Source organism: Pelophylax lessonae (genome assembly GCF_965119305.1).
Source record: "Pelophylax lessonae genome assembly, chromosome: 11".
Taxonomy (NCBI): domain Eukaryota; kingdom Metazoa; phylum Chordata; class Amphibia; order Anura; family Ranidae; genus Pelophylax; species Pelophylax lessonae.
In genome coordinates, this window is record NC_138778.1 from 205,000,889 (window position 1) to 205,547,457 (window position 546,569).

The following is a 546,569-nucleotide window of genomic DNA, read 5'->3' on the forward strand; positions in this document are numbered from 1 at the left end:
GGTGGGGATGGACTTGCAGCAAGCTGGAACCAGGTCACAGCCCCCAGATACGCCTAGCTGACGATGCAGAGACCACTCCTAGTAGTAAGTGATAGAGGGGAAAGAGATACAAATCCACCAGTAGAGCAGACAACACCCATAGGTGAACACAGAAGCCAGCAGCACATGTGAATAAAATCACAGGTCTAGCAGAAGCACTGCAGACTAAACTGTGAAAGTACCCCCCCCCCCCCCTCTTATGAGTGTCCCCACCCATTTAATGCCAGGCTTGAGAGGAAACTTCTAATTAAAAATTTTCACTGGGGGCAGAAACATCTATAGAAGGAATCCATTTTCTTTCCTCAGGACCATAGCCCTTCCAGTCAATTAGATAGAAAAGCAATCCCCTGGAGTATTTAGAATCCAATATTCGCTTGATTTTATACTGATCCAAAGTATAGACCGTTGGAGAAGAATGACAAAGAGGATGGGAAAACCTACTGATGATGTATGGTCTCTGGAGTGAGACATGAAAGACAATAGGAATCCCTAAGTGTAAAGGGAGACGAAGCTTGAAAACGACAGGATTAACTTGGCAGGTGTACCTAGGTACACCCAGTTGACCATGCAGAGACCACTTGCGTATGCAGATTATAGATAGCAGGAGAAAGAAAAGGATCCAGGAAACGGAAAAGGAGGGCAGGTGGCAGTCAAGCAAAAAAGGCAGACAAAGCCAGGGTAGGTACACAGGAAGTCAGACACAGAATTCAAGTACTACACGTCAAACCAGGAGCTCAGAGAAACAAGGAAGTTGCTCAGGCAATGTGGGCTGCATAGAACATGTCTTCTATAGGGAAAAAGTCTGGGAGGCGGGCCAGGAAGTGATGAAATAGAAAGAAATATAAATCTACAGTAGAGGAATCTACAGTAGAGGAGGTGATGCCCATAAGTGAACACAGAAGCCAAAAATACGTGTGAATAAAATCACAGGTCTAGCAGAAGCACTGCAGCAAGGAGGTATGAATCTCAGGCAGGAAATTGCAGGCTTCGGCCTCATGTACACTGCTGCTGATAAACAGATATTTAGGAGCAGTTGGGAGTTTTTTCAGCAGCCCCTGAACTCTCCTCTATGTTATCTTATCTGTCCATGTACACTGAGATGTTTAAAGTCATTTACAGGCAGTTGAGTTTAGTGGCATTTTTTTTAAAGCAAAAAAAATGCATTCAGACAGGAGTTTATTGGCATTTGAAACGCCAAATGCTTGTAACATCGTGTAAACGCATCTAAACGCGGTAACTCGCGTTTATAAGCATTTCTTTTATAAGTGTTTTCAATGGGGATACATTTCTGACCATTTTACAATGTAAAAACACTTCTAAACGCGCATAAATGCGGCATGTAATCGTGGCACAACGAACGTTTTTAACTTCGGGAGAGGTTTTCAAATGTATGCCTCGTACACACGCAACAATTATCGGCCGACCGATCGGCCGACTTTTGTCCAGTGTTGTGTTGGTTGAAATGTGCTCTAGACTGCACACAAATTTTCTCGGCCAACAAAAACCAACTTCAGAAGTGATGTCATGTGCTGGTTTACTTTCCATGTGTTTTTTCTTCTCTGAGCATGCCCAGTCTTGCTCATCAGATTTTTGTCTGCCGAAATCTGTACTGACTGACGGAAAATCGGCCGTTGTGTTGACGGCCAAGAAAAATTTTATAGCCTGCACACCAGATTTTTTTTCGGCCGAAAAGTCGGAGTCGGTTGTCGGAAGCATCATACTAACAAGCCGAAAATCGGCCGATCGGATGTTGGCCGAAAATTCACAGCCAACTATCGACACGTGTGTACGAGGCATAAGCCTAAATCCTGACAGAATTGCCTGTGTCCAGACCTTACATAGGTGTTCTCTGGTTGGCTGATGAGGGCACTGGCTTGGATGGAGAGGTGTCCCTACCATAATTTCCTGCTCTACTTCTGTCCACCAAGAATTTTGGGTGTTCCTGAAAACCTTTGTGTTTCTTAACCCACATTAGAGATGTAGGGGCCATTAAATGGAACCACATTGAGTTGTAGATGACAGGAGAATGGACATATGCACTAGTGTGGATGCTGAAGATTTTACCGACAGGTCTTCTGATACAGATTGGTTTTATTTTAATTTGTTTTGGTTTAATTTGTCAATTAGGATATCTCAGTTATTGGGTGGACTGGCCATTTAACCACTTGCCGACTACCCAACTTTAAATATGTCATGTTTTCACGTTAAATACCAGGGTTATGGCTGCCGCTAGATGTCATAACCCCAGTATTGTTTTTTCGTTAGCCGGCTGGCTTTCCAATAAAAGTGATCTCAGCGTCGGATTTGCCACAAGATCACTTTTTTAGGCAGCGGGAGAGGTGCCCCCCTCCCGTCATTTCCTGGACTTTAAGTTTAAATAAACTTGGTTATATTGTAACGGAGTTACGCTATGTTGGATCTGTTTCTCTCCTCCTCAACATAATCTCCCTATCTCTGGGAGCATTATCCCTGGTGGATGATACAATCAAGCGAGATTGATACCAGTTAGAGTTCTGTGGAGGCATTATACAATCAAGAGTGGAGTTTATCAAAAGCGAGATTGCTGGTTTTACCAGCTAAAGTTCTGGTGAGTCCATTTAGAGAGAAAAGCCCCGTACACACGTACCGATCGTCGGCCGAACGATCGGCCGTCTTTTGTCCAGGGCTGTCATGTCTGTTGAAAACTGCAAAAGACTGCACATGAATTTTGTCGGCCAACAGCAGCCGACTGCAGAAGTGATGTCATGTGATGGTTAACTTTCCGTGTGTTTTGTCTTTTCTGAGCATGCCCAGTCTTGCAAATCTGCTGTCTGTCGGCCGAATTCTGTTCTGACTGGCGAACAATCGGCCGTTCTGGTGTTGGCCTACAAAAATTTTAAAGCATGCACATCAGATTCTTTTCGGCCGAAAGTGCGCTGTCGGCTGTCGGAAGCATCATACTAACAAGCCTACAATCGGCCGATCGGTCATCGGCCGAATATTTACGGCCGACAATCGGTACGTGTGTACGGGCCTAAAGCCTACACGGATGGTGGGATTTCCACGCGTGGACACCAAGAGCACTTTGTGATTTATATTGGCACCTTTTGCACATTTGCACAAATTATCACTGGGAAAAAAAAAAAATTTAAGCAGTATATGGACTGATTATGGGACTGAATTGATTTTCTGACAAACAGTTTTTTTTTTTTTTTTTATATCATATATTTTGATGAAGGGTTTGCTTTTAGTTTTTTTTGCACATATTGGTTTAAGGTCATAGTAACACTAATATTTTCGCCTTCGAATTTTTCCAAATAATTATTGATTATTTATGAATTTTTTATACAAGTTATTTCATAGATTTATGCACTATAGTCACTTTAAATTTATTTTGATATATAACTGACATCTAGTGGTTAGTTTACTTATTTAATTAAGCACATGTATTGAATTTTTGCTGAATCTTTGCTATATTTGCACAATAGACTTCAAAATAGGATATTTGGTCAACCATTACACTGATAAATATAATTTTTTATAATATATGCCATTGGATGCTTATCACTATATACATTTGGGTTTACAGTATATATTTGCACTTTAACTCTTTTTTGCACTTTATCATATATTTTCCAGCTTGCAGGACTGGTTTTATATTTTTTTGTCATTTTTTTCTTACACTTTGCCAAACTAGTTGGTAGCTTTTGCCTTTTGTATAATCTTCACATCAAATATAGAGATAGTATCATATCTTGCACTGGCACTTTAAAGCATTACATTTTTAGTCCATCCAAATAATTATTTTTGCTAGAGTTGGATCTAAACAGAATTTGCACTAGTTTTACTTTCTGATCATTAATGTCTAAACGGCTGGCAACAAAAGTAAGTACATCCTAAGTGAAAATGTCCAAATTGGGCCCAATTAGCCATTTTCCCTCCCCAATGTCATGTGACTCTTTAGTGTTACAAGGTCTCAGGTGTCAATGGGGAGCAGGTGTGTTAAATTTGGTGTTATCACTTTCACTCTCTGATACTGGTCACTGGAAGTTCAATATTATAATTATCTCAAGGTGGTAGAAACCAAAAAAAAAAAAAAAAAAATTAAATAAATAATATATATATATATAAATATATATTATATATACTTTGCTACAATGTAAAGTAGTGAGTGTACAGCTTGTATAACAGGGTAAATTTACTGTGCCTTCAAAATAACACAACACACAGCCATTAATGTCTAAACTTCTAGCAACCAAATTGGGCCCAAAGTGTCAATATTTTGTGTGGCCACCATTATTTTACAGCACTGCCTTAACCCTCTTGGGCATGGAGTTCACCAAAGCCTCACAGTTTGCCACTGGAGTCCTCTTCCACTCCTCCATGACGACACCACAGAGCTGGTTGATGTTAGAGACCTTGCGCTCCTCCACCTTCCGCTTTGAGAATGCCCCACAGATGCTCAATAGGGTTTAGGTCTGGAGACATGCTTGGCCAGTCCATCACCTTTACCCTCAGCTTCTTTAGCAAGGCAGTGGTCATCTTGGAGGGGTATTTGGAGTCGTCATTATGTTGGAATACTGGCCTGCGGCCCAGTCTTCAAAGGGAGGGGTATCATGCTCTGCTTCAGTATGTCACAGTACATGTTGGCATTCATGGTTCCCTCAATGAACTGTAGCTCCCCAGTGCCAGCAGCTCTCATGCAGCTCCAAACTATGACACTCCCACCACCATGCTTGACTGTAGGCAAGAAAACTTGTCTTTGTATTCCTCACCTGGTTGCCGCCACACGCGCTTGACACCATCTGAACCAAATACGTTTATCTTGGTCTCATCAGACCACAGGACATGGTTCCAGTAATCTATGCCCTTAGTCTGCTTGTCTTCAGCAAACTGTTTGCAGGCTTTCTTGTGCATCATCTATAGAAGTGGCTTCCTTCTGCGATGACAGCAATGCAGACCAATTTGATGCAATGTGCGGTGTATGGTTTGAGCACTGACAGGCTGACCTCCCACCCCTTCAACCTCTGCAGCAATGCTGGCAGCACTCATACTTCTATTTTCCAAAGATAACCTCTGGATATGAGGCGGTGCATGTGCACTCAACTTCTTTGGCCGACCATAGCGAGACCTGTTCTGAGTGGAACCTGTGCTGTTAAACCTCTGTATAGTCTTGGCCACCGTGCTGCAGCTACGTTTCAGGGTCTTGGCAATCTTCTTTCAGCCTAGGCCATCTTTATGTTGAGCAATTCTTTTTTTTCAGATCCTCAGAGAGTTCTTTGCCATGAGGGGCCATGTTTAACTTCCAGTGACCATTATGAGAGAGTAAGAGCGATAACACCAAATTTAACACACCTGCTCCTCATTCACACCTGAGACCTTGTAACACTAACAAGTCACATGACACTGGGGAGGGAAAATGGCTAATTGGGCCCAATTCGGACATATTAACTTAGGGGTGTACTCACTTTTGTTGCCAGCGGTTTTGACATTAATGGCTGTGTGTTGAGTTATGTTGAGGGGACAGCAACTTTACACTGTTATACAAGCTGTGCACTCACTACTTTACATTGTAGCAAAGTGTCATTTCTTCAGTGTTGTCACATAATAAAATATTTCCAAAAATGTAAGGGGTGTACTCACTTTTGTGAGATACTGTGTGTGTGTGTGTATATAGATATATATATATATATATATATATATGTATGTAATGTTTGGGGATTCTATGTGATTTTCTAGCAAAAAATACAGATTTTTACTTGTAAACAACAAATGTCTAGAAAAGATAGTATAATGGGATTGTATTAGGCAGCCTTTCAGAGGCAGGTGTGCAGGCTGCTTTTTAAAATATCTCTTACTTTTATAAATGGTGTGAGTGATGGACAATCAAGGTCTTTTAGGTAATGTTGATAGTAAATGACCAGATCCTGGACACAGGTAAAAGATCTTTTTTTATAGATGAAAAATCTTCCCGTATCTTCTCTTTTAATAGCATAGTGGGTGACCACCTTGTTCTTCTGCACTGGAGAGAGGAGAAATGGGTGTAAGATGTGAGCTTCTAGTACCTGAGTCTCATGATTTATGGAGAGCTAAGAATGGTCATAACAAGATTGGTTATTGAACACAGAGAATGTAAGTATGTTTGCACAGGGCTTTTTTTTCTCAGAGAATAGGTGCAGGACTTCAATCGCGATCCCCAATAACCCCTGCCCCCCTCCCTACAAACTCCATCAAATAGTGGGTGTGGCCAAATTTCACTAACAGTGGGAGTGTCATAAAAGGACATTAAAGCAGAGTTCCGCCTCCCCCTCCACCACCTCCATAAATTAAAAGTCAGCAGCTACACATACTGTATGTATTATTAGGACACTTATCTGTCCTGGAGTCTAGCAATGTCAGCACCGCAGCCGATGTTTTCATCAGCTGTCGGGTGCTGCCGCCGCAATTGCCGGTAAGGGAACCCAGCAGTGAAGCCTTGCGGCTTCACGGGCGGGTCCCTACTGCACATGTGCGAAGCGCGCTGCGCAGTCCTATTGGCTCGGCGGCGGGGGAAGGAGGAGGGGGCCAAACTTCAGAGGGATAGCGCCGTATCCCGGAAGTGGGGAAGGGTACCTGTCAAAAGCAGGTACCCATTCCCCTTACCCCTTGAAAGGTGCCAAATGTGGCACCAGAGGGGGGGGGGAAGCAAAAGAGCGGAAGTTCCACTTTTGGGTGGAACTCCGCTTTAAATACCAGGAGTGCATTATGTACAGAGTGCAGAGTTTAGGGGTGCGCTACACGCCCTCTTCCACAGCTGTTTACCTCTGCATCCCCCATCCATATCTCACTTTCACTTCTCTTCAGCTCTGACTTTAACACACAACCCCCACGCCCTCCACTGTCCCATCTTCTCCCCCCCCCCCCCCCAAAAAAAAGTTCCACCATCTTCCACATGTCTTACTTTTGTTGCCACATTAAGCTGAAGCACCCAGCTGGCTCTAGTACCTGCCTGCACACTGTAGCCCGCTCCATCTCTCTCACTTGTAGGGAGGTCTTAAAGCAGGGGTGTTGGCATCCGGGCACCAGGGAAAAATGGAGATCACAGAGTTTCAGCCTACCCCACGGTGCCCCCCTCTTGCTTATGACCACACTGCACCCCAGGCACCTGCATCTCCTTTATCCCCGTCCTTGCACTCAGTGGGAGCTGTTTAGGAGATCAGATCTGTGGGAGCCACTGGGAGACAAGCTGTCACTTGTAAACACAGAAACCGTACTTATGTGTTTACAAGTGATAGTGGTGAGTATGGAGCAGAGAGTCTGAGCCAAGGGTGGTGAAACTGAGTTCCACCAAGTTACAGCTGAAAAAAAGCCCTGTGTTTGAATAATTCAGATGTTTAGGAAGCACCTATACCTCACTGTACACACCACACCAACAGAGCACCCTGCACTCAACCCATTGCTACTGCTGCACATTTCTCACCAGATTAGGCTTCTTTCCATTTGCAGAAGAGGTGCCTGCTTATCCTCCTTTGAATGCTAATATTTTCCGCAGTGCAGCGCAGTATAAATATAAAAAAAAATAAAAAATAAAACTATAATACATCAAGTGACTATTCTTTTCATGTGTACCTCAAAAATAGGAAATTACCTATTAATAGCACCAAAAATCTTATATCCAAAACAAAACAAACAACAAATACAATTAAATTAAAAGTCCTTTAACCACTTAAGCCCCGGAGGATTTGGCTGCTAAAAGACCAGGGGGTTTTTTGCGATTTTTTACTGCGTGATTTTAACGGACAAAAGCGCGGTCGTGCGACGATGTACCTAAACGAATTTGACGTCCTTTTTTTCCCACAAACAGAGCTTTCTTTTGGTGGTATTTGATCACCTGTGCGATTTTTTGATCATGCGCTATAAACAAAAAAAGAGCGACAATTTTGCAAAAATAACAATATTTTTCACATTTTTTTTATATGAAATTCCCCCCAAAAAAATGTAAGAATCAAAATTTTTTAACATTTTCGGCCAATTTGTTTTATGCTACATATGTTTGGTAAAAAAAAAATCGCAAAAAGCGTATTTTGATTGGTTTGCGCAAAAGTTATCGCGTTTACTAACAAAGGGAAAGATTTTTGTCATTTTTGGTGTTTTTTTTTAACGCGTAATGGCGGCGATCTGCGATTTTTTTTTCAGTACTGCGACATTGCGGCGGACAGATCGGACCCTTGACTGACATTTTTGACACTTTTGGGGTTACCAGTGACATTACTGCAGTAATCAGTGCTATACATATGCACTGTTACTGTAAAATTACACTGGCAGGGAAGGGGTTAACTTTATTGGACAGGGAGGGGTTAAGTGTGTCCTAGGGGCGTGGTTCTAACTGTATAGGGACATTGCTATTGGTGTAAAAACAAAGATCAACGGTCCTACATAGTAGAACCGTCTGATCTTCATTTTTACACCAGGGAGAATGACGGGCGGCTTGTTAACATAAGCCGCTCCGCCTTTCTCCCTTCACCGGAGCGATCGTAGTGTGGCCGGCGGACATCGGGTCCGCCAGTCACACGCACTGACTTGTCAGTGAACGAGCCGCAGCGGGCGTGCGCCCGCCCGCAATTGGCTCGCAAGTCAGTGACAGGCGAGTGACGTATCCATACGTCACTCTGCCTGGCCAGGGCTGACCGCCGCAGTATATAGTCGTGCGGCGGTCGGCAACCGGTTAAATATCACTGTGCATGTCCATCACTATTATTCATCCACTTGTTTAAGGATCACTGTGTCCCTCTTTTTTTAGGTACACAGGAGAAGAATAGGCACTTGGCGTATTACAGTATAAAGGAGAAGTACAGCCAAAGCTCATTTGGCTGGACTTCTCCTGTGGATCACAGGAGTGCAGTTCGTTCTGAAGTCTGCTGTCTGCTGATGTCACAGAGCTGGTCCAGGCTCGGGCAAGATCATGACAATGGAGACAATGAGAGACTGAGCTAGCCGCTCCCGCCCTCTCCACAGCCCAGCATTTCAGTAAACGGGGGGGGGGGGGGGGGGGGTGGAGTCAGAACAGAGAACTGTTGACTGACAGTCACCAGCTCTCTGCTTGGGGAGCTCTGAGTACAGAGCAATCGACAGTGTTAGATCGCTCAGTTCTCAGTCTTAGAGGGGACAGATGCAGCATCGGCTAAATACGTTTATTAAATAAGAAAAAAACATACTTCTCTTTTAATTTATTTTATTTTATATTTATACTGCGCATTGTTTTTAATTTCATCTCATGAATGGTGGTGTTTAATTTTATTGTAGCCAGCACACTCTTGCTATAGTGATTGCGCTGAGGTTTTTCCAATATCTGTTTGAGTTTAGATTTGATTCCCCAACCCCCAAGGCAAAAACTGCTCCTACTCTCTGTTGACCCAACATAGCTCTGTCTCTTCACTATCCCCACACCAGGGTACACTGGAACTACTCAGAAAATGCTAATTAAGCACTTCTGTGCCAAATCTCACAAGATTTCTGGATCCAATAAGAGATTCCATCCTCCTATAGTTTGGTGCCTGGAGCCCAGAATAGGGAACCAATCTGCCCCCAATGGGTTCCTGCCAGCCTGAAGAAGTAGCACAGTGCTACCTTCAGGTCATTAGACAAACTGCAGCCCAACTGTTGCATACAAACCTGAACAATGAACTTCTTTTACTTGCTTCCTTTTGATCTGTTACTTATTCCATTGAAAATGTTTTTATCAAGATATGTAAAAAAAGATATGTTGATTCTTTCAGAAATCCACAGAGGTGATATGTTCATGTGCTCTCTACCTGTCCTGCACTGAACAGATAGCACTGGTTTCAGCTTCTGTGAGGACTACAGAACATCGCCCCCCCCCCCCATATTATGGAGAATAAAAAAGGGGAAGGTGTTCTGTAATAATACACTTCCTGTCCAATGCTGAGAATGCTGCTCCTCCAAAGATAAAAGTACAGAGCATGAGCGTGGTAACCCTATGACTGGAAGTGTTTTAATGGTGGGATCACCAGATGAAAATAAAGGGGACAAATCAGAAATAAGACAAGTATTGCAACCGCTATATCCAAGGACTTGTAAGCTACATTAGATAAGATTTTGTGTTATTAGCTACAGAGCTCAAGACAAGGAGAGTCAGTCCCTTCGGGAAAAAAAAAAAAGACAGCAAAACAAAATGTTCCTGGCGCCCTCTATGTAACACCTGTGCGAGAGGGTAAACACAATTGCACTCCAATATGCCAAAGTCAGTGTCTCCTTGCTGCCGCACAAAAAGCATGGGATAAGATGCTAACAGAATACACAACAATCATAGACAGCGCAAGGGGAAAAACACTTGTGATAGTCAGAGGAGGATCCTGGTGACATGATGAAGCGCATGCGTGCGAAACACGTAATCATGGCAATGGGGACGCTTGCGCTCCACACTGGTTCCTGTCAGATGAGCGGCTTTCCTTTTGGACATCGTATGAGTGCCTCGTGCGTCGCAGTGACGGCTTATCCTTGCGCCGGCTGAGTCCGGTGTGGCTCTCCTACAGCCGCTAACTCTGTTTACCATGGCATTTGACATTCCTGGCACCTTTCATCTGGCACTCCTACTTCCAACTGTGCTCCTGCCTTCTTCGTGATCCGGTGTGGTATTGTGCATTCATGTTCCTGATTTTACTCAAATAAACATATTCATCCATTCATCGTTTGTTGATTTTGGATCCTCTTCTATCGCAGGTGTTTTTCCATGCGCTGTCTATGATTGTTAGGTAAAAAAGACAACCTACTCTGACTGACTGACAGAAATGTAGGAGGAGCTAAGAATCGAACCAATATTATACTGGTCTGGCTCTCATCGGAACGTCAGAGCAGCTGGAAAGAGAGAGCATACATTTGTTACCCATAAATTCTATTCAAAATGACAATCTGGGTCTAACAGATTGTATATTTCAAAAGCCGCAGACCCTTATTAGCCCCTTAGCACCGAGGGAACGCAAATATGTGGCCTCGGCTTCAGGAGGTAGCTAAAGGCTTGAGGCATCACCCCGGTACCATTGTTTAGAGCCAACGTTCGGCTTTCTTGTAATGACAACTGATGTGGCTCTGCAGCCACTCGGCTGTCATTACAAGGATTGGAAGGGAAAATCGAACCCCCGCCGCCTTCTGCAGGCTCGCCCGGGTGTCCTGTCCCACCGGGAGACCCTAGCGGCCAGCCAGCACGTCCGCCGGCTGGCCAAAGACCAGAACAGAGCCACATTCGGCTATGATCGGGTCTCAAATGTAAAAACCAGGGGACTGGAGCCTTAAAGGCGCCAGATTTTTTTTTAAAAATGACAGCATTCAAAACAGCCAAACTTGTCGTTTTGAACGCTTTTAAGTGCAAAGGAGGGGTTTGGGGTCTTTTAGACCCCAGATCCCTCCATAAAGAGCACATGTCACTGCCTGTTACTGTCACACGGGATGTTTACATTCTTTGTGACAGCAATAAAAGTGATCAAAAAAATTTTTTTTTAAACAAATAGTGTAAAAATAAAAAAATTTAATTAACAAAAAAGAAAATTAAAGCACCCCGTCACTCTGTGCTCGCGCACAGAAGTGAACACCTGCATATGTAAATGTGTTCAAACCACACATGTGAGGTATCGCCGTGATCATTAGAGTGAGAGCAATAATTCTAGCACAAGACCTCCTCTGTAACTCTAAACAGGTAACCGGTAAAACATTTTTAAAGCGTTGCACATGGAGGTTTTTTAAGTACTGAAGTTTGTCGCCATTACACGAGTGTGCGCAATTTAAAGCATGACATGTTAGGTATCTATTTTCTCAGTGTAACGTCATATTTCACATTATACAAAACTTGGCTAAATTTATTGTTTTTTTTTTTTTTTTATGAAAGTGTATTTCTTCCCAAAAAATTGCATTTGAAAGACCGCTGCGCAAATACCGTGTGAAATAAAATATTGCAACGATCACCATTTTATTCTCTAGGATCTCTGCTAAAAAATTTTACATAATGTTTGGGGGTTCTGAGTAATTTTCTAGCACAAAATACGGATTTTAACTTGTAAGCAACATATGTCAGAAAAAGGCTTAGGCTCCAAGGGGTTAAACATCTATCCTTACCTGAAAGACAATAGTGTGAATCTTTGCTTGGTCTGACAAGGAAAGAACCATTTGGTCCAGGCAGGAGGAGGGACTCCGCCTCTGCAGCATCTACATCAGAATACCAGCTGGGAAGAGTAAACAGTAAGTGACCAAAGCATACCAACAAGAAACATAATGTACATACTGGGGTCTGATATCCTACTACTAATCAACCGGCTAGGGAAACTTGGAGTTTTATTTCAGATAATAAAAATTCAGCTTTTGCTGCTCTTTTAAATTATCAACGTGAGAGGTTGTTTCCTTCCAACAAGTATAATTTTTATCACATGGGTTTTTGGCTTTCTATGGCGTCATGGTTTATCTTTTTTTTTTTTTTTGTTTAACTGGCGCTGTAACCTTTGAGGAGGACCTTCATAACTTTTTAGGTGGACCTTCTTAACTCATGAGGTGGCCCTACATAGCTTTTGAGATGAACCTTCATAACTTTTCAGAGGTGAATTTATAACTTTTCAGGGAGACCTTCTTAACACTTGAGGTGGAAATTCCTAATGTTTGAGGTGGACCTTCATAAGGTTTGATATGAAAATTCCTAACACTTGAGAAGGACCTGAATAACTTTAGAGGTGGACCATCATAACCATTTATAAAGGAAGATCATAACCATTAACAGTAGGCTATCATAACTTCTCAAGTAGATCTTTTTGATGGAACCTCTCAGAAATCCTAGTTTGCAGAGCCTTGCCAATTTAACGATTAAAGCGGAGTTCCGGGCACAAAAACATTTTTTCAATGAACATACCCCCGGGACAGTCAGGGCGAGTGCATTCCACAATGGCTAGCCTCTGATCTGTCCCGGTTTGCACTTACCTGCAAGAAGAAATACTCACTTTTAAAATTTCTTCTCCAGCGTTGCCATCTCTGTTGTGGGCAGCTGAAGCCAGCGCGATCCTCTTCTGCGTCCTCTTCCGCATCTTATTCTCCCAGAATGCGCCTTCACCGGCCCCTCTCGTCACTTCCGGTGCGGCGCCGCATTCCTACATAGCTTCTGGGAATGCCCAGAAGCTGTTTAGCAGGGAATGCGGCGTTGCACCGGAAGTGACGAGCGGGGCCGGTGCCGTCGCATTGATTCCTAGGAGCGATGACGTTCAGCTCCCAGGAATCATTGCAAACCGGAAGTGACAGCGCGGGCCGCGGCCACAGAGGGAGGAAGTGGAAAATAGGTGAGTATTTCTTTCTACAAATACAAGGTGAGTAAAAAAAAAAATAATCCTAACTATCCAATTCCTTTTCAGGTGAAGAAGAGCAAGCGGGTGGTCACAAAATCGATTAGGTCGATTTTGTGCCCGGAACTCCGCTTTAAGCACTTGAATGTTACTTATTCAATCATCCTCCACCCCAGATCCAAATCTATATGCAGGACCTACCTCTGCTTCTCCACTGGCTTCTCTCTGATCAGATAATCACTAGGCACATATCCCCTTATAGCGTCTCCTCCAGTCACATCCACCTTGCTCACCAGCCAGCGATTCTTTTCCATTGAATAGACTTGAAAGCGTTCCTTGGGTTTAATACTGATCTCATCCTTAGCCGTGGCTTGCCAGTCTTTTACACTCATGTATTTGTCAGAAATACCAAACCTTTTGTGATTACTAGGTGAAAAGAGCCAGAAAACAGTTAGTTTGTTTCTATTGGTGGACCAAACAGTGAAATAAGGAATTAAACATTTTGAGAAGTTGACTTTAGGAAGAATACAAAATAAATATTTGGAAAGCTTGCACTGTAAGACAGAGGAGTAACTAGAACCTTCAAGGCCCCTGTGCAAGAAACCATGAAGGGCCCCACTGACCCCCACCCCTTCCATTTGAGCTCCGGGCTTCAAGTTCTGGGAGGTTGTCCATGGACATCCCCCTGGAATCCTGCCTCCCACGTGCCACCTGGGGCGTGCATCCATCATGCTCTGTGACTGCTGTGTTCTTCGGACATTCACAGTGGCCCTTTACCATGGGATTAGCTTATCACATGAAAACTGACTTGTCAGTTATTGGCACTCCTTTCTTCCCATGCTGTGTCTGTGTGAGGAAAGGAGAGCCATTAACCAGCAAGACTGTCATTACATTGTTTACACTGATAATCAGGCCTCTGATCATCAGTGTCCTGATTATCAGTGCAGCCCCATCAGTGCTTCCTATCAGTGCTCATGAATGCCACCTATTAGTGTCTATTATTGCTGCCTATCAGTGCTCATGAATGTTGCCTATCAGTGCTGCCTATCAGTGCTGTCTATTAGTGCCACCAATCAGTGCTCATCAATACCGCCTATCAGTGCTGCCTATTAGTGCTGATCAATGCTGCCTATCAGTGCCGCCTATTAGTGCCACCTATCAGTGCTCATCAATGCCCCCTATCAGTGCCACCTATTAGTGCTCATCAATGCCCGTCAGTGCTGGCTATCAGTGCTCATCAATGCCACCTATCAGTGCTAATCAATGCCGCCTATCAGTGCTCATCAATGCTGCCTATCAGTGCCACCTATCAATGCTCATCAATGCTGCCTATCAGTGCTCATCAATGCTACCTATCAGTGCCACCTATCAGTGCTCATCAGTGTCTCCTATCAGTGCTCATCAATGCTACCTAGCAATGACTCCTATTAGTGCTCATCAATGTTACCTATCAGTGCCACCTATCAATGCTCATCAGTGCTGCCTATCAGTGCTCATCAATGCTACCTATCAGTGGCACCTATCAGTGCTCATCAATGCCACCTATCAGTGCTCATAAATGCTGCCGATCAGTGCTCATCAATGCTGCCTATCAGTGCTCATCAATGCTGCCTATCAGTGCTCATCAGTATTCCCTATCAGTGCTGCCCATCAGTGGCACTTATCAGTGCTCATCAATGCCGCCTATTAGTGCCACTTCGTGCTCATCAATGCCATCTATGAGTGCACATCAATGCTGCCTATCAGTGCCACTTATCAATGCTCATCAATGTTGCCTATCAGTGCCCACCAGCAGTACTCTGAGCTGAAAGTGTCTCTCTCATACAGCTCAGACTCAGAGCCAGCACTGACAGTCCCTCCTACCTCGCACGGATAGAAAACAGCCGATCTGCTCCGGGAAGGGGGAAGCTCAGTAGATGAATGTGATGATTCACACTTCCTGCTCTGCACACAGGAGAGAAGTGGAAGGAGAAGATTGGCTGTCTCCTATCCATGCGAGGTAGGAGGGACTGTCAGTACAGGCTCTGAGCCACTGACAGAATGGGCGGGCAGGGGCGCCCCCCTCCTCTCGCAGTGACTGCCCCCTCCCCTCACAGTGACAGAACGATGCCCCCCCCCCCACAGTGGTGGAACTCCAGAGCCCAGTGGCAAGTGCGACTGCTGTGACCCTGGTAGTTCCGCCACTGCTGTAAGATATTTGATGAAGAAAATATTGTACAACCAAAGTGATCATAGTTCGATTTGCCAAAAAGTAGATCAATGATCCCAGGACACCCCAACTGATACCTTTAGCCATATAAGTGATTATGTACTGTGTCTGTACTCACCCCATCCATTGCATGAAACCGTAGGGCAAACGGTTTCGGTTGAGCAAAAGTTCAGCCTGAACACCGCTTGTTCGCCCGTTCGGCGAACACCTGAATTTGCAGGGAGCTGCACAGTGCATTCTAAGCCCTAATTGGGCAAAGCTTTTTTTTTTTTTTTTTTTCTTTAGAAATGTCATTTTTGCTGAAGCATGTTCTATACATGCTACAGATGCACCACTTTACAGGAAGAATAACTATTTTTAAAAGACTTTTTCATTTTTATTGCTGCACTTTAAGCATCATTAAAATCACTGCTCCTGTAAAAACTATCTTTTTGTTTTTTAAAAAAATGTCCATTGATACAGTACGTGTCCCCCTGGGCAGTACCCGGATCCCCATTTCCTGTTTTATGCCCAATAACTTGCATATAAGCCTTCAAAATGGGGACTTTTGATTATTCAAGTTTGGGTTCCATATATTTTAATAGGGTTTACCGTTCGGCCCAGAACTTTTTCTCTGTTTGGGAGTTCTGGTGCGAACTGAACAGGGGGGTGTTCTGCCCGTCTCTGTAACTGATGCTTTTCTCTCATTTCCCATGGCAACACAGAATGGCCAAAAACAAAATGGCTGTAGAAGGAGAGAGCTTGGAAGGGGTTCTGATCATGATTTTTCCTCCAATGGCAAGAAAGAGCAAATTAAGCAGATTCCTATTAACTAATTTGAGAACTGGCTATGATGAACATTACTCAAATATTTTGCTTTCCACAATCTTTTGAAATGAGGGTCGTTTATCAATGTCCTTGTTCCAGCATTCCAGCATTAATTTGTAGATGTCATCGGTGCATAGCGGTGGCAGAGGCAGTCTGTACCCCTTTACAAGCTTTGTTACCAGCTCCTTAAAAAGTAAACCTGCAAAAGTATGAGAGAGGAATAATGTTAAAATAGTCAGCCCCTAGCTTCTTGTATTCTTCAATAGTGAGCTTGCTCTCCCTGCCATAGTTCCAGCTTTGTGTGTCCCAATAGATCCTGTTACATTCTCCATAATATTAAAGAAAAAATATAATTCACCAGGGATGGCGAGAACCCCTTATATTGGGGACAGCAGGTGTCCAGACCTGGGAACTTGGTGCAGAGATCCCATATAGAGAGTCCCCAAAATGGAAGGAGCAACAGCAGACTGATGGGTCATTCCTCTGCCCACTCTGTTTACAAAGATGTAAACTATGCATCTGAGCACCACAAACCAAAAACACTATTTAATTCATGCTCAAGAGGGTGTAGGATACGGGACTATTAGGGTGCTCAGACACATTACAATACGAGATTATTGTAATAAAAATATAAACAAAAAAGAATATAAAAACACTTTTACAGCCAAAGATCCCATGTGTAAGTGTAGTATTATTTACTGTGCCTTTATTTCCAACCAGTTTTGCCATAACAGCTTCTTCAGGGAAATGCGCGAAAAGTTCATACTACTAAGCGCCGGTTTACATTACCGCGACGCTACTTCGGGTGGCGACCTCCGAGGTCGCGGTGTGAGCAGCGCGCCGCGACCTCGGAGCGGCCGCCACGGACTTCATAACATTGAAGTCTATGGCGGTCGCCTCCTGGTCGCCCCAAAGAAGCTCCGGACCCTTTTTCTAGGTCGGAGCGACTTGTGTCGCTCCTATTAGAACGGGTCCGCAGCTTCCCTATGGGAGGCGACCTGTGAGGCGACTAGTTCGCCTCACAGGTCGCCCTAGTGTGAACCGAGCCTAAATAAACAAAAATATGAATAATAAAAAAAAAAATACACCTAAATACAATATTATTACAGATACAGAGAGCACAAGGTTAGGTTAACCAATCCTGCAGAAGTTCCTAAATAATAGCTCCATACCTGTGTGCTTAATGGAGCAGTGAAGTCAGTTAAAAAGTAAAATTGAATCTGTCACCCAGGGCTACACACATCCATATATTCCAGGGAAAAAGTCTGCAAAAACCGGTCTCCCACAGAGGGGGTAAAAATGGCCAACAAGTCAGATGTTAAACCTGCCTCAACAACAGCAAGACGTCAAAAATGAAGCCCAAAGGCATAAAAAAAAAAAAAAAAACATTATTCACAATTATATTCATAGTTTAACTTTAGTAATTTCTGTGGTTCACTTAAATATTGTAGTAGTAGATATATACTAAGACCTCTGCTAGATGGCCCTCTAATTGCAGTGATAGATATTTACTAAGACCTCCGCTTGATGCTGCTCTAATTGTAGTGATAGATATATACTAAGACCTCTGCTAAATGGCACTCTAATTGTAGTGATAGCTATATACTAAGACCTCCGCTAGATGGCACTCTAATTGTAGTGATAGATATAAACTAAGACCTCCGCTAGATGGCACTCTGCTGTTCAATTAAATGTAAAAACTTTACTTGAATTTCAAGGTGCACCAGGCACTAGAGAATAGTTCGTTCCTTTGCCATTGCAGATCTGTATGTGAAAATGAGAGGAACAAGTAACAAATGCAAAACCAAACAAATGCAAAAGGCCATCTCTTGTTCCTACCTGGGTCACTCGAAGAAATACCTGTAGTCACTGCATGGTGGACATAGAGCTTCCTGGTGTTCCAGCGACGTGGGAACACAGAGGCAGGGACTGTCTGCGGAGCCTTGGGTTCCCGTACGGATGCCCGATGTGTCCGTGGAGGGTATCACAGGGACTGGCCTACGTCAGAGCCTGCTTCATGCAGGTCTATGGCTGGCAGGTACCCCGGTGGTGCTAAGCTGGGCGTTGCCCCATAGTGGTGCTGTATGTGCCTGGAGGCGGGGTCCGTTTCTATCCCCCTGATGTGCCACACAATATACGCCTAAATCTGGATAGATATCTCCTCCCCACCCCCTGTTTAGAGGGACTGGTTTGTGTGGACCTTTTTGGACACCATGCCCATATTGGAAAGGCTTTGGGCCGCTCTGTGTCACTTCGGTCGGTTGGGCCGCGTACTGCGCAACTGCGAACCCCTGCATTGAGGTCCGCATCTCGTTCCGACATCTTACGTCGTTATAAAGGGACCTGCCCCTATTTGGCCTAAATGCTAGAACAACAGGAAGCTCTATGTCCACCATGCAGTAAATACAAGTAATTCTTTAAGTGACTCAGGTAGGAAGGAGAGATGGCCTTTTGCATTTGTTTGGTTTGCAGACTCAGGCATAATTCACCTTTCAAACTACAGTACTTGTTTCCTCTCATTTTCACGTATAGATCTGCAATGGCAAAGGAACTAACTCACTCCAGTGCCTGGTGTACCTTGAAATTCAAGTAAAGTATTTACATTTAATTAAACAGCAGAGTGCCATCTAGCAAAGGTCTTATTATATATCTACTACTACATAATATATGAGTGAACCACAAAAATTAATAACGTTAAACTATGAATATAATTGTGAGTTATACGTTTTTCTTTTATGCCTGTGGGCTTAGTTTTTGACGTTTTGCTGTTGTTGTTGCAGTATTAACAGCTAACTTGATGGCCATTTTTACCCCCTCTGCGGGAGACCCATTTTTGCAGACTTTTTCCATGGAATATACGGATGTGTGTAGCCCTGGGTGACAGATTCAGTTTCACTTTTTAACTGACTTCACTGCTCCATACAGAACACAGGTATGGAGCTATTATTCAGGAACTTCTGCAAGATTGATTAGCCTAACCTATTGTATTTATGTGTATATTTTTTGTTTATTATTCATATTTTTGTTTATTTAGTAGTATAAGCTTTTTGCGCATTTCCCTGAAGAAGCTGTTTCGGGCGAAACTGGTTGGAAATAAAGGCGCAGTGAATAATACTACATTTACACATGGAATCATGGAATGTTTGGATGTACAGTATCTCACAAAAATGAGTACACCCCTCACATTTTTGTAAATATTTTATTATATCTTTTCATGTGACAACACTGAAGAAATGACACTTTGCTACAATGTAAAGTAGTGAGTGTGCAGCTTCATCGCCATGGTCGACCAAAGAGGTATAGTGCACATGCTCAGTGTCATTTCCAGAGGTTGTCTTTGGGAAATAGATGTATGATTGCTGCAGAGTTGAAGGGGTGAAGGGTCAGCCTGTCAGTGCTCAGACCCTACGCCACACACTGCATCAAATTTGTCTGCATTCCTGTCATCCCAGGAGTAAGCCTCTTCTAAAGACGATGCACAAGAAAGCCTGCAAACAGTTTGCTGAAGACAAGTAGACTAAGGACATGGATTACTGGAACCATGTCCTGTGGTCTGGTGAGACCAAGATAAACTTATTTTGTTCAAATGGTGTCAAGCATATGTGGCGGAAACCAAGTGAGGAATACAAAGACAAGTGTGTCTTGCCTACAGTCAAGCATGGTGGTGGGAGTGTCATGGTCTGGGGCTGCATGAGTGCTGCCAGCACTGGGGAGCTACAGGTCATTGAGGGAACCATGAATGCCAACATGTAGAGCATGATCCCCTCCCTTTGGAGACTGGGCCGCAGGGCAGTATTCCAACATAACGACCCAAAACACACAAAACACACCTCCAAGACGACCACTGCCTTGCTAAAGAAGCTGAAGTTAAAAGTGATGGACTGGCCAAGCATGTCTCCAGGTCTAAACCCTATTGAGCATCTGTGGGGCACCCTTAAACGGAAGGTGGACCACCAGCTCTGTGATGTCGTTATGGAGGAGTGGAAGAGGACTCCAGTGGCAACCAGTGAAGCTCTGGTGAACTCCATGCCCAAGAGGGTTAAGGCAGTGCTGGAAAATAATGGTGGCCACACAAAATATTGACACTTTGAGCCCAATTGGGACATTTTCACTTAGGGGTGTACTCACTTTTGTTGCCAGCGGTTGAGACATTAATGGCTGTGTGTTGAGTTATTTTGAGGGGACAGCAAATTTACACTGTTATACAAGCTGTACACTCACTACTTTACATTGTAGCAAAGTGTAATTTCTTCAGTGTTGTAACATGAAAAGATAATAAAATATTTACAAAAATGTGAGGGGTTTACTCGCTTTTGTGAGATACGGTATATGTGTTTTTATATTCTTTTTTGACAAAATACATTTTTGCATTTTTATTACAATAATCTCATATTGTTATGTGTCTGAGCACCTTAAAAGTCCCGTATCCTACACCCTCATGAGCTACAGTCTTTTTGGAATGTTGGTGCTTTTAACTTATTTTTGGCTCCATCCATAACAACCTATATTATTAATTCATTTTTATTATTCAAAGCAAACTCCCCCATCCATCCATTTCTCCATGCTTTATTTTGATGAGAAATCACTTTGAAAAACACCCCCCCTAGCATTTTTTTGCTGTGGCCATCTTGAGTAAGGGCAAATGATTCATGCCCTTAGTTCAAGTATGCATGCAGGAGAGTGTGCTTAGCCCCGCTTCCTCTCCTCTCCACCGCAAGACTCCTGGGATGTATGGCATCATTTGCCTAGGCAAGAAACCAGTAAGTAACTAATGAAATGTAAAAAAAAAAGTTTAAACAAGTAAATATGATATACTTTCCTATCTATTTACTAATGCTAGTAACAAAAGGATTAAAAATAGTCAATGTTGATTGGGTGAGTGAAGTTCCACTTTAACATAAAATGTTATCTAAATCTTTCTACTGTAAGAAAATCCAAATAAATTGCTTCATAAAAAGAAAAAAATATATAGAAAGAGTAGTTTACCCCAGGGGTAAATATGGTAAGATGTATTATTTTTTATAGTCTGGGGCTCTACTGATAGATAGAAGCCTCTGAACCAGGAGAAGTATATTACCTTTATATGGGAACTGCCCCAGTGTGAAAATCTCATACAGGACAATTCCGAAAGACCACACATCGGTTTTATCAGAAAATTCTAAATACTCTAAGACTTCTGGAGGCATCCATCTTATGGGAATTTCATCTCTGTTTTCCATAGGCTGCTTTCCCTGCAGGATAAAGAAACATTTCATTGGGTAAAACTGGTTTTCTTTTTTTGGTTCAGTTTTAAAGGGGTGTACAGGCAAAACATTAAAATATGGATTGCCCAGTACATGGTGCTATAAGATCTTGTCCAAAGTTTATCCTAAATGAGGACTTGAAAAGCCCTTGTACATTATTTTCATATCACTCCAGGTAGTAACATGCAGGAAAACTAGAGGAATGTGAGTTGCAAAGAGATTAGCCAATAGTATATGGGAAACAAGAACTCCCTCCTGCAGAAATCGGAGTCCCAGAGAGATTGGCCAATAGTGTATGTGGGTGGGACCTCCCTCCTGCAAAAATGTGAGTCACAAAGAGATTGGCTAACAGTATATGGGGGTTTTGCACTGCCCCTCAAAAGAAAGAATCCCTTTAGCATTTGAGGCTCATTATTTTTATTTTCTGCCCCGACTCAAACCTTTTTCCAGACAGAAAGTCCAAAATGGGCGATTTTGCAAAGTAGGTTGTTGCCAACCAGGATACTGTGACCAGCTATGTTTAGATGGCACACGCATTTTACTTCCAGGTAGGCCATTGCATCTGCCACTTGCTGTGCTATGTACATAAACTCCGCTTCCTCTAAATGAAGTCCTTCTTCACCTGTAGAGAAATGAGGGGAAGCAATATAAGTATGGAGAACATTGCTTTTCTTTAATCATCAAATACAACTGTAAAAAATAAAAGTTTCCCCCCTTGCAACCCCCTGACCACTAACATGACCCTTAGGCTGGCCCTAACACATCATACTCCCTTCATCAAATCCTTACAACTTAACCCAACCCATAGATTAAACCTTAAACTGCCCTCACTACTTCCACCATTAATGCAAGCTTCTCACCTCCAAGGGTGACCCCTGAATAAACAGATGGGTCAAAAAGCTCTTGTCGCCTTTAGGGCAGAATGAAAGCACCAGCAGAGATCCCCAATCAGGCCAAACATATCCAATAAAGGGACGAATAACTAATGTTGGTAGATGAAACACTCCAATGGCTCCCAAGCAGATATATAAAACAAAAACGGATATATAGTGCTCTCCGCTTTAAAAAAATACTGCTGACAAGTATGTATATTCTCCTGTATTTCTTAAGTACTCTCCAAACTGCAAGCCAGACATCAGGGGGATATTAATTCATTTTGTGAAAAATACAGGAGAATATACATACTTGTCAGCAGTATATTTAAAACAGTTTGTAAGGTACTTTCATGGGTTTTACTGTTCTAACCGTGCAAAAAGGTCTGAAGGTCTCCTTTCTCCATGAACTCTGTGACAACATAGACGGGGTCCTGTGTGGTACACAGTGCATACAGTTTGGCAACATTCCTGTAACTTAGTGTCTTGTGAATCTCCATTCCGTTTATGAAGTTATTTCTTTCAAAAAACTCTGTGGGGTGAGATGGAGAACAGGATAGTGAAACGAGAATGTATCTCAAAAAACTTTTAGTCTCTGACAATCTCCTGTAATTTGTCTATAGCATCTCCTGTAGAATATCTGCAGTCTCTGACCATCTTCTCTGATCATTTCACGAAGCAAAAATCTACAGAAATCTACTTTGCAAAACACCCAACACACTGAAGATGACCTTGTTTCCCCTTTAGCTTTCTCCGCTGCGTAACAAACTTTCTCTACCTCTCCTTCTCACGATTGTGTCCTCTCTCCTTTTCACCCCTTTTCCCCACCCACAGCCTGTATATATCACCTTCACTTCTGTCCTCTAGGTATTAGTGCACTCATCACCTCCTCCTAATTCTCAACCCGCATGCTAATAAAACCCCCAGGATGCTGAGACATGACCCTTCATATAAATCACAATCCCATATTACCTCCCTAACAGTTCTGCTTCTCCTAACCTATGGAGATATATCCACAAACCCAGGGCTTTCATCATTTACCTGTACCCAATGCACCCATCACCCCACACCCCCTGGTAGCAGTCACAAGCCTCACAATTTAGTTTCCCTTCCTCTTCTTCCCAAAACCAACCTCCCCTTCTCCTGCACCTTTGTATAGCTTGCCTTGTCTGCAACAATCTCGTCTCTGTCCATGACCTCTTTATTACTAACTCCTTTAATCTACTTGCTGCTACTGAAATTTGGCTTCATGAATCCGACACTGTTTCTCCTGCTACCCTCTCCCACAGTGACCTTCTTTGGACTCTCCCAGACCCAGTGGGCATAAGGGAGGTGGAGTTGGAATCCTTCTATCCCCACATAGAAAATCACGTACTGGGTTGCAGAGCTCAATATGATTATTATTATTATTATTATACAGGATTTATATAGTGCCAATAGTTTACACAGCCCTTTATAATATAAAAGGGAGACAGTGCAGTTACAATACAATAAAATACAAGAGAGTTAAGAGGGCCCTGCTCTCAATAGCTTACGATCTAATGGGGTGGGGCAAGTGGTACAAAATGATGTAATTGTGGGGGATGAGCTGATGGAAGTGATAAAGGTTAAGTTGGAGGCATAATAGGCTTCCCTGAAGAGATGAGTTTTCAGAGATCGCCTAAAGGCAGCCAAAGTAGGAGATAGCCAAACAGATTGAGGTAGAGAGTTCCAAAAGATGGGAGAGGCTCTGGAGAAGTCCTGGAGATGGGTATGAGAGAAGGAATCAAGGGAGTTTGAGAGCAGGAGGTCTGGAGAGGACAGTTTGGGTGATATTTGGAGACAAAATTGGTAATGTAGCTTGGGGCAGCTGTTGTGAATGGCCTTTGTATGATGTTGTTAATATTTTAAATTTAGTTTGCTGGGCCCTCGGAAGCCAGGCAGGCTTGCTGGCGTTATCTACATAGAGGACCTGTGGAGTCTAGGACATATTGTCCTCTTTACCTATCTGAAATAGGATGCTGTGATGTGTACCTCTTCCTGCCTGAAGCTACCTTTGTACCATAAATAGGCTGTAATCACTGTATATCGCTAAGTGTATACCAAACTATTATTCCACTGGACTTATCTAAGAGAAGAGGAAACTATAGGTGGAAAGTGCAGCTTTTAGTGCTGGTCACCTATACCCTCAAAAATATCCGAATACATCAGAGAATTTTGGCAATCAAGCTTTAATAAATTACCGTTCTAATACAAAAAGCATTGCTCTTGCGGTGATTAAGGGGCCGGACACTTAAACTTAGACAAATATATGAATGTAGGTACAACATGGAGTCTGTATTTGAATACTGAAGCAGTGATATTTACCAGTCTGTGTGTCGCTACAACCTGTCACCTCCTGAGTCATTACAAGCAAGGAAATACCGGTCTGTCATGGTCTCTCAGGCCCTGAGGAAGCCTTGAGCGAAACGCGTCGGCTTGCTGGGGACCTACATTGACCGCATTCCATTCTGAGACCTACCTTCCATCCTACACAGGCTTTTGGTTCTTTTCCCTCACGGGATGTATTTCTATATTGTTAATGACTCATATTGATTGATTTTATAGGAATTTCCCTTCATGTTAGTTTGTCCTTGTGAACATGTGCATGGTTGCCCATGTTTTTTACTTCTAACTTAATAAAATGGTTATTTGTTAATTGTTTTATAAATAGGTTTTGTGTCTGATCCTTCTACTCCCACTGGCCCGCAAAGCCCCATCTTTTTCTATCTCATTTTTTTTTTTTTCTGTTATTCATATTAGGGGTAAGGGCCTACTTACACGGCAACTTTTTGTGAGTGTAGGGATTGGTGGAGAGGGGTGGCAGACACTGAGTGCTTGGTAAGGTAGAGGAGTCTGGCAGCAGCATTCATGATAGACTTAAGAGGGAATAGCCTATGGTGAGGTAGGCCTATGAGAAGGGAGTTGCAATAATCAAGACGAGAGGTAAAGTCAACAAACTTTTGATAACGATTGGATTTGGGGTTGAAAGGACAGGCCAGAGTCTAGGATTACACCTAGTACCCTGGCGTGAGGGGAGGCATTGATGGTTGCATTATTGACCTTGAAGCAAAGTGATGGAGGGGGGCACAGGCAGTGGGAATATTATCAGCTCGGTTTTAGAGAGATTTAGTTTAGGGAAGTGGTGAGACATCCATGCTGATATGTCAGTTAGTAAGTTAGTAATGCGAGAGGAGACTGAAGGAGTGAGGTGTGTAGTAGAGAGCTAAATTTGTGTATCATCGGCGTAGAGGAAGCCGTGGGAGATTATCAAGTGACCAATGGAGGAGATGTAGATAGAGAAGAGGAAGGCCTCTCTTACATCTTTGCCTCTGGGGCACTGGTAGTGTAAACAGAATGCACAGGAGTACAGAGTGGCACGAGTGCCTGTAGGTCTTGCTAGCAGCAGGGCAGGTGTCAACGCTGGACAGGTGAAGTTGTCAGAAGGCTCCAACAAGTAGGCAAGCTGGTAGGCAGCAGACTGCTGCAAGCTGGTACTGTGGACAGCGGGCAGGTAAGACGGTTGCTGGTAGCAGACTGTAGGTCGGGGAGGTAGGCAGGTACCGGTGACAGCAGGCAGAGTAGCAGAGTCAGGCAGTCCGGGTTAACAAAGCCAGAATGGATTGGGTTCAAGGCACATGTAGAAACGTGGTTAGGAAACAAGCCGGGTCTGGGATCGATCAGTGAAGCAGGAGTTAATGGATCAGACAGAAGCGGAGGTTAGGAAAAAGCCAAGGTCAGTGCAGGTGGGGTTCAGAGAGTAGTGAAGACAAACTGGGTCAGCAACTGGAATCAGGATATAGAATCACAGGATCACAGAAGGCTGAATACAAAGCATCACTGATCCTGAGCACTAGCCCATTTAAAAAAAGCCAGTTTGGCGCCAACATTTGTCACAAGTCCATGTGAGCACGGGTATGCGCATGCAAATGGGTGCACGCACAGGTATACACAATAGCATGTGCCCGATTCCTGTAAGCACGAGAGAGGACATGTCTTAGCCTGTGCACAGAAGTCTGTCCAGAGGAGCCATCTTGTCTATTGGCATGCCCTTCCTTACAAAGCACCTTTCACGTTCATCCCTCTCTATTCCTCTCATCATTTGAAGCTCACTGAATACATTTATTTTCTCCAATTTCTTTAAAAATTGCTGTGATCTACCAGACCAGCCCTCTGGACCAGTATCAAGCTTCCTTGGTGACTCCTCTGTCTGGCTACTCTACTTTCTCTCTTCTAAAATTTCTCACAATCATTCTCAGTGACTTCAACATACTTGGTAATACCAGCACTCCTGCTACTTCTAAACTTCTCAGTCTAACCTCCTTTTTTTGACCTAATGCAATGGATACAGGCTTCTACTTACTCTGATGGCAGCACCCCTGACCTTGTCGTCCCCTAGCTATGCACTCCATGCACCCTCTCCAACAATACTTTCCCACTCTCTGATTACCACCTTATTAGTTTCACTCTCTTCCTGTCTTCCACCTCCTCTCCTTCCAAATACCTAACAATTACCCATAGAAATCTTTGCCACTTTAAAGTGGTTGTAAACCCACATTGATTACTTTTGCCTATAGGTAAGCCTATAATAAGGCTTAAGCCCTGAAAACCCTTCTTTTCAGAGTAGCCTATCCCTCCTCCACCTAACAATTGTACTTTTACTTTCTCTATCAGTTCATCCCCCACACTCCCCATATTACCTTATATCACTTGACCCTGCTTTTTAGATTGTAAGCTCTAACGTGCAGAGCCCTCTATTTCCTCCTTTATTGAAATGTATTGTAACTGTACTGTCTCCCCTCATGTTGTAAAGTGCTGCACAAACTGTTGGCGTTATATAAAACCTATATAATAATAATCTCCTGTAGTGTGTCTACAGTCTCTGATTATTTCATGTAGCATGTCTGTCGTCTCTAACCATCTTCTGCAGTATGTCTGCAGTCTCTGACTGTCTCTTGTAGTATGTCTGCAGTCTCTGAACATTTCCTGTCATATGTCTGCAGTCTCTGAGCATCTCCTTTAGTATGTCCACAGTCTCTGACCATTCTCTGTAGTATATCTCTAGTCTTTTACAATCTTCTGTAGTATGTCTACGGTCTGTGTCAGCTTTCTGTGGCATTACATTTGCTAATAATTACATGTAGCTCTTGGGTGATGTCAGAGGCCACATTTGAGACTCCATCTATTTTAGGTTTGTTAACCACCACTGGTGTGGGCCATGGATACAGTGGCTTACACACAATGTGAAGGAATAAGCAATCAGCAGCTGACTATAGCACATAAGCAGCATTTACATCAATGACTTTAGGTTGCTGATAACAGCCAATCGCCCACCTTTAGATATAGTCTGGATGAAGACTTTTCTGTCCCCATCTGCCCATTTTCCCTCCCAGAGGCAGATTTCGAAAATATCAGCCTTATGGCTTTTCACTTTTTTCATTAATGTAAAATCTGACAAGGGCTTTTCCCAGGTATCCTCAGTTTGGTTGGGTACCTGCCAAAACAAATTACCTGTGATCAGTACACATAAAGTAGATGTAAATCCAATCACTAAAATCGCATACAATCTTTACCATGTTCATGTAGTTTTAAAGTAATTTTAGTCTTTTAAAATCTGCAGCTTTCAATATAATATCTGGTGATCCTGCCATGAATGTGTGTTAGATAGTAACATAGTTAGTCTGGTTGAAAAAAGACACAAGTCCACCTAGTTTAACCAATAAAAGGGAAAAAAACTACAATCCCATATACATACTTCTGTACCCACAGTTGATCCAGAGGAAGGCAAAGAAAATCCTGTGCGTGTTTCGCCCTTTTTCTTTTATGGGGTGACAATGCTCTGTCCCTGTCTCTCAGTTGTGATGTCACTCTGTCACACGAGTTTTCTATGGAGACTACAGGTTATTATTTCACCACATCTTACACAGATATGGTCCACTGTTGTCACCATCAGGAAACCCATCCTGAGAAATGCCATGCATGTCCTGATTTCCTCTTACAACCCCAAACCATACTGGTTGATCATTTCAGTTACAGGCCACACACCTCACCCAGCCTGAGTGGTAAGCAAGTAAAATCAGCCTCAGCTCAATTCATCCAGACCATAACTGCAACATGTTTCAACCTGCCCCCGTTGCTTAAACATGGAGATAATGGTATGTGTGTCTAGTTGACTTTGACAAGGACATATTAGATTATAAGGTTCTTCTGATTCATGGCTGATGTAAATGATTCCATTTGCTCTGAGATATGTCAGCCTCCTATCAACCCAAAAATTATATTTTTCTATCGTCCATCGACAGACGTAGCCTCATCTCCATGAGCTGAGTGGGCTTATGCTCCTGCCATCATTAGTAGTCTAGGCAGAAAAATTTTAATATACACGCACAGGGGGCTGTCCCTCCAGGCATAAACCCCCACTGCACAACCCAGCACATCAGTTTGTTTTCTGCCTAGAGAAGGAGTAGACCTAGGTTTCCTGCTGGGACTCTTTTCAGAATATTTTCTTTTATTTCTCTTTACTCACTTGCTAGCTAGTGTTCAGGGACGAATTTCCTGGATGCCACAGGCGCTTTGGTGGCTCCTTGGAGTCAGTATCGCCTGATCTATGCCTTCCCTTCACTCGTTCTCCTGCCAAGGTTTCGTCGCAGAGTGGCAATGGAAGGCATTCCGGTCATTCTGGTGGCACCGGACTGGCTTCCGTTGTCTTGGTACGCGCAGACCTGGTAAAAATGGTCGTGGATCCTCCATGGCGTCTTCCTTTGCGGGAAGATCTACTATCTCAAGGACCGATCTTCCATGCTGCTTTACGGCCTCTGGCTTTAATGGCTTGGCTGTTGAAAGCAAGGTGTTGAGGGATAGAGGTCTTTCTGATTCAGTGATTCCTACCCTTTTGAAGTCGACATCTAGGAAGATCTATCATCATACATGGAAATCGTACATTTCTTGGTGTGAATCGCTGCAGCTGCACCCTCGCTTGTTTTCTGTAGCTAGGGTTTTGGCCTTTTTACAAAAAGGGGTTGAGCAGTGCTTGGCATTGGGTACTATCAAGGGCCAGGTTTCGGCCTTGGCTGTTTACTTTCAATGTCCGTTGGCTATTCATAGTTTGATTCGCACCTTCGTTCAGGGGGTGTGTCATCTGGCCCCTCCGGGGAGATCCCCGTTACCGCTGTGGGATCTTAATCTGGATTTGTCTGTTCTTCAAAAGCCTCCTTTTGAGAATATTAGGGAGATTTCTCTGCTTTGTTTGTCGCAGAAGGTTGCCTTCCTAGTGTCTATCACTTCTGAGTCTCTGAGTTGAAGGAGTTGTCCTGTCGTTCGCCTTGTTTGTGGTCCACATGGATGAAGTGGTCCTCCGACCTAATCCGTACTTTCTTCCTAAGGTGGTGTTGGATTTTCACCTGAATGAAGACATTGTGTTGCCTTCCTTATGTCCTAAGCCTAAACATCACAAGGAAGTTACTTTGCACTCTCTGGATGTGATTCGGGCGATAAGGGTTTATCTGACAGTTACTGAGTCCTTCAGGAAGTCTGACTCTCTCTTTGTCCTTCCGAACGGTCCTCGCAAAGGTTTGGCTGCGTCCTCTGTGACCATATCGAGATGGATCAGGTAGACGGTTGTTCAGGCTTATTTAATCAAGGGTCAGGTTCCTCCTTTCCCTGTGAAGGCGCATTCTACTAGAGCGCTGAGTGCCTCTTTGGGCTTTTCGCCATCAGATTTTCGCCATACAAGCTTGTAAGACAGCGACTTGGTCGTTTGTGCCCACCTTTACAAAATTTTACAAGGTGGATTTGTTGGCATCTTCGGATGCCTCTTTTGGCCGCAAGGTTTTGCAGACTGCTATGTCATAAGAGAATGTTAGTTTGTACTTCTCTTTGGGGTCTTTTACCTGGGTGAGCTCCTGTTGTTTGGTTGAGCTCCATGTTGCCTGGTTGACTACGTTTAGTCTTTTGGAGTTTACATTACTGTCTGGTTGCGTTTTCCCACCCCTCATGCCTATACTGCTTTGAGACGTCCCACTCAGCTCATGGAGATTAAGGATGCGTCTGTCGATGGATGATAGAGAAAATACAATTTTTGTAAGATCATACCGTAAATCTTTTTCTCTGATGTCCACCCGCTCCTCTGTTTGGGATTGGTTTTGTTGTCCTCACTGCTTTTAAACTAAACTGATATGCTGGGTTGTGCAGTGGGGGTTTGTGCCTGGAGGGACAGCCCTCCTGGGCGTGTGTATTCAAATTTTCCTGCCTAGACTACTCCTGGTGGGAGGAGCATAAACCCACTCAGCTCATGGAGATGAGGCTGTGTCTGTCAATGGACATCAGAGAAAATATTTTTACGGTAAGATCTTACAAAAATGTAAATATTGACGGATCCTTGTGGGCAGAGTCAATCCCTGGTTTCCTATATGTCTTGGATACTCCAACAGTGAGATTGCCCTGCTAACCTAAGGTTTTGGTGTCTTCACCCACCGTTGTGTGTCCCAGCTCCTCTTATTAAATTTTTCATAATATAAAATAAATATAAAATTGAGCAGGTATGGTGGGAATCCCTCATAATGGATAAACCAGGTGTACAGACCCAGGAAGCAATGGTGGGAACCCCTCATAGTCGGCACAGAATGTGTACAGACCTGGCAACTCAGCACAGGGAGGGTGGGAACACCTCATAATGGCCACAGCCGGAGTACAGGCACAGAAACTCAGCATAGGGATGGTGGGAACCCCTCATAATGGGCACAGCAGGTGTACAGACCCAGGAAATCCGCACAGGGATCATAGTAACCCCATCATAATGGGCATAGCAGGTTTAAAGATTGGGAACTCAGCACAGGGATGGTGAGAACCCCTCATATTGGACGCAGCAGGTTTGTAGAACTGGGAACGCAGATTGACTCTCCAGCGTCTTTCAAAAATATACATTTTGGATGGACTGATAATAATGAGTGGAAGTTGGACAAAAAAAATCTTCTCCCTGCAAGGTAAAGTCATAATGTGCTAGTATGCATACTAGCACACTATGAAAGACCTAACTTGAAACAAAGCCCTTCAGTGATGCTGTGTCATGTCTGACAGGGCTTCCATCTTCACCTGGTCTCCTTCGCAAGCTGCGGCCCTTTGAGTAGTTGAGTCGCGATGCCGTCACCCCCACGTATGCCCGCGGGAGTCACTGTTTACAGCCCAGGGCTCTGGAAGAATGGCACAGGTATTCCATTCCTTCAGAGTGCATGCACTGGTGACATCACAGGCTGCAGGGACACTGAATATCTCCTAACAGTGCAGATTTAGGAGATATTCTATATACTACAGGTAAGCTTACCAGTAGGTAGAAGTGTCCAGGGGGACTGTACAACCACTTTAAGGTGATTGTCCTCGTGTGAAGCATATTTTTGTGTTCAGATATTGCTTACTTTTAGAAATGGTATGAGTGGTATGCAGTTGTGGTCTTTTAGGTTATAGCGGTAATAATGGACCAGATTGTAGATGCAGGTAAAAGATCTTTCTTCAAAGATGTAGATGTTTCCTGTATCTTCTTTCTTGATGATGTAATGGAGGACCTCTTTGTTCCTTCGCACTGGAGGGAGGAGAAGGAGATGTAAGACTTGGCCATGACCTATTCTAGCTAAAAATCCCCCATTTTAGGCCTAACAAGTTTTGAAATGGGTGTTATAAATTTGTGTGAAGTTTTTTTTCTGTCTGTGACCCTATTGGGGAGATTTACCCTCACTATCTGTCCATATGACACCCAAGGGCTCTCTAATTTAGCTGCGTCACTGTCATTTTTCAAAATCGAATTCAACACAACTGAAAATAACTGTCATTTTTTTTAAAATAAGTGTCCTTATCCTTGTGATTTAGCTTTGTGAATTGAGCCACTGAGTGTTAAAAAGTCAAAATCTGTGACAAAATGTTAGACAAGCTCAAAAGTGAAAGGCTCACTATAAGCATTTTTACTGACCTGAAAGACAATATCTGAGTCTTCGTTGGGTCTAACAAGAAAAGAACCGTCCCTGTTTGGTTTGGATAGGAGGAGGGTCTCCGCCCTTGCACCATCTATTTCAATAAACCAGCTGGGAAGACACAAAAATAACTATCCTGAGCAAACTATCAGAAGTCACAATACTGAGTTTTGATGTTCCATCACCAACCACCCAGCCAGGGAAATCAGCGCCTAAGCTAAGTGTAGCTAAAATTAAAAACAGAAAAATGTGCATGAGGGACAATATCTACAGTCATTAGGATGTGTCCCTTGTGCAGATTCCTCTTCTTTCAGTTGAAATCCTCATACATGCCTGTCTAGGATCTGATGTTCCATCTGATGTTTGCATACAAAAAAAAAATCAGCATAATGGACAAAACCTAAAGTCAGTAGGTTGTGTTCCTTGTGCTGATTCCCCTTCTTTCAGTTGAAATCCTCCCCCACCCCCAAGGGGCTGTTACAGGCTCTCATCAAGAGAACTTGACTATGCCCACACTTTTGCCAGCTACTATATCCCATACTACAGCTTCTATGAATGGTGGGGAGCAAAGCAATCAGTCATCTTCCTGTCCTCCATTTATGGGTTTATTTTCCATTCACAGAAGCTGCAGCAAGAGCTACTCAGTTAGGAATGTGTATTCTTCATTGTTTTAGGCGAAACTAATTTACAATATGTCAATAAGCCTGGCATAATGGGCTGTTGCTTTGGAGATGGCAGACTAATGGATGTTGATTGATATAATTATTTAGGCATGGAAAAACTGGATTGTTTTTTACACATCCTTTAAGATAGCCATTATCAGTTGACGATTAGCAATGAACTTGGGGTTTGACCAAACTCGGAAGGCAGTTGTCAATACTAAGCCACTGAACTGTGTCTAGGACATTCCCTGCTCCGCAGCTGCACCTAAGCAAAGGGGCAGGGATACTTCTGACATAGTTGAACTGGTGGCCTTATTAGATCAATCATTTCTTAAGCAGCCCTGCCCCTTGGTGTATATGCAGATGCTGGACAGGTAATATTCCATTTGGTCCATCACTGATAGCTGACTTCCAGGTTCAGGCTAAAGCCGGAGCTGAACTCAAGCTCACCAATATTTACAATGGGCTTCTAACCTTGTTGTAGTACAGACCTGTGAGACCACATTTAGATAATCTTAGATAAAGGCTTAGCTGTTGTGATACAATTTTTAAAACTGCTAGGTTTTTTTTAATTTGCACAAAATTTTTGGGGGAATTTAAGGTGTCTGTAGACCAAAATGAGTTCTGGTTGTGGGTTATGGAATGTTTCCAATTCTCTTCCTACCTTACAGACAAAAGATTTAAATCTCTTTTGTGTTGCAGCCTGGCAAATAACGTCCCCATGGTATTGGGGTGCCCAGATCTCGTTCCTGTCACAGTGACTACGTACTGGTTTACAGTTTGCCTGCATTGTAGTAGTTATAACAATTTGTTAAGAGAAAGATGGCATTCCAGACATAATGCCAGTACAGGGAACAAGATAACCATTTCTGTGTTCCATCATCTTCCCACAAGATATCCATGGCCATAAAACACTCACACATTGCTATATTATCCCCTGAGAAAATCTGATTCATGACATAGTAAAACCATGACAAGTTAGCATAACTTATTATGCCTACAATGATTTTAAGGGATCGTGTCAGCTGGCCTTAGCCTTCAGTTTGAGATGCTTCTTAGACCATTCAGAATTTATTGACAGGTGCAGTTGAGTTCTTTCCGATTTTCCATTTGACCTGCTTCAAGTGGGTTTTGCACTCCTATAGACTTGTATGGGAAGGCAAACCCACTTGAAGCAAACAAAAGCCCATCAACACAAATCCTTGGTCCCTTTTTAATAAGCAAAGTTGAGCTGTATCACCCTAGACTCATAGAACAAGTCAACAACAAATAATAAACTGATTATGATGTATGCAGCCGTTACTACTATCAAGTCTTACTGCTCTTTTATAATGGTATTTTGGAAATTTTTTCTGTAACCTTTTGTATTAGAATGCTCATTAAGTTTTGAGGTAGAGGTTTAATATGGTTAAACTATATCAATTCATTAATTAGCAAGACCTCCACACCCCAATCTTCTCTGTCTGCTTGGCTTACCTCTGCTTTTCCATTGGCGTCTCTCTGATTAGGTGAACACAAGGCATGTATCCCATCAGTGTCCCTTTTTCCAGTCACTTGCACCTTGTTCACCAGCCAGTGATCCTTTTCCATCAAAAGGACTTGTGGCAGTTCCCTGGCTTAAGCCCTGGCTCTCACCAGTGAGGCTTTGAAATCACACTTCCGTACGATTTCAAAGCTGCACATCAGTGCGATTTGCACTGACGATTTTATTGCAGCTTGTGACTTCATTTATCAGAAGTCTATGCAAGTCGCAATGAAATCGTCAAAAAGTAGTGTAGAAACCGGAACGACATAAACTGTTCCATTGTCAAAAATCGGCTGCGACTTGTCATGCGATTTGTAACTGTCGATGTTAACGGGGGCTTAACTGTGATCTCATTTTCAGCCATGGCCTGAAGGTCCTTTATACTGATGATTTTTTGCGAGATGCCAAGTAATATGTCATTCCTAGGTGGAAACAGCAGGCAAAATAAGTGTAGCACCTTCCTAGGTAGGTGCGAGAGAGAGAGAGAAAGTATAGTTTTGGATCTTTTCTGCTTACCAGAAGGATTGCCAGGTAAATCTATATTGTTATGTAAATCAAGTCGCGCTAAATATAATTGATGGAGATATAAAGTCCACAAAAAGGTCCAAAGAACATTGATGATAAATTCCAGGACCAAGCTCCCTTAAGGGTATATGCTTACCAAATTGAGATAAGGAAAAGGCAGTCTCACTACGTGGAATCTTGTAACCTTGACAGTAGATCCAGGCCTCTATGATCGATTAACTCAGTGGTCGTTGGATCATGAAAGCAAATAAAAGCCGCAATAGCGTAAAACCCAACACACAAAAATTATTTGTGACTGACACCACAGTGTTGATGGAATGATGGGTTTAAATGTGAAATAACCTCCACCAAAGTGAAATTTGATTCTGATAATTTGAAGTGGAGAACTAAACCATGCAAAGGGAAAAAAAGGGGGGGGGGAAATAGTGATAAATACCCCTTACCAGAAAAAGTTAAGGGTTAACACCTTTAAATAATTATAGTGTGCATCGGCTGGAGTCGCCTCTTACCGAACAGAAATTAAATAGTAGCAAATGTGAAGGAAGACACTGGAAAGGATAATATCGTGCTATACCACCACCAGCTGGATTCGCCTCTTACCCTGTAAAGATAAAGGCTAGCCAAAGTGTGCCAAACAAAATCCGATATACCACTCAGGGGCCAGTATTAATTCACACCAGTGGGGGTCGCCTCTTACCGCATGGAGATTAAATCCAAGCCTGTAGAGTACACCAAATATCCAAGGAACCGACCCTTGATCACATATGAATGATATCCAAGCCTATGTGGTGAACGAACATCCAGGGAATCCGACCAATGGTCTGCAGTACTGGGTCCCAGGTGTTTCAAGTAGTGCGGGTGTTCACCAACATAAGAAGAGAAAGGCTCCCATAGCGTAAAACCATTAAAAGAATTTATTTGTAAAAGCAAGTACACTTACAGAAAACCAGGAATGGGTGAGCAAAAAGTAGTTGCCGCTGGCCGGACGGCTCCGCTCGTCCGCACTCTCCATTCGCAATCCGATGACGTCAGTACACCGTGCCCTGACGATGTTTCGTCACAGATGACGTTTTCAAAGGTGCGGACGGCGTACTGACGCCATCTATTTATGCGAGAGAGATAGACTGGATGCCCGGAAGTGAGTGAAGACCGCTCCGCCATCTTTAAAGAGGTAATCGGAACTCTAGCGATCGTACATACGCCACTAGGCAAGCAATATAGGTTGAATTGATGTACATAACACAATGCAAAAACTATAAGGCTGTCACCCTGTACGATACATAATTATACAAAATAAAATATATATTGAATAACATCAATGGCCACCTAGAAAGGGTCAAATACAACGCCATCTAGTGGATAAAAATGGGTATGGAAGGTAAATCCCATAAACCATACCAAGACAACAGCAATATTAACCAATTAAGTACACTCTTGGTTTATGGGATTTACCTTCCATACCCATTTTTATCCACTAGATGGCGTTGTATTTGACCCTTTCTAGGTGGCCATTGATGTTATTCAATATATATTTTATTTTGTATAATTATGTATCGTACAGGGTGACAGCCTTATAGTTTTTGCTTTGTGTTATGTACATCAATTCAACCTATATTGCTTGCCTGGTGGTGTATGTACGATCGCTAGAGTTCCGATTACCTCTTTAAAGATGGCGGAGCGGTCTTCACTCACTTCCGGGCATCCAGTCTATCTCTCTCGCATAAATAGATGGCGTCAGTACGCCGTCCGCACCTTTGAAAACGTCATCTGTGACGAAACGTCGTCAGGGCACGGCGTACTGACGTCATCCGATTGCGACCGGAGAGTGCGGACGAGCGGAGCCGTCCGGCCGGCGGCAACTACTTTTTGCTCACCCATTCCTGGTTTTCTGTAAGTGTACTTGCTTTTACAAATAAATTCTTTTAATGGTTTTACGCTATGGGAGCCTTTCTCTTCTTATGTTGGTGAACACCCGCACTACTTGAAACACCTGGGACCCAGTACTGCAGACCATTGGTCGGATTCCCTGGATGTTCGTTCACCACATAGGCTTGGATATCATTCATATGTGATCAAGGGTCGGTTCCTTGGATATTTGGTGTACTCTACAGGCTTGGATTTAATCTCCATGCGGTAAGAGGCGACCCCCACTGGTGTGAATTAATACTGGCCCCTGAGTGGTATATCGGATTTTGTTTGGCACACTTTGGCTAGCCTTTATCTTTACAGGGTAAGAGGCGAATCCAGCTGGTGGTGGTATAGCACGATATTATCCTTTCCAGTGTCTTCCTTCACATTTGCTACTATTTAATTTCTGTTCGGTAAGAGGCGACTCCAGCCGATGCACACTATAATTATTTAAAGGTGTTAACCCTTAACTTTTTCTGGTAAGGGGTATTTATCACTATTCCCCCCCCCCCTTTTTTTCCCTTTGCATGGTTTAGTTCTCCACTTCAAATTATCAGAATCAAATTTCACTTTGGTGGAGGTTATTTCACATTTAAACCCATCATTCCATCAACACTGTGGTGTCAGTCACAAATAATTTTTGTGTGTTGGGTTTTACGCTATTGCGGCTTTTATTTGCTTTCATGATCCAACGACCACTGAGTTAATCGATCATAGAGGCCTGGATCTACTGTCAAGGTGACAAGATTCCACGTAGTGAGACTGCCTTTTCCTTACCTCAATTTGGTAAGCATATACCCTTAAGGGAGCTTGGTCCTGGAATTTATCATCAATGTTCTTTGGACTTTTTGTGGACTTTATATCTCCATCAATCATATTTAGCGCGACTTGATTTACATATTATCTATTAGGGTGTGGTCACACTTGAAGTTGCTGCTGTTTGATTTGTTTCCTTTAGCGCGGTTACTAATCCTTTTTATAAAATCTATATTGTTTTCTGCCTTCCAGATGAGCAGGATCTGCTAATGAGGTCTGCTCATGGTGCTCAGGTGCAGCTCAGTTTGTCTGCAGTGTTTCACACTGGTCTAATAGAGAGGCATATTGGACAGTGGGAGGAAACCTGACAAATGAGTGCACAGGTATTTAGTACAGCCCTGGCAATTGGAAGAAGAAAGTCCCTCTGTGCATGCTGGGATACTGTATAAATGGCAAGAGCACATGTCCTCTGGGTCTTTCAGCTGGAGAGCAGAGTCCTGGAGGGAGGGGGTGGCTTCCTCCTCTTCTGTAGAAATCGTCATGTGGCCTCAGGTGGTTGACCTGAAGGCCTAAAGAGCTAGAGAGGAACTTAACCAGGAGGTCCTTTAGAGCTGACTGGAAGGGAGACACTGGAAGTGTCTGATTCTGCATACAGTGAGTACAGATCTTTGTCAAGGGGCCTAACCTGAGGGGGGCATCCCTGCAGCTAGAAGAGTCAGTGGACAGGTGTCAGTAAAGGGAATGCTAGAGAGTATCCTGAAGATAATGTAGTTCATCAAGTCTGTTGCTGGAGAAAGAGCAAGGAGACTTAGCCCTTTTCATACACGTGGCAGTATGTTCAAACCAGTGTGACTGCTTCCACAAGTAACCTGGTGAGGCCAAGTGAGAGTTTTCCTTGTCAACTGTGAGTGGTTCCAGTTGGAATGTCCCACTGTTCCCTTCTCCCATCCAGGTTCCACAATAAATACAAAAACAAAACCCTGAGACATTTTTTGAGTGACAAGCCATTGGGAATAAGGATGAATGTGTGTACTGTACCCTAAGTTGCTGTCTGCAGGTAATCAGAGGAGGCCCAACAAGTCATCACACAGCAAGCCCTACGGGGACAGTTCAACATACAATTTTTTTTTTTTAACAAGCTGTTTTTTTTTTCGTTTTAAAACATACAACATACAAAACACACATCATCTAGATCTCGCCATGTGATGTCAATGAAGAAGAAGATGTGGCATATGACATCAATACCTACTATTACTACTATCAAAGTATTTCAAGAATTCCTGTCATAGAGGAGCAGAGGCGTAACTAGAACCTTCAGGGCCCCGGTGCAAGAAACCATGAAGGGCCCCCCGAACCCCTGACAAGGCCCTTCCCTTCAAGCCTGGGGCTCTTCCCACTGATCCTAGGGCCCTTTACTCTCATTGCGGGACCCTTTCACAAGTTCTGCAGTGGGCTCCCTTCCTGCCATCTTGGGTTCTCCCCATGGTGGTGGAATGCCAGGGCCTGGTCGCAACCTTTGACCTTGCGATCCTGGAAGTTCATCCACTGGTGTCAGTAGTTTTTATTTTTTGGTATTTTAATTGTATTATTTTTTATCACTTCATTTATTTTATTTTTTTTTACAATTCACTGACTATGACTCTGTCCATTCAGAAAAGGAAGCAGCTGGTAAATTACATATTTACTGATCCTTTCCTGGTCCTCTATTGTGACATCCTATCCTATCCTATCCAGGTGTACAGGGGAGCCGCACAGGCCCCCTGGGGCATGGGGCCCGGTTGCAATTGCAACCCCTGCAACCCCTGTAGTTACGCCCCTGTAGAGGAGCATTGTATATAGCCAAAATAACATATTTGTTGCTGGAGGAGCTTTGTAACACCTTTAGAAAAAAAACAAACATTTTTTTTTGAGAAATTGTTATGTGATGGTGTTTCTAAGCAGCATATTAAAATTTCAAATTTTTATTATTAATTCTGATACAACAACATAAGGTAGGTTGTGTATATCATGATTATGGACAAGCGTCCAAGATAGTGTTTTGGTCCTGTCGAAATCCTTGCCAGATCTTTACTTTGCTTTCATGAGTAAAGAATGGAACTCTGGTCACTGAATTCTATTTCCATGACTTGTGTTATGTAGTAGTTAATTACCTTATCTGTGATCCAACACACCAAGCAGCAGGCTATACATTTCCTTCTGGTTCAAGACTGGGGCCCACAAGCCTCTTTAGAGGAAGGGCCAATGCCGCCAAAACATTGAAGTGGCAGCCTAGTCCTCTAGTGTTTTTTTTTAAAAGTTGATGGCTGCGCTGGACTGACCTGCTCGATAGAGGGTCTGTGGGTGGGTGGTAGGTGAGAGAGGGCCAATTAACTCCCAATCAATCTGGCCCGACTGGATGAAAAAAGACAGTGAACCCTTGTTAAGGGGTCTGGGCTGCTACCTTAAGATACAGCCTAGTGGTCTTTTCCAAAGTTTCTAGTGGTAGTCGGTTAGAGCGCCAAAAATCAGCAATAAGAATCCCACTTAGATCAAAAAATCGTCGTTTTATTGGTAGCAGAACATGTTGAAGCCAACGCGTTTCGGGGGAACAGAGACTCCCCCTTCTTCAGGGCGTAAATGTTGCTATTCGGATCTGCAACCGACAGCATAACCTAACATAACAAATGCCGTTGGTTGCAGATCCGAATAGCAACATTTACGCCCTGAAGAAGGGGGAGTCTCTGTTCCCCCGGAACGCGTTGGCTTTAACATGTTCTGCTACCAATAACACTATGATTTTTTGATCTAAGTGGGATTTTTATTGCTGATTTTGGGTGCTCCTTTAACCGACTACCACTAGTCCTCTAGTGGGCATTCTGCAGTGGACCCTCAGAGGTTGGAGCTTCATACTACTTCATACTACTACAGATGAGGCATTATTTAGTGTGAGATTCCTATGACTCTCATTCTTTCGGCATTAACCCATGAAAAGAAAGTGGCTATATTTAGTGGGTCATATACAGAGAATTAGAGTTAAAAGGTTCTTCTCAGTCAAATCCCCTTTCAAGGCTTAACCAGAGCAAGTGGTCTTATAAGTGTATTGTTGGTCCCAGGCTGTTTGCTATACAGGGTTCCCCCTGCCAGTTTAATGGGATCATGTATGAGGTCTGTAAAGCATTTCTAGAACAGAGATTTCTAAATTGGAGCTTTTGTAACAGTATGCTTTTTGAAATTTAAATATGCCTTGCAGATAACATAAAAACTATGCTTCCAGGTACATTATAAAGTCTTTACTGGGAAGAATAGGAAGGCTGGCATTGCTAAACATCTGCTAAATTGACTAACTCTAAATGGCACTGAAGTGCAGAACATTTTTTAGCAAACCTATGGGGCCCACTGGAGTCTCAAGCCCCGGGCACCCGATGCCCTTGTAATCCTTTACTGACCAGTGTTTTCGTGTATATGGGCACACCTCTCGTTTACATTGTGTGATAAAAATGGCAAGGTCAGCTTTAACCGATATGACTGCCTGAGTCCCTTGTTATTTTCCCTTGTTTGCTTTCGCTTACCTACTAGGATACAGCCGTACCAGCTGCCTATGCTGATAATGGCTGCTTACTGTTTTTTTTTCCCACATTGCTGAATGATGGGAGTGGTAGGATAAGAGATGGATGGCGGGGAGGCAAAATTTGACTAAACGAAAAAACGTATCGTCTATGGCCTTACCATGGCAAGATTTCATCTTTCTTCCTGTTGTGTTTCCTTAACACCAAGTAAAGGGAAATCTCTTCAGTAGGGCTACAGACTGCAATAAAAACCCAGCAGGGGTTCTAATATTTCCTTACTTTAGGCAAAACCCAAAAATTGCTCTAGATATTACCTTACTTCTTAATACGTAAAGACAATACTCTTGTAGGACTCTCCCCTGCGCTGTCTCCTAGCCTTCTTTTTATTAGAGATAACATGGGTCAAAATTTGCTTGTGGCACATTCTTGGTATGCAAAACCAAAGAATCTAACTTTATATAATATTTACCATTTAAATTAATAAAAGTCTTTGTTGCAGAAGGCTGCAAGTATGTGTGAAGCCACATAGACAGCTCTGTAAAGTGTGTATTGTCTAGTCATAGGTATGGTTGGAGACTACATCAGTGTCCATTCCCAAATAATTGTAGTACCTAAATAAAACTATTGGGTGGCGGCTGCTGCATCCTGGAAGGTGATCGGCCATGCCAACGGATGGGTCCAGTGAGAATCTTGTTGGAGTGCCCCAGGGATCTCTGCATTTGTTTGGCTGGGTTGCCCCACCCTCTCTGTGATGGGTCAGATTGAGTACATGACCATTCCCCCTTTGAGCTTTTGAGTTATATGTGGACTATAACAGTGTCCATCTGAATTCCTCTGTGGAAGAGTCTTGAAACGCATCAGGCATTTGGGCAGGAGTCTATTTGTTGCATATATACTGTATACCTGTCCAAACTGGGAAGTTTGCAATATCAATAAATATTGTGTAATGTTTTGTATAAATTGGGTCTGTTTGCTTTGGTGCCCTAAAAAAATCTGCCTCACCCAATGGTTTTACTTCTATGTACTCTATAAAGTATGGCCCTACACTGATTTATGACAAGTACCTAGACTAGGTCATATACAGTATATGGTCACTGGTTAGGGCTAAGCCGGTAAATGCATCAGGGGGCAGGCTGTTGCCAGCACACCTCAATCTCTTGCAATCAAATTTTTTTAATGAACATTTACCCACCATATCATACAGAAAGTTGAAGCCTTTCGGGACCACCAGGGATCTATTAATCAGAAAAAGTGACATTTTGCCTTATGAAGGCACTCCTGGTTGTACCAAACGACTGATCTTTTCTGTACAACATAATGAGGAAATGTAAAAAAGTGTTGTAATACACATACGTGTGCATTGGAAAATGCATGTTGTGAACACTTGTGTGCCACAAAATAAAGAATCACTGTATGAACCTAGTAGAAAAAGGCCTTATAGCTTACCTGTAGGCTGAATAGAAGTTTTAACTGACGCTCTTACATTGAATATCAGAAATTTCTTGGTGTCCTACACTTGCCGGTCACGTTTAATATTCAAATCGTGACTCGCAAAGTCATCACTCTGCCCTGCCCACAGCTCTATTTTAAGCAAGGAGAAGGTAGCTGCCATTTCTAAAAAAATGTTCTGGCCTTCCTGACCGTTTCATGAACCCAGTTGTTCTACTTACGTCTTGTTCTCCATCACCTCTTCCTCCACTAGATAGTTAGATGGAACCAATCCGTTCTCGCCCGTTTTGCTGCCATCAGAGTTTATCTTCTCGGCTTGCCACCATCCTTGGTCTGTTTTCACAACCTGAAACCGATCCCCAGCCTTAAAACTTAAGTCACCCTTTATAGGGCCAATGAAGTCATACAGAGCAATGTACCTATGCACCAACTTTCTCATGATCACGTAACCTTCGGATGACCAGGCGACACCCAGATCCAAATGGAAGTGGAATGGAAGTTACAAGGCCAGGAAGAACAAGTCTCAGTTATACCAGACGGAAAATTCCAAATGTAGTATTACTCCGAAGAGAGAAGTGCATGGATTGTGTAAATGCCATCGACTGGCCCAGTCTTAAATGATTACAGGTTACAATTCTGATCATACTTCCTCATTGCTGTAAGATTTAGATCTCTTGGCAAAACAAAGGACAAGCCAGTAGGAGAAAGGGGACAGAAAAGGGGATTTCTTTAATCCAGGAAATGGATAGGACTTGATATAATTTCGGCATTTGTCGTTAAGGATAAGCTGATTTAATTGGAGTTGATTTTTCCCATATTTACCAGGAAAAATGCTACATTTTAAATTTGAGGTTAAGTTTTTCAGGGTATATTAATATTATACATGATTTGTAATAATGATCGGTGTTGTTTACTTTGTTTCATTCAATTATCCTTATATTTTTGTTTTTTCCTTTTTTTGTGTGTGTTCAATTGTTGTTTACAGTATGTAGTTATGTTTTCTTGTTTAACTTTTTTTTTTTTAATGTAAAAAAAACTTTAAAGGGTTCTATTTACAAAACATTTATTGGGCAAATTCTGGCCAGGTTGTTCCAAACACAGTGATTTCTAATAACGCCATCTAGTGGCTATAACGCAATATTTTTTTTTTTTTTAAATACCTCAATCAGCAAAAGTCTGAAAGCAGCATTCCTCACCCTTTTTTTCAGTCATGACACCATTTTCCCATCAACAGAACACAATAACTCTGTGGGAGGGCTTCCCCCATCAACACAGTCAGTGTTGTTGAGGGAATTGACCAATTTTCTTTCCTTCCACCCAGTGGCGGCCGGTGCATAGGGGGCGCCAGGGCGCCGCCCCCCCTGAAAAAAGGAAGAAAAAAAAAAAAGATAAAAAAAAAAAAAAAGATTGCAAAACGAGCAATAAAGTTTGAAAAAAAAAAAAAATTGCGTTCGGCGCCGCCGCCAGCCGATGTGGAGGGGGTGGGGGGGTGGGGTTACCACCCAGAAGAGGCGCCGATTGGCTGCCTTCTGGGGGGCGTGGGGGGCGTAACCTGGGCGCAAGGCAGATTCCTTGGAAACCTGGCTGTGATTGGTCCAGCCTCCAGCCTGGACCAATCACAGCATCCAGGACATCCAACGCTGACCCCGCTGACGTCACTCGCAGCAGTGGGCCGGACCGCGGGCGATGGAGTCGGGTGGACACCGGACGGGAGTGACGGCGGCACCGGAGAGGAGACCAGACCACCGGAGGTCATCTGCTGGAAGAAGACATCACCACCGGTGAGTCCTCGTGGTCCTCCTGTCCTGTCAGTCCTCCATGACCATCCATCCAGCTTTTCCACCGCCATCCCCCTATGCTCTGCCTCATCCCATGAGTCATGGGATGAGGCAGAGCAGAGGGGGATGGCGGTGGAAAGGCTGGATGGATGGTCATCATGGGCCATGACCATCCATCCATCCAGCCTTTCCACCGCCATCCCCCTCTGCTCTGCCTCATCCCATGACCATCCATCCATCCAGCCTTTCCACCGCCATCCCCCTCTGCTCTGCCTCATCCCATGACCATCCATCCATCCAGCCTTTCCCACCGCCGTCCCCCTCTGCTCTGCCTCATCCCATGACCATCCATCCATCCAGCCTTTCCCACCGCCGTCCCCCTCTGCTCTGCCTCATCCCATGACCATCCATCCATCCAGCCTTTCCCACCGCCGTCCCCCTCTGCTCTGCCTCATCCCATGACCATCCATCCATCCTTTCCACCACCATCCCCCTCTGCTCTGCCTCATCCCATAACCATCCATCCATCCATCCATCCAGCCTTTCCACCGCCATCCCCCTCTGCTCTGCCTCATCCCATGACCATCCATCCATCCATCCAGCCTTTCCACCGCCGTCCCCCTCTGCTCTGCCTCATCCCATGACCATCCATCCATCCAGCCTTTCCACCGCCATCCCCCTCTGCTCTGCCTCATCCCATGACCATCCATCCATCCATCCAGCCTTTCCACCGCCGTCCCCCTCTGCTCTGCCTCATCCCATGACCATCCATCCATCCAGCCTTTCCACCGCCATCCCCCTCTGCTCTGCCTCATCCCATGACCATCCATCCATCCAGCCTTTCCACCGCCGTCCCCCTCTGCTCTGCCTCATCCCATGACCATCCATCCATCCAGCCTTTCCACCGCCATCCCCCTCTGCTCTGCCTCATCCCATGACCATCCATCCATCCAGCCTTTCCCACCGCCGTCCCCCTCTGCTCTGCCTCATCCCATGACCATCCATCCATCCTTTCCACCACCATCCCCCTCTGCTCTGCCTCATCCCATGGCCATCCATCCATCCAGCCTTTCCACCGCCGTCCCCCTCTGTTCTGCCTCATCCCATGACCATCCATCCATCCAGCCTTTCCACCGCCATCCCCCTCTGCTCTGCCTCATCCCATGACCATCCATCCATCCAGCCTTTCCCACCGCCGTCCCCCTCTGCTCTGCCTCATCCCATGACCATCCATCCATCCAGCCTTTCCCACCACCATCCCCCTCTGCTCTGCCTCATCCCATGACCATCCATCCATCCAGCCTTTCCACCGCCATCCCCCTCTGCTCTGCCTCATCCCATGACCATCCATCCATCCAGCCTTTCCCACCGCCGTCCCCCTCTGCTCTGCCTCATCCCATGACCATCCATCCATCCTTTCCACCACCATCCCCCTCTGCTCTGCCTCATCCCATGGCCATCCATCCATCCAGCCTTTCCCACCGCCGTCCCCCTCTGCTCTGCCTCATCCCATGACCATCCATCCATCCTTTCCACCACCATCCCCCTCTGCTCTGCCTCATCCCATGGCCATCCATCCATCCAGCCTTTCCCACCACCATCCCCCTCTGCTCTGCCTCATCCCATGACCATCCATCCATCCTTTCCACCACCATCCCCCTCTGCTCTGCCTCATCCCATGGCCATCCATCCATCCAGCCTTTCCACCGCCATCCCCCTCTGCTCTGCCTCATCCCATGACCATCCATCCATCCAGCCTTTCCACCGCCATCCCCCTCTGCTCTGCCTCATCCCATGACCATCCATCCATCCAGCCTTTCCCACCGCCATCCCCCTCTGCTCTGCCTCATCCCATGATCATCCAACCATCCAGCCTTTCCACCGCCATCCCCCTCTGCTCTGCCTCATCCCATGACCATCCATCCATCCAGCCTTTCCACCGCCATCCCCCTCTGCTCTGCCTCATCCCATGACCATCCATCCATCCAGCCTTTCCACTGCCATCCCCCTCTGCTCTGCCTCATCCCATGACCATCCCTCCCACTGCCATCCCTCTCTGCCTCATGCCCTCATCCCTCCCACCGCCATCCCTTTGCCTGATCCCATCTCTCCCACCACCATCCCTCTGCCTGATCCCATCTCTCTCACCTCCATCCCTCTGCCTGATCTCATCCCGCCCACCGCCTGATCCAATCTCTCCCACCTCCATCCCTCTGCCTGATCCCATCTCTCCCACCACCATCCCTCTGCCTGATCCCATCTCTCCCACTGCCATACCTCTGCAGGGGGCATGTACGCTGGTCACTGTATTGAAAGGGGGCATGCACGCTGGTCACTACATTGAAAGGGGGCATGTATGCTGGTCACTACATTGAAAGGGGGCATGTACGCTGGTCACTACATTGAAAGGGGGCATGTACGCTGGTCACTACATTGAAAGGGGGCATGTACGCTGGTCACTACATTGAAAGGGGGCATGTATGCTGGTCACTACATTGAAAGGGGGCATGTACGCTGTTCACTACATTGAAAGGGGGCCTGTATACTGGTCACTACATTGAAAGGGGGCATGTATACTGGTCACTACATTGAAAGGGGGCATGTACGCTGGTCACTACATTGAAAGGGGGCATGTACGCTGGTCACTACATTGAAAGGGGGCATGTACTGTGTGGTCTGTGCTAGGGGGTCTGTACTGTGGGGTTTGTACAAGGGGCCTGTACTGTGGGGTTTGTGCCACTCTGTCAGTGTATCCCATAATAGGGCCCCTGCTCCCTATTATGGGATATACTAGTACTGATGGAGCCCTTAATATGTGATATATTGGGAGAATTGGTTCACGCAAGCAAAATACAGGGGACAAAATGGGTGGGGTCTATAAGGGGTGTGGCTTCTGAGAAATGGGAGGGGCCAAAATAGAAGGGCGGGGTCTTGCGCCCCCCCATCTTAAAACTTCACCAGCCGCCACTGCTTCCACCCATGGTGGAAGGAAAGAAAATTGTATCACATTTGGCCTGCCTAAAGCCTGGTGCACATGGGCCGAATATGGCATAATTAGTACAGCGAGCTCCTTCGTTTTTTTTTCCTTTAGCCCGCAGGGTAGAACGAAAAAAAAACTGTCAGCGTGTACCAGGCTTAAACTTGACTTTTATACTTTAACCCAGCCATTCGCAACCAGGGTTCTGTAGAAACCTAGGGTTTCTCCAGAGGTTTCCAGGGGTTCCTTAACTTCTTTCCACCCATCCACTGCATATATACGGCTGCACTTCCTCCTTCTGACAGGATGTTCCTCAACGTCCCTCAGAAGGAGCGCAAACACGTGTCTGTGCAGCTGCGCAATCCCGGTGTGCTTGTGTTCCCTGGACACAGCGCATCACCACTCGGCAGGAGGGCTCTGTGATATCTGCCCTCCTGATTACATGATGGCTTTGTCTAATCACAGCCATCGTGTAATGTAAACAGAGCCATTGATGTGGTGATCGGCTCTGCTTCTCCTCACACAGAGCCTGTCAGTGAGGAGAAGGAAAGATGATCTGTGCTGCTGGGCTGTTTTTTACAGATTTTCACACACTTCACCCAGCTAGTGTCCCAAAACAGTGTCCTGTCACAGTGTCCCATTACAGTGTCCCCATACAGTGAAAAGCACGTCACGCATCTGTCACAGTAAAAATATCTGGCCCAGTGAACATCTGTCCCAATGATCATCTGGCGTACATCTGCCCCAGTGATCATCTGCGCACATCTGTCACACATCGGTCCCAGTTAACATCTGCCACATCTGTCCTAGTGAACATCTGCCACATCTGTCCCAGTGAACATCTACCACATCTGTCAGGGATCTTCTGCCACATCTGTCCCAGTGATCTTCTGCCACATCTGTCCCAGTGATCAACATCTGTCACACATCTGTCAGCATGGCTAAAAAATTATTCAGCAGCGAGAAGGCTTTCCATATACTCCAGAGTATATCGGACGAGAGTAGCAGGGAACTCTCCGTAAGACTTGGTTAGCGAGTATGAGCCAGTAGAAAGCAGTGGCCTCTTAAATGGAAATATAATCTAAACAAAGAGGCTCAGGGGGTTTGAGGAGGTGCAGGTATCCACCAGCGGTGCAATAAATCCTGAGGCATCCACCAGCAGCGCAATAAATCCTGTGGCAAGTACCAGCAGCACAGCACTCCCAGATAATAGGCAGGCATCCACCAGTAGTTCTGCAAGTCCTTGTGCAATGGCAAGCACAAGCAGAGCAACATTCCCAGATGCTAGTAATGGGGGCATCCCATCCACAACAATGAGGCAGGGCCCATAATAACCTCCCAGATGTTCTATTGTATCCAACATGGCTGCCTGCTATTTTGGCAGAAACTGTAATTCCCCCTTTTACAGCGCAGCCAGGCCCTCAGATACAAACAGAAAATGTAACCCCACTTTATTGTTTTCATTTATTTTTCACGGATGATCTGCTGAATTACATTGTAGAACAGTGTAATCTGTATGCCAGCCAACATATTGGCAGCAATTCTGATTCTTCCTATGTCCACTCTTTTGTTTGGAAACCCTCACTGTGGAAGAATTTTCCTTGGACTAACCCTGAACATGGGACTGAAAAAAAATGAATTCTATGCCTACTGGTCTACCCACCCTATTCATCCACCAGTGCCTCCATCGAAATCATCCTGATTATGACAAATCATTCAAAATTTGGCCCCTAATCAATTTTATTTGCTCTAGCTTCAAGCAAATGTTTACTCGCCATATAAATATTTGTATGGATGAATCCCTAGTCCACTTTCCCGGAACACTTGGTATCAAGCAATGCTTCCTTAGTAAACGAGCCAAATATGGGGTAAAGTTTTACAAGGCATGCGACAGCGACACAGGTTATACCTACCATTTCTAAATTCATGAGGGAAAGGACAGCCAGCTAAATTCCCCTGGATGCTCTGCCTATATGGAGGCAAGTGGCAAAATTGTCTGTAAACGGATAGGACCGCTGTTTTTGGAAGGGTTACCACCTATATATAGATACTTTCTTCACTTCTCTCCCACTTTTCTACTATCTCTGCCTGTGGAAGACTGTTGCCTGTGGGACAGCACAGACCAATCGCAAGGACTTCCCACAGGGATTGATCACCACGAGATTGAAACGGGGGGAAAAAGTCAATATGCGGAATGAAGAGGTCATGGAGAGATAATAGATACATGTACATCCTTTCCACAATACATGATGGCACCTTGGTGGAACTTCAACTTCAGACAAGATGAGAACCTGTCCAGAAGCCAAAATGTGTACAAGAATATGACCCACTCATGGGGGGGGGGGGGGGTGAATATGAATGACCAGCTGATGCAGCCCTACTTGACCACCAGATCACTGCTTTGGTATAAGAAAGTTGCCATTTATTAGTTTCAACTAAATTCATATGTTATTTTTTCCAAGTGTACACAAAGATCTCGAACTTACCTAGAATTTTAAGAGGACGTTATTACAGCCCTTCTCCATCCACATGGCCATGCCCCTGAACAAATTTGCTCTGATTCATTAGCCAGACTTCAAGAAAAGCACTTCCCCGATATCCTTCCTCTTACCCAAACAGGCAGCAAATCCGCAAAAAAATGTTGTGTATGTTCAAGTAACAGAATTCACTGTGACACCCGATACTACTGTCCCCAATGTTCCTCCCAGCCAGGCCTCTGTATTGAAGAGTGCTATCAGATCTAACACACTTCACTACACTATTAGTGAAGTATATGTGAAGTGAAGATATTTTTCCAGTTTCCACTATCTGCTATTTCTGTGTATAGCCCGGATTGTTTTTCGACTGTGAAGTGAAGATATTTTTCCAGTTTCCTCTATCTGCTATTTCTGTGTATGACCCGGACTGTTTAATGACTATGCTTCTGCCAACCATGATTTGGGTGGGAAGAAGCCTCTACCCCTGTCCTTAGGTCTTACCTGACCGAGGCCCAAAGCCTTATAGTGCTGCCTGCTGCAAACTGAACTGGCCATGCCTCTGCCTGCCACCTGAACTGGCCATGCCTCTGCCTGCCACCTGAACTGGCCATTCCTCTGCCTGCCACCTGAACTGTCTGCTTATGGACCATGTTCTTGCCTACTGCCATGACCAAAACTTTGACATATCTCTGCCCGCTGCCTGGACAATTCCTGGACAATTCCTTTGGCTGTCTGCTTTGCCTGTGCTAGGACAGTGTTCCTGTCTGCTAAAACCACAGGTAATTCTTTTCTTTTAACGTTTGCTCAGGAGAATGTATTTTGGGGTGTAATTCTTGGTATGTACATGCTGTGTGTTAGAAGCCTGAAAGTGCTACTTAGATGTTGGGCCTATGTATGTGGCCAGGCTGTGGAAAAGTCTCACACATGTGGTATAGCCATACTTAGGAATAGCAGAATGTATTTTAAGGTGTAATTCTTGGTATGTACATGATATGTGTTAGACATGTCTTATAAATTGACAACTTTGTGTATAAAAAAAAAATGTTTTCATCTTCTTTCCACATTTTCCAAAAACTTGTTGTAACGCTCCTGCGTTTTTATAGTAAGCTGGATTTGCAGCTGCAGAATCTCCACTCAGCAGTCATGTAGAGATGTGTTGGAATACCAGATCCAACTCTCCAGACTCATCACTGTGGGCCTGCCTGCTTCAGCATACAAATATACATACACTAAATAAGATGTTCCTGGAGTGATAGGATGTATATGGTAATATGGAGGTGATGTGCTGAAGGGACAGGTGTGAGCAGTGACAGTAAATGTAAGCACTTGATAGTAATGTTCAGGAGAGTAGTAGATGGTAATAGGTAGAATGCAGATAGGTTAGTAATCAGGTATGGTAATAGGTGGTAAGGACAGCAGATGACATACAGGATAGACTAACCCAGGATAGATGGTAGTAGACTCAAGAGCTAGCAATCTATGTAACAGTGCAGATGGTAGAATTAGTATGCATAGAGAGTAACAGTCCTGAATGTGCAGTAGATGATAGTGTAAGTTAGTTATGGAGGATTCCCCTGTGGGGTACTTATCACTAGGTAAGGTTTAGTAAGCAGAGGGGTCCAGTAATGAGGGAGTGATCCGGTAGCGAGATACGGGATCCGTGGCGAGGTTCCGGTCTGATCCAGGTAAATGCAGTTAGCTGGAGGTTCCGATAGTGAGACAAGCTGGTAAGCATGTGGACACACAGTCACATTGAACGAACAATGTGAGAGAGAATGCTGGCGATTGAAATAGCCGCTCGGCGGCGCTCAGTGATGACGTCATCCGTCTTAAAGGTATATGCGTTCCACCTAACTAAAAAGGTGGGACGCAATATTATAAAGAAATTGGAAAATAAGGGTACCAGAGGTAGCAGAATCTTACACTTGTGGAAAAAATAACATGTTCAAAAGACTCATTATGCCTAGAAAATACATTGGGGTGTTTGCTTTCCAAAATTGAGTCATTTTGTGGGTAATTCCATTGTCCTGGTGCTCCAGGGCCTTCAAAAATGTGATAGGTAGTCAAGAAACTAGACTGCAGACGAACTATGTTGGTCTGCTTAAAGCACCCCCTGCTCCACTGGCTAAGAGGTTCTATTCCAAACTGGCCTCACTTTCTTTATGGAATCATTAGAAAAAAAGAAATTGTAATTCCAGCATTACAAAACTAAGACCCCATGTCCACATATTCAAAATATAAATCCTAGCCTGTACAGCTCTAACTACACAACAAATTCGCTTTTATATTTATGTCCAGGTCCCGAAAACAGTTATTTTTTGCAAAGCTGATGCCACAACCTGTCTCTGCACACACATGCTCTTTGTTTTCCAAACTTTGCAAGAAATTGGGAGAGACTCCCTTGAAGGCAGCTGCCTTCTCTATTAGGAGCAATCACAGTGATAGCACAATTCCCTTTAATCACTACAGTTTCTCACCTTACCTGGTGCTTAATCAAAGCTGAGGTTCATTAGTTATTTTTGTCTTTGGGGTTGGTTTGCTGGAGTTACCTTTGTTCATTGTTTGCTGTGTATGCTTGTTTGTGTGTTTCACTGTAAGTAAATATCACTTAAACGATATATACATTGTTGGTCTCAGTTTCCATGTGTAGCTACATCTGGTCTTCCTAGCTGCCAAATCCTGACAAAATCGCTGCCAGAAAAAGTGCATGCCCAACATTAGAAGCTTCTGTTACACATCCACCCCATGTTTCTAATGTAAGGCTGAATGAAAAACAGAACCTAACAGATTCCTCCTTTCACATCGATTAGTGTGGATGGAGAAATCTGTGCCAGAAAAACGTATATGCCGAAGATTACAAGCTTTTTAATTAGATGTCAATGCCTGCCTCCAAACACCTGCAAAAAAAACGAATGAAAAATGCCCAAAAAAAAGCCTGAAAACGATACGCTCAGGTGTATAAACAACTTTTTTTTTCCTTTTTTGTAACCTAACTTTTCAGAAACATCATCTTTACAGCCTTTGATTTTAGGGTTTCCTAAAATGTGATAGAGAGTTTCCTGACTACCTAACATCTTTAGAGTCCCTTCTTGTGCAGAATTGTGCGGACCCCTATACTGTGCTATGTTGTGCCCTAGACGAATAATTCACTACGGTCTGGTAGCGACGGAAGCAGTCCTTGATACAGAGGCCAAGTTGGTCAGGACAAGAGGGACAAAAAAAAAAAAAAAAAAACCATGTGCCGTGCCTTATTCTACATTTGCCATAAACACAATAACTTTTTTGGGGTGACCTTTGTGTTGGGGTAGGTTGAAGGACTTCTGGAAAATGCCTCTCATGCAGCCAGTTAACAGTATCTGGATTTGGGCTTTGGGCCACAATGCCTTCTGGATACAAAAGGGCTGAGATGATCGCTTCCTAAAATTTAAGTAAGGATCCAGTTCCTCCAGTAGTTTTGTAAATAACAAACACCTTTTATAAAACCAATTGAAAAAAATATATAGACACTTTTTTGTATTGTACCTAACTCTGCAGGAGGCTAAATACAGCTTCTTTATTTGGTTCTTGAAGTCTACGCCTACAATATGGTGGCTGCCAGGAAGATCCGAACTGTGTGTCACTCCAGAAGCCGTGTGGTCACGTCCCAAACATGTTTCGTCATTACGTCTTCGTCAGCGGGCATCATGAAAGTATATTTCTTCCCAAAAAATTGCATTTAAAAGACCGCTGCGCAAATACCATGTGACATAAAATATTGCAACGATCGCCATTATATTCTCTAGGGTCTCTGCTAAATATATATCTATATATATATATATATATATATATTTCTATATATATATATATATATATATATATATATATATATATATATATATATATAATGTTTGGGGGTTCTAAGTGATTTTAACTTGTAAGCAACATTTGTCCGAAAAAGGCTTAGGCTCCAAGGGGTTAAGCAAAAGAAATGTGATCCTCATGTTATCCAGAATCGTGCAGCTCTACTGGCTGGGTGTTGGCCACAAGTGATATATCTCATGCAAGCTGGTAAGCTTGCATTGCATGTGGTGGAGGTTACACTTTTTGTCACGGTGTGAGATATAACGAGCAGGACTTTCTTAAAGTGGATATACATCTCTTCTATTTTTTACCTCCACGGGTGGTGTGAGAGCTATCTATGGTTACTTAATAAGGACAATATCTTTATTAAGTTTTTTTTCATCATTGGGACCCATTTTTGCTATTCTTTCTGATTCACTTATTGTTTTTTCACAATTTAGGGTTGTGTTTAACGCGGCTCTTATTACATTTGTGATATATTAAAATCAAGTAAAGCTCTATTCCAAATGAATAAAAGACAAGTACTCATGAACAGTAAAATTGCTTCCTGTGGCCACTAGAGGCAGAGGAGAGCACCACGTGGAGAGGAGAGGAGCCGTGATTGCCGTGCTGTGCAGAGGAGCAGACGTTCGGGGGGACAGCTGAGAGAGAGGCGGACAGAAGCCAGTGACTGAAGGGGGACTGCCGACGCAACGTGACAGACACCAGGTGGCGGGAACAGTACTGGAGGCGTGCGGGGACTGACTGACCGGAGACAGCAGAAATGTGAGTGTGCTGAATCAGCTGTTTGGCTGTGTAAGGGGAGGGGGATCACACAGACAGACACAGACAGACTAGAGAGACTGACAGGGGGAGGCTGCACGATCTTCCATCAGACGAAGACAGACCAGGGCAGACAAGCAGTAGATCTGACAGTACCTAGTACCTTGATACCTGCAAGTACCTTGGTACTGGGAGTAGCACCTTAGCAACCAGGAAAAATACCTTAGACTGACCTATGACTGACTGACCTGTGACTGACTGTGCTCTGTGACTGACTGTGCTCTGTGACTGACTGTGCTCTGCGACTGACCGTGCTCTGAGACTGACTGTCATCTGCGACTGACCATGCTCTGCATGCTCTGCGACTGACTGGGCTCTGCGACTGACTGTGCTCTGCGACTTACTGTGACTGAGTGTGCTCTGCGACTGACTGGGACCTGCGGCTGACCATGCTCTGCATGCTCTGCGACTGACTGTGCTCTACGACTGACTTTGCTCTGCAACTAACCGTGCTCTGCGTGCTCTGCGACTGACTGTGCTCTGCAACTGACTGTGACCTGCGACTGACTGTGCTCAGCGACTGACTGTGACCTGTGACTGTGAGTGTCTGTGAGTACCTGTGAGTGTCTGGGAGTACCTGTGAGAGTCTGGGAGTACCTGTGAGTACCTGAGTGTCAGTGAGTGTAGCGGAGTACCAGAGGGTGAGAAAGTAGAGTTAGGAAGCTAGGAAACAGCCACACAGGACAGACTTAAATTACTGAATCCCCATTAGATTAGATTAGTAGGTACAATGCCCGGTGGGTGTGGAGATGTAAATTTGGTGTACATCTTGTGGTATGTATGCGTTCCTCGATCATGCGATCGTGAGCGAATACAAATGCACAAAATGTAAGCACGTTGCTTCCCTGGAAGCTCAGGTCCTGAATCTAGGGAAGCAGCTGGCAACACTGAGAAGACTCTCCATACTGAAGGAGAGCTGGGATTGTACGCGACAGGTGCAGGCCGGGGCCTGCACAGAGGAGGGCGGAGAAACGGAGGTGCAGGCATCAGAGCAGAGTAGATGGGTGACAGTTAGGAGGGGTAGAAGAAAACAAGGCAAGGAGGCTGGTCCTGGGCTGGAGCACCCCAATAAATACGCCCGTTGCGTGAAATTGGGGAAACCAGTCAGGGACCAGCATTGCTGGAGCAGAGCGATGCCCCTAGCTGCCAGGGGAAGCACTCCTCCAGTGAGGCCGGGAAAAGGGAAAGGAAAGACAGGTGCTGGTGGTAGAGGACTCAATCATTAGAAGGACAGACAGTGCAATCTGTCACAAAGACCGTGAGCGCCGAACAGTCTGTTATTTACCGGGCGTTCGGGTTCGGCACATCACGGATCGGGTGGACAGATTACTGGGTGGGGCTGGGGATGACCCAGCTGTCATGGTACATGTGGGTACCAATGACATAGGCAGAGGAAGATGGAGAGTCCTAAACGATTTCAGGGACTTAGGCGCTAAGTTGAGGAGTAGGACCTCCAAGGTAGTATTTTCATAAATACTACCTGTACCTTGAGCTACACCAGAGAGGCAGCGGGAGATTAGGGAAGTTAACAAGTGGCTGAGGAGCTGGTGTAGTAAGGAGGGTTTCGGGATCCTGGAGAACTGGGCCGACTTCTCAGTCGGCCACCGGCTCTTTGGTATGGACAGATTGCACCTAAATGGGGAGGGTGAAACCGTACTGGGTGAGAGGATGGCCAAAAAGTTAGAGGGGCTTTTAAACTAGTTGATGGGGGGAGGGAACATATGTAGAATTAGCCAGCGGGGAGCAAGATTCAGAGGGCACAAACGGGGACATTAGTGGTCGGGTGTTTAGAATACCTAAATCAAAGGTGGGTATGGGGAAAAATCACAAGAGCAGCCTAAAAACAACATCAAACGAGGATATAGTATCAAAATTATGAGGTCTGTATACTAATGCCAGAAGCCTGGCAAACAAGATGGGAGAGCTGGAGCTGCTGATGTATGAGGAGGACTTCGATTTTGTGGGGATAACAGAGACTTGGTTCGACAGCTCTTATCCCTGCGATAAAGGGTATTCCCTTTATCGCAGGGATAGAGAAGGTAAAAAAGGGGGAGGGGTATGTCTGTATGTTAAGAACAGTGTACAGGTAAATATGAGGGATGATATTAATAATGGAGCTATGGACAAGGCAGAATCCCTATGGGTAGAACTTAACCACTTAAGCCCCGGAGTATTTGGCTGCTCAAAGACCAGGCCCTATTTTGCAATTCGGCACTGCATGATTTTAACGGACATTTGCGCGGTCATGCGACGCTGTACCCAAATTAAATTGACGTCCCTTTTTTCACACAAACAGAGCTTTCTTTTGGTGGTATTTGATCACCTGTGCGATTTTTACTTTTTGCGCTATAAACAAAAAAAGAGCGACAATTTTGAAAAAATAATATTTTTTACATTTTTTTATATGAAATTCTCAAAAAAAAATGTAAAAATCTAAATTTTTTAACATTTTAGGCCAATTTGTTGTCTGCTACATATTTTTGTTAAAAAAATTGCAATAAGCGTATTTTGATTGGTTTGCGCAAAAGTTATTGCGTTTACTAACTACGGGAAAGATTTATGTAATTTTTATAGTTTTTTTTTAAACTAGTAATGGCGGCGATCTGCGATTTTTTTTGCGGGACTGTGACATTGCAGCGGACAGATCGGACCCCTGACTGACATTTTTGACACTTTTGGGGGAACCAGTGACATTACTACAGTAATCAGTGATATACATATGCACTGTTACTGTAAAAATGACACTGGCAGGGAAGGGGTTAACTTTATTGGTGATCAAGGGGTTAAGTGTGTCCCTAGGGGCGTGATTCTAACTGTCAAGGGGCGTGGCTTGTTAGATCATAACAGAGACATATGATCCAACATAGCAGGATCTCATAGCCTCTGTCATGATCTAAGGGGGAATTACAGACGGCTGTGTTTACATCAGCCGTCTGCCTTTCTCCCTCTCCTGAGCGAGATCGCGAGTCACCGGCGGACATTGGAGCCACCGGTCACCCGCACGGGGATGTTAGTGAACGAGCGGGGGCATGTGACATACCCATAAGTCACTTTGCCCAGGAGGGGCTGACCGCCGCCGTATATAGTCTTGCGGTGATCAGCAAGTGGTTAAAAGGGAAAGCACTATAGGGAAGGTAATATTGGGCGTATGCTATAGGCCCCCCAACCAGAGGGAGGAGGGGGAGGCGGACCTCCTTTTACAGATAGGATGGGCAGCAAGGATGGGAAATGTCATTATAATGGGGGACTTTAATTATCCAGATATAGACTGGGCAGAAGGAACCGCGCATTCAGCCAAGGCTCGGCAGTTCCTAAATGTTTTGCAGGAAAATTTCATGGGTCAGATGGTGGACGCACCGACAAGAAACAATGCGGTACTTGACCTACTGATTACCAACAATACAGACCTGCTCACGGATATAGAAATACGGGGCAACTTAGGAAACAGTGACCATAGGTCAATAAGTTTCAGTATTAATTACAGTAATAGGAAACACAAGGGTAATATAAGGACACTGAATTTCAAAAGAGCCAATTTCCCAAAACTGCACTCTCTGCTAGAAAATAACAAATGGGATCAAACCCTGGGAACAAAGAACACGGAGGAAAAATGGGAGTGCTTCAAGAGCATACTTAGCAAAGGGGTTGGCCAGTGCAATCCAAAGGAAAATACATTTAAAAGAGCAAAACTAAACCCTGGGAGGCTAAACTCCAACATAAAAATGCATATTAATACTAAAGAAAAGGCCTTCAAAAAATACAAGGCGGAGGGGTTATTGGCAGCATTCAAGCATTACAAAGAGTGTAATAAGAAATGTAAAGACGAAATCAAGGCGGCTAAAATAGAACACATATAGCGGATAGACTTCCGGTTCCGGCGCCCATGTAAGCAGCAGCGCGGGACTCCGGCTCCAGACCTCACCTGCTATTTATTCGGCTTTCTCGGCCCTAAAGAGCCGGCGGACGCTGCACATCACCCGCATTACGTCCCGGGTACCGAGCGGACATGGATCGATTCCTCCAGCACGGACCCGCACCGCCGCAGCACGGCGGAGCTCCGCCTCTCCCACAAATCAAGCCCCCGGCTTCAGTTGCGGCCTCCTCCGACATTAATATGGAGGACGCTGCTTCACACACAGGCACAGCGGGATCCGGTCCACCACCCAGCCCTATTCCAGAGGCTCAGATCGCTTCACTAGCCCAGGCAGTAGCCACCCTTCTCTCCCCCACCATCAAGGATGCTGTGGACAGGGCTGTCTCGGATGGGATCGCACAGCTGCGGAAAGAGATCGGTGACCATGCTCACAGACTGACTGAAATGGAGCACAGGATGTCTGACCTGGAAGATGAGCTGCAGGGATCCTTTGCTATGGATCAGCAAGCCAGGCAGGCCCAAAGGTATTTATTGGAAAAGGTGGACGATCTGGAGAACAGATCGAGGAGAAATAACCTTCGGATCATAGGTCTGCCAGAAACCTATGGGACTGATGCTCTATGTGACATTGCCTCCACGAGGCTACCCACGGCCCTAGGGATCCAGTCAGCCTGCTCGGTGGAAAGAGCCCACCGCCTGGGGGCCCCATCCAACGATAGACGCTCACCTCGCGCTGTGATCGTGCGGTACCTGAATTATATGGACCGGCAAAATATCTTGAAGTCCTTCCGCAACTCCAAGGCCTTACAAGTTGACGGGCACAAGCTCCTAATTTTTGCAGACTACTCCCAGGAGGTGTCGCGTCGCAGGAAAACTTTCCAGCCACTATGCCAGGCTTTGTTTCAGAAGTCCATCAAGTTCACTTTGGCTTATCCCGCCATCTTACGCCTCGCGGACTTGTCCGGCGAACAGAAGTCTTTCTCCACACCTGATGAGGCCTACCATTTCCTGCAACGCCACTTCAACATCACGCTGGACCCCCCTTCCACGCCTTCCCCCCAGCGCCCCCAAGGCAGCCGGGAACAACGGAGCCCCAGAAAAGATCCAGCTAAAAAGCAACGAGTATCAGGCCCCTCTTACAGACGCAAATTCCGTTGAAGGCACCCTGGATGGCAGTTTTTTTCTTCTTTTTTCTTTTTTCACCTTCAGCGCTACCTCCTATCTGAGGTGCAATGCGATTATCCTGTGTTTCGCCAGTGACGGACAGTTCCTTTAGGTACCATTGGTAACTATGTCTATATTGTTTGTTCTATATTTTGCCTGTTGGTTTGGTCACTGTGTTATGACTTATGTTTCCCATTCGGGGCGCACTGACGTGTGTGGACGTGTGTCTGTGCATGTCACTGTCCTCCCTCAAGCCCGACGGCTGGTTATGTAACAGGTATTCCTTTCACCGCTCCTGCATGGTTATTGTTTCTTGGTTTTTGTTCTGATTGACAACCGCTCGACCCGCACACCTTTACCTGTCAAGTCTTCTATGGAACCTTTTGCCGGTGCGGGACCCTCATTTAGGTCGGCCTGCACGCCCGCCGACAAGGATCCTTTCTGTCACCGGCTGAGGGGGCACTATGGCGACTATGTCTGGTAACGCTGTCCGATGCGCACGCGAGCTCCCATGAGGAAAAAAGAGAAGTCCTCCAAATTTGATTGCTCTTTGCTCCCCCTTCACCCCTATGCCCCTGTTGGGCCTTACCCTACGCCTCACACTCCCTTAGTGCCTCAACCACCGCTTGAATTATGGATTCACTCGGCTACCTCTGCCCCTGTGCTGACCGGCAAACATACACACTACGTGACACCTACACTCACACTTGTTAACCGGCATCTGGATCTTGTTCCATGGCACCCACCATGAGTGTGATTTCATGGAACGTTAAGGGACTCAGATCTCCCAACAAGCGCATGGCGGTGCTCAGACATCTGAAACGTCTGAGGGCCGACGTCGCGATCCTGCAGGAGACGCACCTGGAAGCCAAGGACTTCCACCGCATGAAAAAATTGTGGGTAGGACAGGTTCTGGGTTCCCCAGCAATCAAGGGAAAGGCGGGAGTACTGGTACTCATACACAAAAATTCCAGCACACTTGTAAAATCTTCTGTTACAGATGATGCTGGCCGAGTGATTGTGCTTCACCTGGCGACCGCCCTTCGAGAGTGGGCGGTGGCCGGAATTTATGCGCCCAATGCTCCAACTGATTCTTTCTTCCAGGAAGTTACCCGCATGGTAGCCCCCTACCTACATCTGCCACTCCTGGTGACAGGTGACTTCAACTCACTGATGCACCCCCTGGAGGATAGGTCTTCCACAAAGGACACGCATACACCCAGACCCCCACGTCACTCCCCTCTGCTGAGGGACTTTGCGGACAGTGTTCAACTCTCGGATGTCTGGAGGCTTAATAACCCAGAGGGTAAGGAATATTCGTTCTTCTCGAACCCCCATCACACTCTTACGCGTATTGACTACATTTTTGCCAATCCCAAAATGCTCCCCTATACGGTCGCCCCACGCATACACGACATTGCCGTATCTGATCACGCACCGGTCTCGGTTACCCTTACGCTGGCGGTTCCCCTCCTTCCTAAATAAAGACCCGGGCATGGCCTTGCTCATCAGGGATGTCTGGACAGATTTTGTATCACTTAATGACTCGCCGACGGTCTCCCCCGTACTCTTGTGGGAGTCGGGGAAGGCCGTGCTCAGGGGTCGTATTATCTCATACGCTGCAGCGTACAAAAAGTCTATTGCCAAAGAATTTATGACAGCCAGCTCCCTACTGAGAGAAGCCCAATCTGCGTTGAATACGAGAAATAACGAAGAGAATAGGGAACGATGGCGCGAAGCCAAGGCGTCTTTCGACGACTGGGCGTCGAAACGGGAATTACTTTACAAATCGCACCAGGATTGGAAATATCATTCTTTCGGGAATAAACCAGGCAAATTGCTAGCCTCTCTTTGTAGAGGCCCCTTTACCCCGACGCAAGTCTCCGCTCTTAGGGATGCCGACGGTAATAGGGTGGAGGACCCCCAAAGCATAAACGACGTCTTTGCAAAATTTTACCAAGCTCTATACAGCCAGGAGTCTATGGACGAGGATACTGCCTCGGACTGGCTCTCTAGGGTGCCCCTCCCACAGGTCACTCGGGAACAACTCTCACGTCTGAACGAACCTCTTTCACTAGAGGAGATTTCCAAGGGCATTAAATCTCTCACATCAGGCAAATCCCCCGGACCCGACGGCTACACTCCAGATTTCTATAAGCTAGCGGCCGACACAGTCGCCCCGACGCTGCAATTGGTGTACAATCATATTTTGGACGGCAACCCTTACCTCCCCACGGGCCATCAAGCCCATATAAAATTTGATATATAAAAAAGGGAAAGACCCTCTAGACCCCGGCTCTTACAGACCAATCTCACTTCTCAATGTGGACTCCAAGCTGCTCTCCAAATTGATGGCGGACAGATTGGCGTCCATAATGCCCTCTATTATTCATCCCACGCAATCCGGATTTACAAAAGGCAGATCTGCAACATCGAATATTAGGAAGGTACTGGTGGCTTTGGAGGCTTCCAAGGCCGACCCGGGCACGGACGCGGCGATAATCACTCTCGATGCCGAAAAGGCTTTCGATAACGTGAATATCCAATGGCTGGATCGAGTCCTCACCAAAGTGGGCCTCTCGGGCAAATTTTTGCACCTAATCAGAATGATGTACGCGAGTCCGCAGGCGCAGGTGGTGATTGCGGGACACATCTCTCCCTCGTTCCGACTGTTTAAGGGGACGAGGCAGGGGTGCCCGCTTTCGCCTCTACTGTTTAATCTAGCTCTGGAACCCCTGTCCAGATATTTGCTTTCCCATCCTGACCTTAGAGGCATACGAGTGGGGGCGGAGGAACTGCGCACCGCTATGTTCGCGGACGATGTACTTATTTTTACGTCAGATCCGGGCCACGACCTCCCCTTGATCGAGGATATATTCGCGGACTACCGTCGGTGCTCGGGTCTCCGTATTAACTTCCACAAAAGCGAGATACTACCCCTGAACACGACGCGCACTCCTCAGTGGGCGGCTTCGTCAAAACTACGTATAGCGACCACACACATCACCTATTTGGGCGTCAAAATAGGACGTTTTCCCTCTACCATTTACCGTTTGAACTTTACACCAGTGCTTGACAAGATGGTAGCCGAGTTGAAATCCTGGGCTAATTTGCCACTTTCTTTGTTTGGTCGGTGCCACTTATATAAAATGACCACCTTCCCGAAACTTCTGTATCCTATGCAGACGATCCCAATCCTGTTGAAACATACGGATATCAAACGACTCCATGCAGCAGTGTCTAGTTTTATTTGGCATGGGAAAAGGCCTCGTATATCCCTCAACAAGCTGCATATGTCACGGAGGGAGGGGGGGGTTGATTTACCAAATACTAGAATATATAACCTAGCGTGCCTTCTGCGGGGATGCTTAGATTGGATCAGCAGAGAATCACGATATACAAATTATTCATTGGAGACCCAAATGGCTGCTCCTCACGACCTGGTCGCTTTGCTGCACTGTGGGACAGGGGATGTCCCTAACGCTCTCCGCCACAATATCTTAATCAAGGATACGGTGGCTGCTTGGAGAGAGACGAGGAAGAGGTTGGGGTCTTCCCAAAGATTGTCCAGACATCTTCCCATCCATAACCACCCTGGTTTCCCACAGGCGCAGCAACATTCGGCATATGGGGTATGGTCCCAACGGGGGATAAAATTGATGGTGCAGCTTTTTGACGCGGATACTGGGAGCCCTTTAAACTACGACTCATTTGCCAAGACTCACGATCTGCCGAAAGGCCACTATTTGTATTTTAGACAATGTATAAGTTATGTGAATGATATATGCCGTGCATCCTTATTGCGATTCCGCCCCACCCTGGTAGACCAATGGATTCTTCAGGCCAAACACAGGATATCGCACTTATATAAGCCGCTACTCCAGGAACTCTATCGGGGAACTGAGCACTCGATCGCTAAATCCTGGAATAAGATGCTCAATTCACCTGATGCTCACACCAGGATCTTAAAGGGCTACCTGACTACTCGACAGCATGTAACCAATGAATTCTGGAGGGAGCAACAGTTTAAAATTCTCCATGGAGCATATTACCCTCACATCCGATGGTCGAAAGACCCAGCACATCATTTCTGCACTCTCTGCAAAGAACATTACCCTTCTCTTCTGCATAAGCTGTGGCTCTGCCCGCAGGTTTCATCTTTCTGGGACAAAACAATACGCTATATTACCAGAATGCTGGGGGTATCCATTCCCAAAGATGTCTTCCCACTCGTGTTCAATTGCCTAGACCCGGAAAGTCTTCCATTGCCTAAAGACTCCAGGAAAAGCGTAACTCAATTTAAGCCATGGCTGGTCAACTGTTTGATGGCAGCCCGCAGATTGATTCTGCGACACTGGATGTCGGACTCCGCTCCCACTATTGCTGAACTTTCCTCTGATATCATCTCTTTAAGGAATATTGAACTGGTGGGACCCACATTGGATCCTCGCCTGACCCGATCGACCATAGATCGCAAGTGGAACCTGCCGACCCCCGATCCTTCTTCTCTTGCGGGACCTTTCACATCCCCACTGAACTGAACTGATCTGAGACCCCATTACTGACTTGGTGGACAATTGCTAACACTCCTACGGCTACACTTTATTTCAAGTCACTGATATTACATATATTGATGTGCTTGGCAATACTGGTGTCTATTTAGTTGCATCGTATGGCGCAGAGGTAGAACTGTTCTTATACACATAGGATGGCAGTAGTCCTTTTGCAGTCTTTTAATCAACCTTTTAATCAATCTTGAGGTACTGGTTACTCCCTCCCCCTCTTCCCCCCCTTCTACCCCCCTATCCTTCCCACCCCGCCATGCATTCCCTTCACCTTGCTTCCCTCTCCTACTTCCCTGTGTCTGATATGTGCGAAAAAGTTACTCACCATCTGTTTTGGTTTACTACACTTTCATGGTCGATGGAAAACCTCGACATTCTGCATAGTTTCTCAGAGCTCAAATTGTTTACAGGTTTAATATTGTGGTTTGTATACTGATGTTATTGCTCGCTTACTGTTTTACTTTGTATTGAGCACGTTTTCCAATAAAACTTTGATTAAAAAAAAAAAAAAAAAAAGAACACATATAGCGGAAGAGAGTAAAAAGAACCCCAAGAAATTCTTTCAGTATATAAACAGTAAGAAAGGGAGGCCAGAACACATTGGCCCCATAAAAGACGACAAAGGAAATTTGGCCACAGAGGACAGAGAAAAGGCGGAAGATGATGTCATCTGTGACATAAGGGGGTGGGGTCTCCCGATGACGTCATCTGGCGGCCACGCCCCTAATGGCTATATAATAAGCTGCAGAGACCGGAGACCGGCATAATCAGCGGAGACGTCGTCGGAGGAGGATCGGAGGAAGAAGAAGAGCCGACAGCAAAAGAGCAGAAGACCGGAGAGGAGAAGACAAGAAGAGCGAACAGCAGAAGAGCGGACAGCAAAAGAGCAGAAGACCGGAGAGGAGAAGACAAGAAAAGAGGACAGCAAAAGAGCAGAAGACCGGAGAGGGAGAAGACCGGATGAAGATTTTTAATTAACTTTCTAAAACATCTCCTGTCGTTATTTACATACACTGCCTTTTATGTGGTGAATGAGTAGGAGTACAGTGTACCCCATACCCATTCACATGGGGATGGGGTCCGGGATCTGGGGGCCCCCTTGTTAAAGGGGGCTTCCAGATTCCGATGAGCCCCCTGCCCACAGACCCCCACAACCACCGGCCAGGGTTGTGGGGATGAGGCCCTTGTCCTCATCAACATGGGGGCAAGGTGCTTTGGGGTGGGGGGTGCAGAGCCCCCCCTGCCCCAAAGCACCAACACCCCCCCATGTTGAGGGCATGTGGCCTGGTGTGTTCCGGGGGGGTGGGGCCGCTCGCTCGTCCCCTCCCCTTTCCTGGCCTGCCGGGCTGCATGCTCGGATAAGGGTTTGGTATGGATTTTGGGGGGGACCCCACGCCGTTATTTCGGCGTGGGGCTACCCTAAAATTCCATACCGGCCCCGAAGGGCCTGGTTTGGAACCTGGGGGGACCCCCACGCCGTTTTTTTCCCATTTTGGCGTGGAGTTCCCCCTCAAGATTCTCACAGCGCAAGACGCACCGCAGGTCGGATCATCCTGATCCGACTTGTGGTGCGACTTCCATTCAAATCAATAGGCTCCCATAGGGAACCATTGATTTTGAATGGAGGCAGAAAAAACGTATAACGTGGCTTAACGCACGTTAAGCAACGTTATTCAGCCTTTAGCAGCGTCAGACGTTTTTACAGCTGTAACGCTGGTCCTCAGAATGCGCAGGCCGTGGGTTCTTCTTGCAGCTTAAAAACGCCTAGGCCACTTACAGCTCAAAAACGTCTGTGTGTGCCTGAGACCATAGAATAACACGGAGGTGCGTTTTTAGGCTGCAAAAAGAAAACGCCTGACGCTACTTACAGCAGCGTTAAAAATGCCCCATGTGCATGGGGCCTATAGGTTGAACTGGATAGACTGATTTCTTTTTTCAACCTCACAAACTACGTAACTATGTAAGTATCAGGCCAAAAATGACCACACAACTTTAAAAATGTCACAATGTGCATATAAGACAAAACACAGTTAATAATATGCGTACTGTTAAAGATTCTGGATATTTATTGTGACGGTGTTCACGTCCCTGGGAATGAGGGACAGATACTTGGGAAACGCTGAGAATATGATTTGGATTACTCAAATGGGACAGTAATAATTATCAACAATATATCTCAAGAACTAGGAAGATTTAATCCCACTTTACACTGTGAGACCTAGACTGTTGTAGAACATTGCCATAAAGTCTGTGACTCCTAAATAATGTGTATTCCATGTACTTAGGAGACGGACAGACTGATACTGGGGTCTCTTGCCATTGTCTATATAATAAGGTGTTCTGTTTTTATAATTAGGATAATGTGTAATTTTGTATTTTGTTTTAGCTTTGTTGCCGGGCAGTCTTGTCATGTCAGTCTGGTTTAAGGGCGCTGAGTTAATTAGCATGTGACTGATAACCTTGTCTAGATGGGATTAGCCACGAGTCAGCTGTAGCTCGTTATCTAACCATTGTGTGATGTTTTGAGTAAATATTCGGGTCATTGTTCATGTAGTGACTGACATACAGTACTTCTCAAGTGTATAAAAGTCTGTTTCTTGTTCAATAAAGAGTTGATGTTTTCAGACACATACAAGCTAAGTTCAGGCTAGCTTTTTTATGTAGGGCGGCTCGAATCTCTATATATGTTCATGACTGCAAGGAAGCCGTATACTGACGGTAGACCACAAGTACAGTGTGGGTCGGCGGTTCTGTTACATTTATTCCAACTTGTTTCACAGAGTTGGTCTGCTTCCTCATGGAATATTAATACCTATCAACTGTAAAAATCCATTGAAAGTGACCAATTGCTGCAGCTCCAGAGGGACGAAAGAACATAACAGTCGTGGATCTGCAAAGACCCCAGCCACGTTGCAGGGGGCGGTCTGTCAGACACTGGACACAGTTGCTGCAGCAACTTCCCTTGTTGGCAGACATCCTGTTAATACCCAGTGATTGAGACACTAAGACAGAAAGGTCTATCACCTGTCCTGAATAGTCCAGTGTCTGACAGACCGCCCCCTGCAGCATGGCTGGGGTCTATGCGGATCCACGACCTTGATCTTCCTTTTGTCCATCTGGAGCTGCAGCAATTGGTCACTTTCAATGTATTTTTACAGTTGATATTAATCGTCCCTGAGGAAGCAGACCAACTCTGCGAAACGCATTGGAATCAATATGCAGAATCTTCAACTCTAAGCATATTATCAACTGTGTTTTGTCTTACATGTACATTGTGACATTTTTAAAGTTGTGTGGTCACTTTTGCTCTGATACTTTTACTCATTTGGAATAAAGCTTTACTTGATTTTAATATATGATTTTCACTTTCTGGCCTCTTTGACATTTTTCATCCTACAAAGTCCTGTACATGTTAGTGCCCCAAATCTCCTTTTCTTTCCTTGTTTTCTTGGTTTTAAGTAAAATATGGTATATTCCTAACAAAATTGTATTCTTTTGTCTGAACGGTAGGTGAAGTTTTTGACTTCTTCTCATGTGTTTTCCAGTGTCTCCTTATCTCCTTTGTTGTGAAAAACAAAAAAACTCTTGTGATCAATGCTGAAGCTGAATGTATATTTTCAAGTGGGGAGTGACTGGACTTTTCCAATATTGGACAGCTGACGTTTTTATCAGTGACTGCTTGAAAGGTAAGTTCTGCTTTCTCTTTAGCTAACCCATGGTCCTCTGGGAATCTTATGTTAGTTACATGTCTAGTTGTAAAACATTTTTCTCTATCATCCATTGACAGACGCAGCTCCATATCTTCTTAGACCATTGGGTTATGCTCCACCCATCAGGAATAGGACACTAGGCAGGGAAAAGCTTTACCACAACTATGGGGCTGTCCCTGCAGGCATAACCCCACACACTCTGCTTCAGCTTCCAGTTTGTTTCTGCCTAGTTTAGGAATAGGACCTAGCTCCCTGCTGGGACTTTGGTCTTAGCTATATAAAAGGGAAATGTTTTGTTATATATTAAACACAAATTTAAGCAGCGCTAGCACTCAGGTGATATGATTAAATAGCACTATGTTTTCTTCAGATTAAATAAATAAATAACACTCTAATGATAATATGTGCTCAATTGTGTGATAAAAAAATCCTCATAATAAATAGTGTTTATACAAAATATATAACCATAATAAAAAACACCATTAATAAATTACAATCTAGTGGTGGTAAAGTGAAGTGCTGAAATAATATATAAAAAGTCCATAAATAAATTAAGTATATAATAGTGTCCTTATGGTGATCCAAAGGTAAAGTGCTCCAGTGCTGATATACAATAAGTGCTCCAAAAGTGATAGGTGCCCCTCTCGGTTCCCCACTCACCAACTCGCCAATATTTAGAAGCCTTGATATTATTGCACATAAGCCCTTGGCACCAGGATCTTTAGACAAGATTCTCCATACGCCTTTCAATGCATATACATGGGTCCGCTGCTCGGTGCGTACAATGCAGGGGGATCGCACTGTGCCCGGCCAGCTAAAATATATAAATATATAAAAATATTTGTTATATGTAATTTTAATTTACTAGTTAGAGTTCCTGGAGAACTACAAGCAACAGCCGGCTGAGGTTTCAGACTGGATAATCTAGATCCTTATGGTCTCCCAGCCTGGCCTGCGAGCATGAACCGGTTATAGTTCAGCACTAGGCCTCGCCACGACAAAGCCCCGATGGATGGGGACGAGCCTGCGAGTGGTCTGTCTCGCTGGGACGTGACGACCTGGAAGGCCCTGAGTCGCAACGCACCCCCTGGCTGGCAGCACCCCCTCCCTGGGTGGGAGATGGCGCCCATCTGGTACCGTGGTATGGTGAGTAATGCTGTCCCCCCAAACCTCTGGTGGTCTCGGGGTGAACGTGGGCCTCCTCCCTGGAATGGTCAGACCCTCGGGAGATCCCTCGGTTCCCCTGGCCTCTCTGACATACCAGGACCCCCCCAGTTATTCCCCTCCCTTTCCCTAGTAGCTTCCTACCTGGGGGGCGGTAATATAACGGTCGCTGCTTCGTTCCTGCGGGGGGGGGTTGACTGTCCTGGTGGGGTCTTTTGTGAAGGACCTTCTGATGCCACTTGTCTGGGACCCCCCTCCGGGAGACCGTATGGCGTGCCGTGGGGGGGGCCGCCATTTTGCTGTAGATTCATGCTCATTATTCTCAGTTGACAATGTATGGGCAGTCATTTTCTGTTAGTTCCCCATAGGAATGCATGGGGAGGCCATTTTCTTGTAGTCCAGATCAGGCAGCAGGTATGGCACATTTGATCTAGGCATTTTTTTTTCTGTTTCTATTTCCTGTGTCAGAACATTTTTACTTTCTGTTTCACAGAACGTTCCAACAAGCCTCCTGAGCAGTTGGGTAATGTTTTTGGGGTCCCCTGTATGGGTTTCCTTACTCACTCTGTTATCAGATTGTACTGGATTGGCATTTGTGATACCGCTAGTGTGGCGGTGGGCTCGCGATTTGCGATCTTTTTAAAGTGACACTGCATTATTTAATCAGTGAAAAATGGAGTCCCAGGACTATGTTTTACCTACAGACCCCCTCAGTGTGGCTGCGGGACCCTCTGAGTCGCTGTCTCTGTCTGCTTTTACAGCAGTCCTGGAAAGCCTGGTGTCAAAGGTAGATTTTGTGTTCAAAAGTATTGATAGCTGCAAAGGTCCGCTGCCTTCATCTTCATTGGTGGTATCCTCCGATTCTGAGGCAGATATGGCCACCATGAATGCTGCCCATCCTGATGGATAGGTGTCCTCTCATTCAGATGGTGAAGAGGACCTGTTCTGTCCTGGTTGAGCTCCATGTTACCTGGTTGGCTAATATTAGCCTTTGGGGAATTACGTTCTTCTTTGCGTTTGTTTTCCCACCCCCTCATGCATATACTGCTTTGGGACGTCCCAATGATCTAAGAAGATATGGAACTGTGTCTGTCAATGGACGATAAAGAAAATTGGATTTTTGAACTTACTGTAAAAGCCTTTTCTGAAGTCCACAGCACCCGCCCCTCTACTTATGAGTTAAATGGGGTTTTTGTCTTCTAAATACTGCTTGCAACAAAATTGGAAGCTGTAGCAGAGTGTGTGGGGTTATGCCTGCAGGGACAGCCCCATAGGCATGGTAAAGCTTTTTCCTGCCTAGTGTCCTATTCCTGATGGGAGGAGCATAACCCAATGGTCTAAGAAGATATTGAGCTGTGTCTGTCAATGTACTTCAGAGAAAAGGATTTTACAGTAAGTACAAAAATCCTATTTTTTTTTTTTAAGTTAAAGTAAACCTTTCCTGTGAGAAACATAGAGGCTGCAATTGCTGACCTCCTGAAATTACCAGCCCTCTGGCTGTCATTCTCATTCTTTGCTGTTGACCCAGAACAAGTGCACACTTGTCGGGGAAAAGTCATCAACTCCTGCATGCTTATTGTTAGCGAATTAAAGTACTGAAACTACAGGATCAGAATGACAACCAAACAACTAAAATTCAGCAATGGCATGCCTTGTATTTCCATTACTCACTGCTAAGTCATGGAAGAAATACAAGTAGAACTCCAGACAACTGTAAAACACAACTTAATCCAGTTATATATGAATTTCAAATATTATTACACAAAGGAATCTGTCTTGATGTCAATCCTCTGTTCATACTTATTCATACTGGTGGAGGGAAGGGAAGCTCTAGGCAGTGGTGTATTTTGGTTTTGTGCTGCCCTAGGCAAGACTAAAATTGGGCGCCCCCCCCCCCCTCCAAAGTAATTTGCCCCACTCCTTCCTTTTTACCGGATGTGACTCCCTCCAAAATTGAAGTTAAGTCCCAGCATGAACCCCTGAGATCTCACGGGGGGGGGGGGGGAGAGGGGGTGGGACAGAGAGAGAGAGGGGGGTGAGTGTGGGAGAGAGAGGGGGGGTGAGAGAAGTGGCCAATAGAGTCTCAGGTGGAGGGGGGGGTGGCTTTTTTGCTGCCCCCCCTGCAAAGTGCCGCCCTAGGCCTGGGCCTTGTTGGCCTAGGCCAAAATACAGCACTGGCTCTAGGGGCAGAGAAGACTCCATTAAATTGTGCAATGCTGTTATCTAAACCAGCCTTTTTCAACCAGTGTGCCCAGGCACCCTGGGGCGCCTTGAGGTTTCTTTAGGGGTGCCTTGGCAAAATTCCTAAAAATTGCCCAAAAATTGTATACAAGCTGGTGTTTAGTTACACAAAGCCACAGGTTTTCATTGTGCACCATTACAACCATCCTAACGACCAATGACATCAGCTGATAAGGAGGATGTCAGTCACCTGCATAACATCCTTGTTTGACCCTCCCCTGTCCCTCTTCATCAGCTTTGGGGTCATATTAGCTGAGTGATTGATAAAAACTAAGGGAGAAGAGAAACATTGGAATATTTAAGTCTGTACCAATGTGCAAAAGCGTATTTTCTTTAAAGAATACATCACTTATAACGTTGGGTGTCCTACTTGGACTTGTGGATGTTGATGTATTATGTAAAACTATTAGAATAGTTTTAACATTTTAGAATGAGGTGCATCGAGATTGTCCATGATTTTAAAAGGGTGCGTCGAGATTGTCCATACGTTTTAAAGGGTGCCTTGACTGAAAAAAGGTTGAGAAACACTGATCTAAACTATGAACATGCTGAGAAGAGGGAAGAGCAGAGGGGTGAGCTGTTCTACCATTGTCCAATCATAGGATTGGCTGGATCCTAGAACAAGATGTATTGCTTGACTGCAATGCAGGCTTCAGAGAGGTCCAGGAATTGGCTGTTTTATACATGGGTGTGCCTGGATCACAAGACCAGCTGAGCAGAATTTAAAATCCTTTGGCAGGAAAAACCTTCCCATATATCTATTTCAAATGTTCATTTAGCTGTTTCCCTGGAGTTCTTGGTTGCAATATGAATTATAGTATGTGTCAGAATAAAACATAAGCACACTGAATACATAGATCTTTTTTTTTTATTTCCTTTTAAGATTTAATGAAGTGGAGAAGGCACACTTCCCGGGTTTGCTTATATATTTTGAAAAACATAAGTTATAACTCTGTACAGTATATAACTTTATCTGCAATAGACAAGCAGAACCATGCCGCACACTGTCGATGCACCCAAAGAGTCTTGAGTTTCACAGGAGGGCGCTATCTACAGACACACTCTCACAATTCTGTATGGTAGGAAAAGCAAAAAAAACACAATTTAGAAAAAATGTAAGATTTATATAAAATGTAGGTTAGAAATGCTTCAGAGAAGAGCCAGCTGTGATGACCGCTGGTTAAAAATGTTGCTTTCCACAATCTCCTGAAATGAAGGTCGACCATCTGGGCTCTGGTGCCAACACCTCAGCATCAAACTGTAGATGTCACCGGTGCACAGGGGAGGCTGGGGCAGTCTGTATCCTGATGTGACCTTTGTATGCACCTCCTCCAAACTTTTAAGAGCTGGGAAGACAAAAAATAATAATAATAACAGTAACCTGCCATACACCTGGGCAATTCAAACTAAACAGAAGATGGAAAAATCCATCAACAGAGGTTACCTTCAGTGAAAACCACGTTTAAAAACATTCCAGAAATATAGGATAATGAAATTATGGGCACATCTCCATTTTCTTTTAAAACTCAGCCCCACATCCTGATCCTCCCTAGCGAGAAATGGACAGTAGCTCTTTCTTGTAAAGCTGCCGCTAGACAGTGTCTCACTATAGAGCAGAGTTGTATAAAGTACTCAAAACCCATACTTGAGTAAAAGTACAAGTGCTCGATCAAAAAGTGACTTGAGTAGAAGTGGAAGTGCTCGATCAAAAAGTGACTTGAGTAGAGGTACTAAAGTATTCAACATTTTTTGTACTTAAGTATTGCAAGTAGTTTTTTTTTTAATTTTGCTACTCAAGTACTGAAAGTAAAAGTACCAGTAGTTTTGAAAAAAAAATTGCTACTCAAGTACTGAAAGTAAAAGTACAAGTACTGTGTTATGTAGTTATTAAAGAAAGAAGTCAAAAGTTTGAACATCATATTGTTTTTTATTATTTCAAATGCAGCTTTTATTTATACATACAGTAGCATTTATTTTCGTATGCGCTGATAATAGACATGTTTTGAGCTTCATGAAACCTGCCATCTACTGTTCTGGCAGTGGTAATTTTTAAAATTGTAACGAGTAACTATGCAGCACAAAAAAAAAATATCGGAGTAGAAGTATTGAAATCATTGAAAAAATGTAGTGAAGTAAAAGTGGAAGTAGGAGAAAAAAATTCTACTCCAGGAAAGTACAGATACCGCCTTTCGGTACTTAAGTACAGTAGTTCTACTTAGTTACTATACATCTCTGCTATAGAGCCACATGATCTGGTTTCCCCAAGAGTTTCCCCAAGAGTTTAAGACAGATTCCAGTGAAGACAGCCTACTTCTTTATGAAGAGCAATCACAGTGATGGCATGATTGCCTTTGATTACTCCAGTTTCTCAAGTACACGCAGCACACTTTCCTCCCTTACTAGATTTCCCTCTTAAGTCATGTGCACTTCCAGTGGAATCCAAGTTTGTTTTTTTGTCACTAAATATTTTCCATCTTCCAGCTCCTAAAAGGACTCTCTGCTTTTCCTTTTCATAAAAAAACAACAGGTTCAATTTGGAGCAGGAGTAGGCAATGCTGGAGAGGTGGGGACCTACCTGAATAACATGGAAGAGATTATAGCATCTCAGGATGCAGCATGCTTTAAAAAAAAAAAAAAAAAAAAGGAGATAAGATGGTTTGAAGAATTTAGGGGTCAGTAGTAACGCAGAGTTCAGGGGAGATTAGTATGTAACACAGAATGGAGGGGTCAGGACTAAGAAATGTAGAGTTCATGGGGTCAGTAATATGTAGAAGTCAACCTATGACGAAACTAGTCGGGTGGTTCCAGACGTGACGCAGCCACGCCCCCCAACATTCGGTCCGAGCATTCATTGTATCTGCGGGACGCCGCAGCCCTGTGTATGCTGTTACACGCCACGATGTTTTGCTGTTACACGCTGATATAATCCTTTATCTAGTAAGTGTATTTTTATAATAAATAGTGTCACATTTTAAACAGTATCACGCTATGTGCTCCTTTCTTTCCTCCTTGGCCCATGCATGGGCTATACCTATATGAGAAACTCCCCACCCTTCTAATATTGAACCCTGGTGCCTTTGTGGGAGAAGTGTGTTCCTGATGAGCTCCATGCCTGTGATATCTACCTGTCTTTCACTTCTGATTTGAACACATCTTTTTCATTTTTTCCTTTTAGTTCAATCACATCAGAGGACTTTATCCCTTGTTATTCACTATGAACATTTATATATTGTTTTGAAGGATCATTTCACCGTCACTGGTTATTGTATGATTTTTTTAAAATTTTTAGTGGTTATCAACCTATATAAATTTTTTGGTTTACAACCCTTTTTTTGCATGTACATTAGCGCAACACAAATTGTTTTATATGCAGTAATATGTCATGCAGAGTGGTGGGGTCAGGAGTAGGTATCGGAGAGTGGAGGAGTCAGTTGTCTGCAGTGCAAAGTGTAGGGGTCAAGAGGAAGTAACACAGAGAGCAAGCATCAGGAGTAAGTAATGTAGAGTACAGGGGTCAGTAGCAAGTAATGGAGAGTTCAAAGGTCAGCTATATGTAACGCAGAGTGTAGGGATCAAAAGTAAGTAACACAGAGTTTAGAAGTCAGTAGTCTGTAATGTACAGTGCAGGGATCAACAGTAAGTAATGCAGAATGCAGGTATCAGGAGTAAGTAACACAAAGTTCAGAGGTCAGTAGTAAGGAGGGATCTTAAGGTGTGCAGGGATCTCGAGCAAATAATGCAGAGGTCAGTAGTATGTAATGCAGAGTTTAGAGATTACTAGTGCAAAATGCAGAGTTTAGGGGTTAATAGTATGTAATGCAAAGTGCAGAGGTCAGTAGTACCTAACACACTATGCAGAGGTCAGGAGTAGCTAAGATTCATATCCCTTTCATAAACAAAAATACCCTTCCAGTACAAACATGTACCCCTTTAAGCTAAAGTTGCCCACGGCACAATTTCCCCATCTCTGTATAATTCACTCACTAGACCTCAGATGCACCCGTCAGAGTGTGGGAAGTCCTCAGCTGTGTTATTTGACCCATCAGAACTGAGAAGGAGCTTCAATCAGTTCTGCCTATTGCTCCTCTGACCTAAGGTCCTAGAGGCAGCAACCACTTCTGACATGGCAGGGTCGTGATCAACCAATCACATGCCAACACATGCCAACACCAACACCTACTTCACGGTACCTATACGGACCTTCTATACTTGGTGCTCCAGAGTTCTGTTCTTTGCATATTTATAATGCAGTGCTCAGAGCTTAAACGTCCAACCTCCAGGCTGAGAACTGTCACATTGTATTTGTGGAAGGCTGCTTAGCCCCATGACAGTTTGTTGAATAAGCGCTTACTCTGTGGTTTTGCAGGGCACTCTAGGAGGCGCCCTTATAAAGACCTGTTCCACCTGAAAATATTCTTGGTAAGCATGACCAGTACATGAGTTTGGTGGTTATGGTCAAACATCTCGCTGCTTCTTTTTCTTACTGGGAGAATGAGAATTTTAGAGCTGCAGAGAAAAATGGTCTTACTTGTGTACGGGGTTTGGCCCAGGGTGAAAATCTCATACAGAACAACTCCGAAAGACCACACATCTGTTTTGGCAGAAAATATCCCCATCTCTAGAACCTCTGGAGGCATCCACTGTACTGGAACAGTAGCTCCTTGTAGAATAACAAGATCACCCTGTAGGATGAATAAAAACATTCTTATTAGTGAAAATACTTGCTTTTAGGCAATAAGACATTTGCCTAACCACTAAAATTGTGCACCATGCCCCCCAAAAAAAACTTCTCTGTTTCAATATGCAGTCTTTAAATGTTGCTTCTTGGCAATATGGTAACATAGATGTGTTATGTACACTTAATGCATATGATTTCTTGTTTTTGTGCTTAAATCAGTGCTTTTCCCAGAAACCAGCACAGAGATGCAAATAAAATTACTGGAATTCCCCGCAATGGAAGGTTTTACTCTTAAAGGCTACAGGTGTGCAGATACTGCAGTATTTCTTATAATACCACAGGGATAAATCAGACTGGTATTAGTTGTAGTGATCTATTCAAAAGTAAGGCAAGTTTGAATTACTCCAAAACAGAGAAAGGAACAAATCTGTGATTTTGTTTTTAATCTATGCTTTGTGTGTAGATTACTTGTAAGGATTTTACCCTCTGAGGGAAAAAGCTTGACCAATGTAGAATAGATGTCCCCCCAAACTCTTAGGCTGCTTAAAGCCAAAGGCTCCACCCCCATGCCATAAACCTTTCCCTTTACCTAAATAATTGAGACCACACCGTGCTTGGAGTTAATTGGCCACAGCAGCCATTTTATTAACCCTTTTACCTTAAAATTAACATAAGGAGAAAAAACATTCCTTACAAACATAAAACAATCAGTCATTAAGCCTGTTGGTCTTTGAGGCTCCTCCAAATAATTCCAAATCCTGCACTGCGGGACCTGTGCCCTGATAGGCCTCCAGCCGCGTCACCGGCTCGGAGACAAACCACTCCCCGCAGTGCCACCATTTTGAATTCCATTTAAACTGACATTAAATGGAATGCACCATAGGGACCCATACCAACGATGAGTCCCAACCATACCCTTATCCTAAACTGTTCACCTCCCCCGCCAGCAAAGACCAACAAAACGCCACCAGCACCCAAGGGTGACACCTTACCCTTGCGTGCCCCTCCAAACCCTCAAGGCTCGCTGGATCCCATCCTGTAATCCCAGGGCCCATAAATCTATACCCACCGCATTGAGGTGGACCCCATCATCCCGCAGATACCGCCATGGGTCCACTTCCAACTCCAGGTGGCGAACCACCAACCCCCCATTCCGACACACAAAGCGCCCCACTTCCTTGTTCAACTTAATCCGAGCCTTATTAAGGCGCGCGACCGACCTGGCCATGCGCCAGGACGTGCGGGCCACCATATCCGACCAAACTACAAGCAGCGCCGGGAAAGCCGTGCGCAGCCGGAGGAAATCCAACTTGATGTCCCTGATCAAGGCCCGCGCGGACCTGGCCCCCAAATCGTTGCCCCCGGCATGCAGCACCAAAACATCTGGCTGCCTGTCCAACCGGGCGAAACGATGCACTTCGGGAAGGACCCTGCCCCAAGTAAGCCCCGGCACCCCCAGCCACCTGACACAAGCCTCCTGCCGAGAAAAACCAAGTTGTCTACCATTAGGACGCACATCAGCTCTCCGGGCCCCCCAGAAAACATACGAGTGTCCCACGATCCAAACAAGGCAGGGGTCCAAACCTACAAGAAAAGGGGACAAAAGAAAAAGAAAACCAACCAATAATCAGATAACCAGCCGGGCCCACACCCCCCCAGCGACAAAACCACCCCCCGCACATACCTTACACCAACAGCTGTGGACGAACGTATAACAAGAACCTCCTAGACTCCCAGCGCCCAATGCGTTTGACCGCATCGTCGTTCAATCCCCAGCGTGCAGCCTCAGTGGCCGCCCCGATCCGAAAGGAATGAGATGCAAACCTACTGGCGTCCAAACCCAAAGAGCCCACACACCTTCTGAACACCGATACGAATTGAAAACGAGATAACGACGACCCGTCCGCATGCATCAAAAATGAACCGGGCCGCGAAGGGCGGATGGCCCAGTAATCCTGAACCGCCCCCACCGGGCACAGCGGCGAAGACGGCACCGCGAACAACCGGACACGGACCCCCTTGCCACTCTGGTCCGTTTTGGACCGTCGAAGGAGGATAGTAACCCCCTCCCGACCGACCGAGACATCCTGAACCAATAAGCCCCCCGGCACCGTCCGGGAGGAGCTGACCAATTCCCCAATCCGGAAAGCCCCGAAAAAAGCGAGAGAAAAGGCCGCCTTAAACAACACCACCTCGTAACCCGAGGCGCAGTGCTCCCCCAATTGCCTGCAAACGTCCTGTAAAAGAGCGAAGGACACCGGGCGCCTAGTGTCCCTCCTCCGATAAGCCCTGGAATAGCCCCGTAACGCCTGTCTCACCACGAAGTCCTTCGTGTAGTCCTGACAACCCAGAAATTTAAACAGAAAGGCCAAGCCGGACAACTTGCGAGCCACAGCGGAAGCCGACGCGCCCCTCTCAAAATGATCAGAGACAAAAGAAAGTAACACCCACCTGACCTCCGGACCCAGAGGATCCACCGATGCCACCCGCAACACCTCCAGCCACTCCAACCATACCTTGCAATAAGCCGACCACGTGGACTCGCTCACTGACTTCCTGATCCATCCAGCGAGGACCCCAAGGCAATCCCCCATAGCCACTCCGGACACGTGACTCCGCGTTGCTCCGCTGCCGGTGCCAACTCCCGGAACCTGTCCCACTGAAAACGAGACAGCGCGTCAGCAATATCATTCTTAACCCCCGGAATGTGCACAGCGTACAGGAAAACATTCAACCGTAGACACCGCAAAACCAAATACCTGAGGAGGCGCACCACCGGCTGAGAAGAAGCCGATGCGCGGTTGATTACCTGAACCACCCCGAGATTGTCGCAATGGAGGCGAACCTTCAGGTTCCTGAACTCCGCCCCCCAAATCTCCAGGGCCACCACCACCGGGAACAGTTCTAGCAAAACCAAGTTGCTGACCAGCCCCGCTACCTGCCATGCCCCCGGCCAAGGGGCGGCGCTCCACGCCCCCCGGTGAAAAGCCCCGTACCCCGCCGAACCAGCAGCATCGGTAAACAGTTCCAAATCAAAGTTGCTGATCGGCCCGGCCATCCACAAGGATCTACCATTGTACGTGGCCAAAAAACCGTGCCACAGACGCAAGTCATCCCTGTGTTCCCTGTTGAGCCTGACGAAGTGAGTGGGCAACTTCACCCCCGAAGTCGCCGCCGACAGCCGTCGGCAGAAAACCCGGCCCATGGGCATAATGCGGCAGGCAAAATTCAATTTACCCAGCAACGACTGCAAGCTGCGCAACTGAATTTTGCGCAAACCCAGCACCCCTTCAATTTCAGCTCTCAAAGCCCCCAATTTATCCTCCGGTAGGCGACACTCCATGGCCTCCGAATCCACGACAATGCCCAGGAAGCTGAGCACCGTGGTCGGGCCTTCCGTCTTGTCCGGGGCCAACGGAATGCCGAAACTCCCGGCCACATGCTGCAATGTGGCAAGCAGGATCGCGCACCCGTTGGAAGAGGGCGGGCCCACACACAGAAAGTTGTCCAAACAGTGGATCACCGAATTCACACTGGAAACCTCCCGAACCACCCACTCCACAAAGGAACTGAAGGTCTCAAACAGCGCGCACGATATGGAGCAGCCCATAGGAAGGCAGCGATCCACATAATACGCCCCTCGCCACCGGCAGCCCAGCAACCGAAAACTATCCGGGTGAACCGGGAGCAACCTGAACGCCGCCTCAATGTCCGATTTGGCCATCAAGGCCCCCCGCCCATAATGTCGCACCCAGGCCACCGCGGCGTCAAAGGAAATGTAAGACACCGTACAGGCATCCGGGTCGATGGCGTCATTCACAGACCCACCCTTTGGGAAGGAGAGGTGGTGAATGAGGCGAAACTTGTTGGGTTCCTTCTTGGGAACCACCCCCAACGGCGAAACCACCAAGTCACGCACCGGCACCTCCGAGAACGGGCCCGCCATGCGACCGAGAGCCACTTCCTTGTGCAACTTATCCGACACCACCAAAGGGTGGCGCAATGCCGAACGCAAATTCCTCGCCACCGGAGGCACCGAGGCCAAAGAGCAAGGGATACGAAAACCCACCGCAAAACCCTCCCCCAGAAGTCGGGCAGCCGCCCTATCGGGGTACCTATCTAGAAAAGGCCGCAGCCTTTCCACCCTCACCGGCGTCGTCCCCTTTGTGCGAAGGCTCTCCGGACCGCCCTTTTCCGGACTTAAAACACCGAGCCAAGGAATGGGAACCTCCGCAACCGGAGCATTCATGTTTGAAGCGACATGTGCCACCGAACTTACAGGAACCCTCATTAAACTGCCAGCAGAAACCCCTCCTCTTTGCGGCCGGCTGTCCCGGGGTCGCAGAACCACCGGCCCCCCCTGGAAAAAACTGATTCGGAGCCTTCGCAGAAGACATGAGCCGCATCCACAGGCTGATGTCCTTGTGGTCCCACCGCAAGGACGGCCTAACCGCCTTCCGCTGCCGGAACTGTTCGTCGTACCGCAGCCAGGCCGACCCCCCGTAAACCCGATAGGCTTCCCCTACAGCGTCCATGTAGCAGAACAGGGCCGAGCAGTTTTCCGGCGCCTTTTCCCCTATGACGCCCGCCAGAATGGCAAAGGCCTGCAGCCAATTGGCGAAGGTCCGCGGGATAAGCCGATAGCGTCGCGCCTCCTCGTCCTCCTTCTTGCGCTCCTCCGGTTTAACCCTGTCCAGGTGAAACTTCTCGAGGGGCAACAGCGTGAAGATTTCCACGTACTCACCCTTCCAGATCTTCTCCCGGACTTCCTGCTTCAAATGTGCCCCCAACGGGCCCTCAAAACAAACATATACCTCACCTTTCGCTGAATCGTCCAGGCGAACAGCGTCCGCCTTCCCCTCCTTCGCCGTCCCGGTCTTGTCCCCCGCTGCCCCGGTCGTCACCGCCACCACTGCAGGCGCACCAACAACCTGGGGAGGGGCCCCAGCCCCCCCCGCAACTTGCCCCGCGGAAGACGGCCCCGCCAGCCCCGGGGCCCCCCCCGGCTCCGCGCCCGAGCCCCCCGCCGGAGGCACCCAAGCCGCCGCCGGAGACAAGAGGCCCCCGTCCCCCGGGGGCAAACGCCCCAAGAGGTCCCGTAGACCCAGGAGGAAGCCCCTCAAACCCCCATCAGCACCCCCATCCGGGGTCCCCGCCCCCACTGGCCGGGACGCCCCTACCCCCCGAGCCCCTCCAGCACTCCCACCCCCCACATCAAACAAGCCCCGCAAATCAGACAAAGCCAGAGAAGGAATTGTGACCTCACCTGTCTGCCCAGGGGGGGCGCCCCCAGCCGCCGATCCAGCCTCCCTCGTCGCCGACCGAACACCGACCTCCTCTTCCACATCCGATCCGGACACCTCGCCTTCCGACCGATCGTCCCCGGGCACCGCCGGCATCCGTCCACCAGGTGTCGCACTCCCGCCATCTGCAGAGCCGAGCGACAGGCGTCCCCGCCCCCATACTCCAGCTCCGCCCGACGGAGACCTCTGTGAACCAGCCGAACTTCCGATGACCCGGCCACGTGACTTGCCCCGCCGCGTCATCACTCTGCGCCCAGCCGAGGCCGACTCCGAGTCCCGCCGATCCCTGCTGCCACCGGCCGCCATGAAGCCGCTCCCACGCCGAGGCACCCCTCCGACCGGAGCTTCGCCAGTAGGGGAGCCCGCCAGTCCAGTAGCACCCCGGTGAGAGGGACGGGGAGAGACCGAAGGCCGCCTCCCCCCACTACCCCCAGAGCTCCGTCCCTGCAGAGGATTCCTCCCAGAGGCGCGCACGGCCGCAGCAGAAGTACGCTTAGCCGGCGGCCCTGAAGGGTCCCTGTCGGGGCTCCTAGGATGACGCTGAGCTCGAGGGGAAGGGGCCGGTGAAAAACGCTCCGGCGGCCGTGACCGCCGAGCCCGCGTGACCGCAAGCCCCTCCGGATCCTGTGCAGAGTCCTGAACCCCCATCAACGTGGAGACCTGGGACCGGAGCCACTCAGTCCCCTTCACCGCGGCAGCGGCCTTAATTTGCTCCAGCAAAACGTCCAAATCCGCCATCGCAGACCAGGGAAGCCGAGGTGAGATGCTCTGCAGTGCAAAAGGTGGGTGACCAAGCTTCTTCTTCCTTCGTCCGTTGAACTTCCACTGACCTCCAATCTGAGGGGCCACCCCTCCTAACTGTACCTCAACCCCTCCCAAACTTGATACACCAATCCCTGAATACCCCCCAACTCAAAACAATTTAATTTAACTCACACCTGCCCTGTCTCCCCTCTTCACATGGTCATGTCTGCCCTGCGCTATTTTTTTTTTTTTTTTTTTTCGCTTCGGGCCTTGCTTTCTGTTCTGACTGACAGTCCTCTTTGGGTCAAACCTTTTTCTGGATGGCAAATCCGAATTGGGAGATTTTGCAAACTAGGTTGTCTCCAACCAGGATGCTGCTACACGCCAAGTCGAGATGCAGCACGCGTTTTACTTCCAGGTAGGCCATGCCATCTGCCACTTGATCAGCAATGTGCAGGAGTTGTGGGTTTGTTAGGTGTGTTCCTTCTTCCCCTATAAAAAGAAAGTGTCAATTAGAATATTTATACTGTAATGCTTGGGGGTTTGTTTAGTTCAGGGTAGTGCTCACCAGTAAGTAGAGTCCATGCCAGTTCTGCCGTTTAAGGGCTTGTTGGCCCACTTTTAATGAACAAAAATACACAGTCCATCCAGGATTCCCACGAAGGGGTTCCAGATTTACACAGAAACAATGTTAACAAAAAAATAAACCGAGCCATCTGGCTCTCTGGTCAGCACCACTGCTGTCAGGGATGTGCAGTCCATAGTGCAGCTGATGCTCAGTGGCAGATGCAAGTTCCCATGTGCAAGCTCGGTCCTGCAGGTGCCCATTTTGTCAGGCACAGGTGAACGAATGTGTGCGCGTTTACTATTACCATTGGCGCCAAATGGCATATATAAGTGCAGCAGTTGTACTAGTGCTTTGCTGTTTGATCTGCAGTTGTACCTGTGTTTCTGATCCTGCTTACTTCTGTATTAGACCCGGCTTGCCTCTGACTTCGTTGAAATTCTCCTACCTTGACCCTGGCCTGTATCTGGACTTTGCCTCTGCCTTCTGCTTATCTGCCCAAACTCATAGTGCTGATCTATGCCTGTACCTTGACCATTCTTTGTCTGCCGTCTATGCCTGCATCCTGTTAATAACGCAACTCCTCTGACCACACATCTGTGTCTCTTCTGCTCTGCATGCACCTGCCTGGCTCCTACTGGAGCATTCTCTATCGTGGGCCTTCAGTTTTCCTGCACCAGCTACTAGCCACTGCCTGCTTCCACCAGCCCAGAGTCTGCTGTCCTGCCAACACCTGCTGACCAGCTATCCGGTCCATTCTGGTGAAGCACCCGCCACATGGGAGACTGTACAAGCATCTTACTTCACCATGTTTTTGCGGCAACTGTTACATCATCGGTGGTCCCTGACCTGGGGCTGTACGAGAGGCCTTCCCTCTGCACGTCAGCCTCGGTCATCAGGTACATGACAGTTGCTCAGGCTTTGGGCCTCGATCCTCTTGACTATATAACAGTGTCCCTCTCCTTCTGTACACACTCTATATCTCTGCTTGCATTTGTTCCTGCTGGTCCAGCCCTCAGGCTTGGCCGCTTTGTCTGCTCTATCAGAGTGCACCATGCAGTCATGCACGCTGGTGGCTGCTCCTTTGCATCCACATTACTCAGGATGGTGGAGCCCAGAACCCTGGTCCTGCTTCTACAAGAAGACCTGCACACACCAGCGCAATCAATCTCCTGGCTATTCCCTAACCTTAATCCCAGGATTCGAGATTTCTTCCCACCTCGATCACTATGAAATCTCCAGACTCTAGGTCTCAAACTGGATTCTACCAACCACAGAGTAAACTGAAAAGACAGTTTCCTCCAAATGACACAATCATCTTGGAGCCCCTCATCCTGTTTTGTTTAGAATTCTGGGCCACATACACCATGACAGGGAACCTCACTGTCACAATACATACATGTGTTTCCCTGTGTAGTCTTCAGAGACCACCAATGAGTTTTATTTTCTAGGCCACTTTTGCAACTACCAAAGCTCCAAGATCCAAGGGACTTACAAAAGCCTCTCTGTTACACCCAAGTGTTGTCAAGAGAACAGCCAACTAAAAGAAGTAAATCTAAACCCAAGAACAGAAATGTAATTCCCTGATGTATGGCTCTATAGCAGAGATATGCAATCTGTGGCCCTCCAGCTGTTGCAAAACTACAAGTCCCATCATGCCTCTGGGTGTCATGCTTGTGGTTGTCAGAGTCTTGCTATGCCTCATGGGACTTGTAGTTCTGCAACATCTGGAGGGCCACAGTTTGCATTTCCCTGCTTTACAGGCTTAGATGATCTATGTCTGATAGCTTGTGGTAGCAAAAAAAAAAAAAAGTCCAGCCCTTGAAAATTAACAAAATATATGTTCTTTACTCAATGTTCAATCACCTCACCTTGTTTTGATCACCCAACAACTACCTTTATCATTTTAATAATATTATATTATCCTTGTTCTTGGGTTTAGATACACATCAAGGTGTACTTTTTTAGATTCATCGTGGAGCTGGTGGTCCAGCATGGTCTTATCTTATTCTGACAACTAAATGAGATTAGTTTTCTCAGTTTTTTTTTTTTCGTCCAAGCTGTAAAATTCAAGAAGTGCAATCGGTTCTCCTAAAGGTTAGTGGAAATACTGCTTGGATAACATGGTGTCCTGCTTGTTAAATATAGGGCTGTGTTTATGTTTGTTTCCTACTTTCATAATTAAAAATCAAGGTTTTTACTGACCACGTAGAAAGCTGAGAAGGTCTCCTTTTTCCATGAACTCTGTGACAATATAGACAGGATCCTTGGTCATACACAAGGCATACAATTCAATGATATTCTTGTGATTCAGTTTCTTCAGAATCTCAATCCCATCCATTACCTTTCTTCTTTCAAAAAACTCTGTGTAATGAGATAAAGGAAATGAAGAGGTAGTGACAAGACATACATGGGATAGAGAACATTTAGTTTCAAATGTGTGCAACCCATAACCCACTGGCTGAGGTTAATAAGTTAAAAGTCTTACAGTATATGCCTTAGTGGTTCAGTTGACAAGAGATTCTGACCAATGCAGTTACAATGTAATTTTACATCTAAAGCCAAAGTGCGCACCCCCCTCGATAGAGATAAGAAACTGTTGCATGCTTAACTCTCCAGGAAAGGATGGTGGAGCTGAGACTTCGAGTATGGTAGAGCTTAGAGTTCTTCAGCAGACACAGATTCGTTCATGTAATGTTGGACCTAAAGCACTTTGCAGGACACTGTCATTGTCAGGTGAAGTAGTAAATCCAGCAAGCTACGGACCAGAGCAATTGCATTATTGCAGCTTTCTCCATTATGGATAATTTTGTTATTAAATAACGCTGTAAAACCCATTCTTCTACAGTGAACTTTAAACCTGATTGCCATGACTATAGATAAGCAGAGAGTGAACCAATTTGTCCTGCCAGTCAGTGTGTTTTTTGTTTTGCAAGGCATATGGAATACTAGAAACTGGAAACAAGGTGCAGGTGTGATTGGACACACTAGCAATTGGACCCTAACCTGCGCACCAGGATACAAGTTCCCAGCCCACCTCACTTTATCAATGGTAGAGTCATCCACAAACCTTTAGCAATGGTCTGGATAAGGACTTTTCGTCTTCCCTCTGCCCACTTGCCTTTCCAAAAAGACATTTCAGCAACTTTAGTCCAGCACAATTTTTCCTCCAAGATAAGGTCTGATGAGGGCCTCTCCCAGGAGTCCTGCATGTGGCTGGGATCCTAATATGACAAAACACCCTCTTGTAAGTAAATTTAAAGTGAACCAAAATGGAATGTTGAGCAGCTTTTCAGACTTTAGATACATTATCATTTGCCTGGCAGTAACCTGCTTTGTGATATTATAGTTCTAGTTTGTAAGGCCACCTGCACACTCGACTGCCCACCAGTGGCCCTCACTGTCTGCTTCCAACTCATCAGCGCCTTATGTCTTGGCTGCTCCTCCTCTGCTTGGCTAGCATCCCGGTGGCTGGGCAACAGGAAACAAGCTCCTAGAACCTCCCAGTGGCTACTTTCCCCTGCCTTTGTCGGCTTGTACCTCTGTGCTTGCCATAGTGTTTCCTGCTGAACAAGAGTGCCTGACCTGTTTTTTAGTTTGTCCCTGTTGCAGACCTCTGCTGTGTCCTTAAATTTTCTTCTGTCTGCTGCCTGCCCTGACCTTTGCTATGTTCTCAGTGTTTCCTACCATCTGCTGCCTGCCCTGACCTTTGCTATGTTCTCAGTGTTCCCTACCATCTGCTGCCTGCCCTGACCTTTGCTATGTTCTCAGTGTTCCCTACCATCTGCTGCCTGCCCTGACCTTTGCTATGTTCTTAGAGTTCTCTACTGTCTGCTTCCTGACATTTGCTATGTTCATGGATTATGCCTGCTACTAGCTGCCAGGCCTGACTCCTCCAGAGTGTCTTCCATCTTGTTTCTGCCATTGCTGTATGGTACACCCATTCTCTTCTACTATAAAGGTTTGTGTATTAAGCCCTGGGGGGCAATTTAGTATGATTGGTCTGCTTGTCTTAAGGGAATTGGAGGCTGCAGGACTACATTTGCTGCTGTTATTGCTTACTAAAGTGCCTGTGTCCAGACCTTAAGTAGTTGGCTGATTAAGGCAAAGGCTTGGATACTCAGTGGGATCTCCCTAAATGATTTCTGGCTCTGCTATTGTCCACCTGGAATTTAGGGTGTTCCTGCTAACATTTGTATTACTCAACTCACAGTAGAGATGTAGGGGTCATTAAATGGAACTACAGTGAGTTGTGGGGGACAGGGCAATTGACAGATCTGTTAGTGTGTGGAATGTTGATGATTTTACCGACATTACCGATGGGTTTCCTCTCCAAGACAACAAAGGAATAGGAGGTTTGCCAGGTAAGAATACAGATTGGATTTATTTTTTGAATCAGTGACAGAGTTGTTTTAATCCATCAATTAGGAAATCTCAGTCATTGGGGGAATCATTTAATATAGTATGCCTTTCTATTAAAGTGGCCTTTTAAAAAAAGATGTGCAGGCTGGTTTTTTTTTTTTTTAGATATTTCCTACTTTCATAAACGGTGTGAGCGGTAGGCAGCCGTGGTCTTTTAGGTGATGTTGATAGTAAATGACCAGATCGTGGATGCAGATAAAAGATCTTTCTTCACAGCTGAAGAATCTTCCAGTATCCCCTCTTTTAATAGCATAGTGCATGACTCCCTTGTTATTCCGCACTGGGAAGAGAAAAAACATGTATAAGATGTGGGTTTCTAGTACCTGAGTATCACATTATATGAAGGACTGTGAACGGCCAAAATTGGATATCAAGGGAGGTTTAGTATGTTCAAATCCAAATGTTTAGGAAGCACCGATACCTTACTGTACACACCACACTAATGGAGCACCCTGTGCCCAACCCATTGCTACTGCTGCACACAAATCGCCAGAGGGGGCTTCTCTCCATTAGCAGAATAGATGCTTGCTCATCCTCCTTTGGGTATAGAAGTGTGACAATACCCCACTTGGTTGACCCCCTTAAGAACACTGTGCTCCTGCTCTTTTTCCTGTCTTGATCTCTTTATTACCCCTACATCAGGGGCATGTTGGAGTGATTAACAGTGCGATTTAAACATTTCTGCATCAAAGGTGGCCTCCAAAATATCACAAGATTTCTGCATCCAATAAGAGATTCTGGCCTCCCAAAGTTTGGTGCCTGGAGCCCATAATAGGGGATTTATCTGTCCCAAATTAATTTCCACCAGTCTGAGGAAGCAGGACAGTGTCACATTCAGGTCGCTAGACAAACTGCAGCCCAACTTTTTTCTACAAACATGAACAATAAACTTCTTGTATTTGCTTGCTTTTGATCTGTTAAATATTTAATTACAAATGTTTACATATATCTGTTCAAAAAATGCAGAAAAAGATCAAAAATCCACAGAGCTGATAACTTCATGCGCTCTTTGTCTATGCTGCACTATTATCAGTTGGCACTGGTTTTAGTTCTTTCTGTGAGGACTACAGAACATCTCACAAGGACACAGATAAAAAAGAAAACCTACTCTGAGTTGCCTATCACGCAGGCTACTCTGACTAATTGATAGAAATGTAGGAGTGGATAAACTAACCAACAGTAAGTATACTGACCTTATTATCATCTAAAAGTCTGACCAGTGGGAAAGAGGGAGTGCATCTGTAACGCTCCTGCGTTTCATGTATGGTGTGGATTTTCAGCTGCAGAAATATTCCACTTCAGTAGTCATGTAAGAGAGATGCTGAGATACCATTCCCAACCTCAATGACTCATCATGTGTGGAAGGTCTTAATTCAGCTAGTAAATACACACACTCAACAAGCTGGTTCCTAGAGAGACTTTATGTATGTAGTAACACAGTGATGAAGATTTAAGAAACATGTTGAGTGGAGGTGGTAGGTGACAGACACTTGAAGGTAAGACAGTAGCAGATGGATGCAGGTAGGTTTAGCAATCATGTATGGTAGCAGATGACAGAGTAGCAGGTGGACATACAAGAGAGATCAACCCAGTGCAGGAATAAGTAGCAGTAGTCTTAAGAGCTAGCAATATAGATATGCAGATGTGATAAATAGTCTTTACTATGCAGAGCTAGATAGTGGAAGCTTAGTATAAGTTTATAGAGGGTTCCCCTGCGGGGTACTTAGCACTAATAGCAATACAGCCGAAGGTTGGTTCAGGAGGAGCGGATGATCCGGAAGCGGGATGCAGGGATCAGCGCAGCGAGGTTCTGTCAGCGAGGTATGCTTGCAAGCATGAAAGCTTCAAGCCAAGTTAGCATCCAGGTAAGGGTGTTTGAACGAACACATGTGAGTGAGAACCGGCGATTTAAATAGCCATCTAGTCCGGCGCTGAGTGATGACAGCTTCAGTCTTAAAGGTGTATGCGCACCTTTCCAAAAGAGAATGGTGGGGCGCATACACTTGTGAAAAGAGTAATTTAGGGTACCAAAGGTACCGGAACATTACAGCATCAAAGCATCCATATGTTACAAATAAATTAAATTCAAAATGACAATGGACAATCATTAACCATTTATCCTTACCTGAAAGACAATAGAGTGAATCTATTCTTGGTCTGACAAGGAAAGAACCATTTGGTTCGGACAGGAGGAGGGTCTCCGCCACTGCACGATCCACATCAGAAAACCAGCTGGGAAGAAAAAATAGTTAGTGGCCAAAGCATACCAACAAGAAACTCATTTTGCAGAGCGGAGCTATAGCTAGGTGTAGCAAATCCAAATGTCAATGAAAGAAATGAAAATCCTCCACCAACTTGTTAAAAAGAGGCACACCACACCGCCATGAGATAATACTATCCCCTTACCAGAAGGCAGGAAAAGATGGGCAGTATAATATGTATTTCTCAATAATCAACACCAGAAGGACATCAGCACTCTAGCCGGCCAGTGTATGAACCACACTGGATCAGAAAGGAGCGGATCCAAGATAGATGGCTAATATCAATCCTCCACTCGGTAGAACTCACCAATATTTCCTTTGTATTTTCCAAGAAACAACATGCAACACATTCTATTCTACTATTTACTACTAATCACCCAGCTTGGGTAACTTGGAGTTTCATTTCAGATAGTAACAATTTAGTTTTTGCTGTTTTTCTAATTGATCAAAGTGAGTAGTTGTTTCCTTCCAAGAATTATGATTTTTATCATATGGTTCTGTGGTTTCTTTTGGCAATACGTGTAAAGCCAGGGGTGAACAGGGAATATACGGAAGGAGTCATGGCTAGAATATAAATTCTTTTTTATTTAACTAGCACTGTAACATTTGAGGTGGAACATCATTACTTTTGAAGAGGACCTTCGTAACTCTTCAGGTGGATCTTCTTAACTCATGAGGTGGGCCTGCATAACTTTTGAGATGAATCTTCATAACTTTCTAGGTAGAACTTCTTAAAGTATCACTAAACCCACATCATAAAATACTATCAATAAATGGCATATTACATGCTGTTCATATTGACTCAGTCGCTATGAGAATTGTTTTCTGTATTTTGCAAAAAAACCTGCTTGATCTTGCTGTTCTTTATCTCCCCCTTTTGTCCAAGTCCCCAATTCAGCTAGGAATTTTGCAGAGCAGTGGTGGCAACTCTGCATATGCACAGTTTTCAGTGAGTTTCTATGCTGAGTATATTCTCCCCATCACATCTGAGCAGCCCATGCGACTATAGAGTCACACATGTAGGCGTATACACAGTGGTAAATGACAGCCCACTCCCTCCATCCCTCCTCCTCCATGCCCACTAACCATTTAAACACAATGGGGGTGGAATATTACATGTAGATTGATGGAGGAATTACCTCTCTGTTATTCTAAGACTCAGGCTGGAGGGGCGTGACACAGCCTGTGACTGGCAGAAATTTGCCCACACCATGATGTGTCGGAGCTGGAGAGAGTACAGAGAAGGGCAACTAAACTAATTAGGGGACTGGAGGACCTCGATTATGAGGAGCGTCTCCAATCGCTTGATTTATTCTCCCTGGAGAAGAGACGCCTAAGGGGGGACATGATAGCAATTTTTAAATTTCTCAATGGGGATCTCAGCTTAGAAAAAAAGCTGTTCAGTCGAAGGGATTGCATGAGGACTCGGGGGCATACAATGCGATTAGAGGAGAAGCGTTTTAACCTCAGGCAACGTGGGGGGTTCTTTACTGTTAGGGCTACAAGATTGTGGAATTCTCTACCACAAGAAGTGGTTTCTGCGGGTAGTATGGTGGCTTTCAAAAGACTATTAGACGTACATCTCAAAGAACAGAACATTCAGGGGTATGTGAGATGATTACAGCGACACACACCTACACAGGTTGAACTGGATGGACTATTGTCTTTGTTCAACCTCACCTACTATATAACTATGGAACTATGTAACTATGTTATTGCCAAAAAAAATAAAGATTTGATTTCAAATGTATATTTTTCTGACAATTTAAAACAGTTTATTGATATTATTAATTTATATTTACTCTTTATTTCAAAGACTTTTTTTTTTGAACATGTGGCCAGCCCCAGAGGATTAGAAGCTCCTCCTGCTTATGTTTCCCTACAAAAAGGCTGGGAAAGAGCTGGGTCATGTGAAAGCTGTATATCACATAGGAAAAAGGTACTTAGATTTTTTTTATTATTAAAATAATTACAGTGCCATCATCCATATGCAGAAAGAGAAGGGTCAATGTAAATTAAACAGCGTCTGTTTAGTATCACTTTGACGCTGGAGATGGAGCTTTGTAATGCCTGAGGTGTAAACTCCTAATGCATAAGGTGGATCTTCATACCTTTTAAAATGGATCTTCGTGATGTGTGATGTGGAAATTCCTAACATTTGAGGAGGACCTGCTTACATTTTGAGGTGAACCATCTTATAAGGTATAAGGTGGATGACCATAACTGTTTACGGTAGGCTATCATAGCAACTTCTCAAATAGATTCTCATAATTTTTGTGCTGGAACCTCTTGGAGATCTTAGTTTGCAGAACCTTACCAGTTAAATATTTAAACATTATAATGTGACTTAAAAAATCATCCTCCACCCCCAGGTCCAAATCTATTTCCGTGACCTACCTCTGCTTCTCTACTGACTTCTCTCTGACCAGACAATCACAAGGCACGTATCCCCTTAAAGCATCTCGTCCAGTTACATCCACCTTGCTCACCAACCAGCGATCCTTTTCCATTGAATGCACTCGGAATCGTTCCCTGGCTTTAACACTGATCTCATCCTTAGCCGTAGCTTGCCAGTCTTTTACACCCACATATTTGTCAGAAATACCAAACCTTTTGTGATTCCTGAGAGAAAAGAGCAACAAAACAATTAAATTGTTTCTACAGGATTACCAAACAGTACAATCATGAATTAGACTTTTTGAGAAGTTGACTAACAGAATACATACACTATATTACCAAAAGTAAAGGACCTTGCCTTTACAGGCACATTAACTTTAATGGCATCCCAGTCTTAGTCCGTAGGGTTTAATATTGGGTTGCCCCCCCCTTTGCAGCTATAACAGCTTTAACTCTTCTGGGAAGACTGTCCACAAGGTTTAGGAGTGTATCTATGGAAATGTTTGACCATTGTGATGTCAGGCACTGATGTTAGATGAGAAGGTCTGGCTCGCAGTCTCCGCTCTAATTCCTCCCAAATGTGTTCTATCGAGTTGAGGTCAGGACTCTGTGCAGGTCAGTCACGTTTCTTCATCCCAAACTCGCTCATCCATGTCTTTATGGACCTTGTTTGTGCACTGGTGAGCAGTCATGTTGGAACAGGATGGGGCCTTCTCCAAACTGATTCCACAAAGTTGGTATCAGTACGCAAAGCAAGGTCCATAAAGACATGGATGAGCTAGTTTGGGGTGAAGGAACTTGACTGACCTCAACATCTTTGGGATCAATTAGAGAGGAGACTTTGAGCCAGGTCTTCTCGTCCACAATCAGTGCCTGGACTCACAAATGCGCTTTTGGAGGAATGGTCAAACATTCCCATAGACACATTCCTAAACCTTGTGGACAGCCTTCCCAGAAGAGTTGAAGCTGTTATCGCTTCAAAGGGTGGGCCAACTCAATATTGAACCGTACAGACTGAGACTGGGATGCCATTAAAGCTCATGTGCGTGTAAAGGCAGACGTCCAAATACTTTTGGGTAATATAGTGTATACGGAAAGCTTCAGATTTGATGAAAAAAAAATATTGTACAACCCAAATCTTGATCATAGATAGGCTTACAAAAAAAATCTATAATCCCAGGACACCCCAGCTGATACTTCTAGCCATAAAAGCCATTATGTATTGTGTCTGTACCCACCCCATCTATTGTATAATGCTGAGTGGGGGGTGGTTATGATTTCCCCTCATTTCAATGGAAGCACAGAATGACCTTAAACAAAATGCTAGAGAAGGAGAGAGCTTGGAGGGGGTTCTGTTCATGATTTCTCCTCCCTCTAATGGCAAGAAAGAGCAAATTAAGCAGATTCTTATTGATTAATTTGAGGACTTCGATGAATATTACTCAAAAAGTTTGCTTTCCACAATCTTCTGAAATGAAGGTCGTTTATAAGCCTCCTCGTTCCAACATTCCAGCATTAATCTGTAGATATCATTTGTGCATAGCGGTGGCATTGGCAGTCTGTACCCCTTTTTGATCTTTGTTGCCAGCACCTTGTAAGGTAGACCTGTAAAAGAGAGGATTAATGTTAAGAGTCATCTGGGAGTTTCAAGTCTGAGTGGCGCCTGTGTCCAGACCTGGGAACTCTGTGCAGAGATCCCACAAAGAGAGTCCCCAAAAGGGAAGGAGCAGCAGCAAACTGATGAGGCAAACCTTTGCCCACTGTGTTTACAATGATGTAAGCATTTGCTTCACAAAAACAATAAAATATTTATTGCATTTCCTATATAATAATTTCCTTTTTTCCTTATTTGATGTTTTTAACTCTTGTGAGGGTCCAGAGGAAGAGTAGCTTATCCCGGGGTAATTATGGGAAGATGTCTTATTTTTCATAATTGGGGGGAGGGGGGCTTTGTCTGCTGATATATGGAAACCTCTAAACCAGGAGAAGGATATTACCTTTATATGGATGCTGCCCCAGTGTAAAAATCTCATACAGGACAATTCCGAAAGACCACACATCAATTTTATCGGAAAATTCTGAATACTCTAAGACTTCTGGAGGCATCCATCTTACGGGAATTTCGTCTTTGTATTCCATAAATTGCTTTCCCTGAAGTATAAAAAATTTTTAATTTGATACATTTCTGAGCCCTTTTTTTGCTCCAGTCTTAAAGGTGTTGTACAGGAAAAACATGAATATATTGACAACAAATTGCTTAGTATATAGTGCTGTAAGATCCTTTCTAATGATTTCCCTAAATGAGGGCTTGAAAAGCCCCTGTAGATCATTTTCATATCACTCCTGGTAGTAACATGCAGAAATATGAGTTGCAGATAGACTGGTCAATAGTATATGGGGGTCAGGAACCCCTTCTTGCAGAAATCTCAGTCACAGAATGACTGGCCAATAGTATATGGGGGTGGTACCTCCCCCCTGCATAAATGTGAGTTGCAAAAAGACCAGCCATTAGTATATGGTGGGTGGAACCTCCCTGACCATGCTCTAGCCTCTTAACTTTGGCCTGCCTTATAGGCATAAATGTGAGTCACAAAGAGAGAGGCTAATTCTTTATGGGGGGGGGGGGGGATGTTGTGATCTCCCTCCTGAAGAAAGAATTGATTTAGCATTTGAGGCTTATTCTTTTTTTATGAGTCAAACCTTTTTGGAAAGTCCAAATTGGGAGATTTTGCAAAGTAGATTGTTGCCAACCAAGATATTGCGACCACCGAGGTCAAGATGGTGCACACGTTTTACTTCCAAGTAGGCCATTGCGTCTGCCACTTGCTGCGCTATGTACATGAGTTCCGCTTCATCTAAATGAAGTCCTTCTTCACCTGTAGAGAAATGAGAGGAAGCAATATAAATGGCTAACATTATTCTTAAGCATCAAAAACAATCCTGGTTTGGGAGATGTAATCTGCTAAAAATGAGTGTATTGCCTAAATACTTATACCTTATGCGTGCATTACCGATCAAAATCCCAAATAATTTTTTTAGGACAGTCCATACTTTGTTTATTAAATATATATGGGCACATAAGAAACCACGTATAGCACGTAGTACCCTTACTCTACCAAAAGGAATAGGTGGTCTTGCATTCCCAGATGTACGCAAGTACTATCATGCTAAACACTTGAGCAGAGTATTGGACTGTTGGCACCACTGCGAGACAAAACTCTGGACACAAATAGAACAGGCACAAAACACTGTAATCTTGAAGAGGGCGCTCTGGTGTTACCGGACCATACCTAGAACTCTGAATAATACATTACGTATAGGTTTTCAGCAGAGCATTCAACAAAAATTGACAACACTGGATTCACTGGATTCACCTCTATTTCCAATACTAGGAAACCCCCAATTTGTCCCAGGCCTAGACGGGCAGCGCTTTAAGGGATTAAGAGAAACAGGGCAAGAACAAGCATCAGCATTTTTGTTAGAGAAAAAATGGCCCTCGATCATTAGGTTAATGGATGAAGCGGGACCATATAATCTCCCTTTCTGGCAGGCAAATCAGATATATAATTTTCTAGCTTCAATTCCGAACTCTGAGCGTTTAGCTAGATCTTTAACAAAGTTTGAGAAATATTGTGAGGTACCCGGGAATCTGCCACATACTTTATCAATCTCGTATAAACTGTTGACCACACCGGCGGAACAACTGAGGTTATCATGGGTGGAGAAATGGAAAATTGATTTGAACCAAGAATTTACGCAAGAACAGAGACAGAGGATCTTTAGGTTTGTTTTTAAACCGGCAAGATGCGCTAAAACTCAAGAAACAAACTTTAATGGCGGCTGCACGTGGCGGAACTCAGACCAAACAGAGTCTTCAGAGTACACAGGTTGTACAGGTTGTACAGGCTGCAGATAATACCGGAAAAATGACGGACAAAGACATACAGTCGCCAGCGGTAATTGCTGAAGAGAGCAGGGAATCGACTGAAAACCATCAGAGAGTAGAAAGCCCAGAAATCAAGGAGCTACTGAAAGCATTACCTACGAAATCGGAGATAGAAGCACTGATCATGCGGATCGAGGAGACACACCGACGGGACATGCAGGAACTTCGTGCTGATATGACTCAGCTCTCCAGTAAGGTCAGTGCAAAAGCAATGGAAGTTACAACAGTGAAAGACCAAGTGACAGAGGTCAGGAAAACCACAGAGACACTTTCAGATACACTGATCAATATGCAGTTACATATTGAAGACCTAGAAGACAGAAGTCGCAGGGGAAATCTGAAGCTGAGGGGGCTACCAGAGACAGAGGGTGAGGACCTACAGGAGAAGGTGAGGGATATTTTTCTCAAAGTATTAGCCCCGGACTCACAAGCACAGACAATGGCGCACATAGAAATAGACAGAGTCCATAGAGTGGCAGGGCCCAGATTTGTGGACCCCATCAGACCACGGGACATCATATGTAAAGTACATTATTATGCGCAAAAAGAGGAGATTCTCCGTAAAGCCTGGGATTTAGGCTCAATTGAATGTGAGGGCGCTAAAATCAAAATTCTCCCAGACCTGTCTAGAACTACACTTTACAGAAGAGCATTACTGCGTCCGGTGTTAGAAAGAGCGAAGCAGCAAGGATTCAAATACAGATGGGGATACCCACTAGCAGTAACTTTTTTCAAAGAAAAAGAATCATTTATGCTCCGAACCCCAGCAGACCTGCCTGATCTATTTGAGTTTCTGAGAGTGGAAACAGTACAGGTGGAGAACTGGCTAACAATTTCCCCTAGGACAATGGGACAGTCCTATGGGAGACCGCGGGATAAACCCAATGGAAGAAGATAAAGAGTCCTAAATGTGAAAAGCACTGATGTATAAGAAACTGGGGGGGAGAGAGGGAGGGATAAGACTTTGGAGGGTGCTTCTTTGTTAAGGGGGAAGCGGTATGAATCGTTTTTCCCTCTTTTCTTTTTTTTTTTGAAGACTCTATATCTACAGGACAGTTGAGGGGGAGGGAGGAAGGGGAAATTTGGTAAATATGTATACATGTATGAAATGGGAACGTGTATGGAAGAATATTCTGGGTCCCCCCCCCCCCCCCCTATTCCTTTTTTTTTTTTTTTTTTTTCAGAAGGAGGTATATACCTCCGTAGTGGGTATAGAATGGAGTTGGCGATGGGGGTCCCTCAATCTCCCTTACTGATCCCTCCTGGAAAAACCTTTTTATTTTTTAGTTAATTATTTATTTTTTCTCACAGACACAAACACGAATGAAGTGGTTTTTTTTTTCTTTTTTTTTTTTTTTTTTGTGACACTATCTTTTTTCTGATTATATGTGGGGCTTTTTTCCCCTTTTTTTTTTTTTTTTTTTTTTTTTTTGGTGTTTGGTTGGGTTGTTTTTTTTTTTTTTTTTTTTTATATATTTATTTTTTTTTTCTTTTTACACAATGATTAGATAATATACACATGAAGAAAGTGGGAGGAGAAATGAGGTACTGAGGTAGTGAAAGGGAAGTAATTTCACAGTTTAAAATCACGACCCTAGGAATAGTGTCGATATCACTTTGTTTTTTTTTATGATTGCACACACTAAGACCATAATTTTTGGTCCTTAAAGAGGGCGAGGTTAAGGTGAAGACGAAGGGACTCCCCTCCCCCTTTTTTTTTTTTTTTGCCAAGAATATAGGTTCAGGGGGCAAAGAACAGCATAGCCCCTTTTTTTCTCTTCTTCTGGACGAAGACCATATATGTTTCCGTGGCTCCCCCTCCCCCTTCCCCTTTTTTTTTTTTTTTTTTTTTAGAGGAATACATTAACAATACTACCGGCATTGACTATCACATGTGAATGATGCCAGTAAGCGGAGTGCTGGAGAGAGGGAGGGGGTAGGGAAAGAGGAGGAAAGGGGAAATATTTTTATTTTTTTTTTTTTTTTTCTTGAGACGAAGCAGAGAGGGAATACTATGTACCAATGCCACCCTCTAGATAATATGTTTATAAGTAAAATAGAGATGTTCTGGAGCAATAATGCTAGGAGATATTGCTGAGAAAGGGCAGATACGGGGGATAGGTTCGGCAAAACCTCTTTTTCCATTCAGGTTTTTTCCCCTTTTTTTTTTTTTTTTTTTTTTTTTTTTTTTGGAAGAAGATCTAGCCCCTCTGTCCCCTCTTCTCTCCCCCCTCCTCCCTCCGCTCCCTTGGGGGGCGGTGGGGAGGGGCGGAGACTAGGGACGGGATAAATATGTGAAAGTATTACAATTGTATGCCTGATAGACTAAAGAAATAGGACGTGCCGGGGCAGGGAGAGGGAGGGGAGTGCCTCAACTCTCTGATCTATTCCAGCCAGTGCCCCACATAGGAATTTGCTCAAGAACCAATAACAATTGGATGAGCAACTTAGCGTAAAGCTTATTAGGGATCTCTTTATAATAAAGAGGTCAAGGGTGGGAAGTTCCCTTTTTCTTTATCCCCCCCTTTTTTTTTTTTTTTTTTTTTTTTTTCTCTCCCTCCTTCTTATCTTTTGGTCTTGGTAATGGAGACCGTACGAATAGTATCAGTAAATGCAAAAGGTCTTAACACTCCAGAGAAAAGGAGAATCTTGTTAGATGACTTGAAAAGATTAAGGGTTGACATTGCCATGATACAGGAGACACATTTCCGTGAGGATAAGTGTCCTAAATTGGGTAATGTCTACTTTCCTACAGTATACCATTCCACGAACTCAGAATCAAGGTCGAGGGGCGTGTCCATCCTCGTCTCGAGAAACTTACCATGGAAATGTATACAGATTCTGAATGACCCAAATGGGCGGTTTCTGTTTATAAAAGGGAACATACAAGAAACGGAGGTTACATTGGCTAACTTATATGTCCCAAATTTACAACAAGACATTTTTCTGAGGGGAAGTATGGACAAACTCAACAACTTTAGAGAGGGACAACTAATAATAGGGGGAGACTTGAATATCCCTTTGATCCCATCTGAGGACACGTCACGAGGTACATCTTCAATTCCTCCAAGAGTTCAAAAACAGTTCGCAAAAATACTATACAGGGAGCAATTAATAGACGTATGGCGTTTGATGCACCCAGGAGAAAGGGACTACTCATTCTACTCTAATTTACACCAACAATATTCCCGCATAGATTACTTTTTAATTCCACATAGTCAATTACACTTTATAAAAGATACATGGATAGGTTCAATAACCTGGTCAGATCACGCCCCAATTATAATTACATATGAACTATCTAATAAGCAGCAAAAGAGAGAAACGACCTGGAGACTAAACGAAAACTTATTACAAGACCAAGAGACCATGACAGAAGTAGAATCAGAAATAAATTTTTTCTTTCAAACTAATACCATCGAAGACACAGACCCAGGTATTATATGGGAAGCCCATAAAGCAGTCATACGAGGTATTCTTATTAAACACGGATCAAGGATCAAAAAACAACGAACGAAACAATTAGACCTTCTACTTCAATCCTTACATAAAACAGAAGCAAAACATAAACATGCACCTTCAGGTGAAGGGATAGCAGAACTTATAAAGATAAGGAATAACATCAATGAACTTCTCTTATTTAGAGCCAAAGCGGCAATTCAAAAATCTAAAAAGGTTTTCTATGAAACAGGGGATAAATGTGGGAAGTTATTGGCTAAATCTCTCAGAGAGCAAACTCTAACAACATACATACCAAATATAGTAACTGATGCAGGGAAAAAAATTACTTATCCTAAAGAGATAGTAGAAGAATTTAGAAAATATTATGAAGCATTGTATAATCTTCAAAGCCCCACAACCCCACAAGGCCGAATGGAGGAATATGTACGCACGTCACGAATGCCACAGCTATTAGAGGAAGAAATTAACATACTTGAATCACCAATCACACTGGGAGAATTAATGGAGACTATAAAAAATACTAAAACTGGGAGAGCACCTGGTCCAGATGGATTCACTATTCAATATTATAAAAAGTTAATACCATATTTGAAAGAATTCATGATTGAAATGTTTAATGCATGGGGAACAGGGAATAGAATCCCCAAAGAAACAATACATGCACATATATCGGTAATTCCTAAGGAGGGGAAAGATCCCACCTCATGCAAAAGCTACAGACCGATTTCGCTATTGAACATAGACTTTAAGATCTTCACGAAGATCTTAGCCACAAGATTACAGAAATATTTGAAGAGGTTGATCCATCTGGACCAGGTTGGATTTGTGCCAACTCGAGAAGCGAGGGACAACACGACTAAACTGTTGAATCTACTACATATAATACATCAAAATAAAACACAGAGTATCCTACTTAATACCGACGCGGAAAAAGCGTTCGACAGGGTTAAATGGGAGTATATGTTTGTTGTGCTCCGACACATAGGGATAGGAGAGAAAATGCTCAAATGGATAACCCAGAGCTACTCAATGCCTACGGCAAAAGTAAGGGTAAATGGAGTATTATCAACGGAATTCCCCATTACAAACGGAACGAGGCAGGGGTGTCCCTTATCCCCTCTTCTATTCGTATTATCCTTAGAACCCTTCCTGTGTAGAATTCGAGCGAACCCGGACATTTCAGGCATTAAAGTGGGCAAAGAACAACATAAATTATCAGCATACGCAGACGATGTAATGTTCTCGATTACGAACCCAGTCATATCACTCCCCAATCTGTTACATGAATTAGAAATATACGGAACCCAATCTAATATGAGGATAAACCTCTCTAAATCCGAAACAATGGGCGTAGAGATTCCAGAGATACTTCAACAACAATTAAGTTCAAACTTTAAATTGAATTGGACAAAGACGGCTCTAAAATATTTGGGAACACTGATCACACCCAGAATCTCCCAATTATTCACACAGAACTTTATACCTTTAATTAAAACAGTAGATTTATTGCTACAGAAATGGAAAGGAGGAATGCATTCCTGGATTGGAAGGTGTAATATAGTTAAAATGAGTATATTGCCAAAGTTTCTGTATATTTTCCAGGCACTCCCTATATATATTCCACCCCAGTACTTTAGGCAAATTGAAACCCTGATAATGAATTTTATATGGAAATCTAAACGCCCGAGAATAGGGAAAAAATATCTAACTAAATCTAGAGTAGAGGGCGGTTTAGCTGTTCCAAATATGAAGAGATACTACCAAGCTATACAATTGGGTAGAGTGATAGACTGGTGCAGACATGGAGAACAAAAGATATGGCCAAACTTAGAACAATCACAATGCGAAATCCCGCTTAAAAGAGCTCCATGGTGTTATAAAATAATACCAGCCTCGATCAAGAAACACCCGATTATAGGAAACACGGTTAAAGTATGTGCAAAAATATTTGAACAGGAGAAGCTGATACGGGAAAGTTCCCTGCTGTATCCAGTACTGGGGAACCCCCATTTTGTTACAGGATACCAAGATGGGAAGTTTAAAACCCTGCTGGAAAAGGGAATTTTTCAGATATCTGACTTTATTTTGGAGTTAAGATGGGTAACAGTAAGTGAGTTAATGGACCCCTTGGGCCCTTTCGGCCTAGATTTATGGAGGGCCTTTCAATTACGCCATTTTTTGAGATCTTTACAACTCCCCACTCAAGGAGACAAAGATTTAACAGCTTACGAAAAAATGTGTACTCAGCAGGGAATGTTAGACCATGCTATATCTAAACTGTACGCTTTATTAATGACATCAACAGAACGATGTAAACTAACGTTTTTGAGGGAATGGGAAAAAGAAATGGACATTACTTTCTCGGTAGAACGAGAAAAGCAAATAATCAAATCAGTATTTTCAACCTCAAGATGTGTCAGAATACAAGAATTAAATTACAAAATACTAGTCAGATGGTATTATACCCCAGTAAAAATGAACAAGATCTCTAGGACAAACACAGATCGGTGCTGGAGGTGTGGGACGGGAAGAGGGACAATGTTCCATATATTTTGGTCATGTCCCGGAGTAGAAATATTCTGGGAACAGATCTGGAAGACGATACAGGAAATTATGAACTGTCAAATCTCAAAAGAACCGGCTCTCTTTCTGTTCCATACACCCAGCACACCCATTCAGGGATATAAACAATCTATTATGCCACATTTCATAAACGCAGCTAAAATATGTATCCCTCTTAAATGGAGGGATACTGACCCCCCTAATATAAAAATGTGGATAAAGAAGGTTGAGGAAATAAGTAAATTAGAGAATCTGGTAATGTCTGCCTGCCAACAATCAGATAAATATGAGAAGAAATGGAAACAATGGAAAGAGTATGTTAAATCAGAGGAATGTCAATCATTAATGATAGAATAAGAACTGGCGGATTAGAAATAGATAAAAAATGGCGAGCGGAATACTGATAGCCTTGAGATCTCCATGAAAGGCCAGTTGGGAAGAGAGGGGAGAGAAACTTATATTTCTCCTTTTTCCTTTTTTCCTTTTTTTTTTTTTTTTTTTTTTTTTTTTTTTTTTTTTTTTTTTGGGGGGGAGGAAGAAGGGAAGGAGGGAAGGGACTGGGTAGAAAAGGGTTTTTTTTTTTTTTTTGAGAATGGCTATGATATAATATGTCAGTCACGATGTTTTTGGAAGTTAAAATGTAAGGAATGACATGTATATGTTTATGAATTGGAATAAATAAAAGAAAAATAAAATTTGAAAAAAAAAAAAAAAAAAGAAACAAACTTTAAAATACTCACTAGGTGGTATAATACACCGGAAAAGTTACATAAATGGTATCCACAAGAGACAGATAGATGCTGGAGATGTGGGAAAGAGAAGAGCACACTCTTCCATATTTTCTGGACTTGCTCGGACATAAAGCTTTTTGGTCAGGAGTAAGATCCAAAACTCAGACATTTACAAATTATAAGATTGAAGAGGACCCGGCCCTTCTCCTCCTTCACGTTTCTGAGATCCCGGCTAGAAATTATGAGAGATCCATTATTCCTCATTTGTTAATTCCCACTATATTGGAAAAAAAACACAACCCCCGTCATTGTCAGACTGGGTGCGGAAGGTGGAAAATATTAATAAAATGGAGGACTTTATCTGGACCTCACAACACAAACAGGAACAATATAGCAGTATATGGGGTATATGGAATTTGTTTATTTCTTCAGAAGGAGGGAAAACACTCTTGGCAAATGAGCTTGGATGAGTGCAGGAAGAGAGGGAGGGGTAGGATTGTGTCCTCCGTCTCGGGTGAGTAGAGGGGGGTGGGGGTTGTTTTTTTTTTTTGTTTTGTTTTCCTAGTATTTGGGTTTTTTTTGCTGATTTTTAGAAATAGAAGGAGAAGCTAAGTTGAAAACAATGAGGGGAATAGTACTCTAGGAGGATAAAAGGAAAGGAGATGCTTAAGGACATAAATATGAAAGATTTAATAAATAATATGAATTTAGAATATATTGGATAAATTGTGGGATATGGATATCCTAAGAATACTTTATATACCATATGAATTATGTATCCTTGATGTACTGTTTATGTTGTATATATTTGGTTTCCAAAAAAATTTCAATAAAATAATATTTGAAAAAAACAAAACAAATGTAAATTAAAAGTTTTAGTAGAGTTTCCCATAAATACCCCAGATCACTAACATGGCCCTTAGACTGATCTTAACACTTCATTATCCCTCTAATAAACCTTAAAATGTAATTCAGTACAAGGCTGGTGCTCCGTAATTCGGGGGGGGGGGGCGGCAAACCAATGCACCCCCCCCTTTGGTCGGTCAGTCAACAGGCAACACATTCCCTCCCCCCCCCCCCCAAATGGTCTGCCTCCTTACTTCCTCCTGTCTGAGCCAGGGATGCTTCTGGGAGCTGCTGGATGACTGAGCCGCTGTGCATCTCCTCCAGCCGTGTATCTTCTGCCTCTTCCTGGCCATTGGCCAGTAGATCGCTTCTCCTTTTGGCCAATTGGGAAAGGGGTCTCACGACCCTCTTCCTGATTGGCTAGGAGGAGATTCAGTGTGTCAATAGTGAATATTCATTCACTATTGCCATACAACTGGGTGGGCTCTGCGCCCGAGCCCACCCTTTTTTGAAGTCTATTAGAGCATCTGGCTCTAATCATGTGCTTAAAAAAAAAAATCCCCTATTGGAATCCATGCGTCTGGTGCCCTGCATGTAGATTAGGGGGCCAGATGCATTGATAGGGGGGGGGGGGGGCGGCGCCCCTGCGCTCCCAATGGACGGGCCGTCACTGCTCAGTACCTAACCTTTATGGCAGGACTCATTAGAAATCTAGGGCCAGTAATCTGACACTCCCAGAAGTGTGTCAGGAATGAAGAGGATTTAACGGCCACTGTAACTCTTAAGGAGAGTGAAGATCACTGGTGTGGGTGGCAAACAGATATATATAAAATCTCTCCTTTACAGGTGGTATTTTTTTTTTTTTTACAGTACAATATTTGAATTTGCATTTGGGTTTCTCTAATGTAAATCTGTCATTTTCCAAAGGAGGACAAAGCAACAAGTTTACTCAACTGCCTTCTTTCCAAGATACGAGGTAATTTTGGCAAAATCTATTTTTCTACGGAATTACAAGTTTTATCTTTGTCCTTCCGATCTTTTCATTTTATGTATTTAGTCATTATTTGTGTACTGTTGCCTATGTGATTTATTTTACTTCTTTTTTCACTGTCTGTTTTTTTCCTATGAAAAAATGTAGAGTAATGAGGGGCTGTTTTCTGGAATAGGAACAGGTCCAAGATAGGTGAAAGGAGCTGTATCCCACAGAAACCATGCAAAGCCAGTTGCACAATTAAAAAACAAAAAGCACCCAAATGTCTCCTTACCCAATGTCGCCAATGTGTTTCACCAATATGGAGAAATTTCACCAAAATATCCATATTTTAAAGATCCCTACATATAACAAAGCTTTCCATCTTTTAGGCTGTGCAAAATCCTACTTACGTTAATAACTCTTACGGTACTGTCCACTCACCTCTCTTCAGTTGCCAATAAAAACTTAGTCCACTGTCTAGAAAAAAAAAAATCTACTTTCCCAAAGCACAGTATCAATATTTGTCTGTAGTCGTTATGGTTTTCTGAAGGTATCTTTTGTATGACATTCATACATGGTAGCACCCCCCAGGAATCAAATTTTCTGTGTGAATGACTGACTCACTGGCTTTCTTAGAAGTCTGCACAGAGCGTAAAGTCAAAGGACAGGTGTAACGCTGAGCGCTCCGGTCCCTGCTTCTGGACCGGAGCGCTCGCAGCGTTCGTTCCAGATCCACTCACCTGTGCCCGCTCCGGCTCCCTCCTCCGCTCCCCGCTCACATGGTTCCCGGAGCGCGCGCCCCTGCACTATAGGGCGCGCGCGCGCAGGTCGTTTGAAATTTAAGGGGCCTGTGCACCAGTAATTGGTGCCTGGTCCAAACCTCCCTTCCTGTTTCCTGTTTCCTGTGACCTGTTTCCTGTGACCTGTTTCCTGTTTCCTATATAGTGACCTGCCCCTTCCAGCCATTGCCGGATCTTTGATGCCTTGTTGCCTTAGTGAAAGCGTTATTTGTGTAATCCTTTGCCTGTTGCCGAACCCTTTGCTAACGACTATCGCCTCTGAACCTATGCTGCCTGCCCTGACCTTTGCTACGTCTGACTACGCCTCTGCCTGTCCCTTTTGTACTACGCCTATATCAGCAGTCGGTGAGGTTGAGCCGCTACCAGAGGACACGACCTGGTAGTTACCGCCGCAGCAAGCCCATCCCGCCTTGCAGCGGGCTCTGGTGAAAACCAGTAACTACTTAGAACCGATCCTCCGGTACGGTCCACGCCAATCCCTCACTGACACAGCGGATCCACTCCCTGCACCGCTCCTGCTACCAGTCCGGACCCTGACAACAGGTATCCTCCGACAATAGCAACGTCATTGTAAGATAATTTCAAAGGGTTATACTGTTCTACTGACCACGCAAAAAGGTTTGAAGATCTCCTTTCTCCATGAACTCTGTGACAACATAGATGGGATCTTGTGTGGTACACAGTGCATACAGTTTGGTGACATTCCTGTGACTTAGTGTCTTGTGAATCTCAATTCCACTCATGAAGTTGTTGCTTTCAAAAAACTCTGTAGGGTGAGATGGAGAACAGGATAGTGAAATGAGTATGTGTCTCAGTCTCTGACCATCTCCTGTAGTATCTCTGCAGTCTCTGACCATCTTCTATAGTATGCCTACAATCTCTGATCATCTCGTATAGTATGTTTGCAGTTTATGATAATCTCCAGTAGTATGTCTGCAGTCTCTGACCATCTCCTGTAGTATGTCTGCAGTCTCTGACCATCTCCTGTGGTATGTCTGCAGTCTCTGACCATCTCCTGTAGCATGTGTACAGTCTCTGATTATTTCATGTAGCATGTCTACAGTCTCTGACTGTCTCCTGTAATATGTCTGCAGTCTTCCACCGTCTCCTGTAGTATGTCTGCAGTCTCTGACCATCTCCTGTAGCATGTGTATGGTCTCTGATTATTTCATGTAGCATGTCTACAGTCTCTGACTGTCTCCTGTAATATGTCTGCAGTCTTCGACCGTCTCCTGTAGTATGTCTGCACACTCTGACCATCTCCTGTAGTATGTCTGCACTCTGACCAGGTCCTGTAGTTCGTCTGCAGTCTCTGACCATGTTCTGTAGTATGTCTGAAGTCTCTGACCATCTCCTATAGTATATCTGCAGTCTGTGATCATCTCCTGCAGTATGTCTGCACTCTCTGACTATCTCCTGTAGTATGTCTGCACTCGCTGTCCATCTCCTGTAGTATGTCTGAAGTCTCTGACCATTTCCTATAGTATGCATGCAGTCTCTGATCTCTTGATAGTATGTCTACAGTCTCTGGAAGCTTTATGTGGCATTACATTTGCTAATAACTATGTGTGGCCCTTGGGTGACCTCAGTGGCTGCACTTGAGACCCCCCTATTCTAAGTAAGTTGACCACCACTGGTGTGGCCATGGATACAGTGGATTACACACAGCTTAGGTGAAGGAAAAAGGAATGAACAGCTGACTTCAGAGCATCAGCAGTGTTTGCTGGATAGCATTAGTGGCTTCAAGTTGCTGATAACAGCCAAGCACACACCTTCAGATATGGTCTGGATGAGGACTTTCCTGTCTCCGTCTGCCCATTTTCCCTCCCAGAGGCAGATCTCAAAAGTCTCAGCGTTATAGCTTGGCATTTTTTTCACTAATGTAAAATCTGACGAGGGCTTTTCCCAGGTGTCCTCCGATTGGCTGGGAACCTGCCAAAACAAAATATATGTGATCAGTACACATAAAGTAGATGTAAATCTGCACCCCAGAATCTCCTAAGATTTTGAATATGTTTATGTAATTTCCGAAGTAATTTTAGTTTGTTAAAATCTGCAGCTTTGATTATAATAACATCTGGCGATCCTGCCATGAAGGTGCGTGTTCATGCATTTCCTTTTATGGGGGTGACAACACTCTCACTTTCTCTCACTTATGATGCCACCCTTTCACATGAGTTTCCATTGGAGACTACAAAGGGGGTTTAAACACACATTACCCAGACATGGTCCACTGTTGTCACCATCAGGAAACCCATCCTTAGAAACGGCATGCATGCCCTGGTTTCCTCTCACAACCCCAAACCATACTGGTAGATTATTTGAATTCCAGGCAGGTATGTGTGTCTAGTGGACTGTGATGAGGATATATTACAGCCAAAAGTTTTGAGAATGACACAAATATTAATTTTCACACTGCCGTCTCAGTTTTTATGTTGGCAATTTGCATATGCTCCAAAATGTTATGAAGAGTAATCAGATGAATTGCAATTAATTGCAAAGTCCCTCTTTGCCATGAAAATTAACTTAATCCCATAAAAAAACATTTCCACTGCATTTGTGAAGAAGGCTTTAGGGCGCCCAAGAAAGTCCAGCAAGTGCCAGGACCGTCTCCTACAGTTGATTCAGCTGTGGGATTGGCGCCCCATCAGTGCAGAGCTTGCTCAAGAATAGCAGCAGGCAGGTGTGAGTACATCTGCATGCACAGATAGGAGAAGATTTTTGGAGGATGGTCTGGTGTCAAGAAGGGCAGCAAAGAAGCCACTTCTCCAGTCTCCAGGAAAAACATCAGGGACAGACAGATTTTCTGAAAAAGGTACAGGGGTTAGACTGCTGAGGACTGGGGTAAAGTCATTTTCTCTGATCAGCCCCTTTCTGATTGTTTGGGGCATCCAGAAAAAACCTTGTCCGGAGAAGAAAAGGTGAGCGCTACCATCAGTCCTGTGTCATGCCAACAGTAAAGCATCCTGAGACCATTCATGTGTGGGGTTGCCTCTCGGCCAAAGGAGTGCGCTCACTCACAATTTTGCCTAAGAACACCACCATGAATAAAGAATCGTACAAAAACATCCTCCGAGAGCAACTTCTCCCAACCATCCAAGAACAGTTTGGTGAGGAACAATGCCTTTTCCAGCATGATGGAGTACCTTGCCATTAGGCAAAAGTGATAACTAAGTGGCATGGGGAACAAAACATTGAAAATGTTAGGTCAATGGCCCGGAAACTCTCCAAAACTTAATCCCATTGAGATCTTGTGGTCAATCCTTAAGAGGCGGGTGAATAAAAAACCACCCTACAAATTCTGATAATCTCCAAGCATTAATTATGCAAGAATAAGCTGCCATCAGTCAGAATGTGGCCCAGAAGTTGATTGACAGCATGCAAGGGGGAATTGCAGAGGTCTTGAAAGAAGAAGGGTCAAGACTGAAAATATTGACTCTTTGCACACACTTAATGTAATTTTCATTAAAGCCTTTGACACTTATAAAATGCGTGTAAATATACTTCAATATCCCATAGTAACATCTGACAAAAAGATGTAAAAACACTGAAGCAGCAGACTTTGTGAAAATTAATATTTGTGTCATTCTCAAAGCATTTGGCCACGGCTGTGGATCATAAAGTTCTTCCACATCAGGGCTGATGTAAATAGTTCCATGGTCTTTTTAAAGTTCTCTGGGATATGTCAGCTTCCTAATAAATGATCAGTGAACCCAATAATGATATTTTAGTTATTGATGCATACTGGTGAGTCCTATTTGTCTTGAATACACCAACAGTGAGATCTCACTGCTAATGTGGGAGTTTTGAGTGTCTCCACCCACTACATTCTTGAACAGTTAGGAAATACTGGGGCTTCTGAGGTGCTACATAGATTAACCACTTTACCACTAGAGCATTTTGCTGTCTTACGTCTGGGCCACTTTTTGCGATTCGGGGCTGTGCAACTTTAACTGACAATTGCGCGGTCGTGCGACGCCATACCCAAACGAAATTTACGTCCTTTTTTTCCCACAAACAGAGCTTTCTTTTGGTGGTATTTGATCACCTGTGCGATTTTTACTTTTTGCGCTATAAACAAAAAAAGAGCGTAAATTTTGAAAAAACAACAATATTTTTCACATTTTTTTATATGAAATTCCCCCCAAAAAAATGTAAAAATCAAAATTTTTTTAAATTTTTGGCCAATTTGTTTTCTGCTACCTATGTTTGGTAAAAAAATTCACAATAAGCGTATTTTGATTGGTTTGCGCAAAAGTTATTGCGTTTACAACAAAGGGAAAGATTTCTGTCATTTTTGGTGTTTTTTTTTTTAAACGCGTAATGGCGGCGATCTGCGATTTTTTTTGCGGGACTGCGACATTGCGGCGGACAGATCGGACCCTTGACTGACATTTTTTACACTTTTGGGGGTACCAGTGACATTACTGCAGTAATCAGTGCTATATATATGCACTGTTACTGTAAAAATGACACTGGCAGGGAAGGGGTTAATTTTATTGGAGAGGGAGGGGTTAATGTATGCCTGGTGCTTACTGACGTGTGGGGGGGGAGGTGACTGTGTGAGCCAGGGACAGATCGGAGTGTTCAGCTATGCTGAACACTCCGATCTGTCACTCCCTGTCACTTGGGAGATCCGCCCGCTTGTGTTTACACAGGCGGGCAGATCTCCACACTAGATCCCCGACGATCGGGGCAGAGCAGCGGCGATCGCCGCTGCTCCTCCCCTGGCCAGACTCCCGCTGTGACTGAATACAGCGACAGCGAGCCTCCGGCGGCGCGCAGCGCCGCCCACAAGGGGGAGTGTCTAACGACGTAGGTCTACGTTGTCAGACGATAACGAGCCACTTTGCCGCAGTAGTACTACGGTACTCAGTGGCAAAGTGGTTAAGGTGACCAGACGTCGCCGGTTTCCGGGGACAGTCCCCGGACTGAGGACACTGTCCCTAGACCAAGTATGTCCCCAGTTTTGTCCCTGGCACTGATCTGTGTTGCGGTGGGGGGAGTTACAAGCACTGATCTCACTGTATAGCTTTCAGCGAAGCAACTTACAGCCGCTTCTCCTCTCCCTCCTGTGACTGTCAGCTACTTCATTGAAAGCTAAACAGGGAGATTGGTGCTTGTAACTCCCCCCATCGCCGCACAGATCATCCCGAATGCCCATTAAATGTCCCTAATCTCTGGGCCCCGTGCCTCCCTCTGGCTCCCCAGGTCCTCTTCTCTGCTTCTCCGGCTCCCCCTCTGTTCTCCTCCGGCTCCCCCTCTGTGCTCCTCCGGCTCCCTTCTGTGCTCCTCCGGCTCCCCCTCTGTGCTCCTCCGGCTCCCCCTTTTTGCTTCTCCGGCTCCCCCTCTTTGCTCCTCTGGCTCCCCCTCTGTGCTTTTCCAGGTCCCCCTCTGTGCTCCTCTGGTTCCGCCCTCGTCCTGGATCTGTCAGGATGGAGAGCGGAGGAAGGAGCCGGTAATTATGTAATTTACCAGCTCCTTCCTTTTCTGAATGAGCAGAGTCAGTCATCACTGAATGTTCATTCATAACTGATCATCGCAAACTGTGTTTATAATGCTTCAGTTTATGAATGAACAGGAGCCCATGTCTACTGTCCATTCATCTTCATTGCAGCTGAAGCTTCAGAGAAAGGGACTGGGGAATCTGTGTCCTCAGTCCCTTCCTCTGTCTCAAAAGCAAGGTGTTTGTTAAGACTAGAGATCGACCGATTATCGGCAAAGCCGATATATCGAGGGCCGATATGGACTTTCCCCGATATATCAGAATCGGCTTTTTATTTACCAATATTGCCGATATTTCAGGGAAAGTGCTTGTACTGGGGTGATGCCTGCAGCTAGAGGCTGATGACGCTTATGTAGGGAAATGCATTGAGGTCCAGCATGTCCGACGTCACATCCGGTTTGCGGTAACTACAGCTTGGAACACGGAAGTAAGTAGCGGCTTACTGGTGATCAGCATAGCGGCTCCCCTGCCTGCATTTTTATACTGCCTATGTCAAGTGCTTGTGTAGCACCAGAAAACGTGAGTTGTTTTCTTCTGCTTATTTTTTAATTTAATAAATACATACTGCACCATGAGGCTTTCTCCTTGTCATTTTCTTGAGCCACTTGGAATCTGAGACACTTAAACAGGAGTTTTGAGGAGAAGAAATGACCTTTGCTACAATGTAAAGTAGAGATATTTACAGTATGTGTGTGTATATGTATATGTGTGTGTGTGTCTGTATATATATATATATATTACAAACATGCATGTGTGTTTGAGTTTTGGGGTGCACATCCTAATGCAATAGGCTGCGCACACCTATGGGTGAACCCCTTATTGTAGACACAGTAGGTGTGCAGCTCCAAGAACTCAGTCAAGGGATGCTGGGAGCCCCACATAATGGACACAGCAGGTGTGCAGACTAGGGATGATCGAACGGTTCGGGTCCACCATCGGTTCGGCCCGAACATTGGGTGTTCGAGGTTCGGCCGAATTTAGAACTTTTTGCCCAAAAAGTTCGGAATTCGGCAACCAGAACCGCCCAAAATGCAATGCTTCAGGAAATGGGCTTTAAAAGCCCGTGATTGGACCAGAACCATTAGCAAAAGCCAATTGAGGGGGCAGAAGAATGCTAGGAATGTGATTGGAGTGACTAGGGGGTCCCTAGACCAATCATTAGTGAATACGCCCCCCAGTATATAAGATCGCCCCCGCCATATTCCCAGCATTGTTATACTGGACATGGAAGAGAGTGGAAGCAGTTCTGTTAATTTTACTTTAAAAGTGTCATTTAGCTATTTTTAGTGTGAAGAAAGGGATATCTAGTGTAGTTAGAGTGCTCCTTTACACTTAAGTTAGCTTCAAAAATTTAGTTTCTGTAGGGAAAGTGTTAAGTGTCAGGGGACCGTAGTGTAGTGTAGGGTTAACTGACAGTGACTGCTATGGCAGGGTGACAAAACCCTTCCATAGCAGGGTGACCGCTATAGAGAAATGATCATTTCTCTGCTTCGGGACAGGAATGTGGCTTCTCACCAGCAAGCATTTTTTAATGCTGCAGGGGCTGCCACTGCCAGTGCTTTTTTGAGGACATGTTTGATGTCAGACATGACATCTGAATATGTGTATAGGGGGTATATATAGACATATATGTCTGAATATATACCCCTAGACATATATAGGTGTGATAGTAGCAGAAATAAATGCTTGCGCTAATGAAATCATTTACAGTAATATATTTCTGCTACTATCACACCTATATATGTCTAGGGGTATATATTCAGACATATATGCCTATATATACCCCCTATACACATGTTCAGATGTTTTGCCTGCCTCAAAAGAACCCCAAAAAATGCCAAAAAAACGCTAGTGTCAAAAAAAAAAATGCCCAGGTGTGTTTTTGCTGGCATTTTTTGGGGGGTTTTGGAGGCAGGCAAAACATCAGAACTTGTGCACAGTACCACTATACACAAGTTCAGATGTTTTGCCTGCCTCAAAAGAACCCCAAAAAATGCCAAAAAAAACGCTAGCGTCAAAAAAAAAATGCCCAGGTGTGTTTTTGCTGGCATTTTTTGGGGGGTTTTGGAGGCAGGCAAAACATCAGAACTTGTGCACAGTACCACTATACACAAGTTCAGATGTTTTTCCTGACTGCAAAGAACCCAAAAAAATGCCTGCTATTAAACCGGCAAGGTGTTACAGCAGAGAAGCCATATTCCTGTGCTTAAAGTTTTCTAATACAAACGATCTTTTTTTTTATGGTTCTGGACATGCTACAGAGCTGAAACTTCACAGGTACACCTTTTAGAACCCCCAGACACAAAATCACACAAAAAAAGTTCTTAAAAATTGTCATTTTTGATAAAAAAGCCAATTATTGAAAAATTAAAAAAAAAAAAAAAAAAAAGAGATTTTTTGATTTTTACTTTGGATTTAGTATCTGGGGGGTCTAAAAAGTGTACATGTGAAGTTTCAGCTCTGTAGCATGTCCAGAACCCCCCAAAAATTAGCATTTTCTTATAATTTTTATTAGAACAGGAATACGGCTTCTCTACGGCGCTTTTTCTTGCATTTATCGGGCATTTTTGGAGGCAGGCATGACTTTTTTTGGATTTAGTGTCTGGGGGGTCTAAAAAGTGTACCTGTGAAGTTTCAGCTCTGTAGCATGTCCAGAACCAGAAAAAAAGATAATTTTTCAGTAGAGCAGGGATGGTGGGACCCCTCTTTTACACTTATATGATCTTTTTTTGGGGTTCTGGACATGCTACAGAGCTGAAACTTCACAGGTACACCTTTTAGACCCCCCAGACACAAAATCACACAAAAAAAGTTCTTAAAAATTGTCATTTTTGATAAAAAAGCCAATTATTGAAAAATTAAAAAAAAAAAAAAAGAGATTTTTTGATTTTTACTTTGGATTTAGTATCTGGGGGGTCTAAAAGGTGTGCATGTGAAGTTTCAGGTCTGTAGCATGTCCAGAACCAGAAAAAAAAAGATCGTTTGTATTAGAAAACTTTAAGCACAGGAATATGGCTTCTCTGCTGTAACACCTTGCCGGTTTAATAGCAGGCATTTTTTTGGGTTCTTTGCAGTCAGGAAAAACATCTGAACTTGTGTATAGTGGTACTGTGCACAAGTTCTGATGTTTTGCCTGCCTCCAAAATCCCCAAAAAATGCCAGCAAAAACACACCTGGGCATTTTTTTTTTTGACGCTAGCGTTTTTTTTGGCATTTTTTGGGGTTCTTTTGAGGCAGGCAAAACATCTGAACATGTGTATAGGGTGTATATATAGGCATATATGTCTGAATATATACCCCTAGACATATATAGGTGTGATAGTAGCAGAAATATATTACTGTAAATGATTTCATTAGCGCAAGCATTTATTTCTGCTACTATCACACCTATATATGTCTAGGGGTATATATTCAGACATATATGTCTATATATCCCCCCTATACACATGTTCAGATGTTTTGCCTGCCTCAAAAGAACCCCAAAAAATGCCAAAAAAAAACGCTAGCGTCAAAAAAAAAAATGCCCAGGTGTGTTTTTGCTGGCATTTTTTGGGGAATTTTGGAGGCAGGCAAAACATCAGAACTTGTGCACAGTACTACTATACACAAGTTCAGATGTTTTTCCTGACTGCAAAGAACCCAAAAAAATGCCTGCTATTAAACCGGCAAGGTGTTACAGCAGAGAAGCCATATTCCTGTGCTTAAAGTTTTCTAATACAAACGATCTTTTTTTTTCTGGTTCTGGACATGCTACAGACCTGAAACTTCACATGCACACCTTTTAGACCCCCCAGATACTAAATCCAAAGTAAAAATCAAAAAATCTCTTTTTTTTTTTTTTTTTTTAATTTTTCAATAATTGGCTTTTTTATCAAAAATGACAATTTTTAAGAACTTTTTTTGTGTGATTTTGTGTCTGGGGGGTCTAAAAGGTGTACCTGTGAAGTTTCAGCTCTGTAGCATGTCCAGAACCAGAAAAAAAGATCATATAGGTGTTAAAGTTAAAGGAGGCTCCCGAACCACATCCCTGTTCTACTGAAAAATTATCTTTTTTTTTTTCATGGTTCTGGACATGCTACAGAGCTGAAACTTCACATGCACACCTTTTAGACCCCCCAGATACTAAATCCAAAGTAAAAATCAAAAAAATCTCTCTTTTTTTTTTTTTTTTAATTTTTCAATAATTGGCTTTTTTATCAAAAATGACAATTTTTAAGAACTTTTTTTGTGTGATTTTGTGTCTGGGGGGTCTAAAAGGTGTACCTGTGAAGTTTCAGCTCTGTAGCATGTCCAGAACCAGAAAAAAAGATCATATAGGTGTTAAAGTTAAAGGAGGCTCCCGAACCACATCCCTGTTCTACTGAAAAATTATCTTTTTTTTTTTTCATGGTTCTGGACATGCTACAGAGCTGAAACTTCACATGCACACCTTTTAGACCCCCCAGATACTAAATCCAAAGTAAAAATCAAAAAAATCTCTTTTTTTTTTTTTTTAATTTTTCAATAATTGGCTTTTTTATCAAAAATGACAATTTTTAAGAACTTTTTTTTGTGTGATTAATAGTTAATGGGGCATGACCCAGAACCCTAGGCACTTTTTAGGGGCATTTATTGGGTTTTAGGGCTTAAAAATGGTGTTTTTTGATTACAGAAGTTCGGGTCCCATTGATTTCAATGGGGTTCTGAAATCCGGGCCGAACTTTCGTGAAGTTCGGGTGTTCTGGTCGAACCGAACTTTTCAAAAGTTCGATCATCCCTAGTGCAGACCTGACGACTCAGATTAGTTCTCTAGCTTCTATCAAAGATATACATTTTGGGTGGGCTGATAATAATGAGGAGCAACCACACGTGGGAACTAAAACATTCACATTTTTGCACACGTACCTGGCTATTACTGGTCTTGGGACAACAGTTAATGTATTCTTTATTGCTGTAGACAAGGCTGTAATTTAATAGGGTTGTCTTTTTGTGTAGCATATTTCTGTGTTTAGATGTCTCTTACTTTTAGAAACGGTGTGAGTGGTATGCAGTCGTGGTCTTTTAGGTGATAGCGGTAATAATGGACCAGATCATGGATGCAGGTAAACGATCGATCTTCAAAGATGAAGACATTTCCTGTATCTTCTTTCTTGATAATGTAATGAAGGACCTCTCTGTTCCTGCTTACTGGAGGGAGGAGAAGGAAATGTAAGACTTGGCCGTGGCCTCTTGTAGTTAAACATTTTAGGTCTAACAAGTCTTGAAATGGCTGCTAACAATTTGTGTCAAATGTTTTTTTTTTCTGTCCATGACCCCCATTGGGGACATTTACTCTCACTATCTATCCATGTGACACCAAAGAGCTCTCTAAATTAGCAATGTGACTGTATTTTTTTAAAGCCTATTGAACACAGCTAAAAATAACTTTCACATTTTTTGTGTCCTTTTCATTGTGTGTTAGCTTTGTGAATTGAGCAATTAAGTGTTAAAAAGTCGTAATCTGTGCCAAACTGTTATGGGTCATACACACAATAAGATTTTCTGAATACTTTTTCCTTTAGACTTACCAAAACCATATAATATGAGGTCAAACCTAAACACTTTCAATTTGTATGCAATCTGGCAGGCCCTTGCACTACATAGAAAAGGTAAATCTGAAGGAAATCTAACCACAAAAGTTGGATTGTGTGTATCCAGCTTTAGGCAAGCTAAAAGGTGACAGGCTCACTATTAACATCTGTACTCACCGGAAAGACAATATCCTGAGTCTTTGCTGGGTCGGACAAGGAAAGAACCATCCACGTTTGTTTCCGAAAGGAGGAGGGTCTCCGCCTTTGCACCATCTATTTCAGTAAACCAGCTGGGAAGACACAAAAATAATTTAAATAATGGCAAGTGTACCGGAACAGGGGACTATTAAATAAATGTGGGAACCATGGTTGGTGGCGCCTGGTCTAGTCCCTTTCATCCTGATGTAGCACCCTCCTAGGTAGGGCTAGGAAAAAGCATGTATGTGGCACTGTCTGCTTATCGGGGGGGGGGGGGGGCTGATCAGTTAGCTAATCTGTCACATGCTTCCAGGTGTGGTCTGTTGAGTCTGGGGAGTCTCCTCACTGTATCCAATGAGGGACCTTGTTGGACAGTGGAGGAAACCTTGCCAATAGCACACCAGGGTTTATGACTGTCTCAGTGGGCGGTGATTACCGCAATGCACCCTGGGATTGGGAATAAATAAAAATAAAGAGCATGTGACAGAGTGTCTTTTGGCGGGAGCATCAGTCCCAGGAGGAGGTGACAGCTGTCTCTCTTCCTGTAGAAGTGTGAAGATGGTCCAGGCAGTCGGCCCAGGGACCGGAGGTTGAGCTGGACTGCAAGGGATCCAGAGTTGCTGACTGAGGGGAGCTGCTGGGCAGAGATCTTCTGGAAAAACAGTGTCGTGAGTACTCAAGATCTGCCCAGGGGTTAGCCTAGGAGAGGGGACCACTCCAGAGAGGTCAACGGGGGTCCAGGAGCCAGCTAACCGGGAGTGTACAGTAAAGGGGGTGCCATGTGTTAAAGCCCTGGAGTTTTGGGAGTAAAGAGGGCACCAAGAAGGGCCCTGAAGTGTTCAGCAGTACACTTTGCACTAAAGTCAACTACCTCAGGAAGGAATACCTTAGGAAGCTCAAAGGACATTTCTACAGTCAGAGGTGAAGTTCTAGTAAGCGGCCTAGCCGTGACTAGCGTCAGTCAGTGTTAACCAGCGTCAGTGAAGCGTTAACCAGCGTCAAGCAGCATTTTTCAGTGTCTCTGCCTAATTGTGCATAGTTCAGTTGTTGGAGTATCCCACTTCTCCCTTCTCCCATCCAAGTTCTCAAATAAACCCTAAAAAAAAAAAAAAAAAAACAAACTGGACACGTTCTTGTCTGAGGTGCTCACACTTGAAAACATGCTAAAAGGTACTGTTCTTGCTAGCAGTAGCCCAGGGGGACCTACACTCAGAAGCTCCCTTGATAGTAGTGCTACACTAACATCTGATGAAACTTTAAGCGTGGAAAGATATTTTACTAGATACAGAGTGGTCAAGGAATGATAATTTGGGGAGGAACATATGACAATATAAGTATAAGCATGTGTACTATCTACGATAACAGAGGGTAGCACACTGCTCCGTATGAAGCGGCTTTAAAAGGAGGGGGAAGGAAGTAGAAAAAGGAAAGGAAAAGAGATCCGGTACTCACAATATCTGATGAATAAAAACTCTGGATTATCAATAATAAATATTTGTGAACTTAAGGGCTCTTTCACACCGGCGGACCGGACTGTTCAAGTCCGCCTGTCCGTTTTTTTGGCGGATCTGAACGGTCCCCCCATACATCCCTATGGGGCATCGGATGTCAGCGGAGACATGTCCGCTGACATCCGATCCGTCAATTCTGGACGGATGGAAACCCTATTTTCCATCCGTCCAGCGGATCGGATCGGATGATAACGGACCGACGGTCCGTTCCCATCCGATTCCCTCATAGAGATGTATGGGGAACTGACAGCTGTGTCTCTGCACACAGCGCGGAGAACAGCTGTCATCCTCCTGCTCAGCGGGGGGTCGGCGGATCGATCCCCCGCTGATATAAACGGAGTCAGTCTGACGGATGGACAGTGTGAAAGGGGCCTTATAGGAAGATCTAATGGATTAATTTGTTAGGCTCACTCACCCCTCCCCCTTTTTTTTTGTAATTAAATGTGAGATTTTGAAGTTAATTGATAGTAATGCCTCCCGCAGCAGATGGATCCTTGGATTTATTTTTTTCTGTAATTGAATGTGTGTGTATTTGGTTTTTTTATGATTTGTAATTGAAAAATGTTGTTGATAAACATGAAATAATTTGTGTTGCAGCCTGGCAAACAAGGACATCGCTGTGTTTTCTGACCTCACACAGTGATTATTACTAGCGGCTATAGCCACTGGCAGTGATCGCATACCTAAAATCTAACATGCTGGTTGTACCCAAATGGATTGATGGTCAGCCTGCCCACAGATGGATCAAATCTTGGCCAGATTCTGGTGAACTGGCCAAGATTCGATCCATGCATGGCCAGCTTTACTACTATGAGCTTAGAGTTTGTCTACACAATAACCACCTACCTGCAGGGCACTTTTACCCCCTTCCTGCCCAGGCCACTTTTGAATTTGAATGACGTCATGCAACACTGTACCTAAATTAATTTTTTATCATTTTTGTCCCACAAATAGAGCTTTCTTTTGGTGGTATTTAATCACTGCTGGGTTTTTTTATTTATTTTTTAAATGTAAAAAGAACTAAAATTTAAAAAAAAAAAAACTTTTTAAAAAAAGCTTAATTTCTGTCAGAAAATATTGTATTTAAGTACTTCTTCTCCTTCACTGATATGCAGTGAGGGTGCAGTAATGGGCACTGACAGGCTGCAGTGATTGGCACTGATGAGGCAGCACTAATGGGCACTGATAGGGGGAACTGATATGCAGCACTGATGAGCACTGACAGGGGACACTGATGGGCACTGATAGGTGGCACTTATGGGCAATGATAGGTATCATGGATAGGCGGCACTGTTGAGCAGGCACTGAAAGGCAGCACTGACTTGCATCACTGATGGGCACATATTGACATCACTGATGAGCACAGATTGGGGTCACTGATGGGCACAGATTGGCATCACAGATAGGCACTGACTGGCATCACTGCTGGGCACTGTTGGGGCTGCACTGATGATCAGTGCCCTGATTACCTGTACAGGTCTCCCCTGTGAGGAGATGCTGCTAATCGGCTCGGCTCTCCTCTCCTCGCACTGTCATTGTGAGGCAAAGAGAGCCAATGAACAGCATCTCCTTATTTACATGTGATCAGCTGTGACTGGACACACCTGATCACATGGGTAAAGAGCCGCGTCATTTTGTGGGAAGATAAAGTAACACACACACACGTCTGGAGTGCCATTCCTCATTTGACAAATTGTTTTAATTTAACCATCTCTGCTATCTTGTTCTGGGTCGACATCATATGACATCGCCCAGTTTCTCCACAATTGCGCTTGCGGGGGCGCGCAGCATTGTGAGGCAGTAGCAGACGTGCTGTGTTCCTGGGAGACAGTGCGCCCGCGATTGCCGCTCTGCATGTCTTCGCAATCGCGGAGAAACTGGGCGACGTCCTAAGACATCGGCCCAGAACAAGAGAGCAGAGACGGTTAAATTAAACAATTTGTCAGAAGAGGAATGGCACTCCAGATAAGTGTATGTGTTACATTATCTTCCCACAAGATGTCCATGGTCATTGTCACATACCTGGTGGAGATCTTGCTGGAGCGGGGACTTTTTGTGCACCTCTTGTCCAACACCCCTAGTAGTGGTTACAGGAGATTTGAGGACAAAGAATGGCACAAGGACCGTTGAAGGGTTGCGCCAGCAGTTGGTTGGAAAATATAGATGACTTTGGATCACCAAACAGGGACCAGAGGCGAAAACACGGTGACACTTGATCAGCAGACAGGAATGAAGCCAAAAGGTCATTCACAGCCAGGCAGCAGGGTACAGAAACATCAGGCAGAGGCAGGATACAAACCGGGCTCAGTTCATAGCTGATCAGCGAGGTGCAGGAATGTAAGCCAGAGGCAGAGTCAGGGTACAAGCCAAGGTCGCAACAGGAAGGCAGGAATCCAAAGGCAAGTCAGAGACAAGCCAGGTCATTCACGAGAAGGCAATCATAGTGACTGTGGGCACAGGTAAAGCAGGAGCTAACTGAAGATCGCTCAGCAATCTGTTCATTTCACAATCCAGCTTAAATAGGCCGTTTGACACAATGGCAGTGCCAAGTGTGTATGTGTGCCTATGCACACGCTGCTAAAAATGCATTCTAATAAATTTGAGTGTGCATACAAATACACATCTTGCAATGAGCCTTTACTCAGAATTATGAGCATGCTTGTAGGCAGGCACAGTCTGTTTTCTCCACTGTAGGTGGCGCTTTTTTTTGGTACCACAGCCGGTAGAGGAAGTCAAGAAGAAACATAGTTTCTCTATGGTTTCCTGGGTCAATGGAGCAGTGTTTCGGTTTGCTGCACTGCAGCCATGTGACCCTTGGCAGCCATTTTGTGTCAGAATGGGATATAAAAGTCCGGGATTTGGCAAGAATTTGTGAGTGGTTAGTGTATAGAGAGAGAGAGACCCCAACTAGCAATGGGGAAAGGTTTCAGATGAGAAGGGACAGGTTAGAGATTTGATAGCCTGAAAACGAGTCTCCCAAGCCGCACTTCACCCTCTGAAACAGACGCGATCGGCACCTCTCCTCAGCCACATCTTAAACTACATTGAACTGTGAGTAATTCCCCTAAGAGGCACTCTCCCGCTAGGGTGTTGGTAACGTTGGCATTCTGCTTATTAGATCATGTTTTGTTGCAACCGGTCTTCTTGTTCTGATACGTACTGGACTTTTCTTACAGTCATAAAACACTAACACATTGTTGTATTATTCAGCTGGTGTTAGCCTTGAATGGATGGCGTTAGTTTTCCATCAGCTTAAGATGCTTCCTAGACCATTCAAAATGCACTGATGGGTACATTTGACCCGCAGTTGAGTTCTTTCTGACTTTAATTTGACTTGATTCAAGTGGGTTTTGTAATCCTTTAGATTTGGGAAGGCAAAACCCGCTTCTTGAAATGAACAAAAGCCTGTTAACACAAATCCTTGGTTCCTTAATTATATTCAAAATTCAAAGCAATTATCATAGTTAGTCAGGTTGAAAAAAAGCACAAGTCCATTTAGCTCAACCAAAAAAAAACAAAAAAACAACCATACAATCCCATATACACAATCCTATAGCCATCAGCCCTAGGCGCTTAGATACTGAATTGATTATGATGTATGCAACCATTACTGTTATCAAGTTTTACCCCTATTTTGTGATGGTACTTCTTTTGTGGAACCTTTTGTATTAGAATCCTCATATAGTTTTGAGGTAGAAGTTTAAAAATAAGGTTAAACCCTAGAAGTTTAAAAATAAGGTTAAACCCTATCAATTTACTAATTAGCAAGACCTCCAAATCCCAATCTTCTCTGTCTGCTTGACTTACCCCTGCTCTTCCACTGGCTTTTCTTTGACCAGGTGAACACAAGGCACATATCCCGTTACAGTGTCCTCTTCTCCAGTCACCTGCACCTTGCTCACCAGCCAGCGATCCTTTTCCATCGAAAGGACTTGGAGCCGTTCCCTGGCTTTAACCTTGAGCTCATCTCCAGCAGTGGCCTGGAAGTCTATTACACTCACATATTTATCCGACAGACCACTATTTCCGTCATCCCTAAGTAGAAACAGCAACCAAAATAAGATTTTTTTCAATATAATCTGTTTTATTTAGTTTTAAGTCATACATACATTTAAAGTAGAACTATAGGCACACATTTTTTTTCATTTTGGATAGAAAAACAGAGGGTTATAACTTTTTTTTTGCCATCTGTGTCCGATAGCTGAGATTTCCCTTTACTTCCTTTCCCATAGCCAAACAGGAAGTGAGAGGAAATCCCTGCAAATTAGGGGAATTCCTCGGGGACCCCCAGATCACCAGAACTAGTGTCCCATCTGTCACAATGATGTCAGTTCCACCAACTAAATGCACATAAGCTAATAAAAAATTAAAAACCTACTTTACTACAAAAAATAAATTCATATAAACATTATTATATTCTCTACAAAGCACCATATCAGATAATAATACACGATTGAATGCCGAAGCATAATGACAGATTGGAGATAAAAATAAAGATAAAAAAATAAATAAAAATAAAACTAAATCCGCTATTGTGCTTTGTAGAGAAGATAATAATGTTTATATAAATTGATTTTTTGTAGTTAATTATGTTTTTAATTTTTTATTAGCCTATGTGCATTAAGTTGGTGTAACTGAGGTGACAGACTTACCCTATGAGTAATGGGAATCGAGAGTATATACACCTAAAATAGGCGTTATTCATTCTGATTGGTCACTGAGAAGGAGGCTGCTCCCCTCGGGTATAAATATCAGGTCTTCGTTTACCTGAAATTAGGTCCTTGATGGTGCCCTGTGGGAGGGCGAACGTGTTGACGCAATTTCTGGTTATAAGTCCTAACTAGGTCACTTCCTGTTTCTGTGGAACGCATGCTGGTTACGGCATTCCCGAAAAAAAAGTTTTCTTGCATTTTACATGCCCATTTTTATCTTAATTTTTGTAAGTACAGTGCATTGTTAAAGTATTCAGCCCCCTTGAACTTTTTGACCTTTTGCCACATTTCAGGCTTCAAACATAAAGATATAAAACTGTAATTTTTTTTGAAGAATCAACAACAAGTGGGACACAATCATGAAGTGGAACAAAATTTATTGGATATTTCAAACTTTTTTAACAAATAACTGAAAAATTGGGCGTGAAAAATTATTCAGCCCCTTTACTTTCAGTGCAGCAAACTCTCTCCAGAAGTTCAGTGAGGATCTCTGAATGATCCAATGTTACCTAAATGACTAATGATGATAAATAGAATCCACCTGTGTGTAATCAAGTCTCCGTATAAATGCACCTGCACTGTGATAGTCTCAGAGGTCCGTTTAAAATGCAGAGAGCATCATAAAGAACAAGGTACACACCAGGCAGATCCGAGATACTGTTGTGGAGAAGTTTAAAGCCGGATTTGGATACAAAAAGATTTCCCAAGCTTTAAACATCCCAAGGAGCACTGTACAAGCGATAATATTGAAATTTACAGCACGGGTCTCCTTTATTTCTCAAGCTTGGCTTTGTGACATTTAAGGACTCTACCTTGCATTTATGTCTATTTATTGACTGTGATTGGATTGTTTTAAGGAATCCTTTATATCCATATCCTTGAGTGTATATATTCATATTCTTATTTATTGTAGCGCTGCACCCTCTTTGTATTTTATGCTTACTGGGACTTGATAGATTTGACCTCTACTGGTGTCCAGCAGCTTTTATTCCATTTTATTGATTATAGCGCTGAATGAGTCCTTTATCATGGAAGGAGTATCAGACCAGGGGCGTAACTACAGGGGTTGCAGGGGTTGCAATCGCTACCGGGCCCCATGCTCCAGGGGGCCCGGTAGCAAACCAGTGGGTGAACTTCCAGGATCGCAAAGGTCACACTTGCGACCGGACCCTGGCATTGCACCACTGTGGGGAGGCCCCAAGATTGCAGGAAGGGGGCCCACAAGATTGCAGGAAGGGGGCCCACTGCAGAACTTGTGAAAGAATCCTGCTGCGGGACCGTAATAAAAGGCCATGCAACGAGTGTAAAGAGCCCCAGGATTAGTGGGAAGAGCCCTGGGCTTGAAGGTAAGGGCCCCGGCCAGGGGTCTGGGGGGCCCTTCATGGTTTCTTGCATCAGGGCCCTGAAGGTTCTAGTTACGCCTCTGTATCAGACCACTGCAAATCTACGAAGACCTGGCCGTCCCTCTAAACTTTCAGCTCATACAAGGAGAAGACTGATCAGAGATGTAGCCAAGAGGCCCATGATCACTCTGGATGAACTGCAGAGATCTACAGCTGAGGTGGGAGACTCTGTCCATAGGACAACAATCAGTCGTATACTGCACAAATCTGGCCTTTATGGAAGAGTGGCAAGAAGAAAGCCATTTCTTAAAGATATCCATAAAAAGTGTCGTTTAAAGTTTGCCACAAGCCACCTGGGAGACACCAAACATGTGGAAGAAGGTGCTCTGGTCAGATGAAACCAAAATCTAACTTTTTGGCAACAATGCAAAACGTTATGTTTGGCGTAAAAGCAACACAGCTCATCACCCTGAACACACCATCCCCACTGTCAAACATGGTGGTGGCAGCATCATGGTTTGGGCCTGCTTTTCTTCAGCAGGGACAGGGAAGATGGTTAAAATTGATGGGAAGATGGATGGAGCCAAATACAGGACCATTCTGGAAGAAAACCTGATGGAGTCTGCAAAAGACCTGAGACTGGGACGGAGATTTGTCTTCCAACAAGGCAATGATCCAAAGCAAAATCTACAATGGAATGGTTCACAAATAAACATATCCTGGTGTTAGAATGGGCAAAGTCAAAGTCCAGACCTGAATCCAATTGAGAATCTGTGGAAAGAACTGAAAACTGCTATTCACAAACGCTCTCCATCCAACCTCACTGAGCTCGAGCTGTTTTGCAAAGAGGGAATGGGCAAAAATTTCAGTCTCTCGATGTGCAAAACTGATAGAGACATACCCCAAGCGACTTACAGCTGTAATCGCAGCAAAAGGTGGCGCTACAAAGTATTAACTTAAGGGGGCTGAATAATTTTGCACGCCCAATTTTTCAGTTTTTTATTTGTTAAAAAAGTTTGAAATATTCCACTTCATGATTGTGTCCCACTTGTTGTTAATTCTTCACAAAAAATTACAGTTTTATTTCTTTATGTTTGAAGCCTGAAATGTGGCAAAAGGTCGCAAAGTTCAAGGGTGCCGAATACTTTCGCAAGGCACTGTATTGTTAGCTTGTTTCCACCACCTTGAGATAAGATACATGTGTATGGTTTATATTTACAGGCACATACGGTATATATTGTAGGATATTGGACAGTGCAGTACCATTTTGTTTGCACTGCATACACCCCCATCACACACACACACACACACACTCTTCTTGCCAGTTTAATGGGATCATGTATGAGGTCTGTAAAACATTTTTTCTGGAGTGCAGAAGTTGAATTATAAATTGAAGCTTTTGTAGAGGTATGCTTTTTGCTAATTACACATGCAATAGTGGCAGATCATTTTGAAACAATGTTTCCAGGAACAGTTAGAAGGAAGTATTGTGTCTAAATTGTTTCCTACAAATATATAGGAAGCCAACTAAAAAATGTTGAAAGAGTTACTAAGCTAGAATTGACTAACTCTAAATGACACTGAAGTGAAAAATATTTTTTAGCAAGCCTAAGGGCCTCATTGGAGTCTCAAGCCCCAGACAACCGCTGCCCCTTGTAATCCTTAACTGAGCAGAGCTTCCTTTAGTGTCTATTGGCACACCTCTTGTTTTTGGTTTTTCAGTGTGTGACAAAGAGTGATGGGGTCAGCTTTAACCGATGCGACTGCCAACAAAATAGGTATTTTTTTATTTTATTCTAATAATGCCACATGATGGGAGCAATAAGATAAGGGAAGGATGGCGGGAAGTCAAAATTTGACCTAATTAATAAAAATAATAATCTATGGCCAGCTTAAGAGGAGCACAGGCGGCTATAAATACCCAGCAGGGGTTCTAACTCTTTCTTATTGTATGCAAAATCAAAAATATGCTGTAGCTATTACCTTACTTCTTAATAAATTAAGACAATACTATTGTAGGACTCTCCCCTGCTCTGTCTCCTAGCCTGTCGTTTTATTAGAAAGCACATGGGTCAAAACTTGCTTGCGTTGCACTCCTTGTATGCCAACCCTTAGAATCCTAGTTTATATAATATTTAACTCACCACTGGTTGGGGCTAAGCCTGTAAATGCATCAGGGGGCAGGTTGCTGCCAGCATACCTCAAACTTCTGAAAACACACCATGCCATACAGAAAGGTGCAACCAGGGACTCTTTCATCAGGCAAAGGGGCCTTATGAAGGGACCCCTGGTTGTACCAAAAGGTTGCACTTTTCTGTACGACATAAAGAGGAAATGTGCAGTATCGCACATACATGTGCATTGGAAAATGCATATTTTGAACATGTGTGTCATAAAAAATGAATCAATGCATGAACATAATGGACAAATGGGCTTTATAGCTTAGCTGTAGGCTGAATGTAAGTTTAACTGGCTCTTACATTGAATATCAGGAATCTTTTGGTGTCTTACACCCACCTGATCACATTTGATATGCAAATTGTGACTCACTCACAAAGTCATCACTCTGCCCCACCCACAGCTCCATTTTAACCAAGGAGAAGGTAGCTGCCCTTTCTGGATTTTTATTCTGGCCTTCCTGACCTTTCCATGAACCCAGTGCTTCTACTTACATCCTGTTCTCCTTTGTCCTTTCCTCCATTAGATAGTTAGATGGCACTAGTCCTTTCTCGCCGTTTTTGCTGCCGTCGGAGTTTATCTTCTCGGCTTGCCACCATCCTTGTTCTGATTTCACAACCTGAAGCCGGTCCCCAGCCTTGAAACTTAAGTCGTCCTCCACTGAGCCATTGAAATCAAAAAGAGCGATGTACGTATGTACTGGCTTGCTCATGATCACGTAGCCTTCAGATGACCAGGTGATAACCAGATCCGAATGGAAGTCCCAACAGTTACAAGGCCAGGAAAAACAAGTCTCAGTTTTACCAGCTGGAAAATTTCAAATGTGGCATCACTCCCAAGAGAGAGGTGCATGGATCATAAAAATGGCAATGGCTGGGTCAGTTCTAAGTGATTACTGGATGCAATTCTAATTATACTTCCTCATTGTTGAAAGATTTAGATCTGTGGGCAAAGCAAAGGACAAAACAGGAGGAGGGAGGGGGCAGGAGCAACATTGCCATGTCACTTTTGCTTTCTTTCATCTTAGAAGGGAATAGGACTTATTATAATTTCGGCATTTGTTGTTAGGTGTGAGCTGAATTAATTGAAGTTGATTTTTCCCATAATTACTAGGAAACTCTCAGGTTTGCCTATTACGCTGCTTAGACAAAATTTGTATGGGAAAAATGCTGCTTTTTAAATAAGTTGTTGAATTGTTTTTGAGTATGTTATTATTGTTATACATGATTTATAATAATGATCAGTGTTTTTTTAACCACTTTAGTTCCAGAAGGTTCACCCCCTTCAAGACCAGGCCATTTTTTTGCAATACTGCACTACGTTAGTTTAACGGAAAATTGCCCATTTGTGCGACTCTGTACATAAATAAAATTGATGTCCTTTTTTTTCCACAAATAGAGCTTTCTTTTGGTGGTAAAGTAAAAAGGTCAGCGCTGCTCCTCACACTGTTTTAGTATGTGTGTGTTAGATCATAATGTATAATTAAAGTGCTGGGTGCAACTCTAAGTGCATTAGTATACAAAATACCCAATAAAATATCAACCATAAATAAAATTTCAACCATAAAATAAAAATCAAGTGCTAGTAATCCATACGTGGTCACTCTATATCATATCAATAAATAGTAAATAAAATCCTTAAATAATAAAGTTCATAGTGCAGAAAAAGTGCTGCTGTGCTGTTATTCACAAAGTGCTTCAGTGCTGTTATTCATAAAGTGACGGTGCTCCCCTTGGGTGACCCCACTCACCAGAAAAATGTAAATATAGAGCCTGGTATGATCTCCTTGGGGCTGATGGTTTCCCTCTTTCCCAGATGACAACAGAAGTGCTGGATGTATCACTGTCTATATCCTCATAAAACAGAATACAGAAGGCCCACCATGGTGAAGTATGTAAAATCAATTTAATAAAATGCAAGACGAAGTACACTTTCAAAAGTACAGGAAAAAATGGCAATCTGGTCCGGTGGATGCTGTTTCCACAGCGTGCGTTCCACCGACCGGAAGTACCCGGAACTGACGTCACACGGCGTACACTCTCTACCTCGCTAGACGCGGTGTTTCACCCTCCTACTGGGCGTAGAGATGTCGCGAACCTAAAATTTGCCGTTCGCGAATGGTGAACGCGAACCTCCGCAAATGTTCGCGAACGGGCGAACCGACATAGACTTCAAAAGGCAGGCGAATTTTAAAACCCACAGGGACTCTTTCTGGCCACAATAGTGATGGAAAAGTTGTTTCAAGGGGACTAACACCTGGACTGTGGCATGCCGGAGGGGGATCCATGGCAAAACTCCCATGGAAAATTACGTAGTTGACGCAGAGTCGGGTTTTAATCCATAAAGGGCATAAATCACCTAACATTCCTTAAATTGTTTGGAATAACGTGCTTTAAAACATCCAGTGTGTGTATACGATCGGGTTTGATGTTGTATCAATCAGGTAATGTAAGGGTTACGCCCGCTTCACAGTGACAGACCAAACTCTGACAGACCAAACTCCCCGTTTAACGCACCGCAAACAACCGCAAACAGTCCATTTGCACTGGGTACAATACAGTCTGTGGACCTGACACTCACTGGCAGGCAACTATAAAAAATATATATTTTTTTTAAATCTCAAGGTGCTTTGCCACCGTATATATGAATGGTGGGCACTGCAGTGGGCACAGTACACTCTGTGGACCTGACACTCACTGGCAGGCCAGGTAACTGCAATTATAAAAAATATATATTTTTTTAATTTGCAAGGTGCTGTGCCACCGTATATATATATATATGAGTGGTGGGCACTGCAGTGGGCACAGTACACTCTGTGGACCTGACACTTACTGGCAGGCCAGGTAACTGCAATTATAAAAAAAAAAAAATTTTAATTTGCAAGGTGCTGTGCCACCGTATATATGAGTGGTGGGCACAGTACACTCTGTGGACCTGACACTCACTGGCAGGCCAGGCAACTGCAATTATAAAAAATATATATTTTTTTTAATTTGCAAGGTGCTGTGCCACCGTATATATATATGAGTGGTGGGCACTGCAGTGGGCACAGTACACTCTGTGGACCTGACACTCACTGGCAGGCCAGCCAACTGCAATTATAAAAAATATATATATTTTAATTTGCAAGGTGCTGTGCCACCGTATATATGAGTGGTGGGCACTGCAGTGGGCACAGTACACTCTGTGGACATGACACTCACTGGCATGCCAGGCAACTGCAATTATAAAAAAATATATATTTTTTTAATTTGCAAGGTGCTTTGCCACTGTATATATGAGTGGTGGGCACTGCAGTGGGCACAGTACTCTGTGGACCTGACACTCACTGGCAGGCCAGGCAACTGCAATTATAAAAAAATATTTTTTTTTTAATTTGCAAGGTGCTGTGCCACCGTATAAATCAGTGGTGGGCACTGCAGTGGGCACAGTACACTCTGTGGACCTGACACTCACTGGCAGCCTGCAGGCAACTGCAATTATGACAGAGGAAAAAAAAAAAAATTTAAACTGCAAGGTACTGTGCCACCCGATATGAGTGTGGTGTGCACACAGTACAGTCTGTGGTGGGTCTGTGGCCTCTCACACACGGCGGGCAGGCAACTGCACAATATATATATATATATATATGTATATATATATATATATATATCAAAAAAATTTACTGAAATACCAGCCCTAAAAAGGGCTTTTTGGGGTGCTGTCAGGATGCTGTCCTTACAGCAGGAGTGGACCGAGAACACTATCTAACAACTGTCCCTATTAACAGCAGCGGCAGCAGCACTCTTCCTGCTCTCACTAACACACTGCTTCAGAATGATCTACGATGGATGCTGCCTTTGCTTTTTTATAGGCGGTGGGAGGGTGTGGAAGGGAGGGTATGCTGATTGGCTGGAATGTGTCTGCTGACTGTGAGGTACAGGGTCAAAGTTTGCCTCAATGTGAAGTATAGGGGGCGGACCGAACATCGCATATGTTCGCCCGCAGCGGCGGACGCGAACAAGCGATGTTCGCCAGTAACTGTTCGCCGGCGAATAGTTCGGGACATCTCTAACTGGGTGTTGTCAATAGCTAGCCATGAGAGCGTGTATGGAGTTTATATATCTAAACCACTCCTTCTTAACAATTGTCCGTATTTGTTTATGGCGATCCGGAAGTGCTTCCGTGGGCAGCCCGGAGCTCAATTAGTACTGGTTCCTTTATTCTTTATTTACTCGGGAATACACCAATACTGATAAATAATAAAATGAATACTAGTGGGCTTCTAAATCACTATTCTTATTGGATAAAATTCATCATACTATTTCTATTAATGTAATAAAATGGCAACCCCTAGTGGGTGAGATTGAAATTACATTGCACTGTTTGAAACCCAGTATGTCTAGCATAGTAAAATTAACCATTATGAATACTTTCATTTCCTAAAAATAGACCTGGACATTACCATTCTATGAATACATTATTTTACATTATATATTAGAATGTCTTCAAACATGTAAACAATTCAGAGCATAAAATTCAATTGAAAAAAAAAAATATAAAATGAAATTAAGAAACCTTTTAATGTGCCTATTGATAATTAATTAAAAATGATAAACAGAGTTGTATAAAGTACTCAAAACCCATACTTGAGTAAAAGTACAAGTGCTCAATCAAAAAGTGACTAAAGTATTCAACATTTTTTGTACTTGTATTGCAAGTAGTTTTTAAAAAAAATTTTGCTACTCAAGTACTGAAAGTAAAAGTACAAGTACTGTGTTATGTAGTTATTAAAGAAAGAAGTCAAAAGTTTGAACATCATATTGTTTTTTATTATTTCAAATGCAGCTTTTATTTATATATACAGTAGCATCTATTTTCGTATGCGCTGATAATACACATGTTTTGAGCTTCATGAAACCTGCCATCTACTGTTCTGGCAGTGGTAATTTTTATAATTGTAACGAGTAACTATGCAGCACAAAAAAAAAATATAGGAGTAGAAGTATTGAAATAATTGAAAAAATGTAGTGAAGTAAAAGTGGAAGTAGGAGAAAAAAATTCTACTCTAGGAAAGTACAGATACCGCCTTTCGGTACTTAAGTACAGTAGTGAAGTAGTTCTACTTAGGTACTATACATCTCTGATGATAAATATGTGTAATATTTAAAAATCATTAATGAAACAGTTAATGTCTTTTTCCACATTGAGGCCTTTGGGTACCATACTTCCTATTTTGTGAATCCAACCTGTCTCATTTTGGGAGATGGCTTGTTTCATATTAGTTCCTCTCCAATGCCTCTCTATTCGGTCTATAGCACAAAATTTGAGTTTGCTGGGATCCTTGTTATGGTGTGTCCTGTAATGATTGGATAGGCACAGGGCCGGACTGGGAATAAAAACCAGCCCTGGAAATAATTTCATACCAGCCCCATAGCATTATTATACCGGCCCAACAGCATAATGCCATTTACGCCAAGAAAATTCCAGTTAAAAGTGGTGAAGGTGGAGCAATCCAGGGGGACCCCAGGAACTCTGGGAATGTGTGTGTGTGTGTGTGTGTGTGTGGGAGGGGGTAATGATATAAGGGGAGCCTTTATATTAATGCCCTCTTACATTATTGTATTCCACTTCCCCCCTTACATCACTGACCCTCCCCCTTCAGACTTGCCTGATGGCCCTGTCCCTGACCTCCTCTCAACTTTTGCGCAAACCAATCAATATACGCCTATTGGGACTTGTTGTCCTCCACTAGTTGGGGGAGGGTAACATATCCTCAGTTCTGAAGGGTTCATGCTGGGACTTGCAGTTCTTCGCTTTAGGGAGGGTGACAGATTACAAGTCCCAACATGAACCCCTCAGAGGTGAGGATGTGACAACTCCCCCCCCCCCCAACTAGTGGAGGACAACAAGTCCCAACATGAGCCGCTGAGATTTAAGAATGTGATCCCCCCAAAAGTGAAGGACTACAAGTTCTAGCATGAACCTCTGAGATCTAAGGATGTGACCCCTTATATCTGACGGGTTCTGGGACCCTTTTATATCTGACGGGTTCTGGGACTTGCAGTTCTTCGCTTTAGGGAGGGTCACATCCCCCAAAAGTGACAGAGTACAAGTCCCAGCACGAACCCCTCAGAGCTGAGGATGTGACACCCCCCCCCCCAACTAGTGAAGGACAACAAGTCCCAACATGAGCCCCTGAGATTTAAGAATGTGATCCCCCAAAAGTGAAGGACTACAAGTTCCAGCATGAACACCTGAGATCTAAGGATGTGACCCCTTATATCTGACAGGTTCATGCTGTGACCTGTCATTTTTCACTGGTTGGGGGGCTGGGGGGACACCTCTTCAGCTCTGAGGGGTTCATGCTGGGACATTGGGACCTGTAGTCCTTCACTAGTTGGGGGGGGCAGGGTGTGATACATCCTCAGCTCTGAGGGGTTCATGCTGAGACCTGTAGTCCTTCACTTTTAGATCTCAAATGCTGATTGGCTGAGAGGTGGCAGGGGGCGGAGCAATTGTTGCAGCTGCAGAGACATGGATCACATTGTCTCGGGGGGCTGGCTCTCGAGCATCTCCGGAACTGCGCATGTGCAGTTTCGAGCCGAGCTGGTCAAAGGACGGTTTGCAACACTGTTCAGTTCACGGCTCCTGGGCGCAGGTCAGAAGAGGACTTTGTCGCCCCTCCCCTCTGTCTCATCTTACGGCGCATCTGCTCTTCTGTGCACCCGGCCACCGTGACCCGCCCGGGATCGGTCCTGGGCAGGCACCGCAGCAGCTGCCCAGCCCCAAAGCGGCCCCAGGGCAGGCAGACTACCGGGAAATTTCCCGGTATCCCGGTAGGCCAGTCTGGCCCTGGATAGGCTATGTTTCCGGTACCCTTTCTTTATGTTGTTAACGTGTTCTCTGAGTCTGACATGTAATTCCCTTGTTGTTCTCCCCACATATTGGAGTCCACATTCACATTCCAGGAGGTAAGTGACATGAGTGCTACCACAAGTGCTGAACTTCTCTATCTTGTAATGTTGTTTCGTGGTGTTGGACTTAAATTGTGTGACTTTTTTTGTTTGATTGTTAGTCCTACATGTCCTACATATTACATATCTGCCACACCTAAAGAACCCCACTTGGTCTAAGAAGGTAACTGTTTTTTTAGGGGTGTCTGGGGTACTTTTCACAATCGTATTTTTTAAAATAGGGGGTCGTTTGTACACAAATTTGAGTTTGGTGGGTAGAATCAAACAAACTTGTGTACAAACGACCCCCTATTTAAAAAAAAAATAAATAGATACGATTGTGAAAAGTATCCCAGATCCCCCTAAAAAAACAGCAGGTGCTGTTGGCTCCGTCACAGTGTGTTCCATGGTTGTTGGGTGCTGACTGGTAACTTTTGGCTGTATTGTGTGTTAGAGACTAACACTGTACAGCCATAACAAAGTCTGCACCCAGCAACCATGTGACACACTGTAACAGAGCCATACAGCACCTGCTGTGCTCTCATCAACATAGGGATGGTGATCATAAGCAAGCAAGATGCTAGTTTGCCTTTCTGTTTGCAGGGACAGTCAAAACAAGCAGTTGAGCTGTGTTTTTTGAAAAATGGTGTAAAGCTCTCATGCTATCTCTCCAAAAGGGATGTGAATGAAGAATAAACCCAGCAGCTAGCAAACATAAAACTAGCAAACCCTGGCTTATAAATATAGTGTAAATGGGGGGAAATATTGCGCTGCAAGGCTGATGTATTAAAAACAGTTGTTAAAATCTTGATAAATATACATCAAATGTACACATAAATGTGGCTGATGAATATATGCAGGGTAACCCAGAGTAGAGTGGTGGCAAATACAAAAGTTACAGTGATATAATAAGGAAATAAGAAAAAAATGTTGAAAAATAAAATTGAAATGAAATTAAAATTACAAAGTCTTGTGTCAGCACACTGTGACTCCAAACTGAAAATAAGTGTCAGCACACTGTGACAAAAGCACAAATCACAGTGATAAAGAAGGTGTGGTGTTACCTTTTGGTCTCACCTCCGCTCCCCTTGTCTTCACTAAAGTGTTGACCCCGGTACTAGCATTGTTACGCCAGCAAGGGATCGCGGTCCAAGACCATCCCCTTCTGCGAGCAGAGTCTTTTGCTGCGCTGGCGGAAAACCTGGAGATCACTATACGAACTCTGAAGGAGTTCGGCTGGATTCTGAATCTTCAGAAGTCCGCCTTGATCCCTTCTACAAAACTAGACTATCTGGGGCTGACTCTGGACTTGGCCTTAGCCAGAGTATTTCTTCCTTCGGACCAACTTCAGACGCTGCAAGTTTCAGTTCGTCTCCTGCTGACCAGCAGATGGTCGTCCTTACTGACTTGTATGCGGGTGCTGGGCCTGATGGTGTCAACCTTCAAGGTAATCCAGTTTGCGCAGTTCCATATGAGGTCCTTGCAATGGGAGATTCTCATTGCATGGGACAATAATTTGCAGTCTCTGGACAACCAAATCCAGCTTCATTCTCCGGCGCTCCGGTAGGGCAAATTCTTCCTACCCTTGTATTGGACAGTGGTCACCACGAATGCAAACCTGTCCGGGGGGTAGACGTCCTCGGTAGAAGTTTTGCTCAGGGGATCTGGACCCTTGAAGAATCCAGACTACCGATTGATGTCCTGGAGTTACGAGCAATCAGGCTGTGCCTGGAAGATTGGATGGATCGTCTCCAAGGCTGTCCACTGCGTATTCAGTAAGACAGTGCCACGGCCATGGCTTCTGTCAATCACCAAGAGGGCACAAAAAGTGTCCTGGCAGCTCTGGAGGTAGCTGGCATTCTCAGGGGGGCAGAACGGTTCCAGCCCTCTCTACCGTTCACATTCCTGGAGTGGAAAACTGGCAGGCTGATTACCTTGGTCGCCAAGGCGTTGGACCAGGGGAATGGTCTCTTCATCAGGAGGTGTTTCATTAGTTGTGTCTCCGGTGGGGCACCCCCGAGGTGGAACGGTTGGCGTCTTGGCTCAACAGAAATGCAAAGAGGTTTGTGGCTTGGTCACGGGATCCTCTGGCAGACACCACAGATGCGCTGGTGCCCCAGGGGGTCAGTATCATCTGTTTTACCCCTTCCCTACTCTCAAGCTTCTGCCAAGACTTCTATGCAAGATTGAGGCAGAAGGGATTCTGGTCATTTTAGTGGCCCCTGCCTTGACTCAAAGGGCCTGGTACACCAACCTGGTGCGGCTGGTTGCCGACGTTTCCTTGGAGGCTTCCTCTCAAGTAGGATCTGCTGTCCCAAGGGCTGATCCCTCCCATCCCACCAGGTCATGTGAATTTGGACCTTTGGATCTGGTTGCATGGAAGACAGGATAAAGACATTAAGTTTGCCCTTCCATTTTACTGCTAGCAGTTCTTCATTTCGCAAGCAGGCTTTCTCCCCCTTTCTAAGTGGGTTGTTAACGAGCCCTTGGGGGAAGCCCCTGTGATTAGGTCATACTGGTGCCACAGCAGCCAATTTTTTAAAGGAACACATTTCTTATCAGTGGCATGCTTGCATAAAAGTTGTCCACATACAAATTGTACCCCATATAGAACAAGGGTGACAAGTCCCACACTATCTTACCACTGTTCCCCATGTAGTCTGGGCATTCGGGGGCTCCACTTGACTGTCTTTTCCCTTATAAACTCTAAAGCGGTATGTATAGCCTCTGACCCTCTCACAGAGGTTATACATTTTGACCCCATATCTGGCACACTTGCTGAGGAGGTATTGCTTAATTGCAAGCTTGCCAGTAAAATTCACAAGGGACTTTTCTATACAGATGTTTTGTTAGGGTGTATATATTTCTGCAAATTTGTGGGACAGGTAATTTATGAGGGGATGATTTTTGAAGAGCCAATCATAGTCAGGGTCACCCCGGGGATGACCGAGGGTATTGTAACTGAAATGCATAGATCGCATTGTTGTCTTTTTCTGACCATTGCAGCAGAGAACATGGGCATATGAGGAATTGGGTCTGTGGACCTATATAACGGCAATTTGTTCTTTTTTGTAATGTCTATGTTAGGGGTTACGCCCAAAAACAGTTTTAAGTTTAGGAACCGTGGTAGGTTTCCATTTGAATTGTCTGGCAAGGTATGAATTTGGGTCGGCCGTGATGTACTGTTGGGAAGAAATATTGCTTTAGTCCCCAATCAAATTGTAGAGGTTTTCGGTAAAAAACAGCTAAAAAAAGTCAAGGGGTTTGGTATGTTATAACGGGTGCTGCTGAATCTGTAGGCAGCCAATTAGGATTTCCAAGCACCTCTGGAAGGCTACTATAGACTCTGTAGGCTTGTGTGCGAAATCTTGGTGGCTGCGGTTGCATTACACTACAAGTCCTAGCCACCTCACCAGGTTGTATTGCACTGCTAGTGCTTGCAATATATTTACTGTGAGCGGGTCAGCAAGTAGTCAAATGACAGATTCCTAAAGGGGTTTGTTTGTTTACAAACAGAAGCTGTATGGGGATCTGTCACCCCTTAGGCCCTGTTCACATTCTGCATAGCAGGAATGAGTATTTCGTTTATATTCACTTGAAAGGGCTATCCCATGCCCGTTTGTCACTCAAAAAGAAGCTCCTGCTCCTTTTTGGGTGACATGGTTAATGCGATTTTTAATTGCGATTTGACAATTGCATCAGAATTGCATCACGTTTAGGGTCCCAGTAAAGGATAATGGTACCCACACCGCACGTTTTGCGTTGTGCAGTGATTTCCATATGATTTGCCAAATTCCTGGTGATTGGTTTGTTTACAGCAATAACTGCACAGGGATATCCCATGCCTTAAATGACAGTATCCTGGGGGTTGGTTTGTTTACACACACAAGCTGCATGATGACTGGTCAGTCATCCCTTAAATGACAAATCCCAGAAGATTGGTTTACATAAAGAAGATGCATGAGAATATTATACCCTAAATAACGCACGTTTGGGTAGCATTATCCTTTACTGGGACCCTAACATAACAGATCCTGGTCGGGCAGTTTGGTGTCATAAAAGGGGCAGGCACAGAAACAAAATATTTTAGAAAGTTCAGGCATGTACATGGAAGCAGACATATTTGTACGTTACATATGCGGTCTCTACTTCCTTGTTGTACAGTGCTTGTGATGTCCCTTCTTTTGGTTTAGGCCTGTGACTGTACTTTTCTTCTAGGCCATGCAGGAAAACTACATGTCACTTTACATATTATTCCTGTTTCCTGATGGTTGTGCATTGCCTAGAGTTCTCTTAACTGTAGAGCAGTTTTGTGTATATCCTCTCTCTTTATGATAGCCAGAAGTAAAAATTAAGATTTTAAGAAGTGTTTTTCTTGGTTTTAATCAAATATGGTGTGACGGAAGTGTAGGTAAGACAGAACGCACATGGAGAGCAGGAGTGCCAACAAAGCCTTTTATTGAACGGTAGCGGGTATGTTCACAAAGAAAGGGCCAAACAAAGGTGTCCAGGGTCAGACCCAACGTGGGTAGGACAGAGTTCCAGATAACAGGGGTAGTCCATAACAGGGGCTCCCAATAGAATGGGCAAAGTCCTGGCCAGCGAGGGATTGGGCCACACACGGAGCAGGGCAAACAATGAGGTGACAAAGTTCAGGCAGAGTTCTGGTAGGCCCAGTGTTAATCCACTCACCAGCAGGCAGGTACAGGATGTATCCAAAGTCCAGGTTGTAGGAAGGGACAGGGTAAATCCAAAATCCAGGTTGTCAGGCAGGTTTGAAGAGGCCCGCAGGAACCAATAGGGGATTCTGTGTTCCCTGGCCGCAGCTCAGAGACACACAGTCTTCCAAACAGCAGAGATGAACAACCCACGAGAGACTCTCACTCAGCTAAATATCTTAGGACTTGTGTCCCAGCAGGTGGGCCAGGCAACTCCCAGCCAGGCGTCCAGTTTCCCCAGCAACCAGCCCCGCCCCCCTCTACTCGAGCCCACACAAGGAATGTGTTCATTGTCCACAGTGAGCATGAAGGCGGAGAAGCAGACATTCAGGCACCTTGCTGGGGAGGGGAGGAGGACAGCACAGTGGGGGGGGCAGGCAAAGGAGTGAGCAGCCAGGGGGGAGAGAAGAATCCCATGCTGGGGAAGATAGTAAAGTACTGGGGGTGCAGAAGAGAGGAAAAGAAGGGGGGGGAAGTAGGGTCCGTGACAACCCCTCCCCCTTTTATTTTACAAGTGCCGACAGGGGGACCTCGGCAGGTCTCCCTGGAGGCACTTGTGGTAATAGGCTCACCTACTGAAGGTCCTGCTGCCGGGTATGGTGGGACAAGGGGATAAACACTGTAGACTCCCTGAGGAGGATTGGGCGCCATGGTGGTCAGCCAGTCACTGGGAGGCTGGGGTAGAGGTCCTTCCGCTGGGGCCAACTCTGGGTAGTTGACTGGGCGACTGTGGCTGGCGGATGTGGTGCGACGGTTCTGAGGGCAGCTGGCCTGAAGATGCCCAGGTTGGTTACACCTATAGCACCGGAATTTGCTCAATGTGGGGTCAGAGTCTAGTTCCTGTTTAAATTTCTCACGGTCCCAGGTCAGGGTGGTATTCTGGTCAGGGTTGGTAACACTCACCGGATCCAGGGCAGAAGGGGAGTCCCGTTGGGTTTTTTCGGCAGGCAGGCCGTGGCTGGCTTGGCTCCTGGTCACAGCTCCGACGTATTGACACTGTAGCTCTCCTAAATCATTTCCAAGCAGAATGTCCGCAGGTAGTCCAGCCATGATTCCAATTTGGCAGCGCTTTTCCCCAAACCCATAGTCAAGGCGAACCGACGCCTTGGGGATGTGTTTCGTAGTACCACCTGCCATTTCAATAAAGAACCCGGGGCCTGGCTTGATGGCTTCTGGTTTTACCACGCGGGGATCAGCAATGGTGAGGAAGGCCCCAGTGTCCCGAAATCCCGTAGTTCTCTCTCCATCAATCAGGACCTCCTGCAGGTGGCGCTGCCTCTGCTCTGGGTAGGATGGGACAAGGGGATGAACACCGTAGACTCCCCTAGGAGGATTGGCAACAGTGGGGGTCAGCCAGTCACTGGGAGGTGGGGGTAGTGGTTCTTCCTCTGGGGTCAACTCTAGGTAGTTGACTGGGCGACTGTGGCTGGCAGACGTGGTGCGACGGTACTGAGGGCAGCTGGCCTGAAGATGCCCGGGCTGGTTGCACCCATAGCACCGGCGGTCCAGAAATGGCCCAGAAGTACGAGGTCGGTAGGAAGGGGCTGTGGATGGTGTTGGGGCGACAGGGCGCTGGAGGAGTGGCAGGGGGTTGCTGGGAAGTGGTCTGCCTGTGTTCTGGGCTTTGGGCGGCTCGACTACCAGTCTTTTCCAATGGGGTTTAATGGCAAGGGCCTCGTCTGCCAGTGCAGCCGCCCGTTCAAGGGTGCCAGGGTCCCTCTCCTTCACCCACTCCCGCACCTCTGCTGGGCATTTGGCAAAGAATTGTTCCTTTAGAAAGGCCTGGACAACTTGTTCAATAGTAAAGGCCTGCTCCCCCTCCAGCCAGCGTCTGCAGGCCAGCGAGATTTTGTGCGCATACATCTTGAAGGAGGGCTCAGAATGACAGGAGAGGTCCCGGAATTTGATCCGGTGGGTTTCTGAAGTTACCGCGTAGTGTTCTAGTATAGTCTGTTTGATCCTACTGTAATCTCGATTCCACTGTGCGTTCATTGTCCGGTAGGCAGCAGCCGCACCCCCTTCCAGCAGGCCCACTAGGTGGCGTACCCAGTCTCCACGGGGCACCTCCAGCAGCTGACATAAGTGTTCGAAGTCCTGGAAGAACCCTTCCACATCCCCTGTAGCTTCACAAAATGGCTTGAAGTCTTTACGAGTCACCCTTGGCCGATCAGGCCCACCGACTCGTGGGCTGGGGAGAGGGTCATATCCCCTGAGGCCTCTCATGGTTTCTCGCTCATGAGCCCTTCGGATAGCCTCCCGCTTGTCATCCAAGGTGGCCCCGGGCCCCAGGATAGCCATCTCCTCTTCGTACCATGTGATCCACGGGCTCCTGGGACTTGAGACGGTGGATGCATTCTGTTCATTCTCTGACGGCGGAACATTCAAGCTTTCAGTTCTCTGAAGGCCGGCTTCCTCAATGGCGGTGACCAGCTCTTCTTTGGACAGGCCCCTGTAGGTAAGGCTTAACTCCTGAGCCTTTTCTTGCAAACTTGCCACAGTCCAATTCCTGTACTCCCCACCCCGCGTTGGGTCCAGTGTGAGGGGGCTGCTCTCCATCCTCTTCAGCGTTCTGATCCCGCCGCTGCCAACCAGTGTGACGGAAGTGTAGGTAAGACAGAACGCACATGGAGAGCAGGAGTGCCAACAAAGCCTTTTATTGAACGGTAGCGGGTATGTTCACAAAGAAAGGGCCAAACAAAGGTGTCCAGGGTCAGACCCAACGTGGGTAGGACAGAGTTCCAGATAACAGGGGTAGTCCATAACAGGGGCTCCCAATAGAATGGGCAAAGTCCTGGCCAGCGAGGGATTGGGCCACACACGGAGCAGGGCAAACAATGAGGTGACAAAGTTCAGGCAGAGTTCTGGTAGGCCCAGTGTTAATCCACTCACCAGCAGGCAGGTACAGGATGTATCCAAAATCCAGGTTGTAGGAAGGGACAGGGTAAATCCAAAATCCAGGTTGTCAGGCAGGTTTGAAGAGGCCCGCAGGAACCAATAGGGGATTCTGTGTTCCCTGGCCGCAGCTCAGAGACACACAGTCTTCCAAACAGCATAGATGAACAACCCACGAGAGACTCTCACTCAGCTAAATATCTTAGGACTTGTGTCCCAGCAGGTGGGCCAGGCAACTCCCAGCCAGGCGTCCAGTTTCCCCAGCAACCAGCCCCGCCCCCCTCTACTCGAGCCCACACAAGGAATGTGTTCATTGTCCACAGTGAGCATGAAGGCGGAGAAGCAGACATTCAGGCACCTTGCTGGGGAGGGGAGGAGGACAGCACAGTGGGGGGGGCAGGCAAAGGAGTGAGCAGCCAGGGGGGAGAGAAGAATCCCATGCTGGGGAAGATAGTAAAGTACTGGGGGTGCAGAAGAGAGGAAAAGAAGGGGGGGGAAGTAGGGTCCGTGACATATGGTATTCCCCATTGATGAGGGTGCGGTTAGGTCGGCATGTCCCTCTTCTCTGCCCTGGGTGGATGATTTCAGGTACCTGGGGGTTCAGGTGACTAAACAGTTGCCCAACTATTTTGACAAGAACCTTCTTCCTCTGGTGTCGGCTCTCAAGGCACAGTGCTCTCCTGGGCTGGACTTCCTCTGAATCTCTTGGAATTAATTAAACTCATCAAAATGATGATTTTATCTAAATCGAATTATATTTTCCAATACTGCCCAATCTGGGTCCCAAACTAATTTTTTCGCGACATTGACAAGTGTGTGAAATAATTTATTTGGAATGGTGCGCTCCCTTGTTTAGCTAAATCCACTCTTTGGCTTCCTACCAATCTGGGGGGGGGGGGGGGTTGGCCCTTCCCAATTTCCATGTATTTTTTTGGGAAGCGGTGTTAGTATTAGTCTATTGGTTTGGAGGCGGCCTTTCTGGGACACTTGGCTGATCTGCATAAATTGGTGTACAGGGGACCAAAAGTGTATGAGGAGGCTCCTGGTCCAATGGTCCAATGGAGAATATGGATTGCCGCTCGACAACGGCTTTTGCACTCGAATCAATGGTCACCGTCTCAAACCTTATGGGGTAATCCCTTCTTACCGCAATTTTGTACTATTCTGGACCCTCAGGTCTGAGCCCGATATGGAATTAAGACTCTGGTAGATATTATTTTCACAGGTGTCCTCCTATCGTTCTCTCAGCACTCTCTCAAGTTTTACCTGCCTGCCTGGGTACAGTTTAGGTATTTTTAACTGCATCATGCTTTAAGCACTGCTAAGTCATGGAAGAAATTAAAGTAGAACTTCAGACAACTGTTAAAACACAATTTAATCCAGTTAAATATTAAAAGGAGGAGTACAGCCAAAGTTCTTTGGCTGTATTTCTCCTGTGGATCACAGGAGTACAATTTGTTCTGCACTTCTGTGACCTGTTTCACTGAACCGTTCCAGGCTCGGGCAAGATCCGATCACGTGCCTGGACCGGCACCTGGCTCAGCCTCTAAGCAGGCCACTGAGAGCTTGGGCCGGCTGTTCCTGCCCCCCTTCACAGCCTAGCACTCCAGTGAGAACTGGGGGAGGGTCAGAGCAGACAGCAGTGACTGACAGTCACCAGCTCTCTGCTCAGGGAACTGTGAGAACTGAGCGATCAAACAGTGTTAGAGGCGGTGGGGTACCGATGCAGCATACACCTAGGTAAGTATAATTCTTAAAGAAAACCAAACCCCATACTTCTCTTTTTCTTTTCATTTCCAATATTGTTACAGAAAGAAATCTTTCTTGATGTCAGTCCATTTTGCATAGGTAATCAGACTGTTGGGGAAGGGGGGAGGGAAGCTCTATGGGCCAGTCAGACCCCATTAAAGTGTGAAGTGCTGTCAGTCTAGCACTGTGAACATGCTGAGGGAGGGAGGAGCTGAGGGGTGACCTCACCAGTGTTCTGTTCCCTTATTGTCTAATCACAGGGTTGGTTGGATCCTAGACCAGAGAGGTCCAGGAATTGGCTGTTCTGTACATAGAGGTGCCTGGATCACAAGACCAGCCAAAGAGAATTTAAAATCGGTTGACGGGAGCAACACTTCCCATATATCTCCTTTTAAGTGTGCATTTAGCTGTTTGCCTGGAGCTCTTGGGTGCTATATAAAGTATAGTATGTGGCAGAAGGGAATATAAGCACAATGAATACATAGATGATCTTTTAAGATTTAAAAAAATGACGACACTCACTTACTGAGTTTGCTTATATATTTTAAAAAACATACATTATAAACCTGTATGTTTCCACAGGTGGGCACTATCTCCAGACATATTCCCACCTTCTATATGGTAGGGCAAAGAAACACAATTTATAAATATATACTGTAGGTTAATAATGATTCAAAAGTTGGCTGGCTATGATGGCCGCTGTTTAAAAATTTTGCTTTCCACAATCTCCTGAAATAAAGGCCTGCTGTCCCGGTCCCGGTCCCAGCATCTCAGCATCAAACTGTAGATGTCACCAGTGCACAGGGGAGGCTGGGGCAGTCTGTATCCTGATGTCACCTTTCTACGCACCTCCTCCAAACTACTAAGACCTGGGAAGGAAAAAACATTTATATTAAGGGTAATTGACCATACACTTGGGAAGTTCAAAGTGGGCATAAGATAGAAAAATGTATAAACAGAGGTTACCTTCAATGAAAACCATGCTTAAAAACATTCCAGAAATAGAAGTAGATGAAGTTATAGGCAAATCTCAATTTTTCAGTAGAAACAGAATGCTTTCAGATCCTCCATATTGGACTGCTACACAACAAATTCCCTTATTAGTGAGAAATGGACCTTGTGTCCAAAGAAAGGATTTCTTTCTCGCCACGTGCTCCAAGTCCCCCAGGTTTGCAAGAGTTTAAAGAGGAGCGTTAGTCTCTCTCACCCCCCCCCCCCCCCAAATAAATAAATAAATAAATACATAAATAAGAATCAGCAGCTACAAATACTGTAGCCGCTGACTTTTAATAGAGAGACACTTACCTGTCCAAAGATCCAGCCCTGCCCTCACCCTGACCGGTTTTTCGGTTTGGTTTTTTGACTGGTCTTTAGGTTCCCAGCACTGGATTCTTGACTAAGGGAAACAGGCTGTGAGGCTATAATTTCACATTGTACATGCATAAGCTGCATTGCACTTTGTGAATGGTCCCGCAGTCTTTTGGGACTTGTGACATTTCCCAGAAAGCTGCAGAGAAAGGAAGGGGGGGGGGGGGGATTGCACTGGGATCGCCTAGGCAATCTGAGGCGGCTATTTGTTAACACTAGGTACCCAGAAGGCTTTTTAGCTTAATGCATAGAATGCATTAAGATAAAAGACTTCTGCCTTTACAACCACTTTAAAGTGCCCAAAAGTGGTGATGGCAGTTGTCTCTTCTATCAAAAGCAATTGTAGTGGTGCCATAATTGCCTCTGATTACTCTAGTTTTTCAGGTACTCACGACACCCTTTCCTCTCTTATTGGCTTTCCCAGTGTGTCTTTCTCAAGTAACATTTGCACCTTCCAGGGTATCTGAATGTTGTCACTACATATTTTCCAGCTCACAAGTACTAGATGCTCTTAAAGTGACCCCCATGCTTTTCCCATTCACAACAAAGCAACAGCGTGCGCAGGCAGACCCTGGAGAGGTGAAGACCTCCCAAAACAACATGGAAGAGATCAAAGATCAACAGGGTGCACTACAGCACACTGTACCTAGCAAGGTAAGTAACCCAGAGGGCAGAGGTCAGCAATATGTAACAGAGGTCAGCAATATGTAAAACAGAGGTCAGCAATATGTAACACAGAGGTCACCAATATGTAACAAGGATTTCATGTAATGCAGAAGTCAGAAGTAAGTAATGCATAGTTCAGAGGTAAGTAGTAACACAGAGTGCAGAGGTTAAAAGTATGCAACACAGAGTGCAGAGCTAAGTAAGTAGTACTAACACAGAGTGCAGAGGTCAACAGTAAGTAGTGCAGAGTAATGCAGAGTGCAAGGGTCAGGTGTATGTAATGCATTGTGCAGGGGTCAGGATTATTTAATGCCGAGTAAAGAGGTAAGTGGTATGTAACACAGATTGCTAGGGGTAAGGAGTAAGTAATACAGAGTTCAGTAGTATATAACAGGCGTCAGTAGAACGCTGAGTACAGTGTTGGAAGTACGTAATGCACTTTGCAGAGGTCAATAGTACACAACACAACGTGCAGACCTCAGGTGTACCTAACTCACTTCTCCCCACCTATAAGCAAAAATACCTTGCTTCCAGTACAACTATCTACCTCACTAGGACAAACCCCTCCGCCCCCTCCTCACCAGGAAAAATGTCCTCTACCTTCTGTAAAATTCACCCACCAGATCTCAGATGCAGCTTCACCCAGCATAGTGAGGAAAGTCTTCCCAGGTCTTTTCTGGACTGTGTCATTTGTCACATCAGAGCTGAGGAGGAAGTGCCTAGGACTTCCCTTAACTGTGCAATGCTGATTGCTGATCTGGTCTGATGTCTGAGGGACAGCAACCTCTTCTGACGAATGGTGCAGCAGGTTTGCAATTTTCCTGTCACATACCCACAATTATTGAGACCTGTTGCCAACCCCTGCTTTAGAGCGAGGGTAAGTAGCACACTCCTACATAGGTGCTAGGTTAGGTAAATTTAGTTACTAGCTCACTGTATTCAGCTGAACTGCATATAACTATTTTGGCTGCAGGGTACGCTGTTTCTCCCTGTCTCTCTGTAGAGATATGGAGGATAATGGGCTGGGAGAGTCAGATAAGAAGCTGAATACTTATGCAACCCTAGCAAATCCCTGGGAAGTGTTGCCCAGATGGTGGCTGGGAAGGAGCAAAAATAGCCTGGGGCCTGGAACAGAGGGGTGTTGTCCTAGAGGAGGAGATCCCAGCTTGGAGGGCTGCTGCCCTTTAAGGCAGGCTTGCCATGTGTGTGCTAATCATTGAGGTCCAAGCTATGCTGGCTTGGGGACCTATTGTGCTGAAATTCACTGCAGCTGACTGGAGGACTTTCTTTTGGGGGTCTGGTCTGGAAGATACAGTATTTGACGGAGGCATCCAATTATTCAAAGACATTAGTGGGTACAGACTGGTGTGAGAGATTCCTGTGACCATGTGCTGCTACTATCCCTCTTGTACTAGATTCAGTGTTCCATTATTCATTGTGTCTTGCTCAGCCCATTTTTGCTGCTGCAAGGACTATGCTCATCTTCTTTAGGAGGAAGATTCGTGCCCCCAAGTTACTTCTTAACGTTGCTGGAGTATCCCACAGTTACTCTACGCTCACCCAAGTTCAGGTTCTTCAATAAAGAATCAGAAAAGCATACCACTAGAATGGTTACTGAGCCAAAGAGTGTCTGTGACTGCATGCCTGGCTTTGGGTGAATATACTGGGAAAGAGCCTAGGGACCTAAACAGCGAACCCTCGAAGGGGGTGAGAACTACACATGTATGGACTTTTCACTCCCTTGCTGCCCACTGTTCACCGAATAAGGCACAAGAAAAACTCAATGTTCCAGCATGTTGAGGCACCATCAATCTGTCCTTTGCCTTTCCATAATGCAGTGCTCAAAGTGTACATGGCCCATACCCAGGATGAGAATTGCCACATGGGGATGGTGGAAGGCTTCTTAGGCCTGTGTAAGTTAGTGTTGAATTAAAGTTTACTCAGCAGTTTTAGAGGCAGCTCTAAGAGGTGCACAAAAGACCTGTTCCCTTTTTCAAATTGAATACATTCTTTTTGAATGCAACCAATATAAGTTCCATGGTTGAGAACAAACATCTTGCTATTGATCAGAGCTTTAGAGTTGGAGATGAAAATTATCTTACTTGTGTACGGGGTTTGCCCCAGGGTGAAAATCTCATACAGGACAATTCCGAATGACCACACATCTGTTTTAGCAGAAAATATCCCCTTCTCTAGAACCTCTGGTGGCATCCACTGTACGGGAACAGTAACACTTTCTTGAAAAGAAAGATCCTGTAGGATGAAGAAAAGCATTCTTGTTAATGTGAAAACTACTGGTTTTGGTGGCAAAGAGATATTTGCCCCAAAAACCACAAAAATTGTGCGCTGCACCCCCACCCAAAAAAGGACCTTCAAATGCCGCTTCATGGCAATATGGTAGCATGCACATGATTATGTACACTCTGTGTATATAATTTCTTGTTTTTTTGTGATTGGATTAGTGCCTTTCCCAGACACCAACAAAGAGCATCAAATATAATTACTGGCTATTTCCCTTATAAGAGGTTTTCGTTTTTGGTTAGACTCACTGAAACTAATCTGATGAATGGATGAAGACACTGCAGCTTTACTCGTAATAGCACTGGAAGGGCTCATGCAGTGGTAGTAATCTATTCAGAAATCAGACATATAGTAGTGTAGCACTGCCCCCGTAGGGCTTGCTGTATGATGACTTGTTGGGCCGCCTCTGATTATCAGAAAACAGTCACTTAAGGTACAGTTCACACATTCATCCTTACTCCAATGGCTAGTTGCTCAATAAACAGTCCAGAGGTTTTGTTTTTTTAGTATTTATTGTGGAACTTGGATGGGAGAAGGGAATAGTGGGATACTTCAATTGGAACTATGTACATTGGATAAGGACAACTCTCACTTGGCCTCTCCAGGTTGCTTGTGGAAGCAGTCGCACTGCTTAAACCATACTGCCACATGTATGGAAAGGGTTAAGTCTCCTTGCTCTTTCTCCAGCAATAGATTTGGTGATCTACTTTCTCTTCAGGACACTCTCTAGCATCCCCTTTATGGACATCCATCCACTGACTTTTCTAGCTGCAGGGGTGCCCCCCTCAGGTCAGGCCCCTTGACACAGAGCTGTACTCACTGTATTGGAAAATCAGATCATTCAAATGTTCCCCTTTCAGTCAGCTTTACAAGACCTCCGGGTTCAGTTCTTTTCTAGCTCTCTAGACCACCTGAGGGCCGTATGGCACCACTACAGAGGAGGAGGCCCCCTCCCTCCGGGACTCTGCTCTCCAGCTGAAAAACCCTGAGCACATGTGCTCCTGGCATTTATACAGTATACCAGCATGCACCGAGGTACTTTCCTCTGCCAAATCACCAGGACTGTACTAAATGCCTGTGCACTCATTTGTCAAGTTTCCTCCCACTGTCTAATATGCCTCCCTATTTGACCAGTGTGAAACACTCTGCAGACAGGCTGAGTTGCACTTGAGCACATTGAGCAGACCTTACTAACAGATCCTGCTCTCTGGTAGGTAGAGAACAATATAAATTTACCTGGCAATCCTTCTGGTAAGCAGAAAGAATTCAAAACTATACTCTATCTCTAGCACCTACCTAGGAGGGTGCTACATTAGTTAGGCAAGCTCAAATTATTTCAGGACAGGGAAATGAATCGATCTATGATTTATTTATTTATTTTTTAATCCATGCAATGTGTGTAAATTACTTGTAGGGGTTTTTCCCCTCTATGGGCAAAAGCTTTCTGCATTGTCTGACAGTCCTCATTGGGTCAAACCTTTTCCTGGACGGCAAATCCAAACTGGGAAATTTTGCAAACTAAGTTTTCTCCAACCAGGATATTGTAACAAGTCAAGTCGAGATGCAACACTCGTTTTACTTCCAGGTAGGCCATGCCGTCTGCCACTTGATCAGCAATGTGAAGGAGTTCTGAGTCTATTAAGAGGGTTCCTTCTTCCCCTACAAAGAGAAAGTGGGAATTAAAATTTAAATATATACTGTACATACTTGTGTTTCCCTGTCTAGACTTCAGGGACCACCAATGCGTTTTATTTTCTAGCTCACAATTACAGCTAATATCCGAATTTCTTGGGCTTATAAGGGCCTCCCTGTTCTACCCAAGAGTTGTCGGCAGTACAGCAGTTTAACGTAAATCTAAAACCAAGAAGAAAAATTTATTTTCTCTATCGTTTATCGACAGACCCAGCTCTTCCTCTTCCTATTCATAGACTCATAGGGTTATGCTCCTCCTTCTAGGAATAGACACTAGGTAGAAAAAAACTTGTCCATGCCTATGGGGGCCGTCCCAGCAGGCATAACCCCTCAGGTTCTGCTATTCTCAAACAGGTTTGTTCTGCGTAGTGTCAGAGATAGGACCCAGCTCCCTGCTGGGACATTGGTCTTAGCTGTAACAGGGAAAGTTTGTGATTTTTTTATTTTTTTAACTGGTTAGTTCCTGAGGACCAAGATCCAGAGGAACTACAAACAACAGCTGGCTGGTATTCACAGTGGATAATCTAGATCCTTAAGGTCTCCCAGCCTGGCCAGCGAGCGTGAGCAGGTTATAGTCCAGACCTAGGCTTTGCCACGACAATGCCCCAATGGATGGGGACGCAAGCGACCTGAAACACCCTGAGACGCAGCTTCTCCTTGGCTAACAGCATCCCCATGCCGGATGGGAGGTGATCTGTTTCGGAGTGGCACCCACCTTGTACCATGGTATGGTGAGTAATATGTCCCCCCAAAACACCTGGAGGTCACGGTGTGGGCGTGGGCCTTCCCTGGAATGGTCGGACCTTAGGGCTCCCTCGGTTCCCTGGCACCCTTTAGGATATAACCCTTGGCATTTTCCCTCCCCTAGCAGGTTTTTACCTTTCGGGGGGTTGGGGCGGTAATAATGTGGCCGCTTCGGCGCTTATTTTAGGGGGTGGATGCCCTGAGTGGATCCCTGATTAGGGACCCTTTTGATGCCTTCTATTCTGGGACCCTCCTTGGGGGTCCCGGAGGCTGCATGGCATGCCGTGGGGGGCCGCCATTTTGCTGTGGTTCATGATCTCTGTGTTCCCATTCGTTTGTATGGGTAGCCATTTTATGTATTTCCCCTTTGAGAATGTATTGCGGCCATTTTCTTGAGGTCCGTGGGCTGGACAGACATGCAGCAGGCTTTTTTCATGATAGAGGCAGAGCTTCTTCCTCTTCCTGTGCAGTGTTACTTTCGTTTTCTACACTGATCAGACTGGACTTTTTTCTCTGGGCTCTGGTAAAGTTTCTGGGGGCTCCCTGTAGGTTTTTTCTCCCTCCTGCTCTGCTATTATACTATATATAATATACTAATCAGGGTTGGGGGTTCGCAGTATTAGTGGTGGGACCGCATTTTTTTTGCGGTCTTAAAGGGACATACACAAAAAATTATTTTTTTGCAAAATGAAGTCCCAGGATAAAATTTCACCTGCAAAGTTTCCCCTGGAAACTACTGCGGGACCCTCTGGTTCACAGTTGCAGCCAGAAATAGCAGTTTTTTTGCAAAGCCTGATGTCAAAGGTGCAATTTGTCTGTTCTGGTGTGGCCAGCCGCAAACGTCCTCCGCCCTCAACTCCATCGGCAGGGTCCTCGGACTCTGAGATAGATATGGTCGCCGCAGACGCAGACCACCTTGAGGGGTCTGTGTCTTCACATTCTGACAGGGAAGAGGACCTGTCCTCTTCAGCCACTGCACGGGAACGCGCATTGGTGGAAGCCCTGATAGTTTTGTGTGGGAAACTTTAAAAATGGCTGATTAACCCACAGCGCCGGGTACGCAGGTCCTGCAAATCCCATAAGTCGAGCAAGGTGTTCCCTTGTCCAGAATTTTTTCACACTATTGTGGATGAACAATGGCGACGCATTAAGCACATGTTGGTGGTGCCTAAGGGTTTTGAACGCCATTACCCCTTTGCGGAGGCAACTGTACCACCAAAAGTGGATTTTCCGGGGGCCAGGGTGAATAAAGCGACTCTGGTACCAGTGGAAGAGTCTCCAACTTTTGCAGATCCCGTGGATAGACGGGTGGAATCCTTGTCCTGCCATTTACACGTGGTAGCAGGTCACATGTTGAAGTCTACCTTTGTGAAGGTTCTGGTAGCGCAGACTGCTACTGAACAGGTAAAGTTACTTAAAAGTAACTTGGAAGCTGAACGACTCCCCCTGCGGTGCCAGACCTGATGGACCAGTTGGCTCAAGCTCTGGTGTTCATGTGTGATACGTTCCTGGATGTAGCCCTGTAAGTGGCCAGGGCATCGGCAGTGGGGATTGCTATTAGGCGCTTGGTGTGGCTAAAGAGCTGGTCTGCTGACCAGGCTTGCAAAAAGGCCTTGACTGATTTCCTTTCACAGGGGAGAGGCTGTTTGGATCCTCTCTGGATGAGTTGATCACTGGTGGTAAGAGTACTCTTCTTCTTCAATCCTCTAAGGGCAAGGCACCACGTGTTAGGGTCTCTGGTTCGTACCTCCGGGTCGCAAGCGATGGTACTGCAGTTCAGGTCTTCTGGGGGTTCAGAGAAGACCTGCTCAGGTACAAAGTAAATCGGAGATGGACCTGATCTGCAGATGAATCTTTGTCTGCGTGATGGGACGCCCTCACCCATTTCTGGGGTGGGGGGGACGTCTTTGATTCTTTTCGGAGCCGGGTTCCTCTCAAGTACGCTTTATAGGGGATTCTGCTTTAGTGAGGGTCTTCCCTCCCTTGGACAAGCTGCAAAAGTTACAGGGCACTGTCCGGTTGGGGCCACCCAAGGTCAATTTGTTTGCTTTTTGCCTCACCTAGACGGTTCAGAGGTTTGTAGCCAGGTCTCGGGATCCTCTGATCGATACCAAAGATGCACTGGTGGCACTTTGGGGTCAGTACCAACCGAGTTATGCCTTCCATACTTTGAATCTCCTGCCAAGACTTTTACGCAGGATAGTGGGGAAGGAATTCTGGTCATTCTGGTAGCCCCAGTTCCTTGGAGACATCCTCTCTGAGAAGATCTGCTGTCTCAATGCCTAATCTTTCATCTTGCTTTACAGTCACTGGCTTTGACGGCATGGCTGTTGAAAGCCAGGTGTTGAGGAATAGAGGTCTTTTTGACTCTGTGATTCCTACGCTATTGAAGGCCAGGAAGTAATCTTCCAGGAAGCTCTATCATTGTGCGTGGGTATTGTAAATTTTAATGGTATTATCTGTTCTTCAAATGCCTCCTTTTGAAAGACTTCGGGGGCTTTCGCTGCTGTCCTTGTCTCAGAAGGTTGCCTTCTTGGTGGCTATCACTATCATAGAGATAAGGTGGTACTTTATGGGGGACCAGGTCCCCCATATAGATCCCCCTTACAGCAGGCCAGGGTGAGGTGAGGTTCCCCATATAGATCTCCCCCTTACAGCAGGCCAGGGTGAGGTGAGGTCCCCCATATAGATCCCTCACCCTGGCCTGCTGTGAAGGAGGATCTATGGGGGACCTGCCCTGGCCTGCTCTAAAGGGGGATCTATGGGGACCCTGCTCTAAAGGGGATCTATGCCATAGATCCTCTTTAGAGCAGGGTCCCCAGATCACCTTTAGAGCAGACCAGGTTCCCCATAGATCCCCTTTAGAGCAGGCCAGGGTCCCCAAAGATCCCCCCTTTAGAGAAGTGTCCCCATAGATTATAGTTTAGTTTACATTTATTATTATATTTTAGTTTACATTTATTTATAAAAGTGTGTGTGTGTGTATATACACACGCACATGTGTTTGAGCTTTGGTTTGAGGTGCACACCCTAATGCCATAGGCTGCGCACGCCAGTGTTTGTGGATATAGCCCAAGCACTATTATTTGCACTTTATACAATATCCATCGCAGAATTTTGGTGGGTATAATTTATAATCACATCACAGGTATTATTACTGTCATTACCGCATTACAGGCACCTTATATTTATACATAATTTATATAACAGTGTAAGGAGGGTGGTAGCACGTTCTTTATTACACAATATTATCTTTTGTATATATAATTTGCATATAGAGGTGGTTTAGAGCAGCGCTGATTTATTTATACATAGTCATGAGGGGTTATGCCTGCTAGGACAGCCCCAATATGCGTGGACAAGTTTTTTTTTTCAACCTAGTGTCTATCCCTAGAAGGAGGAGCATAACCCTATGTGTCTATGAATAGGAAGAGCTGCGTCTGTCGATGAACTTCAGAGAAAAGGATTTTACGGTAAGTTCTTACAAAAATCCAGTTATCTTGCAGCTCACTAGTCCTTAGATGAGATGGTTACATTAGTTGCAACATTTTCCTGCAAGTACCGTATTTATCGGCGTATAACACGCACCTCAATTTTAGGAGGGAAATTTTAGGAAAAAAGCTTAAATTTGTGTAGCACAACCCCGACCCGCTAGGCACTATTGGTTCTGACACATTAATGTAAAGATATTAGTGACACTTGAGTATCAGTATATTAGTTTACTGAATTCAAACAAGAGATTAATAGATATACTTAAATGCAGGCCTTAAATGCAACAATGAGACCCAAGACCCAAAAATCCAACAACAACAATATGGCAAATTATGAATAGATATAGAAATATCTAATTAAGTATATATATATATATATATATATATATATATATATATATATATATATATAATATTTTATATAGATTAACCACAAGACTTGTGAGAGTGACTGTCAGACAATCTTGTCTAGACTGACTGTATGTAGAATAAATGGGTCTATGTAACTCAACTAGGTGTGTTTATGTATATATATATATACACAGTATATATATATATATATATATATATATATATATATATATATATGTGTGTGTGTGTGTATATCTATTGAAATGTCTTTCAACCTTCAATCTAACAACTGTAATAATACACTCTAACACCTGTAGGGGGCCCCCTTTAGCAATGAATTACTAGAGTCTCTGTCCTAGCAAGGCCTTGCAATTCTTCGCCTGCAGCTGGAGCTCTGGTCATTTATATAAATGACATTTGTAATCCACAGGGAAAGGGGTATCTGTAAATCCAGGTTCTGCTTGAAATATAATCAGTGTGTATCACTTTAAATATACTTGCGGTTTTCCGGATCACCATGCACTACAGAATCTCAGGAGTGTCCAATGGCAACCGACTCAACCACACAGGGTTCTTTCCTCCTCCGTGCTGCGTCACAGACTCTCTCTCTGCACTCACAACAGTTAGGCCTCTCTCACCCAACTCTCCGCCGCTTCTGTCTAACAGGCTTCCGCACAGGGCTAGTCAACTCATCACGACCTCCGCTGTGTCTCAAATGCGCCCTCTCTGCTCAGGCCTCAGCCTCCAATCGCTCCGCTCACAGCAGGGGTCCTGCTCCTCTCTCTGTACCTCTGCTCACCACGAGGTCCCCGAAGCAAGAGAGCGCACATCTGACTCAGCCCCCTATTTATCTTTTCTCCCATAATCCTCCACGGATCCCTCGGCTCCCCGGGAGTGTAATTCAGCCTATTCAAACCTGCACAGTCTCTATGCTTCTTCAAACTACATCTCCCATAATTCAACTCACCCCTCTCGCAGGAGAAACACACACTGATCACCAGTCTTAAAGGAACAATACTTCAGCATAGATTATACCGCATACCATTTCTTCACCTGGCTACATTTGAAATAAACAGCTTTGAACTCAGAACTTTTTTTAAAATTAAATGCAGCCTCACCAGGGCGTATGAATGCAGCCTCATCAGCGCAGTGTCCACAAATGCATCCTCGCCAGCGCAATGTCCAGCAATGCAGCCTCGCCAGCGCAGTGTCCACCAATGCAACCTCGCCAGCGCAGTGTCCACCAATGCAGCCTCGCCAGCGCCATTGCACAGAGCGGGGGCGGGGCGGGCCGGACCGAGCCGAGGAGAAGGGAGGACGAGCAGCCGCTGTCATCTGAAGTCCTATGATAGACGTCACACGTCTTGACATTTGGCCACTGTGCTGTCTATCATAGGAGGTGGGACTTCCTATGACAGCGACCTTCTTACTGCTCGGCCCGGCCCGCCCCCCTCTGCCTCTCAGCGCTGCCTGGCCTTTTTTTTTTTTAAATATATCGGCGTATAACATGTACTGCTGTTTTGCTCTCCATTTTTAGAAGGGAAAAGTGTGTTTTATATGCCGATAAATATGGTAATAAGAAAATACCTGTTGATACCGATGGGCCTGTGATACTGCAGACCATCCAACCAAATGGAGGAGACAGGAAGATCACCGGGATGTAACCACCACAATAGGGGGGAGGCACTGTAATCCAATAGTTAAACACCGCTCTTCCCGCGCTCAAGAGGCCTGCTCGTTGTGTACACTGCGGGGGGATCGCACTGTGCCTGGCCGCATACGTAAGTCACACCCGCAAATGTAAACAGTGTTCAAATCACACATGTGAGTTATCGCCCTGATCGTTAGAGCAAGAGCAATAATTCTAGCAAAAGACCTCCTCTGTAACTCTAAACTGGTAACCGTTAAAAAAAAAATGTAAGCGTCGCCTATGGAGATTTTTTAGTACTGTAGTTTGTTGCTATTCCACGAGTGTGCGCAATTTTTAAGCGTGACATGTTAGGTATCTATTTACTCGGCGTAACATCATCTTTCACAATATACAAAAAATGTACCTAATTTTACTGTTTAGTTTTTTTCTTAATTCAGTAAAGTGTATTTTTTCCCAACAAACTGTTTGAAAGCCCGTGAATACCATGTGACATAAAATAGTGCAACAACCTCCATTTTATTCTCCAGAATCTGCTAAAATATATATAATATTTGGGAGTTCTAAGTAATTTTTTAGCAAAAAATACTGATTTTAACTGGTAAGCAACAAATGTCAGAAATAGACCTGGTCTTTAAGTGGTTAAGGTGTACTTTGAAGCCTCATCATGGAGCTGGTGGTCCAGAATTATCTCCTCTTAGTACTGTTTAGGTTTTTTTTTTTTTAACCAACCTGGCCAATCAAGATCAAAAAGTGTACAGTAAACCCCCGCTCCGTCGCGGTTCCGTTTTTGCGGTCCCGGTATATTGCGTTTTTTTCTGTAATGTTATTTTACTATATAATTCATAAAAAATTAAATATTTTTGTGTTTTCCATAGCTCTTGCTATGTCTCCCAGTATCTTTTGTGTGTTTAAATTAGTTTCTATTGTTTTAAAAGTGTGTTTAAAGACCTTAAAATGCTTTTAAAAGTACAGTGACAGTAAAAAAAACATGCCTACGATGTATTTTAATAGGGTTTTTCTATTTCGCGGATTTTCACTTTTCGCGTCTGGGTCCGGAACGTAACCCCCGCAATGGAGGGGGGTTTACTGTAGTAGGTTTTCTAAAGGGAATCGTCAATCATGTGGTTTAGTGCAAATACTACTTGGAAAACATGGTGTCCTACTTATTACATATACAATGGAGCTGTGTTTGTAATGGATTCACACTTTAATATTTAAATATGTAGACCTTTACAGACCACGTAGAAAGTTGAGAAGGACTCCTTTCTCCATGAACTCTGTGACAATATAGACAGGATCGTTGGTGGTACACAAGGCATACAATTCAATGATATTCTTGTGATTCAGTTTCTTCAGAATCTCAAACCCATCCATTAACTTTCTTCCTTTAAAAAAATCTGTGTAACGAAAGAAAGGAAAGGAAGTGGCAGAGACATAACATACAGTATTTAGCAATTGGTTGCAGGACATTTCAGTGCCGGTTTGTTTCACTGGACTTAGCATAAGTCACCCGTAGCCAAATGACTTAAAAGTTAATAGGTTCATTTTCTTACAGTATTTGCCTTGGGGGCTACAGTGACTAGACCAGTGGTTCTCAACCAGGGTTCTGTGGAACCCTAGGGTTCCTCCAGAGGTTGCTAGTGGTTCCTTGAGCAATGAGCAATTTCTGCCTCTCAGATAAGTTCCCCTGACACCATTGATCTTTTTAGCTATCTGGAAGAAGGTAATTCTTCCCAATGACCACAAGTGTAAGGAGAATTCTTCCCACTGACCATCACACTAATGTATCATGAGTTGTAAATATAGTAATTTTTAGCAGAGGTTCCCTGAGACCTGAAAATTATTTGTGTTGAAAAGGTTGAGAAAGGCTGGACTAGACCTTCTGACCAGTGCCATTACAATGTCATTTAGCATCCAAGATGAAAAGGACAAAGATTACACCCCCACCCCATCCATTTTTTTCCAGTTCCCGAAATATTTATTTTCCTACAGGGTTTCCGACTCTGCCACTAGCATCCACAATATAACCTTTGAGTAGATGCATAAATTGACCAGTTTTGTACTTTTGTACCTGTGTGTGCAATATAACCATGAGTCAGGTTGGTGGCTGACTGGCAGAGACTGGATTTTCAAGGGAGTAGCAGACAGAAGATCCAAGCATTGGCCTTGTATCATCTTCCAGCCTAACCAGCAGTTATTCAGAGGAATGAATTTACAAAATTTCTGGGGTCCTTAGTGCACGAAGTCTGTCCATAGCTCAACAAAAGAAAGATTCTCCTGATTTTGAGCATTGCTTGCAGTTAATGGGCCATTGCTGTACTGCAGAAGGGCAGAGATACTGGCTTCCAGCTGTGAACTGTTTAAGCAGCATAGGCTCCAGGTCCTCCCCTTTTAGAGCCCTCTTTTCTGCAGTTTACAAGGTGGTCAGCGTACCCCTTGGTCCAGACCTGCTTACGACCATACAAGAAAAAATTGCACCACGCTTTCCATATATTTTGTGAAAGTTTGTCATAACTGAGCACTGCAGCTTGTTCTGATTTAATAGGGTCTTTTTTTTGCAGTCTAGCTGGTAAGTGTGCTGGGAATGTTTTGTTTCTTTGTGATGTGCATTGCTCTTCCATGTGCACCTTACCGCAAAGGCCAGTTATAAATTGCGTTGGTTGCCATCTTTTTGTATAGCTTGTTTACTGGATTCGGCATGGGGATACTTTGGATGCCTTCAGCTGTCATTGTGCTCCTGCTGGACATCCAATGTGTCCCTGTACCTTAAGGGCCCATGCACACAGGGCGTTTTTGCAGCTGCTGTTAGGAGCGTCAGAGGTTTTTTTTTTTGCAGCTTAAAAACGCCCCTTCATGTTATTCTATGGCCTCATGCACACACAGGCTTTTAGGAGCTCCAAGTGGCATAGGTGTTTTTAAGCTGCAAAAAAAAAAACCCTAGGGCCTGCGTGTTCTGTGGACCAGAGCTGTAAAAACTTCTGACGCTGCTAAAGGCTGATTAATGTTGCTTATACAGCGTTAAGCCACGTTATAAGTTTTTTTTTATGTGAAAATCAATGGTTCCCTATGGGAGCTTATTGATTTGAATGGGTCTTCTCCCCTCTGGTCTTCTTCTTCCTCCGCTCCTCCTCTGACGATGTAGCCGGTGATTTTGCCAGCTCCGGTCTATGCAGCTTGTTATATAGCCATTAGGGGCGTAGCCTCCCGGTGATTTCATCCAGAGACCCCGCCCCTTATGACATCATAAGGGGTGGGATCTCTGGGTGACGTCATCGTGAGACCACGCCCCTAATGGCTATATAACAAGCTGCATAGACCGGAGGCGGCATAATCATCGGAGACATCATCAGAGGAGGACCGGAGGAAGAAGAAGACCAGAGGGGAGAAGACCAGAGGAAGAAGAAAGGAGGCAGAAGAACAGAGGGGAGAAGAGCGGAGGAAGAAGAATGGAGGAAGACGACCAGAGGGGAGAAGACCGGAGGAAGATTTTTAATAAACTTCTCAAAACGTCTCCTGTCATTATTTACATACACTGCCTTTTATGGGGTGAATAGGTAGGGGTACAATGTACCCCATACCCATTCACGTAGGGAGGGTGTCCGGGATCTGGGGGCTTCCAGTTTACGATAAGCCCCCTGCCCCCAGACTTCCACAACCACCGCCCAGGGTTGTTGGGAAGAGGCCCTTAGGCCTGGTTTGGAACCTGGGGGGACCCCCTTGACATTTTTTTCCCCATTTTGGCGTGGAGTTCCCCCTCAAGATCCTCAGAGCGCAAGTCACACCACAAGTCGGATCATCCTGATCCGACTTGTGATGCGACTTCCATTAAAGTCAATGAGCTGAAAGCCGTATCAAAGACGGTTCCTAGGCAACCATTGATTTTGAATGGAGGCAGAAAAACGCTGCTAAAAGCCAACATGGCCAAACGTGCAATAACGCCAATGGAAAAAGCTAATAAAAGCACGTTTTTACAGCTGCTTTTTCCCAGCGTTATAAGTGGCTCTGCAGCTCATTTTTTTCTGACTCCCTGTGTGCATGGGGCCTTAATGAGGAATAGGATCCTTCCAGGCAAACCTGCCCTTAATTTATCCACTGCTATGTGTACTCCAACTTGGAGACTTTCAAAAATATAGTTAGGACCGCAGTACACAGATTAGCCTTGGCGTAGGAATTGCAGATTCCACATATATTTACAAATGCGTGTAACTAAACCCTCTGTTTTTAATGCGCATTGTTAGACAAGGACAATTAGTTTGGTTTTTTTGGGGTTAATTTGCAGGCAAGCTGATGTGTTCTGGGATTTTTTTTGTTTGTTAGTGTATCCCTGTTATAGGGGGTCATATGAAGTTGTCCTCTCCATACAGGCTATGGCGCTAACCTACAGGTAACCAAATGAGCCGGAGCCTTCGCTAAAGGAAGAGTGGACTATGAATATATAAGTGGCAGTACCTCCACCTAGAACAGGGCAACGTAAAGGTAAAACAACGTATGTAGAGGTGATCCCTTTCTAGTACAATAACTAGTAACTCACCTAAAATAACTGACAACAGTAGTACTAATACACCCAGCATACATTTCTAAGAGTAAAGATAGGCAGACATACCAGCTTGTGATTTATGTAACTTTATATATGATGAAGTGATGGCATTATAAACAACCAAAGCAATAACAGGAAGAATGTACATTTGTCTGAGAACAGTGTATATATGTATCTATATATATCCGGATATATAACGAAAGGCCTTTAACACCAATACCTTCAATTAGGCACTATGGACCGCTAGCATCCTAGCAACTAATGACTAGGGATGATCGAACTTTTGAAAAGTTCGGTTCGACCAGAACACCCGAACTTCACGAAAGTTCGGCCCGGATTTCAGAACCCCATTGAAATCAATGGGACCCGAACTTCTGTAATCAAAAAACACCATTTTTAAGCCCTAAAACCCAATAAATGCCCCTAAAAAGTGCCTAGGGTTCTGGGTCATGCCCCATTAACTATTAATCACACAAAAAAAGTTCTTAAAAATTGTCATTTTTGATAAAAAAGCCAATTATTGAAAAATTTAAAAAAAAAAAAAAGAGATTTTTTTGATTTTTACTTTGGATTTAGTATCTGGGGGGTCTAAAAGGTGTGCATGTGAAGTTTCAGCTCTGTAGAATGTCCAGAACCATGAAAAAAAAAAAGATAATTTTTCAGTAGAACAGGGATGTGGTTCGGGAGCCTCCTTTAACTTTAACACCTATATGATCTTTTTTTCTGGTTCTGGACATGCTACAGAGCTGAAACTTCACAGGTACACCTTTTAGACCCCCCAGACACAAAATCACACAAAAAAAAGTTCTTAAAAATTGTCATTTTTGATAAAAAAGCCAATTATTGAAAAATAAAAAAAAAATAAAAAAAAGAGATTTTTTGATTTTTACTTTGGATTTAGTATCTGGGGGGTCTAAAAAGTGTACCTGTGAAGTTTCAGGTCTGTAGCATGTCCAGAACCAGAAAAAAAAAGATTGTTTGTATTAGAAAACTTTAAGCACAGGAATATGGCTTCTCTGCTGTAACACCTTGCCGGTTTAATAGCAGGCATTTTTTTGGGTTCTTTGCAGTCAGGAAAAACATCTGAACTTGTGTATAGTGGTACTGTGCACAAGTTCTGATGTTTTGCCTGCCTCCAAAACCCTCCAAAAAATGCCAGCAAAAACACACCTGGGCATTTTTTTTTTTGACGCTAGCGTTTTTTTGGCATTTTTTGGGGTTCTTTTGAGGCAGGCAAAACATCTGAACTTGTGTATAGTGGTACTGTGCACAAGTTCTGATGTTTTGCCTGCCTCCAAAACCCCCCAAAAAATGCCAGCAAAAACACACCTGGGCATTTTTTTTTTTATAAATGGTTTAGACGTCTTCAGAACCAATGACGAAACGCGTTAGGTGTAACGCACGCCGTGACGTCATACGTTGTTGAGTGGAACGCAAGTCGGAACAACCGCTCTCCACTCTCCAGCACACGTGTATGACGATCGTGTCCTGTTTGTCTGCCATTTTTTGGATTGAGCACGGATTTTTTTCTCCTCACTTTGCTGGAAATTGTTTTTGGAAATGTGGAAGTGTATGACACCTGTTTTTATCACTTTTGGATTTTACGGATTTGACCGTTGAGTGTGCGATTTTGTTTTTAGTGTGTGCACTAAAACTTTGAAAAACAATACCACACTATCCATTTATTCCCCCATCACGGCTTGTGATTGGAGGTGATTTGCAGGGAATACATCTCATACTTTGGCCCGTGGTTGGAGGAGACTCATCCCATGGTGGAAGAATAACCGCATCGTCTGTCCATACCCAGGGAGAGGGAACCCGAACCTGGAAAGGATTTTCTATTGAAGCACGATTGGTTCTAATGTCATAAGACATATAGGACCCACAGCATCTGGTGAGTGGGCAATTTATATATTTATCACGGGAAAGGAAGCACCAGTTATTAAGGAAGAAGCACCAGCACTTTAGTACACAATTATTGGATTTGGACTTTATTAATTCAATGGTTTATTTAAGTGTTGATTGATTTATCACTACACATTGGATGGACAATTATTTTGAAGTTATTTTGAAGTGATTTATTTTCTTATTTATTTGTATTATTTATTTCCACTATGAATTTTTAGCACATCTCTTAATATATTATTTCCACTAGGGATTAGCAAGCGCTAGAGGTATCACTATTGTGAATACTTTTTCTTCCAATTTTTGCACCCGCACTTTACTAGCAGCTGCACTTAATTTAAATAATGTATTTATTTATATAAATTCAAACCAGGCTACAGATACTACCTCTCTGGCGCGCTAATATACATAGTATATTTTTTTGCCATGTGTATATATGTGTTGTGTGTGTGAGACTGTGTATATATGTGTTGTGTGTGTGAGACTGTGTATATATGTGTTGTGTGTGTGTGAGATTGTGTATATATGTGTTGTGTGTGTGAGACTGTATATATGTGTTGTGTGTGTGTGACTATGTCTATATGCCCCATCTTACGCTAACCTGTACCTGGGGGGGTGGGAACGTACTATTTTTTCAAATGAGGTGATGTTGCCCTATTTTTCCTCGATCCTCCTCTGGCTCCGATACATAGATGACGTGTTCATGCTGTGGTCGGGGCCAGAGGAGGATCTGATCCAATTTTTGGATCAGTTGAATGTCAACCAATTTAACTTGAGATTTACCCATCATTATGATCTAAGAACTATTCCATTTCTAGATATTCAGATTTACATTGATATGGAGGGAAAGATAGGTACAACTTTATTTCGTAAGCCTACAGCAGGCAACACAATTTTGCATGCTACGAGCTCTCACCCCAAATCCTTAATTCAGATTATCACATACTCTCAATTCTTGCGTCTAAGGCAAATCTGTTCTAACCAACTTCATTATCAAGAAGAGGCTAATGCCTTACGCGATAGACTCCTCCTGCATGGCTACACAAAAACATGCCTTCGGAAAGCCTTTAAAAAGGCCTCCAAGAAAACCAGGGAAGACCTTATCTATAAACAAAAATCCAAAGCTAATACAGAGGTGGTTCACCTAATTACTCCATTCAACAGGCAACATGCTATTATTAGGCAAATATTACAACAAAACTGGCATCTACTAACCAACGACCCCATACTAAATAAATATATTCAAGAACATCCCAAAATCACTTTTAAAAAAGTGAAATCCATCAAAGATAAAGTGACTAGGAGCCATTTTAGTGAGTTTGGAAAACCAACAATAGATGAGATTAAAGGTACATGGAAGTGTGGCAAATGTAAATACTGTGACTGGATATACGAAAACCAGTCCATGTATTTACCGGATGGAAGGCTACACTCCATTTTACATCATGTAAATTGCCAAACTATAGACGTTCTCAAGATACCTTACAATACCTTGAGAACGTCATTCTTTGACGAAACGTACGTCGGTCGCGGCGTGCTGACGTCACTCCTACGAGACGCTCAGGCGGGTGTTTGAAGCTGTCCGGCCGGCAGCTTCGATTCAGCGCAATCTATGCTTTTTTATGTAAGTGCAATACTTTTTATCTTTATTTAAAATAAATGGTTTTACACTATGGATATCTCCATTATCATTCATATGTGAATCTCGGAGCCATATCTGTGGGTCGGCCTCTATATCACCAGGGATCGGACTTGTCTTTAGGGGATTGGAAAACATATCCAGGGACACCCGGATCCGTGAATTGGCATTAATTTGCTTATCTCTGGTAAGCAGGTTATTCTGGTGAAGGTCCTAGTGGGTCATTAGTCAACTTGAGTGATCTTTTACGCCTATCTACCCACATTATCTGGTAATTACATTAGGATATAGGTGGTGGCTTATCCTACGGCTTCTATCATTCATTTGGGATTGCTGTTATTGATTTGCCTATATATACCATTTATCTGGTAAGCAGCCTGTGATGGTGGTGGTCCTTACTAGCACTTTTCCTTTCTGACACACACGGGAGTGGTTTCATACAATTTTATACAGTATCACGCTATGTTTTTGTATTTGTTTTTTACTTCAACATCCATACAACCTTGATCTTGGGACGGCTATCGCTGGTGAGGAATCCTTCACAGATTTTCATCTGGCTTGGCTATTTACATGCAAGGCTCAATATACTGCTACATCTGGTAAGCAGTAATTTTATTCATTTTCTACACGGGTGGATATTCGTTTGAATATTTGGACTTTTTGTGGATTTCATTATTCTTACACATATCAAAACAATTTTGGGACTTTTCGTTTGGACTCAATTGGATATATGTTTTGTGTCACTTAGGTATTGTGCTATGTCTGTGTTGATGTCATTTGGCAGACCCCACTGGGTGGCGCTGTTCTTTTCTCGGGTGGGCATATGCGCTTCTGAGAGGAGACAATCGTCTCTGACGTCTCCTCGTTGTTGGGAAGGATCGGTCATATCCGGCACATCTCTCCGGCATCATCATTTCCGGTTTCAGGGGATGAGTGCCTTGAAGCGCACGCACCGCCGTCATACGGGCAGGGGCGTAACGACGCCTGATGTGACGTCTGGGGGAAGATCCGCCCCCTCATACCTGGCCTGGGATTGGCGGTGTGGAGGGCGCTCTATTTAAGGGTCAGTCCCGCCGGCCATCCAACATGGCGGCGGGACATGCGGCAGATATTTGATACACTAGGTAATCTTCTTACAATCTTCCATTGAATACTACTTCCTTCTGTACAAACCTAATGGACACACATTGTCCCCACAGGATAGAACATCCAGCCCTATCTTCCAGCTCTTGAGGGACTAATCTCATTATACATATACTGGTCGGACTCCATGTATACGGTCTGAGAGGAGGGAACATCCTTAACCTTTATATCTTGCAATCTAAATGGTACCGTAAACGATATCATACTTGTGATCTGTATACAATATATTCTTAATGTAATTTGTAAAAGAAAGGCACTAATATAAGCATATGATTCCTCAGGCTGATCGGTTCCCTGGGGACTAAATCGGCAAGATATTAGGATCCTCCTGTCCAAAAAACTGAGCCTAAGGCAATGACCAGAACATACATCTAGTCGGCCAATACTCACATTAAAAAGGTAATGGCTTTATGAGCCTTATTTTTGCCTACCGCTGAAAATTACTTATATTTTAAGGTGTTGAAGGATTTACAAACTATGTGGGCTATTTTCTCTATCTAGATCTGTTATACTCCTTTTCCCTCTACTTCTGGACTATAGACATTATAAAGGCTGTCCTGCTTGTCATCATAACCACAATTAAAGACGTTTCGAGGTAATTAATTGCATTCATAGGACTTTTACCCTCAAGTTTCCATGACTATGAAGGTTAATAATTCATCCACTTTCCCATTTTGTAGGGATTACCTTGACTCTAGGATGTATTAATTCAGAGGTCTTTTTTTATCTGCCTAACCCTATGCAGTAAAAGCTCTGCCCTGAAGGTTTATGTTAAAACTAAAAATAAGGTAATGCTTCCCTAAATACATTAAAATTAATTCATTCTAATGGACAGAAGTGATTCTAAATGACACTTATTGTTATAGATATCACAGAACATATCTACTTATCTACCAGCTCTGCCGCATATATTCCCTTTCCTTTTGCGCCCTCTATGCCCGCATGGGAGACATCAGCTACACCCTACTACAGGTGTGTTTTCCTATGCAGCACACAGACAATAGTACAAATGTTACCTCCTTGTTTATGTTGATACTAACTGATATTTTGTCTACTTTAAGAAACCTCTGATGTATAAATGTGGTCCTGAAGAAGCACGCTGCAAAACGCGTAGACCCAAAGATCAGATATGATTATGTACTATATGATGTTACCCCCAAAATTGTGAATATATAATAACCTACACATTTTTCCCATTTGTCGTTGGAGACTATATGGGTAAAAAATAGTCCTAGGTTATTCGTTTTTAAACAACTTCTGTTTGCTTGCTATATGTCTTGTATGTTCTAATGAGGTCAACTGGATTTTGCCCTCGCATTTATATTTTATACTCTGTGTATTAAATAAAATTATTTTAAATAAAATTTGTGAGTCGCTATGATTCATTTCATGATGTGCCTTAGAAAGTCCAGTCACATGTTCTTGTGAGGAGTCAACTGTGGTTTGGTTTTCCAACCCATGATACCTCGCAATTTCTACTTTTCCTATGTCTATATGTGTGACTGTGTGTGTATGTGTATATATGTGTGTGTGTGACTGTGTATATATGTGTGTATATGAGGTTGTATGGGTCTGTATGTGAGAATGTCTGTGTGTCATTCTGTATGTGTTGCGCTGCCAAATAATAAATAATCTGAACCCACCATGAATTCAATAAAATACATAATCAAACTACAATCATAAAGAACAAATATAAAGTACAAAATTCATATAAAGTGAGGTGTAAGGTTTCATGCAGTACTGCACTTGGTTGTTCTTTGATTATCTACAAATTATGATGAACTTCTTCAATCACCTATTTACTGATAAATTTATAGTTTATGAGCTTTCTAAATCACTTATTTATGTATTTATTAATTACACTTCACTTTAAATGAATTTTGTACTTTATATTTGTTTATGGTTGTAGTTATATTATATATTTTTTTGAATATATGGTGGGTTCACATTATTTATTATTTGGCAGCGCAACACATTTGTTTTAGTGATCTCCTTTGTATTATTGTGTGTAGATACAGTGAGTGCTGCTGTCATTTGTTGATATAATTGTTTGTGATTTCTGTTAGACACTTTATAATGTACACTTAGAGGAGTTATTTGGCAGGGCTGGTGTAACGTTAAAAAACCATACCTCGTTAGAATTCCATACCCTCGTCACTTCCGGTCTGAAACAGCTGAGCGGCGCAGCAGTGCGCATGCTCAGAGCCCCGGATACGTCATTGCACAGCAGAGAAGTTCACAAGTACGCATGCTCGGAGGGAATGAAATTATTATGGAGTGTGTGCAATGTTATACTTGCGGCGGTTACATTAAAACAGTTTGGCGGCAACATGGGGCATCTCCTCTCCTATCCCTGACACTTCCCTCATCTCAGCTAATAAATATAAAAGCGGCGGCGGGTGTATGAAATGTAAGTGACGGCGATCTCGGCTCTGTGATCCGCTTTTATATTTATTAGCCGAGATGAGGGAAGTGACAGGGATAGCAGCGGAGATGACTGATGTTGCAGAGGAGCTGTTTTAATGTAACGGCGGTAAGTGTAACATTACACACACTACTGTGAGAAATCCATACCCTCCTTAGGTACACCGGAAGTGACGAGGGTATGGTTTTCTCACGGGTATGGTTTTTTCACGACACCGGTGGTAAGAGGATATGTGCTGGGGGGAGCTTTTGGAGGGGAGAGGACTTGAGCTAGAAGGGGGGGGGGGGTGGATTTGAAATCCCCCACCCCCACTTTCTAGCACAAATCCTTTCCCCTCCTAAAAAGCCCCCCCTTCACATATCTGCCTCCCCCCACCTTCTAGCACAAGTCCACTCCCCTCTCAGCACATATCTAACCCCCCCCTCCACCCCACCTTCTAGCACAAGTCCTCTCTCTTCCTAAAGCTCCCCCCCCCCCAGCACACATCCAAAGCCTGGGTTTTGTTTAACCATGTAATTTAAGCCCCTCCCACTGTGAAATTCGACCACACCCACTTTTTGCCACAGCGCGCATAGTGCACCGCAGGTCTTTCCCTCCCTCAAGTGTCCCTAATTCCCAAATTTGAAAGTTGGGAGGTATGCCAGTGCAGGAACTGCAGGTAAGTCTCATGGTGCAAAAGCAGGATGGATTTCAAGGCCACTGCATTTTTTTTTTTTTTTAATGCTGCATGCACCTTTTTTCTGCGAAAAATGAGGGCATAGCAGCCCATTCAAATCAATGGGCTGCTATGCCTGTGCAAATGTGGGCCGCCAACCAGCATAGATGTGAACTAGGCCTAAGGCAGTAGTAAAGTAATTTACAAATAAAAACTGCAACGGGCAGTCGGGAACCAGTTAAGTCATACCGCACTAGTATTACCCTGTGATGTGTAAAGGGGCTCTACGACGTGAAAATGGCTACAGTGTAATCGGACGCTGCGTTTTGTAAAGGAGCACTATGACGTGAAAATGGCTGCAAGTGGGTTCCGAAAAATAACTGTATTCAGAAGTGGGTCTCGGCCCAAAAAAAGTTTGGGAAGCCCTGTACAAACAGATATCTGTAGTTCTCACACAGGACTGCTCACATGGGAGAGACAGTATTATCAAAAACAGTAAGCTACACAGTGCAGGAACACTTGTCCCTTTTCAATCTGGATGGATACAACACAAAACCAGCCTTCAGAACCTCTGGCTTGCACAGCATGTGGCTGGCCACGCTCTCCTCTCCACTTCCTGTAAGACATCCACATACAGTATCTCACAAAAGTGAGTACACCCCTCACATTTTTGTAAATATTTTATTATATCTTTTCATGTGACACCACTGAAGAAATGACACTTTGCTACAATGTAAAGTAGTGAGTGTACAGCTTGTATAACAGTTTAAATTAGCTGTCTTCTCAAAATAACTCAACACACAGCCATTAATGTCTAATTTGCTGGCAACAAAAGTGAGTACACCCCTAAGTGAAAATGTCCAAATTAGGCCCAATTAGCCATTTTTCCTCCCCGGTGTCATGTAACTCATTAGTTTTACAAGTTCTCAGGTGGGAATGGGAAGCAGATGTGTTAAATTTGGTGTTATTACTCTCACTCATACTGGTTACTGGAAGTTCAACATGGCACCTCATGGCAAAGAACTCTCTCAGGATCTGAAAAAAGAACTGTTGCTCTACATAGAGATGGCCTAGGCTAAGAAAAGATTGCCAAGACCCTGAAACTGAGCTGCAGCACAGTGGCCAAGACCATACAGTGGTTTATCAGGACAGGTTCCACTCAGAACAGGCCTCACCATGGTTGACCAAAGAAGTTGAGTGCACGTGCTCAGCGTCATGTCCAGAGGCTGTTTTTGGAAAATAGATTGCTGCAGAGGTTGAAGGGGTGGGGGGGATTAGCCTGTCAGTGCTCAGACCAAACACTGCATCAAATTGGTCTGCATGGCTGTCATCCCAGAAGCCTCTTCTAAAGATGATGCACAAGAAAGCCCGCAAACAGTTTGCTGAAGACAAGCAGACTAAGGACATAGATTACTGGAACCATGTCCTGTGGTCTGATGAGACCAAGATAAACTTATTTGGTTCAGATAGTGTCAAGCATGTGTGGCGGCAACCAGGTGAGGAGTACAAAGACAAGTGTGCCTTGCCTACAGTCAAGCATGGTGGTGGGAGTGTCATGGTCTGGGGCTGCATGAGTGCTGCCGGGACTGGGGAGCTACAGTTCATTGAGGGAACCATGAATGCCAACATGTACTGTGATATACTGAAGCAGAGCATGATCCCCTCCCTTCATAGACTGGGCCACAGGGCAGTATTCCAACATGATAATGACCCCAAACACACCTCCAAAATGACCACTGCCTTGCTAAAGAAGCTGAGAGTAAAGGTGATGGACTGACCAAGCATGTCTCCAGACCTAAACCCTTTTGAACATCTGTGGGGCATCCACAAACGGAAGGTGGAGGAGCGAGCACAAGGTCTCTAACATCCACCAGCTCTGTGATATCGTCATTGTGGAGTGGAAGAGGACTCCAGTGGTAACCTGTGAAGCTCTGGTGAACTCCATGTTCAAGAGGGTTAATAAGGCAGAGCTGGAAAATAATGGTGGCCACACAAAATATTGACACTTTGGGCTCAATTTGGACATTTTAACTTAGGGGTGTACTCACTTTTGTTGCCAGCGGTTTAGACATTAATGGCTGTGTGTTGAGTTATTTTGAGGGGACAGCAAATTTACACTGTTATACAAGCTGTACACTAACTACTTTACATTGTAGCAAAGTGTAATTTCTTCAGTGTTGTCACATGAAAAGATATAATAAAATATTTACAACAATGTGAGGGGTGTACTCACTTTTGTGAGATACTGTGTGTATTTATATATATATCCTTGAGGGTTTTCCTGACCCTTAAGCAGGGACAGGAAACTACCTCTCAACAGGAAAAAATCTGTTTGTAACAAGAACTCTATGGTAGTTACCAGGCATGAATGTATACAACCTCGTAGACAGTGTACAAAAGGAACACTTCCCTACATTCGTTTTGATAAACTACTACATTGGTGAGTGCACGCATTTATTCTTTATTACTGCTTAGGACCCCAGCTCCTAGTTCTTTTCCTGTATACTTTGGCATTTTTCCAATTTTTCTGTTGTCTACATCATTTATTTATCAAATTCAAAGTGCAGTGGGGATGATGGGATCCGTGGCTGGATGAGACTGACTGTAGCAGGAGGTGTGATCATAATAGATTTATGTACAGATATAGCATAACATAAAACTAAAATGATCTCACCTCTTGCTACATTCAGTCTCATCCAACTGTGTGCTCCCCCTCACTGCTGCCAAACACTGGATGTCACCTCCTGCTTTAGCCATGTGCTGCCTCTCTGAGACAGAGCACAGACTCTTAAAGGGATCCTACCTCCTGATCCAGCCATGGGCTCATGCTCTGTGCTCCCTCCCAAAGTCTTGCAATCAGCACTGCCATAGGAAATAACATCTCCCCCTTCAGCTCCCACTCTGTGCAGTACTCCCAGTGCTTCCCTCTGAGTTCACAGGAGCCAGAACTATAGAGGAGGCATTGAGTATCAATGCGCATTGACAGTAGTGACTGTCAGCGCACATTGAGAACACTGCTGGAAACAACATTGGGTGGTATACATTCGCCACAATGTTGATTTGCGGCGGAACTCCGGTTGTGAAACACTGATAGTAGTAGTAGTACAACTTCTGGCTGTCTTGTGCTGCTCCTGGCTGTACTAAAGTCAGTCTCGGAGATATGGTGTGTTACCGGTTGACTTGAGCCTCCTCATTCCAGATCTCCTGGCTTTTTGACTCAACTCTGACCCACTGTCTTTCTCTCTCTTTCTTTTCGGGTCCCCAGCTAAGCTTAGCACCTGCACCAGACTCTGGAGGCTTCTCTCTCTGCCTCAGGGGTAGAGCCTCCAACACAGGGGTCTCCTCGAGATGGCTGGACCCTGGACTCTGTTCCCAGACTGCCAGGCCTTAGGGTATGTGAGGATTTTCCCTCCACTTACTGGGCACGCTTTCCCAGGGATTGGCTGGAGACCCATAAATATTCAGGCTGCCTGTCCTGCTCTTCCTCCCACTAAACTTATAGAACCCTCCAGAAGACAGAGGAAAGTAGCAAGCCAGTGTAGCACTACCCCTGTAGGAGTTGCAGATGTCAGGGTTCCCAACTGCTGCACAGCCAGTCACCCAGCATTTCCTTCTTGCATCCAGACACAGAAATCAGTTCTTTGGCTTGTTTTTTGTTATTTTTATTAGGAGATGATAACTTGGATGGGTTAAGGGATTATGGGATGCCCAACTTGAAAAATGTCTAACAAAACCAGGGTAAACTCCCCCCCCCCTATTTACAGATTTCTCTTCTTCCTTCCTCCTGCACAAACTTTGTTCCTTTGTACAGCTTCTGTTGGGTGCACTTCTTGGGAACTAACAGTCTATCGTTAGCTCAGCAATGGCCCATTACAGGCTAGCTAACTCTCAGTCCCTTGGTAAAGTAGCACATGTGGAGTGAACAGCATCTCGCACCACCCTCTGCTTCCCCGTAGACACGGTTCCCATCTCTACTGCTTGCACAAATGCTAGCCCATCTGACAGCTTCCTCTTCCCAGTCCTCCTGACTGACACACACTGGAGATTCCCTAGTACAAGGTTAGATAAAGTCTTGGCACACCGCTATCTTTAAGAGAGACCTGCTACAGCTGGCAGTCTCTCCCCTTGTCTGTCCCTGCACTGTGCTGATCTACTCACTGTCTCTCTGTGCTCCTGCTGCCTCTCTAGTTAGGGTCCCTGCCTACATTGGTAGGATCCTTCCAGGCCAGACTCCCGAGCTCCAGCCCAAGGTAAAACCCACTCCTTAGCAGGGGTCCCTTAAGCACCACTGATAGACTCCCCTCAGCACTGTTTCTCCATCTTCCACCAGACTCCCTAACTTGCAAGGCTCATTGCTATTTAAGGGCTCCTTAGTCCCCTGACAGGCCCACTTCCTAGGGATTGGCTATGGGCCCCTAAATATTAAAGGCAACCCCTTCTAGCTTCCACCAGATAACTTCTAGAATGTTCTCCGACATTTTAGAAACAGGGGGAGGCACCACAGAGCTGCCAGGATGAGTCATTCAGTCCTAACCTCTAATAACTCTGACCCAGATTCCATGCCTCAGGTTTATCCTGGGCCAGATACATTTGCCTGTACTACTGCTAGTAGCACACTAGAGGGTGCTACACCAACAATCTGAAAGACACTGAAACAGCTCCTATGCTTAATTAAACCCTCTGCTCCTCTGCCTACAGGGGAGCCAACTAAATTTACCTAGCAGCCTACCAAACTAGGAGGGTGCTACATGTTTATTGTTATGCAAAGAATATGCTAATGACATACTACAGGCGTTAGAGACTTGGAACATGATACAGGTGTGTTTGGACATGCTGGCAGTTGGACCCTAACTTGTGCACCAGGATACCAGTTCTTGGACCACCTTGCTTTATCAAAGTTAAATAATAAGCCACAAACCTTTAGAAATGTTCTGGATAAAGACTTTTCTTCTTCCCTCTGTCCACTTGCCTTCCCAAATAGATATTTTACCAAATTTAATCCAGTGCACTTTCTCCTCCAAAGTAAAGTCTGATGAGGGCCTCTCCCAATTGTCCTCCATGTCATTAGGATCCTTTTAGAACAAAACACATAAGTAAATTGAAAGTGAACCAAAATGTAACAGTGCAGCTTTCCAAAGTTTAGGCACTTGTCAGCTTCAGGGCATCAAGTCTAGCAATCCCCACCCAGCTCTGGGATTGGTCAACAAGGGATTAAAGTGCATCGGCCTGTGCCTTTGTGCTTGCAATAGCATTTCCTGCTGACCAAGCTGGCCTGACCTGTTTGCTGGTTTGTCTGTGTTGATGACATCTGCTATTTTGTCAGATACTTCTGCTGCCTGTCTTGACCTTTGCTATATTACCAGATACCTCTGCTGTCTACTACTTGTCCTCACCTTTGCTATGTTCATCTGCTGGCTGCCCAGACCTTTTGCATTGTTCATGGATCATGCCTGCTGAAAGCCACCTCCAGAGTGCCTTTCATCTTGTTATTCCTGTCGCTGTATGTATCTTTTCTATTCTACCTCAGGCTCGCTAGCAAAATTCTACAGTCAGAGTATATAGTTTTGTGTATGTAGCACCCTACAGGTAGGTGCCAGGGAAGGAAAAGTGGGCCTTGCCTGCCTAACAGAAGGGCTTTGATTTGTTTGGTAGGGTGTCAGGGCTTCCAGATGTGTCTACTGAGGGGAGAAGTATCCCCACTTGCTCCTGTGAGAGGCTTCTCATAGGGCAGTGTGGGAAGCCCAATCAGGGGACACATCCCAGCTTGTAACTACCCCAGAAGGCAGATTAATCTGCAAGGGATTCTGGGAGTGGGTATAAGTTTGGGGGAAGTGCGTGACAGGTTGTCTTTGTCGGGAGCAGAGTCCCAGGAAGGAGAGTGCGGCTGTCTCTCCTCCTGTCTGAGGAAGGTGGATGTCTCGGGGTGTCGCCTGAGAATCCAGAGAATGCTGAGCTGAGCTAAGGGGATCCAGTGTGCCGAGAACCTGCGGAGAGAGAGAGAGAGAGGGGTCCAGTCCCAGGAAAGCCTACACAGGTTGTGAGTACTGCGGATTGCCCCTGGGGGTCTGCCTAGTGTCAGAAGGGACCACTCCGGGAGAGGTTCTGGGATCCAGTGTCAGCTAGCGGTAAAGGGGGTACCTAGGTTGAGGACCCTGAAGTTGTAAAGGGGGTACATAGTCAGTGGACTCCGAAGAGTTCAAGGTGAAAGTGGGCATCTGCAGTTTGGGCCCTGAATTGTGCAGAGTATGTCAGTATAGTGACAGTTACACAGAGTTCTACAAAATACTACCTCAAGCTGTACCAAGCAGGGGAAAGTATTTGGTGGCTTACACAGCACAACAGTATCAGGAGTTTCTACAGTTTTCAGTCTTGGATCTACAGGACTATAAGTCGGGGATTCAACACTTTCTTGAAGTTACAGAGTGTTCTTAGAGTCAGTGAGCATTGGCTGGCGCTGGCTAGCGCCAAGGAAGCGCCAACAGGCATTTTTGCAATTGTAATCAGTTAAAGCCGAAAGGAGTATCCCACTCATTCCCTTCTCCCATCCCCTTAATTTCCAAAAAAAAAAAAACACAAACAAAGATGCCAGAGTTGTCATTGTCTCAATTGTCGCACCTGGGGACTCAGCTCACATGGGCTGGCAAGGATTCCGGTACTAATGACAGACCTACATCAGGCCACAGGCCTGGAAACCTTGCTACATGTATTAATCCCTGGGGGCATTTTGGAAGCATAGGTCTGCTTGCCCTTAAATTGGTTGTAAACCCTAGTCATGGAATTTGAGCAAAGCACATATATCTGCAGTGTTTACTTATTCCTCTGCAAAACTCTAATTATCGTTTCTCTCTGCTGCTTCCTTCCTCTGTTATCAGCATGAGTCACTTTTGAGAATTTTCCCTGACACATGAGACAAACTCGTGTCAGGAAGGGGGGGGGGGGCTCAGAACAGAGCTTGTCTATTCAGAACATAGTTCTGCTGTGTGGAGGGGTGTGTCCCTTTCCTCCAATCAGCTCTCACACACTGTAACTGCAGTCTCTCCACCCCCTCCTCTTTGCTGCTGACAGATGAAAAAAGATTTTTAACATGATCTGCACTTTAGAAAGGGTGAAGAGAGGGGAGGATTGCAGATATACAAGTAAAACCTATGCAGGAGCTTTTGCTTAATCTCTGTGTATCATCTGAGGCTGTTCACTTTACTAGGTATATGTGGGGGTTTACAACCACTTTAAGGGAAGGGGGTGCTGCTTAAAGTGAAGGTACACTGGAGTGTCTGCATTCAGACCTTACTCTGGTCTAGTTGGCTAATTAAGGCGCTGGCCTCTTTTATGTCTTGGATATTCCAACTGCTGAGGTCTCCCTGCATTGATTCAGTGCTCTGCTCCTGTCCCTTTGAAATTTTGGGTGTTACTGGCAACTTTTTGAGTCTCCTAACTTGCAGCAGTAATGTCACAAAATAGAATCACAGTGAGCTGTGGGGACAGGGCTATCAACATATCCATTAGTGTGTGGAATGTTGAAGATTTTGCCAACAGGTTTCTTCTCCAAGAGGCCAAAGAAATGGGTGGTTGGCCAGGTAAGTATAAGCAGTCAACTTATACAGATTGGTTTTACTTTTATAAGCAGTCATCCGTGACTGATTTGTTTTAATTCATCAATTAAGAAATCTCAGTTATTGGATGACTGACCATTTAATATATGTATTTCTACTATAGAAAAGATTGTAGTTTAATAGAATTGTGCCAGGTGGCCATTTTAGAGACCGATGTGTAGTCTCTTTTTTTTTTAGATACCTCTTACATTTATGATTGGTGTGAGTGGCAGGTAGTCATAGTCTTTTAGGTGATGTTGGTAGTAAATGACCAGATCATGGACACAGGTAAAAGATCTTTCTTCATAGATGAAGAATCTTCCCGTATCTTCTCTTTTTATAGTGTAGTTGATGATCCCCTTGTTTTTCCGCACTGGATAGAGGAGAAACAGGTGTACGGTTAACAGCAAACACACACACACATCATAGGTTGAACTGGATGGACTGATGTCTTTTTTCATCCTCACAAATTATGTAACTATGTAAGGTGTAAGATGTCGGCTTTTGGTACCTGGGTCTCACATTATTTGGAAGACTATGAATGGTCATAACAAGATTAATTAATGGACAGCGTGTTCAAACAGTTCAGATTTCGAGGGAGTACCTATACCACGCTTTACCCACACACCAATGAAACACCCTGTGCTCAACCTATTTCTTTCTGCTGTGCATTCTTCACATCAAGCTTTTCTCCATCTGCTTGCTCATCCTCCTTAAAATACAAAATGAGCCAATGTCCTACTTGGTTGCCCCTTTAACTTCCCTTACTCTTTCCTTACCCAGTGATGGTCCATCCCTTTGCTACTTTCACACTGCAGGTGCACCAGAATGACTCAGAAAGTGATATTTAAGCACTTCTGTATCAAAAATGTCTGTCCAAATCTCACTGGTGATGCAGGCCTCCCCGAGTTGGCCATCTGAAACCCATAATAGGAAGCAAATCAGTACCCAGTGGTTTTCTACCAGCCTTGTCAGTAGCCTAGTGCAATTGTTGATTGGGCAGGGGAACCTCTGGACGGTTTTAGTCACTAAGAGATTCTGTACAGCGCTTTGAGAGAAGAAAGTAGTGTGATTGAACATATAAGTCTCAGGAGACTTTGGTGGCTATCTTGGGTGAGGGAACCTTTTAAATAAGGGAAGGGACCCCACGTTATTTTGGCATGCTCCTAGCATGTGGATGGTTAGGTACAGGAACCCCCTTGTGGGGGAAAGTGCCTACACTTGCCTACAAACACGAACAATAAATTTATTTTATTTGCTTCCTTTTGATCTGTTAAATATACCATTAAAACGTTTTGCTATATCTGTTCTGAAATTGCAGAAAAATATATGTTGATCCTGCTAGAAACCTCAGTGCTGATAACTTCCTGCACTGTCTGCATATGCTGCACTTTTATCCCTTAGCATTGGTCCCAGTTATTTCTGAGAGGACTACAGAACACCTCTCCCCATGTTATGGAGAATAGAAAAGGGGAAGTGTTCTGTAGTGGCACATTTTCTGTCCCAGGGTGATAACTCTGCCCCTTCATAGATACAAAAAATAGAGTGAGCTTGCTCACCTTAGGGCAGAATGTGTTTTAATAGCAGGATCACCAGGTGAAAATAAAGGGAAGAAGTTTGACGTAAGAAAACTCATACGCCCATCACATCTAAGGACTAGACATGTTCACTTTCATTTGTATTCTGTAAAAATGTTGTTCGAATTCTTTGTGTCAGTTTTTGGGATTTGTCTCATTTCATTCAGGATCAGTTTCTTAAATTCATTATATAGTGGGTGGAATTGAAAGGTTTTGAAAAGTCTTTGTTCTATTTTCGGACGGATCCAAATTCATTGTGAATAATAGCTGGTTGCTAAGGAGTGGGTGCCTGTTGATGTTGATGGTATGTGGCCTGGTATGGTTCAGGCCACATGCCATCAACCTCGCGGGGGGCGCTCTCTCATCCCCCCCTTTCCTGGCCTGCCGTCTGGTATGGATTGGGGGGGACCCCACACTGTTTTTTTTCTTTAATTTTTAATGCCAGCCCTTGTTTACATTCTGCTGTCAGCGGGGAATCCCACTGACAGCAGATGAGTTATGGTTTTTAAGGATGCGGCGGCCGCCCGCTTCTTAGCAACCAGCTATTCACAATGACTCTGTTATGTATGGAACAAATTTGAAAATGTGACATCATCCACATGAATCGGATTTTTTTCTATGCCCATTCAGAAAATCAGATACATCCCAAATTCCATAAACAAATTTTTGGTCTGGAAAACAGATCTAAGCTAAGCGAATTGCACATTTCTACTAAGGACTCATAAGCTTCATTATATTAGATTTTTGGACTAGATACACTAGACCTGGCCTGTTTCTGACACTGTTTTTTATATGTAAAAAGCAATATTTTTTGCTACAAATTAGTTAGAACCCCCAAACATTATACATTTTTAAAGCAGAGGCCCTATAGAATAAAATGGTGGGTTTTGCAGTTTTTTTTATGTCACACGATAATTGCATTTTTCAAATGCAATTTTTTGGGGAAAAATACACTTTTTGCAATTTTATTGCCAAAAAATGCGATGCATAACCCAATTTTTTTTTTTGTAAAATATAAAACATGATGCTACGCCATGTAAAAACAGGTGCATACATATAATAAATTACATGCATACACTAACAGCGCTATGATTAGTCACATAGTCCATCCTGTGACATATTAAATATAGTCCAGCTTGCTGGTATAATCTGCAATCTTAAAGTCCTTTGTGAGTATTCCAGTGCTCTGGCATAAAGGAAGTGTGAACCAGAAGGAGCCCCTTCACCACACCAGCATGCCCCCCAAGCAGTGCCCACGTACCTCACTGAGGGGTAATAAGCGCCCAACAAAGTATGCTCGGGATGGAAAGCCTCAATCTGCCAGACAAGGAACCTCTCAAGGATGACTGCTCCCCACAGGAAAAATACAGATCAAACCACTCAGATGTTTTTCCTAGCCCAACTCCGGACTTCTTTAGGGCTGCAGGCTGGATCACTCCATGTATGTCATTTCATGTATAAATAAAAAACGCTCATAGCGTGATTCCATACACATGCAATTTAATAAAATAAAATAAACAATATGCACTCACAAAGTAAAATGATTTCAGTAGCATCAAGGATAAAACAGACTGTGGTCCCGGACCGGGCTACCTGCACGGCTCCCGCTGTCCCATTGTGGAGCCAAAGTAGCGTCTGGAAACGCCGAACGACTATCGGGTTCCGACTTCCGGGTTGGCGTGACGTCAGACGTCCGGGACGTAGGGTTGCTATGGTCACCGCGTGTCCACGCCCTAACGCGTTTCGTCATTGGCTGACTTCAACGGAGGGCGTGGACACACGGCGACACCTCTCCTTAATATATCAGACAAGTGAGGGCGGAAGTGCCGCTCAGAGCGGATCCATTACTGGCGATACAGGACGTTCTCATCGTCCCTACCCACTCCTATTAACCCACTTGTTTCCAGTCTCTGACGTCTCGGGCAATATTAACCCTTTAAGCTCCGCCAGAGTAATGGAATTGGAGATAACGGCACGCAGACTTACCAAAGTCACAGCCATAAAAAAATCTCCATGGTGACCATGCAATCAAAAATACCATATAATACACTTGATTAGATATATATCACACATTTATGAAAAAGATGTTTGCAAAACAACCGAGCGTATTTAATGCAGGGATAATGCAATGTACCGTTGACTGTTAACACAGACAGGTACCTACACCCTTCATGCACCATCCCCCCTCCCCAGGGAAGACGGAGTACTATTATACTCTTCTAAGAAGTAATTTAGGAAAAATAGCACTGCTATTCCCTTTGATATTACACCCAGGGAATTTATCACTCCTCACCCCAGCAATAGGTCCAGGCACAAGTTCATTTACGAACCATGTCGGGATCGCTAGCTGGGAACAGTCATTGGGGCGACATAAATATCCCCTGGTTTTCAAAATGCCATTAAATCAACATATGTATACACACCTGTACCTCCCATATGTCAACTTACTAATACTCTTGTTTTGCAGCATGCTTTCTCAAAATACATACATGTGTGAGAACAATAATTACACATCAGTATAAAAATCAAAATAAAACCATAAAATTCTAAAATTCAAATTTTATGCACCTCGCCCACCCAACTGCGAAACAGGAGGGGGGGAGAGGGGCTCAACAACCAAAATCCGATCGGCTATTGGATGTATATATATATATGATGTCCAAGGTGAATCGATCCAAAAATTATTATAAAGTTAAAATTACTAAAATATCCAAAACCAGGCCCCACAACTGGTCCATGTACCAAGAGGAACTAAAACTACTCATAAATAAAAAACCAGGTATCTTCAAACCTAGACGGTGCCGCTAAGTATCAAGCAATATTAAATCAAAAGATGTTTACACTATCGGCCCACTGGGATCTCAACGATCGCTAATAAAGCAATTGAGATCCAATTCTACGTTGAGTCCATGGGGCTGGAGTGCATTCGTGAGGTAAATCCAATAGGTTTCTCTCTTGGATATTTCCCTCACCATATTAGAACCTCTCCATGCTTTATTTATCTTCTCTATGCCCCAGAAGACCAGACCGCTTGGATCCTGATTGTGCTTTTCTTTAAAATGTACCGACACACTATGGTCTTTGTATCCATTCCGTATGTTGGCAATATGTTCCGACACACGTTTCCCTAAGGTCCTTTTCGTTCGACCTATATAAATCTTATTGCATGGACACAAAAGACCATAAACCACGTGTGTGGACATACATGTAATACAGTCCTTAATGTCAAAAGACTTCCCATTAGCTGGGGATACAAAGGAAGTATACCCTCTAAGGTGTGTACGAACCTGTCTACAGGATATACACCTCCTGCAGGCATAAAAGCCTTCTCTATTGTCCCAAAAGAAGGTTTGTTTCTTTGGAGGGTCCAAGACCTTCTTTACCAATTTATCGCCAAAAGTGGGTGCTTTCCTATAGATGAAGGTCGGATTCGGGGGTAAGACTGCCCCCAAAATCCGGTCCATACACAGGACATTCCAATGTTTTCGGAAGACATGCTCCACGTCCTTATGCTGCGCATTGAATGTAGAAATAAAGCCCCACTCATGGCGATTATCCACACTGTTTTCTTTATTAATCAGACACGATGCTTGGGAATTTTGTCCCACCTGTCTTATCGTGTCATCCAAAACACTGCCACTATAACCCTTCTCCATGAACCGATTCTTAATAATACCTGCTTGCTCGAAGAAATCTGCATCTCCAGTACAGTTTCTTCGAATACGTAGCAGTTGCCCTTTTGGAATGTTAGTAAGCCACTTCTTATGGTGGCCACTCTGGATAGGTAAATAGCCATTCCTGTCTGTGGGCTTGAAATAGGCACGTGTCACCAGTGTAGTGTCTTTTAACAGTATCTCTACATCTAGGTAATGGATTACTTCTTTACTCCAATTAAACTCCAGTTTTATGTTATTGGAGTTACTGTTCAGGTAATTGGCAAATTCTTGCAATGAACTCTCTGGACCCACCCACACGAAAAACAGGTCATCGATGTATCTTTTGTATATAATCAATTCCTGTCTTCGAGCAGCATAGACGAACCTATCCTCCCATTCCCCCATAAACAAATTAGCGAGGCTAGGGGCGAACTTAGCTGGATCACTTTTTACAAGATAGTGTCGTAAAAGTTAGATCCTACCTGAAGGACACTAAAGATTTTTTGCAGAGCATAAGGGAAATTATCCTACCCCCGGGCGAGGAAATCTTTCTGGTGACAGCGGACGTTTCCTCGCTCTATACAATTATCCAGCACGAGGACGCCCTGCTGGCCCTTAATTGGGCCTTTAGCAAGAGAGATGACCTCCCTGAACCCCAAAAAAGATTCTTAGGCAGGACCTTAGAGTTCTGCCTGTCTCATAATTATTTTTGGTACTCAGGACAGTACTATTCCCAGAAAAAAGGCGTGGCTATGGGCGCTAAGTTCGCCCCTAGCCTCGCTAATTTGTTTATGGGGGAATGGGAGGATAGGTTCGTCTATGCTGCTCGAAGACAGGAATTGATTATATACAAAAGATACATCGATGACCTGTTTTTCGTGTGGGTGGGTCCAGAGAGTTCATTGCAAGAATTTGCCAATTACCTGAACAGTAACTCCAATAACATAAAACTGGAGTTTAATTGGAGTAAAGAAGTAATCCATTACCTAGATGTAGAGATACTGTTAAAAGACACTACACTGGTGACACGTGCCTATTTCAAGCCCACAGACAGGAATGGCTATTTACCTATCCAGAGTGGCCACCATAAGAAGTGGCTTACTAACATTCCAAAAGGGCAACTGCTACGTATTCGAAGAAACTGTACTGGAGATGCAGATTTCTTCGAGCAAGCAGGTATTATTAAGAATCGGTTCATGGAGAAGGGTTATAGTGGCAGTGTTTTGGATGACACGATAAGACAGGTGGGACAAAATTCCCAAGCATCGTGTCTGATTAATAAAGAAAACAGTGTGGATAATCGCCATGAGTGGGGCTTTATTTCTACATTCAATGCGCAGCATAAGGACGTGGAGCATGTCTTCCGAAAACATTGGAATGTCCTGTGTATGGACCGGATTTTGGGGGCAGTCTTACCCCCGAATCCGACCTTCATCTATAGGAAAGCACCCACTTTTGGCGATAAATTGGTAAAGAAGGTCTTGGACCCTCCAAAGAAACAAACCTTCTTTTGGGACAATAGAGAAGGCTTTTATGCCTGCAGGAGGTGTATATCCTGTAGACAGGTTCGTACACACCTTAGAGGGTATACTTCCTTTGTATCCCCAGCTAATGGGAAGTCTTTTGACATTAAGGACTGTATTACATGTATGTCCACACACGTGGTTTATGGTCTTTTGTGTCCATGCAATAAGATTTATATAGGTCGAACGAAAAGGACCTTAGGGAAACGTGTGTCGGAACATATTGCCAACATACGGAATGGATACAAAGACCATAGTGTGTCGGTACATTTTAAAGAAAAGCACAATCAGGATCCAAGCGGTCTGGTCTTCTGGGGCATAGAGAAGATAAATAAAGCATGGAGAGGTTCTAATATGGTGAGGGAAATATCCAAGAGAGAAACCTATTGGATTTACCTCACGAATGCACTCCAGCCCCATGGACTCAACGTAGAATTGGATCTCAATTGCTTTATTAGCGATCGTTGAGATCCCAGTGGGCCGATAGTGTAAACATCTTTTGATTTAATATTGCTTGATACTTAGCGGCACCGTCTAGGTTTGAAGATACCTGGTTTTTTATTTATGAGTAGTTTTAGTTCCTCTTGGTACATGGACCAGTTGTGGGGCCTGGTTTTGGATATTTTAGTAATTTTAACTTTATAATAATTTTTGGATCGATTCACCTTGGACATCATATATATATATACATCCAATAGCCGATCGGATTTTGGTTGTTGAGCCCCTCTCCCCCCCTCCTGTTTCGCAGTTGGGTGGGCGAGGTGCATAAAATTTGAATTTTAGAATTTTATGGTTTTATTTTGATTTTTATACTGATGTGTAATTATTGTTCTCACACATGTATGTATTTTGAGAAAGCATGCTGCAAAACAAGAGTATTAGTAAGTTGACATATGGGAGGTACAGGTGTGTATACATATGTTGATTTAATGGCATTTTGAAAACCAGGGGATATTTATGTCGCCCCAATGACTGTTCCCAGCTAGCGATCCCGACATGGTTCGTAAATGAACTTGTGCCTGGACCTATTGCTGGGGTGAGGAGTGATAAATTCCCTGGGTGTAATATCAAAGGGAATAGCAGTGCTATTTTTCCTAAATTACTTCTTAGAAGAGTATAATAGTACTCCGTCTTCCCTGGGGAGGGGGGATGGTGCATGAAGGGTGTAGGTACCTGTCTGTGTTAACAGTCAACGGTACATTGCATTATCCCTGCATTAAATACGCTCGGTTGTTTTGCAAACATCTTTTTCATAAATGTGTGATATATATCTAATCAAGTGTATTATATGGTATTTTTGATTGCATGGTCACCATGGAGATTTTTTTATGGCTGTGACTTTGGTAAGTCTGCGTGCCGTTATCTCCAATTCCATTACTCTGGCGGAGCTTAAAGGGTTAATATTGCCCGAGACGTCAGAGACTGGAAACAAGTGGGTTAATAGGAGTGGGTAGGGACGATGAGAACGTCCTGTATCGCCAGTAATGGATCCGCTCTGAGCGGCACTTCCGCCCTCACTTGTCTGATATATTAAGGAGAGGTGTCGCCGTGTGTCCACGCCCTCCGTTGAAGTCAGCCAATGACGAAACGCGTTAGGGCGTGGACACGCGGTGACCATAGCAACCCTACGTCCCGGACGTCTGACGTCACGCCAACCCGGAAGTCGGAACCCGATAGTCGTTCGGCGTTTCCAGACGCTACTTTGGCTCCACAATGGGACAGCGGGAGCCGTGCAGGTAGCCCGGTCCGGGACCACAGTCTGTTTTATCCTTGATGCTACTGAAATCATTTTACTTTGTGAGTGCATATTGTTTATTTTATTTTATTAAATTGCATGTGTATGGAATCACGCTATGAGCGTTTTTTATTTATACATGAAATGACATACATGGAGTGATCCAGCCTGCAGCCCTAAAGAAGTCCGGAGTTGGGCTAGGAAAAACATCTGAGTGGTTTGATCTGTATTTTTCCTGTGGGGAGCAGTCATCCTTGAGAGGTTCCTTGTCTGGCAGATTGAGGCTTTCCATCCCGAGCATACTTTGTTGGGCGCTTATTACCCCTCAGTGAGGTACGTGGGCACTGCTTGGGGGGCATGCTGGTGTGGTGAAGGGGCTCCTTCTGGTTCACACTTCCTTTATGCCAGAGCACTGGAATACTCACAAAGGACTTTAAGATTGCAGATTATACCAGCAAGCTGGACTATATTTAATATGTCACAGGATGGACTATGTGACTAATCATAGCGCTGTTAGTGTATGCATGTAATTTATTATATGTATGCACCTGTTTTTACATGTTTTTATATATATATATATAACAGCTGCTGAAATCCGAAAGGTTTACAAATATTGGTGATTTGAACATCAATTTTAATTAATTTTGGTATTGATGGTGTAATTGTTCATTTATATGCTATTATATGTGGCATTAGCACCATAGCGCCGAGTGGGTGAGATTTATTGACACTCCCTTTTTGGGGTATTAGTGTTATTGTTCTTACTCCTTTTATAATGATGCTACGCCAAGTAAATAAATACCTAACACGTCAAGCTTTAAAACTGCGCACGGCCAAGCAAAACACGCACAAATTATGTAAATTTTACTATGCATAGGCGACACTTTAAAAACCTTTACATGCTACCACTTTAGATTTACACAGGATTTCTGGTGCTAGAATTACTGCCCATGATCTGACGTTGGTGGCGATACCTCACATCGGTAGGACAATCGCCAATGTGTGTGCTTGCCTTTGCGTGTGAGCAGGGGGAATGGGGGGAACTTTACTTTTTTTTATTATTATTATTTATTTCGTTATTTTTTATACTGTCGCTTTACATTTTTTTGTAATCACTTTTAATGCTGTCAGAAGGAATGTAAACATCCCGTGTGACAGTAATAGGCATGTGACAGGTGCTCTTTATGAAGAGATCTGGGGTCTATAAGACCCCAAATCCCTCCTCTGCTCTTAAAGGCATTTGATCATGTGATCGAATGCTTTTAATTTTTAAAAAAGGCTTCATTTATATCTGGCTAAACAGGAAGTGATGTCAGGTCATCGCTCAGGTTACCATGTCACAGAGCCGATTCGGTCTTAGTTTGGCTCTGTGATCAGCCAGCAGAAGGGAAGGGCATCCCAGTAAAGCCCGAAAGGTGGAAGAAGGGGGGGGGGGCATCCCTTCCTGCTGTTTGTAAAAACAATCTAGTGGCTAGTTAACGGCTAGGATTGTTTTTAAATAAGAGCCGACTGTCAGCTCTAAAAAACCAAACCGGGAGGATGCCTGCATCATCCCGGTATAACCACTTGAGGACCAGTGACGTACCAGGTATCTGACTGGTTGACAAGTGGTTAAATACTTTATTCATTGTAGTAGGAACAGCGGAGATGTTGAAGAAGAGCATACTGGCCTGACTCTTATCTGAACAAATCAAAAGAAGTTCCCCTAGTGGTGGGGCTTTTATGGCACTTCAAATATAGAACAAAATGATGTGATAAACATTAAACTTTATTAATAAATAGACATATAATAATGTTAAAATAGGCAAGCAGTGTACAATACATAACACAAATTGCAGAAGACAACCACGGGAAGCACGGGAAGAAAGTCAGACCAACCTGAAAAAAGAAGCCCTTCAAAACACCTATACTGTAAGTTGCAAAAAAAGAATATTCAAAATGACAATCTGGGTCTAACAAGTCATTAGTATATTCCAAAAGCCAAATGTCCTCATTAAACATCTATCCTTACCTGAAAGACAATAGTGTGAATCTTTGCTTGGTCTCACAATGAAAGAACCATTTGGTTTGGACAGGAGGAGGGTCTTCACCTCTGCATCACCTATGTCAGTAAACCAGCTGGATAGAGACAACAGTAAGTGGTCAAATCATTCCAACAGAAAAGACAATATACATACTGGGTTCTAATATTCCATTATTAACCACTCAGCTAGGTAAACTGAAACTTTATTTGGAATAGTGCAAATTCAGCCTTTTCTGGTTTTCTAAATGATCAATGTGACAGGTTGTTTCCTTTTAACAAGTGTAAGGGTCCTTTCACATGGGCTTTCCACCCGGCGGACTCCGTTTTGCTTAGTGGGGATCGATCTGCCGATCCCCCTGAGCAGGCGAATGACAGCTCCGTCTCCGCTTACTTTGCAGAGACGGAGCTGTCAGATCCCTGCTCTTCTCCTTGGGAGACCGCCTGTCCTTTTCATCCGATCCTATCCGATCCAATCCTCCAGATGGATGGAAAATAGGGTTTCCATCCGTCTGGATTTCACGGACAGGATCGGATGGCAGCGGGTGTCAGTGGACATGTCACCCCTGACATACGCTGCTCCATAGGGCTGCATGGAGCATCCGATCAGGTCCGCCTGAAAAAACTGACAGGCGGACTTGATGGGAAAGCCCGTGTGAAAGGGGCCTAACTTTTTATCATATGGTTGTCTGGTTTATTTTGCAATACATGTAATGCCAGTGATGGATAGGGAGTATGCAGGAGGAGTCATGGCTGGAATATAAACTCTCTTTTGTTTAACTGGCACTGTAACATTTGGATGGAACATCATTACTTCTGAGGTGGACCTTCATAACACTTCGGTGAAAATTCATAACTTTTCAGGTGGAGCTTCTTAAAACTTGAAGTGGACCTCCATAGCATTTGATATGGAGATTCTTAACAACTGAAATACAGTGGGTACAGAAAGTATTCAGACCCCCTTAAATTTTTCACTCTTTGTTATATTGCAGCCATTTGCTAAAATCATTTAAGTGAATTCTTCTTCCTCATGAATGTACACACAGCTCCCCATATTGACGGAAAAACACAGAATTGTTGACATTGTTGCAGATTTATTAAAAAAGAAAAACTGAAATATCACATGGTCCTAAGTATTCAGACCCTTTGCTGTGACACTCATATATTTAACTTAGGTGCTTTCCATTTCTTCTGATCATCCTTGAGATGGTTCTACACCTTCATTTGAGTCCAGCTGTGTTTGATTATACTGATTGGACTTGATTAGGAAAGCCACACACCTGTCTATATAAGACCTTCCAGATCACAAAGCATGTCAGAGCAAATGAGAATCATGAGGTCAAAGGAACTGCCTGAAGAGCTCAGAGACAGAATTGTGGCAAGGCACAGATCTGGCCAAGGTTACAAAAAGGTTTCTGCTGCACTTAAGGTTCCTAAGAGCACAGTGGCCTCCATAATCCTCAAATGGAAGACATTTGGGACGACCAGAACCCTTCCTAGAGCTGGCCGTCCGGCCAAACTGAGCTATCGGGGGAGAAGAGCCTTGGTGAGAGAGGTAAAGAAGAACCCAAAGATCACTGTGGCTGAGCTCCAGAGATGCAGTCAGGAGATGGGAGAAAGTTGTAGAAAGTCAACCATCACTGCAGCCCTCCACCAGTCTGGGCTTTATGGCAGAGTGGCCCGACGGAAGCCTCTCCTCAGTGTAAGACACATGAAAGCCCGCATGGAGTTTGCTAAAAAAACACCTGAAGGACTCCAAGATGGTGAGAAATAAGATTCTCTGGTCTGATGAGACCAAAATAGAACTTTTTGGCATTAATTCTAAGCGGTATGTGTGGAGAAAACCAGGCACTGCTCATCACCTGTCCAATACAGTCCCAACAGTGAAGCATGGTGGTGGCAGCATCATGCTGTGGGGGTGTTTTTCAGCTGCAGGGACAGGACGACTGGTTGCAATCGAGGGAAAGATGAATGCGGCCAAGTACAGGTATATCCTGGACAAAAACCTTCTCCAGAGTGGGCCGAAGGTTTACCTTCCAACAAGACAATGACCCTAAGCACACAGCTAAAATAAAGGAGTGGCTTCACAACAACTCCGTGACTGTTCTTGAATGGCCCAGCCAGAGCCCTGACTTAAACCCAATTGAGCATCTCTGGAGAGACCTAAAAATGGCTGTCCACCAACGTTTACCATCCAACCTGACAGAACTGGAGAGGATCTGCAAGGAGGAATGGCAGAGGATCCCCAAATCCAGGAGTGAAAGACTTGTTGCATCTTTCCCAAAAAGACTCCTGGCTGTATTAGATCAAAAAGGGGGCTTCTACTAAATACTGAGCAAAGGGTCTGAATACTTAGGACCATGTGATATTTCAGTTTTTCTTTTTTAATAAATCTGCAACAATGTCAACAATTCTGTGTTTTTCTGTCAGTATGGGGTGCTATGTGTACATTCATGAGGAAGAAGAATGAACCTAAATGATTTTAGCAAATGGCTGCAATATAACAAAGAGTGAAAAATTTAAAGGGGTCTGAATACTTTCCGTACCCACTGTATACCTGCATAACTTTTGAGGTGGATCACATTAACCATTAAAGGTGGATGATCATAACTAGGGTTGAGCGGACACCTAGATGTCCGTGTTCGACGGGTTCGGCCGAACTTTAAAAAAAAGTCCGGGTCCGTGTCCCGGACTTTTACCGAACTTTTCCCGGACACCGAACCCCATTGAAGTCAATGGGGACCCGAACTTTAAGGCATTAAAATGGCTCTAAAACACCAATGGAAAGGGCTAGAGTGCTGCAAATGGCAGCAAAACGTAGTTAAGAGCATGGCAAGTGCTCTGCAAACAAATGTGGATAGGGAAATAACTTAAAACAACAAAAAAAAAACAGAAAAATAAAACAATGTTCTTCATCTCTGAAGGACGAGGCCCATATGGAGTAGGAGGGAGGTTGAGGTGGTGGTGGATGTGGCGGTGTCATAGGCGTGCGCACAGGGTGTGCCTGGTGTACCAGGGCACACCCTAATCACCTTAGGGCACATAGCATTATCGCTCTGTTTGCCAGTGAGGAGATGGGAAAGATCTCCCTCGCACCTGCTCTGCTCTATTTCTCTTTGCCAGCAGGGAGAGTAATGTATCGAGGCCATGTACATGTAGGCAAACACATGCATGTGTATTTCAACTTTGGGGTGCACACCCTAATGCAATAGGCTGCGCACACCTATGGGCGGTGTAGGTGGAAGCGGCGGTGGAGGAGGACCAGGGCCGGATTAAGAGCATCATGGTCTTGGTGCTGAGGATTTTGAAGGGCCTTAAGGGCCGTGCCTTGGCATGCACCCAGAGGAGGAAGGGTGCAGCCATGCATGCCTAATTCAACATGGGATGCTGTCTCTGAAGCCCATAAACACATCCATGCATCGGCAACTGTCCCTCCTTGTCCGGCCTTCGCGCTGTGTGGGGAGGTTCTGAGGGTGCTGCCTGGGGAAGCGAGCATAGAAGCCAGACTTCTGTGTTTACAAGTGACAGAAGAGCGGTCACAGTGAATATGGCCAACCCGGGGCCTATATAAAAGGTAGGGGCCTGCATGGAGCTGCAGCTCCAATAGCCCCTACGTTAATCTGGCCCTGAGGAGGAGGACGAGGTAGCCAACACTGCTTCTTTTCACAAATTTTAAATGAGGGTACACCCCAAAAGAGTGAGAAAGAGCAAAAATGGAACAATGGCTGGGTAAGGTCGGTATCCATTGCTATTCTGCACAAGGTACGGAAAAGTTCCGTGGGATCCATGCCTGGTTCATTTTAATGAACGTGAGCTTGTCCACATTGTCTCTGGACAGGCGGCTGCGCTTTTCTGTTATAACACCCCCAGCCGTGCTAAATACCCGTTCAGATAATACACTGGCTGCAGGGCACGCCAGCACCTCCAAGGCGTAAAGGGCAAGCTCAGGCCATGTGCCCAATTTGGAGACCCAGAAGTTGAAGGGGGCAGACCCCTCATTCACTACATGTAGGCGTGTGCACACATACTGCTCCACCATGTTGGTAAAATGCTGCCTCCTGCTAAGACGTTCCATCTGAGCTGCTGGTGCTGCTGTTTGTTGTGGCGTGCTGACAAAGCTTTTCCACATTTCGGCCATGCTAACCCTGCCTTCTGAGGTGCTGGCGGTGCCCTGGTTGAGTTGGCGACCTCCTCCTCCTCCTCCTCTGCCTTGTGCTTCAACTGTGGCCCCGCTGTCAGATGGGAATGCCAGCAGCATCGCGTCTACCAGCGTGCGCTTGTACTCTCGCATCTTGCGATCGCGCTCCAGTGAGTGAATTAAGGACGGTACGTTGTCCTTGTAACGGGGATCCAGCAGCGTGGCCACCCAGTAATCAGCACAAGTTAGAATGTGGGCAACTCGGCGGTTGTTGTGGAGACACTGCAGCATGTAATCGCTCATGTGTGCCAGGCTGCCCAGAGGCGACGAAAGGCTGTCCTCTGTGGGAGGTGTATCGTCCGTGTCCTCTGTATCCCCACAGCCACGCACCAGTGATGGCCATGAGCTGGCCTGGGTGCCACCCTGCTGTGAACATGGTTCCATCTCCTCCTCCAGCTCCTCCTCCTCCTCATCCTCCTCATCCTCCAGAACTGTGCCCCTGCTGGACAATTGTGTCCCTGGCGTTTGTGTGTGCAGGAACCCACCCTCGGAGCCCCTTGCGAATGACTGCCCTGAAAGCCTTTGAAATGTTACCTCTTCATCCTCCTCCTCCTCCTCCTCATCCTGTGCCACATCCTCTTCCATCATCGCCCGAATTGTTTTTTCAAGGAGGCATAGAAGTGGGATAGTTAAGCTGAGAACGGCGTCATTGCCACTGGCCATGTTGGTGGAGTACTCAAAACAGCGCAACAAGGCACACAGGTCTCGCATGGAGGCCCAGTTATTGGTGGTGAAGTGGTGCTGTTCCGCAGAGCGACTCACGCGTGCGTGCTGCAGCTGAAACTCCACTATGGCCTGCTGCTGCTCGCACAGTCTTTGCAGCATGTGCAAGGTGGAGTTCCACCTTGTGGGCACGTCACATATGAGGCGGTGAGCGGGAAGGCCGAAGTTACGCTGCAGCCCTGCCAGGCGAGCAGCAGCAGGGTGAGAACGCCGAAAGTGCGCACAGACGGCCCGCACTTTCTGCAGCAGCTCTGACATATCGGGGTAGTTTTTAAGGAACCTCTGCACCACCAAATTCAGCACATGCGCCAGGCAAGGGATGTGCGTCAAACCGGCTAGGCCCAGAGCTGCTATGAGATTTCGCCCATTATCGCACACCACCAGGCCGGGCTTGAGGCTCGCTGGCAGCAACCACTCATTTGTCTGCTGTTCCATGCTCCTCCACAACTCCTGCGCGGTGTGTGGTTTGTCCCCCAAACAGGCAAGTTGTAAAACTGCCTGCTGTCGTTTAGCCCAGGCCGTGCTGAAGTTGGTGGTGAAGGTATTACGCTGTCCGGATGAGGAGGCGGTAGAGGATGAGGTAGCGGAGTAGGATGAGTTAGGAACAGGAGGCAAACTGAAGCGCCCTGCAATCCTCGGTGGTGGAAGGACATGTGCCAAATTGCTATCCGCCTCAGGCCCATCCGCCACTGCATTTACCCAGTGTGCCGTTAGGGAGATATAACGCCCCTGACCGTGCTTACTGGTCCACGTATCGGTAGTTAGGTGGACCTTGGCACAGATGGCGTTGCGCAGTGCACACCTGATTTTTTCCCCCACTTGGTTGTGCAGGGAAGGGATGGCTTGCCTGGAAAAGTAGTGGCGGCTGGGCACGACGTACTGTGGAACAGCCACCGACATAAGCTTTTTAAAACTGGGCGTCTCCACCAGACGGAATGACAGCATTTCAAAGGCCAATAATTGTGAAATGCTGGCATTCAGGGCCAGGGATCGCGGGTGGGTAGGGGGGTACTTCCTCTTCCTCTCAAGTGTTTGGGAGATGGAAAGCTGAACGCTTCCACGGGACATTGTGGAGATGGTTGTTGGTGACCCAGGTGGTGGTGTTGCTGACAGATCGTCTGTTTGCGGGGTGGCAGGTGCCGGTATGACTACAGAGGTGGCTGGAGCAGCCGAGACTGCAGTAGAAGAGGAAGCAGGATGAGCCAGAGACGTTTCTTGGTTTTGAAGGTGTGTACTCCACTGCAGCTCGTGCTTTGCACTTAGATGCCTGATCATGCAGGTTGTGCTCAGGTTGAGAAGGTTTATGCCTCGCTTCAGGCTCTGATTGCACAGGGTGCAAACCACTCGTGTCCTGTCATCAGCACATTTTCTAAAGAACTTCCACGCTAGAGAACTCTTTTGAGCTGACTTTGGTGCGCTCGTTCCCTTGCTGCGTTGGGAAGTAGCAGGCGTAGTGTCTAGGGCACGGCCGCTCCGCTTCTGCACCCTGCTCCCTCTTCTGCTGTGCTGGTGGCTCTGTGCGACCACCGCCTCTTCCTCCAAACTACTCAGGTCACCTGCATGACCTTCATTCCATGTGGGGTCGAGGACCTCATCGTCCTCCACATCATCTTCCACCCAGTCTTCACCCCTGCCCTCCCTGTCGGTCTCCACAATGCTGAACGCCGCAGCAGTTGGCACCTGCGTTTCGTCATCATCGGAGACGTGCTGTGATGGTCCTTCCATGTACTCATCTTGAGAAATAAGTGGTTGGGCATCGCTGCACTCAATCTCTTCCACTTCTGGGGCAGGGCTAGGTGGATGGCCCTGGGAAACCCTGCTGACAGAGTCCTCAAAAAGAATAAGAGACTGCTCTATGGCTTGGGGCTCAGACTGCTTGCCTGATTTGCAAGGGGGTGAGGTGAAAGACGGTTGGACATTGGCTGCAGGTGCCAACTCTGACCTTTCTGCAGTAGACTGGGTGGGAGACAATGTGAAGGAACTGGAGGCACTGTCAGCAGCAAACCAATCTACTATCGCCTCTCTGTGTTCTGGCCTCATCACTTCTAGAGGCGTATGATGCCCTACCAAATACTGATGCAGGTTCTGTCGCCTACTCACACTTGAGGAAGGTGTTTCACTTGTGCGTGTAGCTGGCACAGATCGACCACGTCCTCTCCTTGCAACAGGAGCTCTAGCAGCAGCACCACCACGACCCAGGCCACGGCCCCTATTTGACGCTCTCCTCATATTTCTGAAATTTAAGATCTTGCCCTAGAAAGGTCTTTATTGAATAGCGGAACAAAAGAACAACAGTATCGCACGGGTGTATCTCACAGTCAAATATGCAAACTATGCCGCAATTTAATGTTTTTTACACCAAAAGGGTGTGTATTGAATAGCGGAATAGGATAAAAAACTGTGTATCTCACACGTACAAACACAGACTAGGCCCGATTAAATTTTTTCCTACCCTAAAGGGAGGATGAGGAAGAGGAGTATGGAACAGGCAGCACCCTCAAATCTTCAGAAGTATGAGATGAACCCCAAAAACTTGGAAAGGTGGATCTCACACGTACCGACACAGACTATTCCGCAATTTAATTGAGCCCCAAAGGTTTTTATTGAATAGCGGAATAGGAAATATGATCAAAAAAAAGTGTATGTTTTTCACACGTACAGAAGCACACTAGGCCCCAATTACTATTGTTTGTACACCTAAAAGGATGGATGAGGAGGAGGAGGAGTATAGAACAGGCAGCACCCTCAAAGCTTCAGAAGCATGAGATGAACCCCAAAAACTTGGAAAGGTGGATCTCACACGTACCGACACAGACTATTCCGCAATTTAATTGAGCCCCAAAGGTTTTTATTGAATAGCGGAATAGGAAATATGATCAAAAAAAAGTGTATGTTTTTCACACGTACAGAAGCACACTAGGCCCCAATTACTATTGTTTGTACACCTAAAAGGATGGATGAGGAAGAGGAGGAGGAGGAGTATAGAACAGGCAGCACCCTCAAAGCTTCAGAAGTATGAGATGAACCTCAAAAACTTGGAAAGGTGGATCTCACACGTACAGACACAGACTATTCCGCAATTTAATTGAGCCCCAAAGGTTTTTATTGAATAGCGGAATAGGAAATATGATCAAAAAAAAGTGTATGTTTTTCACACGTACAGAAGCACACTAGGCCCCAATTACTATTGTTTGTACACCTAAAAGGATGGATGAGGAGGAGGAGGAGGAGGAGTATAGAACAGGCAGCACCCTCAAAGCTTCAGAAGTATGAGATGAACCCCAAAAACTTGGAAAGGTGGATCTCACACGTACCGACACAGACTATTCCGCAATTTAATTGAGCCCCAAAGGTTTTTATTGAATAGCGGAATAGGAAATATGATCAAAAAAAAGTGTATGTTTTTCACACGTACAGAAGCACACTAGGCCCCAATTACTATTGTTTGTACACCTAAAAGGATGGATGAGGAAGAGGAGGAGGAGGAGTATAGAACAGGCAGCACCCTCAAAGCTTCAGAAGTATGAGATGAACCCCAAAAACTTGGAAAGGTGGATCTCACACGTACCGACACAGACTATTCCGCAATTTAATTGAGCCCCAAAGGTTTTTATTGAATAGCGGAATAGGAAATATGATAAAAAAAAAGTGTATGTTTTTCACACGTACAGAAGCACACTAGGCCCCAATTACTATTGTTTGTACACCTAAAAGGATGGATGAGGAGGAGGAGGAGGAGTATAGAACAGGCAGCACCCTCAAAGCTTCAGAAGTATGAGATGAACCCCAAAAACTTGGAAAGGTGGATCTCACACGTACCGACACAGACTATTCCGCAATTTAATTGAGCCCCAAAGGTTTTTATTGAATAGCGGAATAAGAAATATGATCAAAAAAAAGTGTATGTTTTTCACACGTACAGAAGCACACTAGGCCCCAATTACTATTGTTTGTACACCTAAAAGGATGGATGAGGAAGAGGAGGAGGAGGAGTATAGAACAGGCAGCACCCTCAAAGCTTCAGAAGTATGAGATGAACCCCAAAAACTTGGAAAGGTGGATCTCACACGTACCGACACAGACTATTCCGCAATTTAATTGAGCCCCAAAGGTTTTTATTGAATAACGGAATAGGAAATATGATCAAAAAAAGTGTATGTTTTTCACACGTACAGAAGCACACTAGGCCCCAATTACTATTGTTTGTACACCTAAAAGGATGGATGAGGAGGAGGAGGAGGAGTATAGAACAGGCAGCACCCTCAAAGCTTCAGAAGTATGAGATTGTGTTCACTGTACCCCACAAAGATTGTGTTCACTGTACCCCACAAAGATTGTGTTCACTGTACCCCACAAAGGTTTTGTTCACTGCACCCCACAAAGATTGTGTTCACTGTACCCCACAAAGGTTTTGTTCACTGCACCCCACAAAGATTGTGTTCACTGTACCCCACAAAGATTGTGTTCACTGCACCCCACAAGGATTGTCTTCTCTGCACCCCACAAAGATTGTGTTCACTGTACCCCACAAAGGTTTTGTTCACTGTATCCCACAAAGATTGTGTTCACTGCACTCCAAAAGGATTGTCTTCACTGCACCCCACAAAGATTGTGTTCACTGTACCCCACAAAGGTTTTGTTCACTGCACCCCACAAAGATTGTGTTCACTGTACCCCACAAAGGTTTTGTTCACTGCACCCCACAAAGATTGTGTTCACTGTACCCCCCAAAGATTTTGTTCACTGCACCCCACAAGGATTGTTTGTCTTCACTGCACCCCACAAAGATTGTGTTCACTGCACCCCACAAAGGTTTTGTTCACTGCACCCCACAAAGATTGTGTTCACTGCACCCCACAAAGATTGTGTTCACTGTACCCCACAAAGATTGTGTTCACTGCACTCCAAAAGGATTGTCTTCACTGCACCCCACAAAGATTGTGTTCACTGCACCCCACAAAGATTGTGTTCACTGCACCCCACAAAGATTGTGTTCACTGTACCCCCCAAAGATTTTGTTCACTGCACCCCACAAGGATTGTCTTCACTGCACCCCACAAGGATTGTCTTCACTGCACCCCACAAAGATTGTGTTCACTGTACCCCACAAAGATTTTGTTCACTGCACCCACAAAGATTGTGTTCACTGTACCCCACAAAGATTTTGTTCACTGCACTCCAAAAGGATTGTCTTCACTGCACCCCACAAAGATTGTGTTCACTGTACCCCACAAAAGTTTTGTTCACTGCACCCCACAAAGATTGTGTTCACTGTACCCCACAAAGGTTTTGTTCACTGCACCCCACAAAGATTGTGTTCACTGTACCCCACAAAGATTGTGTTCACTGTACCCCACAAAGGTTTTGTTCACTGCACCCCACAAAGATTGTGTTCACTGTACCCCACAAAGGTTGTGTTCACTGCACCCCACAAAGATTGTGTTCACTGTACCCCACAAAGGTTTTGTTCACTGCACCCCACAAAGGTTTTGTTCACTGCACCCCACAAATATTGTGTTCACTGTACCCCACAAAGATTGTGTTCACTGCACTCCAAAAGGATTGTCTTCACTGCACCCCACAAAGATTGTGTTCACTGTACCCCACAAAGGTTTTGTTCACTGCACCCCACAAAGATTGTGTTCACTGTACCCCCCAAAGATTTTGTTCACTGCACCCCACAAGGATTGTCTTCACTGCACCCCACAAGGATTGTCTTCACTGCACCCCACAAAGATTGTGTTCACTGTACCCCACAAAGATTGTGTTCACTGCACTCCAAAAGGATTGTCTTCACTGCACCCCACAAAGATTGTGTTCACTGCACCCCACAAAGATTGTGTTCACTGCACCCCACAAAGATTGTGTTCACTGTACCCCCCAAAGATTTTGTTCACTGCACCCCACAAGGATTGTCTTCACTGCACCCCACAAGGATTGTCTTCACTGCACCCCACAAAGATTGTGTTCACTGTACCCCACAAAGATTTTGTTCACTGCACCCCACACAGATTGTGTTCACTGTACCCCACAAAGATTTTGTTCACTGCACTCCAAAAGGATTGTCTTCACTGCACCCCACAAAGATTGTGTTCACTGTACCCCACAAAGGTTTTGTTCACTGCACCCCACAAAGATTGTGTTCACTGTACCCCACAAAGGTTTTGTTCACTGCACCCCACAAAGATTGTGTTCACTGTACCCCACAAAGATTGTGTTCACTGTACCCCACAAAGGTTTTGTTCACTGCACCCCACAAAGATTGTGTTCACTGTACCCCACAAAGGTTGTGTTCACTGCACCCCACAAAGGTTTTGTTCACTGCACCCCACAAAGATTGTGTTCACTGCACCCCACAAAGATTGTGTTCACTGTACCCCACAAAGGTTTTGTTCACTGCACCCCACAAAGATTATGTTCACTGTACCCCACAAAGATTGTGTTCACTGCACTCCAAAAGGATTGTCTTCACTGCACCCCACAAAGATTGTGTTCACTGTACCCCACAAAGGTTTTGTTCACTGCACCCCACAAAGATTGTGTTCACTGTACCCCACAAAGGTTTTGTTCACTGCACCCCACAAAGATTGTGTTCACTGTACCCCCCAAAGATTTTGTTCACTGCACCCCACAAGGATTGTCTTCACTGCACCCCACAAGGATTGTCTTCACTGCACCCCACAAAGATTGTGTTCACTGCACCCCACAAAGGTTTTGTTCACTGCACCCCACAAAGATTGTGTTCACTGTACCCCCCCAAAGATTTTGTTCACTGCACCCCACAAGGATTGTCTTCTCTGCACCCCACAAAGATTGTGTTCACTGTACCCCCCAAAGATTTTGTTCACTGCACCCCACAAGGATTGTCTTCACTGCACCCCACAAGGATTGTCTTCACTGCATCCCACAAAGATTGTGTTCACTGTACCCCCACAAAGGTTTTGTTCACTGCACCCCACAAAGATTTTGTTCACTGCACTCCAAAAGGATTGTGTTCACTGCACCCCAAAAAGATTGTGTTCACTGCAGCCCACACACAGAAAAATGGATGTGGATCACTGACACCTGCCTATCTCCTATCCCACACAACACAGCAATATCGATTGTAGTTTGTAGAACACACTTTCCCTAAAATTCAGCAGACTCTGTCCCTAACAGGATTGAGAAGAGATCGTAGATCAGGAGAACTAAGTGCAGACCCCACCCCACACAGCAATATCGATTGTAGTTTGTAGAACACACTGACCCTATAATTCAGCAGACTCTATCCCTAAAATGCCTACAACTCGCCCTGCCTAAACACTCCGACCTGTCCCTCAATTCTATCCGGACACAAATGGTTTTTTCCTGCCTATCTTTCCCTAATCAGCAGCCAGCACGTTGATGTGTGCTCTGTCCCTGATCTAAGCAGCATAATGACGCCGCTGCGGCTGCCTCGAACTTATAAAGACTTGGTCACATGCTTCAGACGGCCAATCACAGCTACTGAGACATTTGCAGGCATGGCTGGGATGGCTTAAGGCACACCAGTTAAACGATTGTTGATTGGCTGTTGAAAGCCCGCCATGAAAAGAGTGCCAAAGCATGCAAAACCCGGAAATAAAACGACCGAACACGGATTTTTACCCGAATATACAGTAAAGTGTCCGTGTTCGTGTTCGGGTAACAAAAATCCAATTATTCGGTACGAACACGAATAATACAGTCCGTGTTCGCTCAACACTAATCATAACTATTTACGGAAGGCTATCATAACAGCTTCTCAAGTGGATTCTCTTATTTTTTTTATGATAGAACTTCTTATAGCTCTTAGTGTGCAGAGCAATACCAATTTAATAATTCACAATTATGATGTGACTTAATAAATCATCCTCCATCCCCTGGTCCAGATTTATCTGCGTGACTTACCTCTGCATCTCCACCGACTTCTCTCTGACCAGATATTCACATGGCACATATCCCCTTATAGCATCTCCTCCAGTCACATCCACCTTGCTCACCAGCCAGCGATTCTTTTCCATTAAATGGACCTGGAATCGTTCCTTGACTTTTATGCTGATCTCATCTTTAGCTGTAGCCTGCCAGTCCTTTACACTCACATATTTGTCAGAAATGCCAAACCTTTTGTGATTCCTAAGTAGAAACAACAACACAAGAATTAGATTGTTTCTGCTGGAGGGCCAAACAGTATGATCTGAAATCAAACTTTCTGACAAGATGGCTTTAGGAAGGATACAGGATAAATACACTATATTACCAAAAGTATTGGGACACCCCTCAAAATCATTGGATTCAGGTGTTCCAATCATCTCCATGGCCACAGATGTATCAAATCAAGCACAAATCGATAGAGAAAAGGGAGACCCGCTCAGGTGAGGAAACAGTCCCAACGATCAAAGCGGGGTGCAGCTAAGATCCGGTCATAATGGTTATGACTAAGCGAACGTAAGTTTGTGAAACGCGTCAACTACTATGTTTTTATCCCCTGTCTCTGACTGTATTATGGACTGTACTATGGATTGATTTTATCTGTTGGATTCTCAATAAAACTGATTTTATACTTCATACTTTCAAGCAGGAGTGCGGTTGGTTTTCTCTCTACATAACATATCAAATCAAGCACCTAGGCATGCAGGCTGCTTCTACAAACGTTTGTGAAAGAATGGATCTCTGTCAGGAGCTCAGTGAATTCAAGCGTGGTACCGTGATAAGTTGCCACCTGTGCAAGAAGTCCTTCTGTGAAATTTCCTTGCTACTAAATATTCTACGGTCAACTTTTAGTGGTATTGTAACAAAGTGGAAGCAACTGGGAACAACAGCAACTCAGCCATGAAGTGGTAGGCCATGTAAAACGTCAGAGAGCGGGGTCACCGCATGCTAAAGTGCACAGTGAGCAGAAGCCACCAACTGTCTGCAGAGTCAATAGATACAGGCCTCCAAACTTCATGTGGCCTTCAGATTAGAACAACAGCAGTGCATAGAGAGCTTAATGGAATGGGTTTCCATGGCTGAGCAATTACATCTAAGCCTTACATCACCAAGTGCAATCAAAAGCATCAGATGCTGTGGTGTAAAGCAGGCCACCACTGGATTTTAGTAGAGACGTGTTCTCTGGAGTGACGAATCACACTTCTCTTGTTCAATCCGATGTACGCGTCTGGGTTTGATGGTTGCCAGGAGAGCAATACTTGCCTGGCTGCATTGTGTCAAGTGTAAAGTTTGGTGGAGGGGGGATTATAGTGTCGGGTTGATTTTCATAGGTTGGGCTTAGCCCCTTAGTTCCAGTGAAGGGAACTCTTAAGGCGTCAACATACCAAGACATTTTGGACAATGCTCCCAACTTTGTGGGAACAGGATAAAAGAGGGTGTTCAATGGCCTGACTGGTCAGCGAGAGAACCACCAATGGGTATGGGACTTTGAAGGTGCTGTGGTTGTGGCAAAGACAGACAATCAAAGAAAATTCCAGTTAAAAATACAAAGTTTAATTCATATTACAGCATAAAACATACAAAAAACACGAAAAATAAGTGACAATACGTGGAAAATGATCCATGATAAAATTGATACAGATACTGTGATGTTTCGAACCAAGAGATACATGGGGTCACCGGGGTCCTACATGTTTCGCCATTTCGATGGCTTCATCAGGGACCGAATGACTTATGACCTCTCAAGTAGTTCAACAGTTAAGTATCAAAAGATTTGACGCTTTAGACAGTAACATTGGGTATGATCATGCATGTAAGTCGATGGTGGACCACCCCCGAGTCCTAGGGGGCACGGGGTATTACATGCCCTCACAGGCTGGCGGATACTGGACCGGGCCAGGACAGGTAGCTGGCTATTTCGCCAAATCTAGCAACGGTAAATGAGAGGTCCCAGCCTCGGGAGCAAGGATATAGTGTTGATCCGGAACGCTGCAGCGTCAGGAGTCGGGACACGACTGTGGGAACAGTTTGGGGATGGCCCCTTCCTGTTCCAATATGACTGAACACCAGTGCACAAAGCAAGGTCCATATGGATGAGCGAGTTTGGGGTAGAGGAACTTGAATGGCCTGCACAGAGTCCTGACCTCAACCCAATTGAACACCTTTGGGATGAATTAGAGCAGAGACTGCGAGCCAGGCCTTCTTGTCCAAAATAAGTGCCTGACCTCATAAACGCACTTCTGGAAGAGTGGTCAAATATTCCAATAAACACACTCCTAAGCTTTGTGGACAGCCTTCACAGAAGAGTTGAAGCTGTTATAACTACAAAGGGTGGGCCAACTCAATATTGAACCCTACGGACTAAGACTGGGATACCAAGTTCTTGTGCGTGTAAAGGCAGGCGTCCCAATACTTTTGCCAATATAGTGTGTATGGAAAGCACAAACTGTGAGAGATTTGATGAAAAAATGTTATGACACTTCAGCTTATACCCCTAGTCATATAAACCATAACATCACAGATTTTGCTTTTAGGTTATACCAGCTACTCTTTAAGTAGCCATTGTTCTGAACTGTATTGTTTCTGTACCCACCCCCATTACATAATACTAAGGAGGATGACAGAGCAAATTAATCAGATTCATGGTATTCAAGGCCTGGCTGTAATGAACATTACTCAAACACTTTGCTTTCCACAATCTTCTGAAAAGAGGGTCGTTTATCAGCGTCCTTGTTCCAGCATTCCAGCATTAATTTGTAGATGTCTTTAATGCATAGCGGTGGCATTGGCAGTCTGTACCCCTCTACAAGCTTTGTTGTCAGCTCCTCCGAAGGTAGACCTTCAAAAGAAACAAGAGAGCCTTATTTGATGTTTTTAACTCTGTTCAAGGTCCATGGGAAACATAGCTCATCCCAGGGGTGATTATGGAAATATGTTATATTGTTTATAGTTGGGGAAGTTCTGCTGATAGAACCCTCTGAGCCAGGAGAAGCATATTACCTTTATACGGATGTTGTCCCAGTGTGAAAATCTCATAGAGAACAATTCCGAAAGACCACACGTCAGTTTTATCAGAAAATTCCCCATAATCCAAGACTTCTGGTGGCATCCATCTTATGGGAGCTGTGTCTTTGTCTTCCATAGACTGCTTTCCCTGAGGGGTGAAGAAACATTTAATTGGGTAAATCAGGAGCCTTTTTTTGGTCTAATTCTAAAGATGTTATACAGACAAAACATGAACATATTGGCAACAAATTTCTCAGTATATGGAGGTATAACATTTTTTCTAAAGTTTCTTCTAAATGAGGGCTTGAAAAGCCCCTGTGCATAATTTTAAGGTTCATTTATATGGGGGTCGTGAACTTCCTCCTGCAGAAATCTGAGTCACAGAGAGACTGGCCAATAGTATATGGGGAAAGGTCCTCCCTCCTACAAAGATGTGAGTCACAGTAAGACCAGCCAATAGTATATAGGGGAGGGCAGGACCTCCCCTGTGCAAAAATGTGAGTCACAAAGATATTTGCTAATAGTATATAGGGGTTGGGAAATTCCCTCCTGAAGAAAGAATCAGTTTAGCATTTGAGTCTCATTTTTTTTTTCTTTATAAGAATTTCTGCTACAGTCAAACCTTTTTCTGGACAGAAAGTCCAAACTGGGCGATTTTGCAAAGTAGATTGTTGCCAACCAGGATATTGCGGCAAGCTAAGTCGAGATGGTGCACACGTTTCACTTCCAGGTAGGCCATTGCGTCTGCCACTTGCTGCGCTATGTACATGAGCTCCACCTCCTCTAAATGAAGTCCTTCTTCACCTGTAGCAACATGAGAGGAAGCAATATAACCTTGTTTTTCTTTCAGCATCAAAAACAAATGTAAAGAAAAAAAGAGTTTTCCATTACAATCCCCTGTCAGAACACAATAGCTCAGCAGGGGAGATCACTGAACTAACATCGAATTGTTAGTACAGCGGCTCTGACCTGAACTGCCTTTTTTTTTTTTCATTTAACCCACGGGTTTGTTTGAAAAAAAAAAACAAAACTGGTGGTTGTGTTTTTTACAGGCCTTAGGCTCACCCTAACAGTTCATACACCCTTCATCAAATCCTCACAACCTAACCTAATTCAACCCATAAATTAAACCTTAAGCTGCCCTCAGCAAAACTCATTATAGCAAGGATAAGCAACCTTTTGAGCACAGTGTGCCGAAAAATTGTTTTGAAAGAAATTGAGCGTGCAGATTTTATATTAAAAATGTAAACTTTACACTCTCAACCATGAAAAGGAATTTTTATAAAGTAAATGCTGGTAACTTCTTGAGTAATAGTGACAAATTAACATCCTGCATTTTTCACACCTCAGATCAATCCCAATTCCTGCAACTCCACATTTCAGATCAGTCCCAATTCCTGCTACTCTACACTTCAGATCAGCCCCAATTCCTGCACCTTCACTCCTCAGATCAGCCCCAATTCATACACCTTCACACCTCAGATCACCGTACCCCCCTGCAAATCTGTTCCACCACTGTACCCCCCTGCTCATCTGTCCCACCACTGTACCACCCTGCTCACCTGCCCTACCACTGTACCACCCTGCACACCTGCCCCACCACTGTACTACCCTGCACATCTACCCCACCACTGTGCCGCCCTGCACATCTGTCCTATCACTGTACCACCCTGCTCATCTGTCCCACCACTGTACCACCCCGCTATTCTGTCCCACCACTGTAAGCCCCTGCTCACTTGCCCCACCACTGTACCAAGCTGCACATCTACCCCACCACTGTACCACCCTGCACATCTGTACCACCCTGCTTATCTGCCCCACCGCTGTACCACTCTGCACATCTGTCCCACCACTGTACCACCCTGCACATCTACCCCACCCCTGTACCACCCTGCTCTTCTGTCCCACCACTGTAAGCCCCTGCTCATCTGCCCCACCAATGTACCCCCTTTCTCATCTTCCCCACCACTGTACCTCCCTGAACATTTGCTCCACCATCTTACCCCCATGCTCTTTTGTCTCAACTCTGTACCCCCCACTCTTCTTCCCCACCACTGTAACCCCCTGCTCATCTGTCCCACCAATGTACCTCCTTTCTCATCTGCCCCACTACTGTACCCCCCTCCACATCTGCCCCACCTCTGTACCCCCCTGCTATTCTGCCCTTCTACTGTACCCCCCTTCTCATCTGTCTCACCAATGTCTGTATCATATAGGGTTTCCCACACAGGGGTTCTTCTCCAGTAAATACACATAAAGAGAAAATGCTAGCCTACCTGGCTTTTAAGCTCTCACTCAGCTTTAGTACCTCTGCTCTTCATGCTGGTTGCCCAGACCAGGTTCTTTTGTGTAGACGGCTTTACTCTAGTGCCCACAGCTCTGCTCTTGCCTTAGTTTTCAGGCTGTTGTCTGTCTCTTGCAGACACACATGCTCTGCCTGCCACATGCAGCCTCTTTGACTCCTGGAGAGGATTGGAATCCTCCTAACTCCCCATGCACAGACCTCCCGTCTGTTGGGTGAAGCAGTCTCCAACTGGGAGCCCGGAGGTATTCCTATACCTCCATTATAAGGGCTGTGTGCACCTGAGCACACAACCTGTTGGTACTCCATAAAACCTGGACACAGGGTTGGAGATTCTGTCTCACCCAGTGGCGGCTGGTGCTCAAAATTTTTGGGTGGGCACAAACAGATAGGCATTGCTTTGCGGCAAAAAACGCTGTAAAAAAATAGGTCACAAAAGTGTGAAAGGGGCCTTCAGTAATCAAGGTATAGCATGCCCCCTTCAATGCAGAGTGACCACAGCGTGCCCCCTTTCAATGCAGAGAGACCAGTGTGCCCCCTTTCAATGCACAGTGACCAGCTTGCCCCTTTCAATGCAGAATGACCAGCATGCCCCCTTTCAATGCAGAATGACCAGCGTGCCCCCTTTCAATGCACAGTGACCAGCGTGCCCCCTTCAAGGCAGAGACCAGCGAGCCCCCTTTCAATGCAGAGAGACCAGTGTGCCCCCTTTCAATGCACAGTGACCAGCATGCCCCCTTTCAATGCAGAATGACCAGCGTGCCCCCTTTCAATGCAGAATGACCAGCGTGCCCCCTTTCAATGCAGAATGACCAGCGTGTCCCCTTTCAATGCAGAATGACCAGCGTGCCCCCTTTCAATGCACAGTGAGCAGCGTGCCCCCCTTCAATGCACAGTGACCAGCATGCCCTCTTTCAATGCACGGTCACCAGCGTGCCCCCTTTCAATGCACAGTCACCAGTGTGCCTCCTTTCATTGCACAGTCACCAGCGTGCCCCCTTCAAGGCAGAGACCAGCGTGCCCCCTTTCAATGCAGAGAGATCAGCGTGCCCCCTTTCAATTCACAGTGACCAGCGTATCCCCTTTCAATGCAGAATGACCAGCATGCCCCCTTTTCAATGCAGAATGACCAGCATGCCCCCTTTCAATGCAGAATGACCAGCGTGCCCCCTTTCAATGCAGAGTGACCAGCGTGCCCCCTTCAAGGCAGAGACCAGCATGCCCCCTTTTCAATGCAGAATGACCAGCATGCCCCCTTTCAATGCAGAATGACCAGCATGCCCCCTCTCAATGCACAGTCACCAGCGTGCCCCCTTTCAATGCACAGTCACCAGTGTGCCTCCTTTCAATGCACAGTTACCAGCGTGCCCCCTTCAAGGCAGAGACCAGCGTGCCCCCTTTCAATGCAGAGAGATAAGCGTGCCCCCTTTCAATGCACAGTGACCAGCGTGTCCCCTTTCAATGCAGAATGACCAGCATGCCCCCTTTTCAATGCAGAATGACCAGCATGCCCCCTTTCAATGCAGAATGACCAGCATGCCCCTTTTCAATGCACAGTGACCAGCGTGCCCCCTTCAAGGCAGAGACCAGCGTGCCCCCTTTCAATGCAGAGAGATCAGCGTGCCCCCTTTCAATGCACAGTGACCAGCGTGTCCCCTTTCAATGCAGAATGACCAGCATGCCCCCTTTTCAATGCAGAATGACCAGCGTGCCCCCTTTCAATGCAGAATGACCAGCATGCCCCTTTCAATGCACAGTGACCAGCGTGCCACCTTCAAGGCAGAGACCAGCATGCCCCCTTTCAATGCAGAGAGATTAGCATGCCCCCTTTCAATGCACAGTTACCAGCGTGTCCCCTTTCAATGCAGAATGACCAGCGTGCCCCCTTTCAATGCAGTGACCACTGTGCTCCCTTTCAAGGCAGAGACCAGCGTGCCCCCTTTCAATGCAGAGTGAACAGCGTGCCAAGCCCCCCCGAGACCAGTGCACTAGTATAGTAGATACCATTCCTCTGCCATCCCCGGGGTTCCCACAGCACCTCCTGTAGGATGGTCTTGTGGTCGGGGCTCCGCTCGGTCGGGTAGATGAAGATCCAGCACAGGACGGACACGGTGAGGGCAGAGGCGGGCAACGGCTCAGAGGGCAGAGGCGGGCAGCGGCTCTGAGGGCATTTCCAGCACAGCATTGTCCTTCACATGGCCGGAGCCGGGGGGCCCTAACAGTGTGCTTTGTGCTGCCGGCTCTGCAGCTTCTCCATCCTCCGAGAGTCCCCCTCCTCCCGCTGCAGCGCCGCCTCCCAGCTTGTCTGTTCGTCCGGCTGTCTATTGTGCTGAATGAGGGGGGGGGTTAGAGAGGAGGATCCCTGACCGATCACCCCCGGGATACCCTCATTATTACCGCCACTAATCAGCGGTGGCTCGCGGCTTCTCCGGCGTCTCCTCCCCAGCCAATGGCATGGGGTTTGCCTTTCGGCCAATCAGGAAGCACCTAGCGCTTCCTGATTGGCCAGGAGGAGGATCCGTGTGACAATAGCTAATTTTCATTCGCTATTGTCACACAATAGGTGGGCTCGGGCGCACTGCTCTGTGCCCCGGGTCCACCCTTTGCTGCAGCCTATTAGAGCCCCTGGCTCTAATCAGGTGATGGAAAAAAAAAAAACCCCATTGAACTCCATGAGTTCGGCGCCCCTGCATGTAGATTAGGGGGCCGGACGCATGGATAGGGGGGGCGGCGCCCCTGCGCCCCCAACACACCCGCCGCCACTGGTCTCACCCAAGACACTATGGAATCTCCCAACTACAGAGCCCCATTCAGGAATACCAAAGCCTAGAGAAACCTGCAAAAACAGTTTTGACGTGACAGTATTTCATACTGTCACAATATATACATTAAGGTCCATATATATTTGGAAACAGGCACAATTTTCATAATTTTGGCTCTGTTTGCCACCAAAATAAAATTAAAACAAAACAATCCAAATAAATTTGAAGTGCAGACTTTCAGCTTTTTTTTTCAAACATACATTTTATTGAAGCAAGGAAGAAGAGAAATACAAAACAGTACACAAGCAGCAAAGTATCAATATCAATTACAGAAATAAATAAAAAATATACTGATACTCATACAGCACACTCCAGCTAAGGTCTCAATTCTTCCCCAACTTGCTTTTATTAAAGGAAAGAAAAGACGAAAAAGGAAGGGGGAGTAGGGGTGAGAAGAGGAAATAGAAGGGAAGAGAGAGAGGGAAGGAGAAAAAAAAAGGGGGGGGGGAGTAAGGTGTCTGATAAGGGTTGGCAGTAAATGAAAAGGGAGTATGCCCCCCTTGAGCGATCTATGGTCCCAGTAGGGCAGCTCCCTCCTCTAATACAACAAATAGGTCCCAGTTTCGCCACAGTTTGGAGTATTTATCACGTTTATGTTGGGAAGACATAACAAGGTCCTCCATCTTATTTATGTCCTCTACTCTATGCACCCAACTCGCAAACCGTAGGGACTTTCATCTTTAATTCAAGGGGTTGAAAATATATATCCAAAGTACAAATTTTAGGAACTGCAACCATTTTTATACACAGTCCCCCCATTTTCAGGGGCTCAAATGTAACTGGACAAATAAATATTATCATAAATAAAATGTTCATTTCTCTATCGTCCATTGACAGACGCAGCCTCCATCTTCATTAGCCACTGGGTTATGCTGCCACCTGCAGGAGTAGTTCTAGGCAGGGAAATTTAAATCTCCATGACAAGGGGGCTGTCCCCACAGGCATAACCCACACACCCTCTGCTCCAGCAAACCAGTTTTTTTCTGCCTAGAGAAGGAGTAGGACCTCGGTTTCATGCTGGGACTTCGGTCTCAGTTTTTTTTTCTTTTCAGAATATTTTGTTTTTATTTCTCCTTACTCACTTTGCTAGCTAGTGTTCAGGGGGATCCTCCTGGTGATCTGCAAGCAATGCAAGCTGGGGTTTTGCACTGGATATTCTAGATCCTTAAGGTCTTCCCAGCCTGGCCTACGAGCCTGAGCAGGTTGTAGCCCTGCACTAGGCCTCGCCACGACGGTGCCCATTTGCCTGCGAGTGGTTGTCTTGCCGAGACGCAATGACCTGGAACGCCCTGAGTTGCAGAGTACCCCTCGGCTGGCAGCACCCCCACTTCAGGTAGAAGGCGGTCTGCCCAGAGCGGAGCCCATCCGGTCCATGGTATGGTGAGTAAATGTGACCCATCTTGGTGGTCTTGGGGGGATGTGGGCCCTCTCCTGGGGTTAATAGGACCTGGATTTCCTAAAAGATTCCCCTGGCCTGTCAGGTATCCAGGCCTGTGCTCTGTCTCCCTCTCCCATCCCCACAGGGGGCTGTGTAACTTGGGCGCTTGGCATCCTGAGGGGGGTGGCAATCGTACCTTGTTTCTTGCTGGGTCTGGTTGTAGATCCTTGAGGCCTTCATTTTGTGGGTCCCTGGCTGCATGGGCGTCGCCATCTTAAGTGTGGGCAATGTATAATTTTTCCTATTGACTTGTATGGGGCAGCTATTTTCCCTGTGCTTCCTATTTAATTGCATTGACATCCATTTTTGTGTAGTCCTATTGAGCTACACAGGCAGCGTGACCTTTCACATCCAGGCCAAGGTCACTTCCTGTAATTCTTCTTCCTGCTGCACAGTCCGATTCAGGAGGTTTTTCTCTGGAGGTGGTACAGTACTGGGGTCTTTGTGGGCATATCCCTGCACACTCTGCTGTCAGTGTATATTTAAGGGGGACTCTGCAGACTGCTGCGATTGGCGGTGGGAACCGAGATTGGCGCTTCCTAAAGTGACAGTACTCCATTTTTCTGTTACATTGATCATGGAGTCACAGGCTGTAAATTCACTTTCAGACCCGCTCAGTGCAACACCCAGACCGTCAGGATGGCAGTCGCTGGACGTGATTTCAGCAGCTCTGGAAAGCCTGGCGACAAAAGTTGATTTTGTAATGAAAAAGGTTACTAGCCGAAAACGGGCACTGCCTTCTCCATCTTTGGTGGGGTCCTCTGATGCAGAGGCTGATATGGTCGCCACGGACGCCCCCCTACCTTGGACGTGGTTGTCCTTTGGCTCCCGCAAGAGCCAAAAGTCGGGCAAGGTTTTCCCTTGTCCAAAGACTTTTCATGATATTGTTAATGATCAATGGCGGCACATCAAGCACGTGCTAATAGTGCCTAAGCACTTTAAACGCCGGTATCCTTTTTCTGAGACGGTTTCCAATTGTTGGACGGTGCTGCCTAAGGTGGACCACCCGGTCTCCAGGTTGAACAAATTTAAAATTGTGCCTATGAAGGATTCCCCAGTATTTATGGATCCGGTGAACAGGCGGGTGAAGTCCCTTTCCCGCCATCTTCACGTATTAGCGGGTTCTATTCTAAAACCGTTTTTTGTGTCTGTTTTGGTATCACAGACGCTTACAGAATGGATTAAGGTTCTGAAAGGGAACTTGGACCCTGACATAGTTCCCCTGGAGCTGATGGAATTTTTGGACCAGATGGCTTAGGCCCTGGTGTTCCTGTGTGATGCGTCCCTGGATGCAGCTCCCTTGGTGGCCAGAGTTTCGGCTGTGGGGATTGCCCTCCGGTGCATGGTTTGGCTGAAGAGCTGGTCGGCTGACCAGGCTTCCAAGAAAGTCCTGACAAATCTCCCTTTGTTTGGCGACTCACTGGATGAGTTGATCAAAGGTGTATTGGCGAGTACTCTTCTTCCTCAATCCTCCAAAGGTAAAAACACCCCGTGCTAAGCAGGGACCTTCCTTTACTGCTCATAGGCATTTTTTTCATGCCCATGGGGCGCAAGAAAAAGGTAAACCATTCAGAGCTTCTGGAGGGACTAAGAAGCACTGGGGCAAGCCCAAGGCCAGTCAGCGCAGTTCCGTGGACAAGTTCACTTCAGCATGAAGGGGCGCCCTCACCTGTTTCAGGGGTGGGGGGACGTCTGCACTTCTTTCAGGAACCTTGGACTTCCTTTGTTCAAGACAGATGGGTTCGCAAACTGATTTGGGTACAAGATTGAATTTTGTTCCCGGCCTGGGGGACAGGTTTTTTTCAATCAAATCTTTACCTGTCTCCAGAGCATTTGAAAGATCCCTGGGAGGCTGTGCGGGAACTCCAGGCTCAAGGAGTGATTGTGCCGGTTCCCCCGCAGGAACGCTCTCAAGGTTTCTATTCAAATCTGTTCACGGTGTCCAGAAAGGTGGGCAAGGTGTGTCTAATCCTGGATCTCAAGGCTCTGAACCATTTTGTGTGGGTGGAGACATTTCAAATTGAGTCCATTCGGTCGGTGGTGGTGTCCTTGAATCAGGGGGATTTTCTGGCCTCCATCAATATCAAGGATGCGTATCTGCACGTCCCCTTATTCGAGGGACATCAGCGATTCCTCCACTTTGTGGTGGCAGTGGAGCATTTTCAGTTTGTGGTGTTACCCTTTGGTCTCGCCTCCGCTCCCAGAGTTTTTAGCAAGGTCCTGACCCCGGTGCTAGCCTTGTTACGTCAGAGAGGAATTTCAGTTATGGGATATCTGGACGATCTCCTGTTGCGAGCAGACTCTCATTCGGATCTGTTGGGCAAGATCTCAATTACAGTTCAGACCCTTCAGAAATCTGCTCTGTCGCCATCCGTTTGGGTCACTTATCTGGGGCTGACTCTTGACTCTGCACTGGCGAGGGTTTTTCTCCTCCTTGAAAAGCTACAGAAATTGCAAACGGCTATCAGGTTGCTGTTGGAAACCGATCAGTCCTCCTTGCGGGCTTGCATGAGAGCCCTGGGCCTGATGGTATCAACCTTCGAATCGGTCCCGTTTGCTCAGTCTCACTCGAGGTCTCTGCATAAAGAGATTCTGGCAAAATGGAACAGGGATCCTAGGGCATTGGACCTGAAGATTAATTTGAGCCATCTCACGAAGTCGGCTCTATCCTGGTGGATCCAGTCACTGGCTTTGTGTCAGGGCAAGTCCTTCCTGCCGCTGTTCTTGATGGTGGTCACCATAGACGCCAGCCTGTCAGGCTGGGGTGGAGTGCTGGGGAAGCTCTGTGCCCAGAGGACTTGGGTGACAGAAGAGTCTTCCTTGCCGATCAATATTCTGGAGCTCAGAGTGATCAAGCTTTGCCTGTTCCACTGGACAAGTCGGCTACGCGGGTCCTTGGTTCGGATACAGTTGGACAATGCCAAGGCTGTGGCTTACATCAATTATCAAGGGGGCACCAAGAGTGTCCTGGCAGTCAAGGAGGTGGCCGAGATCCTTGTTTGGGTGGAAGACAATGTTCCAGCTCCATCCGTAGTCCACATTCTGGGTGTGGAAAATTGGGAAGCGGATTACCTGAGTTGTCAGGTGCTGGATCAATGGGAATGGTCCCTTTATCCGGAGGTGTTTCATCTCCTGTGTGTCTCTGTCATAGACCTGTTTGCATCTCGGAACTCGAAGCTCCTTGGAACCAATATCGGCTGATTTATGCCTTCCCTCCGCTCGTACTCCTGCCGAGGTTTCTTCACCGGGTGGCGGTGGAAGGCATTCCGGTCGTTCTGGTGGCACCAGACTGACCCTGGCGGTCTTGGTACGCAGATCTGGTAAAAATGGTCGTAGATTCTCCATGGAGACTTCCTCTGCGGGAAGATCTGCTGTCTCAAGGACCGATCTTCCATCCTACTTTATAGTCGGTGGCTTTGACGACTTGGCTGTTGAAAGCAGGATATTGAGGGATAGAGGCCTTTCTGACTCTGTGATTTCTACTCTTTTGAAGGCCAGGAAATTGCGTCAAGGAAGATCTATCATTGTACGTGGAAATCATACATCTCATGGAGTAAATCGCTGCAGCTGCACCCTCGCTTATTTTCTATAGCTAGGATTTTGGCCAGTTTACACAAAGGGGTTGAGCAGCAATTGGCTTTGGGCAATATCAAGGGCCAAGTGTCGGCCTTGGCTATTTGCTTCCAATGTCCATCAGCTACTAATAGCTTGATTTGCACTTTTATTCAGGAAGTACGTTCATCTGGCATCTCCGAGGAGATTCCGGTTGCCTCCGTGGGATCTCAATCTGGTTTTGTCTGTTCTTCAAAAGCCTCCTTTTGAGAATATTAGGGAGATTTCTCTGCTCTCTTTGTCGCAGAAGGTTGCCTTCCTGGTGGCTGATTCTTCAGCTCACAGAGTATCTGGGTTGGCGGCTCTGTCCTGTCGTTTGCCTTATTTGGTGGTACACAGAGATAAAGTTGTTCTCAGACCTAATCCGTCCTTCCTCCCTAAGGTGGTGTCGGATTTTCATCTCAATGAAGATATTGTGTTGCCTTCCTTATTTCCTAAGCTTAAGCATCCCAGGGAATTTGCCTTGCACTCTTGATGTAGTTCGGGCAACAAAGGTTCATCTGACGTTTACTGAGTCTTTTAGGACTCTCTCTTTGTCCTTATGGATGGACAAGGTTAGGCTGCATCTGCTGTGACCATATCAAGATGGATCAGTCAGACGGTTGTTCAGGCTTATTCACTCAAGGGTCAGGTTCCTCATTTCCCTGTGAAGGCTGTGACGGTATGCGAGGTGAGGTAGTCGATAATCGGTATATTTCACTTCGCATATGTTCAGTAGAAAGAGACTGAACCGGAATCCGGCCCTGGTTTTTTCAGCCTCTGTGACAGGCTAGATTCCGGTCTGAAGATTGGGGGTCACCTGAGTCCATGCTCAGGTGGACTTTAAATGAACAGGCAGAGAGCACAGGAATGCTCTGGCCTGAGACTCAGAAGGGAATCTGAGAGAGGAGCTCTGTTTGGACTTCTGGAACCTTTTGGAAAAGGTTTGCTTTACCATGTGTTTTTGTGGGTGATGAGGACCAGCCCCACACTGTATAGTGAGAAAAACGACTGTTTAGTTTAGCGCCGGACGGCAAGGATTTACTGTTTTGTTGTTTTTTGCAAACCTCTGCTGAATAAAGCTGGCAACCCACCAGACTTTAAAGAAATTACCTGCATGCTGGCCTTATTTTCCTGGAAAAGGAGATCCCTGTGAGCTAATCCCACACAAGGCGCATTCTACTAGAGCGCTGAGTGCCTCTTGGGCTTTTCGCTATCGGGCCTCTGTTGTACAAGTTTGTAAGTGTAAGATTCTGGTACCTCTGGTACCCTTATTTTCCATTTTCTTTTCAAATATGCGTCCCACCTTTCTAATTGGGTGGTACGCATACACCTTTAAGACGGATGACGTCATAGCCGAGCGCCGCAGAGCGGCTATTTCAACCGCCGGCGTTCTCTCTCACATTGTTCGTTCAACCTGCCTGTGTGTCCACATGCTTACAAGCTTGTCTTGCTACCGGAACCTCCAGCTATTTTCTTTTACTTGGAAACAGACCGGAACCTCGCTACTGATCCCTGTATCTCGCTACTGGATCACTCCCTCATTACTGGACCCTTCTACTACTAACCTTACTAGTGATAAGTACCCCACAGGGGAATCCTCCATAACCTTACTTACACTATCTACCTCTGCACATTAAGGACTGTTACTATCTATGCATACTAATTCTATCATCTGCACTGTTACATAGATTGCTAGCTCTTGAGTCTACTACCATCTATCCTTGCACTGGGTTAGTCTATCCTGTATTTGTCATCTGCTGTCCTTACCACCTGTTACCATACTCGATTACTAACCTATCTGCATTCTACCTAATACCATCTAGTACTCTCCTGAACATTTCTATCAAGTGCTTACCATCTCTGTCACTGTTCACACCTGTCCCTTCAGCACATCATCTTCATACTAACATATACATCCTATCACTCCAGGAACATCTTATTGAGTGTGTATATCTGTATGCTGAAGCTGACAGGCCCACAGTGATGAGTCTGGAGAGTTGCATCTGGTTATTCAACACATCTCTACATGACTACTGAGTGGAGATTCGCAGCTGCAAATCCAGCCTACTACAAAAACGCAGGAGCGTTACAGATTTAAAGGAAGCTAAAAAATGGATTCAGCAGAATTACCCACTCAAGTGACACAATTAACACAACAAGTAAATGCATTAATGCTTGCTCTTACTGAAGTAAAAGAAGAAAATCAGACTCTGATACAGCAGGTAACCCGTCTTTCACGGCTCACTGCTGCTCAACCCCCTGAACCTAAAATAAACCCTCCTCTAGTGTTTACAGGTGATCGGAAAAAATGTTGTGAATTCAAAAACGCATGTCAATTGCTTTTTCTGTTAAAACCCCGTACATACCCTGCTGATCAAATTAAAGTCTGTACCGTTATCTCATACTTAACGGGTGATCCACGGGCCTGGGCAGACTCTCTTTGAGAAAAATGATCAGCTTCTCAACTCCTATTCTTTATTCCTAGCGGAACTCGCTAGTTTATATGATGACCCCAACAGGCAGAGTACTGCTGATATTCAATTGAGGGCTTTAAAACAAGGAAGGAGACCTGTAGAAGACTTTGTAGCTGAGTTCAAAAGATGGACCCTTGATTCAGGGTGGAATGATACATCTCTGCGAACTCAATTCAGACTCGGGTTGTCAGAAGCTGTTAAAGACGAGCTCGCCCGAGCGGATTTACCTGGCACCTTGGATGCCTTAATACAACTCAGTATCAACATCGACAGGCGACTGCGTGAAAGAAAGGCTGAGAAAATGGGAATGCCATTGTCTAGTCCTTCTCGGATTTCGGGCGTTGACCCTACTCCCATGGAGGTAGGAACCATACGCCCACCTTTATCAACTACTGAACGAGCCAGAAGAAGATCCAGAAACCTCTGCATGTACTGCGCATCCCCGGATCATTTGATAAGCGTCTGTCCCCTTGTCCGCAAAAAAGAGGGTGAGTGTTCACATGTTTTGCTAGGAGGATTAACGACTTCCTTTTCTAACCCCTATCTCTTTGTTCATTTGACATTGCAGTGGGACCAGCCTAGGATTACCACCAAGGCTATGATCGACACCGGATCTTGTGGAAACTATATTGATACATGTTTTGTTACCTTAAATAAAATACCTATTATTTCAAAACCTAAACCTGTTTCTGTTAGTTTCATTAACGGTATTCCAATATCTTCTGGTCCAATCACCAACCAGACACAAGCACTCCTTGTCACTACTAACGAGTCTCATATGGAGACCACCACTTTTGATATACTATCTTCACCCCATTTTTTTATTATTTTGGGACTCCCCTGGTTACACACACATCAACCAATCATAGATTGGAAAAGACGGACTTTGTCTTTCCCTTCTCACTATTGCGAGATTACGTGTAACCTCCCATCTTATGGAAAGATCCTGTCTGTGGTGTCAGATGAGATTGCACCACTATGCTATCAGGACCTGTCCGAAGTATTCCTTGAAAAAAATGCTCAAGTGTTGCCTCCCCATAGGGATTATGATTGCACTATCGATCTACTCCCTAACAGCAAATTGCCTTTCGGCCATGTTTATCCTCTTTCACAGGATGAACTTTCTCATCTCAAGGAATACTTGGATGAGAATTTTAAAAAAGGGTTTATCAGACCCTCTACTTCTTCCATAGCTGCAGGACTTTTCTTTGTCCGCAATAAGGATTCAAGTCTTAGGCCTATTATTGATTATAGGCAATTAAATACGATTACAATAAAGGATTGCTATCCTTTACCGCTCATCCCTGAACTCATTGAACAAGTGCGTGGGGCTACTTACTTCTCTAAATTAGACCTGAAAGGGGCATACAGCCTAATCCGAATCCGTCACGTATTAGCGGGTTCTATTCTAAAACCGTTTTTTGTGTCTGTTTTGGTATCACAGACGCTTACAGAATGGATTAAGGTTCTGAAAGGGAACTTGGACCCTGACATAGTTCCCCTGGAGCTGATGGAATTTTTGGACCAGATGGCTTAGGCCCTGGTGTTCCTGTGTGATGCGTCCCTGGATGCAGCTCCCTTGGTGGCCAGAGTTTCGGCTGTGGGGATTGCCCTCCGGTGCATGGTTTGGCTGAAGAGCTGGTCGGCTGACCAGGCTTCCAAGAAAGTCCTGACAAATCTCCCTTTGTTTGGCGACTCACTGGATGAGTTGATCAAAGGTGTATTGGCGAGTACTCTTCTTCCTCAATCCTCCAAAGGTAAAAACACCCCGTGCTAAGCAGGGACCTTCCTTTACTGCTCATAGGCATTTTTTTCATGCCCATGGGGCGCAAGAAAAAGGTAAACCATTCAGAGCTTCTGGAGGGACTAAGAAGCACTGGGGCAAGCCCAAGGCCAGTCAGCGCAGTTCCGTGGACAAGTTCACTTCAGCATGAAGGGGCGCCCTCACCTGTTTCAGGGGTGGGGGGACGTCTGCGCTTCTTTCAGGAACCTTGGACTTCCTTTGTTCAAGACAGATGGGTTCGCAAACTGATTTGGGTACAAGATTGAATTTTGTTCCCGGCCTGGGGGACAGGTTTTTTTCAATCAAATCTTTACCTGTCTCCAGAGCATTTGAAAGATCCCTGGGAGGCTGTGCGGGAACTCCAGGCTCAAGGAGTGATTGTGCCGGTTCCCCCGCAGGAACGCTCTCAAGGTTTCTATTCAAATCTGTTCACGGTGTCCAGAAAGGTGGGCAAGGTGTGTCTAATCCTGGATCTCAAGGCTCTGAACCATTTTGTGTGGGTGGAGACATTTCAAATTGAGTCCATTCGGTCGGTGGTGGTGTCCTTGAATCAGGGGGATTTTCTGGCCTCCATCAATATCAAGGATGCGTATCTGCACGTCCCCTTATTCGAGGGACATCAGCGATTCCTCCACTTTGTGGTGGCAGTGGAGCATTTTCAGTTTGTGGTGTTACCCTTTGGTCTCGCCTCCGCTCCCAGAGTTTTTAGCAAGGTCCTGACCCCGGTGCTAGCCTTGTTACGTCAGAGAGGAATTTCAGTTATGGGATATCTGGACGATCTCCTGTTGCGAGCAGACTCTCATTCGGATCTGTTGGGCAAGATCTCAATTACAGTTCAGACCCTTCAGAAATCTGCTCTGTCGCCATCCGTTTGGGTCACTTATCTGGGGCTGACTCTTGACTCTGCACTGGCGAGGGTTTTTCTCCTCCTTGAAAAGCTACAGAAATTGCAAACGGCTATCAGGTTGCTGTTGGAAACCGATCAGTCCTCCTTGCGGGCTTGCATGAGAGCCCTGGGCCTGATGGTATCAACCTTCGAATCGGTCCCGTTTGCTCAGTCTCACTCGAGGTCTCTGCATAAAGAGATTCTGGCAAAATGGAACAGGGATCCTAGGGCATTGGACCTGAAGATTAATTTGAGCCATCTCACGAAGTCGGCTCTATCCTGGTGGATCCAGTCACTGGCTTTGTGTCAGGGCAAGTCCTTCCTGCCGCTGTTCTTGATGGTGGTCACCATAGACGCCAGCCTGTCAGGCTGGGGTGGAGTGCTGGGGAAGCTCTGTGCCCAGAGGACTTGGGTGACAGAAGAGTCTTCCTTGCCGATCAATATTCTGGAGCTCAGAGTGATCAAGCTTTGCCTGTTCCACTGGACAAGTCGGCTACGCGGGTCCTTGGTTCGGATACAGTTGGACAATGCCAAGGCTGTGGCTTACATCAATTATCAAGGGGGCACCAAGAGTGTCCTGGCAGTCAAGGAGGTGGCCGAGATCCTTGTTTGGGTGGAAGACAATGTTCCAGCTCCATCCGTAGTCCACATTCTGGGTGTGGAAAATTGGGAAGCGGATTACCTGAGTTGTCAGGTGCTGGATCAATGGGAATGGTCCCTTTATCCGGAGGTGTTTCATCTCCTGTGTGTCTCTGTCATAGACCTGTTTGCATCTCGGAACTCGAAGCTCCTTGGAACCAATATCGGCTGATTTATGCCTTCCCTCCGCTCGTACTCCTGCCGAGGTTTCTTCACCGGGTGGCGGTGGAAGGCATTCCGGTCGTTCTGGTGGCACCAGACTGACCCTGGCGGTCTTGGTACGCAGATCTGGTAAAAATGGTCGTAGATTCTCCATGGAGACTTCCTCTGCGGGAAGATCTGCTGTCTCAAGGACCGATCTTCCATCCTACTTTATAGTCGGTGGCTTTGACGACTTGGCTGTTGAAAGCAGGATATTGAGGGATAGAGGCCTTTCTGACTCTGTGATTTCTACTCTTTTGAAGGCCAGGAAATTGCGTCAAGGAAGATCTATCATTGTACGTGGAAATCATACATCTCATGGAGTAAATCGCTGCAGCTGCACCCTCGCTTATTTTCTATAGCTAGGATTTTGGCCAGTTTACACAAAGGGGTTGAGCAGCAATTGGCTTTGGGCAATATCAAGGGCCAAGTGTCGGCCTTGGCTATTTGCTTCCAATGTCCATCAGCTACTAATAGCTTGATTTGCACTTTTATTCAGGAAGTACGTTCATCTGGCATCTCCGAGGAGATTCCGGTTGCCTCCGTGGGATCTCAATCTGGTTTTGTCTGTTCTTCAAAAGCCTCCTTTTGAGAATATTAGGGAGATTTCTCTGCTCTCTTTGTCGCAGAAGGTTGCCTTCCTGGTGGCTGATTCTTCAGCTCACAGAGTATCTGGGTTGGCGGCTCTGTCCTGTCGTTTGCCTTATTTGGTGGTACACAGAGATAAAGTTGTTCTCAGACCTAATCCGTCCTTCCTCCCTAAGGTGGTGTCGGATTTTCATCTCAATGAAGATATTGTGTTGCCTTCCTTATTTCCTAAGCTTAAGCATCCCAGGGAATTTGCCTTGCACTCTTGATGTAGTTCGGGCAACAAAGGTTCATCTGACGTTTACTGAGTCTTTTAGGACTCTCTCTTTGTCCTTATGGATGGACAAGGTTAGGCTGCATCTGCTGTGACCATATCAAGATGGATCAGTCAGACGGTTGTTCAGGCTTATTCACTCAAGGGTCAGGTTCCTCATTTCCCTGTGAAGGCTGTGACGGTATGCGAGGTGAGGTAGTCGATAATCGGTATATTTCACTTCGCATATGTTCAGTAGAAAGAGACTGAACCGGAATCCGGCCCTGGTTTTTTCAGCCTCTGTGACAGGCTAGATTCCGGTCTGAAGATTGGGGGTCACCTGAGTCCATGCTCAGGTGGACTTTAAATGAACAGGCAGAGAGCACAGGAATGCTCTGGCCTGAGACTCAGAAGGGAATCTGAGAGAGGAGCTCTGTTTGGACTTCTGGAACCTTTTGGAAAAGGTTTGCTTTACCATGTGTTTTTGTGGGTGATGAGGACCAGCCCCACACTGTATAGTGAGAAAAACGACTGTTTAGTTTAGCGCCGGACGGCAAGGATTTACTGTTTTGTTGTTTTTTGCAAACCTCTGCTGAATAAAGCTGGCAACCCACCAGACTTTAAAGAAATTACCTGCATGCTGGCCTTATTTTCCTGGAAAAGGAGATCCCTGTGAGCTAATCCCACACAAGGCGCATTCTACTAGAGCGCTGAGTGCCTCTTGGGCTTTTCGCTATCGGGCCTCTGTTGTACAAGTTTGTAAGTGTAAGATTCTGGTACCTCTGGTACCCTTATTTTCCATTTTCTTTTCAAATATGCGTCCCACCTTTCTAATTGGGTGGTACGCATACACCTTTAAGACGGATGACGTCATAGCCGAGCGCCGCAGAGCGGCTATTTCAACCGCCGGCGTTCTCTCTCACATTGTTCGTTCAACCTGCCTGTGTGTCCACATGCTTACAAGCTTGTCTTGCTACCGGAACCTCCAGCTATTTTCTTTTACTTGGAAACAGACCGGAACCTCGCTACTGATCCCTGTATCTCGCTACTGGATCACTCCCTCATTACTGGACCCTTCTACTACTAACCTTACTAGTGATAAGTACCCCACAGGGGAATCCTCCATAACCTTACTTACACTATCTACCTCTGCACATTAAGGACTGTTACTATCTATGCATACTAATTCTATCATCTGCACTGTTACATAGATTGCTAGCTCTTGAGTCTACTACCATCTATCCTTGCACTGGGTTAGTCTATCCTGTATTTGTCATCTGCTGTCCTTACCACCTGTTACCATACTCGATTACTAACCTATCTGCATTCTACCTAATACCATCTAGTACTCTCCTGAACATTTCTATCAAGTGCTTACCATCTCTGTCACTGTTCACACCTGTCCCTTCAGCACATCATCTTCATACTAACATATACATCCTATCACTCCAGGAACATCTTATTGAGTGTGTATATCTGTATGCTGAAGCTGACAGGCCCACAGTGATGAGTCTGGAGAGTTGCATCTGGTTATTCAACACATCTCTACATGACTACTGAGTGGAGATTCGCAGCTGCAAATCCAGCCTACTACAAAAACGCAGGAGCGTTACAGATTTAAAGGAAGCTAAAAAATGGATTCAGCAGAATTACCCACTCAAGTGACACAATTAACACAACAAGTAAATGCATTAATGCTTGCTCTTACTGAAGTAAAAGAAGAAAATCAGACTCTGATACAGCAGGTAACCCGTCTTTCACGGCTCACTGCTGCTCAACCCCCTGAACCTAAAATAAACCCTCCTCTAGTGTTTACAGGTGATCGGAAAAAATGTTGTGAATTCAAAAACGCATGTCAATTGCTTTTTCTGTTAAAACCCCGTACATACCCTGCTGATCAAATTAAAGTCTGTACCGTTATCTCATACTTAACGGGTGATCCACGGGCCTGGGCAGACTCTCTTTGAGAAAAATGATCAGCTTCTCAACTCCTATTCTTTATTCCTAGCGGAACTCGCTAGTTTATATGATGACCCCAACAGGCAGAGTACTGCTGATATTCAATTGAGGGCTTTAAAACAAGGAAGGAGACCTGTAGAAGACTTTGTAGCTGAGTTCAAAAGATGGACCCTTGATTCAGGGTGGAATGATACATCTCTGCGAACTCAATTCAGACTCGGGTTGTCAGAAGCTGTTAAAGACGAGCTCGCCCGAGCGGATTTACCTGGCACCTTGGATGCCTTAATACAACTCAGTATCAACATCGACAGGCGACTGCGTGAAAGAAAGGCTGAGAAAATGGGAATGCCATTGTCTAGTCCTTCTCGGATTTCGGGCGTTGACCCTACTCCCATGGAGGTAGGAACCATACGCCCACCTTTATCAACTACTGAACGAGCCAGAAGAAGATCCAGAAACCTCTGCATGTACTGCGCATCCCCGGATCATTTGATAAGCGTCTGTCCCCTTGTCCGCAAAAAAGAGGGTGAGTGTTCACATGTTTTGCTAGGAGGATTAACGACTTCCTTTTCTAACCCCTATCTCTTTGTTCATTTGACATTGCAGTGGGACCAGCCTAGGATTACCACCAAGGCTATGATCGACACCGGATCTTGTGGAAACTATATTGATACATGTTTTGTTACCTTAAATAAAATACCTATTATTTCAAAACCTAAACCTGTTTCTGTTAGTTTCATTAACGGTATTCCAATATCTTCTGGTCCAATCACCAACCAGACACAAGCACTCCTTGTCACTACTAACGAGTCTCATATGGAGACCACCACTTTTGATATACTATCTTCACCCCATTTTTTTATTATTTTGGGACTCCCCTGGTTACACACACATCAACCAATCATAGATTGGAAAAGACGGACTTTGTCTTTCCCTTCTCACTATTGCGAGATTACGTGTAACCTCCCATCTTATGGAAAGATCCTGTCTGTGGTGTCAGATGAGATTGCACCACTATGCTATCAGGACCTGTCCGAAGTATTCCTTGAAAAAAATGCTCAAGTGTTGCCTCCCCATAGGGATTATGATTGCACTATCGATCTACTCCCTAACAGCAAATTGCCTTTCGGCCATGTTTATCCTCTTTCACAGGATGAACTTTCTCATCTCAAGGAATACTTGGATGAGAATTTTAAAAAAGGGTTTATCAGACCCTCTACTTCTTCCATAGCTGCAGGACTTTTCTTTGTCCGCAATAAGGATTCAAGTCTTAGGCCTATTATTGATTATAGGCAATTAAATACGATTACAATAAAGGATTGCTATCCTTTACCGCTCATCCCTGAACTCATTGAACAAGTGCGTGGGGCTACTTACTTCTCTAAATTAGACCTGAAAGGGGCATACAGCCTAATCCGAATCCGTGACGGAGATGAGTGGAAAACAGCATTCAGAACCAGATACGGATTATTCGAATATCTTGTGATGCCATTCGGGTTGTGTAATGCTCCCGCAGCTTTCCAAAGGTTCATAAACGACATCTTTAGAGACTTACTTGATGTCTGTGTTGTAATATATCTGGACGATATACTTATCTATTCTCGATCTCTCTCTGAACATATAAAACATGTAAGACTTGTGTTATCCAGATTACTCGCACACAATCTATACGTGAAATTAAAAAAATGCCTATTTCATAAAGAAGAAATATTATTTCTAGGATACATCATATCCAAAACCGGAATTAAGATGGATATGAGCAAGATATCCTGTATTCTGGACTGGCCTATACCAGCAACTCGTATGGCATTACAGCGATTCCTTGGATTTTCAAACTTCTATAGGAAGTTCATCAAGAACTTTTCTGCCATTGTGAGACCTCTCACACATCTGACAAGTATAAAGAAACCATTCAAATGGTCAGAAGAAACAAATCGAGCTTTCTGCTTGTTAAAATCAAGCTTTACTTCTGCTCCCATACTACGCCATCCAGACCCATCCCTCCAATATATTCTGGAGGTAGATGCGTCAAATATGGCAGTAGGAGCAGTTCTCTCCCAACGACCAACAAATACTTCACCACTCCACCCAGTTGCTTTCTTTTCAAAATCATTAAGCAGCCCAGAGGGGAATTACCCAGTGGGTGAAAAGGAGTTGCTTGCCATAAAATTGGCACTGGAGAATTGGCGACATCTACTTGGGGGTACCCGGTTACCAATACTCATATATACAGATCATAAAAACCTTCAATACCTCCAGACTAACAAAACTCTCTCCCACCGGCAGGTACGATGGTCATTATTCTTCCTAAGATTCAACTTCTTAGTGACCTACACGCCTGCAGACAAAAATAAAAAAGCGGATGCGCTATCACGATTAACCGAAGATAACTGCGCTGAAATCCCTTCTATTCCTATAATACCCTATGAACGTATTATTGGGGTTGTTCGTTCCCTGAAGGAAGAGATTTTGCACAGTATAGGATTGGATTCACCTCCACCACAACTAAGTACTGATGCAGAAGGCTTCCTCTACTACAACGACAAACTCTACATACCCCCTACTATGCGCACCAAGATCTTGGAGTTATCACATGATGTGCCCATGGCAGGACATATGGGTATGACGAAAACCCTTAATTTGCTTACTAGGCAGTTTTGGTGGCCTGACATGAAGACGTCTGTACAAAAATTTGTATCTTCATGTGACATCTGTGCAAGGTCCAAAATTGACACTACAAAACCATCTGGTCTACTCTGCAGTCTACCAATACCCCAAGCTCCATGGGAAGTTGTGTCCTTAGACTTTATAGTAGAACTACCACCTTCTAAAGCATTTAATACCATTCTAGTGTCAGTGGACCACCTGACAAAGATGGCACATTTCATCGCTATCCGTAGACTACCTTCATCTAAACAAACAGCGGAACTACTGATGAAACATGTGTTCAAGTTACACGGAATTCCAAAGACTCTTTTATCCGACCGTGGTTCACAGTTCATCTCCAAATTTTGGCAAGCTCTTTGTCAAATATTACGGATTGAGAGAAAGCTCACTTCTCCCTACCACCCTCAGACCAACGGACAGACTGAAAGAGTCAACCAGTGTATAGAACAATATCTGCGTTGCTACACATCATACCTACAGGATGATTGGGTGGACCTTCTCCCTCTGGCGGAATTTGCTTATAACAACGCAACCCACAGTACTACTAAGCAAAGTCCGTTCTACTTGAACTATGGGTTTCATCCCACACTTCTTCCACCACGCATCCTACCACCAAGTAACCCAGTAGCCTCAGACTATCTTACCCAAATAAAGGACTCTCTGGGTTTACTTAATACCACTATCTCACACGCCCATAGCCAACAAAAAAAGTACTACGACCTACGTAGAAGACCTTCTCCTCAGTATGCTATTGGGGACCTCGTTTGGCTATCGACAAGAAATTTAAGATTAAAGATCCCTAGCAAAAAGCTTGGACCTTTATTTCTGGGACCCTTCCCAATTAAGGAACTTATTGGAAAAGCTGCAGTACAGCTCACCTTACCAGCAGATCTCAAGATCCATCCCATCCTTCATGTGTCGCTACTGAAACCCCATGTTCCTAATCAAGGAATAAGGCCTACCATCTTGCCTCCACCTCCAGTACAAGTTGAAGGCGGAGAAGAATATGAGATTAAGGAGATTTTGGATTCTCGTATCCACAGAGGAAGACTCCAGTATCTCATAAGATGGAAGAACTATGGACCCCAAGACGACACCTGGTTGGATACCACTGATGTTCACGCTCCTAGACTTATACGAAGATTTCACTCGAAATACCCGGAGAAACCAGTGCTATAGGCCTTCCGGAGCCGACCTTAAGGGGGGGGGGGTACTGTAAGATTCTGGTACCTCTGGTACCCTTATTTTCCATTTTCTTTTCAAATATGCGTCCCACCTTTCTAATTGGGTGGTACGCATACACCTTTAAGACGGATGACGTCATCGCCGAGCGCCGCAGAGCGGCTATTTCAACCGCCGGCGTTCTCTCTCACATTGTTCGTTCAACCTGCCTGTGTGTCCACATGCTTACAAGCTTGTCTTGCTACCGGAACCTCCAGCTATTCTCTTTTACTTGGAAACAGACCGGAACCTCACTACTGATCCCTGTATCTCGCTACTGGATCACTCCCTCATTACTGGACCCTTCTACTACTAACCTTACTAGTGATAAGTACCCCACAGGGGAATCCTCCATAACCTTACTTACACTATCTACCTCTGCACATTAAGGACTGTTACTATCTATGCATACTAATTCTATCATCTGTTACATAGATTGCTAGCTCTTGAGTCTACTACCATCTATCCTTGCACTGGGTTAGTCTATCCTGTATTTGTCATCTGCTGTCCTTACCACCTGTTACCATACTCGATTACTAACCTATCTGCATTCTACCTAATACCATCTAGTACTCTCCTGAACATTTCTATCAAGTGCTTACCATCTCTGTCACTGTTCACACCTGTCCCTTCAGCACATCATCTTCATACTAACATATACATCCTATCACTCCAGGAACATCTTATTGAGTGTGTATATCTGTATGCTGAAGCTGACAGGCCCACAGTGATGAGTCTGGAGAGTTGGATCTGGTTATTCAACACATCTCTACATGACTACTGAGTGGAGATTCTGCAGCTGCAAATCCAGCCTACTACAAAAACGCAGGAGCGTTACAGATTTAAAGGAAGCTAAAAAATGGATTCAGCAGAATTACCCACTCAAGTGACACAATTAACACAACAAGTAAATGCATTAATGCTTGCTCTTACTGAAGTAAAAGAAGAAAATCAGACTCTGATACAGCAGGTAACCCGTCTTTCACGGCTCACTGCTGCTCAACCCCCTGAACCTAAAATAAACCCTCCTCTAGTGTTTACAGGTGATCGGAAAAAATGTTGTGAATTCAAAAACGCATGTCAATTGCTTTTTCTGTTAAAACCTCGTACATACCCTGCTGATCAAATTAAAGTCTGTACCGTTATCTCATACTTAACGGGTGATCCACGGGCCTGGGCAGACTCTCTTTGAGAAAAATGATCAGCTTCTCAACTCCTATTCTTTATTCCTAGCGGAACTCGCTAGTTTATATGATGACCCCAACAGGCAGAGTACTGCTGATATTCAATTGAGGGCTTTAAAACAAGGAAGGAGACCTGTAGAAGACTTTGTAGCTGAGTTCAAAAGATGGACCCTTGATTCAGGGTGGAATGATACATCTCTGCGAACTCAATTCAGACTCGGGTTGTCAGAAGCTGTTAAAGACGAGCTCGCCCGAGCGGATTTACCTGGCACCTTGGATGCCTTAATACAACTCAGTATCAACATCGACAGGCGACTGCGTGAAAGAAAGGCTGAGAAAATGGGAATGCCATTGTCTAGTCCTTCTCGGATTTCGGGCGTTGACCCTACTCCCATGGAGGTAGGAACCATACGCCCACCTTTATCAACTACTGAACGAGCCAGAAGAAGATCCAGAAACCTCTGCATGTACTGCGCATCCCCGGATCATTTGATAAGCGTCTGTCCCCTTGTCCGCAAAAAAGAGGGTGAGTGTTCACATGTCTTGCTAGGAGGATTAACGACTTCCTTTTCTAACCCCTATCTCTTTGTTCATTTGACATTGCAGTGGGACCAGACTAGGATTACCACCAAGGCTATGATCGACACCGGATCTTGTGGAAACTATATTGATACATGTTTTGTTACCTTAAATAAAATACCTATTATTTCAAAACCTAAACCTGTTTCTGTTAGTTTCATTAACGGTATTCCAATATCTTCTGGTCCAATCACCAACCAGACACAAGCACTCCTTGTCACTACTAACGAGTCTCATATGGAGACCACCACTTTTGATATACTATCTTCACCCCATTTTTTTATTATTTTGGGACTCCCCTGGTTACACACACATCAACCAATCATAGATTGGAAAAGACGGACTTTGTCTTTCCCTTCTCACTATTGCGAGATTACGTGTAACCTCCCATCTTATGGAAAGATCCTGTCTGTGGTGTCAGATGAGATTGCACCACTATGCTATCAGGACCTGTCCGAAGTATTCCTTGAAAAAAATGCTCAAGTGTTGCCTCCCCATAGGGATTATGATTGCACTATCGATCTACTCCCTAACAGCAAATTGCCTTTCGGCCATGTTTATCCTCTTTCACAGGATGAACTTTCTCATCTCAAGGAATACTTGGATGAGAATTTTAAAAAAGGGTTTATCAGACCCTCTACTTCTTCCATAGCTGCAGGACTTTTCTTTGTCCGCAATAAGGATTCAAGTCTTAGGCCTATTATTGATTATAGGCAATTAAATACGATTACAATAAAGGATTGCTATCCTTTACCGCTCATCCCTGAACTCATTGAACAAGTGCGTGGGGCTACTTACTTCTCTAAATTAGACCTGAAAGGGGCATACAGCCTAATCCGAATCCGTGACGGAGATGAGTGGAAAACAGCATTCAGAACCAGATACGGATTATTCGAATATCTTGTGATGCCATTCGGGTTGTGTAATGCTCCCGCAGCTTTCCAAAGGTTCATAAACGACATCTTTAGAGACTTACTTGATGTCTGTGTTGTAATATATCTGGACGATATACTTATCTATTCTCGATCTCTCTCTGAACATATAAAACATGTAAGACTTGTGTTATCCAGATTACTCGCACACAATCTATACGTGAAATTAAAAAAATGCCTATTTCATAAAGAAGAAATATTATTTCTAGGATACATCATATCCAAAACCGGAATTAAGATGGATATGAGCAAGATATCCTGTATTCTGGACTGGCCTATACCAGCAACTCGTAAGGCATTACAGCGATTCCTTGGATTTTCAAACTTCTATAGGAAGTTCATCAAGAACTTTTCTGCCATTGTGAGACCTCTCACACAACTGACAAGTATAAAGAAACCATTCAAATGGTCAGAAGAAACAAATCGAGCTTTCTGCTTGTTAAAATCAAGCTTTACTTCTGCTCCCATACTACGCCATCCAGACCCATCCCTCCAATATATTCTGGAGGTAGATGCGTCAAATATGGCAGTAGGAGCAGTTCTCTCCCAACGACCAACAAATACTTCACCACTCCACCCAGTTGCTTTCTTTTCAAAATCATTAAGCAGCCCAGAGGGGAATTACCCAGTGGGTGAAAAGGAGTTGCTTGCCATAAAATTGGCACTGGAGAATTGGCGACATCTACTTGGGGGTACCCGGTTACCAATACTCATATATACAGATCATAAAAACCTTCAATACCTCCAGACTAACAAAACTCTCTCCCACCGGCAGGTACGATGGTCATTATTCTTCCTAAGATTCAACTTCTTAGTGACCTACACGCCTGCAGACAAAAATAAAAAAGCGGATGCGCTATCACGATTAACCGAAGATAACTGCGCTGAAATCCCTTCTATTCCTATAATACCCTATGAACGTATTATTGGGGTTGTTCGTTCCCTGAAGGAAGAGATTTTGCACAGTATTGGATTGGATTCACCTCCACCACAACTAAGTACTGATGCAGAAGGCTTCCTCTACTACAACGACAAACTCTACATACCCCCTACTATGCGCACCAAGATCTTGGAGTTATCACATGATGTGCCCATGGCAGGACATATGGGTATGACGAAAACCCTTAATTTGCTTACTAGGCAGTCTTGGTGGCCTGATATGAAGACGTCTGTACAAAAATTTGTATCTTCATGTGACATCTGTGCAAGGTCCAAAATTGACACTACAAAACCATCTGGTCTACTCTGCAGTCTACCAATACCCCAAGCTCCATGGGAAGTTGTGTCCTTAGACTTTATAGTAGAACTACCACCTTCTAAAGCATTTAATACCATTCTAGTGTCAGTGGACCACCTGACAAAGATGGCACATTTCATCGCTATCCGTAGACTACCTTCATCTAAACAAACAGCGGAACTACTGATGAAACATGTGTTCAAGTTACACGGAATTCCAAAGACTCTTTTATCCGACCGTGGTTCACAGTTCATCTCCAAATTTTGGCAAGCTCTTTGTCAAATATTACGGATTGAGAGAAAGCTCACTTCTCCCTACCACCCTCAGACCAACGGACAGACTGAAAGAGTCAACCAGTGTATAGAACAATATCTGCGTTGCTACACATCATACCTACAGGATGATTGGGTGGACCTTCTCCCTCTGGCGGAATTTGCTTATAACAACGCAACCCACAGTACTACTAAGCAAAGTCCGTTCTACTTGAACTATGGGTTTCATCCCACACTTCTTCCACCACGCATCCTACCACCAAGTAACCCAGTAGCCTCAGACTATCTTACCCAAATAAAGGACTCTCTGGGTTTACTTAATACCACTATCTCACACGCCCATAGCCAACAAAAAAAGTACTACGACCTACGTAGAAGACCTTCTCCTCAGTATGCTATTGGGGACCTCGTTTGGCTATCGACAAGAAATTTAAGATTAAAGATCCCTAGCAAAAAGCTTGGACCTTTATTTCTGGGACCCTTCCCAATTAAGAAACTTATTGGAAAAGCTGCAGTACAGCTCACCTTACCAGCAGATCTCAAGATCCATCCCATCTTCCATGTGTCGCTACTGAAACCCCATGTTCCTAATCAAGGAATAAGGCCTACCATCTTGCCTCCACCTCCAGTACAAGTTGAAGGCGGAGAAGAATATGAGATTAAGGAGATTTTGGATTCTCGTATCCACAGAGGAAGACTCCAGTATCTCATAAGATGGAAGAACTATGGACCCCAAGACGACACCTGGTTGGATACCACTGATGTTCACGCTCCTAGCGTTACAAGCTTGTCTTGCTACCGGAACCTCCAGCTATTCTCTTTTACTTGGAAACAGACCGGAACCTCGCTACTGATCCCTGTATCTCGCTACTGGATCACTCCCTCATTACTGGACCCTTCTACTACTAACCTTACTAGTGATAAGTACCCCACAGGGGAATCCTCCATAACCTTACTTACACTATCTACCTCTGCACATTAAGGACTGTTACTATCTATGCATACTAATTCTATCATCTGTTACATAGATTGCTAGCTCTTGAGTCTACTACCATCTATCCTTGCACTGGGTTAGTCTATCCTGTATTTGTCATCTGCTGTCCTTACCACCTGTTACCATACTCGATTACTAACCTATCTGCATTCTACCTAATACCATCTAGTACTCTCCTGAACATTTCTATCAAGTGCTTACCATCTCTGTCACTGTTCACACCTGTCCCTTCAGCACATCATCTTCATACTAACATATACATCCTATCACTCCAGGAACATCTTATTGAGTGTGTATATCTGTATGCTGAAGCTGACAGGCCCACAGTGATGAGTCTGGAGAGTTGGATCTGGTTATTCAACACATCTCTACATGACTACTGAGTGGAGATTCTGCAGCTGCAAATCCAGCCTACTACAAAAACGCAGGAGCGTTACAGATTTAAAGGAAGCTAAAAAATGGATTCAGCAGAATTACCCACTCAAGTGACACAATTAACACAACAAGTAAATGCATTAATGCTTGCTCTTACTGAAGTAAAAGAAGAAAATCAGACTCTGATACAGCAGGTAACCCGTCTTTCACGGCTCACTGCTGCTCAACCCCCTGAACCTAAAATAAACCCTCCTCTAGTGTTTACAGGTGATCGGAAAAAATGTTGTGAATTCAAAAACGCATGTCAATTGCTTTTTCTGTTAAAACCTCATACATACCCTGCTGATCAAATTAAAGTCTGTACCGTTATCTCATACTTAACGGGTGATCCACGGGCCTGGGCAGACTCTCTCTTTGAGAAAAATGATCAGCTTCTCAACTCCTATTCTTTATTCCTAGCGGAACTCGCTAGTTTATATGATGACCCCAACAGGCAGAGTACTGCTGATATTCAATTGAGGGCTTTAAAACAAGGAAGGAGACCTGTAGAAGACTTTGTAGCTGAGTTCAAAAGATGGACCCTTGATTCAGGGTGGAATGATACATCTCTGCGAACTCAATTCAGACTCGGGTTGTCAAAAGCTGTTAAAGACGAGCTCGCCCGAGCGGATTTACCTGGCACCTTGGATGCCTTAATAAAACTCAGTATCAACATCGACAGGCGACTGCGTGAAAGAAAGGCTGAGAAAATGGGAATGCCATTGTCTAGTCCTTCTCGGATTTCGGGCGTTGACCCTACTCCCATGGAGGTAGGAACCATACGCCCACCTTTATCAACTACTGAACGAGCCAGAAGAAGATCCAGAAACCTCTGCATGTACTGCGCATCCCCGGATCATTTGATAAGCGTCTGTCCCCTTGTCCGCAAAAAAGAGGGTGAGTGTTCACATGTCTTGCTAGGAGGATTAACGACTTCCTTTTCTAACCCCTATCTCTTTGTTCATTTGACATTGCAGTGGGACCAGACTAGGATTACCACCAAGGCTATGATCGACACCGGATCTTGTGGAAACTATATTGATACATGTTTTGTTACCTTAAATAAAATACCTATTATTTCAAAACCTAAACCTGTTTCTGTTAGTTTCATTAACCGTATTCCAATATCTTCTGGTCCAATCACCAACCAGACACAAGCACTCCTTGTCACTACTAACGAGTCTCATATGGAGACCACCACTTTTGATATACTATCTTCACCCCATTTTTTTATTATTTTGGGACTCCCCTGGTTACACACACATCAACCAATCATAGATTGGAAAAGACGGACTTTGTCTTTCCCTTCTCACTATTGCGAGATTACGTGTAACCTCCCATCTTATGGAAAGATCCTGTCTGTGGTGTCAGATGAGATTGCACCACTATGCTATCAGGACCTGTCCGAAGTATTCCTTGAAAAAAATGCTCAAGTGTTGCCTCCCCATAGGGATTATGATTGCACTATCGATCTACTCCCTAACAGCAAATTGCCTTTCGGCCATGTTTATCCTCTTTCACAGGATGAACTTTCTCATCTCAAGGAATACTTGGATGAGAATTTTATAAAAGGGTTCATCAGACCCTCTACTTCTTCCATAGCTGCAGGACTTTTCTTTGTCCGCAATAAGGATTCAAGTCTTAGGCCTATTATCGATTATAGGCAATTAAATACGATTACAATAAAGGATTGCTATCCTTTACCGCTCATCCCTGAACTCATTGAACAAGTGCGTGGGGCTACTTACTTCTCTAAATTAGACCTGAAAGGGGCATACAGCCTAATCCGAATCCGTGACGGAGATGAGTGGAAAACAGCATTCAGAACCAGATACGGATTATTCGAATATCTTGTGATGCCATTCGGGTTGTGTAATGCTCCCGCAGCTTTCCAAAGGTTCATAAACGACATCTTTAGAGACTTACTTGATGTCTGTGTTGTAGTATATCTGGACTATATACTTATCTATTCTCGATCTCTCTCTGAACATATAAAACATGTAAGACTTGTGTTATCCAGATTACTCGCACACAATCTATACGTGAAATTAAAAAAATGCCTATTTCATAAAGAAGAAATATTATTTCTAGGATACATCATATCCAAAACCGGAATTAAGATGGATATGAACAAGATATCCTGTATTCTGGACTGGCCTATACCAGCAACTCGTAAGGCATTACAGCGATTCCTTGGATTTTCAAACTTCTATAGGAAGTTCATCAAGAACTTTTCTGCCATTGTGAGACCTCTCACACAACTGACAAGTATAAAGAAACCATTCAAATGGTCAGAAGAAACAAATCGAGCTTTCTGCTTGTTAAAATCAAGCTTTACTTCTGCTCCCATACTACGCCATCCAGACCCATCCCTCCAATATATTCTGGAGGTAGATGCGTCAAATATGGCAGTAGGAGCAGTTCTCTCCCAACGACCAACAAATACTTCACCACTCCACCCAGTTGCTTTCTTTTCAAAATCATTAAGCAGCCCAGAGGTGAATTACCCAGTGGGTGAAAAGGAGTTGCTTGCCATAAAACTGGCACTGGAGAATTGGCGACATCTACTTGAGGGTACCCGGTTACCAATACTCATATATACAGATCATAAAAACCTTCAATACCTCCAGACTAACAAAACTCTCTCCCACCGGCAGGTACGATGGTCATTATTCTTCCTAAGATTCAACTTCTTAGTGACCTACACGCCTGCAGACAAAAATAAAAAAGCGGATGCGCTATCACGATTAACCGAAGATAACTGCGCTGAAATCCCTTCTATTCCTATAATACCCTATGAACGTATTATTGGGGTTGTTCGTTCCCTGAAGGAAGAGATTTTGCACAGTATAGGATTGGATTCACCTCCACCACAACTAAGTACTGATGCAGAAGGCTTCTTCTACTACAACGACAAACTCTACATACCCCCTACTATGCGCACCAAGATCTTGGAGTTATCACATGATTGAGCTTCTCAACTCCTATTCTTTATTCCTAGCGGAACTCGCTAGTTTATATGATGACCCCAACAGGCAGAGTACTGCTGATATTCAATTGAGGGCTTTAAAACAAGGAAGGAGACCTGTAGAAGACTTTGTAGCTGAGTTCAAAAGATGGACCCTTGATTCAGGGTGGAATGATACATCTCTGCGAACTCAATTCAGACTCGGGTTGTCAAAAGCTGTTAAAGACGAGCTCGCCCGAGCGGATTTACCTGGCACCTTGGATGCCTTAATAAAACTCAGTATCAACATCGACAGGCGACTGCGTGAAAGAAAGGCTGAGAAAATGGGAATGCCATTGTCTAGTCCTTCTCGGATTTCGGGCGTTGACCCTACTCCCATGGAGGTAGGAACCATACGCCCACCTTTATCAACTACTGAACGAGCCAGAAGAAGATCCAGAAACCTCTGCATGTACTGCGCATCCCCGGATCATTTGATAAGCGTCTGTCCCCTTGTCCGCAAAAAAGAGGGTGAGTGTTCACATGTCTTGCTAGGAGGATTAACGACTTCCTTTTCTAACCCCTATCTCTTTGTTCATTTGACATTGCAGTGGGACCAGACTAGGATTACCACCAAGGCTATGATCGACACCGGATCTTGTGGAAACTATATTGATACATGTTTTGTTACCTTAAATAAAATACCTATTATTTCAAAACCTAAACCTGTTTCTGTTAGTTTCATTAACGGTATTCCAATATCTTCTGGTCCAATCACCAACCAGACACAAGCACTCCTTGTCACTACTAACGAGTCTCATATGGAGACCACCACTTTTGATATACTATCTTCACCCCATTTTTTTATTATTTTGGGACTCCCCTGGTTACACACACATCAACCAATCATAGATTGGAAAAGACGGACTTTGTCTTTCCCTTCTCACTATTGCGAGATTACGTGTAACCTCCCATCTTATGGAAAGATCCTGTCTGTGGTGTCAGATGAGATTGCACCACTATGCTATCAGGACCTGTCCGAAGTATTCCTTGAAAAAAATGCTCAAGTGTTGCCTCCCCATAGGGATTATGATTGCACTATCGATCTACTCCCTAACAGCAAATTGCCTTTCGGCCATGTTTATCCTCTTTCACAGGATGAACTTTCTCATCTCAAGGAATACTTGGATGAGAATTTTATAAAAGGGTTCATCAGACCCTCTACTTCTTCCATAGCTGCAGGACTTTTCTTTGTCCGCAATAAGGATTCAAGTCTTAGGCCTATTATCGATTATAGGCAATTAAATACGATTACAATAAAGGATTGCTATCCTTTACCGCTCATCCCTGAACTCATTGAACAAGTGCGTGGGGCTACTTACTTCTCTAAATTAGACCTGAAAGGGGCATACAGCCTAATCCGAATCCGTGACGGAGATGAGTGGAAAACAGCATTCAGAACCAGATACGGATTATTCGAATATCTTGTGATGCCATTCGGGTTGTGTAATGCTCCCGCAGCTTTCCAAAGGTTCATAAACGACATCTTTAGAGACTTACTTGATGTCTGTGTTGTAGTATATCTGGACTATATACTTATCTATTCTCGATCTCTCTCTGAACATATAAAACATGTAAGACTTGTGTTATCCAGATTACTCGCACACAATCTATACGTGAAATTAAAAAAATGCCTATTTCATAAAGAAGAAATATTATTTCTAGGATACATCATATCCAAAACCGGAATTAAGATGGATATGAACAAGATATCCTGTATTCTGGACTGGCCTATACCAGCAACTCGTAAGGCATTACAGCGATTCCTTGGATTTTCAAACTTCTATAGGAAGTTCATCAAGAACTTTTCTGCCATTGTGAGACCTCTCACACAACTGACAAGTATAAAGAAACCATTCAAATGGTCAGAAGAAACAAATCGAGCTTTCTGCTTGTTAAAATCAAGCTTTACTTCTGCTCCCATACTACGCCATCCAGACCCATCCCTCCAATATATTCTGGAGGTAGATGCGTCAAATATGGCAGTAGGAGCAGTTCTCTCCCAACGACCAACAAATACTTCACCACTCCACCCAGTTGCTTTCTTTTCAAAATCATTAAGCAGCCCAGAGGTGAATTACCCAGTGGGTGAAAAGGAGTTGCTTGCCATAAAACTGGCACTGGAGAATTGGCGACATCTACTTGAGGGTACCCGGTTACCAATACTCATATATACAGATCATAAAAACCTTCAATACCTCCAGACTAACAAAACTCTCTCCCACCGGCAGGTACGATGGTCATTATTCTTCCTAAGATTCAACTTCTTAGTGACCTACACGCCTGCAGACAAAAATAAAAAAGCGGATGCGCTATCACGATTAACCGAAGATAACTGCGCTGAAATCCCTTCTATTCCTATAATACCCTATGAACGTATTATTGGGGTTGTTCGTTCCCTGAAGGAAGAGATTTTGCACAGTATAGGATTGGATTCACCTCCACCACAACTAAGTACTGATGCAGAAGGCTTCTTCTACTACAACGACAAACTCTACATACCCCCTACTATGCGCACCAAGATCTTGGAGTTATCACATGATGTGCCCATGGCAGGACATATGGGTATGACGAAAACCCTTAATTTGCTTACTAGGCAGTTTTGGTGGCCTGATATGAAGACGTCTGTACAAAAATTTGTATCTTCATGTGACATCTGTGCAAGGTCCAAAATTGACACTACAAAACCATCTGGTCTACTCTGCAGTCTACCAATACCCCAAGCTCCATGGGAAGTTGTGTCCTTAGACTTTATAGTAGAACTACCACCTTCTAAAGCATTTAATACCATTCTAGTGTCAGTGGACCACCTGACAAAGATGGCACATTTCATCGCTATCCGTAGACTACCTTCATCTAAACAAACAGCGGAACTACTGATGAAACATGTGTTCAAGTTACACGGAATTCCAAAGACTCTTTTATCCGACCGTGGTTCACAGTTCATCTCCAAATTTTGGCAAGCTCTTTGTCAAATATTACGGATTGAGAGAAAGCTCACTTCTCCCTACCACCCTCAGACCAACGGACAGACTGAAAGAGTCAACCAGTGTATAGAACAATATCTGCGTTGCTACACATCATACCTACAGGATGATTGGGTGGACCTTCTCCCTCTGGCGGAATTTGCTTATAACAACGCAACCCACAGTACTACTAAGCAAAGTCCGTTCTACTTGAACTATGGGTTTCATCCCACACTTCTTCCACCACGCATCCTACCACCAAGTAACCCAGTAGCCTCAGACTATCTTACCCAAATAAAGGACTCTCTGGGTTTACTTAATACCACTATCTCACACGCCCATAGCCAACAAAAAAAGTACTACGACCTACGTAGAAGACCTTCTCCTCAGTATGCTATTGGGGACCTCGTTTGGCTATCGACAAGAAATTTAAGATTAAAGATCCCTAGCAAAAAGCTTGGACCTTTATTTCTGGGACCCTTCCCAATTAAGGAACTTATTGGAAAAGCTGCAGTACAGCTCACCTTACCAGCAGATCTCAAGATCCATCCCATCTTCCATGTGTCGCTACTGAAACCCCATGTTCCTAATCAAGGAATAAGGCCTACCATCTTGCCTCCACCTCCAGTACAAGTTGAAGGCGGAGAAGAATATGAGATTAAGGAGATTTTGGATTCTCGTATCCACAGAGGAAGACTCCAGTATCTCATAAGATGGAAGAACTATGGACCCCAAGACGACACCTGGTTGGATACCACTGATGTTCACGCTCCTAGACTTATACGAAGATTTCACTCGAAATACCCGGAGAAACCAGTGCTATAGGCCTTCCGGAGCCGACCTTAAGGGGGGGGGGGGGGTACTGTAAGATTCTGGTACCTCTGGTACCCTTATTTTCCATTTTCTTTTCAAATATGCGTCCCACCTTTCTAATTGGGTGGTACGCATACACCTTTAAGACGGATGACGTCATCGCCGAGCGCCGCAGAGCGGCTATTTCAACCGCCGGCGTTCTCTCTCACATTGTTCGTTCAACCTGCCTGTGTGTCCACATGCTTACAAGCTTGTCTTGCTACCGGAACCTCCAGCTATTCTCTTTTACTTGGAAACAGACCGGAACCTCGCTACTGATCCCTGTATCTCGCTACTGGATCACTCCCTCATTACTGGACCCTTCTACTACTAACCTTACTAGTGATAAGTACCCCACAGGGGAATCCTCCATAACCTTACTTACACTATCTACCTCTGCACATTAAGGACTGTTACTATCTATGCATACTAATTCTATCATCTGTTACATAGATTGCTAGCTCTTGAGTCTACTACCATCTATCCTTGCACTGGGTTAGTCTATCCTGTATTTGTCATCTGCTGTCCTTACCACCTGTTACCATACTCGATTACTAACCTATCTGCATTCTACCTAATACCATCTAGTACTCTCCTGAACATTTCTATCAAGTGCTTACCATCTCTGTCACTATTCACACCTGTCCCTTCAGCACATCATCTTCATACTAACATATACATCCTATCACTCCAGGAACATCTTATTGAGTGTGTATATCTGTATGCTGAAGCTGACAGGCCCACAGTGATGAGTCTGGAGAGTTGGATCTGGTTATTCAACACATCTCTACATGACTACTGAGTGGAGATTCTGCAGCTGCAAATCCAGCCTACTACAAAAACGCAGGAGCGTTACAGTAAGGCAGCGACTTGGTCATCTTTGCACACCTTTACAAAATTCTACAAGGTGGATTTGTTGGCATCTTTGGATGCCTCTTTTGGTCGCAAGGTTTTGCAGGCTGCTGTTTCGTAAGAGAATGTTTTGTTTCTCTTAGGGGTTTTTTCGCCTGGGTGAGCTCCTGTTGTATTGGTTGAGCTTCATGTTACCCCGTTGGCTAAGTCTAGCCTTTGGAGTTTACATTGCTATCTGGTTGCGTTCTTCCCACCCCTCATACCTACACTGCTTTGGGACATCCCAATGGCTAATGAAGATGGAGGCTGTGTCTGTTAATGGACGATAGAGAAAACAAGATTTTATTTGTAATATCTTACCATAAAATCTGTTTCTCTAAAGGCCATTGACAGACGCAGCACCCGCCCCTCTAAAATGTAGATGTTTTTTTCTCTCTTCTTCACTGCTTACAACTAAACTGGTTTGCTGGAGCAGAGGGTGTGTGGGTTATGCCTGTGGGGACAGCCCCGTGGGCGTGGAGATTACATTTTTCCTGCCTAGAACTACTCCTGCAGGAGGCAGCATAACCCAATAGCTAATGAAGATGGAGGCTTGTAATGTTCCGGTACCTTTGGTACCCTAAATTACACTTTCCACAAGTGTATGCGCCCCACCATTTACTTTTGGAAAGGTGTGCATACACCTTTAAGACTGGAGCTGTCATCACTCAGCGCCGGACTAGATGGCTATTTAAGGCGTCGGCTCTTACTCACATGTGTTCGTTCAAACATCCTTCCTTAGATTCTAACCTTGCTTGAAGCTTCCATGCTTGCAAGCTTACTTCGCTGACGGAACCTCGCTGCGCTGATCCCTGTATCCCGCTACTGGATCATCCGCCTCTCCTGAACCACCCTTCGGCTGTATCGCTAATAGTGCTAAGTACCCCGCAGGGGAATTCTCTATAAACTTATACTAAGCTTACACTATCTAGCTCTGCATAGTAAAGACTGTTTATTACATCTGCATAAACTAGATTGCTAGCTCTTAAGACTACTGCTACTTTTCTGCACTGGGTTGATCTCTTTTGTATGTCCACCTGCTATTCTATCATCTGCTATCATACAACATTGCTAAACCTTCCTGCATCCATCTGCTACTGTCTCACCTTCAAGTGTTTATCAACTATCACCTCCACTCAACCTATCCCTCAACCTTCATCATTGTGTTACCACATACATAAAGTCACTCTAGGAACCAGCTTGCTAATTGTGTGTATTTACTGGCTGAAATAAGACCTTCCACACATGATGAGTCATTGAGGTTGGGAATGGTATCTCAGCATATCTCTTACATGACTACTGACGTGGAACTATTTCTGCAGCTGAAAATCCACACCATATAAGAAACGCAGGAGCGTTACAGATTGAACGAACCTAAAATGGATTCAGCAGAAATAACCACTCAGGTGACACAATTAAAACAGCAAGTATCTGAGTTAATACACGCACTTGCTGAATTAAAAGAAGACAATCAGGCTCTGTCGCAGCAGGTAATTAGACTGACACAACTTACCTCTGCTCAGTCCCCTGAACCTAAGATAAATCCCCCTTTGGTATTTACAGGCGATCGCAAAAAATTTCGCGAATTTAAAAACGCATGTGAGTTACTTTTTTTGCTAAAACCTCGTACCTACCTTACTGATCACATTAAGGTTTGTACTATTATTTCTTACCTATCAAGCGATCCTCGAGCCTGGGCAGATTCTCTTTTTGAGAAAAACGACCAGCTTCTCAACTCCTATGCCTTGTTCCTGGCAGAGCTCACTAGCCTATATGATGACCCCAATAGGCAGAGTACTGCTGATCTTCAGTTAAGATCCTTGAAACAAGGAAGGAGGCCTGTAGAAGACTTTGTCGCAGAGTTCAAGAGATTGACCCTTGATTCAGAATGGAATGATGCATCTCTGAAAACCCAATTTAGGCTTGGCCTATCAGAAGCCGTTAAGGACGATCTCGCCCGAGCGGATCTGCCAAAAACCCTGGATGCATTAATACAACTCAGTATTACCATAGATAGAAGACTACGAGAAAGAAAGGCTGAAAAGATGGGAATGCCATTATCCGTTTCCTCTCGGAGTCTGGCCGTTCCTATGGAGGTAGGAACCATACGCCCGCCGCTATCAACTATGGAAAAAGCCAAAAGACGAAATGAAAATCTCTGCTTGTACTGTGCATCACAAGATAAACGTCTGTCCCCTAGTCAACAAAAAGAAGGGTGAGTGTTCACATGTCTCTCTAGGAGGATTGACAACTTCATTCACTAACCCCTACATTTCTGTTTTTTTGACATTACAGTGGGACCAGAACAGGATTACTACTAAGGCCATGATTGACACAGGATCTTGTGGAAATTATATGGATATATGTTTTGCTGCTTTAAATAAAATTCCTATTATTTCTAAACTCAAACCTGTCTCATTAAGTCTTATTACCGGTGTTCCGTTGTCCTCTGGTCCGATCACCGATCAGACACAAGCACTTCTAGTCACTATTAACGAGTCTCATAGGGAGACTTCTACCTTCGATTTAATACCATCACCCCACTTTCCCATTGTGTTGGGACTTCCCTGGTTGCACACACACCAACCAACCATAGATTGTAAGAAACGGTCCTTGACCTTCCCTTCTTGTTATTGCGAGGAAACGTGTAACCTCCCGTTTTCCGGGAAGATTCTGTCTGTGGTGACAGATGAGATTGCACCACTATGTTATCAGGATCTTTCTGAGGTTTTTCTTGAGAAAAATGCTCAAGCATTACCTCCTCATCGAGACTATGATTGTAGCATTGATCTACTCCCAAATAGCAAATTGCCGTTCGGTCATGTTTATCCTCTTTCACAGGATGAACTTGCCCATCTCAAAACCTATTTGGATGAGAACTTGGAAAAAGGTTTTATTAGACCTTCCACTTCTTCCACAGCATCAGGACTCTTTTTTGTTCGCAATAAAGATTCAAGTCTCAGACCTATCATCGACTACAGGAAATTGAATGCTATCACAATAAAAGATCGCTATCCTCTACGCTTATCCCTGAGCTCATTGAGCAGGTGCGTGGAGCTACCTATTTTTCAAAATTAAACCTGAAAGGAGCATACAATCTCATTCGAATCCGTGATGGACACGAGTGGAAGACTGCATTCAGAACTAGATACGGATTGTTCGAATATCTTGTGATGCCATTCGGCCTATGCAATGCCCCTGCAGTTTTCCAACGATTTATAAACGATATTTTTAAAGACTTACTAGATGTCTGTGTTGTGGTATATCTGGACGATATACTTATATATTCACGGACCCTGTCTGAACACATAAGACATGTAAGACTTGTATTATCGAGATTGCTTGCACATAATCTTTATGTGAAGCTGAAGAAATGCTTGTTCCATAAAGATGAGGTACTCTTTCTAGGCTACATCATATCCAAAACAGGAATCGAGATGGACATGAGTAAAATATCCTGCATTCAGGATTGGCCTACACCAACTACACGCAAGGCGCTACAGCGATTCCTGGGATTTTCAAATTTCTACAGGAAGTTCATAAAAAACTTTTCTGCTATTGTGAGACCCCTCACACAGCTCACTAGCATAAAAATACCATTTAAATGGTCAGAAGAAGCAAATAAGGCTTTCCACTTGTTAAAGACAAGGTTTACTTCCGCTCCCATATTACGCCATCCAGACCCATCCCTCCAATACATTCTGGAGGTAGATGCGTCAAACATGGCAGTAGGAGCAATACTCTCCCAACGACCTACCCGCACGTCACCACTTCATCCAGTCGCTTTTTTTTCTAAATCCCTGAGCAGTCCCGAGATAAATTACCCTTGGGTGAAAAGGAACTGCTTGCTATAAAATTGGCTCTGGAGAATTGGCGACATTTACTCGAAGGCACCCAACTACCAATAATTATATACACGGACCATAAAAACCTCCAATATCTTCAGACTAGCAAAACTCTCTCGCATCGACAGGTACGATGGTCACTATTCTTTCTAAGGTTTAACTTCCTAGTGACCTACATACCTGCAGATAAGAACAAAAAGGCGGATGCACTATCATGACTAACTGAAGAAAACTACTTTGAAATCCCTTCCGTTCCTATAATACCTCACAAACGCATTATTGGAGTTGTCCGTTCCTTAAAGGAAGAGGTTCTGCATGGTATAAGTTTGGATTCACCCCCACCACAACTAAATACTGATGCAGAAGGCTTCCTCTACTACAACGACAAACTTTACATACCACCTACCCTACGCACCAAGATCTTGGAATTATCGCATGATGTGCCTATGGCAGGACATATGGGTATGACAAAAACTTTCAATTTGATTTCTCGACAATTCTGGTGGCCTGACATGAAAACATCTATACAAAAATTCGTCTCTTCATGCAATGTCTGTGCCAGGTCCAAAATTGACACTACGAGACCATCCGGTCTACTATGCAGTCTACCAATACCCCAAACTCCATGGGAGGTTTTGTCATTGGACTTCATCGTAGAATTGCCTCCTTCCAAAGGATTTAATACCATCTTGGTGTCAGTGGACCATCTGACAAAGATGGCACATTTCATTGCTATTCGCAGGCTACCTTCGTCCAAACAAACGGCAGAACTCCTGATGAAACATGTCTTCAGATTACATGGTATCCCAAAAACTCTTCTGTCTGACCGTGGATCCCAATTTATTTCTAAATTCTGGCAAGAACTATGTCACATACTACGGATTGAGCGGAAGCTCACTTCTCCTTACCATCCGCAGACCAACGGACAGACTGAAAGAGTCAACCAATGCATCGAGCAGTATTTACGTTGTTACACTTCTTACCAACAGGATGATTGGTTGGATCTTCTCCCCCTGGCAGAATTTGCCTACAACAACGCAACTCACAGTACAACCAAGCAGAGTCCGTTCTACTTGAACTATGGGTTCCATCCCTCTATTCTCCCTCCACGCATCCTTCCTTCAAATAACCCAGTAGCCTCAGACTATCTTACCCAAATAAAGGATTCTCTGGGTTTACTAAATACTACCATTGCACACGCTCACAGTCAACAAAAGAAGTACTATGATCTTCGTAGAAGACCTTCTCCACAGTATACTATCGGGGACCTCGTTTGGCTCTCAACAAAAAACTTGAGACTGAAGATCCCTAGCAAAAAGCTTGGACCTCTGTTCTTGGGACCTTTCCCAATCAAGAAACTTATTGGAAAAGCTGCAGTGCAGCTTACATTGCCAATGGACCTAAAAATCCATCCCATTTTCCATGTGTCGCTACTAAAACCCCATGTTCCGGACCAAGGAATAAGGCCTAATATTCCACCTCCCCCTCCTGTACAAGTTGAAGGTGGAGAAGAATACGAGATAAAAGAGATTCTGGATTCTCGTATCTACAGAAGAAGACTTCAGTACTTGGTTAGATGGAAGAACTATGGGCCCCAAGACGACACCTGGCTAAACACCTCTGACATACATGCCCCTAGATTAATCCGCAATTTTCATGCGAGATACCCAGACAAACCAGCTCCAGAGGCCTTCAGGAGCAGGCCTTAAGGGGGGGTATTGTAATGTTCCGGTACCTTTGGTACCCTAAATTACACTTTCCACAAGTGTATGCGCCCCACCATTTACTTTTGGAAAGGTGCGCATACACCTTTAAGACTGGAGCTGTCATCACTCAGCGCCGGACTAGATGGCTATTTAAGGCGTCGGCTCTCACTCACATGTGTTCGTTCAAACACCCTTACTTGGATGCTAACCTTGCTTGAAGCTTCCATGCTTGCAAGCTTACTTCACTGACGGAACCTCGCTGCGTTGATCCCTGTATCCCGCTACTGGATCATCCGCCTCTCCTGAACCACCCTTCGGCTGTATCGCTAATAGTGCTAAGTACCCCGCAGGGGAATTCTCTATAAACTTAAACTAAGCTTACACTATCTAGCTCTGCATAGTAAAGACTGTTTATTACATCTGCATAAACTAGATTGCTAGCTCTTGAGACTACTGCTACTTTTCTGCACTGGGTTGATCTCTTTTGTATGTCCACCTGCTATTCTATCATCTGCTATCATACAACATTGCTAAACCTTCCTGCATCCATCTGCTACTGTCTCACCTTCAAGTGTTTATCACCTATCACCTCCACTCAACCTATCCCTCAACCTTCATCATTGTGTTACCACATACATAAAGTCACTCTAGGAACCAGCTTGCTAATTGTGTGTATTTACTGGCTGAAATAAGACCTTCCACACATGATGAGTCATTGAGGTTGGGAATGGTATCTCAGCATATCTCTTACATGACTACTGACGTGGAACTATTTCTGCAGCTGAAAATCCACACCATATAAGAAACGCAGGAGCGTTACAAGGCTACGTCTGTCAATGGACTTCAGAGAAATAGATTTTATGGTAAGAAATAGATTTTATGGTAAGATCTTACAAAAATTTTGTTTTTTAATATTTTGTTGAGAATCCTTTACTTGCAATGACTGCCTGAAGTCTGGAACCCATGGACAGTACCAAAGACTGGGTTTCCTCCTGTCTGGTGCTTTGCCAGGCTGTTTGTGGGTTTCTCTGCCTTTAGTTTTGTCTTCAGCAAGTGAAATGCATGCTCATTTGGTATCCGGTGATTTACTTGGCCATTGCAAAATATTCCACTTCTTTTCATTCAAAAGCTCCTGGGTTGCTCTTGCAGTGTGTTTTGGATCATTGTCCATCTGTATTGTGAAGCGCCGTCCAATCAACCTTGCTGCATTTGGCTGAATCTGGGCTGACAGTCTATCTTTAAACACTGCAAAATTCATCCGGCTGCTTCTGTCTTCTGTCACATCATCAAAAAAACACTAATGACCCAATGCCACTGGAAGCCATGCATGCTCATGCCATCACACTGCCTCCACCATGTTTTACAGATAACATTGTGTGCTTTTGATCATCAGCTGTTCCAAGCCTTCACCACACTTTTTTCTTCCCGTCATTCTGGTAAAATGAATCTTAGTTTTATCCGTCCAAACAATTATTTTCCAGAACTGGTCTGGCTTTTTTAGATGTTTTTTGGCAAAGTTTAATCTGGCTTTTCTATTATTCAGGCTTGTAAATGGTTTGCACCTTGTGGGGAACCCTCTGTATTTGCTCTTGTAAAGTCTTCTCTTGATTGTAGACTCAGACCATGTCAAATTTGACACCCCCTGGAGAGTGTCCTTCACTTGTCCGGATGTTGTGAATGGGTTTTTCTTTACCATAGAGAGGATCCTGTGATCATCCACCACTGTTGTTTTCTGTGGACGTCCAGGCCTTTTTATGTTGCTGAGCTCACCAGTGTGTTCTTCTTTCCTCAGAATATATACCAAACTGTTAATTTGGCTACTCCTAATGTTGCTGCTATCTCTCTGATGGATTTGTTTCATTTTTTGAAGCCTTACAATGGTCTGTTTTACTTGGATGGACAGCTCCTTTGAACGCATGATGTAGGTTCACAGCAATAGATTCCAAATGCAAATACCACACTTAGATTAAACTCCAGACCTTTTACCTGCCTAATTGATGATGAAATAACAAAGAAGTAGCCACACCTGGCCATTAAAGCGGAGTTCCACCCTGGGAAAGTTTTTTTTAATAAAAATACCCCCGGGACTGTCAGGGCTAGTGCATTCCATAATGGCTAGCCTCTGATCTGTCCCGGGTTGCACTTACCTTTTAGAAGAAATACTTACCTTGAAAATGTATTGTCCAGCGCTGCCATCTCAGGTGTGGGCAGCTTGAAGCCAGCGCGATCCTCTTCTGTGTCCTCTTCCGTCTTCTTCAGTCCCACGATGCACTGCACCGGCCCCGCCGTCACTTCCGGTGCCGCAGCGTCATCCCTGCACAGCTTCTGGACATGCCCAGAAGCTGTTTAGCAAGGTATGACGGCGCCTGCACCGGAACTGACGTCGGGGCCGGTGCAGGCGCATTGATTCCTGGGAGCGATGACGTTCAGCTCCCAGGAATCATTGCAAGCCAGGAAGTGACGAATCGCTGTGGCCGCCGAGGGGAGGAAGAGGAAGTAAGGTAAGTATATTTTCTTCTAAACATGGTAAGTAAAAAAAAAAAAAAAAATTGCGATTATCCATTTGTTTTTCAGGTGACCCGGGGCAAGAAGATGGAGGTAACTATAATTTTAGGGTGGAACTCCGCTTTAAAACAGCTTTTGATCCAATTGTCCAATAGCTTTTAGTCCTTAGAAGGGGGGGGGGGGTAATCTTAGGAGCTGTGATTATTAAACCCTTCCTCCGATTTGGATGTACATACACTTAAATTAAACCTGAAAGTGTGCACTTTTAGCCCATATCTGTTATATAGCTTGAATATGTTTTGGTAATTGCCTGAAAAAACTAAAATTGTGCCTGTGTCCAAATATATACTGTATGGACCTAACTGTATATATATATATATATTTCAACAAAGTTCCCAGAAGCGCAACAGTAATTCCATGAACTGTCTCCTGATTGTGGTTTTCTCAATCACAGTGATATCCCTTATTTCTGAGATTACTAGAGGCAATCAAGCGAGTCATCTTCCTCCAAATGGTGAGCAGGGCTAGCAGAACTGTGATTGGCTTTAGCAGTGGTCAATCACAGTTCTCCTCCTCCTGGAAACAGGGACCCCCCAACAAAACTGCACTCAATCTCTTCCCCATCACTAGAGGTGATGATTGCAGCTACAGCAAAGTTAGAGAACCAAACAATGTTTCCCATCTTTTACAACGTGTAAGGGTACAGTGCCTCCCCCTCAGTGCAGGTGTGGTGTGGGGAATTCTGAGATTGGAATGCATTCGTGCCACAGAAGCTGTGTTTTACTGACACTTCCATGAGCTGTTCTGCTGATGGGGAGGGAATCGTGTGTCGACAAAAGAGGTTTTCCGTGCCACTTGTGACACCTGTGCCGGGGTTTGCCTACCCCTGTTCTAGAATATTATCCAAAATTCTAGAACCAGAGTGAGGCACCAGAGAGTTGCCAGGATGAGTCACCCAGCCCTAACCTCTGATATCCCTGACCCAGATTCCATGCCTCAGGGTTATCCCTGGGCTGGATAAATTTACCTACACCACCCTAATAGCACACTAGAGGGTGCTACATTTGTGAACAGGGCAGCTGATAAGGGGGACCACCGGTCCTCCTGTAGGGGGCCCCACACAGAGGGGGCCTTGACAGCAGGAGGATCGGTGGAGCAGAGAAGGAACGATGACAGAACAATGCCCTTTGTGTCTCTCACCCAGCAACTGAAAGCCGGTTTCTTCCCCTCTCCCTCCCGCCGTCTTTTACCTGCTGGGTGAGAGACATGGAGGGCTCAAGCCGGCCCTTCCTTGGATGATGAACCTGGCCGGCCATCGCTGAGCTCCTTCCCCCACTCGTGCCCGCACTCAAAGACGGGACAAGGAGACAGGAGGCTGGAGCAGTGAAAGAAGAAGAAGAAGCAGACAGAGGAAAGAGCCAGGAGGAGGTGTGATGTGTTGTGCTCTCCCTCCTGTCAGAAGAGCACTGGTCCATACAGCACATGAGACCGGATCACTCTTACTGTAGATCGCATTGCACTGTACACACACACACACACACAGTGCCCCTTATCCACATTTCCTGCTGCCGGGAGAAGATAAGCCCTTGGAGGAGATAGGGGGCGGCAATCACACTGTGTGTACAGTGCTATGCGATTCTCAGTAAGAGCAATCATGTGCTGTATGAACAAGTGCTCTTCTGACAGGGGGGGAGAGCACAACACAGCGCACCTCCTCCTTGCTTTGTAGTGGCTTCCTCCTGTAAGTTAGGAGGGGGGGGGTATTTTTTTTGGGAAGTGTAATTGGGATTTGGGGATATGTGCTAGGGGGAGGGTTTGGGAGATGGGCGCTAAACCAGGAGAGGGGATGTTTGTGTTGGGGGGGGGATTAGTGTTGGAGAGGATATGGGCAGGGAGGAAGGATTTGTGCTGGGAATGGTATTTTAGAAGGGGTTGGATTAGGGATTTGTGGGAATTTGTCCTAAAGAAAGATGATTTGTGCTGGGAGGGGAGATGGGGGGGTGGGGGGGGGGGGGGTTAGTGCCAGTAGGGGATTGAAGAAAGAAGACTTGTGCTGGGAGGTGAGTTGGGGGGATTTTGTGCCAGGAGGGGATTGAAGAAAGATGATTTGTGCTGGGAGAGGAGATGGGGGATTTTGTGCCAGGAGGGGATTGAAGAAAGAAGATTTGTGCTGGGAGGGGAGATGGGGGGATTATGTGCCGGGAGGGGATTGAAGAAAGAAGATATGTGCTGGGAGAGGAGATGGGGGGGAGGGGGGTTGTGCCAGGAGGGGGAATTGAAGAAAGAAGATTTGTGACGGGAGGGGAGATGGGGGGGGGGGGGTTGTGCCAGGAGGGGGAATTGAAGAAAGAAGATTTGTGCCGGGAGGGGAGATGAGGGGATTGTGTGTCAGGAGGGAGATTGAAGAAAAAAGATTTCTGCTGGGAGGGAAGATGGGGGGATTTTTTGCCAGGAGGGGGTGGGGGAATTTGGGCTAATAGGAGGAATTAGGAGGGATTTGTGCTGGCAGGGGGATTCGGGGGAGAAGGTTTGTGCTAGGATAGAAAGTTTTGAGAAGAAAGCGGATATGTGCTAGACGGGTGATTTTTCGGGGTGAGGGAGATTTGTGCTAGAAGGTTGAATTTGAGCTGGGGGACAGGATTATAGGGGGGGGGGGGGATTTCAAAGATTTTTGCTGAGAGGTGGGGTTGGAACTGGGAGTTGGTGGAATATGTGCATTATTCTTTGGGGAGAATTTTGCTTAAAGATGGAATTTATGTTTTTTTTTTTATATATGATGGAATATTTGTATCCACGAATAATGATTTTCATGTATTGTTTGCAAAAAAAATTTTCACAGTGAAGTGACTGACCTCAGGTGATACCCAGAGATTAAACAAATTCTCCTATACAAATTGTATCTGTTGTAATCCGGAGTAACTCTGAAATGACTGGCAGCCAGTTTGGTGAAAGCAAAACAGTTCATCATGGTTAAACAAAAAGACAGGTTACTTCAATCAAAGTCAATAAACAATCCAAATCCTGATATTACAAACTAAACAGTAGGCTCACTGCTAATCTTCCGTCCCATACAGGGATTAGGCTCCTCCATAGTAAGGGTGCCAGGAAGGCCACATAGGAAAATATGCAGCCCATGTCTCAGCTTGTCTGAGAACTCTCCCTTGCTACACAGCTTGTGACACTCTCTTCTACTTACTTACCTGACACAGGTGCTAATTTCTCTCTGCCTCCCTTCAAGCCTGTCTCACCTGAGACGTAACCCCTTTGAGACCGAAGTCCTGGTAGTCAGGGTTTGGAGGCTCTTCCCACCCAAGTCTCTTGGAACCTCAGAAATCCCGGGTCCCTAATACAAAATTAGCAATTCACAGAGTACTGGAAGTCAGTCCTCTCCAGCCAAACCTAGCCCGGGACACCTCACCCTGCATGGGTGACAACATCTGAGTACTGAACCACAATGTCTCTGCAACTGTCCCCCCCTAAAGGGACCACAACTCAAATATCTGGGAAATGTACCTGCCATCCAGGACACGTCCATGGTGTCCTATACACTAGCTACAGCTGTCTGTCTCCTACATCCATTCAAAGTGCAGAATTTGCAAAGGAGCTCTCAGCTTTGAAACACAGGGGGCAGAGAGCCACAGTTAAACGCTGTACAAGAGGTCTGAGAGCTGATTGGAGGGAAGGCATACACCTCCTTCACACAGCATATAGGAACAGGGCTGAGGCTGTCAATCACAGGCTGTGCCCTCCCCTGTCACCTTTTTTCTCTTGGTGTCAAGAAAATCTCTATATTTGTAAATTATATGGTGCAGCGCTACTGAACCTTTATGTATTACAATATTATATTTTTCAAATCAGAAAGTTTCACCATTTAAACAAGTATATCGTACACAATAACTGCATAAAAAAAAAGTCTCTTGTGTATATTAACCACTTGCTGACCGCCCCGCGTGATTATGTGCATGTGGTCTCAGCGGCGCGTGCGCACCGCCAGAACTGCGCGTGCGCACCGCCAGAGCTGCGCTCCCGCTGTGATTGGACACAGCGGGAGCCTGACTGCTGGAGGAGCGGGCACGATCGCCGCCAGCCTCCCGTGATCTTCGGGAAACTGACAGGAGAGCCGTCTGCCTATGTAAACAAAGCAGGCAGCTCTCCTGTCAGACAGGCACAGTGAGATTGTGTGTCTCAGCTAAGCTGAAACACCGATCTCTGTGTGCCTGTCACAGAGCCCCCCCCCCCCAGTCAGTAAGCACAATTTAGGAGCACACTTAACCCCTTGATCACCCCCAGTATTAACCCCTTCCCTGCCAGTGTTATTTACAGTATAAAGTAACAGTGCATATTATTTAGCACTGATCACTGTATTGGTTACTGGTTCCCAAAAAGTGTCACAAAGTGTCAGATTTGTCCGCCGCAATGTCGCAGTACTGCTAAAAATCGCTGATCGCCGCCATTACTAATAAAAACAACAAAAAGCACTTCCGGTTCCGGCGCCGAATGAGGTAGGAGCGCTCTCCCTCGGCTCCCGCGGTCGGACACGAAATCAGCGTATTAAACCTGCCTAACCTGCCTATACGAGTCCGCATCCGGCTCCCCCACCTCCGGGCAACCTCCGGGAACGTCCCTTTTGCCGCAAATGGAAAAATTCTTGGAAAAAAGCGGCCCGCGCGTTTCGCCGGGCCAGCCGCAAATCGAGGCCCCGGTCTCGGCTCTCCCCGCGGCGGAGGCCTCACGAATGAACACAACGGCTCCTCCATCCCCAGAACTGCCATCCCTGGGGGACCCACAGTCAGATCGGATTGCCCAGACTGTGGTGGCCCTTCTCTCCCCCACTATCTCTGCTGCAGTTCAGTCCGCTGTTGCAGCAGGCATGCAGGACATCAAGAAGCAGCTCACTGCTCACTCACAAAGGGTCAATGAGGTGGAATCACGGGTGGCCAGTATAGAAGAGGAGATATACAGCTCCCATAATTTTGAGATAACCCAGGACAAGACCAACCAGTTTCTGCTGCAAAAGGTCGAGGACTTGGAGAATAGAGCTCGCAGGAGTAACCTTCGCTTTATTGGGATACCGGAATCCGTGCCACCCTCATCCATCCCGGACCTGTGCTCCAAACGGATCCCGGAGGCGTTGGGTCTGCAAGGCATTTGCGTGGTCGAAAGGGCCCACCGCATGGGGATTCACTCCTCAGACAGAACCACGCCGCGTCCGATCATAGCTAAGTACTTAAATTACGCCGACAAATCCGCGATCCTCCAAAAATTCAGACAATCCAAGTCTCTTCAGATCGACGGTGTTAAAGTCCTGATTTTTGCTGACTATTCGGTGGAAGTGGCCAAGAAAAGGAAGGCTTTCCAGACTGTATGCTCAAAGCTGCACCAAGCTCAAATCAAATTCACGTTGGCATACCCGGCGACTCTTCGGCTACGCGCACCCTCTGGCGAACAATTATCTTTTCAGGATCCCTCGGAGGCGGAAGCTTTCGCTCGCTCTCTCCAGGCGGATGGGTCGGACAACTTTTCATCCAAAACCCCTCCAACCCAGCGCCCCCTGGTCCCGCGGAGTCCTCGCAAGGAATCCCCTAAGAGGCAAAAGTACTCGGACGTTGTCGGCGGCAGCCGTTTCCTCCCGAACCGTTGAGGAGTCCTGGACCCCTGCATATGGTTCTCATCTCCTCTGAGGACGTTAACTGGGACCACGTAAAGTATCATCACCTGAACTGTTTAACTTTCCTGTCTTATGTCCCCCCAAGTCTAGCTTGGGGGCCATGTGATGTTCCCACCCTCAACCAGACTTGTATAAAGTACTCGAAATTTCTACTTGAGTAAAAGTACAAGTGCTTGATCAAAAAATTACTTGAGTAGAAGTGGAAGTGCTCGCAGAAAAAGTTACTTAAGTAGAAGTACTAAAGTATTCAACATTTTTTTTACTTAAGTATTGCAAGTAGTTTTTTCAAAAAATTTGCTACTTAAGTACTAAAAGTAAAAAGTACCAGTAGTTTTGAAAAAAAAATTCTACTCAAGTACTGAAAGTAGAAGTACAAGTACTGTGTTATGTAGTTATTAAAGAAATAAGTCAAAAGTTTGAACATCATATTGTTTTTTATTATTTCAAATGATTTATTCAAATGATTAACCTGTGTTTGTTAGTAGTTTCTTGATGCACTTTAAGCGCTGTAGCACCATTTATTTGTTTGTTTCATATTTTCTTGTTATTGGAAAGATTTGGTATAGCAGCTTTTATTATACACAGCCTTTATTTTCGTATGCGCTAATTTACAAATGACATTATACACATTTTTTTGAGCTTTATGCAACCTGCCATCTACTGTTCTGGCAGTGGTAATTTTTTTAAAAGTAACGAGTAACTATGCAGCACAGAAAAAAAATACTTGAGTAGAAGTATCGAAATCATTGAAAAAATGTAGTGAAGTAAAAGTAGAAGTAGGAGAAAAAAATTATACTCTAGGAAAGTACAGATACCGCATTTCGGTACTTAAGTACAGTACTTAAGTAGTTCTACTTCGTTACTATACATCTCTGCCCTCAACTTTATTGCTTTTATTGTTTTTGTGCATACGCATGATTTTTTGATGTTTTTTTACTTATTATAGTTTCCATGGGTTGAAATGTTTTGCCATGTCACCTTCGGCTCCACGTCTGGGCTTCCTGGATGCTGCACTGTGTCTGCTTCTGACGTTAAGTTCTCCGCATACGGGCATGTTTTTGGGGAGCCCAAACATCCACCCCCCCCTCTCTCTTGGAGGGGTCGGGGATGAGGCGGTGCCAGACCTGCATGGGTCCGCACCTAGGGCTTCGCCGGCAGATACGGTCGCAGCATTCGGAAAAAAGTGAGGTCCATGCTTTATGCTTTTTTGTTTATCCCTTTGACTATCCTTCCCCCTCTACCCCTACTCCGCTCCTTTGTACCTCTCCTTTCACCTTTGCCTACGACCCCGAGGAAGGGGATGGTCCCTATCAGGTGTCTCATGTCGCCTTGTTACCATTACCCCCCTACAGCTCTCAGCTTCCTTTCTGCTACCCTGCCTGATGCACTTGCCTACATTGTTAACCCACTGTCAGCTACACACCCCCCCCCCCCCCTGACCCTCCATGAGGATTCTGTCGTGGAATGTCAGGGGTCTAAGGTCCCCGATCAAACGGATGAAGGTTTTCAGACATCTTAAAAGGCTCAAGACCGACATTGCCTTGCTACAGGAGTCCCACCTCTCCTCCGACGACTTCCTCCGGATGCGGAAGTTGTGGGTCGGCACGGTGGTGGGCTCGGCCGCCTTAGGCCGCAAAGCTGGTGTCTTAATATTGATTCACAAACGGCTCTCCTGTGACGTCCTATCCGTCACCGCTGACTCTAAAGGTCGCTATGTCTCCGCTCACTTAAAAATTAATGACAGGGAAATACTGCTAACGAACGTGTACGCTCCCAACGTCCCAGACCAGTCCTTCTATAGAGACCTCTCCGCCCATCTTCTCAAGTATCCCCAAGCTCCACATCTCATAGGTGGGGATTTTAATACCCTCATGGACCCACTCTTAGACAAGTCTTTGACGAAACATAGACGCAAGTGTTCTGCTCCTCGGACCCCGGGTCCCCTGGCGCAATTAATAGATTCCCTTCAGCTTATGGACGTTTGGCGCCTTCATCACCCTACCGACAGAGACTTCACATTCTATTCTCATCCGCACAAAGTGTTTACCAGGATAGACTACTTCTTCTCGTCGACCAATGTTCTTCACAGAATTGAAGATCCAGCCATTCATGATATTGTTATATCTGACCATGCCCCCATCTCCCTGACAGTAGATCCACCTGATAAACAGGCTGACACCAGGCTTTGGCGATTTCCAGACTGTCTCCACAACGACACAGGATTCCAGGCATACTTGGCTAAGGCGTGGGAGGACTTTGCAGAGCTGAATGCTTCGCACGTCTCGCAGCCCAACCTGTTCTGGGAGGTGGGCAAAGCTTTCCTCCGAGGTAAAATTATATCCTATGCCTCGGCCTATAGGAAAAACGCCTCTGTAAGCTATCGTCGGGCTAGCGAGAGGCTTCGCGTAGCTCAAGGAATGCTGCTGATCACAGACTCTCCCGAAAATCGGCAGGAATGGACCTTAGCCAAGCAGGCCTTCGACTCGTGGGCAGACAACCTGGAAAACATAAAACGCGCTCGCTTCACGGCCCTGATGCATAAATTTGGGAATAAAGCCGGTAGGCTCCTGGCGAGACTATGCGGAACTCCCTACAAGCCCACGCATATTGCTTCCCTCCGCAGCTCATCGGGCATTACTGTATCCACTCCCCCAGTGGTAAAGAAAACAATGACAGACTTTTATGCCGCTCTGTATTCCCCAAACCCTTTTGATGACCGACAAGCCAGCTTCTTCCTAGATAATGTCACCCTTCCTAAAATTTCCCCCTCACAATTAGAGACACTAAACGCTCCAGTGACCATTCAGGAGATCCATGACACGATAAAAAGCCTTGCCCCCAACAAAGCCCCAGGCCCAGACGGCCTCACCGGGGAATTCTATAAAAACGCCATAGAAATAATCGGCCCCACACTTTTAGAGGTGTACTCTACCTTATGGACTGGGGGTTCTTACCCTCCCACTGGCAACCAAGCCATAATAAAATTATTAGCAAAAAAAGGGAAGGATCCTCTGGAACCAGGGTCCTACCGACCTATTTCCTTGCTAAACTTGGATGTTAAAATCCTGTCGAAAATACTGGCATCCCGACTGGCCCTCATCATGCCGTCTTTGATACACCCAGCCCAATCGGGGTTTACCAAGGGGAGGTCGGCTGCCTCTAATATACGCAAGGTTCTCTTGGCTTTAGACCAGGCCACGGCTTCCTCGGGGGGGGGGGGGGATCTGGCTATCGTCACCCTGGACGCGGAGAAGGCCTTTGACAATGTGAGTTTTGACTGGTTATCTAGGGTTCTGTCTTCTTTTGGCTTTTCGGGGCCGTTCACTCACGTTGTCGGGGCCATGTATGCCTCTCCTGCGGCCAGGTTGTGGGTAGCGGGGTCCCTCACTGACGAGTTCCGCTTATTTAAGGGCACGAGACAGGGTTGCCCCCTGTCTCCCCTGCTCTTCAATCTAGCCCTGGAACCATTGTCTAGGTATCTTTTGGACAAGGCGCCTCTCCATGGTATCCTGATTGGTAAACATGAATTACGAATATCACTTTTCGCTGATGATGTGTTAATATTTACCAGAAATCCCTCCTCGGACATGCACACCATCATATCTATTTTTGATAGATTTAAGTTATGTTCGGGCCTACGGATAAACTACGCTAAAAGTGAAATCCTCCCCCTAGGCATCGCATCCAAACCCACATGGGTCTCTTCTTCCCCCTTCACTGTGGCGCCCTCTCACATAACATACTTGGGTATCAAAATAGGCAAAGTCCCATCCTCTGTCTATACTCTGAACTATCCCCCTCTTTTCCAAAAGATCTCCCGTGAACTAGATAGTTGGATGGATCTGCCTCTCTCGCTCTTGGGAAGATGCCATCTGGTGAAAATGGTCAGCTTTGCGCGGCTATTATACCCACTACAAACGCTCCCTCTGTTATTGAAACACAAAGATATCAAGTCGCTGACCACCAGTATTTCTAGATTTATATGGCGAGGCAAAAGACCCCGCATCTCCTACAGCAAACTCTGCCTTCCCAGGAGCGAGGGGGGTGCTAGTCTTCCTAATATTAGATTATATAATCTGTCGTGCCTCCTCAGAATTTCCCTGGAATGGCTCTCGAGGTCTTCTCTCTACTCTAACTTTGAACTCGAATCGCAAATGTCTGCTCCTTTCTCGCTGGCTGCCCTCCTACATGTCTAAAGTCTATGCCTTCTCAACTGCAACACAATGTTCTCCTGCGGGACACAGTGATCGCTTGGAGGGAATCCAGGAAACTTCTGAAGCTCCCCCCCTCCATGTCCAAGCACCTGCCCATACAGGGCAACCCTGCCTTTATCCCCAGACTGCATTCGGACTATTTTGCTCAGTGGCAACGTAAAGGCCTGTCGAAGTTCTCTGATCTCTGTGATCACGCTACGGGTAAGCCCCGACCATTACGGGTTATCCTGGACGATTATCATCTCCCGGCTTCACACATTTTTCCTATCCTGCAATGTCTTAGTTTCCTTCGTTCATCGGGTGCCTCAAATACCAAAAGGTTCAGTGATCCCTTGCTGGATCCTCTGTTGATATCCGGAACTTTTAGCATTTGACATATACAAGCCCTTCCAAAAACTTACGTCCTCTAACCTCGCTGGATCATCGGCGGCCAATTGGGCCAAGGACTTTCCTTTGGAGGATTTGGTCACTAAGATATTTCAAGGATACAAATGCACTATTCGACTGACACCTAATGAAACGTGGAGGGAAACGCAGCTGAAAATACTGCACAGAGCCTATGTTCCTTTCACGACTAACGAACAATCTCCCTCCACGCGTTTATGCCCCCTATGCAAAACTACCCGTCCATCACTACACCACAGATTTTGGTCATGCTCTTTTATATCTGCCTTCTGGGACCGAGTGTTGGCGTTAATCCAACGAATCACGCTTCTTCAGCTCCCAAAAGACCCTTTGTTACTTGTCTTTGGATACTGGGATAAACGTCTTCAAATATGGACTAGCCGCCCCCTACCTCACCCTCGGATTTGGATCCTCACCTGTTTACTGATAGCTCGCAGAGTCATCCTTGCCAATTGGATTACAAATGAGGGCCCTACTATATCACAAGTTCACCGTGAGCTTTTAAGCCTTATGACTAAAGACCGGCTAAATATGGACTCCGACTCTTCATCCTCTTCTGATCGTTTTTCCAGCAAATGGCAGGACTTCCTTGCCTCATTACCCACAAATGCCATTTCTGCACTGACTGTGGATACATTTGTATATGCTGATACTGGGTAGTAAAATCAATATTGTAGGAAGCACGTCATACTTTAAGTGGTATATCCCACAGGCACTCCTCCCCTCTTCTTGTCCCCCCCCCCCTACCTCCTTACCTCTAATCCGCCCCAGTCTCCCCTTATCACAACCTCCCCCCCCCCCTTTGTCACCATTCCCATTTAGTTAATCAAGATCCATCCAACTAGGGTTCTAGTGTATTTTATTTTTTTATGGATCTGGCATTGTTACTCTTATTGTTCTTCTGGGTCAGATATGAGCTCCTTTCATTGCTCAGCTTTTGACCCCAAAAAATGTTAAAATGTATTGTGCAATGTTATACCTCTTCTCTTTGTAATGTTCATTGACTTTATTAAAGTTTCTTTAAAAAAAAAAAAAAAAAAAAAAAACAACAAAGTCCAAAAATCTATCCCAAAGTTTGTAAACGCTATAACTTTTGTGCAAACCAATTCGATTTTTCTTTTACATTTTATTGGGAATGTTTTATAGCAGAAAGTAAAAATTTTTTTATTTTTTTCAAAATTGTCGCTCTTTTTTTTTTTTATATAGCCAAAATCTAAAAACCGCAGAGGTGATTAAATACCATCAAAAGAAGGCTCTATTGTGGGGAAAAAAGGACATCAATTGCATTCAGGTACAGCGACGCATGACCGCCCGCGCAATTGTTAGTTATAGCAACGCAATGCCGAATCGCAAAAAATGGCCTGGTCATTAAGGGAGTAAAACCTTCTGGGGCTGAAGTGGTTAATTCACCCCTGTGTGCATCTCAATTCTACTTTAAAAGATAAAATAGTGCCACACAAGAGACTTTTTTTTTTTTTTTTGCTATGCAGTTATTGTGCACAATATACTTGTTTAAATGGTGACTCTTTTTGATTTGAAAAATATCCGATTGTAGTACATAAGGGTTCAGTAGCGCTGCACCATATAATTCACTAATATTGTTTTTTAGCGTGGTGAAGTCACTAATATGTGTACAGCAGGGGGGTGGAACCGGTGGCAAATTCAAAAATGTAAATACACTAAATGACATGATACAAAGCTGTGATCCTAGCGGGTTACACTGTATCATGCCATTTCACCACAGGATTGCACCTGTGGACTTCTCCAGTGCCCTGCCTGTGCTTTTCCAGTTCTTTGTGCCTGAAAATTTAGAACGACCATGGCGTCCAAAAAGCATTCTTTTTGCGCAAAAGCGCTTTTAGACGAACTGGAAAACAGCGACAGCAAAACGGAGTTACTTGAAGAACTGAGCGATAGCGATTTATGGGAAAATTGTCATCAGGTACAGAAAGTGACGACAGCGACGATTCTGATGTCTCTTTCCGGCACATCGCTTGTGGAATTTGTGAAGGTTATCAAATAAATCTTCAGAATTTCCAACTGAGTGATGTGACAGAGACATCAGAATCGTCGCTGTCGTCACTTTCTGTACCTGATGACGAATTTTCCCACTCATCGCTATCGTTCAGTTCTTCAAGTAACTCCGTTTCGCTGTCGCTGTTTTCCAGTTCGTCTAAAAGCGCTTTTGCACAAAAAGAATGCTTTTTGGACGCCATGGTCATTCTTTATTTTCCAAGCTCAAAGAACTGGAAAAGCACAGGCAGGGCACTGGAAAAGTCAGCAGGTGAAATCCTGTGGTGAAATTGCATGATACAGTGTAACCCGTTAGGATCACAGCTTTCTATCATGTCATTTATTGTATTTACATTTTTGGAATTGCCGCTGGTTCCACCCCCCTGCGTCGCAACGCCGGCATCAGCTGAGCACACAGCGGGAGGACAGCAGGAGGATGGCTGGAGGACAGAGGGGGATCGCAGGGGAAGATTGGAAATTGGCAAATGTCGTGCCCATTCACAAGAAAGGTAGTAGGGAGGAATCGAGCAACTATAGACCAGTGAGTCTGACATCAATAGTAGGCAAATTAATGGAAACCCTATTAAAGGATAGGATTGTGGAACATCTTAAATCCCATGGATTGCAAGATGAAAAACAACATGGGTTTACTTCAGGGAGATCATGTCAAACAAATCTTATAGATTTTTTTGACTGGGTGACTAAAATAATAGACGGTGGAGGTGCAGTAGACATTGCATATCTAGATTTTAGTAAGGCTTTTGACACTGTCCCACATAGAAGACTTATCAATAAACTGCAGTCATTGAGCATGGACTCCCATATTGTGGAGTGGATTAGGCAGTGGCTGAGTGACAGACAACAGAGGGTTGTAGTCAATGGAGAACATTCAGAACAAGCTCAGGTTATCAGTGGGGTACCTCAGGGATCTGTACTGGGACCAATTTTGTTTAATATCTTCATAAGTGATATTACAAAAGGCCTCGATGGTAAGGTTTGTCTTTTTGCTGATGACGCAAAGATATGTAACAGGGTTGATGTTCCTGGAGGGAAACGCCAAATGGAAAAGGATTTAGGAAAACTAGAAGAATGGTCAGAACTCTGGCAACTGAAATTTAATGTGGATAAGTGCAAGATAATGCACCTGGGGCGTAAAAACCCAAGGGCAGAATATAGAATATTTGACACAGTCCTGACCTCAGTATCTGAGGAAAGGGATTTAGGAGTAATTATTTCAGAAGACTTAAAGGTGGGAAGACAATGTAATAGAGCAGCACGAAATGCCAGCAGAATGCTTGGATGTATAGGGAGAGGTATAAGCAGTAGAAAGAGAGAAGTGCTTATGCCGCTGTACAGAACACTGGTGAGACCTCACTTGGAGTATTGTGCACAGTACTGCAGGCCATATCTCCAGAAGGATATAGATACTCTAGAGAGAGTTCAGAGAAGAGCTACTAAACTAGTACATGGATTGCAGGAAAAAACTTACCAGGAAAGGTTAAAGGACCTTAACATGTATAGCTTGGAAGAAAGAAGAGACAGAGGGGATATGATAAAAACTTTTAAATACATAAAGGGAATCAACTCGGTAAAGGAGGAGAGCATATTTAAAAGAAGAAAAACTACCACAAGAGGACACCGTTTTAAACTAGAGGGGCAAAGGTTTAAAAGTAATATGAGGAAGTATTACTTTACTGAGAGAGTAGTGGATGCATGGAATAACCTTCTTGCAGAAGTGGTAGCTGCAAATACAGTGAAGGAGTTTAAGCATGCATGGGATAGGCATAAGGCTATCCTTCATATAAGATAGGGCCAGGGACTATTCATAGGATTCAGATATATTGGGCAGACTAGATGGGCCAAATGGTTCTTATCTGCCGACACTTTCTATGTTTCTATGTAAGGTGAGTTTTAAAATATAAAGCAACAGATTTATATGCAAAATAATGTACTGCTTTTAGCACAGAAATCCTGACATAATCAGTCCACCAGAGGTTAATAAACAAAAAAAGCACCTAAATGTCTCCTTACCTAATGACCCCAAAGCGTTTCCCCAATATGGAAAAACTTTAACCAAAAGCTTCAGATTTTTAAAAATGTATCTTCCTTACAGGTAACAAAACTTTCAATCATATAGACTTTATGAGCTTTTATTTTCAATAATAACTCTTACGGCACTGTCTTACCACCTCTCTTCTGTTGCTAATAAAATCTCAGCCCACTGCCTCAAAAAATCCTCTACTTTCTCTAAAATAAGGAATCAATTTTTTTGCCCACAAGCCAGCATGTACTGAACAGTTATTAACCACTTAAGCCCCGGAGGATTTTCCTGCTAAACGACCAGGGGGTATTTTGCGATTCGGCACTGCGTGACTTTAACGGACAATTGCACGGTCGTGCAACGCTGTACCTAAACGAATTTGGCGTCCTTTTTTTCCCACAAACAGAGCTTTCTTTTGGTGGTATTTGATCACCCGTGCGATTTTTACTTTTTGCGCTATAAACAAAAAAAGAGCATACATTTTGCAAAAATAACAATATTTTTCACATTTTTTTATATGAAATTCCCCAAAAAAAAAATGTAAAAATCTAATTTTTTTTTAAATTTTCAGCCAATTTGTTTTATGCTACATATGTTTGGTAAAAAAAAAAATCCCAAAAAGCGTATTTTGATTGGTTTGCGCAAAAGTTATCGCGTTTACTAACAAAGGGAAAGATTTTTGTCATTTTTGTTGTTTTTTTTTTAACGTGTAATGGCGGCGATCTGCGATTTTTTTTTGCGGTACTGCGACATTGCGGCGGACAGATCGGACCCTTGACTGACATTTTTGACACTTTTGGGGTTACCAGTGACATTTCTACAGCAATCAGTGCTATATATATGCACTGTTACTGTAAAAATACACTGGTAGTGAAGGGGTTAACTTTATTTGGGAGGGAGGGGCTGTGTGTGTCCCTAGGGGCGTGCTTTCTACTGTGATTGGCTGTGGCTTGAGCTGTAAGGACACTGATCAACGGATCTACATAGTAGATCCGTGTGATCAGTGTCTTTACACCGAGGAGAATGACAGGTGGCTTGTTTACACAAGCTGCCTGACATTCTCCCTCTCCCCCGCCGATCGCCGAGTGACCGGCGGACATCGGGTCCGCTGGTCACACGCGCGGGGGGGTCCGTGACCGCGTCACTCTGCCTGTGAGGGGCTGACTGCCGCAGTAAATATACTGTGAGCAGTCGGCAAGCGGTTAAACATGACCCTTCCAAAGGTCTCTTCTTTGCAAACATGACATCCATACATGGTAACACCCCCAGAAATCGAATTTCCTGTTCGAGTGATTGGCTCACTGGCTTTCTCATAAGTCTGCACAGAGCTCGAAGTCAAAAGAAAAGGCATCCCCTGAAAATAGTGACTTTACTGTTTGTACGATACTATCAAAAGGTTTTTACTGTTTTACTTACCACGCAAAAAGGCCTGAAGGTCTCCTTTCTCCATAAACTCTGTGACAACATAGATGGGGTCCTGTGTGGTACACAATGCGTACAGTTGTGTGACATTCCTGTGATTTAGTGTCTTGTGAATCTCAATTCCGCTCATGAAGTTGTTGCTTTTAAAAAATTCTGTAGAGTGAGATGGAGAACAGGATATGAGAGTGAGAACATGATCTCAGAAAACTCTTGCAGTCTCTGACCATCTCCTGTAGACTGCAGTCTCTGACCATCTTCTGTACTATGTCTAAAATCTCTGACATAGTTACATAGTTAGTGAGGTTGAAAAAAGACATCAGTCCATCCAGTTCAACCTATGATGTGTGTGTGTGTCTACTGTTAACCAAACATTGTATACCCCTGTATGTTGTGGTCTTTAAGTTGCCCATCTAATAGTTTTTTGACACTATCAATGCTCCCTGCTGATACGACTGTTTGCGGAAGAGAATCCCACATCCTTACTGCTCTTACAGTGAAGAACCCCCTGCGTATTTTAAGGTTAAACCGCCTTTCCTCTAGTTTTAGTGAGTGGCCACGCGTCTTATTGTATTTCCTTTCTCTGAATAGGTTTTTCCATATACTAGGGTTTCCAGTACAATATTTGTACATTGATATCATATCCCCCCTCAATCGTCTCTTCTCCAGAGAGAATAAGTTCAATGCTTGTAGTCTTTCCTCATAGCTGATGTCCTCCATTCCCCTAATTATTTTTGTTGCTCTTCTCTGGACTCTCTCCAGTTCCAGCACATCCTTCCTGAGGACCGGTGCCCAGAACTGGACAGCATACTCCAGATGTGGCCGGACCAGAGTCTTGTAGAGTGGGAGAATAATCTCTTTATTTCTGGAGTGAATCCCCTTTTTTATACATCCCAGTATTCTGTTGGCTTTGCTTGCGGCGGCTTGGCATTGCATGCCACTGCCAAGCCTGTTGTCTACCAGTACCCCCAGGTCCTTTTCCATCCTAGACTCACCCAGAGGTCCCCCCCAGTGAGTAGCTTGCTTTCTGGTTTCTGGCACCCAGGTGCATTACTTTACATTTTTCAACATTGAACCTCATCTGCCATGTAGTTGCCCACCCCATAATTTTGTTCAGGTCCGCTTGTAAGGTTTCCACATCCTGACCATCGCTTGTACTATGTCTAAAATCTCTGACCATCTTCTGTACTATATTTTCCATCTCTGGCTATCTACTGTAGTATGTCTGCAGTCTCTGGTAGTTTCCTGTGGCATTACATTTGCTAATAATTACGTGTGGCCCTTGGGTGACATCAGTGGCTGCACTTGAGACCCCCCTATTATAGGAAAGTTGACCACCACTGGTATAGGCCATAGATACAGTGGATAACACACAACTTAGGTGAAGGTTGAGATGATTAACACCTTACGTCAGCGCATTAACAGTGTTTGCTGGACAACGATAGTGGCTTTAGGTTGCTGATAACAGCCAATCACATACCTTCAGATATAGTCTGGATGTGGACTTTCCTGTCTCCACCTGCCCATTTTCCTTCCCAGAGGCAGATCTCAAGAGACTCAGTCTTATGGCTTTTCACTTTTTTTATCAATGTAAAATCTGACGAGGGCTTTTCCCAGGTGTCCTCTGTTTGGCTGGGAACCTGCCAAAACAAAATACCTGTGATCAGTACACATAAAGTAGATGTAAATTTGAACACCAAAATCTCATACGATCTTTACCATGTTTATGAAATTTAAGAAGTAATTTTAGCCTTTTAAAATCGGCAGCTTTCATTATAACAACATTTGGTGATCCTACCATAAGCGGCTGTTTCAACACACGTTACACAGACATGGTCCACGGCTGTCAGCATCAGGAAACCCATCCTGAGAAACACCATTAGTGCTCCAATTTTCTCCCACAATTCCAATTTATACTTGTAGATAGTTTCAATTCCAGGCAGGTATGTGTGTCTAGTTGACTGTGACAAGGAAATATTAGATTATAAGGTTCTTCCGCATCAAGGACTGATGTAGATGGTTCCATGTTCTCTTTTTAGATATTGATGGATCCTGGTGATCAGAGTCAATCCCTGATTTCACTGCTAACCTGGGAGTTTTGGGTGTCTCCACCTACCGTTGTGTGTCCCAGCTCCTCCTATTACATTTATCATAATATAAAATAAATATGAAACTGAGAAGGGATGGTGGAATTCCCTCATAATGGGCACCGCTGGTGTGCAGACTCTGGAACTTAGCACAGGGATGGTGGGAACCCTTCACAAAAGGCACAACAGGTGTACAGACCCAGGAACTCAGCACAAGGATGGTGGGAACCCCTCATAATAGGTACAGCTGATCTACAGACCCAGGAACTTGGCAAAGGGATAGTGGGAACCCCTCATAATGGGCACAGCAGGTGTACAGACCCTGGAACTCAGCAGAGGGATGGTGGGAACCCCTCATAATGGGCACAGCAGGTGTACAGACCCTGGAACTCAACAGAGGGATGGTGGGAACCCTCATAATGGTCACAGCTGGTGTACAGACCCAGGAACTTAGCACAGGGATAGTGGGAACCCCTCATTATGGCACAGCAGGTGTACAGACCTGGGAATTCAGTACAGGCAGGTGCTGTAAGGACAGCCATTGCATCAATACTTTTACTCAAAGTTAAAAAAATCCATGTAGAATATAACAATTGAAACGGTCTGGAATCAGAATACCCACCGCACAGTGCCACCACTATACTCTTCCATCTAAACATTCTGGTGGTGGTGGCGCTGTGCGGTGGGTATTCTGATTGCAGACCGTTTCAAGATTATTCATCATGACAATAATGACCGTCTGTCTGTTCTGGATTTATTGCTAATTTCTCCTGAAGAAGTGGTAATTTGGCACGAAACATGTAGAGCGTGGATGGACTTACACCTGGCAGATACAATTATGACCCACGTTTGTTACAGTTGTTGGATTAGAAACTATGGGTATACTGCCTAGGAAGCCTAAATCTGTATGCAGTTTCTTTACCATCATACTGTGAACAGCAATTTGTATGCTCTGTAATTTTGCTAAGCGTCTTATACTATGGTACTTTGTATGACCAATATGTTTTAATATGTTTAAATATGTTTTTCTTGAAAATTTATTAAATAAACTTTGAGATTTTTTATCTACATTGTCTAAACAATATGTGATACCGTACCGTTAAAAGTCCCAATAGTCCCTCAGTCGTCTCCGGAGCTGCCCACATTACTTGATATCCTTTTTGGGACAGTAGGGCATGAGGCAGTTCACGGACCACATAACAATTTTTTCATGGACACAGAAGGTGAACGGACCCAGGAAGTAATCACAAAGATGGTGGGAACCCCTCATAATGGGCACAGCAGGTGTACAGACCTAGGAACTCAGCCCAGGGATGGTGGGAACCCCTCATAACGGGCACAACAGGTGTGCAGACCTCAGGATTTAGATTGACTATCAGACAGGTTAACCATAGAGTCTATCAAAGACATACAGTTTGGGTGGGCTGATAATAATGAGGAGCAACTCACATGGGAACTAACATTCACATTTTTTAACATGTACCTGCCTGTTAGTTGGCCTTACAACACTATTTAATGTATTCTTTACTGCTGCAGAGAAAGCTGTAATGTATCCACTTGCCAACCAGCACTAGTACATTTTCTGCTGGTCGGAGGCTTCGATATTTCCCCACAATGTACCCGTACTTTGCTGGGGAACTTCCTGGTTAACAGGCGCACACATGCCCCCTGCATGCATGTGCTGTAGTTGGACAGAGCACGAATTTGTCAGCAGCCTTACAGCGAATGATTTTGGCTGTAAAGCTGCTGATTGCTGTAGCCAGTCACAGCACAGTGTTTGTAAACATCACACAGATCTGGCTGTTTTTATCCCGGACCTCACTTACCATTCAGAGCTGAGATCAGGAATAAAAGATCTGTAAGTAAAATCAGTACACACACATTGGTTAGGCACACAGTTAACCCCTTAATTGCACTCCTGATCACAGTGACAGTGTACAGTGTTATCACTGTATTAGTGTCACTAGCGATGTGTGTATCTCCCAAAGCAACCGGGTCCCTGTTGTCAGCAGAAGGCCGTGGTCCAAAGAGAAAGCGCTCCTCCCCGGGCCAGGCTATTTATGTCCTCACCTAGCATTCTCCTCTCTCTCCAACCAGATTGAACTTGTAGTCTGCAGCAGCACTGGCTCTATGGAAATCCCGACTCTCCGGACCACATGTCCCACAATCTGCTGCTTTCATACTAAACATAATGTTCAGGCTGAACACTAGAGGGAAACAAACTTAAGGCAGCCCTTGTTAAAAAATATCCCATGATGACACAGGTAGACTAGCAAGCCCCTGGCTACACAAGCGTGCCACATTTTAGACATTAGTTCCTTCAACAAATTGGCTGCTATGGCACTGTGTGACTTAATGGCATGGGCTTCTGCCAATGACTTGTGAACACCCCAATTAGTGTACAGCTTGTATAACAGTGTAAATTTGCTGTCCCCTCAAAATAACTCAACACAGCCATTAATGTCTAAACCGCTGGCAACAAAAGTGAGTACACCCGTAAGTGGAAATGTCCAAATTGGGCCCAAAGTGCCAATATTTTGTGTGGCCACCATTATTTTCCAGCACTACCTTAACCCTCTTGGGCATGGAGTTCACCAGAGCTTCAAAGGTAGCCACTGGAGTCCTCTTCCACTCCTCCATGGCGACATCAGGAAGCTGGTGGATGTTAGAGACCTTGCGCTCCTCCACCTTCCGTTTGAAGATGCCCCACAGATGCTCAGTAGGGTTTAGGTCTGGAGACATGCTTGGTCAGTAGGGAGCTACAGTTCATTGAGGGAATCATGAATGCTAACAGGTACTCTGACATACTGAAGCAGAGCATGATCCCCTCCCTTCGGACACTGGGCCGCAAGGCAGTATTCCAACATGATAACGACCCCAAACACACCTCCAAGACGACCACTGCCTTGCTAAAGAAGCTGAGGGTAAAGGAGATAGACTGGCCAAGCATGTCTCCAGACCTAAACCCTATTGAGCATCTATGGGGCATCTGCAAATGGAAGGTGGAGGAGCGCAAGGTCTCTAACATCCACCAGCACACAAAATATTGACACTTTGGGCCCAATTTGGACATTTCCACCTACGGGTGTACTCACTTTTGTTGCCAGTGGTTCAGACAATAATGGCTGTGTGTTGAGTTATTTTGAGGGGGCAGCACATTTACACTGTTATACAAGCTGTACACTCACTACTTTACATTGTAGCAAAATGTCATTTCTTCAGTGCTGTCACATGAAAAGATATAATAAAATATTTACAAAAATGTGAGGGGTGTACACCCTTTTGTGAGATACTGTATACCATAGCTTGTAGATGCGATGCTATAATGTTTACACATTATACTTATTGGGATTTTTTTGCCAAAGACATGTAGCAGAATACATTTTGGCCTAAATTTATGAAGAAATCGATTTTATTGGATGTTTTATAACAGAAAGTAGAAAATATTATCTTTTTTTTTTTTGTTTATTAATAATAATATTAAAAAACAAAACCAAGTGCCGAACAAATACCACCAATAAAGCTCTATTTGCTTGTAAATAGTTATATAAATTTAATTTGGGTACAGTGTTTTTTTTGCTGATGCTGAAGTGACATAGCAAGTGAGGTCAGTTTGGAATGGCACCTCCTGGCTGGTGGAGCAGGGGGTGCTTTTAGTTGACCAACATAGTTTGTCTGCAGTCTACACTCTCGCTACCTCGCCACTGAATACCTTCCAGTGCCTAAGTGGTTAAGGGGTTTATCTTTGTGCAGCATATTTTTGTGTTTAGATATCTCTTACTTTTAGAAATGGTACGAGTGGTAGGCAGTTGTCGTCATTTAAGTGATAGCGGTAATAATGGACCAGATCATGGATGCAGGTAAAAGATCTTTCTTCAAAGATGAAGAACTTTCCTGTATCTTCTTTCTTGATAATGTAATGGTGGATCATTTTGTTCCTTCGTACTAAAGAGAAGAGAAGGAGATGTAAGACTTGGCCGTAGCCTCTTGAAGCTTAACCCCCCATTTTAGGCTTAACAGGTTTTGAAATGGGTATTACAATTTGTGTCAAATGCTTTTTTCTTTCTACAAAGTATGACCCCACTGCCACTGGGAAAATTTAGCCATCTGGCTGTAATTTTTTTTTTTTAAATCTCATTCAACACAGCTGAAAATTACAGTCACTTTTTTGAAAATAAGTGTCTTTATCCTTGTGTGTTACCTTTTATAAATTGAGCAATTGAGTGTTAAAAAGTTGTATTCTGTGTCAAACTGTTAGGTAAGCTCAAAAGCAACAGACTACTCTAAGCATGTTTTCTTACCCGAAAGACAATATCCTGAGGCTTTGTTGGGTCTGACAAGGAAAGAACCATCCATATTTGGTTCGGCTAGGAGGAGGGTCTCTGATTTTGCGCCATCTATTTCAGTAAACCAGCTGGAAAGACACCAAAATAATTATCCTGAGCAAACTATTAGGAGTCACGATATACAGGCTGGGATCTGATGTTTCTTCACTAACCACCCATCTAGTGAAACCAGTGTTGATAAAATTAAAACTGAGAAATCAGCATAAGGGACAAAACTTACAGTCAGTAGGATGTGTCCCTTGTAGTGATTCCTCCTCCTCTGTCCCTGTCTTGTGGCCATATTAGGTCAATGAATTCTCAAGCATCCCTGCCCCTTAGTGTATGTGAAGCTCCCATTAGGCCCACAACTGACGGCTGACCTTCAGGTTTAGGCCAAAGCCAGAGCCAAACCCAAGCTCACACATATTTATATTAAATCAAAACAATTTGTCAAGAAAAGTATGACACTCCAGACATAAACACTAGCATATGGAACAAGACAACCATCAATGTGTTCATTGTCTTCTCACAAGATGTTCATAGCCATAAAACACTCACAAAATTCTCTATTATCCTGTAAGAAAATCTGGTTCGTGGTGTAGAAAAACCATGACAAGTTAGCATTAGCTATTAGGCCAACAGTAGTTTTAAGGGTTTGTGTCAACTGGTGTTGGCCTTGTGGATGGTATCCATTTTAAATCAGTTTGAGACGCTTTCTAGACCATTCAAAATTCATTGGCAGGTGCATATGACATGCAGTTTAGTTCTTTCTGACTTTCATTTGAGCTGCTTCAAATAGGTTTTCAACTGCTTTAGACTTGTATCGGAAGGCAAAACCACTTGGAGCCAACAAAAGCCCATCAACACAAATCCTTGTTCCTTTTTTATTAGAAAAGTTCAAAACTGTATCAGCCTTAGGTTCTTAGAACAAGTCCACAACAGCAAATATTAATGATGTATGCAACCATTACTGCTATGAAGTCTTACTTACCCCTTTTTTGTGATGGGCTTTTGTAACTTTTTGCCGGAACTTTTTTGTATTAGAACCCTAATAAAGATTTGAGGTAGAGGTCTAATAATAAGGTTAAACTATAAGCCCAGGTTCACACTGCAGCGACTTTGGCACGACCTGCATGTGACTTCTTTAACAGAAGTCAATGCAATTCATACCAAAGTCCGACCAAAAGTAGTGCAGGAACTTTTTCTAAGTTGGAGCGACTCGTTCCATTGCACAAAATGGGGTCAGACTTCTGATGCGACAAGTGCTCCAACATTTTTTTTAAAAATGGAGTAACTCTGTGATGCTGTATAGCTTCTATTTCGCTCTCTATGCATGCATATGATCGAGTCATAATGGAGTACTGCTGGTAGAGGAGGTTTTCCATTTACACAAGGACAGATAGAGATATCTAAAGGAGAAGCTGTTTAATTCTGTTAAAGCAGGCAATGATAAGCTACCATTCTGGTAAGTGTGTGTTAGTTGTGAATATTTTTTAACTGATTCATGAAAATGTCCCCATACATGTCTAATACTATCTCTCACCCACAGGTGGTTTAGTGAGCTTTTGATGTTGTGTATTTAAAGATGGCTGCCGCATATCCAATTGACCATGTAGTTGTGGGGGGAAGTGCAACCATGTGCTGCTGGCCTCACCCACAAAATGACTTGTGAGTAACTCTGTCAAGAGGAATGATTACATCCTGTGGGTGATCTCTGGTATACAGGACTATAAAAAGAGTCCATAGCATGAGGAATAGTCTGTTTTTTGGAGCTGTGGAAAGACCAAGCATGCAGCCAGGATTTCTTATTGTCCTGTTCCTCCAGCTATCCAGTGTAAGCTGTTGACATTCAACTATCAAAGCTAATTATTATTTGACATTTTGGAATATTGGGAATAGGAATGTATGTTTAAGTCGTGGTATTTTGTGCAATGTTTATGACAACTTTTATGTGTAAGAAGCTTAATGTATTTTGATGTCCGATAAAGATTTGTTTTATGCTTCTTATTAAAACTGCTCTTGTTGTGTCTGTTCATTTTAAATATCACTAGATGACTGTCCAGTATACTTTTATTATAAATGTTGTTGTTCCCACATTTATTACAACTGGCGTAGTCGGCACAATACTGCATGGTCACTAAATCAGGGCTCGACAAACCCCAGGCGTCAGGTCACATTGGCGACTAAAATTAGCGGCCTGGAGCCTGGACTACACTGCCGTGGGTGTCTTGTCTCCATGTGGCCGCCGTCTGCGGGTGTGCAGACTAAGATGCCTCACCGGCTGGTAATTGAGGCTGCGGCTTTGCGGCCTGCTCTAGGGAGACGCTCACATTGAGGAACTGGTGCCCTCTTGTGGTGGCCGGGGGCTGCAACAAGCAGTCACTGGCAGCGCTGAGGGTTTCCCCTGCCTGTTCTCACTGCTCACAGAAGAGGTTGAAGATGTTGAGGGCTTGATCTGGTGCCCTGTCCTGTGAGTGAACAGGGAGTGTGGGGCAGCTGGTTGGAACAGCCTCAGTTCTATTTACAACACCATAAAGATGCAAACAGTTTAGTTTTTTCCATTAAAATTCATTTTTTTATATTTTTTATTTTCTCCCTATCATGCCACACAGCCAAAGGCCCCTTTCATATGGGCTGCCTGATCAGGTCCACCTGTCAGTTTTTCAGACTGACCTGATCGGACACTCCAGTCTCCTCTGTGGAGTGGCGGATGTCCGCTGACAACCACTGCAATCCGATCCTGTCCACCAAAAAAAAGACGGATGGTGGTCCTACTTTCCATCCGTCCGACGGATCGAATCAGATGGCATCGGATTGAAATGGACAGGCAGTCCATTTCCATCCGACTGCCCCATAGAGGAGACGGGACTGTGTCCATAGACCTGCCATCCACCTGCTCAGCAGGGATTAGCGGAGAAATCCCCACTGAGCAAGCGGATTCCGCTTAGCGGAGGTGCCTGTGTGAAAGGGACCTAAGGTGGCATGAGTTACTGAATCACTGGTTCTCCTATCGCCTCCAACTTGCTGCAGTGTCCTTCCCTAGGGAGCCACTGCCCATCACATCACCAAGCCAAGTACACACAGCCTGAATGCAGGACAACATCAGCCGGTTCATTAAAAACTAGTCGCCATTCGGCCCGTGTGTTTGGCAGCCGGTCCGGCAGAAGCCGGCCATTCGGCATGCATGAAAAAAAAACGAGCTTCTAACTTTTTTAGCTGGCTCCTAGATTTCAAGGAAATTTGTCAAGCCCTGCACTAAATATGGAATATTTGGAGGAAATATTGTGTTATAGAGGGTGTATGAGGATTATTCATTGAATTGCTGCAAGACTGAGTCAGCAGTTTAGTGAATAAGCCCTTAGGCACAGTCACTTTGAGCCAGGACAATACATAGAGATTGTGATTGTTGTCTCTTTTTTTGCATTTTTGTTCCCCCCTGAGAGTAGAGATACATACGTTGTTTAAAAAAGCAAGCGAGCAGGAGGGAAGGAATCAGCTTCTAAGTATGGAGCGATTCCAATATGGGTCTGCTCTGGGTACTGGAAACCCATTGCAGAGGAACTGAATAAATATTCTGCTCCAATCTATCCAGACCTAGGTACTGAACTTGGTATGCAGGCTTTGCATTTAGATTTGAGCGTATATTCTAAGGAGCGGAAAGCCGCTGCCGCTACTGGGTGGTTAATCATGTAGGCCCTTTGCCAGGAGGTGCAGAAGAATGAAGCGCTTGAGAAAGTGTCGCAGGAAGTGAAAGATATGTTGGTTCTGGTTCTGAAAGAATGTGTGCGAAGTAATGCATGTCGAGTGGTTGCCCTAGAGGAGAAGTGTACAAGTCTAGTGGTAAGAAAAATTAACTGCAGGAGATCAAAGAAAGGCAGAAAACCAGTGGCTGTAAGTAAAGTGAGAGCGATGATTGCGGATCCCACATGGAATCCGGAAGACACGATCCAGCCTTCAGATGATGAGTATGTGTCTTATTCTGATGATAGTGATAATCTGGATGAGTGCCAGGCATGTCCAATAATCACACAGAGAAAAAGGAAAATAAATCAAATTAATGGTTTACAGCAGGCATGTCCAACCTGCGGCCCGAGGGCCGCATGCGGCCCGGAACCGCATGCAATGCGGCCCACTGCCCCCTGACAATTATTATTTTTTTTGCTGGGGAGGAAGGAAGTCGAGTCGGGGGGCACGGCCACAGCGGCTTCCAACTAACTGTAGGCAGAGGCTGCCTCGGAGCCTCTGTCAATGATAGACAGCACATTGGTGACTACTATCATAGGAGCCAGTCCAGGAGGCAGAACTTCGTATGACAGCGGTCGCCGGGTAAGTGGGAGATCCCTGCTCTGTGTAATCCAGCGGCTTTCCTCTCTCTTCAGTGCAGACTGCATTGGATGGGCGAAAAGGGCGTGGCAGCGTTTTATTACTTAAATACCATAACTATAGTATAAGTTTTATATGCGGCCCGAGAAAATTTCGCTACACTCAATGTGGCCCAGAGAAGCCAAAAGGTTGGACACCCATGGTTTACAGGATAGTGCTCATGATGAACTGAATGAAGTGGTAAAGGTGTATACCCAAACTGAGCTCATGGAGCTGGCAAAAGTGTATAAACAGAATGTGGGTGAGAATTTTGATGAGTGGTTATTACTAGGGTTGAGCGAACCCGGACTGTATTGTTCGGGATCGTACCGGACTTTTGGGTATTTGGTACCCAGACACGGACCCGAACATTTCACTGTATGTTCGGGATACTGTCCATTGTTCGGTAATGTTATTTCATGTTTTGGCACGGTTTTAATGGCGCGGTTTCAACAGCTGCAAGGCAGCCAATCAGCAAGCGTTTAACTAGTGTGCCCTTAGAAGCTATCACAGCCATGCCTACTAATGGCATGGCTGTGATTGTGATTGGCTATATAAACTGGAGTCACATAGCGCCGTGCGTCACTCTGCTCTAACTATACTATGGACAGGTTCCTGATGCTGCTGACGGAAAGATAGGAGATTATTGTAGGGGCAGGCTGGAGATTGCTTTCAGGGAAAGAATAGGAAGAATCTTCTTTAATCAGACAGCGATCTACATTGATTTTATTGTTTGGGGTGCAGTGCACAATCTTTTTGCCCTGACCTGAGCCCAGTGAGGAGGAGTTAGAAAAAAAAACTTTTATCGGTCTGTTAGGTGGGCGGCGTGTGGCGTGTAGCGGCCATGTAATGCAAGCTCAGTGCATGTGTGTCTGCTTAATCTGGATATAAAAAAAAAACTTTTTTCCTTCATATTTTACAGTGACATACAGTGTTTAGACACTGCTTTTCTAATCTGCTCTTCAAAAAGCACCATTGTAAGGGAAAAATAATTATTTTTCATTATTTAGGGAAAAAAATTATTTTTCAGTTTTTCATTGAAATGGGTTTTTTTTATTCAATAGCGGAATAGAACAACAACAGTATCCAACCTGTTAGGCATGCGGCTTGTAGCGGCCATGTAATGCAGTGCATATGTGTCTGCTTAATCTGGATTAAAAAAAAAAAAAACTTTTTTCCTTCATATTTTTCTGTGAGTTACAGCATTTAGACACTGCAGTTCTAATCTACTATTCAACAAGCACCAATTAAGGGGACAATTATTTTTCAGTTTTTCATTCATACTTTACTGTGACACTGTCATACAGCGTTTAGACACTGCTGTTCAAATCTGCTCTTCAAAAATCACCAATTAAAGGGAAAAATAAAAATTCTTCATTCATACGTTACAGTGAGATACACCCATGGGATACTGTTGTTGTATTCCGCTTTGCAATAAAAACCCATTTAGGGGGAAAAAATTGAATTGCAGCCTAGTCTGTATATGTTACAGTGAGATACACCCATTGGATACTGCTGTTGTATTCCGCTTTGCAATAAAAACCCATTTAGGGGAAAAAAATTAAATTGCAGCCTAGTCTGCATATGTCACAGTGAGATACACCCATTGGATACTGTTGTTGTATTCCGCTTATCAATAAAAACCCATTTAGGGGAACAAAATAATTGCGGCCTAGTCTGCATATGTTACAGTGAGATACACCCATTGGATACTGTTGTTGTATTCCGCTTATCAATAAAAACCCATTTAGGGGGAAAAAATTTAATTGCGGGCTAGTCTGCATATGTTACAGTGAGATACACCCGTTGGATACTGTTGTTGTTTTCCGCTTATCAATAAGAACCCATTTAGGGGAAAAAAAATTAATTGTGGCCTAGTCTGCATATGTTACAGTGAGATACACCCTTTGGTGTTGATGTATTCCACTAATTAATAAATAAGTCAATCAATAAGTCTGGCCGGCATGTGCAAGGGGGAGTTCCACCTTGTGGGCTGTAAGATTCTGGTACCTTCGGTACCCTTATTGCCCATTTTCCTTTGCATATTGCGTCCCACCTTTTTAGTTAGGTGGAACGCATATACCTTTAAGCCGCATGACATCATCACTGAGCGCCCCTCTGAGCGGCTATTTCAATCGCGGGCTTTCTCTCACAGGTTATTCGTTCAAACCGCATGCTTAACAGCCTTGTCTTAAGCTGCCGGAGCCTCCAGCTATTCTCTTTACCTGGAACAGACCGGAACCTCGCTACTGATCCCGTATCTCGCTACCGGATCACTCCCTTACTACCGGACCCTTCTACTTACTAACTTCACTAGTGATAAGTACCCCGCAGGGGATTCCTTCATAACAAACTTACACTATCTACTTCTGCACATTAAGGACTGTTACTATCTATGCATTACTAATCCTATCATCTACACTGTTACATAGATTGCTAGCTCTTGAGTCTGCTACCATCTATCCTTGCACTGGGTAAGTCTCTCCTGTATATGTCATCTGCTGTCCTCACCACCTGTTACTATACATGATTACTAACCTATCTGCATTCTACCTATTACCATCTACCACTCTCCTGAACATTACTATCAAGTGCTTATCATTGCTATCACTGCTCACGCCTGTCCCTTCAGCACATCATCTCTATACTGTCATATACATCCTATCACTCCAGGAACATCTTATAGAGTGTATGTGTATTTGTATGCTGAAGCAGGCAAGTCCACAGTGATGAGTCTGGAGAGTTGGATCTGGTAATTCAACACATCTCTACATGACTAACTGAGTGGAGATTCTGCAGCTGCAAATCCAGCTCACTATAACAAAAATGCAGGAGCGTTACAGATTGAACGAACCTAAAAAATGGATTCAGCAGAATTACCCACTCAAGTGATACAATTAACACAAAAAGTAAATGCATTAATACTTGCTCTTACTGATGAAGATGAAAATCAGACTCTGAGACAGCAGATAGCCCGTCTTTCACAGCTTACTGCTGCTCAGCCCCCTGAACCTAAAATAAACCCTCCTCTAGTGTTTACAGGTGATCGGAAAAAATTTCGTGAATTCAAAAACGCATGTCAATTGCTTTTTTTGCTAAAACCTCGGATTTTCAAACTTCTATAGGAAGTTCATTAAGAACTTCTCTGCTATTGTGAGACCTCTCACACAACTTACAAGTATAAAGAAACTATTCAAATGGTCAGAAGAAGCAAATGGAGCTTTCCGCTTGTTAAAATCAAGCTTTACTTCTGCTCCCATACTACGCCATCCAGACCCATCCCTCCAATATATCCTGGAGGTAGATGCGTCAAACATGGCAGTAGGAGCAGTTCTCTCCCAACGACCAACAAATACTTCACCACTCCACCCAGTTGCTTTCTTCTCTAAATCACTAAGCAGCCCAGAGGTGAATTACCCAGTGGGTGAAAAAGAGTTGCTTGCCATAAAACTGGCACTAGAGAATTGGCGACATCTACTTGAAGGTACCCGATTACCAATACTCATATATACAGATCATAAAAATCTTCAATACCTTCAGACTAACAAAACTCTTTCCCACCGGCAGGTACGATGGTCATTATTCTTCCTAAGATTCAACTTCCTAGTGACCTACACGCCTGTAGACAAAAATAAAAAAGCGGATGCGCTATCACGATTAACCGAAGATAACTGCGCCGAAATCCCTTCTATTCCTATAATACCCTATGAACGTATTATTGGTGTTGTTCGTTCCCTGAAGGAAGAGATTTTGCACAGTATAGGACTGGATTCACCTCCAACACAACTAAGTACTGATGCAGAAGGCTTCCTCTACTACAACGACAAACTCTACATACCCCCCACTATGCGCACCAAGATCTTGGAATTGTCACATGATGTGCCTATGGCAGGACATATGGGTATGACTAAAACCCTTAATTTGCTTACCAGGCAGTTTTGGTGGCCTGATATGAAGACGTCTGTACAAAAATTTGTTTCCTCATGTGACATCTGTGCAAGGTCCAAAATTTACACTACAAAACCATCTGGTCTACTTTGCAGTCTACCAATACCCCAGGTTCCATGGGAAGTTGTGTCCTTAGACTTTATAGTAGAACTACCACCTTCCAAAGGATTTAATACCATTCTAGTGTCAGTGGACCATCTGACAAAGATGGCACATTTCATTTCTATTCGCAGACTACCTTCATCTAAGCAAACAGCGGAATTACTAATGAAACATGTGTTCAAGTTACACGGAATTCCAAAGACTCTTTTATCCGACCGTGGTTCACAGTTCATCTCCAAGTTTTGGCAAGCTCTATGTCATATACTACGGATTGAGCGAAAGCTCACTTCTCCTTACCACCCTCAAACCAACGGACAGACTGAAAGAGTCAACCAGTGCATTGAACAATATCTACGTTGCTACACCTCATACCTACAGGATGATTGGGTGGACCTCCTCCCTCTGGCGGAATTTGCTTATAACAACGCAACCCACAGCACTACCAAGCAAAGTCCGTTCTACTTAAACTATGGGTTTCATCCCACACTTCTTCCACCACGCATCCTACCATCAAGTAACCCAGTAGCCTCGGATTATCTTACCCAAATAAAAGACTCTCTGGGTTTACTTAATACCACCATCTCACACGCTCATAGTCAACAAAAAAGGTACTACGACCTTCGTAGGAAACCCTCTCCTCAATATGCTATTGGGGACCTCGTTTGGCTATCGACGAAAAATTTAAGGTTAAAGATCCCTAGCAAAAAGCTTGGACCTTTATTTCTGGGACCCTTCCCAATTAAGAAACTCATTGGAAAAGCTGCAGTGCAACTCACTTTACCGGCAGATCTCAGAATACATCCCATCTTTCATGTGTCGCTACTGAAACCACATGTTCCTAACCAAGGAATAAGGCCTACCATCTTGCCTCCACCTCCAGTACAAGTTGAAGGCGGAGAAGAATATGAGATTAGGGAAATTTTGGATTCTCGTATCCACAGAGGAAAACTCCAATATCTCATAAGATGGAAGAACTATGGACCCCAAGACGACACCTGGTTGGATACTTCTGACGTTCACGCACCCAGGCTTATACGAAGGTTTCACTCCAAATACCCAGAGAAACCAGTGCTATAGGCCTTCCGGAGCCGGCCTTAAGGGGGGGGGACTGTAAGATTCTGGTACCTTCGGTACCCTTATTGCCCATTTTCCTTTGCATATTGCTTCCCACCTTTTTAGTTAGGTGGAACGCATGACATCATCACTGAGCGCCGCTCTGAGCGGCTATTTCAATCGCCGGCTTTCTCTCACAGGTTGTTCGTTCAAACCGCATGATTAACAGCCTTGTCTTAAGCTGCCGGAGCCTCCAGCTATTCTCTTTACCTGGAACAGACCGGAACCTCGCTACTGATCCCGTATCTCGCTACCGGATCACTCCCTTACTACCGGACCCTTCTACTAACTTCACTAGTGATAAGTACCCCGCAGGGGATTCCTTCATAACAAACTTACACTATCTACTTCTGCACATTAAGGACTGTTACTATCTGTGCATTACTAATCCTATCATCTACACTGTTACATAGATTGCTAGCTCTTGAGTCTGCTATCATCTATCCTTGCACTGGGTTAGTCTCTCCTGTATATGTCATCTGCTGTCCTCACCACCTGTTACTATACATGATTACTAACCTATCTGCATTCTACCTATTACCATCTACCACTCTCCTGAACATTACTATCAAGTGCTTATCATTGCTATCACTGCTCACGCCTGTCCCTTCAGCACATCATCTCTATACTGTCATATACATCCTATCACTCCAGGAACATCTTATAGAGTGTATGTGTATTTGTATGCTGAAGCAGGCAGGTCCACAGTGATGAGTCTGGAGAGTTGGATCTGGTAATTCAACACATCTCTACATGACTAACTGAGTGGAGATTCTGCAGCTGCAAATCCAGCTCACTATAACAAAAACGCAGGAGCGTTACATGGGCACATCACATATGAGGCGGTGAGCGGGAAGGCCGAAGTTACGCTGCAGCACTGACAGGCGAGCAGCAGCAGGGTGAGAACGCCGAAAGTGCGCACAGACGGCCCGCACTTTCTGCAGCAGCTCTGACATATCGGGGTAATTTTTAAGGAACCACTGTACCACCAAATTCAGCACATGCGCCAGGCAAGGGATGTGCGTCAAACCGGCTAGGCCCAGAGCTGCTACAAGATTTTTTGCCCATTATCACACACCACCAGGCCGGGCTTGAGGCTCACTGCCACCAACAACTCATCGGTCTGCTGTTTCATGCTCCTCCACAACTCCTGCACGGTGTGGTGTTTTTCCCCCAAACAGGCGAGTTTTAAAACTGCCTGCTGTCGTTTACCCCTGGCTGTGCTGAAGTTGGTGGTGAAGGTGTTACGCTGACCGGATGAGGAGGCGGTAGAGGATGAGGAAGCGGAGTAGGAGGAGTTAGGAACAGGAGGCAAACTGAAGCGCCCTACAATCCTGGGTGGTGGAAGGACATGCGCCAAACTGCTATCCGCCTCAGGCCCAGCCGCCACTGCATTTACCCAGTGTACTGTTAGGGATATATAACGTCCCTGACCATGCTTACTGGTCCACGTATCCGAAGTTAGGTGGACCTTGCCACAGATGGCGTTGCGCAGTGCACACCTGATTTTGTCACCCACTTGGTTGTGCAGGGAAGGGATGGCTTGCCTGGAAAAGTAGTGGCGGCTGGGCACGATGTACTGTGGGACAGCCACCGCCATAAGGCTTTTAAAACTCTGCGTCTCCACCAGATGGAATGACAGCATTTCAAAGGCCAGGAATTTTGAAATGCTGGCATTCAGGGCCAGGGATCACGGGTGGGTAGGGGGGTACTTCCTCTTCCGCTCCAGTGTTTGGGAGATAGAAAGCTGAACGCTTCCACGGGACATTGTGGAGATGGTTGTTGGTGACCCAGGTGGTGGTGTTGCTGGCAGATCCTCTGTTTGCAGGGTGGCAGGTGCCACTGTCACTACAGAGGTGGATGAAGAGGCCGAGCCTGCAGCAGCAGAAGAGGAAGCAGGAGGAGCCAGAGACCTTTCTTGGTTTTTGAGGTGTCTACTCCACTGCAGCTCGTGCTTTGCACTTAGATGCCTGGTCATGCAGGTTGTGCTCAGGTTGAGAAGGTTTATGCCTCGCTTCAGGCTCTGATTGCACATGGTGCAAACCACTCGTGTCCTGTCATCATCACATTGTCTGAAGAACTGCCACGCTAGGGAACTCCTTTGAGCTGGCTTTGGTGTGCTCGGTCCCTTGCTGCGTTGGGCAGTAGCAGGCGTAGTGTCTAGGGCACGGCAGCTCCACTTTTGCACCCTGCTCCCTCTTCTGCTGTGCTGGTGACTCTGTGCGACCACCGCCTCTTCCTCCAAACTACCCAGGTCACCTGCATGACGTTCATTCCATGTGGGGTCGAGGACCTCATCGTCCTCCACATTGTCTTCCACCCAATCTTCACTCCTGCCCACCTTGTCGGTCTCCACAATTCAGAATTCCGCAGCAGTTGGCACCTGTGTTTCGTCATCATCCGAGACATGCCGCGATGGTCCTCCCATGTACTCATCTTGAAACATAAGTGGTTGGGCATCGGTGCACTCAATCTCTTTCACTTCTGGGGCAGGGCTAGGTGGATGGCCCTGGGAAACCATGCTAACAGAGTCATCAAAAAGAAGAAGAGACTGCTGCATGACTTGGGGCTCAGACTGCTTGGCTGATTTGCAAGGGGGTGAGGTGAAAGATTGATGGACATAGGCTGCAGGTGCCAACTCTGACCTTTGAGCAGAAGACTGGGTGGGAGACAATGTGAAGAAACTGGTGGCACTGTCAGCAACCCAATCTACTATCACCTGTACTTGTTCTGGCCTCAACATTTGTAGAGGCGCATTAGGCCCTGACAAATACTGCTGCAGGTTCTGTCGCCTACTCGCAGCTGAGAAAGGTGTTTCACTTGTGCGTGTAGCTGGCACAAATCGACCACGTCCTCTCCTTGCAACAGGAGCTCCACCAGCAGCACCAGCAGCACCACGACCCAGCACTAACATGGTGGAGCAGTATGTGTGCACACGCCTAGACATACTGAATAACGGATCTGCCCCCTTCAACTTCTGGGTCTCCAAGTTGGGCACATGGCCTGAGCTTGCCCTTAACGGCTAGGAGGTGCTGGCCTGCCCTGCAGCCAGTGTATTATCTGAACGGGTATTTAGCACGGCTGGGGACGTTATCACAGACAAGCGCAGCCGCCTGTCCAGAGCCAATGTGGACAAGCTCACGTTCATTAAAATGAACCAGGCATGGATCCCACAGGACTTGTCCGTACCTTGTGCATAATAGACATGTATACCGGCCTTACCCAGCCATTGTTGTATTTGATCTTTCTTACTCTTTTGGGGTGTACCCTAATTTAAAGCCGCCGCTTCCGCCTACACCGCCATATGCACCGCCACCTCAACCTCCCACTCCATATGGGCCTCGTCCTCCTCCTACATCATGCAAGATTATTATTTTTTATTTTTATGTATTTTATGTTATTTTAAGTTATTTCCCTATCCACATTTGTTTGCAGAGCAATTGCCATGCTCTTAAGAAGATTTTGCTGCCATTTGCAGCCCTCTAGCCCTTTCCATGTTTTTTTTAGAGCCATTTTAGTGCTCAAAAGTTCGGGTCACCATTGACTTCAATGGGGTTCGGGATCGGGGTAAAGTTCGGGTTAAGTCCGAGTCATGAACCAAGTTCGACCGGACCTGCCGAACCCGGACATCTAGGTGTTCGATCAACTCTAGTTATTATGACTTTGGGATGTTGGTGCTGACAGCATGTTATTGAATACGAGAGAAGCAATTGATATAGGGCAGCTGGCACTGCACCCACAGATTAGGCAGGTTTTACGGAGGGTTAGAGAGATTGGAGGTAATTTTCCGCTGCTTGATATGCTGCAACATGCCATATTGTTGGTATTTCCATCTCATATCGACATTGAGCCCACATCCCCTTGGTCAAAAATTAAAGGACATCATTGCATGAGTTAGAATTATGGATTGTGTGGCAGGAGTAAGCATAGATAACTGGGAAGGCCCAGACATGGAGTTATTTAGATCCAGCATGCGTTGTCGACCACAGGCTATGAGGACTTCTCTATTATCTTTGTTAGGGGGATTGGGAAATAGTGGAAAGGTGCACCAGCTTACCTCATTGTTAGCTGAAATTGGGGAGCTAGAGGCAGAGTCTAAACCCAGCAAAGGTGTGCTTGCTGCCAACAGGAAGGAGGTTGGACAAGCACAGCTAGGGTTAAAAGAAGGTTGAAAGTGACACGTGGGCAGATGTGGTATGATATGCTTGGTGCTGGTGTACTTAGGGAAGAAATAGATTGAATTAGCACAGCCGCTATGTTTTAGAAATGGACAAATGTTGTTAAGGGATCTAATAAAAAGGTATTCTCAGCATGCAAGGATCTAAGGGATATTACCATGCCCTCTGCCCCAACTCTTCCCTTCCCTCCTCCAAATCACACCCATGTCTTGCCTTCTGTTACTGCTCCCCTAACCCAAGATGGTGCCCATTATCCAGTGATCATTCCCCTAATCCAAGACGACACCCCTCTTCATGTGTATACCCATGTGCCCCCACTCATTAACTGGTCTTATTCTCATACCATGCCCATTAAAAACCAAATACCACCAAAGAGCGATGGTAAAGTAAGATCCTTGTATCCTGTAACAGATACGATGACACGATGATTTGATAGACTGGGGTGAGAATTCAAAGTATTGACAGGTGGGTCTCCAGCAGCACATGTGCCCCCTCTAACTGCTGGGGATTGACGCCCTCACGTACCATTGACTGGTGGAGAACAAAACGGGAACCAACAAAGGTTTTGCCTTTAGTTGACACTGGAGTGGAAGTGACTGTTTTACATGCTAATTCATCAAAGTTTTCAGGACCTAGTGTAAGAATTTATGGGTTTAGGAGGCAGGATTACAAAAGCTGTACAGGTTCATGTTACTATGTCAATTAATAAAGGACCACGATTTGATGCTAAAGTATTGATTTCAGAGTTGCCAGATAATATCTTGAGGATAGATGTTTTGTTAGGGCAGAGTATTGAGACACAGTGGGGATGTCAGGGAAATGGCCATAGGAGAGCTGGCAATGTTGCTAGTAGTACTAATGGGTGCATCCGGCGCATCCCTGTACACCCTGGCGTGAGAACAGCGAGCAGGCTTACGCAGCAGCACAAAGGCAATGCTTGACAGACACAGCCACTTGCTGGCCTATTAAAGGCTGCTGTGGGATCCTTCTCATTGCTGGATTATCGTCAGATTCCCTGTGTTCCTGAGCTCCTGTATTCTTCTGTTGGATTTTCTGTTGTGACCCGGCTTTCTCCTGACTCTGCTTGATCTTCTCCTCCTGGCTTTGACCCTCTGGCTTGCTCCACCAACCTCGCTCCTGCTGATCTACCATGTACGGCTTGCTTCAAGGACTCCTCTCCATTTACCTGTCAGTTCTCCTGTGCATGACCCCGGCTCACACTATAGATTTCGCTGCTTAAAGATCTCGGCCAGTTCCTGTTTACCCTACCAACCTTACCCTCGGATTGGCTTTCTGTGTTTGACCCTCTGCCTGGACTTACCACTGCACAAGTTTGCCTAGCTCCTCTGGAGCTCTCTAGAGACTTACACCTTGCTGTGCCTCCTGCTCTTCCAGCACTCTCCTGGTGTCCAATGGCTCTACTCTTCTGGATCCTGTTGGCAACCTGTGCTAATTTGGGCGCTACACCTCCTGTTGCTCCTAGCGAATGCTTTCTTTTCAATCCGCATTGCCCCAGAGTCACAAGACCAATTTGATTTCACTTGGGAAGGACGACAATATACTTTCCAGGTTGTGCTGCAAGGATATTTACACTACCCTACAATTTCCCATGGATTAGTTGCCAGGAACTTGAGCCACCTCAATCTGAAGATTTCAGTGTTTCACTACATTGATGACATCATGATCTCTATATCAATAGAGGAAATTGAAGAGACACTTCCTGTCATAGTGAACCACCTGACAGGAAGGGGGTGGGTTGTTAACAAAGAGAAAATCCAAGGCCCAGCCAAAGAAGTCAAGTTCCTTGGAATAATGTGGACAGGACCAGTCCCTAAGATACCTCAGCCTGTACCATTCAGAACTCCCCAGAACCAACAAATCTGAAAGAAGCCCTGAAAGAATCAAAAGTTTTTAGGAAAACTGGGGAATTGGAGAGCTTTCATACCCCACCTAGAGCTCCTGATGTGATGGTAAATAACAATGTAGCCTCATGGGGATAATGGCAGCCAAGTTATGAGAAAGGCAAGAGGGCAGTACCAATTGGGTTCTGGTCCATACAACTGATTGGGGCACAGCAGAGGTATACGCCTTTGGGGAAGAATCTGCTGGTAGCTTACATGGCATTACAGCATGTGGAACCTGTCGGGATTATTGGGGTGATTAAATAATAGAAAAAAAAAATGGATTTAAAAAGCCATGTATATTCCATCTTATGCATATAGATTGTGAACAGCATAGCTTCCATCTTGTTTGAAGGTGAATGAAAGTTCATATATGTTCTGGTGCAAAATGTCTGTTACAAGAGAGAGTAGAATTTCAACAGAGGTCTTTGTATTCCTTTTGTCATAAATAAAGGGGAACATGGACATTTCATCAGATAAGGGTCAATTAGCGAGACACCATACTAGTCACTGATTTTAGCCAGACTAGTCTGTCTGTAAGTATTTAACAATAGACAATGGCAATAGTGTATTCATTAGATTCATTTGAACTATATATTTTTAAGATATATTATTATGTGTGAGAAGATATTAGCAATAATTATGTCATTATATTATGTAAGGCATATACATATATATTTAGGAATGTTATATCACATTTTGGGTTTATATTCTTACAGTAGTAATCTTACTTAGAATACTTTTCTATTAAGTGTAAGAACATGTGTATCTTGTCACTAATTACCTCATTTCAGAGAAGTTTGTGTTTAAGTGTTTAAGGTATCATAAATACTACAAGCCAGACACTATAGATCTTCCAATCCTAGTCTAAATGTCTGACAGTTATGTCAGAATTCAAATAATTAATGGATCTTCACTGGCCAGACAGGTCAAAGGTCATCAGATAAGAATATGTTCTAATTAGTCTAAATACAAAATCTAATGAACGGTACAATACTGCCCTCTTTGGACGAAATACCAAATGCAGTCTTGGGATAATTTAGATATTTCCAATATAAGTATATATATTGTATTAAAAATATAATTATTGAAATGGCATTACTTGCCAGGGTGAATGATGGAGATATAGCTGGACATTTATGTATGTACTGAGAGTATGGACAAGTTTTTATATTGCTTTTATGATTAATCTTAAATATAGAGAAATCATCCTTTAATTTTATTATACAAAATATTGGGTTATTAGGAGAGGTGTGACTATGACCTCACCAGTTAAGGTATAGAATATCCCAACCAATGGGGATAATGTTCCTCCCTCTGGGTTTAACTTATGGTAATTTTAATAGTCCTTTGTTCAAACCATATAAAAAGAAGGACCCAGATGTGAGACGAGACACATTACACTACTGACAACACACATTACACTCACAACATACACACTACTACTCATCCAGACATACTCCATCTTGCTCCATCATTTATCTGAAACTTGGAGGGAAGCCACCATCTTAAGAAAGGCATCCATCTTAAGGACTCTGGTAACGACCATTTAAAGCTAGCAGCCATCTTAAGTGTGGTAAATATACCTTGTATGTTTATTTGATTATTTAACAATTGTTTATTTCCTTCCTTATATTTTTTATATTGCATATTTAAGGGTAATACGATTACAATCCCAGCCGTACAAACCATAGTAGATTTTTCTCTAAAAAGCTGATTTTTGTTTTTATACATTTTTATCAATATCAGATTTAGCGCATTATTGCGAATTTAGTCTTCCGTTTTGCATGGCTTATTCTCGCTCCATCTGCAGTGGAATGACTTTCGGCTGTGCGATTCGCAGACAATTGTGGTCTGTTTATATAGAACACTTACCTATGGTTTATGCTATACCTGGGGAAATGGTAATCTTGCTTTCACTTTCATTATTGAGCTAACCATCACATTGCATTGATTGTTTTAAGTTTGTATTTTATGTAGAGTTATCTTATTGTGTCACTTCCTGTTTGATCATTTATTGTGAATACATGTCTTGTGAATAAATATTCTTATATATATTCCATACTGTAGACTGTTTTCACTAAGATTGGTATATGCTTTTAAAAAGAAATTAATCAATTAAAAATAATTCGCTACATATTGATTTGTGGAAATAAGTTGAGATTCTCCTACCTCACAGATCTTTGCTTATTGACATAAATAGACACTGTTATATTCCGACATAATGGAGGCACAGCGAGTTATTATTAAATATTCTTACAAACCCATGACAGAGAAAAGCACAGTGTCTGTGAAGACGGATTTACCTATAGCAGGCTGGGTAAAAGATGAAGTATTGCCTATAAAGACAATAGTGGCACAAAGACAAATGCTTCTGAAAAGGAAATAGTGCCTGCAGGAATGAGGGGGAATCTAGGCTGGTGGAGTGAAAAAATTAACTAGTTTAGTCACTTTTGATACTTTGTCCCATCCAAACCTAGAAGAAGCAACAATCCTGCAGCCATCTCCAATTAAAATGGCCCCGCCGTTTGACCAAACAATTATTGCTTTTCCTGATAACAATTATGTTAACATTAAATTGACCCACACATCAGTGGTGTATTTAGGTTTTGTGCTGCCCTAGGCCTGACTAAACTCATGCACCCCCTCATTTAAATATGACCCACCCCTTTCTGCAATGGCCACACCCCTTCCTGTTTAAGACCTCCCCTGTCATCTGGAAACCACACCCCTTCCTCTTTAGGCATCATTAACGCAGCAGCTGGTGTGAATGGATCCTAAGCTGTGTTGATAGTCTTTTGCTTGCTTCAAGTAGGTTTTCCATACCTATGCAAGTCTATTAGAATGCAAAATCTGCATTAAGCACAGGTAAATGCGGGTCAGAAGGAGGTCAAGTGCACCTGTCAATGAATTCTGAATGATCACTGAAACATCTCAAACTGATGTCAGAACAAATGCCACTGCTAAGTGATAACAAAAGCACTTCCAGTGGTGGAAGTGCTCATATTTACCTGCTAAAATATCCCTAAATGACATCACATTGGGCCAGCAGATAGGGTTGGGCTAAATCCATATTTGTGGATTATTGGACATACAATGCTGATTTGACAACACAGGTACCGCTCTTGGCTGTCAGTACCACTTATCCCAGGAGGAACACTGGGGTTGGGGACCTGCCCAACTACATTTGAAGGTGGTCATGTGACATTCACAAACCAGTTTAATAGTCAAAGCATTAGGACTCAATCAGGCCAAAAATGACCCCAAAATATGTCAACACACAGACTGAAAGATCTTTTACCTGTGTATGTTTAAATACAATACATTTTGCTAAAAAAAAAACAGGATTAACTGCCATTGAGATGTTCCTATAAAGAAAAACCTAAGACAAATCAGCAGGTTGCAAAAACCATGAGCAAAAAAAGTATATGTTCCAGCTTTACTTCTCATCCAGAAGACTACAAAAGCCTGGTACGCCGCAGAGGAGGGTAGGAGGAGCATTAGGCTGCTAAGACCTGCTGCCAGTGCCACACTTACTAGTATTGGTGGCTGCCAGTTGTATTAAGTGTGACCACCGGTCTGTCCAAACGCCAGGCCAGTCATTGGTCGCCGGCCAGTATTATCATATTGGCAGCAGTGTGGCTGCTTTAAGGGGGCACCAGTCCGATTTGCCGCCTAGACCCTTCCACTCGGCCCTGTCCAGCCTATAGGACTGGCGCTACACTAAAAGTGTAGCTTAAGTGTGGGGACTTTTTTCATGCAGGAGCCGGGAGTAGGCTGTTTTTTTCATGTGGGGGCGGCTTTTTTGTCTCCCCCCTGCAAAGTGCCTTGTTGGCCTAGGCCAAGATACAGCATTGGTAACACTAACAAGTCATGTGACATCAGGGAGGGAATATGGCTAATTGAGCCCAATTTGGAAATTTTAACTTAGGGGTGTACTCACTTTTGTTGCCAGCGGTTTAGACATTAATGGCTGTGTGTTGAGTTATTTTGAGGGGACCGCAAATGTACACTGTTATACAAGCTGTACACTCACTACTTTACATTGTAGCAAAGTGTAATTTCTTCAGTAATGTCACATGAAAAGATAAAATAAAATATTTACAAAAATGTGAGGGGTGTACTCAATTTTGTGAGATACTGTATGTTGAAATAGCGCTCCAAAGTCGGTGCGATTGTCGCATCAGCGTGAACTGAGCCTAACAATTCACTAATTAGCAAGACCTCCACAACCCAATCTTCTCTGTCTGCTTGACTTACCTCTGCTTTTCCACTGGCCTCTCTTTTACCAGGTGAACACAAGGCACATATCCCGTTACAGGGTCCCCTTCTCCAGTCACCTGTACCTTTTTCACCAGCCAGCGATCGTTCTCCATTGATAGGACTTGGAGCCGTTCCCTGGCTTTAACAGTGATCTCGTCTTCAGCAGTGGCCTGAAAGTCCTTTATACTCAAATATTTATCAGACAGGCCACTTATTATGTCATCCCTAAGTAGAAACAGCAACGAAAATAATTTTGTTTTTTTTATAAACTGTTTTATTTAGTTTTACGTCATACAAGATACAGAGCACACATCATCTAGATCTCCCCATGTGAAGTCAATGAAGTTGAAGACAGGGCATATGACATCAATACGTTGTATTATAACATCAGAGTATTTCAACAATATCTGTCATAGAGAAGAATTGGGGAAGATTTAGTAAAACTGAAGCACAGAGAATGTAGTGCAGCTGTGCATCGTAACCAATCAGCCTCTAGGTTTTAGCCCCATTCACATTAGGCTGATTTGACATGCGATTTGAAATGTCAAATTGCATGCCAAATGGAGCCTATTGCCGGCAACGGCTCGGCGCGAATCTGCGCAACGCCGCACCGATTCCCAAAAGTAGCTCCTGCCTTACTTTTGGCGGCTTTAGGGCAATTTCAACAGACATCTGTGCAGGAACTCGCACAGATGTCTGTCAAATCACCCCCGAACCCACATTAAAAATCTGGGTTTGAAATTGTGCGAGTTCAGCTGAACTCACACGATTTCATACCAGCCCTCAGTGTGAATGAGGGCCCATTGTCAAAGCTTAATTAAATAAGGTAAATTCAAAAGCTAATTGGTTACCATACACAGCTGCACCATATTCTCTGTGCTCCAGTTTTAATAAATTCCCCCCCCCCCCCCCATTGTGTATAGCCACATGAAAATTTGAGAAATTATTATTATTATTATGATGGTGTTATTAAACAGCATATCATGCACATTGATATTATTATGCACATTTTTATTATTACTAATTCTGTTACAAGAGTATAAGGTAGGGTGTATACAATATGATCATGGACAAGCATGCAAGACAGTGTTGCCAACCGCCCGTAGATTTACGGACAGCCCGTTAAAACAGGGCACTTTTCTCCTGCCCGTATATGCCCGTAGCAGGAGAAAAGTGGCAGTAAATCTACGGCGGCGGCGGCACTGTCAGAACTGCGCATGCGCGGCGCGCAGTTCCGGAGATCCCCGAGTTATCAACGTCGGACGAGTGTCACGGCCCGCCTCTGCCTCCACCCCTCCTCACTCATTTAAGTTTTCCCGCCTGTGTGATGAAGCCGGCCGGGACTGGAGGAGTACATCTGGACGGAACTTCGCCTGACACAGCCTGATCTTCATCCGCTTACCGAGGGGGGGGGGCGATCGGCGTGAGCTATGGAGGGGGTCACCTACCTATCCGTGCGGGCATAGCCGTGCTGGGCACCATGGCCACTGACTGTCCAATCCATCCACCGCAGGTAAGTCAGACTCAGAGCCGGCTCCTCTCATCTGGATGGAAGGGTGAGGGGGGGCACACACTGGTCCTGGCGTCACAAGGAGTTAGAGATGTTTCATGTAAGTGCTGTAACTTGTACTGCCTTGCCTTCCCTGACCCACTTCCCTGCATCTGAGTCTCTGACCCCGCCGGACACTGTCACTCCATTCCCTGCCTCACTGCCTGTCACCTCACTGCCACTCCGGGACCCCAGGGGAGCTACCTATCTATCCACTCATTTATCTACCAGTAGTACCTGTGGGATATGAGGGGAGCTACCTACCTACCCATCCATCTACCTACCCGTGTAATAACAGGGGAGCTACCTACCTACCCATCCATCTACCTACCCGTGTAATATCAGGGGAGCTACCTACCTACCGGGTAGGTAAGTAGCTCCCCTGATATCACACAGGTAGGTAGGTAGATGGATGGGTAGGTAGGTAGCTTCTCTGATATCACCCAGGTAGGTAGATGGATGGGTAGGTACTGGTAGCTCCCCTGATATCACACAGGTAGGTAGATAGATGGATGGGTAGGTCCTACCTCCTCCTGTACCATGTTCGCAGTGTCTGACCACCTCCTGTACCATGTCCGCAGTGTCTGACCACCTCCTGTACCATGTCCGCAGTCTCTGACCACCCCCTGTACCATGTCCGCAGTGTCTGACCACCTCCTGTACCATGTCCGCAGTCTCTGACCACCTCCTGTACCATGTCCGCAGTCTCTGACCACCTCCTGTACCATGTCCGCAGTCTCTGACCACCTCCTGTACCATGTCCGCAGTCTCTGACCACCACCTGTACCATGTCCGCAGTCTCTGACCACCTCCTGTACCATGTCCGCAGTCTCTGACCACCTCCTGTACCGTGTCTGACCAGAGTCTGCAGACTCTGATGTAAGGGGGAACTCTGTGCTGGCTGGGTTATGGTAACCCAACCTTCATGTAAATTTGAGAAATATGTTTTTTGACTTTTGTTTAACTTAAACACATTGCTAATAGCACTAGCTATATGTTTATAGTTAAAATATTGATATTTGCACTGTTTAGCACTGAAAATTGTTATTTTAGGTACTTTTTTCAGTGTCCGTAAAAAATGTGGCTTGGTCAGTAAATTTCATGATTTTTTGCCAGTAAAAAATTGGTGCCGTCCGTAAATTTTGGACGTTCTGCCAGTAAATTTCCTTCCGAGGGGTTGGCAACACTGATGCAAGATTGTGTGCTTGTACTTTCAAAATTCCTACCAGGTCTTCTAGACCTCCTGCTCTGAGAATCCCTGCCAGGACTTCCAATGGTTCTTGCAGAATTTCTGCAAGGACTTCTAGATTTCCCAGTAGTGACTCTGGGTTGTCCTATAAACAGGAATGGTATTTAGGTACCAGTCTCTACCCCTGCCTGGACCTACTCTGTCTTCTGCAGCCCTGCACCTGCAACACTGTGGACTCTCCATTCAGCCATCCCCTTGGTGGGGTGATCCTAAGGGCTTGCGATTCGCAGCAAAGTAAACAGGGGCTACTAGGGTTCCAGGTCTGGCTCAGTCATCAAGAGATCTTGTAAAGACCAAATGCCACTTTGATTCTATGCCTTGGGTTAGCCCTCATCACCTGCCAGGGGGTGCCATAACAGATAGTAAGTTAGGTCCCCCAGGGCTTTTGCCTTCTGAAAGCAAACATCTTGTTGATATCTCTGGCCCATATAAAGAATCAAAATACAGTTCTACTTTTCAGGCCAAAAAGGATGACAAAGCCTATGAACCACCATGTCTGCTACTTTTATATGTGATCCCATAATCCTCGTTTGTTGGAAATGTGGATCTTTACTGTGCTGTCATGGGTATGATATGGAGTTTTGGCCACCAAATTCTAATTCCATGGCTTGTCTCTTGAAGTAGATATTTACTTTATATGCGATCCTATACACCACGCAGAAGGCTATCAATTTATTTTTGGTTCAAGGCTAGGGCCCACAAGCATCTTTAGATGGAGCAGTGTCACCAAGACTTTGAAGTGGTAGCCTGGTCCTCCGGTGGGCATTCTGCAGTGGACCCTCCGAGGCTGAAGCTACATACTATTACCACCACATTTGAGGCACCACTTACTGTGATATTTCCATGACTGTCTCACTTTGCTGGCATCAGCCCACAAAAAGACGTTCTTCCATTATTCCAAAAAGGCAAGATTGCTACATTTAGCGGGCTGCTATGCTGAGAATTTTGAGATAAGTGTCTCCTCAGTCAGACCCCTTCTGAGCCTTTACTTGAGCCAGAGTTGAACAGGTGTACTGTTGGTCTCAGGCAGTTTGCAATACATGCCCCTCCACTCTCCTTTCTAGTTTAGTGGGATCATGTATGAGGTCTGAAAAGCATTTCTGGAGAGCAGAATCTGAATTATAAATTGGATCTTTTGTAGCAGAATGCTTTTTGCAAATTTCACAAGCAATGGTGGCAGATAATATCAAAACAATGTTTCCAGGAACAGTTAAAAGGAAGTATTGTAGTGTATACACAGTGTCGGGACAAGGTCATCTAGAGCCCAATGCGAAGATGCCAAACTGTGCCAAGATGTATGAGCATTATGTGTCAGCAAAAATCACCTCCCAAAAATGTGAGCACTAATTTGCCCACTCACCCCCTAAGCATCAATCCCTCCAGTAAAAATCCAACCCCCTGCTGAAATCCCCCTCCCAGCACAAATCTTTTCCCCCTTTCCCCAAATCCCCCCAACACAAATGCCCCCCCCCTCGCCAAAAAAAATTACCCCCTCCTGGCACAAATTCTCTACCCCTCAAATTTCACTTCTGAGTACACATCCTCACCCCCCCTCCACTCCATATCCCCCCTCCTAGCACAAATCCACCCCTTAAATTACCCCTTCTAGCACCGATCCCCCTAATAAACAATTTCCCCTCCTAACACAATTCTCCTCACCCCTTCACCATATCACGTCTTCTAGCACAAACACCCCTCCTAGCACTAATCCCCCTGAAACACCATTGCTAGCAATTCTTACCACCTGACGGCCCCCCAAATTGCCCCTCCAAACCCAAATCCCTTCCCCCTCAATCTCCTTGCAGCACCCCCACCCCCCCACCCCCACCTCACATGAAACCACAGTGCCCAGGGCGGCCCTCCCTCCTGCCCACCCCTTGTCCCGGCCCTGTGTATACAGTATAGAGGAGGAATAGGAAGCCTGTCTGACTAACTCTAAATGGCACTTAAGTGCAGAACATTTCTTTAACAAGCTTATGGGCTCCACTGGAGTCTCGAGATCCAGGCACCTGCTGCCCATTGTAATCCTTCACTGACCAGAGCTTCGCTTTAGTGTCTTTGAGCACATCCCCTCTTTTTTATTTTGTTAATGTGTGACGTGGTCAGCTTTAACCAACAAAACAGATACTGCATTCATTTTTTTTCTCTTCTCACATTGCTGAATGACGGGAGCAGAGAGATAAGGCAAGGTTTCTCAATCTTTTTTCAATCGAAGCACTCTTTAAAATTATGCATTATATCAAGGCACCCCATTCTAAAATGTGAATAAACTGAAATAATAGTTTTATATATTGTAGCAATGTCCACACATGCAGGATGCCCAACGTTAGAGGTGATTTATTATTTTAATGCAAATACACCTTTGCACACTGGTACTGACTAGTATTTCAGTGTTTCTTTTCTCCTTCAGTCTCTCTCCCTCATTCAGCTAATGTGACCCCAACGCTGATGGAGAGGGGCAGGGGAGGGACAAACAAAGATGCTGAGCAGACGCTCGACCTCCTCCATATCAACAAATGACATAATTGGTTGCTAGGATGCCAGCGGCTAGCAGGTTGTTATGGTGCACAATGAACACCTGTGCACAGTGAACCCCATTGTGTAACTAAAAGGCAGGCTTGATCCACCCGCTATCTTGAAAACTATTTTGGGCATTTTGCCAAGGCACCCCTGAAGAAACCTGAAGGCACCCCAGGGTGAATGGGCACCCTGGTTGAAAAAGGCTGCGATAAGGGATGGATGGTGCAGAGGCAAAATTTGACTGAAAAAGAAAAAAAAAAATCGTCTATGGCTTAAAGCGGTTGTATACTGCCGAAAAAAAAAAAAAAACCCTGCAAGACAAAGGCATAATGAGCTAGTATGCATTGCATACTAGCTCATTATGAAATACTTACCTTAAAACAAAGCCCCGACACGGACGCCCGAACACCGCTGTGGGAACTGTCATGCTCCCTCGGCGTCTCTTCTGGGTTCGGCGGCTCCGGCGCTGTGAGTGGCCAGAGCCGCAATGACGCATGCGCACGGGAGTCAATTTCTGGCAAGGAACTCTGAAGGTCTGCCGGATCTTCAGAGTGCATGCGCTGCTAGCGTCAGCGGCTGCATGCAGGGCAAATATCTCCTAAACTGTGCAGGTTTAGGAGATATTAATTGTACCTACTGGTAAGCCTTATTATAGGCTTACCTGTAGGTAAAAGTAAAAAAATCGAGTATACTACCGCTTTAAGACTGGATTTCCCTTACCTTGACAAGATTTCCTCTCATGCCCTGTTATGTATCCATAAGGCCCCTTTCACACTTTTGCGACTTGTCGCATAACAAGTTGTACCCCATGATTTCCAATGAGTACCATTCATATCTGTGTGACTTCAAGTTGCAGCGACTTTAACGACTTGCCCACGCAGATTTTCTGCGACAGGGCGGCTTAGCTGTGCATAATCACGTAGATTAGAACTGAAAAATTGGGCGAGCAAAATTATTCAGCCCCCTTAAGTTAATACTTTGTAGCGCCACCTTTTGCTGCGATTACAGCTGTAAGTCGCTTGGGGTAAGTCTCTATCAGTTTTGCACATCGAGAGACTGAAATTTTTGCCCATTCCTCCTTGCAAAACAGCTCGAGCTCAGTGAGGTTGGATGGAGAGCGTTTGTGAACAGCAGTTTTCAGTTCTTTCCACAGATTCTCGATTTTATTCAGGTCTGGACTTTGACTTGGCCATTCTAACACCTGGATATGTTTATTTGTGAACCATTCCATTGTAGATTTTGCTTTATGTTTTGGATCATTGTCTTGTTGGAAGACAAATCTCCGTCCCAGTCTCAGGTCTTTTGCAGGCTCCATCAGGTTTTCTTCCAGAATGGGCCTGTATTTGGCTCCATCCATCTTCCCATCAATTTTAACCATCTTCCCTGTCCCTGCTGAAGAAAAGCAGGCCCAAACCATGATGCTGCCACCACCATGTTTGACAGTGGGAATGGTGTGTTCAGGGTGATGAGCTGTGCTGCTTTTACGCCAAACATAACGTTTTGCATTGTTGCCAAAAAGTTCGATTTTGGTTTCATCTGACCAGAGCACCTTCTTCCACATGTTTGGTGTGTCTCCCAGGTGGCTTGTGGCAAACTTTAAACGACACATTTTATGAATATCTTTAAGAAATGGATTTCTTCTTGCCACTCATCCATAAAGGCCAGATTTGTGCAGTATACGACTGATTGTTGTCCTATGGACAGAGTCTCCCACCTCAGCTGTAGATCTCTGCAGTTCATCCAGAGTGATCATGGGCCTCTTGGCTGCATCTCTGATCAGTCTTCTCCTTGTATGAGCTGAAAGTTTAGAGGGACGGCCAGGTCTTCGTAGATTTGCAGTGGTCTGATACTCCTTCCATTTCAATATTATCACTTGCACAGTGCTCCTTGGGATGTTTAAAGCTTGGGAAATCTTTTTTGTATCCAAATCCGGCTTTAAACTTCTCCACAACAGTATCTCGGACCTGCCTGGTGTGTTCCTTGTTCTTCATGATGCTCTCTGCACTTTAAACGGACCTCTGAGACTATCACAGTGCAGGTACATGCATACGGAGACTTGATTACTCACAGGTGGATTCTATTTATCATCATTAGTCATTTAGGTCAACATTGGATCATTCAGAGATCCTCACTGAACTTCTGGAGAAAGTTTGCTGCACTGAAAGTAAAGGGGCTGAATAATTTTGCACGCCCAATTTTTCAGTTTTTTATTTGTTAAAAAAAGTTTGAAATATCCAATAAATTTTGTTCCACTTCATGATTGTGTCCCACTTGTTGTTGATTCTTCACAAAAAATTACAGTTTTATATCTTTATGTTTGAAGCCTGAAATGTGGCAAAAGGTCGCAAAGTTCAAGGGGGCCGAATACTTTCGCAAGGCACTGTATTTGTTAACAAAGTTTGAAATATCCAATAAATTTCGTTCCACTTCATGATTGTGTCCCACGTGTTGTTGATTCTTCACAAAAAATTACAGTTTTATATCTTTATGTTTGAAGCCTAAAATGTGGGAAAAGGTCGCAAAGTTCAAGGGGGCTGAATACTTTCGCAAGGCACTGTATACCGTAGGTGATTCCCCCTGTGTTGGGGCGAGAATGTCGCTGTGGTTAGGAGTATTATGGGTATTAATTAAGGGTATTAGGGGTATTATGGAGCCAGTGGAACCCACTCTCAGAAGGAAGGGGGGGGGATCCTTGGGGTCCCACTCGGCTATGGCCACCATGAAGGCCATGACAGCGGTCCTACAGTCATTAATATCTAAAGTGGACCTGGTTTTGCAGAGAAGACCTGGCAGAAAGCGCCCTCCACCTTCACCTGTTTCATCTGCCCCCTCAGACTTTGAGGCTAAATTTGCCACCACCGTGAACGCAAGCCACCCCACGGTGTCTGCGTCCACGCACCTCGAGAGCTCGGATAGTGAGGATGATTCCTCTTCCACCACCGCGCATGAGAAAGCTCTGGTAGAGGCATGGATTCTGTCAGTGTGAGAAACTTTATAAATGTAGGATGCTGCATCGGCTACTCCGGTGCAATTTGGCACCCGCAGGCCATCCAGAGCGACTAAACTGTTTTCTGTCTGGGATACCTAACCGTTTTGCTAGGAGATATCCTATTGAAGAGTCTCTTTTGAAGAAACTGACAGTACCACCTGTGGTGGACTCCTAGGCTGAATAAAGTCACGTTACTACCAATAGAGGATGCTCCGTCTTTAGGGTCCCGTGGATAGGAAGATTCAAGTTTGGAAATTGTATATTATTTGGTGTGAGTCTAAGGGGGGTTTCCCCCCTTTCTTTTTTGGTATCACGTCTATTGGGGTTTCTCCAACGAGATGTAGATCAGCTTTTGGCTCTGGGCACCATTAAGAGCCAGATATCAGCTTTGGCAATTTTCTTCCAAAAACCGTTGGGTGCGAATTCCTTGGTTCACACTTTCATGCAGGGGGTTTGCCATCTGGCCCTGCCGGTGCGGTCCCTGGTGCCTCCTTGGGACCTTTACCTGGTACCAGAGGCGGCTCTCTAATTAGGCCGGTAAGGCAGCCGCCGAAGGCCTCGCACTTAAAGGGGCCTCGCATGATCCTTCCCAAACATTTTTTTTTTTTTAATGAATAGAGTTGTCCTTCACCTTGCGACACGCCAGGTCGCCGGGGGCCGCATCCGCACACTCCACATCCTGACATAAACATTAAATGCCGGGCGCAGCAGCGCTACGCGCTACACCAGTAGACTGTCTGTGGGTGTATGGCAATTCTCGAGTCCAGTCTCCAGCCAGCCAGGCCCCGCAGTGCACGCACTCCAGTGGTGTACCAACAAGGGGGCGGGGGGGGGGGGGCGGTCCGCCCCGGGTGCTACACATTGGGGAGTGCCAGGGAGCCCCAGGGTGACACCCAGAGCCGGCCACCAAACTGCCGAGTCTGCCGCTCACTGACCCTGGAGAGCGGAGCAAGAGGCAGCGAGTGTAGAACAGCACAGCCACAGGGAGAATCATCAGCGCTGAATATACAGTGGGGCGGTCCCGGGCGGACACTGACGATTAATGAGCAGGTGATTGGTTGCTAGGACCCCCTAGCAACCAATCACCTGCTGTGAACTAGCAAGTTTAACTTCAGTAATTCCCGCTCTATATTCAGCGCTGATGATGATTCTCCCTGCCCTGTTCTGCTTTACACTGACTGCTCCCTGCTCTGCTCTCCTAATAAGGTAGGATGGGAGGATGGGGGGGCTGTATATATCATCTAAAGGATTCCATGGGGGGGGGGAGTGGGGGGCTGTATATATCATCTAAAGGATTCCATGGGGGGGGGGGGGCTGTATATATCATCTAAAGGATTCCATGGGGGGGGGAGTGGGGGGCTGTATATATCATCTAAAGGATTCCATGGGGGGGGGGGAGTGGGGGGCTGTATATATCATCTAAAGGATTCCATGGGGGGGGCTGTATATATAATCTAAAGGATTCCATGGGGGGGGGGCTGTATATATAATCTAAAGGATTCCATGGGGGGGGGAGTGGGGGGCTGTATATATCATCTAAAGGATTCCATGGGGGGGGGGGGCTGTATATATAATCTAAAGGATTCCATGGGGGGGGGGCTGTATATATAATCTAAAGGATTCCATGGGGGGGGGGAGTGGGGGGCTGTATATATCATCTAAAGGATTCCATGGGGGGGCTGTATATATAATCTAAAGAATTCCATGGGGGGGGGGAGTGGGGGGCTGTATATATAATCTAAAGGATTCCATGGGGGGGGGGAGTGGGGGGCTGTATATATCATCTAAAGGATTCCATGGGGGGGCTGTATATATAATCTAAAGGATTCCATGGGGGGGGGGGGGGCTGTATATATAATCTAAAGGATTCCATGGGGGGGGAGTGGGGGGCTGTATATATCATCTAAAGGATTCCATGGGGGGGAGTGGGGGGCTGTATATATCATCTAAAGGATTCCATGGGGGGGGGGGGTTGTATAATGTAATGTAAATGGTTCATGGGGGCGGGCTGTGTATATATACTGTATATATAATCTAAAGGGTTCCATGGGGGGGGGGGCTGTATATATAATCTAAAGGATTCCATGGGGGGGGGCTGTATATATAATCTAAAGGATTCCATGGGGGGGGGGAGTGGGGGGCTGTATATATCATCTAAAGGATTCCATGGGGGGGGGGAGTGGGGGGCTGTATATATCATCTAAAGGATTCCATGGGGGGGGGGAGTGGGGGGCTGTATATATCATCTAAAGGATTCCATGGGGGGGGTTGTATAATGTAATGTAAATGGTTCATGGGGGCGGGCTGTGTATATATACTGTATATATAATCTAAAGGGTTCCATGGGGGGAGGCTGTATAATGTAAATGGTTCATTTGGGGGGGGGGGGGCTGTATAATCTAAAGGGTTCCATGAGGGGGGTGGTGTGGGGGGATGTGTAATGTAAAGGGGTCCAGAGGTGTGGGGGGATGTGTAATGTAAAGGGGTCCAGAGGTGTGGGGGGATGTGTAATGTAAAGGGGTCCAGAGGTGTAGGGGGATGTGTAATGTAAAGGGGTCCAGAGGTGTGGGGGGATGTGTAATGTAAAGGGGTCCAGAGGTGTTGGGGGCTGTGTAATGTAAAGGGGTCCAGAGGTACGGGGGCTGTGTAATGTAAAGGGGTCCAGAGGTACAGGGGCTGTGTAATGTAAAGGGGTCCAGGGGTACGGGGGCTGTGTAATGTAAAGGGGTCCAGAGGTACAGGGGCTGTGTAATGTAAAGGGGTCCAGAGGTACGGGGGCTGTGTAATGTAAAGGGGTCCAGAGGTACAGGGGCTGTGTAATGTAAAGGGGTCCAGAGGTACGGGGGCTGTGTAATGTAAAGGGGTCCAGAGGTACGGGGGCTGTGTAATGTAAAGGGGTCCAGAGGTACAGGGGCTGTGTAATGTAAAGGGGTCCAGAGGTACAGGGGCTGTGTAATGTAAAGGGGTCCAGAGGTACGGGGGCTGTGTAATGTAAAGGGGTCCAGAGGTACAGGGGCTGTGTAATGTAAAGAGGGTCTTCCTACATTTTACCCGCAGTTATAGCTGCAGTCCTATAGATTTCTATTAGATTGCGCTTTTTTTTTTTTCCTGCATTTTCTGAAAGCGCACCAAAAGTCCCACATGCTGCATCTTTGGCGCACTTTCAGAAAACCGGAAAATCATCTTTTTTGGGGGAGGAGTTACACCATGTTTTAATGCACCAGGTGACTGCAATCCTAGTGATGCCACTGGCAGTTAAATGTATTTCTGTCTGGTGCCTCAGGTCAGTCGGCGCCGTTTTTGCAGAGGAGGAAGAGGAGGAGGGGGGCCTGGCCGCCCAGGGGGAGCAGAGGGAGGAGAATTCTTTCAGGTTTAAGGCCGCAGTGCACTTGATGACACGTCGATGTGTGGTGCGTCGTCTTTCCGCCTGGGGAGGGGTGCCAGATATAGGATCCGCCCCGGGTGCCAAATGCTCTAGGTACGCCCCTGACGCACTCACATCGGCTTCTTCTGGTTGGGCTGCTGCTGCACTGAGTCTCCGCCTCTTTCTCCTGCATTCCATGAATCATGGTCCGGGATAGCGATGATGTCACAACGTGATGTCACGTAACCCCTCCCCTGCATTCTCCCGGCATCGGTACCACGAGGAGAACTTGAAGATAAGAGCAGACCAGAAGAAGAAGACGAAAAGGTAAGGACTGGAGCTGGACTGGAGGACTCAGAGTGGGTGACTGACTGCAAAAAGAAGGCCTGTCCTGTCCAAGAGGCAGCCAGCCGCCGCCTGCAGCTGCAGAGGACTGTCCTGACACCTGTCATCCTCCTGAAATTTGAATATTTAAGTTATAAGTACCATTCCAGGCTGGCTTGAAATGAAAAATATAATTAATATGGGAAACGTCCTATAATCCTATGCAATTGAAAAAATTAGATTAAAAAAAATAATAAAGTGCTCAGTGCTTCTGCTTCATCATGAATCATGCTATTGCTTCTTATCTTATAACAACCCAATGGTATGTTTTTTCTTTATATAAGTGCTCTGTGCTCAGATGGATTCCTCACAATTTATTTTATATCCAGACCAGTGCATCCACTCAGTGCTTCCCTCTCAATCCCCCCCAACTCACTGGACAATTCAAGGGAATAACGCCTGTCACGTGTCACAGCTTTAATAAGGTGCCAGATCCCAGATGAATGGTGTAGACTGCCTGCACTTCTGCATAAAGGGGGTAACATGTTCTGGAGCTGAAGTGGTTAAAAGAGTTAGTGAATTGTTAATTTTTATGAAAACCAATAAAAAAAGGCTGCAGAGACGTTATTAATCCAGTTTGGTGTGTCCAGTATTCTTTGTATATTTGGAGTATATGGGATGCCACCTACCGTCCCCTGTTACATCACTTCTGCTTTGAACGCAAAACATGTCGTCACTTTGACATCTGCGATTCATGAAGTGTACCATATTTCTGACCAAACTCTGTGTGTGTGTGAGTGTAAATATATATATATATATATATAAAAATAAAATATATCAGACGGGGTTTCTCTTTTCCCCCCTATCTTTTAGCACTTGCTGACCAGCCACCAAAACATATACTGCAGGTTGGCAGATTCCTGCAAAATGATGTGCCCATATGTCGCTTTGCAGGAGCGCACGCACCCATTTGCTAGGGCAGAGGGGAAGCTGATCTTTGAATAAAATAACTGGAAGGTACCTCAGCCTCACTATCGAGATCTCCTTTTTTATACCCATGGGGGAGCTATGTAAGAGGCACCGTGACCCAAGGACTTGACTGAGAGCCATGTTTATGCCACGGTCTTATCTTCAGCAGAAGTTCTGCTGAAGATAAGACCGTGGCATAAACATGGCTCTCGAGTCCTTGGGTCACGGTGCCTCTTACATAGCTCCCTGGGGCGCCTGGGGTTTTATCGCGCAAGGGGGGCCTCATATTTTAATTTCGCCTAAGGCCTCAAAAAGTCTAGAGCCGCCTCTGCCTGGTACTGTCGGTCCTTCAATGACCGCCCTTTGAGAATATACATGAAATTCCTTTACTTACCTTGTCACAGAAAGTGGCTTTCTTCGATGTTATTACTTCTGATCGCAGGGTTTTGGAGCTGGCTGCATTGTCCTGTCGGTCGTCCTATCGGATGGTTCATAGGGACAAAGTGGTGTTCTGCCGATGTCATTCGTTTCTTCCGAAGGTAGTTTCGGGGGTTTCACTTGAATGAGGACATTGTGTTGCCTTTGTTATGTCCTAAGCAAAAACATCCGAAGGAGGTCGCTTTGCATTCGTTGGATGTGGTCAGGGTGTACTTGATGGCGACTGAGTCTATTCGGGAATCGGATTCCTTGCTTATCCTTACGGATGGCCCTCCTAAGGGGCAGGCTGCATCTGCTGCAACCATTTCCAGATGGATCAGGCAAACGGTGTTACAGGCCTATTCATTTAAGAGTCAGGTTCCCCGTTTCCCTGTTAGGGCGCATTCCACAAGGGCTTTCCGTCATCAGGCGTCAGTGGTTCAGGTTTGCAAAGTGGCAACCTGGGCGTCTGTACACAAGTTGTACAAGGTGGATGTTTTTGCATCTGCAGATGCCGTGGCAGAGACTTCTGCCTCTTGAGGGTTTTTTTTCTGGTAGGTGAGCTCCAGTTATTCCTGGTTGAGCTCCTGTTTACCTGGTTGGCTAAGTTAGCCTTCTTTTTGGGAATATGTTTATTGCTGTGTTTTTCCCACCCCTCATGCTGATACTGCTTTGGGCTGTAGTGTCCCATCCGTCTAATGAAGATATGAAGCTGTGTCCATCAATGAACGAAAGAGAAAACTGGATTTTTCTCTTACCGTAAAATCCTTTTCTCTGATGTTCATTGACGGACACAGCACCCTCCCCTTTCTGTGGAGTTGGGGTATGTATTCTTCTGACACTGCTGGTTACAAAACTGATATCCTAGAGCAGGAAGTGGGAGTATACCACCTGGGACTGCCCCATAGGCGTAGTTAAGCTTTGTTAACTTTTCCGCGTAGTGTCCTACTCCTAGGAAGAGCAGCACAACCCATCCGTCTAATGAAGATATGAATCTGTGTCCGTCAGTGAACATCAGAGAAAAGGATTTCACGGTAAGACAAAAATCCATTTTTTTTTTGTTTTTCTGTTATAAAATTTTGCAAATAAATAATCTTTCTTCATAAATTTAGGCCAAAATGTATTCTGCTACATTTAAAAATAATCCAAATCATGTGAAAATAATCCAAATCAGTGTATATTTTTTATAGTCTCTAGGAAAGTTTTAGAGTCCACAAACTGTGGTATATACACCATATTACCGAAAGTATTGGGATGCCTGCCTTTACATGCACATGAACTTTAATGGTATCCCAGTCTTAGTCCGTAGGGTTCGATATTGAGTTGGCCCACCCTTTGCAGCTATAACAGCTTTAACTCTTCTGGGAAGGCTATCCACAAGGTTTAGGAGTGTGTCTATGGGAATGTTTAACCATTCTTCCAGCAGTGCATTTGTGAGGTCAGGCACTGAAGTTGGACAAGAAGGCATGGCTCGCAGTCTCCACACTAATTCTTCCCAAATGTTTTCTATCGGGCTGAGGTCAGGACTCTGTGCAGGTCAGTCAAGTTCCCCCAGCCTAAACTCGCTCATCCATGTCTTTATGGACCTTGCTTTGAGCACTGGTCCCAAGCATTTAGTGGAGGGGGGTTTTGGTGTGGGGTTGCTTTTCAGGGGTTGGGCATGGCCCCTTAGTTCCAGTGAAGGTAACTCTTAAGGCGTCAGCATACCAAGACATTTGGGGTCGTGTGTGTGAAGGCAGGACTTTTGGTAATACTGTATATTGTATATTTGAAAATTGATCAGTCGTGATGTACTGACAGCCTATCTAATTTCTTGAGGCCCTTAAAATGCCAGGACAGTACAAACATCCCCCAAATTATCCCTTTTTGGAAAGTATACAGTCCAAGGTATTTAGTAAGGGACATGGCAAGTTTTTTTAAGTTGAAATGTTGTTGTCACAATTTTTTTGGAAAATGAAGAAATGAAAAAAAATATATATTTTTTTCACATTTTTTTTTTTTTTACATACTGTCACCAGTGCATCATATTACTGATGTGGTGGTGATCAGGGTTGTACTGGCTGACTGGTGACAGTATGTACAAAAAAAATATAACAATTTTTTAAGATTTTATTTTTCTTTACAAATGTTTCCATTTTTTTGTAATGTTTAAAAAAACTGGATTTTTGACTTACCGTCAAATCCTTTTCTCCAAAGTTCATTGACAGATGCAGCTTCATATCTTCTTGACCATTGGGTTATGCTGCCCCCTACAGGAGTAGGACACTAGGCAGGAAAAAGCTTTACCACACCTATGGGGCAGTCCCTGCAGGCATAACCCCACACACTCTGCTACTGCCCTCAGTTTTGTTGCAAGCAGTGTTTAGAAGACAACAACGCCATTCCACTCATAATTAGAGGGGTGGGTGCTGCGTCTTTCAATGAACTTCAGAGAAAACGATTTTACGGTAAGTCAAAAATCCAGTTTTCTCTATCGTTCATTGACAGACGCAGCTTCATATCTTCTTGACCATTGGGACGTCCCAAAGCAGTATTTGCATGAGGGGTGGGAAAAACAACGCAAAAAAAAAACCGTAATTTTCCAAAGGCTAAATGTCCAAGTCACCTTTAACCTCCCTGGCAGTCTGATTATGTCAGAATTTCTGTGCTAAAAGCGGTACATTCTTTTGCATGGAAATCTGTTGTTTTACATTTTAAAATTCACCTTCCCCTGTGATCCCCCGCCGTCCTCCCCTCCTCCCCCGCCGTCCTCCCGCTGTCCTCCCACTGTGTGCTCGGCCGATGCCGGCACCTGTCTTCCGGTTCTCTTCCCTGCGAGCAGGGGGGTGGAACCGGCAGCAATTAAAACATTTGTAAATACACTAAATGACATGATACAAAGTTGTGATCCTAACGGATTAAATAACTGACCGTGCTCTGCGACTGACCGTGCTCTGCGACTGACTGTGCTCTGCGACTGACTGCTACTGACTGACCGTGCTCTGCGACTGAGTACCTGGGAGGACTGGTAAGTATTTTAGCGACTGGTGAGTATCTTAGCGACTGGTGAATACCTTAGGGTTAGCACCAGGGGAGATAGAGGTAGAGTAGGTAAGGAATAGCAGGTCGTTACTAATTATCCCCAAAGAGTAGAGAGTAATAATGTCCGACAGGATTGGGGATGCCACTCAGTGCACTTCTTGCTGCATGTATGCGTTCCTTAATGAACCAATCGAGGGTGAATACTGCTGTGCAAGATGTGTGCAACTTGTTACTCTGGAAGCCCAGATCCTGGATCTGGAGAACAAAGTGGCAACACTGCGTAGCATCAACAACCTGGAAAGGAGCTTGGACATTACCCATCAGGCGCTGGCAGGGGCTGGCATAGAGGAGGGAGGAGTAGAGGAGACGCAGGCATCAGAGGTAGGCAGTTGGGTGAAGGGTAGAGGGAAGAGTGCCAGGGAGGCCAGTCCTGAGTTGATACACCCTAACAAATTTGCCAAGTTGCATGTTGGTGGGGATATCAGCTCAGGGGTGGCAGTGCTGGAGCAGGTGCCCTCCGCCAGCTGCCAGGGGAGTGGTGGCTCCAGGACGGAGGGTGGCCGAGACTCAGGAAAGGTTAGACAGGTTGTGGTAGTGGGGGACTCAATTATCAAGAGGACAGATTGGGCAATCTGTCGAAACGATCGCGGTAGTCGGACAGTACCGGGCGCTCAAGTTCAGCACATCACGGATCGGGTAGACAGATTATTGGGAGGGGCTGGGGATGACCAAGCGGTCATGGTGCATGTGGGCACTAATGACCAAGTAAGAGGAAGGTGGAGGATCCTAAAGAACGATTTCAGGGACTTAGGGAATAGATTGAGGAATAGGACCTCCAAGGTGGTTTTCTCTGAAATACTGCTGGTACCTCAAGCCACACAAGAGAGGCAGAAGGATATTAGGGAACTTAACAAGTGGCTGAGGAACTGGTGTAGGAAGGAAGGGTGTGTGTCCCTGGAGAACTGGGCTGACATCTCAGTCTGCTACCGGCTCTTTAGTAAGGATGGGCTGCACCTTAATGCAGTGGTTCTCAATTCCGGTCCTCGGGACCCACTAACAGGCCAGATTTTAAGTATTACCTTGGGGGATGCAGACTAGAATACTGCAATCACTGAGCAGCAAATGAGATCACCTGTGATGTAATTTAGTTATCTTGCAAACCTGGCCTGTTGGTGGGTCCCGAGGACCGGAGTTGGGAACCACTGCCTTAATGGGGATGGTACAGCTCTTTTGGGGAGAAAGATGGCCACCAAGTTGGAAGGGCTTTTAAACTAGGAGATGGGGGGGGGGGGGCTCCGAAGTAGAGTCAGGAGGGAGGGTGCAAAGGACAGAAGGCAGTATTAGAGTCAGCAGGGACAGTAGTTCCATAACGTCAATTGGGGGGTCTGTGCGGGAAAACCTCAGACCAAAACAGGAATAAAAATAATCACCATTCACTATCAACTTCCACAAAACTAAGAGTAATATATGCAAATGCCAGGAGCCTAGCTAATAAAATGGATGAGTTGGAAATGTTTGTACACGAGGAGGACATAGACCTTGTGGGAATAACGGAAACTTGGTTGGATCCCTCACATGACTGGCTGGCCAATATCCAAGGGTATTTGGTGTACCGGAAGGACAGGGTAGGAAAAAGAGGGGGAGGGGTATGTCTCTATGTCAAGAATAATGTAAGGGTGGTAGAGAGGAGTGATATTATGGAAGGGATGAGTATGGAGTTAGAATCCTTGTGGGTAGAACTCCATAGGGAAGAAGTAAAGGGAAAAGTAATTGTGGGGGTTTGCTATAGGCCACCCAACCAAAGGGAGGAGGTAGAGCTGGAATTTATATCACTGTTGGGTAAAGTGGCAAAACTGGGATCAGTCATCATATTAGGGGACTTCAATTATCCCGACATTGACTGGGAAGAGGGGACTACACACTCACAGAAGGCCCGTCTCTTCATGGAAACCTTACAGGACAACTATATGTCTCAGTTGGTGGATTCTCCTACTAGAGAAAATGCAGTGCTGGATCTATTGATTGTCAGGTCACCTGTGGCCAGGTGACAACTGCACCCTGTTGGAGGCAGGGGCGCTGCGCAAGGTAGTGAACCCAATAGCAGACTGCTGCGGATGGACCGGAACGTGAGCCCAAGAGTCCCGAGGGCGCGGAGTCTAAAACCCAGCAGGTGTTCACCAGAGCCTCTAGTGGTGAGGATGGACTTGGCTGCAGCTGGGCCCAGGTCGCGGCCCCTGGGGTCCCCCAGGTCACGCTCCGTAGGGAGAGAAGGGAAGCAGCCACTCAGGACACACAGAATGGTGATGGGTAAGCCGAGGTCGGGGTAACAGGCAGACAAGGGTAGTCAAGGGACAGGCCAAAGGTCAGGGTAACAGGCAAACAGGAATAGTCAGAGACAAGCCAAAGTCGGTACACAGAAGAGTAGTTCAAGCACACGGCAAACAGGAAACTAACACTGTTTAACAGCAAAGCAGACCTGCAGTGCACTGGTTAATATAGACTTCCTGTGATGACCTGGGCGGGGCAGGAACAGGAAGTAGAGGTGATAAAAAGGAAACAGAAATGCAGTCTGACCTCTAATACAGACATGATGGGACAGGTAAGCTCGCCAAACTTTTGCAAGTCCATGACATTGATCACTAATGACCCAGACCTAATCTCGGAGGTAGCAGTCCAGGACAACCTGGGCTCTAGCGATCACAGGATGATCACATTTAGCGTAAATAACAATATAACAAGGCAAGAGGGGAACATAAGAACCCTAAACTTCAGAAGGGCAAACTTTCCCAAATTGTGCTCAATGATGGAAAGGGTAAACTGGGACCAAACCCTAGGAACACTGACCTTGGAGGAAAAATGGGAATGCTTTAGGAACATATTAAACAAATGCATCTCGCAGTGCATTCCTATGGGAAATACATTTAGAAGTGAAAAAGCCAAACCTGGCTGGCTAAACTGTAATGTTAAAAAACTTATTAGGGGTAAAAAAAATGGCCTTCAAGAAATATAAATCAGAGGGCACAGTATCGGCTTTCGAGCAATACAAGGAGGCAAATAAGAAAAGTAAATACGAAATCAAAATGGCTAAAATCAACTTTGAGAGACAAATAGCGGAGGATAGTAAAAGGAACCCAAAGAAATTCTTTAAATATATCAACAGCAAAAAAACTAGGGCAGAGCATATTGCACACATAATTAACGATGATGGGAGGATGGTTACAGAGGACACTGAAAAAGCAACCTTGCTGAACGTTTTTTTCTCCTCAGTCTTTACACAGGAAAAGGAGGGGTACACTGTCCATGACTGTTTGGTTAGTACTAATACACAGGACTTGCCACTATGGCTAACAGAGGGTAAAATCAGGGAAAGGCTGGATAAAATTAACACAAATAAATCACCAGGCCCGGATGGCGTACATCCGAAAGTACTCAAAGAACTTAGTAAGACTGTATCTAGACCTCTGTTCCTGATCTTTGCTGACAGTATTATAACAGGAAATGTACCAGGGGATTGGAGGAAAGCTAACTTGATACCGATATTCAAAAAAGGGCAGAGGCATGTCCCGGGAAATTATAGGCCTGTCAGTCTGACATCGATAGTATGTAAACTTCTGGAGGGGATGATAAGGGACTATATTATAGAGTTTGCTAACGACAACAGCATCATCAGCAGTAATCAGCACAGGTTTACAAATGGGCGTTCTTGTCAAACCAATCTCTTAACATTCTACGAGGAGGTGAGCTGTGAGCTAGATAGGGGGAGACCAGTGGATGTGGTGTACCTGGATTTCGCTAAGGTGTTTGATACAGTTTCCCACAAGCGCTTAATTTATAAAATAAGGTCTGCAGGCATCGACCGCAAGGTTTGCTCTTGGATATGGAACTTGCTAAAAGGGCATGTCCAAAGGATTGTAATAAATAGCGCATACTCAGACTGGTCTGGGGTGGTAAGTGGGGTCCCCCAAGGCTTAGTCCTGGGACCAACCTTGTTCAATTTATTCATAAACAGCATTAAGGACGGGATCAGCAGGTCTATATCAGTTTTTGCAGATGACACCAAATTGGGCAGGGCAATAACTGCACAGCATGAAGCAGATATCCTACAGAATGACCTGAACAAAATAACAGAGTGGGCAACGACATGGCAAATGAGGTTTAATGTGGAGAAGTGTAAGGTTTTGCACTTTGGGACTAAAAACATAAAAGCACAATACACTTTAGGGGGGGAATCTTTGGGGGAATAAAAAATGGAGAAAGATCTGGGAGTCTTGGTAGAGGATAGACTAAGCAACAGCATGCAATGTCAAGCGGCAGCTGCCAAAGCCGGCAGAATATTAGCATGCATAAAGAAAGGGATGTATTCCAGAGATAAAACTACAATCCTACCGCTTTATAAAACTCTGGTCCGACCGCATCTGGAGTATTCTGTCCAGGAGGGGTGTGTTGGAGCTGGAGAGAGTCCAGAGAAGGGCAACTAAACTAATTAGGGGATTGGAGGACCTTAATTATGAAGAGCGTCTGCAATCACTTGATTTATTCTCCCTGGAGAAGAGACGCCTGAGAGGGGACATGATAGCAATTTATAATTACCTCAATGGTGATCTCAGCATAGAAAAAAAGCTATTCAGTCGAAAGGATTGCATGAGGATTCGAGGGAATACAATGCGAATAGAGGAGAAGCGTTTCAACATCAGGCAACGCAGGAGGTTATTTACTGTTAGGGCTACAGGATTGTGAAATTCTCTACTACAAGAGGTGGTTTCTGCGGGAAGTATGGCTACTTTCAAAAGACTCTTGGACGTACATCTCAAGGATCATAACATTCAGGGGTATGAGAGATGATTACGGCCATACACACCTACACAGGTTGAACTTAATGGACTTATTGTCTTTATTCAACCTCAACAACTATGTAACTATGTATCATGCCATTTCACCACAGGTTTGCACCTGGTGACTTTTCCGGTGCCCTGCCTGTGCTTTTCCAGTGCTTTGGGCCTGGAAAATTGAGAACGACCGTGGCATCAAAAAAAGCGTTCTTTTTGTGCAGCAGCGCTTTTAGACGAACTGGAAAACAGCAACAGCGAAACTGACTTACTTGAAGAACTGAGCGATAGTGATTCGTGGGAAAATTCGTCATCAGGTACGGAAAGTGACGACAGCGACAATTCTGATATCTCTTTCTGGCACATCGCTCCCCTGGAAATTCTGAAGAATCATTTGATATACTTCCCTAATTCCAAAAGCTATGTGCCAGAAAGAGACATCAGAATCGTCGCCGTCGTCACTTTCCGTACCTGATGACGAATTTTCCCACGAATCGCTATTGCTCAGTTCTTCAAGTAACTCAGTTTCGCTGTCGCCGTTTTCCAGTTGGTCTAAAAGAGCTTTTGCGCAAAAAGAACGCTTTTTGGACACCATGGTCGTTCAAAATTTTCCAGGCCCAAAGCACTGGAAAAGCACAGGCAGGGCACTGGAAAAGTCGCCAGGTGCAATCCTGTGCTAAAATGGCATGATACAGGGTAATCCGTTAGGATCACAGCTATGTACTGTATCATGTCATTTGTGTATTTACACTTTTGAACTTGCCACAGGTTCCACCCCCCTGCGTCGCAACACTTGCAGGGAAGGGAACCGGAAGGCAAGTGCCAGCAATCGGCTTCGCACAGAGCAGGGAGAGACTGTGAAGACGGCAGGGAGGACGGCGGGGAGGACGGTGGGGAGAACGGCGGGGGAGCGCAGGGAAGGTGAGTAACATTGCAGGGTAATCCCGAGTTTGGCTCGGGGTTACCCCTTTTGGTACTGAAAGTGAACCCCGAGCCACACTCGGGAATACTGCTAAGGAGGTTAAGTAACTGCACCCATTCTGTGATGGTCTGTGACACCAGGGTGGTCACAAATATCGGTTTCAATATTGAGCCCACTAACACATGTAAATGGCGGGACAGAGACTCAATCCGTCTATGTACGGGGTCCGTAAAGGCCGAGGATTCTTCCACCGGGACCACAGTAGACTTATTCAGTCTGGAAACCGGATGATCCACCTTTGGTGGCACTATCCACCGAGTGGAAACCACATCCGCGAAGGGATAACGTCATTTAAGGCGCTTGGGCACCACTAACATGTGCTTGATGCGCCTCCACTGTTCATTAACAATATTGTCAAAAAGTTCTGGGCAGGGAAACACCTTGCCCGATTTCTGGGATTTGCGGGCACCAAAGGACACCTGCGTTCCTGATGCCAGTTTTAATATCCAATAATTTTTATTAAGTTTTTTCAGAACAATGAAAAAGAAAGAGGTAATATACAGAAAAACACCACACAGCAGTGTGTTCATACATACAAAATAGTGTCTCATCGGTATCAAACATTATACCATTATAACACATAGGGTCTCATAACAGTACTGTGCCAAGGGAGGCATGCTCAGTGTCCAGAAACCGTACTAGTCCATAAGCGGACAGGCGAGTAGAGTCCCCGTCCCCCACCCCAGACACCCCGACTGGGTTCAAACTGTGTCTGTGGCGGGATGCAGCGCCCCCCCAGCGCCGATCACCCTACATACCCCCTCCCACCAAGGGAACCAGTATTAACCGGTTGCCGACCGCCGCTCGTTCCCTAGGAAGTCCGTGCGTGTGACCGGCGAACCCGATGTCCGCCGGTCACTCTGCGATCGTCGGTGGAGAGGGAGAAAGGCAGGCGGCTGATGTAAACAAGCCGCCTGTCATTCTCTTCTGTGTAGGAATGGTGACCATACGGTTCTACTATGTAGGACCGTTGATCACTGTTCCTACACCAGTAGCCATGTCCAATCACAGTTAGAAGCACGCCCCTAGGGACACACTTAACCCCTCCTTCCCCAATAAAGTTAACCCCTTCCCTGCCAGTGTCATTTTGCATATATATATATATAGCACTGATTACTGCAGTAATGTCACTGGTAACCCCAAAAGTGTCAAAAATGTCAGTCAAGGGTCCGATCTGTCCACCGCAATGTCGCAGTACCGCAAAAAAATCGCAGATCGGCGCCATTACGCGTTAAAAAAAAAACACCAAAAACGCTTTTTGCTATTTTTTTTTACCAAACATATGTAGCATAAAACAAATTGGCCTAAAATGTTAAAAAAATTTGATTTTTACATTTTTTTTGGGGGGGAATTTCATATAAAAAAATGTGAAAAATATTGTTATTTTTGCAAAATTGACGCTCTTTTTTTGTTTATAGCGCAAAAAGTAAAGATCGCACAGGTGATCAAATACCACCAAAAGAAAGCTCTGTTTGTGGGAAAAAAGGGCGTCAAATTCATTTAGGTACAGCATCGCACGACCGCGCAATTGTCCGTTAAAGTCACACAGTGCCGAAGCGCAAAAAAACCCCTGGTCGGAATGGGGATAAAATCTTCCGGGGCTTAAGTGGTTAAGACACTTCCAAGAAATATAGCTAGCATGGCAACGAGGCAATAAGCATGTGGCCACCGCTCAAGTGGCCAATAAGGCACAGACCTTCACTCTGGGATCCAACGTCATAGCCTCACATCTCAGAGCTTACACCACCCTGCATAATTCCAGACCCCCAAAAAGGGAAACAAAACAAAAAAAGAAGGGAAACAAAAGAAATAAAAAGAAGAAAGAGAAAGAACAGAAAGCAGAGGAGGAATGGGGATAAGAATAAGAATTAGGAAAAGAGTAAAAGAAAGAGAGCGAAAGAGGGGGAGACGTCCTCCCGTACTGGACCCCCGCCCCCCACAGCCACGGCTATGGGGCTTGAAAATATGCTATCCAGGGATTCCACACCTTCTCAAATCTAAGTTGTTTTTCCTGACGGATGCTAGCCAACTTTTCATTAAGCATAATCCACGACATTTTATGTTTCACCAGCAAGACATTGAGCCCAGGCGTCTTCCATGCATGCGCTATAGTTATTTTGGCCGCCAGGAGAATGAAAAATATAAGGGAACGTGTATGTTTCGGTATCTCCACTGGCAAATCTGAAAACAGCACCGTTTTGGCATCCCTGCTGATTCTCTGCCCCGTCGCCGAGTGGATCAAATTAATTACTCTGATCCAGTAGCGCCGTTCCTTTGGGCAGCTCCACCAGACGTGGTACATGTCCCCATCTTGCCCACAGTGTCTGAAACAAAGGGGGGAAGTTCCTGGAAACAATCTTGCTAGCCTCGTCGGCACCAGGTACCACCGCGACAGCACCTTATAGTTTGCCTCCACCAAGGAGGTATTAAGTATACCTCTGTGCACCATGGTCGACCACCTGTCCCACTCCTCCTCCTCAATGGATTTCCCCAAGTCAGTCTCCCATGCCAGTTGATATGAAGGCTTAGTAGCCGGATTGGTGAATAGGCTATACAATTCCGTGATTCCCTCCCCGTAGCCCAGACCCCCCCATGCATCTGTTTTCATACAGTGTTCTAGTTGTGATGTCTGTCTGATCACTCTTAAGGGTCCTAAGGAAGTGGGTTATTTGGAGAAGGCGATAGGATTCCCCAGGGGGCATCTTCATTGTTTCCTTATAATAGGTAAGAGATCGCACCCCTCTATGACCTATTCTATAAAGGCCTTTGTTAACCCACCACATAAATTGAGAAATTTCAAGCCCTGGTGCAAAGTGAGGATTATTGAAAAGGGGGGCTGCCGGTGTGTGGGGGGACCTGAGAGGGTACACCCTACATGCTATATCCCGAAGCCACAAGGAATGGGACAAAGTAGGACTCAGTACTGCTTTCTGCTCCCTAGCAGGTAGCCACATCAGAAGGTCCAAAGGCACAGGCTGGCTAGCCTGCGCTTCCAGGTCAAACCAATGTGGTGTGTTGAAAAAATATGATACAGCTGCACCAACTGGGCCGCCCTATAGTATCTCAGAAAGTGGGGGACTCCCAACCCCCCTTTCCACTTGGATCGGTACATAGTGGATTGGGCCAGCCGGCTTCCACTTCTGTGCCAGATAAACTTGTAGATAAGAGTTTGTAGCTGCCGTAGAAAAATGATCGGTATTGGAATCGGGGGAGTCCTAAAAAAATAAAGCACACGTGGAAGAACCGTCATCTTGATGGCCGCTATTCTGCCCATCCAGGAAAGATCATGCGCCTGCCAGTGTTTTAAATCCTGCTTCGTAGAGTCGAAGATGGGTGTATAGTTCCAGAGTTGTATAAAGTACTCGAAACCCATACTTGAGTAAAAGTACAAGTGCTCGATCAAAAAGTGACTTGAGTAGAAGTGGAAGTGCTTGATCAAAAAGTGACTTGAGTAGAAGTACTAAAGTATTCAACATTTTTTGTACTTAAGTATTGCAAGTAGTTTTTTTAAAAATGTACTGAAAGTAAAAGTACCAGTAGTTTTTTAAAAAAAATTGCTACTCAAGTACTGAAAGTAAAAGTACAAGTACTGTGTTATGTAGTTATTAAAGAAAGAAGTCAAAAGTTTATTAAAGTTAAAGTTATTAAAGAAAGAATTCAAAAGTCAAAAGTACACATGACATTATACACATTTTTTTGAGCTTCATGAAACCTGCCATCTACTGTTCTGGCAGTGGTAATTTTTATAATTGTAACGAGTAACTATGCAGCACAAAAAAAAAATATCAGAGTAGAAGTATTGAAATCATCGAAAAAATGTAGTGAAGTAAAAGTGGAAGTAGGAGAAAATACTTCTACTCCAGGAAAGTACAGATACCGCCTTTCGGTACTTAAGTACAGTAGTGAAGTAGTTCTACTTAGTTACTATACATCTCTGTATAGTTCACACTAAATAGAGAGGCGATATTAGGTGTCAGTTTAACCCCCAGGTAGGGAAGCACCTGCGTGCACCATTTAAAGGGAAAGGAAGCCTTTATGGCGGCCAATGTTATGTCAGTAAGGTTTATGTTCAACGCTTCTGATTTGAGTTGGTTGACCCTCAGGCCAGACACCCTCTCAAATTTTGGCAATAAGGAAAACAGGTTGGGCAAGGTGGTAACAGGATCCATAATGAAAAGCAATAAATCATCGGCAAACAAGCCACATTTATGACTCCTGCCAGAGCTTTCCACGCCATGTATATTAGGATCAGATCTTATGGCTATCGCCAACGTCTCTATAGCAATGACAAAGAGAAGTGGCGATAGAGGACAGCCCTGCCTAGTTCCCCTCTAAATTTTTAACGGATTCGAGATACCACCACGCCCAGTAATATTGGCCGACGGATTCAAATACAAAGCCCTTAAAATGTTAAGAAAATTCGGTCCACAGCTCCATCGGGACAGGACTCTAAAAAGAAAAGGCCAGGACAAAGAGTCAAAGGCCTTATGTAGGTCTATTGACAAGAACATACCCTTGCGGGGACGACCCTCTTCCCAATTGGATTGTAACACAGTGATCAAATCCACAGCTCGCCTGATCTGATCTGCAGCCTGCCTCCCGGGGACAAATCCAACCTGGTCAATGTGTACATATTGTGCTAAAAAGGTATTGATTCTTAGTCAAGAATTTAAGAAATCTTAGTCAAGAATTTAAGATCAGTATTGATCAGGGATATTGGCCGATAATTGGTCTCATCCGTATGATCTTTGCCCAGTTTGGGAATTAGACATATATTAGCTCCTGACACCATTTTTAAAGTATCTCGCACTGAAACTATAAATGCTTACACCAGTGCGCTTTCCCGCGCGGCGGCTAATGAGGACATGTCCTCTTTGCCATCAGAATGTGATGACACAGATCCACCAAGGTGGGGTGCGTCTGCGGCAGCCATATCTGCCTCAGAATCTGAAGATACTACAGAGGGAGGAGAAGGAAAAGGGCGCTTACGGTTAGCGGAACTTTTTAACACTAAATCCACCAGGCTTTCCAATGGCACCAGGCTTTCCAAAACTGCTGTAAAGGCAGACAGGGGCTGCGACCCAGAGGGTCCCGCAGCCACACTGAGGGGGTCTGTAGGAGAAATTTTGTCCTGGGACTCCGTTTACACTGAAAATAAAAAGATGAAGTGTCACGTTAAAAAAAGTCTCAAAAATACGATTGCACTGATGCAATAGTGGTACTGCAAGTCCCAGCCTAACATAGTCTGTCAGCAGTGTGAGTGAGGAATACCTACATGGGACCCCAAAAGCATTACCAAGAGGCTTTCAGGAATGTTCTGTGCAGCAGAAAGAAAGAAACAATCTGACACAGAAAGCCCCTGGGTCATGCCTAGATTCTTTAGTGTCTACCTCTGCTGTCCAGCGATCGTGGACTACAAGAAAATGGCCGCCCCATGCATTCCTATGGGAAACTATCAAAAAAATGGCTGCCGATGCATTGCAATATAGAAGCATTTACCATCAATGCAGAGAAAAAAAGTCTACAGCAAAATGGCAGCCCCTACGATGCGCCATGCAGTCTCTAGGACCCCCAGGGGGGTCAGCAGACAAAAGGCATCAGAAGGTCCCTAGAAGGAGACCCCACCAGAACAGATGCCCCCCCCCCCCCCCCGCAGAACCACCACAGCGGCCGCAATATATCCACCCTCCAGAGGTAGGAACCTGCTTGGGAGGGGGTAAACCCCTGACGCCCAGGAGGCCAGGGGAACCGAGGGATACCAGAGGGTCCGACTATTCCATGGAGGGGGCCCACGTCCACCCCAAGACCGTCAGAGATTTGGGGGGACACTTACTCACCATACCACAATATCAGGTGGGCGCCGCTCCAAACAGAGTGCCTCCCACCCGGGGTGGGGGTGCTGCCAGCCAGGGGGTACGCTGTGACCCAGGGCATCCCAGGTCGTCCTACTCCTAACTAGGCAGAAACAAACTGAGGGCTGTAGCAGAGTGTGTGGGGTTATGCCTGCAAGGACTTCCCCATAGGCATGGTAAAGCTTTTTCCTGCCTAGTGTCCTACTCCTGTAGGAGGTAGCATAACCCAATGGTCAAGAAGATATGAAACTGCGTCTGTCAATGAACGATAGACAAAAAAAATGCTTTCTTTCTTTACAAATTTTCCCTTTTTGTTTACAATTGGTTTACATACTGTGACCAGAGCAGTGTAGTGTTACCATAGTGACTACTCTGAGGATTTTTTTTTTTTTTTACACTATGATTGCTTATTACAGTGATGATCATTGTTATAAATAATCATTTTTATGAATGGCATCTATTCATTTACAACCATTCATTGAGTAGTATTTTTTTTTTTTTTTGTATAATCAATTTTTATTGAAAATAAAAGTGCAATAACAATCGACAAAAATACAAGAACAAAAGTATACAGGATGGATGGGCAGAGCACTGGCACAAGCATATAGAAAGAAAAAAGGACACAACATAACATCGAGGCGACTCGCCTCAAACCCCAGCTCACATCAGAGGAGCTGCTGAGTGGGATCGAAGACCCTCGGCCGGGGTCCGGCCGCTAAGTAACCAAAAAAACTGACGGGGCCGGGGCTCTCCCAAGCCCGGGCATTCGGCCCCAGTTGGCCCAACCCCAAACCCCGGAGGGGGCAGGGGAAGAGAGAGCCCGGACCACCAAACCAATCTACACACTATGGCCCACCACTCCAGCATCGAGGATCCCCATCCAGAGCATCAGAGAAGGGGGGGGAGGAAGCTTCGCCAGCCAGAAACAAAGAAAAAAGAGAGAGAGAGAGAGAAGAAAAAAAGGAAGGAGAGAAAAGAAAGGGAAAGAAAAAAGAAAGGGGGGGAAGGGGGGGGGAGAAAGGGAACAGGGAGGTCCGCGCCTGGCGCCCACAACTCACACCACCGACAGGGTGAGAAATGTAGCTAGGTAGTAGGAACCTCCGAGGCCTGTTGGACTCGTCGGCGGAACTCAGGATCGGCCAGCGCCAAGAGGGCCACGTCCAGACTGGAGGACACAGGAAAAGAATTCGGGGCGTAAAAACGCCACTGGGACCAGGCAGCATCAAATTGTTCCTTAGCTCCCCTACAAGTCGCCAGCCACTCCTCAGCCTCCATAATCTCCTTCACCTTACGAAGCCAGTCTGCTTCACTAGGGACCCTGGAGGTCTTCCAATGGATCGGGATAAGGCGCTTAGCCGCATTGAGCAAATGTGGAAAAGCGCTTCGTTTGTATTTCGGAATGGGCACCAGAGGGGCATGCAGGAGAAAAAGACCCGGGGAGTCCGGCAGGTCCACACCGGTGCCAGCCCGAATGTGTTGCCGAACCATATCCCAGAACGGGCGGAGCAAGGGGCACGACCACCAGACGTGGAGGAGCGTCCCCCTCTGCCCACAGCCCCTCCAGCAGCCATCCGAGACCCCGGGGCAAAACCTGGCCAGAGTGGCTGGGACCCTATACCACCTAGTAAGCAGTTTGTAGTTATTCTCTTGCGTTTTTGAGTCTACCGAGCTTGAATGGGTCATGTGGTACATTCTATGGAGTTGTTCGGGGGAGAACTCCAGATCCAAGTCCCTCTCCCATGCCCGGATAAAGTAAGGCTTTGAGGGGGGCCTGGCCGACTCCAACAACTTATACAGAAAGGAAATTAGATGCGGCTGGGGGTCACGGGCCGCCCATAGACGCTCAAAGCCAGTAAGCTCGGTCCTGATCTGCGCCCGCTGACAAAGCGAGGCCACGAAATGGGACAGCTGTCGGTGCCTCCAGAAATCAAATGGAAAGCTCCCATAGCGATCACGTAGTGTCCCCAGGGGGACCAACTGCCCATCCGACCAGAAACGAGCCAAGCTGACCTCACCGTCGCTGGCCCAGGAGCCCAGAAACGATAGCCGCTCACCCGGGGAGAACCAAGGAAATCCCCCCACTGGAGCCAGCGGAGAAGTGGAAGGGGCCAGAGCCAAGGCCCCATTCAACCTATCCCACACCCGAAGTGAGTGGGTCGTCAGGGGGGATGCCCAATGCGACAGTCCCCTGTCCTCCGCTGGCACCCACGGGGCGTATGCCAAGTTTCTGCCGGCCACCGTTTTCTCTAAGGAGACCCACAGTTTAGTGGAGGTCTGAAACCGCCAATCCAACAAGCGTTGGAGAGCCACAGCTCTATAGTATTGCAAAATGTTAGGCAGGCCGAGGCCCCCCTCTCTTTTGGTCATCTGCAACAAAGCAACAGCTATCCGAGGTCTCTTGCCCCCCCAAACAAAGTTAATAAACAAGCTCTTCAATTCGGCGAAGAAGCGCCGGGGAAGCGGCACAGGGAGCATCTGCAGGAGAAACAACACTCTAGGGAGAACCGCCATCTTAAGGATATTAGTGCGGCCGACCCACGTAAAGGAGGATTTATTCCAGGATTCGAGATCTCCACGAATCCGCCGTAACAAGGGGACGTAGTTAGAAGCGTATAGGGAGTCCAGGGAGGGGGTGAGATGGACACCCAAATATTTCATGGTGGAAACCGTCCACGAAAACGGGAAGGAGGACCGTAACGCCGACGCCATAGACGGGGGTATAGAGATGGGTAGGATCTCTGACTTAGAATAGTTTACCTGAAAGTTGGACACTTTACCATACTCCGAGAGTTCCGCCATCAGATTGGGCAGCGAGGTGACCGGGTCCGTCACGTGGAACAGGACATCGTCCGCGTAAGCGGAAAGCTTATGCTCCGAAGAGCCCACCGTGACCCCCTTAATGTTCACATTCGCCCGCACCCTGCAAAGCAAAGGCTCCAGGGTCAGGGCAAATAGCAGGGGCGACAAGGGGCAGCCCTGTCGCGTGCCATTTCGGATGGGGAACGGCTCGGAGAGGTTGCCATTGACCCTAACCTGGGCCACTGGGGATTGATACAAGGCAGAGATCCAACTCAGCATACGGGGACCTATATCCAATCGCTTTAGGACGGCCGTGAGAAAGCTCCAATCCACTCGATCGAAAGCCTTCTCCGCATCCGTCGACAGCAGTAGATAGGGGGGCTGGGGAGACCGGGTGCGGACCCAGTGAATAAGATGGAGGGCGCGGACAGAGTTGTCCCTCGCCTCCCGCCCCAGCACAAACCCCGTTTGATCCGGGTGCACGATGTTGGGAATCAGAGACTTCATCCTATTCGCCAGGACCTTGGCAAAAAGCTTCAGGTCCGTGTTCAAAAGCGAGATGGGGCGGTAATTTTGGGGTACAGTGTGATCCCGGCCGTCCTTGGGTAGGACCGTAATGTGCGCCAAGGACATGTCCCGAGGAAGGCTACCCCCCTCAGCCAGTTTGTTGAAAAAGGCGCACATGTGCTTGTGGAGTAGGGGGAAATATCTGATATAATACGCTTTGGTGAAGCCGTCCGGACCGGGAGCCTTCCCGTCCGGCAGAGACCGTACCGTGGTTAGTAACTCGTCCACCGTGATGGGGGCCTCCAAGACCTCACGTTGGGCCGAGGAAACACCCGGCAAACCCACGGATGACAGGTATTCATCTATCTCCCAGCGCCTACGCGCCAAAGATGACGCATCCCCGCCAGGAGAGAGGTCATACAGGGCCGCATAGTAGTCCCGAAACATCGACGCCATTCTAGAGCTGTGAAAGACCGGGGTGCCCGTCGGTGTGTGCAGCTTGGCGACATGGACCGAGAGCCGGCGCTTCCGGAGCGCTCTGGCCAACATCCTGCCGCATTTGTTACCGAACTCGTAGTACCGATGTGCCATGTACCTAAGCCGACGGGTAATCTGGCGATCCAACAGTTTCGCAAAAGTGGCACGGAGCTCAGTCAGTTCCGCCAGAGCTGCAGGGTCAGAGGTGCGCTTGTGGGACAGTTCCGCACGCTGCAAAGCAGAGAGGACCCGCTGAAAGTCCAGCTGCCTTTCCTTCTTAAGCTTGGAACCCCAGGCAATGAGGGAACCCCGGACCACGGCCTTGTGCCCCTCCCACACCATGCCTTCGCTAACTTCCCCTGATGCGTTTTCGGAAAAATAGTGGGCGAGCGTCTCCTCGACCCCCGAGGAGACCCGAGGGTCATCCAGTAGGTTCTCATTGAGTTTCCAGGACCAGGGCTTCGCGGATACCGGGGCCAGAGCTATGCGCAAGGTAATGGGGGCGTGGTCAGAGATCGTGATCTGCTCAACCGTGGAGTCCAGGAGCGAGTCTAAGGCACCCTGATCGACAAACAGCAAGTCGATCCGGGTGTAGACATCGTGGACAGCGGAATAGTAGCTATAATCGCGAGCGGAGGCGTTGAGCACACGCCAGCTATCGACCAACGCGTGCTCCTGGAAGGATTTGCGAAAGTGCCGTAAGAAAGCGTAGGAATGCGCCGAGCGGCCCGCCGACACGTCCAATGACGGGTCCGGGGACACGTTAAAATCCCCCCCAAGGACCAGACGACCCTCGCGAAAACCAGACAATAGCTCCAGCACCCTATCAATAAAGGAAATCTGCTGGGTGTTAGGGGCATACAACGTAGCGAAGGTGTAAGTCTGGCCCCCGATGGTTCCCTTAAGAAACACAAAACGGCCCTGTGGGTCGGTCAGGTGAGCGGTCGGCTGAAAGGGGCAGGTCTTGTGGATTGCAATAGCCGTACCCCGGGATTTAGATACCGAGGAGTGGCTCAAGAACCACTGGGGGTACAGGTGGGTCGGGAGTTTGGGGGCAGATGCGGCCGTGAAATGAGTCTCCTGCAGAAAAACCACCTGCGCCTTAAGTCGCTTCAGTTCCAGCCACAGACGGCTGCGTTTGTTGGGGGAGCAGAGACCACGAACATTGTAGGACACTACCTTAACCTCAGCCATGATGTCAGACGCATGATCACCAGGGGCGCTGCTGCAGACACAGGGAGCCAGGCGCGGAAAAACCGGAACCTAGGGGAGAGGAAGAAAAAGAAGGGGGAGGGGGATGGAGAGGAAAAAAGGGAGAGGAAAGGGAGGCAGAGAGAGACAGTTATAGAGCCAAAAAAAGGAAAAAACCATGAACAAATAAACATACATTCAATGAACAACAAGGCCATGAAAAACACGGCCACCTGGGCAGTACGCCAGGCGATGGGGTCGGAGGAGGGCGCGGAGCCCACCCCCGGGCCCATGTCCAGTAACATGGCTGCCCCCTGCAGACCCCCCACTGGGGGGGGGGGGCGCCGGAGCCAGCCATGGTGCCCAAAATAGGGCAAACTCCCAAGGCCCCGTAGGGACAGGGATATGGCCTACAGGAGAAGTGCAGTCAGACACGAGGAGCAGGAGCCTGTACAGCCCCCGCAAAAACAGTGCAAAAAATAAACCGGGAATCATGAAATGAGTAACGAACCCCACAAAGGGAAATAAACCCCCCCACCCCCTCCCCCAAGCAAACCAATTCCAGCAGCAGTCACAGGAAAGCCTCAGGAGGAGGCCCACCCAAACGAGAGGCAGAGAGGGGAGCGGGGGCAGAGAGTCACTAGGATAGGAGTTTAGGCCCGGTCACCCCGGGGAGCCGGGCCAGGGGAAGCCCCGCCCGATCGGCGCTTGCGACCCCGAGAGCCCTTCCGAGCCCGAGCAGGGAGCCAGGGACCATTCTGCTGTGGGACAACCACATTGAGGTCTTGACGCCAGTCCACAAAGTCCACAGGGCCCAAATCCAGGCGGGATAGAAAGCCAGGGAGATCATCTTTCGTGCGCAGTATTGCAGATTTACCATTGTGCTCCGCTTGGAGGCTAAAAGGAAAGCCCCAACGATACGTAGCTCCTGCGGCCCTCAGGGATTCCAATAGAGGCTGGAGAGAGCGTCTTTGCATAAGGGTGCGTCTAGAGAGATCCTGATAGAAAAACAAGCGGGCTCCATCAAATTCAAAGAAAGGGCGTCTGCGCATCTTCTGCATGATCTGCTCCTTAATAACATAACGGTGGAGTTTACAAATGATGTCCCTGGGATTGTCAGCGTCTTGCGATGGCGGACGGAGCGCCCGGTGGGCCCTGTCGATCTCCATAGGGGCCGCCGCAGGCAAATCCAGGATCTCCCGGAAGATATCCTGTAAGGTGGGAACAATGTCTTTGGCAGCAGTTGCCTCCGGCATCCCTCTGATCCTGATATTAGATCTGCGGCTGCGGTTCTCCTGATCATCCATTTGGCAAAGGAGAGCCTCAATGCGGTGATCCTGTGCCCTAAACCGCTCCTGGAACTGTGTCAGCACAGGAAGGGAGTCTTCAACCTTCTGCTCCAGGGATTCCAGCCGGGAACCCAAATGGGCTGTGTCGGTCTTCAGCTGCTCAATGTCCGGCTTGAAGGCCGTCTCCACCCGGCTAGCAAAGCGGTCAAGATCAGCCTTAGTCGGGAGGGCCCAAATGTGCTGGCGCAGATCCCTATCCCCAAGGAGGTCTGGAACGTCAGAGCCCCGGTCAGGGGAAGCGGAGGATCCCGGGGAGGGTGGGGGTGCAGTGTCACTCACCAGCACGGGCGAAGGAATAGGAGACGCTTCGGGTTGGGAGCAGCCGTCAGCCGTAGGAGCAGTGGCTTCCCGCGAGTCGCGGTCCGGCGCCATCTTGGAGGGGCCTGCACGCTGGCCCCGATCCTCCGTAAAAAAGGAGCTGATGGAGGTCTTGGACGATCTCGCCGAGCCCCGAGGCTGGGACTGGGCCCTCCTGCGTTGTGACATGGGGGTTCAGGAGAAGTTGGAGCAGGCTGTTCGTCCGGTTTAAGGCTATAAAAGCGGCGGGCTGCGGGAGCCGAAGAGCAGTGCGTCCTCACTCGGTCATGTCCAAGCCACGCCCCTCCATTGAGTAGTATTTGATTAGCTGTGATTGGCTACAACTAATCACATGGTACAGATGAGCTGTAAATGGCCCTGTTTGTACCATGTGATCACTGTGACCAATTACAGAGCTCATCACAAAAGTACACAAAGACTGACTATGAATGAAAGCCTTTCATTGTTTACTAATGTCATGCGCCAGCTGTGATTGGTCACAGTGGTCACATGGTACCGGGACTGGCTTGGTATACCTATCTGTCATCTGCTGTGTCCTGTGGACATATTGACATAGTGCCCAGTAGCACAGTCGATGGGGTGCTTGACTGGGAGGACATCATATGACATCCTCACGGATCTAGGAAGCTCTCACTCGGCTGTCCTTTGACAATAGGTCTGGCAGGAAGCAGTAAAGACAATGCTCTTGTAGGATGATCCCATGCTCTTTCTCCTGGCCTGTGGCCTGTTTTTTTAATAGAGCAGGGCTGTCAAACTCAATTTCATTGAGGGCCGCATCGGCATTATGGTTGCCTTTAAAGGGCTGGTTGTATCTGTAAGACTATGTTTGCAGAGTTCAGGAATGTACTGCATATAGAGTGCAGGGTTAAGGAGTGCGCTACATACAGAGTGCAGGGTTTAGGGAATGCAGGGTTCAGCTCTCCTTCATAGGCTGTTCACATATCATTTCCACCCCTCCTCCTTGGTTCTGACTTCTGCACTACTCCCCACCCCTGCACACATCCCTTTTTACAGCCTTCCTCTCCCCCCACCCCCAAAAGCTTCCTCGCATCTCGCCCCCCCAGCCCGGCTCTAGTACCTCCCGGCAGTGTAGGTGGCGCCACCTCCCTCTCAGTTGCAGGGAGATCATTGGTCCTCATCCCAGCCATTAATACATGCAGGGCAGGCAGGGATGATATGTGAGAGCCACAGAGAGGAAAGCTGTCCTTGTATAGTGCCTTGCGAAAGTATTTGGCCCCTTTGAACTTTGCGACCTTTTGCCACATTGCAGGCTTCAAACATAAAGATATAAAACTGTAATTTTTTGTGAATAATCAACAACAAGTGGGACACAATCAAGAAGTGGAATGAAATTTATTGGATATTTCAAACGTTGTTAACAAATAAAAAACTGAAAAATTTGGCATGCAAAATTATTCAGCCCCCTTAAGATTAATACTTTATAGCGCCACCTTTTGCTGCGATTACAGCTGTAAGTCGCTTGGGGTATGTCTCTATCAGTTTTGCACATTGAGAGACTGAAATTTTTGCCCATTCCTCCTTGCAAAACAACTCGAGCTCAGTGAGGTTGGATGGAGAGCGTTTGTGAACAGCAGTTTTCAGTTCTTTCCACAGATTCTCGATTGGATTCAGGTCTGGACTTTGACTTGGCCATTCTAACACCTGGATATGTTTATTTGTGAACCATTCCATTGTAGAATTTGCTTTATGTTTGGGATCATTGTCTTGTTGGAAGACAAATCTCCGTCCCAGTCTCAGGTCTTTTGCAGACTCCATCAGGTTTTCTTCCAGAATGGTCCTGTATTTGGCTCCATCTTCCCATCAATTTTAACCATCTTCCCTGTCCCTGCTGAAGAAAAGCAGGCCCAAACCATGATGCTGCCACCACCATGTTTGACAGTGGGGATGGTGCGTTCAGAGTGATGAGCTGTGTTGCTTTTACGCCAAACATAACGTTTTGCATTGTTGCCAAAAAGTTCGATTTTGGTTTCATCTGACCAGAGCACCTTCTTCCACATGTTTGGTGTCTCCCAGGTGGCTTGTGGCAAACTTTAAACAACACTTTTTATGGATATCTTTAAGAAATGGCTTTCTTCCATAAAGGCCAGATTTGTGCAGTATACGACCGATTGTTGTCCTATGGACAGAGTCTCCCACCTCAGCTGTAGATCTCTGCAGTTCATCCAGAGTGATCATGGGCCTCTTGGCTGCATCTCTGATCAGTCTTCTCCTTGTATGAGCTGAAAGTTTAGAGGGACGGCCAGGTCTTCGTAGATTTGCAGTGGTCTGATACTCCTTCCATTTCAATATTATCGCTTGCACAGTGCTCCTTGGGATGTTTAAAGCTTGGGAAATCTTTTTGTATCCAAATTCGGCTTTAAACTTCTCCACAACGGTATCTCGGACCTGCCTGGTGTGTTCCTTGTTCTTCATGATGCTCTCTGCGCTTTAAACGGACCTCTGAGACTATCACAGTGCAGGTGCATTTATACGGAGACTTGATTACACACAGGTGGATTCTATTTATCATCATTAGTCATTTAGGTCAACATTGGATCATTCAGAGATCCTCACTGAACTTCTGGAGAAAGTTTGCTGCACTGAAAGTAAAGGGGCTGAATAATTTTGCACGCCCAATTTTTCAGTTTTTTTTCCACTTCATGATTGTGTCCCACTTGTTGTTGATTCTTCACAAAAAATTACAGTTTTATATCTTTATGTTTGAAGCCTAAAATGTGGCAAAAGGTCACAAAGTTCAAGGGGGCCGAATACTTTCGCAAGGCACTGTAAATACAGAAGGCTTCTGTGTTTACAAGTGATAGTGGTTAGCAGGGAGCAGAGGACAAGAGCTGGAGGTGTCGGATGGAGTTCCGCCACATTCCGACTGAAAAAAACCCCTTGCTGCAAGGGCTCATGAAATGGCCTGGATTCTGCCCTTGGGCCTTGTGTTTGACATGTGTATCAGAGAGCACAGGGGTTAAAACTTGATTGTGGCACACTTCTTGCATGCCAATCCAAAGAATATAACTTTTTATACAATATTTAATATTTAAAATAAAAACAGAAGTCTTTGTTGCAGACAGTTGCAAATATGTGTGAAGTCATTCCCCTACCCCAAGACAACTCTGTAAAGTGTGGCCCTACATTCATTTATGACAGTACCCAAAGTAGGTGATATACTGTATACAGTATATGGTCACTGGTCTTGGCTAAGCCGGTAAGTGCATCTGGGGCAGGCTGTTGCCAGGATACCTCAATCTTCTGCAATCAAATGATTTTTTTGACATTTACCCACCATGTCATACAGTGAGATGAAACCTTTTGGAATCACCAGGAGACCATTCATTGGAAAGTGCATACTGTGAAAGTACTGTATGTGTGCCATAACAGGTAACCACTGAATTCGCACAGTGGACAAAGGGTTACAGATAATCTGTAGGCTGAATAAAAGTTTATCTGGCTCTTATATTGAATATCAGGGATCTTTCGGTGGCTTACATGTCCAATCACATTTGATATGTAAATCATGACCCATTCACTGACCTTTCCATGAACCTAGTGCTGCTACTTACGTCTTGTTGTCCTCCATTCCTTCCTCCTCTAGATAGTTAGACGGTACTAGCCCTTTCTCGCCAGTTTTGCTGCCATCAGAGTTTATCTTCTCGGCCTGCCACCATTCTTGGTCTGTTTTCACAACCTGAAGCCGGTCCCCAGCCTTGAAACACAAGTAGCCCTTCATAGGGTCATCAAAGTCATACAGAGCGATGTACGTATGTACCAATTTGCTCATGATCACGTATCCTTCAGACGACCAGGAGGTGACCAGATCCGAATGGAATTGCAATAGAAGTTTCAGGGCCAAGAGAAACAAGTCTCAGTTTTACCAGCTGGACAATTCCAAATATGGCTTCGTCAGGAGTCAGTCCTAAGTGATTACTGGTTGCACTTCTGATTTTACTTCCTGATGGCTGTAAGATTAATTGCTTAGGAAAACAGAAAACAAACCAGTAGGGAGGGGACAGGAGCAACAATGTCAAATATTTTACTTTCGCTTTCTTCAATCCATGAAGGGGAAAGGACTTAAAGTAGTTGTAAACCCTCTCTTGGAACTTTAACCTATAGGTAAGCCTTTACTAAGGCTCCTTTCACACAAAAAATCCGATCAGATCCACCTGTCAGTTTTTTAGGCGGATCTGATCGGATCCTCCATGCATCCCTATGGAGCAGCGGATGTCAGCAGAGACATCTCCGCTGACACCCGCTGCCATCCGCATCCGATCCTGTCTGTGAAATCCAGATGGATGGAAACCCTATTTTCCATCTGTCCAGGGGATCGGATCGGATCGGATGAGAGCGGACAGGCGGTCCGCTCTCATCCGATTCCCCATAGAGAGCAGCGGGGATCTGACACCTCCCTCTCCGCACATAGTGCGGAGACGGAGCTGTCATCCGCCTGCTCAGCGGGGATCGGTGGATCGATCCCCACTGAGCAGAGAATGGACCACAGCACGCAGCGCAGCATATGAAAGTAGCCTAAGGCTTACCTATAGGTACTGTATATATCTCCTAAACTTGCACCGTTTAGGAGATATTTACTTTTAATGCACCCGATGACGTAATCGGCGCATGCGCTCTGAAGGAACGGCCACCCATGCCGTTCCTTAAGAGCCCTGTGCCGTGAACGGCGGCTCCCGTGCGCATGTGCGTGAGTGATGTAATCGCGCCTCCGGCCAATCAGAGGACGCGAACCAGGAAGCAGGACGGCCGAACATGTCGGCCATCCTGTCAATGAGTGGATGGCACTGCGGGGGCTTCGTTCTAAGGTAAGTAGTTCATAATGAGCTAGTATGCGATGCACCCATGATTACCTGGAAACTCTCTCTTTCCTATTGAGCTGCTTTGACAAAATTTGCATAGAAAAAAATGCTACATTGGAAATAAAGAGGTTGAGTTTTTTTTTTTGTCATATTAATATTACAATACATGATTTACAGGTATAATAATGGTCAGAATGGTTTAGTTTGTTTTATTTAATTTTCTTTTTAACTTGCTTGGTTTGCTTATTTTCTGTGAAATGAATACATTAAAGGGGTTTATTTATAAAAAAAAAAATATTTGGAAAAATGTGTAGGGCTACCCTCAAAGGAGCCACTTGGTAATTTTAGGTTCTCCAATATGCACCTTCACTCCAAGAACAACCTCAGCTTCTTTGACACACCTGATTGAATAGATTTCACTGCAAGCACAAGTAGGCAGGTGCAGGTTGACCTCCCTACACAGGTAGCACAGTTGCATCCAGCTTGCAGGGAGAGTGGAGGACAGGAGGAATACCTATCCCTCTCAGGCCTCCATATGTGTCATCAGTTAGACTGCTGTCCAATTGGACACTGCCACCCAGATGACCTCTGCAGCTATCTTTAGTGAGGGCAGAGCTTACAAAAAGCCTGACTGCAATGGGCGCGCATTTTGCGTGTGGCTAGATCAAATCCTGTTAGTCGGGGGAGAGTGTGCCTAGCATAGAGAAAGGTTCCAAAAGATGAGGCACAGTGTAGGGACTGTTGTCAGGGCTCCTTGAGGAACTTCTCTCCTACATCTGTCTTTCAGCCACTCTTTGCGCCAGGTGCAGCCAGCCTCTGTGCATCACTCTCTCCATTTGCAAGTTCCACATACTGCTTTGAGTGTTGCCGCTTATTCTATACTATTTGAAATGTGCCGTTACTGTTTCTGGAATGTTTAAAAATATAACTTCACTTTTTTTTTTTTTTTTTTAATCAGAATAAAGTTTATTAACAACTTTTAACAGTACAATAAACAATGCACATTCCGAAGTATTACATTATACAATACTTTGCAGAATACAAAGGAGAATATTGTTCTTGTACAAATAAAACCAATTGAACCTGAGATGCCATTAGTTGTTATTTCTCACAGTGTATGCATCCCTAGGTATGGTTTAAGAAAACATTCTAATCATATCTCTTCCCCATTACTTTAAATTAAACTCACTCCAAGGGGACTCACAGAGCAGTTGAGTTCCCACGTTAAGTTTATAGCCTATCAAGAATTAGGTCCAATAGAGCCAAGCAAGGGGTAGCTAACCAGCATCCCCAGATCTTATTGAACTGGGTCGGGCTGCCCCTATGCTGATATATCAAGCGCTCATATCTCAAGGCTAATCCCATGTTGGCTAACCACATCTCTATAGTAAAGTTGGAGAGGTTTGAGAGATCCGATGTTGCAAGATCAGCTTTCGAGTTTGGAACAGTGCTCTGGACACCGCCTCTCTGACATATATGTCCCTTATAACCTCATCCAGTATACCCAATAAGCAAGGTTTGGGGTCAAGAGAGACAGTTACTTGAAAACTGTTGTTAATGGTGCTTACTATGTCAATCCAAAAGCGGTGCAACCTTGGGCACTTCCAAAGGAGATGTATCAGGTCCCCCTTAGCTCCCTTGCATCTTGTACGCAATGGGTCTGGGCGGAGTCCAAGAGTAAACAATTTAAGTGGGGTATCATCGTCCGAGAAAATTCATATGCTAAGTAACCTCTCCCATTTGCGAATATAATTGAGAGTTCCTAGCAACCAAACAAAAACGGACGGAGAGTCGTCCGATTTTCGGATCGTGTGTACTGGGCATTAGGGGAAGTACATTTTGTTTCACAATCTATATCTGGCTTGCATCTGGGCAAATGGGAGCAACCTGCCGTTGCTTAAAACGAGTGATGGAGGTAAATAAAACCATATGTTAGCCACCGGGCTGCACACTGCAGCTTTGCCAGTTACAAATCCTGACACTCTTTGTAGTTTTTTTGCTTTGAACCAAATCTTATGTAGTAGCCTATACCAGGGCTCAAAATTTAAAGTCCTGAGCTACTAGCCAGGCCTTAAGGGTTACTCACCACCAGTTGCCCCACCCAACTCCTATAGTGCCCCGCCCCTAAACACGCCCTCATAAATTATCTCATAAAATTACACTGTTAAATGTTTTTGCATTAATGCAGAAGTTACAAAAATAAATATTAATAACAACGTTTTCAGTGCCCATCAGTGTAGCCTCATCAGTGCCCATCAATGCAACCTATCTGTGACCATCAGTGCAGCATCATCAATAAAGCTTATCAGTGCGGCCTCAACAGTGCCCATCAGTGAAACCTCTACAGTGCCCATCAATGCAGCCTCCCCTGTGCCCATCAATGTAGCATCACCAGTGCCCATCAATGCAGTCACACCCATGCCCATAAATGTAGCCTCGCCCGTGCATGGCAATGCAACCTCACCCGTGCACGTCAATGCAACCTCACCCATGCACATCAATGCAACCTCACCCGTGCACGTCAATGCAACCTCACCCGTGCCTGTCAATGCTGCTTCACCTGTGCCCGTCAATGCAGCTTCACCTGAGCCCATCAATGCAGCTTTACCTGAGCCTGTTAACGCAGCTTCACCTGTGCCCATCAATGCAGCTTTATCTGTGCCCGGCAATGCAGCTTTACCTGAGCCTGTTGATACAGCTTCACCTGTGCCCATGAATGCAGCTTTATCTGTGCCCAACAATGCAGCTTCACCTGTGCCCATGAATGCAGCTTTATCTGTGCTCAACAATGCAGGGGAAGAGAGAGAGAGGAAGAGGAAAGCTGGCCGGATAATGACAGAGTGCGGGTCATCCCACTGTAACAGCTTTAATTGTAATTGCCGGGCGCTCGCCGACACACACAGTCCCGCCTCCTAGCCCGGCTTCTTTTATAGACGTCAAACGTCCTGGTTGGCCAGGTGTTCTGTCTATCAAAGAAGCCAGGCTAGGAGGTGGTACTGTATGTGTCGGCGAGCACCGGGCAATTACAATTAAAGCTGTTACAGTGCGATGATCTGCGCGCTGTCATTATCCAGTCCGTCGGCTGGCCGGCTTTCCTCTTCCTCTCTTCCTCTGAGCGGCTTCCGGAGCAGCCCCAGGCTCACCCTAAATAATTTTCCACTCGCAAAATGTGAGCAGGCGAGTGGAAAATTTGAGGGCTGGCCTATACCTGGGATACCTTCTGTTGGACTTCAAAAGGAGCTGGGCCTCAAAGGTTTTCGGGAGAGTCTGAGCTTTTACACAGTGTAACGCCACAGCTAATGTTTAATCAGTGTGTGTTTCCCCCTCGGCCGATACATCATTCATGCTGTTTAGCAGCTGCTGCAGCTGGGCTGCCAGATAGTACAGCCAGGGGTTCGGGAAAGCTAGGCCCCCAGTATACTTAGACCTCTAGAGTTGTTCCAGCCTGACTCTAGCAGTACTTAATTTCCATAGTAGCGAGCGAAATATGGAATTTACCACTCAAAATATTTTAAGGGGTATTGTGGAGGAAATAGAGCAGCTGGGACATTATTATAATTTTTGCTAAATTAGCTCTACCCACCACTGACAGCAGTAGTTTAGACCACAATTTCACCTTTTCCTTAAACTAAACTGTGACAGCATGGGAAATATGTTCAAATGACAATAGTTCACAATCTCAGCCGAGACTATGATTCCCAAATATCTGAACTGCCCCACTATAGGCATTGGGCAGAAAGAACATACCTGGGGGTCAAGAGCTCCATCCAGTGGCAACAGGGCTGACTTGGTCCAGTTAATAGTCAAGCCTGAAAAAAATCCAAATTCAGTGACAATATCCATTACAGCTTGCAAAGAGGGGCCTGTGTTTCACATCAAAAGCAGCATGTCGTCTGCATACAACATGATCTTTTCATGGAGTGCACCATATTTAAAGCCCTCAACCAGAGAGCTGTTACTAATTTTAGCCACCAGGGGTTCTATTGCAAGGGCAAATAGGAGGGGGGAGAGAGGGAACCCCTGCTTAGTACCCCTACCCAGTGAAAATACCTGGGAAGTCCTATCACCCTCACAGATAGCAGCCTGGGGATCATGATACAATAAACGGACCCATGCAATAAATTGTTCTCTGAAGCCAAATCTATCCAGCACTGCCCACAAATAGCACCACTCCATGCTATCAAAGGCTTTGTTTGCGTCCAGCGACAAAAGCACTCTAGCCCCTCCATTATCAGCTGGTGTTTGCATATTTATATAAAGTCGGGTGAGGTTGAAAGCAGTGGAATTGTTAGGCATGAAGCCAGCTTGGTCTGCATGAATGATATCAGTAATTACTTTGTTAAGCCTCCGAGCGAGTACTTTAGCCCAAATTTTTATGTCAGCTTGTAACAAGGAAATGGTCTATAGGAATTAGGCTCCGTAGCTGGCTTATCAGGCTTCAAAAGAAAAATATTACTTGCCCTGTTCATGGAAGGCGGTAGCCGTCCATGCTCATGGGCCTCATTGAATACTTTCCACAGCTTAGGTAAAAGGATATCAGTGTGTTGTTGGAATACATCCATTAGCAGCCCACCATCCCCAGGTGCTTTGGAGTTGGCAAAAGAGCTGGTCGCCTCCCTGATCTCCTCTAACCTAAGAGGAGCATCCAGACTTGCTCTATGAGCTTCTGACAGGGTGGGTATAATGACAGACTGTAAATAACTTGGTATGGCCTCTGGGGTATAGGAGACCTTAGAGGCATAGAGATCCGAGTAGAATTCCACTAGTTTTGCCATAACCATTTCTGGGAAATTGGTATATTCCTCTGTAGGAGGCTTTAGTGCACCAATCACCAGAGCCGCTGGGTGTAAATTAACTATTTTTGCTAGCAGACGACCAGTCTGTTCCCTCTCTTCATAAAAGGTGACCTTGGAAAAATAACTTTTTTTTTTTTTTTGGCTTTGGAGTTAATCAGTTGTGTCAGGGCATCCTGTGCAGCGAGCCAAACTGACTGGGCCTCGTCTGGGAGTTGTGAAATATATTCCCTCTCCCTTTCCTGGACATGCTAAATTAGAAGTTTTTCATGCTTTTTTAGATTCTGTTTATATACTATTAACTGTGGATATGAAGACTCCACGTATATAGCATTTAAAAGAGTCCCACTTCAGCAGGTTATCAGTATAGAGCACGTTATCCTCAAAGAAACTAACCATGTTTTGTCCAATCCCAGTGCTCTCAGGTATCAGTTTCAGCCAAAAAGGGTTTTGACGCCACGGAGCTCTAGGAAGGGTCAGGATAGGTTTAGCTGTAATCCAGCATATCAAAGGCGAGTGGTCAGACACCCCTCTAGCAGCATACAGTATTTTCCAAATCAGCCCAATCGATAAAGCTGACCCGAGACAAAGATTTATACGGGACAGTGACCCATATGTCTTAGATTAACAGGAGAATTGGACAGTTACAGTGTACTTTTCTCTCCATAAATCCACCCATTTTACCTCTTCCATAAATCGTAGCAATGGGCTGCCTCGTTGTGAGGAACCTAAATTTGGGGGGATGTCTGTCTAGGGCAGGATTTAGGACATTAATAAAATCACCTAGGACAAAGATTGGAATATCAGGCTTATCTAAAATGAAGATCAGCAGGTCCCACAGCACTGAAATGGAAAATGGTGGAGGTATGTATACCACAGCTATGATACAAATTAAAGAGAACAATTTACAATTTAAAAATGCGTATCGCCTCTCAGAATCAGATATTGCAGCTAGTTCATGAAAACTCAGAAATTTGTGTACAATGACACACACCCCTCTGGAGTATGAAGTATATGTGACATGATATTTTTCTTCTTTTATGATTCTTTTAACTTTTATGCCCAGGAGCACTTCTGGTGTGAGATGGGTATCTTGGAGGCCCATTATTGCAGGATGGTACTTACGAAGGACCATACTCACCATGACCCTCTTTAAAGGATTGTGTAGTCCCCTAATATTCTTAGGTTACCAGAGGTATGTCTGTCATGTGACTAATGATAAGATCTTATGCAGTGTGGCAAGTGAGATGTCTCTGCATCTCATACTACTAAAGTACCTGCTTAGGCCTACTAAGTATTGTAAATGAACAAGATAGCTCCGGAAGTGCAGAAAACAAAAAGTCTCATGACAAAATACCATAAATTAACTCAGGAAAAACCAGGCCGAGAGGGTTGAGAGACCATTCTTCCCGGCTATGGGTATCAGTTAAACAAAACCATAACTTGTAGTGGTGCCTTTCAGGCAAAGCTTTCCAACAAATAACACCTATCAGGTCGTTTGCATTTGGTGGTTAGGAATCTCGCAGAGAGCTTGTCACGATCCCTCACAAGGTGCTGCCTCCATTTGAGCTTATCGGTAAACATAGCAACAATTTAGTGATTCCGGTAAAAAAAAGTGCAGCGCTCTTCAGAACCACCGAATCAAAGGTATGTGCTCGTTTGTAGAGGAAGAACAAGGAAACGGTCTCAAGTTTCAGCATTGTCTTAGTGCCTGTTGAGAAAGTGCGCCTGACTTCTGGCTGTAATCTGCAGCCATGCAGGGTAGAGCATTGCATATGGCAAATTAAGGCGTTGGAGATGTTGTTTGACATCCTGGAATTTGCTACTTCTTCTCCACCTCAGCCGAGAAATCGGGATAAAATGAGACTCTGGTGCCATTGTAGTGTATGGGGGATTTCTCTCTATCTAGTCTTAAGGTTTTCTCTCTGTCGTGGTAGTGAAGTATCCGTGCCAGGACTGGCCTAGGTGCATTGCCCTGGAGTGCCTTAGAAGGAACACGATGTGCCCTTTCAACAGCGAACAGTGGGGTAAGGGCTTCTTTCCCCAATAGATCCAGTAGCCATTTCTCAATGAATTCTGTGGGGTCACGACCCTCCACCTTTTCTGGCAGCTTCACTATGCGAACATTGTTTCGTCTTAGACAAAATTTTCAATATCATCCGTTTTGTCACTTGTGGCAGTGGCTATGTGGGCGGCTGTGCGGGTTTCAGCAATCAGTGGAGGTATTTTGTCCTCAAGATTACTGATGCGGTCATCAGCAGCAGTTGTTCTTTCTCTTATCTTCTGGAGGTCTTGTCGCAGTAGCGACACCTCTTCTGTCAGCCCCCCTAAGTGTTCCTTGACGGAGTTAACTGAAGCAGTCCAATGCTGTACAGCTTGTCACATTTAACTTAGGGTAGGTTGTACTTCTCTCTTTATCATATCTGCAGTTCCTGTCTGCTGATCACTATCAGGGAGAGACATGGTGTCAAGCTCAGTCCCATACTCTGTCTCTATACTGTATACTGGGATAAGTCAGCTTCTATCCCCTGGGCTGTAAAGGAGCCTTGCCCCTGCACCTTTGTGCTTTTTTGTGTATAGTAGAGCATGTCTCTGGGGGCATCTTTTTTTACCCTTACCCGCTTTGCTGCCTGTGTCTTTGTGCTTCTCAGAGCCTTGTGATGTTCCTCTGGGCAGTGCATGTTAAATCTCCAGGGCTGTCCCTTCTCCCCTGCCTCCTCGGGTCATCATAGCTCAGATCTGGTTGTGAGTGGTGTTGATAGATTCCTCTTGCTGCGCTGAAAAGAATGATACCTATAATCAACAGCTGGAGTCAGGATTGGTAGCAGGATATTAATTTGGGGCTTTGTGAGGCTGTTCCACTCACATGCCCAGCCTGGCCATGCCCCCCAACTTTGCATTTTTAACCACAGTGTGTGTCATGCTTTCCCTCTGGCTGCCTACCACCAGGGCCTTCCCACACCCCACAGCCTACTATAAAAACACAATTATGAGTACCTTTAACCTGACTGTGGGTTACTACCAGAAAATAGGCACACACCCGTTTTAGTTATTGATACACTCAATATATTGAAGTGAGTTAGAGAAAATTGCCGGTTTGAGCATAAATGAGTACACAACTGGTAAATTCGGACACAACCTGCTAGACAGAGTAATTCGTATGTCAGAGTGACTAAGAATCAGGTTCTATACCACTAAACTGAAACTAATACGTGAATCAGCAATAAACGGTGCAAATAAACATTAGCTGCAGTACAAATAATAATACTAACCTAGATTTGAGTGCATGCTAATGGATTGGTGAGGGTATAATATAGCATTTCCTGAGAGGTACCCCTTCAGCGAAGTAAAAGGGGCAAAGGTCTCTGGGAAGCAACTGTTAAGGGGCTGTCTTTAGTCCTGACTCTTCAGCCAGCTAAATGTTGGGGCCCAATAACTGTTTACGCGCTTGTAGACAGTCAGCAAGGCAGGCCTGCAGGTGGTAATAAAGCTATAAGGTAGCTGTTTCTAGTTTCTAAGGGCTCTGTCTCTAGCAGTAGCAATAAGTGATGGCTGCAAAGCCCTCTGACCAGACCCAGCGACACGGCAACAATGGTCCCTTTGATCAGGTTTCGCCACACTGTAATGGCTTCCAGTGGCTCAGTCTCACTCTCTTTTGGAATGGCACCCAACAGCATGTCTTCTCACTATCTCTGCCTGTACCGCACTTACTCTCTGGTGAAAACTTTGCTCGGGCAAATCTGGCTCTCTCCTCCTGTGAGCCAGCAAAGTATCCTGGGTAGTGTGTTCTGTTGCCCATCCATGTGGCTTTTTCAGACATCTCCCAGGACTACATATCCCAGTGTTCTTTGCTCACTTGCATCACCAGGGGGAGGGGAGACAGTGATTCCACTCCAGTCCTCTTCCTATTTGTTCGATCTTGCTTCTGTTGACAAAGGGAGAAGTGGGGGCAAACAGGGGATTTCACATACAGCCCGCAGCTGCACCTCTCCCCTGTCACAGTGCAGCAGCCCTGCCATGCCACCCGGTGGAGGGTTGGGAAGCAAAGGAGGAGAGACAGTGTAGAGCCAGCAGAGCGTCTGGCTACAAATGTAATAGTATAGTGCAAACCCACATCTGTGGTACAAAAAATTAATCCATAAGCAATTGGTGAATAAATACTCAAAAGTGTCCAACATATGTGTATAACACAGTATTAAGTATATAAAGTGCTGAAAAGGTTGTAAAGGAACCACAAGTCCCAGCAGGCACAGCAGGCAGGTCCCGGAGCCCGGAGTGAGATGGAAGGAGAGAAACCACACCAGGAGAGAGGGAGGGATCACAAAGTAAGCAATATAGCAGCTTACCAGAATGTATGGGTCACCCAAATTAATGGATAGACCAATGCAAGCTTGATGTTAATACCCAGAAAGTCCACCAGATGTCACTCCTCCAATAGAAACGACTTGTACTCCGCAATTATTCAGCAATCGATAGTGTATATATAAAAGATGGTAACAGGGACATAGCGTGATACCGTAAAAGCAGTAAATTTTTTTAAAAACATAAGCAGGTACACTCACATATTTGAAGACATCAAAAGGCATGTATATATTGTTGATCCTAATGCAGCGGCATCTCTCAGCACTTTAACATAAAAAAAGCCGGCTAGTGGGCCCAATAGCTGGCTTTTTTGATGTTAGCGTGCTGAGAGACGCCGCTGCATTAGGATCAACAATATATACATGCCTTTTGATGTCTTCAAATATGTGAGTGTACCTTCTTATGTTTTTAATAAATTTACTGCTTTTACGGTATCACGCTATGTCCCTGTTACCAGTGCTGTATTTTGGCCTAGGCCAACAAGGCCCAGGCCTAGGTCAGCACTTTGCAGGGGGGCAGCAAAAAAGCCACCCCCCACCACCTGAGACTCTATTGGCCACTGGTTGCTAGAACAACCTCTCTCACCCCCTCTCTCTCTTACTCACCCCCCTTTCTCACTCTCTCACCCCTCCTCTCTATCTCCCTCCCTCTCACCTCCCTCTCTCTTTCTCACCCCCTCTCTCTCTCTCGCTCTCATCTCCTTCTCTCATCCCCCCTCTCTCTCATCCCCCCCTCTCTCTCTCTCTCTCACTCATCCCCCCTCTCTCACTCATCCCCCCACTCTCTCATCCCCCCTACTCTCTCACCCCCCCCCCACTCTCTCACCCCCCCACTCTCTCATCCCCCCACTCTCTCATCCCCCTCTCTCTCCCCCCTCTCTCTTTACCTCCCTCACCCAACCCCTCTTTCTCTCTCCCTCCCTCACCCAATCCCTCTCTCTCCCTCCCACACGCCCTCTCTCTCCCTACTTCACCCACCCCCCTCTCTCTCTCCCTCACCCTCACCCACCCTCTCTCTCCCACCCCCTCTCATCCCCCCTCTCGTGAGATCTCAGGGGTTCATGCTGGGACTTGTAGTCCTTCAATTTTGGAGGAAGACACATCCGTTAAAAAAGTGGGGAAAATTTACATGGGAAGGGCGCTCAATTTTAGTCTTGCCTAGGGCAGCACAAAACCAAAATACACCACTGCCTGTTACCATCTTTTATATATACACTATCGATTGCTGAATAATTGCGGAGTACAAGTTGTTTCTATTGGAGGAGTGACATCTGGTGGACTTTCTGGGTATTAACATCAAGCTTGCATTGGTCTATCCATTAATTTGGGTGACCCATACATTCTGGTAAGCTGCTATATTGCTTACTTTGTGATCCCTCCCTCTCTCCTGGTGTGGCTTCTCTCCTTCCATCTCACTCCGGGCTCCGGGACCTGCCTGCTGTGCCTGCTGGGACTTGTGGTTCCTTTACAACCTTTTCAGCACTTTATATACTTAATACTGTGTTATACACATGTGTTGGACACTTTTGAGTATTTATTCACCAATTGCTTATGGACTAATTTTTTGTACCACAGATGTGGGTTTGAACTATTTTATGATTTGGTAATTTATTTGTTTATTTAATTATAAATTGATTTTTTGTGGATATCTTTGTTAGCGCTACACATATTTTATTATTATTGTTTTTGGGATTTTTGTCTATGAATCTCATGTGTGCTGCTTCCACGTAAATCAAAATGTATTATTTATTTGATTTTTCACATATTACCGCGGAAAATTTCCCACTTATACAAATGTAATAGGCATTCGCTCATTCTTGGTGAATTCTAGCTATATTTTTTCTAATATACTGATTTCCTATGATTGTCAGCTCCATCTAGTGACCATAATATGTATTTCATGTATAGGAAAACTAGCCCAATATAATTAAAATAAATAAATAAATATTTGCATGTCAAAATGCTGTTGACAGTGAAGATGTCCACAACATTTAGCCAATAGAACAATGCAAGAATAATAATATTCTTTGTAATAGTATAGTTTAAGGTTAGATTAGCAGTAGGGATGATCGAACTTTTGAAAAGTTCGGTTCGACCAGAACACCCGAACTTCACGAAAGTTCGGTTCGGATTTCAGAACCCCATTGAAATCAATGGGACCCGAACTTCTGTAATCAAAAAACACCATTTTTAAGCCCTAAAACCCAATAAATGCCCCTAAAAAGTGCCTAGGGTTCTGGGTCATGCCCCAGGGACTATTAATCACACAAAAAAAAGTTCTTAAAAATTGTCATTTTTGATAAAAAAGCCAATTATTGAAAAATTAAAAAAAAAAAAAAAGAGATTTTTTTGATTTTTACTTTGGATTTAGTATCTGGGGGGTCTAAAAGGTGTGCATGTGAAGTTTCAGCTCTGTAGCATGTCCAGAACCATGAAAAAAAAAAAAAGATAATTTTTCAGTAGAACAGGGATGTGGTTCGGGAGCCTCCTTTAACTTTAACACCTATATGATCTTTTTTTCTGGTTCTGGACATGCTACAGAGCTGAAACTTCACAGGTACACCTTTTAGACCCCCCAGACACAAAATCACACAAAAAAAGTTCTTAAAAATTGTCATTTTTGATAAAAAAGCCAATTATTGAAAAATTAAAAAAAAAAAAAAAAAGAGATTTTTTGATTTTTACTTTGGATTTAGTATCTGGGGGGTCTAAAAGGTGTGCATGTGAAGTTTCAGGTCTGTAGCATGTTCAGAACCCCCCAAAAATTAGCATTTTCTTATAATTTTTATTAGAACAGGAATACGGCTTCTCTACGGCGCTTTTTCTTGCATTTATCGGGCATTTTTGGAGGCAGGCATGACTTTTTTTGGATTTAGTGTCTGGGGGGTCTAAAAAGTGTACCTGTGAAGTTTCAGCTCTGTAGCATGTCCAGAACCAGAAAAAAAGATAATTTTTCAGTAGAGCAGGGATGGTGGGACCCCTCTTTTACACTTATATGATCTTTTTTTGGGGTTCTGGACATGCTACAGAGCTGAAACTTCACAGGTACACCTTTTAGACCCCCCAGACACAAAATCACACAAAAAAAGTTCTTAAAAATTGTCATTTTTGATAAAAAAGCCAATTATTGAAAAATTAAAAAAAAAAAAAAAAAAAAAAAAAAGAGATTTTTTGATTTTTACTTTGGATTTAGTATCTGGGGGGTCTAAAAGGTGTGCATGTGAAGTTTCAGGTCTGTAGCATGTCCAGAACCAGAAAAAAAAGATCGTTTGTATTAGAAAACTTTAAGCACAGGAATATGGCTTCTCTGCTGTAACACCTTGCCGGTTTAATAGCAGGCATTTTTTTGGGTTCTTTGCAGTCAGGAAAAACATCTGAACTTGTGTATAGTAGTACTGTGCACAAGTTCTGATGTTTTGCCTGCCTCCAAAATTCCCCAAAAAATGCCAGCAAAAACACACCTGGGCATTTTTTTTTTGACGCTAGCGTTTTTTTTGGCATTTTTTGGGGTTCTTTTGAGGCAGGCAAAACATCTGAACTTGTGTATAGTGGTACTGTGCACAAGTTCTGATGTTTTGCCTGCCTCCAAAACCCCCCAAAAAATGCCAGCAAAAACACACCTGGGCATTTTTTTTTTTGACACTAGCGTTTTTTTGGCATTTTTTGGGGTTCTTTTGAGGCAGGCAAAACATCTGAACATGTGTATAGGGGGTATATATAGGCATATATGTCTGAATATATACCCCTAGACATATATAGGTGTGATAGTAGCAGAAATATATTACTGTAAATGATTTCATTAGCGCAAGCATTTATTTCTGCTACTATCACACCTATATATGTCTAGGGGTATATATTCAGACATATATGTCTATATATACCCCCTATACACATATTCAGATGTCATGTCTGACATCAAACATGTCCTCAAAAAAGCACTGGCAGTGGCAGCCCCTGCAGCATTAAAAAATGCTTGCTGGTGAGAAGCCACATTCCTGTCCCGAAGCAGAGAAATGATCATTTCTCTATAGCGGTCACCCTGCTATGGAAGGGTTTTGTCACCCTGCCATAGCAGTCACTGTCAGTTAACCCTACACTACACTACGGTCCCCTGACACTTAACACTTTCCCTACAGAAACTAAATTTTTGAAGCTAACTTAAGTGTAAAGGAGCACTCTAACTACACCTTTCCTCACACTAAAAATAGCTAAATGACACTTTTAAAGTAAAATTAACAGAACTGCTTCCACTCTCTTCCATGTCCAGTATAACAATGCTGGGAATATGGCGGGGGCGATCTTATATACTGGGGGGCGTATTCACTAATGATTGGTCTAGGGACCCCCTAGTCACTCCAATCACATTCCTAGCATTCTTCTGCCCCCTCAATTGGCTTTTGCTAATGGTTCTGGTCCAATCACGGGCTTTTAAAGCCCATTTCCTGAAGCATTGCATTTTGGGCGGTTCTGGTTGCCGAATTCCGAACTTTTTGGGCAAAAAGTTCTAAATTCGGCCGAACCTCGAACACCCAATGTTCGGGCCGAACCGATGGTGGACCCGAACCGTTCGATCATCCCTAATTAGCAGTACTGGGTCTAGGGTTCAGCATTAAACAGTACATTTTGGATGGATGGCAGTCAGTCTATTTGGCAGCTGGAGGAAGGGGGGAGAGGCCTTGGCTAATAGAATATATAGAATCTATAGTGCAATTTAGATAGGAGGTAAAGGATCGATTGATGGGTTATTAGTTAACTGTCTTGTTTGGTACAATTGAGTATATTGGAAGCATTTTACTATGCATTGTTGGGTATCAATAGGCAAGGTTTGAATTAAAAATTCTCAGACATCAAATAATTTGTGGACACGTATATGTAAAGAGGCCTCCGCCCATTCATATGGAAAACATAAAACAACTTATGTACAAATAATGATATGGTGGGGGATTGGGGTAGATCAACTTACTGTATGTAGGATGGTTTTCTTTGCCACAAGAGATATGATGGTGAGCAATGGTTTGCAGCCTGGCCTAAAGAACATTCTGTTTTGCTCAGTTCATTGAGGCACCCCAAAGGAAAGAAGATGCTTAAGAATTATAAATGAATAACAAATAAAATAAATTGTTTTAATAATAAAACCTCAATATACAGAAATGGTTGTACAATAGTTAAATCATTGTATGAGAGTATAGAAGGATGTATTATACAGGAAAAAGGGTTTTTGTAGATAATTCAATCCATTATCATTGATATGTTCTTCTCCTGTGACATTTTATCCATTTTTCTTCTCCTTTTCTGGAGAACCTACATATCTCCTATGAATATATAGATTAGCATTCACTCTAAAGGAGATCTGGCTACAATGACTGCTGTTTAAAAATGTTGCTTTCCACAATCTCCTGAAATGGGGGTCGGCTATCCGGGTCCTGGTGCCAGCATCTCAGCATCAAACTGTAGATGTTACCAGTGCACAGGGGAGGCTGGGGCAGTCTGTATCCTGATGCCACCTTTTTACGCACCTCCTCCAAACTTTTAAGACCTGGGAAGACAAAATATTAATAATAAAGGCATATAATTAAATTATTGGTTGTTGGATATACTAGAATCACATGGTTATAATCCCAAGTAGAGCATAATAGATAAAAAAAACACAGGTATAATAGGGCCCCACCGTCAAAAGAAGAAGGGACCCTATCTACACCATAAAATAAAGGGGATGGTGGAGAGGGTATCAAAAAACAGTGTGTCTGAGCATCATAAGTAATCACCACATATAGTAAATAGAAAAGTATACACTCATTTTATTGATAAATATATAAAAAATAAGCATTAAAATTGATGAAAAACAATTCATAACCTGACATCACACATTACATAATGATTGTACAGGCACATATTGTAGTAACAACCAGAAGGGATGGGACTGACGCGTTTCGCTATGATAGCTTTCTCAAAGACCACTTAGAGATCCCAGGTTGACAAAGTGCAAGTGCTACCAGAGTGAGAATATGAGTCCAAGGCGCAGGCCATCCACCAATCGCTCCAGACGGTCAGCAGGTATGACGACCACATGAAGGCTCCCGGGTGAGTCCCCGGGCCCCCCAAAAAAGGATGAGTGCCGAGTCCCGTACCCTCAGACAGAAATAGGAGATAAGGATCCCTACTTCTAGGCAACCGGAATTCCAAAATTGATCACCCGGACTGGTATACAGACCCCATCTCAAAAGTGAAAGAGGGGAGAAGAAAATAGCCTTTTCCCCGATGGTCCAGGGTGATAAGGAACCGTTGCTCCTCTGAGGGGGAGAGACCAAAAGGCCAAAAATCTGGGCAACTCCATCTGTGCGCAAAATAGAGAAACTCCTACAAATAGATTCCTTCCTGTGAAAACCATGCTCAAAAATGGCATATTTGTAAAAGTAGGCAGATGCAGTTAAAGGCAGATTTTATATTTTCTGTAAAAGCTAAGCTCAGTCCCACATCCTGATCCTCTCCATTGTACTTTTAGTAAGAGGCCTTGCTGTCTATTTGGGGGGCAAGGGAGTTAGGAGGGCTAGCCTAAAGTCTGCCATAGATGGATCAAAATTTGGCGGGTTCAGCAGGGATTGGCTGACTGTTGATCCATATATGGGCACCCTGGCTGTACACAAGTCAATCTATCATTCAGCTTGTGTACGACCAGCCTTTTGGGTTTTTCCTGAATAATTCATGCCGCAGGATATAGCCAGCAACAACGCCAGCAGAACACAATAGCTCTGCAGGAGGGATTGTACCATCAACAGAGTCAGTGTTGATATTGGAATTAAGCAATTTTCTTTCCTTCCACCCGTGATGGAAGGAAAGAAATATGTATCATCTATGGCCTGCCCAAGATTGACTTTTATACTTTAGGAGAGTTGGAAAGGCAGAGGTTTTTTTTCCTTAATGCATTCTATGCATTAGATAAAAAACCTTCTGTGTGTAGCAGCGACCCTTAGCCCCCCTAATACTTACATGAGCCCCATCTCTCTCCAGCAATGTCCACGAATCCCTCGGTCGCCCCGGACTCTTCCTTTATTGGCTCCCGCGGCTGTCAATCAAAGTCAGTTAGCCAGTCAGGAGAGAGAGGGGGCGGGGCCGAATGGACACACGGAGCTGCAGCTCTGCTCGGGTGCCCCCATATCAAGCTGCTTGCTGTGGGGCACTCGACAGGAGGAAGAAGCCAGGAGCAGCAATGAGGGACCCAAGAAGAGGAGGATCCAGGCTGCTCTGTGCAAATCCACTGCACAAAGGAGGTAAGTATAACATGTTTGTTATTTTAAAAAACTTAAAAACTAGACTTTACAATCACTTTAATCCAGCCATTTGCAACCAGGGTTCCTCCAGAGGTTTCCATGGGGTTCCTTAACCTGTGGATAATTGACCTGATGGTGCCTGCATAGTTCCAGGGCCAATACTACTTGGCCAAGCCAACAGCATGACCCAATTATCTTTTTAGCTGTCTGTGAGGGTTCCATTCTTACTACTGACCACAAAGATTAGAGACATTTTTGCCATTGACCACTGATGAATTGGTTTTAGTAAGGGCTCCCCGTGGCTTGAAAATTATTATAGGGATTTCTCCTAGGGGTAAAAAATATGAGAAAAGATGCTTTAACCTAAAAGTGTAGGATTAAGTTCTTTATAGCTAGCTGATCCCCTCTCGATATTGTGATGACAGTCATCTTGATTTCACTATCTCTTGAGGTTGACAAATTCACGGATGGGGGAAGGTCAGATAGCAAGAGTCGGGTGAAAGATAATAATCAGCGCAATACTTAATTATTCCCTGATGGTGTCAATTATAGGTGATAATCTACTCTTCAACCTTGCAAACCAAGGTTCCACTATATCTTCAGATAAAATGTATAGGTTATATAAGCATGAAAAACACACACACATACATACATACATACATACATACATATATATATATATATATATATATATATATAAACACATTGTCTATGTGAAGCAAAAGACTCTTCAAAATATTTTCTAAAACCTATACAACTTAGAAAAAATGACCAGCTTCCTGGATCATATCTGTATAGTGCAATACAGTGTAAATCATTAAATTTCCTAATAAATATTTGTGAAGTGTATATATATAATAAATATATTGTGCAAAAAATAAAGTGCAATCCAGCAAAGTAAAGTGCAATCTGAAAAAATTACCAGCTTCCTGTAAATTCTCTCTAAAGTGCTAATCAGTGTGATGTGCCAAAAAAAATGGTAAAGTGTAATTAAGGTAATAGTTCCAATTTCCTAAAAACTTGATTTGAGAATATATGCAATAAAGGTACGTGTAAATTTTTTTTTTAAAACAATAAATAATCAAAAACTTAATGCAAAAATCAAAAAAACATTCCTTAAAAATGTATACACTAAAAGTCCATTATCCATTATATAAGTCCCAAGTGAAAAAAGTGTAGGTGCCAAAGGAAGTGCAAGAATCACATAAATAGAGTGGCTTCAGTGTCCACTCGTGGGGGGGGGGGGGGGGGGGGTCACACCATCCATGTATCCCTAGTCTCCCTAAATGGACTCACCAGATGATGGGTTGGTCACAACCAGCAATCACATTTTATCAATATATATATCCCATGCTCCTCCAATATCCTCTGATGTGTCTCAGGATGGTGGAATACCACGTATTTATATGGGAGGGAAGGAGAAATAAATCTGAAAATAGTGTGATTCCGTATTACATATTTATTAGAATTAAAAGGCAAAAGTTCAACTCACATAAAATAGTGTCTACCTACTAGTTTCGTCATTCAATGTCTTCTCGGAGACGCCGAAGGAGGACACCGCAGGATTACACACACTTGCGGCTTGTATCTCTGCAGCCGGAGCGATGTCTTACTCATCCTCACAGCACCCTAGTGTCGGGTAGACACGATTTTATGTGAGTTGAACTATTGCCTTTTAATTCTAATAAATATGTAATACAGAATCACACTATTTTCGGATTTATTTCTCCTTCCCTCCCATATGGATACGTGGTATTCCACCATCCTGAGACACATCAGAGGATATTGGAGGAGCATGGGATACATATTTTGATAAAACGTGATTGCTGGTTGTGACTAGTACATCATCTGGTGAGTCCATTTAGGGAGACTAGGGATACACGGATGGTGTGACCCCCAGGATTGGACACTGAAGACACTTTATTTATGTGATTCTTGCACTTCCTTTGGCACCTGCACTTTCTTTACTTGGGACTTATATAATGGATTATGGACTTTTTGTGTATACATTTTTTAAGGAATGTTTTTTTTTTATTTTTTTTATTTATGCATTAAGTTTTTGATTATTTTTTTGTTTAAAAAATTTTTTTACACGTACCTTTATTGCATATATTCTCAAATCAATTTTCTAGGAAATTGGAACTATTTCCTTAATTGCACTTTACCAAATTTTTTGGCACATCACACTGATTAGCACTTTAGAGAGAATTTCCAGGAAGCTGGTCATTTTTTTCAGATTGAACTTTACTTTGCTGGATTGCACAATATATTTATTATATATACTTCACAAATATTTATTAGGAAATTGAATGATTTACAATGTATTGCACTATACCGATATTTTCCAGGAAGTTGGTCATTCTAAGTTGTATAGGATTAGAAAATATTTTAAAGAGTCTTTTGCTTCACATAGTGTGTTTTATATATATATGTTTTTCATGCTTATAGAACCTGTACATTTTGGTGTACGTTTAGTAAACTGAGAAGTTTTCTCTCAGTTCAATTCTCTGCAGTTCTCAGAGAAAAAATATCTCCTCTGGCACCCAGTTTAGAAGGCGGAGAACTTCACTTCTCACAGGGTGATCAGAGGAGAAGTTTTTTCTCTGAGAACTGCCGTGATCTGTGTATGACTGGGTGGACTGCCTGTAATCTCACGAGATGTTGTGAGATTACAGGCACTGCTAAATTTAAAAAGTGAAACTAAAGTTTAAAACAACTCGTAATGACATGTTCTGACACATGAAAACATATCTATACACACACACACACACATGCACGGTATATATACATACAGTATATATATATATATATATATACACACACACACATATATATATATATATATATATATATATATACACACACATACATACCAGTACATACAGTACATACATACATACATGCCAATCTGTATGCAATTGCACTGTGTGTTGGCAGATTGCATGCAGATTGTACACCAGATGGAGATCTGCGTGTGTGTGGTGTCCCAGCAGACCAGTCTGCGGACAAACTGTTGGGTGGTGGCAGGCTATCGTTTGTGGTGTGTGGGTGTGGGGACAGTGGGAAGAGTGATCAACACAGGGGTTCTGGCTTGTAGGATAGCTGGAGGAATCTTAGTAGTGTGTGGTAATTGCTAGACTGCTCCCCAACCCTTAGAGTGCACCAGATTGTACAGTATGTAAGATTTGTATCTGCCTGTGTGTGGTCAGCCAGCTGGATTGGAGTGGAGTCTCCCTCTAGTGGTGACCGAAGGCAGTGCAGGCTGTGAAAGTACTGCAGCCAATCTAATTACTTAAGCCCCGTAAACACGTACCGATCGTCGGCTGAACGATCGGCCGTCTTTTGTCCCCGGGCTGTCGTGTCCGCTGAAAAGTGCAAAAGACTGCACACGAATTTTGTCCGCCGACTGCAGAAGTGATGTCATGTGATGGTTAACTTTCCGTGTGTTTTTTCTTTTCTGAGCATGCCCAGTCTTGCAAATCTGCTGTCTGTCGGCCGAATTCTGTACTGACTGGCGAACAATCGGCCGTTCTGGTGTCGGCATACAAAGATTTTAATGCTTGCACGACAGATTCTGTTTGGCCGAAAGTGCGCTGTCGGCTGTCGGAAGCATCATACTAACAAGCCTACATTCGGCCGATTGGTCATCGGCCGAATCTTTTCGGCCGACAATCAGTACGTGTGTATGGGCCTTTAGTAGGAATTTTCTTTATTTCCGTTATCCCCTTATACTGCCCAGTCACGATTCATCACGTCTCGGTTAGCTAGTCGCCGTGGGCATGGTCGAATCGTGACAGATTGGTTTCCTCCCACACTCCAAAGACATGCTGGTAGGTTAATTGGATCCTGTATAAAAAATTGGCCCTGCTTTGTATGTATGTGAGTGATGCCTCGTACACACGTACCGATCGTCGGCCGTAAATATTCGGCCGACGACCGATCGGCCGATTGTATGCTTGTTAGTATGATCCTTCCGACAGCCGACAGCGCATTTTCAGCCGAACAGAATCTGTCCTGCAGGCATTACAATTTTTGTTGGCCAACACCAGAACGGCCGATTGTTCGCCAGTCAGTACAGAATTCGGCCGACAGACAGCAGATTTGCAAGACTGGGCATGCTCAGAGAAGAAAAAACACACGGAAAGTTAACCATCACATGATATCACTTCTGCAGTCGGCTGTTGTTGGCCGACAAAATTTGTGTGCAGTCTTTTGCACTTCTCAGCGGACACGACAGCCCTGGACAAAAGACGGCCGATCGGTCGGCCAACGATCGGTACGTGTGTACGAGGCATTAGGGACCTTAGATTGTAAGCTCCTTGAGGGCAGGGACTGATGTGAATGTGCAATGTATATGTAAAGCGCTGAGTAAATTGACAGCGCTATATAAGAACCTGAAATAAAAAAAAATAAAAAATATATATATATATATAGTACCCGGCACCAGCATGTTTACTGTAGGAAGCCAGCTGTGATTCCTTGCGGCTTCACAGCCTGCTTCCCACTGCGCATATGGGAGCCAAGCTGCACTTTGTGAATGGTCCCATAACCTATAACGTGTCCCAGAAGGTTGCAGGCAGCAAGGGGTGCGGGGGGAGAACTTCCGGTGGAATAACAAAGGCGATCCAACCGGAAGTGGTAGCAGATACCTGTCAGAACCAGGTATACGCTTCCCCCACCCCAACAAAAGTGTCAAAAGTAGATGGGGGGGGGGGGTAGGTCATAAAGTGGAAGAGGGTGACAAAAGTCCTTGGTAATGTTAAATTAGCATTTACTCAACCGGTTTGTCCTTTCAAACTGAATATTTTTTTGTTGAGTGTAACCAGTACATGAGTTTGGTGATTATGGACAAACATCGGAATGTTTTTTTTTTCTACTGTTAGACATTCCCATCCATGGAGCTGAAAATGATCTTACCTGTGTATGGTTTCTGCCCCAGGGTAAAAATCTCATACAGGACTATCCCAAAAGACCACACATCTGTTTTGCTGGAAAAAATCTTGCTCTGTAAAACCTCTAGTGGCATCCAATGTATTGGAACAGTAACACCTGCTAGAATAAAAGGATTACCCTGTGGAAAAAAACAAAATCTTTTTAGAAAGGACAAGCCTGAGTTACTACAGGACAAAGAAAGCTACGGATGTGTATTTTTTTTTTTAATCCTTGCAATGTTAATATAACATTTTTTTTCTCTGTTGTTAAGCTTTTTATTCTGACTGACAGTCCTCATTGGGTCAAACCTTTCTCTGAATGGCTGATTCGAATTGGGAGATTTTGCAAACTAGATTGTCTCCAACCAGGATGCGTCGACAAGTCAAGTCAAGATGCAGCACGCATTTTACTTCCAGGTAGGCCATGCCGTCCGCTACTTGACCAGCAATTTGCAGAAGTTCTAGCTCTGTGAGGAGAGATCCTTCTTCCCCTACAGATAGAAAGTGGGAATTAGAATATTTATATATACATTTGTTTCACTGTCCAATCTTTAGAGATCACCAAGGGGTTTTATTTTCCAGGTCTGGATGTATGCCTCTACAGGCCTAGAGGATCTGTGTTTGACAGCCAGCCAACAATTAAAAGTCCAACCCTAAGGCCCCTTTCACACAGGCGGACCGTTCAGATCCGCCTGTTTGTTTTTTTGGTGGATCTGAACGGTCCCCCCATGCATTCCTATGGGGCATCGGATGGCAGCGGAGACATGTCCGCTGACATCCGACCCGATCTGATCCGTCAAATCTGGACGGATGGAAACCCTATTTTCCATCCGTCCAGCGGATCGGATCGGATGGGATTGGATGAGAACGGACCGACGGTCCGTTCCCATCCGATTTCCCCCATAGAGATGCATGGGGAACTGACAGCTGTGTCTCCGCACACAGCGTGGAGACACAGCTGTCCTCCTGCTGCTCAACGGGGGATCGGCGGCTCGATCCCCCGCTGAGAAAAACGGAATCCGTCCGACGGACGGATAGTGTGAAAGGGGCCTTAAAAGTTAATGGTAATTACTCAATTAAATCATTGTTTCAAACATCTGACAATGTTTTGCTTGTTGCAGGTGGTCAAATATGGTCTCATCTTATGACAACTGAAAGATCAAGGAGTGCATTGAAGACCCAATCAACACTCATGTGGGTTAGTTCAAATACTGCTTGGATATCATGGTGTTCTACACATTACCTTTACATGAGGGAACTATATTGATTTTGTTTACCATTTTTATAATTAACTATGGAAGTTTTTACTTACCACGTAGAAAGCTAAGAAGGTCTCCTTTCACCAGGAAGTCTGTGACAATATAGACAGGATCATTGGTGGTACACAAGGCATACAATTCAATGATATTCTTGTGCTTCAGCATCTTCAGAACCTCAATCCCATCCATTATATTTTTTCTTTCAAAAAACTCTGTGTAAGATAAAGAAAGGGGAGAAGTATTGACAAAATACAATTAGCAAATGGATGGGGGACATTTCAGTGCTGGTTTGTGCCACTAGGCTTAGTGTAAGTCACCCATAGCCAGCTGGCCTAAAGTGTTACTAAACCCACAACAGTAAAATCAGTCTGTATATGCAGTAAGGCATGCTTGTTATACTCACTGTGGAAGGGGTTTATCCTGTGCATTGTGTAAAAAGGCTGTTTGATCCGGTCTTCTCTGATCCTTCCCTTCTTTTACTATCTTCAATCCATCTGCTGACAGAACAGAGCCCTAGGAGGTACTCTACACTTGTTCAGTTTTATTTTTTGGGAGGGTGCATGTGATCGGTACAGGGCCAATCAGCACTGTCCACACAGAGGGTTAGGGGTTCTGCAGCCTCATAGGGCAGTCAGAAAAGAATAACAACTCCTCCTACAAGCTTTAACCAGGCAATGATAGAAGTCATAAGACTATATACTGCTGATGAGAAAAGGTATTTAGAAAACATTTGGGCGTGTATAGGCAGCATACTCCAGTCTCAGAGAAAAAAAACCCTCATTACCTGCTACATCCTATAAGGTTTACTTTATCTACCTTGTAACTACTCATCACCTGATTTTCACTCAGATTTTTCATGTACCACTAGCTCCAGAGGAAGCTTACAGTGATAAGCGAAACATGTAGGGCAACCTGGATACACTCAACGTCTGTTAATCAACACTGTATAGACGGATTTCAGGGGGTCGGTTCTATACTTCCTCCTGCAACCATCTTTTGAACATATCAAATATGTGATGTATTCTATTGTTATTGTCATTTGAGATTCATATATATTACATTATGTGTGACTATTTTTGCACATGTATTTGAGGCTGTACGCCTTGTTTTTTAAGATTATATGTTTGTTTTCTTTCCTTTGGCTTTCTGTCAAATAATTTTATACTACTCTTTAATAAAATATACAATTTTAATTACTAGTGCCATAAAAGTCCAATTCTTTTTCTCCTTTCCAAAATCCTATTTAGCAGTTTATATTGACTAAAAAAAAAAAGTGAATTTCCATGTTCTGTGTACTGTGGGAGACCTGATATAGTGAATGCAGGGTCCTGGGTTTAGTACCACTTTAAAGGTTAAAGTTATTTTATATCATGAGGGCTTTCGTGACTAGGACTTCTGACCAGTACTGGGACAAAGTTCTTTAGCATCAAAACCAAAAAGACCAACGTTCGCACCCCATCCATTTTTGCTAGTTTAAAAAAAATATATATTTCCCTACAGACCTCCTACCCTGCCAATAGCACCCATTATGTAACCTCTGTGTCGTGGCATAAATTCACCTATGTTTTTAATTTTCCTCTGTTCAGTAGGATACTGGGTCAGGTTGGTGCTCAGCTGACATAGCTTGGGCTTTCTTATTAGCAGCAGTCAGAGGATTAAAGCATTTCTGTTGTGTTACCTTCTAGTCCAACAGGCAGCCATTGATATTTAGAAGGCTGAGTTTCCAAAAAATTCTGAGGTCCAGATGAAGGCCTCAGCGCAATTAGGCTGGCCATAGACTGCTTGATATATAAAATCGATGTTCCTGATTGTAAGCATTGCTTATGGTTAGCAGGATGTCTCTGGTTTGTGAACTGCCCCAGCAGCATAGGTTGCAATTCCTGCCCTTTTTGAGTCCTCCCTTTCTAAAACTCTTAAGGTGGTCACCTTTTCTGCCTACCCCTTGGACATCCTTGCTTCTGACAACAGTTTCCAGTTCTATTCCTTCCCACATTGGAGGGTTTCCATTCTTCCTGTAGCATACTTCATAGTTTAGGTTAAATGCATAAGTTCAGCGGGGATCAAAGGACCCTGTTGTAAAGGGCTCAGGAGGTGTGCAGCTCCAGGAATGCAGTGCAGAAATCTCACCTTGAGTGCTCAATAGAGATAAGGAACCGGTAAATGGTTTTACCAGTGAAGTATGGTAGAGCTTTGGCTCCTTCAGCAGACACAGATTGTCCTATGTGTGGTGCTGGACCCAAAGCACTGGGCAGAACACTTCCATTGTCAGGTGAAGCCCAGTAAGCTACAGACCAAAATATCTGCCTTGCATCCCAGCTGCAACTTTCTCCATTATGAATAATTTAGTAACTTTATTGCGTATTGGAGAACTCGGTAAAACCCATTCCTGTAAGGTAAACTTTATGCCTAAATGCAATGACTGTGGAGAAGCTTAGAGTGCACCAATTCATTCTGCCAGCCAAAGTGTTTATTGTTATGCAAAGTATATGCCATTTAAATACTACAGGCGATAGCGACTGGCAACATGTTACAGGTGTGTCTGGACATGATGGCCTTCAGATTCTAACTTGAGCACTCTATCTAGCACACAAGCTCTTATCCCCCTTACTTCATCAGTGTTCAATAGCTGCAAACCTTTAGAAATGGTCTGGATAAGGACTTTTCTTCTTCCCTCTGCCCAGTTTCCTTTCCAAAGAGAAGATTTGCCAATCTCATACACTTTTTCCTCCAAAGTAAAGTCTGATGAAGGCCTCTCCCACGTGTCTTCCATGTGGCAGGGATCCTTTTAAGACAAAGTACCTCTTGTAAGTCATTTTTAAACTTAAATAAACCCAAGAACAAAAATGGTATAGGGGGCAGCTTTCCAGTCCTTAGATGTGGAGGCTGCATTTTTTTTGGCTATTTTTACCAGGTGATTCTGCCAGTTTCCTGTATTTCCTGTACTAGAGTGACAACACTCACTTACCATTCTATATCTATAGACAGGCAGTGTTGTCGCCCTAGGGCAGGAAGTGTGTTAGGAATACAGAACTCTTCCCCTTCTCCTCATGTCAATAACATAGGGAAAAGGTATTCTGTAGTCCTATCACATTGTTTGAAATAACGGTGCAGAGTCCAATGGACAGCAGTGTATTTCCTATAGGATAAACAGGTATGTTTGCAAGCCTAAAGGGGAACAAATAAGAAAAGCTTATTTTTAGGATTAACATACTTTTATTTTTTGGCTTTTGGATATAGCAGGGGGTGGATCTAACTTGGAACTTTATGTAAATATTGCCTATATCTTCAGCTTCTACTGTCATCACTGATCATGTCTACACTAGGTCCCATTATGCTCTATGTACTGGTGTTTATGCTTGTCTGTGTGGCTGCAGCTGCTTCAGAGGCAAGAGCTGACTTGGTACTCTTCTGAGATAGAAGACGAAGATATGTCTCTTCAACAGGGACCGTAAGAATAAAAGGATCTAATAGACGATCTAACCTTTCCCACTAGTAAGTGTTCATAATAAGGAGTGACTGGACTTTGGTTGTGAGGTTCAGGCCCTCGCATGTTTTATGTCTTGGATGCTCCAACAATGACATCTCTCTGTTATAACACCTGACTTTCGTCTTCCTACCTGGTAGTTTTGGGTGTACCTGTCCACCTTTGTTTGTCCCAGCTCACAGTAGTGATATTTGGGACAGTAAATAGAATCACAGCAAATAGCAGGGGACAAGGCATCCGACACACCTATTGAATATTTAGTCAACATGTTTTCTATCTAAGAGACGAAAGGAACAGAAGGTGAAACACTACCCAGTCTTCTTCCATAGAGTTTAATTTTAAAGTGCAGGACAATAAATAATCATTAATTCATAAAAAGTTCATAAGCAGTCCCCGACCAAAAAAATATTCATCCAGCGAAGATACGGACCCAGTGGTAAGTCAGAAAGGTGTCCTAAAATATATCCAAATGCAGAATGGTGTACACACACCACCAAAGACAATCGTGGCCGCTCACCTTAACCCCATGACCCCTGAGTTAACGGGACATGAAGCGCATTCCCCTACAGGGGGGGTCACATTCCTGATGAGTCCGACATGCCAAATCCACGAAGTTTTGCAGTATGATATGTAAAATCAAAACACAATAATAGATGAAATCACACTTACAAGCACACTTAAGTGCACCATGAAGCGCTCAATAGTAAAAAACAAAGCGATGAAATAGACACGGGTGAGGTCAGAAGACGTGGCTTCTCCCCCGTATGCATTACGTCCTGGCGAGAACCCGCAGTGGTTCGTTCCACCACTTAATTATGTACTATTGAGCACTCCACAGTTCACTTACGTGAAGTGCCATGCTTCCAAGTGTGGTTTCATCCATATTTTTTAAGTAAACTATTCGGAAGTTAGCTTTTTTTGTTGTGTTTTGATTTTACATATCATACTGAAAAACTTCTGAGGATTTGGCTTGTCGGACCAGTGCTGGTCTCATCAGGAATGTGACCCCAGTAGTGGAATGCGCTTCATGACTGTCCTGTTAACTCAGGGGTGTCAAACTCAATCAGCATTATGGTTCCCCTCAAAGGGCCGGTTGTATCTGTCAGACTAAATGTCCAGAGCACCCCTACCCCCCATCTCCTTACATCACCTCCCACTATCAGAAGGTAAAGGTTCCTCACCCTCCCTTATATCACAGCGCACCCCCATGCTGCTTTCAGGAAGAAGCTGAGTGTGGAGCTGGGCAGCATAAAGTGTGGGGTCTGGAGGAGGACCAGAGGAGGGCAGGAGTCAGCTGCCGGAGTCTACTGAATGCTGAGACCAGGGTAGGCGGTGAGAAGAACTTCTGATGCACAGAGAGGCACAAGATCTGTAGGAGGAATTCTGTTCTTCTTTCAGCTGCTGACTCCTGAGATAGGGGCAAGGGCAGAGACGAGTCTCTGGGCAGCTTCACAGAGAAGCGCAGGATCTTGCATAGGAGTTTTGTCCTCCTCTCTGCTGGCGACTGCTGAGACCAAGGGGGTGGGCGGAGAAGAAGGGGGTGCCTCAGCTCCGGACAGGTGTGAGGGCCACATGAAATGGCCTGGCGGGCCGGATTCGGCCCCCGGGCCTTGTGCTTGACACCTGTGTGTTAACTTAAGGGTCATGTAGTTAGGTGAGCATCCATGACTGTCGTTGGTGTTGAGAGTGTACACAATTCTGTACTTTTTTCATATTTTAGGACACCTTTCTGACTCACCACTTGGTCTGTATCCTCGCTGGATGAATTTTTCTTTAGTTGGGGACTGCTTAAAAACTTTAAATGAATTAATGATTATCTTTTGCGTTGCGCTTTAAGATTGGACATTTAACATTTGGGTGCTGTGGAATTCCCCTTTAGTGTTTAGCTGGCAATACCTTTTTGTTGATGCTTTCTGTTTTAGGTTTTGATTGTGCTGATTGTTCTCTCTTTGATATATTCTTCCGTAGAGTGTTTTTATTAGTGACAATGTTACATTAACTCTTTAATTCTGAAACCTGTTTTTCTGGGAGGACTGACCCTTTTTTGTATGCCTTTCTAACATTGTAGTTTAATGAAATTGTGTTTTTAGATATCTTACTTTTATAAACGGTGTGAGCGGAAGGCAGTCGTGACCTTGTAGATGATGTTGGTAGTTAATGACCAGATCGTGGATACAGGTAAAAGATCTTTCTTTATAGATGAAGAATCTTCCTGTATCTTCTCTTTTAATATTATAGTGGCTGACCCCCTTGTTCTTCCGCACTAGAGAGAGGAGAAACAAGTGAGAGATATGGGCTTCTAGTACGTGGGCCTCACATTATATGGAGGACTATGAATGGCCATAACAAGATTGGTTATTGGACAGGAGACAGTTCGGACATTTGGGGAGCATCTATTCCACACTGTATCCACACACTGGTGGAGCATCTTCTGTTCGATCGATTGCTGCTGCTGCATATTTCGCTATATTTGTTGGAGCAAGCTTTTCTCCACCTGCAGAAGAGGTGTTTGCTCATCCTTCTTTGACTACAGATTGGAGAAAATCCCTTCCCCCCTCACCTGGGTGCCACACCTAAAATTAACCTGTGCTTTGCCCATGCATGTCCGAATCAAACATAGATTGGTTCGGTTTAGTGCCTCCTAGATCAGCTTCCTTCTTGTTTGACAAAAGTGATGATGCTTATTAACCGTCCAATCAGCAGGCTGCAGGTGAAATCATGTCAATCGGAACAGAAAGTAAGAGGTTCCTTGTCTGCTCTAAATAAAAGTAGAAAAGGTTTTTTACTGTAGTTGGGTGTTAAAGGGTATGTAAACCTGAACAGTCAACTTTTCTTATTTGCTTTCTCTTGATCTGTTAACCACTTGCCGACCGCCCACAGTATATTTACTGCGGCAGTCAGCCCCTCACAGGCAAAGCGACGTAGGACTACGTCGCTAGCCTGTGAGGCTCTAGGGGGCGAGCGCACGTCGCCGCTTGCTCCTGCACATCCCTGCGCGTGTGACCGGCGGACCCGATGTCCGCCGGTCACTCGCGATCGTCCGGTGCAGAGGGAGAAAGGCAGGCGGCTGATGTAAACAAAGCCGCCTGTCATTCTCCCCTGTGTAAGAACAGAGATCATACAGTCCTGCTATGTAGGATCGTATGTCTCTGTTGTTACACCACTAGCCACGCCCCTTTACAGTTAGAAGCATGCCCCTAGGGACACACTTAACCCCTTGATCACCAATAAAGTTAACCCCTTCCCTGCCAGTGTCATTTTTTACAGTAACAGTGCAAATGTATAGCACTGATTACTGTAGTAATGTCACTGGTACCCCCAAAAGTGTCAAAAATGTCAGTCAAGGGTCCAATCTGTCCGCCGCAATGTCGCAGTCCCACAAAAAAAAATCACAGATCGCCGCCATTACTCGTTAAATAAGAAAACAACAACAAAAATTACAAAAATCTTTCCCTTACTTAGTAAACGCAATAACTTTTGCGCAAACCAATCAAAATACGCTTATTGTGATTTTTTTTTTTACCAAACATATGTAGCAGAAAACAAATTGGCCTAAAATGTTAAAATATTTTGATTTTTACATTTTCTGGGGGGAATTTCATATAAAGAAATGTGAAAAATATTGTTATTTTTTCAAAATTTACGCTGTTTTTATGTTTATAGCGCAAAAAGTAAAAATCGCACAGGTGATCAAATACCACCAAAAGAAAGCTCTGTTTGTGGGAAAAAAAGGACGTCAATTTCGTTTAGGTACAGCGTTGCACGACCGCGCAATTGTCCGTTAAATTCACGCAGTGCCGAATCGCAAAATAGGGTCTGGTCAGGAAGGGGGTAAAATCTTCCGGGGCTTAAGTGGTTAAATATATTGTTGAAAAATGATTTTTATGTCTGTTTAGAAGTGTAGAAAAATACCTGTTGATCCTGCCAGAAATCAAGAGAGCTACAGTTCCTGTGTGTTCTGCTGTGCTGCACTGTTAGCAGTGTTCCTAGTTGCTAGACTACAGACCCCCCATCCCCCCATGTTATGGAGAACAGGAGAGGGGGAGGTGTTTTGTAGTAACACACTTCCTGTCTTAGGATGACAATACTGCTATAAAAAAAATACAGTGATTGACCATGGTCACCCTACGAAAATAAAGATAACCCCTGAAAAGGGAATACTAATAAAGTCACCACATCTTAGGAATTGATTCGTATGCTACATTACAATAGATTCTTGTGCTTAGATGCACTTGAAATACAAGGAAGGGGGAAGACAATCTGAATAAATGAATGCCCACAAAACTCAAGACAAGGGGACACAGATAAAAAACACACCCTACACTGATTGACAGAAATGTAGATTTGGAGAATAGTGAAAATAGCATACTGGCCTGACTCTCGTTTGAAAGTCAGACCAATTGGATAGAGAAAGAGCTTTAAAGCATCCATTTGATCCAGAAGTAAATTTAGAATGACAGTCTTGGTCCAGGCTGCAGGCCCTCATTAAACATCTATCCTTACCTGACAGACAATAGCATGAGTCTGTGCTTGGTCTGACGAGGAAAGAACCATCTGTGCTGGATTTGGACAGAAGGAGGGTCTCTGCCTCTTTGGCTTCTATGTTGAAAAACCAACTGAGAGGAGACAACAGTAAGAGCTCATAGCATACCAACAGGTAATATATTTCACATTCTAGGATCTGGTAGCCAGTCATCAAACACCCAATTTGGGTGACCCAGGTAAAAACGCAACTCTTATTGGTTTGCTAAACTATCAACATGGGAGTTTTTTTTCCTTTCAATAGGTATGATTTTTTTTAATATATAGTTTTCTGGTGTATTTTGGTAATAAGTGTAATGCCAGATGGAAAAAAGGAGTATACTGGAGCCTCATTATTTTTAAAGGACCTACATAACTTTTTTTTTATAATTTCTTTATTTAGCAAAAGGTTGTGATACAAACATGAAAAAAAAAGGTGCATCAGGTACAATGAAATACTACAAAACTTAAAGTATTGCCAGAGATAATGCTCCACAAAAGGGCGGTAGAAGAATGAGAATGACCAACTGGAGAGGAGTGGGAGCAATGCCTTTTTTAGTAGGCCGTCGGTGAGGTGCAGCAGACAAGCCGCAGGGTCATCTGCCACGTCGACATTAGTGAGCTTTTTGATGGTGTCAGTCACTGCTTGCCAGAAAGGTTTAACCAGCAGGCATTCCCAGAAAATGTGGAACATCTTCCCTGTGGCGCCATCACAATGCCAGCATCTATCTGATACAAGGGGGGAAAAACGATGAAGCAGGGATGGTACCCTATACCAGTGGTCCTCAACCCTGGCCTACAGGGCCCACTAACAGGCCAGATTTTAGGTATTACTTTGGGGAGATGCAGACTAGAGTACTGCAATCACTGAGCAGCAAATGATATCACCTGGGATGTATTTCAGTTATCTTGAAAATCTTGCCTGTTAGTGGGTCCTGTAGGCCAGGGTTGAGGACCACTGCCCTATACCACCGCATGAGGATCTTGTAACCGGTTTCCTGTATTTTGGAGGCAATAGAGGATTTTTGTGCAAAGAGAAGGATCTTGTCCTTTTGGGCGTTCGTGAAGGTGGTGTGTAGGTTGGCTTCCCATTGTGCAAGGAAGGGAGGGGAGAAGTCTGCAGGGGGACTGATCAGGGCTGCATAGGCAACATAGAGGCTATGTCATACCGGCTCCCGTCTGGGACAGATCCACTCAATGTCAGTCAGTTGACGAGAGATACCAGGGAGGCAGAGCACCCCCCCCCCGGAGGAAGTGCCGAAGCTGAAGTCCACTACAAAAATCCAGTGGAGGGTCCACAGACCTAGACAATGCCCCAGTGGAAAGGCCACCATCACTCCCCAGAAAGTCTACAAGGTGGAGACGGCCCGCAGCAGTCAGTCCACGAAACCCGCCACCATCGAGACCCTGGGAGAAATCTGGGTTGCCAACCACAGGAACCCTTGGCGAAGGGCACGGGGAGACCGCAGAGTGCAGGAAAGTGTCCCTGATGACTGAGAGTGTGCAGCCTAAAGTGGGATGGCCACCCAAATCCCTGGAAAGAGGCGTGGAGATCCATGGCCAACTCCTTGCCATGCCACCCAAGTCCTCCAACTGACCTACATAACTTTTGAGGTGGCCCTTCTTAACACCTGAAGGCGGACCTGCATAATTATAATAATAAAGGTGAATCTTTTTAACTTCTGAGGTGGACATTTATGACTTTTGAGGTAGAAATACATAACACTTGATGTGGACTTTTGAGAAGGACCATCATTATTATTTAGGGTGGACGATCATACCCATTTGAAGTAGGTTATCATAACAAATTCTTATGTAGATTCTCATAATTTCTGTGGTGGAAACTCTCATAGCTCTCATTTGCAGAGCCCTACTAGTTTAACCTCCTTAGCGGTATTCCCGAGTGTGGCTCGGGGTGAAATTCCAGAGCCATTAGTGGGAACCCTGAGCCACACTCAGGATAAGGCCAGGGAGCATCGCTGGATCCTGGTAGAGGATTACTTACCTTGTTGTCGCGATCCCGCGATGTGTCCCTGCAGCATACGGCGGCCGGATCTTCCGCCGAATGCTGTGAACCCCGGCTTCCGTCTCCTGCGATGTGACGCTCACAGAGGGGGGTGGAACCGGCAGCAAATTCAAACAGTAAAACACACAAACACACTGATAACATTACAAAATAAAATAAATTGACATTAGTTTGCCCCCCAGTGCCCTTTCCTGCAGTTTTACTGTACTATATATATACAGTGGGTACGGAAAGTATTCAGACCCCCTTACATTTTTCACTCTTTGTTATATTGCAGCCATTTGCTAAAATCATTTAGGTTCATTCTTCTTCCTCATGAATGTACACATAGCACCCCATACTGACAGAAAAACACAGAATTGTTGACATTGTTGCAGATTTATTAAAAAAGAAAAACTGAAATATCACATGGTCCTAAGTATTCAGACCCTTTGCTCAGTATTTAGTAGAAGCCCCCTTTTGATCTAATACAGCCAGGAGTTTTTTGGGGAAAGATGCAACAAGTCTTTCACACCTGGATTTGGGGATCCTCTGCCATTCCTCCTTGCAGATCCTCTCCAGTTCTGTCAGGTTGGATGGTAAATGTTGGTGGACAGCCATTTTTAGGTCTCTCCAGAGATGCTCAATTGGGTTTAAGTCAGGGCTCTGGCTGGGCCATTCAAGAACAGTCACAGAGTTGTTGTGAAGCCACTCCTTCGTTATTTTAGCTGTGTGCTTAGGGTCATTGTCTTGTTGGAAGGTAAACCTTCGGCCCAGTCTGAGGTCCAGAGCACTCTGGAGAAGGTTTTTGTCCAGGATATCCCTGTACTTGGCCGCATTCATCTTTCCCTCGATTGCAACCAGTTGTCCTGTCCCTGAAGCTGAAAAACACCCCCACAGCATGATGCTGCCACCACCATGCTTCACTGTTGGGACTGTATTGGACAGGTGATGAGCAGTGCCTGGTTTTCTCCACACATACCGCTTAGAATTAAGGCCAAAAAGTTCTATTTTGGTCTCATCAGACCAGAGAATCTTATTTCTCACCATCTTGGAGTCCTTCAGGTGTTTTTTAGCAAACTCCATGCGGGCTTTCATGTGTCTTACACTGAGGAGAGGCTTCCGTCGGGCCACTCTGCCATAAAGCCCCGACTGGTGGAGGGCTGCAGTGATGGTTGACTTTCTACAACTTTCTCCCATCTCCTGACTGCATCTCTGGAGCTCAGCCACAATGATCTTTGGGTTCTTCTTTACCTCTCTCACCAAGGCTCTTCTCCCCCGAGAGCTCAGTTTGGCCGGACGGCCAGCTCTAGGAAGGGTTCTGGTCGTCCCAAACGTCTTCCATTTGAGGATTATGGAGGCCACTGTGTTCTTAGGAACCTTAAGTGCAGCAGAAATCTTTTTGTAACCTTGGCCAGATCTGTGCCTTGCCACAATTCTGTCTCTGAGCTCTTCAGGCAGTTCCTTTGACCTCATGATTCTCATTTGCTCTGACATGCATTGTGATCTGGAAGATCTTATATAGACAGGTGTGTGGCTTTCCTAATCAAGTCCAATCAGTATAATCAAACACAGCTGGACTCAAATGAAGGTGTAGAACCATCTCAAGGATGATCAGAAGAAATGGAAAGCACCTGAGTTAAATTTATGAGTGTCACAGCAAAGGGTCTGAATACTTAGGACCATGTGATATTTCAGTTTTTCTTTTTTAATAAATCTGCAACAATGTCAACAATTCTGTGTTTTTCTGTCAGTATGGGGTGCTATGTGTACATTCATGAGGAAGAAGAATGAACTTAAATGATTTTAGCAAATGGCTGCAATATAACAAAGAGTGAAAAATGTAAGGGGGTCTGAATACTTTCCGTACCCACTGTATATATATATATATATATATATACATACATACATACACACTTTAAACTTATTTATAGTTATTTCTTATTTCATAATTTATAATTTTGTGTTTCAAACTTTATCATACCCGAGATGTTATAAAGAAGAACACACAGTAAAAAAAAAAAAAAAAAATCATATGTAAATAGTTGGTTTGGGCTGCTCGTCCTTAAGAATTACATGCAAAATAATGCACCTAAAATCCGAAACAATCATACCGCCCGGGAGGTTAATAATTAAACCTAATATTGTTACCTACCTCTGCTTCTCCACAGACTTTTCTCTGACCAGATATTCAGAAGGCACGTATCCCTTAAGAGAGTATCTTTCAGTCTCTTCCACCTTGCTCACCAGCCAGCGATCCTTTAGGATTAAATGGACGTGGAATCTTTCCTTGGCTTTAATACTGATCTCATCTTCATCCATGGCCTGGAAGTCTTTTACGCTCACGTATTTGTCAGAAAGACCAAACATTTTATGATGGCTGAATAAAAAGAGCCACACAACAATTAGATCCTTCCTTGTGGAGGACCAAATAGTACAATAAGGAATCATTTTGAGAAGTTGACCTAAGTGAGAATACAGGGTAAATATATGAAAGCATGCATTGCAAGAGAATATTGTGACCCAATTTCCGACCATAGCCAGGCGTGCAAGAAAGTAAAATCACGACTCCAGGATGCTTTAACAGTTTAACTGATACCCCCTAGCCGTATAAACCATCATGTCACAGATAGTGCTTCTAGATTTTTACCACTTAATATTTAGGGATCCAATCTTATGAAATGTTTTGTAAGTGCCCACCCCCTCCAATACATTATACTTAGAAAAAGTGGTAGTTATTCTTTTCCTCTTTACAATAACAGTGCAGAATGGGAATAAACAAATGCTGGAGAACGAGAGAGCTTGGAGGTTCTTCATGCTTTCTCTTTCCTCCAATGCCAAGACAGAGCAAGCTAAGCAGATTTTTTTTTTTTTAATGAATTAAGGATAGACTGTGATGAACATTACTCAAATATTTTGCTTTCAACAATCTTCTGAAATGAGGGTCGTTTATCAGCATCCTCGTTCCAACATTCCAGCATTAATCTGTAGATGTCATAAATGCATATCGGTGGCATTGGCAGTCTGTATCCCTCTACAAGCTTTGTTACCAGTTCCTTATTTTTTAGACCTGCAAAAGAACAAAAGAGAATATTCATAATTAAAGATCCAAGGTCCACCCAAAAGTAACATGGTAATTATAGATGAGGCTGGAGGTGGGGATGCTCAGTCAGCCCCTGGCTTCTTGTAGGTCTTGGATACTCCAATAGTGAGCTAGGTCTCCCTGCCATAATTATCTCCACCTGGGAGTTTTAGGTGTTTCTGACCACATTTGTGTGTCCCAACTGCTCTGGTTACATTCTCCATAGTATAAAATAAAACTAGAGTTCATCAGGGATGGAGGGAACCATTCATATTGGACACCGAATGTGTGCAGACCTAGGAACTTAGCACAGAGATCTCTGAATATAATCCAAGAAGGAGAAAAGAGACTGTCAGATGGGCTGACTCTCCGGCATCCACCACCAGATAAAAGTTTTGGATGAACGGATTCTATAAATGTAGAAAAAAATTTAGGGTTTTGGTTCCAGAGTGAGCTCTGTGGTACATCTGCGCACACGCAGATTGTGTCTATTATGGATGTCTCAAACCTTTACAATCCTTGCACATGCGCAGGAAATCTCCTGCATGTGCAGAGATGTGCAGAGATGTGATAAAGGACTCTGCTAGGAACTAAACACTGGCACGTCACAATAGTGGCACTGGAGTGGAAGTGTAAGGGATGTCAGGTACCCCATAAAAAAACACATTTCCGTTTTATGGCATTTCTATTCATTTACCAATAGATGGCAGCACAAAGCACAAAGTTCAACTGCAAGCAAGGCATGGGAGGAACTAAAAAGTTAGACCTTTTGTTCCTGGGGGGACAGAATAGCAGTTGCTGTCCACCAGATTAAAAGGTCATCATACCTCACTCATGTCCTTGTAATTGCAGGTAAGAAGGAGTATATTTATGGTTATAAACAGGGTGAAATTGATTTAATTCACATCATTGTGATCAGTAAAGGCTGCTGTCACTACTGTGTGATTGAATAACATACTGCACAAATGTTAGTGGGTCACACTGTAGCATCACATGACTACAGTGTACCAGGAATGTGGTTATTATAGTGTTATGTTATATCTTAAATTAGATTGTACTATGAGACCACTGTGATACAGAAGGAGTAACAACATATCAGCACATGTTTAATTGGTTATTATTTTCTAGGAGGACGTTATTCCTGTATATCAGAATGTTGATATTAATATATATATAGTTATGTAATAGTATGTATGAACAGAATAGCAGTTGCTGTCCACCAGATTAAAAGGTCATCATACCTCACTCATGTCCTTGTAATTGCAGAAACGTTTTCAATAAAAATAATTCTGGTTTCACCCGGTCCGAACCCTTCGCACATTGGAATTATTGACCATACTTTCAGCATATGTGCAACAGAAGCAGAGATAGTAAAAAGGTGACTGAACTATCTCTTGGAAAATAAAACCTGGCTATAACTATTGTGACAGCAGACAGGTAAAATCGCCTGGTTGCATCCAGGATGGGATATATGTGTGTCCTAGATTTAAGGCCCGTACACACGTACCGATCGTCGGCATACAAACGTCGGTGGACGAAGGATCTGCCGATTGTACGCGTGTTAGTATGGTGCCTCCGACAGATGTCTGCGCACAATCCGCGGACAAAAGTCTTTCGTGCAAACATGAAAATATTTGTATGCCGACACCAGAACGGACGATTGTTCGCCTGTCAGTACACAATTCGGCCGACAGACCGCAGATTTGCAAGACTGGGCATGCTCAGAAAATAGAAAACACAGGGAAAGTTAACCATTACATGACATCACTTCTGCAGTCGGCGGACAAAATTCTTGTGCTGTCCTTGTGCTGTCTTTGCACTTTTCAGCAGACACCGACATCCCGGGGAGAAAAGAGGAACATTTGTAAGCCGACCATCGGTACGTGTGTACGGGGCTTTAGACTGTGGAGTTGTTTCAGGGGGAAATACTGAGTTCTCAAGTGGTAGAGGTAACGAGACCAGCTGAGGTGAGTTGGCTCATTAGGTTCTTTACAAAAACTCCCAGCATGCCTAGAGAGAGGCTCCACCCTGGAACCAGTTTGTTGCCTGTGTAAACTTGAGTCCTATTTGTGCGGTGAGATAGCCTGTGTGGCAGACCTCTTAGACAGGGAAATACAGTATCTCACAAAAGTGAGGCCTCCCCCCCACATTTTTGTAAATAATTTATTATATTTTTTCATGAGACAACGCTGAAGAAATTACACTTTGCTACAATGTAAAGTAGTGAGTGTACAGCTTGTATAACAGTGTAAATTTGCTGTCCCCTCAAAATAACTTAACACACAGCCATTAATGTCTAAACCGCTGGCAACAAAAGTGAGTACATCCCTAAGTCAAAATATCCAAATTGGGCCCAGAGTGTCAATATTTTGTGTGGCCACCATTATTTTCCAGCACTGCCTTAACCATCTTGGGCATGGAGTTCACCAGAGCTTCACAGGTTGCCACTGGAGTAGTCTTCCACTCCTCCATGATGACATCACGGAGCTGGGGGATGTTGGAGACCTTGCGCTCCTCCACCTCCTGTTTGAGGATGCACCACAGATGCTCAATAGGGTTTAGGTCTGGAGACATGCTTGGCCAGTCCATCACCTTTACCCTCAGCTTCTTTAGCATGGCAGTGATTGTCTTGGGGGTGTGTTTGGGGTTGGTATCCTGTTGGAATACTGCCCTGCAGCCCAGTCTCCAAAGGGAGGAGATCATGCTCTGCTTCGGTATGTCACAGTGCATGTTGGCATTCGTGGTTCCCTCAATGAACTGTAGCTCCCCAGTGCCAGCAGCACTCATGTAGCCCCAGACTATGACACTCCCACCACAATTCTTGACTGTAGACAAGACACACTTGTCTTTGTACTCCTCACCTGATTCCCGCCACACACACTTGACACCATCTGAAACAAATACGTTTATCTTGGTCTCATCAGACCACAGGAGATGGTTCCAGTAATCCATGTCCTTAGTCTGCTTGTCTTCAGCAAACTGTTTGCGGGCTTTTTTGTGCATCATCTTTAGAAGGGGCTTCCTTCTGGGACGACAGCCATGCAGACCAATTTGAAGCAGGGTGCTGTGTATGGTCTGATTACTGACAGGCTGACCCCCCACCCCTTCAACCTCTGCAGCAATGCTGGTAGCACTCATACATCTATTTCCCAAAGACAACCTCTGGATATGACGCTGAGCACGTACACTCAACTTCTTTGGTCGACCATGAAGAGACCTGTTCTGAGTGGGACACGTCCTGTTAAACTTCTGTATGGTCTTGGTTACCGTGCTGCAGCTCAGTTTCAGCGTCTTGGCAATCTTCTTATAGCCTAGGCTATCTTTATGTAGAACAACAATTCTTTTTTTCAGATCCTCAGAGAGTTCTTTGCCATGAGGTGCCATGTTGAACTTCCAGTGACCAGTATGAGAGAGTGAGAGCGATAACACCAAATTTAGCACACCTGCTCCCCATTCACACCTGAGACCTTGTAACGCTAACGAGTCACTTGACACCGAGGAGGGAAAATGGCTATTTGGGCCCAATTTGGACATTGTCACTTAGGGTCGTACTCACTTTTGTTGCCAGCATGTGTTGAGTTAATTTGAGGGGACAGCAAATTTACACTGTTATACAAGCTGTACACTCACTACTTTACATTGTAGCAAAGTGCCATTTCTTCAGTGTTTTCACATGAAAAGATAAAATAAAATGTTTAGAAAAATGTGAGGGGTGTACTCACTTTTGTGGGATACTGTAGGTGCTAGGGACAGCACAAGGCTGCACCTAGTTGTTAGCTAGGGAAACATCCTGTGTAGTGAGTTGCCAAATTGGCAAGGGTTTATTTTCATGTTTTCTTGTTTTCCTTTTTTGTTTGTTGCCATTTATGGTTTTGTAAATAGTGTAAATAAACAACACCTTTCGGTTCACACTAGGGCGACCTGTGAGGCGACCTGGTCTCCTCACAGGTCGCCTCCCATAGGGAAGCTGCGGACCCGTTCTAATAGGAGCGACACAAGTCGCTCCGACCTAGAAAAAGGGTCCGGAGCTTCTTTGGGGCGACCCGGAGGCGACCGCCATAGACTTCAATGTTATGAGGTCCGTGGCGGCCGCTCCGAGGTCGCGGCGCGCTACTCGCACCGCGACCTCGGAGGTCGCGGTGCAAAGTAGCGTCGCTGCAATGTGAACCGGCGCTTAAGGCTCCATGCACACAGGGCGTTATAAAAACGTGCTCCAAAGCTGTTTACTTGACGCCGGGAAACAGCAGCTGTAAAAACGTGCTTTCAGTAGCTTTTTCCATTAGCGTTATTGCACGTTTGGCCACAGTAGCTGTTAGCAGCGTTTTTTCTGCCTCCATGTAAAATCAATGGTTCCCTATGGGAGCCTATTGATTTGATTGGAAGTCGCACCGCAGGTCGGATCAGGATGATCCGACTTGCGGCGCGACTTGCGCTGTGAGAATCTTGAGGGGGAACTCCACGTCAAAATGGGGAAAAAACGGCGTGGGGTTCCCCCCCAGGTTCCAAACCAGGCCCTTCTGGTCTGGTATGGAATTTGAGGGTAGCCCCAAACCGAAAAAAACGGCGTGGGGTCCCCGCCAAAATCCATACCAGACCCTTATCCAAGCATGCAGCCCGGCATACCAGGAAAGGGGAGGGGACGAGCGAGCGGCCCCACCCCCCCTGGATCATACCAGGCCACACGCCCTCAACATGGGGGGGTGGGTGCTTTGGGGCAGGGGGGGCTCTGCACCCCCCACCTCAAAGCACCTTGCCCCCATGTTGATGAGGACAAGGGCCTCATCCCCACAACCCTGGCCGGTGGTTGTGGGGGTCTGCGGGCAGGGGGCTCATCGGAATCTGGAAGCCCCCTTTAACAAGGGGGCCCCCCAGATCCCGGACCCCCTCCCTATGTGAATGGGTATGGGGTACACTGTACCCCTACCCATTCACCCCATAAAAGGCAGTGTGTGTAAATAACGACAGGAGACGTTTTAGAAAGTTTATTAAAAATCTTCATCCTGTCTTCTCCCTCTCCGGTCTTCTGCTCTTTTGCTGTCCTCACTTCTTGTCCTGTCCTCTCTTCTTGTCTTCTGCTCTTTTGCTGTCCGCTCTTGTCTTCTTCTCTCCGGTCTTGTGGTCTTCTGCTCTTTTGCTGTCGGCTCTTCTTCTTCCTCTGGTCCTCCTCCGACGACGTCTCCGGCGATTATGCCCGTCTCCGGTCTCTGCAGCTTATTATATAGCCATTAGGGGCGTGGCCGCCAGATGACGTCATCTGGAGACCCCGCCCCCTTGTGTCACAGATGACGTCATCTGTGACACAAGGGGGCGGGGTCTCCAGATGACGTCATCTGGTGGCCACGCCCCTAATGGCTATATAATAAGCTGCAGAGACCGGCATAATCGCCGGAGACGTTGTCGTCGTAGGACCGGAGGAAGAAGAAGAGCCGACAGCAAAAGAGCAGAAGACCACAAGACCGGAGAGAAGAAGACAAGAGCGGACAGCAAAAGAGCAGAAGACATGTGATCCTATATAGAAGGATTATATGGGCTCTATGATCATTTCAGGGAGAAGAACGGTCAGCTGTGTTTACAACAGCCGACTGTCCTCTCTCAGCCGGGAGCGATCGCGGGTGTCAGGCGGCAATCGGAGCCACCTGACCCGTGCATCTACGTCGATTTGCGCAGGAGAGCCACCCTGCCACAGAAAAAAAGCGGTGGGTGGTCGGGAAGTGGTTATTATAGAATCTTATCTCAGGAGAATCCTGGACAGAGGTGATCATGTTAAGCCATATGATCAGCAGAGACAAAAAACAATCCCTCCGAGGGGAATTTTCAACTCATGATGAAGAAATGGACCTTGGGATACTATAATTTTCACTTTCCTCCCACAACATGGAGTTAAATGTCCTTTCTAGAACATAGACTGGTACCTCTACGATCACCGATATGTCACAAATCATCCTCTATTGAGAAAAACAATTTGTGCATTTAAACAGGGTCACATACTAAAATGTTGCCCCTCATTTTATGCTCATGCATATAGCACACTATTCTTCACATACAGGTAAGTACATAGCTTCATGTCCATATTATTATTATTATTATTATATAGGATTTATATAGCGCCAACAGTTTGCGCAGCACTTTACAACGTTAGGGCAATCAGTACAGTTACAATACAATTCAATACAGAAGGAATCAGAGGGCCCTGTTCGTTAGAGCTTACAACCTAGAAGATCACATATCACTCAATAATCCATGAGATAATACTGTATATTCATCTAAGTTGCTTATAATACAAATCGTTCTGTTTCAAATGCTGCATTATGCCATGACATACATTCTTAGAACCAGTCTGTCTGGACAGTGTAGTCACCTGCTGACTTGGCACTACCTGCAGACAGCTTAACTCTTCAATAAGACACAGATATTATATCTAACACAATTTTATTTCAGATAATTGCAGTACAGAGGATGTTTCCCAAGTCTTTTCAAGTGTAAGAAGACAATGACTTTTCTAGCTCCTCTCTCTGCTAACACTTACTGAGGGAGCTAGAAAGAACGGTGAGGGTCCAGCAGCAAACCATGTAGCTAAGGGCATGTCAAGGGGCATCTAATGCGTCTGGTCCCACTGACGTGTTTCATCTCAATGTCATCTCATGAGTGTATCAGTACCTCATTTCTTTCCTGTATATGTTAGCTGAGACAGATTAGTCAACCCTCTGCCCACTCTGCACTTATTATCTCCCAGTGCTGTCCTTCCTTCTCCTAGTCTGAGTGTAGCTGTACCATTAACTACAATTGGAGTCAGTTATATAATCTAGCTTAATAAACAAGCAAAAAGTTGGGGGAGCAAACCCTGAACATGTATTTCTAAAGCTGGTGCAGCTATGAACCAAGCGACATGCATATTAAAAAAGAATAGCGCACACATGCAAAAGAAATGACTATCAAATATGAAGACAATCCATAAATAAAAATGGGGATTTGGTCCCACCATATGGCCATATCGTGCTCAAGCCCACTACTACGTCAAAGTACCCCATTGTCAGTGGGTCCTACACTATCCATAAAAAAGGGATGAATCCAGCCTCTCTAACCCTTGGACACAACACTCCTTGCTGAGAGAGATTTGCTAATGCACTACAAGGGACTCCTCCTATATCTACTTGATAGTGGACACTGATAGAGTACAGGTGTGTGTGTGTGGGGGGGGGTGGGGTGCTCAACCACAGAAGTCTGGTCGGACCGAATACATAATAAACAAGCAAAAAGTTGAGGGAGCAAACCCTGAACATGTATTTCTAAAGCTGGTGCAGCTATGAACCAAGCGACATGCATATTAAAAAAGAATAGCGCACACATGCAAAAGAAATGACTATCAAATTTGAAGACAATCCATAATAAAAATGGGGATTTGGTCCCACCATATGGCCATATCATGCTCAAGCCCACCACTATGTCAAAGTACCCCATTGTCAGTGGGTCCTACACTATCCATAATAGTGTCTCCAAGGGTTAGAGAGGCTGGATTCATCCTTCTTTTTATGGATAGTGTAGGACCCACTGACAATGGGGTACTTTGACGTAGTGGTGGGCTTGAGCACGATATGGCCATATGGTGGGACCAAATCCCCATTTTTATTTATGGATTTTCTTCATATTTGATAGTCATTTCTTTTGCATGTGTGCGCTATTCTTTTTTAATATATAATCTAGCTTCATATCAAAATACATTTTGAAATACCTGACTGCATTGATTGTTATTTTCAATATCAGGCTGGAGCTCAACTTTCACATGGTGCATATTTGTTATTGTAAATTCAAATTTGTTTTAAGTCTGCAATGATGTGAATGAGCAATTAGGATAACATGTTGATTGTATCCCTCTGTATGAAAACCAGAATAAATTGCTTAACAAACAAATGTAATAATTCCTGGAATTCCTATATCATCATTTCCCTTTTGCCGTAATTTATGTTTTTAACTCTTGTCAGGGTCAAAAGGAAGGGTAGCTAATTCTAGGGGTGATTACAGGAAGATGTCTTATTGCTGATAATTGGGCTTTACTGATGAGTAGAAGTCTCTTAGCCCGGTGAAGTATATTACCTTTGTATGGGAGCTGCCCCAATGTAAAAATCTCATACAGGACAATTCCAAAAGACCACACGTCAATTTTATTGGAAATTTCCCAATGCTGTAAGACTTCTGGAGGCATCCATCTTACAGCAACTTTATCTTTAACTTTCAAATACTGCTTTCCCTGTGGGTTAAAGAAACACATTTCTTATTACCATTTAATCGTGTAAACAAGATGCCATTTCTCTAGTCTTAGGACTATTGCATGTTGGCACCTGGGCTGGAAGAAAGTAAATTCTGGTGTATTCCTCCTACCCAGGAAGCCCAGTGTACAGCTGCCTATGGACAATGGCTCTGTTTGGCTGTTCTTGGGTATACCCAAGTACTTGCATGAACAATTGTATAGCTTATTGACGTCCAAGAATAGAAAATGTTGCTGGTGTATACCTAAGTACAGCCAAACAGAGCAGTTAATGTCTTTAGGCAGCTGTACGCAGAACCTATATGGGTCAGACTTACTTTTTGGTCAATCAACTTTGGAGGTGGTACTTCATCAGGCGTGGGGAAAGTTTTTGCTTCTGAAGTGGCCATAGATTATATGGGCCACCCAGGTCTAAAGATTTCTGACACTAGTGCATGATTCCAATATGGGCGGGGTTCATATAACTGTTTAGTCTGGGTCCTTAGGTGGTTTTAGAAGGCCAGTACATGTCGTTTTGTATCTGCATACAGCTCATAGACTGTACTATCAGAAGGAATAACTTTGACTCAGGCTGCCTACATGATCTGCTGTTTCAGACTGCTTGACACGAATGACAGCTCCCTAATGGACAGCCAAATAAAACATAGGGGATATACCCGGTAACATCACTGACCAAATATGTTCATTACCTTATTTGGGTCAGTGACGTCATCCAGGATAACCCAGCCCTTTGTTTACATCAGGATTGGACATGTTGACCTGTTTTCTTTCGGCGTGCGTCATTCTTCGTCATTGATGTGGATCTATCTTAATAAAGGACTTGTCAAATTATGTCTGTATTTAGTTAATTTATATATTTTTGTGAATGAGTTGGGATAGTCATTCATGGGAGGGGCGGTATCTGGGGTCCCTCTTATTATTACAGGGAGTATCCAGATTATGATAAGCCATCCGCCTGCTGATTCCCACAACCACTGTGCCAGGGTTGAAGGAAAGAGGTACTTGTTACCATCATCATGGTGACAAAGTGCTTTGCATGTTGCCGGTATAGCTCAGGGGGGCCCCACTTTCCTGGCCAGCCAAACTGCGTTTTTGTTCGCATCCACCACAATCCCTGCTGCTTTGTTTACAGGGAGATTTCCGTTGACAGTTGAATGTGTCAAGCAGGGATATGTCATTGGTTGCTAAATGTTTCACTGCCCACTGAGGTTTGGTTGATCGTCAGACTCCGAACATGTAACATTTCTGCAGATCATTTCTAGTCAGAAATAAAAATGCAATATAAAAATATGATTTTTTTATGTTGTGTTAAGCTACTTTTGCACAAATTTATCTGTTTTGCTGAAGAAAAAACAATTACGTTAATAACAGAATGTGTTGGGAATTAGGACGTCAAACTCTGAAAAAGTTCACTTTTCAAGCTAAAGAATCAATATGGGGTTTGAGGGTCATTCTTTTTGTTACAAGAATTTGTGCTTAATTCAAACCTTTATCTGGACGGAAAGTCCAAACTGGGATATTTTGCAAAGTAGGTTATTGCCAACCAGGATATTGTGACCATGCAGTTCCAGATAGCACACACGTTTCACTTCCAGGTAAGCCATTGCGTCTGCCACTTGGTGCGCAATATACATGAGTTCTGCTTCCTCTAAATGAAGTCCTTCTTCACCTGTCAAGAGATGAGGAGGTATTATAAATAAGCAGACCATTGCTTGTCTTTTAAATAAAAGTTTTCTTTTGCAACACCTGACCACTAACATAACTCACTCATGATCAGTCTGCGGGTTGAAAGTAAACAAGACAACAGCTTCAGGTTGAGTAATCTCCCACTGCTGCTAATGTACTGTATTGTATTGTATCTAATTGGATGCAGCGGCTATCCAGCAGACAACTTTCAGCTCAACGAATTCAATTTTTCATTTGGGGGATGTCGGGTCGGAGTTTGCCAACAGTGCGACCCACATAGCGAATTCTGGCCAGTTCCATAAGAACTTCAGAGTGTGTACCCAGCTTAACAGTTTCACCGTCCCTTCATCCAAGCCTAAGGATTACCCCAACCCAAAACCTTAAACTTCTTTCAGTACTTAAAGAGTAACTTTACTTTTGTTGAGAAAAAACTATTTCCTCTGGGTGATCAATGTACATTGCAAGGATTTTAACAAATGTCATAGCAGATTACTACCTTTTTATGTCCTGAAGAAACAGCTGTGTGTTCCACTATGCCCTTGCAAAACGAATTCCTGAATGGGAGAGTCTGGTCTGGTATAATCACCTGGCGCATGTACAGTGTTTTAATGAGGGATGCTGCAGTGTCTGCATCCCTTTAAAAGGCATAACCCTCTAGGGAGTATCTCAACAAAAATACAATTCCTATTAAAGAATATGCCTAAAATTTAATTACAAAATGGCTTGTGTGACATTTGGTATTTGCTATATTATATAGCATATATAATATATATATATATATATATATATATATATTTTTTTTTTTTTATGAAAGTGGAATTCTTCTTCAATCTTTCCTGCAGTAAACAGCAGTGACCTAAGACCTGCAGGAAGAAGCACATTGCTCAGGAAGGAAAGTAGCCTGAGACTTCTGAAAGTGTGTCGGATGAAGAGGATTCCCTGAGCACTGTAGCTCTGAGTGAGCGATGATGGGACCAAGATGGGTGAACAAGTATGTACAAGTTCTCTTTTTTACAGGGTACCATTTTTTCCAGTATTTATTTTGTACCAAGGCCTCTTTATAGTGATGAACCCATGCTTTGCCCATGGAAGGTAAAGCAACAGGTTCACTTAAAGCAGAACTATGGGCAAAACTTTTTTTTACATTTTGGATAGAGTAAGTAAGGGTTATAACCCATGTTAGATTTTTTTTCAACTCCTGTGTCCCGTTGGGGAGACTTTTCTTCCATTCCTGTCCTATAGTTAAACAGGAAGTGAAAAAAAATCCCTTCAAATTAAGGAAATTCCTTTGGGACCCCCAGCTCACCAGAACTAGTGTCCCCTTGGAAGATTTCCCTTCTTTTACTTTTTTGGGGACAACCCAAAATTTGGATTCTCCTTTTAGTCTCACTTTCAATAATAATGGTAAACAGGACAAATTGAGAGGGGGAATCTCCCTAAGGAAGGCACAGACAGCAATAAAAACTGAAAGGCGTTCTAATCCATCGCCACTTTATCCAAAACTAAAACAAAAAGTTTTGCCTTTAATTATACTTTAACTATCTCCTTTCCAATGTACTCCTTGCCTTTTCTTCTCTTTCCTTTCTGTGAACATTTAATGCTCCCTTTGCCGTAATTTAGGAATATAGGGGAAATTTTGGTGGAACTGTTACACAATGGATGCCAAAGCAAATATTCTGAAGGGTGTTCTTTTTTATTTCTTTTGTTTATTTATTGTTTGTGTACTGTCAATTCAATTTTTTATTTTACTTTTTTCACTGTCGGTTTTTTTCTACAAAAAAAAAAAAAAAAATGTAGAATAATGAGGTCAGCGAGGCTCTGGTTTTTGCAAAAAAATGGAAGGAGCTTTTGTAACCCTGAGAAGACATTTGAAGCCCATTGCACCCTTAACCACTTGCCGACCGCCGCACGACTATCTACGGCGGCGGTCAGCCCCTCACAGGCAAAGTGACGTAGGTCTACGTCGCTCGCCTGTGAGGGTTTAGGGAGCGAGCGCGCGCCGCCGGAGGCGCGCTCCCGCTCCCGCGTGGTCACGGACCCCCCCGCGCGTGTGACCGGCGGACCCGATCGCCGCCGGCCACTCTGCGATCGGCGGGGGAGAGGGAGAAAGTCAGACAGCTTGTGTAAACAAGCTGCCTGTCATTCTCCTCTCTGTATGAGAGATGATCACATGGATCTACTATGTAGATCCATTGATCACTCTGCATACAGTTGAAGCCACAGCCAATCACAGTTAGAATCACGCCCCTAGGGACACACACAGCCCCTCCCTCTCAAATAAAGTTAACCCCTTCACTACCAGTGTATTTTTACAGTAACAGTGCATATATATAGCACTGATTACTGTAGAAATGTCACTGGTAACCCCAAAAGTGTCAAAAATGTCAGTCAAGGGTCCGATCTGTCCGCCGCAATGTCGCAGTACCGCAAAAAAAATCGCAGATCGCCGCCATTACGCGTTAAAAAAAAAAACAACAAAAATGACAAAAATCTTTCCCTTTGTTAGTAAACGCAATAACTTTTGCGCAAACCAATCAAAATACGCTTTTTGCGATTTTTTTTACCAAACATAGGTAGCATAAAACAAATTGGCCGAAAATATTAAAAAATTTTGATTTTTATATTTTTTTGGGGGGGAATTTCATATAAAAAAAAGGGAAAAATATTGCTATTTTTGCAAAATTTACACTCTTTTTTTGTTTATAGCGCGTGATCAAAAAATCGCACAGGTGATCAAATACCGCCAAAAGAAAGCTCTGTTTGTGGGAAAAAAAGGACGCCAAATTCGTTTAAGTACAGCGTCGCACGACCGCGCAATTGTCCGTTAAAGTCACGCAGTGCCGAATCGCAAAATACCCTCTGGTCGTTTAGCAGCCAAATCCTCCGGGGCTTAAGTGGTTAAAAACCAACAAAACCACTTAAACTTCTTGGTAGAATAGATACAGGCTCACCCTAGCTCTACCGCATAATGCAGGGGTGTCCAAAATTATTTCAAAGAGGACCAGATTTAAAGTAGTGAACATGTGTGAGGGCTGACCATTTTACCTGACATTCTTTGGGCTATTAAAATTAAATGCAAATTAACTATTTTATGCAAAGTTTATTGCAAACGGCATACTTTTCATTTTTCATTTAATTTTGTTATATGGATGACAAATCTAAACAGATGTTAAATCACTTTGCCTTTCATATCTTAAGGCCAGATGAAAAAAAAATCCAAGAAGTTGAAATATGTCAGGAACATTGTAAAGTACATTGCATATTATTGGTAATAAAGGTTGCCTGTCAACTTTTAAGTTAAAACAATATGAACAGGAACATAACACCAAGTATACATGTTGTGTCCAAATATATTTATGACTGATTTTGTCAGGAAGGTCCTGCCAGGAGACAAGTTGGCAATCGCAGGCAAGGCCCTGCCCCTTGAATTTCCCAAAGCTAATTGGCTAATTGCCAAATGTGAAAGCCCCAGCATGTGAATTGAGTGTGCTGCGCACCTGATGACAGTTAAGCATCAAGAGGCCTATTTAAGCTAGATCTGCTCCCAGGATCAGTGCTGTCTCGTCTACAGCGTTCCGTGCCAGTCCTGCTTCCTGTTACCTGTGTTGCTCCTGAGATCTTGACCCGGCTTGCCTTTGACTACTCCAGTTCTCTGCCTGCACCGATCCCGGCTTGTCCTTTGACCATTCTCCAGTCTCTCCACTTGTACCTGATCTGATCTCTCTGTGTATGACCCGGCTTGTCTGACTCTGCTTACCTTCCAGTATACCTCGAGGCTCCCTAGCTGCTGCATTGATCCAACTACTCCCAGGACACCTGCCTCCGTCTGGAACTCTACGCTACCAGCAGTCCTGCAGCCTGCACGTCCACCGGCACTCGTGCGACTCTGCACTCTGCGCTTCCTGTTTACTCTATCAGGGGCTCTGAGTCAGAGGTGTAAGAGAGGCCTTCCTCCGCACATTCAGGCTCTACCTACCAGGTACGTGACAGTACGAGACAGCCATGTCTGAGCCTGAGCGAGGAACCTCTCCCCTGGATGAATTATGCCTACACCTGGCCGGCCTCACACAGGCCGTCAAGAGCCTGCAGGAAGGTTATACACGGTTGGAGGAACGTGTTCAGACGCTGTCAACACCATCCACAGCTTCTAATGCTGCGTCCTCACCTTCTGCTGGGAACCCTGCACCATCCACAGTTGTGATGCTCCCTCCGGAGCCCAGAGTACCTACCCCCGAAAGATTCTCGGGTGATCGCAGCAAGTTCAGGGCTTTCTGCACCGCTTGCGAACTTTATTTTGCCTTACAGCCCCGCACCTTCTCTTTGGAGACCACGAAAGTTGGGTTTGTCATCTCCCTGCTGCAGGGGGAACCCCAAGCATGGGCTCATCGTCTTCTAGAGCAGAAAGCCTCTTCACTGGACACCCTGTCCTCTTTCTTCAGCGACATGGCCCAGATCTATGAAGACCCTCAGCACTTGCTCAGGATGTGCCTGAACCCATGCAGCTTGGCCTACTCCGTCCTTCGCTTACCAACGAGGAACGACAACGCAGGCGACAGAACAATCTGTGCCTTTACTGCGGGGAACCAGGCCACTATGTGAGAAATTGCCCAGTCAAACTCCGTAAGTGGTTGTCTATCTCTTCTCCCAAGTCCCCAGCCCTGCCAAACGGTTCTTCTCATCTGGTTCTCTCTCTTCTGTTACAGCTTCCAGGAGGAACTATTCAAGTACCGGCTATAATTGATTCCGGGGCCTGCAGCTGCTTCATAGACTTATCCTTTGCCGCTGTACACCGGATACCCTTACAGTCCAAGGCCCGGAAGCTTTCTGTTCATCTGGCAGATGGGTCCACCATCAAATCTGGACTTGTTTCTCAAGAGACCAGCCCTTTACCTGTCACCACCACTTACAACCACCAGGAACTCTTACGTTTGGATGTCATAGCCTCACCTTTGTTCCCAATTATCCTTGGCATGCCTTGGCTGCAGGCACACAACCCTCACATTGATTGGGTTACACAGGAGATCCAGTTCAAATCACCCTACTGCAAACAACATTGCATGCCAGGACCACCATGTTCCCCATCAGCCTTGTTATATATGGATACAGACCCTGAGGTTTGCAAATCTGTCCCTACCACGTACCTGGATTTTTCAGACGTTTTCAGTAAAAAAGGAGCAGAAACTCTCCCCCCTCATAGATCCTATGATTGCCCCATTGAGCTACTCCCAGGGGCCGAGGTGCCTTTTGGACGAATCTTCCCCTTATCTGAACTGGAACTCGTAGCTCTCAAGGACTACATTGATGAGAGCCTAAAGAAAGGGTTCATTCGCCCATCAACCTCTCCAGCTGGAGCAGGCATCTTTTTTGTGGAAAAAAAGGATCATTCTCTCCGACCTTGTGTCGACTATCGTGAACTTAACAAAGTCACGGTCAAGAACAGGTACCCCCTACCTTTGGTACCCGAACTTTTTCAAAGACTCAGGTCAGCCACAATCTTTACAAAGCTGGATCTCCGAGGGGCATACAATCTGGTCCGCATACGAGCTGGGGATGAGTGGAAGACGGCATTTCGTACCCGATTCGGACATTTTGAGTACCTGGTGATGCCTTTTGGCCTATGTAATGCCCCTGCCACATTCCAGCATTTTGTCAATGACATTTTTAGGGACTTTCTGGATCTCTTTGTCATCGTCTACTTGGACGATATTTTGATCTTTTCCCCTTCTTTAGAAATTCACCAAGGACACGTAAGAAAGGTGCTGACCCGCCTTCGACAACATGGCCTGTACGCCAAACCAGAGAAATGTGAGTTTGAGCGCCAAAGCATCCAGTTCCTGGGACTAATAATCTCCACAGAGGGTATAAAGATGGATCCTCAAAAGGTCACAGCCATTCTGGATTGGCCAGCTCCCACAGATAAGAAGGGAGTACAACGCTTTGTAGGATTCGCAAACTTCTACAGAAAATTCATAAAGGGGTTCTCGGCCATCATTTCTCCCATCACACAGTTGACCAAGCATAGCAATCGGTTTTCCTGGACTCCCGAAGCCCAATCCGCTTTCGAGACTCTTAAGCAACTGTTCACATCTGCACCTATTCTTAAACATCCCGATCCAACCTTACCATACGTGTTGGAGGTTGACGCATCAGAAACGGCAGTAGGAGCAGTACTCTCTCAACGCCGGGGAGCCAAAGCCCTTCTGCACCCAGTTGCATTCTTTTCTCGTAAACTGTCATCGGCAGAAAAGAATTATGACGTAGGGGACCGTGAACTTCTTGCAATAAAGGCTGCACTAGAGGAATGGAGATATCTCTTGGAAGGGGCAGCTCACCCCATACTAATTTTTACAGACCATAAAAATCTTGAATACTTGAGGACAGCAAAACGTCTGAGACCACGTCAAGCCCGGTGGGCATTGTTCTTTTCAAGATTTTCCTTCCACATAACCTTCAGGCCTGGGTCGAAGAATACTAAACCCGACGCTCTTTCCCGCATTTGTTTGGTGAACCTGAGGAAATAGAGCTTCCTGACACCATTCTTTCCTCTGGAAACTTTCTCTTATTGCAAGAGGACATCTTCTCCCAAATCAGGCAAGCTTCGGTAGGAGTCTCCGCTTCTTCCGAAACACCCTTGCAAGTAAGGAATGGACTTTTATGGCATCAAGACAAAATCTTTGTCCCAGAAGAAGTACGTGTCCCTGTCTTAAGCTTATGCCACGACCACGCATTAGCAGGTCACTTTGGAGCTAGTAAGACAATTGAGCTGGTCCAGCGTACCTTCTGGTGGCCTCATCTGGATAAGGACTGCAGAAAGTATGTGGAGACATGCAACACTTGTGCCCGAAACAAGGGTAACAGGACCAAAGCATGGGGTCTGCTTCAACCACTGCCAATCCCGGACAGACCATGGAGAATGATCTCAATGGATTTCATCGTGGAACTCCCTCCTTCAGAAGGGTACACAACCATTTATGTAGTCGTTGATCGGCTGTCCAAAATGGCACATTTTCTTCCTATGAAAGGCACACCATCTGCTCTAGAGACAGCACGGATTTTTATCAAGGAGATAGTGAGGCTCCATGGAATCCCAGCTAACATTGTATCTGATCGAGGGGTTCAATTCACCTCAAGGTTTTGGAAAGCCCTCTCAAGAACCCTGGAAATTGACCTATCCTTCTCTTCGGCCTATCACCCCCAAACTAATGGCCAGACGGAAAGGACCAACCAAACCCTGGAGCAATACCTGCGCTGCTTTTCTTCCTTTTCCCAAGATGACTGGATATCATTACTTCCTCTAGCTGAATTTGCCTACAACAATTCCAACCACTCTGCTACCAAACAATCCCCATTCTTTGCCAACTATGGCTTCCACCCATCCTTCCTACCCAGCACTATCCCGGAAAGCTCTGTGCCAGCTGTGCTAGAAACCGTAACCTTCCTGGAGACCAACAACAAGCTACTACAGGAAACAATAGCCAAGGCACAGGAGTACAACAAAAGAATGTTTGATAGGAAAAAGCGTGGCGAATTAATTCTGGAACCTGGCGATCAAGTGTGGTTATCCACCACCAACTTAAAATTAGCATGTCCATCAAGGAAACTGGGACCTAAGTTTGTGGGGCCATTCCCTGTAAAGAGAAGGATCAATAATGTGGCTTACGAATTGGAATTACCAGCCTCCTTTAGGATCCACCCGGTCTTTCATGTGACCCTTCTGAAACCTGCCTCTCCCAACCCCTTCCCGGAACGAAACTCTGGCCCACCCGAGCCAACAATAGTAGGGGGAGAAGAGGAATATGAATTTGAGGCAATTATGGACTGCAGGAAAAGAGGTAACCAAATCCAGTTCCTGATAAAATGGAAGGGATATGGCCCTGAGGATAATTCTTGGGAACCCGAAAATAACATCCACGCCAGAAGACTCCTTCAGACGTTTAAACGGTCCCATCCGGAAAAGATGGCCCAGTTGGGCATCCGGAGGCTGCCCATTGGGAGGGGGCCATGTCAGGAAGGTCCTGCCAGGAGACAAGTTGGCAATCGCAGGCAAGGCCCTGCCCCTTGAATTTCCCAAAGCTAATTGGCTAATTGCCAAATGTGAAAGCCCCAGCATGTGAATTGAGTGTGCTGCGCACCTGATGACAGTTAAGCATCAAGAGGCCTATTTAAGCTAGATCTGCTCCCAGGATCAGTGCTGTCTCGTCTACAGCGTTCCGTGCCAGTCCTGCTTCCTGTTACCTGTGTTGCTCCTGAGATCTTGACCCGGCTTGCCTTTGACTACTCCAGTTCTCTGCCTGCACCGATCCCGGCTTGTCCTTTGACCATTCTCCAGTCTCTCCACTTGTACCTGATCTGATCTCTCTGTGTATGACCCGGCTTGTCTGACTCTGCTTACCTTCCAGTATACCTCGAGGCTCCCTAGCTGCTGCATTGATCCAACTACTCCCAGGACACCTGCCTCCGTCTGGAACTCTACGCTACCAGCAGTCCTGCAGCCTGCACGTCCACCGGCACTCGTGCGACTCTGCACTCTGCGCTTCCTGTTTACTCTATCAGGGGCTCTGAGTCAGAGGTGTAAGAGAGGCCTTCCTCCGCACATTCAGGCTCTACCTACCAGGTACGTGACAGATTTAGACCAACTGACATTATCTGAGATTTTACAATGTATTCGGAGCATGCGTGCTCCCTAATCAGTCACACAAGGGGAAACCACATATAAGCGCTATATGAACCTGCCGATGATGAATGATGCCAATGTAGTAAATAGAACATTGAAAAGTTTTATTCAAAATCCATTCCATGTAGGTATAAAACAGCAGTATACCTTGTACAATGACCCCCGCTCGATCTGCAATGGTGAAGCCAAAATAAGGGGTTAAAAACTCACAACTTGGTGACCATCCAGTGTGTGTGTGAAGGCATAAAACCAGCCAGGAACAATGCAGTAGTGTTGACAGTTGTGTCTTGCTCGGGCTGTGAGGAGATGAGAACAGAATGCCACAATCCTGGACAGGGAAGGGTGGAAAAGGGGTCACACGATGCCCGGTATAGGAGGCAAGGAGGATCGCCTTCTGTGGCCGCTCCGATCACCCACAACGAATGCCAACCTGGAAGGGGACCCGGATGTGATGTCAGACTCTGGGGGAAGGAGGACCAAGGTGAGGCTTGAACCGCTATAGAGCCGCTGGTGGTGAGCGGCATGTGCGGTGCCCAATGCAGGGGAGCCTTCTTCTCGTATGAGATAGGGTTGTTACCAGCGCTATGGAGTTTTCAGTACCTTAAGTTAAATATTGTGATGTAAGCTGCCTCCAACCTACCACTGAGGTAGTAAAATGGAAAAAAATGCACAATGTTGGGAATGGTGCTATCACTTAAAATATTCAATAATAAAAGTGTATATTGTGCGCATTAGTAAAAGATAAACTGCATAAAACATCCGTATTCGGTAAGGTGCATATAGTGCATACAGTGCTTGTGCCCCTTTAAATACAAAGTGCTATGTGCTGGTTAAAAACTTCAATAAACAATGCATGGGCTGTGTTTAGTGTACCATAACATATATCACATATGTACAGTATATAAAGTGCTGAGTGCTAGTATTGCAAAAAACCACGTGAGTGATAATGTGCTTTTTAGATATTCAATATGGCACCTGTGGATCCCCACAGATAGCACCGCTGCTTACCGCACACGTAAGGCAGATGACTCAGTCGTTCCTCGGTCACTAAAACACAAAAGAAGCCTCCATTGCATAGTATATGGTAGTTGTGTTTAGAGCAAGTAGCATCCACTCACATTTAGGGAGTTCACTATCAGTATAGGTGTTCGCCGCGATGCTTCCGCGTTCCAACGGCTTCTTCTCGTATGGTTGTCCTGTGACAACTTTTCAATGTTCTATTTACTACATTGGCATTATTCATGACTATTATTGCCGCCATCAGTAATCATCATCGGTGGGTTCATATAGCGCTTAAATGTGGTTAACCGTTGAGTGACTGATGCTTTTGAACATCCCTCCTGGTGTGTTTTTTTCCCACACAGCTGCTACTTGACCCCCAGGTGTTCTGCCAATTATCATGGAGAGGACGCTGGTCCTGTCATACGATCGCCAGATTTATTTGTGTTTTTTGTGCTCCCTAATCAGGCTAAGTCTGAGGCCATATTGAGCAAGGGATATAAAGCTGGCGGGGATGGGCTGTGGGTGTTAACAATAGTGTATTCACAAGTAACGGGAAAAACCGGAATTGGATGCAGCAGGCCGGGATGGACCATCATTTTGAGTAAAAGTCATTCAAAGCAGTAGTATATATAAGAGGATGTATAAAATTAATGGTAAAAGAACTAATATGGCATACGTGCAGTCCAGTCTGCATTGAAAGATCCAGAGATCCCAGGGGTCCCGAGCAGCGCTCTGGGATTCAAAGGGGCCACAACAATAGACTTTGCCAAATTACCTGTGGGGCCGCAATAAACCGAAACACGGGCCGCAATTGGCCTGCGGGCCAGACTTTGGACATATATGGCATAATGGAATGAATATGGAACTGAATGTCGGTAACAAGAAAAGCCAGCACATGAATGCTTTGTTTCGGCAACTGCTATGAGTAAGGCTATGGCCGAAACCCGTTAGCATTTCTCCATGTTGTACACAGCTGTCATGCTGGAATAAATCGCATCAAAACTAAGCATTAGTGCGCCGGCTTTTCTTGTTACTTGAACTTTTCCTGTATTAACTTTTTATTATTAATTTGCCAAAATGTATTTCAATTTTTTTCTCAGTCCTACAGAGGACAAAGTTTATAATAGATTTTTTTAAACTTTACAAGCTTTTTCAAGAAATTCAAAGTTTTATGAAAATATCTGACAACAAGCACAATTTTCATAGATTGGTGATCAGCTTGTAAGTACACCTGCTCTATATTCAACATGTACATTATTTCCATTATTCCATATTATTGTGCTTTAGGAACCAACATAAAAAAGTGAATTTAAGAACTGAAAAGAAAAGGATAGATGGGAAGGAGGAAGTATGTGGTAGGTAGGACATATACTAGCCATAGATGAATAGAATTTCTAATGAAAATTATTTGAAAAAGTCTTAGGAAAATTTGCAGGAAAATTCATAGAATATCAAAATGTCGTTCGAAAGATTTTGTTTGCTTTTAACATTCAATTTTGGAATGAATGGACTTAACCGAAAAAAAAACCACGTACAGTGTTAGAAATTAATTTGATTGAGACAAATCTTCCATCCTGCTCCTTAACATGTTCTCATCACTGTGGTTTAAAACAAATGTCAATTTGACCCCACTAATGATTACCAAAACAAACAAACATTCTTAAAACATTTTTTTCCTAAGCATTTTTGTTTGAAATTTCTTGGAAGAAATGTCTGTGTCCAGCATTAGTGTGCTTGAAAACGTAGGAGGGTCCGTAGCTAAAAATCGGGGTGGGGTTAGAGATGGTTTGTCTTCATTATGTGGATTTGCTGAGAGACTTCTACAACTCACTTGTAGGTTGACAACAAAGAAAATGCCCTCTGCCCCCACCTATAACTGGCCTTCATAGCAAAGAACACATGGAAGGGCAACGCACATGAGACAAACAAAAATAAAATTCCCAGTTCAATTTGCTAACCAGTTTGCTTACCAACCAAATTAACCTGTCTAACAGTTTGCGTCAAAACAGGGGTTTACTTAGCACACATTTGCAAACGCATGGGTAAGCTGGAGGGCCACTCCACGGCACCCTGTATTACCTGCAGTCCTAACTCTAGTGAATTTATGAGAGTCTTCACAGTGGAAGCACATGCAAGCTAATGGATAGATAGGGGGCAGGTGAGCCTGGAGGTGGCCCATCCCTCCTGAAAGGTACTTGGGGGCATAATGGAAGCCCAGCCAATGGTATTACAGCAAAGGCATCCAGTATGTCCACTCACCAGTAGACATTAACAACAAAGAAAATGGCCTCTGCCCCACCTATAACTGGCCTTCATAGCAAAGCAAAGCAAACATGGAAGGGCAATGCACATGAGAGAAACAAAAATAAAATTCCCAGTTCAATTTGCTCCAGTTTGCTTACCAACCAAATGTGTGCTAACTAAACCCCTGTTTTGACGCAAACTGTTAGACAGGTTAATTTGGTTGGTAAGCAAACTGGTTAGCAAATTGAACTGGGAATTTTATTTTTGTTTGTCTCACTTGTAGGTTGGGCTGCCAAATTAAATAGTGGACCATAGGTATAATTTCTTGAGGGGGGAGTAAGGTCTCATCCCGATCTAGTTGAGAGTGATAGTTTAAATAAGAAATTATAGAAATGATTGGAGGCTAACAAGCTATGCTCATGTATAAAACACTGCCCTCACTGGGGTCAACTGGCCATGGAGCAGTGTCGCCACAAATGTGACTACTGTATGCTTTAGGGCAGTCATTCTCAACCAGGGTCCTGTGAAACTCTAAGGATCCTCCAGAGGTTGCTAGGTGTTTCTTAAGCTGTGGCTGATTGACCCCCATCTGATAGAGCCTGAAAAGTTCCATGGCCTACACCACTTGGCAGAGCCAGCTGAAAAAAAGTGACATCCTGACCAGCACTGTAAGGGGGGCATTCTTTCCACTGACCCCCAATTTACTGATTTTGACAAGGATTCCCCAAGACATGAAAATAATTTCAGGGTTCCATTAGGGTAAAAAGGTTGAGAAATGTTGCTCAAGGGGCAGGATGGCAGGTACAGTATGTGGCTGTCATATTTCATTGTGCTAGTTCGGCAGGCTGAACAAACGGTCGAACACCCCAATAACTCGGGTGTTTGTCAAATGGGCCGTATAGCTTGCAACTCCTACATCACTGTATTCCCACTCCTTTAAGAAACTGAGCTCACTGCCTCCACCTTAAAGGAAGACAATGCCAGTTTATTTAAAACATGGTACCAATAATTGCTACACAAGCTACAAAATACTTAATTGTTTTTAAAAATTACCCTTTCACCTCAGTCTGTAGTCTTTATGATGTTCTACAGGTCCCTGTGGGGTGACCTGTGAAGTCGCGGTGCACAGCGTGCACCGCGACCTCGGCGCGACTTGCACGGACTTCATATAATTGAAGTCAATGCAAGTCGCCTCCAGGTCGCCCCAAAGTAGTACAGGACCCTTTTTCTAAATCGGAGCGACTTGTGTCGCTCCTATTAGAACGGGTCCTGTACTATTCAATGGCGAGCGACCGACCGCGACTTGTCAGGCGACCAAGTCGCCTGACAAGTCGCGCTAGTGTGAATGGACCCTTAATTTGCAAATATGGCATCCATACACTGTAACACCTTCAGGAATCTCATTTCCTGTTTGTGCAAGTGACTCACTGCCTTTCTCAGACGTCTGTACAGAGCACAAATTCAAATTACAGTAATCCCCCAGCAGTAGCAGCATCATCAGTTCTAAAATACTTCCAAAGGGTTGTTTTACTGACCGCTCAAAAAGGTCCGAAGGTCTCCTTTCTCTGTGAACTCGGTGACAACGTAGAAGGGATCCTGTGCGGTACACAACGCGTGCAATTTGGCGATATTCCTGTGATTTAGCGTCTTTTGAATCTCAATTCCACTCATGAAGTTGTTTCTTTTAAATAACTCTGTAGGGTGAGATGAAGAATAGGGTAGTGGAATGACCATAAGATTAAAGTAGACTCTTGTAAGACAACCCTATTCTGGGCCACCTGGTCCCCTGTATCATAAGCCACTCATGACTGGATTAAGGCCATCAATCTTCCAAAAGTATTGTTTCCCATAGGCCTAGATAGAACCATTCACTGACTCTCACTATACAGATCATTTAAATCTATGGGCGCTGAACAACTTTTCGTTGGGTAGGATGTAAACAGCCACAGGAGGCCACAGCCCCCTGGAACAGAGATGTAGGGGGGGGAGAGGGGGTTGACGGTAATATTAAGTCCATATTGAAGGTACAGCTACCCTTAGCAGGCAAATAGGCAGCAAGGAGGGTGTTCAAGCCTGGTATTAGAGCTCCATTACATTATTTAAACAATTGACAATATTAAGATGTGTCATTACAGCCAATAAGCAGATTCAGCCCATCCTTGTTAGTTTGAATATAATGGGTGATGCAAGGATTTGATTTCAGGAAGTACACATATCCTCTTGCTAACCCTGTAAGGTGGCCTGTGTTATGCAACTCACATAAAGGTAAAAGGAATGAACTCCTGACTTTAACACATCCTGTGCTTGCTGGATAGAATCAATTACTTTAGGTTGCCGATAGGAGGTGTTCACAAACCTTCAGATATGGTCTGGATGAGAACTTTCCTCCCTCCATCTGCCCAGTTTCCCTCCCAGAGGCAGATCTCGGAAGCTCCAATTTTAATGCCTCTGACTTTTGTCATCAATGTGAAATCTGACAAGGGTTGTTCCCAGGTGTCATCGATGCAGCTGTCAGCCTACCAAGACAAAACACCTGTTATCAGTAAACTTTAGGTGTATGCCAATCCTAACAATAGACTTCTATTATTTGCTCCCAGTTACGGTGCATCCGGAAAGTATTCACATCGCTTCACTTTTTCTACATTTTATGTTACAGCCTTATTCCAAAATGGATTAAATTCACTATTTTCTTCAAAATTCTACAAATATCCCATAATCACAATGTAAAAAAGAAGTTTGTTTAAAATCTTTTCAAATTTATAAAAAAAAAAAAATCCCATGTACATAAGTATCACAGCCTTTGCTTAACTTCTTGCCATCCGCGCTATAGCCGAAGTACGGCTACAGCGCGGACTCGAATTTCGTCTTTAAACGGCCTCCCAGAGACAGTCTCCCCGCGCGCTCCCGCGAGCGCGCATCGGGGAAAATCTGTGTTGGCCGTGTCCCTTGGACACAGCCAATCACAGATCGTGGTAAATGGGCAATCACATCGGCCATTTACCACGTGATCGGCCCATGCAATGAGAGATGATCTCATATGTAAACATATGAGATCATCTCTCATCGCCAGCGCTCCTTCCTCACACGGAGACTGCAGTGTGAGGAAGGAGGAGAACCGATCAGCCATCGGGGACACAGTGGAATGTAATCAGGGCACTGATCACCAGTGCCCTGATTACTACAGAGGTAAAAAAAAAAAAAACAATGTGCCCACCATCAGTGCCCACAGTGCCCACAATCAGTGCCCATAGTGCTGCCAGTCAGTGCCCATCAGTGCCTGCTCATCTAGGCACTGATGAGCACTCACTGGCAGCACTATGGGCACTGAGTGTGGGCACTGATGGTGCTGCCCATCAGTGCTCATCAGTGCCGCCCATCAGTGCCACCCGTCAGTGTCCATCAGTGCCACCCGCCAGTGCCCTACAGTGCCGCCTATCAGTGCCCATCAGTGCCGCCCGTCAGTGCCGCCTATCAGTGCCCAGCAGTGCCACCTCTGTGCCCAGCAGTGCCACCTCTCAGTGCCCAGTAGTGCCACCTATCAGTGCTAATCAGTGCTGCCTATCAGTGCTCATCAGTGCCGCCTATCAGTGCTCATCAGTGCGGCATATTAGTACCTCCTCATCAGTGCCCATAAGTGCCACCTCATCAGTGCCCATAAGTGCCACCTCATCAGTGCCCATCAGTTCAGCCTATCAGTGTCCATCAGTGCCGACTCATCAACGCACATCAGTGAAGGAGAAAAATGTATTTATTTTCAAAATTTACTCGCAGAAAATAAGAAAAACTTTTTTTTTTTTTTTCAAAATTTTCTGTCTTTTTTGTAAAAAATAAAAAACCCAGAGGTGATTAAATACCACCAAAAGAAAGCTCTATTTGTGTGAAAAAAATGATAAAAATGTCATATGGGTACAGTGTAGCATGACCGCGCAATTGTCATTCAAAGCGTGAGAGCGCTGAAAGCTGAAAATTGGCCTGGATGGGAAGGGGGTGAAAGTGCCCGGTAGGCAAGTGGTTAATACTTTGGTAAGGCGCCTTTGGCACCAATTACATCCTCAAGTCTTTTTGAGTATGATGCTACAAGCTTGCCACACCTGTTTTTGAATTGCATACTAGCTCATTATGCCTTTGTCTTTACAGGTTTTTTTTTTTTCTCTAATTTTTTTGCAGAGGGTTTACTTCCTCTTGAAGTACGTTGGCTCATTAGGGCCTCTACAAAAACTCCCAGCTTGCTTAGAGAGTTGCTCCATCCTGGAACCAGTTTTGTGCTAGTGTGGTCTGGGGAGCTTGATACCTGCCTGTGCGGTGAGATATAGCCTGTGTTGCAATCCTCTTAGACAGGAAGATAGGTGCTGGGGGCAGCACAAGGCTGCACCTAGTTGATAGCCAGGGAACCTATGTGTGTAGTAAGTTGCCAAGTTGGCAAGGGTTTATTTTCATGTTTCTTTTTGTTTTTGTTGTAATTTTTTTCCTTATATATAATGTAAATAAAACGCACCTTTTGTTTTTTGTTACCCACAGTGCTGTTTTCTGTGCCTAATTTTGTGTAGTAAACATATCCAAGGGGTCACACACACCTGCTGCCGAGCTAACGCCCTCACAATTGGTGGAGAAGGTGGGCAGTTTTGTAAATAAAGGCCAGTATGGAAGAGATGCTGAGACAACTTGTTGTAGCAAATGCCAATCAACAACAAGTGAACCTCAAGCAAAGGTGTGCAAATGAACAGTTACAGCGGAGTCTGGAGAGATTAATGCAGCAGCGTCCCCAGACCAGTGAGGCAAGTGGTTCTACTAATACACCAGCCATTTACTGTCAAAAATGACTGGAGAGGATGATCCTGAGGTGTTTTTGACCACCTTTGGAAGGACTGCTGAAAGGGAAAATTGGCCTAAGGACCAGTGGGCTGGACTGGTGGCCCCATTATTAGATGGTGAATCGCAGAAAGCTTATTATGACCTGGAGCCTGACCAAGCAAAAGACTATGATGTGCTGAAAACAGAAATATTGGCATGGCTGGGTGTCACCCTGGCTGTCTGGGCTCAGCTTGGGCATAACTGGACTTTTCAGCTTGGGAAACCCCCAGATCTCAGATGTATGATCTCATTCACTTGAGCAGAAAGTGGCTGCAGCCAGAGACTTTGACAGCACCAAAGATTTTGGAATGTGTGGTTATGGATCGGTTCCTGAGATCTCTTCCTTCTGCCGTCCAAAAGTGGGTAAGCCATGAAGACCCAGAAATGGCAGACAAGCTTGTGGATCTCGATGAGAGGTACTTAGCTACAGAAAACTTGACCTCCTCTCCCAGGGACTCATGGACTTTCCACCCTAAGACTAGACCATTCCCAACGGCGGGTAAGGTGATACCAAGGTATGAGGGTGGAGAGAGTGAGAGGGAAGGGGTTCTACCTAATGTCTGGTGGAAACAGCCTGGGAAGTCAAGGCTGCAGGAGGCAGTGGAAAAGATTATGTGTTGCTGGATTCAGGTAGCTTGCTAACATTGGTAAAAGCTGAATTAGTTACTACAGAGGTCTCTGGGCATTAAAACAAGAAACAGAAAAAGCGCTCTGGGTGCAGACTGCTTTAATCAAAGTGCATGGAGGCAATACATAATCAGCAACAAAAATTATGGGTCATCAGCAGACATGTATGTAAAGAGATCCACCGGGTGAAGTCATCCCTCTGATAATGCGTTGTGTGCCTGTAGAAAGGTGGAGCTGTGGAACAGCAGAGAAGGTGGCTGCCTTGATCTCACTGTGTCCCGATGATCCGGCAAGGCTAACGCTGCAGTGGAGGGAGAAAAGGTCACATCCGTGACGCTCGCTGGTATCCCGGGGCCCGGAAAGCACGACGTGTTTCTGAGCATGCGCAGGGTCCGCAACAGACATGCGCGCTCTTTCTTCAGGTGCCTTGTGTGCCTTTGTGTGTTTTTTTCTGGGCATTAAAAGGTGGCTGTTTGTGTGCATGGGGACACCAGAGAGTATCCTGTGGCTACAGTGTCTTTTGAGACCCCCAAAGGTAACCTATCTAAGCAGGTGGGGTTAGAGTCTCACTTACCACATGATGCCATTGTGGGGAGTGATTTTCCAAAATTCTGGTAACTCTGGGATTGTCCTGACCCCCCACAGTTGCCCCTTTAAACCAGGAAGGCGAATCCCAGAAATCATCGTTAGTGTTAGTACCTAAACCTGATGGGAGCTGGCAATTTGGAATGATTTTTTAAAGTTGAATAAAGTTACAAAATTTGACACCTATCCCATGCCACGCATAGATGAATTGATCCTATTTGAACCTATGTGTGTAGTAAGTTGCCAAGTTGAGATGGGTTTATTTTCCGGTTTCTTTTTGTTTTTGTTGTCATTTTTTTCCTTGTATAGTGTAAATAAACCACACCTTTGTATTTTTTCACCTGCCATACTGTTTGCCGTGCCTAATTTTGTGTAGTGAACCCATCCAGGGGGGGGGTCACACACAGCCGCTGCTGTGCTAACCCCCTCACACTAGAGATGTTAAATCGGGTTCAAGTCTGGGCTCTGGCTGGGCCTCTCAAGGACATTGAGTGGCTGGGGCACTCAAAGACGTTGTCCCACAGCCACTCCTTTGTGCTTAGGGTCGTTGTCCTGTTGGAAGATGAACCTTCGCCCCAGTCTGAGGTCCAGAGTGCTCTGGAGCAGGTTTTCATAAAGAATGTCTCTGTACATTGCTGCATTCATCTTTCCCTCCATCCTGACTATTCTCCCAGTTTCTGCCACTGAAAAGCATCCCCACACATTGATGCTGCCATTACCATGCTTCATTGTAGGAAGGGTATTGGCTAGGTGATAAGCAGTGCCTGGTTTCCTCCACACATGACACTTGCCATTCAGGCCAAAAAGTTCAATCTTTGTTTCATCAGACCAGAGAATTTTGTTTCTCATAGTCTGAGAGTCCTTTGGGTGTCTTTTGGCAAACTCCAAGCGGGCTGCCATGTGCCTTTTACCGAAAGGTGACTTCCGTCTTGCCACTCTACCATACAGACCTGATTTTTGAAGTGCTGCAGAGATGGTTGTTCTACTGGAAGGTTTTCCTTTCTCCACAGAGAAATGCTGGAGCTCTGTCAGAGTGACCATCGTGTTCTTGGTCACCTCTCTAAGGCCCTTCTCCCGTGATAGTTCAGGTCTACAGACAATTCCTTTGAACATTGTGGCTTGGTTTGTGCTCTGACATGCACTTTTAACTGTGGGACCCTTATATGGACAGGTGTGTGCCTTTCCAAATCATGTCCAATCAGCTGAATTTACCACAGGTGGACTCCAATCAAAATGTAGAAACATCTCAAGGATGATCAGTGGAAACAGGATGCACCTGAGCTCAATTGTGAGTGTCATGGCAAAGGCTGTGAACACTTATTTACATGTGATTTTTTTATTTTTTATGTTTAATACATTTGCAAATATTTCAAACAACCCTTTCACATTGCCATTATGGGGTATTGTTTGTAGAATTTTGAGAAAAATAATGAATTTAATCCATTTTGGAATAAGACTGTAACATAACAAAATGAGGAAAAAGTGAAGCCCTGTGAATATTTTCAAGATGCACTGTAAATTTACCATTGAAAGCATTTTATTACATCTTTGTGATACATGCAAAAAATGCCCATTGATCCTGGCGGAAACTTGGGAGCTGATAGCTTCCTATAGAGGGCTGACAACGCTGCACTTAATCCTCAAACATTGTTACCACCCTTCCCTGATCTACTGTTGTGGGCTAAAGAACTAGGGATGAGCGAACTGCCCAGGGTTTGGTTTGAGCAGGGTTCGGTGAACTTCAGAGTAGTTCAGATGCCAAACTCAAACTTAGCTAAAATGAATGGGAGCTGAATTTATCAACTTAAAAATGATAATTTTCTGAGCTAAAAGGCATTGGGGTGTCAAAAATACCATGGGGGCGGGCACTGCCCTGGGTATCATGTATCTATGCAAATAAATGTATTGAATGCCTAAAGGATAAGTTCACCTTTTACCCACTTCAGCCCTGGAAAGTTTTATCCCCTTAATGGCCAGGCCATTTTTTGCGATACGGAACTGCGTAATTTTGACGGACAATTGCGTAGTTGTACGTTGCTGATCCCAAAAAAATATTATGTCCTTCTTTTCCTACAAATAGAGCTTTATTTTGGTGGTAATTGATCACTTCTGCAGTTTTTATTTTTTGCGCTATAAACAAAAAAAACAACAATTTTGGGAAAATAAACAATATTTCTAAGTCCCGGTTCACACTAGGGCGACCTGTGAGGCGACCTGGTCGCCTCACAGGTCGCTGCAGGTCGCCTCCCATAGGGAAGCTGCGGACCCGTTCTAATAGGAGCGACACAAGTCGCTCCGACCTAGAAAAAGGGCCCGGAGCTTCTTTGGGGCGACCAGGAGGCGACCGCCATAGACTTCAATGTTATGAAGTCCGTGGCGGCCGCTCCGAGGTCGCCCCGGGAAGTAGCGTCGCGTGTATGTGAACCGGCGCTTACTTTTTGCTATAAAATACATCCAATACTCTCCTACGCAGCAACTGCACTACTCTCCTCCATTCTCCCCTGTCCATTCACGGAATCATTTGTACATTTTGTGAATAGGTTTACAGAAAACAGAGCATTCTGTGACTGGTCAAGAAGAGAGGAGGGGCGAACAAATAATAGGACAGCTTCTGTGTAGGAACCTCAAATGTCTCCCAACAGAGCACTGGAAATATAGCAATGGATATACTATCAGTGCTCGAAAAAATTGTAAATTGTTTAATGAGGTTGTGCTCATGTGTAACAGACTATTTTTTCAGATATCTCTTACCTTAAGAAATGGTGTGAGCGGTAGGCAGTCATGATCGTTTAGGTGATATCGGTAATAGTGGACCAGATCGTGGATGCAGGTAAAAGATCTTTCTCCAAAGATGTAGACTTTTCCTTTATCTTCTTTCTTGATCATGTAATGGAGGACCTCTTTGTTCCTTCGTACTGGAGGAAAGAGAGGTGGATGTAAGACTTGCATAGGAAAGAATCTAAAATCCCTTAGCGCAAACAGATAGTGGGTGTGCAGCCCATATATGCCGTAATGTTAATGTCTAGGGTGATGTTGTTAAAGGATTCTGCTGTATATATGGCAGCAGCACTTCTTCAATGAGGATATTGGATGCCTCTGAACTGTGAATAAAATTTTTTCGGTTCGACAAAGAAGCAAAACCGCTCCAAAACACGTTGCCGTCCATTTTCTGATGTCACTATGGCGTGACGTCCCTGCAGCGTGACGTCACTATGGCCCGACGTCCTCTGGCCACAGATTTATCACCGCCTTGCGTTCCAGCCTGGTCATGGCTCCAGACTACATCTCTCCCTGCCTGTCAGCTCACCCGGCAATGACCTCTGGATATTCTTACCGTGCTCCTCTGAGAATTGTAGACATTCGGCTGCCTGCTGATCCGTCCAGTGGAGCCCCCACTGTGACACCCATCTGTGTCCCTGCCTGGTACAGCGGTCATCCACGACAGTTCCATCCATCTTTCCTGGACCCTTGCCAGCAGCCACCGGTCTCCAAGAGAGATAGATGATCTGCCTATGTTCTCTTATCCTTGTGAGTGCAATCCTTTTAATACTTGTGTGGTTTTTACCTATTAAACACTTAGACGGTGGCGCTTTCGGATGTAAGACTTGACCTCTTGTAGCTGAGTATGTCCCATTTAAGGAGGCTTAACACAGTTTGAGTAGAGAAGAAGTACAATTTTTGTCAAGTGGTTTGTTTTTTTCGGTCTGGGACCCCATTAGGGAGATTTAGCCTCACTTCCTGTCCCTGTGACGCCTATACTAGAAATAAGGGAAGCTGTTGTTGCTCTACTCAAAATGTGTTACTATATGGGAAAGATTTCCTGTCACTCCCTGCCTGGACAAGAAGCAAAGGTACATTTCATCCACCCTTTCCTGATTAAACCTTTGATTTGGGTAGGAGTGCAGCAGCTGACCAGTAGCATTTTGCCCCAACTCTCATCCGAAGGTCAAACTAGAGAGAGGACGTCCCCTCCCACTTCTTGTGATAGCAGCCGAGCTTAGCCGCATCAGTTGCTATCACAAGAAAGCCGACCATCTGCTCTAAAAAACAGTACCAGGGTGATGCTTGCAGCTGCAGGCCTCACCCCAGTTCAACCCCTTGAACCTGAAGGAAGCAAATTTGTGTTACATTGGTGTGACAGTGTTCACCGTCATTGGGAGTGAGGGACAGATACTTGGGGGAAGCTGAGAGAATGGTTTGGATGGCTTCAGGTGGGACAGTAATATTTGTCAGCAATATCTCTCAGGAAATGTATGAGGATGAATAGTTTGACTTTTCAGATTGCTAGAATATTGCAGGAGTGTCTCATAGACCCTTGCTAGATAGTGAGATGGGGTGGGGTTTGTTATTGGTAAGTGCCTGTATTCCATTGTTCCATTGTTTCTGTCTGCCTTAAGATAAACTTATTATGGGATGTATATGTGTATGTGGATTGGCTGCTAAGGGGGAGGGGGATTGTACCACAGTGTATATCTCTTTGAGCATGTGTTTGAATAAACAGTTTGTGTTCGACTTCACCCTCAATCTAGAGTCCTGTCTCTTTTGGGGGAATCTGCTACAACATTCACTCTCTGGGGAAAGAGAGGTTCACCCACTGGAACCTGGAGCCTTGTCGTAGGTCCAGGGGGCAGGAGACGGCGAGACCCTAACCAAGCTTCGGCGGTTTGTGGGGTCTGAGGTGGTTATGGTGTCTGGTGGAGTGCTTGGAGCCCTCAGGAAGCACTAGCAGCATCCGTCAACGGAGGTACCCAGTCGGGGTGCCAGTTGATCCGTTACAGTTGGTATTGAGGAGGAAAATCTCATTGACCACAGCTGAAAATAACTGTCACTTTATTGAAAATAAGTGTCCTTATCCTTATATTTTAGCTTTGTGAATTAGGCCCATTGAGTGCTTAAAAAAATAACAATCTGTGCCCTCTTTACTCACCTGAAAGACAATATCCTGAGTCTTTGTTGGGTCGGACGAGAAAAGAACCGTCCATGTTTGGTTCAGATAGGAGGAGCCGCTCTGCCTTTACACAATCTATTTCAGTAAACCAGCTGGGAAGACACAAAAGAAATTAGCCGAAGCAAACCAACGGGAAACCAAATCTGTATATTGAAACCATCCAGTTGAATGCGATAAATTATGGGGAGTTTACAATTTGTTAGTACAGTTTGTCAGCACATTGAGACCCTGTTTACACTTGTGGTTGGGGGGTGGTAAAATCACACCCTCGACCGCCCACCCCCACCATGACATTCAGTTGAATGGGGCACTGGTGCAATCACCCACAACCTCTGCGACTTCGGCACAGTGTTGTGGGTTCTTGGTGATAATACTGGCGGCGAAGAGGTAACATAACGCCTCTTCATCACCTGCCCTCTTAAAAGTGATCCCCAGCAGATCACTCTATCAAGGGTGATGCCAGTGTAAAGAGCACATAAATTACAACAATTTGACAAGAAAGGAATGGCACTCAACACATATACAATAGCGACAGAGTACAAGATAACCTTAGATGCTTTCCACAAGTGACCCATCATTTTATTATCCTCAAAGAGCATTGTTCTGCTATCCCCCAAGAGAACCTGTTTTATGACGTAGAAAAGCTATGACAAGTTAGCGTTAGTTGTTGGGCTACAATCAGCCTAAGGGCCCATATTGGTGGGCTTTAGCTTGAGGTATTTCTGAGATCTTCCAGAATTAATTGACGGGTGCATTTCAAAAAACACCCAGATCCTGTGCCATAAGAAAAGGTGTAACACATTCATTAAAGAAAAAAGTGGCAACCAAGCACCTATGACTGCTGCAAAGAAGACCTTATTCTTAATGATAATCCTGAGTGATCCTCTAAAGCACATGTGTGAAAAACAAGGCCCGGGGGCCAAATTCATCCCACCATGCCGTTTCATGTGGCCCTCTCAGCTACAGCTGTGGCATCCCCTTCGTCTCAGCAGTGGAGGGAAGGACATAACTCCTCTGCCAGATGCTGTGCTTCTCTGTATTGCTGCTATTCTCTGCCCCCCAACTCAGCAGTTAACAGCAGATAGGACAGAACTCCTCCTCCAAATATTGTGTCTCCCTGTGCAGCCAAAGCACCCCCTCATCTCCACCTCCCCTGGTCTCCGCATTCAGCAGACTCCAGCAGCTGACTCCAGCCCTCGTCGGGTCCTCCTCCAGACCCTGTGCTTTCTGCTTCTCAGTTCCCACTTAGATTCTTCTCAGCAGCAACTCAAGGAAAGGGTCGTTTACTGTGATGTAAGGTAGGGTGGGGGACTCTTGACTTCTGATGGTGGTGATGATCTCTTCACATCTGATGTAAGAGCGAGTAAGTAAGGGTGCTCTGGACAATACAATTCTATGCCATTTGAAAAGGAAGGTCACGCCCTGCTAGTATCATCCACAAGAAACTTTATTGGATACTGCTCTGAGAGAACTCCATGGTGAGCAATCTCAAATAAAGATTCTTGTGGATGATACCAGCGTTATGCGACCCGCCTTTTCAGATTTGCATTCTCTACTACAAAAGTGTGAGTGGGCTCCCTGCAGTCTTCACCTGCTTTTGACAGCTTAAACCTTAGGGTATTACTAAAACCAGTAATAATCGAATGCAGAGGCAATTATTTAATATGATAAAAATTAGATACATTTATAAAGTCTTACAGACACAACTGGCTCTTTGGGGGCAACCATAATGCTGATGCAGCCCACAATGAAATTTACCTTGACACCCTTGTTCTAAAGAGAAGGGAAGCAGGCTTTGTTAGGGTGGAGGTCCAGAAAGCAAGGCAACACATTTTGAGGGTATTCCTCTTTGTCAAGCTTTATAAAGAACAATGGAGCGGTGACACCACAAGAGCTCTTCTAAACAATGCTGTGCTACCCTTAAAACAATATACCATATATGAATTGCAAAAATAAAGCGCTAAAGTGCTACAAGGCAAGTCTCATGACCATTAAATAATAATATTGTAAATACTTTCAAATGATATGAGACCTTAAACGTATTTGTAAAATTAGAAGATTGTCGATAAACTTGAAAACAAGCATGCCCCCCCAGTGAAACTAGTGCTTTTTGCACTACTGTGGATATCCCCCCACAGGGGTATGCACTCAACCGCAGGTGTGGACCCCCTGAGCCTTTACCAAAGTGGGTCTACAAAGCTTTTATATGCTTGTCATTTCATCCATAGATAGGAGATCCCTCTCAATGTATCCAGTTCATAGAAAAAATATATTCACAGGGATCGACATAGCCTGATACCTTTTTTTTTAAAACAAAAAAGTAAAAGTGCCATGCCCATGCACCAGGAATGATCTGCCAACAGATAGTACTGAGCTGCCACTGCTCTGAGATTCTCTAGAGCCAACGTGCATTCCAATAGGCAGAAGTGACAAGCTGCATGACCGAGAAGTCTGCCCCTACCCGTTTCGTCATCCAGACGTCATAAGAAGGTGTGGTCACGTCATCCATCTCCGCCATTTTATACTCTATCTAAACTGTTCATTGGATCACGCCAATGATGTATTGTTCTATATTATATAATATATTGTTGGCAGATGATTCTTACATCTATTACAACAGTTATATTTCTTGCATGTTTAATATTCGGTTTGTAATCAAATTAAAATAAATGATTAAAATAAATACACATTAAAATCATAGACTATTCAATTATATTGGCCCCAGCTTGTGGCGAATCAATATATTACACAAGTAACTCTCCTATTTTGACCATTAAGTCATTGATCCTGATCATAATATTACAGACTATATTAGAAAATAGAGGAGAACATAGCATGTTTTATTAATTTGTAGCTATGAAGAGGGATTTTTTTACTAATATGGAAAAAGGATTTTTTATATTCTAAGGACATATTTATATTCCAAATGTAAATTGTAATATCCACCTTTCAGTACATCCTGATATAGGCATGCACTGAGGTGGAATCTGTATCCCAATCGTCTAAGGGCAACCTAAATTAGTAATTGACCAAAAAACAGTTCAAATCAATACCAATGATAATCCAGTTAGATACCCTAGCCCCCCTAACCCTTGGGGGGCTAGGGTATCTAACTGGATTATCCATTGTGTATCATTTCTCTTTAAATGTTAGAACCTCTCCAATGTTTTCGAATTCTATCAATCCTGAAAAAGGCAAGTAAAGATGGACCTTTATGATGAAATTGTAAAAAATGCCTGTGTTCTTCATGTGTTCTTGTACCCTCACTGATAATGTACAGGTGGTCCTGCCCACATTGGGGAGCCCACAAGGGCATTCCAACACGTAGGTTACTCCTGTGGATTGACAAGATATAAATGTATCAGTTTTAACCTCTGTCCTGTAGAACCAGACAAACTCTGACCGCATTCTGGTGGATTCTCTGCTTTTTCTGCATGCTAGACACCTTCTGCGTCTAAAAAACCCTGTTGTGTCCAAGAAAAAGGTAATTATTTGAGGGGGATTGGGCATGTTCTTAACTAACCTATGTCTCAGGTTCAGAGCTTTTCTTAAAACAGATTTGGGTGTTTTCGGTAGCTTTTTTCTGAGAGTGGGGTCCCTCATTAAAACGGGCCAATGTTTTTTTATTACTTTTTTACTGTCTTGTATTGCCTACTGAACCCTGTAATAAATGCTAGGTCATAATTTGACCCTACTGTAACCAAATTCCTTTTTGTTACTTCCTAGTAGTGCATTCCTATTAATAGCCCCTTAGCTCAAAATCTACTTGTGAGTACATCTGCTTGAGCGTCATAATCCTCCTTACTAGTGCAATTATGCCTAATTCTGGTAAATTGTCCCTTAGATATATTTGTTACAAATTTTGGGTGAAGGCAACTATTTGTAGGGATATATTCGTTTCTATCTATGTTTTTGAAATGTGTCCTAGTACTCAGTTTCCCTTCAGATTTAGAAATATCCAGGTCTAAACAATGAACCCTTTCAAGATGTCATTTTTCTGTAAACTTAATCCTGTAAGTTTTGTTATTTATATGTGTCATAAATTGATCCAAGCTTTCAGGCGTGCCCTCCCACACCACTAGGGCATCATGAATATACCCTTTATATTTTTTTTTTAGCAAGCTCTTGCCAAAAATTTTCTTCTGACTCCCATTTATTCAGGAAGATGTGAGCCACACTGGGGGCATATATTTCTCCCATTGAGACACCTTTCACCTGATTGTAAAACTGTTTGTCATACCAGAAATAGTTGTTATCTATCGTCATTTGTAAGGCCTTCACAATGAACTTTGTTTCCTTTTTAGGCCCGACTGTCTTTTTAGTGCCCATTTTAGAGTCCATCCTCTTGTTTAACGATACTGTAGAGTGACTCAACCTCTGTCGACACCAATATGCTATTTGGTGATATATCCATGGCCTTTATCTGTAATATGACATCTTTACTATCTTGTATATATGGGGGACTGTTTCTAGCCAATGACTGTAAATAGGTATTAATATATTCTCTAATACGAGTATATAGGGAGTTTATGCCACTAATAATCCGTCGACCAGGTGTTTTGTTTTTGTTTTTGTTTTTAGTTTTTATGGACCTTTGGAACTTGATAAATGGTCGGTATTCTTGAGGCTTCCAATCCTAGATATTTGACCTCTTTTTTGTTCATTATTTTATTATATATTTTATTATTATATATATATTATATTATTTCTTTCTTGTGTTACCCACAATTCTTTTCATATCAATATCATAGTCCTTTTTGTTCATAATCACTACCCCTCCCCCCTTGTCTGCCAGACGGATGACAATATCCTTCCTTTATTACAATGCACGTATACATTTTTCTATATTTCAATTATTCTTTGGCTTATTAACTTGTATGTGTTTTATATCCTTTTCCACCATGCTTTTAAATACTTCCACAAAATTATATTCTGTGGGTTTAGGGTTAAATATTGACTGGTTTTATAGCCCACTGTGTTGGTATCCTTTTATATTGTTGTCTAAACCTTCGTTTTGATTACTCTTTTTCTCCATGGCAAAATGTTTCTTGATATTTTTTTTAAATACTCTTTATTCTCCTTCTTTTTCTTCATAAAGACAAATAACACAGATTACAAAAAACAAAACTTAAAACTAAATAAACTAGGCATGGAGAGCAAAAACAATGGCCCGACCACCAAGGCACCTAAGACACTAACCAGTTTAATAACATTAGGGAAACAGTACAGAAGGTAGCAATAAAATGTAAGCCCATATAAAAAGCGAATAGAGAAAAGTACAATGGCCCACCCAAGGGGACATCTACCTTGATATAACTCAGCTCCTCTAAGTTAAACAAACCAGCCAGATAAAAGAGTACGACTTGAGAACACAAAAAAGTAAAAAGGGGGAAAGGAGAAAACTAAAAACTAAAAAGGGAAGAATAGTATAGGGAAACTTAAAAAGAAGAGAAAAAAGAGAAAAAAAAACAGAAAATAGAACGAGTAATGGAACGTCATAGAACGTCGCCAGCAGGAACAGCAAACTCTGCAAAATTCTTTCCCTTATGGGTCCACTATACACTGTGGTACAAAGATAGTAATGTAGGATGTAGTTATGTTCAATTCTACCTAAACTATATGGACTCGTCCGGTGTTAGCCTAGGGTCCACTAGTATGGAAGTAGATGGCATGTCCGGAGCACATTGAGGTGTAGGCTCGGAAACAATGACTGAGGTGTAATGAATCCAGGTGGCCCAGATACTTTGAAATTGCTCATAACGGTCCCTGCATTTCGCGACCCACTCCTCCGCTGTCATAATGCTGTTGACCAGGCGAATCCACTCGGATCGCACCGGGACCTGAGCTGACTTCCAGTACACAGGAATAATGCGCCTGGCCGCATTTACCAAATGAGGTAAAACCGACTTTCGATAGTGGCGCAGAGGAATGGGTGGCACGTGCAACAGAAAATACAGGGGGGAATCATCTATTTCAATATCTAAGATGACCTTAATTTGTTCTCGAACATCTCACCAGAAGGGGCGGAGTTTAGGGCACTCCCACCAAATGTGAAGGAAGGAGCCCCGAAGCCCACACCCCCGCCAGCAAGAGTCCGAGAGTGCCGAAAAAATCCTAGTCAGGACAGTCGTTACCCTATACCATCTAGTTAACAACTTATAGCTGTTTTCTTGCATCTTGGTATCAACGAGCTCTTATGAGTAAAAACATATAAATGGCGCAGCTGGGTCTCTGTAAATGTGTGCCGCAGGTCCCTCTCCCACTCCCGAATGTACACGGGTCTTTCACCCACATCAGGAGTCTGCAAAAGCCCATAGAGCAGCGAGATAGGGCGGGGAATCGGTTCAGCGGATACACACAGTTTCTCAAACGGGGTCATGGAGGACGCGGGCCTAACCACTTTAGGAAGGCTAGTAATGAAATGGTGCAGCTGTCTATAGCGCCATTCATCCATTGGAAAACGACCAAATTGGTCGCAAAGCCAATTCAGAGACACTAGGCCCCTTGCATAAACCTCCTACAGCGCACCTCGCCATCATCCATCCAAGATCTAAAAAAGGGTACCTGCTCTCCAGGAGGGAACCACGGGAAACCACCCAGAGGCGCGAGCGGGGACACTGATGGAGACAACTCCTCACATTCGCGCAGCCTATCCCATAGTCTAAGTGCATGGAGGGTGGTAGGAGATACTAGACTATAAAAACCCTGAGAATCACCGGGCAGCCAAGGTGCATGGGATAGGTTCCTACCTGCCAAGGATTTTTCAAGGGGCACCCATGCCTTGGATCTGACATGAGGATGCCGGTCCAGAATCCGTTGCAGTGAGATAGCTTCATAATATCGCCGCAACGAAGAAACCCCTAGATCTCCCATGTTTCTTGATATTAATCGTAATGGCAAATTTTTGTTATCAATGTAGCTTTCAAATTTGACAATATTTTCTGGTGCATATTTTATGCCTAAATCTACAATTTGTAGTTCTTCCTCAGATAGAACCACATTACTTATATTAAAGATGCCCTCCCCTATGACTCTTTTCCTTTTTCTGTCCCCCTCTGCATCCTCTTCTCATTTCTTACATATTGGTATTATTCCTTTGGGGCATTCCTGGGGTCCTGATAGGGTCTGTGGGATTCCCCCCATTGTCTCCCATCTCCCCCTTGGTAATCCTGGTTGTGTCTGTGCGGCTCCCTCCATTACCCTCTTGTTGGGGTGATCTGTTGGGTTGTGGTGGCCTATATCCTCTGTACCCACCCCTCTGTCTACCTCTGGGTGGTCTGTTGGGGAATAGTCTACCTTGGGGTCCTTAATCATACCCCTATCTTTTTCTCCCAGGATTTCTCTAGGAGATGCAAATCTATTTTGTAGTGGTACTCTATATTCTGATACACCCCCATTTCCCTGCAAATGGAGCGTGTCTGATTATAGGGTGGGGTTGGTCTGATCCCACTCTTTTTTTGTTTTTATTTTCCGTATTTTGCCATTTATTTCCAGAGTGATCACCCCCTTGGTTACTCTAGGGGTTGTCACCACCCTCTCTGCAGCGGATTCTCTTGAGACAGTCCCTTCTTGTTGTTCCTGCCATTTATACACATTTTTATCATTGTAATCTTTAATGTTCCTGTAAAATTTTTAGATTTTTTTTTTTTTTTTTTTTACGGGTCTCCAAGTCTGTTTTTTTTAAGGAACTCCAGTAGATGTTTGGATTTTTTCTTATACTCTGGTTTCACTGAATGGTGCCATCTTTTCTCTCAGCTGTGAGATCTTAGTGTCTATTTTGGACAATTTGACATTACATCTGTGGGTGATAATGCCTGATAGTTTTTTTTTTCTCACTCTGTTTGAAAAAAGTGTTCCACTAACCCATGAGTTCTTTATCATCTATGTCATCATTTGGGTTCAAATCTCACTTAAGTCTTCTAGGAGTAATACTATGTTCCATGTACCTTTTCAAGGATTGCGACATCCCACCAGGTTTTCATTTGTTTTTTCCATGATATGTTTGAGTTTTTTAAATCCCTGTTCTATGTCAATATTAGCCTCATTTGGGTTACTCATTTGGGTTACTAGATAATAACTCCTCTAAATTAATTTTACTGCTGTTTAAAAAATGTGAAAACATCCATTGCTGCGAGTGCCTCAAGAGCTGGCCACTGGCCATGGCATGCTGGCTTCGCTGTATCAAGCAGGAACAGTGTAGGTTGTTACATTGTTTTTATTTAATTAATGTTACAACATTTTATTGCACATATTTTGTGCTCTATTTACATTTGTACTGTCGTTTTTTCTATTTTAGGGATAACCTCCATCTGGCTGAAGCTGCAGGATCAAGTTTATCTCTTTACCCATAAACCATCTCTACCCCTGCATTAGTTCTCTGGACCTTTATTGTGCCACTATTCACCAGTGACACAGTTTATTAAGTGTTGTGCACTATTCCCAGCCTTCCTTTCTAATCCTTTGCTTTCCCATAGACCTTTATAGGAATGCAAAACTTATTTGAAATCCTATCAACACAAAGCTTTAGTTCCTTTTCTAATAGCAATGTTAACATTTATATCTTCCCTAGGCTCATGCAACAAGTCCAAAACTGGAGAAATATTGAACTGTTTATGATGTATAATGAAACCATCACTACTATCAAGTACTGCTTGAACCTTTGAAGAAGGGGCTACCTTTGAAAAGCTAAGCTACTATCAAGTCCAATCCTTTTTTCAATGGTACCTTATCATTTTTATATGGAACTTTATACTTTTTGTATTGGAATCCTCTTAAAGTTTTGAGGTAGAGGTCCTATAAAAATAATAATTTCTTTTTTTTCAATAGCAAGGTTGACATTTGTAACACCCCTAGGCTAATAAAATGGGCAAGACCACAGCAGCAAATAATGAACAATGATGTAGACAACCATTACTACTACTATCAAGCCCTACCCCTCTTTTGTGTTGATACTTTGTAACTTTTATTCTGGAACATGTATTGGAATCCTCTTAAAGTTTTGAGGTTGAGGTATTAAATTATATCAACTGACTTATTGGTAAGACCTCCATGCTCCATTCTTCTCTGTCTACTTGACTTACCTCTGCTTTTCCACTGGCTTTTCTCTGACCAGATGACCGCAAGCCACAAATCCTAATGCAGCCTCCCCTTTTCTAGTCACCTGCACCTTTCTCACCAGCCAGCGATCCTCTCTCTTCAAAAGGACTTGGAGTCGTTCTCCGGTTTTAACAGTGATTTCATCTTCAGATGTGGCCTGGAAGTCTATTAAACCCAGATATTTATCCGATAGACCACCTATTTGATCATCCCTAAGTAGAAATGGCAACCAAAATAAAATGTTTTTATTAAACAGCAATTTCAAATTGCACATTTTTTATCATTACTAGATCTTTTTTAAGGTAAGTTATATACATCTTGGTCAAAGACAGGCATACAAAATAGTGTGCTGTATCCTTAGAACTTTTTTACCTTCTCAAAGCAAACTTCTATTTGACATCCCTGGCCAATATAAACAATCAAAATCCAGATTTTTACTACAGTTTTTGAGGTCAAAAAGGAATATAATTTTTAGAGGGGGTGAAGCTATTGAACCATTGTGTCTACTTTCTGTGTTTACCCATTTACCTCACTTGTTGCGAATATGGATCTGTATTGTGCTGGTATGGTATGAGAATTCGGGGGGGGGGGGGGGGCACCAAATTCTAATTACATGAATTTTGTTATGTAAGAGACAATTAAATTACCTGTGATCTCACACACCAAGCAGGAGGCTATCACTTTCCTTCTGGTTCCAGGTTAATGACCACAGGCATCTTTGGATGGGGCAGTGGGAGGAGCATTGTTGTCAAGGTTTTGTCATTTTGCAGGGGACCTGAAATGTGTTTCTCTTATCAGTACAGATGAGGCACCATTCAGGGTGAGTGTGATATGGCTATCCTAAGCAGGCTCAGGTAGTGTCAGCCTGTGAAAAAGACTTTCTTCCAAAAAAGTCACAATGCTTTCGTCTTTTACAAGGCAACATAGCAGATTCCAGGTTTGTGTTTCCTACCTCATCAGATTTAAAGAGTGTTTTTACTCTCCCAGGATCCCGCTCCCCTACAGCATCCTTAGCAGTTGATATGCGTCCTTGTTTTCTAGGAAGGGAATCACGGTGAGGAAGGCTGAGCGATACACTCCCTTCCATTTGTTCTATTTGGGGTTCTCCTTTTATGGAAATTCCTTTTTGCCCTCTTCAGCATTTTTGGGCTGGCTGGGACCATGATTGGTCCTAGACAGGTTGGAAAAAGTTATACACTAACATACAAAAAGCAATCCTATCCACACATCCACGAAAATCCACATGTAGACATGTTGGGCCTGCTCATTTGTGGCAGGATTTCTACTCTGAACTTGACCTAGTCCTCGGCAAAATACGACTTTTGAGTAAACACCAATTGGAAAGGGAATTGAAAGCCCCAGCCACTGTTCTTTTGACAACAGCCTCAGTATGTTCACACGTATTAAACCAAATCTAAAGCCAATGCATTTTTGTTTTTGGATGCTTGGGTCCTGCTGACCCAAGCACTTATGGGACATTGTAACCTTGTCACCTATGGCCACACATGGACTCCTGGCATAGGTTGCATATGGATATGTATATGGTTGTTGATTTTTGCTGACATGTGAGAGAATGCTAGCATTTTATGCGTGGATATCCTTAAAAATTCAAGGATTGTTAGTCCCTGAGGATGCATAAACATCTCTCCTGTTATGATACTATCCATATTTTTACAAGCTGTCGAGTGCATATGCACAAACATTTCTTCTGCAGTGAAATTATCTATGTATACATCATCAGGCTGTGGAGTACCTATGTTCTATGGTATGATATGTTGGAAAATCTAACAGGAACGAAAGTGATAGCTAAGGGTAGGGGCACAGAAGTGCCTGGTTTAATTCTCCAAATTGGCCACTGGGTGTTATAGTTAGTGTTGGGAACCCTTGTAGTGAGAGTAGGCAGTGTAAATGCCTATATAGCCACTAGACTAGAGGCCCCAGAGTAGTGAGTACAATGTACCATAAATGGTGAGCAAGTGCCAGCCCTGCCTCTTCCAGTTTTAGGCACTTTGGGAAAGAGAGCTCAGTATAAATTGACTGGTGTGGTTGGTCTTGGAAAGCAGTGCTAGGATTAAGGCACGGCAAAGAGTGTTGAGTGTCTAGTTTTCTGGGAGATTCCAAGGAAGGAGAGGTGCAGGACTAATGGGTCTCACATTTGCATGAAAAGTAGGATTCTGGGAAAACCCCGAAAGGTATGGGCTACTCCTCAACTTGCATCTCTTCTCCGCTGTTCTCTTATCTGTTTGCAGCTTTAAGAATGTGTCATCACCATTGGGATGACTGATAGAGGGTACACTTGTAAATCAACTGTATTGACTCTGCTGTCCCCTAACCTCAGGTTGGAAATTACCTCTGGAAACAAATAGGTTCTAAATGAGGTTGTTGTTGGGGTCCATTGCTGTAAGGCCTGAAGAAGATATAAGACAGACTGTCGAGGGTGCTGGTAAGGCCAGACTGAGAACCAATGTCCTTATGCTAGTAGAAACCCTAAAGAGGATCCCATGCCCATAGTATCGGGTGAGCCTAAGGGAACCAACCTATGTCTAGGCGGAAATGGGTGCCCCCCTATCACATGGTTGTTTGTGCACACGGAGGATATGCAGCTCACTACGTGGCTAGGCAGGCTGATATTGTTGGCCACCGTATTCCAGCTAAGTGGATCTGAATCGTCACAAAATATTTCTCCAGGAATTAAAGTTCATGTTAAACATGGAACAACTGTTTCCCTAGGGAAATGCTGAGTACTATACAATACGCATCAACATTGTATGAACTTTGCTATCTATGCAGCAATCAACATTAGATGAACTTTGTCTTGCGCCGTCTGTGCAGCAATAACAAGAACGGTGATATTAAGTGGTATTCTGAGAGAAGTTTGTGATTTGTTATCCCTTTTGGAAAACAAAAATTCCCACTCCTATCCCTGTGTTGGAGAAACATGCAGTAGATAATTGGATGCACCTTTTGTTTAGAATAATTTGATTGGTGTTTTTTTTTTTTTTCATGAAGGTTATAACTTATTACAAATTATTTGTTTCTGCTGAATATTGGTCTTAAACAGTTTTTTATTGCTGTCTGTGTCTCCGGGAGATTCACTTTCTCTGTCAGTCCTGATGACCGTTCACCAGGATGGAAAGTGAGGGGAAAATTTAAAGTTTTATAGTTGTCACCAGAACAGTTATTTCTTCAATTTCTTTCAGTGATCATCCACCACCCAGTGGAGAGTTAGGTGAGCTGCAACTCCTCATTGTTCATATCACCGTTTGTCATTTTTAAGAATCATCTGCCTGGACGGTTTAAATCTAGGATCAGCGCATGAACTGGTATTGTGTTCTTCAGTTTGTTTGCCAACCCAAAGAGCCTAACTTTTAGAAAAAATTTAGAAAAAAAGTAGACGTTGTTTTGTAAACAGTTGCAAATATATGTGAAGCTGACCCGCCACTCCGGGGCACCTCTGTAAAGTGTGGCCCTACACTAATTTATGCGGGTTCCCAGACTAGGTAATTTACTGTATTTGCTCAGGTTTATGCTGGTGGTTTCAGGAGGGGACAATCCAGCACTCTAGTAGGAGAATCTGGAATTTTACTGCCTTGGAACTCATGAAGATATTGAAGAGTACACACAGGCACCTCTAAAGGTCTGCATTTTATCCTCGTAATCAGAACATTTTAGGTTCTAGTTTCGTAAATTCAATTTTATGAAGCTGCGAATGTTGCATTTCCCAATAAGATTCCTCTAGAAGCCTTTTCCACTGGAAACAGCAAACCCAAATACCCCCTATGGATACTAGTACGTCTATGTTATCTTTGGTTTTTAGCTTTCCTTTAATTCAATCCGTTGCACATTTTCCAACTATTTTCTGCATCTTGAAAAATCTCTGTTCTTGAGTGAGCCTATGCTTAATTTATGAACAAAAAGGTGTGGTGAAACTCATATGTGTGAATGGCAAAGCATGTTTTGTCCTCATATATGTGTTTAAAAAAATCACTATATGCACATAAGGAGCATCTTGCAGCAGCCCACTCCAGGCCTACTGCACATTGTTAGATAGAAGGTCCAAAACCCCTGTTCCATTGCTCCGGCTCTACACCTCAGTTTTTTTTGTAAACACACCTCCACTTACTTATAAGGAGTCCCTCAGAAGTCCATTACTTCAATCCTCAAGAATAGGCTGGCCCTCAATTGTAAAAACAATGTACTGTAGGCCCTGGTGCAGGAACTAGCTTATCAACCCTCCAAGGGAGGGAGCTACACACAAAGTGGTCAAAGAGGCCCTAAAGCTCACTTTTAAGCTGAATAGAAGTTTTAAACTGGCTCTGAGATTGAATATCAGTCCTCTCTGAGTGGCTTACACATGCTTTTTGGCATTTATATGCAAATAGTGGCCCACTCAAAAAGTGTTTGCTCTGTCTTGCCCACAGGTTCATTTTAAATGAGACAGTAGCTGCCCTTTCTCAAAATTTCTTACTTTTTTTTTACCTTTTCATGATGCAGTGCTCTTACTTACGTGTTGTTCTCCACCGTCTCTACTGCTAGATAGTTAGATGGCACCATTCCTTTCTCGCCAGTTTTGCTACCATCGAAGTCTATCTTCTCGACCAGGCACCACCCATCGTACTTTTCCACAACATGAAACCATTCCCAGGGCTTGAAACTTAATTCGTCCTCATCACTGGCATCATAGTCATACAGGCTGATATACCTATGTTCTGGCTCGCTCATGATCACAAAGTCATTGGATGACCAGATCAGAATGGAAGTACCAGCTGCAGCATGGCCAAGAAAAACAAGTCTCCAAATGTAGCATGCCTCCCAAGAGCAAGGTGCATGGATTATGTAAATGTTACTCAGCCCTCAGCCTGTTACTCAGGGTCAGCCCTAAGTGATCACTGGGTTGTAACTGACTATAATACTTGTTATACTTCCTCATTGCTTTAGGGTTTATTTCTCTCCACAAGGTAGAGGATAAGCTGTGAAGAGAGAGAGGACAGGAGCTACATCATTACCTGCTTTTATATCACACAGTTCAGGAAAGGAATAGGACTTTGTACAGTTCAAGAATTTTTATTAAGGATGAGCTGAGTGATTTCTCTGAAGCCAAATTGATGCAAAGTGACAGGAAAACCCATTTACCTGCTAAGGCCAACTTTTTTCAAATAAAGAGGCTGTAGTCTTTTTTTTTTTTTTGGGAGGGGGGGGGGTTACTCAGTGTTGTTTAGTTTTTTATTTAGCTTTCTTTTTTGTGTTTTTGCCTTTTTGTGTATTTGTTTGTATACTTTTGGCTTTTTTTTTTTACTTTTTTTCAAACTTTTTTTCACTGTGTTTTCTTCCATGTAATGAGGGCCTTTTTTGGTAAAAGAAGAAATCTAAGTCAGTTGAATAGAGCTTCTATAACCAATAGCCTTCTGTAATCATGATCCACTTATTGCCCATTCCCCCCTAAAGGCAGATTTTTAGCTTGCCTATGCAGGACAAATGGAGGGCATCACATTTAGAAAGGGCATTCCCTGACCTACATATACTTTTTTTGCACTACCATACAGCAAATCGTTCCTACACAGCTATTGGCGCTACCTGGTACTTCTGGGTATGGGGGAGCATGCCTCTCTCTCTCTCTGTCTCTGCTTCCCTGGGTAACCAACACAGCCAATCTAAGCACTGCAGATGGACAGTGAGTGCATGTAGAGTGAGTGTATGGGGGTCAGGAGATGTTTCAAACAGAGACAGCTTGAAAGGGAAGTGCTTATTTTGTCTCTTTAGCTATCTCATGGTGATCTGGGAATCCATTGTTATGGACCACAAGATAAAGTAACCCTTTCCCGTGAGAGCGTTGACATTGTCAAGGCCTATAACAATCAGCATAATTGCGTGACCAGGGGGTGACATCACTGCTCCTATCAATCAGCCTGAAGGGAAGTAACAGTAATACTGCTGCTAAATGAATCTCTTCCTGCTGCCGCTGGAGGTTCCACCAGGCCTGAACACCTGTAAGGTGGTGAGCATGCCTGACATGTCTATGACCCCCATACACTGTTGTGGATGGGGCCTACTGTCTCTGTGCACTAGGGGTATCTTGCCCAAAGGCGCATTTATCAATGCCCAGGAGTAGGCGGGAATTGCAGTCATGCGTTTAGTTTAACATTGAAGCAAACCCGACTTCGAGATGAGCTCCCACTGCATTTAGTAATGAAGCCGAGTTTCTTTATTAAGGGGTGGGCCATAGCTCTACACACAGTGACTTGTATGTGTTGCATTCAAAGTGGCAGGTAGAACCGCACCACTTTCACCAGTCTGCTTACCTCTGCTGCCCCACTCCCAGTAACAGAATGAAATCCTGCTGGACAGATAGCATAGATCTCATGTGTGTCCTGTGCTCACTTTTCCTCTTCCATACCATGTAGCTAGGCTGAGGGCCTCCGTAACGCTCATCTGCTCCCAGTTGCTATGGGAGATGGACACCTAAGATGAGAGCCCAAATAGTTACCAGAGGACATCTCACCTTACATATCAAATGTTTAAACTGAGAAATGTATAATTTTAAGGGAAAAATAAGTCCATTTTAAATTTTATGGCATCAACACAAAAAAGTTGGGACAAGGCCATGTTTACCACTGTGTGGCATCCCCTCTTCTTTTTATAACAGTCTGCAAACATCTGGGGACTGAGGAGACAAGTTGTTCAAGTTTAGGAATAGGAATGTTGTCCCATTCTTGTCTAATACAGGCTTCTAGTTGCTCAACTGCCTTAGGTCTTCTTTGTCACATCTTCCTCTTTATTATGCGCCAAATGTTTTCTATGGGTGAAAGATTTGGACTGCAGGCTGGCCATTTCAGTACCCGGAACCTTCTTCTATGCAGCCATGATGTTGTAATTGATGCAGTATGTGGTCTGGCATTGTCATGTTGGAAAATGCAAGGTCTTCCCTGAAAGAGACGACGTATGGATGGGAGCAAATGTTGTTCTACAACTTGGATATACTTTTCAGCATTGATGGTGCCTTTCCAGATGTGTAAGCTGCCCATGCCACACGCACTCATGCAACCCCATACCATCAGAGATGCAAGCTTCTGAACTGAGCGCTGATAACAACTTGGGTTGTCCTTGTCCTCTTTAGTCCGGATGAAATGGCGTCCCAGTTTTACAAAAAGAACGTCAAATTTTGATTCGTCTGACCACAGAACAGTTTTCCACTTTGCCACAGTCTTTTTTAAATGAGCCTTGGCCCAGAGAAAACCCCTGCACTTCTGAATCATGTTTAGATATGGCTTCTTTTTTGGCCTATAGAGTTTTAGCCGGGAACGGCGAATGGCACAGTGAATTGTGTTCACCGACAATGTTTTCTGGAAGGATTCCTGAGCCCATGTTGTGATTTCCATTACAGTAGCATTCCTGTATGTGATGCAGTGCCGTCTAAGGTCCCGAAGATCACGGGCATCCAGTATGGTTTTCCCAGCCTTGACCCTTACGCACAGAGATTGTTCCAGATTCTCTGAATCTTTGGATGATATTATGCACTGTAGATGATGATAACTTCAAACTCTTTGCAATTTTTCTCTGAGAAATTCCTTTCTGATATTGCTCCACTATTTTTCACCGCAGCATTGGGGGAATAGGTGATTCTCTGCCCATCTTGACTTCTGAGAGATACTGCCATTTTGAGATGCTCTTTTTATACCCAATCATGTTGCCAATTCACCTAATAAGTTGCAAATTGATCCTCCAGCTGTTCCTTATATGTACATTTAACTTTTCCGGCCTCTTATTTCTACCTGTCCCAATTTTTTTGGAATGTGTAGCTCTCATGAAATCCAAAATGAGCCAATATTTGGCATGACATTTCAAAATGTCTCACTTTCAACATCTGATATGTTATCTACAGTATTGTAAATAAAATAAAAGTTTATGAGATTTTTAAATCAGTCCATTCCTTTTTTATTTTGTACTCTACAATTTGTACAGTGTGCCAACTTTTTGGGAATTGGGTTTGTACCAACCCCAATGTGCACCATTTTAATTGAATTCAGACCAGGCTCAAGGACACATTTTCACTGTCTCTACTGATCAACTTCAGTGCAAACATGATAAAAGTGCAATGATTTATTCCCTGATCCTGACTAATTGATAGGTGGCCTAAGCTTACCTTAACAGGTGTTAGTCCATGGTGGCAGAGTCTATACTAGCTTGGATAATCTTCAAAATCCTAGTGCCTCCGAAAGACTGCAAGGCACAGCAGTCCTCCTCCTAGCAGGAGATTACATCTACAAGCTTGTCTGTCTTTTTCTCATGCAGCAGCTCTCTGTGTGCAGAGCCTATCCATCCTTTTATTTACAGCACAGAGGAGAGGGCAGAGCCCTGCAAGAGTCAGGAAATGCATTAACCCTCCCTAAACTGGGCCAGTCGCTATCTTACTAAACCCAGACTTTCAACCTGCTAACCCACCAGTTTAGTTTGGCCATTTGCCGAACCTCCGAACAAGCAAAATACGGTCTGATCCTAGGCCCTGGATCCTAGGAAGTAACCAGAGACAAACCCATAGCGTAATTCCACTTATTAAAACAACTGATTAAAACAAAAAAGTTCACTTGGGCAGTACATTATGGCGACTAAATGGCGCTGAAAAGCATAGGAAACACATATGTCTTTAAAGCAAGAGATACAATTTAACCACGCCAGAGAACTCTAGCTAGAAAGCAGGGCCCAAAGCGTAAAATAAAAAAAATTTAAAAAATTAGCGTAGGGCAGACACGACCAGGTGAAGAGGGGAGACAGGTCAAGAAAAGGTTCTTTAAGGAAAGGTATGGTTACGGAAAATGCGGGCTTATCTGATTGGAGGGGGTGATGTCTGGGTGGGGTTTGGAGCAGTCTAGGAGGGGTGGTTCCTGTCCTGGCGTCCAGAGGGAGATCAAAAGAGGCAGAAGAATGAGCTTAGGCGCTTGGTGGTGAGGAGCCTCCTGACTCCACATAGCTGAGTTTGATACTATTATGGCCCAGCTCAGGGCTGCAGTCACTTTAAATGGGACCGAGTGGCTCCGTGCCTAGGTCTCTTCCATGCTGGGGATACATGACTCTCCTACTGTGGCGAGGGCAGGATGTACTGTGTGCTCGAAGGTCTTGGCTCGGTGTCAGGACAGAAGCCCAGACAGGGACCCTCCAGGCCCACCGGTGAAGCGAGCATCTGCTTCTGCCAGTGGAACTGCTGTGAGGAATCCTCTACAGCAGCAGAGCTCTGGGGGTGGGGAGCGCAGGCATGTTTCCGCCTCTCCCCGGCCCACTCAGTGACTATCTCTGGACTCCTCTCCTGGCGATGTTCCTGTCAGGAAGGAGTCTCTGCGTGGGAGTGGACCAGTTGCGGCCGCCGGGCCTTCTTACCTCTTGGCTGGCGGCTCCTCTCACTAATACACCTGCAGCCGCTGCCAGGCAGAGGAGGGGTGTTAAGGGGAGCATGTTGGGCGCCCAGGGCACTGGGCTTTCCACCAGGCAGACCAGGACATCTGTGGGTGGAGCTGGTGAGAGGGTGCGTGGACAATTTCCACTCAGTGCCCCGATGGAGATTTCACAGGAGTGTTGCTCGGAGGATGAGCTTTCCGTTTCAGAAGAGGAGGAGCCGTGCGGCAACCCAGTGGCGAGGGAATCCGGAACAGCGGCTGGTGAGACCCCCCCTAGGCAGCCGGGTGAGTGTGATGTTTCCTTTTTGTCTGTTTGTGTGTTACGTGAGCTGTTAGGGGTGGGGCTAATTCTTTAGGACCTGTTTCTGCGGCCCCTCAGGTGGCGGGCGTTGGTACCTCCGCTTTGGGGTCGGAGAAGGCGTTAGGCAACTTTCTCTTGAGTTTGTGGGAGCTGGTGGGGCAGTTTGAGCCGGGGAGTGGGGGTTTGCCCTACACCTACAGCAGCATGGGTGCTGCCCGGTCCTGGGGGGCATCAGTTGGGCAAGTCCCTGTGCTCGCGGGTTGGTGTGCTTCCCGTAGGGCCGGCGCCGGTCACGAATGGGATCTCGCCCCCTGATACAGCGGCTGTGGTGGGCGTCGCAGCATTGGTGGACAAGAACGGGACTACGAGGGATGGCGTTGGGAAGGCTAAAAACGGGCTGACTGGACGATTCGGCTAGGTGGGAGGTTTTCCCTGTTTCAAGAGTCTGCTGGGTGCACATTTGAAGCCGGAGGTCGGGGAGAAGGTTTGGAAGGGTGAGTATGTGGAGATTTTTACTCTATTGCCTCTTGAAAAATGTAATCTGGACAGGCTCAAACTAGAGGAACACAAGAAGGAAGATGAGGAGAAGCGGTGATACCGGCTGATTCCGCATACCTTCTCTAATTGGCTGCAGACATTTGGCATTCTGGCGAGCGTTATTGGGAAACATTGATCGTCTCTCTTCTGCTACTTTGACGCTATTGGTGAGGCCTACAGGGTATATGAGGGTTCGGCGTGGCTGTGGTACGACGAGCAGTTCCGACAGCGAAAAACCATCCGCCTGTCCTTGCGTTGGGATCACAAGGACATCAGCCTCTGGATGAGGCTTATGTCCTCAGTGGGGGCGCCGAGTCAGTTTTTTTCCAGGGGGAGGGGGGAGCGGCGGTTCATCTACCCCTGGACAACCAGCCATGAAGAGGTGGAGCTTCTGCTGGCAGTTTAATGAGGGGGCCTGAAAATTTGGGGGGCCTGCCGCTTCAAGCACGAATGCTCCGGTTGCAGAGGCTCCCATCCTTTGTCCCGATGCTTCAAGTCTGTTAAAGCATGTTCAGGAGAGTCTGCAAACAAGAGGGATGACGCCACTGAAGGTGGAAAGGCTGCGGCCTTACCTAAATAGATACCCCGATCAGGAAGCTACCCGGCTGTTGGAGGTTGGTTTCTCCGTGGGATTTCGTATCCCTTGTTCCATGGCCTCCATTCCACTGCTAGCACGGAATTTGCGTTCGGCATTGCAGCATCCATCAGTGGTTTCTGAAAAAATACAAAAGGAAGTGGCGCTAGGCCGTATGGGTGGCCCTTTCTCTTCCTTGCCCCTGTCGGATTTGGTGGTTTCCCTGCCGGGAGTGGTGCCGAAGAAAGAGCTAACAAGTTTCGCCTAATTCATCACCTTTCCTTCCCAAAGGGAGGGTCAGTGAATGACGCGATTGATTCGGAAGCGTGTACGGTGTCTTATACATCCTTCGATACGGCGGTATTTTGGGTGCGTCGTTATGAGCAAGGTGCTCTAATGGCAAAATCTGACATCCGCTGCTTTCGGTTCACCCGGGCAGTTTTCACTTGTTAGGCTGCTGGTGGCAGGGGGCGTATTACGTGGATCGTTGCCTCCCCATGGGGTGTTCCATATCCTGCGCATTGTTTGAGACGTTCAGCTTCTTTGTTGAGTGGGTGGTGCAGGATGTATCTGGGGTGAATTCCATCATCCACTATTTGGATGATTTTCTTTGTGTGGGACCGCTCTCCTGCACCGTGTGTGCCGTTCTTCTTGCCACATTGCAACACATCACTGTTCGTTTTGGGATTCCGCTGGCCCCAGATAAGATGGAAGGCCCAGCGACAATGCTTAGCTTCCTGGGCATTGTGGTGGATTCTGAGTCCATGGAGTATCGCCTGTCGGAAGAGAAACTTTTGGCCCTTAAGGGAGAATATCGAGGCGGAGAGGACCTGGGACTACCGAAGATTCAGCTTTGCAGCTTACAGTTGTTGTTGGGTAAGTCGCCCACTCATTTTGTTAGTCTCAATAGGAATTCGGGAACATAGGGAGGACCTGTGGCTATGGCACAGTTTTTTGGAATCCTATAACTGGTGGTCCTTGTAGATGTCAGGGCCTGTCAGCAATTTTGACCTGGAGCTTTACACAGACGTGACCGGTTCTGCTGGTTACGAGGCATTTCACCGGGGTTGTTGGAGCGCAGCACCCTGGCCACGTTCATGGAAAGAGGCAGGTCTTCTTCAGAATTTGGTGCTCTTGGAGCTTTTTCCGGTGGTACTGGCCATGGAAATGTGGGGGGAGTCAATCTGGAACTTGAAGGTATGTTTGCATTGCGATAGTCTCGGGGTGCCCAGGGTATTAAATGCACCTCGGCTTCTTCTCAGCCGGTGGTGCGGCTTCTTCGGCACTTCGTTTTGCGTTGGCTTCAAATAAATGTTTTTCTTTATGCTGTGCACATCCCAGGGGTTGATGATACTTTGGCTGATGCCTTTCCTCACTTTCAGTAAGGCAGGTTCTGGGAGTTGGCACTGGCAGCGGAGCCACATGGGCTCCCGTGTCCAGACTGGCTGTGGGGGATTACCTTGGGATCATCGCTTGCTGGATCAGGAGGTCAGTGAGTGAGTCGACGTGGTCGGCCTATTCCAAGGTATGGCTAGAGTGGCTGGAGGTGTTGCGTTTGGCTGATGTAGATCCTATGGCCCCGGACAATAGGTTGGTGGTCCTATACTTTATTTCTAGACACTTTGAGAGGGGTGCATCGGTGTCAGCCATAGCGCGCAAGTTGGTAGTTACGACTTTACAATGGATTTTTTTGGTTTGGCAGGCTCTGAAGGGGTATAGCTGGTCATACAGGCGTAGGGATGCTAGGCGCCCTGTGTCATTTCCCGTCTTGCAAGATGTTTTCTCTACATTGGTTACGCAGTGCTCTCCGGGTTCCGAAATTTCCTTGTTTAAGGCGGCATTCTCTCTTGCCTTTTTTGGAGCCTTCAGAATTTGGGGAGCTGGTCAGCCCTTCCAAAGCAGTTTCGGGGGGCATACTGGCGCAGGATGTTTCCTGCAGGGAGGATAGGGTTAGCCTGCTTCTCTGCCGGTCAAAAAGAGATCAGTATGGTAAGGCCGTACAAGTTAAATTGCTTGCTCTGCCGACATCGCCTTTGTGCCTGGTGGGCACGGTTAGGGAATTACTTGCTGTGTGCCCGTGAGTAGAAGGGTTGTGTGGGGATTTGCTCTGGTAGGTAGGATTTGCGGGTGCAGCATAGAGGCAAAACAGATGATTCTTCAAGTAAATCAGGAGTGTTTTATTCACACTTCAGGAACACAAAAGTAACAGTCTTTCTTGGTGTTAACTCACACCCAACAAAAAGGAAAAACGACAGTCTTTTAAGGCAGGTTTAAACACAGCAACAAGTCCATTCACCTGTGTCTCTTTGGTGCTGTTCACACACAGCAACAGATCAGTTCACCTGCTTGAAACCCTTCCAGCCTCAGCACTCACTTCCACAGCCTTCTGGTGCATGGAGATAATTCTCAATCACCTGTTAGGCTGTCTGCCTTATAAACCCCAGGCAAGAGCGTGGGGAGCAGCCACCCACCCATACCTTAACTGCTCCCAATAAGAGCCGGCCCGGATTCGGCTTTGCAGCCACACTAAAATAGAAAAATGTCAAACAGCACTAGCTGCTGCTGACACAGAATTAACGGCTCTTATCTCACCGAGGCCAGGAACCTCGGTGACACGTATCTTCCGTCGACCACGGATCCATGTGCCCTGCCACATACCTCCCCCCTTTGTTCAACCCTCAGGGGGTGAACACATGTCATACAGTGTGCGCGAGACAGGGCATCCGCATTTCCCTGTAGGCGGCCTGCCCTGTGTTCCACTGAGAACTTGAAGTTCTGAAGGGACAGGAACCATCTGGTGACCCGAGCATTTCTCTCCTTGGCCTGGCTCATCCATTGGAGAGGGGAATGGTCAGTCACCAGACGAAATTTCCTCCCCAACAGATAATAGCGAAGAGACTCGAGTGCCCATTTGATAGCCAGGCACTCTCTCTCCACTATACTGTATCGGGTCTCTGCTGGGGTGAGCTTCTGGCTGAGGTACACGACAGGATGCTCCTCCCCATTGACCTCCTGTGATAGTACAGCCCCTAGACCTACTTCTGAGGCATCGGTCTGTACTATAAATCCCTTCTTGAAGTCTGGTGTGACCAAGACTGGGGACCCACATAGTGCCGACTTTAAAGCGGAAAAGGCCTCTTCCGCCTTATCATTCCAGTGAACCATGACGGACTTTCGTCCCTTTAGTAGCCCTGTCAGTGGAGCAGCTAAGGTGGCAAAATGGGGAATGAACCTCATATAATATCCCAGCATTCCCAGGAATGATCTGACCTGCTTATTGGTGACTGGTCGGGGCCAACTACGTATGGCTTCTATTTTGTTTACTTGGGGTTTGATGACTCCTCGCCCAACCACATACCCCAGGTATTTAGTCTCTTCTAATCCTATTGAACACTTTTTTGGATTAGCGGTCAGCCCGGCCTTCCTAAGGGCATCCACTACCGCCTGCACTTTGGGCAGATGACTTTCCCAATCCTGGCTGTGGATGACGACAATGTCCAGGTAAGCCGAGGCGTACTGACGATAAGGTCGCAACACTATGTCCATTAGTCTTTGGAAGGTGGCAGGGGCGCCATGCAGGCCAAAGGGCAACACCTTATATATAGGCCCTGAGGAGTAACAAAAGCCGTTTTTTCCTTGGCAGACTCCGTTAAGGGTACTTGCCAGTACCCTTTGGTGAGGTCTAGCACTGAAAAATATCGGGCTTGGCCTAATTTCTCAATCAGCTCGTCTACTCGGGGCATGGGATACGCATCAAACTTGGAGATTTCGTTTAGCTTACGAAAATCGTTGCAGAACCGCAACGTCCCGTCTGGTTTGGGTACTAAGACTATAGGACTGGCCCATTCACTTTTAGACTCTTCAATAACATCGAGTTTTAACATGAGTTGTACTTCTTCCTCATTAGCATGTCGCCGAGCCTCGGGTACCCGATATGGCTTTACCCGGACCTTGACCCGGGGCTCAGTGACGATATCATGTAGGATTAGAGACGTGCGTCCAGGGAGGTCTGAGAACACATCTGTGTTCAGACTAATGAACTCCCTGACTTCCTGGACCTGTTTGGAGGACAGGCTATCTGCAGCTTTTACCGAGGTTACTGCTTCACAGGCTTCAAGAGGAGGGGCTGGACCCAGTGGCGGCTGGTGCTCAAAATTTTTGGGGGGGGGGGGGCGCAAAAAGAAAAATGTAATAGGTATTGCTTCGCGCCAAAAAACGCAGTAAAAAAATTGCGTGACTTTGAAGCTGTGCCCCCTTCAATGCAATGAACACTGTGCTGTGCCCCCTTCAATGCAATGAACACTGTGCTGTGCCCCCTTCAATGCAATAAACACTGTGCTGTGCCCCCTTCAATGCAATAAACACTGTGCTGTGCCCCCACAATGCAGAGTTCAGCGGGCATGCCCCTTTCAATTCAGAGCGCCACAGCATTGTCCCCAATCACTGCAGAGCGCCACAGCATTGTCCCCAATGATTGCAGAGTGCCCACAGCATTGTCCCCCAATGATTGCAGAGTGCCCACAGCATTTTACCCCAATAAATGCAGAGTGCCCACAGCATTGTACCCCAATTATTGCAGCGTGCCCACAGCATTGTACCCCAATGATTGCAGAGTGCCACAGAATTGTACCCCAATGATTACAGAGTGCCACAGAATTGTACCCCAATGATTGCAAAGTGCCACAGCATTGTACCCCAATGATTGCAGAGTGCCACAGAATTGTACCCCAATGATTGCAGAGTGCCACAGAATTGTACCCCAATGATTGCAGAGTGCCACAGCATTGTACCCCAATAAATGCAGAGTGCCCACAGCATTACCCCAATGATTGCAGAGTGCCCACAGCATTGTACCCCAATAAATGCAGAGTGCCCACAGCATTACCCCAATGATTGCAGAGTGCCCACAGCATTGTACCCCAATGGTTGCAGAGTGCCACAGCATTGTACCCCAATAAATGCAGAGTGTCCACAGCATTACCCCAATGATTGCAGAGTGCCCACAGCATTGTACCCCAATAAATGCAGAGTGCCCACAGCATTACCCCAATGATTGCAGAGTGCCCACAGCATTGTACCCCAATAAATGCAGAGTGCCCACAGCATTACCCCAATGATTGCAGAGTGCCACAGCATTGTACCCCAATAAATGCAGAGTGCCCACAGCATTGTACCCCAATAAATGCAGAGTGCCCACAGCATTACCCCAATGATTGCAGAGTGCCCACAGCATTGTACCCCAATGATTGCAGAGTGCCCACAGCATTGTACCCCAATGATTGCAGAGTGCCACAGAATTGTACCCCAATGATTGCAGAGTGCCCACAGCATTGTACCCCAATAAATGCAGAGTGCCCACAGCATTGTACCCCAATAAATGCAGAGCGCCACAGCATTGTACCCCAATAAATACAGAGCGCCTCAGCATTGTACCCCAATAAATGCAGAGCGCCACAGAATTGTACCCCAATGATTGCAGAGTGCCACAGAATTGTACCCCAATGATTGCAGAGTGCCACAGCATTGTACCCCAATGATTGCAGAGCGCCAGAGCATTGTACCCCAATAAATGCAGAGTGCCCACAGCATTGTACCCCAATGATTGCAGAGTGCCACAGCATTGTATCCCAATAAATGCAGAGCGCCACAGCATTGTACCCCAATTAATGCAGAGTGCCCACAGCATTGTACCCCAATTATTGCAGAGTGCCCACAGAATTGTACCCCAATGATTGCAGAGTGCCACAGAATTGTACCCCAATGATTACAGAGTGCCACAGAATTGTACCCCAATGATTGCAAAGTGCCACAGCATTGTACCCCAATGATTGCAGAGTGCCACAGAATTGTACCCCAATGATTGCAGAGTGCCACAGAATTGTACCCCAATGATTGCAGAGTGCCACAGCATTGTACCCCAATAAATGCAGAGTGCCCACAGCATTACCCCAATGATTGCAGAGTGCCCACAGCATTGTACCCCAATAAATGCAGAGTGCCCACAGCATTACCCCAATGATTGCAGAGTGCCCACAGCATTGTACCCCAATGGTTGCAGAGTGCCACAGCATTGTACCCCAATAAATGCAGAGTGTCCACAGCATTACCCCAATGATTGCAGAGTGCCCACAGCATTGTACCCCAATAAATGCAGAGTGCCCACAGCATTACCCCAATGATTGCAGAGTGCCCACAGCATTGTACCCCAATAAATGCAGAGTGCCCACAGCATTACCCCAATGATTGCAGAGTGCCACAGCATTGTACCCCAATAAATGCAGAGTGCCCACAGCATTGTACCCCAATAAATGCAGAGTGCCCACAGCATTGTACCCCAATGATTGCAGAGTACCCACAGCATTGTACCCCAATGATTGCAGAGTGCCACAGTATTGTACCCCAATGATTGCAGAGTGCCCACAGCATTGTACCCCAATAAATGCAGAGCGCCACAGCATTGTACCCCAATAAATACAGAGCGCCTCAGCATTGTACCCCAATAAATGCAGAGCGCCACAGAATTGTACCCCAATGATTGCAGAGTGCCACAGAATTGTACCCCAATGATTGCAGAGTGCCACAGCATTGTACCCCAATGATTGCAGAGCGCCAGAGCATTGTATCCCAATAAATGCAGAGTGCCCACAGCATTGTACCCCAATGATTGCAGAGTGCCACAGCATTGTATCCCAATAAATGCAGAGCGCCACAGCATTGTACCCCAATAAATGCAGAGCGCCCACAGCATTGTACCCCAATAAATGCAGAGCGCCACAGCATTGTACCCCAATAAATGCAGAGCGCCACAGAATTGTACCCCAATGATTGCAGAGTGCCACAGAATTGTACCCCAATGATTGCAGAGTGCCACAGAATTGTACCCCAATGATTGCAGAGCGCCACAGCATTGTACCCCAATAAATGCAGAGTGCCCACAGCATTGTCCCCCAATCAATGCAGAGTGCCCACAGCATTGTCCCCCAATAAATGCAGAGTGCCCACAGCATTGTCCCCCAATAAATGAAGAGTGCCCACAGCATTGTCCCCCAATAAATGCAGAGTGCCCACAGCATTGTCCCCCAATAAATGCAGAGTGCCACAGCAATGTACCCCAATAAATGCAGAGTGCCACAGCAATGTACCCCAATAAATGCAGAGCGCCACAGCATTGTACCCCAATAAATGCAGAGCGCCACAGAATTGTACCCCAATGATTGCAGAGTGCCACAGAATTGTACCCCAATGATTGCAGAGTGCCACAGCATTGTACCCCAATAAATGCAGAGTGCCCACAGCATTGTCCCCCAATCAATGCAGAGTGCCCACAGCATTGTACCCCAATAAATGCAGAGTGCCCACAGCATTGTCCCCCAATAAATGCAGAGTGCCCACAGCATTGTACCCCAATAAATGCAGAGCGCCACAGCATTGTACCCCAATAAATACAGAGCGCCTCAGCATTGTACCCCAATAAATGCAGAGTGCCCACAGCATTGTCCCCCAATAAATGCAGAGTGCCCACAGCATTGTACCCCAATAAATGCAGAGTGCCACAGCAATGTACCCCAATAAATGCAGAGTGCCACAGCAATGTACCCCAATAAATGCAGAGTGCCCACAGCATTGTCCCCCAATCAATGCAGAGTGCAGCGTGCGTGCTCCCTTCAATTTAATGCACTTACCTGGCGGCGGCGGCGGGTTCTTCCCTCCTCGATCCAGTCCGTCCTCTCTGCGGCGGCGGCGGCGGGAAGGAGAGCGGCTTCTCCCTCGCCCCCATTGTGACGTCAGGGATCGGATGTCCTGGATGATGATTGGCCCAGGCTGGAGACTGGACCAATCACAGCCAGGATATCCGAAAGTGGGGGTGTCCAATCGCAAGGACTTGCGATCGGGTTACGCCCCCAGAAGGCTGCCGATCGGCGCCTCTTCTGGGACGTAACCCCACCCCCCCCCCCCCCCTAGCCACCACTTCAATTACAAAGGCCGGCGAACCCAATTTTTTTTTTTTTTAAACTTTATTTGTTCGCTGTCGTTTTTTTTTTTTTCTTTTTTTTTTTCTTTTTTTTAGGGGTAGGGGGGCAGCGCCCTGGCGCCCGCTATGCACGGGCCGCCACTGGCTGTACCCTTTTCACCTAGAAACCCTGGCTGGGGGCTTTCGTTCTCGGACAAGTCCCTATCTTTCCACGGCTTTAGTAAATTTACGTGGTACACCTGCTCCGGCTTCCGCCGCCCTGGCTGGTGTACTTTGTAATTTACTTCCCCTATCTTTTCGAGCACCTCATAGGGACCTTGCCACCTAGCTAGGAACTTGCTATCTACTGTTGGTACTAGTACCACTACCCGATCACCCGGGTTAAAGTTCCGGACCCTAGCCTGTCGATTGTAGATCCTACTCTGGGCTCGTTGGGCTGCCTCCATGTGTTCCCGAACCAAGGGCATCACCTTTTCCATCCGTTCCTGCATCTGGGTGACATAGTCAACCACACTTTTGTAGGGGGTGGGTTGTTGTTCCCAGGCCTCTTTGGCTATATCCAACAACCCGCGAGGATGCCTACCATATAACAGTTCGAAGGGCGAGAACCCCGTGGAAGCCTGAGGTACTTCTCGCACTGCAAACATCAGATAGGGTAGAAGCAGGTCCCAGTCCTTACCATCCCTGGAAACTACTCTTTTTAACATGTTTTTTAATGTTTGGTTAAATCTCTCGACCAGGCCATCTGTCTGGGGATGGTAGACGGATGTACGTAATTGTTTTATGTAGAGCAGCTTACAGAGTTCTCTCATAACCTTGGACATAAACGGTGTCCCTTGGTCAGTCAGGAGCTCTTTAGGCAGTCCCACCCGGGAAAACATTTCCATTAACTCCTTAGCTATAAGTTTGGCGGACGTATGTCGCAGGGGTATCGCCTCCGGGTAGCGAGTGGCGTAGTCAAGGATGACTAGAATATGTTGGTGACCCCTGGCAGATTTTGGAACAGGGCCGATTAGATCCATAGCGATTCGTTCAAATGGGACCTCAATTATTGGGAGAGGTATCAGGGGACTACAGAAATGGGGCTGGGGGCTAGTTATCTGACAGACCGGACATGACTTACAATACTCTTCCACTTCTCTGAACACACCGGGCCAATAAAACCTCTGTAGTATTCGGTCCTGTGTTTTCTGCCACCCCAAGTGTTCCCCAAGAACATGTTGGTGGGCAAGCTCCATAACAAGCTTGCGGTACGCTGTCGGCACCACCAACTGTTCAACCAGTTCACCCCAGATTTGATTCACTCGATATAACATTTCCTGTTGAACAATAAAACGTGGAAACATCAATTCAGCCCCAGGGTTTTTTGGTTTACCATTAATGATTACAACATTTTCCCAGGCCCTGCTTAGGGACATATCCCGGTGTTGTGCGGTCCCGAAATTTTCCCCGGAGACATTTAGGTCTGCCAACTCAGGGCCGGATGGCAAGTCCTCCACGTCTGCCACCATTACATTTAGTGGGGTGGTGTCCCCCTCTATCACAGAAGCTGTGGTCACCCCTACCGAGGGCCCTTCGGACTCAGGCTCCCAGGGCTCTGGCCTCACACTGGAACCAGGCCATTCTGCTAGGGTTGTCCCTGTCTCAGGCTTGTCAGACCCTTTAACTGTAGGCCACAGCGCCGGAAAACCTGGAAAGTCCCTTCCGATTATTAGTTCATGTGGCAACTTGGTAGCGACAGCCACCTCATGGGTCCATTTGCCGGCCGCTGTAGACAAAGTTACCAGCGCTGTGGGATAGTCCTTTAAGTCTCCATGAATACATACGACCCCGACTCTGCGGCCGGTATATTCAGCAGGCCGTATTAACGCCGTTCTCACCAGGGACACCAGACTTCCTGAGTCCAGCAGAGCCACCGCCAAAGTGTCTCCCACTTCCACCTGACACAGATGGTTACTGTCTATCACCTCACCAGTGCATGTGGCGCATAGCTTTCGTGCATACAACGAGTGGCGGTGTCCATAGTTAGTCTCCATAGGCTCGTCCTGTTGTGGACACTCAGCCCTCACGTGACCTGGCTCCTGACATCGCCAGCAGACTATTGGGGCCGGGCGTACAGGGAGTACGTCTTGAGTGTGTCTCATTGCCACCAAGCGTTGGGTCTGTAGCGGAGATTTCTGGGGTTTGACTGGCCCCCTCCCCCCTGTACATCCCTGCAAGTTCTTGGTGGCCTCATAGCGCTCCACCAGGTCAACCATATCCAGAGCATTGTCAGGAGAAGCCTGGCCGATCCAGTGCTGGAGGGGATAAGGCAAGGCCCTCCAAAACATGTCAGCCAACAAGCGGTCCAGCATATCAGTGGGATTTAACAGTTCAGGCTGCAGCCATTTTTGCAATCTGTGCAGTAAATCGTAATATTGTGGCTGGGCTGGTTCGGCCGCTTTGTAGCCCCACTGATGCACTCGCTGAGCGCGGACTAAAACATTTACGCCCAGTCTCGCCAGGATCTCACCCTTTACGGTCGGGTAGTCGGCAGCTTGGTCATCTGTCAAATCGAAAAACACCTGCTGGGGTCCGGATGCCAGGAACGGAGCGACCACCTCAGCCCACTGGTCACGGGGTAGTTTCTCCTGGACCGCCACTTTTTCAAATATGGCGAGGTACGTCTCGACGTCATCCGCAGGAGCCATCTTCGGTATTGCTGCACGGACCGCTTTCCGGACATCATGCACTCCCCGAGACACCCCAGACTTTTCCAAAGCCAACACATGTTGCAGCAGCCGTTGGTTTGTCTCCTGCTGTGCACACATAGCCTCCTCATGTCTTTTTTGCTGTTGCAGGTTGGCCTGGGCAAGCTGCCTTATCATCTCCTCCATCTTTTCCTGTGGCTGCAGTTTAGCAGGCTTAATATAGGACATGTAAAGTCACGTTCAGCAGAACAAAAATATTTTGGCGTCTTACGCCAGCCTCACTGCGTTTGCCCGCATCCTCCACCAAATGTGGGGATTTGCTCTGGTAGGTAGGATTTGCGGGTGCAGTATAGAGGCAAAACAGATGATTCTTCAAGTAAATCAGGAGTGTTTTATTCACACTTCAGGAACACAAAAGTAACAGTCTTTCTTGGTGTTAACTCACACCCAACAAAAAGGAAAAACGACAGTCTTTTAAGGCAGGTTTAAACACAGCAACAAGTCCATTCACCTGTGTCTCTTTGGTGCTGTTCACACACAGCAACGGATCAGTTCACCTGCTTGAAACCCTTCCAGCCTCAGCACTCACTTCCACAGCCTTCTGGTGCATGGAGATAATTCTCAATCACCTGTCAGGCTGTCTGCCTTATAAACCCCAGGCAAGACCTGGCCTGGAGCGTGGGGAGCAGCCACCCACCCATACCTTAACTGCTCCCAATAAGAGCCGGCCCGGATTTGGCTTTGCAGCCACACTAAAATAGAAAAATGTCAAACAGCACTAGATGCTGCTGACACAGAATTAACGGCTCTTATCTCACCGAGGCCAGGAACCTCGGTGACACGTATCTTCCGTCGACCACGGATCCATGTGCCCTGCCACAGTTGTTTTTGATCCATGCAGATGGATCTTCTTTGTTTAAATTTCAATTAATTTCAGTATTCCGAAAATGTCTGAGTGCTTTGGGTTTGGATGCGAAATGCTATGCTTCACACTCCTTCTGCATTGCGGCAGGCACTGAGGCCGCTCGATGGGGGTTGGATGAGGAAGCAGTCAAGCGTATTGGCAGGTGGGATTCCAAGTGCTTTTTACTGTCTGTTCATCCTCATCTTTTGTTGGCATAAGGGGATGTGTGTGTGTGTGTCAGTGTCTATACTGTTTTTTGATTCTGCAATCGTTGGTGTTATTTTGCTGTTCCTTTCTTTCAGGTGTTAAACCTTGCCTCGTCTGGATATTGGGCCACTCCTATGTGTTTTGGGGTGCTAGGCGAGCGGACGTTCGTCCTAATGGTAGATAACTGGGTTTCTCTCGACAGGAGGCCTGTGTCCAGTGGCTAGGGGAGCCAGGTATGATGTGGAGCAGGGCTGTGCCAGAAGTTCGTTTTTCACAGCTGGATAGGCAGTCGGATTTCCTGGTACTGCATGTAGGGTTAATGATTTGGGAGTTAGATCCATGCGGGAAGTGATTAGGGACATCAAATTTGATTTCCTTCGGCTCGGCACAGCCTTTCCTCAGTTGCTTATTGTGTGGTCTGACAAAGGTGCCCGCACGACCTGGAGTTTCCCTCGCCCCCTGAAGACGTCGTCACCTTCTGACGAAACCGGTAGGGGAACAGGCATCTCGTGCATCTCCCCGGTGTACTAGCTTTGGTCGGAGTCTTCAGCTATCCACGATTCACCAAACCATTCACAGGGAACTCCTCTGCAGGACACCAGTTATACGGATTATGTTGTTGTGACATGTGAGTGTAAAATCTTTCATTACATTAAATTAAGTGTCTCTGCGTAATTCACCATGAGGAGTCTCTCTTTCTTTATTTTTGTCAACCCCATGATTTATCTACCCTGGTAAAATCATCCATGAGGGTTTATACTGATCGTTCTGGAAAATATCCCTGGAGTGTTAGCGGTTCTGAGAATAGGATCTAACACCTTTACAGCTGATCATTGTGCCTTGAGTTAATTACCATTGGAGCTAGTGTAGATCTCTGTAATGGGAATTTACACATTCTGGTAAGCGGCCACATCATTTGTTGATTGGTGGAGGTTTTCTGTTATTACAACCAGCACATGGTGAACGGGATTTTTTCTTCTGAGGGGTTCATCTTTTTATGGACTTGTTATGGACTTTTATAATATATTTTATCATTCATTTTAATTGGTGTTCATTTCATTATGGGATCATGTGTTAATAATTTCTAAAGGTTATTGTGGTCAAGCAGTCATGACCGATTGCACTTTAACAACAAGATACTTGAAATACTGAAAATCAGGGCTTCTTTTTTCAACAGGAAGATGGGGGAAAGCAATTCCGGCACCTCCAGCGCTGAATGTATGTAATAACAAAGGGTGCTAGAGGGTCTATTGATGCTGGCAGGAATCTATTTTTGTGTAAGGGATCTACTGTTACTGAGGAGATCTATTGTTGCTGGGCGGGATCAGTTGTTGAGGGAGAGGTCTATTCTTGCTGGCTGCTGGAGGGTCTATTGATTCTGGCTGCTGGGAAATCTGTTGTTGCTGCTGGGGGTCTGTTGTTGTTGGGCTGGATCTATTGTCACTGGGATGTTATTTTGTAACTGGCTGTTTATTGTTGCTGGGGAGGGGGGTAGAATGTTATGTGGGTAATCTAGTGTTGCTGGGAATTATCTATTATTTCTAGGGGCATAGGTGTGCACAGGGGCTGTGCCAGGGCACACCCTAATCAACCCCATGCGGTGTAGATTTCCCCTGCTGTCTGGATCCGTGTCATTTACCGGCTTCTTTCTTTTCTGAATGAGCACAGTAAGTGATTGTACACAGGGCCGGACTGGCCTACCGGGATACCGGGAAATTTCCCGGTGGGCCGCCGGCCCTGGGGCCGCTTTAAAAGATAGGGCCGCTTTAAGCATTGGGGCCGGCCGCTTTAAGCATTGGGGCGGGGGCGCGCGCCGCTGTGATGATGGCCGCTGCAGCCCGGTCCCCGCTGTGCTCCAGAGTGACGTGACTATATACTTCCGATATACTTCTACATCAGCCACTGTGAGCGGCATGACGTCACATCCGGCGGGGGCGGGCGGCTGCGCGGAGGTGGATCGACTGACTCCAAGACTGTCACGGCGCCAATGGATCCATCATACCTCCCGCACAGCGAGACGCGCCAGCAGCAGCATGATCGCAAGTGAGGTGGGTCACACTAGAGTGAAGACTGAGAGAGACAGAGACTGAATGAGCGGCTGTGGAGCAGAGCCTGAGACAGGCAGCCAGAAAGAGTAAATGGGCTGGGGGGGACCTCGTCCTCTTGCATTTTGGGGGGGGGAATCAGGGCCCCTACTACAATGCTAACCTCCCCCTCCCCCTAATACAATGCTGGCCTGACTTGCCCCCCCCTCCCCCTCATACAATGCTTATCTGCCACCCCCCCTGGGGCCCCCTCCTCCTAATACAATGCTGATCCCCCTTCCCTAAATTTAGGGGGAGGGGGGAAACAGCATTGTATTAGGGGGAGGGGGCTGGGGGGGGTCATCATTTTATTAGGGGGAGGGGGGTTAGCATTGTATTAGGAGGAGGGGAACAGCATTGTATTAGGGGGAGGGGGGATCAGCATTGTATTAGGGGGAGGGGGCCAGGGGGGGGGGGGGTCAGCAGTGTGTTAGGAGGAGGGGGGAGTCAGCATTGTGTTAGGGACAGCAGGGCGGGGGGGGATAAAAATTGTATTAGGGGGAGAGGGCCTGGGGGGGGACTGCATTGTATTAGGGGGGGGGAGGATCAGCATTGTATTAGGGCCCCTTATAATTCTGACATCTCCTGTACCATGTCCGCACAGCCTCTGACATCTCCTGTACCATGTTCTCACAGCCCCTGACATCTCCTGTACCATGTCCGCACAGCCCCTGACGTCCTGTACCATGTCCACACAGCCTCTGACATCTCCTGTACCATGTCCGCACAGCCTCTGACATCTCCTGTACCATGTCTGCACAGCCTATGACATCTCCTGTACCATGCCCGCAGCCTCTGACATCCTGTACCATGTCCGCACAGCCTCTGATGTCCTGTACCATGTCCGCACAGCCTCTGACGTCCTGTATCATGTCCACACAGCCTATGACGTCCTGTACCATGTCCGCACAGCCTCTGACATCTCCTGTACCATATTCGCACAGCCCCTGACGTCCTGTACCATGTCCACACAGCCTCTGACATCTCCTGTACCATGTCCGCACAGCCTCTGACATCTCCTGTACCATGTCCGCACAGCCTCTGACGTCCTGTATCATGTCCACACAGCCTATGACATCTCCTGTACCATGCCCGCAGCCTCTGACGTCCTGTACCATGTCCGCACAGCCTCTGACATCTCCTGTACCATGTCCGCACAGCCTCTGACGTCCTGTATCATGTCCGCACCGCCTCTGACATCTCCTGTACCATGTCCGCATAGCCTCTGACATCTCCTGTACCATGTCCACAGCCTCTGACATCTCCTGTACCATGTCCGCACAGCCTCTGACATCTCCTGTACCATGTCCGCACAGCCTCTGACAACTCCTGTACCATGTCCGCACAGCCCCTGACGTCCTGTACCATGTCCTCACAGCCTCTGACATCTCCTGTACCATGTTCTCACAGCCTCTGACATCTCCTGTACCATGTCCGCACAGCCTCTGATGTCCTGTACCATGTCCGCACAGCCTCTGACATCTCCTGTACCATGTCCGCCCAGCCTCTGACATCCTGTATCATGTCCACACAGCCTATGACATCTCCTGTACAATGCCCGCAACCTCTGATGTCCTGTACCATGTCCGCACAGCCTCTGACGTCCTGTACCATGTCCGCACAGCCTCTGACGTTCTGTACCATGTCCGCACAGCCTCTGACGTCTTGTACCATGTCCACACAGCCTCTGACATCTCCTGTACCATGTCTGCACAGCCCCTGACATCTCCTGTACCATGTCCACACAGCCTCTGACATCTCCTGTACCATGTCCACACAGCCTCTGACATCTCCTGTACCATGTCCGCACAGCCTCTGACGTCCTGTACCATGTCCACACAGCCTCTGACATCTCCTGTACCATGTCCGCACAGCCTCTGACGTCCTGTACCATGTCCGCACAGCCTCTGACGTCCTGTACCATGTCCGCACAGCCTATGACCTCTCCTTTACCATGTCTGCACTTTTACCACTTTCAACTAGAATTTGCTCTTTTATATATAAAGTCCTATATGCTTTCATATCTATCTTATCTATGTATAGTACACTCTTCAAATTTGCTTTAAAATGCATGGTTTTCCCTTTTATGAACAAGAAAATAATGGCGTTATGCTGTTGGGCTGGTATAACAATGCTATGGGGCTGGTATGAAATTTTTTCCAGGGCTGAATTTTATTCCCAGTCCGGCCCTGATTGTACAGATCACTTGCTTTGTTCATTCATAAACTGTGTTTACTATGCTCCAGTTTGTGAATGAACAGGAAGTCACTCAGTGCAGAGCATTTTTCCAGTCATTCACTGTCCAGTGCAGCTTATGCTGCAGAGAAAGGGGCTGGGGAATCTCTGCCCTCAGCCCCTTACTCTGTCACAAAAGTGAAGCATCAGGACTTTGTTTTGTAAAATATTGCAAAAAAAAAATCTACTGACAACATTCACTGCCCTACTAACACCATTCACATTTTAATTATTTAAACTGTTTGTTTACATTTATAAGTGTGTGTGTGTGTGTGTGTGTGTATATATATATATATATATAATGTGTGTGTGTATATATATATATATATATATATATATATATATATATATATATATATATATCTGCTCAAAAAAAATGAAAGGAACACTTTTTGAGCAGAGTATAGCATCAAGTCAATTAAACTTCTGGGATATTGATCTGGTCAGTTAAGTAGCAGAGGGGGTTGTTTTAGTTCAGTCTAAGCTGCTTTGGTGTTAATGAAATTAACAACAGGTGCACTAGATGGGCAACAATGAGACGACCTCCAAAGCAGAATGGTTTTACAGGTGGAGGCAATGACATTTTATTTGCAACTCATCTTTTCTGACTGTTTTTCACTAGGTTTGCATTTGGCCAGGTTCAGTGTCACTACTGGTTATTGTGGTCAAGCAGTCATGACCGATTGCACTTTAACAACAAGATCCTTGAAATATTGAAAATTAGGGCTTCTTTTTTCAACAGGAAGATGGGGGAACGCAATTCCGGCACCTCCAGCGCTGAATGTATGTAATAACAAAGGGTGCTAGAGGGTCTATTGATGCTGGCAGGAATCTATTTTTGTGTAAGGGATCTACTGTTACTGAGGAGGTCTATTGTTGCTGGGCGGGATCAGTTGTTGAGGGAGAGGTCTATTCTTGCTGGCTGCTGGAGGGTCTATTGATTCTGGCTGCTGGGAAATCTGTTGTTGCTGCTGGGGGTCTGTTGTTGTTGGGCTGGATCTATTGTCACTGGGATGTTATTTTGTAACTGGCTGTTTATTGTTGCTGGGGAGGGGGGTAGAATGTTATGTGGGTAATCTAGTGTTGCTGGGAATTATCTATTATTTCTAGGGGCATAGGTGTGCACAGGGGCTGTGCCAGGGCACACCCTAATCAACCCCATGCGGTGTAGATTTCCCCTTCTGTCTGGATCCGTGTCATTTACCGGCTTCTTTCTTTTCTGAATGAGCACAGTAAGTGATTGTACACAGGGCCGGACTGGCCTACCGGGATACCGGGAAATTTCCCGGTGGGCCGCCGGCCCTGGGGCCGCTTTAAAGATAGGGCCGCTTTAAGCATTGGGGCCGGCCGCTTTAAGCATTGGGGCGGGGGCGCGCGCCGCTGTGATGATGGCCGCTGCAGCCCGGTCCCTGCTGTGCTCCAGAGTGACGTGACGGTCCGATATACTTCTACATCAGCCACTGTGAGCGGCATGACGTCACATCCGGCGGGGGCGGGCGGCTGCGCGGAGGTGGATCGACTGACTCCAAGACTGTCACGGCGCCAATGGATCCATCATACCTCCCGCACAGCGAGACGCGCCAGCAGCAGCATGATCGCAAGTGAGGTGGGTCACACTAGAGTGAAGACTGAGAGAGACAGAGACTGAATGAGCGGCTGTGGAGCAGAGCCTGAGACAGGCAGCCAGAAAGAGTAAATGGGCTGGGGGGGACCTCGTCCTCTTGCATTTTGGGGGGGGGGGGATCAGGGCCCCTACTACAATGCTAACCTCCCCCTCCCCCTAATACAATGCTGGCCTGACTTGCCCCCCCCTCCCCCTCATACAATGCTTATCTGCCACCCCCCCTGGGGCCCCCTCCTCCTAATACAATGCTGATCCCCCTTCCCTAAATTTAGGGGGAGGGGGGAAACAGCATTGTATTAGGGGGAGGGGGCTGGGGGGGGGGTCATCATTTTATTAGGGGGAGGGGGGTTAGCATTGTATTAGGAGGAGGGGAACAGCATTGTATTAGGGGCAGGGGGGATCAGCATTGTATTAGGGGGAGGGGGCCAGGGGGGGGGGGGGGTCAGCAGTGTGTTAGGAGGAGGGGGGAGTCAGCATTGTGTTAGGGACAGCAGGGCGGGGGGGGATAAAAATTGTATTAGGGGGAGAGGGCCTGGGGGGGGACTGCATTGTATTAGGGGGGGGAGGATCAGCATTGTATTAGGGCCCCTTATAATTCTGACATCTCCTGTACCATGTCCGCACAGCCTCTGACATCTCCTGTACCATGTTCTCACAGCCCCTGACATCTCCTGTACCATGTCCGCACAGCCCCTGACGTCCTGTACCATGTCCACACAGCCTCTGACATCTCCTGTACCATGTCCGCACAGCCTCTGACATCTCCTGTACCATGTCTGCACAGCCTATGACATCTCCTGTACCATGCCCGCAGCCTCTGACATCCTGTACCATGTCCGCACAGCCTCTGATGTCCTGTACCATGTCCGCACAGCCTCTGACGTCCTGTATCATGTCCACACAGCCTATGACGTCCTGTACCATGTCCGCACAGCCTCTGACATCTCCTGTACCATATTCGCACAGCCCCTGACGTCCTGTACCATGTCCACACAGCCTCTGACATCTCCTGTACCATGTCCGCACAGCCTCTGACATCTCCTGTACCATGTCCGCACAGCCTCTGACGTCCTGTATCATGTCCACACAGCCTATGACATCTCCTGTACCATGCCCGCAGCCTCTGACGTCCTGTACCATGTCCGCACAGCCTCTGACATCTCCTGTACCATGTCCGCACAGCCTCTGACGTCCTGTATCATGTCCGCACCGCCTCTGACATCTCCTGTACCATGTCCGCATAGCCTCTGACATCTCCTGTACCATGTCCACAGCCTCTGACATCTCCTGTACCATGTCCGCACAGCCTCTGACATCTCCTGTACCATGTCCGCACAGCCTCTGACAACTCCTGTACCATGTCCGCACAGCCCCTGACGTCCTGTACCATGTCCTCACAGCCTCTGACATCTCCTGTACCATGTTCTCACAGCCTCTGACATCTCCTGTACCATGTCCGCACAGCCTCTGATGTCCTGTACCATGTCCGCACAGCCTCTGACATCTCCTGTACCATGTCCGCCCAGCCTCTGACATCCTGTATCATGTCCACACAGCCTATGACATCTCCTGTACAATGCCCGCAACCTCTGATGTCCTGTACCATGTCCGCACAGCCTCTGACGTCCTGTACCATGTCCGCACAGCCTCTGACGTCCTGTACCATGTCCGCACAGCCTCTGACGTCCTGTACCATGTCCACACAGCCTCTGACATCTCCTGTACCATGTCTGCACAGCCCCTGACATCTCCTGTACCATGTCCACACAGCCTAAATTTAGGGGGAGGGGGGAAACAGCATTGTATTAGGGGGAGGGGGCTGGGGGGGGGGTCATCATTTTATTAGGGGGAGGGGGGTTAGCATTGTATTAGGAGGAGGGGAACAGCATTGTATTAGGGGCAGGGGGGATCAGCATTGTATTAGGGGGAGGGGGCCAGGGGGGGGGGGGTCAGCAGTGTGTTAGGAGGAGGGGGGAGTCAGCATTGTGTTAGGGACAGCAGGGCGGGGGGGGATAAAAATTGTATTAGGGGGAGAGGGCCTGGGGGGGGGACTGCATTGTATTAGGGGGGGGAGGATCAGCATTGTATTAGGGCCCCTTATAATTCTGACATCTCCTGTACCATGTCCGCACAGCCTCTGACATCTCCTGTACCATGTTCTCACAGCCCCTGACATCTCCTGTACCATGTCCGCACAGCCCCTGACGTCCTGTACCATGTCCACACAGCCTCTGACATCTCCTGTACCATGTCCGCACAGCCTCTGACATCTCCTGTACCATGTCTGCACAGCCTATGACATCTCCTGTACCATGCCCGCAGCCTCTGACATCCTGTACCATGTCCGCACAGCCTCTGATGTCCTGTACCATGTCCGCACAGCCTCTGACGTCCTGTATCATGTCCACACAGCCTATGACGTCCTGTACCATGTCCGCACAGCCTCTGACATCTCCTGTACCATATTCGCACAGCCCCTGACGTCCTGTACCATGTCCACACAGCCTCTGACATCTCCTGTACCATGTCCGCACAGCCTCTGACATCTCCTGTACCATGTCCGCACAGCCTCTGACGTCCTGTATCATGTCCACACAGCCTATGACATCTCCTGTACCATGCCCGCAGCCTCTGACGTCCTGTACCATGTCCGCACAGCCTCTGACATCTCCTGTACCATGTCCGCACAGCCTCTGACGTCCTGTATCATGTCCGCACCGCCTCTGACATCTCCTGTACCATGTCCGCATAGCCTCTGACATCTCCTGTACCATGTCCACAGCCTCTGACATCTCCTGTACCATGTCCGCACAGCCTCTGACATCTCCTGTACCATGTCCGCACAGCCTCTGACAACTCCTGTACCATGTCCGCACAGCCCCTGACGTCCTGTACCATGTCCTCACAGCCTCTGACATCTCCTGTACCATGTTCTCACAGCCTCTGACATCTCCTGTACCATGTCCGCACAGCCTCTGATGTCCTGTACCATGTCCGCACAGCCTCTGACATCTCCTGTACCATGTCCGCCCAGCCTCTGACATCCTGTATCATGTCCACACAGCCTATGACATCTCCTGTACAATGCCCGCAACCTCTGATGTCCTGTACCATGTCCGCACAGCCTCTGACGTCCTGTACCATGTCCGCACAGCCTCTGACGTCCTGTACCATGTCCGCACAGCCTCTGACGTCCTGTACCATGTCCACACAGCCTCTGACATCTCCTGTACCATGTCTGCACAGCCCCTGACATCTCCTGTACCATGTCCACACAGCCTCTGACATCTCCTGTACCATGTCCACACAGCCTCTGACATCTCCTGTACCATGTCCGCACAGCCTCTGACGTCCTGTACCATGTCCACACAGCCTCTGACATCTCCTGTACCATGTCCGCACAGCCTCTGACGTCCTGTACCATGTCCGCACAGCCTCTGACGTCCTGTACCATGTCCGCACAGCCTATGACCTCTCCTTTACCATGTCTGCACTTTTACCACTTTCAACTAGAATTTGCTCTTTTATATATAAAGTCCTATATGCTTTCATATCTATCTTATCTATGTATAGTACACTCTTCAAATTTGCTTTAAAATGCATGGTTTTCCCTTTTATGAACAAGAAAATAATGGCGTTATGCTGTTGGGCTGGTATAACAATGCTATGGGGCTGGTATGAAATTTTTTCCAGGGCTGAATTTTATTCCCAGTCCGGCCCTGATTGTACAGATCACTTGCTTTGTTCATTCATAAACTGTGTTTACTATGCTCCAGTTTGTGAATGAACAGGAAGTCACTCAGTGCAGAGCATTTTTCCAGTCATTCACTGTCCAGTGCAGCTTATGCTGCAGAGAAAGGGGCTGGGGAATCTCTGCCCTCAGCCCCTTACTCTGTCACAAAAGTGAAGCATCAGGACTTTGTTTTGTAAAATATTGCAAAAAAAAAATCTACTGACAACATTCACTGCCCTACTAACACCATTCACATTTTAATTATTTAAACTGTTTGTTTACATTTATAAGTGTGTGTGTGTGTGTGTGTATATATATATATATATATAATGTGTGTGTGTATATATATATATATATATATATATATATATATATATCTGCTCAAAAAAAATGAAAGGAACACTTTTTGAGCAGAGTATAGCATCAAGTCAATTAAACTTCTGGGATATTGATCTGGTCAGTTAAGTAGCAGAGGGGGTTGTTTTAGTTCAGTCTAAGCTGCTTTGGTGTTAATGAAATTAACAACAGGTGCACTAGATGGGCAACAATGAGACGACCTCCAAAGCAGAATGGTTTTACAGGTGGAGGCAATGACATTTTATTTGCAACTCATCTTTTCTGACTGTTTTTCACTAGGTTTGCATTTGGCCAGGTTCAGTGTCACTACTGGTTATTGTGGTCAAGCAGTCATGACCGATTGCACTTTAACAACAAGATCCTTGAAATACTGAAAATTAGGGCTTCTTTTTTCAACAGGAAGATGGGGGAACGCAATTCCGGCACCTCCAGCGCTGAATGTATGTAATAACAAAGGGTGCTAGAGGGTCTATTGATGCTGGCAGGAATCTATTTTTGTGTAAGGGATCTACTGTTACTGAGGAGGTCTATTGTTGCTGGGCGGGATCAGTTGTTGAGGGAGAGGTCTATTCTTGCTGGCTGCTGGAGGGTCTATTGATTCTGGCTGCTGGGAAATCTGTTGTTGCTGCTGGGGGTCTGTTGTTGTTGGGCTGGATCTATTGTCACTGGGATGTTATTTTGTAACTGACTGTTTATTGTTGCTGGGGAGGGGGTTGGGTAAAATGTTATGTGGGTAATCTAGTGTTGCTGGGGTTTATCTATTATTTCTGGGGGCATAGGTGTGCACAGGGGCTGTGCCAGGTGTGCCTGGTCACACCCTAATCAACCCCATGCGGTGTAGATTTCCCCTGCTGTCTGGATCCGTGTCATTTACCGGCTTCTTTCTTTTCTGAATGAGCACAGTGAGTGATTGTACAGATCACTTGCTTTGTTCATTCATAAACTGTGTTTACTATGCTCCAGTTTGTGAATGAACAGGAAGCCACTCAGTGCAGAGCATTTCCCATTCATTCACTGTCCAGTGCAGCTTATGCTGCAGAGAAAGGGGCTGGGGAATCTCTGCCCTCAGCCCCTTACTCTGTCACAAAAGTGAAGCATCACGACTTTGTTTTGTAAAATATTGTAAAAAAAAACTACTGACAACATTCACTGCCCTACTAACACCATTCACATTTTAATTATTTAAAATGTTTGTTTACATTTATAAGTGTGTGTGTGTGTGTGTATATATATATATATATATATATTGTGACAGGAAGTCAGCTAAATCTGGGAATGTAGTCACAGGAAGAAGATACATTTCCACCTGATTGAGAAGTCCATTAATTAATTTAGGGTGTTGGCTACAGAGCTAGCCAGCAGGAAATTGAAAGGCCTTCACCTGTTCAGAATGAGGGAGTTAAGGCTCTATAATTTGTTCAGAGAAATTCCTGTTGTTTGCTGCCTCCAGAAGCTGTGTCCTGAAGCCATGTGGGCTGGGAGCAGGAGGACAGTCAGCGTGTGCCTCCCGACAGGATGTGTGGGCCTGGGAGAAGACCCCCCGGAGTGATGTGTGCCCGGGACGGTAACCAAGGGTGAATACGTCTCAAAGGTGAGAAGACGAACTGTTGATGTGAAAGAAACAAAAGGACTGTGTTGCCCTGTGAAGCTATTATAAAAGGACTATTGAGTGTCCGCTGTAGGACAAGGAAGTCTGCCCGACGGTAGGTTGGAGACAGACACTTAGGCAGGTTCCAGTTGTGAGAAGGTAGGCGCCCACAGAGGCAAGGATTTATTTTCTGTTTTATTTTATTTTGGATGTTTTGCTGCATACAGCCTGGTGAAGAAAACACCATTTAATAAACCACACTGTTTGTTTGCAAGCACTTGTCGGCTACCTCTCTGGGAAAACGCACCCCCCAAGGGGTCATCCACACCCGCCACCGAGCTAATCCCTCACATATGGTGGAGGATGCGGGCATAAGCAGAGATCCCTGCAATGGAGTGCATATGTTTGATGAACTTTGTCTGGTGCATGAGATTGCACAATCTATGTGTGCAGGAGAGAAGATCCTGACAGAAAAAAAAAAAAAAGTGTTTTAAAGAGACAGGGGTCTCAAAATTTTTTGATGAACTTTGTTGTGTCTGGTGCAAGTGACTGCACAAACTGTGTGCGCAGGAAAAGAGATCCTGCAAGAGAGAGAAAAACTACATGTGTTGAAGAGACAGTGGTCTGAAAATTGTTTGCTGGACTGTGAAAAATTTGTTTGTGGAGTTATTGAAGATGGGGCGGTCCAAACGCCTGAAAAATGCAAAGATAGATGAAATGAGAGACCGGATTCTATGGATGGAGGGGATGTTGCCGTCTGAACCAGCCCCATCCATGCCTGAACGGAATCGGCTAAAGAGAAAAGTTGTTGTTCCTAGCAACACTGGGGCAAATGAAACTGCTTTGGAGACGCAGGGTTCTCAGATGAAAAGTAAACCCAAAATGGGGGAGATGCTGAAACAACGGAGCTTTGCAGCTCAACAAAAGGATCACCAAGAGAGCATGGCAGGCTGGAAACAGAGACGCCAGCAGCCAATGGAGGCCATCGGTTTGGAGGAAACCGAGTATGTGTGCAGGGCTGAGTTGGATGCCTTGCAACGGAAAATGGAAGAAAAGGAACAAGCCTTGGAATTGCTTAAAATGGAGCATAGAAACTTGCAGGAAACGAATGAACTACTCAAGTCTCATGTGTCACAGTGGGAAGAATCCACTGCTCTTCTTTTGGTCGAGTTGCAAAAACGCAGAGAGACTATAATGGAGAAAGATACCATCCTCATGGAAAAGGAAAGTGAAATTCAGACTTTGCAGAAGCAAAGTATGGCTGATATGTTGGAGTTGCGTAATCAGCTGGAAAAAAGTCTTCAGTCTTTGGGAGCTACAAAAATAGACCTGCAGGAGTCGCAGGAACAGAATGTCGCTCTGAAAACGACATTGTCTCTCAGCGACAACGAGAAAAGTGAAAGAGAGGCTAAATTACTGAGTACTGTGTATGAGCTCACTACTTTGAGCAATGTGGTAAATGAATGGCGTGCGGACTGTGAAAGTTGGAAAGGGGAAGCCCAACGTGTCCAGCAGCAGTTAAAGGAGAAAGAAGCCTGTGTGGCAGAATTACATTCTTATTCCCAGATGCTAGCCAATGAGGTGAAGGCTCTTATGCAGGGAAAAGGAGATTGTGAACATAAGAGGGAAAAAGTAGAGGCACAGCTTCTGGAATCGCAAGTCAAGGTGTCAGAAGGTGACCGATTGTGTGCTAAGCTGTCAGAGAAGGCAAACCGACTGCAGGTTGAGTTGGACAATGTTATAAATCAGCTTTCTCAAGCAGACAGCAAATCTAGAGAAATTGCGGAAGATTTTTCTATCTTGGAATCGCAGCTGCAAGACACGCAGGAACTCTTACAGGAAGAGAGGTGTCAAAGGCTGAGTTTTAGCACAAAGCTCAAACAAATGGAAGATGAGAAAAATGGCTTCCTGGAACAATTAAAAGAGGAGGCGGAAGCAAAGAAAAACCTATCAGAGCAAGTCGCAACATTGCAAGCTCAGATAGCGGATATGAAAAAACGCATGGAAGAAAGCGTTGGTTCATTACAGTGTGTTGAAGATGTGAAAAAGAAGTTTGTTCAGATGCTTGGTGAAGAGAAGACTGTGTCTGCAAAATATGCAGAAGAACGCGCACGTGCAGAAACGGAGGTGCGTGATAACGAGAGCAAAGCCCTGTTCTTGGCTCGCTCTTTGGAGGAAGCTCTAGAGTGTAAGGCTGAACTAGAAAGTGTTAAACAGCTGCGTACAGAAATGGAAGAATTGGTCAGCTCCAAGGATGATGTTGTGAAAAGCGTTCAGGAGCTAGAAAAGTCTAAGCGAGCCTTAGAACAGCAACTAGAAGAGATGAAGATTCCGTTGCAGGAACTGGAAGAGGAATTCCAGGCAACAGAGGATCTGTCCCAAAGAGGGGATAGTGTGCCTGATGCAGTTTTTAAAAGGATCAGTGTTTTGGGGTCTGTCCTGAGTGAGCCTCAGAAATGTGACGACATGTGGCTTGAATCACCCCTTTGGAATAAACCGTTCCTTCAAAAACTTCAAGCATTGGAAAATGTATCATTAGAACTTCAGCAAACAAAGGAGCTGAGTAAGAAATGTGGTGATTTCTCAGTTCAGGCTGAAAACCTAGTGGAGAAAACTAAGGCTGTTGGTGAAAACGTGAAGCAAATGAATAAGTGCCTTTCAGGGAGTGTTTCCAAAATGGAACTGGTGAAAGACGGGTGGCAGAAGTTTGATCGTGATCTTGAGATGCATTCCATGTGGAATTCAGATAGAGAAAAAGAACTAGGTGACCTTGAGCGGTCAAATAGTTCAGCAGAAAGTGCATTGAAGAAACCTGTAAAAGAATGTGTTGCAGTTCCATGCTTCTTCACTGATGCAGAGAGGAGGTCTATAATGGATACCACCCAGATCGCTGGGTTCAACTGTGTTGTTGCCTTTGACCCCTATGTTGGTGGAAGGAAAGTTGATGATGTTCTGGTTGGCTTCTTCTGTGAAGAGTTTGGCAAGAAATATAAACTGAATATCAAATCAAATAGTAGGCCTTTACTGCGACTCGCTCAGGAGGGCGAAAAGTTTAAGAAGTTGATGAGTGCAAATGCTTCAGATCTGCCTATGAATATGAAATGTTTGGTGAATGATATTGATATCTCTGGGAAAAGGAACAGGGGTCACTTTGAAGAAATGTGTGACAGCCTGTTGTCTCAATTGGAAAATCCTCTGCACAGCATCTTAGAGCAAGCAAAGCTCAAGAAGGAAGATCATTCCCTTTTACAACAAAAAGTCAATGATTGTGTACAGCTGTATGGAGAGGCAACTCAAGTCACAGAGGGATGTCAAGAGTCCCTACTTGGAACAAAGCTTAGTGAAGCAAAGGTTCTCAAAGTTTTGTGGAAAACATTTATGGATTGCAGAGAGAGGCGTCTTAAGAATGTTGAAGACATTAAGACTAGCCCAATTGAGTTGCCTATGGATCACGGTCCTCCATGGTGGATTGGACAGACGGTTATGAGGGACAAGCTGTCTGACATTTATGAGAAAGCTGTCAATGAAGATGACAGAAACGAGAAGGAGCGAAATGATGCCAAAAATGCAGTTGAAGAATGTGTATATGAGATGAGAGACAAACTGTGTGGCATTTATGAGAAATCCGTCAATGAAGATGACAAAACAGTTTCATCCGGAAGCTTGAGGATAATAGGAGGCTTATCAGTGAGTCAGCAGTGCTTGACACATGCGTGCCTGGAAATATGTGTCCCAACCCTAGGGTTGAAACAAGAGGGGGGGGTATGTGACAGGAAGTCAGCTAAATCTGGGAATGTAGTCACAGGAAGAAGATACATTTCCACCTGATTGAGAAGTCCATTAATTAATTTAGGGTGTTGGCTACAGAGCTAGCCAGCAGGAAATTGAAAGGCCTTCACCTGTTCAGAATGAGGGAGTTAAGGCTCTATAATTTGTTCAGAGAAATTCCTGTTGTTTGCTGCCTCCAGAAGCTGTGTCCTGAAGCCATGTGGGCTGGGAGCAGGAGGACAGTCAGCGTGTGCCTCCCGACAGGATGTGTGGGCCTGGGAGAAGACCCCCCGGAGTGATGTGTGCCCGGGACGGTAACCAAGGGTGAATACGTCTCAAAGGTGAGAAGACGAACTGTTGATGTGAAAGAAACAAAAGGACTGTGTTGCCCTGTGAAGCTATTATAAAAGGACTATTGAGTGTCCGCTGTAGGACAAGGAAGTCTGCCCGACGGTAGGTTGGAGACAGACACTTAGGCAGGTTCCAGTTGTGAGAAGGTAGCCGCCCACAGAGGCAAGGATTTATTTTCTGTTTTATTTTATTTTGGATGTTTTGCTGCATACAGCCTGGTGAAGAAAACACCATTTAATAAACCACACTGTTTGTTTGCAAGCACTTGTCGGCTACCTCTCTGGGAAAACGCACCCCCCAAGGGGTCATCCACACCCGCCACCGAGCTAATCCCTCACAATATATATATATATATATATATATATATATATATCTGCTCAAAAAAATGAAAGGAACACTTTTTGAGCAGAGTATAGCATCAAGTCAATTAAACTTCTGGGATATCGATCTGGTCAGTTAAGTAGCAGAGGGGGTTGTTTTAGTCTAAGCTGCTTTGGTGTTAATGAAATTAACAACAGGTGCAATAGATGGGCAACAATGAGACGACCTCCAAAGCAGAATGGTTTTACAGGTGGAGGCAATGACATTTTATTTCCTACTCATCTTTTCTGAAGAGGAGTCGCAAGGAGGGGAGAAGCCACTACCGGGAGCCGAGCAGAAGAGGACGGACGTCGGAGTCGCGAGGAGGGGAGGAGCCGCCGCCGGGAGCCGAGCCGTCGCCAGGTAAGTGTCTCAGGGGAAGTGCTGACTCGTGATCCGTGGTAGATTGCGCTGTCAGCAGTGGCTAGCCTGTGATTATCAAGAGATTGGGAGGAAATATGCCGCCTCCCGCATGAATGTTTGTAAAGGATTTTTACACTAAAATCCCTCTTCTCTGCACCCCAACTGTGTCTATTGGACACAATTGGATCGTGGTTAAGGCAAGGCTCTATTTACTTCCCCGGGGCATGGTGGCACATGATATCCCCTGTGAAACACAACATGGCAGTGTGTTTGGGGTTGTCCTGCAGCCATTGCCAAGTTTTGACCAGTGGCTGAGACAAGCTAAAAATTTGCTCCAACCCCCTGTTTTTGCATCAGTGCCCATGTGAAAGGGACCTCCTAGGAAGAAGAGTGGTCTAATGATTGTATTTAATGATTTTAGAAGATGTTTTTCAAGCAATCTTATTGTTAATTCGACCAGACTTGTCCTGTAAATAAAATGCAATTTCATGAATATTTCTAAAACATTACTGAAGATTATTCTGTGTATGTAGAAAAAAAAAAAAAAAAAGGAAACTAGTCTATGTTTTTGGTATTTAGGCCATCTAGTGGTGCAAATGGAGAATGCAGACAAACCATTTTTGTGTTTGCTGTAATACATTGACAACATTTCCTCAGGCTGTTCTTCCTTCATTCTTAATGTAAGCTGCCAATAAATAACAGAGCACCACTAAATGTGGAAAACGTGATCCGATTGTGTTCATATGTCATTTGACATTTCCTGGCCTCTGCTTACCCCAGAAGAAACATTAGCTATTAAGCAATTATTTGTTATTATTTTCTCCTTAGGTCTTTCAGCCAGTGTAGTCTGAAGGACAGCCGTAGACATATGGTGATCTTTGCTTTTGGCCAGATTGGGCAGCCCCATCAGTATACAAGCAGTTATAGTGGCAGTTGCAAGGTATAGTTAAGGAAACGTTTCACTGTGCATGTGAAGTACAGAAAAAACAGGATACCGCTCAGGTGTAGTATGTAATGGATTACTCACAGGTGCTGGCCCCGGCTCGCTACTGCAGTGACATAGAAATGAGAAGAAACTGGTTGCTCCCCGCTGTTGTAATCCAATAAAACGTCCTTTATTCTTCAAACATAGGACAATAGCGCAGGATAGGTTACAGTTGACATATTTCACACATTGGAGTGCTTAGTCGTAAGTTGAAGGGGGCATGTACACTGGTAACTGCATTGAAGGGGGCATGTACGCTGGTCACTGCATTGAAGGGGGCATGTACGCTGGTCACTGCATTGAAGGGGGCATGTACGCTGGTCACTGCATTGAAGGGGGCATGTACGCTGGTCACTGCAATGAAGGGGGCATGTACGCTGGTCTCTCTCTGCATTGAAAGGGGGCATGTACGCTGGTCACTGCATTGAAAGGGGGCTTGTACGCTGGTCACTGCATTGAAGGGAGCATGTACGCTGGTCTCTGCATTGAAAGGGGGCATGCTGGTCTCTCTGCATTGAAAGGGGGTATGCTGGTCTCTGCATTGAAAGGGGGCACACTATACCTTAATTACTGAAGGCCCCTTTCACACTTTTGCAACCTCAAAGTCACGCAATTTTTTACAGCGTTTTTTGCCGCAAAGCAATGCCTATTACATTTTTCTGTTTGCGCCCCCCCCCCAAAAATTTTGAGCACCAGCCGCCACTGATGGCACACCAATACGTGCCATTGCCAGAAGGTTTGCTGTGTCACCCACCACAGTCTTAAGAGCATGGAGGAGACAGACAGTTACTCTAGGAGAGCTTGACAGGGCCAAAGAAGGTCCTTAACCCATCAGTAGGACCGGTATCTGCTCCTTTGTGCAAGGAGGAACAGGATGAGCACTGTCAGAGCCCTACAAAATGACTTCCAGCAGGCCACTGTTGTGAATGTCTCTGACCAAACAATCAGAAACAGACTTCATGAGAGTGGCCTGAGGGCCTGGCGTCCTCTAGTGAGCCCTGTGCTCACTGCCTAGCACTGTGGAGCTTGATTGGCATTTGCCATTGAACCCCAGAATTGGCAGGTCCATCACTGGCGCCTTGTGCTTTTCACAGATGAGAGCAGGTTTACCCTGAGCACATGTGACGAATGTGAAAGGGTCTGGAGAAGCAGTGGAAAACATTTATACTGCCTGTAACATCGTTCAGCATGGCCAGTTTGGTGGTGGGTCAATGATGATCTGGGGATGCATATCCATGGAGGGACTCACAGACCTCTACAGGCTAGACAATGGCACCCTGACTGCGAATTAGGTATTGGGATGAAATCTTTGGGCCCATTGTCAGACGCTGCGCTGGTGCAGTGGGTCCTGGGTTCTTCATGGTGCACGACTCTGCTCGGCCTCATGTGGCGAGAGTATGCAGCCAGTTCCTGGAGGATGAAAGAATTGATACCATTGAATGGCCCCCACGCTCGCCTGACCTGAATCCAATAGAACACCTCTGGGACATTATGTTTCTGTGCATCTGATGCCACCAGGTTGCACCTCAGTCTGTTCAGGAGCTCAGTGATGCCCTGGTCCAGATCTGGGAGGAAATACCCCAGGACACCATCCGGCGTCTCATTAGGAGCATGCCCCAAAGTTGTCAAGCATGCTTACCAGCATGTGGGGGCCATACAAACTACTGAGTACCATTTTGAGTTGCTGCAATGAAATTTCAGCAAAATGGACTAGCCTGCTGCATCATTTTTTCACTTTTATTTTTGGGGTGTCTTTGAATTCAGCCCTCTGTAGGTTGATTCCCAACCATTAAACAATGTGACATCCTTTCCTTCCTAACACATTACCCAGTCCATATCAGTATGAGTTCCAGCATGATATTTTTCCCCATTGAGATCTAATGTATTTTCAAAGTGTTCCTTTCACTTTTTTGAGCAGTGTATATATATTTATATACACACAGACACGCATGTGTGTTTGAGATTTGGGGTGCACACCCTAATGCAATAGTATGCGGACACCAATGGCTGGGGGATCTATAATTACTGGGGAGTGTCTAGTGTTTCTGGGGTGGGTCTAGTGTTGCTGGGGGGTATCTTTTATTGCTGGGGTAGAGTATATTGTTGCTGGGGGCAATCTATTGTTACTGGGGTGGGTCTGTTTTGTTGTTGGCTGCAGGGGATCTATTTTACTACTTTTCTTCTTTTCATTAACAAAGTCCATACAAATGAATTAGCACCGCAAAATAATACTTGGTTCTGTATTCTCTAAAAGGGCTTGTACTGGGAGGTAGGGGGTGCAACCAAGGGAAGGCGTTAAGAGATGGGTAGGGGGCGGAGACAAGTAGGGCTCAAAAGGGGAGAGTTCCTGAACCTACTCTCTGAGAAAAAAAGCCCTGCTGGTATGTGCTCTGATTTATTCTTTGCAGAATGTGCTGGGAAATAAAACATTTTTAGAACCCTGAATGCCTACCGAATGCGCACCATGTGGGATGAATGTACAAACACCCTTAAGGGAATCAAACCTGTATTCTGCTATGTGAAGTATGGTGACGGAAATGTATTTCTAAGTCCTAAAATAGCCAAAACCAGACAAGTCAGAATGGAAGTCATTTCTGAGTAAATTTGATTTAATATTTCCTTGTGCACCTGCTGATTTGTTTCTGGCCGTGTACATAGAGAGATACGGGTGGTAAGTCACCTTTGCTTTTGACATCTCTAGGGCTGGGCAGTTCTCCATAAGTTTTTTTTTTTCCTCGTACAGAGCAGGTCAGGTTTCAAACCAGATTTACTGCATTCCCAATATCAGGAAGGCATAAATAGTATTTCCAGCATTCATTTATTTAGACGGCGTATCCACACCAGTAAAACATAACAATAAATCTTAGCTAGGTTGTCTCAAACTACAACATCAAAATCCCTTTTTAGCAGGTCAATGGACCTTTTTACCAGACACCCCAAAAAAAAAAAAAAAAAAAAAAAATGTGGTCAACCTGAGGGCCTGAGAGTTAGAGAGAAGCTGAACCCAGATGTTCTGCAGAGCTGGATTGTTATAGCTAGGGGCAAAATTAGCCCCCATAGCTGGGCCATTAGTCTGTAGATAGAAAGTCCCATTAAATTCAAAATAGTTATGTTATGTTTGTTTGGCCCTTTGCTTGCCTTTATCCGGCCCTTGGGGTACTATTCAATCCACTGACATTAATAATAGGGCCAAATTTCTGTCGCCGACACCAACAATGGGGCGCTATTTCTGCTAATGACACCATTAAACAGACCAATTCCTCCCACTGACACCAAAAATAAGACACAATCCCTTTTATTGACACCAACGATAGGGCACAGTTCCTTCCATTAACAGCATTGATGGGGCATAATTCCTGCCATTGATATCAACAATGGGCCACTTTTCTTCTCACTGATATCAACAAAAGGGCAAAATTCCTCCCACTGACACCAAGGATGGGGCAGAATTCCTTCCATTGACACTATGGGGCATTATTTCTCAAACTGACAACTGATTCCAACAATGGGGAACTATTCCTTCCACTGACATCAACAATGGTGCACTATTCCTTCCACTGACATCAACGATGGGGCATTATTCCCCCAACTGATTTCAACAGTGGGGAACTATTCCTTCCACTGACATCAACGATGGGGCATTATTCCTTCCACTGACACCAACGATGGGGCACTAATCTTCCTACTAATTCCAACAATGGGGAACTATTCCTTCCACTGGCACCAATGATGGGGCACTATTCCTCCAACTGATTCCAACAGTGGGGAACTATTCCTTCCACTGACAGCAAGAATGAGGCACTATTCCTTCCACTGACATCGACAATGGGGCACTATTCCTCCCACTGACACCAAGGATGGGGCACTATTCCACTATTCCTCCAAATGATTCCAACAATTAGGAACTATTCCCTAGACTGACGTCAATGATGGGACACTATTGATCTTTTATTGAAAAGAATCAAGCAACAAATTTTATACAAAAGTAAAAAACAGAACTATAATACAATATTCCAACAGAAAACAAAGGAATACACATCCATGTGCAGAATATATACAATATATACATAATCCACTTCCAACATTCTTAGAAAACTATTTACATAAAGCAGCAGAGAGGGCCTAAGAGGCACAACCCATCACCTATGTATGCAGCCATTTATCAAAAACTAAGCATTAAGAAAAAAAATCTAGGGTGATAAGAGACAGAAAGCCACACCCGGGAAAGAGACTCCTGGCAGTCAGGGAGGCTTGAAACCCCTCCACGCCTTCAGCCAAGCCCTCTGACCCCACTTGTCTCTCTCAAGCACCCGAATCTTCCCCACCTCATGCAGAATGTCACACACCACCACCTGAACAGGAAGGATTTTACGCCGAAGGGTGACCTGACACCGTGCGTTCCATGTGTAATAACGGACTACTAAACTAACTAAAAAAAGTGTATCCAAACAAAAGCCCCCACCAGTATTGAATGCTCCGTACACCCACTCAGCATAACCTAGCCTGGAGAGGAAAGGAACACCGAGGGCCCGCCCCACCTGTTTGTATACCTCTATGTTAAAAGGGCAACGAAGCAGAAAATGGTCCATAGTCTCCTCCTCACCTGCACATTCCTCCCGAGGACAACTACGGTCCATCGCACTGCGGAATTTCAAATTGCCCCGAACATAGAGCCTCCCGTGGAAGCACAACCAGGCCAGATCCCTAAATTTAAGGGGGACTCTAGCCAAATTAATCAATCTTAACCCTTCCCTCAAAATTGGGCCTGGGCAATCCCTTAAAGCGGAGTTCCACCCTGGATTTTTTTTTTTTTTTTTAATACCCCCGGGACAGTCAGGGCTAGTGCATTCCACAATGGCTAGCCTCTGATCTGTCCCGGGTTGCACTTACCTGTTAGGACAAATACTTACCTTGCAAACGTCTTGTCCAGCGCTGCCATCTCAGATGTGGGCAGCTTGAAGCCAGCGCGTCCTCTTCGGCGTCTTCTTCCGCCTTCTTTGGTCCCACGATGCTCTGCGCCGGCCCCGACGTCAGTTCCGGGTCGCGCGAGTCATCCCTCCACAGCTTCTGGGCATGCCCAGAAGCTGTTTAGAAGGGGATGATGCGCGCGACCCGGAACTGACGTCGGGGCCGGTGCAGGCGCAATGATTCCTGGGAGCTATGACGTCCAGCTCCCAGGAATCATTGCAGAGCCAGGAAGTGACGACGGGCCGCGGCCGAGGAAGGAGGAAGAAGGAAGTAAGGTAAGTATATTTTCTTCGCTACGAGGTAAGTAAAAAAAAAAAAAAATATGCGATTATCCATTTCTTTTTCAGGTGACCCGGAGCGAGAAGATGGAGGTAAGTATAAAAATAGGGTGGAACTCCACTTTAAGGCCAGTGGGTCATGAAAGACTTCGCTCAAGACTCGGCTCATAAGGACTTTCCTCGGAGCGGATCTGAGATCTTCAGCCGACAGTCGCCACTGCCACAGCAACTTCAGACACGGAGCGACATAGGCTGGAAGCTGACCACGATGACCCCTGAGATTCTTCACTTGGCCACCTTCTTCCCAAAGTTGCAGAAAAGGCCTAAACCAAGATCTAAACATGCCTGCCCATCCAGGAGGTTCCACTGCAAGCATACTACCAATGTTAAACTTGAGAAATAGCAGTGAAAAGAAAAGAACGGGGTTGACCATACCTAAGCCACCCTCCCTCCTGGATAGATAGGTGACATTCCTCTTGATGGGGTTCAGTCTGTTCCCCCACAGCATCTGGAAGAACACACTATAGATCCTAGCATAGAGAGACACTGGCAAGATGCAGACAGGGCTGACATACAAGAAGATCGGTATCAGGTAAGTCTTAATCAGATCAACCCTTTCCCTCAGAGATAACTTCCATCTCTTCCAGCTGACCACCTTAGTATTGGCAACTTCCAGCCTGCCTTCCCAGTTTTTGAGGCCATAATCGCCAGGTCCAAATTCAATGCCTAATATCTTAATTTTTTCCTGGGGCACTGGAAAGGTGTCCGGGAGATCAAACCCCTCACCTTCCTTTCCCATCCAAAAAACTTCACTCTTTTCCTGATTGATCTTGGAGCCTGATGCTTCAGAGTACCGTGATGTCAGAGAGACCACCTCCTCCGCTTCATCCGTCCCAGTGATAATCACTGACACATCATCCGCATAGGCAACAACCCTCAAAGGCGGCTCACCCGGGATTCCCACTGGTACCCCACACAACATGCTGCTCTCTAGCCTCCTGATGAAGGGGTCGATTGCAAACACATAGAGCAGGGGACTCAGGGGACAACCCTGGCGCACCCCAGAGCCAACCTCAAAGGACTGTCCAACCCAACCATTAACAAGAGGGAAGCTTTCTGCCCCCTTATACAAGACTTTTAACCAATCGACAAAACCACCCGGCAGACCGTACTTACTAAAGAGCAACCACAGGTACTCATGATTGACACGATCGAAAGCCTTTGCCTGATCCAATGCCAGTAAATACTTTCCCCAGCCTGCAGCCCTGCACTGCTCCAAGGCCTCCCGGACAGCTAAAACCGCTGTGAAGGTGCTCCTACCCTGGATCGAACAGTGCTGATGGCGAGAAAGCAAAGACTCTGCTACTGCCGATAGGCGCCAGAAAAGTATCTTCGCCAGCACCTTTCTATCGACATTGAGAAGGCTGATGGGGCGCCAATTCTCAATCATTGAAGGATCTTTACCTTTTGAAAGAAGAATCACAGCTGAGTGTCTCATGGAAGGGGGAAGCACCCCCTCAGCAAGACAACTGTTAAAAACCTCTACCAAATGTGGGGCCAGAATAGACTTAAAGGCTTTGTAAAACTCAGCCGTCAGACCATCTGGTCCAGGTGACTTTTTGATGGCAAGCTGTTCAATTGCCCTCGTCACCTCTTCAACTGTGATCTCTTCTGTCAAATTCATCAAAGGAACATCTCCACCATTTAGACCTGGAGTAGAGTCCAAAAAGCTTTCCATCTTGTCTCGGTCAAGCTCTTTCCTCCCAAGAAGTTCAGCATAAAAAGACCTCACGACCTCAAGGATCCCTGACCTGGACTTTGTCAAGGAACCTGTACTATCCTTAAGGCCAACGACCATCTTAACAGCTACACCCTGTTTGCAGTTCTGGTAAGGGTCAGGCGAGTGGTATTTCCCATAGCCCCGCTCCAGAACCAAAGAGGTATGCCGGTCATATTGACACTTCCTGAGGAGGATTTTCACTTCAGAGATTGCCCCAGGATCTCCTCCTCTCGAGACAAGAATATCCAGCTTCCTCCGCAAACGTTGGTAGGTCATGTATCTATTAAACTGTTTTTTATTGGCTAGGCCCCTGAAGAATCCAGCAATCCTCTTTTTGGTCAGCTCCCACCACTCAGCCTTGCTGCTACAAAAGTCCAGGATGGTCACCTGTGCCTGAAAAAATTCCTCAAAGGATTGTCTAACATGTTCTTCCTCAAGAAGAGTCGAATTTAATCTCCAGATGCCTTTGCCCCTCTGAGGGAAGTCTGAAGCATTCAAGACCACAGATAGCATACAGTGATCAGAGAACTCCACTGCCTGCACCACTGGGGGTGAGAAAGCAGAGGCCTCCTTCAAAAAAAACCTATCTATCCTACTCTGACTATTACCTCGATGAAAGGTGAACCCTGTGTCATCCGGAAGGTGCTTAATGTGCACATCCACAAGACCAGCATCCCTAACCATATTATTTAAAAAAACGCTATCATATCCCAGCCTGTCATTGAAGTCCTTCCTGTCCTTGGGCCTAGTCACAGTACTAAAGTCACCTCCAAAAACCACTTGCCGGGATGTAAAAAGAAATGGCTTGATCCTTATAAAAAGGCATTTCCTGTCCCACTTTGTGTGCGGCCCATAAATATTAATTAGGCGCAGGTCCTGCCCTCCCACAAGAACGTCTAAGACCATACATCTCCCAATCTCCACCTCAATAACCCGCCGGACAGTTACCATGCCGGTTTTAAACAACACCGCCACCCCGCCGTAAGGCTCGGCCGCAAGAGACCAGTAAGATGGACCATACCTCCACTCTCTCTTGGCCATATGAATATCTGCCAAGGAGGTGAGCCTAGTCTCCTGCAAAAATAAAATTTCAGCATCTAATTGGCTGAACAAAAAGAAGGCCATAGAACGAGCTCTTACTGACTTAATACTGGCGACATTTATTGTCACCACTTTTAACGGAGGGGGAACCGCCATTTGGGTTATTGGGTGGATTGCTTCTTAGCTCCCCTCTGCTGCTCATCACCAGAAGCCTCTCTCTTTCTTGAGGCCTCCTCCAATTCCATTTCTGAATCAGAATTTTGCTCAGAAGAATCCCCAGATGAGGAGATATACCATGCAGAAGCCCTAGAACGGTTGGGGACAGACACTGAGGCTTCCTGTCCCTGTTCCGTCCTCACCGTCTGTCTCTTGCGCCTCACAACCTTCCTTCTCTCCTCCAGGTACTGCAGGTCAGATTCAGAGATGTTATCTCTTGTTTTCTTCTTCTTTGAAGTCTTCACAGAAGACTTCTTTACAGAGGAAGCTGCAGCACCCTTTTTGGTACCCTCTACCACTCCTGGTGGGGGGGGGCCTTCCCTTAAGTCAGACCTAGGAAGGGAAGACTCATGGGGCAAGACTGACTCGGGGGGCACAGACTTAGAAGGTTCTGACACAAGAGGAGTGGGTACAGTAGGCTGGGGGGACACAGAGACAGCCACAGAAGGAATACCTACAGACACAGGAGGGTTGGCCACAGAAACTGGGGAGGGATCCTTAACAGGACCTGGGGGGTCAGTCACCACAGAGGAGGATGGTACACCAGGGGCCTCATCCTCCATGCTGTCCACCCTCAACAGTTCATCTACTACCTCCTTCTCCATATTGTGCCAAGCTTCCGGACATCGGCTGTAGGGGTGGCCAAGGCGCAGGCACAGGTTGCACCTTATCGCCTGGGTACAGTCCCTGGCCACATGACCCTGTCCCCGACATACCGAACATATTAAGGCTGAACAGGAGGAGCTAAAATGCCCCTTTTCTCCACAGCGGTGACACAGCTTTGGCTGACCAGGATAAAAAATAGTCATCCTATCCCTCCCTATGAAAGCCGAGGAGGGCAGGTGACGGACAACATTCCCATCCCTGGCCAACCTGACCGTTACTGACCAACCCCCAGTCCAGATGTCACGTTCATCAAGGATTTTTTCTAGCCTTGTCAAAACCTCACCATAGTTCCTTAACCAAACCTCTAGGTCCCGAGCAGGAACACTCTCATTAGTGAGAATGATGGTTAATTTTTTTAACCGTTGATCTCTGCGAAACAGCAACTGGTGCCAGATCTTCCCATTCGGGTCTTGACCTGCACCGAGCCTCATATCGTTCCCAGAACAGGTCAAGACCCTCCGGCCTGGTGAAGCTGATTGTGTACTCCCGGCTCCCAGCTACGTGTATTAGGGCATAAAGGTCATTCGCCCCAAAGCCCATCTCCAAAATCATATCCACCACCACACGCCGTGCTGGAGAGACTGCACCACCTTCCCATTTAAGTATAACGACATTACGTCTTGGACCCCCAGCAGAAGCCAGAGACCCAAGACCGGAACCAGGGGCGCTCAAAGTGGCAGTTTGTGGTGTAAATCTCTGCCTGGAAGCAGGGTTCCTCATTGGCTGCAGCCCTGGCTTAATAATATTACCAGGTGCAGAGCGTACCACCTGAGCAAAAGAAGGCTTATCAGGGCCAAGACCCCACACCGATGTAACTTTAGCCGGTACATTATTATTATTATCCTTATTATTAACTGCTTGTACTGAGCCAGCAGGATTGTCCATTAAACACACATTAGTAGGATTATTCAGAACAGCTGTGTTGGAAGAAATGTCAAAACAATCAGTATTCACTATCACAGTTTCTGCTGTAGTACCACAGGTGTCCTGATGCTGCAGTATAGAGACAGCAGCTGTGACTGGACAAACAGCCTTTGACTCAGCAAAAGGGGGGTTAATGGGTTGCTCAGGCTCTTGTAGTTCCTTTGCTGCAATGTCATTTTTCAAACGCAATTTTTCCTCAGAGGAAACATCAGCAGCTGAAATATTGCTGGATACGGAATTACCAGCCTGGGTGTCATTGGGCAAAACATCCGCATTAGCCAAGGTGTTAAATGGCACAAAAATAGTTTTATCAGTCACTTGTGACTTGCTAGGTTTTACCTTATCAGGCACATTATCAGGAAAGTTCTCCTCACCAAACACCAGCTGATCCGCCCGTACTGGAGACTCCACTGCCTGGATCACTTTCATCATGCCTCCTGAGCCCTGAGAAGGCAATGGGCTGCTTACCTCACCCTGGGGGGGGGCAGGGGGGCAGAACTGGGGGTCTCCTCCTCCACCTTTGCCATCCTTGCAAATCTGCGGTCATTGCAAAACTTTTCCTTAAAGGGCCCCTCTCTGCCTTCCATCATGGCCACAATGGTTTCCTGGTGTTGAACCCGGACCTTTGCCAACTGGATTTCCGAATCCATAGATCCACGGCTGCGGCTGTGCAAACCTTCACGTTGCTTTCGCAGACGTTTCAACTCCAGTCTCAATTTGTAGAGCTGGTCTCTCTCCCTATTCAGGACCTTGATCCCGGCCACCACTCGCTCCCGAATGGACTCGGCATCCTCATCCTCACCAGGGGCAGAGAGATCCCCAGCCATGGCTTGTCCAGGAGCAGGTATGTCATCCATCAGCCCAGGGGATGGCTGAGAGCCTCCAGCAGGAGAGGCCCTGCTGGCCTGCATGGCCTCCCCAGATAGGGGCCAGCAGGGCTGGGAGAGATTTTACCAGACTCCCCTCTCACAGATCACCTGGAGCAGACACACAGCCAGAGAACCTTCCTGCAGCCACACCCGAAGCTGAATGATGGGAAACTACTCCTCCCACTGACACCAATGATGGGGCACTATTCCTCCAACTGATTCCAACAATTGAGAATTATTCCTCCCACTGACACCAATGATGGGGCACTATTCCTCCAACTGATTCCATTAATTGAGAACTATTCCTTAAACTGACATCAACGATGGGGCACTAGTCCTTCCACTGTCAACAAAGATAGGGCATTGGAAAGAAGAAAGGAAGTGATTGGCGCTGCCTAGTGGGGTGTTTAGGGAATGCAATTTGTGGTTGCTACACTCCTGAGTAGGGTTTTATATAAAAGTCTATGCAATATAATTTATATTCAGACCTGTATATAACATACTAAAATCATATACCAAATGGCAAAACTGTGTAAAATCAGAGTAGGTCTATGTGCAAAATCCAAACATAAAGTAAAAGACTTTTAAAATTAAATAAGCAAATACATACAATGTGTGCAATGTGCAGGAAAGTGCAATAGTGAATATAAGGAGTGAAGTGATAAGTATTAAATATCGATTAAATAATATCCAATAATAACTTAGCAACCATGAAATAACAATCAATAGATATAATCATAAAAATCCTAATAAATATAAGTGAAATTAATATATATATATATATATAACTGCCAATGAATAAATGTGTGCAAAAGTGCAAGGGTGAAAAAAATCCCTTCTTATAAATAGCTGTGCAAAAATGGCAGTATAAAAGGTAAAAAAGTGTCCATATAGATTATCAAATGAATAAAACCAAACACATGTGCAATCTCGGTGATATCAGATCCAGAAAGAGTCCTAAATAAGTATAGTCCGTATATGGTGGTTAAGGTGCTCTTTTTTTCTAAGCCCAAAGTGTAGTGGGTGGGCCGAAGGAAAAGTGTTCCCCTGAGCCTGGGGTCCTGCGCTTACCAGATTCCCTTACCCCTACAGGGGTAAACAGCGGGTCGATTTTTAGGGGATCGCTCCCACACACTGGCAATCAGGATCTCCCCAGACCTCGATTTCTCTCCTTTGTTGGTATTCAGATGTCAGCTCAATAAGTATATTAAACTCCAGTGCAGTACCCGGGTATGTGGAAGAAAAGGGAAGGAGCCTCCGATAGTGTAGTATTGTTTTTTAAAAGCTTTATTATTGAAAAACATGTACTCACATAATAGTAAAATCCAATGTATGCCCGTCTGGCATAGGAGCCGCAACCTCCTCTCTCGCGGTGCACGCTTGGGAGTAGCGTGTGTGCCAACCGCCGGATGTGCGTTCCAAGCCTCGGGTTCAGTAGACGGAAATGACGTGGTCACGCTCTCGACCGGTTTCGTCAAACTGACGTCATCTGGAGAAGCTAGGGCATTGCTTTCTCCCAATGGATACCAGGACATTTTCTACTCCTGCTGACCACAGTCCGGCCCTCCTAAGTCTAAAGGACAGTAAACTAGCCCTTTGTTTAGAACATTTGGAGACCCCTGTTCTAGGCCATCATTAGACAATAGTATCATGGAATCTGTAAAACTGGAGGGTCTGAAAAACTTACACAGCAGCTACTCCAACTAAAAGAATAAAATGGAGAATAGAAGAAAAGATTGGGACTTTAAATGTAGCAACTTATGGCCCCTGGGAGAAATAGACTCAAGTGTTTGTATAAAAAATACATTTTATTTTAACATCATTAAAAATATATATATAAAATCAGTACAAAAAATAGGTACAATATCTCCTCATAGTATACAATATAGAACAGGCTCCCTCCTACAACACAAAGGAGAGGCAAATGAGAATACACGTAATGTATATATACACACAACATGTAGTATGAGATAAGATTCTCTAGGTTCCACAGGTATCTCCGAAAAATACAGGATCACTACACGTTTCACTTGTAGCTTTTGCAGGGGATCCTGGTCAACACTAGCTTCCACAAGGAAGTGGGTGAAGATGGAGCATCTGGAGCCGTAAGATGGAATGAGTGGAGGTAGGGGAACCCGGATATTCCTGCCCCAGCACAGGGGAGGTTAGAAGGCCCACACACCTCACGGATCACACTCTGGTACTCCAAGTAAAGGGATGTCAACTGGGAGCCAATAACACCTGTTGAAAAAAAGAGAGCTGGTCCCCAATGTGTCTCCCCTCTCTCTCATTGAGAGATCCTAACGGCATCCAGCCTGGCTTAACACTTGAGTCTATTTGTCTATGAGTGGCTACCTTTAAGGTCCCAATCTTTTCTTCTATTCTCCATTTTATTCTTAATTTATATGAGGATGTGGAGCCACAGCACAAATTGAGTCCTGTCTTACATCTTTTTTAGATTACATACTCCCACTAAAAGCCAAATTGCAGTTTTCAGCTGGTGTTCATCAGGATATAAAGACAAATATAATAATAAAGTTGGCTGAAATTAAAAACTATTTCATGACTTTTTAAGGAATCTATTAGTAAATGTAAAAAAATCAATGAAGTAGCTAAAGTTGAACTCCCACGTGTTTGGAATCAACTTAGGAACAGGAATAGAGACTAAATCTTCCAATGGGGAAACTTGTGCAGTGCCAGCTTTCTAAGAAGGTCTTTCCTCAATATGGAGAGCTCTTCTTTCACTTCCCACTGTGTATAGAGGGCAAGAAGTGAGAAAATCCTTCCCAGTGGGGAGTCAGATGGAAATATAAACCTGTGATCTCCTAACCCTATCACGCTATATTGAAAACAAAATAAAATGTTTGGTTGGAGTTGGGCTTTTCACTTCATTTTGAAAAGCAGAATGTGTGTGTGTGTGAGGTACTAGAGACCTCCTGAGGCTAGCTGTATTGAGTTGTGGACTGCTGAGTCAACAAATGATCATGTTAGCCTAAGGGGCACCACCAATAAGTCATACTATTTTGTGAGGATGCTCAGTATTCCCCAGGATCTATCTGGAAGAATGGAGAAGTCACCCTTATGTTCTATGGGTGGAAACCCGGAGGTACAATATGTATATTTATCAACTATTTCCTCCATATGTTCTTGCTTTATCACCTTAATGCAGCAAATTGGTTTGGGGGGGGGGGGGTTATTTTATGTAATGAGGTTCCCCATAATTGATCCCATCTCATCTCTCCAAGGGATTGTAGGTTCCTCTCTGACTTGAGCTGAATGTTTCCTGGATAATGCACCAATCTTACAAGTGTTTTCAAAATACATCTGTTCAATGCTAATACACTATATGGCCAAAAGTTTGTGGACACCTTCCCATCACACCTGTACAAGCTTGTTGGACATAAAATTCCATAATCATGGCTAATAATTTGGAATTGTCTATTCTCTCCATCCTTATAACAATTTACACAAGGTTTTGTATCGTGTCTGTGGGAATGTGTATCCATTCAGGCAATTGTGAGGTCAGGTACTGCTGTTGGAGAATACCTGGACAACAATTGTTCCAAACCATTCCAAAGCTGTTCAGTAGGGTTGAGGTCAGGGCTCTGTTCAGGTAACTCAAGTTCATCCTTATGAAAACCATCAAACCATGTCTTTATCAAGGCTGGCTTTGTAGATTGGGACACAGTCATGCTGGAACAGAAAATGGATTTCCCCAAAATGTTGGGAATGGAAGTGTCTAAAATATCTTTGTATGCTGTCTGTGGTATTAAAAATACAATCACTGGAATCACCCAAACCAAATCATTTGGATGGGTGTCCACTAGGGAGGACATCAGTCTCATCTATACTAGTGGTCTCCAAACTGCAGCCCGTTGGCCAGATGTTACCCTTTGCTTGCTTTTATCCAGCCCTTGGGGTACTATTTTCATCCACCGATACCAATAATGAGGAATAATTCCCCCCAATGACACTAATGAAGGAGCAGAATTCCCACCAATGACACCAACAATGGGAAACAACTCCTCCCAATGACACCAAAGGTGGGGCACTGTTCCTCTTAATGCCAACAACAATGGGGCACAATTCCTCCCACTGACACCAAAGATGCGTAATTTTTTATTCCCACTGGGGCCTTTTCTGTTCCCAATGGCCACACACTGGCCCCTCTAAAGCCTGAAGGACCGTAAACTGGCCCTTTGTTTAGAATGTTTGGAGACCCCTGACCTATACCATGGGTTTGGGAAAAATCATGCAGGTCCGAGATTCGCGGTTCTGTTGAATCTATGTGATTTGCCTACTGATTTTTATTTTTGTAAACATAATGCTTTTCATGGCTTTTGAACTATGGCCATGAGGCTTGAGGGGGCCAATAAAAGAGAGTCACAATAAAAGAGTCACAAAGCAGCCATAGTTGTTGTAGGTACAGGACAGGATAAAGCCTTGTACATCAGATTATCGGACTAATTTTTGTTAATTTTTTGTTGCATTCTAGTCCAATATCGAAAGTGAGGAGGTTACTTTCATACCAAAATTCTCGTACGAAAGAATTCAACTTCAGAAGTGATGCCATGCGTTGAATTGTTTCTGAGCATGCATAGTCTTTCTATTTTTTTTTTAGATGAAAACTGTACTAATTAAATGAAAATCGGACGTGGTGTTCACTTACGATAAAAATTTAATAGCCTGCACATTCAGTTTTTGTCCGAAAATCCATAATCGGCTGTCGAAAGCACTATATTAATGATCCAAAAATCGGCAGATCGTTCGTCGTACTAAATTTTACTTCTGATTTTCTTATCATGTGTATGGGCCTTTAGCTGACAAACTGTATGGAGGGAAATCCCTGCTACTTCCCAGTTTCACAACCCTATGCTCTTTGTCTCTAGTAAATTTGGGCACAGCTTTGCTCTTTAAATGATACTGCTGCTGAAACTGCCTGTGAAAATCGTACTGTTCTGTAAAACCAATTACAGCTTTAAGGCGTCCTCCCAAGCATGCTATTTAAAAGATTTGGGCCTTTTCAATATTACCCTTGAAGCCACATGAAAAGACCCTCTCCCCGGACCCTCTCCCCACTGTATGTTAACCTAAAAACTCGCTTTTTTTTTGCATTTGTATATTACAGTACCTTGCTTCCCATGTCTCTCTTTTGTAGTAGTTTGTCTATTAGCAGTACAAATAGTCAGGATTTATTTACAGAATTTACAACCCCCTCCCACCACACTTCAGTGGTATTCGCCACTAAATTCAAATTCGCCAAATTTCAATCCGGATTTTCTGAACTACAGCTTCCATAATAAATGTGCACAGTGTTGGTAAGTTGCCGTGTAGTGACTAGAGAAAATAAAAATACAACAAAACAGTTTTGAATACAGATAAAAATATACATATTTATTACAAGTCACAGTACTTAGATGCATGGAAATGGATTGACAAATAAATGGCAACAAGAAGTTAACTCTTTATCTTAACCTACCTTAACTCTTTATATACACTGCTCAAAAACATAAAGGAACACTTTTTAATCCGAGTATAGCATCAAGTCAACTAAACTCCTGGGATATTGAGTGGTCAGTTAAGTAGCAGAGGGGGGTTGTTAATCAGTTTCAGCTGCTTTGGTGTTAATTAAATTAACAACAGGTGCACTAGATGAGCAACATGAGAAAACCTGCAAAACTGGAATGGTTTTACAGGTAAAGGCCACTGCAATTTTTTTCCCTACTCGTCTTTTCTGAATATGTTTTTACTAGTTTTGCAATTGGCTAGGGTCAGTGTCACTACTGTTAGCATGAAGCGATACCTGGACCCTGTAGAGGTTGCACAGGCAGTCAAACTCTTCCAAGATGGCACATAAATATGTGCCATTGCCAAAAGGTTTGCTGTGTCTCCCAGCACAGTCTCAAGAGCAAGGAGGAGATTACAGGAGACAGGTAGATACTCTAGGAGAGCTGGACAGGGCCGTAGAAGGTCCCTAACCCATCATCAAGACCGGTATCTGCTCCTTTGTGCAAGGAGAAACAGGATGAGCACTGCCAGAGCCCTACAAAATGACCTCCAGCAGGCCACTGGTGTAAAATACTCTGACCAAGCAATCAGAAACAGACTTCATGAGGGTGGCCTGAGGGCCCGAGGTCCTCTAGTGGGCCCTGTGCTCACTGCCCGGCATCGTGGAGCTCAATTGGCATTTGCCATTGAACACCAAAATTGGCAGGTTTGCCACTGGCGCCCTGTGCTTTTCACAGATGAGAGCAGGTTCACCCTGAGCACATGTGATAGACATAAAAGGGTCTGAAAAAGACGTGGATAGTGTTATGCTGTCTGTAACATCGTTCAGCATGACCAGTTTAGTGGTGGGTCAGTGATGGTCTGGGGAGGCATATCCACAGGCTAGACAGTGGCACCCTGACTGCCATTAGGTATTAGGATGAAATCCTTGGACCCATTGTCAGATCCTACGCTGGTGCAGTGGGTTCTGGGTTCCTCCTGGTGCACGACTGTGCCCGGCCTCCAGTTCCTGGAGGATGAAGGCATTGATACCTTTGAATGGCCCCCACGCTCGATTAACGTTAATCCAATAGAACACCTCTGGGACATTATGTTTCAGTCCATCCGGCACCACCAGGTTGCACCTCAGTCTGTTGAGGAGCTCAGTGATGCTCTGGTCCAGATCTGAGAGTAAATACCCCAGGACACCATCCGTCGTCTCATTAGGAGCATGTCCCGACGTTGTCAGGCATGCATACAAGCGCGTGGGGACCATACAAACTACTGAGTAGCATTTTGAGTTGCTGCAATGAAATTTCAGCAAAATGGACTAGCCTTCTGCATCATTTTTTCACTTTGATTTCCGGGGTGTCTTTGAATGCAGCCTCTGTAGGTTGATCATTTTCATTTCCATCAAGCAATGTGGCATCCTTTTGTTCCTAACACATTACCCAGTCCATTTCAGTATAGATATCCAGCATGATATTTTTCCCCATTAGGTTCTGATGTGTTTTCAAAGTGTACCTTTAATTTTTTTGAGCAGTGTATTGTGATCACAGGTAAAGATGGATGCACCTAGATTCAACTATGCTAATCAGTGCAGGTGGCGGTGAATGTGCTTTAAGGCTGGGTTCCCACTATTGCGATACTGGTTCCCGCTTCGCATGTCTCTGGCAGGCAGTTCACACTGCCCTATGCAAACCCCTGTGGGTGTCAATACAAAATGTCAGTGCAAACTGCAAAATGGTATAGGAATCAGATCACATGGGTGTGAACACCCATGTGATCTGATTCCAGCGCAGGCCAAAAAAACGCTCTTGCACCATTTTAGTTCGAATGTGATGCAATTTCAGTCATACAGTGTGTCTGAATTCGCATCACACATACATCGCATATGATCTGCACAGCAATGCAGTGTGAATCAAATGCGATGTATAGCATCACAATAGAGTGAACCCAGTCTTAATTTTTCATGTGGCCTAAAACCTGTGTGATAAGGAAGTGATGGAAGCAGCTATTCTTCATTAATGTGCAAATGCTAGTGGGGCTGAACTCGATCATTCTTTGCCATGGTACTAATGTGATGTACATGAGTTTGGGATTGTCGGCTTGAATCAAAGCCTAATCACCCAGATGTTTTACTTATTGATGATTCTCTTTAAGTGGTAGTTTAGGTTCTTTCAAATACTGGACACCAATTGGGCAAATCCATGATTTATCCATACCCATTGTAACATATGTGACTCAGCTGGTATTCTGTTCGGTCTGCTCACAAATCAGGTCTGATTGACCCCCCCCACCCCAACAGATATATATTCTAGAATACAGTGTGTGGTCTGATGGCTCAGAACTGCTATGCCGGTGCTTTTTTTTTGTAATTAATCTTTAGTTTGTAAGGGGAAACCCTTTTTCGACCACATAATACCAAATTAAGTAGCATCAGTTTGGGTTAGTTAACATGCTTATAACTCTAGGGCTAAATTTCCATTTTGACAGCTGGCTCTAGAAACTAGGAACACGCACAGGTGCACATTCTTAGGTGTCTGTGCAACAATAATGAACATTCCCAGGGCATTGTGCCTGAGAAACTATTGTGGTCACGAGGTGGTTAAAATTTCACACCGCATACAACAGATATTTTAAGCTTTTGGCAGATGCTGATAAGCTGTCTCACCCCCTGACTTCTCTTGTCCTTCAGGATTCTGGTGGGACTATCTTTGTGACAATTCCCAACTTTACTTGTCTTCCTGCCATGGAGTGCAACTACAGTTGAATTTTCTAAAATATTAAGTCAGTAATGAAAAATTCAGCCGGGAACTAGAGAGACCCTCAAAATGGTCACATTGGGGTTGATTCACACTTGTGCAACTTGTCATGCAACTTTGGACGTTCCCCATGTTTTCCAATGATAGCCATTCATACATGCACAACTTAAAGTTGCAGAAACTTTAAAGTAGTTCATACACTACTTTGGTCTGACTTTCATGCAACTTGAGGGCCATAGACTTCAATGTTAACCCTCAGAAGTTGCATGAAAGTTATACCCGTATGTTATACAATGCAACTTGTGTGCAACAGTTGTCCATTATCGCTGGTCAAAGCCAAAGTCATATCTAAGTTGCACCATCCAAAGTTGCACTAAAGTTGCACTCCAAAGTCGTGTGAATAGAGTGTAAAATCTAGTGCAGCTGTTCATGGTAGCCAATCAGCTTCTAACTTTAGCTTATTCAATTAGGCTTTGATAAGAGAAAAAAAACCCTAGAATCTGATCGGCTACTATGCATAGCTACACCAGACTTTTCTTTTTAGCAAATCAGTGGCGGGACTCTCTTCCAACCTGGAAAAATCTAACCAAAAAGTCTAATTTTGGAAGTGCTGGTCACTTTTAAGACTGGCAATACCCAGATGTTACTAATGGCTACATTTTTGGGGAAAAAAAGGTGCTATTTATAAGTGCTGCGTAAAATTACTGACAATTTTTCTTCCAACACCCAACTAATTTATGGTAAATCTGACATAGATTTATATTTTGTAGGTTGGTGTGGTAAAAGCAATAATACAGATGCAACCATTTATAAAAAAAAAAAAAAAAAAAATCATCACTGGAATGGCCAGTTTATCGATAACATCTAGTCTGGCACTTCTCATTATGATAAACCTAAAATCAAGACCACTTTATGCCCATAATTGTACAAAGATATAGAAAAGTTTCAGGGTCCACCCTTCCGCCAGTTTTGAAAATTTGTCACTGTCCTGCCAGCGTAAGAGACAATCTGGAAGTACGGTCTAGTCAGATACAAGTTTGTTCAGTGGAGGATGCTATAATTCGTTGTCCTGGTAAAAAGTTGTTTTGTCAGTGGGCAGTAAAGTAACTTTATAACACTTGTTAACAAAAGTATGCTCTACTGTGTTGTACTCTGATGAAGAATCATACTAACTGGCCAATTTTTTCCTAGTCCAGTATGTCACCGAACAGTCCTCGCGATAGCCGTTAGTTTCTCCACCAGTTCCTGGAAGCTGGGTCTTTCCTGGGGCTTGTCCTTCCAGCAAAGCAGCATCAAACTGTACATTTCCATTTTGCAGTTGGCCGGCTGAGGAAGTCTGTAGCCATGGGAGATTTTTGCGTAGACATCCTGGTTATTCCACCCTTGGGAGAAGAGAGACAAGTCAGCCTGATCCATTACTCATAAAAGACTAAAGAGGAGCCTTTTTGTCTACAAAGACCACATGACATTACAGTATATAGGACAGTGCTTTAAGTGGGCCGGTATGCACTGGTACTCAGTACCGCCACTTCCAAATATGGCTCTTGAGCATACCGCCACCTCTCCGTGCGCCTTAGCATACCATTACGCTCATTTTGGACATCTGCGCTATCAATTGCCCCCCCCAAGAACATTTCCCACTCCAGAGCCAGACCAGTCACCACCAGTGAGTCCCCCTGCTCCGGAGTCCCAGCCCAGGCCAGGGGGGGTGCTCTGTGGGGACCCTGATGTGGGGTGGGGGGGCGACAATATTTATAGGCTATAATAGAGTACCGGCACCTCTTTTGGGCCACTTAAAGCACTGATATAGGATACCCACATTTTTTGTTTTCATAGAGTAGGGAAGGGTTTGAACTTCTGGCGGGTTTCTTGTTAAATATATTTATTGAAAGACATGAGAAAATAACAGCACTGTCACAGTTGGTACAAGTATAAGTACAAGTGGGTTTTGCACCCACTTCAAAGATAGTATCACAAAAACATGAAATACAAATACATATTAACATCACAGAAATTGGATTGATAACAACCAAGAAAAAGGCAAAAAGAGGACTGGGCCCACAGGCAATGGGAACCTGGAGCTATATGTGACGTTGGGCTACAGGCACCCTAAGATTAGCCAAACAAATGAATCCAAGGTGCAAAAGATACACAAAAACCAAGTTACTTGCATACTGTACAAGGAACACGATGCAAATAATTGGAAAGAAAAGAAGAGGAGGGAGACAGAGGTCACTGCATACACTGGGAAGGGGTAACATCCAGAAGTACCCAGTGGGCCCCTGGATAGTCATGGTCCCTAAAGGGAAGAGTCAAAACCAGGAGGAAAATATTTATCAACCCAAGGTTGCCAGATCTTTAGGTGTTTGAGAATTACATCTAGTAAGGTTGCTTCAATCTTACTGTGGATCATTGGCTATGTAATGTGGTTTTTCATCTCTGTTATACACAGAGGTGGGATCTTCCAAGCCCTTGCAATAGTTTGTTTGGAAGCCATCAGAACCTGAAGTGAGAGTTTCAGCTGATGTTTTGTAAGGTCAAGAGAACAATGGTTAACCCAGCCTTTTTCAACCAGGGTGCCCAGGCACCCTGGGTTGCCTTGAGGTTTCTTCAGGGGTGCCTTGGCAAAATTCCTAAAAATTGCCAAAAAATTGTATATAAACCGGCGTGTGGATGAAGCCTGCCTTTTAGTTACACAAAGCCACAGGTTTGCAACCTTTTAGCTGCCGGCGTTCTAACAACCAATCGCATCATAAGTTGATAGGGAGGATGTCAGTTGCCTGCATATCATCCTTGTTTGACCCTCCCCTGCCCCTCTCCATCAGCTTTGTGAGTGATGGAGAAAAAGTGAGGGAGAAGAGAAACAATGGAATACTAGTCATTACCAGTGTTCAAAAGTGTATTTGTTTTGGAAGAATAAATCTTTTCTAACATTGGGTGTCCCATTTGTGTGGTTGTTGCTGCTTTATATAAAAATATAAGGCTTCATGCATACTGGACGTTATAAAAAAAGCCAGTGGCGTTAGCTGTAGAAAGCTGTAGCTGTAGAGTGAGTTTTCCAGCATTTTTGCAGTAGCGCTTTTCAGCTTTTTTGGGGTTTTTAAGCTGTAGCATTTATCTAACTTTTTTTTAGCAAAACTATACTCCCATGGCTAAAAAAAAACACTGATAAACGCCAAATAGCCATGTTTTTTAGCATTTTCAGCTTTTATTAGAGATAGAGAGTTTTTACAGCTGAAAAACTCTTAAAACCCACTAGTTCTGGGGGTTTTTTTTCCAGCCAGAAAACACCCCTGCCAAAAACTGCTGATAACAGCCTATATGTGCATGGACACATAGGATAACATGCTGGGGAGTTTACTGGCTGCAAAAAAAAATGTCTGATGCCAAAAACAGCAGCTATAAAAATGTCCAGTGTGCATGAAGCCTAAAATGTAAAAATGATTCTAAGGCCTCATGCACACTGGACATCCATAGTGTTTAAAGGGTGCCTCAAGATTGTACAAAATTTTCTAAGGGTGCCTTTACTGAAGAAAGGTGGAAAAACCCTGGGTTAAGCAATGCAAGTGCTGGGTCCGGTGCTATAGTGACGTGAAATAATGTGAAAAATGTCAGACCAAAAATGTTGCACTGTTGACAGAACCCCATATATGAACGTGGGTACCCCGCTTATCACAACACTAAAAACTATTTTTTTTGGGGGGGGGGTAACTAGGTAACATTTAGAAATTCTTACATGGACCAGGTACTAACTCATTAAAACTTTACAGATAGCTCCAGAGCTATAACACCCTGAGAAGATGATTTACTCTGGTGGGTTTAATATGCTCTTTGTGTCCTCAATGGATAGATTCACTGTCTTTATTTGTCCTCATGGTCATTGTCACCAGGACAAAAAGTGGGGCAAAATCCAACATATTGAGTTTTCACCAGAATAGAGTGGAAATCTTTCAACTGGTTCACAATATGGTGACAGCTGTCCAAGAGGGGGTTACCTTTACTTTGGAGACATTTATTCTCCTTTCCTGTTGTGTCTACAGGACAGGAAGTAAAAGAAATCTCCCCAATAAAGACAATGATGACCTAATAAAAAACTAAAAAAAATTTTAGCTGTGGATAATTTAGCTACCTAATGTGACGGTGTTCACCGTCACTGGAATTTAAGGACAGATGGGTGATGGTTTGGATTGCTTCATATTTGTCAGCAATGTCTCCATGTAGAAATATTGAGATTTGTTCCAATTTGCCATGAGGTCTGTGATTTCTGAGTGCTGTGTGTGTTACATATCTTTCAGTGTCAGAGAGGCTTTCCTTTTGTTTGTGTATTGGGAGGGAATGTGGATTGCTCTGTCTCATGCTGAGTGCTATTGTGTACATTGATTGTCCCCTGGGGGCTTCTGTCTCATTACACATAACAGTTGTCCCCTGGGGGCTTCTGTCTCATTACACATAACAGTCCTTCTACTCAAGCTATAGGACCAATCCCTGCTGACTCATTTTCAAGTCCTCATTTGCATGGCTAAGGAGGACCTGAAGGAGAACGGCATGTACTGTGCAATTGACCAATAGGAAAGCGGTTGTTGGGGGCAGGATGTTCCAAATTCTGTATAAAAGTGTGCTGTGTGCTTCCAATAAATTGTCTTCCTGTTTGAACTTACATACAGCCTGCCTGGTGTTTGTTCTAATGGATTCCGAACGGCACATAGCTGTAGTTCAGATCCCGGAGCCTTGGTTGACCGAACCATCAGACGTTGTGATCTGCAAGCTGACTCACTAGAAACAAAGGAGTGTCGGGAGAGCGGAAGCGAGCGAGCAAGGGTCTCGTCACACCTAAATGTCATATGGTCTTTAGATATACTTTACCTTTTATACATAGCCCACAAAAAAGCCATTGGAGGGGTTCGTACACCACTAATGGTTTTATTAAACATCATGCTACATATTTCAGGATAAATTGGATAACAGTCTTTAGGAAATACCCACAGAGGCCGTCAGGTGACTCTTCTTGGGAGAAAGTGTGATTGGACCTGGCCCGGTTGCTATTGTTTCCCCCCAAGAATGGCAGCCAATTGTATTTCACCCCAGTTCTGTAGGCATGAATGCTTAGCTGGTGTGAACATACTGTATGTTTATTTTCCCCACAATCTATCAGAGGTGTCTACGTTTGGTTGGAATATCTGCATATTGCATTGCCCTTCTAAGTTCACTTAGTGGATCCTCCTGCACTTAAAAATTCTGAACAAGGAATACATGTTAAAATACCTTGATGCCAAAGGAGCTTTTCCTATCTTCTCTGTAGCAGTCAGTATTATGTAATGTGGATGGTGAACCTACATTCTATATACAGTTGTGCGCATAAGTTTACAAACCCTGGCAGAATTTATGATTTCTTGGCCATTTTTCTGAGAATATGAATAACACAAAAACTTTTCTTTCACTCTTGTTTAGTGTTTGGCTGAAGCCATTTATTATCAATCATCTGTGATTCCTTTTTTTAAATCATAATGACAACAGAAACTACCCAAATGACCCTGATCAAAAGTTTACATACCCTGGTGATTTTGGCCTGATAACAAAGGGGTTTGAATGGCTATTAAAGTTAACCATCCTCACCTGTGATCTGTTTTCTTGTAATTAGTGTGTGTGTGTGTATACAAGGTCAATTCATTTCTGGACTCCTGACAGACCCTTGCATCTTTCATCCAGTGCTGCACTGACGTTTATGGATTCTGAGTCATGGGGAAAGCAAAAGAATTGTCAAAGAATCTGCGGGAAAAGGTAGTTGAAATGTATAAAACAGGAAAGGGATATGAAAAGATATCCAAGGAGTTGAGAATGCCAATCAGCGGTGTTCAAACTCTAATCAAGAAGTGGAAAATGAGGGGTTCTGTTGAAACCAAACCACAGTCAGGTAGACCAACTAACATTTCAGCCACAACTGCCAGGAAAAGTATTCGGGATGCAAAGAAAAATCCACAATTAACTTCAGGTGAAATACAGGACTCTGAAAACATGTGGTGTGGCTGTTTCAAGATGCACAATAAGGAGGCACTTGAAGAAAGATGGGCTGCATGGTCGAGTCGCCAGAAGAAAGCCACTACTACGCAAATGCCACAAAGTATCCCGCTTACAATACACCAAACAGCACAGAGACAAGCCTCAAACCTTCTGGCACAAAGTTATTTGGAGTAATGAGACCTAAATTTAGCTTTTTAGCCACAACCTTAGACGCTACATTTGGAGAGGAGTCAACAAGGCCTATGATGAAAAGTACACCATTCCTACTGCGAAACATGGAGGTGGTTCGCTGATGTCTTGGGGATGTGTAAGCTACAAAAGGCACAGAAAATTTGGTCAGAATTTATGGCAAGATGAATGCAGTATGTTATCAAAAAATACTGGAGGAAAATTTGAATTCATCAGCCCGGAAGCTGCGCATGGGACGTACTTGGACATTCCAACATGACAATGATCCTAAACACAAGGCCAAGTCGACCTGTCATTGGCAACAGCAGAATAAAGTGAAGGTTCTGGAGTGGCCATCTCAGTCTCCTGACCTCAATATCATTGAGCCACTCTGGGGTTTTTTTTTAGGTAAAGTTGATACAGGGAATATCCGATTGCCTCTCTGGGAATCCGGGAGGATTTTTTTTCCCCTGCTGTAGCAAATTAGATCATGCTTTGCAGGGTTTTTTCGCCTTCCTCTGGATCAACTGCGGGTATAGGATTGTGTATATGGGATTGTATGGTTGGGTTTTCAATACTGTTTTTTTTTGTTTGGTTTTTTCTTTTTGTTGGTTGAACCAGATGGACTTGTGTCTTTTTTCAACCTGACTAACTATGCAACTATGTAAGTTCATGCAAGACAGCCCAGGAATTTACAGACACTAGAGGTTTTTTACCAGGAAGAATGGGCAGCTTTACCATCTGAGAAAATAAAGTGCCTCATCCACAAATACCACAATGACTTCAAGCTGTCATTGATGTTAAAGGGGCCAATACATGGTATTAAGAAATGGGGTGTGTAAACTTTTGATCAGGGTCATTTGGGTAGTTTCTGTTGTCATTATGATTTAAAAAGAGTAAACACAGTTGGCTGATAATAAATGGCTTCAGCCAAACACTAACCATGAGTGCAAGAAAAGTTTGTGTTATCATTCATGTTCTCTGAAAAATGGCCAAGAAATCATACATTCTGCCAGGGTATGTAAACTTATGAGCACAACTGTATATCTCATGTCAGGATTGTGTGGATAGGCATCAATATCCTTAAGGTCAGTAGACACAAGGACAATTTCTTCTAATTATGGGACTTTTACTGTGCCAAAAATTGTACCAAATATACCAATATGCTCTCCTGTTAAAAACATACTTTTATTATAAAAGAATTAAAACAAATACAGATTGAATGGGTTCTGTGAGTATCAACCCCTACTTCCTCAGGTTCTTTTAAACTCAAGTTAAATAGAGAGTTAGTCCCTGACTGGAGTCATAGGGTCTGGGGACCACCATCCACGCCAAATCTTCCCTTGGGAGGAGGGCAGGCAATCATATTCTTTGTATAGAGACCTGCTGGTAACTTCTTGATGTGTCACAATTAATAGCTTATCTCCTTTCCTATTCCTGTACCCCAGATATCCTCCACAATGGTAAGGAGAGGGATAAAGACACAGGAAGGAAGGAGGAAAAAGGGGGAGGGGGAATTGGGGCAGGGGGGGGGGGAGGAAAAAAAGGGACAAGAAGCAAAAGGCAGGAAGAGAGGAATTAAGCAAATCCCTGCAACTGTCCTCCACCTACTCTGATATTGGTAGCTTCCAGCACAAATGTCCCATTGTCAAAGAGTGGCCTATGATTCCAGTCTGGGACTAACTCTCTATTTATTTTTAGTTTCACAAAACCTGAAGAAGTAGTGGTCAGTACCCACAAAACCCATTGTAATCATTGCATTGTTTCTCCTGTCTGGACCCTAATTTCTATCTAGGAGCCCACCTGCTGAATTGAAGGGGATACATAGTGATTGACTGTGAAACACATGGAAATGAGCTTTATGTTTAGATTATACGATTTACCTGTGTAATGTATGGTATTATATCCAAACTGAATTTGTTTCAATTACTTTAAAATGAAAGTTGGTTTTTAACAGTAGAGTATATATAAGTACAATTGTTGGCACCTTAAAAGCCCCATAATTAGAAGAAATTGTTTTGGTGAGCATACATTGTGGAGGGTGTCAAAAGTTGGACTAAATACTAGCTGCTCTTATTTTGGGAAGAACATGAAAGCGCTCATTGGCTGTATCAAGTAATGTTATCTGCGCCTCTAAAAATATTCTATGCTTTTTATTCAAACTAGGGTTCTCCTTGACCACTAATCAAATTAGAATATAGGCTCATCGCATGCCCATTTAACTGGTTCCTCAGGGGTATGTAATGGGCAGGGAACCAGAGAGTTAGAAAGGGGTGACTGATAGTACTCAGTCCCCAGAATGAATTAGGAGATCTTCGTTACATTTATTTTAGTTCTAATTAGACACCTAGGAGCTGAGCTTTGAGGAAAGAAAGGAACTCAGCTATGAGGAAAGATTAGCTGAATGTATTCTCTCCTAGTAAGATTCTCGTTAAGGTCATCAGAGAGGACAAGGGGGCGCTCTTTCCATCTGGAGGAAAAGAGATTTATTCTCCAAATAAGGAAAGGTTTCTTCTCAGTAGGAGCTGTGAAAATGTGGAAAAGACTCCCCCAAGAGCTGGTTCTGGCTGGTTCTGACCAGCTCAGTAGGCTGTTTTAAGAAAGGCCTGGAAAGTTGCTCCAGGGAATATCCGATTTCCTCTTGGGGGATCAGGAAGGATTTTTTTCCCTCTTGGAGCACATTGGATCATGCTTTATTGGGGTGTTTATTACCTTCCTCTGGATCACCTGTGGGTATGTGATTGTATAAGGAGGTTTTCAAACCAACCTATGTCCTTTTCTGTCTTTTAGGAGTCTGATGGTGAGACCTCTCTTCTAATGTTCGTGACTATTTTTCCACCATGTGAAATCTTCAATGCTGCCCGGCCTCCTATGGATCATGGTGCCACTTCTTGTCCAGTGATTTGCAGCTTTTCGTTCCCAATGGAATGGATAGGAGGAAATATTCTCCTCCTTCAGGTTTTACCCATGTTTTGTTTCTCAGAGCTGCTTACCTTTGTATGGCGTTTCTCCAAATGTGTACACTTCATATATCAAGACCCCAAAGGACCAAACATCAGACTTGGTTGAATATTTACAGTGGCTAAGAGCCTCCGGTGCTGTCCATCTTATTGGTATGGATCGGTTGTTTTCTGGAGAGTACATATCATCCTGAAAATACAATAAGAATATCAGGGACATTACATTCAAATCCTTTTTTCTTCCTGGCCTCCTCTGGACATTTCCAATTACATTTAAAATGAAACTATAGGGAAAAGTAAATGCTGAGAGGAGTCCTAAGATTATTTATAGTTCAAGAAGCATGGGAACCATTGCTTGATTCTCTTGTTTGGTAGCCTATTCTGCTGAAAATTAGTTTATATTACTTTATATAAACAAGACTCCATGCTGCCCCCAATAATAACATTACACTAGGGATGGAGTTTGTGTAAAAGAATATTCTGAATCTAAGCCCCTATTCACACTAGCGCGACTTGTCAGGCGACTTGGTTGCCTGACAAGTCGCGGTGGGTTGCCTGCCATTGATTAGCACAGGACCCGTTCTAATAGGAGCGACACAAGTCGCTCCGACTTAGAAAAAGGGTCCTGTACTACTTTCGGGCGACCTGGAGGCGACTTGCATTGACTTCAATGATATGAAGTCCGTGCATGCACCGCGACTTCACAGGTCGCCCCGGCAAGTCGTGTCGCCCCTGTGTGAATAAGTGTACGAAGCATCCCCGATCCCACCCAGAGTGAACGTTTTCAGCAGTCACAAGGTCCTTTCCTGTCACTCTATTTCTTTCTGCCAATGTCCTAGAGGCCCCCTACCTTCTAAGAGCTGCTAAATAATGGAGGCTGCCATTGACGATTACCTCTTTTTTTGAGAATACTAGTTCCCTTGCTGTTATGTCGACACTAAAGCAGGCCATAGATTATGCAATTTTCTTTCCTGCAACCAAATCGCCTAATATCCTCATAAACACAGTAAGTGTTGATGGGGGATCCCTCCTGTGGAGCTTTTGTGTTCTTCTGGCAGGGGGGCACATGGAGTTGTACCTGCTGTTAGAGAGCAGTGATTACTGCTAGCAGCTATAGCCACGATCTCATGATGGCGTCACTTAAAATGTACTGTATGCCTCCCGGGCTAGAGTGACTAAACTGTATGCGACATGGTGACAAGACAGCAGATTATCAATATAAAAATATGACCTTATGGAAGGCCCAAAAGTTATATACAAATTATGTAACAGTTTGTTTGAATGTTAATTCCATATAGAGTATACAGAGAGTATTGCAAACTTATATATAGGCAAATACTTGACATCAGAAGGATCTTGCCGAAGGATGACAGAGATCAGGGACTGCCGTCCAACCAGACCGGCTGATGCTGTATTCAGAAGTTCATAGATACATATTCAACATTGCTCAACATGTTTCGCCTTTTTGAAAGCTTCATCTGGAGCATTTTAATGGGATACTCTGTATAGTATTATAGAACAGGACATGCGCATCAGCGCCATTCGTAAATAACGAGGAGGGTATCGTGGATTTAAGGAGGATGGCTCATGTATTTAGTAGAGGGTAGAAAACCTTGGAATTGTAACAACCAAGGATTGGCGAAAGCCTGGCTGGCGTCAATAGACCAAGCAACAGTAATTTACTGTGGCTTAAGTCCAAACTGGAGACACATCAGATAGGTACACCCATAAACTCCTGAACTGGTAACCACAAGTCCCTCCCTGGATGGGGAACCGCCACCATGATGATTAACATTCAAACAAACTGTTACATAATTTGTATATAATTTTTGGGCCTTCCATAAGGTCATATTTTTATATTGAGTGTTTTTCCCTGGTTTTATATGAATTCATAAATAAAAATTAATTTTAGTAACCTTGTTGTGCCAAAAAATCCTTGTCTCCCAATCCTTCCTTCTTTCAAATATTTTAAGGATTTGGCATCATCAGTATATATCTCATATGCTCAGACTGCTGCTATCTGAATGCATATTCCCTTCATCATTTCAAGACAGCAGATTATATCTAACCTTCAGCAGGCGAGCCAGTCCAAAATCAGCTATCTTACAAATGAGGTTATCCCCGACCAGAATGTTCCGTGCCGCCAGGTCTCTATGGACAACGTGTTTCTTCTCCAGGTACTCCATACCATCTGCAACCTGGGAGATTATGTTAATAAAATCTGAATTTCTCAGGCGCTTCCCTTCCACACCTGTAGAGAGACATTTGACCACGGTCAGACAGAATGACAGCCATAAAGAACATCATGACATTTGATCTGGTTGGATGGAGGCAGTGTGATCAGTTATAGGTGTCACTTTGTAATCAGAATTAGTAAGATGCCCACTATTACCTCCCTGGTCAAAACAAACCTCTCCATTGCCCTTTTTAGACTGCTTTCAGTTTACTACTGAGCTCTTGACTTATTTTGTTTATCCACCTGCCCATTGGCTTCCTGGTCCGATGAGAACATTTTGTTGGCCAATAAAGACACTGCCATTGTTGGTGCTAATCACTGGGCAGGGGTTAGGGCTTAGACCCAAAGTAAAGAGCTCGCTAGCAATCTGAATATAGTCTTTGGTGGGGTACTGAAGAGTGTTTGCAGGAAAAGAAAGGGTTATGAAATTTCAGATGTTCATAATGGATAACAGGTTTACTTTATTTGGGGATTACGTTTTATCTCATAAGCCCCTTGCTTCTGTATCCCCTCCTGATGTTTTAAAACATGGATATCATATTTTGATTTTGTGTTGACCTTTAAGATAATCCTGGAGGTTTCCCTTGGTCATGAGTTCGGTAACAATGTAGACTGGTTCTCCAATGGAACACACAGCCAGGAGACGAATGAGGTTCCGATGACACAGCGACTTGAGAGCGTTTATCTCCTTCTCCATATCACTTTTATTCAGGGCCTCTACAAGAGCCAAAAATCAATATTTAGAAGAATCAACCCACACCTTTTCCTCTGGTAGCCCCCAAATCTGTTGGTACAAACCTTGCTTGAAGGTCTTGATGGCAACTCTCTCCTCTTCATTCCAGAGGCCTTCAAAAACTTCTCCGAAAAACCCCTGTCCCAGCTTTCTTTCAAGTGTAAACTCTGACCTTGGCCTTTCCCAGTTGTCTACTAGAGACAAAACCTAAAAGATAGGAGTGCTTAAAAGTTCAGTCCACTCAAATCAGATATCTCACTTTTACACAGATAACGATGTGTTAATCCACCTACTGGTTTTCTGTAGCTTTTGGGGAGCACCAGCACAGAGATTTCAGAACCTGGATTCCCAGCTCCACCCACCTGCTCTGGGCTCTTTGGAAGGTGCCCAAAGCTCCCTGTTTGAATCCCTGTGGGGATATCTTTTGATTATTGTCCCCAAGAAATATAAAAACTTGGGTGGTTCAAACTGACAGCATTACTTCAAAACTGGAATGTAACTTTTTGGTGGACTTTTGGAGCATAATAGCTCTGATTCATCAAGCTTCAGGAGCACTTCAGGCAGTGATAGTGGGAGCACCTCAAGGTGCCTTGTGTTTCTGGGTCTAGACACCTGCTGTGCCCATTATAAGGGGCTCCCATTATTATCCTTGTGCTGAGTTCCCAAGTCTGCACATCTGCTGGGCCCATTTTGAGGTACTCCCACCAACCTTACCCTGAATTCCTGGGTCTAGACACCTGCTGTGCCCATTATGAGGGGTTCCCTTCACCCCTGTGCTAAGTTTTCAGGTCTATACACATGCTGTGCCCATTATGAGGGGTTTCCACCCTCCCCGTTCAGGGGTCTATACACCTTCTGTTGTCCATTATGAGGAGTTCCTACCATCCTCACTAGATTTTTTAATTTATATTATAGAGAATGTACCAAGTTGCAGATAATAGCAGGGAGATCCCGCTGTTGGAGTATCCAAGATATAAGGAAGCCAGGGACACAAATATCACTTTTAGGTGGACTTGCCCTTGAAGTATTGGTTTTGAAAGAACTGACCTTTTCTGGTTCAATCATTTTTATTTATTTTAAACAGAGTAAAAAGAAAAAGCACCTAATCTGTCTGCGCAGGGACTAAAACTGGCAACATGAGTATAGGCAAGCTTACACGGTATCAACAAAAAAGGAGGAATGATATCCCACATCAATCGTAATAGACATGAATACAAAACAGGGAAGGTCCAGGGAAGATCCCCTTAGCTGGTAGTGCAAACCTGGACATAATAAATTCCATACACTATACAGAAGACGTCAGGTGACGAAACCGGTAGGGCGTGGCTTAGGACACTGAGACAACACCGCACACTGCTACTTTGTATCCATGCTCGTGGCTTACTACACAAAGACCCGGGCAGCGGAGGAGGTTAATTTATGCAGATTCCTAGTGTCTGGTAGACACCATCATATGTGAGTGCTTTTATTTTGTTGCTCAATAAAAAAGTTTCAAACAATATTACACTATTGTTGGCATCCCTTCTTATGTTTCCTCACATGATCCATCCTGAGCTGGCGTCCATCCTGCGGTGATTAATCATGCTATAAGGAGAAAGGATTCCAGGCTGATCTCTTGTGTGGCTTATGCTGTTTTGCTGGTTTATAACTTTACCAGCAAAATCTCTGGTGAGTTGGATCTAGGCAAATTAATTAAGCACTGTGGGTGGAAGGATCCTCACTTGTGAACACTGTGAACACTTGCATTTGGATGAATAGCACATTTTTGCACTTTGTCACTGGATGATTTAAATATGGACTTTGTTTGATGGACTCCTTATAATCTACACCATTTATCCATTGTTGTCATATTCATTTTGGATAATTACTGTGGTGATTGCTTATTGATATAATTTATGCATAGCTTTTTGCACTGCGCTAGCACTTTTTTATGAATTAATTATTTATTGCACTAGCACTTTCCTTTTGGAGGATTAATTTTGCCATTACTTGGTTCACTTCTAATTAATTGATTATATACCAGTATTAACTAGCATATAACACACATATTAGTAGTAATCAGCAGCCAAAAGCTGCCATAAATAACACATTGATTTGCACTTTAATTTAGCACATTTTTCACATCTTTGCACCAGCACTTTCTTGATCAATTTTGATCATTTCAATATTTTTTACATTTGATTCATCAATAAGTTATTCACCTTATCCATTTCACTTTAAAATTAATCAAGGAGTCCGGTACTTCCATAATATTAGGTAGTGCATTGATAAACTCATAGATTTTATTCCAATAACATATGTCTATTCCACCGTGTTTGAGATTAATATAGGATAATTTCATCACAATTGGATATATTTATCTATTTATATTTTGCAGTTTGCACATACACTAGCACTTTGTAATTATTGTCCAATTAATTTAATCTTTTATCCTTAAACAGATATCACTATTAGGATTTTAGCATTTAAACCACATTTATTAGACAAATTAAAGATTAATCTACAGATACTGCGCTAATTTTTTTTCTGATCATTGCATACATAGCATTGCTATGGTTCATTGGCTGCATTTCTAATAGATTATTCTTAATTTTTGAAGGCTCTCCACCTTTTCCAAGGAACTCCTAGGCGCCAGGTCCCCTTATTATTCCAACCGGTGCAGTATGCTATAGTCTCATATAAAAACCCAGGGGGAGAGCAGAGTCCCATCATGAAAAGGAGAGCAAAGAAGAAGGAAAAAAAAACAAGGAAAATTCTGCGCTAAATGGGTTTTAAATAAATGTGTGGAAAAAGTAAATGAAAATAAAAGCAGCTCACAAAGACCTATAGAAAAAGTCCAATACCAATACTAGTGAAGCGTGTAGCGCTAATAATTAATGTGGGTAACATATGAATAAAACATGATCAATACATAAAAATTTGTGCCCAAGATAAAAAATAAATAGGTAAATATTTGCATAAAGTCCATAAAAAATCAGTGGAAAGAGGTTGAATCCAATGCCGAAAAAAAAACCACTAGAAAGAACCATAAGTCCCAGCATACAGATGAAGGTTACAATCCTCTCACAGCAAAACAGGGGAAAGCCACCAGTGAAGATAGACAAACGATTGGCCGCTTTCCAAAATCTGATGGCCTCCAAACTAATAGAAAATCCAATAACACTTGAGGGGGGTTAATCCCACCAGGTACAGATCATCATAAGCATGCGTTCAGGTACTCTTCCAGGTAAGTACGTGGGAACCGAATGTGCATGAAAAGAACACAAGGGTCCCATCCTGGATGGGACCAGACATGACGTCACCACGCCCCCTGGCCGGCTTTACAACTGAATGCTACAGCTTATTCTTTCATCTCTTCACTTGGATTTATCGATATGCTTGATTTTAACTGTATCATGTGAGTGCACTATATTTTAATAAATGGATTCTGTTTTAGACGGTATTATGCTATGTACCCTTGTGTTCTTTTCATGCACATTCGGGTTCCCACGTGCCTACCTGGAAGTGTACCTGAACAGATGCCTATGATGATCTGTACCTGGTGGGATTTACCCCCCTCAAGTGTTATTGGCTTTTCCATTAGTTTGGCGGCCATCAGATTTTGGTAAGCGCAGAGTTGTATAAAGTACTCGAAACCCATACTTGAGTAAAAGTACAAGTGCTCGATCAAAAAGGGACTTGAGTAGATGTGGAAGTGCTCAATCAAAAAGTTACTTGAGTAGAAGTACTATTCAACATTTTTTGTACTTAAGTATTGCAAGTAGCTTTTTTTAAAAATTTTGCTACTCAAGTACTGAAAGTAAAAGTACCAGTAGTTTTGAAAAAAAATGCTACTCAAGTACTGAAAGTAAAAGTACTGTGTTATGTAGTTATTAAAGAAAGAAGTCAAAAGTTTGAACATCATATTGTTTTTTATTATTTCAAATGCAGCTTTTATTTATACATACAGTAGCATTTATTTTCGTATGCGCTGATAATAAACATGTTTTGAGCTTCATGAAACCTGCCATCTACTGTTCTGGCAGTGGTAATTTTTATAATTGTAACGAGTAACTATGCAGCACAAAAAAAAAATATCGGAGTAGAAGTATTGAAATCATTGAAAAAATGTAGTGAAGTGGAAGTAGGAGAAAGAAATTCTACTCTAGGAAAGTACAGATACCGCCTTTCGGTACTTAAGTACAGTAGTGAAGTAGTTCTACTTAGTTACTATACATCTCTGGGTAAGCGGCCAATCGTTTGTCTATCTTCACTGGTGGCTTTCTCCTGTTTTGCTGTGAGAGGATTGTAACCTTCATCTGCATGCTGGGACTTTTGGTTCTTTCTCAACACAAGTGTTTTTTTTTCATCATTGGATTCAACTAGGGATCGAGCGATTATCGACAAAGCCGATATATCGGGGGCCGATATGCACTTTCACCGATATATCGGAATCGGCTCCTGAGGTTACCGATATTGCCGATATTTCAGGAAAGTGCTTGTACCGAAGTGATGCCTGCAGCTAGAGGAAACCCCCCCCCCGGTACCGGCGTCCATTGCCGGCTTTCGACTGTCTTGTAATGACAACCGATGGGGCTGAAAAGCCGCTTGGCTGTCATTACAAGGAGCGGGAGGGGATGTCCCCCCCCTCCCGCCGCCTTCCACAGCTCACCCCGGTCTCCCATCCCACCGGGAGAACCGGGCATCCTACCTGCACGGCCGCCGAAGAGAAGACCCCATCAAAGCCGCATTTGGCTCTGATCTGGTCTCCCTGTAAAACCCAGAAGTGATGTCATGACATCACTTCCGGGTAGCGCCAAATTAAAAAAAATGACAGCATTCAAAACAGCCAAACTTGGCATTTTGAATGCTTTGAAGTGCAGAGGAGGGGTTTGGGGTCTTTTAGACCCCCAGATCCCTCCACAAGTGTACCTGTCAAAAAAAATTTGAAAAAAATATTTTTTTTAACCGCTTGCCGACTGCTCACAGTATATTTACTGCGGCAGTCAGCCCCTCACAGGCAGAGTGACGTAGGTCTACGTCGCTAGCCTGTGAGGCTCTGGGGAGCGAGCGTGCTCCCGCGCGGTCACGGACCCCCCCGCGCATGTGACTGGCGGACCCGATGTCCGCCGGTCACTCGGCGATCGTCGGGGGAGAGGGAGAAAGTCAGGCGGCTTGTGTAAACAAGCTGCCTGTCATTCTCCTCGGTGTAAAGACACTGATCACACGGATCTACTATGTAGATCCGTTGATCAGTGTCCTTACAGCTCAAGCCACAGCCAATCACAGTAGAAAGCAAGCCCCTAGGAACACACACAGCCCCTCCCTCCCAAATAAAGTTAACCCCTTCACTACCAGTGTATTTTTACAGTAACAGTGCATATGTATAGCACTGATTACTGTAGAAATGTCACTGGTAACCCCAAAAGTGTCAAAAATGTCAGTCAAGGGTCCGATCTGTCCGCCCCAATGTCGCAGTACCGCAAAAAAATCGCAGATCGCCGCCATTACGCGTTAAAAAAAAAAAACAACAAAAATGACAAAAATCTTTCCCTTTGTTCGTAAACGCAATAACTTTTGCGCAAACCAATAAAAATACGCTTTTTGCAATTTTTTCTACCAAACATATGTAGCATAAAACAAATTGGCCGAAAATGTTAAAAAATTTAGATTTTTACATTTTTTTTGGGGAATTTCATATAAAAAAATGTGAAAAATATTGTTATTTTTGCAAAATGTACGCTCTTTTTTTGTTTATAGCGCAAAAAGTAAAAAGCGCACAGGTGATCAAATACCACCAAAAGAAAGCTCTGTTTGTGGGAAAAAAAGGACATCAAATTCGTTTAGGTACAGCGTCACACGACCGCGCAATTGTCCGTTAAAGTCACGCAGTGCCGAATCGCAAAATACCCCCTGGTCGTTTAGCAGGAAAATCCTCCGGGGCTTAAGTGGTTACTGTACGAAAATATCAGCCAATATCGGCCGATACCGACATGCGATGACCAAAATATCGGTATCAGCAATAAAAAAAACAATATCAGTCGATCACTAGATTCAACCTCTTTCCACTAATTTTTTTTGGACTTTTATATGGATTTTATGCACATATTTACCTATATATTTTTATCTTGGGCTCATATTTTTATGTATTGATCATGTTTTATTCATATGTTACCCATTAATTATTAGCGCTACACGTATTACTAGTATAGAAGAAGGAAACAAAGAGGAAATAAGGCAAAGGCTGATCAGGGAAAGGGATAGAACTAACCTTTTCAAAATAGTACCTACTGATTCCTGAATAACAGTGACTTTCAGATAATGAACAATAGATCAGTTATATCATTTTGCAGTAATGACATTTTCACAAAGGAAGTAGTTTTACATTAATCACAATGTTACAAATAAACAAAAAAAAAAATCTGTATTTGAAGAGCGATCTGTGCACGCCTTTGACATACTCACATGTTACCAACACCCTCACCCCAACTACAAATTGCAATGGAATATTCTGATAGAAGAAGGATTGCTTTTGTCTACAATCCCTTTATTTCTGCCCACCAAGCATTTAAAAAAGCACGGTGAGTGCGTGAAACAGTAATAAGTAAAGCGATGAGCCTGCAGGTCTAAGGATCTGCATACAAATATTCAGCTAAGCTGAGTTAAACATTTGCTAGTTTCTGATTCTCCTAACTTAAAAATCGAAATCTGACTATAATAAACCAAACTTGGACTTTCAATAGCTAAAAATCCTATGCAGAGGTAATTGGGAGGCAAACTACCATTAAGCACTTCGGATATTTCAAATATCCCATATAAACACATCAATGGGTAGGGTGGTTTTAATTAGGGATTGACCGATTATCAGCAAAGCCGATATATCAAGGGCCGATATGCACTTTCCCCGATATATCAGAATCGGCCCCTGAGGTGACCGATATTGCCGATATTTCGGAAGGTGCTTGTACCGGAGTGATGCCTGCAGATAGAGGCATCACCCCGGTACCGGCGTCCATAGTCGACGCTCGGCTGCCATTACAAGGAGCGGGACGGAAAGTCTTACCCCCCCCCCCTCCCGCCACCTTCCACGGCTCGCCCGGGTCTCCCGTCCCGCCGGGAGACCCGGGCAACCAGCCTGCAGGCCGCCGAAGACCTGATCAAAGCCGCATTCGGCTCTGATCAGGTCTCCATGCAAAAACCCGGAAGTGATGTCATGAGTGACGTCACTTCCAGGTACTGTCTGGCGCCAGATTCAAAAAAATCACAGCATTCAAAACAGCCAAACTTGGCATTTTGAAAGCTTTTAAGTAAAGGGTGTGTGAGCCGGGCGACTGGGGGGGGGGGGTATGGTGTGCGGGCTAGTGTGGCCCGGTGGGGGGGGGGCATGGTGCCCCCCCCCCCCCGGCCCATGGAGCACCAGCTGCCACTGGTCTTGAGACTTCAGAGATGAGTGTTTTACGAGCTGAAAAACGCTCAGGTGTGAACAGGGCCTTAGCCATAGCCTTTTAGATTGTAAGCGCTAAGGAGCAGGGCTCTCTGATTCCTCCTGTATTGAATTGTATAGTAACTGTAGGGTTGTAAAGCGCTACGCATTGACTAGGGCCCATTTAGGGCTGAAACACTTAAGAGTTGGGACCAGCTATGTAACCTTTTATTGTGATCAATAAAGTAATTATGTGATCCCAAGGATGTGGGCAGCTCTATGATAATAGGAGAATGAGGAATTCTTATTGCTGGGGGGGGGGCAGGAGACTGGAGAAATTCTTCTTCAGGCTAGCCCTAGGCAAAGTCACTGGGCTGGTGCTCTTGAACTGATTTTAACCACTTCCCACCTATAGGCATTCTGGACTTTGAGTGGAGATATCTTTTTTTTTTTTTTTCAGCCAGCGATTCCCTGCAAAGTAAAAGCAATCATAGCGGCTGTTTAGCTTTTATAGGTGGTATCCCCCCCCCCCCCCCACCGCCCTCCGGTGCTTCTCCCAGGTCACCTGTGCAATCAGGGAGCCAGAGAATGAATCCGCCGGCAGCAGCGGTTTACCATAGAGTTGGCTGTGGACCTGATGGTCCTGGGCCATCTCTATGACTCTCAGAGGCCAGAAGTGACGTCATAACGTCACTCCTGGTGCTGGCAGATGTAAAAACTGCTGTTTTTTTTTTTGCTGGGAAACTTGCCCTCGAGCTTGTACGCAGAAGTGAATGCATACATAAGTAGTGCCCGCATATGTAAACGGTGTTCAAACCACACATGTGAGGTATCGCCTCAAACGTTAGAGCGAGAGCAATAATTCTAGTGCAGGACCTCCTCTGTAACTCTAACCAGTAAAAAATTGTAAAGCGTTGCCTATAGAGATTTTTATGTTGGCGTTCCAGTTGTTTTTGTGTTTTTAAAAAGTCAGCACCTACAAAAAGTGTATCTACTGACTTTTAAAAAATACACACATGTTCCAGGATCCAGCGATGCGGCCGCCTGAACCCTCGCTCCTCTCCAAGGCGTGTGGCTTCACAGCCGTGTGTGCACTGCGCATGCGCGAGTCGCGCTGCGCCACCTCAATGGTCGGGCAATCTTCTGGGACCTGTGACATGTTGCAGAAAGGGAGGGGGAGAGGAATCCTTAAAGCGGAACTTCCACTTTTGGGTGAAACCCCACTTTAATCATTTCAGCCCCAGAAGGTTTTACCTCCTTAATGACCAGGCCATTATTTTGACTGACGATTGCGCGGTCATGCCACGCTGTACCAAAATAAAATTGATTTCCTTTTTTTCCCCCCACAAATAGAGCTTTCTTTTGGTGGTATTTGATCACCTCTGCATTTTTTTTTTTTTTTTGCGCTATAAACATAAAAAGACTGACAATTTTGAAAAAAATATATATTTTTTAATTTCTGAAATAAATCATTCCTAATAAAAAATGTAAAGAATCTAATTTGTTCATCAATTTAGGGTAATATGCATTCTGCTACATGTTTTTGACAAAAAAAAAATCCTGTATATTGATTGGTTTGCACAAAAGTTAGCACTTTCTGCTATAAAACATGCCCAATAAAAAAAATTTAAAAATCTAATTTTTTCATAAATTTAGGCCAATATGTATCCTGCTACATTTTTTTGCTAAAAAAAATCCCAATAAGTGTATATTGATTTGTTTGCGCAAAAGTTATAGCATCTACAAACAATGCAATATCTTTATTGCTTTTTATTTATTTTTATTTTTTAGTGGTATTTGATCACCTCTGGTGTTTTAAACAAAAAAAGAACAACAATTTTGAAAAAAAAAAAACCAAAAAAAAAAAAAACAATACTTTTTAAATTCTGCTATAAAACACATCCAATAACAAAATGTAAAGAACCAAATTTCTTCATCAATTTAGGGCAACATGTATTCTACTACATATTTTTGATTTAAAAAATCCTGTATAATAATTGGTTTGTGCAAAAGTTAGCACATCTACAAACTATGGGATATTTTGATTTCCTTTTTCTTTATTTTTTTTTTTTTTTTTTACTATTGGTGTTTAGCGGGGCTGCGACATTGCGACGGACAAATCAGACACCTGACACTTTTTTGGGAACCAGTGACATATGCACTGTCACTGTACTAATGACACTGGCAGGGAAGGAGTTAACATCAGAGGTGATCAAAGGGTTAACAATGTGTTTAGCTGGTGTTTGCTTAGCAGGAACACAAAATCTCTATCTTCTTCCCTGTCAGAACGCCGATCTGCCTTGTTTACATAAGCAGGCCGCCGTTCTGCCTCTCTAGGGAAGGATCATGGGTGGACGGCGAACATCGCTGATTGGCACCCACTGTGTCCAATCAGTGTGCAATCACACCCTCGGCGGTGCACGAGCGCCCCCCAAAGTCTATTGCATGAAATTATGTACAGGTGCGTCGTTTCGCGCAATAGAGCCGACCTGTCACAGTTAAAGTGCGGTAGGCGGTCGGCAAGAGGTTAAGTACCAAGATTTGGCGCTATTCCACGAGCGTGTGCAATTTTAAAGCATGACATGTTAGGTATTTACTTGGCGTTACATCATCTTTCACATTATACAAAAAAATATTGGGCTAACTTAGTGGTTTTTTTTTTTTTTTTATTTAAAAAAATCACGGCACAAATACCAAAAAAAATTATACAAAAAAAAAAATTGCTGCACAAATACCATGTGACATAAAAAATTGCAATGGCCGCCATTGTATTCCCTAGGGTCTCTGCTATAAAAAAAAAAATATAAATAAATAATTATATATATATATATATATATATATATATATATATATATATATATATATAATACTGGGGGATCTGAGTATTTTTTTAGCAAAACAATGATGATTTTTTACATGTAGGTGAGGAAAGCCAGAATTGGTATGAAAGTGGTTAAATGATAGAAAGTAGAATTTTTTTAAAAGGGTAACAACATCCTTTCTTATGATGCCATTGTTATGTATTGTGACATGTCAGGAATATATAATATCCTTGTGAAGTTAAATGGTCCACTTAAATAAAAAAATAAAAATCCTAATTTGATCAGCTGTCAGTTATTATATCACCGCTGAGTCTCCCTGCAAAGTGGCCAACTGCAACTTCCACCCCAGCAAGCCAGGAAGGTACGGAATGGGTTTTCTATTTATCTTCTGAAATATTCCGATGCTCCATATTCACACCATTTGTACTCCAAATTTTACGGTACAAGCTTTATAAAGAGGACCTGTCCTGTGCAGCTAAATCACAGTGTTACTCAGTTATAAAACATTGGCAGACCCTAGACTGTTTCCTAGTGATCTGCAGCCAGTATCAGGTAAGATTAAAGGCCCGTACACACGTACCGATCGTCGTCATACAAACGTCGGCGGACGAAAGATCTGCCGATTGTACGCTTGTTAGTATGGTGCCTCCGACAGATGTCTGCGCACATTCTGCGGACAAGAGTCTTTCTTGCAAACATAAAAATTTTTGTATGCCGACACCAGAACGGACAATTGTTCGCCGGTCAGTACAGAAATCAGCCGACAGACCGCAGATTTGCAAGACTGGGCATGCTCAGAAAAGAAAAAACACAGGGAAAGTTAACCATTACATGACATCACTTCTGCAGTCAGCTGAAGTCGGCGGACAAAAGTCTTGTGCAGTCTTTGCACTTTTCAACAGACACCGACATTCCGGGGACAAAAGACGGACGATCGTCGGCAGACGATCGGTACGTGTGTACGGGGCTTTAGGCCCCATGCACACAGGGCATCAGAAAAAATGAGCTGCAAATCTATTTCTGACACCAAGAAAAAGTGGCGTCAAAAACGCGCCTTTAGCAGCATTTCGCATTGGCGTCAATGCGCGTTTAGGCACATCAGCGCTTAGCAGTGTTTTTAAATAAACACAATCCTCTTCTATTTGTGACCAATCACATTTTTAAATTTTTCACATTTTAAAAAACGCCTGACACTGCTAAAAGCCGATATACAGCATTTAGCCGCGTTTAGGTGCGTTTAGCAGCGTCAGGCGTTTTTACAGCTTAACGCTGCTGCTCTTGAACGCACTGGCCCTGGGGTTTTTTTTTGCAGCTTAAAAACGTCTATGCCACTTGGAGCTCCTAAAAGCCTGTGTGTGCATGAGGCCATAGAATAACAGGGAGGGGCTTTGTTTTTAAGCTGCAAAAAAAAAACGTCTGACGCTCCTAACAGCAGCCCTGTGTGCATGGGGCCTTACCTCCAGGGGTCAGTTTAATGAAAGAGATCCATTTAAGGGGTTCATTTACCTCTTGCCGACCACCTAACGTACTTTTACTGCAGAAAATTGGCTCCCCTGTGCCAAATCCTGTACATCATTTCGTGAGGGGGCTCCAGGGGTACGGTTGCCACCTCATCCCTTTAATCCAGGACACATAATAATTACACAGCTTCTGTGGCTGATTAAGGTGCTAATTAAACTCACTTGGTGCCTCCTGTGCATTATATCAGCCTCAGATCCTGTGTGATTATTATGTGTCCTGGGATAAAGGGATGAGGTGACAACCCTATCCAGGGGGAGTGCACGCCCCACCAGAGGCGCGATCGCGTGCTGATTGGCTAGAGGGGGAGCCAATCAGCGGGTCAGGTCCACCGGCCACATGCGATCGTTCCCGAGAGACACAGAACAGCGGTCTGCCTATGTAAACAAGGCAGATCACCGTCCTGAAGGGGAAGAAGACAGAGATCTTGTGTTTCTGCTAAGCAGAAACACAGATATCTGTCTTCACCTAGATAGAGCAACCCCCACACAGTTAGAAAGCACTCTCTAGGCACACATTTAACTCCTTGATCGCCTCTGATGTTAACCCTTTCCCTGCCAGTATCATTAGTACAGTAACAGTGCATATTTTTCAGCACTGATCACTGTATTAATGTCACTGGTCCTCTAAAAAAGTGTCAGTTAGTGTCCAATTCGTCCGCTGCAAACAAGTAACAAAAAAAAAAAACATAAAAATATCCCATTAAGGCCCCTTTCACACAGGCGGACCGTTCAGATCCGCCCGTGCGTTTTTTGGGCGTATCTGAATGGTCCCCCAATGCATTCCTATGGGGCATCGCAGGGCTGTCTTTCACACAGGGCAAAAGGGGCAGCTGCCCCGGGTCTAGTCATTGTTGTGGGGCCCAAAGCAGCTGCCCCTTGAGCCCCCAAATAGTTGACAAGTGGATTCAAGAGGGCCCAAGAAAATTTTTGCCCAGGGTCCAATCAAGAATAAAGACGGCCCTGGGGCATCGGATGTGACATGTCCGCTGACATCCGATCCGTCAAATCTGGACGGATGGAAACCCTATTTTCCATCCGTCCAGCGGATCGGATGAGAACGGACAGACGGTCCGTTCTCATCCGATTTCCCCCATAGGGATGCATGGGGAACTGAGAGCTGTATCTCCCCACACAGAGCGGAGACACAGCTGTCCTCCTGCTCAGCGGGGGATCGGCGGATCGATCCCCCCCTGAGAAAAGCGGAGTCCGTTTGACGGACGGATAGTGTGAAAGAGCCCTTAGGGTTGCCACCTCATTCCTTTAATCCAGGACACATATGAATTACACAGGTTCTGAGGCTGATATAATGCACAGAAGGCACCAAGTGAGCTTAATTACCACCTTAATCAGCCTCAGAACATGTGTAAGTAATGTGTGTCCTGGATTAAAGGGATGATGTGATAACGTTTGCGCAAACCAATCAATATACGCTTTTTGGGATTTTTTCATACCAAGAAATATGTAGCAGAATAAATATTGGCCTTTAAATTTAAATATTGTTTTATTGGAGGTGTTTTATAGCATAAAGTAAAAAATATTTTTGTTTTTTTCAAAATTGTCGCTCTATTTTTGTTTATAGCGCAAAAAAAAATCACAGACCACCAAAAGGAAGCTCTATTTTTGGGGAAAAAAAGGACATCGATTTTATTTAGGTACAGCGTCACACGACTGTGCAATTGTAAGTTAAAGTAACGCAGTGCCGTATCGCAAAAAATGGCCTGGTCATTAAGGGGGTAAAGCCCGTCATTTCCGTCCTCTGCTTCCAAAAATGCTAGTTATTGACTGCCATGATGGCCCCCTGTCTCCAAAACAATGTGTCAGTGACCAGATTCAATATGTCAATAAGGACTTCTTACACCCCGTTCACACTGGGGCGACCTGTGAGGCGACCTGGTCGCCTCACAGGTCGCCGCAGGTCGCCTCCCATAGGGAAGCTGCGGACCCGTTCTGATAGGAGCGACACAAGTCGCTCCGACTCAGAAAAAGGGTCCGGAGCTTCTTTGGGGCGACCAGGAGGCGACCGCCATAGACTTCAATGTTATGAAGTCCGTGGCGGCCGCTCCGAGGTCGCGGCGCGCTGCTCGCACCGCGACCTCGGAGGTCGCGGTGCGAAGTAGCGTCGCCCCAGTGTGAACGGGGGCTTATTATCCTGACCTTCATACAATCTCCAGGCTGCAACAATGTTGAAGCCAGGGGATCAGTACAACAGCCAGTCAAGAAGCATTTTACAACAGGAGGCTCCGGACAGTTTTTTCTTTCTTTAGGCCCGTACACACATAGCGATTGTCGGCCGTAAATATTCGGCCACCGACCGATCGGCCGATTGTCGGCTTGTTAGTATGATGCTTCCGACAACCGACTGCGACTTTTCGGCCGAACAGAATCTGGTGTGCAGGCTTTAAAATTTTTGTTGGCCAACACCAGAATGGCCGATTGTTCGCCAGTCAGTACAGAATTTGGCGACAAACAGCAGATGAGCAAGACTGGGCATGCTCAGAGAAGAAAAAACACACGGAAAGTTAACCATCACATGACATCACTTCTGCAGTCGGTTGTTGTTGGCCGACAAAATTTGTGTGCAGTCTTTAGCACTTTTCAACCAACAAGACAGCACCGGACAAAAGACGGGCGATCGTTCGGCCGACAATCGCTACGTGTGTACAGGGCTTTTCTGTGATAGAGTGGGGAAGACTTAGATAATATGTCAGGTTCTAAATTCTGTGTTCCCCTTATATCCTGTCTTGTCTGCCCCCTGCCACCTAGACAGGAAATGCGAGAGGAATCTGCCCAATGGGGACACCAAAATGAAATCTGGTTATTAAAGTTGAACTAAACTAATAAAACAAATCTAAGTCCCCGTTCACACTAAGGCGACCTGTGAGGCGACCCACAGGTCGCCGTAGGTCGCCTCCCATAGGGAAGCTGCGGACCCGTTCTAATAGGAGCGACACAAGTCGCTCCGATTTAGAAAAAGGGTCCGGAGCTTCTTTGGGGCGACCAGGAGGCGACCGCCATAGACTTCAATGTTATGAAGTCCGTGGCGGCCGCTCCGAGGTCGCGGCGCGCTGCTCGCACCGCGACCTCGGAGGTCGCGGTGCAAAGCAGCGTCGCTTGTATGTGAACGGGGCCTAACAGGCAGGCATTTTATTGCAGAAGAGACATGGGGGTTGATTTACTAAAATAGGGGAGTGGCAAATGTGGTGCAGCTGTGCATGGTAGCCAATCAGCTTCTAATTTCAGCTTATTCAATTAGGCTTTGACAACAAAACCTGAAAGCTGATTGGCCTGCTCACTTTTTCTTACTCTGTGCCAAGTACAGCCAACACTTACCTGGGTGGTGCAGGGCATCAGCAGAGGGCCCTTCAGAAGCTTCCAGTTGGCTTTATGGAAGGTGATCAGTTCCTGGATGGTGGCGAAGGTTCTTCCATTTTGTAGGTAGTACTCGCCCCTGGAGTCTATGTGGATGCGGAAGTGGGTGACTTTATTCTCATTACGAACTGTAAAAGAAGGATACCTGTTGAAACTTTCATCATTTTTTTGTTACTGTCCATTTTCTTTTTCTGGTTTGGATAAAGATTCCCCCAAAAAAATCACCCAACCAGGAATATGGAAACTTGGAGAATAGCACACTGGCAGGCAGAGGTGGACTACCATCTATGCCAGGGATCCTCAAACTACGGCCCTCCAGCTGTTGCGGCACTACACATCCCATGAGGCATTGTAAAACTCATAGACATGACTAGGCATGATGGGAATTGTAGTTCTTGAACAACTGGAGGGCCATAGTTTGAAGACCCCTGATCTTTGCATGCCAGTGTGCTATTCTCCAAGTTTCCGTATTCCTGGTAGGGTGACTGTTTGAGGAAATCTTTATCCATTTTATGTTAACCATATACTTAATTTAATTTTCACATTTTGACTGGTTTATTGCATTATATTATTATTTCAAATTCAGATGTGTAAGTGCTCCCTCTAGTGGGTATTAGGAGCTTAGACAATATGACCAGTACCACTATTAAACAAATGCTGCAAGCAGTGCCATCTTCGGAGCGTTAAAGGGCCCCGGGCAATGCAGTGCACTGGGGCCCCGCCTACACAATCACCCACGAGAGTAAAAATGCAAATTATCGATAAAGCGATATTTATTAGTACAGTAGTGCCAGGCTAATAACAGCTTCAAAGTTGGGTGGCTGTGTCCAGTGAACACACACACGGACGGGAATCAGACTCGGCTGTCCTGTGTGCGCCTGTTCCCATGGAGGCGGACAGGCATTCCTGCAGTTGTGGGCTCCCCCTCCACGGTCCAAGTGGCCTGACAGCAGCTCAGGGATGACAGGCGCTTGCCACCTGCTAAGTTTGGCGGCAAGATGCACACGGGAATCGGGACTAATGCTTGGCTGGGGTTGGGTCACTGGGCAGGTGGGGCCCCCCAGGCAAGTAGTGCCCCCGGGCAACTGCCCAGCGTGCCCATTCGGTAAGATGGCCCTGGCTGCAAGCAAATCCATTACAGGCTATGCCACTCTGAGAGTGATGGTTTTCAGTTAACTGTGAGATCTGTGTGCATGCAAAGAGGTGAGAGGACCAGTAAAGAGCAATCGCTGGTAAACAGGGAGAGAGAAAACTGCATCTCTCCCCGTATCTTTATATAGTTACATCATTTATTCTAAATAGAATTTTAGTAAAATTCCAGACATTTTTTTTAATTTTTGTATATATTGGGTACCTTTCTTTACTGCTCTTTGTTGATATTACAGGATTTTATTAGTAAGGTTTCCTATCACCTCTTTGTTCCCTTTATTGTAAAGACCCTTCACCAAGACAAAAAGTTGACTGGAAACCTCTGGAATTGAGACAATTAGAGTAGTCTTTTTTAACCAGGGTGCCTTGAGGTTTCTCCAGGGGTACCTTGGTAAAATGCCTAAAACTTGCTTCAAATGAGGATGAAGGCTGCCTTTTAGTCACCCAAAGCCACAGGTTTTCATTGTACACCATTACAACCTTCTAACTGCCAACCTCCTAACGACCAATGGCGTCATCAGTTGATAAGGAGGATGTCAGTTGCTTGCATATCATCCTTGTTTGACCCTCTCTTGCCTCTCTCCATCAGCTTTGGGGTCTCATGGAGAAAAGCAGAGGGAGAAGAGAAACATTGGAATACTAGTCAGTACCAGTTTGCAAAAGTGTATTTGCTTTGGAAGAATAAGTCACCTCTAACGTTGGGTGTCCTACTAGTATGGATGTTGCTGCATTATGTAAAACTATCAGAATCATTTTAGCATTTTAGAATTGGGCGTCTCAAGACTGTCCATTATTTTAAAGGGTGCCTTGACTGACAAAAGGTTGACAAACATTGATTGAGAGCAGTAAAACCTTTCTGAGGTTCTAACCCAGGGATCCTCAAACTACGGCCCTCCAGCTGTTGCGGAACTACACATCCCATGAGGCATTGTAATACTCTGACATTCACAGACATGACTAGGCATGATGGGAATTGTAGTTCCTGAACAACTGGAGGGCCATAGTTTGAAGACGCCTGTTATAACCTTTCAATACTCCGTCCAGAGCTGAAATGTTTGCCTGGAGTTCTGCTTTAATATGGGTTCTGTGTACACCAGCAAAATTCCAGCGATCTCGTCACATAGGGGGTGGCTGGGCCTGTTTTTCTAAATATGTGCTGAGCACTGTGGTGTATTTTGGTTTTGTGCTGCCCTAGGCAAGACAAAAATTGGGCGCCCCCCCCCCCTTTCCCCCTCCTATGTAAATTTGCCCCACTCCTTTCTTTTTAACGGATGTGACTCCCTCCAAAATTGAGGGGCTCCAAGTCCCAGCATGAACCTCTGAGATCTCACAAGAGGGGGGGGGGGTGAGAGGGGGTGGGAGAGAGAGAGAGGGAGGGAGAGAGAGAGGGGGGATGATAGAGAGGGGGGTGGGGGAGGGGGGAGAGAGAGGGGGTGAGATAGAGGGGGGATGAGAGAGAGAGGGGGGATGAGAGAGAGAGAGAGAGAGAGAGAGAGGGGGGATGATAGAGAGGGGGGTGGGGGAGGGGGGAGAGAGAGAGGGAGGATGAGAGAGAGAGAGGGGGGTGAGAGAGAGAGATGGGGGATGAGAGAGAGAGATGGGGGATGAGAGAGAGGGGGGATGAGAGAGAGAGAGAGAGAGAGAGAGAGAGAGGGGGGGGAGTTGTAGAAAGAGAGAGGGGTGAAAGGGAGAGAGAGAGACAGATGGGGGGTGGTGAGAGAGAGCGAGAGAGAGAGAGAGGGGATGAGAGAGAGGGGGGGATGAGAGAGAGAGATGGGGGATGAGAGAGAGGGGGGATGAGAGAGAGAGGGGGGGAGTTATAGAGAGAGAGAGGGGTGAAAGGGAGAGAGAGAGAGAGACAGATGGGGGGTGGTGAGAGAGAGCGAGAGAGAGAGAGAGGGGATGAGAAAAAGAGGGGGGATGATAGAGGAGGGGTTGAGAGAGAGGGGGAGTGAATGAGAGAGAGAGGAAGGGGGTGAGAGAGAGAGGTGGGAGAGGCAGCTCTAGCAACCAGTGGCCAAAAGAGTCTCAGGTGGAAGGGAAGGGGGGGCGGCTTTTTTGCTGCCCCCCCCTGCAAATTGCTGCCCTAGGCCTGGGCCTTGTCGGCCTAGGCCAAAATACAGCACTGGCTGTGCAACATCTCTCCCTGCTGGCTGTAACACCAATATGAGTCAAATTTTCATGGTGTGCTTGAATCAGTTGGTGGCCACCAGGGGCTTCTTAGTACCTACTGTGGGTATGTCTGGGAATTTTTCTCCTGCATTAAAAGCAGGTAACAAAAAGTGGTTTCTAACTGACTAAAGGTAGAGGGTTATATACTGTGTGTGTGTGTATATATACACTATATTACCAAGAGTATTGGGACACCTGCCTTTACTCGCACATGAACTTTAAAGGCATCCCAGTAGTGCGTAGGGTTCAGTATTGAGTTGGCCCACCCTTTGCAGCAATAACAGCTTCAACTCCTCCGGGAAGGCTGCCCGCAAGGCTTAGGAGTGTGTCTATGACAATATTTGACCGTTCTTCCAGAAGCGCATTTGTGAGGTCAGGCGCTGATGTTGGACGAGAAGGCCTCGCTTGCAGTCTCTGATCGAATTCATCCTAATGGTATTCTATTGGGTTGAGGTCAGGACTCTGTGCAGGCCAGTCACGTTCCTGAAACCCAAACTTGCTCCATTATATCTTTTGGTTCCTTGTTTCTGAGTTTTTGCAGCGAATCCCGCTGGAGCCTATGGGGCAAATTCTGACCATTTTTGGGCATAGGAAGCTTGGCACTGTTATGGGAGACATTTAACATATACACTATATTACCAAAAGTATTGAGACACCTGCCTTTACAGGCACATGAACTTTAATAGCATCCCAGTCTTAGTCCGTTGGGTTCAATATTGAGTTGGCCCACCCTTTGCAGCTATCGGATTGCTCATCCATGTCTTTATGGACCTTGCTTTGTGCACTGGTGCGCAGTCATGTTGGAACAGGAAGGGGCCGTCCCCAACTGTTCCTATAAAGTTGAGAGCATGAAATTGTCCAAAATGTCTTGGTATGCTGACGCCTTAAGAGTTCCCTTCACTGGAACTAAGAGGCCAAGCCCAACTCCTGAAAAACAACCCCACACCATAATCCCCCCCCCCCCCCTCCACTAAATAAAGGATAAGTGAACAAGGAGAGCTGGGCAACACAGTCAGAGGGACTGGTAAGGAGAGCAGGGGTGCTAACAAGGTAGCCAGGCGGCTCTGTTTTTTCAGTTGTCTGTTGATATCGATATATCGATGATGGAAACTCCTGCGTCGGCAACTGATTTCTATGTGAACTTTTCCAGTCTGTTTTAATAAAAGTGGGCTGCCATGCCTTAAAATGGACTGGCATAACTCATTGGAAAACGCAACTGACACATGAGTATAATTGCCCCAATACCATTTTATATACAGTGCCTTGTGAAAGTATTCGGCCCCCTTGAACTTTGCGACCTTTTGCCACATTTCAGGCTTCAAACATAAAGATATAAAACTGTAATTTTTTGTGAAGAATCAACAACAAGTGGGACACAATCATGAAGTGGAACGAAATTTATTGGATATTTCAAACTTTTTTAACAAATAAAAAACTGAAAAATTGGGCGTGCAAAATTATTCAGCCCCCTTAAGTTAATACTTTGTAGCACCACCCTTTGCTGCGATTATAGCTGTAAGTCGCTTGGGGTATGTCTCTATCAGTTTTGCACATCGAGAGGCTGAAATTTTTGCCCATTCCTCCTTGCAAAACAGCTCGAGCTCAGTGAGGTTGGATGGAGAGCGTTTGTGAACAGCAGTTTTCAGTTCTTTCCACAGATTCTCGATTGGATTCAGGTCTGGACTTTGACTTGGCCATTCTAACACCTGGATATGTTTATTTGTGAACCATTCCATTGTAGATTTTGCTTTATGTTTTGGATCATTGTCTTGTTGGAAGACAAATCTCCGTCCCAGTCTCAGGTCTTTTGCAGACTCCATCAGGTTTTCTTCCAGAATGGTCCTGTATTTGGCTCCATCCATCTTCCTATCAATTTTAATCATCTTTCCTGTCCCTGCTGAAGAAAAGCAGGCCCAAACCATGATGCTGCCAACACCATGTGTGACAGTGGGGATGGTGTGTTCAGGGTGATGAGCTGTGTTGCTTTTATGCCAAACATAACGTTTTGCATTGTTGCCAAAAAGTTAGATTTTGGTTTCATCTGACCAGAGCACCTTTTTCCACATGTTTGGTGTGTCTCCCAGGTGGCTTGTGGCAAACTTTAAACGACACTTTTTATGGATATCTTTAAGAAATGGCTTTCTTCTTGCCACTCTTCCATAAAGGCCAGATTTGTGCAGTATACGACTGATTGTTGTCCTATGGACAGAGTCTCCCACCTCAGCTGTAGATCTCTGCAGTTCATCCAGAGTGATCATGGGCCTCTTGGCTGCATCTCTGATCAGTCTTCTCCTTGTATGAGCTGAAAGTTTTGAGGGACGGCCAGGTCTTTGTAGATTTGCAGTGGTCTGATACTCCTTCCATTTCAATATTATCGCTTGCACAGTGCTCCTTTGGATGTTTAAAGCTTGGGAAATCTTTTTGTATCCAAATCCGGCTTTAAACTTCTCCACAACAGTATCTCGGACCTGCCTGGTGTGTTCCTTGTTCTTCATGATGCTCTCTGCACTTTAAACGAACCTCTGAGACTATCACAGTGCAGGTGCATTTATACGGAGACTTGATTACACACAGGTGGATTCTATTTATCATCATTAGTCATTTAGGTCAACATTGGATCATTCAGAGATCCTCACTGAACTTCTGGAGAGAGATTGCTGCACTGAAAGTAAAGGGGCTGAATAATTTTGCACGCCCAATTTTTCAGTTTTTTTATTTGTTAACAAAGTTTGAAATATCCAATAAATTTCGTTCCACTTCATGATTGTGTCCCACTTGTTGATTCTTCACAAAAAATTACAGTTTTATATCTTTGTTTGCCTGAAATGTGGCAAAATGTCGCAAAGTTCAAGGGGGCCGCAAGGCACTGTATGTTTATTTATTTATATATATATATATATATATATATATATATATATATATATATATATATATATATATATATAATTGCAACATTGTGGTCCCTCTATGCAAAACTTAGCCAAAAAAGAAAAAAAGTTTTTAAATATCCAAAAACAAAATAAGTGATTTGTGTTCTTCAGGGCCGGCCCTACCCCGGCCGCCTCTTCTCTTCTTCGGCTTTCGGCTATTGCTAGAAAAAAAAAAAAAAGGTCCGCGGCCGGCCTGACATGCACACTGCGCATGCGCTGCCGCCGCTCAGGAAAGCCTATAGATGTTTGGCTATTTCCGGGAATAGCCGAGCATGTACGGACTTTACCGAGCGGTGGCGGCGGCGGCGGCGCATGTGCAGTGTGCATGTCAGGCCAGCCACGGACCTTTTTTTATCTTTGGCGCCGGGCGGCGCCATTTTTAAATCCTAAGGCGCCCTTTAGGAACAGGTAAGTGAGACTGCTCCACAGCCACACTACCTGCCATTATGCGAGCTGCAGGCATACTACAGAAGATGCAGTGCTGCGGGCATGGTGCATGCCCGCAGCACTGCATCTCCTGTAGTATGCCCGCAGACCCGCATTCTCCTATACCATGCCCGCAGCACTGCATTCTCTTGCACCATGCCCGCAGCCCCGCATTCTCCTTCACCATGCCCGCAGCCCCGCATTCTCCTGTACCATGCCCGCAGCCCTGCATTCTCCTGTACCATGCCAGCAGCCCTGCATTCTCCTGTACCATGCCCGCAGCCCCGCATTCTCCTGTACCATGCCCGCAGCCCCGCATTCTCCTGTACCATGCCCGCAGCCCTGCATTCTCCTGTACCATGCCGCAGCCCCGCATTCTTCTGTACCATGCCCATGGCTGGCCCCGCATTCTTCTGTACCATGCCCGCAGCCCCGCATACTCCCGTACCATGCCCACGGCCCCGCATTCTTCTGTACCATGTCCGCAGCCCTGCATTCTCCTGTACCATGTCCGCAGCCCTGCATTCTCCTGTACCATGTCCACAGCCCTGTTTTCTCCTGTACCATGCCTACAGCCCTGCATTCTCCTGTACCATGCCCGCAGCCCTGCATTCTTCTGTACCATGCTCGCAGCCCTGCAGGGTACTGTGGCACTATAGACAGTAGAAAGCCTGGTGCGCTCATCTGCCCAGTGTCTACTGCTCTGTCCTGCTCTTGCTGTCACTCCGTACACACTCACACCCCTCTGACTGCTTTCATAGTCCTATAGAATGTGGGGGCCTCTTGGAGGGCGTGAATTTCTTTTTTTTGGGGGGGGGGGGCAGCATTTCATTCTCGGACCCAGGCAGCACAATGTCTTGGGCCAGCCCTGGTGTTCTTGCAGAGCAGGCGAAGCTATGGAGCCACACCTATAAAAGAGCGACACAGGGCTTATCTAGAGTAAACTAACTGACCTTTGTCATTTACTTTCTTGCGTATAATGTGAGCTAGAATGAGGAAACCGAAACTGCAGACATCACCAGCATTCCTTTAATGTCTACTTGGTATTTGCATAGAAAAATTCTCACTGAAGGATTTATGTGTCAAAGGGTTGGACTAAAGCGTTACAGACCTCAGTGGTGTGACCTGTACACCAAACCTTTACCTCAAAATTATAACCATTCCTAAACTTTATCTCCCTGAGTTGTTAAATAAAAAACACTCACTCATGTAGAAGTCTAAATATTTTTGGTTGTACCTTTGAAAACCATTAAAGTGTTACTTAACCAATAAGAGATAAATCAGTCTGTATATGCAGTAAAGCATGCTGGTTATTCTCACTGTGGAACCTGAGGGGTTAATCCTCTGCATTGTGTAAAAAGGTTGTTTGATCCTGTCTTCTCTGATCCTCCCCTTCTTCCACTGTCCCCAATCCATCTCTGGATAGAACAGAGCCTTGGGGGCACTCTGCACATGCTCAGTTTGATACGTATTGCTAGAGAATTTTTTTTTTCTTCTTGGGAGAGTGCATGTGATCAGCACAGGGCCAATCGGCACTGTCCAGATGATGGGTCAGGAGTCCTGTGTCCTCATAGGACAATCAGGGGAGAATGAAAACTCCTCCTACAAGCTTTAACCAGAAACTGATAGAAGTCACAAGACTGCTATATACTGCTGATGATACAAGGTATTTAGCAGTTTATATTTACTAAAACTATTGCATTTCCATGTTGTGTGTACTGTGGGAGAGCAGATATAGTGAGTGCAGGTTCCTGGGTTTAGTAAGAATATTGTAAACCCAACATTCATATTGCTGATATGCGCCTGCTGTACCATAGTAGTATTTGTAGATGTGCCGCAGTGCAAGGAGCCATGCTGATAAAGAAAAGGATTACACCCATTACCCTAACCATAAAAGTCAACCCTCCGGACCTTGCTACATAAAGCAGCTTCGTTGCACCTTAGTCCATACACTTCAATACACAGCCCTGGAGTGAGTATTCATCATAATGTTCAGCAATGACAAATGCTTAGTGGGCAATGTTACCAATGAAAAGTGGCTTTTTATTTTAAGAAACCTTAACAGAAGAAAGGAAGTATCACATACGCTTCTCGTTGGCCAGCACAGTCACCTGGCTGCGCTGACCAATGTGCGTTTGCCATTGCAAGCATTATGGATGCTCCAGGGCTGTGTATTACAGAGTGCAGACCATTTCACCAGCAACAAAGGCCAAAGTTACATTAAAATGTTAGTTCCTAAAACCTCTACTATATTGAAACATAACTGAAAGGCCTTACCTGCCAAAATTACTTGTGATTTTGTTAAGGCAAAGTTGCGCTCTGGATTTTGGTCTGGGAAACATAACTAAGCTGGTGATCAGCAGAGGGTGCCAACTAAGTGCAGTATATAGGAAAAGACTTTATTATAAATCACAAATAAAGCTCTGAGGACGTCCCCGGAAGTGTCGAAACGCATCAGCTTGGACCGCGTCAGCTTGGACCGCACAAACGTCATTACGTCACACCGAGTGGAGCGCAAGCCGGAAGTAGCTTGTTTCCCTGCGAAGAGGACGAGCAGCCCTCACCGCTAGACCACTAGGGATGTGATACTTCTTTTTTAATTGTTTTACCCGGATTATGGGCAATAAAAGATTTATTTGAACTGAATTACACTATTTGGAGCCTTTTTCTTCTCCCATACACCACCACTGATACCCCGGAATCCAGCGGAATATCTGCAAGTGTGGAGCCATTTAAAGGGGATACCTATTAAGCCCAGGGGGCTTTTTCAAGCGTGAATAGGTTCTAATGCCATATGGTATATAGAACCCACTTCATCTGGTAAGTGATCCAGCCTATTCTTTCTTACAAGAAAATTGATGTCACAGCAAGCACGTGCACTTTTGAATTGAAGATTCACATATTCTGTCATCAAGGACATTTACTTGAGCACTGAAGTCACTTTTATTATATTATAAAAATTTCTTTGGAGATTCTCCATATATATATTTTCCTTTTGATTATTCAGGGATTATTTATTGAATTTTATTGAAGTTTTTCACCTACTTGATTATTCACTTGTTTTATATAATTTTAGTCACTTAAAATTTGCACATACCTTGTCACTATTTATTCATTTATTTTCAAACTTCCACACTGGGACACATACCATTGTAAAGATATAGTTAATATATAGGTATTCACGGTTTTGAGCAAGCGCTGTATTTGGTCTAATTAGGTCATAGACACTCTATAAATCACAAATAAAGTATTTTTCTACTCACTGCACTTGGCTCCCTCTGCTGTTTCCTTTATGGATTGCAGAGATCACTTCAGTCCCATTGAGGAGCTGCCACAGATATCTTTGGCCCTATGGACTTTTAATATACTCCTACACCCCCACAGTGACGTTACATGTATGATTATGGTATAGTTTAGCCAGGGCATTTTTCAGCTGGAACTTGGTGGAACTCAGTTCCACCACCTTTGACTCATGCCCTCTGCTCCATGCTCACCACTATCACTCATAAACACAAAGGTCTGGCTTCCCGTGTTTTCCAAGTGCAGTATGGGGACAAAGGAGATGAGGGTACCTGGGGTGCAGTGCGAATGCTGACACCCCCACTGGATGATCTCCCTGCAAGTGAGAGAGGTGACGCCATCTATAGTGTGAGGAGAGGCACTAAAAAAGAGGGATAAAAGTGAGATGTGGATAGGGGATTCAGAACTAAGCATCTGTGGAAGAATGATGAACTCTGCACTCTGTAGCCCACCCCTGAACTCTGCACTATGTACGTAGCACACTACCAAACTCTGAACATAGCACACCCCTGAACTCTGCACTATGTACGTAGCACACTACCAAACTCTGAACGTAGCACACCCCTGAACTCTGCACTCTGTGTGTATCCCCACGAACTCTGTACTCTGTACATAATGCACTCCTGGTATTTGATGCCCCTTTAAGACCCTCCTGTAATGATATCCTGCACTGGATATACGAAAGCTGTCGCAAGCAACCATTTTGTTCAGAGCTCTGCCATGACAGGCAGACCAAATGTATACTCAGATATTTTTCTTCCCCCCTCTCCCTGCCTCAATAAATTCCTGGAATGCAGAGAGTTTCAACTTCAAACAAGCCGTTATGTGAAAAGAAGTCTGGACGGATATCTGTTCTGATACTCAGGCCAGTCGTAAAGCCATAACCGGGCAAAGAAGGATAAAGGCTAATGGGTCTTAAAACAGAGCCATTTCAGAGCTCTGTTAATTGAACACATTCACACACAAATTCATAACTTTAAACACAAACAAGATATGTCTCTAGAAAGTGTATAGTTAAATGCAAAATAAAATACTGAACGGAACGAGATCATACATGACCACTTTAGCTCCTATGGAAGACAAGCTAGCTGTCAGATGCCTTACGGGTCAGAGGTTACTTTGAGATAGCCTGTGTTTGGTATCTATGGATATAAAATTCAATGCTGCACAATAATCTATCAGTTTCAAGAAGGCAACTGGTAGATATTGGAAGATATGAATTATGTTATAAATCTGTCTATACGGGAGGTTACTTGGTATGGTCATAAACCTAAGGGGCAGCCCATGGCCACTGTGTTTATTGGTCAGGAGCATCTGTTACCACCCCCTGCAGTCTCAGAGAAAAAGAGAGAGAAGCAGATGGGGTAAGAGTTCTCATGGTAACATCAAGAAGGAACATCTATCAAGTTTGAGAACCAATCACTGGCTCAGCTTCTGGACTCTGATAATACTCAGGACATTGAATGCAAGTATCCTTTCTTCTCAATTCTATCTTATTTTTCTAAATTGCTGAATTATGTCGCTATTTCTTTGAAACACCTTTTTCTGTAAATATTTTATTTGCACCAATTTTAACCTTTTTTATTATTAAACTTTATTTTGAAAAGTGTTAATCTTGTCCCTAAGCTCTTAATGCAAACTAACAACGAACCTGTCTCTTGAAGAGTGCTACTGTATAGAATAAATCCTCTGAACATTCCTGTCTGTGGTGACAGCGCGTGTTACAGATGATTATTCTAAAGTCATAATTGATATTTCTAAAATTACGAGCGTCCGCTGGGCTCATAAGGTAGCATTGGTGGCAGTGAAAGGGTTAATTGCTTAATTAGCCCGGTGACAATCGCTCTCAGCCTGCTGGCATCTAGATTGTGGTCCCGCAAGCTGGAAATCTATGTGCCGGGTGCAGCTGAGAGTGGCATTGTTACGCAAGTGACGGCAGGGTGTGAGATTGGCTGGTCCTTGGTCACGAGTTAATGAGAAGGGCAGGGATCTGATACCCGCCACCGTCACACCTCCCACTGTTAGTGAAATTTTGACCAGTTTTGGGAGGGGGTTTTTGGGGGGGGGGGGGGTCGTGGTTGAGTTCCTGCACCTTTTTTATTTTTGAGAAAAAAAAGCCCTGAGTTTAGCTATATCTCTACCTACTCTTCTGCTCTGCAGATAAGCATTACACTTTGGTCACCAGCCACCCTGCTAGTTGGGCAAGCAGCACAATGCTCATTCTACCATCTCCTCCTGTCAGAAAATTCCCAGCGTTGGATTGACATGGCAGTAGCAGAACCTCATCAGCTAACAATGTTACCCCTCCCTTTGAGTCCTGCTGTGTAGGAGATCACAGAAAGCTAATACATTGACAGATCTGGGTGCCTATACTAGCTGAATTAAAAAAAAAATGCATTCAATTCTCTACTATTTGTCTTTCACAATCTGAAAAAAATAATAATTATGGGTGGAGTAGTCCTTAAAGGGAGTTTTCACATCTTACCTGACAGTGAATATTGTCCGGGTTTGGTGTCGCTGGGTCGGACCAGGTAAGATCCATGAGCGTTAGGTGGAGAGAGCAATAACCTTTCTGCTTCATATCTACCGGATGCATCCACATACCAGCTGAAACCCAAAAAGCAGAAGTTCAGGGAGACAATTAGCAATACTCAGAATGACTGATATACTTGTAGAGGTGACATTGTGGTGGGGACTTTAGGAATAAACTGATAGATAACAAGCACACTTAGGAACCATGTTAAAGGGACAGTCATTGCATGCTTTTAAATATAGCCAGTTCAATGGTTAAAGCTTTAGGAAATTATGGGAAAGAATCATGATGGTTCATCTTGTAGAAATGTCATATTGCTACTCAGTCTTACATTTTCAGTAGGAAGGGACTATGGGAGAAATGATAAATACACAAGAGTATGTAGGGTATGTAGGGTAGTATGTAGAGTATTGGGTTCAGGTGTCTCCTGTGAATGGTACTGTTGATGCTACAACATACAAAGTCATTTTAGGCAGTTGTAGTCTTCCAACAGCTTGGAGAAGATCCTTTTCTGTTCCATCATGACTTCACTCTTGTGCACAAAGCCAGCTCCATAAAGACATGGTTTGATGAGTTTGTTGGGAAGGAACTCAAGTGGCCTGCTTTTTGATGAATTGGAACACCAGTTGTGAGTCAAATCTTCTTATCCATGTGAGGTACCTGACCTCACAAATGGTCTTTTGGCTGAATGGGCACCAGTTCCAACCGAGATACCACCCTAAAATCTTGTGGAAAGGCTTGTCAGAAAAGTGGAGGCCATCATAGGCGCAAAGGAAGGCCAACTCTATAGTTATGGCCATGGTTATGGAATGGTAATCATAACCAACAAGGTGTGATGTTAGTTGTTTACATACTCTTGGTCATTTTATTGTAGTTGGGTTCTGGCTACCTAAAACCACCTTTGATATGAAAGATCTGTTTATACACTGAGAGGGTTCATTGACTTCGTATTGCAAAAATCGCATACCAGCTCATTATGAAATACTTACCTTACAATGAAGCCCCCGCAGTGCCGCAGAGACACGGCCGACATGTTTGGCCATCCTGCTTCCTGGTTCGCTTCCTCTGGCCATCTGATTAGCCGGAGGCACAATGACATCACTCCCACTCCTGCGCGTGGGAGCCGTTCACGGCACAGGGCTCTGAAGGAACGGCACGAGTAGCCGTTCCTTCAGAGCACATTCGCCGATAACGTCATCCGCTGCATGAAAAGTAAATATCTAAGCGGTGCAAGTTTAGGAGATATTTACAGTACCTATAGGAACAACTTACAGAGGGGGGTTTACAACCTCTTTAATGTCAGCATTACATTTAAACAAGTAACCTGTTAGATGGACAGAATGACAGTTTGTCCTGCTGCATCAATCATGGAGTGGGACATAAGTGTGCAGCAATGATATCTGATCTTAGGCTGGCTATAAAGTCCAAATCTTGGCCGTCCGAGATTCAAAACATGTATGAGCACGCTGATTGTACCCAAGTTGACCAATCGATCTACTTGGGTACAACTAGCATGTCAGATTTTTCATGCGAATATTGCCAGAGGCTATAGCCACTAGCATTATTCACGTGTGTTCTCCCAGCAGGAAGGTGACCTCCCTCTAGCCAAGAGAACACAATAGCTCAGCAGGAGTCAGTGTTGATGGGGGACTATAGTGATGAAATCGTACCAGCTATGGCTGGCTTTAGTGTACTACTGAATCAAAGCCAATGTTGCTGATTGTCTGCAGCCTCTGTTTAGTCACTTCCTGTCTACATGCACTCCATTAGAGGCCTCATGGCATTTCTCAGGACAATTTTTCTGATGGTGACAACAGTGGACCAAGCCTGCAAAATGTAGGCTTGAAGCAGCCACCTGCTTTCTGCTGTAGAGCCTGTGTGACAAGGTGGCAACTTCCGTAATGGCTGCATAGCATTTCCCAGGGCGAGTTTTCTGATGGTGACAACAATGGATGATGCCTGAATAATATACATGTGAAGCGGCCACCTGTAGTCTCCATCGGAGTGTGAAAACTCCCAGTTATGACTGCACGACATTTCTCTAGGTAGGATTCCGGATGGTATCAACAGTCTGCTAGAACAGCCACTTCTCCATTGGAAGTCCGGTGACAAGGTGGACAACGAAGGAGCACAACTGGTAGACAGGGACAGAGTGTTGTCGCTTTATAACAAGGAAGCAGATGAAAAAGGGCCATCATGGCAGGATCACCAGGGGTAATTTTATTGAACACTACCAATACTCAAAATTACTTTGGAAATCAAGTTTGAGATTGTGATACTGATAGTGATTGGGTTTATACCTTCTTTAAGACATAAAGCACACATCTCCAACCAGACAATTCTAATAACAAAACAGCATGGAAAGATAGGTCTGTGATCTTTGCAAAAAAATTTAACAATTCTCCAATTTGATTTTCAAGAATATTAGGAAATATAAGTGACACGGCTGCTTATATCTTACATATTTGTACCTATGTAGTGGAAGTCCTATTGTGCTGTGTATTCAGTAGAAATGTATTCAGCTCTTATCAAACATCCTATTATAAGGCAGAGGTGGAGATCTACCTGAAGAACACGGAAGAGATCAAAGATCATCAGGGTGCAGTGCCCTTTTTTTCTTTTAAGGAGGTAGTCAAATGAGGCGCTATTGAAGAATGAGGAAAGAGTGAAGAAAAACGATAAGAATGTATTGGTACAAATGTCACTGTAACCTTTAGTAAGAAAGCTGGCACTTTTCAACTATTTCTTTTTTTCTTCATGCCTGAAGAGTAATTTGTCACCCCCAAGTCTCATACCGGAGTGCAGACAGTAATTTATCAGTCTCCACCTTCGATTGTTCTCGATAAAGCTCATGTTTGAAAATGTTGGCTCGCAAAAGTAGATGGTAGCCAAGAAGGACGTCACTCTCTGAGCAACCGAAATCAGAAATCAAAATCCACCTTTTCTTTGATACAACAGATCATCCATGTCTTGAATCAGCTGTTCACAGCCAAGTCTTCTCAGAGAAGTACAGTCAGGTCCATAAATATTGGGACATCGACACAATTCTAATCTTTTTGGCTCTATACACCACCACAATGGATTTGAAATGAAACAAACAAGATGTGCTTTAACTACAGACTTTCAGCTTTAATTTGAGGGTATTTACATCCAAATCAGGTGAAAGGTGTAGGAATTACAACAGTTTGTATATGTGCCTCCCACTTTTTAAGGGACCAAAAGTAATAGGACAGATTAATAATCATAAATCAAGCTTTCCCTTTTTAACACTTGGTTGCAAATCCTTTGCAGTCAATTACAGCTTGAAGTGTGGAACGCATAGACATCACCAGATGCTGGGTTTCATCCCTGGTGATGCTCTGCCAGGCCTCTACTGCAACTGTCTTCAGTTCCTGCATTTTCTTGGGGCATTTTCCCTTCAGTTTTGTCTTCAGCAAGTGAAATGCATGCTCAATCGGATTCAGGTCAGGTGATTGACTTGGCCATTGCATAACATTCCACTTCTTTCCCTTAAAAAACTCTTTGGTTGCTTTTGCAGTATGCTTCGGGTCATTGTCCATCTGCACTGTGAAGCGCCGTCCAATGAGTTCTGAAGCATTTGGCTGAATATGAGCAGATAATATTGCCCGAAACACTTCAGAATTCATCCTGCTGCTTTTGTCAGCAGTCACATCATCAATAAATACAAGAGAACCAGTTCCATTGGCAGCCATACATGCCCACGCCATGACACTACCACCACCATGCTTCACTGATGAGGCGGTATGCTTTTAATCATGAGCAGTTCCTTTCCTTCTCCATACTCTTCTCTTCTCATCACTCTGGTAAGTTGATCTTGGTCTCATCTGTTCATAGGATGTTGTTCCAGAACTGTGAAGGCTTTTTTAGATGTTGTTTGGCAAACTCTAATCTGGCCTTCCTGTTTTTGAGGCTCACCAATGGTTTACATCTTGTGGTGAACCCTCTGTATTCACTCTGGTGAAGTCTTCTCTTGATTGTTGACTTTGACACAAATACACCTACCTCCTGGAGAGTGTTCTTGATCTGGCCAACTGTTGTGAAGGGTGTTTTCTTCACCAGGGAAAGAATTCTTTGGTCATCCACCACAGTTGTTTTCCGTGGTCTTCCAGGTCTTTTGGTGTTGCTGAGCTCACTAGTGCGTTATTTCTTTTTAAGGATGTTCCAAACAGTTGATTAGGCCACACCTAATGTTTTTGCTATCTCTCTGATGGGTTTGTTTTGTTTTTTCAGCCTAATGATGGATTGCTTCACTGATAGTGACAGCTCTTTGGATCTCATATTAAGAGTTGACAGCAACAGATTCCAAATGCAAATAGCACACTTGAAATTAACTCTGGACCTTTTATCTGCTCCTTGTAAATGGGATTAATGAGGGAATACCACACACCTGGCCATGGAACAGCTGAGCAGCCAATTGTCCCATTACTTTTGGTCCCTTAAAAAGTGGGAGGCACATATACTGACTGTTGTAATTCCTACACCGTTCACCTGATTTGGATGTAAATACTCTCAAATTTAAGCTGAAAGTCTGCAGTTAATGCACATCTTGTTCGTTTCATTTCAAATCCATTGTGGCAGTGTTTACAGCCAAAAAGATTAGAATTGTGTCAATGTCCCAATATTTATGGACCTGACTGTATGTTCAAAAGAGAAGATTGGTCTTAATGAAATTCCTTTTTCTATTGAAGCAGATCCATCTTCAACATTTATGTTTGAAAATGGAAATAATACAGACTGGCAGGAAGGTTGGACCCCTCTGAAATCAGTGGAGTAGCTAACCTTAATGATATGGTGGCAGGGATCTAACCTAGGCCCTATTGCCCTCTATCTGTCTCTGTATCTTTTTTTCTGGAACCCTTTATAACCTCTTCTTTTTTTTTTTTCTACTCTGGTTCCCTATTTTCACAGTTTTCCATCTTTAATTGAGGAGCCGTAAATTTCAGGGCATATTTTCTCCTTCCCTATTTTGGTTCTCTTGGTATCTCCTTCCCTATTTTTGGTTCTCTTGGAGACCATTGTAACCTCGATTAACTGATATTCGAGCCTAGGGAGCATCTCAGTGTATAATTAATGTCCATCCATAAATGTTTTACTTTTTGAGGGGGTCGGTTCTGTAGCAATTCCCATTTTAAAAATCCTTGCTATGGGCCTGCCCCGATGTATATTTAAAATCCCTAACAAAAAAACGAATTGAGATGAAATCAGTGAATGTTGGTGTAGCACTACCCCCGTAGGGGTTGTTGCTTTCCAGGACCCCACTGCTGCACAGCCAGTCACACAGCATTTCCTTCATTCACTTAAACATGGTAAACAATCTTTGGCTTGTTTTTGTTGTTTTATGATAACTTGGATGTGGTAGGGAATTATGGGATGCCAAACTTGAGAACGTCCAGAAATTAGAATGTAAGGGGACAACTTCTTCCCTATTTTCAAAGAAACCCTCTTCTTCCTTCCTCCTGCACAAACTTGGTTCATTATGTACAGCCCCTGCTGATCACTCTGCATGGAATTACCAGTCCCCTGCTAATTTAGCAAAAGCCCATTACAGGCTAGGAACTTCCCACCCCCTTTGTGAATAAAGTAGCACATGTGGAGTGAACAGCATCTCCTTCTATAAAAATATTAATTTAAACCCGCGCTCTTTATCAAGAAATAAATAAAGGTGATAAAATGAAAATGTATGATCAAAATGTGATGCAGCTGGTGTTGCGCTAAGTAAAAATTTAGATAGGTAGTAAAATCAAAATTCAAACAGCGCTAGCATGTATACAAAAAACCTAAAACATTAGTATTAAGATATGCAAATAGTGCTATAGATATATGCAAGTATGTGAATGAATTGAGGTAAATAAAGTCCTTTCATTAAAGTGATCAATATAATCCAAAGTGCTCCAGTGCAGGAATTAAAATATAAGGTACTCCAGGTGACGGTGACCCCTCTCGGTTCCCCACTCACCAGAACTGCAGATATAAATGGCCTGAGATCAATGGGATATTGCACAAGGAGTTCTCCTGTAGGATGCCGTGTAGTACCAGGTGTTTTCTTATATAGAGCTGGTTCTAGTCACCCCGAAAAGATGGTCCAAATTTATACTGTGATCAAGTGGGGGTAGTACTACTGTACTTGGCTAATAATCAATCAGGTGTTCATAAAAGACACATGGCTAGCGGAGCAAACCCTGTTTAAGGTAGAAGTTGAGAGTGGCAGTGATTACCCTCCTTTTTTTGCTGCATTCGCAACTGAAAATATTGGATTTTCCTCACTTTCAGTTACATTGACGATGGTCACCAGTACAAAGAGTGGATGAACCTCATCCCATCTGGTGCTGCTGCAGACCCATTCCTTCTGCTTTCCTGTAGACACTGAGCCCAGTTCTACCACTGCAGAAAATGTTAGCCCGCCTAGATGGCACCATCCCACCTGGCTGCTTGCTTCCCCCAGCCCTCCCGACTAGCACACACACATGGAGATTCCCAAGGGCAAGGTTAGATGAAGACATGGCACACAGTGTTCTTCAAGAAAGCACCGTTACAGCTGACAGTCTCTCCCCTTTCTTGTCCCTGCACCGCGCTGATCTACTCCCTGTCTCTCCTTGCCCTCTCCACTGCCCCTCCAGCATGAATCCCTCCAACTGCCTCCTGTGTTGGGATCCTTCCAGGCCAGCCTTCTGAGCTCCAGCTCGAGATAAAATCCCTCCTGGGCCACTGACAGCCTTTCTTCAGCATTGCTTCTCCATCTTGCACTCAACTCTCCTGCTGGCATGGCCCATGTCTATTTTAAGGGCTTCTATAGCTGCATGCTAGGCCCCCAACCTGGGCAAATATTGAAGGCAGCTCCTCATCCCTCCACCCACTAGTTCCAAAACATTCTCCAATATTCTAGAAACAGAGGGAGGGACCAGAGAGCTGCCAGAATGAGTCATCCAGCCCTGGCCTCTAATAACCCTGATTAGGATTCGGTGACTCAAGTTTATGCCTGGGCCAGAATATGCTTTTACTTTCACTACTAGTAGCACACACTAGATGCACTAACGGTTACATTTTCAAGACTTGCTTTTGGGGGTGTCTACCCTTCTTGGTTCAAGCACTAATGCACAAAGGTTTAGCAAAATGTTAAACCCCCTTGATAGGGTACTGCAAAATATTCTATCTGTTCTTTTAAATTTGGAAAATGTTTCAAGTCTCGGTTTCCCAAAATGTTCTCCTAATAGCCAAGTTTATCTGAAAATAACTTTACTTCCAAAATCATGGCCAGAATATGTTTATCTTTGCCTGGAAGTTTCAGAGTGAAATCATGATGTTATTCAGTGATCTATTAAAAAAGCACAGCGTTGAAGCCAATTAGAATCTTTAAGCATCAAGGCAAATGATTCTTCATTACATTCTTCTAGAATCGTTACTATGGCTGGCAGAAGATGCTTGAAGCAATACAAAGACTTATCCTTACTAAGCCAACCAACCTCAGTATGGAAGGGATGATCAATATAATCCATTTTAAGCTTTCCTCTCCTTGGAGAACTTTCTTTGTATAGAGTGGGACTGAATCTTGTCAACAATCTTAAGGTGGACAAATTTTGTTAGAAAATGTTAGTTTTCACTATATTATTTCTATTTTAATGGTTGGTAAGGTCAAGTCGATGATTGGTTTTGACCTCAATGATGATAAGCTTTGAAGGAGCAGGATGGAAATTCTAAATGTAAATGTGGTTTTGTTTTGGGAAAAATCATACATGTAGCAGACTCCGTATGAGTTGCTGATGAATACAGTCCTATTTCCCCTCTTAGAGTACTCACAACCAGTCACATAGCATTTTCTTCATCCCTCTTTTGTCTCAAAGAAACAGTCTAGAGGTTATCTTTAGGTTTTTTATTGGGAACAATGAACAAGGATAGGGAGGAGGAGCATGGGATACCCCGACAACTTGAGGACTCCTTAGCTTTCTGGCTGCAGTGCACAGTACAAAGATGGAATTCCCACAGGATCTCTATGCTGATAGGGACTAGTACTCCTTCCAGAGTTTAAAAGCAACACACAGTCACTGACTCCTTACCTCCTGCCAATATCCAGCAGGCTCTTCCTAGTGAGGAAGGTATAGACTCACACCACCAAAGGACAGCTAGACCCTTTCCACCAAATTCCTCCTGGCTCCCTCCAGAGAGCTTCTCCAGACCCAACTTAAACTGTGAACTTAAGCCCCGTACACACGCACAGATTGTTGGCCAACCGATCGGCCGTCTTTTGTCCAGTGTTGTTTGTTGGTTGAAATGTGCTCTAGACTTGCACTGGACATTTGTTGGCCAACAAAAACCAACTTCAGAAGTGATGTCATGTGATGGTTGACTTTCCCTGTGTTTTTTCTTCTCTGAGCATGCCCAGTCTTGCTCATCTGATTTTTGTCTGCCGAAATCTGTACTGACTGAGGAACAATCGGCCTTTCTTTGTTGGCCAACAAAAATTTTATAGCATGCACACCAGATTTTTTTCGGCCGAAAATACGCAGCATCATACTAACAAGCCGACAATCGGCAGATCGGACGTTGGCCGACAATTTACGGCCAACAATCTGTGCGTGTGTACGGGGCTTTAAGCTTGCGAACAAGTACCCCAGCTTAAGTGTCATACACAGGCCAAATATCTTGCGGCAATTAGAAAATGGCCGACATTCAGCCCGTGTGTACGGCAGCCGGTCCGACAGAGGCAGGTCAATTGGCCAGCTTCTGTCGAAGGGGCACGATTGAAAAAGGTCTGTTGATCGACACCTGTTCAGTGTTTACAGCCAGTGGCTGAGAGTGCTAACAGGTGTGTTCTGGCGGTGGGGCAGTCCCCCTGTCAGAACAAAATAGCTCAGAGGAGGAGATCGATGTACTATCTTTGCATAGTTAGCACAGCGGCTCCTGCAAAGTTCTCCAGTTTTGCTCTGCTGGGTTTAACGGAAAAAACCTAATAGTATCTACTAGGGTTAAGCCTAACTGGGACCTTGGTGTCTGCGTAAGGGATCCTTACAGAAATCTGCCCCAGGGGGCAAAGCCTTTCACAGGGGTCTCCTCCAGCAACACTGGACCCAGGAACTTTGCTCCTGCTGCTCAAGCCTTAGCTGGTGTATGAGCTCTTACCACTTTCTGAGCACACCTCCCCAGGGATTGGCTGGAGTCCAATAATTATTTAGGCTGCTTGCTCTGTTCTTCCCCCCACCATACTTCTGGAATCTTCTAGAAAGCAGAAGAAAATAACAGAGCAGCAGCCTGTGAAACACCGAGCAGCCATACATAATCAACCCCTTGCTCCTCTGATTAGTGGCGCTAACTAAATTTACCTAGCAGCTTACTCGACACTAGCAGGGTGCTACATTTATATTGTAAATGGCATGTTCTAGACACAAAAGAAACCTGTTTACTACACTGAGATTCCATTCAAGTAGCATGTCTCAATGACATGTTAAGGGCTTTCAAACCAAATTTGTTGACCCAATGAGGGCAAGATTGAATGCTATGCTCTAAAGAGATTTTCATATGACCATTTGTATGACAGAATACTGGTACGTGGCCAGCTTTAACCACTGTTCTCATTACATCATTCTTTTTCAAACACTTCAAAATGAGTTCTTGCTGGTAAGGATGCAATTTTAAGAAAAAAGAAACTTTGGAAAATTTGCATCCTTTTGTCACAGGGCTAAAAAAAAAAAAAATCCATTGGTAGAGCCATTGAAAGCAGACGATCCATCCATAGTCACGCTGACAAGCTTTTGTATTTGAACATTTTCGGAGATGAAATATTCTTTCACTTCTGAAAAGCATCACCCTGGTATGTCCTTTCAGAGGTACAATTTCATAACAACTTCTTTTACTTCAAAGCCACTGAAAACCATTCTAACTAACATAGTTTAGTGAGATATCTGTCACATCAACCTATTCATCAAGCTGAAGAGAAAAATAGCTGCAGTCATCCAAGTCGTTATTTCCTTGCGAAATTATGTCAGCTGCCATGACGTTAACGTTTCTTGTAACTGTTCTAGCAGAAAGTTGAAAGGAATTTATGGAAGATATTATTTCTGTTTTGTTTTTAAAGTTCTTAAAGAGTGAATTGTCAGATCCTTCTTAAATCATCTCACTGAATGTTTATTTCCTTTATTATATTATCTGAGATATAAGAAGAGGCCATAGTTGTGGCCATGCTTTTCTCAGGCCTGGTAAACATTATTTGCCATGTAATAGACAAAGTTTTTAACTGTTGCAGTTTCCGATTTCATAACTTATACTATGGTGGAAAGTCATCATTGATTTCAGAATTAGGTGTTCTGAAGTGTTTCTCAACATTTTGGTTTCTTGGCTCAAGCAATGAAAGCTTTGCACAACCAATTGCCCATTCACTTCAGTTAAAAAGTAATCATAGTTGGTAAGGTTGAATAAAGACCTCAGTCCATCCAGTTCAACCTGTGTGGATATATTACCCGCTTCCATACCGGGCCAATTTTAGCAATCTACATGTAAAAAGCATTTTTTTTTTGCTAGAAAATTACTTAGAACCCCAAAACACATATATATATATATATATATATATATATATATATATATATATATATATGTATACTGTATAAGCCAAGGCCCCTAATTTTACCCAAAAAAAAATGGGAAAAATGATTGACTCGAGTATAAGCCTAGGGTGAGAATGCAGGGCGGTGGGCATGATACAGGAGAATGCAGGGTGGCGGGCATGGTACAGGAGAATGCAGGGTGGCGGGCATGGTACAGGAGAATGCAGGGTGGTGGGCATGGTACAGGAGAATGCAGGGTGGCGGGCATGGTACAGGAGAATGCAGGGTGGCGGCCATGGTACAGGAGAATGCAGGGCTGCGGCCATGGTACAGGAGAATGCAGGGCTGCGGGCATGGTACAGGAGAATGCAGGGCTGTGGGCATGGTACAGGAGAATGCAGGGTGGCGGGCATGGTACAGGAGAATGCAGTGCTGCGGGCATGGTACAGGAGAATGCAGGGCTGTGGGCATAGTACAGGAGAATGCAGGGCTGTGGGCATAGTACAAGAGAATGCAGGGCTGCAGGCATGGTACAGGAGAATGCAGTGCTGCGGGCATGCTACAGGAGAATGCAGGGCTGCAAGCATTTCACAGGAGAATGCGGGGCTGCGGGCATACTACAGGAGATGCAGTGCTGCGGGCATGGTACAGGTGTACCATGCCCGCAGCACTGCATCCCTTGTAGTATCCCCGCAGCCCCGCATAATAGCAGGTAGTACGGCTGTGTTTCACCTACCTTTTCCAGAGGCGCCTTAAATTAAAAAACGGCGCCGACACGTCATTGCGCAATGACGTGTCGGCGCCGGGCGGCGCCATTTTTAAATCTAAAGCATGTCGGGCCGGCCAGGGGGACATTTTTTTTTTGACTCGAGTATAAGCCGAGGGGGACATTTTCAGCACAAAAAAAATCTGCTGAAAAACTGAGCTTATATTTGAGTATATACTGTAATATAATATATATATATATATATATGTAGCAGAGACCCTAGGAAATAAAATGGTGGTCAATGCAGTTGTTTATTGCAATTTTTCAAACACACATTAAAAAAAAAAAAAAAAAAAAAAAAAACGTAAAGTTAGCCCAATTTTTTTTTTTTTTTTTCTTTGTATAATATGACAGATGATGTTACACCAAATAAATAGATACCCAACATGTCACACTTTAAAATTGCACACACTTGTGGAATGGAGCCAAATTATTTAATTTTAATTTTTTTTTTTGCTTTTACACTTTCCCTTTAATTTTTTGTTATTTTTTTTTTATAATTTTTATTCCTATTACAAGAAATTGTAATAGGAATAGGGCATGACAGGTATTCTTTACAGCGATATTTGGGGTGTATAAGACTCCACATCTCGCCTCTAGGCTGAAAAGCCTGAGATTAAAAAAAAAAAAAACGGCAGTGTTTACATTGCCGTCAGTCACACCCGACCTCCTAAGGTCAAAGAGATGACCGGGCACCATCTGGTCCTCGGTCAGCTCTATGGTAAACTTCAGCTGCCGGCAGATTCCTTCTCCAGCTCACCGATCGCACTGACGAGTCGGTAGTAGCACCTTAGGGTGGCGGGAGAAGGGGGACGTCCCCTCCCACCGCCTGTAAAAACAATTAAGTGCCTGAACAGCCGATATGATTGTTTTGACTATGCAGGGAATTGCCGGCAGAAAAAAGAGATGTCTGAATGATGCCTGAAGCTGCAACCATCATTCCAATATACCCACTCAAACCTAAGGACCTCATATGACGGCCGGCGGTATGGAAGTGGTTAAGTCTTTACTAATTTCCATATCCATGTATATTGCATTCTCTAAGATGCCCAGACCTTTTTGAACATATCGACACTCTCAGCTGACACCACCAATTGTGGAAGGGAGTTCCACATCCTTACTACTCTAACAGTAAAGAATCCCCTACACAGTTTGTGATTAACCACTTGCCGACCGTCCTATAGCAGTTTTACTGCTACAGGGCGGCCGCGCTGTGCAGGATCATGTGTATATATACATGATTCTGCACTTCTGGCTGGGTATAGGAAATGACTGCGGGCCGGCGGCGACTCGCTCCCGCTTTGATTCTACACAGCAGGATCTGATCAGCGGGCCCCGTGCACCCGATGTCAGCCCCCACCTGCTGATCGTTCGGTACACAGGCAAAATGGCGATCTGCCTACATAAACAAGGCAGGTTGCCATATTATTAATAAGAAAGGCATTGATCCTGTGTTCCTGCAAAGCAGGGACACGGAATTATGCCCTCCTCTAGTAAAAGAAACTCCAACACTACAGTAAAACACCAGTTAGGCACACAGTTAACCTTTGATCGGTCCTAATGTTAACCCCTTTCCAGCCAGTGACGTTAGTACAGTGACAGTGCATATCTTTAACACTGATCACTGTAATAATGTCACTGGTTCCCAAAAAAAGTGCCAGTGTCCAATTTGTCCGCCGTAATATTGCAGTCCCACTATAAGTCGCTGATCACCATCATTACTAGTAAAAAAAATATATTTATAAAAAAATTCCATAAATATATCCCATAGTTTGTTGACGCTATAACTTTTGTGCAAACCAATCAATATACGCTTATTGGGATTTTTTTTTTTTACCAAAAATATATGTAGCAAAATACATATTGGCCTAAATTGATGAAGAAATTAAATTTTTTTTTTTATATATATATATTTTTCGGATGGGTTTAATAGCAGAAAGTAAAAAATATTAGATTATTTATTTTATTTTTTTTAAATTGTGTGTTTTTTTTTTTTTTTTAAAAAGCGCACAAAATATAAACTGCAGAGGTATCAAATACCACCACAAGAAAGGTCTACTGACTCCAATATAAATCCTGATATTTACAGAGCCAGGGGACAAGCTGCACATCCACAGATTGGTGTGTATTGCTAGAGAGTTTTTTTTTTTTTCTTGGGAGGGTGCATGTGATCAGCGCAGGGCCAACCAGCACTGTCCAGGAAGAGGGTCAGGGGTCTTGCAATCTAATAGCACAGTCAGAAAACTTCTCCTACAAGCTTTACCCAGTGCTTGGCTGGACACTCACAAGAAATCACAAGACTGCTATATACTGCGGATGAGAAAAGGTATTTAGCAGTTTATATTTACTAAAATAATTGCATTTCTATGTTGTGTGTACTGGGGGGGGGGGGGGGGGGGGCAGATATAGTGAATGCAGGTCCTGGGTTTAGTAACACTTTAAGTGACCTGAGACTGAATAGTCTTTTTCCTATGTTTGGATCGCCATTTAGATATTTGTATATTGCAATCATATCTCCTCCTAAGCGTTAAAGTGGAGTTCCACCCTGGGAATACTTTTTTAATAAAAATACCCCTGAGACAGTCAGGGCTAGTGCATTCCACATTGGCTAGCCTCTGATCTGTCCCGGGTTGCACTTACCTTTTAGGAGAAATACTTACCTTGAAATAGTATTGTCCAGCGCTGCCATCTCAGGTGTGGGCAGCTTGAAGCCAGCGCGATCCTCTTCTGCGTCCTCTTCCGTCTTCTTCGGTCCCGCGATGCACTGCACCGGCCCCGCCGTCACTTCCGGTGCGCGTGCGTCATCCCTCCACAGCTTCTGGGCATGCCCAGAAGCTGTTTAGAAGGGAATGACGCGCGCGCACTGGAACTGACATCGGGGCCGGTGCAGGCGCATTGATTCCTGGGAGCGATGACGTTCAGCTCCCAGGAATCATTGCAAAGCCAGGAAGGGATGAATCGCCGTGGCCGCCGAGGGGAGGAAGAAGGAAGTAAGGTAAGTATATTTTCTTCTATACAAGGTAAGTAAAAAAAAAAAATAAATTGCGATTATCCATTTGTTTTTCAGGTGACCCGGAGCAAGAAGATGGAGGTAAGTATAAATTTAGGGTGGAACTCCGCTTTAAGTTGTTCCTTGTAACTAAGGTTCTACATAATATGTAGAGAAGAGACCAGCGGGGTCTCCGAACGGCGTCTGGCTTCGATAGTAGGTACTTCTGGTTTCGGCTAAAAACCGGAAGTGACGTCTCCCAGCTCCTCCCGACGCTTTGCGTCACAAATGACGTGACTCTATCGGGGGTAAAGGGTTTTACCCTTGATAAAGTCATGTAATTTGTGACGCAACGCGTTGGAAAGGAGCCGGGTGATGTCACTTCTGGTTTTCGGCAGAAACCGGAAGTACATGCTATCGAAGCCAGACGCTGTTCGGTGACCCCGTTGGTCTCTTCGCTACATATTTTTGTGAATTTCAATGTAAGTGATATATTTTATTAAAGCTACCATTTTAAACTTACTTCACTATGGAGCCCCTATTGTGCTTTTTTTATGAGCTGCTGTGGATCACCTATTAATACTTGGGAATGGATTGTATGGAGGCTATTATCCCCACCATAAGCCTACTATCATCAATGAGGAGGATTCCATCTATGCTCCTGTTGGATTAATTTTAAAGTGTTATCCATCCTCAGTGAGGTGAGCGGCCATTGCACTCACTAGGTGTTGTTTCACTTGGTGGATTGTTTGGGATCTTCCTTGCACACGGAGGAACAAAATTTGTTTGCAATTTTAATGTATCTTATTGGACTATATTGATCTATATTTGCACTTATTTCTTGGTTTCTCATTGGAATCTCTGGACTACTGTGGTTTACACTTAGTGCATCCATTTATGTTTATGAAGATTGCACATTTAGTGCATTTCTTTTAGCACTTCTCCCTGTATTGGTGTCACTGGTCCCCCAAAAAAAGTCACTTAGTGTAAGATTTGGCCGCTGCATTGTCGGAGTCCCGCTAAAAATCACTGATTACAGCCATTACTAGTAAAAAAAAATAGAAAATCCATAAATCTATTCTATGGTTTGTAGACGTGATAACTATTGCGCAAACCAATCAATATACCCTTATTGGGATTTTTTTTTTAGCAGAATACATGTTGGCCTAAATTGATGAATAAATTCGATTTATTTTTTTTTTTTTTATTGGATGTGTTTTATAGCATAAAGTAAAAAAAAATTATTTTTTTCTCAAAACTGACAGTCTTTTTTTTGTTTATAGTGCAAAAAACAAAAACGGCAGACATGATCATTTACCACCAAAAGGAAGCTCTATTTGTGGGAAAAAAAGGACATCAATTTTATTTGGGTACAGCGTCACACGTCTGTGCAATTGTCAGTTACACTAACGCAGTGCCTATCGTAAAAAATGGCCTGGTCATTAAGGGGGGTAAACCTTCTGGGGCTAAAATGGTTAAAGTACAAGGTGTATTTTTTTTTTTTTTTTAAATAGCTATTGATTATTATACCCAGTGCTTTGCCAAACAAAATGGGATTCAGTTAGGAATTTCATCTAGTTAAAAAAAAAAAAAAATATATATATAATTGATTAACTTCCATTAGTATTGAGATTAGAACCACAAAGGAGAGTCTGGCAATATTCAGTTCCAGTAAACCGATCTGGTTTTAATTTTGGGAATTCTTTTTCTCTGTTAGACAATGTTGCCTATAGTTGCCCTGGGGAAGTCCCAATTACCTTTGTCTTTAAACTCATTAAAGACAGGCAACAATGTCATGTACAGGTACGACTGTTTGTTGTGGTGTTTTTAGCCACACTGGATCATGTCAGGATTGGTGACCATTGTGGATCAGTGTGAACAAAAGTGGCCTTGATGACCTAAAGTTGTATGTCAGAGTGTAGGGGTGCCTGAATAGTTTGTAAATGGGGTACTAAAGAGTTTTAGTTTTTATTTACTCAGATGTTCATCAAACATGCCAATGCAGTTCGGGGGTCTTATAATGCCCCCCTCTTCAGGACTTGGGACTTTGGCCACATGCTGAACACTTATGGATGAGATAGGCGGACTTCAAAGGCTCACTGAAAGCCTAATAGGGAATCAACTGTCTATGAAGAGCTGGTAGTGGTCTCACAGTTGACGTACTCAGGGCTTTTTTTCTCAGAGAATAGGTTCAGGAACTCTTCTCTTTTAAGTCACCCTTCGCCTCTGCCCCTTACCCACCTCCAAGAACCGTTCCTTGGTTCCACCCCTTACCCACCTCCCAATACCGCCTCTTTTAGAGAATACAAACCCAAGTATTATTTTGTGGTGCTAAGTATTTGGTATAGAATTTGTTAATGATAACAAGAAAGACAGTAAAATAGATCTAGCAACAATGGACACTCCAACAACAAAATATCCACCCCAGCAACAATAGACTCCCAACAGCCAACATTAATAGACCCTCCAGTAGCCAGCAACAAAGACCCTTCCCTCAACAGTACATCCCTCCCAGCATCAATTGACCCCCTGCAACATAAGATTCACCCCCAGCAACAATAGATCCCTTCCAGCAACAAAAGTTTCCTCAGTAGCCAGCATCAATAGACCCCTTCCTCTAAAGTACCTCCCTCCCAGCAACAACTGACCCCCAGCAACATACATTACATACATACATTCAGTTCTGGAGGTGCCGGAACTGCGTTCCCCCACGTTCCTGCTGAAAAAAAGCCCTGGACGTACTGTACAAGAAAGGCCATTATAAGACCCCCTGAAACATCTGGACTTGTTTTATGAGTGTTGCAGTAAATCACAGTATCCAGTCTCCAGGGTATTACATATGTTGCTCCTATACTTCAATTTACAGGGGTAGGAACCAAATTGTAAATAGTATTAATCTAAGTCTTTCTTTTTGCTAGTTTTAGATTTCCAGGTCCTCTATTTTTTTAAATTCACCCAAACTAGTACTTACGGCTCATTGCTGAAATTTGCGCTGTTTTGACGACGAGCCAAGCTTGGACTAGGCATGGTGAAAACTGTTGGGGAGTCAGTCATGGTGGCATCATTGGAGAACGCCAACGGCATCACATAATTGGCTGGCACAAGTCCCATTTCCAAAGTTCCCGTCAACTTCCTGACCATAATATAATCCCCTTCATCTCCCACTTTACAGAGCTCTTCTCCAACTTTTACCGTCAGCTCATCAGTGGTCCTGGCTTCAAAGTCATAGAGGGTGGTCACCATGTCCATCTTGGGACAGGTGCTCGTCACATTATGATTGGCTTCTGATTGGTGCCTGATTGGCTCTGGGGGAGGCCAAATCTTATCCCACATGCACACCATGCAGCTCAAGTGCTTCCTAAAGAAGTCCTCCATCTGGTCTTCAGATCTGTACCAACCTCACAAGTCCAGATGTTGGGTAATTACCATTCCGAAGGTCTGATCCACATGGTGTCTGTTCCCTGCACTGACTCCCGTCTGTACAATTGTCTCTTTTTTTTTTTTTCTCAAAGCTTACTTCCTGATCACCTGAACTTTCATAAACCGTGAGACTGAATAACCAGGAAGAGCGGGAGATGCAGGAATGTGAACAAACCTGACTGCAGAGTCGGGGGGGGGGGGGGGGGGGGTCAGGGAGAATCAAATACTGGATAAAGCTGAATAATGATTCCGCATTCTTCAACAAGAAGTTATTTCTGTCCTCTGCGTTATTCTGTTTTATAAAGTTATTATTTTATGGTGCTCAGGTAAAAAGAAAAAAGGTAATGGAGAAATACTGAGAAAAAAAAAAGAATGATAATAGAATGTAAGGCAGAGTTAGTCGTGTGCATAAACAGAGATAATCTATTCTGTAGCTATGGAGAAGCAATACAGAGCAGGAGCTCCAAGCATAATCGTCAAACACAAAAACCGTGGCACAGGGACACGCCGTCCTATAATAACAGCCCATTCAGACTGGCGCGACGCGACTTTGTGGGGCGACCTGTGAAGTCGCGGTGCACAGTCGGCGCGACTTGCACGGACTTCATATCATTGAAGTCAATGCAAGTCGCCTCCAGGTCGCCCCAAAGTAGTACAGGACCCTTTTTCTAAGTCGGAGCGACTTGTGTCGCTCCTATTAGAACGTGTCCTGTACTACTCAATGGCGAGCGACCGACCGCAACTTGTCAGACGACCAAGTCGCCTGACAAGTTGCACTAGTCTGAATGGACTCTAAACATTATGCAACTTTATTGATAAAAGTGGGCGTAAATGAAATCCTAAAAGCAAACAGTCTCTCCAGCCCTGACCAGGGCAGGATGGTAACGTCTGACGATGTTTGCATTTCGTCTTTTCATGCATCGCTCCCTGGAGTCTTTTTTTATGAATATCCCTGTGTGGAGGTTCTTGTCTGTGTAACCACTTTACCACCGGAGGATTTTCCGGCTTTACGTCCAGGCCACTTTTTGCGATTCGGCACTGTGAGACTTTAACTGACAATTGCGCGGTCATGCAACGCCGTACCCAAACGAAATTTACGTCCTTTTTTTCCCACAAACAGAGCTTCCTTTTGGTGGTATTTGATCACCTCTGCGCTTTTCATTTTTTGCGATATTAATAAAAAAAAGCGACAATTTTGAAAAAATAACAATACTTTGACAGTTAAAAAATATCCAATATATTCAATTTTTGTCATATATTTAGGCCAAAATGTATTTAGCTACATGTCTTTGACAAAAAAATTCTCAATGAGCGTATTTTTAACCGCCTTAAGACAGGAAGATTTTACCCCATTCCTGACCAGGCCATATTTTGTGATTCGGCACTGCGTTACTTTAACGGACAATTGCGCGGTCGTGCGACACTATACCCAAATTAAATGTATGTCCTTGTTTTTCCCATAAATAGAGCTTTCTTTTGGTGGTATTTGATCACCTGTGCGATTTTTACTTTTTGCGCTATAAATCAAAAAAGATCGACAATTTTGAAAAAATAACAATATTTTTCACATTTTTTTTATATTAATTCCCCAAAAAAAAATGTAAAAATCAAAATTTTTTAACATTTTAGGCCAATTTGTTTTCTGCTACATATGTTTGGTAAAAAAAAAAAAAATCACAATAAGCGTATTTTGATTGGTTTGCGCAAAAGTTATCACAGCTACTAACTACGGGAAATTTATGTCATTTTTATTGTGTTTTTTTTATTATTTTTTTTAACTAGTAATGGCAGCGATCTGCGATTTTTTTTTTTTTTTTTTTTTTTTTTTGCGGGACTGCGACATTGTAGCGGACAGATCGGACCCCTAACTGACATTTTTGACACTTTTGGGGGTACCAGTGAGATTACTACAGTAATCAGTGCTATAAATATGCACTGTTACTGTAAAATGACACTGGCAGGGAAGGGGTTAACTTTTATTGGTGATCAAGGGGTTAATGTATGCCTGGTGCTTACTGACGTGTGTGGGGGGAGGGGACTGTGTGACACAGGGACAGATCGAGGGTTCAGCTATGCTGAACCCTGCAATCTGACCCTGCCTGTCACTTAGGAGATCCGCCCGCTTTGTTTACACAAGCGGGCGGTTCTCCACACTCGATCCCCGACGATCGGGGAAGAGCGGCGGTGATCACCGCCACTCCTCCCCTGGCCCGACTCCCGCTGTGATTGAATACAGTGGGAGCGAGCCTCCGGCGGCGCGCGCGCGCCGCCCACAAGGGGAGGAGTCCAGCGACGTAGGTCTACGTCGCTGGACGGTAACGAACAACTTTGCCGCAGTAGGCTCAACGTGAGCGGTCAGCAAGTGGTTAACTCATGACATATCTAGTAGTAGTCACAGTCAACTGGACATTTTTTAGCTTATCCAAGCCACTTTCGTTCTGACAGGTGTCAGGAAAATATCCCATCATTTATTTACACACCAACACCTTCATCCAATCTTTTTACCCCAGAGAAACCCAGAGGAAAAAATTCTGAGGATTTCACAGAACCCCTACATAAAATGCGTACATCTACAGCTCAAGATACACCAGAGCAGTGGTCTCCAAACTATGGCTCTGGGGCCAGATGTGGCCTTTGCTTGTCTGTATCCGGCCCTTGGGGCATTATTTCTGCCACTGACCCCAACAATTGGGCATAATCCCTTCCACTGACAACATAAAAAAGATACCACCAAAAGAAAGCTCTATTTTAGGGGGGGGGGGGGGGAATCATTTTTTTTGTGTACAGTGCTGCGTGACCGCAATTAACATACAATGGCCTGGGGGGAACGGGGTAAATCTTCCAGGGCTAAAGTGGTTAAAACTTTTGAAAAAAAAAAAAAGAATACATTTTTGCAGGTGAGGTGCATTTATTATTTTTTCTAAGGAGTTTGCAGATCATTGCTCCCACAATCAGCAGATTGCAGGTACAAAGTCCAGCTCCTGCAGACTCTCAGGATGGCTGTCTGCCTGTACAGGCAGGCAGTTACTTGAGAGTGGGAAGTTGTCACTCTATAACAGAAAGTGCCATGGCAAGATCACTACCCCTGCGCTGTGTTCTCGGGTCTGTCAGTGGCGGCTGGTGCTCAAAATTTTTGGGGGGGCGCAAAAACAAAAATGTAATAGGTATTGCTTCGCGGCAAAAAACGAGGTAAAAAAATTGCATGACTTTGAGGTCATGGTACAGGCATGGCACATGTGATGGTATAGGCATGGCACAGATGGTACAGGCATGGCACAGGTGATGGAAAAGGCATGGCACAGATGGTATAGGCATGGAACAGGTGGTAGAATAGGCATGGCACAGGTGATGGTATAGGCATGGCACAGGTGATGGTATAGGCATGGCACAGGTGATGGTATAGGCATGGCGCAGGTGATGGAATAGGCATTGCACAGATGGTATAGGCATGGCACAGGTGATGGAATAGGCATGGCACAGATGGTACAGGCATGGCACAGGTGATGGTACAGGCATGGCACAGGTGATGAAATAGGCATTGCACAGGTGATGGTACAGGCATTGCACAGGTGATGGTACAGGCATGGCACAGGTGATGGAATAGGCATGGCACAGATGGTATAGGCATGGCACAGGTGATGGAATAGGCATGGCACAGATGGTACAGGCATGGCACAGGTGATGGTACAGGCATGGCACAGGTGATGGTACAGGCAGGGCACAGATGGTACAGGCATGGCACAGGTGATGGAATAGGCATGGCACAGATGGTATAGGCATGGCACAGGTGATGGAATAGGCATGGCACAGATGGTACAGGCATGGCACAGGTGGTGGAATAGGCATGGCACAGATGGTACAGGCATGGCGCAGGTGGTGGAATAGGCATGGCACAGGCATGGCGCAGGTGGTGGAATAGGCATGGCACAGATGGTATAGGCATGGCACAGGTGATGGAATAGGCATGGCACAGATGGTACAGGCATGGCACAGGTGGTGGAATAGGCATGGCACAGATGGTACAGGCATGGCGCAGGTGATGGAATAGGCATGGAACAGATGGTACAGGCATGGCACAGGTGATGGAATAGGCATGGCACAGGTGATGGTAAGGTCATGGCACAGGTGGTGGAATAGGCATGGCACAGATGGTACAGGCATGGCGCAGGTGATGGAATAGGCATGGAACAGATGGTACAGGCATGGCACAGGTGATGGAATAGGCATGGCACAGGTGATGGTAAGGTCATGGCACAGGTGGTGGAATTGGCATGGCACAGATGGTACAGGCATGGCGCAGGTGATGGAATAGGCATGGCACAGGTGATGGAATAGGCATGGCACAGGTGATGGTAAGGTCATGGCACAGGTGGTGGAATAGGCATGGCACAGGTGATGGAATAGGCATGGCACAGGTGATGGTAAGGTCATGGCACAGGTGGTGGAATAGGCATGGCACAGATGGTACAGGCATGGCGCAGGTGATGGAATAGGCATGGCACAGGTGATGGTAAGGTCATGGCACAGGTGGTGGAATAGGCATGGCGCAGGTGGTGGAATAGGCATGGCACAGATGGTACAGGCATGGCACAGGTGATGGTAAGGTCTGGCACAGGTGATGGTAAGGTCATGGCACAGGTGGTGGAATAGGCATGGCACAGATGGTACAGGCATGGCGCAGGTGGTGGAATAGGCATGGCACAGGCATGGCGCAGGTGGTGGAATAGGCATGGCACAGGCATGGCGCTGGTGGTGGAATGGGCATGGCACAGGCATGGCGCAGGTGGTGGAATAGGCATGGCACAGATGGTACAGGCATGGCACAGGTGGTGAAATAGGCATGGCACAGATGGTACAGGCATGGCACAGGTGATGGTAAGGTCATGGCACAGGTGGTGGTAAGGTCATGGCACAGGTGGTGGAATAGGCATGGCACAGATGGTACAGGCATGGCGCAGGTGGTGGAATAGGCATGGCACAGGCATGGCGCAGGTGGTGGAATAGGCATGGCACAGGCATGGCGCAGGTGGTGGAATAGGCATGGCACAGGCATGGCGCAGGTGGTGGAATAGGCATGGCACAGATGGTACAGGCATGGCACAGGTGATGGTAAGGTCATGGCACAGGTGATGGTAAGGTCATGGCACAGGTGGTGGAATAGGCATGGCACAGGTGATGGAATAGGCATGGCACAGGTGATGGTAAGGTCATGGCACAGGTGGTGGAATAGGCATGGCACAGATGGTACAGGCATGGCGCAGGTGATGGAATAGGCATGGCACAGGTGATGGTAAGGTCATGGCACAGGTGGTGGAATAGGCATGGCGCAGGTGGTGGAATAGGCATGGCACAGATGGTACAGGCATGGCACAGGTGATGGTAAGGTCTGGCACAGGTGATGGTAAGGTCATGGCACAGGTGGTGGAATAGGCATGGCACAGATGGTACAGGCATGGCGCAGGTGGTGGAATAGGCATGGCACAGGCATGGCGCAGGTGGTGGAATAGGCATGGCACAGGCATGGCGCTGGTGGTGGAATGGGCATGGCACAGGCATGGCGCAGGTGGTGGAATAGGCATGGCACAGATGGTACAGGCATGGCACAGGTGGTGAAATAGGCATGGCACAGATGGTACAGGCATGGCACAGGTGATGGTAAGGTCATGGCACAGGTGGTGGTAAGGTCATGGCACAGGTGGTGGAATAGGCATGGCACAGATGGTACAGGCATGGCGCAGGTGGTGGAATAGGCATGGCACAGGCATGGCGCAGGTGGTGGAATAGGCATGGCACAGGCATGGCGCAGGTGGTGGAATAGGCATGGCACAGGCATGGCGCAGGTGGTGGAATAGGCATGGCACAGATGGTACAGGCATGGCACAGGTGATGGTAAGGTCATGGCACAGGTGATGGTAAGGTCATGGCACAGGTGGTGGAATAGGCATGGCACAGATGGTACAGGCATGGCGCAGGTGGTGGAATAGGCATGGCGCAGGTGGTGGAATAGGCATGGCACAGGCATGGCGCTGGTGGTGGAATGGGCATGGCACAGGCATGGCGCAGGTGGTGGAATAGGCATGGCACAGATGGTACAGGCATGGCACAGGTGGTGAAATAGGCATGGCACAGATGGTACAGGCATGGCACAGGTGATGGTAAGGTCATGGCACAGGTGGTGGTAAGGTCATGGCACAGGTGGTGGAATAGGCATGGCACAGATGGTACAGGCATGGCGCAGGTGGTGGAATAGGCATGGCACAGGCATGGCGCAGGTGGTGGAATAGGCATGGCACAGGCATGGCGCAGGTGGTGGAATAGGCATGGCACAGGCATGGCGCAGGTGGTGGAATAGGCATGGCACAGATGGTACAGGCATGGCACAGGTGATGGTAAGGTCATGGCACAGGTGATGGTAAGGTCATGGCACAGGTGGTGGAATAGGCATGGCACAGATGGTACAGGCATGGCGCAGGTGGTGGAATAGGCATGGCACAGGCATGGCGCAGGTGGTGGAATAGGCATGGCACAGGCATGGCGCTGGTGGTGGAATAGGCATGGCACAGGCATGGCGCAGGTGGTGGAATAGGCATGGCACAGGCATGGCGCAGGTGGTGGAATAGGCATGGCACAGATGGTACAGGCATGGCACAGGTGGTGGAATAGGCATGGCACAGATGGTACAGGCATGGCACAGGTGATGGTAAGGTCAAGGCACAGGTGGTGGTAAGGTCATGGCACAGGTGGTGATAAGGTCATGGCACAGGTGGTGGAATAGGCATGGCAGAGATGGCACAGGCATGGCGCAGGTGGTGGAATAGGCATGGCACAGGCATGGCGCAGGTGGTGGAATAGGCATGGCACAGGCATGGCGCAGGTGGTGAAATAGGCATGGCACAGGCATGGCGCAGGTGGTGGAATAGGCATGGCACAGGCATGGCGCAGGTGGTGGAATAGGCATGGCACAGATGGTACAGGCATGGCACAGGTGGTGGAATAGGCATGGCACAGATGGTACAGGCATGGCACAGGTGATGGTAAGGTCATGGCACAGGTGGTGGTAAGGTCATGGCACAGGTGGTGGAATAGGCATGGCACAGATGGCACAGGCATGGCGCAGGTGGTGGAATAGGCATGGCACAGGCATGGCGCAGGTGGTGGAATAGGCATGGCACAGGCATGGCGCAGGTGGTGGAATAGGCACTTACCTGGCGACGGCTCGGCTCCCGGCGGCGGCTTCTCCCCTCCTCGCGACTCTGATGTCCGTCCTCTTCTGCTCGGCTCCTGGCGGCGGCTTCTCCCCTCCTCGCGACTCCTCTTCTTCGCGGGCTGCGGCGGGAAAGTGACCGGGCGGTGACGGTGAGTGACTGATGCACGCACCGGCACCGCCCCCAACGAGGTCACCATGGATGTCCTGAATCATGATTGGTCCAGGCTGGAGTCTGGACCAATCATGATCCTTGACATCACAAAAGGGGGTGGTGTAGCGCATTTTTCTGCGCTACAGTTACGCCCCAGAAGGCCGCCAATTGGCGCCTCTGCTGGTGGAAAACCCCACCCCCCATCGGCACCAATGCGGCGGACGCCGAAAGAGGGGTGGTGGAGCGCAGAGCTCTGCGCTACAGTTACGCCCCAGAAGGCCGTCTATCGGCGCCTCTGCGGGTGGAAAACCCCACCCCCATAGGCACCAATGAGACGGGCGCCCCTTGTGGGCAAAATTTTTTTTTTTTTTTTTTTTTTTTTTAAATCTTTTTTTTTTCTTTTTCTTTTTTTGGGGGGGGGGGGCGGCGCCCCTGCGCCCCCTATGGGCCGGCCGCCACTGGGGTCTGTACACCTGCTGTGCCTATTATGAGAAGTTCCCACCATCCCTGTGCTGGGTTCCCAGGTCTGTTTACCTGCTGTGCCCACCATGAGGGGCTCCCACCACATTTGTGCTGAGTTCTTGGGTTTCTACACCTGCTGTGCCCATTACGAGGGGTTCCCAACATCCCTGTGCTGGGTTTCTGTGTCTGTACACCTGCTGTGCCCATTATGAGGGGTTCCCACCATCCCTGTGCTGAGTTCCCGGGTCTGTACACCTGCTGTGCCCATCATGAGGGGTTCCCACCATCACTGTGCTGAGTTCCTGGGTCTGTACACCTGTTGTACCCATTTGGAGGGGTTCCCACCATCCCTGTGCCGAGTTCTGGGGTCCGTACTCCTGCTGTGCCCATTAGGAGGGGTTCCCACCCTCCCTGTGCTGAGCTCCTGGGTCTGCACACCCACTGTGCCCATCATGAGGGGTTCCCACCATCACTGTGCTGAGTTCCCGGGTCTGTACACCTGCTGTGCCCATTCGGAGGGGTTCCCACCATCCGTGTTGAGTTCTTGGGTCTGTACACCTGCTGTGCCCATTCTGAGGGGTTCCCACCATCCCTGTGCTGAGCTCCCGGGTCTGTACACCTGCTGTGCCCATTCTGAGGGGTTCCCACCATCCCTGTGCTGAGCTCCCGGGTCTGTACACCTGCTGTGCCCATTATGTGGGGTTAATTTTGTTTATTGGAAATTCTTACAATCAATCAACTTATATACAATAAAACCATAATAAATAACATATTTACAAAATAATTGAATATAACTATACAAAACAAGAACATAACAAATAAACCAAATTGCACACAGCATAAACCCTACGAGAGAGCCAGACTAAGGAACTTCACCATGCATGGAGCCTTTAATCAAAAATTATATTTTAGGACTGATTTTAAGCTGACAACATTATTGGTTGCCACTTTTAACCGAGGATAATTGAGGCAGCCATTTCTTAGGCTGACTACTCTCTCTCCCTGGAGAACCAGTGCGCTTCAATGCACCCTGCGACTCATCATCCATAGAAGATGCTGTACTCAACAAATCCCATTCATCATCATCATCTGACAGGACCCCAAACTTATTTGTCAAAGGCAAAACCTCAGGACTTTGGGTAGCTGAACACTTTTTTTTCCTTCTTTTGCCCTTCTTTATTTTCTCCTCCAACCATTCCACATCATCCTTAGACAAATTGGAAATAACAGTTTCCCCACTCTCACCCTCCCCTTCACCCCCACTCTCCCTTACCTTATCTACCACCAAGCCAGCCTCTTCACCATTCTCCCCACTCCTCTGCACCCCATGGTCCCTAATAGAAGCCCTGCAATGTCTAGGGGAGGGGACTGGCACTGTACTTGATGCCCCTGCCTCAGCACCTCTTGCCGCCTCTGCAATTTAGGAAGACATAGACACAGAAGGATTGGACACATTCTTAGTAACCGATACCTTACATACAGACTGGGAAGACACTGACACACAGGGAATCGGCACAGACTGGGGCACCACAGACTGAGAAGACACTGACACACTAGGCATTGGCACAGACTGGGGCACCACAGACTGGGAAGAGACAGGCACACTGGGTATTGGTACAGACTCAGAGGGAATCGCAGGCACCCTAGCTGCTGAGCTCTGAGCATCCTCCATGTCCAGACGGAAAAACTCTCTCATGAGCTCAGGCTGGCTGTGCATTGCCTCAGGACACTGGCTATAAGGATGCCCAACCGCATTGCACAAGTTACACCTTATAATATTGCAATCTTTTGCCAAATGCCCTAAATCCTGACACAGAGAGCATTTCATTACTGGACAGGAGGATGCAAAGTGCCCTTTATCCCCACACTTATTGCACAGCTTTGGCTGGCCTGGATAGAAGATGGTCAGTCTGTCCCTCCCCAGGAAAGCGGAGGATGGCAGATGCTGGATGACATTATCAATGACTCTTAGTTTTAGCTGCACAGACCATCCCCCCGTCCATATTCCTCGATCATCCATATTTTGTGTAAGGGGCTCAGGATGTCTCCATATCTCCTTAGCCATACAGATAAATCCCCTTCTGGTATGGACTCATTGCGCACAAGAATTGTCACTATTTTAATGAGTGGCTGACGTGACACAACTTTGGGGATGAGCCCTTTCCAGTCCGGCAGGCTCCTACACACATGCTCATATTTCTCCCAAAATATGTCCAAAGACTCCGGACGGACAAAGGACAAATCATACTCATATGCAGAATCTTATCAACCACAGCTCTCCTATATGGCGGAATACCTTCGCCTTCCCATCTGAGCTGAACCACATTCCTTCTTTTAAATAATGAGGAAGATAAAACATTTCCATGCTCCTTCCCTGCTTGCACCCCCCTCCCAAACCCTTCAGCAGCACCAGCATAGGTTTTCCTCCCAGACATACCACCAGTAATTACAGCATTGTCTTTAGACACAACCACACCTGATGACAAGCAGTCTTTGGAGCAGCAGAGACAATACCCACCCCCTCCCCCTTCTCTGAGCACTCAGCTGCTTTCCTGGGTTCAATCACAGTCTTGTCCACTGCAGACTCCAAAAAAGTTATAGTACTACTGCTCCCAGCATCTCCTCTACCATGCTCAGGAACAGCCACTGTATTTGTTCCAGGCAAAGCCTCTGCAATGTCCGTGGTGCTCCTCTCTGCAGACTCTTCAACCAGAAGCTCACAGTTTTTTGCAGTTTTCTCACCACTTGCATTTAAAAGTGGAATTTTTCCAGCAGGTGCATCAGGTTGCACTGCATGCTGCACTTTGTCTATGGGTGTGGGCTGACAGCCCATAGCACTACAACCCTCAGCAAGCACATTGTCATTAATAAAGTTCACATCACCACCTTGCACACACACTGTACCTGCTTTCTGTGTTACCTCTGCTGTGTCATGGCTGACGGTGGGATCAAACTCCCTCCTGGTTGTTGCAGGCTTAATGGTAAATTTTCCTTTCTCCACAGGTCTCTCTTTCATAGGGCGAGGAACGGTATCCATCTCCTCATCTGGGGAATCTGCAGAAAAATGGAACTTTCTTCCATCCAGAGGGGATTCCAGCTCAGCGACGAACTCCAACATGCCAGTACCCCCCTCAACCTCCTGCTCAGATGTTCCACATTGCTGCTGCAGAGGGAGGGAGACAGAGGCCTCCACCATTGGGGGCTCAGCAGATGTCTGAGGTGTTGAAGAGCTGGGCTCATCCTCCGGGCCCACTTTCTCACTCTCTGCTGACTCTGTCGGTACCTGAATCTCCTCACTGACTGGATCACTCTCCATGCTAGAAACGGCTCCTCTCCTCATACGGCTGAAACGTTCCTCATTCCTGTATTTCTCCTTAAATGCTTCACTACTTTCCTTCAGAAAGCTCACCAACTCTTTCTGCTTCCTCAAAGTTTGCTCCAAGTCCTTTAATTCAGGCCTCAGAGCCGGTCTTTTCTTGCTGTAGAGTTTGGCACAATACAACTTTTTCTTTTTAAATTCTACTTTCAAAGTTGCCAATTTCTCCTCCTCTTTCTCAATCCGCCTCAGCTTTTCAACAGTCCTCCGTCTAAAGGTAGACAGGGATTCACCCCTCCTTTGGCCGAGCTCCATGTCTTCCATAGACTGAGGCCTAGTCTCAGGCCTAACCAGGGGGCCCCCTCCAGGGGCAGAGAAGCAACTCTAGCCCCTGGCTTCTGGAAGCACACGAGCTAAGGAACCAGCAACCTCACACCTCGCTGTCAGGGAGTGGAATGGCAGTTTCCCACCATCCCTGTGCTGAGTTCCCAGGTCTGTACACCTGCTGTGCCCGTTATGAGGGGTTCCCACCATCCCTGTGCTGGGTTCCCGGGTCTGTTTACCTGCTGTGCCCATCATGAGGGGTTCCCACCACCTTTGTACTGAGTTCTCGGGTTTCTACACCTGCTGTGCCCATTACGAGGGGTTCCCAACATCCCTGTGCTGGGTTTTTGTGTCTGTACACCTGCTGTGCCTATTATAAAAGGTTTCTGCCATCCCTGTACTGAGGTCCCAGGTCTGTACATCTGCTGTGCCCATTATGAGGGGTTACCATCATCCCTGCTTATATCTACTTTATATTATGGAAAATGTATCAGGAGGAGTTGGGACACAAAGGCGAGCGGAGACCCCAAACCTCGCAGGTGGACAGGAGCAGAGTGTGGAATGACGGCAGGGAGATCTCATCATTGGAGCATCCAAGACATAGAAGCCAGGGGCCGACTCGGCTCACCATTCTCCACCTATAACTAAAATATCACATCCAGGTGGACTGTTTCTTGAATTTAAATCCTCAGTACTTTGACATCGACCTTCTGGTGCTCTGGACTGAGAATTATTTATTGGGGACATCATGAACAATGTAACCTCTATGTGGGATTTGCAGAAACTTTTACTTTGTTTCATTTGTGAACATCCAAGCCTTGTGTTGTAGGTGCCAGGTTCTCATGAGACTCACCTGTCTGAAACTATGTGACATTTTAAAGTATGAAAGTTCGATATATCACCTGTCTGAAACTATGTGACATTTTAAAGTAAGAAAGTTAGATATACAGTATCACCTGTCTTGTCCCCTTTATAAACACTGGTGTCCTTGCCTTCCACCGACGGCCTTGGGTGGCCACATACAGTCATAACAGAATCTCCACCTGAGACAATGAGCTGTAAATGAAACAATGTTGCACAAGACTTTCCTCTGTGCCTGCGGCTGTATTGTCATCAAGCAGCTTTACTAATTGCGGTCTTCACTTTGTGTCGCCTACAGATACTGCAGAGTAGAATGCTTCCTCCTGGATCACACCCACTGCACTGTGACATGCTGGGGATAAGTGGCCACACACGGGAGCAACAATTCATCCTTCTCTAGATTTTTTTCGTGGTACAATAATGTATTTGATTTTATTATATGTGTCTAATGCGATAAAGACATTGCGTTAGTGTTTCGTTATCAGAGTTGCCCTTTACCTGATATTAGACTTCTCCTTTATAAGAGGAAATAATTGTATTACACATAGAATTCCAATGATAAAGTTAGTATTTAATTTTTAGTGTTTCTCGTTTTTACAAGCTTACTTTTTGTTGTTGTTGTTAGTGTATAAATTATAGAGATTTTTATGTTAGCCACTAGAGGGAGCTCTCAAAACGAATGCTGTCAACAGCTGCTGAGGTATCAGCCACATAAGGAGAGCATTGTTTTTACTAAGGATCCCTCACCTTTGGGTAACCTGAAATGTAAGAATATTGTGGAGGGTTTTTAGATCATGGGTGAAGTTTAGATGGTAGTTTCAGGTTATGGTTGGCTTGTGTTGCAAAGTACAGGAAGCCAGGTAATTACCATTTTCAGAAGGAAAGTGTTGATTGTCTGTGTTTCCTGCTGTTGTGGCTCCTCTTGCTGGGCACTACATCATTACAGGACTCAGTGATAGCTTTAGAGCCAGCAGGAGGAACTGGTGAGCGCAGTTGGGGTACGTAAGACATGCCCGACGCTAGGAGGAACAAACTAAGTAGAGGGCATACATGACTGGGTGGAAGGAGAACCAAGCTGCAGGGCTTAACTAGAAAAAAGTAGGTGGTCAGTGCCTGACCCTTGCCTTATTTGGTCAGATGGACGGGGTGATGGGGTGGAGCTGTAGAAGTGGTTTGAGTCACTCTCTGAGGAGAAATCGTGGAAGAACGTCCCTCCCTACCCGCCCTTTTTACTAAGGAACTCCGATTGTGGCTATATCTCAGCTGCTGAGATATCAGCTACATAAGGAGAGCATTGTTTTTACCAAGGATCCCTCACCTTTCATCGCTCAAGGGGAACCAATCATACCTGTTCAGCTTCTGAAACTAAGGTAATACCAGGACCGTTTTAATGCAAGTATTTTCATTCTTTATTCTCATATTTCTAAATTGCTGTATTGTGTCTCTATTTCTTTGTAACCCATTTTTCTGTAAATATTTTTATTCGCACCAATTTTAACCTTTCTTATAATTAAACCTTATTTTGAAAAGTGTTAACTTTTGTCTCTAAGCTCTTAAACGCAAACTGACCCAAAAGAACCTGCCTCCTGAAAGCGCGCTACTGTTTAGACTAACCTATCTGAAACATTCTTGTCTGAGGTGACAGTGTGTGTTACAGACGGTTATTCTAAAGTCATAATTGATATTTGTAAAATCACGAGCGTCCTCTAGGCTCATTATAACGTAGAGGTGGTTGCAGAGAAAGGGTTAATCGTTTAATTAACCCGGTGACAATCGCTCTCAATCTGCTGGCATTCAGATTGTGGTCCCGCAAGTTGGACAATCTGTGTGCCGGGTGCAGATGAGAGTGGCATTGTTACGCAAGTGACGGCAGGGTGTGAGATTGCTTGGTCTTTGGTCACGAGGTGGATGAGAGGGCCAGGGGTCTTATACCCGCCACCATCACAGGGACCCATCCGAGGTATGGCATCCTCTAATTGGTACAGGTGGGTGTCTGAGTTCGGCTGTGTTAGTCCCTGAGGTGGTGCTTAGCGGCTGGGGGCATAACTAGGCCAAATGGTGACACAGACACAAAGTTGGTGGCAGTGCCTGGACAAGGTGATCTAGAGCCCAGGGCGAACATGCCAAATTGCGCCCCCCCCCCAGATGTATGAGCATTATGTGTCAGCAAAAATGCCCCCCCCCCCCCCAAAAAAAAAATGAAGCTTTAATCTATGCTTACCCCCTAAGCATTAATTCCCCCGTCTCCTAATACAAATCTGCCACTGCTGAAATCCCCTTCCCAGCATTAATCTATGCCCCCCCCCCAAACCCCCAGCTCTAATCCTCTGATTCCCCATATGCCCCACTGAAAAAAATTCCCCCCCTCCTAGTACAAATCATGTATCCCTCAAATTTCCCCTCTAAGCACAAATCCTGCCCCCCCCCCGCTCCAATTCTCTCCCTCCCAGCATAAGTTCTCCCCAGTCCCCCATCATAGCACACCCCCCCCCCCCCCCCAATTTGCCCTCCTAGCACAAAAAGCCCCAATCATTCCTGCTACCATAAATCCCCTCCTAGCACAAATCCCCTCTCCCCTACCATATTACTTTTTCTAGCACAAACTCCCCAAAATTCCCCCTCCTAGCACAAATCTTCCCCCATGCCCCCTCCAAAACATAAATCCCCTCAAATTACCACTCCTAGCACATCTCCCTAAATTCCCCCTCCTAGAATTATTTCTATTCCCTGCCGATCCCCAAATTCCCCCTCTCCCCAACTTCCTTGTGCTGCCCCCTCCACCTCACATGATGCCAAAGTGCCCAAGGCAGCCGTCCCTCCTGCCCACCCCTTGTCCCAGCCCTGGTTGGTGGTAATATGGTACTGTCAAGGACCTGCAACCCAGTTTCAACTGCATTATGTTTGTTTTTGTTAAAAGATTTGATGTTCAACAAAAGGCCATGCGGGCCATTTTAAGCGCCGGTTCACACTACCGTGACGCTACTTCCCGGGGCAACCTCCGAGATCGCGGTGCGAGCAGCGCGCCGTGACCTCGGAGCGGCCGCCACGGACTTCATAACATTGAAGTCTATGGCGGTCGCCTCCTGGTCGCCCCAAAGAAGCTCCGGACCCTTTTTCTAGGTCGGAGCGACTTGTGTCGCTCCTATTAGAACGGGTCCGCAGCTTCCCTATGGGAGGCGACCTGTGAGGCGACCAGGTCGCCTCACAGGTCGCCCTAGTGTGAACCGAGGCTTACTCCACTTATGAGTAGTGTGATCATTAATAAGGGCGGAGGTTACATGAAGAGAGTTGGTAGCAGTTGGTGTAGAAAATGTTTAGTGTAACAAGGGAGCTCTGACCTACCCTGGTCAAGTATTTATTATTCCTAGATATATTGAATGCTGGAGCCTTTCTGCCAGGCTTAACACAGTAGAGTTCAGACTTGCCGGAGAGGTAAGTACACAGTTGGGGTAGCTTTACTAAAAGTGGTGCACACAGAATCTGGTGCATCCCTGCATAGTAACCAATCAGCTTCCAGGTTTTATTGTCAAAGCTTAATTGAACAAGCTGAAGTTAGAAGCTTATTGGCTACCATGCACAGCTGCACCAGATTCTGAGTGCACCAGGTTAGTAAGACTCCCGCCTCATCTTTTCCCGAGGAAATACTTTCTCATCATTAAAGGCAGCATGTCACGGACAGGTTCACTGTCAAGGAGTAGAGTTGATTTATTGTCCCCCCACACAGCGGGCAGGGGACGTTTATTGACTTGTTTTATAGAAGTTCAGATCTCTTCCTCTTTTCACATTGATAATTCCGCCCTTGTGAAATCTCCTCCATAAATCTGGATGACTTGACCTTGGTACCAAAGCTTTACAGGGACCTGGCCTGTCTAAACTCTGTCATATCCTTATTTTTTTTTTTTCCTGTTTTTTTTTTTTCCTATCACAGTCTGCTAAACTCACTACACACGTTACAATCTGATTGCACAATCTCCTTTAGACAACCAAAGACTGTGAAGTGCAAGGGCCTGCCTGGTTGGATACAGACACAGTGCATCACGATCAGGGTAAAGTGCCAATGACATTGGCTCTTTACCATGTGATCATGTGACATTGGCTCTTTACCATGTGATCATGTGACATTGGCTCTTTACCATGTGATCATGTGACATTGGCTCTTTACCTGTGTCCAATCACAGCTGATCCCATGTAAACAAATGCAGGTTAGCTGCATTTCCTGTCCTCAGTGTGTGGCTTTCTTGTGACGGGACATTTACATTGATTATCAGTGCACTGCAACCCATCAGTGCCAATCAGTGCAGCCTCATCTGTGCCCATTAGTGCATCCTATCAGTGCCCATCAGTGCATCCTATCAGCACCCATGAGTGCCGCCTTTTCAGTGCAGCCTCATCTGTGCCCATTAGTGCATCCTATCAGTACCCATCAGTGCATCCTTATCAGTGCATCCTATCAGCGCCCATGAGTGCTGCCTTTTCAGTGCAGCCTCATCAGTGCATCCTATCAGTGCATCCTATCAGTGCCCATGAGTTCCGCCTCCTCAGTGCAGCCTCATTATTGCATCCCATCAGTGCCCATGAGTGCTGACTTATCAGTGCCGCCTCATCAGGGCCCACCAGGGCAGCCTATTAGTGCCCATCAGTGCATCATATCAGTGCCCATGAGTGAGCCTTATTAGTGCATCCTTATCAGTGCCGCCTCATCAGTGCAGCCCCATCTGTGCATCCTATCAGTGCCCATGAGTGCTGCCTTATCAGTGCCAATCAGTGCAGTGCAGCCTATTAGTGCCCATCAGGGCAGCCTCCTCAGCGCACATCAGTGAAGGAGAAAAATTATTTATTTGCAAACCGATAAGAGAAAACAGCCCAGTTGTAGCCAACTAGACGCAATTTTCAATATCAAAAAAATATATTAAAAAAATCACATTTATTGAATTTCATTAAAAGCATAATATATAAAAAAAACATCAAGAATGAACTCAACCCAAAACGGGGTTCTAATTCATCTCACATGACAATACATGATTGTAAACACGTGTTTTTTGGTCTATGTATTTGCACAATTTTCTAACAAAGGGGTTTTTTTATCTTCAACATTTCTGGTGCTTTTTCATTTGTTTAGCAAAAAAAAACCCAGTGGTGATTAAATACCACCAAAAAAAAAGCTCTATTTGTGGAAAAAATACATGCATGTTTTTGATACGTCTCAGTGCGTTTTTAAAGCCTTCCGATGCATTTCCCCCCCCCCCTTTTTTTTTTTTTTCTTCCCCCTGAATAAAGACTTGTGCATTCCAGTGCATTTGTGAATTCAGGTGCATTTTCGATGCGTTTTACAGCGTTCCAGTACAGTTCAGTGCTAAAAAAATACAGCATGTTCTATTTTCTTTTCTTAAACTGGAATACACCGGAAGTGACCGCACTAGTGTGAACTATGTTATTGGAAACCGTATACCCCACTATTCACTATAGTATAATACTATATTTGATGCAGAAAAAAATGCACTGGACTGCATGTGGTATGAACTGGCCCTTTAAGACGGTTTTTAACGCGTTGTGTACATAAGGCTTTGGGGTTGATTTTCCAGAGATTGTACAATCAGATTGTAACATGTATGGTGATATTTAGAGGGGAATAGAAATCTCATTGTATCTCCAAGCAAACCCTTTGCTAGTTTTGATTAAAGCAGAGAAGGGTTAGAACCCCTGTCAGCTTTTAACTTGTCTCTGTGGTCCTGATTCCTTCCCCTGTGACAATGCACAATCCCAACAGAAAACCTCCTATTGAATCATCTTCATCAACTCTATACCAATCCAGGTGAATAGCCTCCTAAACTGGCTCTCCAGACGGATAAGACCCATTTCCTCATCAAGTCTTGGATTATCTTCTTTAACTACTACACCAATCCTGGTGAATAGCCCTCTAAACTGGCTCTCAAGGCAGATAAGACCCATTTCCTCATCAAGTCTTGGATCATCTTTCTCAACTCTACGCAACCTTTGAGTCCAAAACTGGCATACCATGGCCCCATAAATAAAAGAGAATACACTAAGTCCCCATTTTTACCCACCTGGGGTAAGGCTGCTATTTGCAAATTTTGTCGCCCTCAGGCAGGATATTGGATGCTAATCTTCATTAGTCTGCCAATTATGTGATAAAGAATAATTGCTTGATTGATTAATTATTCAAATTGGTGATCACTTATTTTCTAAGTCTTGATATTTGAAAGCTGTCTGCTAAATCACTGAGCCAAAGCTGATCCACAGTCCCTAAAAAAATAAAAGAAAAAAATATAATATTCTAAGTCCCACTTTTCACCTACCTGGGTAAAACAGCTCGTTACAAATATAGTTATCAGGAGATTAGTAATCAATGATCAATTTATAGGTCGTGAGTTACTAAATCTTGATATTCAAAGGGCTGGCTGCTGAACTCCAAGCCCAAGCTTTGTTCTGGTGTAGAGGTTTAGCAGCCAGCCAGTAGCCTAGCATAACCTTCAGGTTGATGGTTCAAATCCATGTCCCTTTATTAGAATGTTGGTGATCACATTTAGCTTATTAATGCCTCGTACACACGTACCGATCGTCGGCCGAACGATCGGCTGTCTTTTGTCCGAGGGCTGTCGGTGTCTGTTGAAAACTGCAAAAGACTGCACACGAATTTTGTCGGCCAACAACAGCCGACTGCAGAAGTGATGTCATGTGATGGTTAACTTTTCCTGTGTTTTTTCTTTTCTGAGCATGCCCAGTCTTGCAAATCTGCTGTCTGTCGGCCGAATTCTGTACTGACTGGCGAACAATCGGCCGTTCTGGTGTCGGCATACAAAAATTTTAATGCTTGCACGACAGATTCTGTTCGGCCGAAAGTGCGCTGTCGGCTGTCGGAAGCATCATCCTAACAAGCCTACAATCGGCCAATCGGTCGTCGGCCGAATCTTTTCGTCCGACAATCTGCACGTGTGTACGGGGCATAAGTCTTGTTTGCGTCCCGCGCTAGTCAGAAGACTAATTTGCTCAGAGGTTTAGCAGGCAGCTCATGTCCATTAAGATGTTTTTGAGGTGCAAGTTTGATTCTTGGTTTCTTCTTTTTAATTTGAGACCACATTATAATCCTGGAATAGGAGAACAAACACAGAAGTAATTGAGCGGAGGCAAGTAGCTCAGAGGATAAGAGTGTTGACCCAGGGCACTGTAGACCCAAGTTCAAATCCATGGAGCATAGTAGACCACCAAGGGCAAATCATTAAGTGCTGTAGTCTTCAAGGGCAAATGTTTGAAAGCACTGTAGATCGCTAGCTCAAATCTCTGAGTGAAAGTCTGGAGGCCATGGACAACCCACCAGTCCGCTCCAGTCCCAGGACCCCACTGGCCTGTAACATGTGTGGGCATCACATTAGGCTGTGGACGCTCTGCTTCTTCAGTCCATGGTCTGTGATGTCACTGCAATTTATACAATAAGAATGGGCTGTCTTAACCAGGCATCCCATTCAAAAAGTAGTACTTGGATTTGGGGCTACACCTATATTATAGGCACCACCCCAGGTACTGCAAAGTACCTGAGCCCCCTGCTGGAAAGACAAGGCAGTGGGTCTGTTTCCCACTGCCCCATCCCACCACCAGGGAGGTCAGGCACTGCACCGCACCTGGGACACACAAGGCTTTCCCTCAGAGGGATTTGAACTCAGGTCTCCAGCAGACCAATCAGAGGTCTAACCTTGCAAGCTACCACCTAGACTCAAACATTGATGTGCACGTTCTTCTATTTCAAAATAAACAAAACTTACACATTAAGAAAAAAAAGAGGAAAACCTTAACCACATAAGCCCCGGACGATTTTACCCCCCCCCCCTTCCTGACCAGGGGGTTTTTTGCGATTTTTTTTTTTTACTGCGTGACTTTAATGGACAATTGCGCGGTCATGCGACGCTGTACCTAAACGAATTTGACGTCCTTTTTTTTCCTACAAACAGAGCTTTCTTTTGGTGGTATTTGATCACCTGTGCGATTTTTTGATCATGCGCTATAAACAAAAAAAGAGCGTCAATTTTGCAAAAATAACAATATTTTTCACATTTTTTTATATGAAATTCCCCCCCAAAAAATTTAAAAATCTAAATTTTTTAACATTTTCGGCCAATTTGTTTTCTGCTACATATGTTTGGTAAAAAAAACATTGCAAAAAGCATATTTTGATTGGTTTGCGCAAAAGTTATCGCGTTTACTAACAAAGGGAAAGATTTTTGTCATTTTTGGTGTTTTTTTTTTAACGAGTAATGGCGGCGATCTACGACTTTTTTTGCGGTACTGCGACATTGCGACTGACAGATCGGACCCTTGACTGACATTTTTGACACTTTTGGGGTTACCAGCGACATTACTGCAGTAATCAGTGCTATACATATGCACTGTTACTGTAAAAATGACACTGGCAGGGAAGGGGTTAACTGTATTGGAGAGGGAGGGGTTAAGTGTGTCCTAGGGGCGTGTTTCTAACTGTGATTGGACATGGCTACTGGTGTAAAAACAGAGATCAACGGTCCTACATAGTAGAACCGTCTGATCTCCATTTTTACACAGGGGAGAATGACAGGCGGCTTGTTTACATTAGCCGCCTGCCTTTCTCCCTTCCCGGCGAACGATCACGAGTGACCGGCGGACACCTTGGCTCACAAGGCAGTGACAGTCTAGTGACGTACCGGTACATCACTTTGCCTGGCCGGGGCTGACTGCCGCAGTATATGTACTTGCGGCGGTCGGCAAGTGGTTAAGAGCAAAGAGCGCTTACCATCACTATAAAACAGCATAGCACTACCATGTAATTTTCCAGCATTATAGGCAGACTATGATTGCATTAAATTGTCAGTCTTGGTATTCAATCTAAAACCAACCAGTAAAATCTCATATAAGCTTTAATATAGCAATGTAAAAAACGTTTTGATCTGGCGCCAAAAAACAATCTGTGGCTCTAAGTTTGTTTAGCAATACTATGGTGTAAGATTGCTGCTAATTGACTGCAAGGGTATGCAGCAAAAGGTGAATGAAAAGAATGTAAAATCAGCGCAAAAATACCTTCTTAACCACTTTAAGACCGGAAGGATTTGGCCCCTTAATGACCAGGCCACTTTTTTCAATTTGACAATTGCGTGGTCATGCAATGTTGTACCCAAATATAATGTACGTCCTTTTTTTTTCCACAAATAGAGCTTTCTTTTTGTGGTATTTGATCACCTATGCGATTTTTATTTTTTGCGCTATACACAAAAAAATAGCGACAATTCAGAAAAAAAAAAACAATATTATTCACATTCTGCCATATAACATTCCAAAAAAAAAAAAAACATTTAAAAATCAAATTTTTTTTAACATTTTAGGCCAATTTGTTTTCTGCTAAAAATTTTTGGTAAAAAAAAAAACGCAATAAGCGTATTTTGATTGGTTTGTGCAAAATCTATTGCGTCTACTAACTAGATTTATGTCATTTTTATTGTTTTTTTTTTTTTACTAGAAATGGCGGTGATCTGCGATTTTTTTGCGGGAATGCGACATTGCGGTGGACAGATCGGACCCCTGGTTGGTCAGATTATAAACCAGCTATTGTGCCTTTAATTATCTATGCAGTATGTCTGGTATACAGGTCCGTACTCCACTCTATCTGATCATCCTCAGACAGACACCCTCAAGGGAACAGGCAGGGATGTATCATGTATTAGGGGAAAAGGAGGAATCCACATAGTGTGACTCCGTAAAAACATTCATCTTTTATTAAAAAGTAAAAGTGAAACTAACATTTAACAAGTGTCATCCTGACACTAAGGGTTCCAGCATATAATCACACAATCCCATGCTCGTTCATCTCCGGCTGTCAGCATCCAAGCTGTAAGCAGGAATCGGGCATGCGCGGTAGCGTTCAGCGTCCTTGTCCCGCCCTACTAGTTTCGTCATGCGACGTCCTCACTGAGTAATGTCAATTCCAAAAAGTTGTTTTTAAGCTTTTTGTATCTGCTGCTTAAAGGAATGCCTGGTGAACCTACCATGAAGGCATCCCCCAGTAGAGTTATTGCGCTGTCACCTACCCCTGATATACATTACAATCTGTCATGCTAATCCACATTGCGCAGGCCAGTGTAGAGCAGTGATATGCAATTACCTCTGGAGCCAGAGCATGTAGATGGTAGGTGGCTGAAGGGGACCAGCAGAAATGGGATTCAAAAAAATGAAAAACCCAGAGAAAACAATATGAAACATGCAATTATGATACACAGTGATCAAAAATAGCGCCGCTCAAAGATTGCCCATTCATCCTTCCATTGGTTCTCCTTCCACAGTGGGTGCCAGCCCCTCCAGGAGCATGACTCACATCTCAAAATTAGAGGGAACACACCACATTAATCACCACATCCGCTGATGTGACAACAGAGGCTACAGCTACAGTCTCCACCACACCCGAGGGGAATGGCCAAGATGCACGTACTGTAGCTGAAGTCTGTTAACTCATCATCATGGTTGATCTATATGGTGTGTGCCCCCTAATTTTACTATTATGATACATGGAGCTTTAGCAAACCTAATGCCATCCAGTTAAGGTCCAGATCAACTTTAACCACCAGGAAAAGAAAGCCAAATGATGGCTCACACCGCAAATCTCTTCTACGATCACCAGAAGGTCCTCATTTATGAACCATCTCCTTCATACCAGCAAGCACTGGATTATTGGTTTTTGAAAAAACTCTATATAAGGGGAAGACAAAAAAAGAGACAATATGGGAATTTGAACTACACCCATTGGAACTTGGAAGGAAGGGAGGAAGGAAGGGAGGAAGAAAGGAAGGAAGGAAGGAGGAAGGAAGGAAGGAAGAAAGGAAGGGGAGAAGGAAGGAAAGGGAATCAGGAGGAAAGAAGGAAAGGAAAGGAAGGATGGAAAGAAGGGAGAGAGGAAGGGAGGGAGAGAGGAAGGGAGGGAGAGAGGAAGGGAGGGAGAGAGGGAGGGAGGGAGAGAGGGAGGGAGAGAGGAAGGGAGGGAGAGAGGAAGGGAGGGAGGGAGAGAGGAAGGGAGGGAGGGAGGAAGGGAGGGAGGGAGAGAGGGAGGGAGGGAGAGAGGAAGGGAGGGAGGGAGGGAAGATGCACCAAACAGAATACCTCTGTCCAAATACCTAGTTAAAGCTATAGCTTAGCATATCTTTTGTCAGAACAATTCTCCACACTCACCAGAGGGTGTCAGTCGCTGCACTCTCTCTATCTCATAGTTACATAGTTAGTCAGGTTGAAAAAATAGTTAATCAGGTTGAAAAAAGTCCATCTGGCCCAACCAATAATAGGCATAGGCACACTTCAATTATGGCCCTATCAAGAAAGTACAAGACGTTTAACAACAGGAGTCAACATGGAGATTTGAACTACAGACATCGGAACTTCAATAATAGGAAGGAAGGGGAGCACCATGCAGAATACTTCAGTCCAAATACCTATTTAAAGCTAGACATGCACTGAAACCTGGTCCTATAAAGAAAGTGCAAGACGCTCACCGACAGTCATAGTCATAAAGGAGTCAACATGAAAATGTAAACTACAAACAATGAAACTTCCACAAGCGACATAAAGTGGCCAACACAGGATTAGAACTTAAGGCCCGTACACACGTACCGATCGTCGTCATACAAACGTTCGTCTTTTCTCCCCGAGATGTCGGTGTCTGTTGAAAAGTGCAAAGACTGCCCAAGAATTTTGTCCACCGACTACAGCCGACTGCAGAAGTGATGTCATGTAATGGTTAACTTTCCCTGTGTTTTTTCTTTTCTGAGCATGCCCAGTCTTGCAAATCTGCGGTCTGTCGGCCGAATTCTGTACTGACTGGCGAACAATCGTCCGTTCTGGTGTCGGCATACAAAAATTTTAATGTTTGCAAGAAAGACTCTTGTCCGCAGAATGTGCGCAGACAGCTGTCGGAGGCACCATACTAACAAGTGTACAATCGGCAGATCTTTCGTCCGCCGATGTTTGTATGCCGACGATCGGTACGTGTGTACGGGCCTTTAGACAATGGAAGGAGAACACACACAATATTGAAGCCTATTGCCATGAAACTTCCACAAGAGACATACAGTGGTCAAGATGGGATTAGAATTTAGACAATGGAAGGAGAACACACAATATTGAAGCCTATTGCCTTGCTGAAGTTAGCATTTTCTTTGTAAGAACAAGTTTCCTTTTTCACCACCAGAGGGTACCATTCCCCAACCTATCTTCACACAAGGATGCCCGGAATCTCAGTCCTATCAAACAAGTAAAAAGCATTCCCCAGTTGTAATAGACCTACTAATTAAATATTTGGCTCAGGTATCCAGTACATCGGTCCAATCTTTCATTTCTCTAGCCCACGTGCTTCTCTCAACTAAAATATGACCATGGTTCCATCAACAAACATATGTACAAGAGAACCACAGTTAGAGACCTCAATAAAAAAATAACCCCCACCTCATCACTTGACTCCGAGCTCTACTTTCAAATACATTAAAAAACATTGCTTTTATTTCTGAAATCAGTTACAGACGTAAATTAGCAAGGCCATCACCACAGAAGACCAAACGTGGATCTCCAGCCAAAAGCACAAAAGAAAAAATGTTATCAGAGAGAGAAAAAAAACATCAACCAGAGAAAAACAGAATTTCTGAGATATAAAGATGAGGGGCAGGGTTGCCAACCGTCAGTAAATTTATGGACAGTTTGTAAAAATCTGTGATTTTTCCAACCGTCTGTAAATATCAGGAGCTAATAATTTGTCATGCTGTGTTGACTTTGAGGTGTAAACCAGACAAATGACTTGTTATGGGTACTGACAGTGTTTCCATATTGTGTTTATATTCTGTTTAAATATTGATTGTCTTTGGAACATTTTCAGTGTTTTGTCAGTTAAAAAATGCTGCGGGAGGTTGGCAACGATGATGAGGAGCGATTTCTGTATGTTCTGTATGGGGCCGGGAGAACAGATTACACCAACTGCAATGTAAAGTCAGGATGCCTCCAACCTTTCTAAGAAGAAAACACAACAGATAAACCCTATAATAAATGTTTATTTGTCAAATAAAGATTTTACATAAAGAATTATAAAAAAAAAAAGATATACAACATCCATTTATAAATGTGTAAACTTTCAAAAACAACATCAGATTGGCCAATAATATAAAATACTTTGCTTTGAAAGAACCTCAGGCCAAAGACAACATAAAACAAAACTATGTAAAGGCAAAAGGTATTTAGTTGTATTTCTTGTTTGTTTTACTTGCCTGGGGGTTCTATAAGAACAGTTACAGAAGCTGTAGAACATGGGGAAAAAAAACAGATTACTTCATACAAGGCTTTATTTGTGGCATCAGTTGGGTTGTGTTCACACTTGCATGGTGTCTAG

General features: G+C 44.9%; 3 protein-coding genes across 4 annotated transcripts; all 3 read right to left on the reverse strand.

The window, feature by feature from the left end:
* Positions 1-72,521: 72,521 nt before the first annotated feature.
* On the reverse strand, positions 72,522-325,782 carry LOC309566452 (uncharacterized protein). Of its 2 annotated transcripts, none has more exons than XM_082271598.1 (17): positions 325,449-325,782; positions 287,171-287,398; positions 267,283-267,395; positions 266,763-266,926; positions 262,375-262,534; positions 260,892-261,050; positions 201,546-201,727; positions 200,918-201,071; positions 200,594-200,756; positions 197,897-198,121; positions 89,256-89,362; positions 87,247-87,410; positions 85,779-85,932; positions 84,914-85,072; positions 82,454-82,635; positions 75,947-76,100; positions 72,522-72,764 (listed from the first exon to the last, which is right to left on the reverse strand). In XM_082271598.1, the coding sequence occupies exons 1-17, from the start codon at positions 325,664-325,666 to the stop codon at positions 72,568-72,570; spliced, it is 2,883 nt and encodes a 960-aa protein (XP_082127724.1). In that variant the 5' UTR covers positions 325,667-325,782; the 3' UTR covers positions 72,522-72,567. The 2 variants fall into 2 exon arrangements, with proteins under 2 accessions (XP_082127724.1, XP_082127725.1); XM_082271599.1 differs by lacking the exons at positions 197,897-198,121; positions 200,594-200,756; positions 200,918-201,071; ... (5 more) ...; positions 287,171-287,398; positions 325,449-325,782 and adding exons at positions 91,789-92,013; positions 93,231-93,393; positions 93,786-93,939; ... (5 more) ...; positions 121,680-121,907; positions 126,600-127,039.
* A 15,359-nt stretch (positions 325,783-341,141) lies between these two features.
* On the reverse strand, positions 341,142-409,126 carry LOC309566453 (uncharacterized protein). Its single transcript, XM_082271600.1, has 17 exons — positions 408,881-409,126; positions 404,358-404,585; positions 395,257-395,369; positions 393,081-393,244; positions 386,623-386,782; positions 385,802-385,960; positions 372,148-372,329; positions 370,489-370,642; positions 362,223-362,385; positions 361,471-361,695; positions 357,293-357,405; positions 354,889-355,052; positions 351,940-352,087; positions 349,359-349,517; positions 348,356-348,537; positions 348,033-348,186; positions 341,142-341,383 (listed from the first exon to the last, which is right to left on the reverse strand). The coding sequence occupies exons 1-17, from the start codon at positions 409,093-409,095 to the stop codon at positions 341,202-341,204; spliced, it is 2,865 nt and encodes a 954-aa protein (XP_082127726.1). The 5' UTR covers positions 409,096-409,126; the 3' UTR covers positions 341,142-341,201.
* Positions 409,127-464,170: 55,044 nt separating this feature from the next.
* Positions 464,171-520,899, reverse strand: LOC309566454 (tyrosine-protein kinase Srms-like). Its single transcript, XM_082271601.1, has 8 exons — positions 520,404-520,899; positions 503,077-503,198; positions 490,576-490,742; positions 475,567-475,708; positions 475,327-475,485; positions 474,602-474,783; positions 472,566-472,722; positions 464,171-464,768 (listed from the first exon to the last, which is right to left on the reverse strand). Exons 1-8 carry the CDS (start codon positions 520,805-520,807, stop codon positions 464,587-464,589), a joined length of 1,515 nt encoding a protein of 504 aa, XP_082127727.1. The 5' UTR covers positions 520,808-520,899; the 3' UTR covers positions 464,171-464,586.
* Positions 520,900-546,569: the final 25,670 nt, after the last annotated feature.

Bases quoted from the DNA above. Each gene is read 5' to 3' on its own strand.
- LOC309566452 (XM_082271598.1), bottom strand. From the start codon at position 325,666: ATGAGCAAATTGGTACATACGTACATCGCTCTGTATGACTTTGATGAC. The intron at 201,728-260,891 runs GTAAGTAAAACA...ATGTTGCTACAG, and splicing joins CCTTCAGGCCTTTTTGCGTG to GTGAAGAAGGACTTCATTTA. The intron at 89,363-197,896 runs GTAAGTCACGCA...TTTTCTTCCCAG, and splicing joins AAGTCGGTGGAGATGCAGAG to CTGGTTTTCTGATGTGGATC.
- LOC309566453 (XM_082271600.1), bottom strand. From the start codon at position 409,095: ATGAGCGAGCCAGAACATAGGTATATCAGCCTGTATGACTATGATGCC. The intron at 393,245-395,256 runs GTGAGTAAAGAG...TCTTTCCTCCAG, and splicing joins CTCAGGATATTGTCTTTCAG to TACGAAGGAACAAAGAGGTC. The intron at 348,538-349,358 runs GTAAGTAAAAAC...TTCTATCTGTAG, and splicing joins CCTTCTTAGCTTTCTACGTG to GGGAAGAAGGATCTCTCCTC.
- LOC309566454 (XM_082271601.1), bottom strand. From the start codon at position 520,807: ATGGAGGACTTCTTTAGGAAGCACTTGAGCTGCATGGTGTGCATGTGG. The intron at 475,709-490,575 runs GTAAGTGTTGGC...CCTATCTTTTAG, and splicing joins TGATGCCCTGCACCACCCAG to GTTTTGTCTCTAGTAGACAA. The intron at 464,769-472,565 runs GTAAGCAGCTCT...TCTTCTCCCAAG, and splicing joins TGGAGAAACGCCATACAAAG to GGTGGAATAACCAGGATGTC.